This window comes from Urocitellus parryii, chromosome 6 (genome assembly GCF_045843805.1).
Source record: "Urocitellus parryii isolate mUroPar1 chromosome 6, mUroPar1.hap1, whole genome shotgun sequence".
Classification (NCBI taxonomy): Eukaryota; Metazoa; Chordata; class Mammalia; order Rodentia; family Sciuridae; genus Urocitellus; species Urocitellus parryii.
In genome coordinates, this window is record NC_135536.1 from 7509763 (window position 1) to 8086478 (window position 576716).

The window sequence follows — 576716 nt, forward strand, 5'->3', positions numbered from 1 at the left end:
CTGACTTCTTTAGCAGACTGTCTTCTTCTCTGTCCTTAACTTTTGGCATAGAGTGGAAATTAGCTGATTTTTTGGAGTTAATTTGCTAGCTTGCAGGAGGGACAGCAGCGGGTACCCAGATATGAAGAGGGTGCCCGTGGTGGCTGCAAGGTGGCATCCCAGCCTCGGGGTCTCTTGTCTTTCCAATAGAAATTCCTCCTTTGGTTCTGTTAGAGCCAGAGAAAGCTTCAGAGTGATCTGTTTTGCCCCCATTATCCTATTTTAAAAGGCGCTGTATAATTCATAAACTATCTGCCTAAATAAATGTTTATCTGAACACAGAGCAAGAAGCCTGCAGTATCTCCACGGAAAACGAATCGTTTTTTTAACCTTTGATGAATTATTATTTATGGGACTCAAATGACCCAACAGATCCACCCATTTCCTCCCCTTCCTCTCCCCTTCCTTCTCCCTCGAGGAAAAATAAAAACAAATTTCCCTTTGTCCACTCGAGACAGAAACTAACTAATAATATTCCAATTGGGGCAGCTTCAGTGTCCATCCCTAAAATCCTGTGGAGGAGCCAGGCCCAGGCCAAAGCTGGAAGAAGATGTGATTCCCCTTGTGGTCAGTGGTCTCACAAGACTGGGGCTCGGGGGATGCCCAGGAAGCAAGTCCTTACTGCCTGCTTTACATTTCTACCTACTGCCAGCCAAATACAGGTGCCTTATTTTTTTTTTCTTTTTTAACATCAATCTCTTATTTAGAAAAACTAATCAGTATCATGGAGCGTGTATGATCACTGAGCATGGAAAACTTGATCTTCAAGAACAGAGGAAGGAGAGGTTTAGTTATTAAGAAAATAACAGGAAAGGATTCCTCTGGGTAGACACCAAGCCTCCAGGGCTCACGTTGGCATGGAGACCCCTAGGATCCCTGTTCCTCATGCAGGTATGAGCAGACCTAGAGCCAACAGCCTGGTGGTTGTGTCTCAAGGTCAGACCTGGTTGGGAGGCGGGGAGCCTCCCTGGGGCAGGATTGGCCTGCGGTCCTCTTGAGAAATCACAGACGCATTTCACAGGTGAATGAAGATGGCAGCCCAGGTGAGCCCAGGATCTGAGCATGCAGGGAGGGCCGTGTTTCCATCAACCTCAGGAAGGAGAGGAAGGACATCACTGGGCAATTGAGGAGGTGAGAGGAGTGAGCGGGGTGGGAGGGAGATGACAGCACAGCTGGTAGGTTTGCAACGTGCTTTGGTTAAGGCCCCCCTCTTTGGGAATAAAGGGAGGTCTGATGGCAAGTAAAGAGTAGTGAGCTCAGGGTATTAGCTCATGGTGAGCACAAGAAGGCTCCTAGCTTGCTATGTAACTCTGACCAGGAACGGGCATGGAGTTTCCCATTTATATAATGGTGTGGGTGGCACCCATCCTCCTCTACCTTCAAAATCATATAAAGAGACATGATGGAGGATATCCACCAAGGGCCTCTGGGGAGCCTCTGGGGAGCCTCTGGACCCTAGCATCACCTTATAACCTCATCAACTGGAGGGATGAGAAGGAAGACAGCTGGAAGGCTCCTAGGCTCTCTGCTTGGCCACCCCGACCTCTGGCACCACACCCACAGCGTCAGCATATCCACTACATCTGATGACCAGATGACCTGGAGGAGAGCCTGCTCCTCCAACTCTGGGGGCTGCCTCTTTGTCCTCTTTTCCTTCCATTGGGTCCAGCCACGATGCTAAAAATGATTTGCCAGCATTTTCATTGGACCGAAGTAAACTACAATTTCACCACTTAATAAACAGCTTTAAATTTTTTTTTAAAGGTGCAGGCATACTCCTATTGCTTCAGCATTTCCCCTTCACACACACTTGCCTTGGTGAGCTTCCGCCTCTGGGGCCTGGCTGTGTTCATACCCTCATCTCAGCCGTGCTCTGTAGAGGACTAATTCCCTTTGCATGGCGAGGAAAGGCAATTATGTTTTGCAAACATTCCATTTGCTATCAGTGCCTAGAGTATGTTTTGGTTAACCCTACATCCTGAAAGGCTCCTTAATTTGAAGTAATTCAGTGGGCAAGAGGATTATGCTGGGGTCCCCTCTTCCAGGATTCAGGCTGACAGCTGTCAGAGCTTGCCCTCCACACCTCTGCCTAGAGGCAGGCCTGTGTGCCCAGGGTGGTCTGGATTAACTTGAACATCAGCACAGAGCCAGGCCTGGAAGCCTTCCCCTGACAATGGCTGTGTGTTAGCAACGTGCTCCTGCACTCTGCTCTCCAAAATACAAGGAGTGGTTTGGGGCATCAGGAGCTTTCTGAAGTCAGCAGTAACCTATTTAAATCCTTAAGAGATGGACAGGGCTTGGATGGGGAATGGGTAAGGAGACCAGCACGTAAGCCAAAAATCTCTAGTATAAACACCACTAGTCATCCACAATCAACTCTGTTAGGAAACAAGAGGTTTAACTAGATTTGGCATTGGATGGTCCCCCTCCACAGCAGTCTTGTAGGGTGATCCAGGGTAATTCTAGCCAAAATACATAGGCTATTGTCCAGACAGAATCAGGAAGGCATCTGGAGTACCAGTTGATGATTGTGGCTACTCTGCACAGGACCCGGGAGAGGAGCCTGGTCTTAGTCTGGGAAGAATGGTGTCTGGTCCTGATTCTGGCTCCTCCAGCTGGTGCGTGAGACTGTGCTTAATGACACAGCCTCCATATCCCCTGAATCTCCCTGGTGGACCTGCTTGTCCCCAACTTGGCAATCCCACGCTTGGAGGTATGACCAGTGGGTGTCGAGTCTGTCTGAAGACCCAGGGCAGCAGTGGCGGCCCTCAGACCTCTCTGTCTCCTCGGCTGCCTCCACTTCCCTCAGCCTCAAGTGTGTCTCAGGCATGTCTTAGTCTCTTAGTGCTGCTATAACAAAACCCCCAAGCCTGGGTAAGTTATAAAGAACAGAGTTGTCTCTTACAGTTCTGGAGGCTGGGAGGTCCAAGTTTAAGGCACCAGCTGATGAGGACTGACCTCTGCTAACAAGATGATGGCTTGATGGCTGAGTCCCCACCCAGGAGAACGAAGAAGGACAAATGAGGTCAGAAATCCGTGAAGCATTTTTTAAGGGTTCCTAATCCCATGGAGGGAGGGCAGAGCCTTCTGACTCCATCACCTCCCAAAGCCCCACCTTTGCATGGCGGATTCAAATTCAACATGGATTTTGGAGGCAAAGTAACCATTCAGACCCTAATAGGGGCGACACTGAAATACGTTGATTAAAAGAAGCCGAGTCCACCAGGTGATTCCCTGGGTTGCCCACCTATCAGCAAAGGAAACATTTCTGGCCTGATCCTTCTTGAGTCAAGGGACCATGGAAGCCGAGTGTTGCTGGGGAAGGTTGGGGACAGCCCACTGACTCTGGAGTGCCTTTCACCCAGCCCGTGTGCTTTCTCTGGCGCATTACCAACCCCACCCGCGCTTTCGGGAGTCACAGGCAGATCTGATACACCCCGGGGAACACAGAGGCACAGGCTGTCATGCAAATGACATAAAACCGTCATCCTGACCTGATTTCTCCCTCCAGAACACGGTGTGAATGCAAATTCCCCAGCACCCGTCCCCATATGTGAGGCGAACAATGTTGTTTTTTTTTTTTTTTCCCATCTGGAAATTATTCCTTTCTGATTGAGAGGTTCGAGTCCCTTCTGCTTGTAATAATATTATTATTTATAATTTATGTTCTTAATTTTTATAAATAGTGCTCGGTTGCCATGGCGATCGAATCTTCACAAATCATTAAATTAAATAATGAGTAGTCATGATGCTTTGCACTTATGTTCATTTTCTTATTAAAAAAAAAAGAAACTAGATCTCCACGTTCTTTAAAAATACTAATTAATCGGGCCCTTCAACGAGCATTTTCCGAAGGTGGGTAATGAGGTAAATGCCTTTTACCTTTCTGCTGCCTCTCTCCGAGTCAGGAGATGGCAGAGCCCAGGGGGCCTAGGGGTCATCAGGCATGCTATTTATCAAAGTGTGGGCCCCAATTCCTGCTCAGGGTCACCAGGATGACTGCTAACATGGTCTGGGTCCTCAGTCCACACGCCCAGAGCCACAGAGTTCACGTAGGTTGGAGCCGAGCCCTGGAGAGCGTGCACTTTTGGCCAGTATCTGAGCATGACACATGCTCCCAGTGCTGAGCCCTGACCTCCCCGCAGGATCACCGCCTCTGCAGCAGGCCCTCGGCCTCAGCGCTCTGGACATCTGGGGCTGGACAATTCTTGTCGTGGGCGGTTGTCTTGTGCATTGCAGGGTGTGCTGCTGCGTCTGCCTGTAGCACCCCTTTCCCCCACTGTGACAACCAAAGAGGTCTCCAGACACTGACAAAAGTCCCCTGAGGGGAGAAATCATCCTGATGGAGGCTTGGCACTCATTCTAGACTGGGGTGGGTGGGGGGGCACGGCCCTCTTGTTTTGGTTTATCTTATTTTTACTCTGTTTTATTGTATTAGGTTTGTGAGGAAATTCTCCTGGTGTTGAATGAACACCGCGTTTTCTGCAGGTTCTGCCAGAGTCCTCTTGGCCCCCTGGGACCTATTGGCTGCAGCCACTCCCTCTGTCACAGCACGGCCCATCACGAATGATCCTAGGCCCTTTGGTCTACCTCTTCTTTAGGCTGAGCTTTGCTCACTGTTTCCCACTGTCTTTTCTGAGTTGAATTTGAATTCGAGTCACCTGTCTGCATTAGATCCCATTGCCCTGCCCTGCCCATGTCCCCTTTGAGAGCTGGTGCTGACACATGCATATTTCTTGAGTGACATTTATTCTACCTATTATTCGCAAAGTCTACCGATGCCTGGTGATGGGGATACAAAGACAGATGAGGCTTCTGGGGGTTGGCAGAGGTGACTTAAAACTCTAACTCAAAGTCACCGTATTCCTACAAGCAGAGTCTGGACTAAAGGTCACCAAAATAACACAGAGGCGACCCCAGAGATCGTGTTAGAACAGAGCAGTTTAGCAAAAGTGAGAGCTGAAGGAAGCACTCTTTCTGCCTGCTGATGTCCCCGGTGGGGACAGCGAGGAGGAGCAGTGGCAGAGGGTGATCAGGAGGCTCCACAGTGGCCAAGGGTATGTGGATGTGGAACATGTGGAAGGAATAGTAAAGGAAGGTCTGAGAGGAGCCCCGAAGGTGCACGGCCAAGTGAGCACTGGGTGTGTGTCCTGCCTGGGTCCCAGGGAGGTGCTTGTCCCTGAACTTCAGTGTCCCTATAAGAACAGGGGCAGTGATGCCAACCTCCTGGCCATCTGCAGACATCAGGAAACATGCCCAACGTCCTCAGGCTCCTAGGAGGACGGCCAGCGGGGTGGGGTCAGCACAGGGCCTCCATGGGCGTCCTGCTGGGGCCTCCTGCAGGTTCTCCCTCGTGGCCCAGAGGGACCAACCCTGCCCACACTGGGCCAGACTTCTGGCCTCCAGAACTTGGAGAGAACACATTTCTGTTGTTTAAGGCACCCGGCAGGGTTTTGTTCCTGCCATGTCCCCAAAGGAGCAAACCTGAATCTGTAGGATTGTGTGAAAGTAAGGCAGGTCACTTAGGGCCTCATATAGGGCTTGCTGCATGCGTCCACGTTACCAGCAAAGGAAGGAAGATGGTTCTAGGGTCACTGGAGCCCAGTGGGAAGGGGAGGGTGGAAACAAAGAGCGAAACATGGGAAGGCGGAGGAAGAGGTTGAGGGAGGAGCTGCTCAGGGTCCACATGGATGGTGGTCACACAGTGCACTGAGCCATGCCTGTGTCTAAGTGAGCGGGTGACAGAGCTGGGCCAAAGGAGCAGCTCCCCTCTGTAGCACCTGCTCAGCCCCGCGGGCTGTGTTGGTGCCCAGCCTGGTCACAGTCCTTCCAGGTAAATGGCTCTCTCCCGGCCACTGACACAGAAGATTCCCGAAGTTCCCAGGGATATCAGTTACCCACATCCTTCCAGGTGCCAGGGAGTCCCGTAAGATTCGTACCTGGGTCTCCAGAGTCTTGCCGGTTCCTGGGACTGGGCAGAAGCTTGACTCATGCTATTGAGGATGGGTGAAATAAAAAAGGGGAGGGGCTAGGAGTCACACCCAGCACCTTCTCCTGCAGAACCCACACCCTGGCCTCCCCCTGGCCTCCCTGTAGAACAGATGGCTTACTCGGCAGGACAGTGAGGAATGAGAGGCAGCCGTGGACTGTGCTGACCCTCAGCTGTCCATCTGTGACTTAGGAGTAACACGATGCCGCCCAAGGCTCTGTACTCAGGACTCAATGTGCTATTTTAAGTGAATGGGCCTTGCCAACTGCAAACTGCCGTGTAACTGCTGGGCAACGAAACCACAGCTAAACTGTCCACTCAGACGCTGCCCGCGCTCAGGTGCTTTTATTTTGAACATAACCTTCCGCTGCTAATGCATCAATTTACTCCCAGAAAATCCACACTGTGCCCCTGAGCAGCTTCACCCAGAGCCAGCCACTCAATTAATAAGTCCCCATTACCCTGCAAAAAAAAAAAAAAAAATAACCAAACAGACCCAAAGCCATTTTCTAGTACCTAAACAACAAGATTTTCGACTTAAAACACAACGCCAGCCTCATTAACTAATTAGACAACAAAATAAATAATTATCCAGTGTATCAGCGAGAGAAAGAGATGCGTTAAAAGGTTACACAGAGGCATTGTTTCCCCTGGAAAGGGATCGAGAAGGCTGCACCAGGAGCTGGAGAATTTTATTTGTGGGCTTCCGTCAGAGACCCCTCGGAGCTGCCTGCTAATTATACACATCGCCTGTATAGGCAGAGCCCTCCGCTCTCACTTTCTGGGTGATGGACGTGTCTGTCTCTCTTCCTCCCTCTCCCCCTTTCTCCCCGTCCCCCTCCCTCCCCCTCCCTCCCCCTCCCCCTCTCTCCCTCTCCCTCCCCTTCCTCCCCTCCCTCTCCCTCCCCTTTCTCCCCCTCCCCCTCCCCTCCCTCCCCTCCCCTCCCTCCCCTCCCCCTCCCTCCCCCTCCCCCTGAGCTTCACCCCTGCCGCTGTGCAAGCCCATTTCCCAATCCTCCCAAACTTATCAGAGCTGCAGAGCTGCACCCAAGTGCACTCAGAAGGGTTTTGGTCTCCTCCTTTGAAATCCTTAAGCCAAAGGCCTTTATGTCATTGCTCCTGAGCTCCTGGGTACATTTGATCTGGTTGGCAAAAGCCCCATTTTTCTCTAAGATCAGGACTCACCCAAGGCATTCATAGAAACGCAGTGCAATGAGCCCAGCCAGGAGCGGCATCATTTCACAGGGGTCCCTGGCAGACTGGTCCCACTCAGGCCGTCTGGTGCTTCTTTCTAACAGCCCCATGAATGTGCCCAATGGACATGTGTCCAATGGACACTGTCCTCCTCTTCTGGGATGATGGATTGGATGGCTCTAGAAAATTAAATTCAGGTTAGAAGGAAACTGATCTCTCCTTCAGGGGATTACGATTCAAAATCTCAAAAGGGTGGTGGCATTTGGTGGGACGTGAGATGATCCTGGACAGGGGCTCACGGCTGTGAAGGTGGTCACCATCTCAGACAACACAGCTAAATGTCTCTTGGGTGCAGCAGTGAATTGCTGGCCAGAGAAATGCATCTGGACGTAGAAGGACTGCTCCCGACGGTCTTGCACACTCTCCCCCTTTCTCCCTCCACACTCTCCCCCTCTTCTCTCCCTCCATCAGGTTCCCTGCAGGCACCAAGCAGCAGAAGAGACAATGGCACCTTTTCCTTGTGAAAGGTGTGTTCTGGCAGGGAGGTGGACTTTACCCCAGCCGTGCTGTCCTGAGGGTGGTGGAGGCTTTGAAGGGCGAGTCCTGAACTTCACTAGCTGTTATGGTTTGCATGTGGAATGTCCCCCAGAAGCCCATAGGCCAAGTGCTTAGTCCCCAATGCACCAATGTCCAGAGGTGGGGCTTTTGGGAAGTGACTGGATCACAAAGGCTCTAAACTAGTGGCTCTAATCCAGTGGCTCTAACCATTAGTGGATTAATCCACTAATGATTGATTAAAATTGGAAAGAACTATTGGGAGGAGCTGGAAACTATGGGCAGGTGGGCATGGTTGGAGGAAGTAGGAGGGGGGGGTGCTACTGGGGACTCTGTCTTGTCCCTGGTTCCCTCCTGTCTCTCTCTCCCTGTTGTATGGGCCTGCAGTGGATCAGCACGTGCTTCTCCTTCCTGCCACGAGCAGAGCTGATTGTCTCTGCCACCCCCCTGCCACCATGTTCTGCCGCACCCTAGGCCCACAGCAACGGGGCCAGCCCACCATGGGTTGAAACCTCTGAAACCGGAGCCAAATCAACCTTTTCCCCTTTAAATTGTTATTGTTGGGCATTTGGGGGACAGTGATTTTATACATTAGTAAATGACAAGAGGGCCTGTGCTAGTGTATGTGGGGAGACAGTGACCTTGGAACTGAAACAGGAGCAAGAGAAGAGGGGCAGGGAGGGTCAGCTGTAGGGGAGCGCAGCGAGGCCCTTGTTCTAAGTTGGGTAGGGAGCCCTGGAAACAGTCCTGGGTTGCATGACAATGACACTGCCCCCCCATGACCTTGCCTCAGGGGTCATTAAGGCACTCCTTACTGTATATAAAACAGAGCAGTGCCAAGGTCAAACCTCAGGGTCACTCAGGCTGTGGTGGGCAGAATGCATTGGGCATGGTCAAGACGGGACGAGCCGAGATGGGATCCAAAGCTCTGAGGTGACAGGAGAGACAGTGTGGGCCTGGCTGCCAGGGGGACGGTGGCCATGGGGAAGCAGACAAGCATCAGAGACGTCCACCATAAATCCATGGGGCTTGGAGGGTGATCAGTAGGGGTGGAGTGAGGGACAGAGAGCTGTCTAAATCTGGCTCCTAGGATTTAGCTTTTCCCCCTGGGTCAGCGGTGGTGCAAGGTCACGGTTGGTAGAAAACATGGTACAATGTCTTTGAGGGCCTAGCTCTGTGAACTCTGGAGATGATTCAAGGACTGTGTCCTCTGTCCCCTAAGTGGGGACAAACAGCATGGATATGGGGGACACCAGTTATAGTTTGGATGTGAGACAACACAAGAACATTTGGAGGTGAGATGATTGGGTCATGAGAGCCTTAACCCTGATGGGATCAACTAGTGGGGACTGAAGGTGAGTGGGCTGTGGCTGGAGGAAGTGAGCATGGGGAGGGCCTTTGGGGTTTTTATTTGGTGAGCTGAGCTGTCTCTCTGCTGCCTGATCATCATGTGAGTGGCTTCCCTCTGCCGAACTTTTCCACCATGATGTTCAGCCTCACCTCGAGCCCCAAGGAATGGAGCCAGCTGTCTATGGACTGAGACCTCTGAAATTATGAGCCCCCAAGTAAACTTTTCCTCCTTTAATTGTTCTCATCAGGTCTTTAGTCACGCAGTGAAAACGCTGATAACACAATGCCTCACGCTCATCAAGGGCAGAATTGGTCCAAGCTGTCGAGCCTGGGGCAGAAAACCCAAAGCTGCAAACAGTGACGGGCCTTGAGGCTAAGGACCAGGGTGCACAGAGGCCAGGTGGGCTGCAGGAGAAGCTTCAGGTGGCTAGAAACCACTGAGCCCAGGCAGGTGCATAGGCAACTGGACCCGAGCAGCACAGATGCACGCGGAGCCCAGCACGGTGGCCATGTGAGCAGGGGCTCTGTGGGTGCAAATCTCTGATCCACTTACCCTGGAGTGGCTCTGGGCATGCATCTCGCCTTTCTGAGCCTCTGATCTGAGGGATGCAGATGAGGACAGCAGCTACCTCAAGTGAAGGCAGGGTCAGCTGAGGGTTGGAGCTGAGCAGCACATCTGCAGGTGTTCAGTAAGGCTTCGGCTGTGATCCCTGCTGCAGTCCCCAGGAAACTCAGCCCCATCCCAGGCAGAGCCAAAGTCAGGGGCAGCACCCTCTGAACAGCAGGGTCAGAGGTTCAGGAAAAGGAGGGACCAGGCTCCACCCAGGGGCAGGGTTCCTGCCCTTTGCTTTGCTTTCTTAAGCCTTGGTTCCTGAGCCCAAGCCCAAGTTACAGGCCAGCGTCTACCCCAGGGAGCAGTAATTGTTGAAAACACTCCATTTTTCTGACTCCACAGTGATGGTCTAACCTTGGCCAAGGCCAACCTGGCAGCTATTGTCAGGTCTGGCTTGAGGTATCTTTTGTTTGTCTTCTACACTATTTTATTTTTTAAAAAATAGAAATAGACATTGAAGACTTAAATTTGCCACATTATATCAGCTTCTATGCATGTACAGGTGATTGACAACCTTGGGTCCCTGTGTAACACAGCTACAACAGCTTGGACCTATGGAGTGAACATTTCCTTTAAGAATACCCCTGCTCTCCAAGTCCACCAAGTCCTAGGGTGACTCGACTTTTTTTAAAATACCAACATCTAATGTATATTCTAACAACAACCTCTTCTTTCTGACTTCCCTGAAGCCTGTAGTCTTAGGAATTTGAGGAACCTCTATTTAAAAGAATTGTTTTCTGACTCTGTTCCAATCAGGACTGCTATTTTTCTTTTCAATGGATAAGTTGGTTGTATTAGTTTTCCTTAATACAACGAAATACTGGAGGATGGATATTTTATAAAGAAATAAGGTGATTTAGCTCACGATCTGGAGGTTCAAAGGCATGGTGCCAACTTTGACTTGGATGTGGTGAGGACCACATGGTGGGTAGCATCCACCTTTGGGAATACATTGTGAGAGGGGAAGATCATACTGTGAGAATAGGAAGTATTGGTGAGCTGAGCTAGTCTCCAAGGTAGGCATGGACCACCATTAATAGTGACTATTGATGGCCTTTATGAATTGACACAGTTCTGTGCAAGGGCACACTTATGCTGACACTAAGCAGAGCTAATGGATGAGGGTTTTCTTCCCTTTTTCTCCGGTGATGTTCCTTGAAGTCTTAAGCTTGTCTCTACTAGACTCTGGTGTCAGGATCAGATGGAGCTTGCCTTCTGTCTTTGGTTTTCTGCTCTGAAGGCATCCGCATTTCATAGCTCTTCACCAGGTGTTTTGCCACCCGACTGCTTCTGAGACGCAGTTGGCCAAAAGTTCTGGTTCAAAGGAATCGAGACTTTTCTATGCCCCAAGGGAGACGTCTTTTGACAATCCCTCTTCTCGATTTTCCCTTGATGAACTTGTGAGGCGATCAAGAGACACAGATGAAGGATCTGCCTGTTCTGTTAAAGCAAAGCAAAACAGAAAGGGCAATAAAATAGCAGGCAGGGGAGGTATTTCCCCCAGTAGCAAGATCAACTGCTGGCAGAATTTCGTTTACCCTAGGACACTAGGTTTTCTCAAATATTCCACAGTGATTATCTGGCAAAATCTCAAAACATTTTTTTTAAAACACAACTTGTCTTTGGTCAATAAATACTGCAACTGAAATGTCCTGGGGGTGGAGATTTACGATCTAAGCACAATAAAATCATCCGTAAATCAGGTGGAGACAGCTCTCAGGTAGCCTGCCAGGCATGAGTGGAACTCTGCAGAGACCAGGGAAGCTGGTGGGGTCCTGGCAGGGCCAGGCTCCGACCAACCTGTGGGAGGAAGAGTTTCCAAAGTTGCCGTTCATTCAGCCACAAAGGAATGAAGGATTCCACCTTGGCCTGATTGTTTCCAATGTTGCTCCAGACATGGGCCAAGAAAGGCCTGTGGGGAGGGACTGGGGAAGTGGGCTTGCCTCCCAGGCTGCCCAGGTGGTGTGTGAACTTGGACATGTCCCTCAAAGCCACTCACATTTTGTGTCCTAATCCGAAACATTTGGATACTCCTCGCCAGGCAGGGTTTTGTTAGGATTAAATGGTGTCTATGAGATGCTGAGCACCTTGTCTTGCAAATGGAAAGCAGTGGATACAGTTTAAACTTGATGGAGGATATTTAAGGGTGCCTGGCTCCTTGTCTCTACGAATCACCCTTAGCCTGTTCCAGTGTGTGACTGCACGAGATGCTCTGTGAGGAATAACAGCTTGCTCCGGACCCCAAGACTGACGGGATCTTCTGTGGACCGTGTCTTGGTTTGGAGGGGTTCTGATCACTGGGCTTCTCTTGGCCTTTGGCATCGTCTTCTCCGTGAGCCTCAGTCTGCTGACCGTGGGTTCCATCTGCACTTGGCCTCAGGGCCTCCCAGGCTTGCTCCTCCATCTCTAAGTCTCTCAGCCGGGTCCTAGGCCTTCTGTGGATCCCTCCTTCTGTGTCTTTCTGCTCCTTTCCCCACCCTGTTCCTCTGCTCTCCCTTCCCTCCTTTCTTTGCCTTTTATCGGCTAACGCTTCCTAATTGTCAAAAAGGCTTTCATGGTCTCAGCTACTGTCCCCACTACTTACCCTCAGGACCCACCCCAGGGGACACGCAGCTCCTTCCCCTCCCTCTCTCCCGAATTCCAGGACCCGCATCTGATCCTCAGGTCTTCCCCCTGACATTTCCGCTGTGCTGCCCCATCGGGGGTCTGAGACTCCACATCCCCCAGCTCATCTCCAGACCCTCAGTCACCATTCCACTGTTTGTCCAGCTCTCTCCTGGGCTGGGCTCTGTGCAGGAGGCCGGGGAGACAGTGAGAAGCGACGCCGCGGTCCTGACGTGGCCTCGGGGGGCTCACACCCTGCTTGCCCTGGGTGAACGCCGCACGTTCGCAGGTTCAATATCTGCGTTGACCTTGACCCCTTCCTCTCCAGCATATGAGGCCCTGCCATGGCTGGATTTCAGGGACCTTTAGCCCCTCCTTCATGCCCAGTGCTCCTGTCCTATGTACAACACTCGACTGTCCCCTGGTGACTACAAGACAGCCTTCCACAGGTGTCCCGTGTGTCACCCAAAGTGTTTCACAGAGAATAACTTAAATACTCAGGTCTGAAACACGTTCTGGTCCCCCTGCTTAGGACTCTTCCACGCTCCCGATGACCTTGGTGTAAAATCCAGCGTCTTTATATGACTTTCAAGGTCCTGCTGCTCAGCCTCCTGCCTCCACCCCCAGTACAACTCCAGCGTCTCCTTCCCTCACTTTCCATATTAAATTTGTTGAAATTCTTTAGGGTTCTCCAATGTACTGTGATGTCCCAGGCTTCCAGACCTTTACTTGGCCATTCCTCTGCCTGGAAAGACCTTCTCTGTCCCTGCGTCTCTAGCTCAGGTCTCAGGGGCCTTCTCAGGGTCACCTCCTTGCCTTCTTACCCTGCATGCATCCCCTTGTTCTGCACCTGCCCTTCCCAGGGTCCTCCTTCTGAGTTCTTTGATTACTAGTGATCGATCCTTGGGTTCCAGGATGCAATGGGTCCCTGGCAATGTCTCTGCACCTTGACCCAAGCCACCTGGGTATCAAGTCTTAGGAAAGCGGAAATTCCCCCCCGCCTCCTGTGTCCTCGAAGTTATCCGTCTTCCTGTCTCAAGATGTGTACAGAAGTCCCCCTTTTCTGCAGTATTGGTGTCTTCAGGTTCAGTTACCTGAGGTCAACCACGTTGGAAAACATTAAGTGGAAAATTCCAGTAAATAGACAAGTGTACGCCCTGTAGATGGCATGCTGTTCTGAGGAGCACGGTGAACTCTTGAACCATCCCACCCAAGGTGCGACTCACTCTTGGCTCAGTGTATCCATGCGGGTGGACACTACCTGCCTTCAGGTCTGCAGGAGGGGGCGTGGGGAGGCTGATGCCCCCAGGATGCCGCAGGTTCTTCTCCCATAGCAGACTTTCTGCTATTTCCAAACAGCTCCGTTTCCAGCTGCCTCACAACCACTCGGCAAAACTTATTTCACAAAAAGTGGAGAATCGTCCCCAACAGTCAGCACAAAGTGGCCCTCTCCTTCCTGTCCCTGGGTCTGCCACATAGGTGACTCTGCTTGGGCACTCTTGGGACACAATGCAGAAGCCCCCCAGACAGCAAAACTCTGCTCTCCGACGTAGTGGGAATGGAAGAGGTGCCGGGAGCAGTCAGGGTTTTTCTGTGTAACCCGATTTCCTCTCAAGGGTCTTTCCACTGGGGACATTTCTGTTGCTGCCCTTCTGCCTGCATCCTGGTATAGCACAAGAAGCAGGGATTGTCAAATCAGACACACTCGGTGATTATGTGACACCGGTGATGTTTTCTCAGTTATCTGAAATCAAGATTTCTTTTAAGTAAAAAGCAAGCCTTGTGCTCACCTGGGTGGGGGATGACATATCTAAGATTTTGGACACAGGGAAGCTTCTTCGGATGTTAACCTCCCTCCCGCTCTCCCTCTTCACAAGTGCTCAAAGTCCTTTGGCATCCAAAAGGGCCAGCTCCTCTGTGACAAGTCACTGTCACCTGTGAACCTGGAAGGAGCCTCCTTACTTTGGTAGAGATCTCAAACAGACATTTAACTCCTTTCATACTAGTTCTGTTTCCATAGCAGGCAGTCTGGAAACTTAGAATCATTATTTTCTCTTTTGCTGGGGGTGGTCCATCAGGATTGGGATCCTGGCCGTCCCTCTTACTAGCTGACCATGGGTAACGGCCCCAATGACACCCCCACAGCCCTGGACCGCATTCCTGGTGCCAGGCACTGGTTGAAGTTGGGCTGAGTCTCCCTCCCCCAGTTCTCAGGGGGAAACCAGGGCTGCTTTCCTGGTCTTCCAGGACTTGTTGCCGGGAAGCGGCCGCAGGACAACACACCAGGCTTGTCACCCACTCCCTACCATGGTGATTCTGTTTTCTAAGCAGCAGTCCCTCACGTGGCCAGGGACAGGGGTGTTGAGACTTGGTCCCCTGTGGGAGCCAGTGGAGAACTAAGTGGGCAGCTTGTGGGAAGCACCCGGCACCTCTCCTGGACCCGGAGGGTCGGGAAGTGTGCTGCCTGTCACCTCCACGTTCCGCTGGTGTCCGAGCTTCCCTCACCACGGTGCCCCATCAGTGGAGAGACCATCAGCTCTGCCCACTGTGGGGCCTGGCGGACCCTCTTGTTCCCCTCAGCCTTGCCACAGGCTCTTTCTGAGGCACAGTCCTATTAGAAGTCGTTTTGTTCCGGTTCCTCCTGAGGGCCACTGCCATCAGCCCACACCTCCATGCCCCGAGGAGAAAGGCGGGGACCAGCCTGGGGCATCAGCCTGCTGCGGTCACATGGAGGGAGCCAGCTCCTCTGGCCGCCCATCCTGCAGTACCTCTCTGTCCAGGCCTGCATCTTGTGGGCTCTCCGGAGCACTGGCTCTTTTTCTGTTTCCTCCACCCCAGCCTAGGCCCCTACCGTTCCTTACCATTTTCAGCCTTCTGAGTGGCTCCCCACACCCAGGCTTTAAAGCAGGGCTCAGCAACCTAGAGCCACTGGTCAAATCCAGTCCTTAGTCTGTTTTCACAGCCTGTAGGCTGAGAAGATGTCTCCATTTCTCAAGGGTTGTGAAAACCAATCCTGCAAACAGCAAAGCCCACGCAGACACACAGCCTAGACTCTTTACTCTCTGGCCCTTCGCCCCTTGCTGGCCCTTGCTTCAGACTGTGTCCACACTGACCTTCCCTCCCAGCCCCAGGGCCCCCCCCCCCATCAAAAACCTTCAGAACACCCGCATGCAAGGAAGGCGCCAGGAGGTGGTCTAAAAAGATCTAGATTCAAATCCCAGCTCCATTATTTGTGAGCGATGTGACCCTCCTGACTTCATTTCCTCATTTGCCAATGGAGAGAGTTCTGGTGACAACCCAAGGGGACACTTGGGGCCCGGTGTGGCATGGAGATGCATTCTGAGCTGCAAAGAGCTGCTCAAGGGGTAGCGCTAGGCACAGCTCTCTTGGCCATGGGGCAGTGTCCCCACACCAGAGCGTGCTTTGCAGGCTGTTCCCGGCTGGGCCCACTTCCTTTTGCAGCCTCCTTGGGCCTCTCCACGGGACCTCCCATCCCGGGCGGCTCCTCTCACCCTGCTCGGGCTGCAGTCTCTCCTAGTGCCCCCGGGCGTTGGAGCCCTACCTGGTCTCCAGGGCTCACACCTGGCCCAGCGACACGCCCCTCTGCTGAGCAGCTCCTTCGGGCTGGGTGGGGACATCTGGTGCTTGAGGGCACCCTCTGAGCACAGAGCCCTGCTCTCCAGGCCCAGGAGGCATTAACCATTTCAATCTGTGGGGCCAGTCTTAAATCTGCTCCTTCTCTTTTTCTTCTTTATCTTTCCAACACTCCAGCATGAAACAAGGCCTGCTGTGCTGTAAAAATATTTTGGCTGTCTCCTTCTCGACAACTTTCTAAAAATACACGGAGGCGTCTACCCCCCCCCCCCCAGGCACACATGGTGGGCTTGACGGTTGCCTTCCAGGTGACGGAAACAAACCCCAAGTGCGTGCCCCTCCCAGGACCGGCGTTGCCAACCAGCCTTCCAGACCAGAGACCAGTGACGAGGCAGCGACATCTGATAGGGAGCAAATGTTCTCTTTCTTTGCTGGTCATCTAAAATATGGCAGAATTCCTATGCAGTAAGGCCCCTGGGAGGAGCAATGTGACGGTGAACTGGGCGCAGTTCAGCCCTTTCCTATGTGGTTCAGGATCTGCACAAGGAAACAAGCGGTCTCCACACTTTGCCTCTTTTAAACCCCGGGTTTCTTTTGCCTGAAGTCTGGCAAACTTTCCCGTCACCCAGAGAGAGGCACTGCCCTGTCCCGCAAAACCATCCCCACGAGCCAGGACTCGAACCTCCAACAAGCCGTGGGTTGTCTTCAGTCTTCAATTTCTTTACCCTTAAAATGAGAAGCTTTAATTAAATGGCCTATAAGACCTTTCCTCGCTTTAAGTCTCTGGGAGCCGTAGCTGGATTTGGAATGTCTGCAAGAGGACCTGGGCCTAGAAGGCAGAACGTCTCATCCATCCACGGTTCTTCCTTCACCGGGTGCCACGCCTGGCTCTCATTGGGTGGGCTCTGCACCCCTGGATGGTGTTGTGGCTGCAGCGAGAGGGAGTGTGTGTTTATTTAGTGGCTAGGAGTTTACAACCTGCCACGGTACCTGGGGTCACTCACTCCCACTTTCCAGAAGCTAAGACTGAGGGTAAGTTGGTGTTTCCATTCGAACTCACATCTATCACATAAGCCTATTCCCCAGTCCCTTGAGGCATCTCCAGGAGACTTCAGCTAATCCTTCAGGTGAGTCCTCAGTGTGAAAGAGGTTCTCCCTGTGGCATGTCGTGGGTGAGGTAAGCCTATGCCGGGTTGCGATTATTTCAATAAGGCGCTTCACAAGATGTTTTAGAACTATCCTGAACTGAATTCCTTGCACGGTGTCTGAGATTAGGAAAGACCCATTTAGGGTAACTTGGCCTTTTTTTGAAAATCAAGATCCCTTGATGAGCCCCCAGTTTGTCATTCTTACTCATCATTACTTGCCCTATGAAAGCAGCTTTCAGGATAAGTGTTTTGGAAATAGGAGATGAATAGAAGGTAGTTCTTTGTTTTTACCGCAGGGCCCCTGCAGCCTGCAATGCACGGGTAGGTATTTGGAATCTCCAACAGGCTGCTACGATTTGCTGCTTTTCCTAAAGTTATTTGACCCCAGAACCCTTCTGTCATGAAGCATCTCAGAGCACTGGTATCCACAGAAATCTGTGTGTTCTCCCCAATTAATCTTAATTTACCTCATGGATGCTGAATGTGTGGGGTTTGCCTACCACGTAAAAAAGAATAATGACTATTTGCTGTATTTTAGACACTTTGTGGTTTCCAAAGCATTTATCTCACTTGGTTTTCAAAGTAATCCAGAGAGATGGATTTGATTACTCTATGTCTTCACAAAGCAATGAGAATCTAGGTTCAATATGGGGCACTGGATAAATGCTGCAACCCCACCTCACTTCTCTGTGCATGTATGAAAGGTGGGGAAAACACTAGTAAAGTCTACTAACCACAGAACCATGTTCTGAAACAAGAAAGGATGATCTCAGATATCAGAAATGGAAATATTTCCTGAAAAGGAGAGCCCATGTGACCATCGGCAGGGCTGAAGCTTCTAGGCCATGCACAAGATGGGGTTGAGGATTTGGGGTTCAGGCAGAGTCTGGGGCCATAACTGGGAGGCCGGGTATGAGTCTCACAGTTCTGCTTGAATCTCCCTGTCTCCCTGTGGCCATGCTGAGACCATCTGAAACTGCTGTGCAGATATTCTAAACACTGGCCAGTGTCATCGAGAAACACCGCCACCCAGAGCCACCAAAAAGAAGAATCCCACCAGCTCTCAGAGCATATAACAAACAGACAGACATTAAAACAGGTTTCCTAAAAACGAATGAAAATCACATGATGTCAGCTTTGTCATCAGCAAGACTGGGTTCATTAAATAACACATTCAGAGAGAAAATAGCTTCCGTGTCATGAATTCTTCCTTGTCATGAATTCTCAAAACCAAGACAAATGAAAGTGTTCAAGAGGGAGCATAATGGAACCATCATATGACTCAGCTGTCCCACTCCTTGGTATCTATCCAAAGAGAACTAAAATCAGCACAACTGTAGCTATAGAGCCACTTGAGGTTTTCAGCAGCACTGTTCACAATAGCCAAATTATGGAACTAACCCAGACGCTTGTCAATAGGGGAGTGGATAAGGAAAATGTGGTGGAGTTTTACTCTCCATAAAGAAGAATAAAATGATGACATTTGCTGATAAATGGACGGCACTGGAAAACATCCTGCTAAGTGAAATAAGCCAAGCAGAAAGTCAGGATGAAATGTTGTCTCTCACAGGTGGAAGCTGGGGCAGGATAGCGCAGGAAGAAGGGTATGCCATGAACATACAGGGGATCCTGGAGTAGAGAAGGTGGGGGGAGGGGAAGAGCTGGGGTTGTGATGGAGCAGATCATCGCCCCGTGCAGGTATGAGTATGTCAAAATGAGCCCCGGTATTCAGCACAACTATAATGACTGATGAAAATGTTTAAGAAAGTGTGAGTGTAAAAGAGACTGAAGAAACTTATAGGCACACTCCAGCCAGTGGTTGACCTCAGACTGTGGAACAAGAAGACTCTCCCGTGGTGGTCAACGGCATGTGGCTCAGTGGTCAAGTGCTCCTGAGTTCAATCCCTGGTACCTCCTTAAAAAAAGAAGTATACACAAAAATAAGTGAACGATATAATCAATAAATGTTTGGAGGAATATAAATACTATCGAATAATAATAAAAAATATTATTTAATAAAATTAAAACATGTAAAAACAAGTCACCACTCAATCTCAGGCCACAGTGTAATGGGGCAGAGGCCATTTGGAATGAGGCAAAAGTCTAAGTGGATTGTCCAGCTTAGGGCGATGGAGGTACTCATGATATTACTGTATTTTGGGAAAAAAGAACCACGTAGTTATACGATTTAACTTTTTTGAGAGGCATTTAAGAATACATAGAATGTGTCATTCCTGAATCCATAAAAGTAAAATAGAAGTTTCAATAAAACCTCATTGACAATGCAGAGGGACAAAGCAGACGCCACTCGTTGGTACCAAGACTGATTTACGGGCTGTGCCAGCAGTTAGCCCTGGCCATGGAGGGAAGTCCAGCGCCCGTCTGGAAGCTCCCCCTCAAGGCTCTCCCTGCAGCACGGAAGATGTCGGTCAGCTGGGCACAGAGCAGCAGGACTGCTGCGTCCAGGCCCCCAGGAGGAGCTGCAGTCCCTGATCTCTGCCCTTCTAACTCCCGGGACAGAGGCTCACCCAGCTGGAATGCCAGGTGCGGGTCCTTGGTAGTCGTCATGAAGATCAGAGCAGTGAGAAGGGTGGCCCGGGGGAGAGGTGGGGACCCAGGGTCCGTCTGCAGACATGCAGCTTCCTGCTCCTGGCCCCTCGGCCTCGTGCCCACACGCTGTGGCACAGGGCACCCTCAGCAGCCCCGAGCCATCCCACCTTTGCCTGAGCTGCATAACGGTTCCGTTGTTGTGCTCATCATTTTCCACCTTTGGGAGCTCCGTTTTAGGTGCTGGAGGGAAACCAGCTGTTTCCTCCTGAAAGTCGGCCTCCACTTCTCCATATTAACAGACCCTCCAGGTTGGGGGGAGCCTGTGGGTTCACCAGGACAGAGTGGCCAAGGCCCTGCTCTCAGGGCCCACGGAGGAGGCTGGACACGGGTGTTCACAGTGTGCCTTTCATGGTCCTTCTTTAACCTGGCCGACAGCCTCATGCCCAGGGACCCCTGATCTCGTATCCCAACACCCCAACCTGGGGCGGCCTCCGGCTGGTCAGGTGGAAGATACCAATTCAGCCAGGACCATGGTAGAAAGTAAGTTTAAAGTTTTTTGCTTGTATTTCCTGGACAGGGAGGGTGTGAGGAGTTGAGAGGAGAGTTCTTCAACCTCGGGTCACGAGAGCAAGAAATATGGAGTTTGTGGCGGGGGAGGGGGGTAACTAGCAGTATAAGTAAGGGAGCCAAGGGGTGGTGGAGAGTTTCCAGGCCAGTGCCTGGCAGTCCGTTCACAGGAAGTGGTGGGGAAGCAGGAGGCGACTGGCAGGTGAGAGTGGCCTCTCTGTTTCTGTCTTGGCCATCTCTGTGGGCCCTGAGCCTGTGTTCTGATGCCAGGCAGCCACCTGTGGAATGGTGCTGTCCCTGTTGCAGGGCTACCTTCCAACCAATGGCTCCCTCCTCCCTCCAACTCAGGGCACAGCCAGCGCTGGTGAGGAGGTGGAGAAACTGGAACCCTCGTGTGCTGCTGACGTGGGCGTGAAGCCATGCAGCCACCCTGGAAAGCAGCGTGGTGATCCCCAAAACAAAAAGTACCACCACATGGCCAGCAGCTCCACTCCAGGGTGCGACCCTAAGGGATGGAAGTAGGAGCTCACACGTGTCTTTGTATGCCTGCTCATGAGAGCATTAATCTTAGAGCCCAAATGTCCAAATCTTAGACCTAATGCCCATGAAGAGATGAGTGGATAAATGAAAACGTGTTGGTTGCATATGATGGGATCTTAGTTAACCTTAAAAGGAAGCAGATGCGACACGGGCCATCAGAGCAGGAACCTTGAGCACATCAGGCTGAATGAAATGAGCCAGTCCCCAAAGGACAGGTACCCTATGTGCCCATTGCTGCGGGGTCCCTGGAACAGGCAAATTCACGGAGGCAGAAGGGAGGGTGGGGGTTCCTAGCAGCCAGGGAGGAGGGAGATGGGGACACTGTGGATCGGGCATGGAGTTTCTTTCTAGAAGGTGGAAAGCCCTGCAGATGGTGGGAAGGTGGCGCAGCCTGGCTATGTGCTTAGTGTCGCTGAGCTGTGTGCTCAGAAATGACTAAAAGGGTAAAGTTTGTGCTGCATATATTTCACCACAGTAAAAAAGTAATGTAAAAACCATATTTACCGATATCTTTGTGGAATAGGTGTAGACTGAACTCATTGGAGGGGCTTAGGGCAGGGCCAGGTCAGCAGGCCATCTGTCCTTCCCGGTTTCCATCTTCTTTCCTGTAGCCTGGGTCCATTCTGGAGGGAGGGCTCCTGGTCCAGGTGGCCCATGTGCTTCCTCTGGTGCCTGCAGCAGGACATCCAGAGTCCAGCCAGGGCTCAGGAGCCTGGGCTCGACCAGGACATGGAGCACGTTGGTTCCAATCTGCTGTCCCTGTGTCAGAGATGCATCTTCGTGTCCCCACTTCATGATGCGATTTTACTGGAATGTCGCAGGAACCCAGCACATGAGAGAATTAATTGCATTCAGCTTTGAGGCCTGGGACTAATTGATAGACAGCTCTCAGCGCAGTGGAGGGCTTCCGTTCCGGCACTGCGGGAGCAGGCAGGGTGGGAAGCCAGGCTCCCTGCCACGTCCACGCCTCCTTCATACCCCCAGCTGCTCTCCCTGACATGAGCTAGTTCTCTCCTTCAAAGCCCTGCTTTCCCAGGGAGGGGCTCTGCAGCCAAGTGTCTGGCAACGAATCTGCTGGCTAATGGAGCTGGGTTCCCAGCATGGCCCTCGGACCTTGAGTGTCTCTTCTTTGTGGCTCTGTTCTGCTCAGCCAGATATGCTCTTCTCGGGGATTCTGTGCCCCCTCCTGCAGGGGCTTCTCAGAAGCTGGTCCTCTTTAGGTGACAAGGGATTGAAAGATGGTGTGACCCCGGTGATGAGCACTTTTCCAACAGGAATTCTCACCTGGGCTCAGATGCTTCCCAACTGTTGTAGCTGTGGGCAGCAGGCTGTCCCCCTGCACATCCCCAAGTCAACGGTCTCCCTAAGATCTGGCCAGCCTCTCCACGGAGGTTCCAGAAACCACCCCAGGGTGCAGTTTCTGGTGTTCCTCAAACAACAAAGTTGTGGGTTCCATTGCCTTGGATGCATCTCCGCCATTATCTGAAATTCCAATGATCTTCATAAATCATGAGATGAGCACTTATGGAAAAAAGACCAAGTTCTGTTCAAAGCAGTGTTCTGTCCACTGGGCATCCTGAGATAAAGACAAAACCTTGGTTCTCATAACCTAGTGGAAAATGTGATGTCTAAACGCACATTGTCAACCCCACTGTGGGGATGGGTGGGTGCGGGTGAGAGAGTAGGAGGCAGGGGCAGGCTTGACCCATGGTCCCTGTTTGGCCAAAGCCAGGTGCCTACGGCAGTATAAGGCCTTCTGCACTGATGTGTGACCCTCGCTGTGCTGAACAGACCTCCACGATCCGCTCACTATGTGAAGGTCAGAGGGATCAACTCTGCTGCTGATGTTTTAGGGTGGCCTGCTAGAGCAGGGCACAGCCAGACGGAATGATGTGACCAAGTTCACCAGGCAGAGGGGGAGGGGACAGAGGAAGCACAGACCCGCCACCCTGGGGAAGCGTGGCATGTTCGCTGCTGGGAGGTTTGGCATTGCTCAAGTTTATAGGAATGTGGGGTGAGTGTGGTTCCCAGAACAAGGGCAGGTGCTGAGGGTAGGACCCCATGGGCCAGGTGAGCCCCTGCAAGCCTTTCTCAGGGCCTGGGGGACACAGATGTGTTCTAAGCAGGGATCAGTAGGGTGCATGGAAGCAGCCTTACGAGCCAGGTGTATAGTAGGTGCTCAGTTCACGTCTGTGAAACGAATCTATTTGCTCAGAAATTATCTCTGAATTCCCCGTTTAGAACGTTCATTAACACAAAGAGCCGAACAGCAGTGAAAGCCCACGATGTGTCTATTACATGCCCATGTCTGTTTTAGGCCGTTCACGGAATAATTATCAGGATGGCTAACAATGGATGATTTATTATAAATATCAGCTTTGCTGCTTGTTAATTCAAAACCAAAATATTTGCCCATTTCCATCCCAAAGGGAAAAATCTAGTTAGTTTGTTCCCCATATTATAACTATGAAATTAAATTAAATGAACTGAATGAATTGCATAGGGGTAAATAAACTATTTAATTTAATTCACGGGACCAAGAATAACACTGAATACATCTATAGTTGACTCAATAAACCAATTAGCTATTTTCTCTTTAGACAGCACAAGCCAATAGCGGAGCTGCAACACAAACAGGGAAGAGACAAAGTGAAAGAACTTGAGTTAATTAAGAGCCACCCCCAAGGTCTCGGCCACTGCCCATGGCCTCGGACTCCCTGGGCCTCTTGGGCATCTTGCAGGTGGGTTCCCAGGAGGGGCTCTCTCTCACCTTCCAGGTTTTAGTCACAGATGGAGAGAAATAAGCCTAAGAGGGTGAGAAGATATTCCTCCCTCCTCCAGCACATTCCAAGAAGATGAGAAAGGCGGGCAGCAGCATCGCAGGGTGGGTGGGATCTGGGTCTGCATGACACCAGCTTAGGCCCTCACACTGGGGGTCATAGGTGAGCTTCACAACCTTTGACCTCAGTTCCCACTCTGGGATTGGGACAGTCACAGGACTCCTTCCCGTGTTGGGTGGGGTAAGGATCAAATAGGACACGGAGCACAATGGCCGAGCCTGGACAGCAGAGCCTGGGACGGGCTCTGATCTGCCTGGACAATGGGACTGCCCTACCGTAGGAGCCAGGATGAATCCTTTCATCCACTGTTTCCTGAGCACCTACTGCACGCTTGGCTTTTGATTCAAGGTGGAGATAGGTGGTGATGGATAAATGGGAGTCCCCTGGGTGACCTCTGGGGCCGTAGAATCAGGAAAGGTCCACAAAGATAAGAGAATTGGAATTTGGTAAGGATGCCCTGGAATGACAGGACAGAGTTGAGCCAGACTTCCACTTAGTGTCTTGGCCTCAAGGAGTCTCTCTGCAAGGGTCTTAGGAAGCTCTGGATCAATCCACTGGCTGCAGTTTGGAGCCCAATAAGTGCAATTTCTGCCTTTTTCAGAGGTCAATTCTTGGTACCAATGAAGCTGACGCAGAGCCAGCAGGGTTGCGTGAGCACAGTCTCAGCCTGGCCCAGTGGCAGTATCACAGACGGGAGGAGGACAGAGAGTGGTGGGGCTGCTGGGACGCATCCTGGACCAGGGTCAGGGACCTGGGCAGGTCCAGGTAGGCACCAGGCAGTCCCCTCTCTGGACCTTAGGTTCCACATTTGCACAGCTCTTGTGCAGAGTGGGACTTGGTAACTCTGCCTCTGCTGGACCTTTGACAACAGCAACAGCTGCATGGACTGAAGCTGGTGCCAGAGCAGAGAGAGACGGAGCCCAGGGCCCTGCGGTCCAAAGGGTCATTTGGAATTCCAGCAGATATTTTATGACAGGGTTGACGAGTGCCAAAGCACGGCCCCAGGGCCAGGGGACGGTAGTCCTGGAGGAAACGGAGCCAGCCCTGCCTGGGGGTGGGGGTCGGAGGCACGTCCTGGGTGAGCTGAGACTCCACAGAGGGCCTCCAGAACAGGAATGAGTGGACACGTGGAAAGCAGGAAACCGCCTGGAGGGTGCTCTTAGTGGGGAACCCGAGCCCTTGGTGCTGCTGGAGTTGAAAGAGATACGGACATAGAGAAGGCATGGCTGAGATCCGGGAGGACTTCCTAAGATTTGCTAAGAAATAAGGTTGGCTCCTCCAAGGTCAGGGTGACCCTAGATGAACCTGAAGGAGAGCCGGGCTGGCAGCAGAACCAGATTTGCACTGAAAGTTCATCTAATGGGGAGGGAGACTTTGAAAGGATCCCTATTGATGAGGAAAGACCTGCAGGGAGGGGGTGAGAGGACTTGGGAGTGGATAAGAGAGCACACAGTATTTTCAGGGGTGCAGAAAAGGGGTGGTTCAAGAGAAATTTAGAAAATGCAGAAAACCCAGGAAGGACCATGATTTCCATCCCAAGCCGCGGGTGCTTGGGTACCATCTACAGACCCAGGTCACAGGGGGCAGAAAATCTCTGGTTGGAGCTGCTGGGTGTGAGGAGCTCTGGTTGTGTGGAGAAGAAAGGAGGTACAACAGCAGGTGCAGAATCAGGGAGGGCCTTCAGGGCCCAGATGCACTTTGGGGAACTGAGCTGGCCCAAGAAAGAGCAGGGAGCCCCACTGGCTTTAAATCTCCATCTTCAGAGAGGAAAACCCAGTCACAGGCTAATGAAACCTGAGAAGCCCCACATGAAACACCCTGTGCATGTCCTGCTTCCTGGTCTGCCTCCCGTCCATGGGGATGCTGTGACAACCTGTCAGATGACCTTCTGGAGGGGCCGGGCTCCTGAGCACCAGAGCAGTGCTCAGGGTGGATTCTGCAGACGGCCCTGAGATCCTGTGCAACTCTTCTGACCTCTGTGACTGGAGGGAAGATAAGGGATTTTAAAGCTGGGGACATTCAAGGAAGGCACAAATGGCATTTCACATGTGGCCCCCTGGAACTCCCATCCTGCTCCAGTACCATTGCTTGGGGGGGGGGGTGGCGGTTGAAGAGATTCTTATTCATTTGCTTTTGTTTTAATCAGGGGATGGAGTGACTGAGTAGCTTCTGACTCAGAAATGCTGGCTCTGAGAGACCCTGATGCAGACCCTTGTCTCCTGTCGACCTTCAAGTCCTGGTAGCGCCCGCGTCTCTGCACCTCTGACTCCACTGGGTTTGCTTAGCCTCGCTTACTCCTTAGCCCTACCAAGCGAGGGGCACCCATGACCTTGGTCCAGGAACTGGGAGGTCAGGGAGGCCTGGATGGCTGTCTCCTTTTCTCTTCTGTCCTTCCCAAGCCTCATGTTGGTCTTGCACATCGCAGGTGCTCAGCAAGAACAAATCTCATCTTGGCTCTGGCCGTGAGCTCCAGATGGGAGTTTTTTATTCAAATGTCTCTCCCTTTGTTGAAATCCGGCTCCTGGGCACTTTCTGTGGGAGCTGTTTCCAGTTCCCCCAGCACTGGAAGCTGTATATATGTATCCCTGTGCACCAGGCCTCCCGTGTGTTTCGAGTAGCAGGCTTCACTGTGTGATCCTATGGAGTCTAAACCATGCTCTCTTGTCCTGGGACCCAGGTGAGTACTCACATGGCTCTTGGGTGCTCCTCAAAGAGTCTCAAGAGACTTTGGGTTCTCTCCCATGCTCTGACCTTGCAAATATCCAATGTCTCCTTGCACACAGGCACTTCTGGGATCCCACGTGTCCAAAAGCCACATGGCTCCTCAGGGAGGTATCATCCTGGGCGAGGGCCTCACCGCATGGCTCTTTCTCTGCCTCATCACATGGTCCCAACTTCTCTTCTTCCTCAGCACCCACCTCGTGTGGGTCTTGCACATGAAAAGTGTTCATGTCCCTCAAGTACCTCTTATTTGACGTACTTCTTTCATTCCGCAGTCACCACTCAGCCTGATACAGGATCCTGAATGACAAGGTCAACCTTTTCCACACAAAGACACTGGTCCCCTACTCAACTGTACAAAATCTCTTCTCTCCAATCTATGCCATTGCCCAGCGGCATATAGTAGGTGCACACGCTGTGTGGGCTCCAGTGAGGCGCTGGGAACCCACGGCACAGCTCACTCTTTCCCTTACCATGAAAGAGCCAGGGCTTTGGGGAGACAGGTGAGCTGCCACCTGCGGCGCGTTTCACCCGGTGGGTTGGCCTGCTTCGTGTTGCAGAAGGCAGGACCCAGGATCTTCTGCCTGTTGAGTTTGACTTTTATTTTATATGCTGTCTCTTCTGTTTGACTTCCACGAACACAGAGAGAACAGGAGGAGACAATGGGTCGGTGGCTTTTATACCTGAGTGACTGTGGGCATGTCACCCCACCTCTTTAACCTGTGGCGCCTCCTTGCAGCTTGCTCCGGAGGATCGTCAGGGTGGACCCGTGGGAGTCACACCAGGAAGCCGCGTCATGACTCAGCCATCCTCAGGCAACTCAAAAGGGCCAACTTTGAGAGTGGCAGTAAGCAGGCCACCTGCATAGGAGACATTGGCGGCAGTCTGTGTGCCCTTACAGCATGGGACTAGAAACCAGGGAAGCCTCTGCCTGGATGGATAGATGGATGGAGGGATGGAGGAATGGATGGATAGAGGGGTGGGTGGATAGAGGGATGAATGGATAGAGGGATGGATGGATGAAGGGATGGGTAGATAAAGGAATGGATGGATGGAGGGATGGAGGGATGGAGGAATGGATGGATAGAGGGGTGGGTGGATAGAGGGATGAATGGATAGAGGGATGGATGGATGAAGGGGTGGGTAGATAAAGGGATGGATGGATGGAGGGATGGAGGAATGGATGGATGGAGGGAGAAGTAAATAGAGGGATGGTTAGATGGGTGGATGGTTTTCTCACTTCCCTCTTTCCTCTAACAGCAAAAGTGCTGGAGTTGTCTTTTACCTCTGAAGCTCTGCTTAGAGTCACATTCAGCCTCTGTGAGTTTTTGTGTCTTTACATGAAAAAGACAGAGCCTTGTTGGGGTCCTTGGGTCCTGGAGGTGACCTTGCTAGCTCATCCAGTCTTACATGCTGCCTCACATGCTGCAGTCAGCCCTCTCCTGGGCCTGCCTAGGGGCCATTTGGCTTCACCTTGAATCCTCCAGAGGACTCACCAACTCCAAAACCAGCACGTGCTGAAACCAAAATGTTGTAAAGGGCTTCTTTACACACATCAGTGCTTTTATTCTTGTCACTTGCACAAATTCATCTTAAGTAGTGAAATTTGGACTCTGAAATCTGGCAGCCCATTTATTCTTCCAAATTATAAGTGTCTTAAGGACAACAATCAGCCTTATCTCTCTTTTTAACACCAGCTGTCAGAAGAGTGGCCTTCACCATTAACATAGCCTGTTAGAGGAGGGATGGATGAATGGATGGATGGAGGGGTGGATGGACAGAGGGATGGGTGAATAGAGAGATGGATAGAGAGAGGGATGGATGGATGGATGGAGGAATAGATGAATGGAGGGGTGGAGGGATGAGGGATGGATGGATAGAGGGATGGATGAATGGATGGATGAATGAATGGATGGAGGAATAGATGGATGACAAATGAATGGATGGAGGGGTATAGGAATGGATGGAAGGAGGGGTGGATGGATAGAGGGATGAATGAGTGGAGGAATGGATGAATGGATGGAGGAATGGATGGATGAGGGTTGGAAAAATAGATGGATGGAGGGGTGGATGGACAGAGAGATGGATGGAGAGATGGATGGATGGTTGGAGGAATGGATGGATGGAGGGGTGGATGGATAGAGGGATGGATAAATGGATGGAGGGATGGTTGGAGGAATGGATGGATGAAGGATTGGATGAATGGAGGGATGTATGGAGGGATGCATGGATGGAGATGGAGAAATACATGGATAGAGGGGTTGATGGACAGAGGGATGGTTGGACAGAGAGATGGTTGGATAGAGGTATGGATGGATGAATGGAGGGATGGAGGGATGGGTAGACAGAGGGATGGATAGATGGATAGATGGCTTGTTTAACTCTGCTGATTTTTTTGCTTTATGACTACATAGAAGTTACATAGGTTCTCTGAGGTTTTGTTTATTTGGAAAATAGTCATTGCTATTGTCATTATTATGTCTGTCCATCCATCTTTCCATCCATCCATCATAATCTCTCTCTGTGGCAGGCTGTGTGCTGCATGTGAGAGTTCAATGATAAAACAAAACACGGCAGGGCTGTTGGGAGGGTTCCACAGGGTCATGAGAGAGGACAGGAGGGTCAGGGACTATGAGCAAAACTCCTAGAATAGCACCTGTCACACATATGCCTGCAAGACATTTGCATTCCCTCTCCTCACTGTCACACATGTCACTTCTCAGATACTTGGAGGCAATGACCAGAGAGGGATCAACCCTGGACTCTTAAATGTCTGTGTCCTGTATGGAGGCAGAATGGCCAGAAGTGACCAGCTGGGATGAGTGTTGGGCACCATCCAAAAAAACTTCAAAGGTTTGGGTGACCATGGCCACTGCTCCTCCAAGAAAAGCATGGGCACAGAGGGCTCCCTGAGGAACTCTCAGAGGCCACCTCTGGGCCTGCCTCTCTCTGTCTTTCCCCTCCCTTATCTTTTTCCTCTGCTTGGTTCTTCTGGAGCTCCAAGGGGAGCCCCATTTCTTGACTTCATACATATCTACGCATCCCCTTGCTTATCCACCCACGTCGTCCACATTTGGCGTCTCTGTGCCCTCCACTGGAACGTGTCTGTCTTGCTGCTCCGGGGCCTGCCCCACAGAAAGCTTTTGTTCACATTTTGTGGGAGGAACAAGAATCCACGTCGTGCACCTACTGTTGAAGGTGCTTCCCCCTCCGCCAGTTCTCCTTTGCACATCCCTTCCTCCAGGTAGCGCCCGCCCCTGCTGCCCAGCACAACCCGGAGACTGTTGTCACACTGTCATTGCATTCTGCGTCCCTCTCCATGTCAGCTCCTGATACGCCAGCTTGCATCCATGCCTGTCTCCCCCACCCTATCCCTGGAGCCTGCTCAGTGCTTGGTTATGTCAACTTACGGATGCTCCTTGCTGAATAGAGCTTAACTCTCCGTCAGTGATTATGAAGGGTTTGTTGAATGAATGAATGAATGAATGAATGAATGAATGAATTCACTTGGTTGGAATTCAACTTTGGCCAAAACTGGACAAAGTCTGAAAAGGCTTGACAGCAGGGTTACGTCTAGAAGGCTGATAGATCTCAGCCTACCTGGCATCTCACCAAGATAATGGAGGGCATTCCAAATTGTGTGGTTTTGTAAAGGCACAGGATTCTAAATAGACCTGGAAAAGCATCCTTTGAGTGGTTTTGCCCTTTGGCCGTCAGTGCTCCAGGTTAACACCCCCCACGTCTTTCATCTTTCATCAAAGATGGATTCATATTTCTCGAGTGACTCTGGAATTGTGACAAGGTACTTTACAAAATTAAAAAATATTAATTCTGTCCACCACTCTGCATGATAGATATTTTATCATCGTACTCTAGGGTTTAAAAAAAAAAGGCACAAAGAACATAAATAATCCCACCAAGATTGCATGGCTGGGGCCTGCTGAGCCGGACTTGCTGTAGCTCAGACGCTGAAGCTCCGTTACTTTTGTTGCACCTCGTACTAGTCGCCAACTCACAGGACGGGGACACTCTCGGAGGCCACTGGCTCTCCCTCTTCAGGCCGACGTGAGGCCCTCTCTCCAGGTTCTCCACAGACTCACAGGCCGTGCTCTGCCCTCCCGCCTCGTTCTCAGCTGGTTACCATCGCCGTCTCCTTCCCTGAGTTCAAGCTTGGTGCAGCCCCAGAGGTTCCTGCCTCTGAGTCAGAGCGGGATGGGAACTGGTCGAGTTGTGCTGGCTCACTGTGCGCTCGGGTTGCTCAACTCCTTGCTTCACAAGATCTGTTTTTGGCCAAGTGTCATCCACAGATGTTTCTTCAATTAGTATTTAAGTGGACCGAGGACCAACGGTCACAGCTTCCCTCTGTGAAGATTGTTTAAGTTCTTTGTGTAGACATTTGCTGACGATGCTCAGTGGGGTCCATTTTTTTTCAGTTATTTTAACCCCTTTCGTCTGAGCCACTCTCAGGTTTAACTCATCCCTGGTGGAATACATGAGGCAAAATAGAAACTCTCCAAGATGAGATTTGGGTTGGGTGGGCCTTCTAGATGGGGTTGCTATGGAAACCGGAGGGTACCAGGAGGTCTGGACAGGAGTGCAGTGGGGAGCAGAGGCTTCTTCAAACCCTGGGAGGGAGAGTGGTGTGTGGACTGGATGGTCACCTAGTGCTAACTCTGCTGCATACTTGCTGTGTGACCTTGACTCTCTCACTCTCCCTCCCTGGTCTTCAGAGAGACCATCTAATGAAACAAAGGATGTGACGTCATGATCATGTTGCTTTTACTTTGCACAACTTCTCTGATACATGGATTCCAAGAGAATGACGAAGCTGGTGGCTCTAAGACAAACCAGACATTGATGGAGAAAGAGATGGAGACCAACCTCTCGAATTAACCCTTCGTCCCATATTGGTGGAAAATAAGAAAAAAGAAACTCACAATGACTCTGCTTACAAGTGTCTTAAATGTGCTTAGAAATAAGATTTCTAATAAGAAGAGAGCGGCACAGCCTCTTTTAGATGCAGAGATGTAGTGCAACTGAGGGATACCATTGACCGGGGCGGCTGCTGGCGAAAGGTCATTGCCGCGTGGACGCAGCCTTCCCAGGGAAGGACGCTGACCTAGCAGGAGCCGTAGCGGTGAGTTCGCTGTGTGGAAAGGAACAGTGGCCCAGGGCGGGAGCCTGCTGGCAGCCTCTCCAGCGTCAGGTGGAGCTTGGTGAATCCATGGTGCCCCTTCCGATCTCGCCTTTGGCTGGACCCTGGCTCATATCTTAAGACAATTTTTTAACCTACAGGGTTCCTAACAAGGTAAGTGCTCATTCCATTAATTTAATCCATACCAAATGATCACAGATAATTTATCAGTTATTCTTCAAAGAAATTACACACCCCACTTTGTTTACATAACGACCCGGTGGGGCTGGGTTGAGTGGAGTGAGACGCAGAGCCCTCTGCAGCAGAGATGATAGATCAACCACCTAGACCTGCGCCCCACACCACCTTCCAGAGCTGGAGGGACAAATGGAGGCATAAATAAAGCCACATAATAAGTTGAACGCACACGTTCTGGGTCATCGTGTGGAGTAGACCTGGCCAGGTGGACTTTGGCACACTGGGTGTGGACCGGCCCATAGGAACCTGGGGGGTTACGATGGATATAACATTCCCCGTGGGGACCCTGATGGCCTTTCCAGAGGGGGGGGCCCAGCTGGCGCAGGTGTGATGAGAGAGGTAATGTGGCAGCTTCTCAGGAAAGAGAGGCCACCGAGGGAGGACCCTGTGGACAGGGAAGGGAGCCCCGGGACACAGCTTTGAACGCCAGGCTCCTGCAGTGGCCGCTCTGTGCTCAGGCGTAGCCTTGGGCCGTGGGCTCAGTGATGGTTAGTAACTCCAGGCATCTCAGGAGGCCCGTGTCCACGGGTGCCAGCGTTCACCTGTATACTTGTCTGCACACATGACATGTGTCTGTGCAGTCCCCGTGTGTGAGGCTGCACACACGCCTGCTCTGTGATGGTAACAATGACACCAGCTTCTCTCAAAGTGACTTTATGTTCAGCTCCGTTTTTCTTAAGACTAAACCAACCCAACTTTCAAATATATTTCAACGACTCTTATTCATACAGTAAAGCACAAGTAGCTGATTATAATAGAGCTATTAAAATGCCAGATGCAGTCACTAAGATAAACAATTAGGGAAAACCAGCCAGCTAAACGCTCACAGTCATCTGTGATGGAGCCGACGTCAGCTCAGGCTGGCTCCGGGTCCAGCTGTGCTAGGCCCTGGCTAGGAGAGCTTGGACAAGTCCTTGGCCCTCTCTGCTCCTTGATCACCTCTCTCTGAAATAGCCATCAACTTAACCCCAGAACCACATGCCCAGGGGCCCAGGAGACAGGAAATGTGAGGTGATGTGATACAGAGCCTGGAACCTTTGGAGGCTGTGCCATGTCGTGATTAAGTGACTGTAGAAAAGAATCGATGAGCTGTGAGGGCCTCGGTTTTCTCATCTGTAGAATCGGGACATTGACAGGCACTCCTGGGTCATGGGGGAAAGTGCTGCGCACAGAGGCAGGTGAGTCCAGAGAGTTGCTACGGCAGGGACTGAGCCACGCAGAACCCGAGCCACGCTTCACCATCGGCCTCCCAGGGCCCCCTGGCCTTCACAGTCCTTTCTCAGGCTTGGACAAGGAGGGCAGCAGAGGACAGGAGGAAGCCAATTGCTCTTTTCCTCCCAGCCCCTTAACAAAGCTTCTGGAAAGGCCGGGCGCTGTGAAGTCCCCGCTCTCTTTCTCGACAGCGCTCCTTCCCTGACAGGTGGACGTCATAACTCTATCAGGACAGCGAAGTTACCGAAGGAAGGAAAAAATTCCACCCTGAAGCCATCCATTTTACCTTTGATCCTTCTCCCTAGGTTGGAGTTCCTTTGCAAAACCACTTAGAACATTTTTTTTTAAATCTTTAAATGGAATTTTTATGTAACAATGTCCCTGATTTGAATTATTTCCTTTCTGAGCCTGGGCAGCGTTTCGGATGCCCACCAGCCAATAGAACACTAAGCAGGGAAATGCTGCTTCAGAGAGCGCCTGCAGACTCCACCATTCCCGGGTCAAGCCCTCGGGGGGACTGAGAGGTTAGAATGGGAAGGAGCCCAGCCAGGGAGATGGCTGCCCCAGGACAGGACAGGCAGCGGGGAGGACGTCATTTGCACCTGGAGCTACACGCTCCTGGTGTGGGAGAGGGACTGAGAGGAAAGGAGCCGGTGCCCAGTCCTCATCCTTAGGAGCTCCGCACGCCCCTCCACGAGCTGGTGTTGCGTAAAGTTGGACAGAGTTCCCGTTCTGTCCTTCGATGCTTTGGGCACATTTAACCTCTGTGACAATTTCCTTGTGGGCCCTGAGGGGGATTTGATGAGCTCAGAATGTGATGCCTTACAAATCTGTGAAGTGGTCTTGGGGCTCCCAGGTTGGAGGTCCACACTGACCACCGGCCCAACCTTCTCTTTAACCCATGCTTATTCAGTGCGTCCCCTCCCGTCTTTCAGGGACATGAGATTTCGTCAACTTCCAAGATCACAGGGATTCTACACTCGGACTCCAGATTGCTGCTGTTTCGGTGAGGTGGGGGAAGACACGCCAGGTGCCAGGTGTGTAGGAGATGCTCACAGCCAGCCAGCTCTCCACCGTTCCTGTCCACTGCAGTCCTGCCTGAGAACTCTTTCCCAGCAGGAAGAGTGCAGCTGGTCACACGAGGGACCTTGGTCGACGATATTCTTGAAAGAAGCCCTTCACCCACAGTGCGCAGCCTGCTGGTGATTCACTTCCCCAGCTCCTCTGTCCCTGGCTTTGGGTGGGTGCTACCCAGGCACAGGGTACATCACCTCCGGAGTTCCTTAGTGACACAGGGCCCGGTTGCTCCCTGAGGCAATCTGTGGGTGGGTGACGTGCCCCTTCTTGCTGACCACCCCTCCTTGTCTCACATCCCAGCTCCTTACCAGTGCTTCCTGGAGTCACCCCCAATAAACTCCCTGCTGGCCAATCCTTGTCTCAAGTTCTGATTCTGTGGAGACTGAAACCAAGCCTGAGTGTTCCAGCCCATCTGATGGATTTTGGGCGTCTGGCGAGGAGGAGGTGGCCAGTGAGTGCTGCTGGGAACAGGCCACAGGGTGAAGCAGGAAGGTGCACCGTGTGGTGGGCTGGGCACCTCCAGCCATGACCCCACACAAGGTACGTGTCCACTCGGAGCCTCAGCGTTGGACAACATTCACGGACAGCTCCTGACATACTTGGGGACGCTGTAGGAGGCGCTGAAGCCACTCCCCGGCCACACTGGCTAGTGGAAGCCCAAGGCAGTGAACGGTCAGTAATGCCCGTCTCACGCTGCACTGAGACAACCCCTCACTCTCCTGAGCTCAGCGGCCCACGCAGAGAGGAGGGTCGGTGGCCGCACGCGGCAGGGTGCCAAGCCCCCAGGGACGTGGTCACCGTCCTTTCAGCTCAGGAAAGGGGCCAGAAGCCCAGCTCAGTGCTAGAGCAAGTCCTTAGCATCCTCGACGCCCGGGCTTGATGCCCAGCGCCAGAAACAACAGGGAAATACTAATAAAAAGAGGAAATTAAAACTAAAAGTGGATGAATGCGCCCTTCCCCAGGGCTGAACCTTCCACTCTGCCACAGGTGACTTGGAGGCCACCAGAAGTCACCTGAGTCTGTGTCTCGGTGTCTGGATGTGGCCGTGACAGGGAGCTAGGGTGGTGCGGACAGGGGTCAGGGGTCCTGGAAGACACACACAGCCAGAGGGGCTTGCTCTTAGGTTTTTACTGATCCCCAATTAAAGTTCACAAGATCCAGAAACTTCCTCCTGCCTGGAATACACGTGGGGCGCCACGGCACCTATGGAGCTCGGTATTAGAAACACCCTGTGTGGGGACACTGGGCGGCGGGACACTTGCCTCACGTGGGTCTGGGGTGCGGGAGGTATCCGGTTTCACACCAGGACTCCGTGAATCCACATATTTCACTGCCGGGTGTCTGAGAAAGGCTACGGGCTGGTGGAGACAGACATTCTGTGGTCTTTCTTGTGAGTCTTTATGGAGAAAAACAACCTGCAGCGGCATCGCAGCCCCAAGGCAGGTCCAGGCCAGGGTGGACCATGGGGGGGCACAGACCTCAGAGCCGCCCGCTTCCTGTGTCTTGGCGGCCTCACCCAGCCCTGGAGAGGGAGTGGAAAGTCACTGTGTTCCCAGAAGATGCCAGGCACAGGGTGACATCTACGCATGATGAGCCCCGTCCCGGGCAGAGGACGTGCTGTCGTTGAGTGTCACACAATGGGAAACCGAGGCTCAGGTGGTCTGAGTCCCTTACACTATGGCAGGACTGTGAAATGCCACCACTTCACACCAGCCCCGTGCCTGACTCTGGACTCCACATCCCTGGTCCCAGCAAGATGTGGCATTTCAGCCAAGGGGCAGAAGGTTTCCTGCCCAAGCAGGCCACCCGCCCAGGTGGAAGCAGACCCACTGCAAACCTTCATCTACGAGGAGGACAGATGACCTGCCGGGTGGAGCCCCCACACCCCCTCCCATCTGAGTGTTAAATGCTGGGCTCGTTCTCCTGCCAGAGACTCTGGTGCTGGTCCTGGAGGCATGCAGGGGACAGCTGCTGTCCACATAGGCTGGGTTTCTGGGTGCACAGGTATCCATGTCCATCTTCAGGGCCACACCACCACCTGCCCTGACCTGGCTGATCCTTGGACCACCCCCCAGTTCTTCAGTCCCTGCAGTGGATGAGGGGGACCCTGCACACCTTGCCCCTCTTTTGGCTTCAGCCCCTCCCCCACACCCACCCCAAGGGTCAATTAGGTGATTATTGACAACCAGTCCCCCATCCCTGTCCTCCGAGAGTTAAAAGGGGGTATTATTTAGAGAGAACTATTTACTAACCTGTGTGTTTGCCCATTATCTCATTCACTGGGGATTATCCGGGCACCAATTTCCTCCTTCTAGGCTTAGTACTGGGCCTCTGGGTGACAGAGGGAGGCATGACGTCACCCTATCTTTGAGAAGACTGTGGTCCAGTGGACGGCTCAGGCTCAGACCTGGAAACCTTTGTGCGGCGTGGAATGTGTCCCAGTGGAGCCCACGAAGCCAGGCAGGCTGCAGGGAGGAGGGGGCTAATTCCACCCAGGCTGGGAGCAGGGCCTCCCCGAGCAGGTGAGCTTGGGTGAAGCTGAGCACGGACTCAGAAGACTTTGACTTTGTCACGTGGACAAAGGAACAGGACCACTGTGGCTGGAGCAGGAGCACAGGCACAGGGAGGACGACCCAGCCCTCCAGCGTCCTGGTCATCCCTGCATGTGTCACTCCTGAGCTGCGTGGTCCAGCAGGGCCTGCCTGGGGGCTGCTGCTATGTCTGCGGGCTGCTCCAGGGCAGGCTTCTAGGACCATGACGCTAGGAACAGCTGGGCGCCAGGTGGCCCAGGATGGCGGGCCCCTGCGTTCCTGGGTAAATGCAGAACAGCTGAGCATCCCTGGCCCTTTCCTAGAGGCTCATTGTCCACCGGGGCCTCCCTTTGGCAGAAAAATCAGCTTTCATTCCTGGGAACTCTGGGGATTTGGAGCAGTTCACAGAGCCTGCCCCTTCCTCTCCTCACATTCATTAATTACTGTTGTCAGAAACTTCTATTTATCAGGCCCCAAGCACAGGTTTTGGGGAGAGATAGACCCTTGTGGAATGTTCTTGATCTGATACGATTGGACTCTTAGAAGAGCTACCAGACCACGGATGTTAGTTAATTAGGAATTTGGAGCCTGCCATTCAGAGATGGTTGATAAACAGCTCTGAGCATTATTATCTCCCCAGCCAACTGAGCAGTTGGTCACCCCTCTGCCAAGCCACCCACCCCCTGGGAGGGGAGTGGCTCTCCTGCACGGTGAGCAGTGTCTGATCTTTCCAGGCAGTCAGCCTGGCCAGCCTGGACGGACAGAGCCCAGTTGCTAGGGCTGAAGACCATCTCTTCAGTCTCCTGCGCTTGCTCAGGCCTCATTCTCCTCACCTGTGAGACGGGGCCACTTCCAGGTCCCCACCTGCAGGGCTGCTGTGTGACAGAGGTCACAGGGTGAAAGACCTCAGGACCATCCCAAACGGTGAGGTGTCAGGAACACGTTTTCTTATTGGGATCATTGTGCCCTTAAATTGCAGGGGGCTCCTGTGAACCACGGAGAGAAAATGACAACCGCTGCTTGTGGGAGGTTCCTTCTGAGAGGACTGGACTGGCAGGGCTCAGCTACGTGGCCATGGGAGTCTCCAAATGCAACCCACGAGGGTTAAAAATATCCAGTCTCCCACCGCCTACCAGCGAATCCCAGGGAGTCCTTGGAGTGAATCTGGGTACTGCCCAGTCTGGCACACACAGGTGTGGGGCCAAGGACATTGAGCAGAGGGTCAGAGAGGTCACGGAGGCCTGGCACACCTGTGACGGCAGAATCGAGGGAAAAAGGAAAATGTGCTCATGGAACTCAGGCTGAGCCAAGAGGGCTCATTTTTGTCTCCTGTCCTCCTTCTAGAAACGTCACCAACACTGAATGCCAAACAGTTCCCAGGAAAGTGAACGAGATGGCCCTGGGACGTTGGCTTTAGGGGTTCCAGGGAGAGGGGGGACAGAGGCTGTTTTATTTGGTCTCCTTCAGAGGTGGATAAATGGGTGAAGTTCTCTCCGGTCCCCAGAAGCCAGAGCCTGTCTTTCTGTCCCTGCCAGGACGCTGTCAGCAGAGGCTGAGACTGAGGCTTGGGGAAAGCAGCTGCCTCCCCTGGGGGGGCACCCCCCCTGCTCAGAGGGAGCCCAGCTTCCTCCCTGCCCCACTGTGAGGTGACAGCTCTCCAAGCGTGCCACCAGGCCCCGTTTGCGTCTGTCCCCTGGCACAGTGTGGACTCACTCCCGTTTCTGGCACCTGGTCACCTTCTAAAGCCCCCAGTGTGCCTTTGCTGATTGAATAAGTGAACAACCCCAGGAATGCCCGGGGTATGTTTGCCCAAGTGCAGGACACTGGGCCACTTTCCACGCCTGTTGTCCTAACTGGACTTTCGTAAGCACCCAGGGAGGCAGGAGGATGGGGCTGATCATCTCCACTTAACAAGGGGAATGACGACAGTGCGGAGAAGTCGTGTGGCTTACCCAAGGGCAAAATGGCAAAATGCTAGTGACCGGCCCAGGTGGCTTGGTCCCCAGACCCACTGTGCGTGTTAGATGATGGAAAGACGGAGGCCCCCATGCTGAAGGTCACCAGCAACTCAGCCAGGGCCCCAGTGGTGCCTGCCTCTCTTCTGCCCAGGAACCGCAGGGGGCTTGGGTCTCATGCGGACACCCAGTTGGGCGATCACTGGTCTCTGTGCCCCTGCCCTCTCCTGCCCTCCCCATGGCTGCTTCCCACCCCCACCAGGCCCCACGCAGGATGCAGCGGCCAGGAGTGCGCCTGGTGCTGCCTTCCTTCCCAGGAACGCCAACACTTGGGCCAAAGGGATCCCCCTGCCACCAGGCTCCGCTCAGGACGCCACAGGGGGTGTTTCCAGGCAGATGTTGCCCCCCCCCACATGGGTGCACCCTGCTGGGCCCCAGCTCATCTGGCCCAGCTGTGTATGAGCTTTAGCACTAATCCACAAAAATGTCCCTTTCAGCTTTGATTGGCTGCTGGTGACATCATAGGAATCTGGGGGAAGCGATTTGGTTGCATGTCCTGTTATATATGTCTTTGATTATTAAACACTGGGCCACCAAGTTGATGATGTCTGTGTGAGTACCGATGCTTTGACCAAATAGTCTGAAAAGATCCAGTCCAGGCAACTGAGACCTGATTAGCGTGGTCCCTGAAGAGGAGTCCTGGGAAGAGCCAGCAGGTAAGACTTTTGTGGAGATTAATATCTAAACCTAAGTTCCTTGTCCAGCCGAGGCCCTTCCCTTAATAATCCACTACCAGGGAAGACCCTCCAGGGAGGTGGGGTGATTTATTTGAAAGCCATAGACCAGGCAGCCTGTCTCCATAGCCCGAAGGTGAAATGGCAGTGTGTGTGTGCAGGGTGTGTGGGCAGAGCTCAGGCAGGCTGCTTAACAAATAATAAAAAGAACATTTGTCAGAACAGAACTCCATGGACCTGAATACAACCAACAACATGATTTAAAAACACATAAAGCAAAAACTTGCAGAGTTATAAAGAGAACTGATCGAATCCATAACAAGAGTGATATATTTTAATGGACCTCTTTCAAAACTGTTATAAAAGAAATATTAAAACAGTAAAATATAGAAAATATGTAAATATATTGAAAGCCTTAAGCTATTTAAATTCCCGAAAAAAAGTCCTCAGAGAATACTCATATCTTAAGAATATCCATGTTCTCTCTGAAACACTGATCAAGTAATAAATCTAAATAAAATTTCAAACAATACCAAGCAATTTATGTCAAATAGAATATGATCTATTTGAGAGAAACGCATTGAAAGAAAATCAGAGCTCAATGAAATGATACTATCTCCCATCATATGTTTAGACATTAAAAAAGAAAAAGGCAAGTTTCAGTCATTTGGAATAAATAAGAAGGCATCATGCAAATAATGAAGTATTTAAAACTGAAGAATGAAATTATCACCCATGAAAGTCTTTCAGGTACAACTGAAGTGGCATTCAGATGGGAATTTTTAACTTTGAGGGCGTATGTTAGGAAATAGGAAGCTTTAAAATTAATAAAATAATCACTTAAATTGATAAATTAGAAGAAGAACAATATAGTCAAACCAAAGGGAGTAAAAGCAAGATATAATTAAAAAGTAAATGTTACAAAAATATTAGAAAGAATCTCTGAAATCAAAACAGAAAAAATTTCTGGTGAGAATAATCGAGGAAACAGTAAAACCCAAAATAAAACTTTTAGGAAGAAAAAAGATTTTCAATAGATATAGAGAGATTATTCCAGTTAATGTGATAATTTAGATGAAATAAATAATGATTGAGAAATATGAATGGCTCGAATCGAGATAATAAGAAAAAAAAAGTTAGTAAACCATTTACCCATAGAAAGTAAATTTATTAGCCAAGCATTGTGGCTCATGTCTGTAATCTCAGTGACATGGGAGGCTGAGGCAGGAGGATCGAAAGTTTGAGGCCAAGCTCAGCAACTTAGTGAGTCCCTAAACAACAGAGCTACAACTTGTCTCAAAATAAAATATAAAAAGGGTTAGGGATGGGGCTCAGTGGTTAAGCATCCCTGGCTCAATTCCTGGTACCAGATAAAAAAACAAGAAAGGGTACATTTACCAATGTAGATATAGATAATATCTTCAGAGGTTATCAGTAGTAACTCCTCCAAGAAAATAACGGGGCCTCCATTGTTTTATGAATATTTTTCCTGGACTATCAGTGCACAAATAAACTGTCTTTCCAACTTGTTTCTGAGAAGAGGAAAATAAAGTTGTCCAACTTTTTTATGATGTTAATGTTAGCCTGATTCCAGAACCAGAGGACACAGCAAGAAGGGAAAGATTGTAGATTGTCTCACTGAGATAAAGGCAAAAGTCACAAAGAAAACATTAGTAAATCAAATTTAGCTGTGTATCAGGACATTTTGTGCTAAATTCACCCCAGAATAAACACCATAAAGGCTATCAAATATATCAGAGCACCCATAAATTAGAGGAGAAAGAAACACACTCTCAATCGATGCAGAAAAACAACGTGGTGATAAAATTCAGCACGTCTTCATCACCACAGAATCCTAACAGCAAAAGATGCCAACCATCAAAATCAGCCATCCAAACTCCTCAATACATTTCAGAGGACAAGATACGCTGTCCAGCAAACCCAAACTCGGTTAGAAATCAACAAACATCCAGAAAATCTCCGAATCCTGGAAAATGGAACAAACTTGTCAACAAGTGTGAGTCACAGAAGCCATCTCAGTGGGGACTCGAGACCCCCCCACACACACACACTGAAGGGGGTGAAATCACGGCACACCAACTATATGGGTGCAGCCGCAGCAGCAGCAGCTCTCAGCGGGGGAGGGTGGGCACCAGGCTGCCACACCCACAGGAGCCTCTCACCAGATCAAGAAACTCATCTTCAAAAACAAACCCGAAGGAGGAAATGCACAAGTCCAGACCGACCACAAGAAGAGAAGGTGAAACGTGAAGACAGAGAAAACCAGAGCTTCTAAAAATGTCACCAAGACACAGGTGATATTTCTTGACAGGCTGGGAAGACAAATGCGGGTCCAGACAAGTCCATGAGCTGGAGAGCGGGAGGGGAGGGTGCAAGCCCTCTAGTGGGACCCCAGGAAGGAGGGGTGCACAGTGACTCTAAAACCAGAGTCAGGACTTGATGAAGATCAGGGCCAATTCACGCCCGCCACAGCCGCAGCTTAGAGGAAATGGACCTAGTCACGGTAAACTGTCCAACCAGCCAGGAAGACGGAGGGAGGATCTTTGTATTTATGATATAAATCAAGTTCATACTTAAACCCTCGCCACCGCCTAAGCTCTCAGCCCAAATGTCTTGCTGGTGATTTTAGCAGGTCTTTAAAGACACCATTTAACCAATTCCAGTAAAATTCTTTCAGAGAGTCCAAGAAGGAGGAGGAACACCTCTCAACTTACTTTTTGAGACTTGCATTATTATGCTGATAAAGCCAACTAGATGACACTCACAGATGGCTAAAGAGCCACGTCCCTCGAGAACTCGGGTGCAAAAATCTGTAAGGGACAGTTTCTGCAGATCGAATCCAACAAAATCCGCACTGCTCTGGGTGGGAAGTCGTTCAGGGAGCCCCAGGAGTTCCTGTGTTGAAAGTCAATCCCCATGTGGGGTATTAAAAGGGTGGGCACTTAATCTGACTCCACTGCCTAGAGTGGGATTTGGGAATGGGTAGGATTAGATCCTAGGTCTGTAGACTACAGCCCAGTATTAAATCCTAGTGGCTGTTTGAGAAGAGGGAGGGAGACTACATACAGATGTGTGCTCTCCAACTCTTCTTGCATGTGATGCTCGGCACCACCTTGGCACCTTATCAGCAAGAAAGTCATCACCAGATGAGGTCCCTAGACCTTTCTCCTCCAGAACCTTGAGTCAAAAGAAGCCTTTTTATCTCTATAAAGTAGCTGGCCTCAGGCACATCATTATAGTAACAAAAAAAGATGAATCAATATATACACAAGAAGTCATAAAGCAGCATAGTCCAAAGAAGTTTATCCCAGAAATACAAGTTTGGTTTAACATTATAAACTCAATCAATGTAATTTATTAGAGTAGCAGGACTAACTTTCAGTAGATGCAGAAATGTATTTGCTAAATTTAACATTCATTAATGATAAAACAACAACAACAAAAACTCTTTGCGAACTTTCAACTGCAGGGAACTTTCTCAACCCGCTGAGGAGACTCTCAAAAAAGCTGAGAGTGAAGCTCAATAGCAAGAACCTGAAACAAAGCTCAAATACGCATGTTCACCATTCTTCTTTAATTCCCACTGGCTGCCCTAGGTTGTGAAATAGTGCAAAAGAACATAAAGACATAAGGCACCTAAATTGGAAAGAAAGTAAAATTGTCTTTATTTGCAGAAACATTGTCTGTGGGAAATTGTATAACAAATAAGTGACTTTACCAAGGCCACAAGGTCATTATTTAAAAATCAAGTGTATTTCCCAGACTAGCAGTGGACAGTTAAAATTTGAAATTGAAATAAACAATATCATTTGCCCAAACATCAAAAACAGGAGATACCTAGGTAAAAATTTAACAGACTCCTTGTAATTCCTGGACACTAAACCTGTAGAACACTACTGGATTAAGTCAGCCTACGTGGATGGAGATAGGGAGTAGCCATTGATTGGAAGGGTACTGTTCTACCCCAAATTCTTAAATTCAACTACAGATTGACTAAAATCCTTACCAAAGTCACAGTAGAATTTTTTTAATTGGCAAGCTGATTCTGAATTTTATATGGACTGTGAAGTACTTTGAAACAACTTTGAGAGAATTGCAGCACCTGAGTCAGAGCTCAGGGTGAGGAAGCCATTGTGTCGTTGGTATAAAGACAGACTCCACTGATAAACCCGAAGAACAGAGAGTGGGAACAGACCTTCGCACACGGCCAATTGCATCTCCACAAAGCCGCCAAAGCAATTCAAAGGGAACAGTCTTTCCAACAAGGGGTCCTTGAACAACTGGGTGTCCCACGGAAGCAAGGAGGCTCAGCCCTCACCTCGCGGGGTGTCAACAATGGCTGTGGATGGATAGAGGCGAGCACCCACCGCAAGAGCAGCTCAGACTGTGAAACTTCCAGCTAAGAGCACAGGAAAACTCTGCTCTGGCCTTGAGGGAGGAAGAAAATGACTAAAGGCACACAAAATAAACACAAAAGGAAAAAAGTCACAAGTGTAACTTGATGAAAATTAAAAACTTCCACGGTTCATGAGACAATAGTTAAGAAAAGGAAAAGAATGGGGTTGCCATTTGAAAAGCAGCGAGCTCACAAAGAGGTAGAATTCAGAATAGATGAGGAGCTCTCACAACTCTGTGTCCAGAGGGATGGGGGGGGATAGACATCATTTGTCTCAAAATCACTAGATTTTAGGGAAAAACAAATTTAAAAACCAGTACATCCACTGGAATAGCTACTCCAAGAATGGAGAAATTGCCAACCTTCTCCAGGGCTGTTAGAGATGCAGAACAGAAGCTGGGTGGAGTGGTGCACCCCTGTAATCCCAGTGGCTTGGGAGGCTGAGGCAGGAGGATCGCGAGTTCAAAGCCAGCCTCAGCAAAGGTGAGGCACCAAGCAACTCAGTGAGACCCTGTCTCTAAATACAAAACAAAATAGGGCTGGGGGTGTGGCTCAGTGGTTGAGTGCCCCCGAGTTCAATCCCCTGTACCTCCCCCAAATCTATCTTATATCAATTTAATTTTCAGACCATCTGGGACTAGGAAAGGATAGAGGTGGGTTTTGTCTCTGTCACAACACATTTTTGAATATTCTTGATAGATTTAGTCATAACTTGGAAAAACTGGATACAACGTGACTATCCGTCACCTGATGAACGGATGAAACATGCTGGTGTATTCACAAGATGGAATACTACCCAACCATGAAAAAAAAACAGGAACAACATGGACGAACCTCAAAGCCCTGAGGCCACTTGAAGAAACACAAACACTATATCCTGCCTGGTTTCACTCTACAGAGATTTTCTTAAAAAATCATACAGACAGGAAAATCAGGAGAGAGGAGAGAGAAGGTCATTAACTCCAAATGAGCATCAGGGAAATTTGGGGAGTGATGGAAATATACTTTGCCATAATTGTGACTATGTAAATTTGTCAAAGTTATCAAATGGTAATTTAAACCTGATGAGTTGTGTTTTATGTAAATGATCTCTCAATAAAGCTGATTTAGAAACAAACACAGCTGAAAGACAAGTCAAGAGTTGAGAGAATAGAAAAGCCACGTGTTTACCTAGCCAGAGTTAGGACCCTGGAGTCCTCTGCTCCCTACACTATAACGAGAAAGGCCCACGCAGAACAGAAGGGAGGCGAGCATGACGAGCAATCCACCATAAAGGAGGAAAATCTTCAGGACAGTGGACACATGTCACCACGGTCCAGGAAACGCCAGGCCAGGCCCACAGATGCCCTGATATTGGAGCAACAATTACAGAGATGGCAACGTGGAGGTCCCAGGGTCCGCTCTGGCTAGCAGGTAGTTTGCCGCTCCCAGCTGCAGTCAGGGAGTTGATAGGTGGACTCTCCTTCTTGTGGCTTCCCTGCAACCACAGAACAGCTGTGACCTGCACCTGATCAGTCCCATGTCCACCAAGGCTCCACCTGGGACTTTGCATCCTGAGCAGGTGTCCTTGGTCCTGGAGATATGGATGCAGATATCAATATATTATTTTGTCATCTGTTCCCTGCAGAGCGTGAGTGCGACGAGGGAGAATGCTTCATCTGACTCCGGCTCTGTTCTTAGGGCAAGGACAGCGCCCCCAGAGGAAGGGCACCCGCAGAGGACTGGGGTGAAGATGGCGGTAGCAACCTCAGCGAGTGCATGACAGGCACGGCTCAGGTCCCCGTGGCTTGCTGGGGCAGGCACAGTCCAGAGGTGAGCCCCCCGGGGAACCCAACCATTTTTTTCTGGAGCTGATGATGTCGGCAACCTGGCTTTCCCCCAGCCGCCCTTTCCTGAGTTTGTTTCTTCCGACTTTCTGTCTGTGTCTCCTGTCAATCCCCAGCATCCTTCTAATTAAATCCTTTTCTGCTTAATTTAATGAGAGTCAGTTTCTGTTGTTTGCAACCAAGACCCCTGACGATTACAGAGGCACAGCTGTTAAAATGAACGAACCGGATCTGTGCGTCTTGACATGGATACATCTTAAAAACAGTCTTGAGTGTGTCTAAGCCAGTTGCAGAGTGATATTCGCAGTCGGGTACCATTTGTGAAGATAGCAAACCTATAACAAGGATACTCTGGTTATTGACATATAAAAAATATACAGGGTCAATGTGAAAAATATGCATCAGAAGGACCTACAGCAACTTCAAAATGTGAATGACTTCTGGGGAAAAAGAGGAGGGGGGGAGAAAGACGAAGGAGAACTGAACTTCCCCTCTGATGGGCTAGTCCCATCAGAAGCACATCCCCTCTGCTGCACTGGTCTTAAGTCTTGAGGGTTCCCAGGGAGTCGTAAACTCATGTGTTAATGCCCTCAGGCCGACCTTATCCCTGCGGTCACTCTGAGCAGAGCTTACACCCTAGGTCCTGCAGATTTTCTGGAGCTGAGTTTCAAATACACTGACCCAGTGAAGGGCCCTGTGCCTTTACTGCCCAGTAACTGAGGATTTCCTAACAATGTGAAATAGGGCTTAGAGATAGGAATAGAAATAAGGACATAGTAAAACAAGTCAATCTTTAATGCGGAGTTTAACAGTTGTTTCACTGAATCAACAGAAAGAAGTCCTTATAAATGTTACTAAATAATGGACAACAATGAATCTTCAGTTTTAATAGTTGTTACATACTTGAAATAAAAAGGACCATCTTTCCATCTTATTTTTTTAATAATTGCATAGCAGAGAACATCTGTCCATCAAGTTCTATCGTTCTGTCTAGCGCCCGACAGCCCGATGTTGTTCTGGGTTTTGTTGTGCTATGGTACAGGAAGATATTCTGACCTCGCCAGAATTTCAATACTATGGGATGTATCTGAGGGCTTCTCTGGAAAGACTGAGGGTGGCGATGATTTTAGAGAAAGCAAAGCCAAGTGTAGGTAATCATCCTTGTCTTTTCAAAATACTACTTTTTGACTTTTTCTCTTTTAAAATTTAGAAGTATTCCAAGTAGGTCTCGAGGTAGAGTATGTCCACAGAAGGAGTGATGAAGTGACCATCCAGTTCCCAGGGAAGCAAGGACCAGAATTCAGCCCTGTGGCTCTTCCTGTTAATAGTACTTCACTTAAGGATGCTTAGCCTAGCTGTCTCCCTGTGACCTCTAGTTTGCTAATATTGCAACTTCATTTAAGGAACATCCTCTATAGGACTCTATTAAGTGCTGGAAAACCCAGTGGTAAAATATGTTTCTCTGCTTATAGCCTAAGGCACAAGACAAACGTAGTAGTAGGGTCGGGTCGGTTCATTTGAATTTTGAAAGGCTTTGTGTGAGATGCAAACACAAGGCATTATGGGAAACTCACCCCTACTGGAGGAACAGAAAATCTGTCCAGGCAAAGGTGATGTGTGGGCTAAGTGATTGCAAATGGATGAGTATCAGACAGGTGCGAAGAGAAGAGAGGACATTAAAGCAGAGAGGACAACATAAACTCAGCTGTGAATCGACATGACATGTGCTTAGATTGACAAGCATCACTGCTAGGGCCAAATATCAGAGGGGGAGGCAGGAGGACTTGGACTGGATTGGGGCTGAAGGAACATAACTTCTGAATCTTCCTGGGGATACCCAGGAAGAGGAAGAGAAAACCAAAAGAAATGGCCTAGAGAAATCTTAGTTAAAGAATGTGAGGAATACCTCAAGAGAGAAACTCATCCTGTTTACAAGTAGGAGACCTGCATATTACAAAGACAGCAATGCACTCCAAGTTGAAGAGTTGATTCAACATAGTTCTGGTAATGGAATTTGAAAGTGATCTTTAAAATATTTGCTACAGAATGAAGACTGAACTTGAAAGTTTATCCCAGACACTTGTGCTTATCTCCTTCACATTGACCAATGGGCTGCAAATAAGAAAACTATCTACATCAGAACAGGATGTGAGATTATGGAGCAGAAAAAGGTCTGCAATCTGTATTTGGGGGGTAAAAATGGGAGTTCATAACCCACTTGAATCTAATGTATGAAATATGATATGTCAAGGGCTTTGTAATGTTTTGAACAACCAATAAAGAAAAAAAAAAAGAAAAAGAGCAATGGGGAAAATGGTTACCCATCTTTAAACATGGAAAATAAAATCCCTACCTCACACCAAATACAAAGTGAATTCTAGATATCCTAAGGTCTCATGTATAAGACCAAACATTAAAACTCATGGTAGGAAACTGACAGAAACATATTTTTCGTCTTAAGAATTTAATCGACCCATAAATATAAAAGTATAAAAGAAGGTAAAAAGTATTTTATTCAAATGAATCAAAATTCATCTTGAAGAAAATAAAAATATGAGTATAAACTAGGAGTAGCTATTTACAATAAACATCTAACAAATAATTGACATAAAAATCAAGCATTTGGGGAAAAAAAGGGTGAAGTGCATATGAATAGTAAGGTCGATGACCTCGTAGGAAGAGGGTTACACTTTGGATCAGAAGTGTCCCTAAAAAAGCTCACGTGTTAAAGCTTGGTCGCCAGCCTGTGGTACTGCTGGGAGGTGAACGGACATTCGGGAGGTTGGGCCTTTTGGAAGGAGGTTAGATGGTTGGGGGTGGGTCCTTGAAGGGATATTGGGCCCAGGCCCTTCCTTGTCTCTGCTTCCTGGGTGCCATGAGGTGAGCATCTTCGCCATGTGCTCCCCGAAATGATGTTCTGCTTTACTACAGACCCAAAGCAGCAGGGTCCAGTGGTCAGGGACAGAAGCCTCTGAAACTTCTGTTCAGAGATATGAGCTCAGGGATATGAGCCAAAATACATAGTTTTCCTTATAGATTAATTTTCTCATGTATTTTGTCATGTGACGGAAGACTAACAAAAGACGTTCAATCATTTAGTGATAAGGAAATTTAACCCAATTCACAAAGTCATATTCCATGTACTTAGGATTGGCAATGATTTAAAATTCTGAAAGTTGTAAGTAATGAATACAGCAGAATCTATGGGATCATTTCTGTATCATTGGTGACAGGGGAAATTTATGCAAATACTTTGAAAACTATTTTGCCATTATCTCCTAAAGCTGGATTTTGGTAAAAAAAAAATTAAAAAGCCTTGGTAATTCTATTTCTAGGAATATTCTTAAAGGAAATTGTTGCTTGTGTATAATGGTAGAGATGCACAGGCATGTCCGAGCTGCATTGCTCACAACTGCAAAAATCCAGGAACACAAATGTTCCCTGTCAGATTAGACACTGGTCAAAATCAATGAAGAGTTACAACTCACTATTAAAGGCTAGGTCTTGGCAATATAATATGACATGGAGAATGTCCAAGTGCATGAGGCAGCACGACAGTCCCTTTATGAAGTCTAAACCCAGCAAAACAAATAGTGCTTCTTAGGAACACAGGCAGATGCCACCCTTCCATGAAAAGGAAAGTGAGTCGGTGGTGAGCTGGGGGTGGAGGCCACCGTGTCTTGAGGAGGCAGGGATGGGAGGTCTGTGGGAACCTCTGGTTAGGTGGGGAGACATGCAGCCCCTGTATTTTGTTTCAAGAGTAGTGTTTATGGTTGAATATGATTTAAAATATCTAAATACCTAATTAGACGCAGGAAAGCATGTCACCAACCAAAGGCCATATTTATTCCTGTTCTGTGCACTGAGGTCAATAAAAAGAGGGGAGGCAGGGAGGCTGGAGGTGGACGGGGAAAGAGGGGCAGACAAGGTGTGCAGAGTCACCCAAGAAGAGACTTCAGAGATGGGCACATGGCAGCCTGCCCAGGTTCTGTTTCTCATGCATTTTTTTAAAAAAAGTGTTATTTCTGTTATTATGTTGCCATATCATGAAAATTATTAAATGCTTAATGTGCTCAGGCTGTGTGCTGAATGCTTTGCATTCTTCATCTCAGTGAGTTCTCCCTATATTACCTATATGAAGTCACTCCTTATATAAAGCCGCCTTGCTATCAGGTGTTTTTCTAGAACCTTCTCCTCTCAGGTCATGTCTGGAGAGGCTTTTGGTAATGGCCTTATCTAAAATAGGCACACAACCCCACTGTCCCTTAGTCCTTCGCCCTGCTTTGTTGTCTTCATGACTGTTCACGGCACTTCCAACCACGGTGTCTGCGCTGATGGGTCTGCTGTTCCTCTCTCCACGGACCCCAGGTCCCATGAAGGCCGGGCTCAATTAGTCACACTCACTGTTCCAGGTCCAGCAACGGAACCGGTGCCCAGGACACTCTGGTTCTGATTAGGAACAAGTGAAAGAGTGGACTCACATAATCTCTACCTGAGAGCTTTTCTGATTATATTAATTTTACAAATGAGAAATGGAAACAGGAGCTTGATTCGGCGATTTTGCAAGATCTACAGCCATAAGCTCAGACCCACGCGGGTTACCTTCAGGTCATAAACTTAGCTACTTGGCCACTCCTCATCTTGGACTGGATAAGGAAGCTCATCCCAAGAGCCCACACAGGGGGCCCGTGCTAGTGGGTAGAGAAGAACCATAGACTACTAAATACGACTTGGTGCCACCAGGACTTGAATGAAATGTTTAGGTGTGCCTTCTTCTGAGAGCTTAGATCAACCAATCTGCCTCAGCAGCCCACATAGAGGAAAGATCATGTGGATAACCTGGATTCTTTCCATATTGCCCAGGTGGCTTTCAATCAATCAGGTTTTAGCAGATGTGTTCTTCCACCACTGACTGAAGGTTTGCTGCAAATGTTACTTATAAAATACTGAAACTGGAGTACAGGGTGCACGTGACCCAGTAAATTTAAGGATAGTGGTCCTTGGTTCCCAGAGCAGGTAACGGAGCTCCTGATGGTCATCCTTTGGGGTGAAAATCAAGCTGAGTGTTTTCACTTCTATTTGTAAAACAAATATTGGTTATTGTGGAAAACTTGGAAACCGCACAAGAGCATCTAGGTGGCCACTGAGGTTCAGAGGCAAGCACCATGGACAGTGTGTGTCGGTGTGTAATGTGATGTGCACACTGAGAGTGCTAATATGTCTTAGTGTCTTAGGCTGACCTTCCAAGTCCCCTTCAAGGACACACTCCAATGACCTAAGGCCTCCCACCAGGCCCCGCCTTTAAAAGGTCCCACCACCTCCCAGTTGTGCCAAGCGAGGGACCAAGCCTTTAGCACATGGGTTCTTTGGGGACATTTCAGATCCGAACTGCAGCAGTTTTGTATATACATACGAGTCCCGATTCTCTCACTTTATGTCACTTATAACTTGTTTTCCTACATGAGCTAATATTCCTCAAATGTACGGTGTTTGGTAGCTGAATAATTCTTTATGATAAAACGTCTCAAATATATTTACCCATTTCTGCAAATGTGACAATTTAGGAAGCTGCCTGTGTGTGTGTGAGTGTGTGTGAGAATAACAGTGCAAGGAGCAGGTGCCTACGCAAGTCTTTCTTGCATCTCTGATTATTTCCTGTAGCTGAAAGGTGATTCCAAGTGACTTAAGGGAGACTTACAGGAATGAAGTCAGAGCTATTTAAAAGTGTGGATCATTGGTGTGAATGCTGTGTCTTCTTTTCACCTCTAGGGAAAAGGTGTTGAGTGTTCTATAAATGTTTGTCTTTAGCTATATACTTTCTAATTTGTCAACAAATTGCTGCTTGGCAGGGATAAAAACATCTAGATCCAGAGTAAAACCATGAGCCCTTGGACTGGCACAACTTCATTCTTAACCCACCATGTGTCCTGTGGTTCATTAACACGGTCCATGAAGTAGGAGTCTTTATGGAAAAAGTTTTCATTGTCCACAATAAAAGGAGAAGTAAGAGGCCAACATAGTTTATGTTCCAAAGAGCAAACCACGTGTCCCTTCGGGAATGAAAAAAACCTTTTGTGAAATCTTACAGGCCTAGGCAGTCCCCAGATCTAGAAACCACTGACTTGTGAGGAACGGGAGGAAAGTAAGTAAATGGGCTTCTGTGCAGCTGCCCCTGCCGGAGACGTCTGAGGTTCTAAAAAGGAGTGTCCTCCCGTGGACCAGGGGTGAACGGTCCGTACCCCACGCCGAGAGGGGCTCCCAGTCTGAAAGGGGTTTCCAGTGGCCCCTTTATCACCACAGCAACCAGAGGATGTTGATGAAACAGGGGCAGGTTCTAGGGGAACTGGCCAGATCAGGCATCAGATAAAAGCCACTTCTAAGTCAGAGAGCTAAACAGCCAGACAGTACTTTGCCAAGCATATTGGAAGGAAGTAGAACAAGTTGAATTTAAATTTAGCTTTGAACATTTGCAGATGTAAAGACTAAAAAACCCAGAAGCTCGGGTCTCAAAATGAGACACCAGTACGAGAGCCCATGACACCCTGCGGGGAGGGTGGTGGTGGGGGTGCAGAGCCCACTGGAGCTGGAACGTGAGCGCAGTCTGGAAAATACAATGAGAGGTGTGTCAGATGAGGGTTCTGGGCAGCTATTCAGGGCCGACAACAGGGAAGGTGGTTCCATGGCTCAGCCCCAGCATCCTGACAGTTGTTGATGTTTATGCTAAAGACAGTTGTGTAGGAAATCAACAGAGCGCTCAGTCTTGAGGTCTACCCATTCTTAAAATTATGTTTAGTAGATTAAGCCTGCCCCGAACTCCGGTAGATGTGCAATCCCCGATCGGCAACAGTAAAATCTGAAAAAGTTCCTCAAACCACATTTTTAAAAGAAAGTTTGTGGAAAACTCACTTGGCAGCAGACCTTGACCTGAACTGAGTGGGGCTATTTATAGCCATCTTCCTGGCCCTCTGTGTGAATATTCATATCTCCTGCAGCAGACGTGTGCCTGCGTTTAATTACAGGTTGCTGCTTCAGATCCTGCTGGGGCCGTTAAGTCAGATCCAGTACATGGATCAGATTACTTTTCAAAAAAAAAAAAATTCTGAAATACAAAACCATCTGCCCCAAAGGTTTCAGGCAAAGGATTATGGATTTATATATTAATATACACATCCTGTGAGTATACCCCATACTCTATCAATTTCTAACAGGCTTTATGAAATGAAATATTATAGTTTAAGTTTCTTCCATATCAGCCCACTGTCCCAGTAGCCCTCCTGTTTCCTCCTTAAAATCTCCATTTTGAAAATCGGTACCTGCTATTTAATTTTTATACTAACTATATACATTTTAATATTCATAAACACTCTGTTAATATGTCATGTGTTAATGTGGACATATATAGGCCTATCTATGCATTTGTATACATTTATGTTACTATAACACTATAAACACACAATACTATAGACTGCATTTCTTATATATTTTTAAATGTTATAAGTAGAACCATTTCACAATTGATTTCTGCAATTAATTTTACTTTTTGTGGATGACAATGACCTTCAGCCTGATTGCACATACCACTGGCCCTTTATACATCTTCCTTGGTGAAGTATCTGTTCAAATGTTTTGCCAATCTTTACTGATTTGCTTGTTTTCTTGTTACTGAGTTGGTAAGAATGCTTTCTGTAATCTCTGCATCAGTTCTTTGTCAGATACGTGGTTTGAAAATAGTTTCTTCCAGTCTATGCAGACTTTTCATTTTCTAAACTGTATCTTTCAGACAGCAAAGGTTTTTAATTTTGACTAAGTCCTTCCTACCATTTTTTGTTTTCTTTCATGGCCTGGGCTTTTGCTCCTGTTTTAGAAATAATTGCTTGATCCTTGTCACAGAGATTTTCTTCCAGACACCGAACAGTTTCAGCTTACATATCTGAGTCTATTTTGTCTCTGGTGTGAGATAAGTGTCCAGTGCTCATTTTTTCATGTGGATAAGCATTGTTCCTATTGTTCAAAGACCATCATTTCCTCACTGAAGGGTCTTAATAGCATCACTGGGCCCTTTATCGCCACAGCAATTAATTAACCACCCAACTGTGGCTATAGGTCGGGACTCTTCAGTGTACTTAATTTACTTACATCCCTACATTTATATCCCGATTCATATACCAATACTATATCATCTTTATTACTTTTTTATTACATGTTGCAATCAGGAAATGTAAATATTTCACCCATGCTGTACTTTTGAAAATTATTTTAGCCTTTCTTGATCCTCTATTTTTTCACATAAATTTTAAAATTAGAATTGGCTTTTTAAAATAAATTAGGCCGAAAGTACTTGCATTAAAAGAACATTGGATATATTTATTTATTTAGGTCAACATTAATTTCACCTTACTAATGAAATTCATTAGATTGGCTTTAATGGCTGTGTATTCTGTCACATTGTGAAGATCACTAATTAATTATTTCTGCTGTTTTGTTTGTTTTGTATATTTCTTAGAATTTCCTGGGTACATGATGTTATCATTTGCAGATGAAGCTTTTATTTGCTTTGCTGTAGTATCTGGGACCTTGCATTGGTTAGCTTTTCACTGTTGTAACCAAAATACCTGACATGGTTTTAGAGGTTCAGTCCATAGTTGTGTGGTTCCAAGGCAGAAGGGCATGGTGGAGGAAACCATTGAGCTCATTACATTTGGGGACCTGAGAAAGAGGAGATAGAAACAAGAAAAGGTCCCCAAGCACATGTTCCTAGTGGCCTGCAGTCTCATGTATGTCTAGTTATATTCACCAATAAGGAAGCTCTCCACATAGTTTTTCTTTTCACAAAAGTTCTTACACTATAATTGCATTTATGTAGGCTATACAAGTTTTCTTTCTGTTGCATGAATGTTGGTTACCTTTGTCCATCAAGAAATTTGCTCATTTAATCTAGCTTCTAAGTTTCATTACCACGATGCTGTCCATCATTTCCTCTTAACGTCTGTAGGATCCATAGTGATGTCTCCTTTCATCCCTAACATTAGGAATTTGTATCTTCTCTTTTTTGTTTTCTTCATTAGTCTATATAGAGTCTTATCTATGTTATTGATCCTTTCAAAAAACAATTTCAGCTTAAATTTTCTATTTTAATTTTTGCTCTTATCATCATGTCCCTTTTGTACTTGTATTTAATTACTTCTTTGTACATTTTTATTAGTGCATTTTAGCTACACATAATAGTGGGGTTCATTTTGATCAATTTGTAAGTGCAATTTTCAATCTTTCTCCTTTCAATCTTCAGTAATTTCCCTTTCCCTCTTTCCCTTTCTCCCTCCGATCCCATTTCTCTACTCTACTGGTCTCTCTTCCATTTATTGATGATTTTTTAAATGGTGCATTTTAGTTAGATATTAAAGTGGAATCCACTTTGATTTGTTCATCCATGCACATAACATAATTTGGTCAGTTTCATTTCACAGCTCCTCCCCTTTCCCATCCCTCCTGCCCCCGCTTTGATTCCTTCTTCTACTCCATTCTTCTTTACATTACTTCTTCATTTCCCCTCCAGTGTGGGAATTCAGATAATTGACTGTAACCTTTTTAAAGTATAAAATATATTGGTATAAAAGTTCCTTTAACTATGACTTCATATGCATCTCACAAATATTTGAGAAATTGTACTTTAATTATCATTCAGCTAAAGTTAGTTTTAAAATGTTGTTTGCAAGTTCTTTTTTGATAATGGATTCTTTAGAAATGTGTTATGTAATTTCCAAGTATTTTCAGTTTCCTTAGTTGTTTTATTGTTATTTTCATCAAAATAGATTTATAATATTTATAATTAAGATACCATATGTGTTGTACATGTTTAAAAAGTAGGATTTGATAAATTTTAAAATATATGTACTCTAGCAAAACTATCACCACAGTCAATATATGCTCACACTCCTTTGAAGTCCCTTTCCCTGCTTCTCTCCTGCATCCTTAAGCCACCACTCATCTGCTTCTGTCACTATTTATGGTTTTGCATTTTCTATATTTTGTAGAAATGGTATTATACTCTATGTGATCTAGAAAAGGTCTTATACTTTATATGATCTTTTTTCTCTCTCCTTTATTAGTCAACATGATTATTTTGAGATTTATCCATGGTGTTGAAGATATCAGAAATTCATGTTTTTCTATTGTTCAGCACTATTTCATAATGTGGAGGTGTGTGTGATAAAAATTAACACTGTCATTCATTTGTTCATTTGTGTGTTGATTTCCAGTATAAATTCTTACTTGTAAGTTGCCATGAACATTCATGCATTAAGCCCTTATATTAACGTATGCTTTTATTTTCTGAATGAATTTTTGGTGAATTCCTTAGGAGCACCGACATATAAATTACATCGCTGGCAACTGGAGATTATTTTACTACTTCTTTTGCATCTGGGTGGTCTTTATTTTCCTTGCCTGGTTTTCTTGGCTAAATCTCGACTCTGGTGCCATGTGGAAATAGCTAGACCTGATGTCTGTCTTGTTCCTGATCTTAGGGGAAGTGTTCAGTTTTGTCCACAAAGTGAGATGTTAGTCGTACATTTCTATGGATGTCCTTTATGAAGTTGCAATTTTCATAAAAATGTATTTGATTTTGTCACATAACATTTATGCCCACTGAGAGGCAGGTGGGGTGTGTCTGGAGGAAGTGGTCATTGTGGCTATGGGGTTGATATTTGGTATCTGGAGAGTGGACTCTCTTTCTCTGCTTTCTGGTTATCATGTGAGCTGCTTCCCTCTGCCACACTCTTCTGCCATGATGTCCTGCCTCCCCTGGAGCCCCCAGGGAATGGAGCTGGCTGTGTATGGACTGAGACCTTAGAAACTCTGAGCCCTTAAATAAACTTTTCCTCCTCTAAAGTCATTATGGTTGGAAATTAGCATAGTCATAGTGGTGAAAAAGCTCATGAAAACAAAGTGTTTGAATTCATTATTAAGAATTAGAAGGAATAAATAAAAATAGATTTTGGGGTTTACACAGATCTATATTATTTATAATGATCTTTATTTCTTGCTGAAGATTTGCTTTTGACTTTGTTTTATTTCCTTCATTGAATGCAATTTCTTCAGCATTTTCTGAACTCTGGACCTGTTGGTGGTGGCTCTCTTACGGATTTGATCCGAAATCATCTTTATTTTGCTTTGACTCTTAAAAATCATTTTTGTTGAATAGTGAATTTTGTTGAATGCTTTTTAAAATGCATTCTATTCCCTATTCTCCTGTGTTGGGTGTTTGGATTGAACCTGACAGAAAAGCATTAAGTGGTAAAGCCTTCTTTCACTTCTCTCTGGTGAACAGAGCAATAAGGTCACAGGAACATGACCCGCAGGTTCTCCTTCCTGGGTCTCTGCTCACCTCACTTGGATGTTTGGGTTTCAGCCAGAATGCTTTCAGTCTGTGCATCTGAGAGGCACAGGTCAGTAGGAGACACAGGTAGTCAGGATTTGGGGGAGTCACCTCTGGCTCTTTTGCTTCTAGAACCCTCCACTCTCTCCAGAAGCCACCATTTTCCACATTTAGTTTCCTGATTCTTCCAGTCAGAAAGATGATGGTTTTCCATGGGTCCCCTGATCTCCTGCAAGCCCTGCTTCTTGCACTGGTCTCTGGCTAACCTTGGCAATGGGGACTCACTCTGTGCCGTCCCTTCCTCTGAGCAGGGGCACCCCCGGGGTCCATCCCCATCTGCTCACTAATCAGTGCCTTAATAGCTGCTGGTTAAATCATGAAATCATGTGCATATTCTATAGCCATTTTCTGTGGGGCTGTCTGTTGATTTCATCTGTCAAATAGAATATGATGCCTTCATAACCAGTAGCAAAGCTGGCTACAAAGTTTTAATGCAAAAAAAAAAATGTTTAGAAAATCACCCATGTTGACCTGTGTAGTGACAGTTCCCTTTCATTTCTGCCTAGTATTCTCATTAAAGAATAGTCACATTTTCAGTCCATTTGTCTCTGGAGGGATACCTGACTTGCTAGTTTTATTTCTTACAGAAAATGCTGAAAGAAACTTTTTGCATTGTTTATGTTTTTGCACATAAGCAAGTCACTCTTTGCTGTCTGCCTAGAAGTGACATTTCTGGGTTGAGGACATTGATAAGTTGAGCTTTCCTAGACTGAATCCATCCTTCTCCAGAACTATTGAACCAGCTTCACATGCTACCAACAGCACACAGAGTTTCTCTGTCCCCAGAGATTCGTACTAACCAGTGTCCTCAGACATTTGTGCATTGAAAAACCTGCAGGTGTAAAAACACATCTCATCCAAGGAATCTCCATACTGCTTTCCATATTGGCTGCACCAATTTGCAGTCCCACCAGCAATGTATGAATGTGCCTTTTCCCCCACATCCTCGCCAACACTTCTTGTTGTTTGTGTTCTTAATAGCTGCCATTCTGACTGGAGTGAGATGAAATCTTACAGTAGTTTTGATTTGCATTTCTCTAATTGCTAGAGACATTGAACATTTTTTCATAGATTTGTTGATTGATTGTATATCTTCTTCTGAGAAGTGACTGTTCAGCTCCTTGGCCCATTTATTGATTGGGTTATCTGTTTTATTGGTGTTAAGGTTTTTGAATTCTTTATATAGCCTAGAGATTAGTGCTCTATCTGATGTTCATGTGGTAAAAATTTGCTCCCAAATTGTAAGCTCTCTATTTACCTGATTTTTTTCTTTTGCTGAGAAAAATCTTTTTAATTTGAATCCATCTATTTATTCATTCTTTATATTAATTCTTGTGCTATAGGAGTCTCATTAAGGAAGTTGGGACCTAATCTGACATGATAGAAATTTGGGCCTACTTTTTCTTCTAATAGATGCAGTGTCTCTGGTTTAAATCCTAGGTCCTTGATTCGCTTTGAGTTGAATTTTATGGAACCACCATTTGATCCAGCTATCCCACTCCTCCGTCTATATCGAAACCTCATACTATAGGGACACAACCACATCAATGTTTATAGCAGCACAATTCACAATAGCTAAACTGTGGAACCAACCTAGATGCCCTTCAGTACATGAATGGATAAAGAAAATGTGATACACACACACACACACACACAATGGAATATTGTTCAGCAATAAAAGAGAATAAAATCATGGCATTTGCAGGTAAATGGATGGAGTTGGAGAATATCATGCTAAGTAAAGTTGGTCAATTCCCAATAACCAAATGTTGAATGTTTCTCTGATATGAGGAGGCTGATTCATAGTGGGGTTGGGAGGGGGAGCATGGGAGGAATAGATGAACTCTAGATAGGGCAGAGGGGTGGGAGGGGAAGAGAGGGGGCAGGGGGGTAGGAAAGACAGTGGAATGAGATGAACATCATTACCCTAAGTACATGTATGAAGACACGAATGCGGTGATTCTACTTTGTGTACAACTAAAGATATGAAAAATTGTGCCCTGTATGTGTAATATGAATTGTAATGCATTCTGCTGTCATATATAACAAATTAAAATTTTAGAAAAACCAAAAAAAAAATCACAGCTCAAAAAAAAATAAAATTTGGAAGAAATTAAAAAAGAAATAAGAAATATGAAAGATATCTTTTCACTGTTTCTATCTGTACATTTCAGATTACTAATAAGGCTGAAAATATTTTTCTATATATTGTTCATTAGAATATCCTCTTGAATGTTTAGTCAATTTCCTGTGAGCTTGCTCTCTTTTATTTATTTATTTATTTTTATTTTTTCTTATTCTATTTTTTTATATATGACAGCAGAATGCATTACAATTCATATTACACATATAGGGCACAATTTTTCATATCTCTGGTTGTACAGACGTATATCCACACCATTAGTGTCTTCATACATGTACTTAGGGTAATGATGTTCATCTCATTCCACTATCTTTTCTACCCCCCTGCCCCCTCTCTTCCCCTCCCTCCCCTCTGCCCTATCTGGAGTTCATCTATTCCTCCCATGCTCCCCCTCCCAACCCCACTATGAATCAGCTTCTCATATCAGAGAAAATATTTGGCATTTGGTTTTTTGGGGATTGGCTAACTTCACTCAGCATGATATTCTCCAACTCCATCTATTTATCTGCAAATGCCATGATTTTATTCTCTTTTAATGCCGAACAATATTTCATTGTGTATATATGCCACATTTTTTTTTATCCATTCATCTACTGAAGGGCATCTAGGTTGATTCCAGTTTAGCTATTGGGAATTGTGCTGCTATAAACCTTGATGTGACTGTGTCCCTGTAATATGCTGTTTTTTTACTTTACCAAAATGTATAAATGGTGTATTCTAGATACATTTCCTGTATCAGATGCAACGCTTCATAAACATCTTCTCTCAATTTTTCATCAATTTTTTTCATCATTAGGATTTCTTTGGTTTGCAGCAATGCTTGCTTACAATGCGATCAAGTTTTCCAATCAGTCTCACTAGATTTAATTTCTTATTATGTAAGGTTTGTGTTTCAGATTTTTTTTTTTAGAAAATTCTTCACTACTTTATGACAAAGATACTTCTTGTATATTCTTTAAGAGTTTAAAGTTTTCCTTTATATCTTTAAGAATTTGTTACAGCGTCTTCTTCGAGGACACTGCTAAGTGGGCCCCTCCAGCACACCATGTTGGCAGCTGTGGCATTGTGCAGCCGGCCTGGGGGATGTCTGGCCACTGCCTGGAGAAGCTGTTTTCCTTTACATTTTATGGGGTGATCCCTTTCCCCTACTACTGCTTGACCTCTCCTCTGTACCTTTTCAGGTTTATGTCAGCGAGGTCCATTTTGTGTCTTGGCTCAGTTTTCTCTCCCCTGTCTCATCTCTGCAGTTTTAATTACCTGGAGATCGTTATGCATCATGATGCTTGAGAACAGGCACCCATCTTATTTCCTTTAACATTGTCTTAATTTTATTGATCTTTGTTCTCTCATGCTAATTTTATGACAACATGGCAAATTCTCAGACAAGCCAAACAGCTGGATTGTAGCTGGATTCAACCTAAATAGCCATTTGGAGGATTGACATTTTTGTGCTGTTGGTTAATATGAAGGAACTGACTGCTTCATTTAGGTCTTCTTTTGAGTACTTCAGTGGCTTTTTGGAAATTATCTTCATAGTCATGGGATATGTCTTTTGCCAAATTTTTATTGTACCTACTCACTACTATTGTGAGTGAATGTTTTTCCATTAGACACTTTGGTAACTGAATGTTACCAAATGTTACATCCTATATTTCAAATAAGGATGGAAATGTCTTGGGTGTTGCTTTTGTATCCAACAGCTTGGCTTGCTCTCTCACTCTCTTGAACAACTTGCTCACAGATTTTAATTCTATGAATTCATTGAAAACTTTGACTGCTTTAAACAAATTAAGCCAAGCTATTCATCCGCCCCCATTAATTTAACTTGCTCACAAAGGTTGCAAAATGCAATGTGTTTGTTTCCAATTCACTCTAAATCTGCATAAATTTAAAAACTTTTAAACTGTGATTCCTCTTTTGGTCCATTATACTTCCATCCATATTCCAGGGAGGGTCACTGACTATTCTTTTCTTGTCAATTATCAGAATGTAATTGCATCTTTCTCAGAAAACAGAGGTGATGTTATATGGATTCTTTGAAATGTATTGCAAATACACTTTATAACCTGAGGTGCTACTGTTCTGTATAACTTGGAAAGGAATGGATGACTTTTCATATACATCTGGGAGTATCTATTTACTTTTGTGCAAGCCCACATGGCCCATATATGCACGTGAACACTCATTTTATCATGCTGAGTTTTCTAATCATTTTCTCTTCTTCTCTTTTTGTCCTCTTGGGATTATTATTGGATTATTATTTTGTGTTAGAGGCCCATAAAATGTTCTGCTATAATTTGGATTGCAGAATGTCTCCAATAATTCTACTGCTGTAGTTCATTCTTCTAGACCTTCACAATTAAGTGTGTTCTGCATAGTTTCCTAGTTTCTGGTCTTCTCACTCATTCATGAATTTGATGTAAACAGATTCCATTCCCTTTAGACTGCCATTTTCTACCAGCTGATTGGCCTGTGGACTTCTCCAGCAGAGCTGTGTGAGCCATCCCTGGGTCTGCCAAGGCAGCAGCTGGTGCACTGACTGATCTCAACCAACTGGAAAGAAACTGCCCTCAAAATACCTGAAAGCAGATTTTCCCTGTGTGCTCTTTGCACCTCCCATTTTATGAATATCAGATTACAAGTTGACAAAATAATAAATATTTCAAGCTTTGTGGGCTGTTTGGTTTGCATCAGAAAAAATAGTGAACTTTGCATGCAGAGGAAAGGAGCCGTGAATGAACAGTCACAACTTTGTCCCCCAAAACTCACGTAAAAGGTGTGGCAGAGTGAGAGCATCAGTTCCTGCTCTGTATCATTAGATTTTCTCCTAAAATACTTTAGGATATTCCATGCTGTAAATATCTAACAATCTGTTAACTGATTCTCTATTGTTGAGCATTTAGACAGCTTTTCATTTTCATTATTGTAGATGACATTGTGAGTTCCCAGATGCAAATGTGTTTGCATGTCAGATTTTTCCCTAAATTGTGATTGACCTGTGATAAATGATCAATATATTTTTATTGAATGAATTCATGAACAAATTTCAATTATGTCATAAAGTCTTCTCTGGGAGGTGAGGATGCAGATTGAAATGAAGGCCAAGTCCATCTGGGGAATTGTACTCTAGGGAGACAGAGTAAATGTGTTGCTTTCGAGCTGTGTGATCTTGGTCAAATCACTCAAATTCTCTGGACCTCATTGTCCACAGTTTAGAAACAGGATATAATGACTTCCTTGGGAATTTACCGTAAAGTTTGAATGATATCCATGGGCTATGCTGGCACTCAGCATTGGGAAGGGGTAGTTTTGTGAAATAGTAGCTTTCCCTAAGTCCTAGGGTCCATACTATGGCACATGGTCCCATTTTCCATTAACATTCATGTCCCCCTTGGCCCTCGCATGGATGCTTTGAGGCTGGAACTAGAGGCCACTGGACATTTACATAAATTTGCATAAGCAGAGCAATACCAGCCATATCACTAAGGTTTAGTTGCTTAGATCTCAGCTTTGCGTGGTATAGAGGAAACCCCACCATTCCAATGAAGAAGGATAGGAAAGCTCACTCCCATTGTGTGTGTTTTCTAGAATTTCACTTTTGTGTACCCTACAGACAGATTATTGACTTTCTTGTCCTTCCTAACAATAACTAAAATGTGTGCTCATTTCCCCAGGAGTTGTGAATTGCAAAAGAGGAAAAATGATATCTCAGAAGAGTATTTAAATAAATATGATAAGTAAATGACAACATCCAGGACAAAAATTTAGGACAGAGTTTGGCATGCAATAGATGCTAAGTTAATTATGTTTGTGATATTGATTGTGATTTATCTTTATTTATGCAATGAGAGCCAAAATAAATTATCAGGTAATTAAAATGTAAGCATCGTGTTATAATCAAAGTAGATATATACTGAGTTCCTAGCCTGGGCTACACATTGTGCTAGGTAACTCTGCCAAAAAAACTTGGTTAATTTTCAAAACAATCCAATGAAATGGTCTCAGTACTAGATGAGGAAGCTGAGGCAAAGTTTCAAGCCAAGAAGTCACTTCTTACTAAGTTACATTGTCTGATGCAAATATTTATTGAATATTGATTATGTCCCAGATACTATTCCAGTTACATAGGATTTGCATGGGAAGAAAGGAGGCCACTTGCATCTGTTAGCTTGTCCTGTGTAATGAATCCTTTCAGAATTTAATAGCTTAAAACAATATACATTTTATGTAATTCAATATTCTGTGAATCAGCTGGGTGGTTCCCAGTCTGGGATGGTTTGCTAATGTTTCTCTTGAATCCCTGGAACCCTGGAAGTTGCTTGCTGAATGGCCCAGGGGAGTCCCCTCCACGTGAGAGTCTGCTGACAGTCAGCGGGACCACCCTGGTCCACCCCAGTGTGGCCTGACCTTTCCAGCAGACCAGCTAGACTTACCCAGGTGGTAGCCTCCGAGTTTCAAGTGGAATAAGCTCCGCCCCATAAGCACGTCTTTAAAAATAGTAATTTTGTCCCCTTGATTTGAGGCAGATAACAGTCATTATAGAAAACAACTAAGCAAGGTTTTGTTTTTCTCTTAAAAACTTATTCTTGCTTTTAAGGAGCACTAACTGTATTTCTAACCTAATGCTACGCATACAGGACACAGAAATGTGTAAGTGCTGTCTTTACACAAAGAGGTCTGCTAGGGTGGGGTGGGTAGAGATGTTTAAACTCTTTTAAGTGTGACAAACACTGTGCTCCAGAAGCTCTTGTAAGGTATTTTTTCAACATTAAACCATAACTAATTTCATCTTCAAAAGGACATCTCTGTGTGTGCCAGTTCTCCAACACAGAGAACAGTTAGGCATCTTCCAGAGGCCCATCAGCTGGAGTAGGATGAGGTCCAGGCTAGCTGCACTCTGCTACCTTCAGGGGGGTCTCGGAACCTGGAAGGATCCCACAAGAGGAGGAAACCCAATATTTCATGAACATGCTGTTGAGGTCAAATAAATAAATCCTCCCACTAGAGGAGAATTTTCAGCTTAGCTGCAACATTGAGGCTCAGCCGTGCACACTGAATCACAGATTTCGGGAACATGTATGGGTAGATACAGTTTCCAGTTGGAGACTTAAAGTATTTCCAAAGACACAGGGTGGGAAACAACATAGCAAAGTTTGAGTCACTGCATGTGTGAATTTCCTTTGGTTAGAGGAAGGTAAACAGCAGGTGACAGATGAGGGACGGCCTATAACATTCACATTTGGTGCTAGAGCTTCCAAATTCTTCCAGTATCAGCAATCATGATGCCGAAAATCCAGCAATCATGCCATTTGGGAAATTTCTGTGTGCATCAAGGAGCCAGTACATCTGGGGTGTGCCATTCCTGATGTGTGGTATAAATACCCTGTGATATGTGAGTGGGGTTGTGGGAAGGTGAAACCCCTGATGTTGATTTTTTTTTTCTACTTAATGGTTCCATAAGTAAGACAAATTTGATCAGAAAATGGGTCAACCCATCAGTGATTGGGATCCAGATGTTTCCCAGTTGGAGAGATGAACATGAAAGAATAACAGATAATTGGTTCAAGTGCACCAGTGTGGCGTGATAGCAGAAGCGCGGCACCTGAACATAATTTTACATATTTTAAGGACTATTGTATTATTTCTACATTTGCAAGCGGCCCCAGGAAAAGTGTGCATGAAAAATCAATGAGGACCTAATGCATCCAGTGGAGAGCTTATGATAATACGGGGTGATCACCTCACAGGGGCAGAGTTAGCATCCCGAGAGAGCTTTGTAGTTTTCTGTCTATCTACCTCTCCATCTATCTATCTGTCCACGTATGTACCTCTACTTAATATTGCCTATACAGATAATGACTTTTGTTGTGGAACATTTCAAGTGTTAGGAGAGCAGAGGGAGGGAGAAGGGCTGTTTTCCTCTAGACAAGGCAACATTAATAACAGGTGTACTAAGTAGGTTCTGAGAGAGAGTCTGAGCATGCTATAATTCTGAGGAAAAGTCCTCCAGCATCTACTTTCCAAGCTAGGGCGAGCAGTGGTTGTAGGAAGAACCTGAATCATCCAGCAGGCCCATCAGAATCCACATGGCCTCCAGCCGCACTCCTCCTCTGTCCTGGTGGTGACCGCAGCAGCCCACTTCTCATTATCATCCAGTTTTGCATCCTCCTGGCCTCGAGGGCCAGTCTCTTTTCTTGTCTATCCTCCAAGCACACTGGACTTGCATTCAATGCCCCTGCCCTCCAACAGTCCCTCTGTCTATAGAACTTACTGGTCATGGAGGGATGGAAAGTGCATTAATAATTATATAATTATACAGAACTATAATTATTTACAGTTCATGGGTTTTGTGTTCACTCTAGGAAATCTTTCACTACTACAAGGTCCTAAAGTGTTTTTTTTTTTCCTAGATTATTTACTACTGCATCTCTCATATTAAGGTGTAAATTGATCTGGAGCTCAACATAGTATGTAAAATGTTTGTTTTCATCTACTTCTTTCCCTTTTGTTGCATGGTATTCTCCTTCATTGAACCAGGATATGTTTTCAGACATCCACCAATATATTCCATTTTTCTACGTGTCTCTTCTCATGTCAATAACATGCCATCTCGATCGCTGTGGCTTTGTAGAAAGTCTAACATCAGGCACAGTCAGTCATCTAATCGTGTTCTTTGTGAGATAAGTTGGCAATTCTGGGTCCTTTGCATTTCCACGTGAATTTTAGAAGTAGCTTGTCAATCTCTACAAATTAGCCTTCTGAGAATTTTTCGGGGATTGTGAATCATCTGTAAGTCAATTTGGAGAGAATTGACATTGTCACAAACATATTATAGGCTTCTGATTGTGGTATCTGCTTTATTTTCACAGTAGTACTATATTGTTCTGGGTGTACAGATCTTGCATGTGGATTGTTAAATCAATCTCAAGTTATTTCATGTGTAAGACTGCCATTATTTTATTTAAATTTTCAATTATTTATTGCTAATATATAGAAAAATAAGGGTTTTTTTGTACATAAACCTTGGTGGACTTCTTCACTAATTCTATATATGTATTTTTTTGTAGGTATCAGAAATTCAAGTATAAGAACATGCCATGAACATCAATGGTTAAATATGATCGACAACAGTTTAAAATGTTTTATTGGTGGATTACAGTCGAGCATCATGGGATTCATTGTGACACAGTGACACAAGCATGATGTCTAATTTTCTCCATTTCAGTCCCCAGTTTCACCTTGTTCCCACTTCTTTTCTCTTTTCCTCTTCCCCTTCCTCTACTTTACGTCTTTCTCCTTTTTATTTTATTTCATTTTTTAAATTGGTGCTTTATAGACGTACCTAAAGGTGGAATTCACTGAGGTATGTTCATATTTGTCCATGGAGTACCTTGGTCAATTTCTTTCCACTGTCCTTCTTTTCTCATTTCTCTTCCTTCTCCCTCAGACACAGCCCTCTTCTCAATGCCTCTGCTCAATGATCTGCTTTCTATTTTCTGGGAATTCCCCGACCCTGCCCTTTTTCCTCATCATCAGCCATAAAGAGGGATGAAATCGTGGCATTTGCTGATCAATGGATGGAACTGGAGAACATCATGCTCAGTGAGATAAGTCAGACCCAGAAAGCCAAAGGTCAAATTTTCTCTAATTATCCTTTAGGGTTTCCCATGAACACTATGATGTTGTCTGCCAATGAAGACAGAAAAGATACTTTCCCACTTGTGTGCCTTTTATTTCTTTTTTGTGCCTCATTGCACTAGCCACTACGGCATCTCACACACTATTAAATAAAAGTGCACAGAGTAGGTATTTTTGTCTTGTTTCCTACCACACATTAGTCTTTCATGATTGTGTATGATTTTAGCTTTAGCTTTGCATTTAGTTGAAAATGCTTCTGAGTTTGCTGAGTTTTATCCCAAATTGGTTTTGAATGTTGATAAATATTCTTTCTGAATTTAAGAAGATAATTACACGGTTTTAAAATTTTTTAGTCAGTTAATACAGGGAATTTTACTTTTGATTTTAATGTTAAACCAGCATTGCATTTCTTGATTTATTGAATTTCACCATGCTTACATATGCTATATATCTATGTGTGTATATGTTATGCATCATTATATGTAGGTATATATCTATCTGTCTATGTAGGAACCCATTTATCTATGTGTTTATATATTTACATGTGTGAACCAACTTGTTCATGTTTTGTTAAGGAGTATTTTTTCATCTGCAATCAAGAGGGATATTTTGCCTGTAACTTTTATTTTGTTGTAATATCTTTGTTTTTGTTTGTGTCAACATAATTAACTTGGCTTTACTAGATTAATTTGACAACTCTTTTTTTTTACAAATTTTTTACAAATTCAAGTATGATTGGTACCCTTTCTTCCTGAGAATTAACTAGCAAGGTCACTGACCACAAATTGTATATGTACAAAAGCTTCTAAATAAAAATTTAATATTTAAAAAATAGACATAGAACTGCTTGTATTTTCTGTTTCTTCTTGGGTCAGTTTTAGTCATTTGCATCCAAGAAATTTGTCTATTTAAGAGGTCAAAGCTTTTAACAGACTATTTTTCATAATATTAATTAATGATATTTTAAGATCTGTTGGATGTAAAATACTCCCCCTTTTCAGTTTTGCTTTTCCTTTCTTTCTGATCAAACTAGGTGGAGTTTTATGGATTTTTATTGATATTTTTAAAAAGAAAATTTGGTTTTGCCAATACATTTTATTCTTTGTTCACATTCCACTTCATTGATTTTTGTTCTTTTATTACTATCTCTTCTCTATATTATTATTCTTTCTTTCCTAAAACAATGCTTCTTTTCTACCTTCCCAGTGCAGAAACTTTCAACACTGGTTTGGAGCTTTTCTCTTTTTCTATTTGAGACATTTTATGGTGTATAATTTGCTCTGAGAACTTTTTCAGTTGTGTCTTCAGACTTTTGATGTTGTATTTTCATTTTCAGTTATTATTTTAAAATTAAAACAACTCTAATAACTATTATGCTTGCTTTTTTAACCCATATTTTATCTAGAAATATTTTGTTCAATTTTAAATTATTTGAGTTATTTTGACATATGACATTTCTAATTTAATTCCATTGTTCCTAGGAAGCATGTTCTAAATCTAGGGAGACCTGTTTTATGGCTCAGGGTATGGTCCATCTTAGCTGTCATCCATGTCCACTGGAAAGAAAAAAGAATATTCTATGGCTGTTGAGTGGAATGTTTCATAATTGTTAATATATTCAAGTTGGTTCTTCCATATGCTTGCCAATTTTTTTTTGTTTACTTATTTTGTTTACTACTGAGATTCCAACCATGATTGTGGATTTATCTATTTTTGCTTTCAATTCTGTGTGAAATTTTGATTGGTGTGTTTTGAAGTTGTGTTACCAGGTGCACATGCAATATTAAGGAAATAAAACATCATGTATTTTAATCAGAATTAAACCTAAGAAAAAACTCATGATCTGTGTAAGGGTGCTTTGGTCACAAGAGTTGTCCCATAGGCTGTACCACCCCCATGATAGTATTGCTCTATTAGTTGGTGTAGGTACACTCTGCTATGTTGGGATGATGATAAAATTGACAGTGATTTATTTCTTAGAACTCATGCCCACAGTTAAGCAACTCACAATGGAATGTTCAAGAAATTTAGCAGATAACTGAGTTATTTGAAATCCCAATACATAAATATTCAAAGGACACAATGTCTATCCACCAAAGAGGAAATTTAATTGGTAGAGAAACATAAGGATAAATGCTAACTCTTTCCACTAATCAAGAAACATAAAATAACTATGAACTTTTTTGTCTACTAATTGAGTAATGTATTTTTAAAATTGCAATAATCAATGCTGGGAAAGGCACAGTGTAATTATGCACTCAAACAATAATAATGATATTAGAGATTTTAATAATGTATAAATAAATGCTTTTTTGACCCATAGTTTATCTAGAAATATTTTGTTATTTTGAAAATAACTGAGCTATATTCATTAAGAACAAGAAAAATTCTCATGCATTCACTCAGCATATTTTTAGAATCTGTCACATTTTGGGCACTGTGGTAGGTGCTGGGGACAAAACTCTTAGCAGAGAAAGAATTTCTATTCTCATGAAACTTAGTCATACTTTTGGTATATATGGAAACAGATATTGTTTAGAAAAAAATAATATTATTTGAAAATAATACCAAGTGGCTCATGTTATATGAGTGAACACATTTATCATATCACCTATAACTACTAAATTCATTAGAAACCCCTCCACTACTCATTAACTAAATGGACTATAGTACATTAACATTGTGAAAATATTGTCTATACACTAAAACAATTTTCACTCATTTGTCAACTAAACAGATGTTTATAACTCAGTACATGCCCCCTGTTGTACCAGACCTTATGGATATAATGACACTCAAGAAAGAGTCCTTGCCCTCTTGGAGTTAATATTCTAAGGCAAAAATGCCACACTATATGATCTAACATTATTTAGAAAGAAGTCTATAAAGTAGATTCTGTCATTATGATTCTAATTTTCACATAAAAATAATTGGAACAAGAATACTCAAATGTATTAATTTTTTCCTTGTGGTGCAAGATTACCATAGACTTGGTGACTTAAAGCATCATACACAGGGCTGGGAAGGTAGCTCAGTGGTAGAACACTTGCCCAGAATGTGTGAGGTCCTGGGTTCAGTCCCCAGGATGGCTGAAAACAGAACTAGAGCAAAGAACTTCAGTCCCATTTCTTACCCTGCATGGTCTGTGGCTCAGGAGTCCAAGTATGGCTTCCCTTGGTCCTTGGAAGACAGCAATCAGGGAGTCCAGGTCTTCATTCTCTGGAGGCTCCCAGGGAGACGTGTTGCTTCCATGCTCACTTGGATTGGTGCAGAATTCCTTTTCTCCCTGCTGGAGGACTCACAAGAGCTTGCACTTCCAAAGCCAAAGCCAGCAAGGAGGGTAGGAGCTGAAGCTGGTCCATCTGCACCAGAGTCCCCTGTGGAAGGCAGCTGTGGGAACCAAGGCTCATGGCCTTGGCCAGGCATATACCACGGTCATGAATGGTATTCCATTGCCCTTGCCATGGTCTAGTGGCCAGAGGCAAGTGAAAAGTCCTTCCCACACCCAGCAATGGGAGGAACTGTACAAGACATGAGCCAGAGGGCAGGGCTCACGGGGCCACCTTAAAGCCTGTTCACCACACCAAATAACCATGATTCTATGAGGGTGGGAGTGTTCTAGCCTCCACTTGCTTATATTTATTGTAAAGGTGCTCTGCCTTTTATAATTGGACATACTTTAATTTCAAATGCAATGGTCAGCTCTCTGCTCTCCAATTTACCTATTCGTATACACATATCATCTTAAAGGTGCCGTGATTTCTTTTCAAACAGCCATTGATCCTTAAATCCATTACTTTTTCATTATGTCTTTTTAACTAATATAGCAGTAGTTCTCTTTTCTGCTTTTTATACTGGAAAAGTACATTTTCTCAGCTAGAGTTCATTCTCGGAATTTCCTGAGCTAGCCTTGGAACACGACCACTTTTAGCAATTTATATCCTAAGCTTATTGACTCTCTGGCGATTATTTAGAAGTAGGTGTATGCAGCCTGCTACACGCTTTGGCAACCTAAATACAGCCAGCCAGGGATGGATGGCAGAGGCAGAAGTCTCACCTGGGCAAGCCTTCCTCAGGTAACTGGAAGCAGAGGACCTGTGTCCCAGGACCCAGTGGGGCGGTGATTCTGGAAGCAGTGGCTGCCGGTGAACTCACACCATCCTTCACCTTTCTCCTTTGGAGAGATCCCTGGAGCGAGTGGGGGATGGGCCTATCTAAATCCTGATTATTAACTTACACTCGGTAGACCTTGAGGGTGTGGTAATTGTTGTCATTTTTATAATATTGTGATATCAATCTTAGGGAATATTGAATCTCCAAATAGCCCATGACATAAAGAGACCTTTATGGCTCCGAAGGCGCTGTTATACTTTATTATCTCACGAATCTTCAGATTTAAAGAGTCCTCAATGAGACCTTGACATAATTAAGCCTAATGAGTCCAAAGGAGTTACAATGGTCTATTGTGTCAATAATTTAGACATGACAGGTCTTTGTTGGAAGCAGGCTTTGGTATCCAGTGGAGCCGGTGAGTTGTGTAAGACTGACAGCTGAGCTAGATGATAAACTGTACTTGTCCAAAAAGGCACTTTTTATACCAAACATGGAGCTTAAAATTGCAAATAAAGGTATTTTACTCCAGTGAGCCTTGCCTTCAATGGCAGCTTGGGCCTCAATCCATGCATTCGCCATGCATGAGTTTGTACGTCTGCCTTCTCCCCATCTGCAATGCGAGGTGCAGAAATACAGACACAAGGAAAAGAGGCCCTGCCCAAGGAGTCCAGAGTCTAAAGGTCTTAAGGACTCACAGATTGGAGCAATGGTTTTTAAGACAGTGACCCACAGGGTGACTGTCAGGTTGGGGAGTAAGTCATTTTGGAACCCAGCCACGCACATACATTTCTGTCTCTTGTGCTGCGGCTCTTGTGCCAGAGCTGCAGAGTACAATAGCTGCAGTGGAGATTGGGGAGCCACATAGCTAGAAATATTCCCCTGTTTGAACCTTTAAGACACACTTGGCCCATCCCCAGTCTATAATTTCAAAGGCCTTGGGGTTACTTCAGTAAATTCCAAATATGCATGAATTAGCATTTTGAGATCACATGGCTTTGCCATTCAGAGAGCATGTTGTACTTTCTGATGATTTTTATATTTATGATATTTTAATACAAGTCAAACGTTAGAGCTAATTCTACAGAATTTTACTCAGTACTTCTCTTGTCAGGTCCAGAGATAATCTCTTTGTCTAATTCCTAGAGTCTTTACAAGAGATACTTAATTAATGTTTGCATGATGTGAATTCTGTCAGTTTACATCATGAAGGAGAATGGGGTGGGTTTGAAGGTGTAGCCTCAAATTATTTGCTCCTCCCCTATGAAATCAATATCTCCCTTCCCTCGTTTGTAAACTAGGTTGTGACTCACTTCTATCAAATGGCACCTTGGATGAGAGGAGATGTCACTTCTGAGATTAAGTTATAAAAAAGACTATGGCCTCTATCTTGGGTTGTCCCTTTAGACATTCTGGGGGAGCCACGTGCCACGGAGGAGGTGTCCGGGAAGGGGAGCCAGCTTCTGTGTTGTGCAGACGTCCAAGCAGCCTATGGAGAAAGCTACCTGGTTAGAAACAGCAGTCTGCCACCAACCACTGAGTGTCCACTTGAAAGCGCATTTTCCGCAGCATGCCAATGGCTAGGTGAGCTCACTTAAGGGGTAGACTGAGATGAGCATGACCCCAACTGAGAGGTCCTCTGCCACCTCACAAGACAAGCTATTCTGGTTTCTGACTCACAGAAAGAGTGTGAAAAGGGATGGTTGTCACTAAGCTTGGAGTAATGAGTTATGCATCAGGAAAGAAGGAATGCAGGTGGGGATCAACCAATAGGGTGTGAGAGGCCGTCATGGCTGCCTCTTGCTCTGAATTCCTTGCAACGTTGCTGCCAGTCTGTTGAGTCTTGGGTCATGGGCCTGAGACTCCAACGCTGTATTATTCCAATACTCCCAGGTGTCAGTATTCTCTCCAGTGCCACGTTGTCCTTATTGAAGGTGGTCTGGGTTAATCTAGACCGAATTTAGGCACACATTACTTTCAGCTCCTGCAACTTCAAGCTTAACGGTGCTGTCTTGGAGACTCCCATGGTTCATTGCTTCCTTCCCTACGAGAGGGAAAGGACTCCTTTTGCTACATTTATAAACCACTTTAGAAGACGGACAAGTCGGATCGCAGCTCACAGGGCTTTCAAGGCTCACATTTGACCTGTTTTCAGTGTTTTTGGATCCATCTTGCGTTGTCCTAAAATCCAAGAGTCAGTCACAGAGCATCATTTGGGATGGAGCCATTCAAGGTAGTAGCCCAACAGGTCTATCCTACTAGCTAAAGACTGGAGCTGCACCTACTTCTAACCTCAGTGCAATCCCCAGGCCCACACGGGTCACGACGTGGATGGCAGACTGTCATGCTCCTTTTCTGACAACCTGGGTCACAGGAACAATGGGCATCTCCAAAGATTAAGTTATAAAAAATGTCCATCTTCCAGAAGATCAACTAGGACCTGGTATTGATAGAGATGCCCCTCTTCAGAGGACAACCATGAGATGGCACCTTCAATGCCAGGATTCCTCATTGGAAAGTGCTGGAACTTTCTGTCTCAAACTCTAAGACACAACGGTCAGTGAGCTGTGCTACAACAGAGCCACAAGCAAAGATCAATGAAAACTCATGGGCAGCTAGGGGCACTGTTGGGTCCAGCATGCGTCCTGCCATCGGGGAGCCTTGGTGGAAAACCCATGACATCCGCATCTGGTCTACAAGCTCAGTGAGCAGTAAGTGCCAACCAGTGCTAGTGTCAATCAATGTCCCATGGTGTCAGTGTAAGGTGTCAGTGGGAGGGGAAACTGGGCGGGGGTCCACTGGTACTGTGTATGGTTTCTGAAACTTTTCTCTCAATCTGTGCACATCCACATCCCGCAGGAGTGGGAGATTTACTCCACAACCAAGTATTGAATATTTCAAGAGATGGAAGAGTTCCTATGAGTCAGGAGAATGTGACAGTCACGTGAGGAGGATGTGGATAACATGATGGACGGAAGGGACAATCTGAAATGTTTGGTAGCGTCCGAGTGCTGGCAGCCTCTGTGATTGGTGGGGAATCCCGAATGACAGAGCATGCCATAGTGTTCATGGGCAGCTACTGGGGGTGACACAGAGGAAAGATTGAATGATCACACAGCAGGCACGGTGGGCACCTTGGAGGCCCGCCACCTGAGCAGGGCTGGGGTTGCCAAGATCAAGTCTTCTACAAGATGCATTTCCAGTGTTCCCGACCCAACATACGTGCACGCCTCACCCACTCGAGCACCCCTCTTGGATGACATGTGACCACGTTTCCCAGAGGAGGTCCCCCATGCTCAGGAAGTCCTCTTCTATACCCCCACAGGCTGGGTTGGGCACCCCATCTTTGCCCTTTCCAAGCATTTACTACCTCTTGCTCAAAAGATGGCACCTTTCCTTTGTCTGTTGTGCCCAGGATGGAGATCTGCCTCAGTCATCTGTCTGGGCATCCACAGGACCATACACAGAGGGGTGCCAGGAATTTTGTTGAAGAAATGATTTAAAGGATCAACCCAGGGGAATAAGGGGGCCAACCAAGAGTCACTGGTGACCCATTTGTGCAGAGAGTGAGGTGACTGCCTGGCTCTCTGTGGGCAGAAATTATTGACTGCAATGGACACAGTAGTGTCCCAGTGGACCTTACAAGGGAAGGGAAACCCTGTGTGCTTGGGAGTTGGGAGAGAGGCAGGAAATAGTCTTGATGCTTTCAGGGAAATGAGGACTGGTAGGGACCTGCATGCCTGGCTGGCCTCCCAGGCGCCTCGGCACAGCATCCAGCCACACAGCTCTGTCCTGTGTACACCCGCTGGCCACTGCCATCCACAGGAGATCAAGGTCTTCAGCATCCCCCAGCCTCTAAGATCTCAGACAGCCCACAAGTCTATAATTCACAAGAATCAGTGTCAGCTCCATCCAACTTTCAGCTCTTTGAAAAGTTTGTCCTAAGAATTGAGACATCACTTTTCTCTTCCCAAAGAAGGTGTATCTTTTTAGGATTCAAAGAGGCTTGAAAAAAATGTCCTCATTTTCCTTGACGGACGACGTGCTGTGTTCTCCAGGTTGCTGGTCGGAAAATGGAAACAGAAGGTTTTTCCTTTTTATCCCTCCTCGTTACCCCAAAGTGGCTTTTTGGTCTTGCTCCCAATGAAGCCTTGGGCGAGACATTGCATGATGAAAGGGACAGTGGTCGCTCTGCCAGTTACTGAGCCCATCAAGGACTTAACCCTTTGATTGATAAGTCTGCTTCGTTAGGGACATGCGTAGGTAAAACCCTGTGAAATTCAGGGCGGAGGTACGTGAAAGGTGCATCTGACATTCCTCCTTCAGGGAAAGAAAGGCCAAGGTCAGGGGCTGCTTTCCGAGATTCTTGAGCATAAATCTAGGTTGATTTTTTTTGACCTTTCAGTGTGCAAGTGGCAGTCCTGGCGCTAGAGAAACAGGGTTTGAAGCTCTTCTTTTTTCCCTCCTCTTTTTAATTCAACAGCCCCCCTTCCCCCTTCCTTTCTGTATCCAGAGTATAAATTCATGCTTCCTTGTTGGGGAAGTGGGGGACAAAGGGAGACTGTTGAAAATTACTGACCTTGGAAACACCGTAAACGGATTACACTAAACCTGAGGATTTCCAGGAACAAAGAAGCCAAGACAGTGGCCGCAGATGAGCAGGGCCTAGAAGCACTGTGGCAAACCTTCCCGACTTTGAGAGCTACTCTCCACTGTGAAGTGTCACTTACATTGTTGGCAGCTCATCCAAAGGGACATTCCTGTTTGCAGACTGTCACCAGGTTGCTGGTGACGTTGAGAGGGCTTCAACCAGTGCAGACCTCAAAACACGTCCTTGGACACGCTGGAATCCACACAGACCAACTCTCCATGTCTGCTAACTTGCTTACCCCCTGTGTGATGCTGGGTGGGTCCTTGGGACTACATAAACCTCAGTTTCTCCTCATCTATAAATTATTTGTTAGCACTCACGGGAGGGTCATGAATGTTGAAGGAGAAAATGTGCTTGTCGTAGTACCAGAAAAATAACAAGCACCCCTTTGATGTTCGTGTCCTCGTCACTGTCTCTAGGAGCCATTTGGAGATGAAGATTGTATTTCACTATGTATTTGGTGGCTCTCTGTGCAAGGTGGCCAGGGCTGTCAACACTTGAATTTCCCCTTGCTCCTTATTAAACTTCTTTGTCATCCTGAACCTCGCCTGCAAGAAAACTCAGCATGGAGCAGGTCTTATTTTTTTTTCTACCTCTTCCTAAAGAGAAGCCAAAACACAGTTTGCCCTTCTATCAATAGATGGTTGTTTGGACAGCCTCGATTCCACGCCAGTTTGGTTTCTATTCTGAACATAACTTTATTTTCCCCCATTGAAGGATGCAGCAAAACCCCTCTTTGTGCAGAGGCCGTTAAGACTGCCCATTCTTAAATTAGCTCAGCAAAAAAGAAGTGCATTTTATAGTCAAGCCAGCAGTAATTGGACACTGTGACTATGAGTGGCCCTTGCGGTGTTTGGATGCGGGCCAAATGTACCTTCTGTCTGTCTCTGACACCGGCAGACAATAGCCGTATTATTTACTGCACTGGCTCCGTGCATTTCCAAAGGCCAGCTGCGAGAACAAAAGAAGCGCTCACACTTTGCCCAGCCCTACCCTCTACCCGAGGCTCTATCCGTGTTTTGTAAATAATTCACCCACCACCCCAAATGTTGGATCATCTATTCTTTACTTCTTTCCCTTTGCACTAACCAGAGCTGCAAAGAAAACGCACATCACTCCTGTGAATCCTTGGAGGGCGATGGAATGGAGGGAGGGGTGGCCAACATCTCTTTGTTTCCATACCTTGGGGTACAGAGTCATGACTACGGACCAGCTAGGAGGAGGCAGCAGCAGCAGGACCTGGGGGAAGTTGGCAAGGCTCAGCCTCTCCTGGACGGCCATGCTTCCCAACAATGCCATTCTGAGTTTTGTCTGCAGAGCTTCCTAAGAACTTGATGTTCACCCAGGAAACACTCCTAGGTTGTCCCAGTTATGACCATATGATCCGCATGTTACAAACAGCCCGGTCTTTATAAGAAGTGAGCAGAGAGTATCACAATGGACCTGGCTTCTGTTCAGAGACAGAATCTGGGGACGTGGACTCCACTGTCTGGGATTGTCTAATTGTCCATACCAATGCGATGCAGCTTCATCGGATATTGGACATGCGGTCTGTGAGAAGGATGGGAGCCCACGGCTCCTGACCCAGGCCTGGGTCTATGAAGCACAGTTTAATCTAAACCATGCCACCATCTTGTAAGCCGTAGGGCCTCTGTGGAAGCTTCTGTCCATAGCCATCTGTGGGCCCTTCTCACCCTCTCCCACACTGGACTACGTTTTCTCACCTACTCCTGGGACATCCAGCTCCTGGCCCTCTGCTCATGTGCATTGGAACCTGCTGCATGCAGTTGCTCTTTCAAGTTGGATGGAGGGGTCCTCCCTCTGCAGCTCAGCCTGTGTGTCTCCCTGCATAACACCTGCCTCCAGATGTGTAGCCAACACCTGGCACAGTGAGATCCAGACCAGGATGCTGCCCAGCCACAAGAACCACCCCTCTATCCCACTGGTTCCAGAAATTCCACCAGGAGCACTTTTCCAGATCGGCCACCCTGGGGGTCTGTAGTGGTTTGTAAACGAATTAGGTGAAGTTTTTCCTCATTCACTTCTCCATCTCCCTGAGACAGGCCAGGCAGGGCACACACATTTTAGAGGTGAGTTTAAGTGAGATTTCAAAGATGTTCAGGTTAAACAGGGAGAGATCAAAGCTAAGGCCTTCAGCTGTGCAAGTCCATCGGCATTTCAACACACGGGAGCCAGGGGCACCTCATCTCGACCCTTGAAGGGTCTGACTCTGGCCTCCACTGAGCTCATGCCCACCCTTGGATTTTTCCTTGTGGCTAGAGGTCCTTGTGCTACAGGTGATGAGTCTAATCAGGCTCCCTGCCTCTCTAGACATTCAGAGCCAGACAGACCTTCGAGGACCCCATTGTTTTTATCCTTATTTCTCTGACTGAACTTGGAGCTCGGGGAAATCACAGCTTTTGCTCAAGATTCCCAGGCCCACCAGCGACAGATAGGCGCTTGAAGCTACGGTGCCGACCCAAGTCTTCTCAGCTTCCAGGACCCTGCTCTAAGCTCATCATCACATGTGCCGTTTTTTTCTTCAGGGTTTGTCCTGGAAGGATTTTGACATTTTGAGTGTGGGGATGAGGGCTGCTGGAATGTCACTGCACCTACTCTGAGTGAAAGCCAATTTCCCCTTAGTTTGGTACTTGCAAATAGCAAAGTTAATTAATCCCCTGTAAATAAACATTTGCAAACTGCAGCTCAATATAACAGCATCCAGGAAGGCTTCCAAATGGGTTTTGAGATTAGATGAGAAAAGGACCAGAGCCCATCACATGACCGTGAATCTGAAAGTTGGGCCCATTAGTGATTCCTAGAGGCTAGAAAGAAGGGGCGGAGGGAGTTGGGTAAGGGGTACCCAAACACAGTCAGATAGCGTTAATAAGCTCCGCTGTTCTTCAGCATGGGGAGGTGACGGCTGTTCACAGCCACCTATTATACATTTTATGAATAAGTGGAGGAGAGGGGCTGGGAGGCTCCACCCATACATGGAGTAACCACATGGAGATGGAACCCTTCAGTGCTCTGATGTGATCAGTTCGAATCACATATGTATATTGAAATGTGACATTGTACCCCAGAAGGATGTGTATAATTATTACATGTTAATTGAAAATTAACATGTTAATTTAATAATTGTCAGGAGGTGGAAATGTTAACTACACTGATTTGATCACTACATACTATATCCGTATATCAAACGATCACACTGTACCTCGTAAGTTTGGATCATTAAAATGATAATGAAAAACACATTGTCTTCGTGGGGCCTAAAGATACCCAGATGGATTCCAGCCCTGCCATTGGATCACTGAGACCTTTGGCAAGTTGACAGATGGTCTCTGAGCCCATGTTTCCATATGAAAAATATGTTGAGGTCACCACTGTGGGCATTCTGCTGGACTTGGAAAGAAGAGATGCCTTCTACGCTTTACCTGCTCCCTGGAGTGCTCCAGGCGGCAGGTCCCTCTCCTCTCCTCTCCACCCACCTTCCTGCCTTCGAGCTTTGCAGAGCCTGAATACAGAGCTGACCTCCAGGGACTCCTCAGCTTCCGGAACCTCTTTGGATAATGATGGTGTTGGGCAGGAGGGTGCAGCCAGACCACGTCCAGCTCCTTCTCAGTCTTGATGGACTCACACGGACCACTGATTTGCATCATCCCCTTCCTGTCTAATGAGCTCGTGTGCTCACAGTTAATGAACTAATTACTTCTGGGCAAAATCAGCATTAAGTTGCAAACCTGCCTTCTGCAGCCTCCATCATCAGACCTGCATTCTTTTGTTCAGTTCGAAAAAGCAGGGCAGTACCCCAGCTCTGCCAGATTCCGACGACAGGTCGTCACCAACCTGGAGACGACCAAATCTGCTGGCACCGTGTGAATTAAAATATCTCTCTGGAGGAGAGACACCAGACATGACAGGTACTTTCTAGAGACGCGGGACGGCTGAACACATGCTCTGACCTGTGGGCCTGATTGCTTTTCCAGTTGGAAATACGGCTCCTTGGCAAGGCTGGAGGATCCCGCCCCCCCCCCACCCAAAATGACTCAATTAATGGCAATTAAATGGAGGTGTGCAAATGGATTGCTTTCGATTCAGATGGTGGTAGGCAGATTGTCTCTGAGCAAACAGGAGGGAGCTTTATCCACAAGAAAACCTGGGAGGAAAATCTACTCTACTTTGAGACCCTCTGTGCCTGGGGAAGGCCTGTAAGTGGTGTGGTCAACGGCGACTTTCCTAAAGACCTTTGTTTGTATTCCTTGTTTACCGAGAGGTCAGAGCACAGACTTCGGAGTTAGCTATTGGGGACGTGAATCCTGGCCGCGTCCCCAGTTGGTGTGGGACCGTGGAGGAACCACTGAATCTCCTCTTGGTTTGCCGAGTTTCCTCTTTGTTGACACCTGGAAGATGACACAGCCCCATCACATTGGGGTCCTTGTGGGATCTAAATGGGTTGGGGTCTAGGTACCGATTCTGTAAACCCTGGCTTAACCCCAGGTGGAGACCACTGATCTTCATCTATGTCCATTTCCCAGCCTCCCTGGAAGTTGGGTTAGGGACATGAATCTGAGTCCTGGCAAATGGGAAGTGAGGCCTCTCCACCTCAGCAATCTGGATGGTCACCTGGTCCAGAAGCTACTGTGGGGCAGAATCTCGTCAGCTGGGCCAGGGGGTGCAGGCGAGAGATATTAGTTTTCTTTTCTTTCTTTTTTTTTTTTTAAGAGAGAGAGAGAGAGAAAATTTTAATATTTATTTTTTTTTTAGTTTTTGGCGGACACAACATCTTTGTTGGTATGTGGTGCTGAGGATCGAACCGGAGCCGCACGCATGCCAGGCGAGCGCGCTACCGCTTGAGCCACATCCCCAGGCGGACATTAGTTTTCTTTACTGAATAAGTTTCCCGGAGCAGCCATAAACTAGCTGCCTGAAAATGAAGCACAAGAAATCTCTCCTCTCATGGTTCTGAGGGCCAGAAACCTGAGCTCAAAGAGCCAGATTGTCCGTGTTCTCTCTGAGCCTCTGTGGAGTCCTTCCCACAGTCTAGGGGGCTGTCGACCTTTGACATTCCAAGCTTCTACCTGTTTGACTCCTCCTGTCATCACAGGTACCCTCCTCCTCTTAGAAGAACGCCGGCCATGTCGGATCAGGGCCCACCCATGTTAACTGCATCCCACTGGCAAAACTTTCCTTCCAAATAAAGTCCTATTCCCAGGCACTGGGGAGTAGGATTTCTGACCTATCTTTGGGGATCAACACACAACACCTGTAACACCTACTGGTTCACTGGTTCGTGTAGGAAATATAATATGCGGGAGGTAGGGGTCTCTATGAAGTGAAGTCAGAGATTTGGGTGTTTGTAACCAAAGTCCCCTCGTGGGGCAAAATCAGCTCTAAGTTGCAAACCTGCAGGTCCTGGAGGACTTCAGCCCCATGCCAGGTGGGCAGAGAATACCCACGGAGCTTGCCGTCCAGCTCAGCCCTGGCAAACAGGAAGTGTTGAATAAACGGGGACTATCACAGGTGTCATTTCAGAGTGTGGCCACTCTGGGGATGAAGATGAATAAAACATTATCCTCTTGGAAACCCTGGGGAGTGGTTGGGGAGACAGAAAATGAAACAGATTAATAATATAAAGGTGCCCGACGGAGAGCACTGTTGTTATTTTTGGCCCAGAGGAGCCAGTCCTCAACTCTCCCAGGCATGGAATGTCGGGTGTGAGGGTGTGGAAGGGTGGGCAGCGGAAGGAGACCACACCACAGAGGCCACCGCGTGCCAAGCTACAAGTGGAATGCAGGGACCTTTGAATGTACAGAGGTGTGGATAGCTTTGTCCTTGGAAGGAGTGAGAAGCTGCACTTCTCTGACAAAGCCCAACACAACAGCCACGATTGCACCATCACCTCTGCTGCGGGCGCCTGGGCACTGCCCGGCCCTGGTCTCTGTCCACAGTGACGGCCTGTGGCCTGCCCGTTAGCAGGGAAACCCCCTTGACACCTCCACTTTGCCTCCCCCTTTCCCATGGTTCCATTCCAACACCCGGCCCCAGGGATCTTCTCTGGGGTTTAGCATCTCCCGAGTACATCCTGTCTTAGGTAACTATCTGCACACGTAACTGTACCTGTTAAATGGAATAATTCAGCCCACTCTGAATGTCTGTCATGAGCCAAACCCTGAGCAGTCAAAACAATCCAGGTTTTCAAAATGCACCACCTCCTTGGGCATTCATCCCTCCCAGTGACCTAATGACTACCCCCCACCTGCCTTCCTTGGCCACCTTTCCTGTCCTTCAGTTTTCTCCTTGCCTCCTCCAGGAAGCCCTCCTTATTACCCCAGGACATGACCGGATCTCATGGTGGACTCTGCAGTCTTCATTTCTTATTGACACTGTCAGAAATCACCAATGACTTGAGGGCTTTGGTCAATCCAAACTTTTTCTTAGTTCTAGAGGTCTGAAGTCTAAAATGAGACTCCTGGAGCCAAAATCAGGGCCCTGGAGTCTGCCTCTCTTCTGGATATTCTGGGAGAGGACCTGGTCTGGCCCTTTCCTGAAGCCTCCTGAGTCTTCCTGAAGCCTCTGCTCACAGCCCCACCACCCCGACTCTGTGTCTGCTGCCACTTCTCTGCTCGGCTCTGGGCTTCCTGGGAGCCTTTTTTAAAGATTATCTTGGGCCACCAGATAATCAAGAGAGTCTGCCCACCTTAAGATTTTCACCCGGTCACCTCTGCAAAGTGTCTCTTCCCCTGGGAAGTCCCAGAGTCACGGGTTCCAGGAGTTAGGATGTGGACATCTTTGATGGGTTAGCACACTGGGTTGTGGTTTTGCAGCCTTCCTACCTGTGCACTCTGAAGATGGAAGCTGCGTGCTTCAGCACCGTATCTCTAGCATCCCTCCAGGTTCTCATGGTCCATGGGTCCCCATGAAGGTTTGATGAATGAATCAAATCACAGCCTGCAGCTTCTGCTCAGGAAGACCACATGGGCCTGCCAGTCGGGGGGGGACATGGCAGGGCAAAAAGCTTCGACAGGGGTCCTGAGGCAGAAGTCCTCATGCATGGTGGGGACTACAAGAGCCAGAGCCATAGAGCTCCCGAGAACCCAGCAGGGGAGCATCTCCACGTTGACGCTGGTAGGATCCATGCTCTCGTTCACCAAACCCTGTGGTGACTGGACTGGTTCTGCACATTTTATTTGCTCTTCATTTTCCAAGTAGGACCCAAACATGGACAGAACACATTCCACAAAGGAAAGAGTGAAGAAGTGCTCTCCCAACACGCATCTGGTTTAAGTGACTGAGCACATTGTAAATCAAATCTTCCTTCCAGAAACTACTGTATATGCAAAGGTATCATTGCCTCCTAGGAGATTCAAAATAAATTCCTGGCCTTTATTTGTAATGAACCAGTTGTTCTTATTTTCACTGTTATTCTCATCATCCTCAAAATGATGGAGCAAATGGTCTTATGATCATATTGGACCATAATTGCTGCCAGAAAGAAAACAGGCACATTCACATCTGAAAGTGTTGGATGGGAGGAGGGAAGAGGGTATCTGACATATGTGGACTACCTGGCACTGGCTGGTTCTATGTAGAGTTAGTCTCATTGTATCAGTTAGCCCTTTCCACAATTACGCTGCATCACCAGGAAATCCATGGGTCTTCATCACATGGTTTTCACCCTTTTAGACTAACAGCCTTGTTGGACATTGTTTGGGTCCGGGGAGGGCAAAGGAACAAGAGACTCAGTGGAAACAGCAAGATAAGATCCTTTGTCGACTTGACCAAAGCCAGTCACATAACCAGGCCCAACGTCGAAGGTTGGGGGTGCAGGTAAAGATGAGCAGTGGAAGCCAATGGTCCAATTTACCACACTCCTAGAAACAGAGTGCATCTATTAGGTGGTTGAGGAAGCTGGGTTGGAAGAGAGTGAACAGACTTGCCCCCCACACAAAAAAGGCCAGAAAATGGTGGAAAGTGGGCTCGAGTCTGGGTTTGTCTAACTCAGTGATCTTCAGAAATTTTCACCCCCAGGGAACACTGGACTCTATCTGAGGCCATTTTTGTGTGTCAAACTGGTGGGACAGGGTGGAGGAGTGGTTGCTATAGGTGCCTAGTAACCGAGGTCAGGAATGCTCCTAGATTCTTACAAGGAAAGAGACAATTCCCAAGACAAAGAATTTCCCAATGTCCAGGTGGAGAAACCAGGGTCCCAGGTGTGACCTCCTTCCTTCGACTCAAATCCCTTCGAGAGACCTCACCGAGTCCAACTGGGGGCAGAGCATGACCCGGTCACAGGTGAGTTTGATACCCTTTGTTTGGGCTTGCCATGTTTAATTTATGACTGATGTCACTTATTCCTTCAGTGTGCATCCCAAGGCCCCGGGACACCCCACTTTCCCATTGATACCAAGATGTCTGCAAGTGCTGGTCTCTGACTATCTTTATGCCTCTCTCTGTGCTGGACACACATTTGCAGTTGAATCTCACCATCATGGCTCAACTGGCCCCTTGCTGGGCACGTGGGCAGCTCCTGCTCTGGGCCATGCATCAGGACCGTAACCTCACTGAAGAAGGCGCCACTGCTCGCCAGCCTCTCCCAACGGCACCCTACCCCCAACACCCCACACCCCGTCATGTCACCTGCTTCCTTTATGTACTGTCTAATTATCCTTCACAGAGGCAACACTCCTGACTAAATAAAATATTCAGACAACTCCTCTGATGGGGGCAGCATATTCTAAAGTCATATTGAGAATACCCTTTGTTTTTCCCTTAAGCTGGGCAGGACCAGGGTTGGAGCCCTGGAGATTACCACCACAGGACAGGCCTCTGACATCCCTCCTCTCTTCAGCCAGTCTGGAGCGGCCTCGCTTTCTCCCTGTTTACGTTGGTGAAATACATTCGTCTTTGGTTTCACTGACCTGAATGCGTCCATCTGTAGGGCTCTGCATCAGCCCCACTGATTTCATATTTTTATTTTATCACTGCCTTTTTTTTTTCCCTGATACTGTCATCTCATTAAAATGTCTTTTAGCTTTTAGACATGAAGGCAGAAAAAGGACTAATTAAAATCTGCTTGGTTCTCTGATGTGCAAAATGGAGAAATACCGGGTACACAAGGAACCAGGTATAAACAGAAAAGAGGGAACCCACAGAGCTACACCAGCCCCGAAGAAAAGGGAATAATTGGAACCACGGAGTTGGGCCAATCCCCCAGGCTGCTCTCCGGTCCCCGCTGAGGTCAGAGGTCAGCGGAGGGACTTCACAAGACTTTTGCCGATAGCAGACTCTGGATTTCGGAAGCAGCTCCACAGCGACTTCATCAAGCTATCCAGTGGAATAAACCTTGATGAAAATCATGGTTTCGTTCAGAGCTCCGGGTCCTTTTGTTTGTTTGTTTGTTTCTCTGTATCCAATCAGCATCTTAGCCTAGAAAAGATCGAACTTCTCCAGTGTGTGCTGGGTCCCAGGCCAGGCCAGGACTCCTTTTCATTCCTTGATGGTACAAAAAAGTAGGGCATTCAAGAGGATTTTCATTTGTGTGTGTGTGTTTTTAAGTTGGTGTATGATTATGTGCAGGGAAATGCACAGATCTCTCGTGTAAAGTCCCACGGGTTCCGACACATTGACACTCCCGTGTAACACACCACCCCTGAAATTCTGAACATCCCTCTCATCACCAGAGCTGCCTCTCCACCTTGGCAGGCAAATTCCGCCAACCTCCTCCACCCTGGCAGACTGTTCTGATTTTTCTCACCGTTGATCATCTTTCCCTGATGGAGACTCTCAGTGAGCAAGAGGCCTGGCTGCATGTGCTCCTCCTGTCTGGACCCCTGCCCTCAGGGTCACGGGCGGTGCCCATTCTGCTGGCAGTAGCGAGCTGAGTGTGGCGTGACTTGGGCATCTCTTCTGCTGGTGGACCTTTCCCAAGTCCCCTGCTTTGGGAACAGTTTGGGGGTATTATGGATGAAGGGGAATGCACATCACTTTGTAAGTTTCTCTTGGGCAAATACCCAGGAGGGGGCTCTTGGGTGGTGCTGTGGCTTGAATTTCTGTGTCTCGGGACATCCATCGACTGAAGCTCTAATCCTCAGGGTGGTGGTATTTGGAGGTGGGGGTAATTAGGTCAGGAGGGTGGTAGGAGTAGTGGTTTCAGAAGAAAAGACCCCAAGAAAAGATGGTCCCTTTCCTCCCTCTACCTGAGGACACAGCAAGAAGGTGGCCATCTGCCAACCAGGAAGCAGAATCTGCGCACATCTGGATCTGGGAGGTCCCAACTTCCGGGACCGGGAGGGCTCATAAGTGTCTCTAGGCCAGCTGGGCCATGAGAGTTTGTCACGCTGGCTGACCTGACTGAGACAGGGACTGCATGACGAAGTTGTCAGAAACCAATAAGCTTTTCAAAATCCCGTGCCATTTTACACTTCCACCCACCACACACGGGTCTTCTGAGGGGTCCACGTCCCCTTCGATGTGTGGTGGCATCGGTTTTGAGACCTCCTTATTCTAATGGGCAGGCAGTGGTGCCTCATCATGAGTTTAGTGGCACTTCTCTGCTGACTGGTGACACCAACTCTTTTCCATGGGCCTCTCAGCCATTTATGTATCTTTTTTTTGTGTGTATGAAATGTGTATATTCCAGTCTTTCCCCCATTTTCTATCCTGAGTTGGAGGATCTCTTGATACCTGTCTAGTCTGAATGCACCTTTCTTCTCAGATAAGTTGGGGAAGATGCCTGGACCATGGGTCCCTTTCTCCAGGCCACGGTGTCTTCAATGAGCAGTTTTTAAATAGGTTGATGTCCAAGTTCTCCATTTTTTAAAGCTTCATTTTGGCTGACCTATAATAACGGTGCAAAGTCATAATGCAGGGCCTTACTCAAACGCGGACTCTGAAGAGGTTGTTCTCATAGAAGTTGAGAGTAGAAGAGGTTTCCTGGAGGCAGGGGAGGGTGGGCCAAGGGGAATGAGAAGACCTTGGTCCATGGGTGACTACTTTCTGTAGTTAAGAAACCATTGCCTATCCCAAAGCCCTAATTTCCCGTTTTCTTCTCGAAGCTCTGAAATTTTAGCTTTTCTGCATGTTCTTGCCTATGAATCCTCCCGACTGATCTCCATGTGTGAGAGGAGGAGTCATGTCCCAGAGTGGCTGAGGTTCATTCTTATTTTTGATGGAGAGGCATCAGTTACTTGGAGACCATCATTAAAATTCCTTTGGAGTCGTCACTATATACGTTGTCAACATTTTCCCCTTCTTTTAAATAGCTAAGGATGCTGAGGCACAAACTAGTGCTACAGTTTTTCTAAGATCAGGCAGGAGCAGGTGACAAAGCCTGGATGAGGAGAGTTGAGCTCCGCCTCACATTGATCCCTCCATCGTACCCTGACGGAGAGAGGCCAGCATGCCTCGCCGGGGGCCGTGTTCACAGGGATCTGACGACTCAGAGACTTCGATGAAGAACACTGGTCAGCTGGCCAGTCGGGGTCAGGGGTTTCCCAGCCTGAGGGCCCTGGTGTGATTTTTTTTTTTTTTTTTGGTTTGAGCTGATGGAATCAATTTATATATTTGAGGGAACATGCGAACTCACTGTTAAGTAAGCCTTGTTATAAAAACAGACGATGACTCACTCAGACCCACCTCTGTCATTGTTCTGTCCCCCGTGAGTTGTATGAAGAAGGATGATAATTGTGTGGGGGTGAGAGGCTGGCTGAGAAGCCTGATCTGCTCTTGCCACAGTGAGTGCCTGTATTGAGACTTCACTTTGTTCTCCATACATATACACGATTCTGATTTGTCAATCAAAACTAAAACCAAAATTAAAAAGAAGCTGATGCAAACTTATTAAGCACCTATTGTATGCAGAGAACTGGGTAAGTGTGAAGCAGAGAAAGATGGACCGTCCTCAGGGACTCCTGTGGTCAGGGCACACCTGTCCTCTGTCAGGGGGCAAAGGAAGAGTCTGGAAGGTGAAATATGTGCCTGAGTGAGCAGGTGACTGACGGAATCCCAGGAAACCTGCTGGGGACAGGGAAGCTCCAGTGAACCAGGAGACTCCATGTCATTTTATCTGTGAACCTTTGTTGAAGGAATGTGATTCGGTCACAAGGGCATTTTGCATTTTTGCTGATCAATTCTCAACTAAAGCTATTTTCACCAAGGGGTGACGCACGCCCCGGGCCACATCCCACAAGAGAAGCTTCCTGGGCTCTGTGGCTCTTCTGTTCTGGGTCCAGGCACGGGCTCCTCTGTCTTCACACAGCTCGGGAGCAAAGGGTAGCCTGTGGCTGTGAAGGGCTGTGGACCCGAGTGGGTCCATCGGGACAACTCCCGATGGGCAGTAGGTGTGGTCTTTCCAGGGTGCTGTTTCTCTCTGTGGTGCTGTGAGCCTCAGAGAGACCCAGGTAGTGTCCCCTGACCAGTGGCATCACAGCAAAACTCTCACTGTGCCACCATCAACCGACAAGGATTGGGTGATGAGGAGGCAGATCCCCGAGAGGGTGCATGGCCAGACCTGACCTGTCCTGGAGGGACTCAGGAGGTGGCCAGTTGCAGCAGTCCGGCTACAGCAAACTAACCGGGGTGGGGGGGGTGACGAACAACTTGTGTACCTTGATACAGCAGGAGTGGGGGCCGTTTATTGTAGGACAGGAGGGGTATATATACATTCCACACAGCTTATCTAATTAACATAAACTAGATACAGCAGTCAACCAATCAGGAATCTCCACACTTAATGGCTGGCTGGCGTGACTTCACAAACCACTCCCCCTGGCAAAATGCCAGGCGCCATCCTGACTTGTTTACAGACCCTAACAGCCAGTGTGGCGTCAACTCTGGGCTCTGAAGAGGAATTGTGGGGAGAGTCTGCTGCCCCTCGCCAAGCCTGTGGCCAGCCAGGGGACTCGGGCACCGCGGTTTCTTTGCCACGCGTCCGGGGATTCTCGGGCATGATGCTTCCTTCCAGCCTGCGCCTCTGACTCAGAAGGTCGCGCTGAACCTCACCCCTGAACCCACCGCTCGCCAACGTTTCTGCAGAGCACGTTTTCCACGCAGCAGGGGGCCAGGCCAGGGGGCACCTTGGAGGTCAGCCCACAAGGACCTCGGAGACTCCACCCTGCGGGCTGCTCTCACTCTTTGGTCTCAGGCTGGACTCCTGCAGTGGCTCACGTGACCCTCAGGCACACTCTGTCCCTTTTGGCAAGTCCAGGGGGACCCTAGTGAGTCCCACGCCACGTGGACACTTGCTCCCTGGCCCTTTCACCCCCCTGGCCCTGGCCCACAGCTGGGTTATAAGGAGCCACTCCAGGCCAGGGTGCCGCTCTTGCCCAGGCCACAGGGTCCTGGGCTCTGTCCCCAGCATTGCCACCCACAACACAGCACAGCAGGGTGGCCTTCCAAATGCAGCTCCTCCTGATGAGCCGCTGCCTGTCACAGACCCTGAGGTCTCCCCTTCCCTCTCCCTTTCTCACTTTGATGGATTCTTTTCAAAGCATCCTTGGCCTGTTCACAAATAATCTTCAGTTTGGAAAAACCCAGTAACTCAGGTGAACCTGTCCTACCGACATCCAAGAAATGAGCTTCCTAGAGCAGGGAGAGAAGGTGGCAGAGTACACACTGCCCGGGCCTCGGCTCTGGTCCCCTGACCTGCTGTGGGATCCTGCTGAACCTCAGCCCGTTTCCTCAGGTGAGAAGCAGAGAGGACCCTGTGTCCACTTTACAGGATTGCTGGGAAGGGAGAGGCAGTTTACAGCTCTTGGAAGGATTCCTGGCACCGGATGAGTCTTCAGTAAATGAGATTTCTTGTGAGTAATCTTGTGCCTATAAAGCATAAACATTTATAAATAAAAATACGAATTTTCACATCAATTGGGTTATCTTCTCATTATTATATCTTTTTAAAAAAATATTTTTTAGTTGTAGATGGACACAATACCCTTATATTTTGTACTTATATTTTTACATGGTGCTGAGAATTGAACCCAGTGCCCCCCACATACCAGGTAAGTACTATACCACTGAGCCACAACCCTAGCCCCATGATTACTTTATCTTTTCCCCACTTATCTTCAAATCTCTCCACAGGGCTATCTATCTCATCATTTTTACCAACTGTATAATATTCCATGTGAACATACCATTATCCATTTATACCTTGTCTCAGTGGACATTTCATCTTAAAAATGTGTTTTGCTTGCTATTATTTGACAAAAAGCAGTAAACTATAGCAACAGAAAAATGGACAAAGGATATAGATAAGACAATAGAAAACCTACCACTGTCCACAAAGATATGAAAACATGTAATCAACTTACAAGTAATAAGGAAAATAAAAATAGAAATCCTAATGAACGGTGGTTTTCTCCTCACAATAAGTGATGTTAAAGAAATATTGATGGTGTTCATTGTTGAAAAGGAGGTGATCAAGTAATTTCTGTTCTACTCCATTGGTAGGAATGTGAATTTTAACATGTAGCCTCTCTGCATGCAAAAAGATATTTTTCTTATTGGTTTGTAGACACCTTTACTTATTATGAATATGGATAATTTTCTATTTGTGTTGCAATTATTTATCTTATACTTAGATTTGTAAATGCTGAGTCTTACTTTAAATAAAACTTGATTTCAATGCAGTTATATGTGCCAACGTTTATATTAAGGCCTCCAACTTGGGGGTCTTATTTAAGAAGTTTCTTCACATCTTAAGGTTGCAAAACCATTATTTATTTCCTGCTAACATTTTGATAGCTCATTTGTGTACAGTGGCCTTGTAATCCATTAATTATTTCCTGTATAAGTGAGACTGGTAGTGATCTAATCATGTTTATCCAAAGCCGAGTGTCACTAAGACCTTTAGTAACTATTCCATCATTTCCTTCGTGGCCAGAAATACCAGTTTCCTCACAGAGGCCACTCTTTCCACAAGCCTTAAAGATCACCTTAAAGATTCACGTTCAGATTCCCCAGGGGTATTGGTCTGCCGTTGGTGTGATGCTGTGTGCAGCTACCTGCCTGTTGGATTTGGAAGCAGCCATCTGTGTTGGGCTCCTGGAGTGAGTTGGGACGTTTCCATGTTGTTTATTGTTTTGGCACAGTGAATAAAACATCGGGATTCTCCCTTCACCAACTTGATGGAGGTGAAACTTAACTACAGTAAAATGAACCCATTCGAACGTGTTCATTTGATAAGTCTTGAAATACACTTGCACTCATTTGAACACCAGTAAACCAAAATAAAAAAGAAAACTTCATTTTGCCCCAAAATGTCTTTATAAACATATCCCTTTTGTAGTTAATTCCTTGGGGCTTGGCTCTTCATTTACCATTCTGCTTTTATTTACTATAGCTTAATTTTGCATTTCAAAGAACATCACATAAATGAAATCATAATAGGCATAGTCTTCTGTGTCTGCCCTTTTTAACTCAGTATGACTTTTTTTTTTAAATTAATTGATGCTGTGGCTTACACAAGAAGTATGCTTATTTTCATTGCTGAATATTATTTCACTGCATGGATGTATCACAATTTGCTTATTTACCTGTTGATGGGCATTTGGATCAATGCCAGGTTCAGGTTATTATAAATAAAGGAACCATAAATATTTGCATTCAAGTTGTATGTGCACATATGTTTTCATTTCTTTTGGGCAAATACCCAAGAATCAGATTTCTAGGTCACGTGGTAAGTGAACGCTTACCTTTATTGGAAATCACAAAATTATTTTCCGAAGTTTTCTACATTTTGCTTTTCCAACCTGAGTGCACGTGGGTTTCAGTGGCTCCACGTTCTTGCTGACTGCTGATGGTGTCAATCTTTCTAACCTCAGCCACGGGGAAGGCCTGTAGGAGTATGACATTTGGGTCTTCATTTGCATTTCCTTGATGACTAATGGTGTTGAGCACTTTTCACCTGGTTTGGGGCCCTCAGAAGGTGTTTTGTTGAGTGTCTCTTTCAACCTTTGTTTTCTTCCTTTCTTGTGCCGTTGGTCTTCCTAATATTTGGTGGTAAGAATTCTTCATGTATTTTGCATGAGTCACTTGTCATGGGTGTTAAGACATTTTCTCCCAGTCTGCTGTGGATCTTTCCATTCCCATAACTGCTTCTTCCAAAGAGCAAAACATTATAACTTTGATGAAGGACATGAACTTTGTGAGAGACGACTTTTGGACTATTTTTTAAATTCTTGTGATTATCTTTTACATTGCCCTAATTAATTTCGCCATTTATATTAGTCTTGTTAATCATTCATTACTTTCAGTTTTTCAAATTTATTAGCAATAAAAGTATAATGTCATTTAAAAACCTCTTTCCATCCCGTCCTTATTATCTAAGCTCTTTACTCCTGATTGGAGCTTTTCTTCTTTGTCTTCTTTTATTTTTTTTCTTCATTTTGGATTTCTTGACAAGTCAAGATGAATTCTTCTGCTCTAATTTATTTAATTAATTTCTCTTGTAATATTTAGATTTTTTATGATACTTTTAGAATTTTAAGTTAAAATCTCCATTTACCCTTTTCTAGTCTCTATTTTAGCATAAATACAGTTTTGGCTGGAAGTTGTTTCTTAAATTATCTCCATCCAAATTTTAAGGATTTATTAAGTATTGTTTTCATTTTATTTATATCTAAAATGTTTTGATTTTCTGTTTTAATATCTTCTTAAACTAAAGAGATAGCTTTTCAATTCAAAGTGAAAACTTTGTTTTCCTAATTCTCTTATACTTTAAATTTAATGTATACTCTAATTCTTCCTATTTTCTGCTTTTGTGAATATATTAATATTTGATTTGACCCATCCTACATGGTGAATTTCATTTTCTTTATCAGAGGAATTTGAAAAGGCTGGCATTTTCTGTTTGGCACTGCATGTTAATGGTGTGTTCAGTTTTTTTTTTTTCTGTATTTTTACTTATTTTTGTTTACTTGATGTGACATTTGATCTCAGAGGAATGTGTTAAAATCTTCTATTATGATTGTGGATTTATTGGTTTTTCTTTGCATCTCCAACAGGTTTTGTTTTATGTAGTTGGGAGTTTTGTTACTGGATGTGTGAATGTTCCTTTTGATGGAGTGTAATATTTAATAATATTGAGATCCCTTTTTGTCCTATTTAATATTTTTGACTTGGAGTCTATGTTGTCTGATATATATTTTTCTTCACCTCTTTTATTTAAGCATTTGCTGGCTTCTCTTCTTCCATCTGTCTGTTTTTAGGCTCCCCCTGTCATTTTGTTTTAGGGGCATGCCTTATAAACATATCGTAGCAGGATTTTTCTTTTTTTAATACCCAGTCAGAAAATTGTTATCTTTTCGTAGGGGTATTTGACCCATTCACATTTATTGTAATCGTTGGTATTGTTCAATTTAACAATGCTCTTAATTTCCATCTACTTTGCTTTCTCTTCCTTTTCAGTATCTTTCAGGTAAGTTGAGTGCTCTTCAGTCTTCTGATCTCCTCTAGGGTATTAAAAGGTTGGTTTTCATAATATAAAATTCACAGTTTTGAATTCACAATAGAAAAAAACTAAGAATGGTTTGAGGGACCATCCGTGATCATGATAATTGAAGGATGGAATTTTAAGGACAAAGAATTCTTGTGGCCACTGGGGTCACAGTCAGCTGGTAAGAAAGCCACAGCAGCTTTTCCCTGGCTGGTTCCTGGGAAGGCACTTGCTAGGTCTCTAGAGTAGGCCATGGCACCTCTGGGAGTTGGGAGGTGAGAGGCTGCAGTGAGAGCCTTGGAAACCCTCCAGGTACGTATGTGCTGCCATGGGAGAAGCGGGTGCCAACGTGCTCTGATATCTGAGTGAGTCTGAGTCAGACGTGGGCTGCAGGGACCCCAGGAGGAGGTGGAGAGTGAGGAGGTGACTCACAGAGATGCAGGGTGGTTGTGGGGCTGGAGACTCTCCTGTGAGCACTGAGCGGGTGGAGCAGGGTGGCAGGGCGTGCTGAGGGGAGAGCCTGCAGGCCTTGGGCTGGCGCAGGAGCAGGCCCATCACAGGGCCCTGAGGAGTCCCTGAGGGGTCCAATGTACAGAGGGGTGAAGGTCAGTGAACCAAGAAGGGACTTTGGGGGCCTGAGAGCATTTAACTCAGTGTCTGACCTGCCCTGTGGTGGGAGCCAGTAGGAATGTGGAGCTTTTGTGATAGTTGCGCTGGTCGTTATTAACAGGGAAGGCAGCCAGAGGGAACCCAGGATTTTTTGGAAACTTCTGTATCACCAACACTGTCCGTGGCACGGACTCCCTGCCTCCTGGGTGGCCCTCCCCCTGCAGGACAGATTAGGAGGTGGAGATTCAGAAAGCTGGAGCAGCTGGCTCAGCCGCCCAAGGCTGGGAATGATCCTGCAGCTCAGAGAACCTGGTGGAGCATGGCGATGTGGAGGGGAAGCTCTGGGTACCTGAGAAACACGTGCCAAACTCCCTCCAGGGCTGAGTCACCTCGGCACCACCGCCCTGCAAGGCTTGCCGTGGATGGGTGGGCTTTCCAGAGCAGGGCCCTGGGGGAAGGTCAGGAGCAGCATAGGTCAGGAAGGGCTTCAGCCCTCCACCAGGCCACAGAAGCTCAGTGACAAGGTCCGTGCCAGCCTGGGTGTGCAGCCCACTGAGAAGCCCCAGCAGATGAGGGACAGGCTGCCTGCCGGCCACAGGACAATGGGCCTTGCCCACGAGGCCCCTATTCCAAGAGCTCCCTGCCCCACCTCCGTGTAGCCTGAACAGCCAACCAGCAGAGGTCAGTTTTGACTTTCCCATTTCCATGCGGCTCATTTGGATGTCCCCACAATCCAGACAGCTCCTTGTCACAGGAGGAGGGTTCCCTGCCCCAGTTCCTTACTCTGGGCTCCCCTTGCGTGGAAGCTGGGTCACCACCACTTGACGGTAGCCTGGACTTCAGCAGGCACCCCATGTACATCTGGAGTCCGTGAGAACCCAGGTCACTGAGATCCTAAGAAGTGAGCAGAGAATTTGCACCGCCCCTGGGCTTGTGCCTGCATGTGGCCAGGACTCCCTGTGGCCCTCCCCCAGCAACCGCTCTCCACCCGCTCCCTCTGCAGGCCCTGGTCCCAGTGGTGGGGCTCCGGGCCCACCAAGCGTCTCTACTCCTGTGATAGCAGAGGACTTCTGGAGCCTGTACAGGAGAAGCAGCCTGATTTGAGGTATGTAATCGAGGGGACAGAAATTCCTGGAAGCACTAGCTTCCATTTGGCCTGTGTGGCCCCCAAGAGGAGACACCCAGGACCACTATCAATTAGACAATGTGTCTCTTTATAATGGAACTTTGCCTATTAAGATGGAGATTTTCAACTCATGTTCTGGGAGAGATCCGCTGCTTCTAATGGCCATAAGTTTTAATGCTTTACGATTCGGCATGAGAATGTTAAGTAACACCCGCAGAACCATTATGGAATTTAATGTGCGCTCATATTCTCCGCCGTGTAAATCTGCTTGAGTTCCAATTACTAAAGGGATATATTTACCAGAGGATCTCAAAGCACCTTATAATTACTAGAATATTATTTTGTTCTCAATTATGGGAACCATCAAAAACATCTTTCAAAGGGAAATTGCAGCTAGACAGATTATGAATGAATAATAATAATAATACTAATAATAGCAATAATAAATAAAAAGGGTTAGTGATATGTCCCTACAAACAACAGCCGTCTCTTTCTGTTCCATCCTTCTACTTGATTCACACGACAACCCCAGGAGCGAAGGAATATTGTTCCCATTTTGAAAATGAAATTAAAGTACTTAGAGAAATTATAGATAAAGGAGAGCTCAGTCTGGGAAAAATGCTCGGCTCTGACTCTAGGCCGAGGGAAGAACCACGTCACCCACAAGAATATTCCCAAATGTTGGCGATCCGTAGCCAACACTGACTGCCCCCCCAATACCCACCACTGAATGCTGTGACTGTCTGGATGACAGTGCACTGCGGTCTCCAGGGACTTGTGGGGACGATCAGGGACCTTCACGTTCATCCACCAGCCCTGCGTGCTATAACCCCCTCTTGACAGCAGGAGGCTCAGGACTCTCCTCCCACGGTCCCCAGCTTCTTTGGCAATGCTGACGGGTATCCGTAAAGCTACCTTTATTTTTAATGTTTTTTATTTGTTCTAACTAGTTATACAGGACAGTAGAATGCACTTTGACACATCATACATAGATGGAGTATAACTTCTCATTCTTGTGGTGAACATGATGTAGAATTGCACCTGTCATGTAATCCTGTATGCACAGAGGGTGATGATGTCCAATTCATTCCAACCTTCATCCTGTCTCCATGCCCTCTCCCCTCTCCTCTTTCCCCTCTACTTAATCCAAAGTACCTCTATTTTTTCCTAGCCTCCCCCCCATTATTGTGAATTAGCATTCTCATATCACAGAAAACATTTGGCCTACGATTTTGGGGGGATTAGCTTATTTCACTTAGCATGATATTCTCCAACTTCATTCATTTACCTGGAAATGTCATAATTTCATTTTTCTTTAAGGCTGAGTCATATTCCATTGTGTATATGTACCACATTTTCTTTATTCATCCATCTGTTGAATGGCATCTAGGTTGGTCCCATAGTTTAGCTATTGTGAATTGAGCTTCTATAAACATTGATGTGGCTGCGTCACTGTAGTAGGCTGATTTTAAGTCTTTTGGGAGTGGGATAGCTGGGTCAAATAGTGGATCCGATTCAAGTTTTCTGAGGTATCTCTTTACTGCTTTCCAGAGTGGTTGCACCAATTTGTAGTCCCATCAGAAATGTATGAGTGTGCCTTTCCCCCGACATCCTCACTAACATTAATTGTTGCTTGTCTTCTTGATGATTGCCATTCTGACTGGAGTGAGATGAGTAGTTTTGATCTGCATTTCTCTAATTGCTAGAGATGAACATTTTTTTTCATATATTTGTTGATGGATTGTATTTTTTTTTCTGTGAAGTGTCTGTTCAGTTCCTTAGTCCGTTTATTGATTAGGTTATTTGATTTTTTGGTATTGAGTTTTTTTATATATCCTGGAGATATAGTGCTCTATCTGAGGTGCATATGTTAAAGATTTCTTCTCAATAGGTAGGCTCTCTATTCACATTATCGATTGTTTCCTTTGCTAAGAAGAAGCTTTTTAGTTTTAACCCATCCCATTTTACTTCTTGTTCTTTAGGAGTCTTGTTAAGGAAGTCAGGTCCTAAGACGACACGGTGAAGAATTGGGTCTACTTTTGCTTCTGTTAGGTGTAGGGTCTCTGTTCTAGTACTTAAGTCTTTGTTTCACTTTTGTTAGGGTCTGTAAACAAGTCGGGATGGCGCCTGGCATTTTGTCAGGGGGAGTGGTTTGTGAAGTAACGCCAGCGAGCCATTAAGTGTGGAGATTCCTGATTGGTTGACTGCTGTATCTAGTTTATGTTAATTAGATAAGCTGTGTGGAATGTATATATACCCCTCCTGTCCTACAATAAACGGCTCCCACTCCTGCTGTATCAGTCTTCACAAGTTGCTCCCCACCCCCCGCCCCGGGCTATTTTGCTGCAGCCGGACTGCGGCACACTTTGAGTTGATTTTTGATTTTTGTGCAGGGTGAGAGATAGAGGTTTAATTTCATTTTGTTACATATGGATTTCCAGTTTTCTTGGCACCATTTATGGAAGAGGCTATCTTTTTCTCCAATGACTGTTTTGGGAGTTTTTGTTTAGCATGAGATAACTGTAATAATGTGGGTTTGTTTCTGTGTCTTCTATTTTGTACCATTGGTCTGCATATTTGTTTTGGTGCTAATACCGTGCTGTTTTTTGTTATTATTGTTCTGTTGTATAGCTTGAGGTCTGGAATTGTGATGCTACCTGCTTCCCCTTTCTTGCTTTAACTATTCTGGTTTTCCAGATGGATTTCATGATTGCTTTTTCTAGTTCTACGAAGAATGTCATTGGGATTTTAATTGAAATTGTATTAAATCTGTATAATGCTTTTGGTAGTATGGCCATTTTGACAATGTTAATTCTGCCTTTTTAGGAGCATGGGAGATCTTTCCATCTTCTAAGGTCCTCTTCAATTTCTTTTTTTAGTATTCTGTACTTTCATTGTAGAGGTCTTTCACCTCTTTTGTTAGGTTGATTCCCAAGTATTTTATTTTATTTTTTGAGTCTATTGTGAATGGGGTAATTTTTCTAATTTTTCTTTCAGTGGATTCATCACTGATGTATAGGAACACATTTAATTTATGGGTATTAATTTTATATCTTGCTACTTTGGATTCAGAAGTTTTCTGGTGGATTTTTTTTTAGAAACATGTCATTGGCAAATAGTAATAGTTTGAGTTCTTTCCTATTTGTATCCCTTTAATTTATTTTATCTGTCTAGTTGCTCTGGCTAGAGTTTCCAGGACTATGTTGAATAGAAGATTTTTAGAGAGAATGCTTTCAATTTCCTCCATTTAGAATGATGTTGGCCCTGGGGCTGGGGTTGTGGCTCAGTGGTAGAGCTCTTGCCTAGCATGTGTGAGGCCCTGGGTTCAATCCTAAGCACCACATAAAAATAATAAATAAAGTAAAAGGTATTATGTCCAACTACAATTAAAAAATATTTATTAAAAAAAGAAAGAATGATGTTGGCCTTGGGTTTAGCATATATAACTTTTATAGTGTTGAGGTATATTCCTACCATCCCTAGTTTTTTTAGTCTTTTGAACTTGAAGGTGGGCTGTATTTTGTCAAATCTTTTTCTGAATCTATTGAAATGATCATGTGATTCTTATCTTTAAGTCTTTTGATGTGATGAATTATGTTTATTGATATCCATACAATGAACCAATCCTGCATCCCTGGGATGAACCCTATTTGATTGTGGTGCAATATCTTTTTAATATGTTTTTGCATGTGATTTGCCAGGATTTTATGGAGAATTTTTGCATTATCCACTAAGGATCAGCCAAGCCTGGCTCTGCTCAGACAAACTACCTGTAGCATTGGAGAAGGAAGTGGTTATGTACATGGAGTTTCAGGGTGTCTGTGACACAGCCAGAGTCAACTGGTTCTGCCTCTTTTCCAGCTACCTTCCTTGGGCCTCCATGTCCTTTCCTGCAAACTGACCTCAGGGGCCCTCCTCCAATGCCAGGGGTAGCAAGCCCAGCCCTGTCCCCAGGTATGTCCCCTGGAGTCAGCCCACACTGCTTCCTGGATGTTCAAGCAGGCCTCTCTGTCCCTGCCTTGTGCCTCCCCATCCCTCCTCTGTCCCTTCCTGTAGGGTGAACCCTTACTCTGAACTCTCTCTGCAATGGTTTTGCTCCACGCTCACCTTCTTGGTCAGATTGGGCCCATTTTAGGAAAAGGGCTGAGCTTCAGGCATCTCAACCCCACAGCACTGGAGCACACTGTGGGATGTGCAGATGGACCTGTGGCTAGTGGGGCTGGCCTTGGCTGAGGCCCACCGTGGACTGCACACCCTTCATCCTATTGGATGCTCAGCCAGGGGCCTCGCGGGCAGGAACCATTCCCAATTTACAGATGAATGACAGAGGAGCACAGTGGCCACCAAATTGCCTGCACAAGGTGATGGAGCTGGTATTTGAAGCCTGCTAGCTGGGCTCCAGAGCCAGTCTGTCTCACAGGACAGGAGAGGATCAGGAGGGAGTTCAGGGTAGAACCAACGGGGTGCTGGGGAAGCCACGCTGCTTGAGGTGGGAGTGGGTATGTGTGCAGGAGTGAATGAATGAGTGAAGTTGACGGCCACTCACTGAGGGAAGGGGCACTGGTGTGTGGATGCACTAACGGACGAGAGTGTACATACCTGGGTCCACACACAGATGGCCGGATGAATCCTGAGCCCCAGCAGGGAGATTGTGCTGCTGGGCTGGGTACAAGGACAGCCGGTGGGGCCTCTGGCCACCAGGCCCAGCCATGCTTCACTGTTGCCACTGCACATGATGCAGGTCTCCTTACCAAGCTGCAAATTCGATTTCTCAAAATAGCTTCCGATAATGCACGGCACAGCGATGGCAGGCGGGGCAGCCCACTCCAGATGCAGCGAGGAGCACTTCAGAGGCTCATTATAATCAGCAGACGGATCTTGGCTCAGGCTGTTGTCTCCTCTTCCAGCTCCTGACTTTCAACAGGCCCTTGGCTTCCCCTTCCCTGGGTCTCCACCTCTGCAGGAGGCTTAGCTGGAGGAGACAGCATGCGCTCAGATGGCCTGCTGAGATCGGCTGCCTTAGCCCCTGCTGCACCCAGGTGACTTCCCAGCTCTTCAGGGGATCCTGCGCCTAGAACATGAGCTCTGAGCCCTTAGCTGGGCTCCAAGTCCTTCGCCTCCGACAGTCCCTACTGCTCCAGGATCAGTTTGCCTCCCTCCCCACTGCCAGACTGGACCTTCCTCTGGTCCCACAGTGCATCTCCTGGAATCTCCTGGAATCTGCGACTCGTCCCTCACCCGCACAGGTCATCCCAAGGGACGCCCATCCCCCTTACAGCCCTGGGGTGATGGGAACAGGCTCTGTGCTTTGTGCCTTGCAGCTATTTATTACCATGCCCTGCCTTGCACACTGAGCTGGGAGCTCCTTAAAGGCTTATTTATATTTGTATTCTAGTTCATTGATTGCTGTTGAATATGTACATTACAAGCTACAATTACTGATCATTTTATGACAATTATTGTCTGTTTTTTTTTTTTTCCCATGGAACAACTAGTCCTGAACTGACGGGCATGGCCTCTGAGCTTTCGCATCAGCTCAGCTAAACCCTGTTTTACATCTTGCTTCCGCCACCACCCCTGTGAGCATAACCTCAGCCCACGTTGCATCCCAGTTGAGCCATAGCACAGGCGAATGGCCGAACCCTCTGCACCTGGGTTTTCTCCCTTGGGAAGTGGGGACCCTGCTGTTTATCATGTGGTACTGATGTGAAAATTTACATTAAAGTAAGTCAAGTACTTGACAAAATGTTTGATTTGTACTGATGTTGGGATTGGTTTGTTTGTGTTTGTGTTTTAGTCCTGGGCATCAGGCCCAGGCCTGGGACATGCCAGTCACACCCTCTACCACCGGGCCACATCCCATTCCCCTAGAATGGTTATTATCTTGAAAATGACACCCCGGCTTAAGTGTGTGGCTATGTTGGCTTCTTATTAAGTGCGAGCCCTGGGCTGGCTCTGGTGTTATCATCCTTAACACCCAGGTCTACAGGAAGGCCACGGCTATTCCCAGAACCCTAATTGGTGCATGTGGAAACCCAGCCTCAGAGCTGCAAGCCAAGGTCACCCAGCACCCGGGGGCATTAGACCATCCCTCACAGAAGAGGCTGCCATTAGGGAGGTTTGGGCCAATGCAATCCCACATCAGAGCTGAGCTCCCTGCAGGTGCCTGGATGTCTGTGGGGTCTCCAGACGCTTCCTTGTGCCTTGCATGAGCACAGTCTCATTCCCAGAACCTGGGATGCCTCCCTTACATGCTTCTGGGGGTTGTAAAGCATCCATCTTGGCCCCGCACTCATATCAGTAACCCTCCTTGTGCTGAGGCTTAGATGTCCCTGTGTAGCAATTTTTTTTTTCCAAAGTTGTTCACAGTTTGTTAAAAGGTGACATTCTTTTGTGATAATTGACTTTGAAGGTCCTTAGAACCTCAGGCTTTTCACAGGAAGGAGCCAAAGAGGTGACATTCACACACCCGCAGGTAGGTTGTAGGTTCATTTATTCATGCCACAGAAACGCACTGAGACCTTAGACACTGGGAGGATCTGCAAGTGGGAGAAGGACGCCTGTCAGGGAGCATCGAGGCCTGAAGAGGGGACAAAACAGAGGGAACAGGCTCCCCTGAAAGCCATCTCCCACGTACCTCCTCCAACCCTCCAGGCAAGCCCTGGTCCTGGGTTAGCCACACGCTCTCAGCCCTGACTGCCATGCAGAGAAAGTGAGTTTGCTTGCCCAGGTACTTACTTGGTGCCTACTGTGGGCCAGGCCTTTTGCTGGGTGCTTGTGGGGAAGACCCCATGAAGCCATCTGCAAGGTGCTGTGTCCTGCAGGGCATGGATGACCAGTGAGTTGGTCAGCTGGGCGGAGTAATGTGGGCTCTGCCAGGGGAAAGGACAGGAGGTGGGGTGCACGTGATACTGCCGGTTACCAGTGACCGGTCCTGCTCCCTCCCATGGTGAAGTGAGACATTAGAGAAGCGCACAGAGGCAAGCATATAAAGCAGGGTTTATTTAAAGAGGGGTAACAGACTTCTCCTGGGAGGGAGGGGGGCCATAGCTGGTGTCCTGGAATCCCAAGAAGTGAGCGAGTTCTGCCTTTTTATATGTCCTAGGCTTCTTTCCTTCTCTTCTCCTTAGCTCTCTCTCTTTCCTGAGCAACTAGGCCCAGGAGATGCTCAGGTGGGATGGCCAAAAGGTGAGTCGAAGATGGGCTGCAGGGACCAAGGTGGAGTGATCTGGGCAGGAAGGGGGCGTAATTAACAGCTCCCTGTAGGGAGGGACAATCCCTGAGGCAGTTACCTTAGCAACAGGGGCAAGTTATCTTGATAAGTGGAGGAAGGGCTCTAGCATTTCAGTCCCTCCCCAACTTCCCAGACCCAAATTGGCCTCCTTGATCTGACCTGACCTGATTTCCCTTTCTAGACGGATTGCCTCGTTCACTTCTGGCTTCACCCTAGGATACCCAAGAGGCTCCCCACAGGAGGGCCTCAGGGTGCAGGACTGAGGCCAGATAGACTGAGCGCAGGGATGGAGAGGGTCCAGGGCACACAGGCGTCCCGAGCCCAGTTGCTGGGGAGACAGAAGGAGAGCTGCCATCCGGCCCATCTCTCCTCTCCCTGGAGGTCCCAGAGGGTCCTGCTCTCTGCAGACCCAGCCCCTTTTGAAAGCCGGGCATGAGAACATTCGTGTTATACACATCGTAATTTCCACCAAGGCACTCTAATAACCAGGATGTTCTCAACTAGCACTTTCTGAACGTGTGCAGTGACCTATGGTCCTGACGCCGGTGTGTGGCTGGTGGCATGGAAGACCCGCCACCATGAGTGTAGGGGCCTTCAATGGAATGCTCTGGAAGCAGCAGCTTCATCATTGGACAAGGTTTTCTGGTGGGGCCACTCTGTCCTCCCAGGAGCCTGAGCTGTGGGCTGGCCAGAAGTTCACTTTGCCTGACCACATTCTGCTCCGTCTCCCGGGAACAGTCTCTCGTGCATCCTGAGATGTGGAACTTCCCCGAGTTTCTGCATCAGCTTCATGACGGTTACATGGCTAGTTTTGTTTTGATTTCTGATTCTAAAATTAATGCTTGGGTGTTGAGGACAAATTGAGAAACACAACATTTCAAGAATGAAAATCTCCTGGACACTCACAACCCTGAGGAAACCAGCACTGGTTGGCTGTGGCCATTGATCTGACCTCGGAGGAGCGCCTCATGCCCTCAAAACCACCATGCACTGGGCACCCCTGAGGACGCAGAGGTGTTTCCTGACCTTGTCCAATAATGAGCCCTCAGCAAGTGCCTCATGCTGCAACTTTTTTTTAAATTCTTTTTAGGGTTAAAGAAAGCTCCATTCCATTCAGGCCCACAGCAGAGGAAAGGATGGCCCACCAGCTGTCAGCAGGCCTGTGTCTCCCGAGCACCCGGGACCTGCTGGTTATAATGAAAGGGAGAAAGAGGAAGAAGAAAGGAAGGAAGGTATGAGTCGGGGAGAGGAAGGCAGGCAGGCAGGCGCAGGCTGCAGCTCACGTGGGTGCTGAAGACGCCCAGCTCTGGGCTGGACCGAGTGGGGTCTGAACCCCAGGTGACTCTGAAGTGGCCAAGGGAACCTGACCTGTGACCTAATCCCTATGAGTTCCGGAGCCCTCTCTGTAAAGGGGAAAAGGGACACTTACCTTTCAGAGCTGCTGAGGGAATGAGATGGGAGAACACAGATTCAGAACTCAGCCAAGAGCCTGGGGCATCGGCCAGTTCTCCAAGATCGCAGCTGTCCCTACGGGGACTGTGGCAGTGTGGAAGTCAGGGAGGACTGGCCTCTCTGCCCTCTGCTTCCACCTAACCCCCTTCCTGCTCTCAGGGCCAGGTGCCCGAGGCCTGCAGGGGCAAGGGGACATCCAGGGCCCCTGACTCCACTCTGTGTCCAAGCCAGGCAGCCCTGTGGGAGGGTGGGAGGTCTCCCGAGCTTCCTGAGCCTCGATTCCCTGCTGTCTAAAATGGACATGAGGTGATTTGGGCACTGGATCCACAAACCACTTTGGGGGCTGCAGACTCGCAAAGCTTTTGTGGCAGTTGTGAACTTGGTGCAAATAGAAGTCAGCTACAGTGGACAGAATGGACATCTGGCCTCCTGCCTGCTGGACTCTGGACAGGAAATCCCCTTTCTTTCAGGGTGCATTAGTTCCCAGCAGGGGAGAGTGATCAGAATCACAGGGCTTCCATGGCCAGGTCCTAGGCAGGAGGGCCAGAGGAGTGACATCCCAGCAGGTGCAGAGGTGGAACTTTGGTCTCTGGGTGGGAATTGCCCATTAAGCAGTGGGCTGCAGGACCCAGGTGGCACACTGGTGACTTTGCTCCTCTCTTCTGGGGGTGAGTGGGCCTGGGGCCAGGTGATGTTCCTTATAGAGGAAAAGAGGACTCTCATAGCAGGTGGTCGGCTCCAGGGACAGCTTGGCCTTGTCCTGCTGCAGAGGCAGATTCCTGCAGGCTTAGCCAGGCCAAGTGGTAAACCCTGGGGGTTGGTGGTGGCTGGGGTTGGGGGACAGCCATTGTTCATTAGGAAGGTTCAGAGTGCTGCATGCTTCAGCATATTTTTAAACAACCTAGTCCTCCAAAAATATTGTGAAGTACACCCAGACCCCACTTTACCAGTGGAGAAGCCTTTCCTCAGAAGCGGTTAGTAACTCCCTTGGGAATGACCAGCAAGTCACGGGTGGAGTCAGGATTCAGATCCAGAGCTCCAGGGCCAGTGCCCACAGACAGATGTTGGATTTCCCTGAAAGATCAGTGAGAAGATCTTGCTGTTCCCTACAGAGCCACCTGCCTGCCCATTAGGGCCACCTGTCTGAACCGCACATGACGGCTTCTGCTAGTACCCAGGGAGCTTCCTGTCCCAGCTCGGCCCCTTGCTGGGTGCCTGACCGTTGGGGTCCCTTGGGGCTCCCTCCTTAGTCACAGGATCCAAAGCTGCTGCCTGGTTCTGGGGCTTTTGGGTAAAATCCCTGAGGCAGGGTATAGCGAGAGCTCAGCCAGACAGGGAACCTGCGATCCAGCTGCCAAGGTAGCTCTCCAGGGAACAGGAAGACGGTGGTCAGTGCGCAGAGGTTCAGTGGGAACCCCAGGATGCCTGTGGAAATGATACTGGACAGAGGGAGGTGTCCAGTGGAGGTGGTGCCCGGCACAGCCTCACTCTGGAGCCAGGATGGCCCTTGAGGTTGTCCTGCCCTGGCTCTCCTAGTGACCAGCCACTGGGGTTTGGGTGAGTCAACCAACCCCATAATGCTGTGCCCTCGGGCGATTCCAGCAGGACCACAGCACTCCCAGAAGTTGGCTCCAGGAGAGGTTCATGGAAAAAGCATCTGGACAGAGTGCTCCTGGACCTCCACACCCCTCACTGGGCCCCTCCCCATAGCTCTCCTGTAGGCCTCTGGTTTCCTCCTCTGGCCTGGGTTTGTCCCCACACTTGGGTGACCTCAGAGTATTGCCTAGTTCTTTCCCCTCCTCCACCTCCTTGAACACTCTGTTTGCTGGGTTCTAAGTGGAAGTGGACAGATCCCAGGAATCCAAGACCTGTCCTGTTTCTCCTTCCCTCTACCCAGTGGGATCTGGCCTGGAGTCCCCGAGCCTCTCGGTGTCTTCCAATATATTGCAATGTCCCTGAGCCTTCCCCTGCAGCCCACAGCCTGGCCAGCATGCTGGGCTCAGGCCTCTCCACCCTCCCCCTGTACCCCCAGAGCCCCCGTGTGCCCTGCTTGCTGAAGGGTGCTGTCCCCGTTGGGCTGAAGGGTCACATTGGAAGGTGAGGCTTTAGCTCTAGCAATGGCTCACTCACCCACAGTGACCTCTTGTCCTGCTCTTCCCAGGGCCGTGTGCTTCAGCTAAGTCACCTCCTCCCATCCATACTGCCTTTGAAAATGTGTGTAATTGGAAAGAACCTCCGCTAAGCAGAGACACAGACGCTAATGTTACCTGAAATGAAGAGCATTTAGGGTAAGACTTCCTCAACTATGCCTCAGAGCAAGACGCCACTGATGGGGCAAATGAGACCCAGCAGGGGGCGGGGGGGGGCTCTTTGGCAAGACTCCCGTAGGTAGGAAACAAAACTTCCTTTGTGAACAGTGGGCCACGGCTGCTGGAACTCTGAACAGCCCTGGAGGACCTCTGAACAAATTGTCAGAGCACCTGGGCTGAAGGGCTCTGTCTTGTCCACTCACTGACCTGGTCATGTCTTCCTGGCCTGGTTCAAGCAGGCTCAGCTCTATGTGGACTCAGACGGTGGGCTATTGTGTTGGGTCCCTCGGGCCAAATCTGCCTGCTACCTGCACAGGGCCTCACCAGCCCAGCCTCCAAGACCCTGCCTCTGGGTGGTATATTTTCTGGCCCCATGTCCGGGTATCAGATGGACTGAGCCAGGTGTCCCCTATTCTAAATGACTCAGGAGACTCCCCAGGAGCTCTCCACTGCCTTCCCCCCTTTCCTGATGATTTCCCTGGCTTTAGGGCTTTCCCTCTTCTTATCTTTATCTAAGATGGAGATTTTGACTCTCAAGTCCCAGTGAATAGAGCTTGGGATAGAGAAAGAAGGAAATGATCAAAATCATCAAGTGTCTTGTTGGGACCTTGTGGCTTTATCTGTATGATGTTCCCAACTTCCTTCCAGCCCTCACATTCTGTGACTCTGTTCTTATGACTGATTCAGAAGTACCATGCCATTGACATTGAGCATTCAGACTGGGATGGGATTGGAAGGTAGGGTACCATTTAAATCTGCCACAGTCTTCGAAAATGATTTTGATGTGCTAACAGCTCCTAACCCAAATGGAGGACATTGATTACACTAATAAGCTATTAAATGGAGTAAGATTAATCATGTCAGCTTAAATTTAGCCTATTTTCTAGGATTGTAGCACATTAACCACAGCCCCACACTTGCATTTGTCTGTGTGCATTCTGTCGGTGGCAAAAAATCTATAAAACTAATCCAACTGGCATAGAAAGTTTTGTGCTAATAAGGTTGCTAATGGAGCTAAGGACTAGGGTTTAAATAACTAACATTGAATGCAGAAAAGAAACATTTTAATTATTTAATAGGGCATGAAAAGGAATTCCAAAGTATTTCTACAGAAGCAATCCCAGTGGGTATAATTTTGGTCCCCAAATTTTATCCTTATTCTTTGAAGATGATGGCCTGAACTTCTGATTTCATTGGATTAAAGGAGTTGAAATTCTCAGGGGGAGGTGGTAGGAGAAAGTGCTCATTTAGAGACCAGCAGGGGAGGCTGTGTCCCAGCAAAGAGAGACATTTAGGGGGAGATGAGGTGTCCCGAAGAAGAAGAGATGGAAGAATTGAGATGAGGAAAAACACATCTTGGGACAACCCTTGGGTCCTTATGAATAATCATGATGCTCAGCCTCTTGGTAGCGTTCTATAATTTATGGGGCACTTTCCTACGTTCCTTCTCATCTGTTTCTCATTAAAACTCTTCCCGGAAGTTTTTGTTCTTGTTTCACAGACAAGGAAACCGAGGCTCAGAAAAATGATGGGCTGCCCACGTGGTCAGCCATGTGCTCTATTCCACCCTACTCTGGGGTGTGGCGGGTTCCTGTGTCCCGAGAGTTCTAGCCATGGGTGCCCTTTGTTCCAGAAGGTCATCCAGGAAACAGGGTGGGTATGGGAGGGAAGGTAGTCATCAGGAAGCTCCTGGTCTTAGGGATTGTGTTTTGGATCTTAGCATTGTGATATTTCTCTAGGTCGTTCCAGAAGTCGGCTCATGAATGCTGAGGATGGACATTCCCCCTAAGCTGACCAGAACCTTGGTCTACCTCCAGGAGCAGGAATCGCTCAGTGCACAGGAGAAAGTGCTAACAGGGCACACGAGACCTCTCCATTTCTGGGTACCTCTAACAGGCATCCTCATCCCACCAGGACTTGGGCTGTTCCAGGGCCTGACCTTGGTCAAGTTCTTACCTATACACATTTGCTGCCCAGACCCTTAATTCAGGTGCCCCTCCCAGGTGACCAAGTACAGGTTGAACATCCCTAATCTGAAAGTCTGAAATCTAGTATCCTCCAAAATTAAAAAAAAAAAAATTCTGAGCACCAACAAGATGCCACAAGTGGAAAATTCTACACCCTGAAACTTTGTTCCATGCACATGATTATTAAAAATATTGTATAAAATTACCTGCAGGCTATGTGCATAAGGTAAATATGAAGCATAGATACATCTCATGTTGAGACTTGGGTCCCATCCCCAAGAGATCTCATTATGCTTTTTCAAATATTCCAAAATATGAAAGAATCCCCAAATCTGAAACATTTCTGGTCCCAGACATTTTGGATAAGGGACACTCAATCCATATTTGCATCCTCTGAAACCATCTCAGAAGAACTTTATGGACACCAGGGACAGCCCATGACCTTCCCCTCCGAGAAGCCTGGTGGAGAGGCATATAACTATAAGCCTCACCTACACTCCCATGGCTTACACTTGAGAGACAAAGCTTTCTTTCTGGTATATTCTATTTGGCCAAATAGTTCTTTGGGAAAGTTATCTTGTGAGTCTTATAGACATTACATAGTTCTTCAGAATCGTGTTGGTACTTTCAATTAAATGTCTTGTTGGATGGAATGTTCTAGAATATGTGCTGACTTTATTGAAGGTTGCAGTACTTGAAGCATTTTTGTTCCTTTTGAATCTTGGACGTCAGAATCATATATGTGAGGCTTCTTCTCCAGGCACATCTAATGCCCCTACTTCTCTCTATGGTGAAGACAGGAGCTGGCGGAGTGTTCCAGCATGTGTGGCCACCATGTCATGCTGCCACCGCATGTGATCTCCGTGGAGCAGGTAGCATTGAGGAGAAAGAACAGCAAATGTATTTGTGAATATAAAAGAATATTGGAGACGATTTCTCTCTCGTTTCTCCCAATTAGGTTCTAGAATCCCCCTATAGAGGCAATTTAGGAATTCACTCACAAAATGTCTGGAGCTGGAAAATCAAACACAAAAAAGTTTAGCAGCTTGGAGATATGAAGATGGTGTAATTTTATCTGAAATCATCCTTTAAAAATTCATCTCAATGTGAGAATTATTTTGTGGCCTGGTTGTGTTTATGTACAGGACGATGATGTTCACAGGGAATTTAGTAATGTCCGTAACCCGAGTCACAGTCCACAGCACTTCAGAGATGTGGAATCTCCAGGGTCAGCTCTCTGTCTTGAGGTGCATGGAGAGTGCCTGTGCCTTCAGGGCGTGGAGGCTGCCCATCCACAGCTCTGGCCTTTGGTCTCCTGTTATCGTTGCCATCCTTCTGCAAGCTCTTCAGGTACTGGTGATTATTTGGTGGCAGCGCATTGCTGGCATGGGATGGCAACCGGGTGGTCTACCCATTAAATCCCTCTGGACTGTCCTAAAAAGAGGGCCAAATCCTTTCATCCAAAGCTGGCTGCATCTGCTCTGTTTTTGGAGCTGTCTTTGACTTTGGCCTTTGCTCCCGACCTGCGTCCGCATGGAGCCCCTTGGTGGCCTGGAGCCTCTCTGCACTCTGAGGTGGCTGTCTTTGCTCTAACTGCTCAGGCCCTCCCTTCTGCCTGTGCTCCGTTTCCTTCTTTGCAGCTGAAGATCTAGTTGGGTCCACTCCTTCCAGGTCTTGGAAGATCCCACGCAGGGCAAGACAGGTTGGGCCAGCACTTGGCTGGAGTGGCACCCGAGGGCTACACCTGGGAAGAGGTAACGGTGGCACATGCACAGCAGGGTGCAAGAGGAGGGGTAATTTGGTCCATTTTGCCCAGTAAGAGCTTTTCATTGGTGACTTCCCCTGCTCCGTGGGGCACAGGTTTGGGGCCCTGGCGTTGGAAACGTGTCTCTGGGGAACTGTGTCTTCAGCGAGTGGTGTCTGACCTCCGTGGGTGTTTTTAAGGCAGAGTTCGCCTCTCACCCTTCCACTTGTTCATTCACTCACAGGTTCAACAAAGGTGTGCCGGATGTGGTCGCCAGGCGGTGGGGAAGAGGCAGATGGAGCTTCCTCCTCCTGGAGATCACTGTCCTGTGGTTGATGGTGACAGAAGGCAGGACAGAGCTCCTGGGAGAGAGATGAGGACCTCTAATCACCCTGGGGAGGCTGGGCCCGGGGAAGGCTTCCAGAAGAGATGACATTTAAGCTGAATCTTCAAGCTTGGGCAGGGCGGGGGCCACAAGGAGGAGTCATGGGAGGAGGTCACTGCCGGCCAGGGAGGTGCTGTGGCTCTGTCTGCTGGGCTTGGAGCTGCCTCCGTAGGGATAGCAACAGCAGGAGGCAGGATGGAGGCCCAGCCAGGGGAGCCAGGATGGAGATTTTAAGGCCAGGTGGAGGGAGGGACTTAGTTTTGTCCGGCATATCTGGGAGACCAAGGAAAGTACCTGAGCAGGGCGTGGGGTGAGGGGAGGGTTTGAGGAAGGCTCTCTGGGCAGGAGGTCTGCAGATGGATCAGTAGCTCTGCTCATGCCAGGGGCTTCACAAGGCAGCTCCTGAAGTGGATGGCCCCGGAGAGCAGGGACCCACGGGCTCACAAAGGACTCACATACAGGATGGTCTGCACCTGGGTGGCACACACCTGCCCCAGGGCAAGACAGGGCGTGGGTTAGGAATTTCCAAGGAGTTTGAAGCAGACACTACCAGCTCCTGGCGGGTATTTCCCAAGGGGAGCATGGCTTTGGGGCTTATCTGAGACACTGTGCCTTTGTGTTGCTGTCAGTGTGGGGAAGTCATTCCAACCAAGGCCTCTTCTTCAGTTCCTCCTACCTCCCAAGAGCTCCTGACTCCCGGTACCACTGACTCATGACTGGAGGGGGCTATGGGCATGGAACACCCAGGGGCAGGGGACCTGTTACCTCTGCAGAACGGGGAGCTGTCCTATAGATGGAGCTGGGTGGAAAGGGTGACTTCTACCCTTGGAAGTCTTGCAGGGGACTCTGCGAGATGAATAGTGCCACCGAATTCGCAGGTGTGAGAAGCACAGAGACCATCTCTGGGATGAATGGAGATTTTTAAAAACTGTCTTAAAGTTAAAAACTTATGCTTTATTACAAAAGTGGAAAAAAAAATAGAGAAACGTACAGAATAAAAAGCCCTACATTATTGACTTTTTCTATCCTATCCCACTGTGTCCTCTCACCCACTCCACAATTCTAAACTTTTCCATGGAGACCAACCTGGAAAACAATCTGATATATAAATTAGCATATATTTAGTATGAACAAATAAGCACATACTTATACATGCTTTAGTTGCATGGTTGTATATATGCATTTTAATAAAATATGTATATATATCTATATCTATATCTATATCTATATCTATATCTATATCTATATATATATAAATTTGTGATTGCATACATATGTAAAATATAGCTGCCCTATAGCTGGTGTGTGTATCTGTGTGTGTATCTATCTGTATACATGCCAATGGATATGAATGCATTGCACAGTATTATATGTACTTAATACTCAATTTTCCTTTCAGTTGCATTTCTCAGGTGTACATGTTTTCCTTTGTGTTAATTTCTTCACTTAATAATGTAACATGGACATCTTTCTGGTCCAGTGACCATGACACATACTTTTTAATGGCAGCAGATGATTCCATGGTTTAGATTCAGGTAATCAATCTCTACTTTCTTGTTTTTGCTGTTTTACAAACATTGCAAAAACGATCATCGATATGCTAGTTGTACCATTGTATGACAAATGGCATACTGTTTTATGTGTGCTTTTTAAATGTGAAAATTCAGTGTCCTGGTGAAAGGCATATGCACATTTCTAAGTTATCATAGAAGAGCCAAAGCCAAAGGGCCCTTTTAAAACAATATCAGTTTTCATTCTGATAAACTTTGTTTGAAGATGCCTATTTCCCAACAATTTTAACAATTATATTTTTTAAAAAACATGGTTTGCCAATCAGGGATGAAAATTGTATCACAACTTTTACATTTTCATTTCCCTGGTTACTGGCAAGCCTGTGTATCATTTTATCAATCTATTGGTTATTTGTGTATTTTTCTTGGATTGGCTGGGTATAATTATTGAACACTCTTTCTTTTCTTTGTCTTTTAAATTCCATATGTGTATAAAGAGTGTTATAAGATATGAGATGCTCATGTAGCGAAATAATCTATTTAGAACATAACACTTTTATTTCTCTAATCCATATATAGTTGCTCCTCTAAGAAATGACAGGTATTTCCCCCAGATGCGCCCCTTCCCACCCCTCCCTACACCCACCCGGCAGGGTGCCAGTTTTGCTCTCAGCACCAGGGCTCTCCTTAATCCTATGGCTGGGAGTATTCTGTGTGTTCCAGGCCCGGGGAGGGGAACATGCCAGGTGGCGGGCGCCCTCCCTAAACAGGTCTTTGATTTCCACGCCTGGGCCCACTGAGGCAATTAAGCTGGATTTGTCTGATGGGGCAGGGGATCAAAGGTTTGATGTTTTGATAACTGAAGAGGAGAAAAGCTCAACTTGAGAAGGGCAAGGAAAAATCCCCCAGGACAGAAGTCACAGGCCCCTCCGTGGTGGGAACCTGAGCCGGAGAGAAAACAGCCTCCCTGACGCGGGCAGACCTCGGGTGGACGTTGGGGCCTGGGAGGACAGAGCCCTCCATGCGGCCATCGGGGAGCCCGTGCCATGCTTGGCTCAACAGGAGTGAGTCGCAATCACCTGTCCTCACACCGGGCCACACGGGCCGGAGCCAGGGATGGTCTGCAGCTTCTGCCCTGCTTGGAGACAGTGGGGCCCCTTTCCCAGGACAGTTCATGAATGGCCAACTGCATGGAGAAGACGGGTGCTGGTGGACCCTTGGCAGGGGAGCCCTCTACCTGTTTTGAATTAAACATGAAGAGAGGCCGAGCCGAGCAGAGAACTCAGGGGGGACGAGGATGCATCCTGGGGCTGGTGGCTCCTGGTTCCTCTGCTGTCCACGGGATCTTGTGCCATTCCCCTTCCTGCCTCTGGTTTTCCATCTGTGCATGTGGGGTCGGTGATACGCTGGTCTCACAGCACTGTGCGCAGTTAGCTTTTGCAAAGCACCTATCGAAGGCTCTGTGTTTGCTAATGACACTGTGATTGTTCATTAAGATGTGTGCAAAGGTGTTCCCCGTTTTGAAATTCCAGTAGGTGGCTGCCGCCATTTAACAGTGTACCAGGAGTAGCAGTTGTGGTGTCACTGGGGATGTCCTCTATTAGCCTGTCGGTGCTGCTATAGCAAAGTAGCAGAGACTAGGCAATTTACAAAGAGCAGGAATTGACTTCTCCCACTTCTAGTGCCTGGGGAAGCCAGGATCAAGTGCCAGCAGCTTCTCCTCCGATGAGGGCTCTGTCTCATCTTCCAAGATGGCTCATTGAATACTAGGTCCTCCTGAGGGGGCCAGTCATGTCCTCACAGGGTGGAAGGTGGGAGGGCAGAAGGGCCCAACTCTGCCTGGAGCCTCTTTTGTAAGGGTCTCAGCCCCATCAGGAAGGAGCAGCCCCTGTGGCCCAACCATTCCTTCAGGACCCCACCTTTGACACACTGGCAGTTACATGTCAGCCCTTGAGTTTGGCATCACCCCCCCCCCCCACACTGGTGCAAAGGCCTCTCCACAGGTGTGGCTGTATGCTGGACCGGTAGTCAGTGACGGGTAAGATCCAATTGCAATGGTACCAACCTAAGACAGGAGGCTGACGCCCTGAGGTCAGCTCATCCGATGATGGGTAAGGACCATATGTAGTATTGGACAACCTAACAGGCACGGTCCCTAAGCCACATTGCTTGTTGTTTAATTAAACAGAAGGGGGGAGATGTTGAGGTCCACAGCCAGTCAGGATGACGCATGGCATTTTTGCCAGAACCCAGTGGTTGAGAGGTGATGCCAGCAAGCCATTGAGATGATGATGGTTATGTTAAGATGTGTATTCAATTGTATATTAGACCCCTGCTGTCTGACTTGGCCTGCTACTTTGGAGTTCCAGCACAACTTTAGAGTTCTTGCGGGAATTCCTGGGGAGTTCTCCTTGGTTGGGGAAGTGCCGGAGGAGGGATTTCCGGTTGGTGTGTGGTGTCCCGGGAGAAAGCCACATGCGTGGAGTTCCTATTTTGAACCTGTGGCCGCTGGGTTATTTTGTGCTCAGCCAGACTGCGGCACCAGGACACACCGTGCTTTCTTCTATCTTTGGCACTCCACTTGCCTTCTGCCCAAGATTCCACCCTACACTTCAGTATCATGGTCCTCTGAGCCACGCATTAGTGAAGTTTACATCTTCTTTGTCACACACCAGGTTGGATTCCTTCCCAGTCCCAGCAGCTGCGATCACAACAACATCTTTACTTTCCCTCTTGTCCAGCTCCCCAGGTAAGGACCAGGAATCCAGGCTGTGTCTGCTTCATTGTCCACTTTGTGGCCAAGAAGAGCCCAGCAGGGCCTTGGCGAAATCATGTCCAGGAAATATTTCGAAACGAGTGAACCATCCCATCTAGAATGTATTTGGAGACATGTTTCGCAGAAAGCATTTGATTATTTTCCCCAAACAAATGACCAAACAGGGTGTCCTTCTTTGATAAGGTGTCTTTCCTCCATTGATGTGAAATCACTCTTGGGACCAATTGGGAACTCTCTTTAGTTTCTGTGCTCCGCGGCTCCTGGGTTAATGCAGCACTTCTAGAAATATAGGCTCTTCATAGCCAAGTTTACTGCATTTGCAGACAAGTTACCCCTCCTATTACTATTCCCTTATATTTTATTCTTTGTCTGTTTATGTACATTTTCTTCTGTGATGGATATTAGTGAAAATCTTGTTGCTTTCCACCTAATATTAAATTAGGGCTTTAGATTGAGGTTGTATTACTTTTGTAGATTAAATTGCAGGAGACCCTCGACTTGACACTATTCATTCTTCTCATGTGCATCTCTATTTAATTCATGTCTCTTCTTTAGACTGTCTAAAATCTCTAGTATTTTACATTTAAGTCTTGGGCATTTCACGTTGATTTTTATCTCTAAATTTTTAAATGCACTTTTTGATGGTGTGAAGAAGAATTTTTCCCCATGACATTATTTTCCAGTCTAGGGAAACTCACGGCCATTTTAATTTTTCACCCTCAACTTTTTGTGAGGCTGTGACTCCGTGACTGGGATAATAGAAATACTAATGATAAATCACAATAACAATCCTTAATCAAATGCGTACTTGGCCTCGTGTGCGGTGGCAGAGAGATGTCACACATACCAGGGTGGTGAGGCTCGTGGAGTCCAACCTTGCTGCCTGGGACTCCTTGCAGGGTCTCCTGTGGGCTCGTGCAGCGGCTGCAGATGTACCTGCAGTCACAGTGAGCTCTCCACCCACCAAATCGTCAGCGATCCCTGGCTGTCAGAACATCCCTCCTTGGGTTGAGAGAACCTGGCTCCCTCCGATCCCCACGCCCTGGACCTTCTCTGCAGAGCTGGCTTTTGTTCTGTGGAATCTTTCTCTGTCGGTGTTCAGCTAAATGAGGACAAGAACTGTGTTCCAGCCTAGCAAATTCTCAGCTGGATAAGTGGATGAACTTCCCCAGAGCCAACCCATCCTGCCTCCTCATGGTGCTTTCTCTGAGTCTTGAGATAATTTGTTATTAGCCTCTTTTGAGCTGGTGGACCAGCCTGATCTGTCAGTGAACTCTTCTGGTGGGTCCTGGAGAAGACCCTTCCCTTGTGAAGTTCCTCTGGGTGTGGTTCAGTTCACCAATGTCCCTCTCTGAGGGTGGTGTCCTGGATCACCTGTTTCTCTGGCTGTCAACTGGGTGGACCTGGGAGAGCAGGGCCCCGTCCCTCCAGCACAGCCTCACCGGAGCTCCTCAGAGCTCCCCACTCTGCACCCACAGCCCCCGGCCCTTCACTTTATAAACACACCAAACCCTGTATCCCCAGAGCCAGGGCGAGTGGGTCTCCTTCTCCAGTGCAGAGATGCACCCCTCCAGAAGTTCTAGACTGAACCTAATGCAATACAATACAATACCTCATGCCCAGAAATGTTCCAAACACGTGTTCTTCGTGAGATTCTCCAGCCATTTCTCCAGGACCACGGTATTTCTTAAAAGAATAATAATGAGAACGAGGGTTTTACACCTCCTGATTGGGGGCCCTGTCCTCCCTGGGCAGTGACGGCTGCCTGGAGCCGCTGGGCCGGGCCTCCTGGAGGGGCCAGGCCTCCTGGAGGGGCTGGCCTCCCAGACACAACAGAACAATGTGGGCTTGGGGAGGGCGAGCCAGGGCCCCGGGGAACACTTGTGCCCTGTCTGTGTTTGGCTGTGAACCCTCAGGACAAAGCAAACATTGTGCAGAGGGCAGGCGGCTGCCATGAAAGGGCCGGCCTGGTGCAGTGGGAAAGAGCCCCGGGGAGGGAACGCAGGTGGGGGGCCAGCCAGAGTGACCAAGAGGCGGGACTGACAGCCTGAAGGGAGGCGGGAGGCACAGACAGGCCCTGAGAAAACAGGCCAGGCAGAGAGGCCCAGGGCAGGGCCAGGGAGGAGGGGGAGTGGGCCAGGGCGAGGGTGGGGGGCAGGCAGGGAACGCAGACCACAGAGCCCTGGGATTGCAGGAAGGGAGGGAGTGAGCAGCTCTGACAGAGAGGAGAGGGAGGGTGGCACTGCAGGAGAGCAGGGCGACACTGACGGCACCCCATGGCCCTGGGAGCACCCTAGACCTGCACTGAGTTTCCAGCCCTGGGCTTCTACATTGGGCCCTGATATCGGGGCCAGGGCATTGGGGAGTGAGGCCCAGACCCTGGGTGGGGACACAGGTCAGGAGGACCAAACTGCTTCCCTGGCCCTCAGGTGGTAGCTGGGCAAAGATGTGGGAGGCAAGAAGTCACCCGGACGTGGGGGTCTGTGTGAAGTCTGTGGGGTGGGGGGTGAGCCGAGCTCATTGCAGCGTCACTGAGGGCGCAGGAGAGCAGCGGCCGGGCCCTGCAGGAGGCCTATGCACACCGTGTGTCACCCCAGCCTGGGGAGCCTGGGCGGGGGCTTGTTCCCCACACTCTGTGCTTGGCCGCGGGAAACATGGAGTGGACAGCCCTGCCTTCAGACCAGGGAGGCACCCTGCCTATTTAGCGTTTTCCATGAGACCTCTTCAATGCTCTGTGGCAGGTATTAGCCTCTCCATTAAAAAGAGGAAGGAAGGAAGGAAGGAAGGAAGGAAGGAAGGAAGGAAGGAAGGAAGGAAGGAAGGAAGGAAGGAAACAGGTGCATTTGGTTGATCCAGACACTGAGGAATTAGGTGCATGTCCAGAGTGCCCACTGATGACCTGGTGGGCGTGGGTAAGATGCTATGATCCGGGCAGCAGGCCTGGATTCAATTTTCCTTGTGACCTTGCTGAGATGTTTAGTGTGCACTCAGCCCAGCTTCATCAGCTTACCCTGAGGGTGCTGTTCTGGGTACCCCAGAGCTCAGTCAGGGATGGCAGGGGTGACCCGGCATAGCCAGGAGCACTCTGTCCCTCAGGGAGGCTTCCACGTTTGCCAGGGCTCTCCTATTTGCTGCTACAGACCTTCCTGGGCTCCAGGAGTGTCCCACGTAGGACCTAAGTTTTAATTACCAAGAAAACTTTGAATGATGTATTTGAGGGCATCTTGTGTAGGAGGCACCGTAGACTCAGTGACGCATCTGCTACTTGGTACTGGGTGGCCCTGGGTGATACATAGCAACTCTTGGATCTCTTTCCTTTTCTGTTCAAATGGGGCAGTGTGCAATTTTGAGTCTCATTTCTGGATGTGAAGGTGAATGTTCTTAGACTGGGGAAATGGAGGGGCAGCGGGGAGGGAGACCCCCTTCTCTGGAGAGCCTCCTGGAGAGGCTTCCTAGTGCCTGCTGGAGGAATGAGGATATACCTCCAAGGTCCAGGAGCCCTCCCCTCCAAGTCTCCTGGGCGGTGGGGCAGTCTCTGGCCACCTGGCTCTCCCAGGAGGGCCTGGTAGGTCAATGGCATCTGTCACATAACCCAGGAAGACTGGCCAGGTTTAAAGGGAGCAGCTGACGAAGGGACCCCACAACTTGTATCTGGATATGGCTTATGGCTGCCTGCGGAGGCAGTAGAAACCAGCGCCCAGCCAAGTCCTGGCGAATCTCAGGACACAGAGCCAGAACCCTGCTACCCTCCCGTGCCCAGAGGTGCTGGAGAGAGGCCCAGCCCAGCTTGGAGACCAGTCATGAGCTGAGGTTAGCACTCCTCTGCTCGGGCTCTGCCAGGGCAGCTCACAGGCACCTGGAAAGAGGAGAGGCCTAGGGATGCTGCTGGAGTGTGCTCGACATCAACCCGCAGCTGGTAGCAGTTACAGCAAAATGAGAAAACACTGAAGCAAAATTGTAATTTTTAAAGGATGAACCTCTTCAAATTCAAGGTTGTGAGCAGTTGCGAAAGGTGGGGTGGAAAGAAAGGAGGAAACCGGGACCTTGACCTTCCAGGCAGTCTGTGCCCTCGGGGGCCAACTCCCCCTCCACCTAGGTACCTCCAAGCACCCCTGCCCCAGTCTTGTCCCCCAGAGGGTATAGTGGAGATGATGCCTGGGGACACTCCAGTTCACAAAATTGTAATAAATGACCCAAATCAACTTCACTGAGGGTGAAACTATTTACCAGTCCTTCATTCTTCTAAGTGACTTATATTTAATTAAAATTTTCATCGAGAGAATTCTAGGTATCAAAGGTCTTGAGAAGCAAGGCCAAGGAAGCAGGTAAGGACTTGATCTACTTTCCCTCTGAAGCAACCTTTCAAAAAACCCTGTCATCTCAAAGCAGCAGCACGCTGGCACTCATACAATCAATTGGGTCAAAGTTCCCCATTGGACTTGCACACATTCTTACGTGTTTAGTTCTATAAGTTTCCAGCCTGTGTGTACACTCTCATCCACCCCGACAGTCAGCCTGCAGAAGAAGCCTTTCTCGCAGGCGCCCACCTTCCTCTGCCCCATCTCCCAGGGCACTCATCCCAGGAAATCACCAATCCGATTTCCATCTCTATAATTTTGCTACTTGCAGAATATTCTATAAATAACCTCATACAGTCCTCCACCTTCAGGAGCCGTTCGCGGTAGGAATGTGTCAGAGTTTGTTTAACCATTCACCTGTTGAAGGACAGCTGGATTGCTTCAAGTTTTTGGCAATTATGAATGAAGTTGCAATGAATATTCATGATGAGGCTTTTGTCTGAACAGACGTCTCACTCCTCATTATTTTTACCACAAGGTCTGGGGTTGCGTTTGGTGGGGAGGAATTGAGTCAGGAATGTGGGTCAAGCTCTGCTGTTGACCAGCGCAGCGGTCAAAGGCAAGTTTGCAAAGCTTGTAAAAAAACCGAGCAGTCTCCCATCTAAATTCTTGGGTGGATGGGATCGGAGATTGTATTTTAAAATGTTCTCTTTTAGAATCCTAAAAAAATGTACACTTGCAGCCCAGTGCATTTCTAAATATCCAGTGTAGCTTTCTTTTGACCAGAGAGAAAGTAGTGCCAATGAAATATATCCTCACATAAGGTCCTATCTAAGTGAGCAAGCAGGAAAGTGTCTAAATAAGCTCAGGTATTTTCATCTACAACAGATGACTGCACATGGATAGAACTGTTGTTGGAAAGCAGTTGGTTTCAGAACAAGCAGGCTCCAGAAAGCCTGACCAATTAAGAGCTGGGTGATGTTGGTACATGGCCAACCTCTCTGAGCCTTAGTATCTCTACCTATAACATAAGCATGATGATATTGTCCCCCCAGGGGGCCCATGTACTGATTAAATGAGATAATGTAGATAAATCCTTAGCATGGTTGTGGCAGCACAGGGTGAATTTTTAGCACATACTTTAAAGTATGATTTAAGAGCCTTAAAATAATTGTTATTTTTTTTGCTTCTGAAAACTGTAAGACTGAAAATCTGCTTTCAGCCAAATTATCCAAAACTAAGAGAATGTTTTATTTTTTTAAAAAACAATTGAAATACTCATGCATATGTTGGATTAAGTAATTATTATTGATGATTAAAAATGAAACAATACTTCTTGAAATACTGGACATTTCTCAGCACACTGTTTGGGCAAAAAAAAAAATTGGATTCACAGTTTATCTATATATAGCATGATATTAACTGAGTCCAATAACAGCCTTCAGAGAAGGAAAGAAAATTGCAATACAAAAATTAAAAATTAAAAAACTCAATTGACTAGGTATGGAAATAACAGGACGTCAGAATTTTCATTATTACCTCCATAGCCCCCTGATTTTACATACTCTCCACCATAGTGAGTGTGACCTTCACACTCAAAAGAACAATTTGGCACAAAACACCCTGCAGCAAAATCTGATTTCAGATACGTGGAATCATACCCCTGGAGATGGTGAGGGCGACGGTCACTTCCGAGGAACCAGCAGGCAGCCTTAGGACACCCAGCCCCTGCCGAGACACGGCACCCAGTTCTGGGTGTGTGAAGGGCTCTCTGCAGCAGGAGCAAGGGGGGCAGGTACAAGGACACATCCTGATGCCCTCTTTAGACTCAGGGGCAGGTAGGGTAACTGAGGAGGTTGCCGTCCCTTCCCTGAATGATGGTGACAACATTCGCTACGATGAAGTTTGCATTGAAGAATAAACATGAAGAGACAAGAGAAGTGCCCCCGCACAGAAGCATGTGCTGTAGATAGACCAGCAGGAAATTGAGGAGGAATAGTCTGGTAGGACCCACGCATGCAGAATTAACCTCTGAGAGAGGGAGGAAAAGCCCAGGATCGCTGTTGTCCTTGTGTCCTGAGGACACGGAGGAGGAACAACTCTAAATGAAAGAGGACGCCGAGCCACATGCTTCTGTTTCCCGCCCTCCATCCTGGCCCTGCCTCTGGCCTGGCTTCCTCCTTTGTGGCCTGGTCCCTCGGTTGGTGGTGGCAACTCCTCCTCATGTTCTGACCTGGGATCTCTGGGGTGAGGGAGTGTCCACCCCACTGTTCCAAAGCCCCGTGGCCTGGAGCCAGCCTCATCTCTTTCCTTGGTTTCTTCATTTGCAAAATGAGGATGAACATTAGCAGCCAGTGAATACTTATTTGTCATGAGGAATGAAATACATTTAATCCACAGAAAGTACTTAGCATCAGGCCCAGGAAAAGTGTGCAAAAAAACACGATCCATTTCTGTTACCAGTCAGCTGTGCAGATCAGTTACGTTGACTGATGTCTGCATTCTGTGGAGTCCTAGGACGCGGTGGTAGATGATTCCTCCCCAAGGTCTGTATGGATGTCCACCGTGTGCAGGGAACAGGGTGAGGACCCAAGAAGACAAACCCCTGCTCCAAGGCCTCTCATGCCCAGTGGACGCATAAACAGACACGCACACAGGCCACTGGGGAGAAAGAGCTGGAATGACGGGTGCAGCCTGGGGAGAGTTTTGGAAAGAAAACTTCTCTAGAGCTTTGAGGGAGGCCATCACACCATGAGAGCCACCCACATGACCTTTCTAAACCCAAGGAATCCCCAAGTCTAACACCCAGGGGTTTAAGTAAGGATCTGGGGGCTGTGGAGAACCTTCCAGAATCAGGAAAGCTCCTTCAGCTGTTCCCACGTGGGACATCTCATTCAAGACCGTGGGCACCCACCAGTGACCGGGGAGTGGTGGTAGAAGACGTCAGAGAGAAGGTGGAGGCTCAGGAACCATCATCGTTTTTCCCGAGATTGCTTAAATACGGAAGGACTGAGTCGGGTCCCGATGCCAGTCCAGGTCTCTGGTTCACCCACGTCTTCTTTCCACTAGGTGATGTGATTCCAGAATCTTCTCTCAGAGGGGACCCACAGGAACACTCAAGCCCATGGCTCCCCTGTGCCCCCTTTGGATTTCAAGCTTGGGCTAGAAGGGGGAGTGGCCAATGGGTCCCTTAGAAGCCCTCAGACTCAAACAGAGCAGCTTTCATGATTTCCCTTGGACAAAAGGAGTCAGGGTCAGTATTAAATATAATTACCGTGCATGGGGCTAATAAATGGCATTTTTATCCTGTGGGGCTGGGGAGGCCCTGCCACAGCCCCTCAGGTCACCTAATCCTCCTCTGCTTTTATCCTCTGAGTGCGTCTGAGCAGATGGAGGCCAGGGATCTCAAGTTACCTTCCTTTCCCTTTCACTCGAACACTTTCTCTGATGGATGTGGCTCTTTCTCTTGTGCTCCCAGGTCCTGCCCTCCTCATTCTGTCCTCGCCTCCTTACTTCCCACCCCAGGCCTGGCCTTTCTGTATTTGGACATCCTAATGGTTTCAAGTGCAAATCTGTGGTCCTCCTGATTTCTCCCTTTCTAAACTCGGATTCTGCTTCACCAAATCCCCCAGCCTGTAACACTAGGGGTGGGATAGACTTTTCCAAATCCTGCTATACCCCTCACACCAGCAGGGCTCTGGGACACTGATGGGTGCTTTTCACAGTCTTCCCTCTGATCGTAAGTGCAATACCTGGCTCTGGGTGGAGAGGTAGGTGCTGCGCCCTGCAGAGAATGGGCAGGTTTGAATCTCTGTGTGTGCTGTCCTTCCTCATCTGTTCTGTTGGAGATCCCTATAGCCCCTCATAGGACTCTGCCAGTCGAGTGACAGACACCCTTCTGAACCAGGCCAGCCCTGCCTACTGGGTGTCCCAGCCCAGGATATAGTCTGTTGTGTACACTGTAAGACGTTTAGGAGGTGTGCACTGGATGACTGGATAGTACTTGACAGAGTCCAGGGACGCTCATAGACCTAGGCCTCCATCCCCTTGGATGGCAGGAAGACTTGAGTTTCTGACCAGCACTAAGAACACCTGACTCAGGTTGGTCTCTGCTCCTCCCCAGAGGCAGCCTTCCCCCTAGGGCTTGGCCTTACGTGTCTAAGGAGTAAATGAGGTCATTAGATTTGTGAACTCCAAAGCCCCCTCCACAGCATGACTCTGAGATCTAACGACATATAATCAAGTTATTTGTGCCCTCAAATGAGTTCATTGGGGACAAGGGGCCTCCGCCTCACTTTTCACTACCACAGAAGGCAGTAATCCTTTAATCTCTGGTTTTCCAGAGAGATTAATTAGGTTTTCATCTGGGTATGCTGAAAGGAAGTACGATTGGCCCTGCTTCCAACACACCTCCAGACCCTCACCGCTCCTCCATCATGGCCCCGTGAAATCCCTTTTCCTGGCTACCATCTTGTCTCACTTGGATGTTGCTTTGGCCTCTCAACCAGCCATCTGCTCTCACTCTTGCCAGGACCTTCTCCTCATAGCCCCTAAAGTTATCCTCTGATGTCCAACTGTGCCATATCCCTGAGGCTTCCATCCTCCCAGGCCTTCCCAGGGCCAGCCAACTGCACCCCAGCTCTTTCCTTGGCTTATGATGCTGGACTTGTCTGGTCCCAGTTTCTTCCTCAACTCCTTCACTGATCTCACCTCACCTCTTACCATCCGGCCACGTGGTTCTGTCTGCTGTACACGAGGCTTTTGGGGCTCTTTGGCCTTTCTGGCTGAAAAAAAAAGAGAGAGATCTTACATAAAGACTATGTATGGAAAGACAGTGGCTTCAGAAGGACCAATTTGGGAGACCATATTCCTTCTGCAACTGGGAAAAAAAACAAAACAACAACAACAAAAATCTTTGACCTGAACAAAATGGAGCAATGTTTGGGGAGCATTTGAAATTCAGAGAATGTGTCCATATGTATTGTCTGATCATCAGCAAACTTCTCACCACTGTGTCATCATCAGCCCTATGACACAGATAAAGAGTTGAGGCTGAGGGACTCAAGCAAGGTGAGGCAGGGGGTTCTGGGTCTTCCCCTGGTGTAGCCGAGCAGGTGAGCCCTACGCAGTCGGCACAGTCCTGCTGGAAGACGAGCAGCCTGCACCATGGCCCTGACTTCTGTCTTTGCTTTGAATTTCTCGATAACAGCAGCATGGGGGCTGTCCTGGGCCTGCTCGGTGGGTGGGTGCCTCTGATCAAACTCTCTCCCATGGGGGGACGTTCTCTTAGTATGGAGATGGGAGTTCAGGTTGGGCTCTACCTCTGGAGGCCTTCTTTGAGGTCAAGCTGCTATTTCCCTGTGAGATCTTAACAATGTCTAGTTTAAAAAAAATTAAAAATAAAAAAGAATGTCTAATTAGAATTTTCTATGAATTCAGCAAAAAACAAGCTACAAGCTACCTGATGAATGATGGAAAGCTTCTGAAGCTTGGAAGACCAAGGTCTGGATCTGGCCTTGAGTGATCCGAACAGCCTCGGCTGTCATCAAATTCATCCGCCGTCTCTGGGCTCTGGTTTGCCCATCTCTAAAGCGAGAGAAATGCGGGTGCTCTCCTGTGGGGAGGCTGGGGGGGGGGTTGCATGGCCTGGCACAGAGCATGGTGCCCAACCAGAGCTGGAGGGAGCTCGGTGAGTCCTATCCCTGGTTCTCCATCTCTACCTGCGCAGTTGGCAGCTGGACACAGCACTGAGCAGCAAGGTCTTGTGCAGGCCACGTGCAGGAAGAGCCCCTGCGTCCTTGCTGCCTGATGCTCCACTCACCCATTGCCTGATCTGTAAGAGGGAGTGCGTGCAGGTCTCCAGCCTCATGTCCTGGCTGCGAAGCCTCTGTGAGCTCAGCAGGACCTCACAGTGAGGACATCACCAACCTTAACAAATGACAGAACATGATGGAGCCTTGCCCTGCGAGAGTCCACTGTCAGTGTGGGCAACAGACACATGGAAGGCAAAACCACAAACACCCTCTGGCAGGGCAGAAGAAGCCGAGATGTGGTATGAAGGCCACTGAACGGATTTGGGCAGAGACAGAAGAGGAAGGGTGGGTTTGCCATGGAGGACTCAGAGAAGGCTTCCAGGGGAGCACAAGAGAAAAGTCGGGCCTTGAATAAAGAGCAGGACTTTCCTCGAGAAGAGGCCGAAAAGACATGCCTAGAAAAGAGTAGAGGACCACGTTCTTGGAGGGGTGTTGTTCCATCCCTCGTGTTCACAGCCCAAGGCTGAAATCACAGTATTTGGAGGCAGAAAAGTGCCAAGTAATTGACAAGAGGGACCAAATTCAAGGGGAAGGTTGCACTTCAGCCAGAGGAAGGGCAAGACGTGGGAAGCAGTAGTGGCAGAGGTGCAGCCTCTGCGGGGAGGAAGCAGGAGGGCCCGAGTCCCAGGAGGATGCAGGAGATCCTCAGTCAGGAGAAGATCAGAAAGTGAGGCCACTCGGAGAGTCAGGAGTCCCCGAGAGCCAGGCGGAGGCATGTGCCCTTCCCCGGGGAACTGGTGCAAGACTGGGGGACAATAGAACTCAAGGACGCGCGGCCACGGAAGGACGCGCCCGGTCGCCATTTCAACCTTGCCTTTCATGTTTTTTAATTTTCTGATTCACTTTCTCAACTTTTAATCCAAATCTCGGCTGGAGAAGCTGCTGTTTTCAATTTGTATTATCTTTTTTTCACATTTTAATCCTCTTAGATCCCATTTCTGCTGGGTTAGTGAACCCACTAATCAGGTAAGCAGCGAGCAGCAGCCGGGCCAATTAGGGAGAAGAATGAGACGGCAGAGACGGGTCAGGGCATCCGGGGGTTTCATTCGTGCTGCCACGGAAACCGCTCCAGGTCACGTGGGTCCCCATCACAGAAACATGGAACCCCCCCTGGGGTGGCAGCTGGGGACTGCTGTTCACCTGGGGAGAGTCCCTCTGCCTCCTCACCTGGCTCAGTTTCCTTGCAATCTCTGCCACTTCACAGGTGGCAGCCTGACAAAGTCCCATTTGTTCCTCAAGTCTCAATGCAAATGCCACCTCCTCTTGGTCTTTTGGAAGAGCACCAGGCTGAGTTGAAAAGACTGACACTTGGGGTGGGAGGTTGAGTTCCAGCTTGGCCACACGCAGCCTCCAGGACCTGGAGTGAGGCTGGGTTTCCTCTTCTTTCCTGGATGCCCAGAGCTTTATAAGGATGGAGGAGAGAAGGCTCTGGTAGAGCAGAGGTGAAGTGTTGAGTGTGTTCATGGTTGAACTGTTTCACCAAGTCCCCAACTGTGGCAACTGCTGTTCCCTCTGAGTTCTCGTAGCGACCTTTCCTTCAGGTGACATAGCTCACTGACTTTGACCACCCGTCTGACTACCAGTTCCTGGATGGCAGAGCTTAAGTCCCCTTTGTCTTTGTAACCTGCAGACCTAGGAGAGTCCCCACAACACACCTCACTACATAATCATTGAGTCAATAGATGAATAAATAAAGTAGGGAGCAAGGTGCTCTGCGGGCTTGAGAGTTTTTAAGGAATGAAAAAGGTTTCTATCATTTAAACACTGGTTGCACAAATTAACAAAATATTGAGTTAATAGATAGGGGAGAAATCAAGTCCACATTCTGCTGTAGGACAAGCAGGGAGAAGAAACCTAGAACTCATGGCCAATGAGGATGAAGGAAAAGAGGGCACCGAGGGCATCACCTGCCTCTGTGGCAAGCCCTCCTGGTGTGCCTCGTGGGGCCCTGGTGCTGAGCCCAAGGTCCTTCAGGGTGCTGGCAGGCAAGGGCACATCCCCCCTTCCCTAGACTTAACTGCACCTCTGACCAGCTGCTCTCTTCCTCCTCTAACTTGCCTTGAGTCACTTGTGACTTCTGGTGTTGCCCACAGAGAGGCCATGCAATGCTCCTGGTTATGTTGACATATCTGTACTTCATTGCTTATTTCAAAGTCTGAGTGTAGACATACAGCTAACCCACTCCGTGACTAACCACTGTTCCTCAAATGGTCAGCGTGTCTGACCTGGCTGTTTGAATACAACTGCACACATTCCGTGGTGTCCGCCATACAAGCAGATTCCTGTCCCGGGGGCATCCTGCCTTTGATAAGAGGAGTCCCATGGCCCCGGAGTGAAGGGTCTTCTGTCACTACTGAACTGTTGTCTACTCTTTTCTAGAGGAGCACTTTGAATCTGGAGCTGTAGAAGCTGAAGTCAGGGGACTGGAATGTTCAGAGGCTGGGGTTGATATGCTACTGTCCATGGTGCTGAAAACCCCGGGTTGCTTCTCCTAACGGTGGGACCCTGGGGGACTCCAGTTGAATTGCTTGCAGGAAAGCATCCCGTTGTTCTATTATGTTATGATTTTTTTCTCTTTTTAATACTTTGCAATATGTTGAAATTATTTAATCTCCTGGAAAAGTAGCTTGCACTACACAATGTTTATGTGTATGGATAACAACTTTTTTTCATAATTCCAACAACCATTTTTTGCTCTTGGGGTTTAGTGAGCATATGGGCACTCATACCCTGCTCTCTAATGCTTCCTATGTAATGCTGTGGGTGAGTGGGTTAGCATCAGAATAGGTGAGTTTATGTTAGCTCTTTGAATTTGGGCTCTTTTGTGATATTTTTAAGGGAATGGAAAACAAATTTGGAGGCTTGCAGGAAAGGAAAGTCCTTTCCATGTTTTATAGCCAGCATGTCAATGCTGGAGTTCAGCTTAACAAATTTATTGAATATGTGCTTTTAATATGTATTTTAAGGCAAATTTATAGTCTCTTCTAAGAAGCTAATAATATACCAGTGAGAATACATACATGCAAACCATTAAGTTGAGTTGGTATGATGTTTGAGTAATAGAAATATATCTGAGGCATAGATGAAATCCATAAAAGTGATTGGCTATCTTCAGGAAGGTAAGAAATTTCAGAGAAGATGATTCAGAGGAGGCTCTGGCCAGGTGAGAAGCTGTGGGTAAGGTCTTTACAGGTGAAATAGCAGCACTCATCCATGTGAGGAGGCAGATAATGACTCCAAACAGCTCTCAGAAGTAAAGGCAGGAAGATCCAGATGCAGTGGTCCCTGAATCACACTGGGCCCAAATAGTACAGCAGGTGCTTGAAGAGGGGACAGGTGACATTCAGGTGAAACCTTAGTGGAGTCAGCCCAGCATAGGTGTTTGACAAGTGCCCACTGAGTACATAGAGACATGATTTATGATCATAAATTTCTTCAGACTTAATGAATCAACTAGGGCATTGGTGAGGTGCAGGAATCTTGAATTCACCCAATATTTGTAACATTTAAAAAATGACTTCTGTAGTCAAACTCAGAAGTATGATTTCCAAAATCACAGTATCTCATGAATTGAAATTTCAAGGATATAGGCTGTTTTGGGATAAAACACAATATCTATCTTATATAGCCCATACTGAAAATATTGTTATAGAATTTAACCATAAAGGACATTATGGAATATTTCCATCCATCTTATTTAAAGAAGCATCACTTTTCTTTTAGAATTTATTTCATGGCCTCATAATATTATTATCTAAGTTTATTTTTAGTCTTGGGATGACTCTTTAATGTCTTTAGAGGCACTGAGCCTTTCACAAGCTCATGACAGATCCGTATTCTCACATATACACTGTCAGTTTTCAAGGGTCACAGGAACACTCTGTAACTCGCCAGCCCAAGACCTAGTAGCTTGATACGATAGGCACTGGCTGAGCTCTTGGTCTGCAGTTTTTCAACTCATTCTGGAGACAGTAATTCCATTTCTAGTTGTGCTCCTCGTGGTTGGGGGCAATTCTGGTGTGTCTCGGGGTTATGGCCCTGGGCTGATCATGAGTCCCTGCCTACATAAGCTGGCACACCTCTGCTGCAGCTTCCCATCTCCTCTCAGTCTGGTTGGGCTGTTCGCACCACAGAGGCAGGGGAGCAGAGAGGTGCAGGAAAGCAGGACACTTTTAGATCTTTGCTTGTGTCACAAATGCTGACATCTTTTCACATGGCTGAAAAATCCTGGCTGTTCTCAATAGCAGCTCAGGAATCACATAGTGGAGGGCGTGGATACAGGGGGCAGCTGGAACTGGGGCCATTACATGCAAATGCTCTCTCCAGTCCATTCATGGAATTGGATTCTAATAGTACCAGCAGAGACCAGGTTTCTTCCCTGATTTCCTGTGAAAAAATTGTTAAATGAGGGCATCAAATATATGTGCACAAAATAGTATAGCAACAAATAATTGCTTGAAGATGAATGTAAAAATTCATATATAGAAAAAAATCACAAAAAGACAAGAAATAGTGACCAAAAAGAAACAACAAAGTATAATTCAAATGAATGAAAGAACAAAATCAGAGTAGTAAGTCCACATATCTCTATAATTATAATAAATATGAATGGGTTAAATTTGTCTTCAGAAAGAGAATGATACGGGATGAAATAAAATTAGCAAGGAGATACAAAAGGAGAGCTAAAACAAAAGAACATAAGCATTTCAGAAAAAAAGCATGGAAAAATATCCTAGATAAAGGGTATTTGCATAAAAATATTAATAGAGGCCAAAATTCAAGAAGGAAGTTGAAAGGACCAGGTGTGATGCTTCATACTGATAAGACACAATATGTCAAGAAGGTATGATATGCCTAAATCTTCATGCAGCTAACAACGGAGGCTCAAGAAATACCAAATAAAACTAGTAGGACAGCAAGAGGAAGATCGACAAATATATAATCATGGTAGACAAGGGTAATGCTTTTAAGAAACATAAATAGAAGCTGTGTGCTTGGGAGGCCAAGGCAGGAGGATCGTGAGTTCAAAGCCAACCTCAGAAAAACCGAGGTGCTAAGCAACTCAGTGAGACCCTGTCTCCAAATAAAATTCAAAGTAGGGATGGGGATGGGGCTCAGTGATTGAGTGCCCCTGAGTTCAATTCCCGGTACTCCCCGCCCAAAAGAGATAGAAATAGAAATATGGAAACAGAAAACTTGATTAAGATATTTGAGATGCTGCATCAAACACACGTATGTATCTCTCGTACACATGCAGAGATATGTGTCTATATATGTATATATTTAACAGATCAAAATAAATTCTTTCATAGTCATTAAATCTCAATATTTTAATATGCAAAAAGGGCTAAATTTTTTATAAAAAATAAATTGCAGATTTTATTCATTGTCCATAATGTTCAATGCAATAATGCATAGCCATTTTCTTTCCAATTCAATTTCCTTGCATTCCCAACAAATTTTAGATTTATGTTGCTAAAGAACATTTTATAACTCTGTATTCCTTGACTTCTTTTTTTTTTATCAAAACAGTGATGCGATTCTGAGATATTCAAGAAATTCCTCATTAAAATGTTTGAGTGTATGAATTCATGCTGTTGGGATTTGTTTGTGTTTTCATACAGCATGGCCATATAGAGTTAAGATGTTTCAGGTCCTGTCCTAAAGGATTTTTTTTTTTAATGAAGTTCAAGTGTTTAAGCTCTGGTGTTTGGGTCCTATGACATTTAGTTTTAACTTGCCTAGATTATAATATTCTGTTACTTAATCAAAAGTGAACCTAGGGGTCACTGTGGAGATACCGCCGTAGGAGCACTATGAAGATGTGGTTAACATGTAGATTCAGTTCACTTAAATAAAGATGTTACCTTTGATGCTGAAGGTGGGCCTCAGCCAATCAGTTGACAGCCTCGAGAACAAAAACTGAGATGTCCAAGTAGTGTCTAAGCTTCTAGACTTCCAGTCTGCCCTGAAATCCCCACCATTGCATGAGCCAATTTCCTCACATAAACAAAAAGTGTGAGTGTGTGTGTGTGTGTGTGTGTGTGTGTGTGAGAGAGAGAGAGAGAGAGAGAGAGAGAGAGAGAGAGAGAGAGAGAGAGAGACTGGTTTTGCGGTTTTGCTGCACTGAGGACATTTGACTGAAATTCTGACTCCAGCCCTCTATACTATGTCTCCTTCCCAAGCATCGACTGGGCCCAACTCACTGGTGGAGAAACAGCCTAGTCTTTGGAGTCCTCTTGTCCTGGGCTTAAGTTCTGACCACATTATCAACAAAACAAACCACAAGGCAATGCATTTACACTTCCTGAGATTCAGTTTTTACATGAGTAAAATGGAAATCAGAATATCTTTTCCATCATGTTTTAAGATAAATATAAGCAATTACCATAATGTGTACAAAAGTAGTTGGTACTGCATTTGGGGTCCAGGAACTCTTTGTTTTCTAATCTAGCCTTTGAATCTGCTCTGAAGTTGAATTCAATATGTAAAAATCTCTGTATTTGGGTGGTTGGAAAGTTAGGGCACAAGATAAAAAGGCCACCCCGTGGGAGGCCCAGTGCTTTATACTCAAGTCATGCAAACCCTGAATCTGGACGGTCACCACCCCATGATAGGGTAGGATTCGTTTCCTGCATATGGAATTAGAAGAAAGCATGTGTCACGGCGACTTTCCTTCAGAATTCTCAAAAACGTTCCTCATACGATGGAGTGAATTTGTTCTTAAGAAGCCGCTGCCACTTATGGAGTAATTAATATGCATATTAAGCATTCTAAATATATATTTCATCAAATGGCAACATAAATCGCCTGGAGCAGTGTGTGCCTGTGCGCTCGCCAGGCGGAGATGGCTGCAGACACCGCACAGGCCAGAATCTGCTCTGAAATGTGTGGAAAAGGCAGCTGAGCCTGTGCCACGCAGGTGAGCCAACTAAAACCGTCTCTTCTGGGTTCCTGGGGCTGGGGCGGCTTGATCTGTACAAAGCACAGGGAGAAGAGAGCAGAGAGGCAGATGGAAGTCCATAGTTTTCCTGGGTTTTACCTCATTTCTGAGAGTAGAGATGTCTCTGAGGGGAGAAGAAGCAGGCAATAACCAAGGAGCAGCAAAATGGGGGCACCCGGCCAGCCAAGGCCGCTGCAGAAGCCCCAGCTCAAAGCCCCTCACAAAGGCATCCCTGAGTCCCAGGAAAGGCCATCGTCATCAAACCCATACAGGTGGCCTGTGTCAAGTCACTTGAAAATGGTGTGAGATGGGTGATGTTTTCTGGAGTGTAGACATGGACCTGCATTCGGGTCCTGCTCTGAGCCCCGCCCAGAGCCAGGCCACAACAAGCATCTGCATCCAGGGGTCCCAGTGGTCCTTGGGGGCTATTGGAGAGCACAAGGGTGGCACTTTCTGGGCAAATATACCCATCCTAGAGGTATTACTGGTTGGAAGGTAGACACAAAACTGTGGGCTGCGTGTGGACAGACCTGAGCAGGAGGTGAGGTGGGCCGCCTGCCCCGAGGCCTGGCAGGTGGACAGTGTCTAGAGCCCAGGAGTGGCCTCATCTTGTGCTTGAGAGGAGAAGACAGCTGGCAGAGCTGGTGAGGCTGAGGTGGGAGGGAGGGCGGAGGCTGCAGACATGGGGGACCTTTGCCATCCTTGTGAGCATGGGGCCGGGAAGGAGCCATGAGAACCACATTCAGATGCCACAGGAGAGGGTGGCACTGGTGGCGACAGGCAGCAAAACCAGCTTGGCTGGTGGGGTGAATGAGGAGGTGTCAAAGACCCCTTGCTGGTGGCTCTGGGAGCAGGCACAGTGGCTGGAAGGGCAAGGGTCCCTCTCTGTCCTGGAGGAGGGAGCACCCTGACCCCACATCACACTGCCCCTCACTCAGCGTAGATAAAGTCTCTCAAGACCCAGACACCTTGCACATCTCATTTCATGCTGAAAAGCAGGTGCCATTTTTAGAACATCCACCAGAAAATTAATTATTATCCCAGTTTTAAAAATTAACAGTATTTTATTCCTCCCTGGGCAGCTTTTCTTTCTTTTTTTTGCACCTGAGTTTGAACCTGGGTTCTTACCCACTGAGCCACATCCCCAGCTCTTTTATTTGTTTGTTTGTTTATTATTTTGAAGGAGGGTCTTGCTATGTTCCTTAGGGCATTGCTACATTGCTGAGGCTGGCCTTGAATCTGCGATCCTCTTGCCTCAACCTCCTGAGCCTCTGGGATTACAGGTGAGTGCCACCGTGTCGGCTCTTGGGCAGCCTTAAATGACTCTATCTTGCTGCACCTCAGATTCTCCTTCTGTAAAATTAAAGTGTTGGGGGAAAAGTCACTTCTTTGAAATCAGGAGTTGAGGGAGTGAGGTGGAGATCTGTGGCCAGCCACCCCTCTCCTTCAGTCTTGTTTGCCACTCGGAGCTCAGTGGCATGAAGTGAGACTCACTCTTGTTCCCAGCTGAATGGGGCAGCTGGGTAGCTCTTCCCGGGCTCACCTGAGCACGGCCTGGGCTGCAGGTTCAGGTCAGCCAGTTGTCAGTGGTTTACAATGGCCTCAGCCAGGACCACGGGGCTCCTTGGCTTGCCCATGCCCCCTGGCAGCTGGGTGGCCGTGATCTCAGGCAACTGCAGAGGAGCAGGGTGCAAGCAAAAGTGGGCATTTGAAAACTTGGCTTGCTTCAAATTTGCTCACATCACATTTTTCAAAATAAGGCCCCAGTGATTCCTAAAGCTGTTTACTGAGGTCGGGGGCAGAGGGTCCCAGCCAGACCCTGTACGGCAGTCCTCCTGGATTCTCGAGGCAAAGAAGGGCTGCAGCAACTGATCCATCACAGTCACGTGGAGGGTCCCATTCTCTAGCCCGTCCTCACGGCCAAGCCCTTGCTGCCCTCCGGGAAATGCACACCTGGAAGAAGCCTCAGAGACTTTTAAAGCATTGCCGTTTTACTGGATATTCTTGCTATAAAACACAGTTGTTTCCCTCTTCCTTCTCTTACTCCTGATCTTCTGGCTTAAGAGGCAGAGTTCAAATTGGAGTCATATTTGCTAAAATCTCCTCAAAAGCAGCTCAGAGAGGAACGTGGAAGATCCCACGGGCTGGCATGGCAGGGCCAAGGCTCTGGGCAGCAGCGGGTGTGGCTCTGAGCTTGTCCAGGCTCGAGTCCCTGCCCCCGTGCGTGTGCATGTGTGATTGTCATATGCCACACGTCACTGACGTCTTTTATCTCCCCCTTTATGTGAGTGGATATAATTCAATGGTCGTTGCAGTGCAGCTGTCAGCACCACGTTGGATGAACAAAGCCATAGTTTGCGGCTACGGCATGATGTAACCAGGATGCTATATTTGTTTATGTACACACCCCCACCCTTCTTTTGACCATAACAGCTAGGCACTATTTACAAAATTAAAAGCATGAATTGCATGAGCATCTATAGTGAGTTGCATTTAATAAGTCCCCAGCTCGTGCCAGAAATGTCGTAACTGACTAATAATAATGAGTAGAGCAGCTCCCAACTACCACTCTGAGCAGCTGCAGAGTTCGCAATTTCTGTCTCACAAACATCCACCAGCCTCAACAGGGTTGGGGGTCCTGAGGGTCAACCCAGGGATGGGGGCTCAGCCTGGATCCTCAGAACCTCCTGCAGGAATGGTGTGCTCATGGAATACGAAAGGACTTGGACCGTGACAGCAGGGTCAGGTCTCAGCACTCCGCAGCTCCGTCATCCTGGGCCTTTGGGAGCATCGGGTATTGTTTAAATCAGCTTTTTTTTTTTTTTCCACTGTGACTAAAAGACTTGACCAGAACAATTTAAGGGGAGGAAAAGTTTATTTGGGGTCTTGCAGTTTCAGGGGTCTCAGTCCATAGGCAGCAGGCTTCACTCTTCAGGGCTTGAGCAGAACATCATGGTGAAGAGCATGGCCGGGGGGAGCAGCTCACATGTGATCAGGAGCAGAGACTCCATTCACAGACTCAAAGCACGCACCCCAGTGCCTCGTCTGCAGGCCCCAGCTCCCCGCCACCCTCCACCTGCCTGCCTTCCTCTCAGCTGATCCATCAGGGGATTCACTCACTGGTTGGTGAAGGCTCTCACAACCCAGTCATTTCTCCCCTAAACCTCTTGCCTTGTCTCACACGTGAGCTTTTGGGGGACCCCTCACATCCTACTCCTCTCCTCCCCCTGCCTCTGCTCCCCCTGCTTCTCTTGCTCCCTCTGCTCCCCCTCCTCTCCCTGCTCCCCCTCCTCTCCCTGCTCCCCCTCCTCTTGCTCCCTCTGCTCCCCCTCCTCTCCCTGCTCCCCCTCCTCTCCCATTTCCTCCCCTCTGCTCCCCTCCCTCGCCTGCTCCTTCTGCTCCTCTGCTCCGCCTCCTCCCCCTGACCCCCACTCCCCCTCCTCCCCACGTTTCTCCTGTTCCTCTGCTCCCCCTGCTCCCCTTGATCCTCTGTTCCACCTGCTTCCCCCTGCTCCTCCTCCCTGCTCCTCCTGCTCCTCTGCTCTCCCTCCTCCCCCTGCTCCTCCTGCTCCCCCTCCTCCCCCCCTCCTCCACACCATAGCTGGTGTCAAAGGAGGGTGGGGAATCATACCCAATATCTGACATGAAGAGGATCACCGTCCTCTGCACCAGTGTGCAGTCAGGTCTTCACTTACAGACTCAACACATTTGCCGAGGACCATGTCTACTTCACATTTCTTCCCAAGACCTTTTGTCATCTGCCCCCAACTATAGAGGCTCAGAACATGAATGTCATTTTTTCCAGCCTTCTTGAAACCATGAAGCAACAAGCCTAGGCAAGGAAAGCCACCCTGCTGAACATAGTAGAGATGAGGGATAGAACGTGCAGGTTCCTGGTGACACCCCTGAGCTGATGAACCAATGTTAGGGCAGCCCACCTTCAAGTTTTCTGATAAAAGAGTACATTTCATTTTCTTAAACTATTATTTGTTGCTTGAAGACAAGGGCATTATTAACCCACATGATCTCATGCTAGGGAATTAGATTACTATTGAAATCTAATGCCAGGACATTGCTACCCAACCTAACTTATTTACTAGGCGTATGGCAGAAGCAATGATTCACAAAGTCCGGCCTGGTGGCAGCTCCAGGCCTGCCAGGGATGGTCATGCTAAGGACAATGGGGACAACTTGATGATAGGCAGGGTCTGGTGGTCTCTAGCAATTATTTTTCACTTTTTCTCTAATGACACAGAAACACACTGGGTTAGATATGTTTTAAGCAGACCAGTAGCCTGAGTTAATTTTCTACAGAAAGTCAGATGGCTTTTCACAGAACACATTGTGGCATTGGGACTCCAGGCAGAAAATGAGAGGACCCCCTCCCTGTGACCACAGTGCCTGAAAAGACAAGATGGTCTTGGAGGACCAGGTCTGTGAGGCACCAGAGACAGAGCCATAGCAGCAGGACCTCATGGCCAGGGGGTGCGAGTCCACAACTGCACATGGACAGAGGCTAGGGTGCCAGCACCATCGCTGACCAGCACTGTCTCAGCTGGGGAGCCCCGTCACATCAGCAGGGCCAAGTGACATTGGGAATATGCAGATCCAGCATGCTCATGCCCTCGAAGGGTGGCAATGAGAAGGGCACACTCTCTCTGTGATTGGTCCAACAAGACCACACCCCATCTCATGGTGACAAGCAATCAGGTAGCACCCACTCAGATGGCACTGTCCAAAATCTTTGACCAGTCCTCTTCTTAGCTGTCAAAGTCATCAGAACCAAAGATAGGCCAAAAACTGTCATGGCACGCACTGCTTAAAGATACCTGGTGGCTAAGTATGAGTGGCATCCTTGATGAGGTCTTGGATCATAAAGAGGGTGGTAAAAAATGAGGACATAGAATAAAGTGTGAACTTGATCTCACAATAATGTATCAATACTGGATTGTTGTTTAGGACAAATTCACTTTGCTAATGTGAGATATAAGGACAACTAGGTATGGGGTGTATTGGAACCCTCTGTCCTGCGGTAACTGTGTAAATTCAAATCTTTAAAAATAATGAGTATATTCTAAAAACATTGTAAATGAAAGACACATTACACATAAAATAATACATTTAAAAATAATCATGAAGTTCTTGATAAAATTATGCAAACAGAAGACACTGGAAGACACACTTAAATGCTAAGAAAAATAAATCAACCCCAAATCCTCAAGCCATAGAAAATGATTTTTAAAACTGAAGGTGAAATAAAGATATGAGGACAGACATTCAGATCAATGGAAATGAACCCATGTGAATATTGTCAATTGATTTTCAACAAAAACTCCAACAGGGAAAGGATGGTCTTTTTAACAAATAGTGCTGAAATCGCCTAGGAAGTTGGAGAGGGAGTAGAGAACTGAGTGCTTATTTCACTCTGCAAACGGAAAGGAAATTGCAGTAGATGGCAGGAGTCAGTGTGAACGGCAAAACCATACGCTTCTAGAGAAGCACAGAAAAAGGATGTGCAGACAAGGCGAAGATGTCACTGGTCATATCCAAAAGGCACACACCATGCATTTTAAAAGAGTGGTAACTGGAAAACATCTGTTGCTTTGAGAGAAATATTTAAGAAAATGAAAAGGAAACATAATCTGGGAAAAATCATCTTTCTATCTCTCTACCTACCTGCTTACCTACTTATCCATCTATCTCTATCATCTATCTATATCTATCTATGTATTATCTATCTCTCTATGTCATCTATCTATCCTTACCCATTTCCTCTCTCTCTACCTCTATCTCTGTCTCTAAGTACATGAATTTGACATAGGACTACCTTTACTACATGGCTTAAAGAACTCCTAGCAGTAAATTATGATAAAACAAGCAAAATTTGCTTAAAAACGACTACAAAATATGAACAGATATGTCACAAAAAGAAAATATAGAGATCCAGCATACTCACGAAAAGGGGATGAATTTTACTTAAGTACCAAAAAATACAAATTAAACCACCGTCTGATATTCCACTTGGACTGGCCTGGCATGGCTTTAGGCTCTAGGATGGCTAAGATGTAAAGGTGAACGTTGTCAAGTGCTGGTGAGGATATGGAAGAGGCTGAGGTATATGGAAGCATCTGACAACCTTCTTACAGTGAAACCTCCACTTAACGGCAAATCCTGCTTGACTATTATCAGAGATAAATGAAAACATTTGTCCAGGTAAAGAAAGAAAACATCTACTAAATTAATTACTCACTTTTTATCAGATTAATAGTCTACAAAACTGCTTGCTGTTAAGAGTGGAAAGTAATACAAACTCTAGAAAAGTGATTTGAAAATATGCAGCAAAATTTAAATATATATTCACCATGATTCAGGAAATAATTCCACAAAGATAAGTGCCAAGTGATTAAAACTATGTAGTATGTGGGTAATCCTCGTTTCATTGTTTATAGGAGCAAACTATTGCAAATAATCATAATGTCCACAAAGGAGTCTGGTTAACTAAACAGCTTTAAGTTTTGTATTTTAACTTTTTGAATAAAGATGTTCACTCCAGTTAAAAAAATGTTCACTACATTTAAAGCAGTTTTGGTTCTTAAATGATCAAAATCCAGCAATAATCCATGTGTCCATTAATTCACGAATGTGTAGATGAGTTGCAATAAACCACACAGTAGAAAATTACTCAGTAATAAAAAGTAGCAAAGTACTACTTTATTTCCGAATACATGAAGCCAGAAGGTAACCTGGGAGACGTTATGTAAGTAAAGGGGCAAGAGGTAGGATGGGGCTGGGGATGTGGCTCAAGTGGTAGCGCACTCGCCTGGCATGCGTGCGGCCCGGGTTCGATCCTCAGCACCACATACCAACAAAGATGTTGTTTCCGCTGAAAACTGAAAAATAAATATTGAAATTCTCTCTCTCTCTCTCTCTCTCTCTCTCTCTCTCTCTCTCTCTCTCTTTTTTTAAAAAAAAGACGTAGAGTACATGCTGTAGTCTCTGTTATCGGGAATTCTGTGAGAGGCTAAGCTGCTTCTGGATGGTAGAAACTGGGGCAGTGGTTGCCTAGGGCAGGGTGAAGCTATCAAAAAGATGCATGAGAGGATTGTGGGGGATGAAAATGTTCTTAGTGTTGTGCTGGGAGTGACAAGGGTCTATCCTTTACTCAAACCTCACTCAAAGTGTGCTTGAGGTAGACATATTTTTTAATATAAAAATTTCCCCAAGAAAGGAATGCAAAATTATATTGGACCCCTATTGTGAGTAGCCTTCCACGCCAGGACAGACCCTCCCTGGTCACGGAGTAGTTGGGCTTACTGTCACTTGCTCATAGCCCAGAGCAGCGTCTGCTGCCTGCAGCTGCACAGGAGGCCTGGCCACAATTCTGTTCTGTGCGTAGATTAGCTGGCATTGCTGAAAGAATGTCCATGCAGGGACTTTGATCTTTGCAGAAAAACTTTTTTTTTTCTTTCTGGTTTTGCAGAATGACATCCTCGGATTGTGTTTGCAATGTGGGGCGGAGGTGGCTGTGTGGCAGGTGGGTGTCACACACTGGGAATAGTGAAGGCCTGTCAGTGGAATCGATGAGCAAACACAGGGCGGTCGCACTCCTGTGGCACCACGTTGTTTTCTTGTTGCACGAGTCTACTGGAAATATGGGTGTTTAACCCAATGGAGGGAAAGAGGAGGGTGTTGCCAGGTGTCCTGCCAGGATGCTTTCTAAACTTAAATGAGAGACGAGAGGATGTCAGCATGGGAAGGAAGGGGATGGAAACGTGCGCCTTCACATTTTAAATGAACTGTTAACACCATCTTCTCCTGCAGCATGGGTCTTGAGTAATGTGGTCAGGAGCGTGATGACTCAGGCAGAAATATGACCCGAGAGGAGGAAGCCTTTCTCTCTTTGTCTCTCTGTCTCTGTCCCTGTCTCTGTCTTGGACTGATGAGCCTGAACAATGTCATTACAACTTTCCTGCTGATGCAAATTCAAAACTTTGCGCATCTCAGCTTCGCCTTTAAGAGAAGCCACGTTATTGCCTTCATAACGGGAGCAGCAAATCAGGAATTAGAAGGAAGGCACACTGACAATGATTGATACCCAAGGCTTTCTCCTGATTCGCTGATTAAACTCATCAATCTATATGCAGATGCGTCCCAGGCAAATGGAGGCACCCAGGCTTAACGGATCTGGTTGTCAGGACCAAGGGGGAGAGGAGCTCCCGGCTTGGTGCACAGAACACGGGGAAGAGAAAGGTGTGCTAGGAGAATGTTTACCTCCGAAGTGTGGGAAGCCCTAGGGAGGAGGGCGTCCCCGGGAGAGGCCTGTGAAGGCTCTCCTTGAACGGGTGGGAGTGAGGAACGACTGCTCTCCAGGGTCCAAAAGACGGGCACATTTCTCCTTGGGAGACTGGCAGCTCTCTAGGGGACTTAGGGCCAGGGAGAGACCCTTGCTTCCTTGCCTGCTGATTAACTCTTGCTCAGCCTGTTAGATGCAGACCCGGACCTGTCTTTGTGTGGCTTGGCTGCTGTCCTTTCCCTGGGTCCTGACACTCCCCCCGCCCCATCCCGAGAAGCTGGGTGAGCAGAGCCCTGTCTACGCTGGCACTGGGCTCTGGACCTGAGCTGCCCACAGCCCTGTCCTCCATGTGTTGGGGTTTCGTGTTCTTTGGTTTGGTTACCATTAGACGCGGGCCTCTTAGAGGAGCAGGACTTGGTGTGGCAGACCCCTCCACGGGGAGTGGCTGGTGCATGACCAGGCATGGCGTGGGTGCTGCTGCCTGCTAGTGAGGGAGCTGACCCTTGGCTGGCTCTCAGTACTCTGTCAGCGGCCCTCGCGAGGGATTGTTCCTGAACATTTCTCCGTCCTGTGCCGCCCCTCCCCCATGTCAGATTGCTAAGTTTGCTCTAACATTTGAACACAAACCGAGAGGCTTAAATCAATAAATATTTGTTGTTTCACAGCTCTGGAGACTGGGTGTCCCAAACCAGAATGCCACCAGTGCTGTGGAGACGCCTCCCTTTTCCTTCCATTTATTGGTGGCTCGAGGTTTTCCTTGGCTGGTGGCTCTGGCTTCTGCCCCAGTCTTCAGCTGACCTCCCTTCTCTGCGTTCCTGGATTCTCTTAGAATTCTCTTATAATGACAGTTTGCCACTGGACCTGGGGCTACCTTAAGCCGACATGACGTGACCTCTTGATGCTTCCCTCAGTCACATTTGCAATGGCCCTTGCTCCACCCAGGATCTCATTCTGAGGTTCTGGGCAGACTTACTTTGGGGGAAGCCCACTGTTCAGCCATGAGACACCCCTCTCCCCTGCCTAAGATTGCCACATCTTTCTGAGCCATGAGAGCTTAAGTTTCACTTTCAGTTCTTGTGGTGGCTTGCAGGAGCTTCAGACAACCAGCATTTCCCATCCCGTGGCCCCAGTAATCAGTCCAGACCAGAGCGGGGACACTAAACTGCTCCGGCCAAGGTTTGGAAAGGACTGGAACAAAAGTAACTTTGGGTCCTCAGAACCCTTCTGTCAGAAGACAAATGAATGATCCACACAGAGAAGAGAAAGGGAAGCTGTGTGTCCACCCGCACACACCCACACCCACATACTCACGGCCACACTTGGAGAAGATTGACTCAGTAGTGCTGGAGGCAAGTGGGAGAGAGAAGAGGTGGAAAGATAAAGAAAGAGGCCTACTGCTTTAACCTAGGTCCTTGAACTTGATAAATCAGCTCTGCCATCTGAAATCAGTGGAGTAGTCAGCTTGGGCCCTGGAAAGCCCTTCTGCCAGTGGGTGGCCTTAGGCAGGCCAGTAGGTCAGAGAAATGTTGAGATGCCCACCTGCCCTGGCACCAGTGTAAGTCGGGGGGTTGACTCCAGGACCGGAGAGGGAGAGAGGCCCAGCGACGCTCCGTTGGTTTGCTAGTGAATGCCCTAAGCCAGTTACTGATGGCTTTAGTCCCAGAACATGCCCCTCTGTGTCACCGTGGGGATGCTTTCCAAGCTTGTGGCACTGAGTGAAAGCTGGCCCTTTGCAAGCTGACAGATCCAGCGAGCTTCTGTTGGTGTCTTTCTCTTTGACCTTCCAAGTTACCTGTCACTAAACCTCTGTATTCCAGTCAAATAAGTGTAATAGCGGTGCCGACCTTGGGACATTGTTATGGCAATTAAATATAATGTTTATTTCATGCCTAAGACAGAGGAGCTGCTCACACAGGTGTGTGTTTTATAGTCTCCCTATCCTGTCCTCTCGCCAGCTTTATCTCTTTTCATGACGTTGACCGTAATCTTCAAAGACGTCGCCGGCCTTCCCACAGCACAGATGTCAAGACAAAGTGTATACAGACTGTCAGCAAAGAGGGTCCTCTTCACCTTAGCCAGAGTGTCCTAGTCAGAGGGCAGGTAGTTATTTTATTTTACATGTGGAAATTATTAAAAATAACAGAAAGGGCATGAAAGAAATCGTTACCCAAAACAAAGCATCATTGTTATTAATAACTATCATGGGAGTAAGATAGAAATGATAATAAATGCCAGGAGAAGAGGAAGCTGTCCTCGTGTCCTCTGAGCTGTGATGAAAGAAGGGAAGGGACTTCTATAGGCCCAGGGCCTAGTGGAAACGGGCACTGCCCTTCACATGTGGTGTCCACTCTATCCTGCCCCAACCTTCTGGGGACTGGTGACGGGCGAGAGGGTCCCCCAGTGAGCAGTACAGATAATAAAGTAGGAGCCATGGCAGGCCATGCAATTCCCAGGGGTAGGCACTGAAGCAGCCTGAGGGAACAGTTTGCTTATGTTAGGAAGGACAGCGAGGGAAGGTTCTGGAACTTGAGCATCGAGGAAGTCTGTGTCTCTCATCTTTGTGAAAGAAGCCCTTTCTCAGACACCCCCTGTGGCCTCATTCCACCCTTTTAGTTGTGGGGAGAATGACAGGGGGATCCGGCTGCTCTGCTGATGAGTGGCCTATGTAGGAGCCCCCCAGGGCCTGAGGACTGGGCACAGAGGACGAAGAGGGCAGGACACAGGGACATACCTGGGAGAAGACGTGCCAAGGCACCCTCATGATTTTATGTTTGTAAATTATGCATTAAATGGAGTAACTCAGAACAACTTCCTGGAAACAGACACTTCCACCCACAACAACCGTCTAGTTCTAACTCCTCTCTGACTCCTTTTGGGCTGACAGCACCTAGGAAAGGCACCTTAAGGCCCCCTGAGTCACGGACACTAGAAAGGCCACTCTCCCCTTCTGCATCTTCTTACACTAACTCAGAACCTCCTTCTCTTTGGTTTGAACTGGGAAATGTAATTGTGAGTTCCAGAAAGATCCATTTGATGGGAATCTCGTGCTGCCCCAGGCTGCCCTGAAGGCCTTCCACAGAACATCCCTACCACCTCTTCCAGCTCACTTGACTCTCCTCCTGTGAGATAGTACGCTCATAAGAAGGTGTCCCACAATCCATCTCTGCATCAGACTCCTTCTAGAACTCAACCAAATAGAGACATCTCTCATATTTGGCTCTGTAATATTCCAGGTTTACTTAAAAAAAATAGTGTGCAGAAAACTATCAACCGTCCTCCTAAAGAATATACAGATGCCCTCTCCACCAACGTGTGTGAACCATTAGGGGACTTCAAGACTCCTGAAACACAACCGCGGATCCACCACCTGGCCAAGACACCAGGCCTTCAGATTCCCAGGATAAGGATTTCAGGGAACAGGCTGCGCCATACATGTTGAGTCTGCAGCCCGGGTTAATTGTTTATCTCCCTGAGGACTCTGAGCAGGTCTTGCCCCTTGCCTGCTTGCCCCATGAATGATGTACTTTCAGGATCTGAGGCTCTGTTGACCTGTGCTGATACACTGTGTCCTTCATGTGGCCTCTGGGCAACCCTCAGCCCATCAGTGAGCCCCTCTCAGTGCCATTCCTGCACCTGCCAGTAGGGGCAGAGCTGAGTCTAACTCGTACCATGGCTCAGGGAGCACCTGGGATGGTTCATTAAAGACACCCAGCCATGCACGTGCACAGGTAGAAATTCCGTGTTAGCTTCAAGTAATCTCAGGGAAGGCTTTTTCAATGGCTTAAGACCGGAAAATGCTGTCAATGTCTGTGCACCTGATCCGGGAACCAACTCTGAAACAGGTGGAAGAGATATGAGTGCAGATTATTAATAGCATCCCCCCTAGGGTTTGCAGCTCCCTCAAAACTGTTAGTGTTAATTTAAAAAATAATCTCTGTGGCCCATGTTCTGAAAAAAGACAAAGTAAACATGTAGCTATGTCCCACTGTAGGTAACCTTCTGTGATAGTTCTCACCTTAGGCTGACTATTCCCCCAAAGTTGCATGCATTAGGAATCTTCAGTTGCAAATAACAGAATACTCACCTGGATGAGTTGAAAGGAGAGAGAGTCATTGGCTGATCAAACCTGGTAAAAGGGTTAGTTACACCTTGGATGGGGCTTTACCCCCGGTCACAAGGGACGGTGTGACCAGTACTCAGATTCTTCACTCTGCCTCTGTCTCCGCCTGCCCACCTCCATCTACAGCCTCTGCCCACTGGGGCCTCTTCTCTAGGTTCTTTCCTCATGGTCCCAAGAGGGCTGGCAGCAGCTCCCAGGGATTCACATGTTCCTCCATATTTCCAGTGAAAGTTGAAGAATCTAATTCCCCAAAAGGTCTAGGGAATCAAGACTTTCTGGTTTCCCTGTATATTTTGATTCTGTTTCTCAAATGGCCCACCTCTACACATCAATTTGTTTATATTGTTCTGCAAAGTGGTGAGTAGTACCTTCATGGAGTTAGACGCACTTACATCTACTGTATAGATGCACCTTTTCTGGCTCTTACTAAAATAACCTCTTTGTGCATTCATTCATTTGACACGTATTTATTGAGCACTTGATGTGTGCCTGGTCCAGGGACATGAGCAAGCAGCAGCCATGGGGTTTTCGGCATTGATGCAGTCGATGTCCCTGTACCCCAGTGAAAGCAATGACAGACGCTGAATACTTACAGAGGCTAGAACAGCTATTCAACTGTGGCAAGTGCTAAGAATCCGTGCCATGAGTTTCCGATGTCATAGGAGAATCAGGATGTTAAGGAAGTGTCACCCTGGAGGCTGCTTGAGAGTCAGGCCAGCATGTGGTGCGGACGGGAGGGAAAGGGCAGAGCACTACAAACGGGGAGCAACACCTGTGTCAGGAGGGGACCTACCACTTTCAAATCTCTGGCAGGAGACCAGAGTAGCTCTAGGATGCAGAGTAGGGGGGGGGGGGGCTGGAGGGCCAAGCTGCAGCAGCAGCACAGCCTGATAACCAGGAGGATGAGCACATCTGCCTGCTAACAGGGACACGGGAGGGAGTGGGAACAGGTGTGTTAATGCTGATGCTGGAAACACAAGCTCAAACCAAACCCGGGGTGCATGGTCACGCCACTTAAGGCTAAGAGGAACAGCAGGCCACAGAGTCGTTCCAAGTCCTGCAATGCCTGATCTTTACACTAGAAATGTTCACTCTGGTTCCAATGTGTCACCAGATGGGAAGGTAGCAAGAAGACTGTCATTAGGAGAGAGGTGTGTAACCGAGGAGATAGAGAGAAGTAGCCTGGTTCAGGAGACAGTAAAGAGATAGAGAGGAAATGCACACCTTTGGAGTCTCATGGGAAGGGGCCGAGGGAAGCAGGCCACCTGGAGGCCTCCTCGGGAGCTATTGGAAGCAGTGGAAGCAGATGGTCGTGCTGGGGGCTGGCCAGCAGGTTGAGACACGGTGCCCGTTTGAGATGTCTGGGATGCTGGGTCCTTGACCTAAGCACCCAGAGCTTCCTGAACTTCCCATTTTCAGGTGAGCCCCACCCTGTGTCTCCAACACCAGATCTATCTCTAGTAGATGCCACAGCTCCAACTGCATTCTTTGTGCATAGTTAAGATTTGCAAGATATTTAAAAATATAAGACATCCTTGAGGAATTCAATAAATGGTACATCTGCTAAATAAAATTTTTTGAACTAGGAAAATCAATATTAAATCAATAAAAGCCCAACTGCCTTTGTCCTCGACAGGGGCTTCAATGGCTTAAGGTGGGCAGAATCGGCATTCTAGCGACAGTCGCTTGAATGACAGAGCCCTGAGCAGAGGACTCCCACAAGACCTTGTAATTTAGAGTTCTGTGTTTTCCTGCATTGTGTTTGGTCCTGGTCTCTAGTTTTCTTTTATTCTGAGGAAGTCATCACGTTTAGTGTCTTTCCTGGCATTGTTCGTGAGATTCCCAGATCCTAGCAAGGCACAGATGCCTGCCGTGCACTATATTTGGGTATTAAATCAATCACAGACGTAGAAGCTGCATATTATTCTAAGCAATTCATTTAATATTTTATCAAGAAAATGTAATTAGGATTTTCTCAAAACAGCTTTCTAGACAATCAGGGGAAACAGCCACAATCAATTTATAAGATTGGTTGTAGCAAAAACTTCTTGTGTAAATGGGCCACGATTCTAAATTTCTGTGCAGTTCTATGAATCTCTTATAGTGGCCAGCACATGGGTGGACATGGTCCCTTGACATAATCAAAGGAGGAACCTCAGATAACCAGTGAACAAAAGTGCGTGCCCTAGTAGGCCACCTCTGATTAATTCAGCTTATAATGTGATCTTATTCGGAGACTTGATATTTGTACGTGGCTGTGCAGAGGCCTGGCTGAAGGTACTGAGGTGATAATGGCTTGCAGCTGTCCCCTTACAGTGCACATTCTCCAGGGAGAGGCAGGGGTAACACAAAACAGAAGGGACAGTGAGAGAATGGATGAGGGGGTCATTGTAACCAGTACAGCTGCGGTGTCAGGTAAGGGACCTGCCCTCAGCCTTCATCTTCAGGTTGTAAAATACAAATACCCACCTGGGTCAGCCCTGCAGGCCTGCATGTGCCTGGGCGTGGTGCGGAGCCCCTTCTATTCCCATCTGCACTCACCACCACGCTTTTCTCAGCGTACAACCCATTCTCAGCTCAGAGTCCTCTTCCCTGCAGTTGGCAACCCCATGACAGGTTCCAGCCAGTAGAATGGGAACAACAATGGCAGCTGTCACTTCCAGGTCCATGAAATCCCTGTTTCTACTAGGAACAAGGTTGAAAAAATATGCGACTCATTATTTTTGTTTTAGCCACACCTCTAAAATGATCCAAAAGTGCAATAATAGGGAAATGGTTAAGTAAAGCATGTTGTATCTAGGGCCCCTTTCCCTCCATGAGCCCCTTCCTCCTAAAATAAATCTTATCTGCCACGATGGCACTGGACAGACATTCCAATATTATTATGTATTAAAACAGATCTTCTACAAAGAAAAGCTCCTTTTCCTTCTGATGTTATAAAACAAACTAGCCATTCTAATGAGACCTTAAATGTATGAAGGCCCTAGGCACCTTGCCTGCTGCATCTCATGAAGAAGGTGGCCCTGGTGTAAAAGAATTGTTTACTATTAAAAAAAAATACTCACGACGAGTAAATATGTCAAATGTTGTATGTTGGACTTTCAACGATGGGACTCTGGGTGAATATACTCTTATGTTTCTTTTTTCTTTACTTACAAAAATCATCTGCTAATGATGTAGGAACAAAAATAAAACAAACAATAGCATGAGTTTTCCAAGATGCCAGGTTGAGTATTGGAGGTTCTCCCTTTTCTCTTCCCCAGATCTCTGCTATAACTATGTTTCTCACATGTTGAGGAAGGTTTTTAAATAACAAAATGCTCAGTGCAGCAGCTAAACATGTAGGTCTCAGAATGATTGCCAAGTCCGACACCATCGAGGTCTTTGGAACGGGGACCCAGGACTCGGCCTGGAACACCTCTTGCTGGTTCTTTCACACAGCCAGAAAATGGGAGAACCTCTAGCCTTTGGGATAGAGCCCCAAATCCGTTTTATTTAAAGTGATTTACTCTGAAAACCCCATCCCCTTTCTTAATAATATATGGTGCCTTCTCCTGGTCCTTGTTTCCTTCCTCCTCTTTTGCACTGGTCTCCTCTTTGCCTCAATAAGCAACAAAGGTGGAAATAATCAAGATTTTGCCCCAAGACAATGCATTATTAAAAGGGAGTGTCAATTTTTAAAACATTGGTTTAAAGAATAAAAAGCCTTGAGTCCTACCTAAAACCTCCTCCTTGAGCCTTATCCCACCACTGCCCCCAGCCTGGCCCCAACCCTCCCCCAGCCCTGCCACGCCCCTCCCCCAGCCTAGATACACTTCCTGCTTTCAACATTCTACCTGGAATGCTGCTCCTCTAGCTTTCCAGACTAGTAAATGCTGATCTTGGGCCACACTCATGCAGACTTTAATCACATCATGATGGCGATAATTTCCTTCTTATTCTGATTCTTTTTACTTGGGCATATTCATTTCAAAAGGAAACACTGGGTGCAAAGACAGTGCAGGAATAAATGCCATGCACAGGAAGTGCAGGGCGGCTCTGAGTGAGCAGGGAGCTGGACCTGCGGAGGCGGTGGGAGGCCAGGCAGCCCTGGCTTTGGCTCAGTGTTGACAGCAGGAAGGCACCAGGAGTGCCATTGTCTCTGGGCTAGTCGGCGCATCCAGAGGTCACCTGTGAGAAATCTCAGGTGGGTAAAGAGGTGGGACCCAACCTCAGCCTTCAGTTAGGACAGTCCCTGGCTTTTGCAGCCCTGTTGACTTTAGTTTATTGACAAATGGAAATCAGGTACCGGCTTTGCCCATCCCCTGGGTTTCCTAAGAGACATGTGATAGGGGTGTTTTAAATGTTTGTTCTACAGAACTCTCAGGGGCTAAACTGGTCATTTTGGAAATAAGAGTTCTGGGTCAACAGTCATAATGTGTGAAGGCAGGGGGCACATGCTTCTGGAAGTGAGCACATGGGTGATGGAGAGGTCAGGCTACCTGCCAGTGAGTTATGGTACTGACCAGCAGACACACATCCTCCTGCCATCAGGACTCTAGTGTCCCCAGAGCTATGTCCAGGTCAGTGCCCAGAACTGAGCTCCATTTTAAGTATCAAAGTCCCCCTCCCTCCATCCCCTCTCTCCCTCCCTCCCTTCCTTCCTCCTTGTCTCTTCTCTCCATATTTCACTAATATTTTATTTTCGGTAAATTTAGACTCACATAGAAGTTGCAAAACATGGTAGAGTTTGTGGAAACCTTTCCCCTGGCTGCCTTTAGTGATGATATTGTAAAGGACCAATGTCCCGTGACCTGAGCTAGGACATTGACACAAGTAACTAAACAACAGAGCTCTTTCATATTGTGGGAGTCTTCACATGCCCTTATTTATTGATTATTTCTTTTGATTTTAGTTCCATGAGATTCAATTCCATCTGTAGATTGTGTATCTCCCATCACAATCAGCCTGAGGACTGAAAAGGGGACTCTCCTGCTATTCATATATATATTTTTAAAACATTCTTTTAGCTCAATTAACATTTGTTGAATGAATAATGATGGATCGGTATGCAGACGAGTGCTCATTTCTTGTACTGTTGAAAGAGATGGCTCAGGGATGCTGCTGCTCAAGCCCTGGTACCTGTGGATGGCACACAACTCTGAGGATGAGCTTAACCCTGCAGTGAAAGTCGGCAGCTGAGTCGGGACAAATTCTCCTTCATACAACATATATTGTTCCAGATGATAAGTTAGGGCCAAATCAATTTAATTAACAATGGTAGTTGTTATGGCAACAATTCTACTAAACTATTTCAGCAAATACTCAGTATGATTGACCTGTTGCTAAGCAACAGCCAATAGATTGGACAGAAGAGAAAAACAAATTTCATCTGAAGCAGAAGTTGTGATCCGGTCATAAATTCCTTCTACGGCCAAGGAGAAGCTTCATTAAGAACATTATCAGGGAGGTATCAAAATAATGCTCCTCAACCCTGTGCTGCATTGCTATCCAGAAACAAGCAAAGTCTAAGCCCATGTTGCTTTATAGGCTGAAAGTCTAGGAAGAAAAGGTATGAGAAAGATTAGGAAAAAACGTGCATTTCTAATATGTCCTACTTAAAATGATTTATATCATTTTATAGGTCTTTTCTATAACTCTGAAAAAAAAACCCTTTATCTTACTTTATAAAAATGAAACATATTTATAAATGTACACCTCTTGTGTGGAAAGTAAATAAATTCAGGCAGAATTGTTGAGATTGAGCAGATGGACCTACTTCCCTGGAAAACTCAGCCTCTGGGAGAGCCCCTCCAACCCCAGGCCCAGGCTTCTCAACTGAAACCTTCCTTTGACTTGGGGTAACCAGGGAATCATTTCCCAGGTCGTTAAGTGAGAGATCTCTCTCTCACTGCCCGCTTCCTTTAAGCATGCGTCTGAACTGTTGCATACAAGGGAGCTTGGAAGGCAGTACAGGTTGCTGTGCCCCGGGTGGGCTCAGTGTGAACAACACTGTCAGGCTCCTCAGAGGGGGGCCTGGATCTCCCTGGGAGTTTTTAATAAAGGGCTCTGGTGGTCTCACCCTAGACCGTGTTTGCAACTCAAAAGTGTTCAGGGTCCAGGCAAATAAAGTACTGGAGTGACATAGCCTTAGGCAGGGCCGTGGGAATCAGGTGTGTGTATGGGACCAGAGAGCATTTTCCCAAAAGACATTGAAGAAGGATTGGTTTTGAAGGGTACCGTGAATCATGACGGCCAAGTCACTGCTCTACCTGGGTTTGTTCTGCATCTGCTACAGAAGGTGGATCCAGGAAGGTCTTCCCAATCCATGGGACTAACTGGGTGGTCCCAGCCAGAAACCTTGGGAGCTGGGCACAGGGCTTTTGTGAAATGGTACAAAGCGTTGCACCCAGCCAGCCCCTTCCCGTTCCCAGCTCTGGCCAGGGAGAGGACCAGGGAGGCGGCTTTGCTAGCGGTGAGCACTGGCTGCGTGCGCTGTCCGCGACAGGGCAAAGCCATCATCATGGTCCCAGCGGTGTGCAAGGCTCAGTCACGTGCGGAGGCTTCAGGAGAGCCATCCTCTGCAGAGCTCTTCCCGGAGGAAATCTGCCGACCTGATTCAGAAAACGAGAAGACCAGGCAACCATCAACCATTGTAATTAAGTAAAAGCAAAAGGAGGAGGAGAAAGTGGAGAAGAAGAAGAGAAAAAAGAAAGGAAGTGAGGGAGAAGAGAAGAAAGGAAGGAAGAGAAGGAAGGAAAGAGGGAGGGGTAGAGAAAGGGAGGGAGAAAAGCGGGGAGAGAGAAGAACAGGAACAGTTGTTGGTTGAGAATAATCCAGACACATTTGAAGCATACATCAAAGTGTCCTTTCCTGTTAATATAGCCTCAGGCTCTTTGCCCACTATTTGGTCATGTGTGTATGATTATATGCATATTTATGTAATCATATATGCATGCATACATACGATATATGATCATGTGTGCATGCATGTATATGTCTATGTAATCATATATGCATGCATGTCTATGTATACATATGATCATACACACACACTTTTTTGTAGCAATTCAATGCCATCAACTAAAAATTATTGCTTAAGGGGAAGCTAATTTGGGAGGAGCAATTTTCTCAGAACTGATTGCAGGAACAGCCATACAATTATCTCAACGGAGCACGATGCACGGAGCTGGGAGGGCTGTGCTTGGAGACTTAGCCCACCTCCTGCCTCACGGCTTCATCTCCCGTGTCCCACCACCATGAATGAGGTGGACCGGAAGCTCACCTCCGGAAGGTGACTATGGACCCAGGATGCCCCAGGGGGGCTGTAACATCCTCTCCGTGTCCCTCTTACCCTCCCCTCTATTGCACACCACTCTCTGAAGTAGGCTCCTGGACTGTGGAAACCTGACATCTCACAGCCTTGGCCATGCTGTAGAACTTTCCTGAGCTCCAGTTATTCGGGGATTCTGATGGAAAATATTTGCCAGCATGTCTTGCAAAATGCTATACAAATATGAGAGGGTGGTGGAAGTCATAGTAGACACCGCCAGATTGATATTTGGACATGCTCTTCCTTGGCTTGAACTTTACAAATAAGGAGAGCTTGCACATTCATGTTCTAGGCATTAGAGTTTAGCGAGATCAAATAATAGCTTTTTTCGTGTGTGTGCTGGCCTGCAAATGCCAGGGTTTGAAGGCCAGCCTGGCCAGTTACTAGCTTCAAGGCCTGGGGCAAGTACTTAATTTCCCTAAATTTCAGCTTGTTATTACGTATACTGGGGAATAAGCAGTGCTTTCCTTCAAGGGTCAAGTCAAGGGTATTCTAGACGGCAGTCTGGGTAAAGGGCCCGGCCATGGTCTCCTTTTGGGAAGTCTTGGCCATTGTTATTGCTAACATCATTAGGCTCTTCTGGCAGTGATCCCACGAGGTTGGCATCCTCCCCATTTTCCCAGATGAGGAAAATGAGGCTCAAAGAGTTGAAATGGCTGGCCTGGTGTCACTCCTCTGATAAGGGACGGTGGGGGCTCACGCCAGGCTGCTCCCAAGCCCACCCTCCATCCATGCAGTTTAATGAGGGATTCAGCTTCACGCTTCTCTCCCCTTGATTAGGTGTTAAATATTTACCATCTTGCCTTTCTTCCTCTCTACCCTCTTTAAAAACGGTTTAATTAAAATCGTTCGTTGAGCTCATGATAAAAATATGTAAATGTGATGATTTTTGTGAAATGAATCTATTGTTTCCCTTTCATTCCCAAAGGACTGTGGATAAGAAGGGATAGATAGCTGGGTCTCCCCATGAATTTGAACAAGCATTTGATAATACGTTGGGTAACCGATTTCAAGGTCTGGTGGCCACGGGATCCAGCAATTTACGTATGTGAGGCACAGCTGGATTCCTAGGTGTGAGTGGGGTGCAGGGGATGGACGGCTTCCCCAGTATTTCTGGAAGGAGTGACTGTGAGGGGCTTGAAGAGGCTGAGCTTCAAGGATGCTCACTTTATCGTCCCCACGTCTGCATCTGTCCTAACTGTTCCTCTTGTCCCTGACTCACTGCCCGAGGCAGCCTGGCCTCTTGCCTTCTTTCTTTCTGAGGCCACAACCCAGATTTCCCTTTGTTCATTGAGTGCTGCTCTGCCCTGTTCTGGGGGTCCTGGTCCTTGGATGTAGCGCACTGAAGTGCAGGGCCAGGCTCTGGGACAAGTGAATGGCCCCTAAGGTGTCAAGAAGTTCCCAAATGGTCATGTCAATCTAAGAACTTCTGGCCTAGAAGGTCAGGGCAAAGACAGCCTCCTAACATCTTTGACCTGGTTGGCCCCCTGCCAACCATAGTAAAACACCCCAGAGTTGACTCCCTGGTCTGTTCTGGCTGTTTTACTGGTCCTCTGTACCTGTGTTATTATGAGTAAGTGATCATAATAGTCAACAGCCACAGTCAATGATGCAGCTCAATGGATTTTGATGTTTACTTCATGGGTGAAGAGTGGCCCTTGGTTAACAATGGTCAACAACAGGACTCTGGTGCCGTTATTCAGGGACCAAGACCTCTCCCACATTGTGGTGCTAGTTCTCTCTAGTGCCCCAGTGAACAAGAATCCTGGGGGGAAGCTTTCATGGACCAGGAGTGGACTCCACATCTCAGGCACGTGGCTGGGTGGGAAGGGTGGCTGGGTGGAGTGTAGCTCTGTGCCCAGGAGGGGTGTGTGGGACATTCGTGAATGCCACTTTTATTTATTTATTTTTTAAATTTCTTACATTGTAAGGTCTTTGGGGACAGAGACTATGTTACCTGACCACACACGTGGTGCACTTTGCTCAGGGTTTGGTTTGGGTGAAGGGTTGGTGAGCGAGTGAACCATCCACAGCCATGACGTAAGGCTGGGAGTGTCAACCATGGACCAACGGAGCCTCTCTTCCGGAGTTGGTTCCTATACGTGCTGACTCTGCCTTGCAGTGTTGGACCAGGCAGGAGGGGGAGTGGAAAACAGCCGTGGTGTCTATACTTCCTGATGTTGGTGCTGGGATTTCTGAGTTTCACAGCGCCCTTCTGGCTCTTTCAGGAAACATTCTCACCAGGCCTCGTTCTCTCCGGCTCTCCTCCACTGGGTCACGGTTTTATTTTCTTCCTTGCCCGTGTCCCTGCCCATTTCTGCTGTTACAACAGAATACCTTGGACTGTACAACTTATAAGCAGAAACGTTGCTCCCCGTTCTGGAGGTTGGGAATCCCAGGGTTGAGGCATTACAGGGTTGGTGTCTGGTGAAGGCTGCTCTCTGCTCCAAATATGGCGCCTTCCAGCTGTGTCCAACCATGGTAGAAGGGCCAACAGCTCCCTTCCACCTCTTTCTCCAGGGCACTAATCCCATTGATGGGCACTCCATCCTCCTGACCTAATCACCTCTCAAAGACTCTGCTTCTTAATACCATTGTTTTTGGATTAGGCCTCAACATATGAATTCTGGGGAGAGGGGACACAACCATTCACACTGTAGAATCCAGTCCCTTGGAAGATGGTCTAAAGTCACATCTGCTCTACTTTTGTACCAAACAGCACTCAGTAAATCCCTTATCTTAAGCCTCTGAATATTATTCTTGATACGGGACAGATTTTACTTTTAAAAGCTTAACAAATCCTTTTCTATCTCAAAAATATTTTTTCCAAGACCATTGTTTTTCTTTAAATGAAAAAAAAGTCTGAGTGGAACATTCAAGATTGAGTCCCTCACTAGTGGCCTCAGCTCTCTCTGAGAATGTGCCGGGGTCAGTTGGTGACCACAGGGCAATGGGGTTTACAAGGAATGAAAAGCACAGATTTGATAACTCAAAATATTATTGCTGTTGTCATGGTTTTATTAAAACAAAGTGTAGAGGAGTAGCTTTATATCTCTCTGTCCTACTGTTCTGCACACTTCACAATCCAGGTCCCAAAGGAATCCCAAAGGAACCCTGAATTTTGTATATCAACATGGTTGGATCATGGTTCCCGGATGTTTGGTCTAACACTATTCTGGATGTTTCCATGAAGGTATTTTAGATGAGATTAACATTGAAATAAGTGAGCTTTTGTGAAAGAGATTGCCCTTAGGGTTATGGTCAGTCTGTGTCCAGTGGGCTGAAGGCCTGAGTGGAACATGATGAACCATCTCTAAGCAGGAGCAGATTCTATCCATGGATACCTTCAGGCTTCTTCCACACCGTCAACCATCCTGAGCCCACCCTGCAGATTCTGAATTTGTTAGTCTCCATAATAACATGAACCAAATCCTTAAAATCAATATCTCCTTATCTGTCTGTCTTTCTCATAGACAGATAGATCAATTGATGCATTGATTGACAGATCAATAGAAAGACATCTCTCTCTACCTCTCTCTGTGTATCTATACACTTCCTATCTGTTCTCTTTCTTTGGATAATCTTAATAGAGACACTGACAGAAAGAGAATGTACCTGGAATTCCCCTTAGAATTATCCATCTTGCGCTTCTTTCTGTGGTCAACCAAGCATGAGGTTTCATCCCATGGGGCTTGAGGTCACAGGACCTAGTAGGACTCTATCAACACATGTGCAGTTTCCATGAGCATTCTTCAAAACCGTTCGCCTCCTATGACTGGCCTCCTATGATGGTTGATTTCAAACACCAGTTAGGCTCAAATGAATTTGGATGATGCTGTGAAGGTATTTTAAGATGGGATTGACCTGTAAGTCAGTAAACATTGAGTAAAACAGAGAACTTTCTAGAAAGTGGATGGGCTATGTCCAATCAGCTGAAGGACTTCAGAGATAACAGACAGGTTCCCTGGAAAAAGAGGGAATTGTATCTCTAGAGTGCCTTTGCTCTTGAATCTGTGACAGGAACCCTTCTCTGGCTCTGCAGCCTGCCTGCCAGACCACCTGCAGAATTTGAACTTGCCACCCCTCATTGTTAGGGAGCCAGTTCCTTAAAATCGATCCCCTGTTTGCCTCTTGCTTCTATGCACACCTTACAAAACAGAGACTCCCAAACCCCCATTGTCTCAAGTGAGATAGTCCTGATGAAAGGTTTTAGTCGACTTGAAAATACAAACTTGAGGAAGGAAGAGAAATAATTAAATGTGTCTATTTCATTAATGTATTTACACATATGTATTTAAAATAGCTGATAAATATAGTGCTTACTTTAATACCATGAATAAAATAAATCTTTAAATAAATTAAATACAGACTACCTAAAATTTACCAATTACTTTATCAATTTGCATGGTGTGTATTTATTTATTTATTTATTTATTTATTGCAGTTTTGATTTGTTTTGAATTTTCCGAAATCAGGAATTTTTAAAAGCTATCACATCAATAGTACTTACTTTAGCAATTTGGCTCCGAAATTATCCCCTTGAGAATTCTTAAGGAAAGTGAATGTTTTCAGAATCTTGTTTCTTGAGAATTCCTCTCTACTCCCCTTAATTTTGAGAGACATAACCTTTTGGATAATGAAAGCAATCATTTAAAAAATGAGAATTCCTGATTTCTACTTATGCCCTCAACATGATTTTCAGAAAGAAAGTCCCAGATGTACCGATTGGGGTTAAAATGCTCCGTCAGCTTTAGGAAATTCATCATTACTTTCAGAGTTCATCGTCCACGTTTTCTACCCTGTGCAAAAAAAAAGTAAAGGAACCCCTTCGGAACAATCAAACCAAATATCTAAAAATGTGTTTAAGCTAATTTTTTCTTTCCGTCTTTCCTCCCACTGAAGTTCCCAAGCTACTAACCCTAATGGGGCGGGAGCAAGGTGGTTGCGATCCTATAGACACCACTTGCCCTGCGCTCAGCACTGCCCAGAGGGAGGCAATGAGCAACTCCTGCAGTTTCCAGTTGACCAGGAGCACTTTCAAAAGGTAAAAGGAAATAGCTGAACGCAATTTTAATAATGCATTGACTCAACACAATGGATCGTCATTATAAGAGGCAGTCAGTAGGAAAAGCAAGCAGGAAACAGGTCCTAGTTATCTTTTTTTCCCAGTAACTCTTTAAAAATCAGGTGTGATTTTACGCTGACTACACTTCTCATTTTGGATCTGCTGCCTTTCAAAGCTCAGCAGGTGTCGGCAATGAAGGCTGGACAGTGTGGCTCTGGATGTAAGATCCAGAGAGAAACTTTTTTTTTTTTTTTTTTCCTGTTGGGAGGAACAGAGGTGCTAAATTTGCAGAGTGATTGAGGTGATATTTTGATGGGGCGAGCAGGGGAAGGGGACATTTTGGGCAGTTCTGTCCCACAGGCTGTGCTAACTTGAAGAGTGAACCCCTGTAGGTTCAGCCTGCACCCTTGACATCTTGTGGCTAGAGTGACGCGTCTCCAGGGCTCCGTTTCCACAACTCAGTTTGTTCTTTTCCTCCTGCCACCCTGAGGTCAAGGTCCAAGGGGTTATGGAGAGCTCGTTGGGGTGGACTCTGTTATGCCACCATCCCCAAAGGCTACAAGTTTTCAGTTTAAAAATATGACAGAATTTATATTTTCACGTCTTAGACATTCACGAGGAGACACTCTGCGCTTGCCATTACTTTCTTAAACAGCCATCAAGAATGAGGTTCCAAGATGCCCTTTATTGGACGCCTGCTCCACCCTTGGCGTTTCCAAGGTACTTTAAAATTGGCCTCTCTTTATTCAGTCCTCACAACACCACCAACTGGGTAAATATCCCTGTTTTATTGATGCTGGATAGAGTCCAAAATGAAGTCCTGTGTTCAAGAGCCAGAACTGGTAAGTGAGAAGGATTTAGGCACAAACTTTTCTCCTAGTTCAGATTCCAATGTCTGATTCCAAAGTTCATGGTTTTGCACGGTTTCTAAAATCCTCTCCAATAGCATTACTGACTTTTCATCTGTCATGAACAACTAGCTTGAAGTGAAAGCAGTCATATTTCAATCCAGACTCTCTTATGGCCACATACTGCATGGCTTTGGGAGAGCCGGTATTTGACTTGTATTTCTTCTGCTTCAACCTGGAATGAGAAAGTCTCCTCACCTGGGAACCCGTGCGGCTTGGGATCCAGGTATGCTCCAGCACTGATGAAAACCAGGAACAGTAAAACTTACTTAACTGCTTATTAATAGTGGGGTAATTTTCATAAAATAAAAATATGCTACATGCTGTGCACGAATGATTAGATATTACTTAGCCATTGAAAGTCAAGTTCTCAATGTCTAGACACTGAAAGTAATGTTAAGTAAATTTAAAAAGCACAGTCTAAGAACAATATATACCCAATGATCCTAATTTGGTAATTCACAGATGCACACATAAACACACAGGGAAAAACAGTCCGGCCGGGAAGCAGCCATTTCAGTTATTATAGGGCCATAAGTTACAAGTGATTTTTTTTTTTAACAGAGTACATTTCTTTAGGTTCCAGAAATCCTATAATGATCACATGTTAGTTTCGCTCCCTTAATAAGAAAAAAAAAATGTACTTTTAAGTGGTTCTCTGGTTCCCAGGAAAAGTTTAGTTTTAATGAAGACCATTTGATTCATCAAATAAAGTTTTCTGCCTCCTCCACTTAATGAACTATTTTAAGTCTCCTCTCTCCTGAGACACCCACTGTTCCTATTAATTCTGATACACTATCAGCTGTCATTGGAACACCCCTGAGGGACTGTGCTTCTCCAACAGGCATAAAGTGAGGTCATGGGGGACATAAGGGAACCGGTGACTTTCCAGTTCCTCTGCCACCAGAGTGGTCTTCCAGAGAGTAGCTCTCCTGGGGAAGGCCAGGGGCGTATCCTGCTCTCCTCCATGAAGCTGGTCATGCGTATCACAGTGATTTCTGGCTTTGGGTAAAAACACCAGTGGATTCTGTCTCCTAAAATTCTCCCCATAAGAGAATGATCCCCAAAGCGTGTTCCTCCGGTGCTCAGAACTGGGACAAGAATCTTGAAACATGGGTTTGATCTCCTTCGCTGATGAGTTCCGAGCTGGTTGCTGAACGCCCTGTCTGTAAAAGGGATCTGTCTGGAGCGTCTCAAGCTCTGCGGGTCCTGGGGCGCAACTGCCCACTCTGTGTTCTTGAGGGTCAATGAGAACCTCTGTCCATCTGTCCCTGCCCCTCCTGTCAACGTGGCTCCCGAGTTCTCCAAGACGTTCAGGGAGCTCTTCCCGAATTCTCCAATCGACACCAATCTGACTTTGCTTAAAAGTCTGAGCTAGGTAGAAAGGGTCCCCCTGCCTGGGGGAAGAGTGGAGTGGGATGCCAGGAAGCCTCCAAGTCAAGAGCAAGGACAGGAAGGGGCAATCGCCAGGGGAGTTGAGGTTCTCGGTGGTTTTTCATAGCCCTTTCTGTGAGTGACTTGTGTGTGTGTGTGTGTGTGTATGTGTGTGTGTCTTTTTGATGAAACAACATAGTTATAAGAGATATTCCTAAAGAGGGTGCTTTATTGTTCCTGCAGGACCGGCCTGCTGAGGAGGCGACCCAGCAGCCTCGCGCTCCATTTCAAGGTAGAGTGATGTGGTTCAAAGTCTGTCTCCCACACAGGCTGGGGACACACGTCAAGTCCCCCAGCTCTTCTCCTTTGGAGAGAAGGGAGACTGTCACCTGTCCCACAGCCTTGTGACGATGACAGACTGAGGGTGGACCTGCCGCATGGGAGCTGTGGGTGGTGACTGCACACTCAGGTGATGAGACCCAGGCACTGACAGACACCGGGAAGAGGACACGTTACCCCAGCGTTCTGTGAACACAGAGTTAAAAAAAAAAAAATGTGCTCTGATGTGTTTTCTCATTTATGGTCATAACTATAAAATATGAAATTGTGGAAGAGATCAAGCTCAAAATCACTGGAGAGTCCCAGGGGCCTGTCACGACATTGCACCTCTCCTCCCTTGGCAGGTGCGGGGGGAAGAGAAACAGCGAGTTCAGACCTGCACCTTCCCTTCAACTTTTTTTTTCTGAGGCACTGGGTCCTCTCTCACAGACGCCTAGAGGAAGATTTACAAAAGAACTGAGAAATTCTTTTCGTGTCTTGGGAAAGTTATTTTTTTTTGGGGGGGGGGACTTTATAGGCCAACATGAAATCCAAAAAAAAAAAAAAAAGAAAGAAACTTTTATGAAAGCTATCCATCAAATGTCAGGGATAATAATCAATTTTCTGTCACAATGAACTGATAAAAGCTTTCAGTAATAATGTCATGGGGGGAAAAATTTGTGTTGGAACTCGAAACGCGGAGCCCTGATATCAAACGAATTCATAAAAGCTCTATGCCTCTGTAGCCCTTGGAGGCATGACAAAATACAATTTCTCATCCACAGGATATGGAATAATTCCCCTTTTTTATTTTTACACTGAGAAAACCAAAAGGAAATCTGAATTTCAAAAAAAAATAATATTACACAATCCCACTTTGGCAGGTGAACATTAGCGATCGTTTTGGCCGCTGATATCAGAAGCCGTTCTGGTGATTTCTCTCCCATCATGCAAATGAGTGCATAATGCCTGCTCTTCTTGGAATGTACAATCAAATCAGCATTCTAATGCTACAAGCCGGTGATGAGCTTGGGAATAAATATGCAGGAGCGCATAAAAAAAATCAAGGCAATCAAGAGGAGCCAGCGTCCTCGCTCGGACTATAAATCTTTGTCTATTTCAATCGTGGGGCTGGCCGAATCAGTGTAAAATTCCAGCGGGGATGTCATCAATTTCTGTTAACCTCTCTATTCCTCCCTGTGTTGCCTCTGGGGTGATGGATTGGTTTTGTCACTCCGGCTCCGTTCACAGTGTGTTAACATGGGAGGGTGCAGGCAGGTTACGAGGAAAGGTGACTGCTGTCCTAGCCTTGACCCTCTATTGCGCTCCTCTGTGGGTCACGGGTACCCTTCTGTCCAGGGAGCATGGGGTCTCCTTCTGGTTCCAGGATGCTCGGCTCCGGGACCAAGGTTGACCGGTCCAGTGTTGAGTCACAGATCACTCTTTTGAAATAAAAACGAGTCTGTGGCTCAGCTTGCTGGGGAACAGCTGACCATGGATCAAGAAACCAGAAGAAAATACTTAACCTGGGCTCTAAAAGGCTCAGAATCTCAGTCACCGACTGGCCCAGCGCACAGTTAGGTTACTTTGTGCTTCACTTTCTAAACCATGACTGGCTTTTCCAGCTGCAATCCTAGAATTCTCTCCAACAATTCTAACAGAGTATTGGACACCTCCACTTCCCCATAACTGTACCCTACAAGACTTACCTGCACAACATGAATGAAGCTGGGCAATGAGAATTAGTTGGTAAGCAGAAGAAGTTATCCTCCACGTACATATAATATGTCAAAATACACTCCACTGGCTTGTGTATCTAAAAAGAGCAAATAAAAAAAAATAATAATAGGGGCAATGAGCCCAGCAGCAAACTCTATATTCTCCTGGGACATACAGGTACTTCTGGATATCTATCCTAAAAAATTAGATCAGGACCCTGGAGCAATCTCAGCACGCCCATGTGTAATGCAGCACTGTTTGCAAGGACCAAGGCATAGAAACAACCTAAATGTCCATCGACGGATGCATGGTAATGAGCATGGGGCACATACACACAGTGGAATGTCATTCAACCTCAAAAGAAGAAGAAAATTCTGCCATACGAGATAAAATGAATGCAACTGAAGGATATTATGCTACGCAAAAGAAATGGTCTCAGAAAAAAAAAAAATATCACCTGTTTCCATTTAAATGAAGCATCTGGAAACAGCCATGTTAGCGGCCAGAAGGTACATGGCGGGGTGCCATGGGCTAGGGAAGGGAGATGGGGCGTGGCTAATCAACAGGCGAAAGTTTCAGTTAAGCAAGTTGAAGAAATTCTACAGTCCCGTGGTATAGCATTGTGTTCAGAGTTACTAATACTCTATCTCACCCTCAAATCTTTGCAAGAGGGTAGATCTCAGGTTAAGGGTTCTTACCACTAAGAAATAAAATTTTTAAAATAAAAAATAAATAAATAAAAACAAAATGAAACAAAAACAAAACAGATGGTAAGATGCAGTTATTTCTGTGGTTGCTGCTTTTGGTGACATATTATTTAGCAAAGTAGCAACTAGCCAACATGAATACAAAAAATTAAATAAAAATTTAAAATTTGGCTCTTCAGTGTCAGTAGCCTTGGCTCAAGGCTATTACATTGGACAGCACAGACACTGAACATTTCCATCATTGTCAAACACTGCACGGATGGAGCTAGTTCAGGTTAGTTCAACGTAGTTACCAAGGGAAGCCATGAACCTAGGCCAACAAGGTTGCCATTGTTGAAACGTGGAGACAGCTACACAGCTGTTAACCAGAGATGGGGCATGCTCATAAGGTGAAGGTTGGCTTGGAGATTGACTCTAAAGGAATTTCGAGAAGTTTCCAACTTGTTTTGAGGGACCACAAAGTTATTGAAATAAGTTTGATAGAAAGAGCCTGTGGGCATTTGCTTCCGACTGACCTAGATTCCAGATAACAAATCTGATACTTCCTGGCACCAAGACCTTGGAAACTTCCTTTAAAGACCTTGAGCCTCCGTTTTCTCAGGCACAACATGAGAAATCATAACATAATTTTTTTTTCCTGAGGTTTAAATGAGATGACGTGGTAGACAAGTCTAGATGGTGCACTGAGCAGAACAGGAGCCTAAAGCACATTTGTTCACAGGACCTCAAGGAAGTTCCACAGACGTAACAGGACCCTCAGGAAGGACACAGGATGTAGTATATATACAAAGTAGAAGTGGGGTGTTTCAAATCCCTGGAACCCCAAGTCAGCTCACACTACTCACCCCTGGGTGGAGAGGTGATTTTCTTCTTTTGGGGTGAGCTAAGGCAGGGGCCCCACCTCTAGGCAGCCCAAGCCTTTCTGGACTTCCAGTCCTCCAGTGGCTTGAGTGGCTCCCCGTGTGGTGGCCACAGTCAGCAGGGCATGGCTGGCCGTCTCCACCCTCAGTGTAAGGAAGCCATGATGCTGCCCTCAGAGGGTCCTTCTCCAAGCCCGGAATCCCCTACAGACACACGGACTGGGTGTCCATAGCTCCCTCCCTAGGGGGGGTTTGCTGCCAATCAGAACTGGGACTCTGAACACAAAGGGCGCGATTTCAAGCAGCACCTCTCCTTTATGAGGATCTGGATCCTACTCTCCTATCTCTGGACTCCGAGCCCCTGCAGCAGCTCTGTGGTCCCTCCTCACTCCTCACCCCAAAGAATCAGGGTATTCCCCTGCTCCCTAAGCTATGGCTGGAGTGAGACGTGAAGCCCAGCCTCGGGCAAAGCTTCACACCAGCAGAACAGGTGACCCTCTGGACAGTCTGGTCAGGTGGTGTGTGTCTCCGTGCACAGGGCTTTGTGTGGTCACCTGGTAGGTCACAGCATCTCTGCAAGATACAATTTTCTCAAAGAAAAATGAGTATTTGAACCTCAATGCCACATCTGATCCAAATGGGCCAGGACCAGGCCAATACCAGTCATTATGAAAAGGTTAATAGGTGGCCTTGACTGAGACCCCAGAAGCACTGTGTGGAACCAAGTTAACAGCAACAACAAAATTGTCTGGTCAAAACTTTTACATGTATCTTCTCTCTCTCTCTCTCTCTCTCTCTCTCTCTCTCTCTCTCTCTCTCACACACACACACACACACACATACACACACATGCACACACAGAGATGCAGTTGAATGGCTTGTGATTTAGAGTAAGTCGACCCTCCCGTGGTGGTGATGGGAAGGTATGAAGGTTTGGGAAAGACCAGGAATGGGATGAAGGCCAGCGAGAGCCATCCAACTGGGTGTCCACTAAATCCCAATTGTCAGGAGAAGAGGGACCCAATTGCTGCATTGGCTACCTCCAAACAAACAAGAACAAAACAAACAAACAAACAAAAACTCCAGATAAAATACCTGGTGTGACTAATAAATAGAAGAATAAAAGAAAGACAGATGAAGAAATGCACAGAACCAGGAAACCACCTCAGCCGGTCCAGCGGTTCTCAACAGAACTGTGATAGAACCTCTCAGGGGGATCCTGACCAGCTGCCATGCCTGAGCCCATCACAGGCCAGTAGAATCAGAGTCTCCAGGATGGGGCTGCAGCAGGACCCTCTGTAAGAGTTGCTGTGTGAGTCTAACGTTCAGCCTGGACTGAGGACCTCGGGGCTGGTATCACCCTTAAATATAGCATTTGGGAAGCAGGCACTCTACCAATTGAGCTATACCCCCCCCCCAAATATAGCATTTGGAAAACCTGCTGCCCCAAGAGGAAAAATAACTTGCATAGGCATCCTGAGCAAATTGCTGGTGCTTCTGAAGAAGGGCTTTTGGTTTGAGCCTGTGTGTGTGTGTGTGTTTGTGTGTGTGTGTATGAGAGACAGAGAGAGAGAGAGAGAGAGAGAGAGAGAGAGAGAGAGAGAGAGAGAGAGAGAGAGAAATGTGTACTATGATTTCTTGTGCTATTGTGTATTTACACATGCACATGAATCTTCTGTTCTCAGGAGCCTTTATTCTATTCTTCTTCTTCTCCTATCAACCTCTCTTGCAGGGTTTTTAGAAGCCCCCAGTGGCCTTTTGCATCCACAGGCTGAGGAACATCTCTCTACTGTGTGCTCCCACGGTCATCTGGGTTTCCCAAAGTGCGTGGTTGCACCCCGATGTGCTCATGGAGTCTTGCATCTGTGTCTTCCACTATAGTGTGAGTTTATCCAGGGCGGAGAGAATGCCCCTTTTAGCTACCTTTCTCCAGGACTTGATACTATCAGTGAATATCAGAGTGAATACAAGTAGGTCAGTTGCTTTACATATATAAATGTGCTGTGTTTATACATAGATGTGTGGGTGGATGTCATCTGTGTAGGTATCATCCGAGGATATAGTTTGAATGTGCATATGACTTTAATGAGATAATTTGACAGGACCTGTTGCACACTTATTCTATCTAACCATTTTGTAAAAAACAGGAGGTTAGTGATAACAGGGACACTTCCTCCCTGGGCTCATGGGCTTATGGGTCAGGCTTTCCAACTGTAACACTGAATTCTTTAGAGCGAATTGACTGTGAGGACAGACCCACCAGTAAAGCTCGGAGGCAGCAAAAGCAAGCTGGAAACTCTTGGGGGAAGTAACACAGGAATCTAGTGCTTCTGGAATTTTCTATGGAATTATAGTTCTCTTTCAGATCTCCATGAAAGCTTTGGATACTCTTCCCAGATATTGTGTACAAGAATATCATTTTGCAGACCCATTGAGGATTATTAATGAAACACTTGGCTACCCACAGATATCAGGCACCAGGGCTGGCCCTGGTCATTACCTCAGTGTGGTGCAAGCCCACCCCAGTCTTGAGTTTGATGAGCAAGATGCATTCTCTTGACGGGCTGTGGCTTGACTCATGATTTGAAGAAGAAGACCCTGGGGTATTGCTGGCCAGGTCAAAGTTCAGCCACCACCCACGCTGGCCATTGGAAGGAATAATGCTCCCACACTTTTGATGGGTAGGATCCCTTTCTGACTAGGGCTTGGCCTGCCAATAGCTCTCCATTGAGCCAAAACAAGAACCCATCACTCCAAGTATCACATTCCCCCTCCCTTGGCTGCACCAACTCAAGGGACATTTCTGTTTAGGTGCTTTATCCACGACATTATTTAATGCAGTGGTTTTCAAACTTTGGGATCTCTCTTTACACTCTAAAATATCATTGAGAACTCAGAAAGCTTGGTTTATGTGGCTTATAGCTATCAATACTAACCATATAAAAATTAAAACAAATGTTGAGAATACTTCTTAAGTAATTCCTTTGAAAACAATAATGACAAATCCATTTCTGAAAATGAAAGATATCTGTAATGAAAAAAATAGTCTATTTTCCCTTTAAAACATCGCCGAGGAGAGATATTGTTCTACATTTCTGTGAATCTCCTAAATGTTTAACCTAGTAAAGGACAGCTAAGTTCTCATGTATTTTCCTTCATTTTTACATGTTGTTATAGGGTGTTTTGATGGAGCTATGTGAAGAAAATCCAGAGCACATAGTATATTATCTGAAATGGGAGGAGTGTTATAATTTATTTTTCATGTTCTTGGGGATATTCTTTGTTGATATTACACCAAAACTCAGCAAGAGGTAGTTTCTTAAAGGTTAGTTGTAATATGGATCTTGTAACTACCTGTCTTTAATGTAATAAGTAATAAACTCATGTGATTTTTGTAGCATATATATTTGTCACTGGAAAAACATTGGCTCACTGAGTTATTCAGATCTTCCAAATACTGACCCATTTCTCTAGGCCTTACCAAAAAAATTAGCTTTATTAATATTAGTATGGATCCCACTGCAAACATCTTTAAGTATCAGGAAGTGGTCTTATTCATAGAGTAGATACAATTGTCCAAAGTCCTCTTTTTACATTTGAAGAGCTTAATTTTATTATTGACTACAAATATATTTAGTTGTTTTGTTCACTTGTTCATGCAGAAGAAGGGTGTGTTATCCCCAAGATCTGAATAATCATAATTTTTTGCTAAGCTGTCTCTTCAAGAGAAAATGATATTCCCCCTGGAAGTTGCTAGTTTATCTCATAACTCAAAAGTCGCACGTGTGCCTTCCTTGGAGACGTTAATCAAACTTCAGGATGTAGCCAAAGGGAATTCCATTTTGTCAGGAAGAATATGATAAACAATTTGTGCTCGGTAGACTAATGGTCATCAGAGATGTCCACAGCCTCATCCCCAGAACCCATGAATGTCACTTACATGGAAAACGGAACTTTACAGGTATGATTAGAGTCTTAGGTAGATTTTTTTTTTTTTGGATTATGTGGGAGTCAGTCTAATCATACTGGTTCTTATAAATGGAAAATTTTTGTGATTATATTCAGACCAGAGGGAGAGATTAGAATATGGAGGAAAGACACACAGATCTGAAATGGTGCTGGCTTTGAAGAAGGAAGGAGGCCAGGAGCCAAGGAGTGAGGGCAGCCTCTAAAGCTGGAAATGGATCCTCATCCATTGCCTCTGGGATGTACCTCTGATGACATCTTTAATAAAAACACAGGGTGAGACCTAGTGAGATCTCTGCCCTATAGAACTGCAAGATGAGTAAACATGTTTTAAGCCACTGGAGTAATTTTCAAGATTGTGGAAATGACTATGGATGTACTAATATGGATGTACCCCTGGTCAAAATATAGCAATGTTTTTGGTTTTGTTTCATCAAGAACATCCTTAAATAAATTTGGCAGTCTACTGCAAGTAGGGCTTGTTGACACCACCTGGGCTGGTGCCCAGAGTCCAGTAGCTTCACCGACCAAGGTTCTGCATTCTCCAGGCAAGGGTCAACACAGTGCAAAGGCAGGTGACATATCGTAGGATTATTCACATAGTTTTGAATTCACATATCTCCTGAAAGTGTCTCGAGAACCTCCGGGGACTGTGGACCACACTTCAGAAGCACTGATCTTCACTGAGCAAACATTTTTAAAAGGCTCTGAGAAATTTTTATCTGCTTCCTGCCTTGTCCCTTCTGCCTCGCCACCATGCTCAATTTTTGAAATAATTCCACGAATTAAACTAACTCCACAGTTATGGCAACCGACTGGCAAGGGGAGGTGGGAACTCCAGGATCTTAGGTTTTTACTTTTAGACATCTCCTTCCATAATATGTAGATAAATGCAATTTTGTTCCTTGGAAATTTTCACTGCAACTTTGCATTTTTAACACATCAATAACTTTCTGTACATAAGCATTTTCAGTGATTTAATTTTGGTTTCTGTGTATCTAATATATCCTAGTATTTATTGATTTGAGTAAAATGAAGATGTAAATGCATACGTCCTTCCATTTCAATACACGTTTCCATCCATTTCAATCAAATTATTCACTTGCTTCCCTCCCAGAGAATAAAAACAATGAAATCGATGAAGTTTTCCCGTGGGGGCAAACTTCTTTGGGAAGCAGATTCAAATCATCTAAACTGGAATATGTGAAGCTAAAAATGTACAGTGTGGGCTTCCCGAACCTGAAGGGTATGCACTTAAAACATTTTTAAGTGTTCTCAGGAAGAGACATGCTCTTTTTGATTGATTGATTGATGTTAAAAAAAAAATTACCAGTGAACTCATTCAGCAATAGCTGAGAGTTAACAGCAATAAAAATGGTTGGACTTTCTCTGGGAAGAGATCCAAGAGGGCGCACGACTTCCTACCCATGCAACTCTATAATGTTGAACTAGCAGAACAAATAGTCCCTTTATTTTTTATTTCCAAAGCAAGGACTGAATGATTTCATTGAAAAAAAAATAAAATAATTTAGTTTGATATTGCACAGATTATTTATTACCTTGGTCCACATGCCAAATCTCTCTAATTGACGTTTCTCAATATGCATATAACTTTTAATAAAAACTTGATGTCTTGCAAAGTGGGTGTCTCATGAATACTGCAAGCTGCTCATTTCCTAAGAGCTTGCAGGAAGGTGTGAGTATAGCCACATCAAGACAGAGGCAGAGTTTCCACCATAAAGAGTGTGCCAGTGGAGAAGCCCAAGGAGTGGACACAAGGAAAAAGAGCTTGTTAGAGTAGAAGCTGGGCGCCAGGTGGGCAGGAAAGAGGCTGGCAGTTAGATGGCAGAAAATAGGAGATGTTGGCAAATATACATGTTTGGTGGGATTTTTTAAAAAAGTTTGTTATTGGGTATGAAAGCGTCAGAAAAATATGTACAAAAAATGTACAGTTCTTATTAATGCCATTGGTGCAAATGGATTCATTCTGGAGAACAAGATTTTTGATTTCTGCTTCAAAATTGGCATGTGTAGCCAAGAAGAGCTGAGGTCTGGGTGGCACGTTGCGTATAGGCTACAGACAATCTGTATGAAACAGAGTGAGGTGGGTGCATGGTGTGTGTTTGCTGTCTTGCAATCAATAAAGCTTATTTGAACACAAGGAAGTAACTTCAATACTTGAATAGAGGCAAGCGTTGGGTTCAGAAGTAAGTGGGTTTTGTGCCTACCTGTGGGTAGGGCAAACAGCTCAGGCTCGGCAAGTCAGAGTTCCATAATGGCTCTATCCCCAACTCCATCAGCAAGGGGAAATGGAAATTTTGTTCTTTTGGTGTATGAATACAATTTGGTATATGAATAAAACTGTTTCATGCTTATTGTCCACCAGCTCCATCCAGATCCATTGCAACCTTCTCTCTGAGAGCAATCTTGTTTTACGTATGGGGAAAACAAATAAATAAATAAAAATCCAAGAGTATGGAATTTGCTCAAGATCCTTGGCCAGTGATTGCTTCTAATAGATATTTCTCCTACAATTTCTGATCTGTGACAACCTCACGAAATCCTCCTGACCTGGAGAACTGAGGTGCGGAACAGGTGGGAACAGGGATGCTGGAGGTTCCTGGCCTGACTGGTGTGGAAGTTCCCCTCCGTCCATGTCACTATTCTCTGTCCAAAGAGCACGGTGTGTCAGAAGTGGCGCATGACAGAGCTCATGATTCAGGATCTGGATGTGGGGTTCAGGTACTGGTTTTCATAGACCTGACTGCGTTCCTGCTGGTCACAAACACCCCTTTCTCTTCTTTCCAAGCAATGGGTGCACAACATTCCCCAACCTCCCTCATAATTATGGGTGACAGCATGACTGCATTTTGGTCAATTCAACGTGAGCTGAAGTACAGAGTGTCACCTCCACTTCTAGGACTGGCCCTCAAAAACCTCCTCTGTGAGAATCACCCCAGACAATCCTGGAAGCCCCACACGGATCTGCGGATTCCTGAGTGACTGCAGGGCGCGAATTCCTTCCTGCGTGGGCCCTGCTGCTGGCTGCACTTTATGTGAGGGGGAAGGGATTTATCTTATTTTAAGCGATAGAGAATTTGTGATCTAATCCATGATATAACCAGTTATCTTAGTAAATTTAGAATATGTGAATATTTTCTGCTATTGCTCTTCTTAGGGATGACTACTAGTTACGGTGGAGAGGATGCTTCTTATCTACAAATGAAGAAAAACCGAGTCTCCCACCAGAAAAGGGGATCTCAGGGGCGCATAGGAGCTAGATGGAAGGACCTGGATTAGGAGCCGAGCCTTCAATCCAACTGAAGTTCACGCCCTGCATAGAGATGCTCTCCTACCGCTTGTGGGACCCACTCTGCTCCTTCCTCCATGTCTGCACAGAGCCAAAGAGCTTTGATTCCATCTGGGAATATTTCTTGATTCAGTGGAAAGCAAGTGCTGAGTTAGTCTTGAAAACTTACAGTGCGCCCCATGTCTGCTCTCCAATGCCTTCAGGGGGTCTAGGGAGCCCTTATGGAGCCTGCTGGCAGGATGTCTCTAAGGTGGTGCCCACCACCCAGACCAGCGGGAAATGATAGGGTAGTGTCCCTACGGCTCTGCCATGCTGAACACGTCTCTCTGTGGTCTACACTGAGTCTCTTTCCAGTGAGTGTTCCTGGCCACCTAGCAGGCTAGCTTAAGAATAAAGAAAGGTCTATCCCATGGCGCATCGAGGATGGAAATATGCAAGGGTGGGAAGGACAGTCCTGCTCTTGGTGTGGACAGTCCCCCCCCACCTTCTTCAGGTCCAATTTACACCACTGGGTCCAGGATTTCCTTAGTGCCATCCCCCTCCTAAACCTTCAGCTCCTAGCATCTGAGAACATATCACTGAGGCCTCAGTTCCCCAGGGCATTCTTGAGGAAGGAGGTGGGCTAGGAGAAAGGGAGAAGGGGAGATTCTTCAGAAGCAACATGAGGAAACCAGGGGGTTGGGTTGCTTCTGAGATGACAGTCTCTCAGTTTAGCTGTACTGTAGGAAATAGGTATGGTCTGTACAGGATGCCGGGGGGTGGCTGTCTCAGGGCTCAGGCACGTAGACACTGGGTGAACAAGTAGCTGTCCAGAATGACTCCTGCCCTCCTCCAGCAGCCCTGGTGCTCTCCTGGGTCACCCAACTGAAGGACAACCCCAGGGCAATCCAGATCTTTGCTCTTACCCAGAGGCCAGAGGCTGATCTAGCTGGTCAGGCTCCACTGACACTACCTCTGCTCCCTGCAAGGTGAGTGACCTGGTGATTCACATTCTTTTTTATGTGTATATTCTGAAATAGCTTAGGTGTAGGTTGGAGCAAGTGCCCACGGAGTGGAAAGTGAGTGTTCATATCTTTGGAAGGAGGACATGGATGATGAGTCTCAATTTTAAATGAGCATGACAGCCACTGAACAGAGAGCTGTGTGCGTGGCACGCAGGGAGGTGAGGTGTGCACAGGCACAATGGGGCGTGTGCTGTTCATGATGGACAGACATCTTTGGGTGTAGTCAGCCCCATCGCAGGAACCATCCTCTGATCCTCTTCTTCCATCAGGGCATGAAGACTTTGCTTGGCTGTGGTGAGTTCCTCCTGGTAGAAGTCCTTCCATCTGTAGCTACACACCTGCCACTCACTCAAAGATGCTTTTGAGATTCTGGGGTGGCCCAGCTCCTTCCAGCACACAGTATGACCTTGGGGGCTCTGAATGGACTGGGTAGCATGAGACTTGACCTCCACCCTCATGAAGTGGCCATCTCCATGAGGTCTGCTGGTGTGTACCCAGCAACACTTAGCCAACACGAAGGGGTAGGTGTGGGTGGGATACTCTTGGGATCGGATGCCTCAGGGTGTGCTTATGAAAGAAGGACATGTTCAGGCTGGACTTCTATGAAGTCCACTATAAAAGACTAAGTGTTTAGTTAACTGTTGAAAATACACTGAAATTTTCCAAACCAGTTTGTGCATGGAATTTGTGCATTGAATTCCTTTGGTCTCATGGTTGGTGACCAACAAAGCAGCCAAGTGTATACCCACCCTGCAAGAGGCATGGAGTTCTTGTCTTTGTCTTCAACCCTTGCATTTCCCACCACGAGGGCCCTTGGTTTCCTCTTTTTTGTTAGTAGAATTCACTTTCTCTGCCTTTGATCCTTGCTACCTTGTAGCAAAGGAAATGTCCTTTGCTAATCCTTGACAGTCTCCATTTCCAGCTGAATTTGGGTAAGAGTATTTCTAGCCAGAAGCTCCAGGACCCCTGTCCTCAGGTCAACCCACGTGGGTCACAGAGAGAGAGAAAGGGAAAGACCATGCAGGCCAGCTGTGATACCTATTCTTGTGTCTGTCTCTCCTGAAGCCATGTCTCTACCTCTAGAACAATCCCCACATGCTGTGCGCCCAGAGTGTGGAGGGAAAGAATGGAAAATAGTGTGGAGGTGGCGTCAGTTTACCAGGAACTGAAACAAAGGACAAGTTCATGAGCAGTTGCTCAGTACAGTTCTTAGGTTGACAACTTGGTAACAGCGTGAAAACAAATTAAGCCAAAGAAATACCTCCCCTGAGATGCTTCATTACCTTCCCCGTCTAGGTGCGGGCGCCATTAAGGCAAATTATTGCCTCTCAAATATTTTTAGCTCGATGCCCATTTCCGTCTGCATTTGCCTTAGAGGTACATGTTTTCAACTGAGTAATGGGACATACAAATTAAATGCAATTTCAAATTTAAACCTGTACAAGTGTCACTTACCAAGTCCCCCCTGATAGTCCCAGGGGGATGCCCACAGCACTGTTGGAAAGTATATTACTGTACTTGGTTCCTATTATTTAGTCCAAGAGATTCTTATTAAAATAAAAGCCAGCGATAAGGTTAACATTTTATATTCTGTGCAACCACAGTGCATGCTTGGGTCCTAACAAATAGATTTATTTTTTTATATCTTTCTTCTCGTCTGTTATTTTTTATTTCACAATGCGCATATTGGCATATACATATAAACATCCACCTAGGACCTTTCAAAATTAAAAGGTAGCTTGTGTTATAATTTTTTTTAAAAAACTGAAAATGATTACATAAAGAGGTTGACATACTCGAGTTCAGAATTCTGGCTGGATGTTAAGCCCTAAAAGCTGGCACTCAGCCTTCAACTCAGCCGCGGCAGCAGCCAGGGAGACCAGGCGGACTTTTGTGGGGGATGCTGGTCAGGTGACACTGTCACTGTGACTCTATTTCTTGTCTTGCTTCTCCGCCAGTCCTGGCCACCCTGGAGTCTGGCTCACTCTCTGCCGTGGTTATTCCAGACCCCAGCGTCCCCACCCCGTCACTTAGCACAGCTGAAGCAGAGCTGACTCACTGGACCTCCCACACCGTGTGGCCAGGCTGTGCCGTCTCGGTCTCTGTTTTCCTGACAACCAACGGTCTCACGGCCAGCACAGAGAGGGTGCTTCCAACCTGCTGAGACCCTCTTGGAGCTTCCTTGCCCACCTGGACCCTGGCTTTTCCATCATCGGATTCTTCATGTGCCAGCGAGTCCCAGCCCTGAGTGTGGCCCTGGTGCCATCTGTGCCTTCTGCTAGGTCCTACTTCTACCCTCTGCTACCTGACTGCTGAGAAAACCTCACTTAAATTCTTTTAAAAACAAACATGGCAAGAAGACGTTGAGCCTTTCAAAAGTGCGGATGTGACCGCCCACAGCTCAAGGTGCTGCTTCAGGTCCCTCACTTTGCTCTTCAGTCTGTAGATCCACTGGAGGAAGAAGGACCTGGATGAGACACCAGCTCTGTGTCCTCCACATCCTCGCGGCTTCCTTTCTAGTTCACAAGAATCGGCTATGGACACTGTGAATGCAAATGAAATTCCATAATGATCTTTATACAGTTCCCGTCAGACGTCGGCCGTTACACAGCGTAATACTCCTGTCCAGTGTTTGGGTGAAGATCCTCAAGATCATTAAATGATTTCCCTGAAGAGGGATGTTTTCCGATTGGAGAGACCATGCCATGCTATAAGGCCAAGCATGTGCTCGCGGAACCAGGAGGCTCAGAATACATCTACAGGAAAACCAGGAAGCCACTGGACTCTGAGACTACCAGGCCACGTAGCAAGAGCCTAAGGATTCAAGAGGACAAATGGCAAGGAACTCGACTCCTTCAAAGATGGTCATTGCAACTCCGCTCTGTGCTGTGTCGTCAAGCTCAGCCCAGAACACTGAAGACAGAAAGAATACAAAGAATAAAAAACGTGGAAGCTCAAGGCTGCCACCAGGAACTGGTGTGTGTGTATGTGTGTGTGTGTAGGGTGTTCTAGAAACTTGGTATTTTTATGCACGCGCCTTTCTATACAGTTTAAAAGATGGTGGACCCACAATTAAGCCGTTGCTTTGCTCATCCTAGGTTACTAACATAAGCACTTTCCATGTTGTAGCGCAGTGCTGATAGTTATCATTCTACTCAGCCAGAATTTAATTATTCTTTGCTCTGTGATTGATTGTTAAGGTTTTCCATATTCCCTTTGTTTTATTACAAAGAACACTTCAATGAAAATCTCTGTGAACAGAAATTCTATTTGTTTTTAGATTATTTCCTTTGAGTAAATCTCCCCAAATACTAAACTGTTGGAGTCGTATTTTCTCTCTAACTACTTATCGGTTTTAGGCAATATTGATGAACTCTTCTCCATAGAAGACAAAATTGGTTATCTCAGGCAACGCTGCCTCTTCTTATCCCTTCATAAACCATGTTAGGTACACTGTACTTGGTCAAAGTTCCGGTGACATCCCTGCTGTCCTGTATCATGATTCCTTCAGATGATGGGCGGGGACTTTATGTAAATGGACGCAGTTTCTCCTTTCCCAAGTGTAATTTTTGGATTCCTTTCTCTCTCTGGGTTTCATCATTGAGTTTTTCCAGAGGCACACCCACTCTGATCTTATGATTGAGAAACATCCCGACGTTTCTCAGGTCTGAAAATATCTTGTATGTTACGCTGTGCATATGGCTAATAGTAGCTAGTAGGATTCTAGCTCATAAATTTCCATCATAGGATACAACAAAGGAAATTGTGTATGGCATCATGATGCAGATCCCAGACCCTGTAGGCAAGGATGTTTGCTCTTGATCTGGGCCATGCCATTTAACTGACTGTGTGACCTTGGGGACATATTCTAACCTGCACAGGCCTCAGAGTCCTCCACTGGAATATGGGGCTGGTAAAGAAAGCTGCTTTGTTAGGGGGCCATGAAGTTCAGGTGTCACGAGGTGAATGGGGGCCTCTGGTTCTGGGCACCCAGCAAACAATTAATAGTAATAGCTGTGACTCAGCATTTCTAAATGCACTTTGTTTAACCATTTACCCGGGATGAGTAGTTTAGCGTTGTTATTATTACTGTCATCCAATTTCAAGAGCAACCTTTGGTGCACATCTCCATCTCTTTCGCCTCCCACTCAGCAGAACATTCCTAGAGGCCAGAGCTTTCCCCTCCTCTCCTTGTGGACCCCAGGGTTTGCAGAGGGCATCAATACATGTTTTACACTTTGTGAGTGAAGAAATGAACCAATGAAAATCAAATTTTAACCCCTATTGAGGTGTTCTTCTTCATTGGAGGTGTGCCTTTTTGGTTCTGAGGGAGGCTACAAATTGCAGTTTTGCTCAGTTCTACCTTCAGTGTTGAGCTGCTAAACCTTTGTCTACAGTCAACCCCATCCCACAGATCAGGTCTCATCCCCCAGTGAGTGCAGACGGTGTCCAATTAGCAAACTTAAAAATGTATTTCTAAGGGGTCAGAGATCTTAGGTACACAGATATATATAGATATCAAGATTCTGCTTATCATCTTAGGGTCTCTGTGACCTTCTCCACAGCCAATCTCTTGCCTTTAAGTGCTGTCCTTGAAACGAAGGCACAATCCAGGACCTTGATAAACCCCAATGCCTCGCTGATCTAAATAAAAGCGAGTCTGTGCGTGTCAGGTTGACATCCAGGAGGGGAGGACCCCATCCATAGAGAGCCAGGTCACAGGCTTCTTTCTCCTTCATTTTAGGTGGCTGGGGGAGCTAAAATATGTGTGTGGGTGAGGGAGAAGTTATTTCTTGATGATTTTCTCTCTCTCTGTCTCTTTTTATTTTAACCCAAGGACCAGGGTCAGGAAGAATCCACCCCAAGGGTAGTTGGAGGGAAGAAAAATAACAAGGCTCGGTGGCGTCTGGGGACCACAGCACTGTTGGCATCCGCTGTAATCATCAGTGCATGGCTGGGCTGTCTGGGTGATTTACATAACACCCTCCTGACACCTTCCCTTCAGTTATCCATCACCATGCGTGGCGTTTCCTTCCCTGGCGCGTGGCTCACTCTCTCCCTCCGTCCGTCCGTCTTCCCCTCTCTCCAATCCCTCATTTTTGACTTCTTCCTCCCACTGGCCATCTTGTTTTTCTGATTTTTTTTTTTCTTCCTTTCTTCATTTACACTTATGTGTAGAGAGCCAAGAAAAAAAGAAAAAGAGGTGGATTTCAACATCCTTTCTCTCCTTCTTGCTCAACTCGCATGTATTCCGTAAGTGACGGAGAACCAAGTCAACGGAGATGGCGGAGGAAGAGAGCTCCCTCTTATGTAATATACAGGATCACTGGGGACGGGGAGCAGTGTTGCTTCCATAAATGTACGCATGAGCACACTGGGGAAGGAGGACTTCAGTGCACACATTGTAGCAAACATAAATCAGTGTATACTTTGCATTGAACATAAATTTGCAAATATTGAAAAATTGGACACTGAGTAGTCAATTCATCTTTTAGTATAACCCCAAGAGCCCATGAATACATAAATCCAAGGATCCCACATACCTAGGAACATAACCAAGGCACGGTGCTGAGAGTTTTCTGAGACTGTTTCAATTGATTATGTTTTCATTGTTAGATCCCAAGCAAATAGTCAAATAATCAACGGGATCAATAGTTTTCTCCCTTCATGGAACATTGTAGGGAAAAATGAATGGCTTGGAAAATTAGGTAAAAATACCTAGAAAACCTGTTGCGCAGAGTACATACTTTGTGGTCTTATTAATATAAGTGAACATCATTATGAGATGTTTGACAAAGACCGAGGAAAGCCAAGGCCACTGGGGATAGAATGTTAGGAAATGGCAATTTATGTGCATCTGAGTTTTAAAGAGAGAAATTATTTAATTGAATTGGCTCTAATGCTTTTTCATAAACTTAATTCTTTCTTTCTTAATGCCTGTTGTACCCCACAGTTCTCCCTTGATTTTTTTCTCTTTTGTTTTATTCTAAAATAGACAGCCTAGATAAACGGACCCGTGGATAAGTAGTACATGCTTCCAACAATTGCTTCTTGAAAGGCAGGGCCACTGTTTTAGCTCTGCTTGTAGAGCATTTTAAAAAGAAATACTGATGCTTAGACCTCCACATACTAAATTGGAGTTTTCAAATGAAGAGTGGCCACGAGGTTCCTACATGTTTAAATGTTTACCATTTAGTGTTTTGCCCATGCACTTCTGGAACCTTCTAGCATCGTTCCTGTTGATAATGTGATGCCATTAAGGGAATATCCAGTAGCTTTTTTTTTTTTTTTGTAATGTGTAAAACATTCATCATTCACAGTGACATATTCTCATCATGCTACTTTTGGGTCCTGAATCCCAGGCCGGTGTTATGAATTTCATTTCCATTATCACCCATATCCTGATCACAATGTTACATGGTGGGGACTGTGATTCTCTCCATTACATAGATAAATAAGGGAAGGCCCTCAGAGAGCAGTGAGCTGCCCAAGACCACTCGCCAGGAAGACGCAGAGCGAGGACTGTAAGCAGGATATAGCTTTACGAGGCCCACTGTGGGCAGCAATGAATGACAGCAGTGTCCCCTTGACTTATGATTGACACACTGATGATATAAAAATAAAAGTGGGAAATCTAGAGGAGTAAAATTACTTTATGGCAAGTGGGTGAACTAGCCTGGGACTTCTAGATGTCAAAGGGTTGGGTTGCTTGCCTTCATGTGTCCTCAGTGTCTTAGTTGGGGATGGATGACGTCGCTGGACCTCAGCAGATGCCTGTGGAAGTGACTACCTTTTCAATGCCAAAGATTCTGCCTGACCGTCCGGCTGTGCTTGGAGAGGTGAGGTGTGTACCTCCTGTGGTGATAATCAGGAGGTACCCTGCTCACGGGCTCTGTTGACAGAGAGACTCACTACTTTCGTATCTCTGTGCACAAATTGTCCTCATTTTTTTCCAGTTGCTATTTTCTATAATGATGGGAAAGAACTCAACAGGTTCTGAATCACGCTCAGAGGAAGCATTTACAAATGTTTGGCCACTTGGCCACTTGTCTTAGCAGGAGTCACATCAGGGATTATGGGAAAAATTGAAGTTATCTTGAGATTGAATGCTAATGCCTCTTTCTCCATCACTAGCAGAGCACCCTGCAAACAGGGACACTGTGTTTTGTCTGAGCAGCATTTCCGTACTGAGAAGAGTCCATGTGAATGTCTGGAACCATACTGGCGGAAGAAGCAAGGAGGCCACCTGCTTTCAGACCAGAGCTTGGCATCTGGGAGGAGCAGACCACTGCCTGTGCAGTCAGCGGACACAGGAGGAGACCTCTCCAGCAGAATTCCCACTGGACAGGTCTCTTACAAGCTCCTGAATGGATGGATCCCTGAAGAAAGATGCTGTCTCTACCCCTTATCCCTTACCTTCTCAGAGGGTAGAGTTTCACATTTCTGCTTGGGAACCCAGATGTCAGACTTCTCAAACAGAACCCAGAGTTCATAATACACAGAGTGGAAGGTAAGGGTCAGAAAAGGCTAGAAGAAGCACCACTTGGCTTCAAGGGACTCTTCTCTGGAAGTTCCATACCAACTCAATCAGATTCCACTAGTGCTCCACGAATACTTTCCTCCTTCCCCAGACCCTTCCCAACGCTCTGATGCCAATACACGTTATTCCAATCGCTCAGAGCATTCTATCTATCTATCTATCTATCTATCTATCTATCTATCTATCTATCTATCTTTTCGTCTTTCTTCTGGACTTGATTTTGTATACATAATTTATTTACTTTCATTTATTCATTCAACAAGTGCTTGATTACAAGATTGGGGGCTGTTTGCTGTTAGAGTTTGCTCACTGCCTTGGTTCTGCATGGAATGCAAAGTCTCTGAGCTCAGGGATCATGTCTCTGACTGCACCCTCCCACTAGGTACTGCACCCAGGTCCATGAGCACACTGCTAAATGAACACAGAATGAGTGCAGGAATGATCCAGGCCCTGCGGCAGACGCTGAGAGTATGAAAGTCATTCAGAAATGGCTTCTTCCTTGCCTCGAGTGGCTCATGCTTTGTGGAATATCACTTCTACCCAAAGAAGAGCACCCGTGAGTGAGCCTGCAGCCACACGACCAGTGTCAGCAGAGAGACACCCTCCATATATAACTGGTGACTTGGTGGAGCGTCCTCTACCAAGTCATGAACCATGAACCTGTAGAAGTAGGTGTCATGTCAGAATGAACTCGACCTTCCTTGGGATGCTGGCCCAGCAGGTGCTCTGTCAGTGCTGCTGCATCTGACACTCGAAAGGAGCCTCCCCAGCCCACTCCATGTGGGGAACCCCAGGGCTCAACGTGGCAATGTGGACCAAAGGTAGCAGCAAGAGAACAGGAAGAGTAGAGCTGCCCTTCACCGAGTCCTCAGCACCTCCAGGAGCAAGCTAAACACTGGATCGACGTATCACTTAATCCGCACAGTGACCCAGGGAGCTGATGCGCATGTCTGTGTCCTGTAGGTCCGGACACTTGCCAGGGTAAGCTGTGATTGCAGTAGTACCTGCTGTGCCATGGAAGGCCCCTATCCCACCCAAACCAGTCTCTCTCCAGAGTGTGTGCCTTCCACCCATGAAGACACTGGTCTTCTGCACAAACCTGGGCATGGGGACACAGGACTCTACCTGGAGATGAGCCGCTGCTGCCCAATCCCTCCCTTTTCCTATTTGGTGCAAATCCAGTCTCAGTACTGGTAAGAGTTTCAAAATTTCTGTTTTTTAAAAACCAAAATAATAATAATAATAATAATAATAATAATAATAATAATAATAATAATTTGTTCTGGGGACTGAACCCAGGGTCATTTTTACCACTAAGCTACTCCACCAGCCCTTTAAAATTTTTTATTTGGATACAAGGTCTTGCTAAGGGACTAAGTTTCTTGCTAAATTGTTCACATTGACCTTGAACTGGTGATCCTTCTGCCCTAGGCTCCCTGGTGCCTGGGGTCTAGGTGTGGTTTCTAAGCTTCTCCTACATCTTCATCTGTGCACATTATCCACATAACACTTTAAAAATACTTCTATTTTTAATTTATACACATATTTGTACATATTTGTGCAGCATGATAATTGGATACATGTACACACAGTGATTCTTTAATGCCTTTATGTTCACAATTGTCTGGCATTTGCCATGAAACTCCTAGCTCCTTCCAAGAATGCTCATGACCTAATTGTGCACTGAATATGTTATTTTTCTCTTAATAAATCTACAAAGCTGGGCAGAATCCTCCTGGAATTTTGATGCAGAGAGGAATTCTCATCAAACAAGTAATATCGAGCTTCTATTGGATACAGTTGCACTAGATTCTACCAGTCCTTGATGAAACTGCATCCACAAAAATATTCCCCTACCCCATACACACCAAAAAAATTTAAAAAAAGGACAGGAAGAAGGAGAGAAGTCCAAAAAGTAATTGCACCTGTGTAGCGGGTCCCGTCTTTCCACAGGCTGGGCTTGGGTGCAGTTTTCACACCCCCCACCTGCAAATCCAGAAAATCCGGAGCCCTCCAGACTTCCTCCAGAGCTGTTTTGCCGTTGTTATATCTAACGTTATGGAAGTTACTTTATTAAGATTGGAGTTTATGCTATAAATCGAATTAAGCCGCAAATGCATATACAGTTCATTCTGTCTTTTAGCAAGGTCCCACTCTCACTTTCTCTCTTGATAAAGAAAACCATTAGCTCCTGTCAGAACCGCAAGGAGGGAGATCATTTTTATTGAAATAAGAAGGAAATGATAATGTCAGGCACTGAGTCCGAGAGATAAAATATTACATCTAATAAACATGCTACATATGGGATTCGACAAGGGGTCCTTGAATTACGGAACAACAGAAGCTTCAGAAAAACAATAACATTAATATTGAAAAATAATGACTAGCATTTCCATCATGGAAAAAAAAAAATCCCTGCATTTTAATAAACAGGAGGGAAATTCAGGAAACTCCAAGAAAACAGCTAATGACATCCCTTGCCTTAGAAGGATTATCAAGGTGAACCAGCAGAATGGCGGGCACCATGCCTGGGAAAGTCCAGAATTCAGAAAAACAAGGAGACTTTACTGAAAAGTAAAAGATATTTTAAAAAACTGTAGAAAAGTAAATTCGAGGATGGAGACAGGGCCATGATTTATGAGATGTGGGGGTGTGTCCTGTAATGGCTGTGGGGAGACTGTGGACCTACGACTCTATTTGCTGTCAGTGGTCAAGTCAGCACCTCTCGTCCCTTACTCCCCACCTCAGGGACACAGGGCCATGTCTATTGGCACATCTTGGGGTTGTTGGGGGTACTACAAGCATTTAGTGGGCAGTGGTCACACATCCCCTTACAACATCAAAGAACCACCTGGCCTCAAATGTCAAGAATTCCATGCTTGAGAATCCAGGGTTTAAACCTATTTTTCTCATTTTCTTGTCAAAGGAGTCCACCTGTTTGTAACCGACGCCACACTCCTTCTCTCGGGGTCCACACCGGGCTCTCAGGTCATGATTTGCGTTTTGACAGGCTCTGGCTCATCGGCATCTTCTAAATAGAATTTGAGCATTATTATTGAGGACATCAAAACTACATCCGTCAATGAGCAGTCACAATAGAGGTTGCTTGTCAAGGAGCCACTATCTCTGATTTAGCAGACACACCCGGGAGGAGGTCATCGCATCTCAGATATGGAGAGAGGAGCTGGGAGAAAGGTGTGCAGGCTGCTAATTCAGGATGCTGCTCAGTTCTGTCTTAGCCCACAGAGGCTTGGTCTGTTTGGGCAAGTACCGGGCTTTTACAACATCAGTACTAATGACACATGAGGCTTGGTAACTTCTTCCTGGGGGTGGTGATAGGGCTGTCCAAGTGTTGCAGGATGTCAGCATCATCGCTGTCCACTACCCCCTAGATGCCAGTGGTCCTCCCTGCCACCACCCTCATCATGACAATCCAAAAGGTCTCTGGCCATTGCCAACCTTCTCCTGGAGAGTGAAATTGCCCCCTTGGAGAACTGTTAGCTTGGACAGTGCCTGCTTTGGAATTTTAGCCCTGAAATACTCTGAGGACTGCAGAGATGGAAAACAAATGGGTTGGAATAAGAAGAGACCAATCCCTCACCATCTTGCCTTCCTCCACCCTTAGAAATGCATCTGCTTTATCTGCACTATGAGTGACTTTGAGTCTTCCTGCCAGTAATTACTAGTGTCCAAGAGAGTATACCAAGGGAATCCCATAGGTGTCACACTCAGGCCTCTGCCCCACTCGGCCTGAGTGACAATCACCTGTCTCCCTTCTGGGCTTTGATTACTGTAGGAGACTCCCCGTCCCCTGTGAACATGGTAATCATGGCAGAGACGCACCAGTTCCTGAACATGGGCCACCTGGCTCTCAACTCCTTCTTGGTTTTGGACAGGACTGTGCTGGGAGTGGACTTGGACTCTGATGTTGAGGAATGAGAAGTGAACTCTCTTTCTCTCTAATTAAAAAAAGAAAAAAAAATAGATAAAATTTCAATCACTGTTGAAATTAAGTGATGAATGATGAGTGAGAATTTTTATACTTTCCTCTCTATTTGTGTGTATGTTTAAGAGTTACCCTAATAATTTTTTTTAAAAAGTTCTCCTGCCCACCTTTCTGTAGAAAACAAAACTGCTCATCTCCTGCTTGAGTCTAGTCTGAGTTCCTAAGTACAGCTTTCTGGGGACCTGGCATTTACTGTGACTCTTAACTTCCAAGCTTCCCTTTCTTTGGTAGAGGAGCTGGTGGCTCTGGGTGGCTCTGGGTGGCTCTGGGCTTGGGAGGCACAGTGAGCCACCAGCTTCCCTGAGTCTTTGCTATGCAAGACCATCTTCTTCCTGCCTCTGTGGCCCTGTCCCTCTCCCTTCTCCCGCCCTGTGGCCTCTGTAGCAGCTAGGGGCCCCTGCTGCCCAGTCCTGTCTTCCTTGGGCTCAGTGACCGAGTCAGCTGCAGCAGAGTGCAGACAGCAAGGTAAGACAAGGCGGGGTTTGGCACCAGACTCCGGGACAGGTTCTTTCTCCTTTTCTTCCTCATTATTCAAACTCTGAGTAATAGAGTGACGTGGGGAGTGGGGAGACATCAGCTGCTGAATATTTCACAAAGATGTTTCTGTCCTGAAGCTCAGTTTAGAGTCAGCTTTGGAGAAAAGGGAAGGGAACAAGCAGTTTGGTTTCCTTGGGTAAGATGCCCTCGACATTTTCCCATTTTTTCCTATCAGGAAGAAGGCAGCAGCATAGGTTTTTGTGCATCAGTTTAAAGTTTTGCTATTAATCACATGAGCATAACCTTCACTTCACCAGTGTGCCAAAAATAGACTTTTGGAACACAAACCGCATCCTTCTAACCTGACAGCTGCTTGGGTGATCAGGAAGCATGGTGGGCCTCAAGCTGCCTTGGGAAGACAGATCCTGCCTCCCTTGCCTTCTCTCTCTCTTTCTACCCCTCCTCCCTACATGAGGATTCAGCCTGTCTACAGGGACTTGGCCTGTGCTCCTTGTGAGGGGAACTGCAGGCCTTGCGCAGGGTATCCTAGCAGGTTCTCTGCAAGGAGCGAAGCCGGAGCCTCTCATCACAGCCTTGAGGTTCCTGGACTAGGGCATATTCTTGGTGAATTCTCCTTTTCATTTCTTATTCAAAAATCATCCATCAGTTCAACCATGTATCCAAGACGGTGCTAAGCACCATGAGGTTGTAAAGGGGGAGCACTTCCAGCTACTGAGGTGACTATGGATGATGGCCACACACAAGTCTGACTCTCAGTGGGGCCCCATGGGGTGGCATGGGACCAGTCAGGGGCTGGAAGGAGGAAGACAGAGGTATGGGTATGTGCCACTCTGTGAAGAGCGTGGCATGGGGAAGAGGACCTGGGATTGTTCTGTGAGGGAACGAGGAGCTGGGTGTGCAGGTGAGTAGGGTGGAGGGGTGATGGCAGAGCAAGGAGAAGCCCAAGAGGGAGCCACAAAGAAGGGTGGAATGAGAGCGGTAACAGCTTGCAGGACCCGCTGTGTGACTGAGCTTCAGACAGGGATGTCATGGAGAGACGGAGCAGCCCATGAGCTCACTCGGTGCCAGGAAGCCTCCAACAGACCAGACCTAGGGCCATGTTGTCTTCTAAACAAATTTATTGATCTTTAATTGACATGCAATTAAACTGCCCATTTTCAGGTGCACACTTCAGTTAAGTTTTCACATCTTTCCTGAAACCGTCACTACAATCAGAATAACGGTCCTAGCTGTAATTCCCCAAAGTTTTCCCACAAGCTCTCCACGTCTCTCCTTCCTCGCCAGCTCCAGCTCCAGCCACCGCTGATGTATTTCCCGTCACAGTTAGATTAGTTTGCTCCTTTGTGTCTCTCTGCCTGCACTTGGCATCTTTAATTCGAGGTCCTTCCATGCCGATGAGTGGGCCAGCAATCGAGTCCTTCTAACAGCTGAGGGTGGTATTCTGCCGTGTGGACAGATGGCAATGTGTCTCTCCAATCACCTAGGGGAGGTGACGGCTGCTGGGGGGTGTTTTCCTCTATGACAGTCAAGCTGTTGTGAACGTGGGGTCTGAGTTTTAACGTACACCCATGCTTTCCTTCCCCCTGAGTGAAGCCTTCATCCTGGGGAGCACGTGAGAGGCAAGTGCTGGGCTGAGGACGGTTGGCCCCTCCAAACTCACGCTGAGATCTCACTCCTATTATAAAGTATGAGCAAGTGGGACCAATAGGACCTTTGAAAGGTGATTAGGACTCTGCTGTCATGAATGGATAATCCGGTCACCCGTTTAATGAGCTAGTGGGTTAGTTTAAGATGGGTCTAGTATACGTCACTTTGAGGGCTGGGGTGCAGTTCAGGGCAAAATACTTGCCTAGCACATGTGAGTGAGACTCGGGTTGAATCCCTAGACTATAAAATTAAAAACAGAAGAGGCCACATGGCTAGGTCTCTTGAGTGCTCAGGGTCTCTCACCATGGGCTGCCTGTGCTGCCTGTGCCGCCTTAGGACTCCTCCAGCCAGAAGGTCACCACCAGGTGCCCCCCCTTGGCCTCAGACCAGAACCCTGGGCTGAAATTAACCTCTTTCCTTTATATTGTACCCATTCATTGGTATTGTGTCTTAGCAATAGAGTTGATTAAGATGGCATGCATCCAACTGTGTAAGAAACTGTCAGACTTTTGCATTTCCCAGTTCCATCAGCTATGTATGGGAGGTTATTTCACGTTTTCTACAATACTTGATATTATCAGCCTTTTAAATTTTAGCCATGCTAGTAGCATGGAATGGAATACCTTGGTTGCTTTTAAGATTTTTTTTTCTTTATAACTGGTTCATGGTTCATGGGGGCTTTCATGAGAACTATAAAGCCACTGACCCAAAAACCACATTTATTGTGCTTGGGTTTCACTGAGCTTTCTCCATCAGTGGATTTATAGTTTTCATCAAATATGAACCTTTCTCAGCTATTTTTCTTCAACTCTTTTTTTTTTCTTTTGTCTCCTTGTAATAGAAGCTTCTGACATGGTCTCCATGATCTCTGCCTCTTGTTGTTTATACCCTATTGTCTTTTCTCACCTTCCATCATGCTAAGTTCACGTGACAAATAAAATATGGCAGGTGTGATGACATGTCGACACCAACTTCAATTCATAAAATAATGTTGTGGTTTTCACTTTGTTTTCTCTCTCCTCTTTCCTCATGGCTCTGGGAGGAGCCATGTTGTGAGGATGCTCAAGTAGCTTGAGGAAAGGCCCCCATGGAGAGGGCTGAGGCTAGCTGACAACTACACAACTGAGCTTCAGGCAAATTCTCCCAAGATGGAGCTTTAAGAAGTGTACGGCCTGTACCACCAGCTTGAATGCAACCTCGAAGCTGCATGAATGAGTCCAAATTAGTGATGAAGCACAAGATTTCTTACTCTCAGAACCTGTAGGAGACCATGATGATTGCTTTAGGCTGCTAAGCTTGGCAGTTTTGCTCCTGAAGTGACAGAGAACCAGTGTGACCGCTCTTCCTTTTTTCCACTCCACTCCAGTCAGTATGTTGGGCTGACTAAATTTCACACCTCACAGGTGCTGGGTTCTCTTTTTTACCTATCTACTCATTCTCTTTTATTTTGAAAACTATCTTTTACTTTGAGTTCAAATTTAGTACCAGTGCCTTCTGCAATAACTAGTATTTCACGTATACCATTCCCTGCATTTTTCAGTTTAGACATTGTAGTTTTCATCTCTAGAAGTTTGAGTTGGCCCCTTTGTACTATCTTCTATTTCTCTACTTAACTTGTGTCTGCTAATTCTGTTGTGTTTGTAATTTCCACGTCAGTCCATGGATTGTGCTTCCTGTTCCATTTTCCTGTTTATTTGGATGCCTGATGATTTTTACTGGGGGCCTGACCTTGTGAGGTGACACTCATTGAATGCTAGATATTTTTGTATTTGAAGAACCATTCTTGAAGCTTCTTCTAGGACCTGTTTGAGTTGCAAGAAAACACTCTTGAGTTTTTGGAGCCTTGCTCTCAGGCTCTGTGAGAGGGAGGGGAAGCACTGTTTGATCTAGAGCCAACTTTCCCCTACTATAGGGGATCATTGCTCTCAGTATTCTCCTGAGGCTCTGTGAATGATGGGCTCTCCATTCTGCTGAGGCTCCGGGAAGGACTCCTGGAGAGCTCAGGACTCCCCTCTCTTCCTTTCAGGGCACAGTCCTGGGTGATTCCTGGTGTGGATGCAGTGAGCAGCCCATTGGGAGGCCTTCTCTCTGTGGTCCTTTCCTCTCTGCTTCTTTGCCCTGCAGACTCTACAACTCCTTCCTCCCTCACCACCCAGCTTCATGACCTCAGGGAACCCACAGGGCCTTACCTCAGTTCCTCCAATTCCGAGAACTCTAGGCAAGACGCTGGGGAAATTGTGAGGTTTGTTTTATGCCTGTTTCAGGGATTCCTGCTTTTGTGACTCATGTCAATGTGTTCCAGGCTATTTTATATCTATAATGCCTTTCTTCCCTCCAGTTGTTTCAGGTAAAGGATGAATGTGGTCCCTGGTAACTCCAAGTTGATGAGGTGGAAGTCTTTCTGGGATCCTGAAGAACACCTGGTTAGGGCTACCAGAGGAAGGGAATGGTCAGGCTGGAAGCCAGATGTCCTGGTACTGGGACAAGCACTCATGGCATGGGAGGATTTTCCTTGGAGCTGGGACAGCAGGAAGAAGGATCCGGAGGCACTGAGGGGTGAAGGGCAAGCAAGAAGCAGCAGGTTTGACCCCGTTTCCTACCTTGGGTAACCTGGGAAATCACCCCCAGTTTTGCAGGATTCCCAAGGAACTCTCGCCTGGCATGAGTCACAGATTTCCTATTCCCTCTCCACAAGAATCACGGTACTTCACCATCACACCATGGAGCATGAAGGGAAGTGTCAGAAAAGAATGTGTGACACAGTGTGTGAAAGACACCGAAGGCCCGAGAAGAACACGAGAATCGGTGAAGATTATCTAAAGTGGGAAAAAATGCAGCCTCAACAATGGACCGATCAGTGCCGTGGAACCTGTCTAGTTGGCCACTTCATCCCGACCACTGTTTCTTTCATGATACGATCCATGTTCTTCTGCTATTATTCTTTCCAAAGACTTAAACTTATTTAAATTTTAAAAACCCCACACACCTTATTAACTGAAACATCAGAGGAGAACAATTGATAACTCACACTAGAGGAAGAAAACATCTCGTCTACAAATACGTCTCCTCTGGGTTCCTTAGGTGTTGGGTATTTAAGCATTGGGCAACCACACTATGTTCTAAACCAAGACGCAATTAATAATCACCATTTACAGAGTCCGTGCAGAGTATAGGAAGCTCTGCTTTAATCCACTGTTTAATTTCATTTTTTTAACCACCCCAAGAAGTGGATGGAAAGGCTGGGTGAGTCATTCTTAACGTTAAGAGGAGGAACCGGGGCTGCAAGCCTAGTGTCACACAGTGGGTGACTTTCAGAATCTGACTCCAAATTTAACCATTTTACCATTCTGTAAGGCTTCGGGCTTTTCTTGCAACTGAAGAGTGAAAAACTTTAGTTTTGCAAGTGGAATCCAGCTCTTGATGCCATGCCACACTGTTGAAACAGGTGGGCAGAGTCACCACCAACGGGAAGGTGAGGGAAGGCAAGGTGCTGCTCCATTTTGGTCCTCTGAATGACATCTTGATGGCACTATCAATCCAACTTCAAAACCAAAGACAGAAGAGTGACACCCTGCCATCTCACCAGCTACTTGGAGTCATGCAAGGCAAGTGAGAAATCTCAGCAGTTCTTAGTATGAAATAATTTTTCCATAGAGTCATCAGTCAATCTGGTTTGAGTTGATAAAAATAACTTAAATAGTTTTACCTGAAATAGTGGGGTAATGTGTTTTCTTTCCTTCAAGCCCTATGTCCATTTTGCTGTTTAGCAAGATGACCCAGAAGTCTCCAAAGTAAGAACCAGTCTGGAGGAATGATCATAGCCTCGGAGCCCATCTGAAGCTTGATTTCCTCTGATGCGATCTTTCCATTTGTATAAGCCACGGAGAGCTCTTTCTGCTCTGGACCACCTGAAGCCGAATCTGTAGATGCTGGACATAAGCTCCATCTTGGTTTTTCTCCAGGAAATTTCCATGGAGTTGGAAACCTGACCTTTGATTTTTTTTCTCTGTCAGAGATGTTGTGTAGTAAGATGACCAGAGTATGGATCTGGAGTCTGATAAAGTTGGTGCTTAATTCTGAAATTGACAGTTACCACGTGGATGATGTTAGGAGTCTCAGTCATGTCATTTTATCATTAAAATGAGTTCAATAACCGTAGAGTGCCCTAGTCCTTTTGGGCTGTTATAATCAAATACCTGGGATTGAATGGCTTACAAACAGCAGAAATTTACTTCTCACCGTTCTGGAAGGATCTGGAAGACCCAGGTCAAGGACATGGCAGACTTGGTGTCTGGTGAAGGCCTATTTCCTGGTTCATAGGCGGCACTTTCTTGCTGTGTCCTCACATGGTGGAAAGGCAGGGCAGCTCTCTGGAGCCTCTTTTAGAAGGACACTGATTCCGTCCAAGAGAGCCCCCCACCTCATGTCTTCATCATTTCCAAAGGCCCACATCCTAACACTATCACTTTGTTGATTAAGTTTCAACACCAATTTAAGGTCACACATTCAGGCCATAACTATTAGATATGGTGTGCACAACCAGAAACTCCCAGGATTTCATGGTATGTTCTTGACATGGCTGCATTCAAACACACACATGCCAGCAACTAAAATATAGCTGAAAGCACTTCCCTTTTTATTTATCTTCTTAAAAATATCAAATAAATCTGAAGATTACATACTTAATACATATCAAGTATCCACAATTCTAATTTTCCCATCATAGTTGCACTTAAAATTCCCCAATAGCTAATTCTCAACATTTTTACTCCTCTGCTTGCAATTCCAAACCCAGCCCACATAGCTTGCTTCTCTCTCTCTCCCTCTGCCGACTCTCTCTGCTCTGTATTATATGGATCATTTGTCTTTCTAGAATTTTCTGTATTTTTCTCTTTCTTGTCTGATTTACAAGCTCTTTACCTCAGAGGAGAACACTTGATCTGACTTAACATGCAGGCATCTTTCTCCTCTAGAAGTCAGGGCAGTGGGTAAGACTGAGTTATCTGCTCATCAACAGTCTGGTTAAAGATACACTAATTTTTGCTCATGTTCCAAGAGACAAGTGCTTACACTGCACTCACACAGAGTTGGTGCTCAGTACTGTGTGCTCCATTCTTTGAACCTGATCTTGTGAAGATGGACAATTATGGGTTTTAGCTTGAGGATCCCCATTTCCCTGAGTTGACAGCAAGCCTCTGGAAGCTTATAACTATATCTGGTAGCTTATTAAATTCTCCAAACCTAGAACCACTCTTTAATGAGCATAGGCTGTTCACTGAAAACAAAATACTCATATGTTCCAAACAACACCATGACCCTCCTATATGGCAAATACTGGCCTAAGTCTCAGAATTTAATTTGAAAAAGATGCATTCACTAGCTCCAAGAGTGTAACAGGCTACTAGAAGGGACCCACATAAAAGAAAGGCACACACACATACATACTCCTACAAATAATGGAAACACAGTTTGCACTGGTCCCCGGATCACTTCTACCCAACTGGTGTAGCCATCTCTCAGCTGTCACTAGGCGCTGGCTGCCGATGGCTCACAGCTTCATACTTCTACAGGACACAGATGGAGCTGCCTAGCCCCATGACACCCAGGAAGTTGCATTCCCCCCACCTGTGAGCCAAGGACTTTGTGACAGGGAGCATAAAAGCCAGGGCTCTGATTTCCTGGCAGGACAGCCCCTGCTTCAGGACTCCCACAGGGCCAGGTAAGGACTGGACTTTGGCTGGAATCTCATCTCTTCCTACACTATCTTGCTGGTCACTTTCCTCACAGGTTTCACTTGAGAGCTCTCCCACCATGAGCCCTCCTCAGGCTCTGCAGCTAGGAACGCTGACATAGGAGTCACTGGGAGGGCGGCTCCTCCAGGCATCGGGGCTTTGCTGAGTGGGTTGCTGCATTTCCCTTTAAGGGATGCCTGGGCGCGGGGTTGGAGGAAGAAGGATGTAGAGGTAGAGACCTATGAAGCCCGCAGTGCACAATAGCTGCCCAAGAAACCGCAATGTGCGACCTTCCTTTCCCAGTATGGGCAAAGCCACCCCAGTGAGAGGAGGTCATTCCAGAGAATGCGGGACAGTTCCACTCCTGGAGCCCATGGAAGCTGGTGGAGAGTCAGGTCCCTGAAGGACCCAGGCATCCGCTTCCTGGGTACAGTGGAGAACCAGCAGTCCACGTTGGGGCTGTGCCGAGAACACCCCTCTGGCAGCAGAGAGAGCGGGTGGTGCCGTGCAGCAGGTCAGGCTCGGTGACAGCCAGGAACGGAGGAACTCGAGACAGAGCCAATGACTTGCAAGGCTGAGGATTGACAGTGGAAAACACATTGAAGCAATTTTTAGAAGAGGATTCTTCATCATGAAGTGACCAATTTAGAGGGACCAAAGAGCTATGATCATGAAGAGCAGCCATATTCTAGCGCGTTGACAGAATAAAATATTAAACCTGAAAGAGGGTGAGTCCATTAACTATATAGGCAAAAAGACCATTTTAATGAACAGTGCCACCCCAGTGAAGCATACATTATCCTCCTATTTGAAACCTCCCTGTAATTTGAGACATCACCATTGTATTTAAAAGAATGCCAACTCCAAGAGCCGTGGAGGGTCAATGCTCATTAGCAACCCTGCAATAATAGCCAACAAGTGTGAACAGTGAGCCTGGGATTGAGGAAAGCAATTTCAGGTAGAAAATAGACTCTCATTTCTCTCTCTCTCTCTCAGGTTATTATAGCAACAAGAAAATGAAAACACTTTTATTCTTCAAATTTATGAAAACACCTTCGCTGCTTCTTGTCACTCTGGGCAGGAAAACATCTTAAGTCAATGTGGCCTTCTTTTCTCTGCATTTAAATAAAGACAAATATCTATGGAGTAACAGAAAGGGAGATTCTGATGATTCCTTTATAAAATGCAAATGAAAAGCAGTTGTTAGAGAAGATTTAATATTTAATACAGAAATCAGATTACATTCATCTTCATGCTGGTGGTGTGTGTGTGTGTGTGTGTGTGTGTGTGTGTGTGTGTGTGTTTCTCTGAGGTTGCTGGAGGTGTGTGGTCATTCAGAGTCAACATATGCTTTTCTACATGGAGCAGTTAATGATACCTTCATACTTTGTTGATTCTTTGTAAGAACCCTGTTGGATAAGCATTAGAAATCCATTTTAAAGAAGAGAAAACTAAGCCTTGGAAGTATTGGGTGATTGATTCAAGTTTGCTGAACTTGAAGAAAAAAGTGGAGCTGGGGCAGTCTAGGAGGTGGACTTAGGTGCCCTTGGAAGTGCAGTGTGGTAAGGGGCAGAGCTAGCATGCAAAATGAGATCTGCTGTCCCCAAAGTCTCATAGCTCCCTACCACCTAATGAGCTTGTGCCCGCTCACTGGGGCAGAGGCAGGCTTTTTAGGATGGCACCACAGTTCCCCAACTTGTGTGCACATTGGGATCACCAGGAGAGCTTCTGGACATGCTGGTACCTGCAGCCAGCCCCAGAGATGATGAATTAGCTGCTCTGGGCTGCCACTGTGGCTTTGGAAGTTCCCAAACATTCCTAGGTAAGTGTGGTACAGTCGTGAAGAACACCTTCTATGAAGACACATGGACCTGGGTTCAAATCCCAGATTAATACTCACTAGTCTAGCCACGTGGCTTTGGGCAGCTCACCTCCTGTCCCAGGCTCCCGGAGTACCTGCTCTGTAGGTGCTGTGAAGATTGATAGAGTGAATAGATAGGAAGTGCCTAGACATGTTTCCCATTATTGTTTTATAAAAATAGTTATAAATAAGAAAACCAAAAGATGGGCCCCTCGTTTCCATCCTGGGGATCTAGGAGGAAGAATATTAAAAAAAAAAAGACCACCTGGATAAGGCCATAAGGGAAAATTCAATCGAATCTTAGGGCTTCAGAGTTGGACACATAACTTCCACAGTGGGGTCCCTCTGCACCCTACCAGGGCATGTTCACACTGTAATAGCACAGGGGTCCAGAGAGGCTAAAGGGCTGTTGCAAAGTCACATAGCTATCAGAGGACTGTTGAGTTAGGACCTGAGACTCCTCCATCGCTCCCTGGAGCAACCTCTGCTCTGTAGTGGCTGTTCTCGGAGACCCCTAGGGGTTGGGTGAGGCTCACAAGGCTGGGGGAGCGTGCAGGCTCCTGTGTACCCCTTTGACTTGCAGTGACCCTGACTCACGCCCTCTTGAGGGACAGGCCTCAATTGACCAGCTGGGCTGGTGTTTGTCACATGTTCTCTGTGTGCTTCTTCAACATGCCCTGGCTGGAAGAAAAATTCTCTTTAAAAAGTCTCTGAATTGGAATCATACCAAGAGGATTTGATCTGCCTTTCAGCGTTTTAGACTTTTGCTTGTGTACCTAAGCAGTCAGCTCCGACCCTTTGTCTGTGAGCGGTCTCCTGCGCCGCGTAGGGTGCGCTGCAGTCACCACACAGCATCTGAGCTGTTCTTTCTGCCTGTGTATTTTGAAAGGCCATTTAACCATTTAACACTTCTTTTCCAACAAAATCCTTGAGAAAATGTCAACCTTTGCATGGGCATAAGGTAGAGGGAAAAGGTGCTCTTTGGAGTTAAGCAGATAGCGTTGTATGCAGACACAGGGTGCAAAACACTCAGTTTTTCTATCTTTAAAATGGGGACCATGCCCACCTTGTAGTGAAGCTGTTGGGTCACATGAGATAACATGCATCTCGAAAAGTGTGCACTAAGATTCTTGCCTGGTGGGTGGTGAGGAAGAGGAACGGCCTCTGCTCTGCCAGTTCACATGGAGGAACGAGGTCGATTCCTCAGCGTGCGTGAGGACAGATCTCCCTGGCTCAGTTTCCTGGGCAGCACTGCGTGGGCTGTGCAAGCCACTCCAGCACCACTGTGGCCCCCAAGGAGCTTCCAGCCAAATCAGAGGCAGGAAATGAATGTGTGGACTGGGAAGGTAGGCCAGCTGAGGAGGGCTATTAGGGCAGCTGTCAGTGTGGCACTAGAGGCCACAGGCAGAAATTTCTGACTCACATCAGGCTCGTGGGCAAATTTTTTTTAGCTCTTTCTTGTCTATCTATCTATCTATGAAATCAAATTTGAATTAGTTGCCAAGATACTCAGCTCAGGTTTCACTTACAGGATTTTATCGCCTGATTTTCTTTAAAAGGAGGAAGATACAGAAATCAGAGAAAACCACCCGCTGTTGCTGTGTCCTCCCCATAGAGCATGCTCTTTCAGATTGCCCCAGTCCCCACCACCCCACGCTGTCTCGCCAACTCTGAGGGTCCTTGCAACCTTACCTGCACTGGCCACCCACGGCAGAGTTTAGAGGAAAGTGAAATAAGCCAGGAACCAGGGAAGATTCAAGGAAAATACCAGAGAGCACACGGGGGTGTACAAGGAAAGACTGCCTTACACGAACAATACGTGAAGCCACAGAGGTTGACGTCAAGTAAAGACGAAATCTAAGCTCCTTGGAGGCCAGTGGTGCTGGAGTGATTTGCACAACCTGTTCAATGCCGCCCAGGAAACCGAGCCAGGGAGATCTATCCTCACGCACGCTGAGGAGTCGACCTCGTTCCTCCATGTAAACTGGCAGAGCAGAGGCTGTTCCTCTTCCTCTCCACCCACCAGGCAGGAATGTTAGTGCTCACTTTTGGAAATGCGTGTTAACTGATGTGATCGGACAGCTTCACTACAAGGTGGGCATGGTCCCCATTTGAAAGATAGGAAAGTTGTGTGGGTTTTGCGCCCTGTGTCTGCAAGAAGTACCACGGGTTTATGGGAAAACTCACAAAGAAAATCATAACTGGAAAATGGTGGCACGGTCCCTCCTGGCCTCATTTGTTGGTTGCCATCGGTGCCCTGGCCACTGTGCCTCTTGCCTGCTCCTTGGTTTAAGAAGGTCAGCGTGGAATTGAAGCCTTACTTGGCCACAATCATGCTGCGTGATACGAATCTTTTTAAGACTTGCTGTTCCTTTGCAAATGGGAATGATGGCACTGACCTCCTAGGTCCTGGGGGAGGAGTCGATGAAACAGGCCTTGGAGAAGCACGTGGTTGACAGTCAAAACACGCTCCATGAATGTGAATGTGAATGGGCAGCGAAGGAATTCTGAGGCCTTGGGAGAGGCCACTGAGAAAGGAGGGCATCAGGGGACTTTCCAAAGGAAGCACCCCCTGGACGGCCCAGGTTAGAATGGCAGAGCCCTTGGTGGGCTGGGCTGGGGCTGGGGGCATGCGGGATGCTGAGCTTCGTCACTCTTCTGGGCTGAGGGTCCACGGTGATGAGGTGGTTCTTCCCATGTAGCTGCTCTGAGTCAGGTCTCCAGAGGCCTGGCCACGGGGCCCCTCAGCTTCTTACCTTTTCTGTCGGGGTCCGATTCACTATCACTTACGGATCTCTTTGTGCCAATTGTTGGCTGGTCCTGGCAGCAGAGATGTGGAGACCTAATTCTGATTCTATTCTGCAGACCTCTGACCACAGTTCTGACATTTTAAACTGTGCTGCCCTGGGGACCTCCCTGTAGCTCCTCCTCCTCAGTTTGCCCATCTGAAACACGGAAACCACAACAGTGGCCACCTTAACCAGGGGTTGTCCTGCATGACACCAGGGCTTCTGGGGAAGTGCTGGCTTCTGCATGGGTTCCTACTGCAGGTAGCGTGACTGGATGGGTCCTGTGACTCAGGGCTTACTGGAGAAAATGAGGTGGGGCCGGGCAGGGCCTGAAGGGCTAGAGAGAAGGATCAGAGGAGAGTGCAGGGGTGGGGGCATGCCCAGGGGCCCAGAGAGGCAGGCAGACCAGCGATCGGGAGCAGGGAGCAGGCAGTGGACAGGTAGACCTGGAATCCCAGGGCAAGGCTGGGGGAAGAAGGGCCTGGGATGAGCTTTGAAGAGTTTCTAGTGTTTCCTAAGGGTGATCAGGCGCCTCTGTGTGGCTTACACAGAGCGCAATGAGCTGTTGAGGTCTGAGGTGTCACTTTTAAGCATTGGCTCTGTAGGGAGGTCGGGACTCAGAAAGAGTGGACCAGCGACCCCCTGTGAGAGGACCCAGTAGATGGCACAAAGTGGGGTTTTTCCCTTGAGAGGCCTCAGACTCGACCTTGGGGGTTGCTAGGTGTGTTCCGTATCTTTTATGCCTTTGACATGCACATGTTGCAAGACACTGCCTTTCAGCGTGACTCAAGGTTTTATGAGGAGATGACAGCTGTAGCTTCAACTAAGATTGGTCAAGGAGTTTCTGCCTGCCGTCCATCCTGTCCTGTGGAAACCCGTGGCTCTTTATGCAATACCCAGCAGTGTGGGCTCAGGGGCTTGGATCAGACATTCCCTAGAGATGAAAGCTGGGAGCAGGTGCAAGGCAGGTCTGGGAAGCACCATCCAGACTGAGGGACCCCCAAGGCCAGGGTACTGTGGGCACTTGGTAGGTGTCCATAGATGACGAAATGAATGAAGGCGGGGGTGGGGGGCATGAAAACAACTGTACGCCAGGTTGTTCTTAAACTCTACCAAAAGCTAAGGTTGACAAGACCCATGTCAATGCCTTCCTGATGTAAAGAAAGCACAGACAGGGACAGTCTTCTTTGATGACCTCCCCCCCAAGGCCGCTTCCTTCTGGCTCTGCTGTCCAGCCGTTTAGACCTGTGTCTCCATGTTCACACATGCGTGGCCGAGACCTTTGCACTGGCTGCATTTGCAGGCGAAGCTCCAGGAACTTCCAGGAGATGAAAGGGAGATTTTTTATTTCTTCACTTAAGTGATGGAAAACTGAAGCTCCCAGAAGCGCAACGCAGAGTCCAGAGTCAGCCAGCCCCAGGAGGCTCTTTATGCTTATGAGTTAAAATAAAATAAAATTAGAAACCTGGTTCTCCTGTTGCACTGGCCCCGTGGCAAGAGCTTGGTCGCCACAGGTGGCTGCCAGATTGGACGGTGCAGATGCCGCCACTTCCATCCTGGCCGAGAGTTTAATTGACCAGAGCCGCGGGGGCTACACTGGTACCTGAGGGTGGGCGTGATAATATCATGCAGGGAAGAGATTTGCTTAGCCTTCCTCCTTTTTACACACTGATATTGTACTAAGGGTCCCTTCTTCTGTTCCCTGCGTGCTTAATTTCAGTCTTTCTGAGAGTTTTTGTTTGTTTGTTTGCTTCTTTTCACATTCTCTGGGGCAGAAGCATTTCACATCCAACCTTATTCAAGGTCAAACCAATGTAGACCACCAGGGGCTTGGGGGCATGTCCCCCATGGAGGGCCTTTGATGCCCTTGTTCTAACCTCTGCCTGGCTTAGGATGGCAGGAAAGGGCTTACCTGGAGGAATTGCAGGGGGAGGCTATCAATTCCACTTACAGCTCTTGCATCTTTTTATGAGGCCAGCTTGGAGAAAATTATTTTAGACTTGAACTCTTTGGAGTGACTTGTTATATACTTTTCCTCCCTAGATCCTATAACAGACTGTTTCTTGCTTCATTTTCCCTGCTGGGAAGCTCAGATCTAAATTTTTGACTCAACTTGAACATCAATGAAGAGCTGTCTAACGCACATTGCTGTGATCTTGTTTTCCTCTATTTTATTAATCTCTGTCTCCTCTCACGTTGTGGGTTTTTTATCCTGTGCTCATCACACAATTTCTCTCGGCCTTTCTTTCCACCTCGAGATGGAACAGAAACGCAATGGGCCTTGGGCTGTGGGCGATGGCCCAGCTGAGCACCTGAGCTTTGGAAGGTCGCACCACATGGAAGGCACCATTTGAGAATCAGGTGGCCTCTGCCCCCAAGTCAGCCTTGACATGGGAGCGGGCCTCTGCAGGGAAGGGAGGGCCGGAGACCTGTCTGAGCGTGTTCAGGCTCTGGGCTGACTTAGGATGGCCCCACCTGTCCCCTTCTGATTACAATCGGTGACATCTCAGCTGAGTCACGTAAACCTCTGGCCTCTCTCCTTGCAGGGAGTGGCTTTCCCAGAACCATGTCCCACCAGCCTTACCTCCTGGGTCAGTTCTCTGCCTTCCCACGGCAGGATGGATCTGCTCCTGGTACAAATTATCCATTTTCCTCGGAGCAGCTCTTAGGAGACCTTGGTCAGTAGCAAGGAGTGGCTGAGGGTGTGACCTGCCTGCGGCAGAGCCAGGCAGAGCCAGGCAGCCCCAGGAAAGCAGCAAGTCCCTGCCAAGTAGAGATAGTGCCTCCACTTGGCGATGGAAGCACCCTAAATGTGCTTCCTTCTTGCCTCCTATTAGGATTTGATTTAATTCTTACCTGATGACTCACCTATTACAATGAGACATAAAAAGGGAATTTGCAGCTGCCTGCTTATCAGAAAAGATCAAGTGTTTCTGTAATTAATATGGAAGATAACAATTTAAAATAATGAAACACCCATAATATGCTTAGGGGAAGCAGCTTGTTGCTATAATTAGAACGAGAATCAAATTGTTCTCATGGCAAACACATCATTTATTGAACTGAAGCTACTCTATGAATGGAAGTAAATAGCACAGTAGGAAAAAAAGAGTAAAAGACATTTCATAAAAGTCTGGGTCTGAGGAAGATCTCAGAAGCATGCAGGGAGGGGGAGTAACCCAACTGGACGCTCCTGTGCTGCCATGAGGTACCATGCACACACGGGCACAGTGTTTGATAGGTGTCCTTGGAGGCGCTTGAGATTTTTCATAAGTACATCTCTGCTGATGTCACAGCTCTGCTTCAACCTCCTCTACAATATTAAGTACAATAAGGTTTCCACCTCTAAGAATATGAACACTCGCATCCTCTGATAGCCATGTAGAAAGTTCCAGAACGTTACATAGGAAACAGTGGTTTCTTCTTTAAGTCAAGTTTATCTGGGAGATGGAAACTGAAGATGCACTTAAAAATGTCACAAGTATATATTATTTTATAGTCAAAAAGTTGTCCTTTTATTTCCCTCGACTCTGACGTTCTTGAGATATTTGAGTGCCAGTTCCCTGGGTGGTGTTGACTGTCAATCATGTCTGACTGTCCTCCTGCACAGGTTCCAGCCCTTGGGCTGCAGTCTTCTGGGCAGCTCGGATCCCCGGCCTCCCTGGGTCTTCAGGCCTTTGTCCCTGCTAACCTTGTGGCTTCCAACCTTCTCCCCACCTTCCTTGCTTGGAAGGCTCCTAGTCCAGCGAAGGCCGGATGGAAAGGTCCCCTCCTCTTGGCAGCCCTTCTCAGACCCACCCTTTGCCCTGGGTCTGAGATTCATTCTCTCCCTTCTCCTCTGAGGCCTGGTGGCCTGTCACACAAACGCAGCTCAGGACCCTGTTCTCGGCATGTACGTGCTTCCTCGTCCCAGCTTTTGTGTGTCTGTGTGAGCGCGCCTGGCACGTAGAAGGTAAAGATGTTTGCTAAAACGGTGTTAGATTGATGTGGGTGAACAAGGACACATTTTGGGTTCATTAGACATGTTAAGATATTTTTAAAGTTTTGTGGTTTGAGTAAAATTTGAAATGCGTTTTGCCAAGTGTGTTTTTCTCTATTTTGTAAAACCCATATGTCAATTAAGGAGGAGAAGCCATATGGTTCTGATTTCTTTACTCATAGATCAGCATTTCATTTCTGGGGATATCTGATGTTCAAGATGCTGCCTGTACTGTGTGTATTAATCCCCCTCCACCTTTTGGAATATGCTTTTCTTTGAACTGAGGAGATTGACTTCCCCCCAAATAGAAACTCCCCTCTCAGGGCAGTAACTCTCCGCACCCCGAGATTCCATCCTCAAACTTGAGGCTTGAGAGATGGGTCTCAGATGAAAACTCTTTCTTCCTTTTTCTTGCAAAGAAAAAGGTAGTCGCCCTTCAACAGGCTGAGGGAGAGAGCAGGTGGCAATTCAAGTCGGGACACGATGGCTTATTTTCAGTGCCACTAAAGGTAACCCATCGCCTTGGGGAGATGGCAATCCAATGGAGCAGGAGTCATAGATGAATGGAAGCGGCCAGGAGAGGCATGACGTCATCCCCGCCAATGTTGAAATTAGAAATCCTGCCTCTGGTTACAATGGCTCTTACAATTTCATGTGTGCCTTAGTGACTGAACATCGTCCATCTCTTGCCTGCGTATGGTCCCCTCATGAAAAGATGGGCTGAACGATGTCTCCATCTTCAAGTTTGAATGAAGATTTAATGGAGATTTGTTTGCATGAGGTTTGCAAAACTTTAGTCATTTATCTAAAGGTCTTTGTGACCTTACCACTTCCTTAATCTTTTTTTTTTTTTTTTGTAAATCCAAACTGATTTTTTAAAATTTGATAACGTACCTGAACAATGATATTAGCAAAGGAAACACGACTGTGGTCAATGGAGAACTGACGCTCCTTGCTGCAGAGGGGCTCCTTACTGTGGAAAATAACAAGATACTCATTTATTCTTTTCTGATGGAATGTGTCTGCCACCTCTGGTCATCTTGGTCCTCTTCAGAAGAGCCCAAGCTTGCCTTTGGAAAGCCTCCAGGTGGAATGCCTTGGGATCACCCTGCAACCTGTGTGACTGCTGCTGCTGTCACTGATGGGGTTAACACTGGGGCTGTCAGGAACTGTGGCTCCTACCCTGGGCGCGTCATCCTAACTAATGAGAGACTGCAGAGAAGTAGCCGAACTTTCCTCAGCAGCCCTGCCCACGCCTAAGAGCAGGAGGAGGAGAGCAGCTCTGCAGGGTGGAGCAACGTTTTCTGATCATTTGCATCTTTTCTTCCTACTCCTGCTGGACGCCACACACCTGAGTGGAAAATGGAGTCTGTTCCGTCAAGGTGACCCCCGTGGTCTAGCCCTCTGCGACTGCCACCGTGGACTTTCTCTAACGGTAACTCATCAGATGGTCGTGATGCATCTGAGGCCCATAGGGCTACGTCAGGATTCCTGTTTTACAAATGAGGGCATCTAGGCTTCAGGAGGGGACATGCTGTTCCCAGGGCCTTGAGGCTCACGAAGCCTGAGCCCAGTTCTAGAAGGAGCTGGAGCCTTCCAGCAGCTGCTTGCTTCTGAGCCACAGAAGAGACAACCCCTGAGTCGCAGCAGCAGGAAGCCTGAGAGGTGAGGCTGTGCACGCAGGGTTGGGCGAGGAAAATACTCCCAAGATTTCCTGCTTCTGTCTTCCCTTGTGTTTGAACAGGGCACTGAAGGGACAGAGCCGGAATGCCCTGTTAGTGGCCCGACAGGTCACTCTTTGAACTGGGGAAGTTCAAACGCCGAATGGAAATAGAAGGTGTCAGGTCCTAGGACAGTGGCTGGAGAAACAGAAATGATTCAATTCCACATCTTCTTGATGGAGCTGGGGAGACCAACTCATGGGAAAGTACACTGAAAACCCCAAACAAGAGAAAACATCAACGACATCAGGGCACGGCTAGGATCAAGCCATGCACGAGGTACTCTGGGAGAAGAGAGAGGCAGACATCATTTGCATTAAAAATATGAATGTGAGATATTCTGAATGTAGGTTAATGGAACCTAAGCCCCAGACTCTTTTGTTTGGCCTTTAAAAGGGGTCATTTATTAAGAAATCTTTTTCCCTCTCATTGATAATGGACTAACCATTTTCTAATCAAAATCTCCTCCAGTAGATTTCTAAAACTCTCAGAGTTCTTATTTTAACATCTATATCAGAATGCAACTTGCCCTCAAAGAATGCAGGCTACAAGTTTCAGAAGGCCCCAAGCATTTTCCAGCAGATATTGGAAAAGTCTCAGCAATCGGAGCTACTGTGAAACAGAATCTTAAACTTGGCAATGAGAAGCAGAGGGATTCATTTTTAGATTTTAAAAATAAAAATGTCCATCTTCAAGTCAACACATTTCCATGTTTTGGCATCTAGAACCATCTTTAAAAAAAATAGGACAAAAATTTTCAGCTTACCTTTGTATTTATAAAAGACTTGTTTTTTTTGTTTTTTTTTTTTTTGTAAAAATTCCATGTTACTGAGTCCTTGCATGACTTGCTCTAGGAAACACACCCAGGACTTCTGCATGCAGACTTCTGGATGTGCCAGCCACGGAGGTTGACCAGCCAGGACAGGGTGAGAGGCCAACCCAAGCTAAGTGCTTTATATAATTGTCCTAGGCCCTGGGAACCCACCAACGTTTGGCCAGTGGCTGAGAATTTCTCCAACCAAGCGGAAATGACCATTTAAAAAGTAGCTTCAAGTTTTTAATAAGTAAAACTTGGTCTGGATGCAGAAGTTCCATGGGGCCTTATCTTATTTGGCTTGCTCTGATTTTATTTCCCAAGCACTGGTTGATGCTTGCAGGTCGGTTACAGAGCTCTGACTGATGAGTTCTACTGCCCCAAACTGTGAGGGATTTCTCTGAACCCTGTGCCCAGTTTATTCATCTGCAAAGCAGGGATGGGAAGGGCATCTTTCCTGGAGCCACAAAAGAAATATTTGCATGAAAGGTACTTAAAGTGGTGTCTGGCACTTGGTAAGAACTAAAAAATGGGTTATTCATTATTACAGGTGAATAATGATAACAGCTAGCTATTCCTGCAAATCCTCACCGAAAACTTGTACTAAGTGCATTTGATTGTATCCACTTTGCAGATGAAAATAACTGAAGTGAAAAAGCTGAGCTAGTCTTTTCTATGGCATCTCAAGAAAGATTTCAGGATTTTAAATGGAAAGAAGATCTATTGGCTTTGAGGTCCAGGTGGACCCATCTCCCACTCAACCTATGCAGAGTTGGAGGTGCGCCTAGACTATTTGCAAAACTTTAGACAGAAAAGTGAAAAACTCAGTCTTTCACCCTGTTTCCTTACCTGAACAAAGCCATACATATCAGGGTTTTTTGTTTGCTTTTAATTTTGTGCCATGGATTTGACCAAATACCACAGGTAACAATGACCATTTGTAGAAGAAACACTGTGACGGCATCTTATACTCACCTGCCCCCCACAGCAAGGTGAGCAGCAGGTGTTGGTGTGGCAGCCTCACTGCCAAGTCTGATTGTGAGGTGGTGGAAGCAGAAATGAAGTCCTGGCCTGTTCGATTTTAAAAGCTCAGGTACTTTTTAAAGAAAAAAAAAGATCTTTTTACAGTTTGTTTAAAGTCTTGAAGCAATGGATCCAGAAATTCTCTTCTATCCCAGGGGACCATGTGGATTCTCTGGAATCAGCATTGGTGACATGAAGAAGGACCTTCTAGAATGTTCCCTGTGCCTCCTGGGTGGTTAGAGATTTGTCTGTGCTGCCTCTGCCCAGAAGCCAATTCCATTATTAAACTCCAGAACACCTTCATTCCCTGTTTCCCACTCTTTGAGTGTCATTATTGTTGATATTCCCCATATACTATGTCCTCTTTTGAGGAACAAAGAGATGCATCTCCATTAAAATATGGCTAATGAAAGGCAAACTAATTTCAACGGCTCTTGAAAATAAAACATAGAGAAATGCATTTGGGAAACTTAAAAAAAACCTGCAAAAATAACTTGATAACATTGCATAGAGTTCTGCTAAAGAGAGGGCATAAAGATAAAAATGATCATACAGTGTTTCAAATTCTGAAGTAGCAAATCCTGGGGGTTAGCTGTGAGGTGCTTTAGTGTCTAAGAATTCATTTTATTGTTTAAAATATTTGCATGTAGAAAATTTTTAAAAGTGTGAAGAAAGATGTGTGCAATGGTGTATACCCTGCAATCCCAGCTGTTTGGGAGGCTGAAACAGGAGGATAGTGAATTCAAAGCCAACCTTAGCATCAGTGAGGGACTAAGCAACTTAGTGAGACCCTGTCTCTAAATAAAACAGTGCTGGAGATGTGGCTCGGTGGTTGAGTGCCCCTGAGTTCAATCCCTGGTCCAAAAAAAAAAAAAAAAACAAGCGAAAAAGCAGGAAGAAGACAGTCCCCAATAATTCTATCAATCAGAGAAGAACATTTTTACATTTTGTTTATTTTCTTCTAAGATTTGTTCTATGCTTTAAAAAAACTAGTGAGATTACAGTAGATACAATTATTTGTAGTTTGAATTTAATTATTTGAAGAATTTAGAAAAAGAGAGATTCTAGTTATGTAGTATTTGTTTATTCCAAAAATTTCTCTTGCTCATGTACCATTCTTGGGCGGGCTCACTTTCCTAAGTCATGTCTGTCAGGCAAGCAGTAGTCATCCCCCTGCACATGTGCAAATAGAGTGCTCCTGAAACCCTCATGCAGCTTGAAAGGACATTTCTCCACTGAAACTTTATGTGCTCCCTTGTAGGTATATAAAATAACTGGAATTACCATGCAAATTAATAAATAATTATGATAATAATCATCATCATCTACCGAAGGTCTTTGTTTTAGGTCAGTTTCAGCTCACATTTATACCCCATATCTAGTGGGCTCCCCTCCCCCTTCCTTCCTTTCCTCCCTCTTTCCATCCTTCCACCATGATTTTTAGCATCCACTGTGTACTAGATTCAGTGCTAAATCCCAGTGACGTGTAGATGCGGAGTTCTTGCTGCCTGTCTTCCAGTCACTCTCCACGTCTCATACAAATGCTGTATAGGGTGAGAAAACCAGGATGAGATTGTTCCTGTAAAATAAAAGCAAAAGTCCTGCAGAGATCTTCATTAGATATTTTCTTATGTTTCAAGGGCCAGATCCGGGTCATCCAGCAGACTTTAGCTTCAAGGGAGGCTGGGAAATTTAAGGTTTATATTTTTCAACTTTTATAACAAAGGCAGGTAATCAAAAGGAAAGTGGGTCTTGGGCATGTGGCACACAGGGGGCATGCAGAGAATAATTTTGTCATTAATTTTTATAGGCATGCCTGAGTACTTCAGGAGTGCACTCTGGGATCTTCTGCATTAGGGTTCACCAGTTCATGGCAGTGCGTATTCTAGTGACACCAAGACTGGCATCTTCATCAGAACCTTTGGCATCATCTTCATCGTCAACCTCCAGCATCTGGAGCAGTGGTGGGAGCAGGTATACAGTCGGTGCTCAACACATGCTGAATTAATGATACCAGGCAGCCTGAACACATCCTGTTGTCAGAGCTGCCCATCATTTAGTGCTTCCTTTAGGCCAGACTATGCAACGAGTCATTTCATACCCATGATTTACTATAATCTCAGAGCAGCCTTTTCTGAGTAGCAGAAACTGAGACTTAGAATTACTTTGCTTAATAAAGATCAAATAGCCAATAAGTTTGAGAGCCAAGGTGTAAACCCAATGAATGCTGGATTTGTAATCTCCACTGGCGTTCGCTCCATCCTGTGGATGCCATATGCATAGGAATTATTAGCACTTTGTTGCCATGTCTCTTAAGAAATCCATTTCTTTAAAAGAAATATTTAAAAAGATGAATTCTTTGAGCACCGCAAACAATGCAATTTTAGGAAATATAATATTTATAGGACTCTGCAATTAATTTACAAATTTTTTACATCAAAATTCGCCCTGATGATCTTATTCTTTGGGGACAACAATTGTCTCCTCCGTGATGTTTTCCTACACTAAAGGCAATTATTGTTGCTTCTAGCTGTAATAAAAAAATAACCGAAACAGATAGAAGTGTCTTCATCGAAATTGAGCTGAAACTCCCACTGTGGAAATAATCAGAAAATTAAAAGCTCTGCAATCTTGCAAATAACATTGCAACTTAATATTATTGGAACATAACATTATTATCTCTTTTTATAGGGAAAACAAACATAAATATATTTTCAAATGACACCATGATATTAGTTTTATTTTATTGGATGGGGTGGGAGTGGAGAAAACACAATAACTTTTTAGGGTTGAGCAAATGAAACAATGGGAATTTATGAAAAATGATCAGCCGCACAGGGTATGTATGCTAGGACTCTCAATTTCAGGCAAATCATCCCAGTACAATGTGGCCCTACCCCAGCTCCTTCTGTGTGGTTTTTATTTTGGAGGTGGTGTCATCTATAAGCCTCCATGGGGGCAACCAGACACAGGGTCTGCTACCAGCTGAGTGTCAATCAAGGTGAGTTAAATGAGCTTTTGATTATTATTGAAAGAGATCGAAGTCAAGTCCTTCCTTTGTCCATGCCCTTCTCCCTATCCTCCCCTTCCTCGCTTCTTCTTTTACCCTTCCTTAGTTTCTGCCTGCTTGCCTTCTTCTCCATGTGTTGGAGGTGGAGAAGTCCAAGTTTACATAAGGTGCGTGGGCATGCAGACATTCCACATGAGCTGTCCTGGAGCAGGTGAGACGCAGAGAAAGCTAGGGTGGACGTTCCCAGGGTTTCCCTTAATGACAGTGGAAATCATCAATTGGTCAGCCATTATTTTCTTAAATAGCAGAGAGTGAAGGTGAACTCCCTTTTTCTCACATTCCTTGAAATGTTGGAAGTGCTCTTCCATCTTCTGGGTGGGTGACCAGGGACAGGAGAGTGAAACTCAGGACATCTGCCTGCTGAGATGCTGGTGGGAGGCCACACACTCTTCCCAATAGGCTCAGCATGAAACCCCATCTCTGTCAGCTTCTATGGGAGAACTACCTGGAATGGTATTGGGCTATGATTTGGGGGTGGTACCACACCACTTTTATTTTTTAGGGAAAGTACAGGAATCGGATAGAACACACGCTTGGGATCAGATTCCAGATCTGAAACTTCCTGGCTCTACATGTAAATGAACTTGGGGTCAGGTCAATGCCACACATCAGATAGTACCTGGCATAGCTTCATTAGGGAATGGCTACCCAAATGATATAAGTTCTCTGTACTATATATTTGGATCCAGGTTCAGAGATTAATCAAGTGGCACTTTTTTTTCCCTTAATTAGAATCCTTTGTGCATATTTCTTTCTCTGCAGGAACTGGCTGTCAAATATTCCTAGGTCCTCAGCCAAATCCTTGTATCACCCTCTTTTCAATAGAATGCATAGGTGATTTTGCCAATTTATAGCTTGATTTGGCCAGTCCACCAATCTCTTGATTTACTAATTTAGAATTTGTAGTTTATCTCCTCCTTCTGGGGGTTTGGATGGCATGAGGACCTGGTGAGGATGTGGCCGTAGGACTTTCTTCTAGTTTTCCTTCCTGACTTGGTATCTGTCCAGTGTTGAAATGAATTCAGCTGGAAATGGAAGTCATATGCAGTACTGGCAGCTTTGTTTAAAGGGCCCTTTTATGATCAGATAAGTGCTGTTAGATATATGCATATACATAATATATATGAGGGGTTTGAATATGATTTAGATCTGAACTTCCTGCAGAGTGAAAAAGAGTGGCTTCTCTTTTATCCAAAGTGCTTGATGTTAAAATTTTAAGTTAAAGATAAACTCACATTTGACGGGCCCAATCAGTGTATCTTTCTTCAATTTAATTCAGTCCAACACACTCCAAATAAATCCACACTTATTGATTACCCACTGTGCATGCTGTATCATGCAAAGCCCTGGACGCACACATATAAATAAGACTTGCTAACCCAGAGCTTCCAAATGGGCTCCGACCTTGTCCACTTCTCTGTCTTCCCCGCTGTTTCCAGCTCAGCCTAGTCATTAACTTGGCCATGGAAAAAGCCATTCCAATGCTCTCTCAGCACTGGGTGGTCCTGCCCTTATTCTACCCAGCCAATCCAATGATCTTTCTGAAACATACTTTGGATTGTAATGTTTTCCTGCCTTAAAATCTCCCATGGCTTCCAGTGCAATTAGAAGGATATTCAAACTCCTCTTTGCTTTCTGATCTCTCTGCTCTTCTCCACCCTCACCCTCCAAACTCCTGTTCAGTTGATGCTTCTCTTACCCACCAGGCCTCGGACCGTGGCTTTCTTCTCCACCCTGATGCAGTTCATACCTCGGTCCTCTTCATGGCTACTTGTAGCTCCCTTCTGGTCTGTGGCCCCTTCCTCTTACATGGTTGAGGTCATCTCCTTAGAGAAGTCCTCCCTGCTCAGCTGGTCTAGCCTCCCTCAGTAGCAAGGGCCTCTCTTGGACATTGCTTGGGCTTCTCTACCTGTTCATCATCTGTGTCTCCAGCCCACCATCCCACAGAAAGAGTGTTGCATCTGACTACTGTGGCTTTTTGCCTAGAACCTAGAGGGGTACTGGACCCCTCAGAGGTGCTTGATGGACACTTGTCAAAGTAATGGACGACTCCCTTCAGTGGAGGAGGTTACCACCTAAGTGATACAAGGCAGAACAAGGCTCATGGCAGGTTCATCCATGCAGTGTCAGGACCATTGGTGAAGGCCAGTGGATGGGCAGGCAGGTCCTTACACAGGACACTATTCTTTGGGAAAGGGCCCATGTGTTAGGGTCTGTAGACAAGTCAGGATGGCGCCTGGACTGTGGCACCCATGTGATGTCCACACAGATCTTATTTATAAGCATGGCAACACTCTGTCTTTCAGAAATAAACTTGCCTATAAAAATGGCCCCTAAGTCTAGGCAGAACCACATCAAGTCTATGTGAGGTGTGTGGCCACTGATGAATGGGATTCAAGAAGAAAGGAGTCCCGGGACCAGCACGTTTTCAATCCCAAGGAAGCTGTGTGGGAGCTCATTCATCCTCAGAAAGTTGCTTTAGTGATCTTCCAGTGACATCACAGGGGTTAGTAACTGGACTGCAGTTTTGATGGCACCACCAAGTCAAAAATTGGGCAAATATCCAGTGAGTGAGTGAGTGGCATGTAAAGGTATAAAGGCGGAAAGATAAATAGCTCAGGCCCCAGACTGTAGGCAAGAGAGAGGCTGAGAGCCCCCAACCAACTACAAGATGCAGCCCTGAGTGCCCCCTCCAGTGTGGATCCGCCCATCCTACTGAGCTCAACTGGAAAGCTTCTCTTCTGTGCAACTGAACATGTGTGTGATTAGACAATCAGTCAAAGAAATTTCAAATTTGAAGCTTGAGTTCTGCAACACCCATAAGCTTGAGTTCAGCCCACCTGGGGAGAAGGGAGTCTTTCATGGCACGGTTTTCTGGCAGTGCACGGGACTAGGGCAGCTGCAGTGTTTTTGAGCCAGTCCACCTGAGTACCAAGGGTCCAGGGCTGCGACCTGAGGAAACCAAGGTTATCCTTCTCTGAGCAACAGGCTTGGGCTGTTAGCAACACACACTGGCTAGGCTCTGAGAAGGGGATGCATTCTTCTCATTGCCACCATTTCCTTGACATGATCTCTCTTGATTTAGGACAGGACTTTCTCATGAGGCCAACTCTGTCCCTATAGCTACAAAACTCAAACTTGCACTAAGCTTGTCCCTCTCTTTTCCTTCACACATCTCTGCAGCAATCAACACAGGATGCCCAGGGATAGGTCACTGACTGCCGGTTTCTCTAATTCTCCCCGACCCACTTCCAACTCAGGACCCACCTGGAAAAGTCAAAGATGGCCCTCAGAACATGATAGAAGGCACCCTCTCCTAGGACTTTGTTTCCAGCTTCCTGTGCTGGCAGCCTGCAATCAGGGCACCCCTGAACTCATCCCTCCTGATGCTCTGGACCTCCTCCCCTGCCCACCTCTGTCTCTGCCAACACAAGTGGTGGCTCCAGGTGTAAGTGCTCAGTCAGAAGCCTCCATGTTCTTACACTTGGACTCTTTATTCACAACCACACTCCCAAGACCTGAAGGACAGACACGATTCTTATTTTACTTATGTGGAACCTGAGGTTAACTATGAGCCGGTTCCCACCACTCTGATTGCAAGTGCTATTGCTCTCTGTTTTGCAGGGATCTCTGTAAGCACCTACTATGTGCTCATAGGTGGAAAGGCCTGGGTTATATTTCTTTTTGTATCCCCAGCATCCTGCATGGGATCAGCATGTAGGGAATGCTCACCAAAATCATTCAGAGCTTGGGTTATTGCTCGCACTCCTAGGACATGATTCTAGATGGTTCCTAATTAGTCCTTACTTCTTAAGGCAGACAATGGCAGTAAGTTCTGGTGAGCCTTTCTGTTCTCCGAATAAATGTGAACTGTTATTTATTGCAAAAAATACCAAGACTCATTTTTTAATATACTGCTTAACATAATAATTCCTGGAAACGGTTCCCCTGTGGAGAAATAATGAAAAGTAAGTGAAAAGAGCTGCAAATGTCGCTTCTGAGCAAAAGATTAGTTTAAAGTACTCCTCTCCTTGGGTTTGCTCCACATGTTTGAATAATAGAATTTGTTGCTTGGCCTCACATTATAAATTACAAACCCAACCACTGTGTGCTCCAGACTGAGTGCCCCAGGCTGCGAGGCTTCCATGTGTGCTGGCCGCTGGACCAGGGCAGGGCGCTCCTGGGAGAAGCCACTCCACAGCCTCCACTCTGCCAGGAACCCAGGTCCCTGCCTCCTTCATGAGGCTGTTTATTGCACATTTTAAATTTTTCCTTTCCATGGAAATTTAGTAGTTCTGGGAGATTTTAAAGAAGGAAGCTTCCATCTTGGAAAATGTGCACATTGGCAGCTGTTCTTGGACCACGCTTTGCAAAGTTTGCTTAGGTGATAATTACACCGGGTGCTTTTGAAAAATGGATTTTCTGAGTGCAGCCCCAGAGCAGCAATCGGAACAGTCTGGGATCCTGTGTGGACAAGCTATTCCTGGAAAGAGGTTCTCTCAGTTTTCAGTAGCCTCAGTGAGATCTGGCCTATAAAGTAGGTATCTGGGCTGTCTGCGGTAGTTTGAGTGCTAAAGGAATGTGAAAGTACTTTGTAAAAATTCTAAAAAGCCATTCAGATCTCATCACCCCTCTCACCAATTTAGTATTGTAAGTCATCAACACGATGGCTTGCTTTCTGTGGAATATCTTGAAAAGATTAGATCTCTGTCTCGGGGAGGCAAAAGATGTCATTATTAGTTGAATAACATGCAGTTCCTTCCATTTGCACCCAGAATCTTAGACTTGTTAGTGTTTGTCAAGCACTAAAATATCAGAAAATGTTTTCACTCACCCTCTTTATCTTGAAGCCCAGAGAGGACTTGACCAAAGTTATAGACCATGGTCCCAGGAGAAGACAAAGTGGGAAGGCCTTGAGGGGATGGGCCGATAGCTAAAGAGGAGTCTGAAAGTGACGTGTGTGCTTCAGTGTCTTTTATGGACATGAAATTCCGTGAGGCCACCATTCATGACGCCAGGAAAACAAGATGGCGGCCACGTTGGGTGGTAGGTGAGGGAAGTCAACAGAGGACACAGATATGGTCCCCCCTGTGATGTCAGCTCTTTGAAGTGCAGTTTCTTCACACAGACTGGCTAGTTGTCTGTTTTATCAACTTACCCCAGAGGCCACTGGTGTCTTGGCATTCGGACGCGTCTGTGACCTAACATCATTTAGAGAATTCTGGTATGTCTCAAAGACATGAAAGGCACCAAGGCAAGAGGGTGTATATGGTCCAACGAGATTTCCTCCTGATAGGGCAGAGTCTTGTCCCTAGAAAGGCTGCTGTCCAGAGTGGTGTAGGAACTGCAGGGACAGGACTGTGGCTTCTTGTGACTCAGCAGCCAGTTGCTTCATCACCATGTAGGATCTTCTTTCAGCTTTGCCTTCCTTCCTTAACCACAGAGTCCTGGGCTGTGTTTGAACGAGGGTTTGGGAGGAGGGTTGGGCCCACCGCTCTCAGTTAACTTCGCAGGGGCCAATTCTGAGCCACCTGGCACACATAATAACCTGTCCTTTGACTGGCCGATGGGGCCCTCTGATAAGGGCCACCTGATACACACTAATGGCTGTGCACCTCCTCTGAGGGCCATGTACATTCCTCAGCTGTCTGGCTCCAACCTGACAGCCTTTTGAACTTCTTATGTTCTAAAAGCCCATTACTTGACTTCATAATTTGGGGGAGATTTGAAAGCTTGTTCTTGCCAAGGTCTTTCAGACGTTTGTCTGAAGGGGAACTTGTAGTTTGTAAGAAAGGATTTTTGAAGATTATCTCCATGGAGGATCAAGACGCTCAGGTCTCCCCTTGACCCTGTGACCTGCCCACCCCCTCCTCCAGCATTCTTGCCTCCAAAGAAGGATTCTAACTAGTTATCTCCCCTTTTTTTATACCCCGATGACTTATCAAATATCTAACCCCATGTTTCCCTCTTAGTCTCGCAAAACTGGTTTCTAGGAGCCCCGTGGGCTGGATGATAGTCCCGCTGACTGGCTTCTGCCCTTCTCTTGCCCTTTCTACTGAACTTGACCCTGATAATCAAATTGACTTTCTCAGAATGCTGTCAAAAGCTTCCATTCTCTCCTAATGCTCCGATTCTCTTATGATTTCTCTCACAGGTCAGGGTCTTCAGGATTGATGCTAAAGTAAATTCCAGAGTGCTCCTTGGAGATCAAGACCTGCAAAAGGAGGGGGAGGAGGAGAAGCAGATGGACAGAAGAAGAAGGTGAACTTCCAAGGGACAACAGCATTTCAGGTCATCCCTGAGCTCTCAGGAGGTAATATAGGGAATATGCCTACCAGAGAGTCACAGGTCCAGGAGAAAGGAGCAGGCCATTGTGTCCATCTGGCTTGACCATGAAATAAAGTGGCCTTGGGAAGAATGTGACTTCAGGCAGAGGGATTTTCGTGCTGGTTGTGAACTATACTCTCTGCAGGGGGTGGCCCTCTGGGCTTAAAGGGGTTCTTGCATGACAAAAGCTCTCTTTCCAGAAGGAAAATGCAAATATGCCCACTGGTAAATATGTTGCGGACAATTTTGTAGGGTTCATGAATGCTCTCAGATCCTCCAAGGCTCTTATCATAGATAATCCAAATTACATTTTATCTGCAATGAATTTCATTGTTTTCTATTCAAATTTGCAACCCACTGTATTCCATGAAAAGTCAAGATTAAATGATTCTGGGGACTTCTCCTCTATTATTTCATTTGACCCTGACCACCCACCTTTGAGCTGGGTTTTGCTGATCCTACTGACATATTGGAAACTGAAGTCCAGAGAGGATAGTGATTTGCCCAAGATCATACTAGAACGAAGTGGCTGAGCCTGGTGGTAACAACAGGTCATTTACATTTACAGCTCCTGCCTCCTTCCCTTCCTGGAAGAGGGTTGCAGCTCTTCAGGAGCTTGCCAATTGGAAGCATGTACACAAATAAACTTGGCGCAAAGACAGTGAAATATCTGCTATCATTTAGACAAGAGCAAAATTTGTATAAGAAAATATCCATTAGGTTCATCACATGTGAGAATTTTTTTCATCAGAGTCCATGTGAGAATAAAATCTGGATTAGTTTTATCAGTCGGCAGAGATAATTAAGTGGTCTTTGCCATCCACCGTTCACATTGTCATGGCGGACATTTCTAGACATACGTTGGAGATTTTCAAAGAGATTTTATTTAGCCATCCATTCAGTCTTGGTGGCATCAAGAATTATCTACATTTCACCTGTCTGCACATTTGAATCTTCCAAGAACTTAGTGATTCAAGAGGGAATGGGAATGAAGCATACTCTGTTTGCAGGGCTGCAGAGAAGCAGTAATGGTTGTAACAGGGAGGGGACCTGGTGTCTGTCCTCACCTCTTACACTTTCTATGGGCTCATTTAAGGTGGCGTTAGTTATAAGTTTGTCTTATGTAGGTAACACGTGTGTCTGTTCTATACAGTAGAATATGCAGAGTTTTATGTTCTTTATGGGAGTTGACATTTATTAAATCTGTGCAGGAAAGCCCCTACTCTCTGGCCTGAGACTGACAGCAGGCCTGGGCCCATAAGAGGTACCCAATGAATAATCTATGTGAATTAGTCAATAATTTAGCTTAGGAAAGAGTGGACAGATTCTACATAGCCAGACCCTCAGGCCTTCTCTAAGATCTCCTCACACTGGTTTCCCTACCGCTGTTACAATTGTAGAAAAGTGACCAGATCTGTCTAGCTGCCTCTTCTTTCATTCTGAATTTGGTGCTCCCAACATGATGGACGGTGGGGATCCCTGGCATGGCCACCGAGCCCCTGAAACCAACATCTGCACAGCTATGCTTGGTAGCAGCCATGACAGGGGGCTAAGGGTGTGGCTTTGAAAACCCAAGTTTGAATCCTGGTTTCTTCTACTTCCCCTTGTGGGGCTCTGGTCAAATCATGGACCCCCTAAGGTGCTGGGGTGCAGCAGCAAGGTACACGCAGAAAGCAACCAGCCCTCGGAAAGTTCAGCAAATGTCAGCTCGCATCATCAGTCAATTCAGCTTTTTTTACTAAGGTTCGTCAGATCTGTGTGTCCCTTCTGTACCCATCTGCACCTACTGTCTCTGATTCACCACCTCCTTCCATCCCCACATTGAGAAAGCAGCCCTCAGAAACTTCTCTCAGTGCCTCCCTGACATCTCCTTCCCCACCACCTGTTTTCTGGTTTGGGCTTCCTCACCTGGAGCCTTGACCTTCGAAATGTCCAAATCCCTGGCCTCTAAGTAGTGGGGGAAGGAGAGATGCTTCCCTCAAGCCTATGCCACATTTTATGTTTATTTTTTAAATTTTATTTATTTTTTTCAAAATATATTTTTAGTTGACAGATAACATCTGTACTTTATTGACTATAGACTTATAATTTAGAATACATAGACTGTACAATGGCCAGATCCGGGTGACCAGCATTTCCATATCCTAAAATATTATCCTTTCCACTTGGTGGGAACCTTCACGGTCTTCTTCCTGTAGACTGTGGTCCCCTCACTCTGCTGTGGAACATTGGAGTGACTCTCTCCCACTGACCACACACTGCATTCAAAACCTGTGGATTCAGTGACGCCAGTGTCCTTGCTCAAAAGTCCCCCGTGGCTTTGCCACTCTCAGATTCAGTTGAGACACCTTTGCATCCTGCATCTGATGTCCTTGTGCCTGGTGCCTCTGCTCTCCCCAGACGCCTCTTTCTGATTTCCTTCTCCTGGTTCATCAACTGCCAGCCCTTCCAGAGCTTCGAATTTCCCAGATGTGTCTGTGTCTTTCTTTTTTAAGCCGTGGCCTGTGCATCCTCCCATCCTCTCTGGCCTAACCTGCAGAAGCCCCTGCGTGAGGCCAGTGTTCCTGGATGCCGTCCCTAACTCCCCAAAGGTTGACTGGGGGATGCGATGCCTTCTCCTTGCACTGTGAAAGGCGTCTGAAGACCTGGCCTGAGGCAGGGGGAGCAGAGGCTGGAGTCTGGCCCCTTCCCTGGAGGACAGAGGGAGAAGCATGCACAGGTGATTGGGCTTCCCAGAGCACCTGAGCAGCTCACCTGGCCTTCACCTGCCAGAGGCCACCTCCTCTGGGTTCCTGAAGCCGCATGCACTACAGCCTCTGGTGGGGAAGGGTCTCTTGGTTCCTCCTCTTTCCAAGATGCCCCAGAATAGAGTCCAGGGTTCTATAAAGTTGGAGGAATCATCATTTCTAACTGGACCCTCTGGAGAAGGGCCCTGGGAGAGGGAACAGGTCGAGTGTTCAACCCCAGTTGCTCACACAGAAGTCTCCTGGGCCCCGCTCCTGACCCCAAATCCACAGATGCTTGAACCCCTTATATAAAATGGCATAGTGTTTGCATATAATCTAGACACATCCTCCTGTATCCTCCCACATCTCTGGAGTTCTTAAAAATACCTACACTGTACCCGCTACAGTGGCTTCACTCTGTTATTTATTGAATGACGACAAGAGAAAAACATCTACGTTCAGTTCAGACACAATTTTGAAGGAGGAAAGAGTTTTGATTTGTAGTTGGTTGCATTCACAAATGCAAAACACACAAGACCCGACGTGTGTGTGTGTGTGTGTGTGTGTGTGTGTGTGTGTGTAAAAACATAGAGGAAATGGGATCTGTATTCATCAGAGCAGGTGGCTGTGGGCCCAGGATCCTACACATGGCCCTGCACAGCAGGGGAAGACCTTTGGCTAACTCGTGGCCCCAATGGTCAGATCTCTTGGGTTCACCTTCCTAGGTTGGGGGCCCCCATAACTTAGCTTCTTGGTGTCTGAGCTTCCCTGTCTACATGGTGGGTGGGCAGCAGGGTTGGTCTTCTCTAACTGCAGTTAGATAGCAGGCATGGAGTTCAAAATAACACTGGCACAGAAATGGCCATGTGCTGGAGTTGCCCTTAGCCACAGAGGACTCCATGCAGACATGTTGCTATGCACATCATTTGGGCACCTTGGGGCAGTCAGCCTTCTGTTTGAAGTCTGCTCCTGTGATGGGAAGCATGTGGTCCAGCCTCAGCCTCGTTCCTCTGAAGATGGACAACATGGCAGGAGGGGTGGGAAGGTTTCACTCACCCACCAGGAACCACCATGCCTGGGCGTGGGAGCCTTTTGCTCTGTGGGTTCCTGTAAGGACTGAGTGGAGCTCTGTGACAGCGAGCACTTTCCCTTAGAGGAACTAAGAGGTTGGAACTGAGTCAATGGCCCAACATAAGAGAGTACAGCTAGGTCAAGGGAGGAATTACAGACCCTGCCAGAGACTTCCACAGGGAAATCAGAGGGCACAGAGAAGGGACCTTCTAGGACCACCCCCACCATGCACAGGGAGCAGGGACCTGGCTGCTCCTGCAGCAGGAACAAAGAGGAGGACCAGGACTCAGGGAACTGACCAAGCCTGTGGTGGCCAGGAGTCTTCCTGGTGGACTCAGGAGGGTGCAGGAGCCCCCTCCCCCACCAGAAGCATGAGTCTGGCCTGCGGCTGGCAGGAGTGGGCAGGGGTGGGCAGGGGTGGCAGGAGTCGGTGCCTGCAACTTCTCTATACCAGGAGGCACTCCCAGCCAAGCAAGAGTGGATTAGGAGGATTTAGAGTACAGAAAGTAAAACAAGCTGTTTTTTTTCCCCCAGACAATCATTCTCAAAGACAGTGAGTGGAATTTGTGTCACTTTAAATAAGGGATGTGTCAGCAGGAAAAATGAAGAGGAGGAGAAAGGTCCTCCGACTCTCTTCATGGTGCAGCCAGACAGGGAGCCCGTCCGGGTGCCAGAGAGGCCACACCCAGCCCTCTGTGGGCCATGCATATTCGCTGTGACTCACCCTCATCCTCACACAACCCAGGGCGGATTATTCTAGACCTTGGGAGGACCTGCCTTTTCTTTCTCCTTTAGAGGAAGTCGTGGTGCCCCTGCCAATGAATCCTCTCAGTTGTCACAAATGTGGGTGATTCCCGGCAAAGTTCATGATGTATGTGCTTCATCATGGGGTTAGAAATGATGGGGGAATGTGATGGACATCATTATCCAAAGGACATGTATGAAGACATGAATTGGTGTGAATGTATTTTGTATACAACCAGAGAGATGAAAATTTGTGCTGTATACATATAATAAGAATTGTAATGCATTCTGCTGTCATATATAAATAAAAAATGAATTTAAAAAAAGAGGAAGACACAAAAGTCAGGACACAAGCAAATAGTTGGCTTTCTTCTGGGGAAAGTTTCCTTTTAGATTGGAAAAGGTCTTTGCACATAAAAATAGCTAGGCACGTTAGTAAAAGGTACCTCTTGAGCATCACCGCCTGCAAAGCTTCACATAAAGGGGAGAGAGCGCCCATGTGCCCACTGAAGAGCAGGGAACAACTTTAGAGAAGTAATGGGAACTACCCAAGCCACACGGCTTTTCAATGATGGAGTCAGTGACAGTTGGCCTGTGGTCACAAGGTGACAGGTGACAGTCATCTCCAGGGACCTCTTCCCTATCCACACGGCCATCCCATGAGCAGAGTCTCTTGGCTGTAGTTTTACACTGTGGTCCTGCTCTGTGGCCATGCTCTAGGTCCCAGGTGTGCACAGCTGGACTGTCTCAGGGACGTGGAAGGCATCCAGAGTACAGAGGAGGAACACCAACGGGTCTGCTGTCCTTACCCTCAGCCACTAAGTTCCCGTTGCTAAGCACGTCAATAACACCCTTCTCCTCCCAGCCAAGGCAGAGACTGAATTCCACCCACTCTGTCCATCTCCCAGTGACCATCTAATGTTCTGGTTTCAACTCATTTCATGCACAAATGATTAGCAATAATAAAATAATGATTGTTATATGAAATCAGTTCTGAGTCAGCATTTCCAACACCTGTGATCAACTAATTTACTCTTTCTTGTTTCTTGATCCACACTTCTTTCTTCTGGCTTAATTTCCTTTCTTCCTGGAGTTTTTCTGTTAATGAGTCTCTCATTGAAGATCTGTGGAGGGAATTCTCCTTGCCTTTCAATACCTGAAGATCTGCTTTTTGAATTTGTTAAAAGTTACGTCAATCATGAATAATAGAGTGTCCCTCAAAACAGTGGATTAAATCATTGTGTTTTATTTTTCTCATTCGATAGCAAAATCAGAATCAGACAAACATGGCTCCTGTGATATGGCACCACACACAAGGGACCTGTTTCCTTTTCAATGGCTTCTAAGCTTCTTCATGTTGGCAATTTGTTGGCTGGAGCTCCAGCCTTCTAAGTTCCATGCAGAATCAATAGGAAAGGTCAGAAGCAAAACTGGCTTTTTCAGTTTTATTTGTATCTATGGGCTATTGGGTTTCCTTTTTACATCACAGCTGTAGACACTTCAAAAATCACTTTTCTACAATTCCGTGTTCTTTCCTGCTTGATTTTCTCATAGAGAAATTTGAATGCTTAGACTTTTAAAATCTTTTATATTTTCCATCTCTTCATCCTCCTGAAAAAAAAAATGTACTTTAGCATTCCTCCCTTTCCAAATTTGCTCTTGTTTTCTGTGTGAAGCCTTCTGTTTTACTCAGTTATTGATATTCAAAATAATATTTTTCCAAGATTGCATTTTTAAATCTAGGTGCCTTCACTGGCCATTTTCCTTTGCTATTTGCTTGATGGTGACATGCCTTTACCTCTCTGCAAGTGTTGGACATCCTTACTGGATGTGGCTTTCAAGCTCCCCTGCTTTGTGGGGTCCCGTGGGTCTCAGTCTTCCCATCCTCTGCTCGTGGCTCCTGTTTGACAGCCTCATGCTCACAGCCCTCTCCGACGGGCGTTACCTTAGTGGGCACCCTCTTCCCAGCGTGTTCTCAAGCAGGGAGCTCTCCTCTGGGGAAGGTTGAGTTTTCCTCCATCTAGGCTGGGCAGAGTCTGCTACTATGGATCCCTGTGGGGGACTTAGAAGGAGGATTCTGCTTTTCTTGGTGGTTCTGTTTGAATTAATCCATTCCCTGTGGCTGTGGGTAGGCATCAAGCTTCTGGAAGATGGGGTAAGGTATTCTAGTCTCAGTTCACAGAGGGCAACACGCAGCCGACTCTTCAACTCATACCTGTTACACTTGTGTTCCTCCTGCTGTCCCTGGGCTTGTGTCCTACGTTCTGATACCAAGAGGTGGTGCAGTGGGTTCCCCGGCAGCCTGGTCTGGCTCACATACCCTCATTGCAACCAAACACTGGGAACCCTGGGTTTCCTCTTCAGTACTGGCTCCTGCATAGTTTCTTGCTTTGGAGTCAGTTCAATGTCATTTGATGATTTATATATATCATCTAGTATTTCCAGGTGTTTGGAGGAGAGAGAAGGCATCAGCAAGTGCTTCCTAAGCCATCCTGCCCTGAAATGGGAGGTTTTAATCTGGCAGGGAGAGTTTTTAAGAGGAGTTGAGAGACACTGTTTTGTTCCTGGCTGGTACCTGATTTAGGAAGATGTACTTAGAGGTATCACAGCCTGTGTGCCCTATGTTTGTCTGTAGATTCACTGCAGAGATGGGGGTGAATGGAGCCTATTTTCTGAGTGGGGACCTGTAGGAAGAGACCCTGCTGGGCTCCCAGCAGCTTGCCAACTTCTCTTTCCAGTCCCTTATATGGCTCTGTTGCACCTTCTTCCTGACTCCTTGCTTTCATCCGTTATCCTCCATGTTTGGGTGTGTGCAGAGGTTCATGGAAGTTGATCCCTACACTGGCATCAGAGGAGTGTTCACCAAAATGTGCAATTCAAATGAGACTATCCAGAAGCCCAACTCAGACCTTCTCCTTCTTCTTCCCTGGCAATGTCGAGGGTGGACGCCAGGCCATGCAGATGCTAGGAAAATGCTCTACCAGAGTGGCTGAGTCAGCCTGAGCCTGTTAGTGGAACTTTCGAGTCCCCAGATTGGTGATTTGATAATATTTAGGCTATTTGAAAGGTTAAATGCAAAGAAACCTCTAAAGAAATGTGGATCCACCCATCCTTCTATCCTGTAATGTTCAGGTGCCTAAGGAAGGAAGAACTATTGTTGCCAGGGAGGAAACTCCCCTAGAAGAAAGAGCTGGTGCCATGTTTGTGCAGGGGATCCAGTGGGCAATGGCCTCCTTGGAGGAATATCCATGCTCAGTCTTCAGCTGTTCTTAAAAGAGCCCTCTATGGCTTGGGTTGGGGGATGAAAGCCAACTCTGTTAGATTGGTGTCAGGAGCAGTAAATTGATACCACATGTTTTTCTTCTTTGAGTTCAAATGCCTTGAAGGAAGCCAGTTCACGTGTGGGGGCTCCCTAGGTCTCCACTGATTGTTCCCATTTTCATTCCCCAATTCACCCCATAGTCCACTAGCTGGTGTTCAGGTCCAGAGTGGCAGGAATACCCATCATCACATGGCCGTGACTCAAATGGGGCAGAAGGAGATGGCTGTGCCCTGGTCCTCAAGGGAAATACTTGATAATTTTAGAATTTTCTAGTTTTATTATACTTATTCAGATTTGAATTTTTTTTTTTTTTTTTTGCCAAGAAGGACTGAGCATGTAGTTTGAAGCTGAGAGGAGCTGGCTGAGCTTACATGCTGCTTGTCCTCCCAGATGACAGGATTGTCTCCTCCAGGCAACTGAGTGTAGGGAGGTATCTCTTCCCATGGGCTGCAGGGATGCCACCACATCCAAGTGGGGTTGTTTCCTCACATGTGAGATAATCACCGTGAGGTGAGGAGCCGGCATCTTCCAAAAAAAATATCTAAACATGCATACGTGTGCATTCATAGGTGTGCATGTGGCTGAGAAGGAGTAGATAAAAGGCACTCTTTGAATGCAGGACTGATGGTGCATCTCTGGGACCACGAATCTTTATAAAAGGCAACTGGGAGCAAGTCTCCCTTGAGCTGCTGCTCAGTCCTGGGACAGGTGCTGGTCTGCAATCAAAGAATTGGCGACCCCCACCCATAGCCAGCATGACTCCTTCCCTTTCTTATGGAAAAACACTTTGATAATGCAAAACAAGTTCAGTTGGTTAGTGATCCTGAGACTCCTGAAGGACAGTAGGGAAGTGAGCTTGAGTGTGCTCACAAGCAGCCCACCCTGGGGCAGCAGGGCAGGTGTTGATTGGTGAAGGGCGGTTCCACATGGGTTGAGTGTCATTCCATGGGCTTTCCCTGGTCCTTCTGGCCTGCTGCTACAGGACCAACATGGGCTCTGACGGCCAGAGGAGACCTTAGCCAAAGAAGGTAGGTGGCGACAGAGGAGCAAGGCAGGCGTGCGCTGGCATGCTGTAGACCAGAGATCCACGAGGACTCCACCCCTGTCACTCTTCCTCACCTGCAGCAAGTGTGGGACATAAACCTGCAGAGTGTGTGAGTCACGGAAACACCATGCTCCTACCTTCGCCCTTTCCCAGGTCCTTCCCTCGTTATTCCCACGTATCCCAGCCTTCCAGGGGACCTGCCACTCTGGCCTGCATTCAGCAAAGTCATTGGATGGGCTTTATTGACTGAATAACTTTCCCACACACACCATGGGGACGACTGTGGACTCCCTCTGGAACACTGCCCAGGATATTGGTCCTCCTTGAGGTTACGGCCTAGGGTTAGGAGGACGGGAGCCAGGCAATGGCGCTGTATTGCATTGGAGTGATGTACGGATACTAAGAGCCAGTGCAGTGCTCCCAGTGGAAGTGACGCTTAAGCTGTGACTCATTGGATGAGTTGGATGAGGGGAGGGGGCAGGATGGAAGGCCATGAGTGATGGAGTCAAGGTCACTGGCAGGTGATCTGCCAAGTTCTTGAATCCAGATGGTTAATGTGATTTCACACATACACACACACACACACACACACACAACCGTACACACAAACACAAATTATCCCTAAAATAGGCAACTTTAGCAGGGGGCATTTTCCTGAGCTGAACCTGAATGGCATGTTTCTCCCTGTAAGGGATTTAAGCATGCATGAACAGTCAGTGCCATGTCCTTGTCCTCCCTGAGGCCACCTGAGGCCAGGGGTGTCACTCAACATCCCTCTTCCATAGACCTTTTCCATAGAAACATCTTGGAAGAGCATGGCTGGTTACTTTAGCTGTAGTCAAAGTCTCCCATGGATGATATTCTCCAATATGGACTCACCTTAGAGAGAGGAGAAAAATTGTGATAGTTTCCTTGTTATATTTCCCTTTCTTCCTTCCCTCCTCCCTTCCTCCCTCCTTCCTTCTCTCTCTGTCTCTCTCCCTCTCCTTCTGTCCCCTTCCTCCCTCCCTCCTTTTCTTCTCTTCTCGGGCGCCAGGGACAGGGTCACTCTTTTCCCTTCTGAACTTCATTCCAAAGTTTACAAAAATAAACATGCCCCCTAAGACTGTCAGTGACATAACTGCTGGTGTCTTTAGTGAGCACATGAGTACCTGTGTACCTGTCCATCTACATATCCATCACCCTTCAGTGCTGCCATTTGGAGATGCCACAGATTCTTGAAATATTCTGCCTTCTCAGGTTTTGTTGGTTGGTTGGAATAGCAGTGCCACAGTCTGGCTGGGCACAATCAGGAGCCACTTGTCAAAAGAAACTAACTTTATTTTTAGAACCACACACCACACACGCCAAACAAAACAGCTCCTCAGGAAAAACCCTCAGAGCCCAACTGCCACCACCGGCTTCCCACAAGCCCCTCTCACAACCACCAGCCTCTTCACCTCCCACAATCCACCTGCTCTTGAGGCCGATTGGCTGGGTCGCGTGGGCGGAGCCAAAAAAGTCCCCCAATAAGCAGCTCCGTGGTCTGAAAGGGCGGGGAAACAGCCCAATGAGCATCACCGCAGAGGAGCCAATCAGCTAGATGTTGCTGGGGCTGCTGTGAGCCAATCATCAGCTGGCAGTCTGAAAGTTTGCTGGGGCCCCTTCTGCTGTGGCTCTCAACATCTCCCCCTCTCTGTTTAAACAGCAAGCATGTGGCTTAGGGACCGTGCCTGCCTTAGGTTGTCCAATACTACATATGGTCCTTACCCGTTATCGGATGAGCTGACCTCAAGACGTCAGCCTCCTGTCTTAGGTTGGTACCATTGCAATTGGATCTTACCCGTCACTGACTACAGGTCTTTAGCCACACCTGTGGATAGGTCTTTGTACCAGTGGGGAGTGAGGTTCTTTGCCTCACCTCTGTTGGCCCCCAAATTTTAGCTGAATGACCATGACAAGCAGAAGGGAGGAAGATTCACCAAGCCAATTGACGGCTCCTTTTGGAAAAATTGTACCATCAATGACATCATCAGCAAAAACACCCCAACACTACCACAAGTCGCTGCACCAACAGATAGTTCACAATGCATATAAGTGATACATAGTTTAGGCAAGTTCTGCAAGCAGTTCAGTGATGGCTATTGAAGAAGCTGTAGATTGGTTTTATCTTTGTCTTCACCAGCACTGGGATGAAGATAGAAATTCTGGCAATAATGGCTAAAGAAAAAATTATGTAACATTCCAGAAGGCACTAAAAGAAAACAATTTTCTTAACAATTTACATTATCTTGAAGAGAATTATTAAATATAATGAAAAGGAAAGGTGAAAGTAAACAAACAGATCTGTTAACCTCCTTTTTTGTTCACATATTAAAACAATCCTCAACAGCTGTTTACCCAATTTAAATTAGACCATTTAAATCACGTGGAAAAAAATTGGATCCATTTTTTCATGAGCACTCATCATATATGATATATGGACATACGTACATTCAAACATATGACACAAAACACAACTGTGCACACATAATATAATACATACAACACATAACATAATAGTAAAGGCCTTATAACTTTTTACAGGTAAAATCTCCATTGCAATGTTTAAAAACTCTATAGTCAAAAAATAGAACTGATCAGCAAAACATTAACCTAGGTCTGTATGAGCTCAAAAAACAAAATAGAACTTCATGATGTGGGAAAGGGCAATAATAAAATAGATATTGAAAAAAGCATCCTGGTTCTGTCGCAGATGTAAGAATAGCCAAACTGGAGTTCTGGATATCAGCTGTTATGGATTTGAGCCAAATCATCTTCTTTTTGGTCTGTAGAAATCGCTTTAGTTAATCTCTCTGGAATCCAAATCGGCTGCTGTTCTCCCTGTGGAAACACATAAACAGACCCCCGACTCCAGGCAATCACTGGGTCAGGACCTTAGTTAATCTCTCTAGAATCCAAATCGGCTGCTGTTCTCCCTGTGGAAACACACAAACAGACTCCCGACTCCAGACAATTACTGGGTCAGGACCTTTCCATTGTCCTGTTAGAATATCCTTCCAAAGTACCTTGGGCTTATGTACATTTTTTGGACACATATGCCTTTCCACAGCACTAAGCCCTGATGAATCCAAATTTTAAAAGTTTAGAGTAAAAAAGGTTATTTTAAGTTTATCTTTGGGGAATATATATATACCCCTTCCCAATTCCCTCTTTTTGCTTTAATAAGTACATTTTAATAGTTTGATGAGCTCTTTCAACTATGCCTTGTCCCTGTGGATTGTATGGGATTCCTGTTATATGAGTAATGCCAAATGATGAGCAAAATTGTTTAAAAGAGGTAGAAGTATAGCCAGGGGCATTATCTGTTTTTAACTGTTTTGGAACGCCCATAGTGGCAAAATTTTGTAAGCAATGAGCTATAAAATCTTTAGTTTTTTTCTCCAGCATGAAGAGAGCCCATCAAAAATCTGGAAGAAGTATCAACTGTAACATGCAAATATTTCAATTTTCCAAATTCTGGCAAGTGTGTGACATCCATGTGCCAAATATGGTTAGGTATCAGTCCTCTAGGATTGACTCCAAGATTAACTTGTTGTAAAAAGGTCACACAATTTTGACATTGTTTTATTATTTGTCTAGCTTGTTCCTTAGTTATTTTAAAACGCTTTTGTAAAGTATTAGCATTGACATGGAACTTTTTATGAAAATTTGTAGCTTCTTCTAGTGTAGAGAAAATATGTATGTCATGTGTAGTTTTATCTGCTAAATCATTGCCCAAACTAAGGCTCCAGGCAATCCTGTATGTGCCCTGATATGTCCTATAAAGAATGGATCTTTTCTGTCCCAGATTAGACTTTGTATAGTGGAAATCAAAGAGAAAACAGTAGAGGAAGGGGAAATCCTACCAGTATCTTCAAGGGATACTATAGCATTAACTATATACTGACTATCGGAAAATAAATTAAATACAGAATCTTTAAACATCACAAAAGCTTGTAATACTGCATTAAGCTCTACCTTTTGAGCTGATTGTTTGGGTATTAAAATGTAAACGTTTGATCAGGTATAACAATTGCTGCTGTACCATTATTTGACCCATCAGTGAATATATTTGGAGCATTCATAATAGGTGTTTTTCTTGTCATTTTTGGAAAAATTACAGGATGCGATGACCAAAAAGACAATACAGGATTAGATGGTAAGTGGTTATCAAATGAAACATTAGATTTGCACATGATTATTGCCCAAGTATTTAACTCATTAGCTAACTCATCAATCAATTTGATTCATAGTATATGAAGTAATAATTTTATTGGGAGAAATTCCAAACACCCCCTTTGCTGCTTTTATTCCTTTGAGTATTAATTGTCCTACAGCCTCAGGATACCTAGTAAGAATAGTGTTGGGAGAATAAGATAAATGTATCCACAATAATGGACCTTCTGGCCAAAATACTCCTGTAGGAATATTTTTTGTTGGTAGTACAATAAATAATAAAGGCAAACTTATATCAATTCTATCCAAATGCATATTTTCCATATATGTTTCAATGATTTTTAATGCCTTTCTTGCTTCAGGAGTTAACATTCAGGGTGAATTTGGATCTGATGGACCTTTTAGGATATCAAATAAAGGTCCCAACTCTCCTGTTGGTATGCCTAGATAAGGCCTTATCCAATTTATGTCTCCTAATAACTTTTGAAAGTTGTTAAGTGATTTGAGTTGATCTACTCGTATTTGAATTTTGGGTGGATGGACCATGGTTGAAGATAATAGAACTCCTAAATAATTAATTGGAAAATTTAATTGTACTTTATCTATTGCTATCTCTAGATTATAATTTTTTAATAAGTTTGTAAGTGTGGCATAACATTCTAGCAATGTGTTTTTAGCTTTGTGCGCTAATAATATGTCATCCATATAGTGAAATATTTGTAGTTCAGGATTTTGATTTCTAAGTGGCTGGATAACTTTGTTAACATAAATTTGACACATAGTTGGGCTGTTAGCCATCCCTTGAGGGAGTACTTTCCATTCATATCTCTGATCAGGACCTTCATGATTCAGTGCAGGGATAGTAAATGCAAAACGTGGACTATCCTCAGGATGAATTGGAATTGAAAATAAACAATCTTTAATATCTATAACTAAAACATACCAAGTTTTTGGCAAAGCAGACAATTGAGGAATCCCCGATTGAGCAGGTTCCATAATAACCATCTCATTATTAATGGCTCTTAAATCTTGCAATAATCTCCATTTACCAGATTTCTTTTTGATGACAAAAATGGGAGTATTATGGGGAGATACAGAAGCTTGTATATGTCCTTCCTCTAATGGTTGTTTGACCAGATCATGGGCTGCTTGTATCTTTTCTTTAGTCAGGGGCCACTGAGGAACCCATACTGGTCTTTCTGATTTCCAAGTAATTTTTATTGTCTCAGTGGCCCTTTCTGAAAATCCAACCCATGTCTGTCTGTTCCTTGATCTATTTGTATTGGTGCTGCTATACCTTGTCCTTGTTTTTCTAATCTTTTTCCTTTCCTAAAACCTAGTCTGGCCATAATAGTGGGTGCATTTTGATTGATGTTATTTGTTAATGTCAAACCTAATTGATCTAGGACATCTCATCCCCATAAATTTACGGGAAGATGATCCAATATATATGGCTGTATAGTTCCTTCACATCCTTCAGGATCCTTCCAATCTAATACCATTGCACTTCTATGGGGATTAGATGCCACTCCTAGGCCTCAAAGCGTTTGAGTGGCTTATTGTAATGGCCAATGTTTTGGACATTCTTGATGAGAGATGATGCTAAGGTCTGCACCTGTATCCAGTAGCCCATTAAATTCATGTCCTTGAATATTTAGTTTTAGCATGGGGCGAGAATCTAAATTTAAAGAAAGCATAGCCCAATCTACACCTGTGGAGCCTAATCCCTTGGAACCTCTTTCTACAGTACGACTGGAAAATTTATCATGTAGGCTGGGTATTATTAGTAACTGTGCTATTCTATCTCCTGGTGAAATTACTGATATACCCTTTGGAGAACTGGCTATAATGTTTATTTCACCTTCATAATCAGGATCAATTACCCCAGGACTTATCATAAGTCCTTTTAGAGTAGAAGAGCTGCGTCCCAATAATAAGCCTACTGTTCCTTTGGGAAGAGGTCCTTTTACCCCTGTGGGAATGATTTGAACTCCCATCTCTGGAGTTAGTACTGCTCTGGCGGAGGCGCAGATGTCCAACCCTGCGCTCCCTCTGGTTTGTCTGATGAGGGATCTGATGGACAATGTATCCTGGGCACTACCTTGATGGGGTTGCTGGGTTCCTCCAGTGCTCTGTATATTTGTGGTTAAAGCTGGAGCCTCAGAAGGCTTGAGACCAATGTCACAGCCCTGGTCTGGGACTGAAGGCCTGGAAACTACATGGAGAATTTCTGGCTAGAGTTTGCTTAGGAACAATGAAAGTGCTGGAGTCTGATGTCCTCAGGTGACTGCAGCCACAATCCAAGCACCTGCTCAGGAATAATGGAGCTTGCATCTGTTACAGCTTCCTCCTCCTTCTTCTCCTTTTATCCATTCCAGCCGTTAGACTATAGGATGGTGCCACCCATGTTCAGCCACATTCAGGGCACTCAGTTTGCTGTCCCACATGCCCATCATTTCTGGAAACACCCCACTGACACACCCATCCTCTCGCCCTGCCCTCAGGGGCGAGCAGTTTACCTTATCACTTATCCTCAGTCGCTCCCCGTGCAAGCCACCAAATGCCACAGTCTGGTTGGGCACAATCAGGAGCCACTTGTCAAAAGAAACTAACTTTATTTTTAGAACCACACAGGCCAAACAAAACAGCTCCTCAGGAAAAACCCTCAGAGCCCAACTGCCACCACCGGCCTCCCACAAGCCTCTCTCACAACCACCAGCCTCTCCACCTCCCACAATCCACCTGCTCTTGAGGCCGATTGGCTGGGTCGCGTGGGCAGAGCCAAAAAAGTCCCCCAATAAGCAGCTCCGTGGTCTGAAAGGGCGGGGAAACAGCCCAATGAGCATCACCGCAGAGGAGCCAATCAGCTAGACGTTGCTGGGGCTGCTGTGAGCCAATCATCAGCTGGCAGTCTGAAAGTTTGCTGGCAGCTGGAAGTTTGCTGGGGCCCCTTCGGCTGTGGCTCTCAACAAGCAGAGTGGCAAACTAGGAATTTTTGAACCAAAGCTTTGGGTTTGCGGTTTGTCACCAGGAACACTGAGACCCACCAAGCCAGGCAGTTGCCTGATGGAGTCACCATTTCCATCTGTTAAAATAAAAGACATGGGGCTGGGGTTGTGGCTCAGTGGTGGAGCACTTGCCTTGTACATGTGAGGCACTGGGTTGGATCCTTAGTACTACATTTAAAAAGTATACAAGTAAACAAAGGTATTGTGTCTACCTACAACTAAAAAGATAATAATAATAATAATAATAATAATAATAATAATAATAAAGAATAGACGTCATCTGCTGATCAGAGAAGGCGTGCGGATGAAAGATACAGCATGGACAATGCCTGTTATTGGCATTCAGTAAATGCCTAGGTGGAGTTGGATGCAAGGTCAGATGCTGTGTGGGGATCACCAAGTAGTTTCAAAACTTCAGTTTTTTTTTTTTTTAAATGCAAGAACTGTCACTTAACACAAAAGTGCAGAGAGAGAAGGGTCATGCAAAACAACTCAGACAAGCAGCTCTGCTGTGGCAGGGTGGCCAAGGCTCAGTCTCTTTGGACCACACATCCCCTCAGGACAGACTCTCCCTCTCATTAAGGAACTAATAGCTCAAAGGAGGGCATCAACCCTGTCTGGGTTCCAACCTCCAGGGCACCTGAAGAGCCCCAGTCCGACTCATGACTAGGGAAAGGAATTCAGGTTTTGCCACCAAGCATCATGAATGCCAGACCCTGTCACCATCCATGTGGAATGAACCCACAAGCTGACTGTGGGTGCCACTTGCAATCCCCATGCTTCTGCAATTTCCAAACCAAGCTTGCAATGGCCACCACATACCTCACTTTGATGAACTATAACAAGGAACCAAATATCTGTGCCTGTGTGTGGTGTATTCCATGATGTCCTCCATTTCTTCTAACATAACTCAGAGGAGATGTCCTCCTGCTTGAAAGACCTCTAAATCCCTTCTTCTAAAGAGTCAGTCTGTCCTCTTCAGTCTCTCTCCTCCAGTGGACATCATGCTCCTTGGGACCAAGAACCTGCTTGAGTTCGTCTCAGGCTGGCCTCTCCCCTGGTGTGGTACGCAGAGGCTCACAGATGACACGTTGAAACAAATGGTCTCGGCCTCAGGGCTGCAGCCAAGCTTTTCAGGTGTTACTGCTGCTTCTCAGGGAGCAGAAATCAGCTTCTACCCTATCTCTTCCAGGGACTCTCTGCCCAAGAACTAGTGTGATTAGCCAAGACATGGAAAGGATGAGAAGTGCTGGCTCCCTGGGTCCAGGGAAGGCCACATGTGCTCCGTGACATCAGTTAAGGGTTGGTGATTACTCACGCAGCTTCCGTGGGTATGAACCCATGGTCTGTGGGGAAATGGGGCTGTCGGGGTGAGGCCCCCAGCTCTGCCTAACTCAAAAGAAAGTTACCCTTAAGGTCTAGTGTGGGAACCACAGACAACCAGGACACTTGTCCTTGTAATGGGTCCATGCAATGGGGCAGGGTAGGGGGGGTGAAGTGGGGTATGGCTCATGACCCCTGCTCCACCTTGTAGCCCTGCCACTGGACTTACCCTGGGGATGCCAGGCTTCCATGGCCAGTGGTCGTCATTTGGGGAGGCACCCAACATGTGGATGATGGTTTCCAGGAGGTAGTTTGGCAGAACCAAATCAAAGTAAGACTCCTGAGGCTCTTTTCAGCTCTAGTATTTCGTAGGACTTTGGATTAAATCTGAGGTTGTTTATTTCTCCTTCTGGAGTCGCTGCTCCTAGAGACCTTCCTGGAGGCCTAGACAGTAGCTATGGCCCCTGGGGGGCAGAGCTTGTTAACTCTGGTGCCTGTGCAGCCTCAGCCTCAAGGGCGAATGCAAAGGCCGCCCCACCAGGATGTGAGCCCCACCAGGGCGGGCGCTGCTGGCTGCCGTCCTGGGTGCTCACACGTAGATACCAAGCCCATGGATGAGGAAACACGTGTTGGACCACAGTCCTAGCCCTGGCTTGTCTCTGAGCTCGGTTTTCCTCCCTGTAGACTGAGGATGATGGTACCTTCCCCAGGGGATTTGTTAGGAGGATTTCCAGATGACACATCTACAAAACTTCTGGCTCACGGTAGACTGACAACAAAGAGAGCTGTCATCATCCTGATGGCACACTAGTCATCCGGACACACCAGTCGGGTCCAGTTTAATAAGCCATGAGCTTAGGAGCAGGTAGGAAGGAACTACCCTGGGTCCAGCCTACACAGAGTAGGCTGAGGAAGGCTGGACTGGGGAACAGCCAGAGCTTCTGGAAAGGAAGGGAGGCATCCAGAGTGGAGATATCCACTTTGGCCAGGTTTGCTTGCCCTGCCATCGCCATTACGGGAGACACCCAATGTGTGCTGCAAGGTGCTTCACACGTTTTTCTCATGGAGCCTCCCAATGCTTGTAAAGGACCTGATTTGCCTCTGTGCTCCAGAAAAGAAAACAGCCAGCAGATGAGGGCCCTGTGCATATGGAGGAAGGTGCACACCTTGGAGCACAGCCTTTGAGCTGGGTGCTGGTCATGGTGCCAGTACTGTCCCTGTGGGCGGACTCACCCTGCTTCCCTGGCTGCTGTGGAGCAAGAGACTCACTGAGCTGCTCTGGGTGTGAAACACAGCACTGATTAGACTCCGTCTCAGAGGATGCTGAATAGACCCACATCCCTCCCATCCTTGGACCCCCCTTCTTCTCTGGTCTTGCTGGAATGGGAACCATTTGCTCCTGTGAGTTGTGATGAGAACATAGTTTCTTTGCCTGGATACGTGTCAATCGTTGGTAAAGAACAGCACCATGTGGAACACACATCCACACATGGAAACAGGACGGACTCTCCATTCCCGCCCATGCCATTCAACAGAGGTGCAGTAGTGGGTGGTGCATGATTTGGTCCTGTAAGCCACAGGGCACAGTCACCAAGCCATGCTCAGGGCACGCTAAATAGTGGTTTATGTTTTCCCAATCACCATTTTCAAATCACCCTTCACAGCCTGATGAACATGTCTTTTAATCCACACAGGATGCTGCAGGGAAGACACAATGCTTAAGTCTCTGCATGCAGACGAGGAAACTGTGGCTTTGAGGAGGGGTGGGATACAGCATGTGCAGGGAGAAAAGGCTGGTACCAGTGAGGCCAGGACTTGCCCCAGCAACAAACAGATGGTCCAGAGTTCCAAAGTCCTTGCATTCAGAGGTCCTTCCTCTCACTGGACCATAATCTCAGGGGACACTATTCCCCTTGAAACTCACTTTCTACTTCATGATGAGGTTGGAGGTGCATGATGCAGGAGAAAGCATAGCAAGGTTCTATTTATATATAATATGCAAAAAGAGGCAAACTTGAAACAGAGCATTAAGACAATGTTCTCCTTTAAACTGGAAAATGATGCTTAATTTAGGAGTTTCCAATGCTAAAGCTGGGGCTTATTTTGCTACCTCCACATATCAAGGAAACAGTATCTGGGAAAATTTGCCCTGATAGCTTTTATTGTATATACATGTAACAAGAGGTCATTTTCTTTGGGTAGACCAATTCAGAATGGGGGGAGGGGTTCCGGCTAATTGTGTGTATTTGAATTATATTTGTATTCCGAGCTTTAAATCACCCATGGAGTCTCTGAGATCTAATAGCAGTTATTTTGAGCATGTTTGACGTGTGTCTGTTCAAAGCACACTTCATACAGGGTTTCATATCAATTCAGCATTTAGGAAGAGAAAACATGTGAACATCATGGTGTCATAACCCTCCCTGAATTTTTTCTCTTAAAATATTTTCAACTTTTTGTTTTGTTTTGTTTTGTGTTTTGTTTTTCCTTTCACAGTTTGGTTTGGGGCTTCAGGGAAATGGAGGTTGAGCTACTTTTTTTTCCCTCCAAATGCCATGCCTTCTAACCCAAGGATACTGGACAAGAAAAAATAACCACATCCTTGGGTCTCCCTGACCACAGGTTTGCAGAGACAGCACCAGGGAGAGGACCACACAGAGGAATCCGGTTTGGGTCAAGCCAGCAGTGGTGCTCCTTGAATACTGCGTGACGTCCAGCACATGGTGCGCTCATCTACCAGCTCCCAGCTCCAGTGCGTGCATGTGCTCCTGGGAGAGCTCCCCTTCTGCAAAACCTCATGCTAGAAATAACAGGTCTCATGGCAGAAGTAGCACCATGAGTTAGCAGCTCAAGGGGATAGTCAGCTCTGCCAACTGACCCCTCAAGAAGACCAACAAAGAGGCTAGTGCCGTTTGAAAGAGTCTGTTAAACGTTAATGGATAAAAATCTGCTACAATAACTACTATTCTTTACCAGTTACATACGAGACAGTTTTTGATGGAAGGGCATATAAGGAGAGGTTAAGGCTGCTGGGGTGATTTCAGGGCAAGATGCGTCAAAGTCAGGGAGGGCCAGAAAATAAACACTTCCAAGGAAGAGCATGTGGGGAAACTGAGTCAAGACAAAGACCCATGGCATCTATGCAGGACTGTTCACCCCAGCTCACTGGGACCCCCTGGGCCAGTGTACTTTTGCTTACTAGATTATGCAAAATATAATTTATAGGGGAAACAAAGTCACATATGGACGGGCCCCCTCCTGTGTGTTACGCAGCCAGCTTCCCTGCTTCCTGGTGAGCTCAAGCCATTCCTGCCTCAGGAATAGGCTTCACAGCAGAACGGCAGTTCTATAATCCCGATGAGGTAGTTTTGGTGCCTAGAGGTAAAAATGTAAAGGGTGTGACACTTAGTGGGGTCTTTATGATCGCTGGCTGTCACTCATGCTCCATCCTTATTAGTTTTAGAAGTGGTGAATGCAGATTTACAGTAATGAGCGTCTGAAGGCTAGCTCACTCATTTCCCAGGCACATTGATCCTCTTAATTTTTTAAAAAACTATCAACCTGCACAGAGAGGGCAGGAAAAGTAACCTGCTGGGCCCTTGGGGAAGCTTGGGGAAGCTGGTGTGCCTATAGAGGGTGGTCCAGAGAGAGAGAGAGGATGAGTCAGGAAGGCAGCCTGCAGATTCAAACTTTCAAATGTACCTCTCATTCAAATAGCATCTTTTCGACAAGTGAACTTATGTCCTGTTGATTGATTCCCTGGTATTTCGCAAGATCATAAATAGAGCCTCCATTAGGCATGCCCAGAGGCTGAACACAATGTAAATAAAATATTAAACCTAATGAAAGAGGATCTTTTCCATCTTGATGAGCCTTGTGAGGCCTGGTGCAAAAATGTAAAGAAATACACCCAAATAGTCATCCTGAGTGGTCGTCACTGAGACCCATGCTCCACAGACTATGTGAATATAGAGGGCTGTCCCCTGCAGAAACAACCAACGGAGGGGTAGAGATTTGAAATCCCATCACAGGAGGATCAGTGGAAGGTGAGGCCTCATTTAGCCCCGAGAAGGTAAACTCTGGGGCACATACATGTTCAACCATCTTATTTGTCTTGTAAGTCCCTGAAGGTTAACTTGGAGCCACAAAAGAGAGGTACAGGAAGGATGTATAACTTAGACTATCAAAACACTCTCTAATGGTGGAATCTGCTTCAGAAGGCTGCATTGATGGAAGCGAGGGTGCCTTCTCTGGAGGCATTTAAACAGAAAGGACAAGGTCACTTTGTGCAAAACTTACTTTGCTCTGTCATGTGTCCCTCTGAGACTCGTGTATGCAGTGTGCCCTCAAGCTGTTGAAGGTACCCAGTGTAGATGCATTTTGTACTGGACGAGAGGAAAAACAGTTTCTCTCATCCCTTTAGAGTTCTTAGTTGGGACAGACCCCTGCAACAAATAAGAGAGAAATAAACAGAAGTATAAAACCATGGACACCCCTGTATACATGCTCAGTAAGCCAGAGAAAAAGTAAATACAGAGTAGTTTCAAAACAACATCTAAAACCTGAGGCTGGAGTCACATAGTTCTCTGAAACCAAGAAAGAAGGGGTGGGTTCAATGAGGATGAGCCGGCCCAGAAGAGACCATAAAACCAAGGCCAAGTTGGTTTAGCAGAGTTAAGCTGGGCCTGCTCTTTTGGGAAGAGACTCTGGTGGTTCTGGCCCCCTCTCTTCCTACAGAAGAAATGACATGAACCATTTATGGATCTAGAGGTGTCCTACAAAAGGGAGACTTTCAGAGCTACCTCTGGGTCTGCAGTTTCTCAATCTAAGCATATAGTGGGAGTCTGGGGTCCTCGAGTTATTTTTTGGTGACATGTCCTAGATCTATAGTCTAGGACATAGGGGATCTATAGTCTGAGTGTGAGAGTAGCTTGCTGTGGCTACCATTACTGGTGTCACGGACCTAGGTGTTCGTACAACAAAAACGATTGTTATGTTTTATATGTTTCAGACATTCCCCAGAGACTCCATCCAGTGTGTCAGCAGGTTGGCTCCTCCCACGGCCCCTTCCTTAGAAGGCAGATGGCTGTTTTTTCTCTGTCTTCACCTGGAAGTCTCCCTCCATGTTTGTCTGTGATGAAATTTCCTCCTCATTTGGGGATCCCAGTCATATGGGATTAGGGCTCACCCTGATGACCTCATTTTAACTTGACGACCTCTTAAAAAGCCTTATCTCCCACTAAAGGCAGATTCTGAGGTATTTGGGGATAGGGCTTCAAAATATGAGTTTGGGGGTGAAGCACAAATCAGCCCATAACAGGTGTTACTTTTCCCATTTCAGGAACAAGGAAACTGGAGCACAGTAAGTGTCCTAAGGTCTCACCCTGAAGCAGTGCTGAGCTGGGATACAAACCTGGATCTACCCAGGGCCAAAAGCCACCCTCACCCCGCACCTTCCAAAATGAACTGACCAATCTGAACAAGGCAAAATGAGGGCGGCCACCGGACTTGCATCTTCGAAGATAAAGCTGAGAAGGGACAAGATAAGTGCCTGAGAGTTGGGACCTGGCAGGGGTTGTGTGGAAGAAGCCACCAGGACAGGCACCTGCCTTGAGCAGGTGGATCTCCAAATGCGGCTCTGGATGCCTCTGGCCTTTGGAGACCAGCTGGTGCACAGTGCAGGCCGAGTCAGGTTTCCCCGCATCCCAAGTGCAGCAGACCTCAATGAAAGCTGCACCTCCTGCATTCCGGTGAGAGAAACCTGCTTCCTGGCGGGAAAGGCGAGGGGTTCCGTGCAGAGCGCCTGCACGCGCCATCCCTGTTCCTTCTCCACATCACAGATCCTGCGCTAATACGAACAATGGGAGGTCGGCCCGCCGCTAATTGTTCTGGGAGAAGAAACAGTGATCATCACACGAGTGTGCAGGCCCACCAGAGACATAATAAACACAGTCTAAAATATCACCCGCTCCTGTGCAGGCTGATTTGCAATTGTAAATCCATTAGTGGCGTGCATGAATACTAAGAGCTCAGGAATGCCAGGCTGTGAACTTGCCAAGGAAGTTGATGTGCTTTTCTGCAAAGAAGCACATACCCTGTGGAAAATTATTTTTTTTTCCCTGTGCAATTAGGTCTGTCTCTCCATTTAAATCATGTTTAATAATCTCCTGATCAGTAGTATATTTTTAAGTGTGAATAATAAAACCCTTATGTTTATATTAAACATGAACCTTTAGAAAAAAAAAAAAAACAACAACCTGCCTTTGTAAACTTGAAACACACACACACACACCCACCCCGTAAAGAGTGGCTTCAAACACACCAGTCCATGCCTGCCGGCAATCCAATAGGGCTCCTGTCTTCCAAGAAGTTCAGCCCTAAGAGCAGGGTTCTATAAAAAACAGCCCCAGGGCCAAGTCTGCCCATTGCCTTTATAAATAAAGTTTTACTGGACAGAGCTGAATCCACTCAGTTGGGTGCTGTCTACAGCTTCTGTCACTGTGTAGCAATGGCATTTGGTAGCAATGACAGATCCAGTGTGGCCCACGGAGGTTGGGTGTTCGAGCTGGCTCTAGGAAAGTTTTGGAGCCCTGGCCCTGGAGTCTCAAGTCAGCAGAGCTCCTTCTCCATCACAGGTGACTCCTCCCGAGACACAGAGGCTGTATTTGGGCTCTCTCCTGTGTGGTGCTGGTGCTGAAGCTCAGAGCCACCAGGAATTGACAAGGCGAGTGGCTGCTGAAGCTGACTCGGGCCGGTGAATTCTGCTGGGGTATTGACAGTGGTTTGCAACTTAGACAAGCCAGGAGAACTTCCACAGGAGAAGACAGGGTGCATCACAAGCACACCCAGGGGGCTGGGGCCAGATTCGCTGCTCACTCTGGCCTCACGGAGCTCTGGGTCCTGGATGGCAGGACATTGAGGCCAACCTGCAATTCCCTCCTGTCTGCTGGCCTCCTCCCTGAGAGATCAGGAACAGAGAAAGGGAGGCAGGTGGACGGGAGACCCCCCGGTTGGTCTCCTGCTCTCCCCCTCCATCTCAGGCAGCAGCTTTGAGTACAGGTGCACCTTGATTTACATCAAGGCTACGTCCATAGAAGCCCATGGTAAGCTGAATATCTGAGCTGGAAGTGCGTTTCATCTGCTAACCCACAGAACGCCAACGCTCAGCAACACGGTGAACTTTAGAGTGCTGGTGGCTTCCTTTTGTGATCTGGGAGCTGAGGCTCACTGCCTCCATGTGGAGTGTAGTAGTAGCTCAGGAAAAGATGCAAAAATTAAAAATTGGCGTAAGGTTCCTGCGGAATGCATACGGCTTTCGTACCATTGTAAAATTCAAAAATCTTTAATGGAACCATTCTAAATCAGGGGCCATCTGTACTTCAAATAGATTAAGGCTTTATTTCTAGGAATAACAGAGCCAGGAGTCAAACTTTGCCTTCATGGTTCCAAGGGCCCTGCTCTGGGACACACCTGGCTTTCTCTCAGTAAGTACCTTCAGATTGCATCCCCCCCACAAGCACCTGAGCAAGATGGGGTGAGCAGAGTCCTCTGGTAAAATGGCCATGGAATGAATGGAGCGAGTAAGCTAGTGCAGCGTGCAGTTTGGGAAAGAGTGGAGGTCAAGGTAGTCAGAGAAACTTCTGGAACACGGCCAGCCCGGGATCGGCACTCAGGCCCACGTGTTGCCACCTGCTCCACCTTTGCTGTAGTCTTCTTGCCACAATTTTCTTAAATGAATGGAGTCTTGGGAGGGGATAGTTTTGCCCCCTTTCGGGGAATATATGACCGTGTCTGGGGACATTTTTGGTTGTCACTTTGAGTGGGAGTGTGCTACTGGCATTCGTCAGTGAAGGCCAGGGGCTCACACACATCGTTGAATGCAGTGGCCTTTATAGCAAGGGGCCCTGGCACATCTGGGTCCCCAATGTCAATTGTGCTGAGATTGAGAAACCTTCCAATTAAGCATATTTAATTGACAACATAGGGTAACTGTGGCCTTTCGAGATTAATAAGAGGAAGCGTCCTGGCAGATCCAAGGAAATACATCACCATGGAAGAGATCTTTCCTCTGTAGTTTACATCGGCTGCTGGAGTCCTCCCTCTGACACACATAAATTACTTGAATCCCCTTTTTTTTTGGGATAACTTCATGTGGCTAACCACGTTTCACTGCAATTTCAATACCAGTTTACCTAGGAAAATGTATTCCAGACGCATCAAAAGGAGCTGAATAAGAAATATCACGTGTACCCTTTTTTTACTTTTAAAGTCAGATTGCAATGTATTAGAAATAGATATAACACTTTAGACTTCTCTTTTTTGGTCAAATCATGTTTGATTTGGTTAATCTCAGTTGAACAGGAGTTTAACACCAGGTCTTTTAAGTGAGATCATTCCTATATTAATGAGATCCAGACTGATTCAAGTAAAAAAAAAAAATGATTAAAAAAGTAAAATGTCCCCTTGCTGTTATTCAAATGAATGGAAGCAAAGAGGTGGTATTTTTGAAGCTCGTTCTCTCTCTCTCCCTCCCCCTTTTCTTTTCCAGCCTAATTGACTTGGATCTGGCTCATCCTGAGTGGGTTGTGTTTTCTTATTGTAACAGCCTTTCCCCGGAAAAATCATTCCCCTCGCTAATGAGCTCCATCCTCCTATGATGGGGACCAAGTTTTAAAAACACCCACTGTTCTCGCCCGTTCATTTGAATAGCACCAAAGGGGCACCTTTCCCTTCGCTCCTATCGGAGGGATGGGGCTGAGCTCATTAATAGAGCTGTTGTTACTCCAAAGCTCCCGCAGCATTGAGCCTTAACCTAGATTGGGGCTTTGCAGAGGTCGAGCCCCTGCCCCTTCCTCCTCCTGAGCTGTGGCTGCACCCAGTGCGGGGTCACCAAGGCCCCATCCAGCAAGACCCTGGTCAGTAGGAGCCACCTGTGCCCCCAGGTCCCAGGACTACAAACCCTCCACGATGAAACACTTTTTCTGAAAGATTTATCACCTTTAAACAGCCCCATGTTCCAGGTGGTCATTGCAGACTAGACCCTGAAGACACAAGGCCCTCCCACCAATTATGCTGAGTCTTGGGGACAAGGATACCTGCTGAGGGACTTGCCCAGCTGTGCCCTCACACCCAGTCTCTGCTTTCCTCCTTTTGGAGCTCAATTTCAGTTTCTTCACCCTCCAGCTCATTCAGAGATTCCCTTCTCCAACCTGCTGTCTGAAGCAGGCCCTCTGTCCTGTAGGTAATAAGTGCCGGTGTAGACACAGGGCCCAGGACACCCAAGCGCTGACACTCATGGTTGGTGTTTCTCCACTCCCTGCGTCTTCCAGATGTGCTGATACCCTGGAGGAAGCAGGGCCTATGGCTCGGGTGTGGGCGCTAACATGCCAGGATTCAATTCCAAGTCTTAGCGCCTGTGGCTTTGGGTGAGTGCCTTAGGTGGGGAGGGAATTCTCCACAAGTCTCCAGGTGTCGGCACTGCTCGTGAGCCAGGGGCTGACTGCCCTTTGTTCCAGGCTGTCTGTCTAAGGATGTGCACAGCCTTGGGAGGCAGAGACAGGCTCTCCCTCCAGATGAAGGGCTAGCAGGCCCAGGGCCTATTAGTACAGATCTGGCTTCTCTTAGCTTAGGGCTCCTGTCTTATAATACAACCTTCTCCTCATGCAAGTGCCACCAGGCCCTCTTAGTGTCACCCTGTGAGTTCAGCAAGGATTGCCGATGCTCTGGCTCTGGCTGAACTGTGATTCAGACTTGTCCTTTATCTCTGACCCAGGAAGCTTGTGACTCCCGCCAGCTTCCATGAAGCTGTGTCGGGTCACCTGTTCACCTGTAGGGAACACAAAGCCTCAGGTGCTGCCCAGTTCTTGACAACCTTGATGCCTTGGTCAGTTTTCTTACAGACTAAGTCGGAGAATAATAAAAGTCCTGGTGTAAACTGAAGGCTATAATCTGCTGGAAAATCCTGTGCTGAAATGCTAACCCCTCGCGTGATGACATGGGAGGTGGGGCTCACGGGAGGAGAGTTGTCCTGGGGGTGGAGCCCTCCCGATGGAACTGGTGCCTGAGAGCTCCTGCACCCTTCTGCCAGGTGAGGACCCAGCTAGAAGGTACCATCTCCAGTAAGGAAATGAGCCCTGGCCAGACATGGAACCTGCCAGCACCTGATCTCGGACTTGCCAGCCACTAGAACAGTGAGAAACAGATTTCTGTTGGTGGTGCTCTTCTGTTAGAGCAACCTGAACCGAAACCAACAAGTATCTCTCTTACAGGGTAGTTGTAAAGATTCAACATGATTTTCAGAGCTAGTGATGATCAAGAGCGACTAAATAATAGTGGGTATTCAATCCATATTGGCTGCTCCCCTCACGTCACCTCTCTCTCTCACCTCAGTGTCACTGTGAACTGATCTCAGGGGTTTAAAGACCATTATCACCACTGACCCTAGGAGAATAACCTTTCTGCTGTCAGCTATGATGATAATAGAAATAATGAGAGAAAAATAGAAAAAAAAATCTAACTGAATCACTAATTGGAAAGATATTGGTAAGTTTTCTTCTCATTGGAGTCACCATCTATAACTGCAGTGAATTTTGTCCTATTTTATCATAGTCCCTTGTGTTGGGGGGGGTAGTTACTCAGTGCATCCTTATTGATAAGGTAGGACAGGAGTCTGAATTTAATTTGTCTGATGACACCTCATAGAAACATGTGCCCCCCTGCCACTTTCTGCAGGCACACTGAATGTCCCCAGCTACGGCCCCAGGTCATTCACACCTGCCACCTGCTCTGCTTAGAGTATTCTAGACTGTGCCTTTTGAAACTCCTCTCTGCATTCTTCGGTCATCTGTTTATACCTCTAATTCTTGACTTGTTACTTTTGGCATTATGTATTGGTAATAACTTCATTCTCAACAAAATTTTAGTGTGCTTTTTAATTTTATGACAATTTTATGATAATTTTAGACTTACAAAAGTTGAGATGTTAACAGCTCCTACATGCTCCGCCCTCAGTTTCCCCTATTGTTAATCTCTTGTACTAGCACGTTTCAGTTAGTCTTGTTAACGAGCCTTCCTGAGGCCCAACAATTAACTCAAGTCCAGGCTTCGCTCAGATTTCCTTGGTTTCTCCTCATGCCCTTTTCCTACTCTAGAACCGCATCCAGGACATCTCCTCACCACCATCAGTGGCCTGCCCTGTTGCAGTCCCCCTGGCTGTGACAGTTTCTGTGCCTTCTTGTTCTCGATGACCCCCACCGTTTTGGTATTGGCCAGGTATTTTGTTGTGTGTCCCTCACTGGGATTAGTCTGATGTTCTCTTGTGGAGTGACTGGCTTGTGAGATTGGGAGGAAGCTAGGAAAAGGAAGTGCCATTTCCCCACATGGCAGAAGGGGGCCTTGCGCCTACGCGGGCCTGGTGCTGATGTTGCCCTCCATGGTGCTGATGCTGGTGTGTGGGGGTGCCCACCCCGCCTTCCAGGGCAAAGTCGCCCCTTTCCCTGTTGGTCAACTGTGCTGGCTGGAAGGAGAGTCTCCCTGAACAGTTATGGTCCTCCCACGTGCAGGCAGAGTTTCATGTAACTGACTTGGAATTCACCTGTGTGGGATATTTGTGATCTCTGCTACCCCATCCATTCATTGACCTAATCAGTTATTTTTTATGAATATAATGCACTAATACTTATTTGGTTGCTCAGATTATTCCAGATTTGGCCACTGAGAGAACTAAGACTTGGCCCCCTGTGTCCTTCCACATTCTGCATCATCATTTTTTTTTTAAAGTACATTTTCTGGCAAAACAAGATATTTCAGGTTCATCTTGTGCATTTCTTGTACCAGTCCCATATTTCCAGGGAACAGGTCAATTTTTAATACAATGTTAAATAGGTCTCCTGCAACTTCAACTGTCCTTGATAGTATTCAAATGACTATAATGCCCTAATTATTTTTTTGGAAATGAATAATTCATTTGTTGACATTTGAATAAGATCTTTAACCAAAAATTGACATAAAATTGCACAAAAAATGAAAGAAATAAACAATTTGACTCATCAAATTTGGTGAACCAATATTAAACAAAGGGAGGCAAACACATTCTAGTAGCATATTGTGGAGTGTTTACTCCAGGAATGCAAAGATCTTTTGTTATTAGAAAATGCATCACCTTCGTAGATCTAAGAGACACACATTAAATGGTCATCTCGCATTTTGAAGGGGAGTTGAAAAATTTCAAGTATGTCTTATTAAAAACTGTCAACAAACTTAATAATGAGAAGACTAACAACTCAATTAAAAACACACAAAACGTCTGACCGAACACTTCACCAAAGAAGATGTATGAGTGTCAAATACACATTGGAGAAAATTGCAGCATTATAAATCACCAGGGAGAAGCAAAATGACGTCATTGAGATAACGTTGAAATAAGGTTAAAATCAGACTGACATACCACATGTCCGGGAGGCTGTGGAGAAATTGCGACTCTTACCTTTTGCAGATGTGGATATAAAGTAGCTCAGTCACTTTGGTAAACAGTTTGGTAGTTCCATAAAGCATGAATCACACACCCACCATGTGAGCCAGTCATTATACTCAGAGGCATTTCACTAGGAGAAATGAACACCTACGTCGACACCAAGATGTGTGCAAAAATGTTCTTAGTGACTTCATTTGCATAACCCCAAACTGGAAACAACCTGTCTGTCAAGAGGTGGAGGATAAACAAGTTGTGATATAGACTCCAATGGAAAGCTACTCCGCAATAAAAACGAATGGACTACTGATGTCCCCACACAGCTACCTGGGCTGACCTCAGACTTACTCTGCTGACCAAATGAAGCAGGACTGTCTCTCCTAGCCAGAAAGGAGTACATGATTCTAGTCACATGAGATTCTGTAAGGTGTAAATTACTCGACAGTGACAGGAAGAAGTGACTGGCTGGGGAAGAGGTAGGGAAGGAAATACTCCAAAAGAGCTTGAGAAAGTATTTGGTAATGAGGGATGTTTATTGTTTTATTGTAGTAACTCGTCTGTAATATACACACATGCCTAAATTCAGAGAACTATATACTTTAAATATGTACATTTTTATATACCAATTAGGTCTCCATTAAACTATAAAATTTAAAACCCTCAATAATATTATAATAGATCCTCTGTCATTATGATTATACTCACATAGATATTATCCATAGATAATTATAGATGATACAGGTATATAGATAATCTGTTTACATATATCTTTACATATAAGATAAAGATGTGGATCTTCAGATGTGGATACAGATATAAAAATAAACATATAGGGAAGTATAGATATTGTGGAAACAAATGCATACATTTTAGTAGATACAGATTTAGATGAAAATAACTGCCCACATTTTTCCACCCAAGGACCCAGCACCAGCTAGATGCAGAGGCACCAGAGACACAACACCAGATTCTTGAATCATACAGGATGTCCTCCAACGCCACCATTGTTAGACGATGACAATGACAATAACAAATGTTTAACATGGCATTGAGTAATAATTACAAGCCTAGGGAAAAAAAATGAAAGGGAAGAAAATCCTTCTGTTTCAGCAGTCTGGGTATATGATGGATTATTAGAAAATCTAAGAAATCCAGGTTAAAATAAATAATCATTTGAAGAAATTATAGTCCGGTAGTAAGCTTTGGACTTCATAAACTTAAATCAATATGTATGGCAATGAATATTCAGAATGGATAATGGAAGAAACACTTTCCTTCAATAGCAGTACCCCCCAAAAAAAGATGAAATGACAGAATGAATTTAATAAGAAAGATGCAAAATCTTTAATGATGGAAGAACACAAACAAGTACTAAAGAAGTGATGTTTAAGAAATGCAGCTTGGTTGGAAGGAAAGCTCTGGATGACAAAGGCACCGAGTCTCCTTTATTCTGCTGGCATGTTTATCAGGGCTCCAGGTGAAGAATCATTTTGTTTGTTTTTCTTTGGGAATGAGACAAAGCTGATTCAAAAATTCTTATAAAAATAAATGGGAAAAATGTTTCTCAGAAAGGAAAAAATGAATAATCTTGGCCCCACTGAACATAAAACTATAGTTTAAAGAAAATCAGAATGTATGTTATTGATGCTTCAATGGATAAACTGACTAATGGAAGAGACTAGTAGGTCCAGAAGCAGGCACAGAAGAGCTCAGGACTTTAGCATACGATGGAGTTGTAATTCAAGCAAAGGAGCCAGGTATGGCTACTTCAGGAAATGGTGTTGGAACTTCTTTCTGTACAGTGATCCTGGAAAAAAAAGAAAAGTTGAATCCATACCTCACTCCATCTACCAGAAAAATCCAAACGCACTCAAGATTTCAAAAGTATAAATGTAGGAGTATAACGATGAACATCAGCCCCACTTTTCTGCAAACCAGAGCTACATTTGTCTAGGGTCACTACTGGAGACAAAGAGACAAGACTCCATTCCAAAGGATGGGAGTGCGGCTCAGGGACAGAGAGTGGGCCACTAGCATTCAGCCCACTGAATCCAGGGGAGGCATTTCACAGATGTATGGGAAGAGCCACAAACACCCAGAACTCCAGAACAGAAACCAGAAGACCCCGGAGAAGCCGGGAGTCCTGTGAGATGGCAGGAACTGCTCTACTGAAGAGAAGGGGATGAAAACGAGACCCTTGGGGACGTTCGAAAGCTATCGTCACATACCGCATCTCATGACGAGTCTGACTTCCTTGTGGGCCATGACAGATTTGGTGGTTATTTTCCTAATAAGAATTTTCCCCCATCAGAAGTAGCATGCACGGGCACAGCATCCATTCCTGAGGAGCCCAAGACCCAGGCTGGGTGTCCAGCTTCAGCCGGGGGCCACGGCTCCACACTAGCCCAAGGTCACCCTGCGCTGCCCTCATCAGAACCACTGAGGCTCCCAAAAGAGACACTTCCTCTATCCACGGAGGGGAGAATGTTGCAAGCCCCGGAACTGCCAGAGGAGGCACGGGTTGCCTCTAGAAGCGAGAGGCTCTGTATCCCTGGAGGGTTTTAACTGGAAGCCAGTGGAATTGTCTTAGAAAGTGCTCTGAAAGGTTCATGAAGAAGGTAGATTAGACCAAATCATTGTAATACCCCTCCTAACCCAGATCTCTTAACCTAAGGTCAGATCCTCTGTCCCTCCCCTGCCCTTCATTCAACCCTAAATCATGGAGGAGAGTGGAGGACCAGGTCCTGGGGAGATGGAGGACCATGGAGAATGGTGGTCTTGGCTTCTTAATTCACCTTTCCCACATTCCCCCTGCTTCCCAGGGACTTTCCCTACCAAAGCACCAGAAGGGATTTGAACACACTTTACACAATAAGGTGTCCGTTGATCTCTTGAGCTCAGTTATGAGACCTCAAATTGCAGGAGCCTCCTCCATTGCATCTGGGATCCACAGCTGTCCATGTGGAGGGCCGAGGAAGCCCCTCTAAGTAAATGCCTGTAGAGCTGGACCGAGCTAGTTGGCTCCGCTGACCATGTGTAAGCAAGTTCTGCCTCTTTTTAACATGTGTTTGCTTTCTTAGCCCATGTTCCTCTGAGTCAGCTTCTCATAGCATGGCTTATTCTATTCTTTGGTAAACAATGTTTGTTTATTATTTTATTTTATTTTAACAAATCCCTGTTGCTTCCTTTCTCCAAAGAGAAAATGACAAGAGAATCTGTACTAATTCCCCTGGGAGAATCCTTTCAACTTGAAGTCAGTAACCAATCGGTATTATTCATTTAGCAGAGGCAAATTACAGATCATGTTTCTTAGGTATTGATAAAAAATAGTGATTAGCAATTGCTTGCTTAATAGAGAAGAAAAAGGTCTGGCCTGGGCCTAATGGGAGTTGACAGGGTTGTTTTATTAATGTTCCTAATTGATTCTTGATTTAAGTGGCAGCCATCTTAGTTTAAAATACGGCCCCTAACAGGAATGGACCACCAGTAATGAAGACCTTTCAATTACCATGGCAGGTCCTTTCATGTACAGATCCGTCCTTGTTCAGGAAAAATTTTTTTCAAGCTACAGTATCGATTGGAGCAGATCTGCTTAAGACAGTCTGAAAAGGAGAAAGAACAAAGCGATGGTCCCCCTTCTAGCATCCCATTCCCATCTCTCCACGATGATTCTCACCTTCTTGCCCCCACGGTACCCTTGGTGTGTTGTCCACGTCACGTCACTTCAACATTCTGTGTTTTAAAGAAGACTTCACCTGGGTAGCGAAAGACTTGACTCCAACCTCTAGACATACCTACAGCTCGAATTCATTGAACATGCACACAATGTGAGCTATGTAAGTGCTTTACAAATGTTAGCTGAATTAATGCTCTTAACACAGCCGTGGTGTGAGTATATTTATCTAATCTCAGTTGTAGATTAGATAGCTGGGGCTCAGAGAGGTTAGATAACTTGCCTAAGGTCACACAACCAGAAAGCAACTGCTCTGGGATTCCTTCTCAGGAATTCTGGCTCTGGAAACGACACTTCTTACCATTGCCTTATTCTGCATCTTCTCTTTCACAATTGCTTTCCCATGGTGTCCTTGGAGGATAAGCCTCACCATCGTTCTACTTCACAGATGAGCAAAATGGTTTGAGGATCTTCCCGACTGGACAGGAACTGATATAGTTATCGACTCTTGAGACTTGAGTGTGGCTAATCAGCATTCAAATTAATGGTACCTTTTGTATTCCAATCCCCAAACATAGCTTGTATTATTTTCTTTTGTTAATTTCTGATTATAAAGTGAATATCTATTTAGGTCAAAAATCAAATGTCTGAAAAAAAAAACTCAATTCAACTGATAGTCTACGAACCAAAGATGACCTTAACACTCCGAATATATTTTAATTCTAAACATACTTTTTGACATGCATGTTCATGTAAGTGAAATCATTCTATATTTTCAAAAGCAGTTTTATGACCAGTCATGTTCCTTGGCAAGGAGTCATTAGAGAATTCTATCTGCCATTTCCATGACTGCATGTAAGACCATTGAATACATACACAACGACTTATTTAATCAAAACCTTCCAACAAACATTTATGTAATCACCTTATTTCCAATGATAGACGCAGTCCCCGAGGGCTTGTGATTTTTAAAGCTTCAGGGAATTTACATTGTGTACATGGACACCTTTTTGGGAAAATCCCCAGTGAGAAGAGCCCTACTAACACTGTAGGGGTGAAGGAACAGAGATACGTCTTCCAACAAGGTCTTCAGAGGACAAACAGTGATTCAGCTGTGCCTGAAGATGACATTGGACCTTCCTGTTGGCTAGAAGTTTGACCACTGGGCCTCGCAATGGGCGTAAGTGAGAATTATTAACAAAAGGAGTTGGGGGCTGAAGCAAGATGTAACCAAGGCCACTCGGGCCCCCCGCCAGACCTCTTTTACCTGTTTCCATACCATCAATCCCTGCCACTTGTGACTTGACGCAGCTCTGAGGACAGAACAATTCCCTTCACTTCAGCAAAGACTACATTTGAACCCTGGTCCCAAGACCAGGGGAAGCTGTACTCCATCCCTGCCAGCTAACAAAAATTGTCAAGATAACCTCCTCGAGGGAGCACGTGACCGTTATTGCTGCTCAGGCCAGGAAACAGTGTAGCCAGCATCTTAAATAAAATGCTAGGCGATTATTATGCTAGGCCCAATCTTTTTATTAAAGGATCACAGAAACACTGTCTTCTAATGAAGTCTGTGCACCTGTAGACCTTTAATATACCAAAAGAAAATCAGGTGAGGAAATTGGGGTAGATATATTTTTTTTCAGTAGAAAATGAAGAGAGAGATTTCCTATTTTGAATGCATCTTAAAATGTAGATTCTGAATCTATGTGTCTTTTTCATTTTATCTTTGTTTGCACCCGTCTACTTAAATTATGCATTGTATGTATGTACATGTATGTGTGTGAGTGTGTGTGTGTGTGAGTGTATAAATGTAGAGAGTTATTATTGAGAGAGAGAAAGTGTTAGTATATGCTTACTGGAAGTGTGTATTAACAATGTTAATGTTATGTGTTTAAAATATCAGAAGGAGCAGATCAGGTACTTGGGATGCTATTGTGGATACTCAGTCTTTGATCAAGTGTAAGTTCTGAATTGACCACCTCTTAAAATAACAATAGAAATTTTTCTTAGCTGAGCAGAGCTTCTGTAGGTTTTCATGAGAGGATGAATAAATAAAACAGGAAAACTGCAATTGGTTCACTGAAACAAATTGAACGGCAGCTTAAAGAGGAACTTGGGAATGCATGCACTGCTGGGAAAGCCTCAAAGGTGCACAAAGAAGTTATGAGAAAGAAAGATGCTCAGAAGTCTACTCTCCTGCCCGCCCTAGGAAATAGCCCATTACCAGGTCTCAGCAGTGGCCAAAGCTGAGCAGTTGGCAAAGCGTCCAGCTACCCAATCCAGAGCTAAAACAAGAGGGTCTGGAGCTGCTCCACACCCGATGGCCACATTTGTAAAATATCATGAACATGAGCAGAGAGGGGTGGAGCGCCTGAGATGGAGATTCAGACCCTAACCAGGCAATTTCATGTTTCATGTAAATCTTGAGGAAGGAGAATATAAGCATGGCTTTCTTAAAAATCGTCAGTTCTTAACAGTTCTTTTTATTGAAAAAGCAAAAAGAATAAAAATATGCACACAACTATAATTATGCTACATGTTCACATGCATATACACATAAATACATATGCACACACATAAGTATGTGTTCCTCTTGCATGTATGTATTTTTGTCAGGAGAAGGCTAGGTGGATGGATGCACACATGTACATATTCTCCACACTTAGGTAGCCATCTCTACGTGTGACCCCAGACAGTTCATAGCAACAAACTAAAGTTGCATAGGATAACCCAAGAAGTAAGATGAACATTTTTAAAATTTTTTTTTCTTTTTATTTCTTCCTAACATTAGGATTGTACATAACATTAGAATTCATTTTCACATAATGGTTCACTGAAACCAATATTTTGTTTTAATTTAGTCCCCAGTACTTCCCCTCTTTCTCTCCTCCCCCCTCTCCTATTCCCTCCCTCTACTCTACTGATTTTTCTGCTATTTGCTTGTACTTTTGTTTTTGAAGTTAGTGTCCTGTGGATGTACATGGTAATGAGCTTCACTGTGGTATATTCATATGTGTCAATAGGAGAGTCAGGTCCAATTCATTCAACTGTTCTTTCCTTATCCCATCCCTCTGCCCTGCCTTTCATTCCCCCTTGTCCACTCCACTGATCTTTCTTCTACTTTTTATCCCCCCAGTCTTATTTTGGATTAGCTACTCCATACAAAGAACTTGAAAAACTTAACACACACACACAAAAAAAAAATAACCCAGTCAATAAATAGACAAAAAAAACTAAACAGACACTTCCCCAAAGCAGAAATATGAATGGTCAACAAACATAAGAAAAAAATGTTCAACATCCCTAGCAATTAGGGAAATGGAAATTAAAACTACATTAAGATTCTATCTCACTCCAGTCAGAATGGCAATTATCAAGAATACAAATAAAAATAAATGTTGTTGAGTATGTGGGGAAACGCATACACTCATACATTGTTGGTGGGACTGCAAATTAGTGCAATCACTCTGTGAAGCAGTATTGAGATTCCTCAAAAAACAAGGAATGGAAGCAACATATGACCCAGATATCCCACTCCTGGGTGTAACACAAAGATTTAAAATCTATCAGCCTACTACAGTGACCCAGCCACATCTTGTTTATAGGAGCACAATTCGCATTAGCCAATCTCTGGAGCCAACCTAAGTGTCCTTCAACAGATGAATGGATAAAGAAAATGTGTTAAGTATAAACAATGGGGATCAAGAAGAATGGCATTGTGGCATTTGCCAGAAAATGAATTGACCTAGAGATTATTATACTAAGCTAAATAAGCCAGTGCCAAAGAGTCAAATGTCAAATTTCTTAATCGATTACACAGAACACGAACATTTTGAAACACTACAGTATTGACATGCGTCCTTGGCTTTGTGTAACAAGAATATTTAATAGTTACTGTTTTTAAAAACTGTTAAGTTCTTTGCTACCTACAGTGTGAGTCATTAGGATTCTTTTTGTTCTGTTTATTAATGTCTTTCCTGACCAAAGATGTGGAGTCGATACATGTAGAGGTCTTGTTAGCAAATTCTGTCTTAACCGGTCAGATTAAAAATATACATCTCTTCTTCATTTCTTTCATGAAAATGAAGAAAGTGAGAGTAAAAATAATATCAAAAACATAAAGTTGAAGGATAGAGGGAATCAGAAATTCCACCCCAGGGAGGGTGTTGGAGTGGGGGAGCAGGGACCAGCATTGCAGGAGAGAGAGGGAGGAGGAACCTGGCTTTCCTCCAGCAGGACAGTCATGTGCAAGCTCATTCTCACTTCAACAAAAGCAGAAATGCAAAGGCTCCTGAGAGGCCAGTTGTCTTTGAAGGCCAGACTGTGAAGTGGGTTGGAAAATTGGAAGGAGGTTGGAACAGCAAACATTTGTAAAGTGCCTCCAGCTCCTTTGTCTATCTGCACTGCTAGACCACTGTCCCCACTCATCCTCGGAGAGGACAAGTTCATCCTTCAGAGTAGCCTGGGATTGCGGTCGTTCATGCACTGAATCAAGTACCTTGAAGAGGAAAGGATCAGAGTAGATAAGCGAGAGCCCGCCTGCCATGCTGCCAGACCCCAGCAACATCTCTCCCTCACTAGCTGACCAGTGAGAACCGGGCATCTACACCTGGGTAGGAAATTAGAGGATTAACCTCAGGAAAACTGAGCGGCCCTGGAGAACAGAGCTACCATGAATGACATCTGAGGACTTCCCTATGCCCCACAGTGAAAGCCCAGAGTGCGCAGCTTTGCTTATGCACACAAAAATTTCCATCAACTCTTCAGTGCTCTGTTATAAGTACAAGTGAACAATCAAAGATCTGGATTATTTTTTTAAATTTTTTTTTTGTTAAAGACAGGAAAAAATATGAAGAAAAGGGGTACAGAGGAAACAGCAAACACCAGGGAGTGAGCTCAAGAATCCTTAACAAAACTATAAATAAAGTAAAATTCTACTTAAATTTCTAAGAGAAACTTTTGTCTCTCTAAAAATTTTCAGAAGTACAAAATCCTTAAAAATTACAATTAATGCAAAACACCAATAAGTCAACAGAAGATTTGGAAGGACAAAGTTTAATAATCTTTCAGAAAATAAACAAATTTCTCCAAAGACGACATTTAAATAGCCCAATAAATATATGGGAAAATGCTCAATATCATTAGTCATGTAAAAAAGCAATTAAAAATCACAATGACATGCTGCTTTACATCAACTTAGCTGATTAAAATTTCTTAAAAGATAGACCACAAAAGATGTTTGTGAGAATGTGGAGCAATTGAGGACTACTTAGTCTACCGATGAGGCTGTAAAATGGTCAGCTACTTTGGAAACTGTTTGGAAGTTCCTCAAATGTGAAACATTTGGTTGTCATGTGACCTGTCAATTAAACTCATATACCTCCTAAAATTGAAAAAAATTAGTTATTCTTACAAACATCTGTGCATCAATACTCATAGCATTACTCAAAATTGCAAAAATATAAAAATGACCATGTCCATGTGCTGATGAGTAGATAAATGAAATTTGATACACCCACAAACTGGAGTTTTATTTAGTTGTAAAAGGAAAGGAAGTACTATCAGAAGAACCTCAGAAGCATATGCTACATCATACATATTTAAGTCATAGGACACATATTTCATGAATCCATTTATATGAAAAGTCCAAAACAGGCAAACCTATAAAAATAGAAAATAAGCCAGGTGCAGGGGCACACCTGTAATCCCAGCAGCTCAAGAGGCTGAGATAGAAGGATTGTGAGTTCAAAGCCAGCCTCAGCAATGGAGCAGCAATGAGCAACTCAGAGAGACCCTGTCTCTAAATAAAATACAAAATAGGGCTGGGGATGTGGCTTGATGGTTGACAGCCCCTGAATTCAACCCCTGATTCCCTTCCCAAAAAGAAAAAAAAAAACAAAACCCAGAATATAAAGTAATCTTTGCCAAGAACTTGGGAAGAAGGGAATGGGAAGGATATCTATCTATTAGGTAAAAATAGAATTTCTTTTTCAGGTGATAAAAAGATTTTGAATTTAGAATGTGGAGGAATTGGAGCACAACTCTGAATATGTATTTTAAAAGGGTGAATTTTATGGTATGATAATTATATCTCAATAAAGCAGTCATTAAAAAGGATGTCTTGAGAAAGTAAATCAAACAAACTGACAAAGATGATAATCATGGACAAAGAATTTAAAAAAATAGAGAATCAATTCAGAGGGTCAAATGTGCAGTTAATAAATATTTTAAAAGAAAGAACAAAGGTGATAAAAAAGATAATCAAATATTTAATACAACATATCTTAACATGGGAAGGCATAAGCTTTTAGGTGTAAATACAGAGAAATAAATAAATAAATAAAGAGAAATGTATGAGAAAAGAACCAAGTGAGAAACCAAATTTCTAAATCTCCAGAGTTTTTTTTTTTTTTTAAAGTATTCTAAAGGACTTTTGATGAGAAAAAGCTCGTGTTACAAACAAAAGTTGGGGAAACAAAATGCTATTGGAATTCTTAACAGAAGTATTTGGACTATAAAAGAATGAAGAAATAATTTCAAAATTCTGATGGAAAACAATTATTAATTTAGAATTCTATACCCAGATGAACTATCAAATAAATGCTTGTAGTGTTAATACAGGCACCTTTCAGAGGAAGCTTTTGGAGGATTTGCTCTACTCTAAAGATAAAGAAGAAAAGATAAATATGTGGAATCCAGGGTTGTGAGACGTAATACAAGATGCAGGTAAAGAAATTTCCCAGAATGTGAGGGAAGGGGATCCCAGGTGGCCAGATGTGATGGCAGTTTTTGAGATCAATCAATCTAGATTGTAGAAGGAGTGCCTCCAAAAATAAAAAAATAGTATTGTCTATTTTATTATATATTTGACCATGTGGAGAGGAGTTTCATAGTTCTGGCAAAAATCTTGCAATTGAATTATTGCAATTGAATTAATTACAAACTAAACAGAAAAGCATGTGAAGCAATTATTACCCTCAACAAGAGGCTGTACAAGACACATAATGACAGGAGTGCTGGTGGCTGGTTTGTGAACATTATTATTCTTAGTCACAATAGACACAGCAAATATTGAGTTATCCCACTTACGTTATAACATATCAAAAATCAGGGCATTTTTCTGGTAAATGGATGGATGTGGATACTCTCATACTAAGTGAAATAAGCCAATTCCCCAAATCTGAAGGTCAAATGTTCTCTCTGATATGCGGATCTAACTCCCAACAGGGTGGAAGAGGGGAAAAATAGGAGTTCAGTGGATTAGACCCAGGGAAATGGGAGCAAGGGTGGGGGATGGGAATAGGAGTGACGTGGAGTGAATCTGGCCTAACCTTCCTATGTAGGTACATGACTCCCCCACAGTGAATCTCCACACCGTGCACATCCGCAAGACTGGAATCCTATTTAGAATAAGATATATTTCATGTTTGTATCAATATGTCAAAATATACTTTACCGTCACGTATGTCTAAAAAGAACAAATATAAAAAAACTAAACTACAAAAAAAATGTAGAGATCAACAGTGTGTGTAAAAAGGCTGGTGTAGGAGAGAGATAATGTCAAAGGATTGAAAAGCATCTTAAGACATGACTGCAATGTAAGCATGCTATTTTAAAATATGGAGGTCTAAACCCCTGCAAGGCCAGGTAGAAAATTTGAAAGCAGATGTTCTGAGCTGATTATGAAACAGGAAAATGTGGTGAAAAGGAGGCTTTATTGTTGTCACTAAGTTAGAGCATAATTTAACATTTAAAAAGCATATATACACATGGTGTGTACTAGTGTGTGTGTATGTATGTATGTATGTGTGTGTGTGTATGTGTGTGTGTGTGTGTGTGTGTGTGTGTGTGTTTCAACCACAGTTCATGGTTCATCACTCCTTTCCTAAGGCGGTTCATGGAAATTCCAATCTCTCACTTAGAATCCGGTCCTGGAGATGGCTGTGAAGGGATCCCCTGGCCTTCCCTGTCTAGTGGGTCATAAGCCCCTCCTCCTTCCCGAGGGGTCCAGCCCATGCCCTGCAGGAAGGAATGCTCCCAGGAGGCCAAGGAACATTCAGGCCCTGTTAGCCTATGCAGTAGAGTCTCTGTAGAAACCCAAAACTCCAATGGCAAGGTCTGCTGAGCTTCTGGTGCATGGAACACGGGGCATCTCTGGGGTGGTGCACCTGAGCCTCAGAGGTTCCTTGCTCCCCTTCCCACACCTTCTCACCAGTTCCACTGTAATATTCTTCATAATCAGCCAGTGAACGCAAGTAAGCATCTCAATCAAGTAAAATAGTTGAGGCCTAAGAGAGGGTGGCAGAAGCCCTGGCAAAACTACCTGGGGCTGGTCACTGGCACTGGGAGCTGGGAAGGGCAGCTTGGGACTGAGCCATCTACCCATGAGGATCTGAGCTACCTCTACCTGGATCATATCAGAACTGAGTTGGGTTAGCGCACCAGGCAGATGCCTGCCATTGCACCATGCTCACATGCTGTGGGGCGCCATCCCCACGGTCTGGTGTCAGAAGTCCTTGGAATTGATTGGGGGTGAGTAGAGAAAAAGCTGGAGCTTATTTTCTTTATTTTTTCCTAACACAAACACAATGTTCAAATAAGTGAGTTGTGCAGTCACTGGTCGCCCCGGTGGGGAAGGCAGTCCTCAGGGACAGGGCTCAGTGGGAAAGGCACACTGACCGGCACACTCTGCAGCCTGCAGAAACTGCACCAGACGCTCGTGGCGCAGGCACAGAGCTAACAGTAGCTGCTGCATCTTACCTCGAGCGGATCTTCCATCTTGCCGCAGTCTGGCTGGGCAAAATAACCTGGGGGTTGACAAGCAACTTGTGAAGATTGAAACAGCAGGAGGAGCCGCTTTATTACGGGACAGCAGAGGTATATATACCCAACTAACTACACACAGCTTAACTTAATTAACATCATCTAGATACAGCACTCAGTCATTAAGGAATCCCTATCATCTTCATGGCTCACTGGTTACTTCACAAACCATTTCTCCTGGCAAACTGCCAGGCGCCATCTTGACTTGGTTGTGGCCCTCAACACCGTCTGTCCTTGCCGAGCTCATCTCAAATAGTCCCACATTCAGTAAGCACATTTCCAACAGTGTCACCAACTGTGAAGGACAGAGTGGCACCAGGGAAGGTTTCCATGGGAACGTGGTGTTTGTCCTGAGGGTGGCAACTGGAAACCACACAGGTCCCCTGGGTCTCAGAGGTGACAGCAGGTGTGGTGGCCTTTGCTGTGGCCACTGTGAGCCAAGGTTGGCTGGGGCTCCTTGTCACACATGCTCATGGGTGCACCAGCAGTGCACGGAAGGGTGTCGGGAACCCCTCATGGTCTTGCTTCAGAATGGGAGGAGGGGAACCAGAGTTGCTCTGAGGGCGGAAATACACACCCGAGTTTCCCCAGGCCATGGTGGCCATCCCAAATGGGAGTGTTTTGGTCAGCTTTTTAAAATTGAGTCTAAAAGACCTGGCAAGAACAATTTTAGAGGAGGAAACGAATTTGTGGGCTCGTGGTTTCAGAGGTCTCAGTCCATAGACAGCAGACTCCATTTCTCAGGGCTGGAGGTGAGGCTCAACTGTTGAGAGCCACAGCCAAAGGGGCCCCAGCAAACTTCCAGCTGCCAGCAAACTTCTAGCTGCCAGCAAACTTCCAGCTGCCGGCTGATGATTGGCTCACAGTGGCCCCAGCAACATCTAGCTGATTGGCTCCTCTGCGGTCATGTTCATTGGGCTGTTTCCCTGCCCTTCAGACTACGGAACTGCTCATTGGGGGACTTCTTTGGCTCCGCCCACGTGACCTAGCCAATTACAAACTTTTGTGATGTTTAAAGATTCTGTATTTAATTTATTTTCTGATAGTCAGTATATAGTTAATGCTATAGTATCCCTTGAAGATGCTGGTAGGATTTCCCCTTCTTCTACTGTTTTCTCTTTGTTTTCCACTATACAAAGTTTAATCTGGGACAGAAAAGATCCATTCTTTATAGGACATATCAGGGCACATACAGGATTGCCTGGAGCCCTTAGTTTGGGCAATGATTTAGCAGATAAAACTACACATGACGTACATATTTTCTCTATACTAGAAGAAGCTATAAATTTTCATAAAAGGTTCCATGTCAACGCTAATACTTTACAAAAGCATTTTAAAATAACTAAGGAGCAAGCTAGACAAATAATAAAACAATGTCAAAATTGTGTGACCTTTTTACCACAAGTTAATCTTGGAGTCAATCCTAGAGCATTGATACCTAACCATATTTGGCAGATGGACGTCACACACTTGCCAGAATTTGGAAAATTAAAATATTTGCATGTTACAGTTGATACTTCTTCTGGATTTTTGATGGGCTCCCTTCATGCCGGAGAAAAAACTAAAGATGTTATAGCTCATTGCTTACAAAATTTTGCCACTGTGGGCATTCCAAAACAGTTAAAAACAGATAATGCCCCTGGTTATACATCTACTTCTTTTAAACAATTTTGTTCATCATTTGGCATTACTCATATAACAGGAATCCCATACAATCCACAGGGACAAGGCATAGTTGAAAGAGCTCATCAAACTATTAAAATGTACTTATTAAAGCAAAAAGACGGAATTGGGAAGGGGTATATATTCCCCAAAGATAAACTTAAAATAACCCTTTTTACTCTAAACTTTTTAAATTTGGATTCATCAGGACTTAGTGCTGCAGAAAGGCATATGTGTCCAAAAAATGTACATAAGCCCAAGGTACTTTGGAAAGATATTCTAACAGGACAATGGAAAGGTCCTGACCCAGTAATTTTCTGGAGTCGAGGGTCTGTTTGTGTGTTTCCACAGGAAGAACAGCAGCCGATTTGGATTCCAGAGAGATTAACCAAGGTCCTGACCCAGTGATTGTCTGGAGTCGGGGGCCTGTTTATATGTTTCCACAGGAAGAACAGCATCCGATTTGGATTCCGGAGAGATTAACTAAAATCCTGACCCAGTGATTGTCTGGAGTCGGGGGTCTGTTTGTGTGTTTCCACAGGGAGAACAGCAGCCAATTTGGATTCCAGAGAGATTAACTAAAGCGAATTCTACAGACCAAAAAGAAGATGATTTGGCTCAAATCAATAATAGCTGATATCCAAAACTCCAATTTGGCTATCCTTACATCTGCGACAGAACCAGGATGCTTTTTTCAATATCTGTTTTATTATTGCCCTTTCCCATATCATGAAGTTCTATTTTGTTTTTTGAGCTCATACAGACCTAGGTTAATGTTTTGCTGATCAGTTCTATTTGTTTTCCTTTTTTGACTATTGAGTTTTTAAACATTGCAATGGAGATTTCACCTATAAAAAGTTATAAGGCCTTTACTATTATGTTATGTGTTGTATGTATTATATTATGTGTGCACACTTGTGTTTTGTGTTATATGTTTGAATGTACATATGTCCATATATCATATATGATTGAGCGCTCATAAAAAAAAAATGGATCCAAAAATTTGTTTTTATTCACGTGATTTAAATGGTTTAATTTAAATTGGGTAAATAACTGTTAAGAAGGTTAACAGATCTGTTTGTTTACTTTCACCTATTCTTTTCATTATATTTAATAATTCTTTTCAAAATAATGTAAATTGTTAAGAAAATTGTTTTCTTTTAGTGCCTTCTAGAATGTTACACAATTATTAATATTAACCATTATTGCCAAAATTCCTATCTTCATCCCAGTGCCAGTGAAGATAATGTAAATTGTTAAGAAAATTGTTTTCTTTTAGTGCCTTCTGGAATGTTACACAATGTTTTCTTTAGCCATTATTGCCAGAATTTCTATCTTCATCCCAGTGCCAGTGAAGAATTGTTAAGAAAATTGTTTTCTTTTAGTACCTTCTAGAATGTTATATAATTTTTTCTTTAGCCATTATTGCCAGAATTCCTATCTTCATCCCTGTGCCGGTGAAGACAAAGATAAAACTAATCTACAGTTTCTGCAATAGCCATCACTGAACCGCTTACAGAACTTGCCTAAACTATGTGTCACTTGTATGCATTGTAAACTCACTTGTATGCATTGTGAACTATCTGTTGGTGCAGCGACTTGTGGTAGTGTTGGAGTATTGATTTGGTATATCTTCCTCCCTTCTGCTTGTAATGATCGTTCAGCTATTTGGGGGCCAACAGAGGTGAGGCAAAGAACCTCACCCCCCCGCTGGTACCTCTCCACAGGTGTGGCTGTATACTGGACCGGTAGTCAATGACGGGTAAGATCCAATTACAATGGTACCAACCTAAGACAGGAGGCTGACGCCCTGAGGTCAGCTCATCCGAAGACGGGTAAGGACCATATGTAGTATTGGACAACCTAAGGCAGGCACGGTCCCTAAGCCACATGCTTGTTGTTTAAACAGAGAGGGGGAGATGTTGAGAACCACAGCCAAAGGGGCCCCAGCAAACTTCCAGCTGCCAGCAAACTTCCAGCTGCCGGCTGATGATTGGCTCACAGTGGCCCCAGCAACATCTAGCTGATTGGCTCCTCTGCGGTCATGTTCATTGGGCTGTTTCCCTGCCCTTCAGACTGCCAGCTGATGATTGGCTCACAGTGGCCCCAGCAACATCTAGCTGATTGGCTCCTCTGCAGTCATGTTCATTGGGCTGTTTCCCTGCCCTTCAGACTGCCAGCTGATGATTGGCTCACAGTGGCCCCAGCAACATCTAGCTGATTGGCTCCTCTGCAGTCATGTTCATTGGGCTGTTTCCCTGCCCTTCAGACTATGGAACTGTTCATTGGGGGACTTCTTTGGCTCCTCCCACGCGACCTAGCCAATCGGCCTCAAGAGCAGGAGGATTGTGGGAGGTGGTGGTTGGTGTGTGGGAGAGGCGTGTGGAAGCCGGTGGTGGCAGTTGGGCTCTGAGGGTTTTTCCTGAGGAGCTGTTTTGTTTGGCGTTTGTAGTTTTAAAAATAAAGTTTGTTTCTTTTGACAAGTGGCTCCTGAATTGTGCCCAGCCAGACTGCGGCACTCAACATCGTGGAGGAAGAGTGTGGTGGAGGGAAGTGACTCACATGATGACCAGGAAGCAGAGAGAAACTCCATAGATACAAATATACACCCCAACACCAGGCCCCCAATGTCCAACCTCCTCCAGCCTCGCCCCACCTGCCTTCACTTGGTTAATCTCATCAGGATTACTGATGTGCTGATTGGGTCAGTGGTCTCCTAACCCACCACTTCACCTCGGAATGGCCTTGCATTGTCTCACTCATGAGCTTTGGGATATTTAAGATCTAAACCATAACAGGGAGGGCGAGCTGCTGACCTGGTGCAGGCTGGAGGGGATTCATTGGTTACCTTTCCAGACCCTATTAAATAGTGTCCATGTTCTGAACTCCTAGAACCTACAAATGTGACCCTATTTGGGAAAAAGATCTCTGCAACCATGAGTAAGTTAAGGATTTGAGGATCAGAAGATAACCATGGGGACTTCTTCAGTCAATGAGAAATGTCCGCAAGAGAGAAGAAGGCAGGAGAACTGAGACCGAAGAGGACAGGCGTCTGACCACAGAGGCAGATCTTGGAGCTTGTGCCAAGGTCAAGGTCTGCAGGAGCCACCAGAACTGGAAGGAGCAAGGAGGGGGCTCCCTCCTAGAGCCTCTGGGGGGGCCTAGCCTGTCCTCACCAGGCTTTCTGACTTTGGCCTCCAGAACTTTGAGAGTCTAAATTTCTGTTTTATTAAACCACCTATTCATGGTAGGTACAGTCTCCTTGGGAAACACAGCAGGAGTGACTTTTTAATAGTCATGGGAAACTGGACTCACCAGGTATTGTAATAATGAGAGTTATCATGCCTTAACTGTGCTGTGCTTATTTTTCAATTGCACTCCAGGACGGAAAGGTAAGTGAATCATGCCCTGTGATGTGTTTATGAAACGTCATTGACACTGGTCATCCATTCATCCACCTTTATCCCAATGTTCCTTTCAAGTTTCTCTCCATCAGTCTTCAGTGTGTATGCAAGAAGTTCTTGCAAAATGGATAGCATTCTCTATTCATGTATTTTAATTTACATAAATGTCACATTTTAAGTTATATTCTACTTTTTTTAACTGTTTTCACTGATGTTCTGTGTGTACATCTGGTCTGTTGGCTTCAGTTGCTGCCTGGTCTTCCAGAGCTCTCCTTAGTCTGTCCACTTTACCAGTAATGGGCCCCAGGCTGCCTCTAAAGTCCTGTGCTGAGTGTCCACAGGCCCCTCCTCCTCCAGGTACAAGGGGTCCATTTGGCTGAAATATGTCAGTCCATCCAGCATTCATTAAGCACTTATTGCATGCTGGCCCGCGTAAAGCATTGCACACAGCTTTTAAGCACTTATTTTTCTAATTTCACTTGACAAGTAGATAGTTAAGAGGTAGATCAGGATAAAACACTCTTAGAAATAAAACTAAGATTCAAACAAGAGGTGTCTGATCAGAAAACAAACAGTATTCTTTTGGACTTCTGCATGTTAAACAGGTTCTCTGAACTGAGTCATTGAAACTCTTATCTAGTGGTGTGCTCGTCAGTGACTGGATAATGTCAGTTTTTTAAATTTATACATGATATATGGTATATAATATCTCGTTCAATCTTCTCAGTGGAAGAGAAAACCGGGAAGAAGGGTTAAGTGATACTGAGAGACACAAGGCTGACAGCAGGATTGAAATACAAGGTCAAGTCCTCCAACCGGTAATTCTGCACTGCAGATGGAAGCGGAAGGCAGGCTCACCTTTAGAGACAATGTTGACTTTTGCATCATGAAGAGTTAGTAGCATTGTCTGTGATTGACATGAGCATTGCACCTTTGATGATCAGACTGCTGAGAGACACACACTCTCTCTCTCTCTGTGCATCCCAGGCCAATGGCCCCTTGCTCAACCTCTGCTGTCCACTGGGATTAACTCCTCCCCAGGCAGTGTCCTCTTTCTGCACCTTGTGCTGAGTTCCAGACTAAGTGGGACCCCATCTCCCTGCGCATCTCTTCTATGACCTGGGAGTAAGGACGTGGGAGGAGAGTGAAGCAATGGCTACATAAACAAATTAGTTGTATCAACACATTTCCAGGGAAATATTCAAGCTCCTTAAGAGCACGCACTGCTCTCGAGCATCCTCAAGCACTTCCCAAGCACCCTTCGCCATACAAACAAATGATGGACTAATTACAAGCCATTCTTATCTATTCATTAATCCCCGTCCTCCGAGGGCCGCTACTTAGCTGTAGGCTGGCCTACTTCTGGTTAGCGTCTGTCCTTGAAGGAAATAAAATTAGATTTCTTTAAAAATATTTTCTAGATCCAATTTCTCATCATTCACACAGAAGGCCCTCCAGATAATTAGCGTGATTTAGAGGGGTTTTGTGGTCACCGTATACCTTAGCGTCTTACTCATGTTGTCCAGAGCTTACAAGTTGGAGAAATGAGAGTCCACCGGGCCGTTTTCCCAAACTCCCCATGGCTCACGGATTATTGGGAAGAACTTAAATTGTAGCCTTGGTTGAGGTTTTATTTGAAAGTTGGTGTAACAGGGAAAAAGCAAGAGATAGCCAAAAACCAAGAAAGGAAAATGTAGAGGAGGAATCTAAGTTTTAGACAGTTTGGGGATTCTCTCGGCTTGGTGGCTGGCCTGTTAACCAAGGCTACTCCACCCATGTCTTATGCACAGCCAGGAACACCCACAAGAGCCAGAACTCACTGCAGTGCAGGGGCTCCATGGCCTGGCCCTCCAGTCCCTGCCTGAGGAGTCTGGCCAGCATGACCTCAGTGCAGCTGTCATCCTTATCTTGTGACCTAGGACCTGAACTGGGCCTGCCCCCTTCCTCTTGCCCTTCCTTCATTCCTGGCATTAGGAGATCCGATCTTCGAGGTTATGGCAAAGGCTCAGCTGGACAATACCCAGGGTCCCCTGCAAGGGGGGAGCTCACTCCTGCTTAAGACTCAAGGTTACAGCCTAGTTGGCAGAGGTGATCCTCTCTCAGCAAGGCAGGTTCTTGGAGAGTGTGTTAGTTCCTAAGGCAGCCATACTTGATGGCTTAAGATACCAGCTATTTATTCTTTCCTAGTCTCTGAAGTCAAGGTGTAGGTGGGGCTGTGTTCTTTCTGAAGTCTCTAGAGAAGGATCTTTTTAAACCTCTTTGTTGCTTTTCTGGTTGCTGATAATCCTTGGTGTTTCTTGTTTCAAATTTCAGCCTTTATCTTCACATGGTAATCTCCCTGTGTGTGTCTCATCTTATTTATGTCTACACCTAAGTGGAGTATGACCTAGCTTTAACTCAGTTATCTCTGCAAAAACCCTATTTCCAAATAAGATTGCATTGAGATGTTGTAGGAAGACATGAATTTTGGGGAGACGTTACTCAACTCCAAACAGAGAGATATGAAAATTTTATCAAATCGGATTATCATTGTGAGAGTTTGAAATGTACATAGGATAAAAACAGATAAAAGATTTTGTTTACCCATTCATCAGTCCAAATCATCCATTATCCATCTGTCCATCCATTCATGTATCCAATGAATATTTGCTAAGCAATAATTACAGACCAAGTAGAATGTGAAGACAAGAAAATCAGCAAGACTTGGACCTTTCTCGCAATGAATCTACCACTCAGAACTAGTTAAGAAATGAAAACAAACCCATGTCCTTTAAGAGGAAATGGACACAAATCAGGTACAAAGAGAATTCAGAGAAGGAAAAACTATATCCTGCAAAAGGAATTAGACTAAAACTCATGGAAGGGATGGTTTTGAATAGAATCTTGAGGTTGAAAAGCATGTGGAAAAAAGGCTTAAGAGAAATGAATTTCTGTTTCAGGGGTCTATGCAATCTCAGGCTGAATATGCCCCACAATCTCATGTGAACAAAGTTTATTTCTTAAAGGAACCCTGTGTGCAATTGCTCTTTTACTTTTCCCTTCTCTCTTCAGTATGTTGAGGAGAGCAAATGTGCCCGGCCAACACCTGTGTTGTCAGTCTATGGATTATGAAGGGCCCCATGACTGCTATTGTAAATTCCTTAGGACGGAAGATCCATCGGGATATTTGCCAGGGGCAAAGTTCACCACTGAGAATAACTTAGGCAGCAAGTGACTTCCTCCCCTACAATCAATTATTAAGATGATTATACCATGTCTTGAGAGTACACTACTAAATGAGAGAGTTTTGCAGAGATCCCGATTTTTCCGTAAAACTCTGAAAATCCAATACACAGAAAGCCTATCCATTAGAAAATAGCAGTACAGCCTGGTCACTGAGTAATTAGAAACAGCAGTCTTTATACAAGGCTCAAAGATATTCAGATAGCTCAAATAGAGCTTGCTTAAGTACGCATACACACACAGAGAGGAAGCCTTTGGATCCATGCCAGACCTGGTGGAAAATACCCACCCCTTCCCAAGCAGAATGCTCAGGCAGGGAGTTAAAGACCTCGCTGTTGGGAGGGCCTTAGATGGATTATCTATGTGCTTACAGCTTAAGTTCTACTCCCTAGTCTTCTAAACAAATAAATAATTGAAGCCCATTACCACTTTCCCGGCCCTCTTCACATGCTTCTTGGGCTCCCATCAAAGCCAAGCTCCGTGTCAAAGGCAGCAGCCACATTGAGCAGGATCTCAGGGAGACTACTGATTAATTGCTTTTGCATTTTGGAAGTGCATCCAAAGATGTTGTAAAATAGTGTTTGTTTTTGCTGTTGCCAAACCTTGTTTAGGAGGGCCCTGGAGGGTGACACTGATGTGCTCAAGATGGTAGAGAGGCGAGAGTGATCAGCCCAGGTGTGCCTGCCAACCTGCTCCCTGCCCAGCTTCAAAAGACAGGTACAGGGAGGGACGGGGTGGTGCAGAGGGACTGCGGTCCCCCCCTGCTGGAATGGCCTCAGCCCCTCCACTCCTTTCCTCGGAGACTTACCGTCAACGCAGACAGCCAATTGGAGTTCTGAAAAATCCCCGATTTGCTGGCAATCAGGAGACAGAAATAGAAAACCGAGGGGAGGCTTGCCCTCCGACGCAGGGTGGGTGCCAAAGACCTCACTGAAATTTGGTACTGGATGTCGAGGGGCACGCACGCATTTCACTGTGGCCAATTCTGTCAGCATCGGCAGGCCTCACACTGCGACCTGCCTTTCTGCCCCTCGCCTATCAACTCCACATGTTGCCCCTGTGGCCGTCTTTGTACTTAATAGAACTTGTCAAAACATATCTATCAGCCATACAGAGAGCAGACCTGGGTGGTCAGGGAGTGCTGGCCGGGGCACACTGCCATTCCTGGCAGCTGCACAGACTCCCCTGCCCGGCTCTCCCCCAAATGAAGGGCAGATCACACAAGCTGTTGAGTCACTGAGTTTTAAATAATTCTCACACCAGCAGCTGGATTGACAGCACACTGGTGTTTATTTGAAGTCCCCGATCTATGCTTTCATGTGGAGTTTTGGGGGCTCTCAAAACACAAGATGTGTTTCCTCTTGCTGGGAGATGCTTTTCACACCTTGAATGTGTAGGTTTACAGATGCACAGAGCAACGTATAGAGACACATGGACACACATTATTTTATAAATTTGCATGTGCGTTAAGAGGATGTATGTGCTGTAGATTTATGTACACATGCACACACAATGCAGCAGTGTTTTAGATACAAACTGATATGGACGTAATTACACATATGCACACGTGTTCATCTACAGATATATGATGGTTCTTAGGGGCCAAGTGGATTGTGTGTGAACGTTGCACACACATGCATAAATATATAACCATTTCTGTCCCTGGAATCACAACACAGCATGTCCTTCCAAGAAATCGCTCTGTGTGGTTCCCAGTGACATCTCCCTGCCAGGCGTCCGACTTTCCCTGAGCCACGTCCAAGGCCACTGGAATTCTTTGCGGATGGCGTCCAGCTGGGGCTCACCCATCCATTACTGGCTCAGGACTGCAAGGAAGGAGGCTCTGGAGTGGCTCTAAATAATCATAGGACAAATGGGAAGCCAGCCACCCCCACCTCAGAGCCTGGCCCTGGTACCACGGGGAGTTAGTTCCAGGTAGATCCCCAGAGGAGGTAGCAAAGTCTATCCTGATGGCCCCTTCACCAGGTCACCTGCAGTATGCAGGCCATGCATGTGTGGGCAGCCAGTTCCCTGAGCTCCCAGTGGACGGCTCCTCAGGCCAGGGCTTTGCAGCCCCAGATGCAAATTCTAGCAAATCAGTTTGGTTGCTGGCAAAACAAGGCTGGTGACACTACACTATCCAGCAAAATCACATCAGCTGCGGGAACACACAGCTCCAGCATTTCCGTGGCTTCTCACACGTGTCATGCCTTGCTCTTGTCACACCCCGACCAGGATGGCTGGTGGAGGTCCTGCCCTGAGGAGCAGCTCTGTGACCTGGGCTCCATCCTTCCTGGGCCTCTTTGATCAGGAGCAAAGCCAGTGCACAGAATCCCAATACTGGTTTTAGAGTCCAACGGCCAGAGATTAGTCTTAGGGCCCAAACTTTCTGCCATTTGATCTGAGAAGTGTAGTTTAGTTGAGTGCCCAGAAGACAAGGGGGTTTGGAGTCACATCTACCTGGCAGGGCCGTGAGCATCAGGAGTCCCTGTATTCAAAGCCTTCAGTGAGGTGCTGGACTCTTAGCGGGTCCACAAGTCATCGTGCATACATTCACTGTTATTATTATTTGTTATTGTTTGGTTGTGAGATATCCCCCCAAAGCTCATGTGTGAGTCAGTTCAGAGGAGAAATGATGGGGTTGTGAAAGCCTGAACCCCATCAGTGAGTTAATTCCCTGATAGGGATTAACTGTGTGGTAGCCAAAGGCCGATAGGGTGCGGCTGGAGGAGGTGGGGCACTGGGAGTGTGGCTTTGGGGTATGTATTTTGTTATCTGGGTGTGGGGGGGTCTCTCTCTGCTTTCTGATCATCAGGTGAGCTGCTTCCCTCTGCCACACTCTTCCTCCAGGATGTTCAGCCTCCCCTTGAGCCCTGAGGAATGGAGCCTGCTGTCTATGGACTGAGACCTCTGAAACCTTGAGTCACCAAATCAAAAATCAACTTTTCTTCCCCTGTAATTGTTCTGGTCAGGTCATTTAGTCAAATCAGTGAAAAAGCTAACTAAAACATTGTTGTTCATCAGCTAGAGAAGCAATCTTTTGCAACACTTTTTTTAAACATCACATTTTAAGCCAGTTGCAGGGGTTCACACTCTAATCCAGGATTTGGGAGTTAGAGGCGGAAGGATCACAAGTTCAAGGTAAGCCTGGGCAACTTAGTAACACCCTGTCTGAAATTAAATGATAAGAAGGGTTTGGGATGTAGGTTTAATCCACAGAACCACAAAAAAAAAAAAAAGAAAGAAAGAATCACATTTTAAGCTGATATTTACCTACACATACAAACAGTACATCATATTTACTACACTATATTTTATTATAAGCAGGAAATACTGAGTATTTTATATTCTGAGAATATACTAGAACCCAAAATACAATATTTTCTCTCTAAACTAATCTAAATTATAGATATAGAGGCATATTACATAAGTTAGACTTTAAAATATTGTATTTTCTATCCCTAAGTTAGATATTGATATTGCATACAAATGCAGACACACACACACACACTCTCCCAGGAAGTCCTGTGGCATTAACTCTTGCTTACTATACAGTCTCTATGATCCTGCAGTCTGCAAGCCTCCGGGGGAGGGCCCCTGCATCAGCCAGCAAGGTCATGTGATCTGTGCATGGGGAGGTCCTTCCTGGTGTCTGAATCACATGAGCACAGCTGGTGGGGATCCTGTGCCCCATGTCCTTGTAACTGGGACAGAGCACTGAGAGTTGAGAAAACCACCAAAAACACTGAGCCATGTCCTGTGCTGTTCCCAGACCTGGATTAGATTTCTGACTCAAGTTCACTGGTCATGTGATGTTAGGCAAACCACTTTCCTTTTCTAACTGAGTTTTTCCATCTGTAAAATGTGAAAAAAAGAGAACCAACCTTTAGGAGAGTAATCTTGAGGATACCGTAATGAGATAATGTAAATAAAATCCTTAGCATGAGACAGAGTTCATAAACAGTGACTTGATTTAAAATATCTGTGATGCTTAGTGAGCACATCTGGCTTTAAGGCAGAGCTGGGAACGCACAGACCTACATAGCAACTCTGAGACACTCATTTTCCATCTCCATGTTCAACTGATTCTAACAACGAGGACAGAGGTCAGTGTGTGGGCTGACCCCCCCCAACTCTTTTCCAGGGTGTAGTCTGTTGCCATACGATGGACCTTATGCCCAATCCACAGACACCAGGATCTTGTAATTCAAGAGAGACAGCATTTTGCTATTGGAACTAAATAGTCTCAGGACTATTTGGTCAACATTCCAATATCTCTAACTTTCCAGCACGGTGTCCCCATTACTGAGAATATAAGCTGATTGAGTAGCTTCAATTTTTTTTCTCTCTTGGAAAATGGATTCCGACCATGCTATTTTGTACTATGTGAATATGAACTTGAAGCTGCCTGTTCATTTTTCAGCCTCCTACACTAAAGTACTCGTAGGTCCCTGTATACTCCACTGTGCATAGAAAGGTGCTCCAAGGGAAGAGGTGAACTTTTTTATCGTTAAAGACAGGAAAGCATGAAAATCAGCACTGTAAGATCATTTCTCTAGAAAGTCTTCTTCTGGGATTATGGAAATTGGGTAAGTTTTTTACATGGCACTATCTAAATATGTATTTGTTCTAAAAAGTATACCTCCCACCCCCAAATCCGCCTGATTAAGAAAGGAGAGCATTTTTTTAGTGCAAGGGAGTGTGTTCAGAACCATGGATGTGCCAGTAAGCACAACCTGAACTTGGCCAATTTGCAGAGAGCCTGGACCTCAGTTTTCTCATTTGTGCAACGAGGAAGCTTGATCTCAGCCTTTGAGGCTATGTCTTTGGAAGTGTGCTCTGATGACCACTAGAGATCAGGTCCTGGGCTCGCCTCAAAAGTTCTGAATAAGCAGCTTCATTTTTAGCCAGCACCCAAAGTGATTCCCATGCATGCTCTTTCCTAAAGTTCTCCTCGTAGAAATATTATAGGATGACAGTCCTGCTGAGTGTCTGTCTTGCAGAGGGATTATGTGTGGAAGCGTGACTAGCTTACCACCTCACACTGCAGTAGGACTGTTTTCAATTTTCCCTTTTAAAAACGCTGTCAATGATTTATGGTTTGGGTTTGGAATGACCTCCCCCGCAAGTTCTTATGCTGAAAACATGGTCCCCAGTGCACAAGGTTTGGAGGTGAGGCTTTTAGGAAATGATGGGGTTGTGAGGGCTGTAACCTCCTAAGTGGATTGATCAATCCACTAATAATGTGAATGGCTTTAGTGGGAGGTGGAGAAAATGACTGGAAGGTGGGCCATGGCAGGAGGAGGTAGGTTATGGAGGGTGTGGCCATGAGGAATATCTGTGTTTGGTTCCTTTGCTTCTAGGCTTGCATAGACAGCTTTCTACCAGTGTGCCCTTGAGCCATGATGCTCTTCCTCATCTGAGGCCTAGAGCAAAGGAGTCGACAGGCCAGGAACTGAGACTTCTGAAACCATGAGAATAAACTTTTTCTTCTCTAAGTTGTGCCTGTCAGGTATTTGGTCACAGTGATGCATCTAATCCATCTTCACAGATTCCCCTCGACCACCACTTGTCACAGAAAATCTTGCCATACTCTTTCTTTCCCTTACATCATCCATCCCTGTAATATTCCGCTGGCCTGACTTGAAGGACTCAGCTTTGTATTCCGATGTCTATTCGCAGGTTTACCTTCAGCTTAGTGGTCACTCTGTCTGGGTGGTTCTCCAGCATCCCCAGGACAGGGTGTGCATCTGCCTCCTGTGCAGTCCCAGAAGGTCACTCATTCTTTGCACTCTTCCTTTCCGCTGCTTGCCTCTGTCTTCCTCAGTAAATAATTTGTTGAACAAGCAAATTATAGAATCCCTGTTACAACCATTCAAGGTAATCTCACTCAACTAGCTGTTTTCAGCTTTCGTTCTAGAAAGCGATAGCCCTATCTCATAACCGGCATGGCACGTGACATTGATTGGTTCTGTCCTCCAGTGTGCTTGCTCATCCATCCTAGGCTCCCAACAGTGGTCTGCACCTTGCTAAGTGGCAAGGACACCCCAGGAACAAGGACAGCATCTTGTCTTTGTCTTCTGTGAGCTCTGGCTCCCGAGGAAGTTGGCAGCATCAGTGGGAAAAGTGAAATGCATGGGTAGTGGGTCTGACGTGCTGGGGGCGCAGAGGAGGTAGGCCCTGCACCCTGTTTTGGGGTCTTCCAGGGCTACCCAGATAGGGTGAAATCTAAGCTGAAGATAAAGAACAGGAAAAGCGAGGCAGAGACAAAGTGGTAGAGTGTAGCCGCATCTGCACCTTGACCTTGGGCATGGTAATCATTTGTCCTTGACTTTCTCCCAAGTGCTTTCACACATGGAAGTTTTGCTTCCTGGCCTGAATGGCGAAGCCACCACAGATGTCTGCTTCCTCTTTTGTGATCCTCAGTGGACCCCGCCCAAGCTCCAGCATCCACTGCTGTTTGGCTCATACTGAATACCCAGCAGGCGCATGTGCAGGTGCAGACCTCAGGGTGAGCTCCTAGACACTTGCTCGCTGTGCCTTTCGCCTTCCTCTCTCTCTTGCATTTTCCTTCTACGTGAAGACTCACCAATCCATCGCCTCCCCTGAGCAGGATAGTGATAGTAAGTGCCATGTCTGGGAGGGGTTGTGACAGTGGGAGTGGCAGGGCCAGGAGCATCTAGACAGCACACACCCTGCTAAAGGAATTCAAGTTCATTGCTCTGTTCTTTCAAAACACTGAGCCAACCAAACAGACCTCTCCAATGGGAGGGAACCTCTGGCCACGCCTCTGCCTCTGCCCTCCTCTGTGAGGTCCCCCGGGCGTGCTCCTGGGTTATTTATTTTTCCATCCCCGGAGTTTGGTACGGAGTAGGTGTTCAGGATCTGTCTGTGGTCGAAGGAAACGAACTTTCCCAGCAGAGCTTTGGAAACCACCGGCTGCGCCAGTTCTCTTCTCATCCACTCTGAGAGATTACTGGCTCAGAGTGAGGTGAGTCGGAGCACTGAAAAGAAAGACTCTGAAGTGACAGCAGCTTGGCCCACGTCAATCACTCAGCACAAGACCCAGTGGAGATTCACGGGTAGCAATGCCTGCCGGATGCCGTGGCGTTCCATGTCATGTAAGCACAAATCAAAACTGAACTAATGATTTGTTTCTCTAGTTGATCCAAGTATTCATTGAAGGCCATTCTTGTCATGTCATTCTTGTGCTCAAAACTCTTGTCATTGGTCTGAGTGCAAAGACTAGGGCATCCTGTGTGCCCCAGACCCTTGAAGGACCCTGCAGGACACAGAGCTCCCCAGCCCCTCCCTGGGCTCCAGCCACACCCACCTCCCAGCCTTGGGTTTTCCTCCTTTCTCCACAGCAGCTGCATTGGCAGGTCCTCTGCCGCAGACTCCTCCCAGTCCAGCCCTCTGCTCAGTCCTCCTTCAGCTCTTAGCTGTTGAGGTTCTTCTTCAAGATACCATCTCCTGACACCGCAGGCCAGGCACAGTCCCTCAGCCACGCTGCCGTCACGCTGCCGTCACGCTGCACACCATCCCTTCAGAGAGCAAATGCTGGCCGTGATGACACAGCTGTCATGAACCCCGGGGACCATTGCTTGAACTGGCAGGAGCAATGTTGGTGTTGAACCAACACCTACGGCCGAGTTTGACACAGAACCAGTGATCAATAAATATTTGTGGAGTGGAGGACTGGGGGAAGTGGGAGGTGCCATTGGGTGTTGGCCAGGCCACAGGGCTGTTACTCAATGGCCCTGCAGTGGCTCTGCTCCTAAAGGGTGGGACAGGGGTGGAGATGAGGACTCTGATCCTGGAAGACTCTTTCTGGGCTCTGAATCTGGGCGGCCTCCAGCCAGACGTCCAGAGGACATTCATGGGGTTTGTGCTGCTTTCGCGGCAGTCTGAGACCTGTACAAAGTAGGTCAGGTACCATAATATAATTCGACAAGTCGCTCACGAGAGACCCGGCTGTCCCAAACAATTCAAGTCAGAGAACCAGGCCACGGCTGAATAATCAGAGGACGGGGACGCTGATTAAGGTGATAGGGCATAATGAACCCAGGGCAACAGAGATGTCTGACTCCCTGTGAGATCAGTGATCAAGGCTGCGCCCGTGTCCTCTCTTCACGGCATGAGGGACGCTAGCCTGTGACACGTTAGGTCAACCCAGGCATGCAGTCACGGTTCCTGTAAAAACAGGCACTAGGATCCCATATCAAGTTTAATTCAGAGCTTGGATTTATAGGGGACCTCCATGGTGACCTCATAGAGCCTCTCATGACAAGGTCACTCTCAGACACCCCTCCCTTGTCTTTTTTTTTAAAAAAAAAAAAACAAAAAAATAAACATCCCTGGACTCTTTCAATCCTTCCTATTTTGTGGCAAAGCAGCTTCAAAATCTATCAAAGAAACCAACAGGAGTTAAAAATGAGATAATTGTTATATAACAAAAAAAAATTCAGTTTCACCAAAGAAGATTTTAGCGATCAAGACAAGAAGGACCTTGGGGTTTGGGGCTGCTCCGAAGGAAATTGAGGAGGATGGTCCTCCTGAGCAGTCTTCTGCTGGACTCCAGCCAACAGATAAACACCCCGACTTCTGGCGGACGCTCCACACCTTTCTCAATCGGCCTCAGCCTGCCTCGGTTTCCCCTGACGACTGTCCAGCCCACAGGGGTTCTTGCTCCTCCCCAGAATCTCACAGCCAACACCCAGGCGCACATCACAGCCCGCATTAGTCGCTCACCCCGCGGTAGGTCTGGCCTCCTGCAAGGCTGTGTCCTTGTCAAGGAAGGAGCTTTAGTCCGTCTCTTCTCATATAAGCCTCTGTGCCCACTATAGTTTCTGGCAAGCAGGTGACATCACTCACGTGTTGGCTGAGCTCATCTGGGGGAGAGGGGACGTGTCAAGGATGTGGAGCTGAAAGGTGCACGCCATAAACATGGGGACTTTTCTCCAAGGCCAGGTGAAGACACTGGTGGCTTATAGGAGAGTGTGGCTGACAGCTTTGGGCTTAAGACCAGTCTGGACATGGGGAGCGGGGAAGAGCCCACCCCCCCCCCAAAAAAAAAACACTTGCAGGAGTGTGGGGGCCCCGGGGGAGCAGGGGAGGGGACACTCACAGCCTGGAAAGAGTAAGGAAAGGAGCTCTCAGGACAAGCAAGCCTTGTGGGCACTGGGCTGAGGGTGCGGAGGAGGTTCCAGAACTCTGCCATGAACAAACGGGTACATGGATATGCCATTCAGCGAGATGGGGCGCTGTTCTGGATGGGGTACTGACCTCTCTGGGCCTCAGTCTGTATTTGTATAACCTACAAACAGAAATGCAGGTGTTATACGATGGATGTAAACCCCAAGGCTCAGCACACCCCAAAAGTTGTAAGAATCAATTCTTATCCCTGCATTTCTGTGTTGTCAAAGTCTCTAGTATTAATGTTGAGTATTCAAAATCAGAAATAAGTATTTTTTTTAAAAAAATACATATTTTGACTCTTCAGAATGATTATTGACATATTCATTCAGTTCCATCATCATATAAATAAATTTTCCCTTGGCTTGTGTGGTTTTGGTGATAAAAGGCATATGAGTTATGTGCCTCTACAGGACTTGGCTGTGAGTTTCTGTTTTTTTTTTTTTGGGGGGGGGTTAATTACTCAGTTTTTCGTAATCTGAAGTTCTTGGTTGTTTTTGTTGGAGGGTGGCACCAGGGATTCAACTCAGGGGCACTCAACAACTAAGCCACATCCCAGCCCTATTTGTTTGTGGTTTTGATTAGGTTGAGGGCTATTTTTGTTCTGAGACCTTGCCTGTCTGACAATGTATTTGTTTCACACATGAAATAAAGTTGACTACATGAAATTCTTTGGGCAAAATACTTTGGTATCAGGATCTCATGAAGCCTGCAAACTTTGGAATGCAAAGAAAAACTCTTTAAGTCTTTCCAGCCACATTAGTGCACACTAGAATTGGAAGGTATGCCATTCAAATCAATAAACAAATATGTAAACTTACCTACATTGATCCACATCCACGGGTCAGGCTTGGTGAGGGCTTGGGGGGTTCTGTATCTGTGGGAGAGTCTGTGAAGTTCATAACATCTTTCCTCTGTGGGAGACTCTAAGGCCGTCTCCACCCCGGGATGGAAGAATGTCACACCAAACAGCAGCCCATCACTTTTGCCTGGCCATTCAGTCAAAATGGGAAAATCAATCTGAGCAGTTGTCAGTTTATGGAAAGTAATAGATGCCATTTTTTAAATGTGAAATATTTCCTCTTTATTAGGCATTTCTTTATTATGTGTTGTATTTTCATTAAATTTTATAAACATTTCATCATCAAATACTGCATCATCTGAGAAACAGAGAAAAGATGAGTTTATAGCTTATCAATCCATAAACTTTAACTACATATGTGCACACCAAAAAAAAAAAAAAACAAAAAACACCCTGTTCATTAAATCCCAGAGCCTTCTATCATCAAGTACTTAATTCTTGGCTCAAACTGGAAGATGTTTATCGTTCTCAGTCTTCTTCTTGATACTGGGGACACAGAGATGCAGGCAGCCCAGCTACCTGCCCTGAGGGACCTCAGTCTTGGTCACAGACAGCCGTGCCGAATGGGAACCGTGGAGCTGGACAAGCGCAGCAGAGGAGAGAGAAGTTTCCACAGTGCTGGGGATGATTTATGTTCCTCTGAGTGGTTGAAATGAGGTATGAGAGAGACTTCTAGAAAGAGGTGGTTTCTGAACTGAAATGTCACAGGGACATGGAATTTTAAGATGTGCTCATAAAACTGTAAGCAGCCCCTTATTCCTGGATCCTAGCACTCGGGAGGGAGGGGAGGGGGTGAGGCTGGATGAGAAGCATCCGTGAGCCATGCTAAGTCTTTAGGATATGTTTTGAGAGGTCCGGAGGGACCATCCATTGTCGGAGGCAGGGCAGGGAAACGGCGAAATCCAGCCTGGCTCCTGGAGGGGTCTTTCCTACCTCCCACGTCTTTTTTGGTTCAGAGTCCCAGGATCACACATAAATGGCGCTGGGGTAGCATTTTGGAGCCTATTTTACTTTGAACAAAAGGAAGGTCTTCTGGTGCCCTGTGAAGTTGCGGGAGGAGAAGAGGTGACTTCAACATTCACTGGCCAGGGACTGCGGGTCAACTCTAGGGTGAGGTGGCCCCTCACTGGGGCACGCCCCTCCCCCCAGCTGAGCGGACACTTGCACAGGTGTGCCAGCGCCCTGCCCAGCCCCGGATTTTTCTTTTGGCATAAACAACATGATTTTAAGAGAGTCGCCCAGGAACTGAGGACGCCGCATGTCTTTTCAGGCTGTGGCCCTGAGCACCTGGCCTTCACAATGGCTTGGCTGATAGCAACAGGCTGTAGAAGAAGACTTATTGTGCTCTCTGGATTCTGCATTGTGTACTTTTTCTTCTCTGTGAAAAGAAAAGGGATCATTCTTCCCAGAATCCGGCACATTAGTCTCCTTGGCAGAGTCGCTCAGCAACCTTGAAGTTGGAGGCAGCCATAAAAACAGCTCTGCCTCCTCGCTCTGCCCTCCCGAGGACAAGGCGTGCTGTCTCGGGGACAGCGGGTTGAAACTCCCCCGGCAATCAATTCTTTCTGTTAAAAGTCACAATGAATAAATGCCTTTTTCATGAACATCTTTTTATTTGCAGACTCCTAAGCCAGTTTGTCTTTCTATTCGATTAAAAATGTCTAACTTTTTTTCAAAATGATGTAGACCAGAAATTACAAAGACAGTCCTCAATTCCCGTGTGTCGCCCACCTTTCCCAGGTGTGGGCGACTGCAGGCCGAGGCAGTGCTGGACCTCGAAGACCGCCCTGCATGCCTCCTGGTCCCCCACAGCTGTGACTCTTCTGTCTTCTCTTTCAAGACCTGACTCCGGACCACAAGCTGCCTTTAATTGGGAGAACCCCTTCCTTCCTTTTCTCCTTTCATCTGGAGCGGTCCCTCAGCCTGTCCCTGTTCTCACAACGTGACACTTTTTAAAGACACTTCTGTGGGTAATCTTATAGGGAACCTCTCAATCTGGGTTTGTCTGATGCTGCCCCGTATGAAGTTCAAGCGATGTGTTGCTCACAGGGACGCCACAGAAGAGATCTGCGTCCTTCTCGGTTTCCAGCGTCAGCACGTCTCATTGCTACTGATGCTCAGTCCGGTGGCGATGCCCTGGTGTCTCCACTACAGTTAGTATCTCTTCCTTAATGTCAAGCAGGGTCCTATGTCCCCAGGTTGAGACTGGAAACATCTGCTTCTCCTCACTCTTGCACACACCACCCTCACGTTAGCATGTATGGATGACTCTCTACCGGAACAAGCTAGAAAAGTCTTGCAGCTGCATTTATTATGCCCCTGAAGCCTGTGTTGTCAGCTTTTGGAATCTCACCTTGGACCCTGATGCAGACTTTGATTTGCCCACAAGTCCTCCTCTTTTTTGGCGAGTCCTGTTCCCTGATCTAGTGCTCTATTCCCGCAGAGGAGCGTATTTGATATAACATCCAGCTGGTCCATGTCAAGCTCTGGATCCCACTCACAGCCAAGGAATGGATCAGCTGTGGAGCTGTGTGCTCAGTGCATAGCTTCTCTGCCAGAATTTAAAATATAAGAGAATAGGAACCATGGCAGCACTTTAAGAAGCATATAATAGTTACTTAGCTAACACATTTTGACTGGACCCTAAGGAGGCTGAATGACTCTGGGCAAGTCTCCACACCTCTTCTGCATTGAGGTGTGCCCTGTTGGGCAGAGCCCCCAGGGGAACACCCTGTCTGCACCCCACATGAACGACAGTGAGATCAGATACTCACAGTAACCGTACTTGTAAATGGAGTGGCCATTTGTAATGACAGTCGACCCTTCTGATCCTGGGTTTCTATATCTGTGGGTTCAACCAACTGGGGACAGAAAGTATTGTGTTTGGAAAAACTGCCATGGCTAGTCTAAACACACAGACTTCCTTCTTTAATTTGTCTCTAAGCGATTCAGGAGAATGGTATTTTCATGGCCAGTGCATTGCATCAGTATATTTTAGGTGATCTGGAGATGATCTAAAGGACACAGAGGGATGGACATGCAAACACCAGGCCATTCTATGTAAGGGACTTGAGCACCTTTGGATTTGAGCATCTCTGAGATTCCTGGCATCTTAAGGGATGCCAAGGGAGGTCTAATTAGGAGGCCAGGGGCTGTGGACAGGGTGGGATTAGGGAATGCTGTGGCCAGCAGGTGATTGTGTGTGTTCAGCGTGTGAGCTCAGCTGGGCTGTGCACTGGAGCCGGGTAGAGGGGCTCATGTTAGCACTGTTCACCACCAGGAAGAGAGGGTGAGGGCCTGTGGAAATGGAGGGTGGGCACCGAGAAGCTGCCCTGAAGAGGAAGCAACCACACCGCTAGGTCAGGGTCTGTCCTAACCAGGGGGACAGAGGGGAGAGACCTCCTGTTGTTCTGCCTCCTGAGGGGTTACATGCATGGGTTCTGGGAGAAGGACCTTGTGCCATCCAGACTCGGAGGAAGTACTGCTCCTCTCTCATCTCTTCTCAATAAAAGAAAAGTTTCTCCTCCATCCTCCACAGGAACTCCCCTCTGCTCTTCATTGCTTATTGTTTAAATTGCTTAATTGTGTTAATCCTATTTCCCCAAGGGGCTTCAGGAGTGGACAGACTCTTCATTCACAGGGACCTACATGGTCTGCTGTAGGAACACCTGACGAGGGCCTTGGTCTCCTGGTCCCTCCTATGCAGACCGTCTGGAGATGAGCAGGGCTTCAAGAGCAGCCTAGTCCAGGGGCCTTTGTGGGAGGCTGGAGGGCAACACTAAGAGCCGTGCTCCAGCACGGCCTGGTTCTTGCCAATGCCTCTTACCCACAGCCCTCCACTGCTCTCCAAGACCTGGACTTCACACCCCTAGCACTAAGGGGAATGGGCTGCAGGCAGAGGAGACTCCCAGCCCCCTATAGTGTGGCTTCCCAACACCCGAGAGCCCCCCCACCAGCCTCAAGGCAGCAGCCTGAGATAAGTTGGTGACACCCCAGGAGATGGAGTTCAGCCAGTAGCCAGCCACAGCAGAACCTTCCAACTGAGCTTTCCTTAGGTTGGTGACCATACACCTCCCAGCCGAGTCCCTGCTCTGGTTACTGCCTAGATGTGTCTTGGAGCACGGAATGATTCAGATCTATAAGGAGGAGACCGTGTCATTTTGTTTATGACCATGTCCTCCCCAGAGCTGCCCTCAATGAACATCTAGGGGGTGAAGGCGTTATCCCTAAAGCTACCGCATGGAAGTGCACCCCAGATATGATGGGGGAGGGGAGGGGAATTTTGGACCAGAGTCAGGACGATGGTTTCATAGCTATTTTGTAGAGGGAATCTCTGCCCTGGACCTGGTGGCCCTTGTAGCTCTGAGACGTCAGGAGTCAAGGATACAGCAATGGCCTCGTGGTCAGGCATAGGGCTCTGGTTGCCTACAATGGAGCTTGTGAATTGCAATTTCATTCTATTCCTCACATTATCGTTTTCCGGTTTCATGGCTGAAACGGGACACCTGCCACTGGGATTTGAATATGAGGAATGCCTCCAAAGATCTGAGCCATATCACAACATTCAGATGCCATTATGAGAGTCCACTGTGATCTGAACGAACTAAGAGGGTGGCGACTGTAGCAGGTGAGGGGTACCGGAGGAAGGAGGTCACCGGGGGCATGCCTTTGGGTTTATATTTTTTCCCCTGGCACCACATTCCTCCTGGACACCCTTCTGCCATGATGCTCTCCCTCTCCTCAGGCCCAGAGCGATGGAGCTGGATTTGCATGGACTGAATCTCTGAAGCTGCAAGCTCAAGTTAACCTTTCCCTCCTCTAAGTTGCTCTTGTTGGGTATTTCAGTCACAGTGACTAAAAGCTGACTGAGACACCTGTGCTCTCTGGGCCTGCACTGCCTCCGAGACTCAGTGGTGCCTGACAAGCCTAACACAGAGGTGGTGAGACTTACAGAGACTGTGGGTATAAAGTGTGCAGGGGGAAGGCCACACAAGGTCATCTCGTCACGGTCACCCTCCTCTTTTTCTCCTACGTGTTGGGAGGACAAGCAATGCCTGGAGGGTCACATTTGCTCAGGTTCTACTCTGTACTTTGCATTTAGAGAATTCCCCAAACTTTCATTTTACACACACACACACACCACACACACACACACTTTATTTTGCTCATCTGGATTTTTAAAACAATCTGAAAATCTGTCATTCTTACTCTTCTCCTTACAGGGGAGGCTCAGAGGAGTCACTCCCTAGGGTCCAGGGAGGCAACGGGATTCCCTGCCAACTCGTCCTGTGATCTGGGATCAGTTGGCCCCCAACCCCAATTGAGAACGAAGCCAAGGTGGGCCTCTGCCCAGGCGCAGGGAGTGCTTGTGAGCATTGAGGATAGATGTGTGGGTTCTGCTGAAGGTACCAGAGACTGGCACGGCTGTTCTTGGGTGTCTGAGGCCGGAGGCTCTAAGTGGGACTTTTTGATGGTGGATTTAGTGTTTGAACGCTTAAAAATTTCAAAGGAGAAAAACCTGGCTCTTAACTTTTCCCCTCTGCACCTTCTCTAGTCTTGACTCTACCTTGCTGGGAGACACATTTACACCAGCAAAGCAGATATGATTATTGAGAGGCCTGAGGTCAGACAGCATAAAGTAATGCCACACAGGATCACAGGGCCGAGGCAACCTGGATGGATTGGGGGGCTCCTTCACTCCAAGGGCTTCATGTTTGCTTAGTTCAGCTGCAGGACTCTGGGCACCCTGAAGCCCGGTGCTGATCCATCTCTGCCCCGGATCATGTCATGAGTTACTTAATGACAGGGAAACATCTGAGAAATGCTTCATCAGGCAGTCCTGTCAATATGCGGTCATCATAGAGGTCACCTACACAAACCAAGGACACAGGGAGGTAGATCTCCTGTATTGCAGGACACCATCTTCTCTGTGTTTGCGGCAACAGGCCTCTGATCTTTATAGAGACACACACACACACACACACACACACACACACATACACGCAACAGGTACAGCAGAGCATGGGATTCCAGAAAGAGACTCTTCAAAGCCACCTAAACGTTTTGTGCTCTGACATCTCAGCTGAACAATATTAAGTACAAATGTGTGTTAACCTGTTATAACGATTTTCGTGTAGAAAAAAAAAATGATTTTTTTTCAAACCAGGCCTCTGAGGCTACAGAAAAGTAAAGATTTTGTAGACTAATGCTTGGTTCTAGATAAAAATTAATTTCCACAATAAATTTTGAACACCTTGCATGTGCCAGGCATGGTTTAAATCACTTCTCATGCTCTCTAGTTATCTCAAAAGGGATAATTGAAGGTCGTGGGGCTGAATAATATGCTTAGGAAAAAAATTAAAATAAAACCAAATAAGGATCCCAACGATGTGCTCCAAACTCCAAATTTCATGTTCTTAGTCATTTAGCTGTCACAAAATCTCTCTCTCTCTCTCTCTCTCTCTCTCTCTCTCTCTCTCTCTCACACACACACACACACACACACACACACACACACACACACACACTTTGACATTTTTCTGTTGCAATCAAACTTGACTTGGGGACAGTCATACCAGGTAGAGCCTGAACATCACCCCAGGGGAGAGTCAGGTGACTGAGCCACCCTGGAGTCCTCTCAGATCTGAACAGAGGAGGCTAGGCCACCCACGGCACTTCAGGAGCCATGCCACAGAATCACAAGGATGGCACGGTAGTGACAGCTGAAATACACTCCAGAGTTCCCTTGTGGGGCCAAAGAGGGGACACAAAGTTTGAATAAAGAGAGATCTGGGTAAAAACACATTTTGATCTTTGGTGTGGTGTCTGACTTTGGAAAAGCCAACCGATGACATTGGCTCATCGCCATCTCGTCACACCCACCTGTCAAGCATTGGCAAGGGTCATTGCAAGGGTCAATATATGATCGGATACACACCCACATGTGGACACCAAGAGAGAGGGGCACCTGGGGACCCCAGAGCCTGGTGTCCACATGTGGGTGCCAGGTCCCGTCCTCACTGTCTTTATTCAAGAAATATCCTACAGGTTGCCCACAGCACCCAAGGCTGGTGCGACACCCAGGGCGCAGTCTCACCAGCGCGGCCCTGGAGCTACCCTGTGGAGTTGCTCTGAGGTCTTTATTGAAGGACAATATGAAGCTATTACAAAAGTCAAGCCAATTAGCACACCCATCGTCTCCTCCTCACCTTCCCCACCCAGGCTCTCAGTCTTCTCTTTGCCTTCTTGTGGGAAGAGCCCCTAAAATCCTGTGCTTTTTGCAAATGCCCAGTGTACAGTGTAATATTATTAACTCAAGTCCTCACTTGGAACACTAGAGCTCTCTACTGATTCTCCCTGGGCATCCACACATCTGGGCCATCTCTCCTCCCTTCTCCCCAGCCCCCATCTGCCCTATTCTGTTTCTATGTTTTAATTTCTTTCTTTCTTTCTTTCTTTCTTTCTTTCTTTCTTTCTTTCTTTCTTTCTTTCTTTCTTTCTTTCTTTCTTTCTTTCCTTCTTTCTTTCTTTCTTTCTTTCTTTCTTTCTTTCTTTCTTTCCTTCCTTCCTTCTTTCTTTCCTTCTTTCTTTCTTTCCTTCTTTCTTTCTCCCACATATAAATAGAATCACACAGTATTTGTCTTTTTTCACTTTGCACAGTATCCTCCAAGTCATCCATGTTGTGGACAAGATGGGATCTTTTCTTTTGTAAGGCAGAATGATATTCTGGTCAATGGTCACTTCAGTTATTTCCAAACCTTGACATCAGGAATAATGCTGCAATAAACACAAGAGTGCAGACCTTTTCCTGAAGTCGTGATCCCATTTCTTTGGGGTATATATGCAGAGAAGGGATTGATGGAGTTTTCTTTTTGATTTCTTTAGAAACCTCCACACTATTTTCCACAGTGGCTGCAATTCACACTTCCATCAGGTATGGAAGGCTACCCTTTTTCCATATCCTTTCCAACTCTGGCATCTCCCGTCTTTTGGACAATAGCCACCCTAACAGGTGGGAGGTGATAGCTCTTTGTGGTTTTAATTCACCCTGCCCTGATGATCAATGGTGCTGATCACTTTTTCATGTACTTATTAGTCATTTGAAGTTTTCTTTGGAGAAATGTCTCCTGAAGTTCTTTACTCATTTTTTAATAGTTATTTAATTTCTCTTCCTGTTATTGATTTGGGTGCATTCCTTACGTATTTTACTTATTAACTCCTTATCAGATAGAAATTTCACATGTGCTTTCAATCCACAGATGCGCCCATCACTTTCTTAATCATTTCCTTTGCTGATCTGAAGCTTTTTATGATGTCCTCGTGTTTGCTGATTCTTGCTTTCCATTCTGCATTGGCTGAGCTGGTGCTCAAGTTGTTCTTCTGTGATCTTTCTTGTACTTTGAAAAATAAATATTTCTCTCTCTCTCTCTCTCTCTCTCTCTCTCTCTCTCTCTCTCTAGGTTTCCCATAGAAAACTTTGTTCACTTTTTAAAAACTTTTTAATCAGTGCATTATAATTATGTACATAATAATGAGACTCATTGTTAAGTATTTCCACCTGCACACAATATAACAATATAATTTGGTCAATTTTGCTCCCTAACCACTCCCTTTTCCCTCCCCCGCCCCCCAATTTTCTTTCCCAACTGATTTTCCCCTATATTCCTGACATGGGACCCCCCACTTTTCTTTAATTGCTCTAGCTTCCACATATGAGAGAAAGCATAACTTTCTGGGTTTGGCTCATTTCATTTACATAATGCTCTCAAGTTCCATTCATTGAAAAGTGAATTGTAAACATCTCCTGCTAAAGTGCCTTGAGTCTTAGAGCCACTTCCGCATAGAGAGATCTCACAGTCCCCACTTATGTGATTGACAGGGTCCCGACAGTTACTATCTTCATCTAATCATAAGGGAACAGAGCTGTGCAGGCCCAAAGCAATGGCCCTGAGGTCACAGGGATACTGAGAAGAGCACTGTTGGGCTGGGGCTGGGGCTCAGTGGCAGAGCACTGGCCGAGCACCTGTGAGTCCCTGGGTTTGGTCCTCGGCACCATATAAAGATAAATGAATAAAGGTATTGAGTCCATCTACAACTGAAAAATATTAGAAAAAAAAGAAAGAAATGCATGGCCATCCCCTGAAGCCCAAGCCTGCTGACCTCCAGTCCACCAGGACTTCCTGCGCTCCACGGCTAGACAAGAACCTACCAAGAAATCAGCACATTACTGATGCTTTGGTTCTGGACAGACTCTAGCTGTGGGACAGACCTGTTGTTAATGTGTTTCTCTATAACAATAGAGAAGTTGTGCTCAACCCAAGTTAGCCCATAGGTCACGGTAAGTGCATGATTATTTTAACAGGCAAGTCCAGGGGCCTCAGAGGACCTCAGCCAAGGCCGGTGGAAGCTGATGGCTTAAACAGCTCCCTTGCAATTTTTAGCCATGTAAATCAGGTCAGGAAAAACTCACCACCTTTGTGGGCCAGTTCTGTGTTCAGTAAATCAGCTGAAGTTCCTTATTTATCTCCCTTTCTTCTGGCCTCATGAGTTTTCAAAAATAGCAGTCACACATTTTATCTTTCAACAGACGGGGCTCCAACCCCATTCAAAGTGGGGCTTTGGTTGGAAAAGTTGGAATCTCCAGGTTCAATGAGAGCAAAAATATATTTGCCCAAAGGGTTTCAAATAGGGCCTTTTGACCTTGGGAAAGTGACTAAACTCTAAGTTCAGTTAATGTTTCTCACTTAATCTTGAGGGAGGAACCTGAAATTTGGACCAAAGGTTCTACTTAGTAAATCTTAATGGATTCTCAAGGTTATACTGCCCCACTGGGAGGAAAAGGAGAAGTGGTGCTCCACCCAGAGGACCTTTGCTCAAGATGGTGCGACAAATGAAGGACAGAGTCACAGGAACCAAAGTACTCGACACACAAGGATGAGGACTGTTTCCTCCCATCAAGTTATGCAAGTTAACCTTCTCAAGTACAGAGACCAGTAAGTCAATCTGACTCATGTTTCAAAACTATTCTCCAGAGTCATGTAAGATTGTGTTGATGACCCACTTTGCAATTTAAATAAAGAAAGGACATTTCTTCTGTGGTATGGTAGAGGTTGCAATTTGCATTGGAGACGGAAATAATCTCGAGCATGGAACCCAGGGCCCATGCATGCTAGACAAGTGCTCTACCACGGAGCACACCCAGCTATCGCCAGTTCACGCCCCTCTTCTCTGTGGGAATGTTTCGAGTCTGATATGGTTTTAATGTGTCCCCCAGAAGTTCACTGAATGATGGGTCCTATTTCTTTGAGTTTCTTTCTAATTCTAGAAAGAATGAAGTGGGTTATAAAAGGGCTTAAGTTTGGAGAGTCTGGGGAGAAATCACCATTATCACAAGGATCCCCAAATCCATACGTTGATGGTGTTCGCAGATGGGGCCTTTGGAAGGTAACTGTGATTAGACGAAGTTATGAAGGTGGACCCCTATGATGGCCTTTGTGGCTTCTGAGAAGCAAAGAGACCTGAGCTAGCAGCTGGCTGTGTCTCACTGGTGAGTGACGCAGCCATAAGCTGAGCAGATGTGGAGAAGAAGCTCTTGGACTTCCCAGCCTCCAGAACCATGAGCCAAACAAACCCCTATTCTTTATAAATCATCACCCATTTCCTTATAGCAACAGAAAATGGACTAAGACAGTGTTTCAACAATGTTGGGCCAGAGGGCCTTAAGAATTATGACCTGTTTTTAATAAATAATCCATTTAGTTGTAGTTTTAACTAGAAATGGGAGACAGGTGATAAAATCCTCAACTGCCAATCATTTAATCATTTTCTTTTTAATGGGCATATCTTTGCAACAATATAAATGTTGATTAAACTCATACATCTATTCTTGCCATCTTAATACCAATTTTCACTTTTCTGTTGTTTGTTTTATTTTTTACATTTACTCCACAAATATTTATTAAGCACTGTGTGGTTTTAATGTGTCCCCTACCTGCTCCCCCCAAAAAAGCATGTGTTGGAAACTTAATACCCAATGCAGCAGTGTCGGCGTGGGGCCTACTGGGCAGTGTCTAGCTCATGAGGCCTCCCAATGAAGGGTGGAATTGCATTCATACCCATTTTTAAAGGGTTAAAATCTGCAAGTGTGATCTCTGCTCTGCCCCATGTGATGTCTCCTGTCACCTTAGGAAGCTGCAAGAAGACCTTCACCAAATGCAGCCCCTCAATCTTGGGCTTCTCAGCTTCCAAAATCTGTGAATCAAATGAACTTTTGTTCATCAAAATTTACTAATCTGTGGCATTCTGTTACAGCAGCATAACACAGACTATGACAGGCGTCTGCAAGAACAGAGCTCGAATGCCCTTGGACTAGGCATTTGGTTTTAATCCACATAGGTAAGTATTTCAAGGACAGGTGCTGATGTCCTGATGAACCCATCACGGGCTGAAAATATCATAGATCAGCAGTCTTGTAGGTCAAAATGCAGTTGGTACACCTGACCCGCAGAACATCGTCGCTGCATGACCTACCTTCCACATGCTCAGAACAGCTGCACAAAATAATCTAACACCTAGTCAATTCCGTAATCAAGTAATGACTATCTCATGTAGTTTATTGAATTCTATATTGAAAGTGAAACACAGAAAGTGGACTAGGAAATGGCTTTATGGGTCCACTTTTGCACCATCATAAAGTTAAAAAATTCCAAGTCAAGTTGTCACGGCTTGGAAATGTCTGGATCTTTCTATATTTTTATCACTTTAATCACTCGACTTCATTTGTAGAAACGGTACTATATTTCTACAGCTCTCAAATGTTGTGTTTCTAATGTGGCCTGATTTTCACTGGAATATGTCTAAATAACCCTATAGTGAGGTATTTGGCGTGTTCCCTATAATACACAACAAGTGCTGTACTTATTGGATTTGAATATTTCTGAAGATGCAAAAAGGCATCTTTATTTGCTGAGACTTTTAAAGACAACCGTCTCATTCAAGAACATTTCCCAAGGAGCAGCCCTGTGCATACTGGGCTTGGTACGGGGGAGACAGGATGGACCACCTGGCATGGGGTGAGAGGTACAGGTACAGGTACAATCCAAGTTCCAGAGGCACTAGAAGGGACCTATGGTGCCATGGACAGCAAACATGTCCTTGAGAAAGTCAGTCAAGACAAAGTTGTGACACAGAATGTCAGATCCTATTTCTTTGAGTTAATTCTAGAAAGAATAAAGTGGGGGAGGGGGGTCTGGGGGAAACTGCTCACCAGCTATGGTCTCGTCTGGCCCCCGTCGAGCTCTCCTCTTGCCCGTGAGTGTCTGGCATGCATGGTGAAGCTGAATTCCTTGTTAAGGTTTTCACCCTATTATTCCACAGCTAGGGTGCTCCAAAGCACAATTTGGTTGGATATTTTATTGGTTGAGTTAACACAACAAATACCATAAATCCAGTAATTACTAATTGTCTCCTCCATTATCAAGGAAGAAGTGAATCATAAACCTTTTATTACTTTAGCAGTGGACTACAGGAAGGATTAATCTCCCCGAGAGGCATTTTTCATCTTTACCTGGTGCCAGCCCCCGCCCGGCGCTCATGCTACCTTCCCGGTTTCCTGTTTAACGCTCTGCAGTGGCCTCTGTTAGGATCAGGATGTCTTGAACTTATCAGCGAGGTTTGGCAAGTGGTGATAAATCTCTGCAGCCTTCAGTGACTTGGCAATTACTCTCTTTGGAAGTAGATAAAACAGACTCTTGGAGACACAGAGACCGGCCCCACCTGTGCCTGGCCCTCGCAGTGAGCAGGTGGTATTGGCTATTTCTCTGGGCACCCAAGGGCAAGCACGGGCCTTTACAAATGCGACTGCAGCCGGCCGGCCCGCTGCACCTGAAAAGGAGAGCTCTTCGCCGCCGGCTCCGGCTTTGACCTCAGTATTGATTTTCACGTGTGATATCTCAGGTTTATCATCTCCTGCCGGTTAACTAACAGCCAGGTACCAAGAGCCTGTGTGGAGAGAGCCCCTGGTAAAAAGGGAGCAGGCCATCCGCCTCGGAGGCCACCGAGACCTGCTTTGAAAGCATTTCCCCGCCCATGGTGGAGGGAGGTCCCTTGCCACCTCTGCCCTTTGCTGGTCTCTTCCATATCTGCTCACGCCTCAGCCACGCTCAGGACAGCACAGCATGGCATGGCTCGGAAAGTCCTGGGAAGGACTCAAGGTGGACTTGGGCATGTCATGGAATCCTGCTCCTGGTCTGTTTTCTCAACCATAATGTAAGCCCGACTTCAGCGACACTCCCGCAAGGGCACAGGTGCCACTGGTCCTCATCCCACGAGGTTCCTGACGGGCCTAGAACTGTGCACATCCCAGATGCCCCCCACCATGCTCCTGTGAAGTACCTGGTCCAGTCCTGGCTTGATGAGCAGTTATTGTTTGCATGGGTTAAAGCAGCCCATGTTTTGAGCACCTCCTGTATGCCCAGCTCTCGTCATGATCCATGGGAAAGCAGAGGTCTCTGCCCTCAGAGCCAACATGCTAACGGGGAAGTCAGACAAAAAATAATAAATGTAAAGACATATGACACGGGAGAAAGTGAAAAGGGATATGCTTTAAAAAATGAAACAGTATTGAGGGAAGAGGGTGGAAGGGATTTTAATTTTGAGCAGAAAAGGGGAGCAGGCCTCAGGAAGGGCACCTTTGCCTGCTGCTCACCAGGCCGCCGCCAGCGCTGCCCCGCAGCCCCGGCAAGTATATCTGTTTATTCATGTTTTACAGAGGCCGAAACTGAGACTCGAATTAATGAAGTAACTAGCCCAATATAGCTTATGAGTGTCAGGCCAGCACTGGAACCTGTGCTCTCACCCAATATTCTAAGTTGTCACCAAGTAATCTATTCCTTGTCAGCATGTGACAAGGTACTTAGACGCTGGATGGGTGTAATAAGTGGTCACATGGCCTCTGAGAGGTTAAAGTCTCGGTAACTGAAAATGACAATCATCACAAAATAACCTTAGTGCTTATCCATGTTCCGAGATGAGGTTCACGGCAGGGGCAGAAGGTACAAGCAGTTAGAGCTGCATCCAGAAGGGGGCTGATGAGGAGTTACTTGTGGACACTTCTCTGCCCTGAGTCCAAGGGGACGCCATTTTCTCCCAGCAGCTCCATCATTATCTGACACGCAACAAATATCTGTTGGTGGATTTAACCCTGATAATGGACTTGGAAATCCACAGAGAACATTGATATATTAAAGACCCTCCACATGCCAACAGCCTTAACCTTGTTTTAACCAGCAGTTTCCAAATGTCTCCAAGATAGCTCTTTGTCCATTATTTCAAAACCAACATTCTATAGAGTCAAACTTAGGAAAATTCTGCTCTAGAGTAATTAGGGATTTCCACAATCTAGACTTCTAAAAGGAAATGCATTCAAATGCTGATCAACACAGCATTATGTTTTCTCCTGACAAAGTAGTTCTCTTAGCATAAGAAGAATCATAGAACCAGGTCTGAGGTCCCCTCTTGACTTTCCCCCAACATCTCTGTGACCTTGGGCTTGTCACCTGGTTTCTTTGAGATCTACATTTTCTACCAAGAATAATTTGTGGAGAAATTAAACACTACACGGGATAGAGATGCATCTGAGAAGGTGCTCTGCAGGGAGAGGGACCCAATAAATGGGATTTGCATATGAATTTATGATCTTCTTCTAGAAAGGGCTTCTATGACACCTAGGAATATCACTTTTCAATGCTCTGCCTCAAGAGAGCTAGAATTTTTTTTTTAATGCCAGAAGGAATAACTTCTTAAATGCCCCCCCCAAAACTAAAATATTTAGGAACTAGAAGTCTGTGTCCCCACAGTTTTCTTTCCTACAGATTACCCAAGATAACATCTGTTTTCCCCCAAATATGCTAATATTCCCCATGGAAATGGGAAAAGAGGAGAACATGAGATTCTTGAAGACTTGGCAGAATATGGTGTAAGTTAATGACGAACCTGTGTGTGAACGTGGCGGACACCGGCTCTGCTGCAGGCCTCAGCCTTTGGTGTAGCTGGAGGCAGACATTGCCCCTTGACTCCCCTGGTCCAGACCACCAACCAGAGCCCTCTGGGGCCCACATGGACCCTACAGAGAAGTCCTGGGACCCCTGGATCTGCTGAAGAGTGCAGTCACAGATGCACCTTCTTCAAACTCTTGTGCCTGCAGGTGCTGCACTCTGGGCCCAGGTGGGAGTAAAGCCCTGGTGCTCTCTGAATCGCGTTCAGGCTCATCTTCCTTTGATCAGAACAGTAGATCCCATCTTCAGCTGAGAGGAGGTGGCCACACCTTTTAAGTTTCCTCCTGAACAGGCTTTACTGTAACTAAATCTTCCAAATCTTCCAGCTCTGCTTCCCCTTGGATTAACAATTCTCCATTTACATCATGTCTGAATTCTCTTATTTTATTATGAACTGCCAAGAGAGAAGAGGCAGCTTCTTCAAGACTCTGCTTACAGGTGGGTTCATCCGAATGCCCAGTCTCCTCACTCCCAGGCCTGTCTTCCCAGGACACTAGAACATGAACACAACCAGCCAAGATCTTGGCCTGCTGTTGGAGGGTGGTCTTTCATTCATTGTCCTATCGGCCTGATCCTCATTTTCTCTCTCCACAGACTCCTCTTTTCTTTCTGAGCTCTCACCAAAATCACCTCTAAATGTCCATTCTTGGCAAGGGAGGGTTGTACTGGCCTCCACCATTCCAGTGGCTGTAACAAATGGCCAGAGGCCAGTTGGCTCATAAACAACAGCCATTTATCACTTGTGGTTCTAGAGGCTGAGGAGCCCAAGATCAAGACACCAGTAGATTTGGTGTCTGGTGCGGACCCCCTTTCTGGCTCACAGAGGCTTCTGACTGTGTCCTCGTGGGGCAGAATGGGTGAGGGAAGTTTCTGGAGCCTTTTCAAAAAGATGCCAATCACATTCGTGAAGGCTCCACCCTGGTGACCTCATCCCTCCACCCGGCTCCACATCCAAATGCATTGCATTGAGGATTAGTTCCACACAAACATTCAGTCTGTGGCCACCGTGTTGCAACATGCCAGGGCACCTCTCCTGCTCTGAGCTGTCCACAGGGCCAGGGCCGTCTGGGACCCATCTCTGTCCCTCCTCCTTGGAATGCTGTTTGGCACAAAGAGTTACAAGCTCTGGACTCCAAAGATAAAGTCCAAACTCCAAGCACCGGAGTCCACCAGCTCCTGTGCTTTGAGCAAAATATTTAAGTTCTGTATGTCTCGGCTTCCTTAACTTGAACATCCAGAGTAGAGGTGTAGCTTCTGCACACAGTTGTGGGGAGAATTCAGTGTAAATGTTGGAGTGACGGCTTGCCCCACTACGTCCTCAGAAAGGAGGCTTCCTGGTATCAGCCTTAAGAACTTTCCTGCTCATCCAAACAAGGCACCTGCACATTGTGGTCTAGGGATTGGAGTTTTTAGAGAATGCTTCCCACTGAGTGCTCAGAAACAAACACGGGAGGCTCCCTCCACCACGGGGCATCTGCATGTGTGTGGGGAGGGGACCTGACAGCAGAGGCACCCAGCAGCAGGGCAGCAGCTCTTCACCAAACAGTGATAAAGGCGTGAATTAAAGAAGTGAATTAAAGGATATGTTTTTCTTTTTTTTTTTTGCTTTGGAATCAAAGGGACCATGGACAAAGAAATCTGCAGAAATTATCTAAGGCTGCTTTAACCTTAGCATTTATTATTCAGCACCTCACTCATTGCCCTGATTGTAAATATTTAATCACTCAACAACTGTAAGTGGTCGAGTCTTCCAGGAGGGGCTGCGGGAGGGAGGGGGAGGAGCAGAGCTTGGGGGAGCGAGGGAGGGACAGAGCCCCGGCTGTGGGTGGCCAGAGGGGCAGGGTGAAGGGTGGCGCTGAGCTCACCTGTGAACGCAGGCTCCCCAGAACCTGGGGGCCCCTGGTTTTCTCTTTATTCACTGCAGTTCAGAAGCCACCTCAGAGCCCCTGTCAGAGGCTAAAAAGGTTCTCCATAAAAGCAGGATTCCTGGCAGCCAGGGTGCCATCCTCGCCAATGCCTTTGTCTGTCCCCCGTCTCTGTCTCTCAAACACACACACACACACACTCACACTTGGCAAGCCTGAGGCTCTGTCAATGATTCCTGTGTGCATGGCACCCCCACACGCTGGCAGAGGAATTGGGAGCAGGGGTGGTGTCACTTTCCGCCCCTGCAGCGGTGCCCTCTGTGATTGGCTGTGGGGAGGGAACTCCTGAGGTGCAAATGTGTGCTTGTGTTTGCACAGATACTGTAAGTGTCACACTCTCAGGAGCAAAGGGCACTAATAGAGGTGTGTGGATTGAGTGATGTCTCCCCAAAGTCCATTCGTGGGAGTCTGAACCCCCAGTCCCTCAGAATATAATCCTGTGTAGAAGGAGGGTGGCCCCAGGTGTGATCCACTGAGTCACCAGGAGCCTTACTCCTGGAGTAGGAGGGGTCCCGCATCCAGTGTGACTGGGGTCCTTACGAAAAGGGGATATTTGGACACAGAAAGGGCTCAGGGAGCTGGGGTGCAGGCACGAAGGCCAAGACTAGAGGGACAGTCCTGCATGTCCCCGAAGGCCAGAGACGGCAGAAAACCACAGAAGCTGGGGGGCCCGGGCAGGTTGGCCTCTCAGCCTCAGGAGGAGCCGGCCCTGCCCACGCCTCCCCCTCAGACTGCTGAGCTCTAGACGGCGAGACAGTCTGTGTTGTCAAGGCAGGAGCTTTCCCGAGAGTCACCACTACAACCTTGGCCAGGCCACTCGGCTTGTCCCTGACTCCTCCTGCTCACTCCTTCTTTACCTGGAGACTCAGTGAGGCCAACACACAGTGGGGTGCCCGAGTTCTGCAGAGACAGAACTAATACAGGATGTGTGTGTGTGTGTGTGTGTGTGTGTGTGTGTGTGTAGACAGAAAGACAAAGAAAGAATGAGAGAGAGAGAGAGAGAGAGAGAGAGAGAGAGAGAGGTGGAGGGAAGAGAGAGAGAGAAAGAGGGAATGGATTTTCTTAGGAAAAAAAAATTGATTCACATGATTTTGGAGGGAAACAAGCTCCAAGATCTATAGAGTGAGTTGTCAAGTTGGAGAACCGGGGGAGTCCATGGTAGAGTTATCATCTAAAGACTGGCTCCCTGGAGACCCATGAGTAGCCAGTGTTTAATCTGAGCCCAAAGGTGAGGGTGTTTCTGCATGAGGCTGATGTTTGAATCATTAGAAAGAAGAAGCAGGTTCTCCTTCCAGGGTGGCTGGGCCTTACGCAGTCAGGCGAAGACTTGCAGAGGATGCCACGGCGGATTCTGGAAGAAGAAGAGAGGGTCTTTCTGCTGGACTTCCATGGGGCACTCACACTGGACCCAGCAGCATCATTCACAGTAGCCAGAAGGCAGAAGCAGAACAGGTGCCCCAGGATGGATGAATGGATAAAGAGAATGTGGCCTGAGGATCAAGAGCGAGAGTACTCAGTTTGGGAAAGAAAGGGCATCCTGTCTCAAGGACCTGGAGGGACCCTAAGGACATCGTGCTACGTGATGAAGGCCCCTGACAAGGAGGCAGACAGTGTGTGACCACACTGAGATGAGGTCTCTGGGTCTTCAAACTCAAAGATACAGGGAGAGAGGAGGCCTCCAGGGGATGGGGCAGGGGCAGGGAGGGGCGAGGAGCCTGGTGGGGAGTGTCCCTTGGCAAGACGTAAGGAGTGCAGGTGGTGGATGGTGGTGAGGGTGACACAGGGACAGGGAGTGTGCTTAGCTTTACTAAACTACATGCTGAAAAATGGTGACGATGGTGAATTTCATGGCACATGCACGGGACCACAGATTTTCAAAATGCAAACCAGGAGAAAAAAAGCCTCCAGCGTCTCAAGAACTGCTGGTGGCTCTGGTTTCCAGCTGTTTCCAGGTGTTTCCAGCTGTGTCCTGCCCTGGCCTGACGGGACCAGCTCCTGATGCTGGTGCTTGGTGCTGCAGGGTAGCCAGGAAGCCCGTCCTGCGGCACCCACCCACCCCTGCCTTCACCTTGAGGCCACTGGTGCACCACAATCCCAGGTCCTGGAATGCCCAGCTTCTCCAAAAGCCAGGTGTCGGCCAGCAGCCCTGCTGGCATGATGCTGGGGTCGAATGTCCCCCTGGGCATGCCACACTCTTCCTACCTCAGGCTCCCTGGGCAGCCTGGAGGAAATCATTGCAAATCTGAACCTTGGATGTCAGGGATGTGAATTTTCTAGATTTTTTGCCAAGGAAAGATGCTCACAGAGGGCCACACATCTGTTCCAGATAGCAAGAGCATCGTAGAGGCACCAGCTGATGGGAAGAGGGCAGCTGTCCCACACACAAGCCACCCTCCCCGCTCATCATAGCATCATGAGATAGGTAGCCTCCGCCATGCCCAGCAATGTATGAGAGCAATTGTTTTTATTGTTGCGGCACTAATATTATGTTCCTGTTTATTACTGGTGTAATATACTCTATTCTAGTAGATCTTAATGGTTGTTAATAAAATATTAATGCTTTTTATTTATTTTTTTCATATATTTCACTGCAAACACACACTGATTCCTGTCGTGTGTGATGGTTAGTCTGATGGCTGACCTCCCACGGGAGTCACCTTTAGTCTATGATTAAATGTAGGTTTGGGGAGCTACGAGCACAGGCTGGGTAAGGCCCACCACCCGGGCTTGCAGGAGCTCACTGGAGATGCCAAATGGCGTGCGACTTTGGATCGCGAGCAGCACGTTTCACCAGAAGGGAGAGCAGCATGCGTGCTGGGCAGCAGCGTCCCCCTGCGGCACGACACAGGAGCATGGTGCTTCTCTTCCATGTCACAGACTTGCTTAACTGTGCAGTTTGCCTGTTGTGCTTAGCTCTCCTCCTCCTGCCCACCACTTTCCCCTCCCATCCTGTCCCCAGTCAGCCCTTCCCATGGCCTCTGCTCGGCTTGGTGGCACTTCTCCTCTTGGTGCCAGTTATCATGCACAAGACAGCTGTTTCTGCATTTCCAAACTTTTAATATGTAACAAAAGCTGCTTGTCAGATGAGGATCTTGAAAAACACCATCTATTCGTATCCTGTCACCATTGACTTAGGGAATTTGACCAGTCTTTGTGCCACGTGGTCTCAGGTTATCCGTGGACTGATTTGTTGACGTCATGTTGAAATGACACCTGGGTGGTTGGGGAATGGATTCGGAGGGAGCAATAAGGAGGTCCTGCCTTGGCTGGATGAGTGGACACCCTGGCTTTGCAGGAAGCCCACCTCTCCCAGCAGCAGCCCCGCTGCCTCCAGGGCTCTCTGCAGGAGCTCTCTGTCCTCCGTGAGGTGCACTCGCCTGGTTCTGATCTACTCACTGTGATGCCAAGAGTCATTTCTAAGTTGGGGTTCAAACTAGAGAAGGGGTTCCCTGTCTCACTGAGCAGATGTGCATCCTGGGGAACACCATGAAGGAGCCTCCTGCCTGCAGCCACCTGGGCAGGGGGACGGCATCACACACCTGTACTTTTAGGGTCTAATAAGGTCCACGCACCTGGAACAGGTAACTTAGAAAGCAGGACTCCCACTGAAGAATCCTGCTTTTCTCTTCATGTACATCCTGGTGGGGGGAGCCTTTGGAAATTCTGCGGGTTGACATCTTCCTTGTCTATTGTTAAAATGAATCTCTTTTGCAGGAATTCTTTTCTACCAAGAACCATATAAAGCACTCTGCCTATATAAGCATGTTCTGTCTTCACCCCAGTGTGTTGTGAGGTAGGAATGATCATTGTCTGCATTTTACAGTGAAGAAGCTGAAGTAGAGTTGACGAGCATGTTCCTAAGGTCACGGCACAAGTCCAGGTTGGGGCTGGGGTTTGAATACAGCGGTTAGACCCAGTGCACTGGGCTGCCACTCCTAGGCACATAGAGCACCAGAGAAGCAGAGAGCGGGACCCTGCTCAAGGTGTGCATAACAGAGGGTTAGGAGCCTTACCTCAAAGAAGAGGCAATTGAGTGGGACCTTAAAGAAAGGGCGGAGCTGGGAGAAGACATCATGGAGGTGAGAAGAGCTTAATTGCACAGACAGAGGGTGATGCCCCAGCCCCTGGCAGGGACCAGACGGTAGCAATTGACCATGGCTGCAGCAGAAGGAAGGAGTGGTCCTATTTGTGACAATGCTGTCCCAAACATAGGGCTTGAAGGACTTTATCCTCATGTGAAAGAAAGTCGTCTAAAGATGTGAAGAAGAAGGAGCAAGTGGGGGAGGTGGGAGGAAATGGGGGGCAAAGGAAGTCAAACAAAGCCCTGAGGCAGTTGTAGAAAAGGTGAATTGTCTATTGTTATTTTTATACTTAAACAGAGTAGTGTAGGGGCTGGGGTTGTGGCTCAGTGGTTGGGTGCTTGCCTAGAACATGGGAGGCACTGGGTTCGATCCCCAGCACCATATTAAAAAAAAAAAAACTAAACAGAATATCTGTATTTCTCTTCATATTTTATAAGACTCTTAAGATACTATGTTATTTTTCCACTATCAACCCCTGAAGGAGAAATGCATACCTTTAAAAATAAGTAAATAATAGGAGAAAAAGCAGCTGAATGTTACAAAACACGATTCTTTCATGCAAGATGGAAAGGTTCACATCCCCCGCTGGAGTGTGTGAGGAAAATGTGCCAGTCCTATTCCAGTGCACTTAAATTCATTAAAGAAGACACCTTTTCTGAGTCAGGTTTCCATCACTAGAATACACCTACCTGATATATACCAGCCGGGTTCATCCCAGTTGAGACTTCCTGGGGGAAGCCAGTGGGTTCTGAGAACTTCCCTGGGCTACAATGCGGCTTCTCTCACTTATTTACCAACGGGTGTCTCAGTTACCTGTGGTGGGTCCATGTGAGTAATCCAGCCACCCAGCAGGGCTTCCTGGACAAGGTGAGTCGTTTTTCTCTGCCACAACCTGCCACTGTGTATGCTGCCAAGACACAGACCCCAAAGCAATGGGCCAACCAAAACCGAAACCTCCAAAACCATGAGCCAAAACAAATCTGTCACTTTCGGAAGTAGATTTCCTCAGGTATTTAGTGGCAGAAACCTGACTGCCACAAAAGTGTCCTCTTGAGTTAATAGAAGTGGAGCCGCAAATTCAAATGCAGTACCATTTTTCCTGGCCTTTATGTCCACAAGATCCACAGTTATGACCTCCACAATCATGCTTGTATCCTTGCCCACATGGGCACTGGAGGTCCCCTATATGAAATTCATAATGTCATTCCCTATGCCTTCTAGGTGGCATAGAAGAGCAAAATCATCTCCAAAATGAAAATGTTTAATGGAAGCATTACTGAGCAAGATAGCAGCTTACTCCAGGATGTTTTCCAACTTATGAGCTTGATCATGGCTGGACATCTCTTTGACAGTCATACCAGCTCACGAGTTGAGCTATTCTGGAAGAAATACATGCAGCATATATAAAGTGAGTTTGCAAGTCTTGCAAAAGTGCAGGATTTCATAAAGATGACAAGAATGTTGGAGACTTTCTCAGATCGCCTGGGAAGGCCCTAGCCAGTGCTGGGGTGGAAGTTAGTGGACGACCCCTCCTGGCCTTACCCTAACCCACTTTCCCTGCAGCAGTTACCGGCACACATTATGCTAGGTCCGGGTTTGGCTTCTGTGAGAATGCACATTCCGTGGCCACAGAGAGCCTTGGTTTTCTATTCTCTGATGCACTCTTGATACCTAGAAGTGTCCAAAACACAGTAGATATTCATCAAAATCTATTCTCTAATTAAGCGTCTTTTTTTTTTCTTTGTCTAGGATATTAATGAGGACAAGGGCTTGGCCCTTTTATTGTGGGTCTTACTGGTCTTTCACCCCAGACCCAAAAATTGCCTGGGTCACAATGAACATGCAATAGATATCTGTGGAATGAATAAATATTAACACATTTCCAATGAGCAAGGTTGAAATGAAAATAAGATCCAGAGAGAGGCTTGGGGAAACTGATAAGAATCTTGAATATTTTTACAAAAAAAGACCCACTTTCTGAACTTATAAATGTTAAATATCATATTAGACTTATTATAACATGCTACCAATCAATTTTATCCAAAAATTGAAAACCAGATTAAACAGGCTTCACTGGTGGTTCATGGCAAAATTTTACATGAATTTGTAATTATAAGCTATATGTATATCTAAAAATTTATTGAATGCATAAATTCACTTCATAATGATATGTTCATTTTTTAAGATGTATTCCAATTAAACTTATTTTGCACTGCTATTGGTTATTCAACTGTCAACCCTCTTTGCAAATAGGTTGCTTTAAACAGCTTATTTCCAACACTGATCCATCCGGAGATCATCTAGAATTCCTATCATATTTAACTTTCTCTCTTTCCCTTGCGCTTTGAATTATACTTGACTATTACCATCATTTTATTAAGCCTTGGCAATAAAAATTAGCCAAGATATATTTAATTTTGTGGTTAAGAAAGAGTTTCTTAAACTCTTCTCAACTTAAAAAATACATTGTTGCTAACTTTATGCTTTAAATCCAAATACACAAAAGCCTTCTGAGCATAGAGTGCGGCTCCTCCCTCCCCTGCCCACCTTATCTCAGGTGATTTTCTTGAGAGTCAAAGAGCAAATGTATTTAAGACTCTTATGCTTTTTCCAAATTGCTTTCCATAGGGGCAGCACCTAGTATATTGCCTTTGCAAATGTACAGAAACTTTTGTTTCCTTGGACACTGTCATTTTATTCATTGATTTCATAGATTTAAAATAGTTGGCCATTGTTTCAATTTCTTTAGTATCGCTGATGAGATAATTTGATCTTTCTTTCCTCCAGCACTTAGTGGTTGCCCTGTTGCATTTAATCTGCTGTGTGAGGTTCTGTCTACCTAATTTTTCTCCATTTGAGGTAATCAATATTCAAATCCTGGCTTTTGCACTTAATATCAACTTGATGTTAGAAGTCATTTATTTCTCTGATTTTCCATTTTCTCATCTAGTAAATGGAGAAACCCACTTAAAATAGGAAATCTGGGGTGGAGACATCACTGTGGCCGTCTGAGATCGGGACCAAGCTTATTATCCACAGTGGAAGGGTTCAAATTTGATACATTTTTGCATATCATTTATCCAAAATGCTTGGGACCAGAAGTGTATTGGATTTTGAGTTTTGTTGGAGTTTGTGGTATTTGCATATATATAATGTCTTGAGATGGGACCCACATCTAAAAACAAAGTTCATATATGTTTTTTATATACCTTAGACACATAGCCTGAAGGTGATTTTTTACTGCAACCTGTCACAGGAAGCCAAGTGTAGAATTTTCCACTTTTGGTATCATGTTGGTGCTCAAGAAGTTGAGACTTTTGAAACAGGATTTTGAATAGGGACACTCAACCTGTATGAGGTAAAAAGTTCTTTTTCAATTACCTTCCCCTCCCATCCAGAATAATCATCTGAACCCCCTTCCTCGCTGCACCTCACTGATACACTGCTCAAGGGTTTCAGAAGGGGATGGCATTCCCTTTCTGCCTGTCCGTCTTCACAGACGCTGCTCCCTCTGCTGAAGGGCCTGCTGTGCCCTCCAGTCCTTGTCTGGACATCTCATCTTTATCCTTAAAATCCAAGTGAAGATTTCCCTCCTCTTCTAGGCCACAGCCACATCTCCCGTCCTGGGTTAGGGCTCCCTCTGCTCTGTGTCGGCAGGACCCCGTGCAGAGGTCCACATCCCAATTGTCTTTGCACCTGCAAGAATCAATGACTTCTACCACTTGCCACCACCTGGGGAGGGCTTGGGACATGTGGGAAAGAAATAATTTCAGCCTCTTCATCATAGGTCTTGCACAAGGACACATGTCATAGTAAATAAATAGATCAGTGGGCTCTCGTGTGGCCCATTCAGAGACGCTTATAAGATGCACCAGGAAATCCAGTTCTTGGATCCCTGATAAGCAGCAGATGACCACACTGTGGAACCATTGTCACTGAAGGATAAAACCCATCCACCCCCCCTGAGTCGGCTTCCCTCCCAGCTGGCCAGGCCTCTGTGAGCCCCGTCTCTGGGTGCGTCTGTCTAACCTGGGGTAGTGCCACACTGTCATGGGAAGGCGGGCACAGAAGCTGAGCTGCAGCTTGTGCCAACAGAAGTGATCATTCGGCAACATTCTTTGGCAACACCACAAGGAACATCAGGGCCGTCAGAGGTACACGGAGAGGCGCTGCCTACGTGCCTGCCGGGGCGGATGCTCACCCCCTTGGGGTGCCAGGAGGCCCGGCGCTGGCAGGAGGTGCCTTTGCCTTATTCTCCTCATTAAACTCACAACCTGCGCCCAGGCACAAAGAATTCCTCAGGCACATCCCCTCAGCTAGAAAGGAGACCGGGGCCCCAAGGGGAAGTTTCAGGAGCCACCCAGCCACTGTCCCTTCAAGTGAGGCAGATCTCTTATGTCAGGCGGCTCTGGGTCTTTGCCCCGTGATAAATGTACTCTGTTCTCAGGAAGAAAGTCGTTTTAGACACAGCATCCAACTCTCGAGGGCTGGAAATCTGGAGGACAGCCTGCAGAAGGGAGTGGTGTGGTGGGGGCAGGCTCCCTGGCTGACCCCTCCCTGCGAGATAGCAGAGGGCTGGAAGTGAGGGCCTCACAGAGGACTCCAAGTCCCACTCAGGGTCTGCAACTGCCGTGTGTCAGCACAAACCCACTGGCAAACCCCACTCCAGTGCTCTCTCCTGTGCCTACTCAGAGGTAGGAAAGGCCCAGCCACTGAGCTCCAAGCACAGAGAACTCCACCACCTGGCTCCTGTTCTAGTCAGTTGCTTCAGAAGAGCAATCTGAGACCCAGCACGTGACAATCCACCCTTGAATGCCACTCCATTAAGTGCATCCTCGAGCTAGGTTTCCTCTACCTCCAGATGGTCCAAACACTGTCTGTCTGGCTCCACCAAACTTGGGTCAATCTCCAAGTCCTACGAGAATAAAGTCTTATTTTTTTATGGAAAGTTGATAATAAGAACAATAATCATTCAAATTCAATGGGAGAACTTGCTTCACTTTTAAAGCAATTGAGACAACAAAGAAAATGGAACAGAGATGATCTTACACAAGCTAGTGAGCCCATGATACTAAGGAATCCCTGTGACTTTTGTTCACCACGATACTCCTGTGTGTGTGGGAGTGTGTACTTTTCGTACCTGTTGGAAATCTGCACCTCTGCAGTAGGTCAGGTAAAATGGCACCATCTCTGAGATTTGCTTTAGAATATTCAGTAGAAGATAAAAGTGGGCAGAGGATGAATGGCAAATCTTCCCTGACTGTTGAAGCTGGGCAAAGGGCCCACAAGTGCTGTTCTGCACATTTGAAAATTTAATGGTTAAAAAAAAAATGTTAGCAGCACTATCTCTGAGAATTGGGAATCAGGTGACTTTTTCTTCTTGCCTTTAAATTTTCAAATGTGACACACTCAATGTACATTACTTTGATTCCATTAAAAAATACACTTTCCTGTGCCACATTTTTTAGGTAGCTGGGGCTTAATACCAAAATTCCTCTCACCTGTATGCATGGAAAGCTTTCTAAGATATTTATATACTTCCCTGATTTCCTCAAAAAAAAAAAATGGGATGAAAATTGCAAGCTTAGCTTTTGGGGGGACTGTGAGAGATTGCAAAACGGCTCTGATTCCCCACCCGATTTCACGCCTTTGGCATAGTGAGTTTGCATTTCCTCTGTCTCAGAGTGGAGTCTGTCTCTCATTCCCTAGATTCTCAACAGGTCTTTGACTTGCCTGTAGAATGTGGAAGAAATAAAGATATTCCAGTTTTGAGCCTGGGTTTCAGAAGTTCTGAGGACTTCTTGCTTCCAGGAACCCCTATGGTCACCAGGGAGAGCAAACCCAGGCTAGCCTGCTCAAGCAGGAGAAGCCACATGGAATCTAGATGTGCTGTCCTGTGTGAGGCCATCCTGAGCGGCCAGCCCATGACCTGCCCAGCAGATGCATAGAGACTCACTCCTGAGCTGGTTGAGAACAACCAGCCCAGGCCTGGCGCCCAGAGCCCCCCTTACCTGCAGGTGCCTGGAAAACACCCTGTGCCCATTATTGCATGCCACTGGGGTTTGTGGTTATTTGTTACATAGAATCATTAGGGCAACAGATAATGGCTACAGAGTTTCTGAGTCATGTTTTATGAAAATAAACCATGGCACGAGCTGAAGAGAAATAGCAACTCAAGCAGCGCAAGAACATTTGCCTCTGCCCTGAATGACCTAGGTCCAGGGCTTGGGTGCTTTTTGCTTCTTTTTGGCACATTTTTCCAAAGACCAAGCTGCTGTGCCAGGCTGTTCTTAGAGTTCAGATTTGCCTGTCCACGTTCAGGGACCCAGGGTCATTTCATACGTGGCCCTTTGTCACTTAGACAGAATTGGAGGTGGCCTGTCTTGCTTTCTCGATGTGCACTGGGGCCTGACATAACTGTTCACTGTTGGGAAAACTCACACCTATTTTAGAGGCTATTGGACTCTCATCTGAGGACATTTTTCCACAAACAGAGAAATCCCTTACTACATTAAATCCATTAAATGATGCTGGAGATCCGCCTTATTTCCAACAAATCCCTAGAGTTCCAGGCAGGAACTATCTCATGCAATTAAGGAGATAGAATCAAACAAGATATTTACTACAGATTTTTTTTCTTTTTTGCACACACAGTCATAATGAATTAAAAACTCCGAACAATACAAAAACCAGAGCTGCTATCTATAAATCCATTATGGAGAAATAAAAGTACAAGGCATACAATTTAATCCTAAGTGCTTTTTTATTAATGAAATGAAGCATGCTAAAATATTCATGTACATTAAGTTCCTTATGATTAAAATACTGACATATATTTAAAATAACAATATTCCAACAAGGTAGAGCTGTGGTTCCCATTCAGAATGATTGTGCTTTCCTTCCTGGTTCACACCGAGCCACTGATTTGAGAATGAATTGCAGTTTGGGAAAGTATGTACACATAAAGATTTTATGAGTTAGATCAGTTCTGTTGTGATTAGTGCCTGTTTCATGCTGGGGAACACCATACAGGAGAAAATGCTCCATTGCCACCCCAAATTCAAATGGATAGCATCCATACAGTGTAAGGAGCTAACCCATGGCCATAACACCAAGAATCTCCATGAGCCTTAGCAAGAGCCTTAGCCCGGGCCAGGCAAAGGTGGTCACTATTGAGTACTGGTAGAGGGACAGAGAGCATTTCTTTGGGGCATGTTTCTTTAGCACATATCTTAAAAGATGAACCGGACTTGACCAAGTGAAGTCATAGAGGAGAAGGTGGACCTCATAGGAAAGTGTTACCCACATTTCACAGAGCTGCACCGGGTGCGGGTGGCAATGGGCGGATGTCATACATTGCTAGAGGGTTTGCTTGGGAGTTGAACATGGGCATGCCTGCCTCTGAAGTCTGCCATTTTCTGTTTCTGGGCACATGAAGACAGACACGACCCGTTTTTACTTTTTCTCTGTGGTCTAGAACATTCCTTGGCACATAATACGTCTTTAATAAATATTGATTGAATGAGAGAACAAAAGAATGAGGCTTTCACTCTGGGCCAGTCGGGAATGAATGTCTTATTCTTATCCGACTCTTTTCCTACATGGTCCACCCCTGAGGCAGGGGCTGTTTCCAATTCCCGACAACCCATCAATAAAACATTGTCGAGTTGGTGTTGCAATCAAGGACTTAACTTGTGCATTTTGCTCTAATAAAACAGGCTGCCTTTTGGAAGTGGAGATTCCTTTCTTACTTGTCAATAGAATAGACACTCCTTCCAATAATTTTCCTAAAAACTCTTGTCTTACAGGTCCTCGACCCTGTCTCTGGAATGGTTAGGAAGTACTCACACAGCTTTCTATGCATTGCATATTGTTTAAATGTCAGCAGATGTTTGCAATCTATTTCCAACTTCATTTTGGTGACATATGTATATTTGTCTCAATGCCCAGGTGAGAAAAACCGAGCTTCACTGGGTTTCATTTGCTTCTTAGGCAGGGGCATGACTGTGTTTGCAGGTGTCTTGTTGACTTGTTCTAGCGTTAACCCCACGGGGCACAGAGATCATCAGGAACTTAGAGTCACTACCCAGTTTTGATGAGGTGGATGCTGAGCAGGGCACTTGGCACAGAGTACAGCTCCAGTAAATATTTAATAAACAGCTGAGAATGAAGTGGAAAATAACAGCACCACATGGTCAGCTACGATTCCGTAAATCTCTAAAGTGACTCGATGGGGGCAAATCGCTAAGTACAGGGCTTTGATAAAGAACGGACGGTGATACAAGGAATCAAAATGCATTCTGCTGTCACAAATATCTAATTAGAATAAATAAATTAATTAATTAAAATATAAAAATGAACAGAAGGCAAACCATTGGTCATAGCTGCTTAATGGAGGTCATCCAATGAGGTCATTGCACTACTAGATGACATCATGTGTGTGGCTGAACCCTGAAATCATGGTGCTGGACATCCTGGCAGCTTCTGCTCTGCCCTGTTGCATGGGGCTCTGTCAGTTTGGTTTTCTGGGGCGGGGAGAGATGAGAGCAGGGGCCAGCACCCTCTTCATGCCTGGGGTTCCTGTCACAGTAGACACCCGAGAGCTCCTTGCTCCTCCAACTTAGACAGGAAAAATTCCTCGTCCCTTCACGTTGATTCAGTAGTTAAGATATTAGACAGAAGCAGCAAGGAGAGGCAGAGAGCAAGAATGTGTGTTGGGAGAAAAAATGATGGCAGGCCATGTCTAGTAGCTACAGGACGTTCTGGAAGATGAACGCAGACACTGTTTCTGTGTGAAGGGGGAAGGCAGCCATTCCCTCCCCACTTACTAAGTGAGTACCTTTGGGATATATTCTAGGCACTTTAAGTCTGAACAAGTTATTAAAACAGCTCGCCAAAGAATAAGAAAATCAAAGATGAGAGCCGAAATTCACAAGATTTTGCAAAAGGCAAGGTGAACTGAAAGGGACTCACTTGCAATTGGTACTTATTTCTAATGATGATGATGATGATGATGATGATGATTATTATTAATTTTAGGGATTCCAGTTAAAGATCTTAATTTTTGTCCTGTGATAAGATACACCGGTACTTAACAGTGTTACCAAACAAAGTAGCTCAGACTGTGCTGGACTCAAGATCTGGGACCGGAGGTACTCTGGGCACCCTCTAGAAGCAGCACCAAACACTTCTGCATCAGATTTGATTCACAAGTTGCAAGACATCATACAAAAACCCTTTTAACATATATTATTGAAAATCTCTATTATAATCCTCCAACTTAGTGAGTTTGATTAAATCTCTTCGACAGAAAATAAGGCATTGTAACAGGGGCGCTCCTCTCGCGAAGGTCCTATTCAGCGCAGGCACGCTCACCTTATTATGTTAAAAATGAATGGTCCTGGGAAAATAATTTAGTAAGAGATGAACCTAGAGGAACTGAAAGCACTTAGCATTGAGCATATTACCAAGGGAAATTGCTTAGCTGTGAAACTCCGGGCTCATCGTCTGAGACGCAATCTCTGCTCCCCGTGTTTGCTGTAGGAGATCCTGTGTTCAGAGAGAAGTTCTGTGTCCACTGCAGGGATGGGAGGCCGACCCGGCACTATCCTAAGCTGCCCAGAGAGGGGCCAGATTGGGCTCCAGAGGGCAGAGGGTCCAGGCGCACATCTGCAGGGCTCCAGAGATTGGTCCTGGTCTCAGACGGCCACAGTGACGTCTCCACCCCTGGCTGCCCTTTGGCAGAGCCCCCCGTACCTGCAGGTGGGACAAGTGGCCAACGGATATAGCTAATGGCAGAGTGACCCGCACAAGGACCCTCGGTGAAAGCAGTGGGAGCCCGGCTCTTGCAGTGGGCGTCCAGGGCCGCTTTCCACGACCGTGCCCAGCAGAGGCAAGGCTGGGAATAGCCTGTGGCCAGCCACCGGCAGGATGGTGCGTGCTTCCTCTAGGGGCTCAGAGCTTTCCATGTCACTTACGCCAAGGAACTCTCATGCTGAAGAAGTGGATGGACTCACAGAAGTCCCCCATGAGCCAAGAGACAATCAATGGCCTCCATCCAGGCTCAACCTCGTGTGTTTTTAGCAGGGGGGAAGAGATGGGAGAGGACAGCTGAGTCATCCCAGAGAGAACTCAGGGACTTGACCTGGGCTCAGGGCCCCTGACCTGCGACCCAGGCTCTTGCTCTAGAGAGAAACCTCCACGCCCCAACCCAGAGGGCCATGTGCTGATTCTGTTTCCCTTCCAGAGGCAGCCAGAACACACGTGGTGGCCACCAGTTTACAAACAGGGCGATGGAGCCTTGTGCCCGGCTCCAGAAGGCAGAGCAAGGTCCTGATCAAAGTCTTTGGCTTCACACTTAGAGCTAGCCCGTCTTTGAACCCCTGAAATAGACACAACCCCATGGATGGGTATGATTTAAATGAATTTCAGACACCTGTGGCACCTCCTACCTGAAGCTGCCTCCAGATGTGATGTGTCATGTCTGTTGGCTCTTGTGGCATGGGACAACATTAGCAAGGTCACAAGACAAGTGGCTTTGATCAGCCGGATGGCCAGGACGGCAGATGCGGTTCTCCAGGTTGAGCCCCTCCTTTGAACATTTGGAGGGATCAGTGGCTCTCTCTGACCTGGGGTTGGCGAGGAGACCTGGTGGCATGAGCTGCTGCAGGTTCAGGGGGCTGAATCCAGGCCACAGGAGAGCTGCACTTCACATTCGGTCAAGAGACCACCGAGGGCTTTGTAACTTGAGGGGGCGATAAGGCAGGCCACACACAGCCCTCCTGGGGCTCCATTGCCTCTTCCTGGCTTTTCTGGAGGCCCCCAAGGCTGGGGTGGGGACCCCACCCTTCAGAGCTCCCACAGGACCTGGCATTTCCCACCTGGGTGCTCACAGGCTGGCTGTGGTCTTGTCCATCTTCCCTAGCTGATGTGTTTAGGGTCTGGCTCTCCAGGGACAAGACCCGGGCCTCTGCCTGTGTTTGTTGAGGGAAGGAGAAGAAACAGGACACCTCACCATTTTCTTCCCAGTCAATATTGACAGACTCACTTCTCTGCCCGCAGCCTGTGTCACTGAGTCTGCTGTCGAAGTGTGTGCGAGGCTGGCAAAGCTTCACTCGCTGCTATTGTGCACAGTGTGTGTGTGTGTGTGTGTGTGTGTGTGTGCGTGTGTGTGTGCACGCGTTTCCCTCTTTAGCTGTATAAAAAGCAGGCGCCTCCATAAATCTCCATAATGATCATGTGAAAAAAAAAATCAACTCCTGTCCAAATTCTGAAGGGAGCATGTGCAAAGTGCTGTGGTGTGGACTGGGTGGACAGAGAGCCAGGCCAGCCTGCTGCACGGAGAGGGAGGGAGAGGCCGGGGTCAGGGCCCGAGGGACCCCCCCCCCACGGCTAATAGCAAGCCCAGCTTTCTCCAGGCGCCCAGTGTCCCTTATGCTCGCCTATTACCCACACCCTGGGAACCCTCAACCTCACGGATTTAATTTGTCACTGAGATGTCATACTTAGGATGGGACGGGAAAACCAAACTCGCCGTGTCCACAGCAAGGGAGAGCAATCAGCCAGTTCACAGGTCGTGCAGGTTCTTATCCTCTACTCCCAGGGCCCATTGTTACTTTAAGTGAAGCCATCGTGGGACAGGTAGGTGCCAGGGACTTTTCCCAAATCCGACGGGGAAGACCGAGAGCCTTTTCCTGCAGTCCTTCCAGGCAAACCAGGATGAAGGGAAAGCAGAGTTCCTCCTCATTCTCCTCCCCTTCCCTAGCTGATGTGTTTAAATAGGGTGGAAAATGCACCCTGCAGATGTCTTATTCCCATTAAGTTCTGTTTTCCCACCAGGGTATTGACACAGTGTTGTGGGATGAGTTGTATATCCCAGAAACACACGCACAGAGACACCTTGGAACCTGCCCATGTGACCTTGTGGGTGGATGGGTCTTACAGAGGTGACTAAGTTAAAGATCGTGAGTTCAAATCACCTTGGTCTCAGAGCGGGCCACAGACCCCATGATGATTGCCCAAATAAGAGGAGGGAGAGGGAGGCTTCAGACGGAGGCTTAGAGGAGAAGGCCAGGTGAGGAGGGAGGCAGAGCCTGGGTGGCAGATCCACAGATCAAAAAAGGCCCGTGACTGCCTGGGTCACCAGCAGGGAGGAAGGATGCTGGTAGGGGGGTGTGTGGTCAGGGCTGGTCCCTTGGGAGGGCTGGAGGGAGAATCCGTTTCAGGCCTTTCTCCTAGCTTCTGGTGGCCTCCCTGGTCCCTCACCTTGTCTTACTCCCGATGACGTCCCTCTCTGTTCTCAACTTAGTCTTTTTATGAGGACACAGTCATTTGGGATCAGGGTTAACCCAATGTCCCACTTCAACGGAGTCACCTCATTTCCCAACAGGTCGCATTCATAAGACCTGGAGTCAGGACTTGCGCGTCTTTTGAGATAACAGAATTCACCCACAAGAAGAGGCACGGGGCAGGTTGTCCTCCAGGGGCCTTCAGAAGAAGCCCACCTTGATCATGACTTGATTTTTGGAATTCTGGCTTCCAGAGCAGTACAAGAATGAATCTCTGCTGTTGGAAACTACTTTGTTAATTTCTTTACAAAGGTCTCAGGAAACATGACTCAACAAAGCTAGACTAGCTATTCTTTGCACGTCTATGTTTCCTTTTCCTGAATAATCTTTTTCTGCATAATCATCTCCTTGATAAGTCAGAATTCCATCTTTGAGTCGATCTTATTCATTTTAGTGAAACGTATATTTCATTTTGTTACACGATGGTTATTCATAGATATCGCAGAGCAAAGCTTCTTGGTAGAGTGTTAGCTTTGCTATTACCTGAATAACTAGAAACATAATGATTGTCCTTCTCTATCAAGACAATACTCTCAGAATTTAGCATTTCCATGGCATTGCCATTCTGAGCTGGCTTGACTCTCTCCTCTTGGTCACAAGATGGCTGCAGGATCAGTGCATCATATCCTCACACACTATTTAAAATCAAGAGCAAAGGTTGACACAGACATGGAGTTTCTCCTTATGAGCCCTTTTTTCTGATAAGTTTCCTAACCTTCCTGGTGGATCTCTGCCAACTGTTTATTGGTAAAAACTCAATATCATGGCTATCCCTTGCTGTGCCATTAGAAAAGCAAATGCCTCGCTTTCTAAGTCTCTGTGTTTGGTGACAGGCAAGGGTAAGTAGTTAGCTGTCAGCACCTGCTATGTCCTGCTGGGCCAGGGAGGGCTATGGGCATCTGGTCATCTGATTGCCATGAACGAGATACATGACCCTCGAGGCTCAGCGTGAATCAGAATCACCCACAGAGCTGGTGACAACATGGGTACCTAAACTCTGCACCAGGACATGGGCTGTGGGTGAGGCCGAGGCTGCTGGCCCACAGACACACTCAAGGCAGCCCTGGGCAGCATCGTGGCTGGTACCATCGACATCACTGTTTCTCAGGGGAACTCAGAAAAGCAGGAACAGCCAAGCCTGCTACTCTCACCACCTCCACTACTAGGAACTACAGAAGAGGTCAGAAAAAGAGGATCCCAGCTCTCTTCCTTCTCTTCAAACCCCACTGGTCCCGGGGTTTGAACGATGAGCTCTGGGGTGCCTTTTGGTGTGACATGGCTGCCCCCTGGGGTCTAGTGTCCGTCTGCGGAGTGGGCGTGCTAAGCTGGACTAATTACGACTCCCTTTTCTGCTTTCTCTGCCATGATTCATCGTTTTGTTCACTTAGCAAAACTCAGTCTTTCCTTTAACAGATACCTTTTGAGCAAGTTTCCAGGGTCAAGTTATCCGCCAGAGGATCCAGTTTCCCTGTGAATAGGATTTTGAATTCTTCATTTTGCAGATGTTGGAATCAAGGCTAAATGATCAGTCTATGTGTGCTTAATGCTGGAAAAAACCATTGAATAGAGCCGTGCGGACAATGAACGCTCCTCTTGCCTTGAAAACCGATTAGCTCACCCTTCAACTTGATGTACCTTGAAGGACCTGAACGGAAAGACTCCGTGTTCCTGAACTCGGATGCAAGAAAAGACACGCTCCCCTCGCTCAGAAAGTGTTTGTTGTCTTTTGCAAATCAAAGTATGAATTGTTTCATGGATCTGGCTTTTCGGCTTTAGTGTCTTAAGAGAAAGAGAGGCGGGAAGTAAAAGCATCGCAAGCCATTTGGCTCGGTCGCAGTCCAGCTGTCCACCCATCGTCTCCCACATACACAAAAGACATTTCAGCACCTAGCACCTCGTCCAGTTAGATTTCAGGTCCAGCCCCCAGGAACAAGCTTTTCACCGATGGACCTTGGCCTTTCTTTGCATCTCTAGGTAGGAGTGTGTCTTGTGCAAAAAAAAAAAAAAAAAAAAAAAGAAAAGAAGAGGTTGATTTGCGTGGACTTCCAGTTCCGTGTCTGTGCCAACTCTCCACATTCCAGAAGAATTAAATAATTACGGGAGTGGAGGCACCACTGTCACAAACAATTTTGAATGCCCTGTGCATTAGAAAGCAGAGGTCTCTTAATGACATCAGATCAGTGCGCCAGAGGCTCTTTCTGAACCCGACATACTGGGCAGCCGGAGTGGGGACACACAGACACCGACTACCACAAAAGCCACAACAGGGAGGGCCCCTCTGTTAGGCACTTGCTGGCTGTTGTTAGGGCTGGAGGCCAGGCGCCCTGGGAACCCCGACGTCTCTGCTGATCCTAGGGTTGTCCCTCCTTTCGTTTCCCTCTCGTTGTCTTTCAGGTTTGCAGGTTTGCACTTGAGTGGGGATTAATGAGATTGTCAGCATGAGCCGAGTCGGAGAGGCAGACGGAGAGCCCTGGGTCAGGGTCACCATGGAGGCCTGAGGTCTCCTGGACCAGGCCTTGAGGGTACAGCAGTGCCCCCCGGGACCCTCCGCCCATGGCCTCATTCATTCATCAGGTCTGGAGGCCTTTGCGGCCTGGAACCCACCAGCCTCCCCTCCACTTTCCCCCTTGTCCTGCCCTTGGACTTCATGTCACGTGCACTGATGTGTGTTGCTGAGAATGGTTGGCTAATCTAGGAACACTATCTTTTTTTTTTTTTTTTTTTTTAGAGAGAGAGAAAGAATTTTTTAATATTTATTTTCCAGTTTTTGGTGGACACAACATCTTTATTTTTTTATTTGTATGTGGTGCTGAGGATCGAACCCAGCGCCCCGCGCATGCCAGGCGAGCGTGCTACAGCTTGAGCCACATCCCCAGCCCCATCACTATCGTTTTTTAAAAATCTGTTTTTGTTTGCATAATGGAAACTTAGTAAACTCCTTCAAATTTTTACTTCTTTACAACTGTATGTCAATCTGATTGTCCCACAATGTCGTTCAGAGATAAAAAAGACATAGTTCAAGGACGCTGTGAGGGCCCTGAGCTGTCACCTGAACGAGTCCTGCCCTGACTGTGGCCCCTGCTCCTGTCACCAGGGCCTTTGCTGCTGCTGCTGCTGCTGCTCTGCTGTGACGGTCTCTACTGCTTCACCGCTGCTGCTGTGGCTGCCTGTGGCGGCCACTTCCTCCAGCACCCCCAGGAGGACAGCAGTGAGCCTCACCGTGGCTCCGGGACACGTGATTGACATCCACGGCCTTGCTCACCATGGCAACAACCCCTTCTGCAGATGAGGGTTTGATGGTTCAATAACTAGTAGTTTAGCTAGTTATGGTGAAAAGGGGACTTTCAACAAGTTATGCAGGTCAAGTGTCCTCCATTCAAAAATACAAAATCTGAAATGCTATAATATCAGAAAGGAGTCCCACACCACCCTAATGCCACAATTGGAAAATTCCACACCTGCTTGACCTCGTGTGGCAGGTCATGGTCAAGTACAGGTACACTAACAGGATTGTACAACAATGCATTCAGGCTAAGGTGTATGACACACAAATGAATTTTGTGTTTAGACTTGTGTCCCATCTCCAAGGTAGTCGATTGTTTATGCAGATATTCCTAAATAAAAAATTCAAGATCCAAAACAATAGTGGTCCCAAACATTTCATACACAAGACAATTAACCTGTATTTGATGTCAAAAGTCATTTTCTAAAGACTCCACTGTACTGCCGTTTAATGATTTTGCTATGTTGTGATAAGAGAGAAACAGTAAAGAATACAAGGTGTAGCTCAGAAATAGAAGCCACTCACGAGCTCCGTGAAGATTGAAATCACTTGTATATTCACTACAGATAAATATTCATAAATCAGAGTGCCAGGCTTTGGGCTGGGGGCCACAGAGGCCACGAGGTCACCACCCAGAGGCCAAGGTGCTCAGCCCAGAGGGCAGATGGACATGCAGCTGACTCAGTTTTTGTGTCCCCTCAAAATTCCTATGTTGAAGCCTGGAACCCCTCAGTGATGGTCTGAGGAGCTGAGGTTTGGGAAGGTGAGAAGGTTTAATATGGTCATGAGGATGGGGCCCCTGTGAGGGGATTAGTGGCTGATTCTGGTCTTCAGAAGAGACAGGAGAGCGAGCCCTGCCTCTGCGATACAGGTGCAGCCTGAAGGCTGGGGCCAGGATGCCAGCCTCACTGGGCCTGGTGGTCCTGGATAACCAGCCTCCAGAACATAAGGCCTGAGTGTCCGTGGCGTTTTGTTACAGTAGCCTACACAGACTGAGACACACAGCCTCCAGCCAAGGTTGAGACAGGCACTGCCTGGAGGCCAATCAACGTGATGGGGAGGAGAGAAGCAGCATCTGAGCTCACGGGCACACAGGCAGGCAGGCCCGGTGGGGACCATGGTGAGGTGGCCGAGAAGCCAGGGGAAGAGGGCAGGTGAAAACAGGGGGGCCCAGCCAGCAGAGCTGTGGATGCCTCCTCCTGGGGTTCCCTGGTAGAGCAGCATTATCTCTGAGAATCGGGAATCCTGCCCCGTGGGAAAGCTTCTCAACCTTTGATGGGGTGACACCTGGGGATGGCTTCTGGGTCTTCTGCCTCAATCTCTGTTCTGCCTCTGGGTTTTCTCATCCTTTATCTTGGATTTAAGTAGAGTGGATGAGTTGATATCTCCCAGATACAGATCTTCAGCAACTCCCAAGGACTTCTGCACCCCGACAGCTCCAAACTCCCCTGCATGCTGCCTGCTGGTGGTCCACACCTCTGCCCCTGCCAGGCTTCCTGAATCCACCACCACTCCCGGACTTGCCTGTCCATTCTCCTGAGAGCCAGGATAACCCTAGACTCTGTGATTCATTAAAAGATAGAAAGCACCCCAATGGTTCACACTATCTTAAGAGGAAAATCCAAGGTCCTCCACTATGGTGCCCAGGAGCCCAGAGGGCACAGGAGTTGCTCTCTGCTCAGGTGCTTCTGCAGCTCCATCCAGGCCCATGCGCCTCATGGCACCCTGAGCTCTAGACAGCCAGGCGGGTTCTCCCCTGGGTGCTTCTGCAGGGTGCACCTTGCCCTGCAGTTCTCCTCTTACCGAGCCGCTCCCTGGACAGGCATTTTGGTCAAGCAGCCTCCCTGCGGTACATCACCATGACCCGTGGCCGGGTTGCGTCTTCTGCTCCTCCTGCCACCATTCTTCCCATGTGAGTCTCAGGCCCACTAGCATGTAGGTTCCCTGAGGGTGGTGGCATGCTCTAGGGCTGTCCCTCATGCCGGAATAACTGGTGTGCAGCTCTGAGACAGATGCAATCCTAAATAAATAATTTTTTTTGACCAAACAATTCCTTAAAAATATTTTTCCCAAGGACATGTTTACAATCAGCCTGGTCTAATGGTAGTGTCCAGCCTGGGGATTATTAACTCTGTCAACTAAGTAAAAAAAAACACATTTGCTTGTCTAAGACCCTATCTTAAGGAAATATGTTTGGGGAGAAGCAATGCTGTTTTATCCTCTATTTAAATGCCATGGGTATTGAATAAACCTACTTAACTGCCTTGTATGAATTACTTATTCCTCATTAAGAGTTTGATTATTAAATGATAAAGTCTCTTCACCACATGGATAATGTGTTATCCTCTGCTTCCACCACTCAGGTCTGACCAGGAAAGAAGGCTCTGCATCATGGGTGTAGCTACGTCCCGGGTACTTCAGACAGCCTTTTCACGGCTGTGACTGAAAGAGCTGACAGGAACCATTTTAAGAAGGAAAAGTTTATTTGGGGCTCACAGTTTCAGAGGACGTAGTCCTTAGACAGCTGGCTCCACTTCTCGGGGCTCAAGGTGAGGCAGGACATCGGGGCAGAGAGTGTGGTAGGGGGAAGGGGCTCACTTGATGATGAGAAAGCAGAGAGAGTTTCACTCACCAGAATCAAAATATCTACCCCAAAGCCCCTCCCTCCCAGGGCCCACCTCCTCCAGCCACACCCTACCCACTTTTAGCCACCACTTAGTTAATCCCATCAAGGGATTAATGTGCTCATCGGTTAAGACTCTGACAATCCAATCATTTATCCTCTAAGCTTTCTTGCACTGTTTCCCATATGAGCTTTGGGGAGATACCTAATATCCAAGCCATAACACCAGGCAAGAATTTATTCTGATGATTAGCAGATCTCCGATTCTCCCCTGCACACTGTGGGCCCTCCAGGGGTCACTGAATTCAGTGAACAGAGAGCCATTGGACAGTCTCTTGGTAAAGACGCCTGCTGGACCTCCTTGGAGGTCTACTTGGCTTCTTTAAGGGGTAATCACCCTCTGGAATACCATGTGGTCTTTAGCCCTTCCCACATTGATAGACTGGAGCTTATCTGATCTCTGCTCTGTGGACTCCGAGGCCTGACACCTTGCCTGGTTCAGCATGCACACCTGCTGGTGTTGCTCTGGGGACACCCTCACCGTGCTCTTCTCTCCCAGATGATGTTGAACAGAGCTCCAAGACGTCTCCAACCCTGTGCACTCCCATCCAAGGTGGGCAGGTCCCCCAACACTTCGAATCATCAGATTGTTCCAATCTGACACATGATAAATGGAATCTCAGTCCTGTATAATTTACATTTCCTGATTACTACAGAACTTGAGCATCTTTTCATCAATTTATGCCACTGGAATTTCCTCTTCTACTTATAATCTTCACTTGTTTTCTTTTTTATGGCTTGACTTCTCCATATTAATTTGCAGATATGCTTTAGATATTTTGAATCATGATACCATTTTATACATTGTGATTACTTTATCTTCTCTAGTAGGAAGTATACCTTATATTCTGTTCGCTGAGCTTTTTGGCTTAAGATTTCTTTTTAGGAGTTTGATGAAATAAAATCTGTCATTTTTCCCTCTTAAGATTATTATTGTTTTATTCCATCATGCAGTGGTTTTTTAAAAAAAACACTCTCAATTCCAAAATCACAAAACATTTTTCTATAGTACTTTCTTATAATTCTAAGTGTATTTTTAAGTTGCTGGATATTCATTGCTTCTTGAATTTGTTTTTCTCTCTGGTAAGGAGCATAATATTAAGTGATTTGCATTTTTGTCTTTATGGTGGATACTCATTTCCCCTAAGCCACACATTGCATGTCCATTGTTCCCCGGTCTGTTCTTAATTAGGAGTTCAAGGCTAATCTGTGACAATCCTGTTTCCCTTTGACTTATAGTTTGATGATCAGCTTATGTTTCTGGTCAACACCCCTGCTTTGCCAGGAGATAGAGATCTGGCTCCTTCCATTTGGAATCCCACCCTCTTGGACTCCTTCACATCTAATCACACAGGGTAAAGAAAATGTGAAAGATACCTGGGAACATGTTAGTTGTCCGACCTAAAAATGCCACCCATCTCTTCCATCTACATCCCACTGACGGGTCTCTAGACACAAGGAAAAATGGACAGTGAAGCCGCCCTGTGTGCCCAGGAGAAAAAGGGGGTGACCTCGAGGGAGATCACCCAGTTTGGTCTCTCTCATTACCGAGTCTAGCCTGTTCCTTTTATTGCACTCAATATATATTTGAATATATCAATGTCATATTCTTTGCTGGCTTTTGTTTTATTTTGTTCTGTCTTGTTTTCTCTGTCGGTGTCTCTTCTGTGCCTATGTCACTTGTCTTGTCCTTCCTCTGTGGCATGCTGAGCAGCCCTCTTCGTAAGTGTCTGTGTCTGTATGTCTCCTCCTGGTGTAGTCTTACATTCATCACTGACCATGCGATACTCTGCCATTGAAATTTTTTAAAACATATGTTACCTCTTAATGTCTGGTGGGGACAATTCACATATTTTTAAATATTTTGGAATTTGTATTGTTTACTTGGCAAGTTCACTCTTCTTGTCGAACTTGAAATTAATTTGTCATATACCCTGAAAAACACTCCCGGAATTTTAATTGGATTGCATTAAACTATTAGTTTATATATTAAATGAGAGATGATCAACATCTTTTCAATATTGATTCTTCCATGTTCAATATCAGGATTTTGGTGGTGCTCACATGACTGTAGGCATTTTCTCAAAACAATACTTTTAAATGGTGAATTTTATAAAGCTGACCAAAGCAGCTGGTCGAGTTGAACACTCAGCTCATTTATTTTTGTTCTTCCCCCCCCCCCCAGTATGTGTTTTATCTATGAATCTACTTTCAAATTGTTTTAGTCAGCTTTTTCACTGCTGTGACTAACAGACCCCAACCAGAGCAATTGTAGAGGAGGAAGAGTTTATTTGAGGGCTCACGGTTTCAGAGGTCTCAATCCATAGATGGCTGGCTCCATTCCTTGGGACTTGAGGTGAGGCAGGACGTCACAGGGAGGAGTGAGGTGGAGGGAAGCAGCTCACGTGATCATCAGGAAGTACAGAGGTTTCCACCTGCCAAATACAAATAAGACCCCAAAGCTACACCCCCAATGGCCCCCCTCCTCCAGCCCCACCCACCTACCTCCAGTTACCACTCAACTAATCCCCTGATTGGGTTATGGCTCTCATAATCCAACCATCTACCCTCTCAACCTTCTTGCACTGACTCACACATGAGCTTTTGGAGGACACCTCACATCCAAACTACACCCTGAATGTTCACAACGACAGTGGGGTCCCCTCAAGAGTTTTCTCCATGAAAACATTCAGACATACCCAACATAGGTGGCGCTGTAATGGACTCCCCATGTTTACGTTGCCCAGGTTTAACAATTATCAGCATTTTACCACAGTTACTTCATCTAGTCTTCTTTGTTTGCCTTTAGTGAAATAATTGAAAGCAAATCGTTTCACTTTTAAACTAATTCCATAGATGGTTCTCAAAAATATGTACAATTCCTTCTATAACCCAAAGGCCCTATGACACATGTCCTGGGATGGCTAGACTAAATGACGTATCAGATCTTGTCTGACTCTCTCTGTCTTTTACTTTATTTATTTATTTATTTGTACTAGGATTAAACCCAGAGGAGCTTTACCACTGAGCCACATTCCCTGTCTTTTTCATTTTTTAAATTTTGGGACAGGGTCTCACTAACTTGCTGAGGATGGCCGTGAACTTGTGACCTTCCCGCTCAACCTCTGAAATTGCTGGATGATACGTGTGTGCTGCCATGCCCCACTTGGTTTCTAAATACTGAGCCCAAGTTGCTCCTTTCATTGCACTAATATATATTTGATAGATGTCATATTCCTTGTTGGGCTTACTTTGTCTTTCCTCCTATTAGTTTTCCTCCACTTTTTTTTTCTTAGTCATTTTTCCTTCTTTTGGATAGGCATTTTGTAAATTCCATGGGGCCATCCGTGGATCTTAACACCCATATTGAACTTTTCTTCTGGAAAAATAACTACCTCTCTCTTGCCCTTTCTGTGCACTTAATGACGTAAGATGAAAGCCTCTCGTCTCCTCTTGCCTGTCTTCCAGCTCTCGGGGAATTTTTTCCTGGGACTGGGCTTCAGGTTACTGTGAGATTAAACATTAAGCTGCTATTTAGTACTGCCCCTGCCCTGCATGTCCACGGCTGCTCTCTGTGGCCTGCAGTTAGCTGGCTGGCCACGTCAGCCAGCGGGTTCCATTGCTGGCATCCCCAGTGATTGAGTGGCGTTGCCCTTGCTCCCCTCTGCCAGGCCGCTCCCTCAAAGGGCATCAGAAACCTTAAGCCTCAGTGACCACTTGTCCTCCAAACTGATTGTCCTTGGAGTAAAATGTGTGGTTTAATTAAATATGACACAAATCAACTGAACAGGAGTGCCACAGCAAGGAGAGCTGTTTCCCTGAAGAAAACATGGAATGTTCTGAGAACAGCCTTGGTCACACCATATTGGAAGGTATAATTTTGCTTGAGTTTTGAACGTGGAAGTGAACTCATTTGGACAGAGTCAGAGTTTAACCTACTCTGGCAGCAGTGGGGGATTCTGACCCAAGTGACATCTTTCAGGTTAACGGAAGGAGAAAGAAGCGTTGTTCATCTTAAATAACAATGGGCAATTTGCTTCTTCAGGTAGAATGTATTCTCCATGTCCTCAGGTTTTGCGGTAGAATTATTACATCACAGATCACGAAGACTTCCCTCGGGACACTGTCCCATCAATTTTTTCTTCCTCCAAAATTATCCTTCTGAAAACATCAGCAGCCGTCTGGTTTTCCCTCGCAGAAGAGACCCAAAGAGCTCCGTCCCAAGATGCTGCCAAAGCCTTCCCTCCTTCCGAACCCATAGGCCTTTCCCCACTCAGGGCTCTTTGATTTCCCACCAATGAATAGGCATTTGCCCCTTCCCCACCACCTTGGACAACTTGTCATTGGATGACTTTAATCACTTCAAAACTTCTGATTGCTGTAACCAAATGCTCAAGAGGATGATCCTTAACATCTATGGAGTATGTCCGAGAAGATATGGAATGTTCATTTTGCCCAGCTGTGTCTACAAGTCGAAGATGATATTCTTGTCCATTCACTGTGATCAACTTTGTGAAAGTGATTTCTGTTGGATGGATCATAAGAGTCAACAAATTAGCTTTGGACAAACGGAATCATCCATGGGGACTTCCCTTCCGCAGCTCTTTATTTACCCAGTTCTCCCCCTGTGGTGACTGGACAGCCCAGCCTGCCCAGGCAATGATACCATGGAGGCTCATTGCTCACGGTCTGGAGAAGGAGCCAGGCCAGGGGGGGGGGTGTGCTTATTTAGAGTTAAAAATACACCTCTGCTGGGGCTTGGGGGCCAGAATGGGCACTCTGATTTAACTCTCTTACCTTGAAGACGTTCCAAGTTTTTCTTCTTCTGTGATGGCCTGAAACTTCCCAATATGTTTCTTCATAGGCAAGTTTGCCACTCAGCAAACTTTGTAAACCTTGATTTGTTTGTTTGTGGGTTGTTCTTGTTTGTTTTGTTTTCAATTTAGCAAACCTGACCCATCATTTTTCAAAAATGTTGCTCTTCAGGATTGATGCTGCACACCTCTTCTCTTTCCTTTCTTCTTTTCCATGTCTTTTTACCCATTTAGGTTGCATTTTGGATACTTCTCTCACCTTAGTCTCACAGTAACTATTTCATGCTCTTGTCCAATTCACCCACGGCAGATGCTTCTGCACTAATTATCTGCTCACTTTTAAGATCTCCAGTTGCTTCTCTCCAGTAAATGCACACACTTGCTTCTTTCCCCTCCTTCCCTTCCTCCCTCCCTCCCCCTCCTCCCTCCCTCCCTCTCTTTCTTTCTTTCTTTCTTTCTTTCTTTCTTTCTTTCTTTCTTTCTTTCTTTCTTTCTTTCTTTCTTTCTTTCTTTCTGTCTTTCTTTCTTCAGTGCTTTGGTAAAACCCAGAGCCTCATACTTGATAGACAAGCTCCTACTTTCTTCTTGCCACTGTCTTCTCTTTTTGTAGTTGCTATTCTCCCTTTTCTCTCAGTGAAAATGTACTTGCTAAGTGTGTCTGTCTGATAAAAATCTGTCACCCAAAGATGACTTTTATCCTCTGTGGCTGAAATCATGATGCTCTTGGATCCTACAAATAAGTAAGTTCTGGTGCTTACTGAGTGCCTACCATGTGCCATTCAATGTAAAGTGGTCCAAACGCCTGGCTAGTCAACTGAAGGGTTTCCCAGGACGTGGACCTTCCAGTACTAAAGCAGGAAATGTCCCGCAGGTCCCCCGTGTGAGCTCTGGTTATGTCCGCTATGAATCCTGACTGCCACTTGACTTCCTGTCCTGACCCACAGCTTCTTATCATTCTACCTTAGCCTGTGGTTTTGTTCTCTTGGTTGTCTGTGACTCATCTTGCCCCTTGATTGACAACCCATCTTTGGCATCTTTTCTTGGTATCATCCAGAAACTCCTCTGGGCAGGGTGGTGATGCCTGTTCGAATTGCTCCTGTGATTCTGCAAGGAACACCTTCTCCACCTCATTCCAGGTCCTGTCTTCATTTCCTGATTAGCCTCCTGCTGGGGTGTGGGGGCGGCAGACACAAACTCTGAAGTGCTTGCAAATGTTCTGAATCATTTTTCTAATCAGCGCAGTTAGTAGGCGTACACACTAGGAACTCACAGACAGGACGGGGCATCGAGCTGGAAACGTGGCCTCCGTTCACATCTGACAGAGCCTAGATTTTTCGACCCAAGTGTGCTGGTCAAAGTTGAATATTCACATTCCGTTAATGTCTCTTACAAATTACTTTTCTAATTAAGAGTCTTCTTATTACAGATGCAGTCTGTCACTGCAAGCGTGATGCCCGACCATATTCCTGTCTTTCTTTCACGTTGTCCAGATGTTGTTTACAAAGATGTGTTTCCTTAAGGTTCCATGGGGCCAACCCTCCCTGCAGTCCTCCAGCCACGAGTCCCCAGCCAGTCAGTGGCACTCTGTGAGTTACTGAGTGTAGGGGAGCCTTTGGGGGTGGGGGTCTCAACTTAGCATGATTTATGTCTTTAGACTGAATGAGCCGATTGCTATTAATCTGTAGCTATGGAAGAATTTCTCTTTGCGTCAATTGATCTGTCTTGTTCTCTCTTTGGACAAAGACAGAGGAGAATTGCTACCTGTGAAGTAGAGCCCTCCACCCCTAGGTACAAAAGTCAGGATGCACCATCACTGTTGCTAGAAACCCTCATGTCATGGAGACAAGGGGAACTGCCGTGACTCTTAGTTGGAAAGGGCACACGGAACTCACGGTGGCATCTATGTACAAGAACTCAGATGTGACAAAAAGGATTTCCACTCTATATTCTTTTCTTCTCCAATTAGAGTCCACGGGAACATTCACCAGCGTGCCCCTTGTCTCTCATTCCCACCTTCCTGGCCTGCTGCTGGTACCATGCCAACCCTCTTCAACACACCCCTGTGGGATAGACAATGGAAACATCCAGCTTGCCGTCCCTTGACATGAGGCTCTTTATTTCCTTCCCACTCCTCCAGATCTCTTGGCTCCTATAGATACACTTGTCCTTGACTGGGAAGAATCTTCCTACAGGAAGAAGGAAATGGGTGAGGGGTGCTGCTTGGATTCTTGGGAGGTAGTCGCAGAGTGGCAATGTCTGTGAATATTCCTCTACTAATGCTATGTGTCCTATGAAACAATAGCACCATGCTACTTAATTAACATTTGCTGTGTTTATTATGGCAAGCACTATCATGTTTCCCCTAAATGGTCCCGTGAATCTGACTAGGTCTTACTATGACCATGGTCTTAGTGTGTTCAGGATGCTATGATAAAATACCAGAGACCAGTATCTTCCTAACAGAAATTTGTTCAGAAGGTTCAGGAGGCTGAGAAGCTCAAGATCAAGGGACCTATAGGTTCTGTGACTAGAGGGGGCCCATTTCCTGGTTCATAGATGGTGACATGGGATGTGTCCTCCTGGGTATAAGAAGCAGGGCAGCCCTCTAGAGTCTCTTTTCTATAAGGATATCTGTTCTATTCATGAGCCTTCATCTCATGACTGATCACCTCTCCAGGACCTTGCCTCCAAATATGATTGGAAATTAAGTGTCAACATATGAATTTCGGGACACACAGGCACTCAGACCGGGGCCCACCTTGTCACGTAGGAAGCAGCACCCGTGGAGGTGAACAGCTCTCCCAGGTCCACACAGCTGTTCCTTAGAATCAAAGTTGCACTTCAATTGCTCCTTGAGCCTTCTGAGGGGACAGCACCTATTCAGACTGTGTTCTCCAAAGAACCCTGTGAGCTGAACCCACTCAGGTCCTTGGAAAGCAATGAGGTTGAACGAAGAACAGTCTTTATCCACCTTTTTGTAAATATGTATCCAAAGTCTTCCAAGTTCCAGGCAGCACCCTCATTTGTGAGCAGGGATTGGATGCCAGCGGGATGCTGGCAAGCAGGGAGGTGCTGGGGTCTGGTGGCTGGCGATCCTGGGTTCTCTCTTCCTCTCTTGTTTTGTGACTTTTGGTTCCACCTTATAAGTGCCAAGTAGACCAAACTCGCCTAGGTTGTTACTGAATCAGGACACGGATGGATCCGGCTTAGCCCAGCGCCACAGTAGTTGGGTTCCAGTTGTTCTGTTTCCCTCACCTCTTGTCCCGAGCTGCTTCTCTACCGGGAAGAAAGAAGACTGGCTTTCTGATCACAGGCTGCATTTAATTTCTATAATGGGGTAATGGGTGAAATGTGGCCCCAAGAATATTTGTGACAGAGATGGAGTCCCATGTAACCTTGAACCTGTGCTCTGATAGCAAAACGATGGCAGGAAGTCATCCAGGGCACTTCCTGGAAGCCCCACGGTTTCCTCCTGTCCTCTTGATCCAACAGTCTCTCTTCCTAAGCTGGGACATGACTTGTCTGAGGCCTCCGAGCAGGCTGTGGCAGAGTCAGACCAACACTCTGTTCTGCCGGATGCTTTGTCTCCTTCTCTGATGAGGCTGTCATTGTCCTCGGAGAGCCCAAATGCCGAGGCCAGTGTGTCCGACATCCGCGCAGTGAGTGGAGTTTTCCCAGAGGACGCAGAGGTGCTCACCTGGGACGCTGGGTGTATAGGCAATGGCCAGGTCATAATTACTGAAACAGAAGGAAACAAAGAAATGACCAGTCTTGGGAGGCACCCAGGTCACTCCAGATATCATAGCATAATATAATATTATAATAGATAATACTCCTTACCAGAGTATTTCAATAGCTTCCACCACACCCGGGGGGGGGGGGGAGCAAAGGTTCTTTCCAAATTATCCTCAAGCAGAAAGCGTTGGTGGGTGCAGAGAGATGCGCAGATGTGGGACTTCTGCCTCCGCCCTGCCTGGAGGGGCTGGAGACGGGGTTCACTCATCTTTTGTTCCGACATCACTTTCAAAATGAATTCCTGCAGCAGCCAGGACATTTAAAGAGTGTGACTGAGTGGCTCTTGGGGAGGCAGGTGGCAGCAGATGGGTAAGTGTGAAAATGTGATCTCGCTGGGATGTCACACCAGGCAGTGGGTACCGAGCACCACTGGAATTGCCGCTTCCACGGGGAAAGCACTCGATTTATGGCCAGAAAACTGTGACTAGCATTTGGCCTTTGGAACTGAATGGACAGGATCGAATGTCCAGGATACTGGGGCTGAGTTCTTTCACAAGAGTCCTCCCACCCGGATCGTTTACATTATTTTGAAAAACAGTTGCAGCTGATAAATCTATTCGTACTCCTTGCGAGATTTTATGCACTAAATGGAATTTGCATCGAAAATTCTGGGGAAGTAATGATGTGTTTGCGGGTGCTGCCCCCTGATCCCCCAGTGACATCTTTAATTGATCTGATGAGCCCTCCCGGCCCAAACCAAACCAGATAAGAAGACAGACGAGGAAAAGCAGAGCCAACTTGATTTAATAAATAAAAATGGCCTGTCAGGCGATGTTCTGACCCTGAAGAAAATAGGGAGGAGAGGACAGGTCTTTGCCCAGGAGCCAGAGCTAACAAGGGGAAGGGGAGGGGTTCCCTGGCTTCTTCTAGGTGCCCCGAGACACCCCAGGCTCTGGAACCCTCCAGCCCTAGGTGAGGGGCCTGTGGGCGGCTCTGGCATCTGCCCCCGCCCTGGCTCTGGGGTGGCAAATCCATCTGGCCTAAATAGAAAGAACCCATCCCAGTCAGAGACGGCGGTGTTCGTGGTGGACTTGGAAGGATAGATTGTGGTTCACCAAGTGTGAATACTGAAAGAGTTCCAGGTTGAGGAGCTGGAGTGCACATCTGCCGGGGGGCATCGACAGAGAGGGCGACTCGGGAAGGGGGGGGTGAGGCAGGCAGCTGGGGGGGTGGGTCTAGCCCACTGTTGTCCACTCTCTGGAATGAGGCCTGGGCCTTCACCTTCCATTCCAGGGGCTACACGTGAGCCCCAGAATCCTAGGCCTTGAGTCTCCTGATTTCCACACCCCACGCTGACCTGGAAACTGCAAGGGACATGCTTCAGCTCTCCAGCTTCTCTGGAAGTAACTCAGTTTTTAAACGGAGGCAACAATGCTCCTTGAAGTTTGTCTCCAAGTCATCTGTATTCCAACAGGTCTAGATTTTCATCAAACTCATCCCAAACCCCAGAATCACGCATTAAGTCACAAAATGACCCTGGATTTCTGTATGGTAAAAGTACTTCCAGTATTTTAAATAAAGTTTCCCTTAGGACACCCTCATATCCCAATCATGGCTTATTCAATTTTATAGTTCAGTTTTGTTTTGTTTTCTCAGACCAGAGGTCTGACTTTCACTTTCTCTTTATCCTGATGATAATCCCCATCCCCCAAGGAATGAATGTCAAAGCATGGAAATGGAAGGAGACCCTTATCGTTATACAAAATTACATATGAGAGGAGGTGAAGGGAAAGGGGGGAAAAACAAGGGAGAGAAATGAAGTACAGTATATGGGGTAGAGAGAGAAGAGGGGAGGGGAGGGGAGGGGAGGGGGGATAGTAGAGGATAGGAAGGGCAGCAGAATACAACAGACACTAGTATGGCAGTATGTAAAAACGTGGATGTGTAACCGATGTGGTTCTATAATCTGTATATGGGGGAAAAATGGGAGTTCATAACCCACTTGAATCAAATGTCTGAAATATGATATGTCAAGAGCTATGTAATGTTTTGAACAACTAATAAAAAAAGGATATGATAAAAAAAAATGAAAATGAAATACCTTGTTGGTTCAAGAATGCAGGAGCAAATAGTGGGCACCAGACCTTTACAAATATATTTCAAGAAGGCTTGACATGGGACTGCTTGCCCGGTTTCATAACCAGGAAGAAAAATAGCTGGAATTCTTACCCCAGCCTACTTTCCCGTGGTAGGAAGACGAGCCGGGGGTCAGGGTGGGGGGACGGCTTCTCTGCTGTGATTTGTGGGCATGCAGATGTCATCGATCCCCGTCACAGCCACTTCCATCAGCTCTAGAGTGTGAACTCAGAGCGGAACACAGGGGAACAGGGGACCACAGAAATCGAACTCTCCCAGACCTGGGCTGACGCCGAGTTCCTGAAGCATGAGTCACCCAGGAAAAATTAATAATGGAGATGGCTAATTTATAGCTGGGCTCGTTCAAGGAAAGGGAGTGGAAGGATGGGGTCATTGCAGTTTTGCTCATTAATAATGGAACCAACCTGAGTGATGCACCCGCCACACAAGCGAGTTGTCGACAGGCTCTCCAGAGTGGCCACACTGGACCTGGAGCGCAGGCTGGTGGGCCACCCTCACCTGTCCACCCACCCAGGCCCCCTGCCCATGTCTGTCCACCAGCCTCTTCCTGCCACCTGAATAGAGTCCGTCCTGATGCCAGCCCAGCTCAGTGAGCTCTCTCTTTCCTCCGTATTCTCTTTCTTTTCTCCTTCTCCTTCTCATCTCCTGTCCCCTCCTCTTCTGTTGACATCCTTCTCGGCTTCTCCAGTCTCTGTGACTTGGCTCTGGTTCCCTCATCTGTCCCTCTTCACTGCTTCCCAGCCCCCCTCTTCTCCTTTCTTGTCCTATCTTAGTCCGTTTTGTGCTACTGTAACAGGATGCCTGAGTCTGGGTGATGGACGAAGAGCAGAAACTCGCTCTCACAGTTCTGGAGGCTGGGAGCCGGAGGTCCAGGCACTGGCATCACTGGCATCTGATCTGCTGAGGGTCTTCCCGCTGGTCCCACAAGGCAGAAGGGCCAGCAGCATGCCATCCTAGTGGTATTAGTGAGAAAGCAGGTCTCATTGTCTACGGAAAGTCCTCCTTGTAATGCTGTCACGTTGGCAAAATCTGAATTTTGGAGGAGATTAGATTTCAGTGTGAATTTGGGAGGCAACAAAAACATCCTTCACACAGCACCTTCCTTTCCCACCCTTTCTCCTTCTAATTTTCACCTCTGAGGCATGGAGCCAGGCCTCAGAGTGCTGAGTGGAAGGACCTGTAGTACAGGGCTTCCTGGATCCAAAAGTCTCTGCCTGTTGGGGACCCCGCGATCGCTCCTTCCCTCTTTGCAGCTGGCTGTCATTTCACATCTTCGACTGAGAGTGGAGAATAACTCATTTTCCAATTTGAGGCAAGGTCACCCTTAAAGCCTTGGACTCAGTTCTGGGTTTGAGCTTTGTCTCCAGCAATAGTGTCTCTGCCATGGGGCAGGTCATCTCCCTGCCCTCCACCTCGGTCTCCACTGACCGGTACTTATCTCGAAAGGAATTGAGATACTTAATCTGCGGCCGGCGGATGTCCCAAGGCCTCCCGTTGGCAGCAGCACCACACACAGACGTGTTTGGCGCCTCCCTCTCACTTCCACAGCCTGAGGTCCAGACTGGCCACTCTCAGGTTTAAAGCAGGCACCTGTCTTGCACAGGGGTCGGCTGCTCAAGGAGGGCTTACCCGCCCCTTCCACTTCCCCTGTGGCACGTGTCCCAGTGTGCACGCCTCCTTCTCAGAGTCATCGATAGGTAGGGAGCCTGTGGCCCCGACAGCAGAAGCAGAGGTATTGGTGGCAGGTCAGGCTAATATTTAATTCCCTGACATCCCATCAGGGGCTTTTCCACCTACGGCTCACTGACCCCCACTCCAAATCAGCTTCCAACCATGTCTCCTTGCTAAACTACTCACATTCATGCAGCTGAACCAATTCAATGAGTTAAAACCCTAAGATAATTTCATACGGGTATTTAAAACTCAAAACGTCCATATCCTTTAACGTAAATGCAAACAACCAATTCTGAGGCAAGACTCTGTTGGTTTTTGTTATTAATTTTGCCGTCATGACAAATAGGCTCTCACCGCACTCCTTTGCTCACCTGCTCTTCTCGTCTCTCCCCGACCCCTTGCACTTTTAACTTCATTTCCCAGAATGCATCTCTCCACCTCAGTCCCACCTGTGCATGGCCCAGGACATTGCTGAGTTATGGAACCTGCTATTCCAGGTATTTCAGGTGGAGCATCTTATTTTAGCTCCTACCCTGGAGTCATGCCGATTGGAGCGTGCGGGTCTTTGGCTTGTTCACACAGCAGAGCCTCTAAGTGCCACTTCTGAATTTCCTGGGGAGATTTTTCTTGAAAGGCCTAAAAACTAGAGAGAGGCTGGGAGGTGCCAAAGGTGTGCACACTAAGAGCAGGTGAAGGAGGCAGGCCTTACTACCGTGTGGATGCTGCAAACGCCCTTGGCTGAATCTGAGACACAGAGAAGTCATTGACCCTTTGAAGTTTCACTATGCTCCCTTGAACAGTGCTCGCTTCTGTAGCTCCTTGGCGGGCTGAGTGTGCAGCCCAGGTGTCTCGCATGATGCCTGCAAGAGAGAGGCTCACCTTGCCCACAGGCTCTGCCCAATGCCCCTGCCACCACGTGGCCCCTTCTCTCCCACTGCAATCTCGCTTCTTCACGTCAGCTTTTGTGTCTTCTGAGCTCGGTGGGACCCGGATTGCCCATATGATCCTGGTCTACGCGTTCCACCAGCAAAGCTCATGTTCCACATCATTTTGGTGGGTTTTACTTTGTTGTTACAATTTCAAGACATCCGCCATAAAACTGAGCATGTTTACATTCAGTCTTCAGAAAGCAGGGAAGGTAAGATGTTCACTTGCACTTAATTACAGACCGCGGAGTATGATTAAAATGGGTGGTTTTAGAAAATATGTTGTTTTCTTTTCTTGATTTTTTTTTAAAAAGAAAAATAAACAATATGATTTTGCTGGTTTTCTTTTCCTGGGTGTCTTCTTTCCACTTGGAATTATTTTTCTTTGCTCTTCTCCTTTCTTAATTCTCTTTCTGCCTTTCTTTTTTTATTTTTCTAAAAAGCTCTGGATGGCGGCCAGTTATTATGAACTGAATGCTTTGGCTTCCAGCCAGGATGCTGAGCATCGAGCATGAAGCCGAGAGGGGTGGTTTCTCTCCTGCTCTCCCTCGCACTCCGACCCCCATTTCAGCTTGAGGCGGGGGCGGGGGAGGGCAAATTCTTCTGCCATCCAAGATTTCATAAATCTGCTCTGACGGTTGGGAGAGCAGGTCATGGTAAGGATAGTCAGGGCAAGAGTGTAAAACTTTAGTGGGAAGGATTTCTAGAGTTCTTTCCTGGTGATCAGTTATTTTGGGAGATCAGGATGATCATCTTAATACAGGAACAGCAGAGGACAAGAGGGCCCTCACAGAGGGTTGGAGGTTGGTGCAGAAGTGCACCATGGTTCTCATGTGAGATCTGCCACTCAAAGACCAGCCGGTCAGAGAAAGGGAGAGTCAAATTCCAAGAAAAAGCAACCCGTTCTTTTCACTGTGTCAGACCTCATGTCTGAAGAAAGAAGCCTTCATACTTACCTAGGAGGTAAGTATGAGAGTATGAGTTTCCTGCTGCTGCTGTAACAAATTACTACAAATGCAGGGTCTTAAAACAACACAAAGCCACTATCTTTTAATTCAGGCAGTCTCAAATCCTGAAATCAGGATATTGGCACCAGGGACTGTTTTCAAACCAAACTGGGGCATTTTGAATATGTCCCGGTCATTTCTAGCTCTGAGAGTCACTTTCATTCCTTGACGGCCCTTCCCGCTGTGGCGTTACTCTGCTCTGCTTCCACCTTCACGTCGTCTTCTGCCCTCTCTACTTCCATCACCTTGCCACTGAGTCTTCTCTGATCCTCCGGCCTCTTTCTTGGAACTATGATCATTCCTGTATATCATTCCTTTATACATCACCACATCCCCCATGTCCTTTCTGCCATGAAAGGGAACCTAGTCACAGGTTCCAGAGATTAGGACATCGGCAGCTTTGGGAATGGTCTGTTCTTCTGTCTACCTGAGATGGATTGGCTGGTTCCGACTTGCCAGTGACACAGAAGTCGCAGAAAAGTAAGAGTTGATGACCACGGTCCTGGAAAAGTCACATTGCATCTCCTAATTTAGCTGAGGGACTCCAATATGCACTACAGCTTTGGTTCATCTACATCACACCTACCTTGAGGTCTGAGCCTTAGTTCTGCTCATGGGAACCCAAGAGTCGGAACTCAGGACTTGGGGGACCGACTCACCCATCTTTACTAGGTACAGCCAGCTGCACAGGGGCTGAGAATAGGTTGCCTCCCTCCTTGGTTTCCCCAGCTCCAATTCTCCATCACTCAGGTTGCTTGCTCTCTCCTGCCCCGCGGGAGCTCCCGCTTCCCTGCTGATTACAATGGCATCACCTGTCTCAGCAGGCACTTCTGATACAAAGGTTGGGGATGACCTCAGTGGAGACCATAAAATTTAAAAAATACACTTAAGAGTTGTCTCCTAACCACACCTAGGCATCTTGAAATTTGTCCACATTCATAATAGAATCACAGGGCAGAAGAGACGAATTATTAGAGAGTCCTTGAAGCCAGCTCTCCCCACATTCTTTCTTCCCTCCTTATTTAAACTGTTGTGTCCAAAAAAGATGGAATCCGTACACCTGGTTGCTTTCAACAGATGGTTTCAAGAAATCTCAAAATCCAGTTGTAAGAAGATCACAGACACATTCAAAGTGTCATCCATGCAGGACATTCACATCTCAAGCCTGTCTAAAACACACGCAGAATCTCAATCATCCTGGAGTTTTGCTGTTTCTGAAGCCAGCAAATTAATATCTTAGCTATTCAAAAATGATAATCAAATCAGGGTAAAAACACACAGTCTTATGGGAGACAGGAGAGAAATATTTAGATCTTGGATGCTAAAGAAGAGAGTACACATAGAAGTGTGTTTGTTTCATATATCAACTCGATATTATGCCATGGCAATAACCTTTGCTCAACACAGATATTAAAACTTCATGGTTTGAACATGTTTTTGTACAACTGAGTAAACAAAAAGATATTATTTATAATACTCCCCAGAGGAAAGGCTTAATATCTCTTCATTATTAGGGATGTAGGGATGTGTGACTTAAATTATTTTCTCAGGCCTTCGGATGAACGAGATTGCTGGTCTTTTTGAAACTGAGGACTGCTGGGATGTGGCACTGTTTGACATTCTGCAGCAGGCTCAGGGGAAGGGACCATTTTTTCCTGGAAACTTGCTTTTGGCCGAAGGGAATGTTGGGTCATCTTGGGGCATCTGCTGCTTGCCATCATGGTTAGCTGAGAGGGCCTTCAGAGTGCACAAGAGCCCACAGGAGTCTCTTCAAATATAACCAGGAGGGGACCCCAGGTGCTTGTCCTGCACAGCAGCCAGGCATGGGGGGAGGAACTGTGAGCTGGACAGTGAGGGTGGCCACAGAAAGAACAGCAGAGACAGAGGTGGCCCTGGCCGGTAGCTGACCATTGGCACTGAGTAAGAAGGTGCTTGAGAAGTATTGACACATCCCATTTTTGCACCCTGGGTACTTCTCCAACTATACCTTCCCTGTATACCACAGGTCCCTCACGAGCTGTGTGAGCTTTGTGGGTTGAGGATGTTGACAATCTCTGGTCCCTCCACTAAGGAGGCCTCAGAGAGCAGAATAAGCCAGACCCAAGAATCTCTGCCTTCCTTAGATTTCCTGATCTGACCTAAAATAGGTGATTGACATCTTTTAATAAGAAGCCACTTCTTGTCCAGGTGTAAGAGTTGACTTCCTGTGATATTTCCACCTGGGAAAGCACAGCAAAAGAGCTTGCTTGTTGCTATACAGCTCTGAGGTGCATGGCAACCCTGCAAGTTGGTAAAATCGGGTTTTTAGGAATAGGAAAGCTCGTTTCTGAGCTGTTTAATGGGGGCACTGAGCTGACCATGTGTGTGTTAATTAAGCTCACACTTCTAGGCTCTTGAAGGGAAACTGGCAGCCAAGATCAAAGCTTCATAATCTGTCAGTTGCTCATGATTGATCTAGAACTTCAACTGAATCGATTCCGAAGGCCAGCACTTTATCTCTAACATGTGTAATCCATATCTCAGACACCTTCCGTGCTTAAATGGAGGAGGTCCCAACTTCATTGTTTTCAAGAAAGCTTCCAGAAGAATCTGTTTCAGGCCCCGGGGGTCTGCCCCTTCCACACATGCAGCTTCTGTTTGTCTTAGTGCACACACATGATCGCTTCCACAGAGCCCAAACCTGAGATCTATTAACTGAGCCAGGGGCCCGCTCTCCTGATCTTGTAATACCCTTTCTTTAAACGCCTCTGATATTGTTTTCTTTTCCAATTTAAGTCCATATTTCATTGATGTGGTCTTTACCTTCTACTCACAGGGAAGGAAAACCGGTCAGTGACCGTGAACTTGGAGTCCAGAAATCCCACTTTCTAAACCCAGGTTGGCCCCTCTCTTCCTGCACCTTCTCTGGCTCCATACATCTTCCCTCCGAATATGGCTTTCCCTTTGAGTAAAGGAGGAGGTCAGATTCCATCACGCCCGGGATGCCCTGCTGGTCTAGTCCGGTCACGTTCCCACCCTGGAAGGTGCTGCAGAAGACCTTGCTTATTGCTTGGTTTCCTGTACAAACTTTCTAAAATCTTTATGTCACTTCTTTGGTGCAGGAGTAGAGTCGGGGGATATACCATCTTACTTGGCTATCTTGCAAAGTGTCTCAAAGATAGCCCTAATGATTTCTTCATCACCCTCTTGGGACAAGTGTCGGCATGGATCACTTCAAAAGATCCTTAGGACTTATTCCCACTTTATAGCTCTGAGCAGCACATATGACCTTCAAGGTTTGATTTTTCTCCTATTAAACTGGAGGAATATTATCCAAGTGCCTCCGGAGGCTGAGGCAGGAGGATTCCAAGTTGAGGTCAGAGGTCACACATGCAGTCCTGCCAGCTCCTGGCTCCCTGATGCCTTCAGGATTAGTACCAACATCTTCCTCTACATCTGCAACCTCTTGGTTCCTCGTCTGCCCAGTAACAAGCAGCCTGTCTCAAGCCAGGTGGCACCTGTGGTCCTAGCTTATTCTCTGCTGGCATCTGGAGTGGACATGGGCAGACTGTCTTCCCTGCCTGAAATAGCCTTTCCCACTTTTCCCACCCTCTTATGGGCTTCTGTTCCTTTAAGTGGTGGAGTTTGTAAGATGACCCCCTTCTCCATCTTTTAATTTAAACAACAAGAACACATTACAAACAATTGAAGCCTCCTGTTCCCCTCATTGATCCCATTTCCTCCCCTCCCCAGAAATAAGCAATGCACTCAACTTGGTAATCATTGGTCCCTTGAGCAACTTTTATAAAATATGCATGTCACCACAAAATATATTGCATTGCTGAATGTGTGTGTATATACTATCATACTATATGTACTTCTATATTTTTTGCAAAAATTATTATTTTTTTTCACTGAAATAAGTCTGCAATCTTCTAATTAAGATACTGACACCCCAAAGTTCTGAGACCAAACTTTTTTCCTATAGTGTATATGGAAAAAGGCCAACCCAATCTGACCCAGGAGGTGGTAAAGCATGCCCTGAATCAATGGGAGGCTATTTTGATTTAATCCACTAAGGTGAATTGTCATATTTTTTTCTTCAGAAATATTAATATGCTCGGTTTTGTAGTGTTGGCCTCACTTCTGCTGAGAGTGTTACCAAAATATAAATAAATGCCTCACTGAAATTTAAAATAAAATAACTGCATTCTGAAAGATTTCTGGCCTTGAAGGATTTGGGGAAGGGAATTTGTACCTGGATGTTTTTTAGATCATTCTAAAGCTCTAGTGCATTAATTTTAGCAGATTGATGATATTCCCTTGAATGATATCGCTCAACTTATCTGACTGATCCCTGGTTGAGGGACAGCCAGAGTAGTCCCAGGTTTTCATGGTTTCAAACAGTGCTGCAAGACGGTTCTAGCCCATGAGCACTTGCAGACTGAGTAGGGATCTTCTAAAAGTTGAAGTGTTGATTGGAGAGCAGATGCTTTTCTCATGTTATTAGGTGTTGCCAAATTGCTCTCCAAATTAGCTGAACCAACAGAGCCATGAGCTGTTAGAACATGAAAGATTCCTTTGATCCATACCCTGGCAAACACCTGGGATCAGCGGTCCAGGAAATGGTCGATATTTGTGTATTCTCCAGGCATGCTCGAGATGAGCATTTCATCTCTAATTTAGGAGATATCATGTTTTATGAATTTCACACCAAGTAATTATTTTGTTCAACTATTCCAGTTCTTTACTATTTTCTTTTTGAGACAACAATTACTGAGTCAGTAGTTCCCATTAATATGGTGAGTTTCTTAACTTTTTTATTGCAATTCTGTCATCTCTCTTACATAAATTGAGGATAAATAATTTCGTATCTAGAAGTTCTGCATTGTAATACCTTCTTGATGCATTTTTGTTTCATATAATAAGTTTGGTCTTCAATTTCCCCCCAATATTAAAATAGCTAGCTTTTCTTTTGTTTAGTTTATGCTTGATAAATATTTCCCCACTCTTTACTTTCAGATTTAATAATTAATTTATAATTAATTATGTTTCTACCTCTCTCTTCCTTTCTCTCTCCCAGATGACAATTTATCTTTTTATCTGCCAAGTTCATTTACATTTATTGTCATGATGTATTTGAATTTACTTACAATTTATATTTCCCATTTGTTTCTTTTATTCTGTTGGATGGATGAAATATACTTATTTTTTAGGTTTTTTCCCCTGATGAAGTTATAATTTAATCATTGAACTACTATGAATACATGGTTATCTCTAAAATTTTAGCTTTTAGATTTAATTTAACAAAGATTAAAAAAAATGAAGGAATTTCTCTCTTTTCCGTAACTAGAAAAGAACAATCACTTCAAGTATCATTATTCAAAATTGTCATACCAACATTGTTTCAGGGTGTGTGTGTGTGTGTGTGTGTGTGCGTGTGTGTGTGTGTTTCTGTCTGACATATACATTGTAGTTTTCATTTTTTAACCAAGGCTCTATTTCTGGTAAATTTGTATTTGTCTTCAGATACCTTTATTGCCCATTCACACTTGAATGTCAGTTTAGCTGGGTGTAGAATTCTTGGTGGACCCCTATTTTCTCTCACAGTTTGAGGAAAAGACCCCCTGCTCTTCTGATCTGCCTCAGTGTTTGCTGTTATTGAGATTATAAAAGCCACCTCATATCTGAACTTCAGTTCAAGTGTTCTCCCCCCAATTTAAATCCACTATTTAACTCAACCTTTGATTTTAAAATTTCATACTTACAGTTTTTACTTTATAATCTACATTTAGTTCCTTATTAAATTTTTGGTTCTTTTTCAGGATATCTAGTTTATCTTTGAATGTGGGGTTTTATCACTGAAGTACTTATTTTTGGTGTTTATTAGATTGACTTTTTTACTTAGGCTCTTTGATCTTTCATCTGTCCTCTGACAAGGATCTCACTTCCCAATGACACTAAATCGATTAATCAGTCATTTGTTGGGTCTTAGATTATACATACACTACACTCTCAGAATAACGGGTTTTACACTGTCATCAACAGTATAATTACTAGCAATTTGAGATTTTACTTACAGCCATATTTAACTCTTCACTCTCCTCACTTGACTCTAACATTGCTATGTCTTAGATCTGCATACTTGGAAACACATCTAGCCAACGTTACACTGTTTTCATCTCAATCTTCATATTTTGAAGAATTTAATAAATAAATGCACTACTATTAAATATATGCAAATAGTTACCATTTCTCTTCTTCCTCCTTCATTTCTGCATTTCCAGGTTTGTTTTCTCTGTCTATAGATCATGTGTTTTTAATCATCTCAACTGCATGCCCTCTTGACTATTTCACCTCCATTCTGTCCATTTGGTGAATTATTTTATTTTCAATATTTGGCATTGAATTTGTTTATCCTATACTACCTATTTAGAAAGCATTCTGTCCTTTGTCTCTCAGCTTTGATTTAAAGATTTGCTCAAATATCCACAATGTACATTGGGCATGAAGAGAAAGACTCCTCGGGAAGTTTTTGTCTAATGCTTCTAGTCAGAGGAAGTTCTGTTTCATTCTTAGCAGAATGTCTACCTTTACATTCATTTCAAGAGTGTTCACCTTAGCTTCTTAGATGTTGATTGTAGTTACTTTAAGAGTAACTGAATTTGTCTAGTTATTTTAACATCTGGTTCATCTTGGATTTGATACTGAATGATTATTTTAGCTTGCAGCTTTTCAATTAGCTTTTCCTGTAGTGTGTTTTTGTTCATGTGTGTTATTTTTAATTGCATTCTGGACATTTTTGAATAGTATTTTGTGAAAGTAAATTCTATTAAAATATTATTATTATTATTATTATTAGGTACGGGGATTGTACTCAGGGGCACTTGACCACTGAGCCATATCCCCAGCCCTATTTTGTATTCTATTTAGAGTCAGGGTCTCACTGAGTTGCTTAGCAACTTGCTTTTGCTGAGGCTGGCTTTGAACTCATGATCCTCTGCCTCAGCTTCCCTAGCCACTGGGATTACAGGTAGAGCCACTGTGCTGGATGGATTCTGTTAAAGTCTTAGAGATGCTCATTTTCGTTGTTTTAATAGGCAGTGGATTTAGTTAGACAGAGTCTATAAGTTCTATCTCACACCTGGGATTGATGGCTATAGCATCAGTTTCGTTGTTAAAGTCTGTTTTGCTGTTTGAACCTGCCTACCACTGAGGGTTAGTTAGTCTGTGGTTTATTTCATAGTTTCTAAGGGTCTTTGCTCTTTGGGGGGCTTGAACAACATAGGTCCTTTTCCTCAGCCCTGCATAGAGAGGAGGGTCTCCATGAGGCTGCAGGTCCCTGAGGTGCTGAAGTGTGGCAGACAGTAGGAACACAACCGTGAGAGAAGAGAGGGAACAAAGCCCAAGGAAGAGTTTGGACTCACTCTCTGACATGTTGGGGTTCTCTTCCCTTGTCCCTCAGCTGGGAGGACTAGACAATTCCTTCCATGCCCGGTGGACTCTGGGTAACCAGGCCTACCCTTGAATCAAGTCTGGGGGACAAAGCAGGAAATGATCAAAATAAAAGAAAAAACCTCCAAGCCCATTCCTGGACTGGAGGGTTGTTCAGGTTTTCACTGCCGCTTACGATCGTCTCTGTGATTGTTGTGTTTACAGCATCTTGCCATCTCAGTTTGTATTTCGTTAAAGGATTTTAGCTGCCACCAGACTATCCTTGACACATACCTATCTTGTTAGCACTAGAAAATTTAAAATTTATATTTTATGATGTTTAAGAAAGTCTTTGAAAAATGTGGATACGATTTTGCCTTTAAGTATATAAAACACTTATATGATTTACAAGTATGTATGTGCCTCATGTAAATGGGATAAACAAGGGTTGTAGAAGGTTGGATTGTATGTCCCTCTGATTCATGTGTGGAGTGCGCATCTCTGTATCTCAGAAGGTGACATATTTGAGGAAGAGCCTTTAGAATCTTATGAAGTTTAAATAATTGGATGAGGCCATTGGATTGGGATGACACTCAATTCAATTAGTATCCTCCCTGTTCTTACAAAGTATTTGGATATAAAGCAATGCCAGGAGTGTGCAGGTACAGAGGAGACACCACTGAGAATGGGGGAGGGAAAGATCAAGGTGTAGCCTTAGGAGAAATCAAACTTGCCAACCCCTTGATCTTGAACTTGTGGCCTCCAGAACTGTGAGGCAATTACCTTTATGTTGTTTAAAGCCATCCTGCCTCTGGTGCTTTGTCATAGAAGCCCTGGGAAACTATTCCAAGTAGATTACGCTCTAATGCTTTTATTTCTCTCTATTTTTTCTGTATCCACTACTCACCTTTCTCCATGCCACAATCCTCTATAAGATTCCTCTCTTCTTTATTTGCAGCAACCCCTCAAGTTGGTATTATTGCGTCTGTTTTTATGGATAAAGACACATACAGCCGGTAGCAAGATTATCGGTTGCTGTGAAGATTTGTTTCCTCTTAAAATCCCTGTGTTGAAATCCTGCCCACAGCATGATGTATCAGGGGGTATTGAGGTCCTGAGGCCAGAGCCTTCAGGGACAGGATTACTGCCCTTAAAAAGGGGGTCCTAGGGAGCTGGATTGCCCCTTCTGCCACGTGTGGACGCAGCCTAAAGATAGTGGTCTGCGAGGCAGGACATGCAGCCTCACTGGACACTGGATCTGCTGCTTGATCTTGGACGAGCCAGTCTGCAGACTGTGGGGATTAATTTCTCTTACTGGAAGCCACCTGGTCTGCGGACCTCTGCCCTAGCAGCCTCAGTGGATCAAGACCACTGCCCTCCGACCCATGGTCCTCCCCTCCTCTGCTGCATTCCTCCAAGTTAGACTCGAGCACAACATCAACAAGGCAAATGCTCAGGCACGAGATGGCCTCGGTTCCCACTTAACTGCGGCTCAAAAGCTGAAGAGTAATAAAAAGAAAAAAAAATGTCATTTTAATTCACTAACCTTATTTTCTTAAACTATTATTCATGCAGTCAGGGCGGCACCGGTCCCTTCCTGAAAAATTTTGACAAACTCCAAGCACCATTCAGAAGCGTGAAGGGCTCTCAGTGGGGCCTCGTTATTCTGAACATTAATGTGAAGTCATTTTGCACGACACAATGCAACTTGATTTTGTATGGTGCCCCGTTCACGCAGGGACCCCAGCGGAAGCTCACGCATCCTGTTTTTAATCTTATTTGAGTGGTTTAATTTCAAACACACAACCACTTTTGCCTAATGCAACCTGCATTTGGAGCAAGACTCCTTCTTGACAACTGAGTGAGAGGGTGACAAGGTTTTTATTCTAACTCTGCCTCAATAGGCCACCTTTTGCCTCTGATGAGGGTGTATAAATGCCACCTGGGGGAGGGTGAATGATCGGTGGCACGGGATTTTCCATTTCTCCCCCCCGAACAGAGTGCTTATGCGCCGAAATCATAGTATTGAATAACAACAAAAACTATCAAAAGGCCTTCGTTTATTTTTCCCTTTCCTTGAAAATCAAAATTGTTTACCCACCGAGGAGAGGAAGACGGTTTGGTAAAGTGGAAGGAGTGGAGATCCCTGGGTTCTGCTCCTGGCTCTGTCAATGCAGTGACCAGCATGGGGACCTCAGGCAGATCTCCTCCGGTGCCTGACATTTTGCTCCCAGGCCCCGGAGAAGCAGAAGGTCCGCCTTTGAAGTGTACGCTCTCTTCCCACGTATTAATGCAGATGCCTCCCGGCCAGCCTCCTTCTGAGGGTTTGGGGACTCACGGATCCACGTCCTGCACGGTTGGGGAAATTCCCAGGCAGAAGTTACTGTTGGAACAGGACTTTTTAGGAGTTGAGCATAACATGGGGGGCCCCAGGGAGCTGCACAAGGGATGGAAGGATGGGATTTGCACAGACATCGATGCCAAGAATCGAGAACTCTTCACACTGATAGCCTGGCTTCATGTGCAGGTGACCAGCGAAGATTTAATCCATAGGCGAGGCAGCCCCTTAGGAGGTGGAGGTTCCAGGTGACAAAGAGCAGGATGTGCATGGATGGGGAGCAGCGGACCCAGCATGGGACGCCAGCCCCGCCTGGCTCCATCACGAGCTTGCATGCAGCTGTGTCATTCGCCATCTAAGGCTGAACCTTTCTGTCTCCAGACTGGCCTCTGGGACCACCAGCACCACTAGGGAGCTGCCATGACACCCTGCACTGGAGACGTGGCCAGGACACTGCGGGCTCACCCAGCGTTGTCTGGGGTGTGCTCCAGCTACCCCGGTGAACAAGAACCGTGGCTGCCTTTACCCTGCAGAGGTCTGTGCCTTCTGTGTGTGGGCTTCTGCTCCCCACAGTCCTCCTTCTCTCTGCTTGGGCAATTCTCTCCATTACTGTGGAGTAGGACACCGGGTGACAATGTCTGATGACCCTATTTCCTTAAGTGAGTGAAACTCTTATCTCTTGCCTTAATTAACAGATGCAAAGAGATGGGGACACTGGGCCGTTCAGATCCGTGGCCCTGGCCTGCCCTCCCCGTTCCCAGCTGTGCCTGCTGGCTGAGTCCTGGAGGAGATTCTGACCCTGGAATCAAGTAGCCACTTAAGGCCCCATGGCCACATGTGTCAGTTCTTTTTTTCCCACAGGCTTTGATCGTTAGCTCTTTTAATGGGCTCTGGCTTAAGTTCAATCCTGGCTCATTTAGCTTCTGGATGCTTTGAGTCTAATACAAACTGTCCAAGCCAGGCTCAGCTTCTCAGAACCTAACCTTGGCTGCTGACCCACTTTGCTCTGCCTCTGATCCTGAGAGATGGTTTCCTTAGATAAAAACTCTTTCCTATTTTCCTATCAGAATTCCCCACATTGAGCTCAGAGGCTATCTTTTGAGAATTGTGTGTTTTCCCCAATGCCAGCAATGTGTTCTGCAGTTCTCTACCACCAGATGGGTGTCCAGTGTCTGCGTCCAATCTGACAGCAACTTCCTGGGATGATCCAGACCCCGCAGGGAGCCATGGTAAGTGGGAACCCAGGCACCCCACATTTTACCCACTAAACTCTGAGTTCAAGCGATTCCACAACCCTCTCTGCAGGTTTGACCTACAACCACTTGCAGACCTCAGGGAAGCACTGTACTTCTGACTTTTGCCTTATTATAAAGGGTACAACTCAGGAAGAGCCACATGGAAAATTGCCCTGGAGAGGTACTGGGGATGAGAGCATGTGGCAGCAATGCCTGCGTCCCTTCCCAGCAGGCCCGCTCCTGGCACAGGATGTGTCGGCCCACTCAGAGGTTCCTGGGACCTCTTGAGGTTCCCATGGCGTTGGGTAGATGAGCCTGGGCCATTGACCAGCTCCTCTCCCTGGAGAGTCAGAGGGCGGCGGCTGGTCCCACTTCCAATGCTGACTTGGTCTTTTGCTCAGCAGCCTCCATGCTGAAGCCCTTTAGTGCCACCCTTGCAAAGAAATAGGATCCCTAAGAGATTCTAAAGAGCTCACCAGGAACAAGGGACAGAAATGCATTTTTAAATGTTTTTATTGAACCACAAAAACCCAACAACAAAAAAATGAACTCAAGATGAATTTGAACCCAGCCTAGATTCCAAAGAGAGATCTGTAGCATCAGGCAGAGGAGAAAGCCTTCCCCGTTTTCTGGACCAGGAGCCCAGCTGAAGGTCAAGCTCAGCTGTGTGAGCCCAGAAACACTGGCAGGCCTTTAGGCTTGTGAGCACCTACTGTGTGCTAGATGCTAATGAAAGCTGTGAGATGACTCTGAGAACAAGACAAAGCACTGTCTTCCAGCTGTCACCTTCTGGTGTGGAAGGCACATCATCCTTCTGCTGTCCCTTCCTGTGGCCCAAGGAGGCTCCCTGTAACTCCAAGCAAGTATCTCAGAGAGAGAGAGCAGCTGGGAGGAACGAGGTCAGCTGAGCATCCAGAGCTGAGGAAGAAAGTTCTCCATCCATCCTGGACATGAATCCCGGGTCTGGGACTCGGAAGTCCAAGACACGGATCTCAGTTCCCTCCACCAAAGAGGCCAGATCAGGTCCACATGGATCTGGCCATCCTCTGAGGAACCTTGGCACCTTCTAGAGCCACTGATAGAGAAAGGAGGGACACTGCCCCCATCCTCTCCCCCTGGCCTCCTCTCTGTCCACTTCAGCACCACCACACGGGATGCTCTCACACTGCTGGCCCTGCACCAGCTTGTGGGATGTTCCTCCAACCACCAAGCTCATCCTTCACACAGGACATTTGCAGCAGAGTATCCCAGGCTTTCAGTAGCCAAAGGGTGCCCCACATTGCATTTAGACCTGGATTTAAGCATTGCCTACAGCAGCCTGGATTGCTGACCATGGATCATGTACATCCGGCTGGCCCACCCAGGATGGCTCTACCCTCTCACCTCGGGCTTCATTTTTCTTATTACAACTTGATTCACATCTGTTTATTCAAGGGAATCTTTGCATGGAAAGCTCTTCCACTGGTTTATTCATGATCCAGGTTTAGAACTGTATCTAGCTCAAGGTAAATGCTTAACTGTTTGGAGAGTGAGCACCATTGGAATGAGTTTGGAAGGCCTGAGTCCTACTGTGTGCAGTCCTAAATTCTGGCCAGCCGAGTCTGGCCCTGAGTAGGAGCAGTAGCTCACAGCCAGACAATCTCTATGGTGTCTGGGGACCCAAGAGCTGTGCCTAGATGGACTCCTGTGCGCATCAGATTTTTTTATTAAATTCATATTGAAACAGGAGAAGTGGAGACAGAGGCATTTGGCACCCAGGAACCTTCTAGGCAGAAGACAACATGTGGGCCCCTTAAGGTACAGGTACAGGCATAAAGAGAGGGTTGGAGAAGCCAGGGGTCTTGAGGCTCAGCCATCATTTCCAACTGCTTTTGGAACCCTCTAGGGCATGGACAGTTTTCCTTTGTATGTCTCCTCATGCTCAATCTTCCAGAGCCTCCAGAGAATTGAGGGGTCTCTTGTTTTTTGGAAACTAAGAAATACAAAAACACTGCATGCTTTCTGTGACTTCTACGGCCTGGTAACATCTGTGTTCAAGTTACAGAGACAGAGGGGCAGCATCCATGAAAACAGAGGAAGGCAAAGCAAAATGGTGGGAAGGAAATAATGCGAATCTGCAGGAAACTTAGCACATGCCACAGATGGTGTGGCTCTCACATCCACGCTGGATGCCACATTTCTGCAGTGAGGACATTTGTGGACATGAAACAATGCCACGAGGGCTGGATGTGGCTCAGTGGGAAAGTAAGGCTGGGTTCAGTCTCCAGCACTGCAAAAAAATAGCGAATATGGAAGTCCTACAATTGGCTTAAGGAGCACAGAAATGCATCTTGAATGGTAGAAAGTTCGGACCTGGCAGGGGTGTGAAGCAGGATCTGGGAGGAAGCCTCGTCTCTCTCCTATGCTTTGGCTTACATGGGTGTGACAGCTTCATCCTGGGGATGGCTTCCCCTAGAGTCATGTGACTGAGTCTGAACAACAGGCTTCCAGGAGGCAGAGAAAAACGCTGCTCCCACAAGTCACAGCCAACATGTAACCAACCGAGCTCTGAGAGCCGCCAGCCTGGAGCCTGAACCCTTTCTTCTCCAGAGTGACCGGGTGGCTAGTATCGGCTCTGACCATTCAAGTTTCACTCTTGGATCTGGAGGTCTTTTCCACCCCCGACTCATCAGAGCTCCATGGAGGAGAGTTGGATTCATTGAAGGTAGATTGTTCTAGGAAGAAGTGAGGAATTGATGTACCATTACCATTTCACAGATGAGGAAACTGAGGCTCTGGGGTGACCCTGCACATGCAAGGCCAATTGACGATAGATTGAGTAGCAAGTTCTAAATTCTGTGTTCTATTCCTGAGCCTGTACTTACTGCCTGTGGGACAGAGAGGAGGGGGAAAAAAAAGAGGGGAACAGAGGAGAGAAAGGAAAAGCAGGAAGTAGAAAAGTCATAAGTTCCTCCTGGTGCCCTGCTAACAAGGGCCAAGTTCAGAACCAACTGTCACCACATGGTGTCCAGTTCACTGCTCCTTGGCATCAGCAGAGTCCCATTTGTGAGAAAAAAAAAAAACCAAAGACTTTAAAAGCCTCAAAAAAGTTCTTGGACATCAACAGAGTCTTCCCCACACATAATGTCAGTACATTTGAAGAAAAATAAATCTGCTTTTAATTTTGGGTGGTGCTGGGGATTGAACCCAGGGCCTTATCATGCGAGGCTAGCACTCTACCCACTGAGCTATATCCCCAGCCCCCACAATTCTGCTTCGGACAGAGATGATCTTTGCTTCCACAGTAATTCGCTAGTGATCAGAATACAAGTGTCCTGCGGTTGGCCAAACCCAGACACCAGGGGAAGAGAAGACCTGACGTCATCCGACTTAGTCAGAGGGAACAGCTCCCATAGCAACTCACAAGCAGTGCCCAGGGCCCTGATTCCCTCTGAAGGGGGTCTGAATCTGGAGAACACGAGTATTTTGGTGGAGGACAGCTTTCTTCCTACCCCTGGGCAACCATGCTGCTTCCTTTCTGCTGGGATATCATCTTACCTGAGCGTCCTGCACCAGGGGTGAGCTCAGGCCGGGGCCAGGAGTGGAGGACCTCTGGGGCCCATGTGCCTGGCCCTAAGGGAGGTCCCCGTGGATGTGAACACCCACCATTCCCATGATAAAATTTGATTTAACCCCTCGCCGTCTTCTTTCCCTTTCCTATTACTGAAGTCAATGAAATTTTCATCCCAGGAAGTTACAGCTCATCCCAGTGACTTGTCATCTACGGCAGGCATTACTAACATTTCTCAAAAATATTTTCCACAGAATCCTGAAGAAGTCTCAGCACTGTTCAAACACAGAGCTCTGCACAAACTACTGACCGCCGACATTTACAAACCAGGAGGGGCCCGTGTCCACGCCTGCTACAGTGGGCACCAAGGGTCGGAAGGCATCCTCAATAGGGTGATGCTTCAGGGTTTCCAGAAACATGTGACCGCGAAGGATGAATGGGACGTCTGCGTGCTTTAACATCAGACGATTAGTTGATTCCAGTTGTCTCACATCTGAACTCCCCATCTTTGCGTAAGTGAAGGAAATCCTTTCTGACCCATGTTCCTCACAAGAGAGCAGGAAAACATATTGCCTACCTACAGAGGTAACCCGTCTTAAGTGATATTTTAACCAGATCGCTGGCCCTTTTGGGGTCTCATTACATATTAGTTCTTTTGTACCGTAAGTTCCTCTTCTGTCCTGTTAATCAAACTCATGATAAAATTTTATTTAAGCTGCCAAGAAGCAGAAAAATGTGCTCTAATCAAGAGAAAATATAGTCAAGTAAAGCAGACTGTCAGATGACTTGTGTTGTTGGTTGTAGGAAAGGACTGCAATCATGCTCTTCCAAATTCCTTTAAAAATTAGAGAAGGGTCAAAGAATTGACAAACTGTTGAGTGTTCTCAGGAGAGATGTGAAAACCCTCAGCAAAACACCTAATGGAAATTTTAAAACTAATGGTATCACAAAATAGGATATAAATAGTGCAATAATAAGTTTAAAAGCAAATTGAAAAAAAACAGGACCAATGAACAGATCAATACTGTCTAAATTATCTATTGCAAATCCCAGAGCAAAAAAGAAGACGTTGAAACAATTAAGCAGAGCTAAAGTGACAAATGGCATAGTCTATTATACATAAAATGAAAGTTCTCAAGGAAGAGAAGAAAGAAAATGGAGTGAGAAATCAAAGGATTGTTATTTTTCCAGGGCTGAACATTGAACCCAGCACCCTGCACACACAAAATGCACACTCGACCACTAAGCTACAGACCCTGCCCAGGAATGGGAAAAGGAATGAGAAATAATGGCCATAAGTATCCAAATATTTATGGAAATATTTATGTATCCAAATTTGGAAAATATCAATTTACAGGTCCAATGAGCCCAGGAAATTACAAACAGATAACGTCACGGACCCACTGTAGTCAAACAAATGCAAACCATAGAGAAAAACTAAAAGTACTCAGAGAAAGTATGTGCTCCATACAGATGAATAGACACAGCATTTATGGACAACTTTCCATGAGATGTAATGGAGGTTAGGAGTCAATAAAACGATGTCTTCCAAGTGCTGAAAACATTCAGCCAATTCAGAGTTCTATCAGCAAAAATACCCTTCATAATGAAGATGCAGTTACGCTATCTTTGCATCTCAAAACATGTGGGAAGAATCATCACCAGAAATCCACATCCCGTGCAGTACTAAGGAAGTCTTTAAGCTGAAGGAAAAGGGTTTCAGGTGAAAATTCTGATTTATGTAAAGGAATGGGCACCAGAGTGTGACTAGACAAAACTGACATTTCACTCCAATCTTTGTGTGTGTTTGTGTGTGTGCAAATTTCTTTTAAAAATTTGTTCTGTTTAGATAAACATGACTGTAGAGTAGAATTTTGACAGAAGACATACATGGAGTATAATTTATTCTAATTGGGATCCCACTCTTGTGGTTGTGCCTGAGATGGAACACACGGGTCGTGTGTTCATGTATGAACACAGGAAAGTTATGTTGGATTCTTTCCACCGTCTTTCCTATTCCCTTCCTTCCTTCCTTCCCTTCATTCCCCTTTGTCTGATTCAGTGTACTTCTATTCTTCCATCTCCCCAGATTTTTGTGTTAGCATCTGCGTAGGAGAGAGAACATTTGACCTTTGGTTTTCTGGGATTGGCTTATTTCACTTAGCATAATTGTCCATTTATTTGCAAATGCTGTAATTTATTATTTTTTATGGCTGAGTAATATTTCATTGTGTAGGTACACCACATTTTCTTTATCCATTCATCTGTTGAAGGGCACCCACGTTGGTTCCATAGCTTAGCTATTGTTATTTGAGCTGTTATAAACCCTGATGTGGCTGTGTCACTGTAGTATGCTGATTTTGAAGTCCTTCGGGTATATACTGAGGAATGGGATGACTGTGTTAAATGGTCATTATATTCCAAATTTTCTGAGCAATCTCCAAATTGGATGCATCAATTTGCAGTCCCACCAGCAATGTAGGAGAGCAATTTTACCCAACATCCTCGCCAAATTTATTGTTACTTGTATTTTCGATCATTGCTCTTCTGACTGGAGTGAGATGGAATCTGAGTGTGCTTTTAATTTTTTTTTTTTTGGTGTTAAGTGATTTTGAGTTCTTCCTATATCCTGGATATTAACGCCCCCTCTGAGGAACAGGTGGCGTAGATTTCCTCCCATTCTATGGGCCCTTTCTTCACTTTCTTGATTATTTCCTTTGCTGTGAGGCTGAATATTTTTTCTGATCCTTGATGTTACTTCTTCTGCTTTGGGAGTCTCATTGAGGAAGTTGGTTCCTAAGTGACATGATGGAGTGACATGATGGGCCGACATTTTCTTCCAGTAGGCACGGTCCTCTGGTCTAATGCCAAGGTCCTTGATCCACTTTGAGCTGTTAACTCCATTCTTAATATTTTCAAAAAATGTCTGACTGTGTGCTCCTGTGTGCGTATGTTTATAGAGAGACAGAGAGACGGCTGTGACTCAGGTTGACCTGAGGTGTAACAGCACCAACCGGAGGTGGGAGGGGTGGGACGCCGGCCACGGCAAGATTCTCACTTCATGATTCAAGTGACATCAGGTTCAAAAATGGACTGGGGTCAGATAATTACAACAACGACAATAACAAGACAATAAAAGAAGGTGGTGGAGCCAGACGACCCAAGAAAAATGAAATCAAAACAAATTCCCTAAAATTTTAGTAGTGATCCTCTGAAAGAGCAGATGGGACAAACAGAAAACCAACAGAAAGACCCATCATTTAAATCTAATCATGGGGATAATTTCTCCATATATAAATGGCCTAAATATTTTATCTTAATAAAAAAGGAAGAAGCGACTCTGTCACTATGCTTCAAGACAACATTTCAAATATGAAGAGAGCAGTAGGCTAAAAAGACAGGAACAAAAGAAATGATCATCTCAGAGAGAGATGATCAGGTATTATACAGTGTGATAGTTACAGGATATTAAGGAAATATGAGGAGAAATTTTATCACAATAAGCTGGACTACTTAGAAGAAATGGACGAATTCTTTTAAATCCATCAATCGCTTGCTTTTACTTATTGTTTTCTTACATATATATTTCTAAACAACATAGTACTCTATATTCCATTTTTGGCCCTTCTTGTTTTTTTAACAATAGCTTTATTGACATAAAATTGAAGTACAATAAAATGCATCTACTTGAAGTACACACTTTGATTGGTTTTGACACGTGTGTAATCAAAACGATCACTGTATAAAGCGTTTCCATAACTTTAAAATTTGAAATCATGCAGACTGTGTTTCCTGCATGATTTATTACATTAGAAGTCAATTACCTTAAGATATATAGAATCTCACCCCCATGTCAACTACTTCAAAATTAAATGGCCTTAAATATCTCTGAGGTCAAGGAAGAAAGCACACAGAAAGTGAATAAAAAGTGTTTTGAATTAAGTGATAATAAAAGCTTAAGATATCAGGATCTCTGGGATGAAACAGTACTCACATAAGCTTCTATCACTTAAAGTGCTTGTATCAGAAAGAAGCTAGATTATCAATCAAATTATTTTCAAATTATGTAGTAGGAAGGAAAAAATAAGAGTAGGAGCAGAAGTATATGAAATAGGGAAGAAATAATAATAACAAAACTTTGATAAAATCAAACAATTCTAATCAAGATAAAAGCAAGAACACAAAATTAATATCAATGGAAAGGGAGCTATCAACATGACCCTACAGATGCTAAAAATATATTAAGGTAATATTACAATTGTATGCCAACATATGTGATATCTTACATAACATGGTCTGTATTAAAGAAGCATCTGTAGGCTGCTGAGAAGAAAGTGTACTCAGTCATCAATAAATGAAATATTCTATGTATGTCTGTTAAGATGAAATGAAAAAAAAGTAAAAATGATTCATGGCATAGACTCATCAATCAAAAGACATAGACTGGCAGATTGGATTAAAAAACAAGACCCAACAACATGCTGTCTCCAAGAGACTCACCTCATGGGCAAAGACATCCATAGTCTGAAGGTGACATGGGACAAACATCACTCACATGGATCATGTAAACAAGCAGGGAGTTCTATCCTCATAACAGATGAAGTGGACTCAAGCCAAAGTTAATCAGAATGGACAAAGAAGGACATTTCATACTGCTTAAGGGAACCAGTCATTACAATCATTATGTTTTTTTTCATTTCATCTTCGTGGTATAATTTTTTAAGAATATTCTGAAGTGCCGACTCTCTGGTTGCAAATTCTTTTAATTTTTGTTTATCATGGAAGGTTTTTATTTCCTCCTCAAATCTGAAGCTTAATTTTGCTGGATATAGGATTCTTGTTTGGCACCCATTTTCTTTCAGAGCCTGGTAGTTGTTGTTCCAGGATCTCCTAGCTTTGAGGGTCTGGATTGAGAATTCAACTGAGATCCGTATTGGTTTCCCCTTATATATAGTCTGATATTTTTCTCTCATAGCCTTTAAAATTCTACCCTTGTTCTGTATGTTAGGTATTTTTTTAATTTGCCTTGATGTGGATCTGTTGTAATTTTGTACATTTGGGGTCCTGTAAGCCTCTGTATTTGATTTTCCATTTCATTCTTTAGATTTGGAAAATTTTCTGATATTATTTCATTGAAAAGTTTGTGCATTCCTTTTGTTTGTATCTCCATGCCTTCATCTATCCTGATAAATCTTAAAATTTTGTCTTTGCATGTTATCCCACAATTCTTGGAAGTTCTATTTATGGTTTCTTAACATCTTCTTTATGTGGTCCACTTTATTTTCAAGATTACATATTTTGTCTTCATTATCTGAGGTTCTGTCTTCCAAGTGATCTACTCTGTTGGTGAAGCTTTCTATGAATTTTTGTTTTTTTTATTATTTCATTCATTTTAAGGATTTCTGGTTTTTTTTCTTCTTAAGAATCTCTATCTCTTTATTGAAGTAATCTTTTGTACCTGGATTTTGCTACCTGTATTTACATCATCCTTTACTTTGCAGATCAGCTTATCTATGTACATTCTAAACTCCTCCTCTGACATTTCTTCCACAGTGGGGTAGATGGATTCTGCTATTGGTTTGCTTGGGGCAATTTCACCCTTCCTTTTCATGTTGTGTATGTGTCTACCCATCTAACAGTATGGATCTGAGGCAGTAAAGTGTCTTCCCCATGGACCTAGAGTGTCCCTGAATGTTTCTAGTACCTCACTTGTTGAGAAGCTGCCTGTCAATTTTCTTGGTTTCACTCTGCAGAGCAGCCAATAATGTGACCTTCTCTATTCCACAGTCTTCTTAATCTTGGACCAAATTTTTGAAAAAATACCAATACCAAGAGTTTACAAAAGAAAAAACAAAAACCAAAAACTTCAGTACTCCTATACCTATCAAATAATTGAACTAATATTTTCAAAATTTCCTACGATGAAGTTTTTGGGGCCAGATTGCTTCACTGGTAAATTTTACAAATGTTCAATTAGCATTTAATAGCAACTCACACACATTCAGAAAAGTAGAAGAGAATGACAATTTCCAAATCTATTCTTTCAGCTCAGAATTTCACTGACAAAGAAACCACACCAAGAAATTACCAATAAAAATAAATAACTTTGATTAATACAGATTCAGTAGTTATTTTTTTCATTTTTACAAATAAAATCCTTCAATGTATAAAAAATGTCAATGTAATATCAGCAAGTGAGATATATCTTAAGAATGCAAGGATAGGATAATATTTGAAAGTCAATTAATAAAATTTGCTATATTCACAGACTAAAAATATCATGTATTTGATCATCTCAATACTACAAATACAAAAACCACTATTTAATTAAACCCAACTATCAATTATGGTAAAAATAATTTAAATCTTTCAACAAACTACAAGTAGGAAGAAACTTCCTCAGTCTGATAAAGGCTACCCTGAAAATCCTACCTCAAATTCTTAATAACAAATTATTTTTCTGTCACAAAAATGGAAAATACAGAAATGTCTCAAAATACATTTCTTCCTATTATGCTTAGGTCCTTGTGTTAGGCCAGAAATATTAAACGTGGCATTAAGTGATCAGAACATAAGAAATTGTCCTCCACCATAAATGACTTGATTGATGGTTAACATGGACAAGGCCAAGTGATTTAAACCCACAGTAACACCAAAAATACTTGAATAAGTGACTACAACAAGGTTTGAGGATAGACCATGTCAAAAGGCAAAAATCATTTGAATTTCTACAAACTGGAAATGAATAATTAGAACATGAAATTTCAAATTATCATTTATTATAGTATCAAAAGTCACAAAATACTTAAAACATATTTTCCAACAATGCCCAAGACTTCTAGCCTCAAAATGATCACACATGGCTGAAGGATATTTTTAAAAGCCCTAAAAAAAATTGAAGGGATTGACAAGGTTTATGAATGGGATAATCCACCACAGTGGCAATTCTTTCAGAAATTAGATCTTAGATTGACTACAATCCTGAAAACAGTTTCAGAAAAATTACTATAAAAGTTGACAAGCCAGTTATAAAATTTATCTTGAAAAGTAAAATGTCAATGAAAATATAAATTTGGAAAACATATATTGCTTGATTCCAAGTTGCTTTAATCTACAATATTCCCAGTAGTGTGGTATTGGAGTAAGGATAGAGAAACCCATCAATAGAAATAAATATAAATCTGGAAACAGACCTGAAAAGGTGATCAAATCATTTTGGGCAAAGTCACTGTGAATTGCAATAGGAAAAGAAAAATCCTTCCATCAAATGAAAATAGAACAATTACATGTGTGTGTGTGTATTATATACATATTCTATATGGTCTCTCTCTCTATATATAACATATATGCATAGCAGATTTGACATCATCAAAATCATTTATTTACAACACACCATCAGGCATCATTAAGAAAATTAAAAAGATAAGATGCAAATAAGGGACATGCATTTATAATACAAAGATCTCATAACAGATTTTTATCCAGAATCTATAAAGAATGTCCTCTTATCAAAATAAGAGAGATAATAGCCCAATAAAAAGGGGCCAGGGACAAATACATATTTCATAAAAGAAGACACATAAAAGAATAAGATGTACATAAAAATGTGTTCACAATATCAGTTATTGAGGAACATCCACTAAAGTCACAATGATAAACCCCCATACACCACTTGGGCCACTGAAGTTGAAATAACAAGTTCAATGTGGGTAGGGACCCATAGCAACTGGAGCACACAGACTTTGGGCCGGCAGGTTGCAGGCGGGCGGGAGATCATCCAGCAGTCTCTTCAGATGTAGGGCCTTCATGTACCCCATGAAGCAGCCCTTCTCCTCCTGGGGATTATGGCTTCGTGGGTTAACCACGCTGTGACCCCCTCTCCCACCTGTAAGAGCAGACACTTAAACTGATAGGCTTGCAGAGGTCACTGTCGGGTGCTTAGCACAGTGGGGGTGGGTGCTCCCTGTGGCTAACACCAGGTACAGGAGGGAAATGGTAAAGGATTCCGAAAAGGAGCCCAGCCCCGGGAGCCACAGCTGATGGCCTTCTCAACCTTACTGAACTCCTGGTGGTCCCTCTCTGTCCACCCCTCCAGCACCCCTGCCTGCGCCCAGCCCCAGGTTTGCCTCTTCAGGGTTCAGGCAGTTGTAATAGAAGATGAACATCTAGAATACTGTCATCGTAGGATACGGGGTGCAATGCCATCTCCTGAAAGAAGAACTTTAGAATTATTAGGCTTCCTGTAAAAAGTAAATGATTCCTCCAGGAGAGAGTCACTTTCTTATCACTGGAGATATTAATTAGGTACAAGATGGTTCTTGAATAACGTTTCAAGCTTTGCTCCTTAATATTGCCAGAGAGAATTTGAATTTAGAAAAAGACGTATTGATATGTCTTTGCCAGGGGTCAGTTTTGCTTGCCTCTGTTTCCCCACCTACAAAAAGGCCATGGTAACCCCAGGAGAGCTGTCCCCATAGTTAGAGGTAGTGTGTATCAAGTCCCTAGCCCACAGCGCATGCTTTGTATAGGTATCATCATAACAAACTTTTGCAAAACCAGATTGCAGAGCAAGCCCTGTGCTAGAATTCAGAGTTCACCAGGAATACTGACATAGCTAGTATAGCACAGAGTGAAAGAATTTGTATAAAATATGAAAACATTTTGTAACTGCAACAAGAAAAACTTACTACCTAGGTAATTCAATTTGTTTCATTTTTTGATCCTGGAGATTGAACCCAGGGGCACTCTACCACTGAGCTACATTCCCAGATCTTTTTATTTTTTATTTTGAAACAGGATCTCAAAAAGTTGCCTAGGGCCTTGCTGATTTGCTGAGGTTGGCCTCAAACTTGAGATCCTCCTGCCTCAGTCTCCCAAGTCTTTGGGATTACAGGAATGCACTACTGCAACTGGCTTACCTAGGTTATTTTGAAACAAAACTGAAAATTAAAAGTGAACCAAGTCCAATTTTATTTGATTATTAAATTTGAACGATCACAGTGAAGTTGGAGAAGCATTCTGAGATGTTTGTATTGGGTATGATTGGAAATACAGACTTGAGATAGTAAACCAATGAAGGTTATTATGAAAAAAATAGTGAAGCCAAAACGATTAAAGTATTCATTCTAAATTTGTACACATGGCCTTGAACAATGAATGCCAAGTACACATCCCATCCCTTCATCACCACAGCTGTTAACTGGAAGTAATAGGCCCTCTTTCACCACGTTGGCTACAAGGTAGAATAGTATACACCCGTGAGTATGTTGGACAAAGGGTCGATTCACACACCAGGCAGGCAGAGTGGCAACTTGTGACCTATGCTACAGAAAATGGTGTGCAGTTTAAACTTATGAATTACTTTTTCTGTAATGTTTCATCTAATATTTCCAAACTACCGTGGATCACGGATAATGGAAAGCAAAGAAAACAAACCTGTGGCTAGGTCCATGGGCGGGGACTGTCACATAGAGGCTACCAAGTGTTTTGACCTTAAGACCCCTTCACACTCAAGACTACTGGGGAATCGAAGAGCCTCTGCTTATGTGGACATCTACTGTGAGAGAACTACAGTTTAGAAAATAGCTGCTTTTCATTAAAATGCTTCTCTTACCCTGACTACTGTAAGCAGTGCTGCGAGGCACCGGTGTGCAGGTCTCTTGTGTGTTGACTCCATGCCCAGGAGTGGCATCGCTGCATTCTATGATAGTGACATCCTTGGTTTTTTGAGGGACCTCCATGATGTTTCCCTAGTGGCTCTGCTAATTCACCTTCCCATAAACTGTGTACAAAGGTTCCTTTCCCTCCCCCAGCTTTTGCTTTTCTTAAACACCCTTTAATCTTTTCTTTTCTATTTATCTCCCTTTTGCTGCAGGTGTGTGGCCGTGGACAGGGTGACCACCGCCTCAACTCCCATGGAGGAGCCCGTGGCCCTGCTCTGCAGCCCCCTGCCCCTCGGTGCAGATGCCAGCCCAGTGACAGAGACCCGACACCCCGCTGTTACTAGGGAAGCAGTTTTGCCTTCCTTGAATCCAGGAAGAGGGACCTTGTGAGAGGTGCTGCTAATTTAAATAGGAAAGAAAACCCAACGTTAATTCTGCGAACCTAACAGGAAGGAAGACTTCATGATAAGGCACTGATTGGAGGAACCTCATTGAAGCATCATCCTCTCCCTGGCTTGAGTAGCACCAAGGTGGACACCCTCTTAAAATATGACCACTACTATCCTTCACTTATTAAAATATTAATCGCTTTCACTGTGGAAATTTAGACCTTGCAAAAGAGGTAAACTGAGGACAAGTAGGTGACTCCCGTACCTGGGGATGAACAAGGCTCCCGTTTGGTGAACGTCTTTTCGGTCCTACTATTTTGCAACTGACTTTTTTTTTTTTTTTTTTTTGCTTAACACTCTCATGAACATTTTTTCATATCATTAAATATTGATGACGACATCACTCTGAATTATTCAGTTCCCTCTGACAGACATCACATTCTGCTGGGATGCAGTGGACGGGCTGCTCGGGGAGCGGGGGGAGCTGATGATCTGGGGTTTCAGGGCTTTTGCCACATGACGGTCCTGTCGGGGGAAGATGATGCCACATCAAGTCCTCTTGGCCTCTGGCATCGCCTGGTCCCTCCTGGGCATCCCATGTACCAGCTTCCTGTCCCTAATGCTGCTCTCCACACACTGCACATAGATTCTCTCTGCACACTTCCTCCAGCCTCCCCGAGGTCCCTTACCCCTGCCTGGTGCTTCCCTCCAGAGAGCTCTCCTTCTCCTATTGGCTCACCTCAAGGCTGAGTGGGGTACTTTCTCCTCCCCCTTTGGATCGTGAATTGGCTGTGCCTGTCATGATCTCCTGTAGCCCATCTACCTAGTGCTTAAATCTGAAGTACTACTTAGACTACACATGGCTGTTCTGCTGCTGTCCCCCTCCTCGATCTCCTGTATCTCTCTACCTGGACGCCACCTCCACCCCTGTCTGTTGGCTGATGGAACGTAAAACACCCTGCAGCAGAGCTTGTAAAAAAACAAACAAACAACAACAACAACAAAAAAAACCGGCTGCACCAACAGTTTTAGTTCTGCATGCTTCTCCCGAACCTTCATATTCCCCCATCCAAAGATCAAGTTGGTTTTGCATCCTCCTGAAAGCGGGTGGTCCTGTGCAACTTGGATGATACAATGCATGAGAGTGACCTTGACTGATTTCTGAGACCAAGTTGGAAAAGGTGGCCAGCTTCAGCAGAGCACTCTCTCCACTGCGACGCTGACCTGTGGAACTCTGCACTAGCGTCCAGGGAAGCTGGCTGCCAGGCAGGGGAGCCCCAGCTGGTTGGGTCTTCCTACTCCAGCCCAAGACTAAGCAGGTGTCTCAGGTGTCTCAGGAAGACCTAGGGCTGACCCTGCTGGAGGGAGGAGTGGACCCTCAGTGCCCCTGCTCAGCCCCGCCCACACAGCAGGTACCTGAGCTGCAGACACACCACAGCTGCTCCAACCACTAGTGTTGGGTGTTTTTAATGTAACAAAGGATCAGCAGAACTCACATCCTGCTGCTCTTTCCTGCTATCCTACAGCAGGTAAAACTACCCCTTTGGTTTAGCCACCTAAGCCCCAGGGACCCTTACCACCCAGGCCCCACATCACATTTGACCACTCACTGCCTCCCTTCCTGCTCTGCCTGCCCTGCCTGCCCCCCCCCCATCACTGTCAACCAGTTTGTCTTCTGTTACTGATTTTGTCTTCTTTTAGATGATTATTATTGGATATTTGACTCATACAAAACTGAGCATTGAATATGTACGTTATGAATGATGATAAGGAGGAGAACGGTCCTGAGGCCAATCATGACCAGGGCCATCAGGGATGCCTCACCATCAGCCTGTGGACAACCTCCAGGGAATTTCTAGCTTATCATCCTACATTTTAAAGTTTCGTGCTGGAAGTGTGTGTCTTCTGAAACATGGTGTTGGGCTTTTAAAAATTGTTATTTTAGATTTTATTAAAAAAAAAAAAAAAAGAAATCTGTCTAGGTCATGGTCCACGCCTACCATTGTTCCACCTCCTATGTATTTTACATAAATCCACATGGACTTTTGGCAGTAGTTCATTTTCTCTGCACTGAGCCACAGTCCAGGTCCCTGCAATCACATTTCACATCAGCACGTCTTCCTTAGGCAGGTTGTGGGGAGGCTTAGTACGGAAATCCTTCTCTTTGGGATATCATGAAACATCCTAACATTTTTCTCTCTTACATTTTGGAATTTCACCCATGTGAGTACATTTTCATTTTTCTCCATATGAATAACCTAATGATAAAGACCATTCACATGAGGGTCCCCTACCACACAGTTATCCCAGATGCCATCTAGGTCATGTTCCAAGTGTCCGATCTGGGGCTGCTGTCTGGCTTCTCTCTTGTCACAGAACCAACTGGGCGGTCCTCACCTCTGTACCACCAGTGTTAACTACTAGAACTTGACTGTAGCACCCTCTGTGGGGGTCCACTCCCCTCCCCAATTGTTCTCTCAGAAGCTGTTCTCTCACATAGACTTTCACATCAGTTTGTCAAATTATGAATTTTCAGGGAATTATATTGGGATTGCATTCAATCCACAGGTCTTTTTTTTTTTAACTTTTATTGGTTTTATTTTTTAAACACATGACAGCGGAATGCATCACAATTCTTATTACACATATAGAACATGTATGTAGACATGAGTTGGTGTGAGCATACTTTATATTCAAAGAGAGATATGAAAAATTGTTCTGGTATAGTGATGCCACCTGCTTCACTCTTCCTGCTAAGGATCGCTTTCGCCATTCTGGGTCTCTTATTTTTCCAGATGAATTTCATGATTGCTTTTTTCTATTTCTATGAGGAATGTTATTGGAATTTTGATCAGAATTGCATTAAATCTGTATAGTGCTTTTGGTAGTATGGTCATTTTGATAATATTAATTCTGCCTATCCAAGAGCAAAGTAGATCTTTCCATCTTCTAAGGTCTTCTTTGATTTCTTTCTTTAGGCTTCTGTAGTTGTCATTGTATAGAACTTTCACCTCTTTTGTTAAGTTGGTTCCTAAGTATTTCAATTTTTTTGAGGATATTGTAAATGGGGTAGTTTTCCTCATTTCCCTTTCAGAGGATTTTTCACTGATATACAGAAATGCCTTTGATTTATGGGTGTTGATTTTATAATCTGCTACTTTGCTGAATTTGTTTACTAGTTCTAGAAGTTTTCTGGTGGAGCTTTTTGGGTCTTCTAGGTATAGAACCATATCGTCAGCAAATAGTGCTGATTTAAGTTCTTCTTTTTCTATAGGTATCCCTTTAATTTCTTTCATCTGTCTAATTGCTCTGGCCAGTGTTTCAAGAACTATATTAAATGGAAGTGGTGAAAGAGGGCATCCCTGTCTTGTTCCAGATTTTAGAGGGAATGCCTTCAGTTTTTCTCCATTTAGAATGATGTTGACCTGAGGCTGAGCATGGATAGCCTTTATGATGTGGAGGTAAGTTCCTGTTATTCCTAGTTTTTCTAGTGTTCTGCACATGAAAGGGTGCTGTATTTTGTCAAATGCTTTTTCTGTGTTTATTGAGATGATCATATAATTCTTATCTTTGTGTTTATTTATGTGATGAATTACATTTATTGAATCAATGTTGAACCAACCTTGAATCCCTGGGATGTACCCCACTTGATTGTGGTGCATGATCTTTTTGATATGTTTTTGTATTCAATTTGCCAGAATTTTATTGAGAATTTTTGCATCTATGTTCATTAGAGATATTGGTCTGAAGTTTTCCATTTTTGATGTGTCTTTGCCTGGTTTTGGAATCAGGGTGATATTGGCTTCATAGAATGAGTTTGAAAGTCGCTCCCTCTTTTTCTATTTCCTGAAATAAATTGGAGAGTGTTGGTATTAGTTCTTCTTTAAAGGTCTTGTAGAACTCGGCTGTGTATCCATCCGGTCCTGGGCTTTTCTTGGTTGGTAGACTTCTGATGGCTTCTTCTATTTCATCACTTGATATTGGTCTATTCAAATTGTGTATATCTCCCTGATTCAACCTGAACAGGTCATATGACTTAAGAAATTCATCAATGCCTTCATATCTTCTATTTATTGGAGTATAAGTTTTCAATATAATTTCTAATTTTCCTCTGTATTTCTGTAGTGTCTATTATGATATTTATTACCTTTTTCATCACATATGCTGGTAATTTGGGTTCTCTCTCTCCTTCTCTTTGTTAGCGTGACTATGGGTCTGTCAATTTTTTAAATTTTTTTCAAAGAACCAACTTTTTGTTTTGTCAATTTTTTAAATTGTTTCTTTTGTTTTCATTTCATTGATTTCAGCTCTAATTTTAATTATTTCTTGCCTTCTACTGCTTTTGCTGTTGATTTGTTCTTCTTTTTCTAGGGCTTTGAGATGTAAAGTAAGGTCATTTACTTGTTGACATTTTCTTCTTTAAGGAGTGAACTCCATGCAGTGAACTTTCCTCTTAGAACTGCTTTCATAGTGTCCCAGAGATTTCAATATGTTGTGTCTATGTTCTCATTTACCTCTAAGAATTTTTAATCTCTTTGATATCTTCTGCAACCCATTGTTCATTCAGTACCATATTTTTTTACTCTCCAGGTGTTGGAGTAATTTTTATTTTTTATTTTGTCATTCATTTCCAATTTCATGCCATTATGATCTGATAATATACATGGTAGTATCTCTACTTTTTTGTATTTGCTAATAGTTACTTTGTGACATAGTATATGGTCTATTCTAGAGAAGGATCCATGAGCTACTGAGAAGAAAGTGTATCCGCTTGATGCAGGTTGAAATATTCTATATATGTCGGTTAAGTCTAAGTTATTGATTGTATTATTGAATTCTATAGATTATTCATTCAACTTTTTTTCAAAGATCTGTCCAGTGGTGAGAGAGGTGTGTTAAAATCACCCAATATTATTGCGTTGTGATCAATTTGACTCTTGAATTTGAGAAGAATTTGATAAACATAGCTGCACCATTGTTTGGGGCATATATTTTTATGATTGTTATGTCTTGTTGGTGTATGGTTCCCTTGAGCAGTATGAAATGTCCATCTTTATCTCTTTTTATTAACTTTGCCTTGAAGTCTACTTTATTTGATATGAGGATGGAAACCCCTGCTTGCTTCCGTGGTCTGTATGAGTGGTATGATTTGTCCCAACCTTTCACCTTCAGTCCGTGTATGTCTTTTCCTATCAAATGAGTCTCCTGGAGGCAGCATATTGTTGGGTCTTTTTAAATCCAATCTGCTAGTCTATGTCTTTTGATTGGTGAGTTTAAGCCGTTAACATTCAGGATTACTATTGAGACATGGTTTGTATTCCCAGCCATATTTGTTTATTTTTGTTATTTAACTTTACTTGATTTTCTTCTTTGATTAGTTTTTTCTTTAGTGTACTACCTCCCTCTGGTGATTTTAATTGCTGGTTTTCATTTTCTCTTCATAGAATATTTTTCCAAGGATGTTTTGTAGTGTTGGTTTTCTAGCTACAAATTCTTTTAACTTTTGTTTATATTGGAAGGTTTTTATTTCATCTTCAAATCTAAAGCTTAATTTTGCTGTATACAGGATTCTTGGTTGGCACCCATTCAGAGCTTGATATATATTGTTCCAGGATATTCTAGCTTTCAGGGTCTGTGTTGAAAAATCTGCCATTATTCTAAGTGGTTTTCTCCTATATGTAATCTGATTCCTTTTTCTTGTGGCTTTTAAAATTCTCTCCTTATTCTGTATGTTGGACATTTTCATTATAATGTGCCTTGGTGTGGACCTGTTGTAATTTTGTACAATCAGAGTCCTGTAGCCTTCTTGAATTTGGACTTCCAATCCATTCTTCATGTTTGGAAAGTTTTCTGATATTATTTCATTGAATAGATTGTTCATTCCTTTGGTTTGGACCTCTATTCCTTCCTCTATATCAATAACTCTTAAATTTAGTCTTTTTATGCTATCCCATATTTCTTGAATGTTCTGCTCATGGTTTCTTACCATTATCACTATGAGGTCTATATTCTTTTCAAGATTACATATTTTGTCTTTATTGTCTGATGTCCTATCTTCCAAGTAGTCTACTCTGTTGATGATGCTTTCATTTGAGCTTCTAATTTTTTTTAGAACCTTTATCTCCCTGTTGAGGTGATCTTTTGCTTCCTGTATTTGTTTATGTGGCTCCTTGTGGAAATCATCCTTCACTGTCTGCATTTGCTCTCTTGTATCTTCCTTGAGATTACAGAACATTTTAACCATGTACATTCTAAACTCCTTCTCTGCCATTCCTCCTGCGGTGGCTGCCAATGATTCTAATGATGTGGTGCCTTCATTTGTTTGGGGCACTTTCTTCCCTTGTCTTTTCATGTTGCTTGTGTGTCTGCCTTTCCAGCTCTGTGGGTCTAGATTGTTATTGTTTTTACCCTGTAGGTTTGTAGTGCTCTTATAGGGTTCCAAGACCTCTCCTTAGTGGGGAAGGACAATGTTAACAGATCCCAATATCAACAATATACCACCTAGGAACAATTTGTTGTTATTAAGACAATTACAGTTTAGTCTCGATGTACAGAAATGTTGGATTCAATTATTATCTAAATTATAATCACTAGTTTTGTAAAAAGATGTACAGTTTCTGATAGTGGACAAAAAACTGGGAGTGGGGCTTAGGATGGTAGGCTAATGACATAGGATGTGAGGATGCAGAGTTACTGTATCTTAGGAAGTGTGAAGGAGAAATCTAGTGAAGAGGGTTAGTAGCAAGAGAATAGACAGGAAGTAATTTAGGGTAGGCAAGTAGAGTACATAAGACAAACACACATATATGTATTTAAAAAATACAGGCTGTTAAAACAATAAAATCTGGAGGGGAAAAGAAAAATGAAAGGATAAAAAGAAAAAGAAAAAAGGCAATATATAACACCTCTATATTATATTATTCAGATGACTCAGTCCTCAAAGTCCTGTTTCATGCAAAGTTCTTGGTTTCACATATGTTGGGGATGTGAGGGCCAGAGGATGGAGGGGTAGAAGATAAAAAACAAACAAAAAACTCAAAGGAAGAAACAGGGTCTTAGCTAATTTAGAGATCTGTGTCTTTCTTGCTTCTCTTGTCATCCAGTAAGTGGGGTCATCTGTTATAAGCCGGTGTCTGCCCTCCTGATGGTGGAGGTAACAGGGTGGGAAAACTGGTCCTGGTGCAGGGCACCTGGATGCAGGGAGTGACACCCACCAGTCCCTGCAGAAAGACTGCATTTCATGGGTCTCTTTTTGGGACCACTCTTATGACTTGAGTGCCCAGTACTATCTCCCTTTCTTGCCTAGAGATATCACAGTTCATGGTCTCTCCCTTAGGCTCCAGACTTTAGCTGTGCCTCCCTCTCGCCCAGCAGTTCCCAATTGAGGAAACTCTCACCCTGGGGATCCCATGGTCACACTACACACCTGTGTTGGATAGCTACTGTGTTGGGTTATTACCACTGGGGAGGGGGGAAGGTTAGAAACCTGGTACCTGGCCGCTGGAGATCCGATCTGGCAACTGCCCCCAGCTAAATGGTGAGAAAGTTGAGCCAAGGTGGTGGCATCTGCTTTCAGCACCGGGAGCCTGGTGAGGTGGGGGGAGCCAGGTGATGGCATTGTGCAGTGGGTAGGTAGCAGCTGAGTGACTTGCTTAGAAGCGGAGGACAGTCTGGGCGATCTGCAGATGTATTGATAGTTGATTTTGCTAAGGTGCTCGAAGAGTCTTGTGTGGGCTAGAAGTTTGGGCTTTGGGTCCTGCCCCAACGTTGGGCATCCTACTCGAATGCTGAGGCCCAGAGCCCCACATGGGGTCACAGTGCTGATGATTTCTGTGGAGAGCAGCTGGATAGGGGTCCTCTCAGAGACATAGTATTCTGACTAGGGGAGATCTGTGGGCGCGGCAGCACGGGGCACGGGGTGGCTCACTCCCTGCCCACCACCATGTTTTTGTGAGTCTGTCAACCCACAGGTCTTTTTGAGGAAATTTATCCTGATCTTAATAGCAAGCCTTGGTACTGCTGATTACGGCACATCTGTCTGTTTGCCTGGGTCCTTGAAAAAGTTTCAATAAAATTTTATTATTTTAAAGTAGCTATTATATATCCATTAAGAGAATCATTGATAAGTACCATATGTCTTACTGTCATAAATACAAAAGTATCTTTATTTTTGCTAGAATATGGAAATGTAATGTGACTTTATCATATGTGGTCTCATATATAACCATTTCACTAAACTCTTATGTAATGATTTATAGATACTTCAGAATCTGCTCTATTGATAATTATAAGCTGTAAAAAGGTAGTCCCCCCCCTTCTTTTTCTTTCTACAAGTTATTTTTTCCTTTCCTCTATTTTTTAGGATTTCCAAGACAATCTGGAATAGCAATAGTGAGGCTGAGGATTCTTATCTTGCTCAAAATTTAACGAACACTACTTCCAATGGGTCAACAAGAAAAATATTTGCCCTATGTTTTGGGTAGATATGCTTTATCACATTTAGAATATTCCCTTCTACTCCTTGTTTGCTTTTAAAAAATCCAAGTGTGGTGGTGCATGCCTCTAATCCCTGTGGCTCAGGAGGCTAAGACAGGAGGATCACAAGTTCAAAGCCAGCCTCAGCAAAAGCAAGGTGCTAAGCAACTCAGTGAGACTCTGTCTCTAAATGAAATACAAATTATGGCTGGGGATGTGGCTCAGTGGTTGAGTGCCCCTGAGATCAATCTCTGGTACTCCCCGCCAAAAATATCCAAGTGTACATTGAGCTTTGTTATGAACACCTTGTGCATTATTGTGTGATCTTCTGGGACTGGCATTTGGTCAGCAGGAGGCCTTGAGCTGCATCTCTGTTGTTGTGTATGGAGATGTCCGTCTCTCATTTTCTGAGTGGTATTCAGTGTACAGATGGCTTGTTGACACTCTCACCCTCTACAGGTCATTTGGGTGGCTTCCAGGAGGTGGAAATTATGAGTACACTAGATATAAATGTTCACACATAGATTTTGTGTGAACATAAATTTTTCATTTATGCTTAGTACCATGGAGTGGGGCTGCTAGGTCAGGTGGTGTGTGAAGGCAAAACTTTAAAAGAAATGGCTGAGTGTTTTCCAGAGTGGACAAGTCATTTGCATTTCCATCAATGGTGCAGAGTGCTGATTGGTGATTACAGTTGGCCTTTTCCCACAAGGTGATGACGTTGAGAACAGGTTCCTGTGGATAGTCATCATTCGTATGTCGTTTTGGGGGAAGTCACTCTTTGAGTCTTTTGTTTCCTTATTGTTGAGTTTGGGGAAATTATTATAGATTGTGAATATGCATTTTTAGTAGGTTTGTCATTTCCAAATATTTATTAGAGTTTTAAAATTTTTAATGTTTTTATCAGTGCATTTTAGTTATACATAATCCTGGGGCTCATTTGGACATAATTATGCATGTGTGGAACATAATTTGCTCCACATCAGTCCCCAGTCCTTCCCCTTTCCCTCTTCTCCTCCCCCCCACCCCCTTTCCTCTACTCTAGTGGTCTTCCTTCCATTTATTCATAGATGTTTTAATTAGTGCTTTCTAGAGAGACCTAAAGGTGAATTCTATGTGGCACATTCCTGTGTGTGCCTTCTTTGTATTTGGCCAATTTTATTCCACCACTCCTCCTGGTTCCTGTTCCTCCTCCCCACACCTCAATCCCTGCCTCTGCACCACTGATCTCCCTCTGTTTTCATGGGATCCCACTTCTTCCCCTTTTTCATTATTTTGCTCTAGTTTTCACAAATGAGAGAAAACTTTGGACCCTTGACTTTCTTTTTTTTTGGGGGGGGGGTGGCTGTGATGGCTCCTCTGACGTTAAAGGTCCACAGAAAGAGAGCGAGACTACGCGCTGACACTTTTTATGGAGAAGCTATTCAAATGAGGCAAGGGGTAAGGTTTCAGGGGGCTGAGTCTGTCTTCATGATGTCCACTGTCAGCAGGTTGATTGACACCTGGGTAGGCCACACCCAAGGGCACAGTAAGAGAAGGGGACACACACAAGGCACTTCCATGGAAGATTCTATCCTAAACAGGGCAAGGGGTTATATTACAAAGGAACAGGTGAGCATAGCTTCACCCATGGGGCTGTAGCAAGACACCCTCATGCATTATACACCAATCCTCGCATCCAAGACGGGTGGGGAAAGCTCTGCCACATTTCTGTGACTGAGCGTCTCAGCACCCAGCCAGGGAGTGTGACTCAGTCACATGTAAGATTGGTCTCCCACATATTCCCTCTCTCTCTCTCTCTCTCTCTCTCTCTCTATATATATATATATATATATATATATATATATATATATATATATATATTAGAGTCTGTAAACAAGTCTGGATGGCGCCTGGCAAAATGCCAGAGGGAGTGATTTGAGAAGTAACACCAACAAGCCATTAAGTGTGGAGATTTCTTATTGGTTGACTGATGTATGTAGTTTATGCTAATTAAGATAAGCTGTGTGGAATGTATAAATACCACTCCTGTCCTACAATAAACGGCTCCTACTCCTGCTGTATCAATGTACACAAGTTGCTCGTCACCCCCCGGTTATTTTGCTGCAGCCAGACTGTGGTATATATATATATATAAATGTAACTGGAAAATTCTATCTTTTAGTCACTTGACTTTTGTCCCAAGGTCATCATGATCTGTTATTGAAACACAAAAAGAATTAGTAGAAAACATATCATCTTCATAACACAATCAACTTGGAAGATCCAGGTTATTATTATTATTTTGCCAAACACTCATCAGAAGATTTTTAATCTTTTTCCAATTTTATTGGGAGGCATTGTGTTTGGCCATAGTATAATGGACCCTTGACTTTCTGTTTGTTTCTAGCTTGTTTCACTTAGCAGGGTGTTCTCCAATTTCATCCAGTTATCAGCAAATGCCATAACTTCATTCCTCTTTATGGCTGAGTAAAACTCCATTGTGTGTGTGTCCCCCATTTTCATTAGCCACTCTCCTGTTGATGGGCACCTGGGCTGCTTCCGTAACTTGGCTGTGGTAAGTTGTGTTTCTGTAAACACTGCAGCACAAACAGTCTGTCTTATCTTTTCCTTCTCTTAACATTGTGATTCGAAGATAATTTTTTTCTTTGAATAAAATTCAAGTTATTTTTCCCCTTTTATGGTTCATGTTTTTTTATTCTAGTCAACATCATAAAAACATCTCCTATGATCTTTCTGTTTTTCTAGTTTCATAGTTTTCTTAGTTTTGCATTTTGATGCCGTTATTTTTTAATGTTATTTTTTATTTTTTATTTGTTCTAATTAGTTATACATGATAGCAGAATGCATTTCGATTCATTATGCACAAATGGAGCTTTGTTGAGGCTTAGATAAATGTTGCTCATGTTGTTGCCTATGTGTATCCAACATTTCCACCACCATTTACTGGATAAACTGTCATTCCTGGCTGCCTTTGCAACTTTGATAATGGTCTCAGAACTATTTGTAGATTCTTCTGGATTTTCTGGAAAGCAATGTGTTTTTCCATCACCTTCCATGCCCACATTGCTCTTCCTTCCTTTCTTCCCTGGCTAGGCTTCCAAAGTGTTTCTGAATTGAATAGTGGGTGGCTCTCCTTGTCTTGCTCCCCATCTATATGGGTAAAGAATTAAATCTCTTACCTTTAAGTATGGGGTTGCCTCAAGGGCTTTTTATAGCTGCTGCTTCTTTTTCAGATTTAGGAAGCTACCCTTTATTTCTGCCTACTGGGAGTCTTCATCATTATTTTTTTAATCAAGAAAAAAAGTTGAATTCTGTGAAATTTTGTTATTGATATAATTGACTTATTCATGTATTTGTTTCTTTTTCTTTTGCTATTTTAACATATCAGACTTACTCAGACTATTATTATTTTTATTATTTGTAAGTATCTGGATTTTATTTGGTGGAATTGGAATTTTTTTTTTCATGGCTGGGCATTGAATCCAGAGCCTTGAACATGATGGAAAACACCCTACCACTGAGCTACACATCTAATCCATTGATTTGCTAGAATTTTGCTGAGGGTTTTTTCTGCTTTTGGGTTTTTTGGGTTTGTTTGTTTTTGATACCAGGGATTGAACCTAGGGGTGCTTCACTACTGAGCTACATTCCCAGCCCTTATTATTTTGAGACAGGGTCTCACTAAGTTGCTTAGGGCCTCACTAAGTTGCTGAAGCAGGCCTCAAACTTGCAATCCTCCTGCTTCAGCTTCCTGAGCCTCATGCTCTAACGCACCCAGCCTTTGTCTGATTTTGGTGTCAGGATCCTACTGTACTCTGAAAGTGAGTGGGAGATATGTTCTTCTCCTGCTTTCTGAAAGATTGCAGAGAATTTTGTCTTCTTTCTTTAAATGTTCAGTAGTATTTGCCAGTGAAATTCTGTGTGTGTGTGTGTGTGTGTGTGTGTGTGTGTGTGTTAGCCCACACGTGCACGGGTACGGGTGTGAGAGGTTTCTAACTGTGAAATCAATTTTTAAAATTTGATTAGAATTATTCAGGTTGTCCATTTCTTTGGGGATTTCCATTTGTGGTTGGTGGCTTAGAAGGAACAGTGCATTTCATTTGCTGCCAAATCTCTAGGAGTGGACATTATTCCTGGAGATTCCCAGTCGTTGTGTGGAAGACTGTGGAACCTGTAGTAGTGTCTGATCCTGCATCTTCTCTCTTGTTTGTCTGTCCTTAGCATATCAAAGTGATTGGGGATTTCCAGAGGATCAGGTTTGTCTTGCTTGATTTTTCACTACAGTTTTTCCATTTTCAATTTATTAATTTTCACTTTTTTCATATATTTTGAGGTTCTATTATTAGGTGCATGCATATTTAGACTTTTATATCTTCAGGCAAACTGATCCCTTTCTTTAGCATTCTATATGCCCTTTGGGGATTTCTCTTGCTTTTAAGTCTCCTCTGTCTTATATTAATGTGGTCAGTCCATCTTTGGGTAAGTGTTTTCATGGAGTATCTTTTGGCTCATTCTCTCAAACTTCCTATATCTGTACTTACATAATATACTTACATAATAATTACATTATTAGGAAGTAAGTGAGCTACTCATGGTAGCTTCATTCATTCATTCATACTTTTCATTCATACAGCATAATTTGGGTCTTTGTTTCCTTTATCATCTAATTAGACATTTTATTTTTTGGCTTTTAAGTATCTTATTTGAATCATTTACATTTAATACAATTTTTTTTAGAAAGGTCTGTCCTTTCATTATTTTTTTAAAATCTTATTGATTCTTTTGTTTCCCCTTGCCTACCTTATTTTGGATTATGCAAATAATTTATTCTACTTCAACTGTTGAGTGTTTTATTATATTTCTTGGGGAGATTTTAGTAGTTGTTCCAGGAGGTTGTGATATGTGTACTTAAACACGTCACACTCTACTTAAAATTACTATTTCACCATTTCTCATAGAAAATAGAAAACTTGTTACCATAAAGATTCTGTCACACTCCTCCTTTCCTGCCTGCCCCTTATATATTATACCCCAAAACACGGAGAAACCTGAATCAGGCAACGGAATAATCCCTGCCTTCAGCCGTCATGTGTATTTTAAAGATCTTAAGAGGAACAGAATAGTCTATCCTCTTCTCCAAATGTCTGACTATGCCTGTGACTCTTCCTTCATTCCCAGTATTCCAGATTTTCTTCTGCTACCATCCTCTTCTGATTGGAAAACATTCTTTAGCACTTTCTTTTCCACAGAGAAAGCTGGGGACCCAGACTCAGTTTTCTTTCACAGGCAAACGCCTTCATTTCCCCTTACTCCTGAAGGCAGGTCACAGGCCGAGTCGGGTCAGCAAGTCTTATTTCTCGTCTCTGCTGCCCTCTTCCTTTCCACCTCCTGGTCTTTGGTGAGAAACCTTCAGTTATTCATGGCCTCCTTCTCCTTGAAGTAATGAGCCATTTCCCTCTGGCTGCCTCTGTCCTTTTTTTATTGAACCTACATTTACGACAGTTTGGTTTTGGTCGATCTGAGAAGAGGTTTCTTTGAGTGAGTCCTGTTTGGAGTTCACTTGGGAGGGCACTCACAGCAACCCCTAGCCGGCTGGAGTGGGGGAGGAGAGCCTTCTGACCTCAGTGCCCCTCTGCCCTCGGTCAGGAGGCAGCAGGAAGGAGGAGGTAGGAAGAGCCTCAGAGGCTTCCAAGTTCTAAGAAAGGCTGGATCGAGGCAGTGACTCCCCTCTATCCAAGGCCAGCAGTGGTAGCATTGTGTGTGTTGCTGGATCAAGCCTGCTCCTGCACCTCCACCTTGCCTGGCACTGAACAGGAGTGGCCCCCCGAGAAGTAGAACCTTGCTATGAATATGGTGGTGGATCCAAAAGTTCAAAACCTCGGACCATTAATCAGCTGCACTCCTTTCAGCGGGACTTCGGAGTGGCACATTTTTATGGTTGCCTTATCTTTTGACTCTGTAAATTATTACCCTGGCCGCAGTGTTGAGAGCACACTGGAGGGACCAGAAGACAGCAGGAGTTTCCGTGAAGAGAGGCAGCGAGTAAGGAAGCCGTGGTAGAGTTAGAGCTCTCAAGGAGAGCTCAGGTTTGGGCTACAGCTTCAGCATAGGGCCAACAGAACATTCTTAAGTGGTTTTAGTGTATGGAATAAAAGTCCAGAAAAATCCTGTGTTTTCACCTTGCTTGAACAGCTCAGAAATAGACATACAGTGAAAAACACGGTTCTTTCACCATCATCAGAAGAAATAAGGAATATGGAATTGGAAGGTATTGAGTATGGAACTCGGCATTTGTTTACAAGCAGTTACTATTTAGGGGATGGGACAAAGAAAAGCTCCCTGAAGAATACAGAAGAGTTTTTAAGAAACGACAGAGGAAAACTAAAGGTTAGCATGGATGCAAAAGAACAAGGCCCGGGAAAGTGAGGAGACTGGCAATTAACCGGGAGACCTTTATCACAGACGGAGCGGATGTTTTCCATCGTCTGGGTCAACACGGCAAACTTATATGCATGTGTGACATGACACTTAATTGGCAGCTGAAATCAAATCTAGCATTGGAGTCTTTCATGAAAATGAATCTTCGGCAGCTCAGATTTTTCAGAATTGAAAGCGTCCTTAGAGATTCTCACTTCTTCCTCTCAGTATATGCGTATGGAAATTGAGGCCAGGTGTGGGGTGGATTGGGGGCCCTCATCCAAAATCACAAAGCCCTTTCATCTTAGAAACAGCAATGAGCTCAGCTCTGGTGTGCGGTATCCTGTCCACTCTCCGTCAAATGAATATCACATTATGAAATCCATTCACGGGAGCTCCTCCGGGGGAGATGTTAGTCGATTATGACCAGGGCTCTTGAAATTCTACACAGAGATAATAGTTCATCAAAAGGAACACAGTCCTAAAGGATTTCCCAGACAACAGAGAAGAGACTTGCTTTTCTCAGATATCCTGTTCCTACTGCCTTTACCCAACCACCTGGGCAGCCCTGGATGATGTACACCATGTAGCATGTGCAGTGTACCCTCGTTATACCATCATCTCCATAGGGCCACCTTGATTTTTTTTTTTTTTTTTACCAAAAGAATCAATCTTCTTCTTTCTATAGACTGATAAAATTGTGTTTGTCTTTCTCTTGGAAGTCATCTGCTTCACTTTGTATTAAAATCAGTTTGTAGAATTTTCCTATCCTCTCAGTCTGTCTTGTTTTTGTAACAAACAACTTGAAAGTCTCAGTGATGTGTGTCAACTGATTTCTCATTCAGGTTCTATGTAGGCCGCTGGTGGGCTCTGCTCTAGGCTGCAGGTCTGTGGGCTGGACCTCCTCAGGCTGGGAGCTTGGTTGATGAGACAGCACCCTCCAAGTCATGCTGGCCCCACGCAGAAGGCCAGAGGAGTCGTGGAAGAACTTGTTAATCCCTCTTAAAGCTCTGACTTGGACATGAAATACTGGATGACTCCCACATCCTACAGGCTAGGCCCGGAGTCAATCATGTAAGGACTTCCTAGCTTCCACCAGAAGGAGTGACAGTTCTTGTGGCATTGAGAACGATGCGTGCCGGTGATGACATCTTTGGGTCAGTTACATGCTCGATCCTGTCTAGCCTACCTGGTTTTGAGGTCTTGGGAAGCAGAGCCTGGGAGCAATCCCTTCTGACTTCTACAAGGCTCCTGTGTAATAAGTACTTAGCCAGTGTCTGAGAAATGAACGGACATTTTTCAGAACAAAACTACAAGGTCACATGTTCTTTGAGAAATCTTCAAACTCTCTGAATTTTGTCACTTTCCATTTATTTCCAGCCAGTTATCGCTTTCTGAAAAAGTACAATTGCCCTAACTTTCGGATTTCTCCAAAGTAGTCCAGTTCCTTTCCATATTATTCAGGTTTTCATCACTGTGACAAAGTACCCAAGAAATCAACTTAGAAGAGGAAAGATTTGGTTTGGTTCATGGTTTCAGAAGTTTCGGTCCACGGTCAGCTGGCTCCTTTGCTTTGGGCCTGAGATGGGGCAGGACATCATGGTGCAAGGCTGTGGTGGAACAAAGTTGCTCAATTATTGAGAGCCAGCAAGCACAGACAGGAAGGGGCTGGGAATACGAGTCCTCAAGACACACCCCCAGGGACCTACTCCAGCTAGATTCCACCTCTATAGCTTCTGTCACCACCAAAGCCCACTCAGATGATGAATGCACAGGTGGATTTGTCCATGATGACTTTTGACTCCCTCATGATCCAATCACCCCCAGAGCCTACCTCTGCACCTGGTTGCATGGGAGACAAACCTTCAGCCCATGAGCCTTGGGGACATTCCAGATGTACATCATACCACTCTCCCATAACCTTGAATAATCACATATCAGCCCAGAGGTGGGCAGAAGCAAGGCAGGTATGGGAAGATGAGGTGCCAGGCATCCAGAGAGCCCTGGGATTGATGGTGAATTCTCGGCTTCAGCACCTAGGAACATTTAGGAACCCAATTTCTCAAGCACAGACTGGAATAAGCATTCCTGAATTTCATGGGTAAAGAAACTGCATACAAATGTTCATCATCCCACAAATGGTTGTTTTCACAGAACTATGGAGCCCAGCAATATAGCCGGAAGGTGTGCTCTGCACAGGAATGCTCAGGGAACTTTCTCATGCTGCATCAGGTCCTGAAAGCTGAGCATTGGGCCCTTTGTCTCTCTGAGTCTTGGTAGGGTCCACAAATGTGAGATTTCCAGGAGGTCTTCATTTCTTCTCTATCTGTGGCTTTTTGCTAGGTCCCTCAGCAACTGTCACACTGCCTTGCAACCGTCAGCTTCCTCAGGAAGCCCCATGCACAGGGATTTGGACAACCCAGGCCACAGGTGGGCTCTGCCATTTCAGACAAGGCCCTTCCCTTTTGTGCCTCAATTTCCTCCTATGTCAGTTGGCAGTGTTGGGCACAAAGATCTCACGATTATGTTCCATTAGTAATAATTTGGATTAGTGGGATAATTATCATGATGGCAGCTGATCATTTTGAAAAGCCAAAGAAAGGAACTCTGAACACTGATTTGCTTTATTAAGGTGACCAAAACGTCTCGTCTCATCTTAGGGGCATGACCCAGAAAAAAGGAATGAGTTTGAAGGCTCTGCCTCGAGTTAGCTCGGGAGGAGACTGGAAGAGCCGTGGGGATTTGTTTCTTTGTCCCCAGTCTTTCTCTGAGCTGATGTTTCCATTTCTGTTCTGGGTACAGAGTTTTGTCTTTGACATGCGCTTGCTGCTCCAGAGACTTCCCAGGTGGGAGTTGGGGTGGATTGTTCTTTTTCTCTGCTCCAGTCGGTGAAGAATGCTTTGGTGTGAGCAGAGGCCTGGGTGTCTCTGAGGTCGCATTCTCTCATCATCTCTCTATTGCCGACAGCAACGGTAATTATTCCTAATTCTGATCTCTGAGAGCAGCTTCTTCCTCTTGGCATTGACTGCCAAATAGTTCCATTTCACGAACAGGTGAACCAATGACCCTAGGAAGACTGAAGGAAAAAGCCAAACACCAGACAAGGAGACCTGAACTTTGCCCTAGAGCCTGGGACCTGTTTGCATTGTGTCTGGTCTGTGCACCTCCTCCCAGGTAGCCAGCACCGTGGAATTTTCTCTCCATTGACCTAAATACTCTCATGCCTGTACTCCTGAGCACAGACGAGGCATGAAACTGACCCTCTTACTCCAGGACAGACATTTTTAATCGAATAGTATGCCTCAGAATCATCTAGAGAGTTTTATCAAAATATATTCTGGACTGCTATGTCAGAGATTGTAACATAGTAGGTGACCTTGATAAAATTTTAAAAGTATCTAATGTAACTTACCATGAAAAGTTTCTTAAAGAAGGTGACAGGTCAGGTGTGCTGTAGGAATCCCAGTCCAGGGGGCTAAGGGCAACTTCTGTCAGGCCTCATCTCCAGCGCTCCCAGGGGCCAGTTATCACTAGCACCTCCATATCAGTGTTCCTGGCTCCAAGGCACCAGCCCCTTGGCTAGCCTGTGCTGATTCTCCCTAGGATACTTACATGGGCTATGGCCACAACATTTCTAGATGAATCATCATGGTTTCTAGGAACCATTTCATGGTAATCTTTCTGGATAAAATTCTTGAGATTTTCTAGAGAAGCTTTTCATAAGATAGAAGATTATAGCCGGACAAACAGATTGTCACCATGGGGATGGGGGGAGCAGGAGAATAACATGGAAGGGCCATGCTGTGTGGCAGAGTACAGGTGGAGAGGGAGAATGAGAGGGGTCCCAGGTGTTCAGGAGGTGCTATTAGAGATTTATAGTGCCGGCTATCTCTAAAGAGTCCTACCTGGGAGACTTCCTTAATTTCCAGCTACAAACTACTGTCCTCTCAGCTGAATCCCAAGTACATTTTACCTGTCCTCTCCAGGGGCACTCAACAATTCCAACCAGGATGTGATCTTCTGTGCTCACGAGACTTTTCCTTCGATAGATAGTTAACCCATTTAAGCGGGACACTGCAGGTTAGGAGGATGGGGAAGGACATTCACAGCTCGGGAATCATAGAGCCAGATTTTAAGGATAGTCCCCACTTTATTGTGTGGTATTGAAACCGGAGTTTTGAAATTAAATTCCCTCCTTCTGCTGGCAGGTGGGGTCTGCACAGGACTCAGGTCTCTAGAGCTGAGAAGTGCTGCGACTCTTGAGGGTGGGCCATGCCCTCCAGTGTTCCTGCAGACCCCAGCAGCTCACCTCAGTTTCTTCCTCCAGGGATCTTTTCTTGTGAATTTGAAGGATGAAATCCACAGACCAAGATGAGTGAGTGTAAGAGTAGGATTTATTGAAGAGTAGAGACGAGAACAGAACTTGCCACGGGCAAGAAGGCATCCAACTGCTGGTTTTCCCTGGCTGAGAGAGCTCATATAGGGGTATATGTACCTCTTGGGTCACTGTGATTGGTCCAAACTTATGCTAATTAGGGTTTGGAAGAAATACCCATGCTATTGGTTCGAGCTTATGCTAATTAGGGTTTGAAATGTCCAAATGCTCTTGGTCAATTCATGAGGCCTATTCAAGTTTGCCTTACTTCCATTTTCTCCCTGTTTCCGGAAGCTGGAGGTTGAAGTCATCGCATTGCGCCACCTCAGTGGGGTGTCTGGAGTTGCTGCTTGGAGGGAGCTTCTGCAGTGGGCATCACCACTGTGCGCAGGCCCAGCTACCCTGGGGAGATGGAGCTGGAGCCCCGGCTCACCTCAGCACTGGCCTGCCAAGCTCAGGACCACCAGGCCTGCATGGTGGGTCCCATGTGGCCACAGGCTGCTCTGTGACCCACCTGGACTGCAGGGCTTGGCAGCCAGCGAGCCAAGCCAGAGCCTTTGGGATCTTGGGAAATCCCTTTAAATTCTGTGAGTCCTGGATTTTTACCCGTAAATTGGTGACACCAACTGCTTTAGTTAGCTTTTGTGTGTCTGTGACCAAAACATCCAATAAGAACAACTTAGAGGTGGAAGAGTTCATATGAGGCTCATGGCCAACTGACTGACTCGGTAGCCTTGGGCCTGGGGTTGATGCAGAACATCCAGGCAGAGGGGCATGGTGAGGAAAAGCAGCTCAGGACGGACAGCCAGGAAGCAGAGAGAGAGCTCGGTTCACCAAAGGCAAACAAATCCCAAAGGCATGCTCCCAGTGACCTACTGCCTCAGTCACAACCCACCTGCCCACGGTTGCCACCTAGTTAATCCGTATCAAAGATTCACACCCTGATCAATTATAGCTCTCATAATCTCTTTGTCTCATCTCTGAACATTCTTGTGTTGTTTGACACATGAGCTTTTGGGAGACACCTTATATCTAAACCAGAAGATCGACGATATCCCATCAGGTCCAGCTGGGTTCTCGAGGACTCCGAGAGTCTTTCCCCAGGGTGCCATCAGCCACTCTGAGGATAGAGCTGGGAGTGGAGGAGAGAAGGGAAGCCTGAGGCTCAAGTTCAAGTGCTCACTCATCTCTCCTCAGTCTTGAGACCCAGAACGTGGCACATTAATGGCTCCAAACTTCTCTTCCCCGTGGAAAGCAGGAGTGATGGCATGGCTCTATCAGGGTGTCCAGATTTTGAATTATCATGTGGTTGGAGTTTCTGACAAGGCTCCCAAAGGCTTCCACCTCCAGTGTCGGGGCCCTTGTGAAGTTCCCTCCCCATGGGTCGAGCCAGACCTACTGACTCCCACTAGTGAAAGAACATGGGGAAGCTAGTGGGAGTCCTATGGTCAGGCTCAAGGTCATGATTGCCATCTTATAGTCATTTCTTTCTGGTCTTTCGACCATGTTTCTGGTGACATTCATCCGGGAGAAACAGCAGATTCAACAGCCAGGGACGCCTGGAGGCCTTGGAGCAGCAGGACCCCTCAGGAACTGAGTCTTTCTGACCCTCATGCAAGCCACGTGGAAGAGGAGGCTTCCCAGGCCAAGGTGGCATGGCTGTGGCTTCTGCTCACACCTTTATTGCCACCCTGTGAGACACCCTGGCCTTGACATCGGCCACTGAAGACATGCTGAAGCCGAGGACTCAATAAAACCAGGCTCTGATTCTTGACCCACAGAAACTGTAAGATAATCAGTGTGTGTTGCTTTACTTCTCTGAGCTTTGGTTACACAGCCATCGATAACTAATACAGGCAATAGGTGCTCATTACCATTCTGTGAAATACCTCCAGTGGGACCTGGGAGAGCACCCTAAAATGAAACTCATTAATATTTCTGCACCCAAACCAATGCTTACTCCCCTTCTGTGGGATAAATGAAGATTATAAATAACATCACAGTTGTTCAGTTCAGATTTTGCTGCCACATGAGTTTGTGCCAAATTTATGAATGAACATCTGGCTTTCAGAGCTTTCTGGATTTCAGATAAATGGCTCTGGACTTCTTGCACATCCCCCAAGGATGTCACTAGGATCAAATGAGAATGAGCGGGGGAGCTCAGGCAGCAAGCTGTGGCTCCCTGGCCAGCTGCTCCTGCTAGGACAGGTCATGAACTGTTGGTACAGCCCATCAAGGGTCCTCAAGCTCCAGAACAGACCTCACTGGGCAGAAGAAACCAAGAGTATAGAGGCCCTCACAGCCCAAGCAGGGCCAGTGCCCCCACCAAGCTGCTGCTGAAAGCAGCTCTTGTCGAGGGAACATTTGCTCAGCACCTGTCAGAGAGCATGGTTCTGACCTAAAAGGCAGAAATGATCCACCAGGACCAGGACCCAGGCCAACCCTCTGAGAGCCTCTCCCTGTTCCATGGCCCGATTTCCAAGAACAAAATTCCATCCTTTCAGAATGTCGTCAGGAACCAAATTAGGAACTTAGGAGGCCGGAGAGTGTGCCAGGAGCCTGGGCCACACGGAGGGTGCTCTGGCCCTGGAGCCCAGCGGCCATGTCCACCGACCTGCCCAGCCTCCTGAGGATGAGGCCCTGTGGGGGGAGTCCAAGAGACCCCTGCCCAGTCCCAGGCTGAGTCTTAGTGGGCCACGTGGCATTTCTAGTTGTGCAGAGACTTTAGACCTCTTGAAGCTGGGACCACAGGGGACCACGGCTGGGTCCCGGTGTGATCAGGGACTCACAGACTTGGAGAGACCATCCCACCTTGAGTTCACCTAAGGTCTATACCTGTTGATGGCTTTAGGGTTTAAGAGATGGGAAGAGGGGAGGCCATCTTGAATTTGTTTCTTTACTCCTTCTGGGAATCTGCTGAGTATTTTTTTTAAATTTTTATTTTATTTTAACCAAAATTAGATCTTGTTTTTATCTTTTATCTTCAATGTATGAGTGACTCTAGGAGAGCTTCACATCCTTTGTTCACACCCTTATGGACTGACAGAGGAAGAGGCTCCATGTTCTCCTAAAGTCACCCCCAAAATTCACACCCACCAAAACCCGATCAGGCTTTTCAACCCAGAGCAGTGCCGTAGAATCCCTAGGACTGGTTTTGGCAGTGGCTTAACTGCAATCCTGTAACATCGCTGCAGGCGATTTTCTTTGATTTAATTAGATGAACTGTGTTTTTTTTTTTTTTTTTTTTGCAAAAAGACTTTATTATGTAGAAATAAAATATGTATAAATTTCATTTTTAATCTTGTCACTATAGTGTGGGAAGAACTGAGCTCATTCTTTTAATTTACCCTCTTTGTTTAAGAAAAATTAAATTAATCATATCACAAGTGTTTGTGAGTAATTGATTGGAGTCTTTGTACTCCAGTCAGAGGGAGAGAGTGGACACTGCCCAGCTGGTCCTGAGCCTCGGACCCCAATAGGACCATCTCTCACCGTGGAAGTGTGTGCTGTCAACAGCATGGCCCTCTGCAGGAGAAAGCCCGGCTCCGCCACCATAGGACTTCCTGTCCTCACAGGGTGGATTAGGAAATTTGGGCTGGAAGAGACCTCCTCTACCAAAGAAGGCAAGAGTGTGGGTGAGGGACAAAACTGGACTTCAAGGCAGTTCAAAAATGAGCCTCCACAAGGAGTCTTTCCATAGCATCCGAGATGGGACACACGCTTCCTGTGGGTCCCAAATTCTTGACCACCAGACCCAGTCAGGGGCTTCATGGAGAGAGAGGTGAGGGTGCGAGACGGGTTTCAGAGAGGGCATATTGGATGGACCTAATGGAACACCTCTCATAGGTGGTGACAAGCCATGTCAGCCACTCAGCCACCCATGATGTCTTTCAGTGAAACAACCCGTGATGCATCCAGGGAGGTGGGGACTGCTTCTCCTTCCAGGCAGGTGGAGTGGTAGCAGAGCCAAAGCCTCTCTCAATGGCACCTGCCAGATGCCTGGCAACAGGACGTCACTGAGGTCACCTGGAGCTAGTTTCTGAGGACCACCAGGCAGTGCCCAGGAGGCACCCCGTGTTCACCTGGCTGCTTGGGCCGGGGCTTCCTCTGACACGCGGGGACCAGGACCAGCAGGCGCTCTGGGCTGACAGATCGGCTTTGGGAAGGTTCTGGGTGCAGTGTGCAGCCTCCGCCTGGGCAGTGGCTGCTTCCCAGGGGCACCTTTTGAGATCGCCTTCCCTTGACAACGATCATGGATGTGTGGCTTCCTCTCGCCGCACGGGCAAACACTGCACACAGAGGTAGGTGGAACTGGAAGGATCCACTGTCCCTGAAGGGGGGAGGAGAGGGAGCTTGTCCTGCAAGGGTCGCACTGTCCCCATTGACGTGGTCAGTCTGCGACACATAACCTGATCTTGTCTGTGGGTGATGGAGAATTCTCCTTGGTACCTGCTCCTGGAAACCTGAGTATTTAAGCCCCTTTACAGATGCACACGATGGCTCCAGGGATATCAGTGACTGTCCAGTATAACGAGACCCATGGCTGCTGGCATCTCTGCCTCATTCTGTCACTCCTGCCAGCTGCCTTGAGCTTCCCTGGAGCCAGCAGGGTGGTTGGGACACCCACTGGGACACAGAGAACTGTGGGTCTGCACCCTGCCTGCACCGTTCCCCCAAACCCTGGCTCCTCTGAAGGCCTCCCCCATGGAGGCCACCACACTTGGTTATTTCCCTAGAACTCTTCCCGCACGTAGCATTTATCTCTTTAGGACATGGTCGAGTGGTCACACACATGATATTTCCCACTTAATGTGTGTTCATTTCCCACCCTCTGGAAAAAAAATGTTCTTACGGGATTTTGCTGTATTTGGATAAATATTGGGTTTATTAAAGTGTATCATGTTTCCCTGACAGTCTGATGCTTACTGAGCCACAGGGGCATATTTAGTCTCATTGCAACTTGTGTTATTTTTCTAATAGACTGGAAGGTACTCTCCCATGTGTTAGCAGCATTGGGCTGCCCTGGGGTAAAGCCCTTTCTTGGTGTCCTGGAGATACATGGTCACCCTACCTCTTGCTTTCTTCTTTTGGACTTGGATGGGTGGAAAAAGCAAACTTCAGATCAGTATTTTTTTAAAAAAAAAAAAAACTTTACTTGTAATCAAACTGTTTCTCAGTTTTTTTCATCAGATTCCTAAGTGCCAACCCAAAGCATCTTTCAGTGACACGTTTTAAGGGTGTCCATGGGGTTTGCAGTTAGCCATGCCATTGATAGAAATTTGATTGAAGGATCTTCTCTGGACTTGAAACCCAACACGCAGAGACAAGAATGGCACAGATTGTGTAGTCTGCGTTTCTTCTCCCTGCTCTCTGGAATGTTGAGGAGGGAACTGAAGTGGTTGTTGTTATGGCCTGGATGTGAGGTCACGTGTAGACAGTGCGAGAAGGTTCACAGGAGAAATGATTGGGTTGTGAGAGTCTTAACCTGATCAGTGAATGAATCCCCTGATAGGGATTAACTGAGCAGTAGCTGAAGTGGTGGGTGTGGCTGGAGGAGGTGGGTATTGGGATGTGGCTTTGGGTATATATCTGTATCTGAAGAGTGGGGTCTCTCTCTCTCTCTCTGCTTCCTGATCACCGTGTGAGCCCCTTTCCTCTGCCACACTCTTCTGCCATGATGTTCTGCTTCACCCCGAGCCTCAAGGAATGGGGCCGGCCTTCTACGGACTGAGACCCCTGAAACTCTGAGCCCTTAAATATACTTTTCCTCCTCTACAATTGTTCTGGTTGGGTCTTTTAGTCACAGGAGTGAAAAACTGGCTAAAACATTTGGTTTGTGTTTACCACCAAGGATGCTCTGCTCAGCCAGGGAGCAGTGGTAGCGGGAGAGAGGCTGCCCTGTCCAAAGTCCCTCCTGGCAGTGAAGACCCCAGGGGGCAGCTGTGGAGGGCAGAGGAATACGGGGCAGTAGCCAGAGCAATGGAAGCCCAGCTGTGTCTGCTGCAGCCCAGTTCTCTCCACTCACAAGTGGTGCTGGCCTGCATGTCCAAGGGGTGGCTTCTCTCCTATGAGGCCTTTGCTTAGAACAGCTCACGTCCTGAACCTAGTCCTGAACCTATAAGATAGGAATCAGCATTCTTACCTCACTAGGTTGGGATAAGAATGAAATGACTCAATTAAATGTCTGAACTCAAATCTCAGCTCTAAGGCCAGGCTCCCTTGTATACGGTCCAGGAAAACTTTTGGAACATAGGTGGGTCTTGACTGAACCACTGTCACTTGCCACCACCTCTAGGATCCCCTGCTCAGGGCCCAGTTAAGGCTCCCTGTTGTCCAGATGGGTGTGGTGAGAATCGTGGTAGTCCAGCACTGAGACTCCTGCTTCCCCTCCTACTGGGGTTGATTCAGAGGGTCTGAGAAATGCAGGATCTGCATGTTCCATGGCCTTTAAGGTGTAAAAGGCCTCAGACCCTCTCCATGAGACGTGCTTCTAGAATGAAATGCTCTTCCGTGGTTTGACACTCGCCCTGTTCTACTGCTCCTCCAACCCAGAGCAGAGCAGGCCTCCATCCTAGCTTGGCTTGGCTCTCATTCAAACTCAGGTCTTCTGTACTCACAGATTCCACACGTTCCTGAAGGTCATCCTTCCCCAAGTCTGCCTGGACTCTCCCCTGACCATCTAAAACCCTAATGGGGACAATGCCTTCGCATTCAGCTCCCACCCCCAACCATGGACACCTTCCTGGGGTGGTGTGGATTTCACAGCACGGTGATCACCTGTAGTGGTAGAGAGTTTTTATGGTTTGTTTTCCAATTAAACAGGCTTCAGCACTGTTAGATTAAATTGACACCATCCTGTTTACACGGTACCCCAGGGATTTACAGGATGGCAGCAGTTTGGGTGGTCTAGCCTGGGAACCTCGCTAGCAATTTCAATGTGGTTTCTCTGAGTCCAAGACAAATTGAACTCTGGGTTCCCAATCTACGACATCAAGGAGATCAGAAACACGTAGCCCCTTTGCCTCTGACCCCGGCGACAGGCTCCCTGTTCTCTCTCTTCTCTTTCCTCTCGCTCCTCGCTGGTAGCAGAGATGAACAGTTCTCCAGTCCCACTCATAGGGCACAGCCCTGGAGAATGAGAAGAAGATAAGCAGGAGAAGAATGGATCTTCACACTCCACTTGTCTCTACTCCCAAGTTAGAAGATGAGCCTCTCTCTATTAATGATTCCCTCCACTTTCTGGGGGAAAGCAAGAGTGGAGGGGCCATTTGGTTATTGGCTACTTCCAAGACTGGCTATAAGCCTTATGCATTCTATTTATAAGCCTCAAAATATTTAGGTGGCAGGCACTTATGCCCTCTTTTTCAGCAGAGAAAATGGAGACTGAGATAAAAGAGCTCTCTCCAACCTGTCCCATCTGAAAGTGGAGTCTGGCCTTGAACCCCGGCACATCCTGAAAGCTGAACTCCTTGCTCTAACGTAGGAGGTAGGGCCCAGTGAGTGGGAATCATAGTCTCTGGCCATGGAATGATGCTCTCCCTTTAATAATAAGGTATAGAGATTAGCGAGTAAAAAGGAACCATGAATGTGATTGTTGTGTTTCCTTCTTGAAATGGAATGCTTTTGATCGAATGTGAAATTAGGTTAAACAACATTGTGCTCTGTCTGAAATGTCTGTGGGCATTGAAAAGGCTGTGAGTCAAAAGCTTAGTGATGACCGTATCCTGGCACGTGGTTATGAGTGTTTTTCACCTTTTCTTGACTGCAATGAACATGTATTCTTTGGGAGGAAAAAAAATTGCATTATTTAGAAAATATGGATATCAATAAGAAATTAATAGAATAATTATTCTGGGCAAAAATCAAATCCTCAAAAAAAAAAAGGCTTGGAATGTGGTTCAGTGATAGAGGGCTTGCTTCCCATGCAAAGGCCCTGGATTCATTCCCCTGTACTGCAATTAAAAATAAATTAAATCTCCACAAAACAATCAACACCTCCATCTCCAAAGCTAGTGCTGGTAAAGAAAATACTATTATCAGCCATGAACAATACAGCACCATAATACCACTAAATAGTGCCTCTCCCAGCACTATCAACAACAGCACCAATACCATCAACATCACCACTATCACCACTACCACCACCACCATTACCATCACCACCATCCCTTCTACTAATATCACCACTACCACCATCATCACCACCACCATCACCACCATCACCACCATCACCACCATCACCACCATTACCATCACCACCATCACCATCGCCATCACCATCACCATCACCACCATCCCGTCTACTAACATAACCATACCACCATCGTCCCTATCACCATCATCACCACCACCATCACCACTATCACCACCATCACCACCATCACCATCACCATCACCATCACCATCACCACCATCACCACCATCACCACCATTACCATCACCACCATTACCATCACCACCATCACCATCTCCATCACCACCATCCCGTCTACTAACATAACCCTACCACCATCATCCCTACCACCATCATCACCACCACCATCACCATCAACACCATCTCTTCTACAATATTACCACTACCTCCATCATCCCTACTATCATCATCCCTACCACCATCATCACCACCACCCTCACCATCACCACCACCACCATCACCATCAACACCATCTCTTCTACAATAGTACCACTACCTCCATCATCCCTACTATCATCATCCCTGCCACCATCATCACCACCACCCTCACCATCATCCCATCTACTAGCATCACCACTACCACCATCAACCCTAACACCATGATTACCACCACCACCATCATCACTACCACCACCACCATCAACACCATCCCTTCTATTAATATAACCATTACCACTATCATCACCATCACCATCACCACCACCCTCATGAACAGCATCCCTTCTACTAACATCACCACTACCATCATCACCCTCATCATTACCATGATCACCACCACTACCATGATCACATCACCATGACCGCCATCATGACCCTCATCATCACCGACACCACTATTACTATCATCACCATTACTATCCCACTACATTAACACTACCACCAAAACTACCACCAGCACCCCACCATTACCACCCAAATCAGTATTACTTCTCCCACCACCATCACCCCTGTACCACTGTCACAAGCACCACCTGCCCTGTAAACTCCAGCTCTGCAGCCCCCAGCACAACACCTCACCATCCACGATGTCTTGAGCCTACTTCTCAGGAGATACTGAACTGGCGCTGACTGAGCAGAGGCACATGGAACTCCACAGCTGTGCTCCAGGGGTTCTGATGGGCTTGTGGAGTTGTATTAAAAGATAACCTCTTTCATCTTGGTGTCCCCAGGGATTAGGACAGTTCTTGGCACTAGTAGGTGCTCAGTAAATGTTTGATGAAGAAGAAAATGAATAAACCAGCATGTGTTAACCATAAGTGTTGCTGAACTTCAAACTATGACTTCAGAACCACAGGCTTTGCAGATAGATGGAGCTAATTTGTAATGATATGGAGGCGCCATTTTCTTTTCATTAAAGTCTGCATCTGGTGCCTTTGTAGCTTGTATTAAATGCCATTTGTCATGCTATGGTCTAAGAAGGGCTCCTGGACCCTGGTCCCATTTAACAAGCTGTGTCCCACATGTCCATTCGATATTGTGAGAGGCAATTAAAGAGAGATGGCTCTTTGACTAAATCTGCTCCAAAGCCTTCATTTTATATGTGGGGAAACTGAGGTAGATAAGGCAGACTCCATCTGTGCAAGGTCCTGGGGGCTTGTTCTTCTTTCTCACGGGGCACACTGTCTTCCAGTCTGTTCTGATGTTTGTTCTTACTAGCGAACAGAATGGTTAGAATTTCCACAAGCAACTAAAGGACAAAAACTGTCATTTGCTTTCTTGTGAATATGGGGCCTTCCATCTGTGGTCTGAGGTTCCCAAGAGTGACTCAGGGGCATGGGCCATCTTTTCTCCTTGCACCAAAGGAGGACCTGAAATGCGGGGGTGGTGGTGGGGCGAGCCCTCCGTCAGTTATGTGCTACTGGGGAATTGCACTCCGGTCTGTCCAGTCCCCAAGCACACCTTTCCACTTTGCTGACTGGAGCCGTCTTCTGATTATCTTTCCAAAAGCCCGGCCGTGATAACATTCCGTTTGTCAATATCTGCATGAGTCCCATCAGCAGTAGAAGAGAAGCCGTGCTTTCTAGGTGGCATTCAAAGCCCTTGTCAGGTGGCACCTGCAGTTCCCCAGCCCTGTTCTCCCCATTTCAGCCTCTATTGATCCTCAGCCCGTGCTCTCAGACCTATGCCCCTAGGCTGGCACACACTCTGTGCCCACCCTGCAGGTCCACTCCCTCTTTCTCCACCCAGAAACATCCTGGCTACCTTCCTCGTCTTGTTTTGGGTTCCCTGCAGATAGACCTCTGGCTTCAGCCCTGCCTCCTCCCCTGCATAAGTGACAAGGCCTCATCTTCTAAGGTGAGAAGAGTTGTGTCTACCCTCAGTGCCAGACCTGCCCCCTCGGACTCCAAATTGAGGGACCCCAGCTATTGATTTGTGTGGCTGCACCTCCATCAGACTGCCGGCTCCGCAGAGCTAGGGGCTCTGTGATGCACCTCCAGCTGCCTTGGCTGCTTGCACACCGCCTGACTCCAAATGGGTGCGCAGCCCCTCGGTTCCCACTTCCCCACCGTTGACTTCTGTAAAACAATCTGCCTTCACATCTGGAGATCATTTACAGTTTATCCAAACTGCCTTTCTCAGGCTTTGTTTTGAGGAGGAGGAGGAGGAGAGCTCATTGTTCCCATTTTGCAGATGAGAAGACAGAGGCAGGCAGGGACCTTACTTCATTGGAGACGACAACAGGAGCAGGAGAGTGCGACGAATCCTGACTCTGGTTTCTTGTGTCAGTTTCGGGTCTCCTTCCAGAGTGCTCAGCTGCTGGAGAAGTGTCCCCCCCACCCGCTTTTTTCTTTTTCTTTTTTTTTTTTTTGAGATGACAAATTATATTCGCTATTGTCCTAAAGTGGTTTTCATTTCTGATTACTTAATTTGCCCAGTGTTTGCTTTAAATGGTTTTCCACGGCAGGCTGTAGATGTTCGCGGTTGACTTTTTGACATTATAACACTTTAGTACAAAGGAAGCTACAGAAAGCAACAATGAAAACATTTACTAAGTATGTTTATAATCAAATATATCCCTCGGTAATTTAATTTGGAGGAAGCGGAGAGCCCAGCATTACAAACAGAGGGCTCGTTAATAATTCATAAGTCCTGAAACAGTTAGGCTGGAGCAGACATCCAGCATCGTGCCGCTTGGATACCCGGCGAGATCTCACCTCCAACCAGGGGGAGGCCCAGCCGCTCAGGGAGAGAGAAGCACCCGCAGCAAGGGCGGGGTGGTGTTGCCACTGCACTCCTAGGAGGTGGGGTCCTGAGCGGTCCTGGCCTGAGGTGGCTTGTGAATAGGGGGGGTCAGAGACATGGAAGAGGCCTGCTCACTCACTACCCAGCCATACAGCACCGGTCTGAAGATGGGTCTCGGACACAGGGCAACCTGGGCAGCAGACCAGTGGGTGTGCCTATTCAAGGCCTCGGCCTTGGGCTTTGCTAAAAATCTGGGGCTCAGAGGAAGGGGAAGAAGCAAAGCCCACTGCGCTTGGCCCCACCTGCAGCAGGCAGCCCCCAGCTGGGAACCCAGCTGCAGTCCACAGAGGGCCTCACGCTCAAGGCTCAAGGCTCACTCCACCTGGGGACTCCAGCCAGGCTCCTGTCCCTCCTGACTCCTGGAACAGCAATGGCTTGATGACGCTCCAGGCCACGTCTGGGGTGGAGAGGGGATGGCCACACTGAGCCTGCATGTGTCACCTGAGCACAGAGCAGAGGATGGAGGGGCCTGTGTCACTTGGGCATATTTTTCAGATCAACCGTGATTTAAATCGTGAAAGCCTGGGTCAGATTATTGGAACTCAGTGATGTCAGGGGTCATCGGAAATTTGTGGGGAAAACACAATTGAAGGACAATGACAGAAAGGTCCTGGATAAAACACAAATGACTTTGAGCATATGAAATGGTACAAACCTTAATCACAATAAGAGAAATGCAAATGGCAACTGTTAGGAGATATTAGCTGTCACCCATCAGACTGGTGACGTGCGTGAGTCTGAAAACCCACCACACAGAGCGGAGCTGGGAGCTGTCACAGGATCCACTACTGCTTGCCCCCCAATCACAGGCTTCCACAGTGTCCTGTACTAATAAAACTTCTGACAGCTGAGGATGGCCAGCTGTGGAGAGGCTGCAGAGCCTCAAAGTCCACCAGCCCAGGAGCTGCCCTGTACATCATTTCCTCAGTCTCGCCACACTGATGCTTGGACCCAGCAGTTTGATGGTAGATACTGTGTCAAGATCTTTCCTGTGATGCTTTCTATAGAATCAAAATACAATAAACACCCTAAATGTTCATTCAGAAAACGTTGTTTGAACAAATTTTGTTAGAAACACAGACACACACATGGATAGGAGACAGTCCTTAAAAAAGACCGTTCTTTCTGTATTCACACACACACACACACACACACACACACACACACGGATATTATGGGGGTGTGTGGACACACACTCACGCGTATTCCCACAAGTACATACACACGCTGCACTGATTGTACTTGTTGGTCAATGAATTGGGATTTGGTACAGGGACATAGGCATATGGTAGATTCCTATTCATGGAAAGATGATTCCCACGCAGGTCCAGACACGCCCATGCACACACACGCACACCTGGAGCCTGAGTGTCTGCAGGAGTGGGGGAAGGGGGAGGGCGGGCACGGAGCAGACCCGAGCAGACACCTTTGCAGTGTGGTCCCTCCCGTGGCACTGTCTCATGAGAAGGTGACATGAAAGCCATGATAGAAGCCAGAATCGCCCCATGGAGGGAGCAGGGGTGTACTTCAGGGAAGGCAGAGCCCAGCTTCAGTCTGGGGGCCTGGGGACAGGTCAGCCTCTGCAGTCGCACTCCACGTTGTCTCTGTGTCGTCCTTAGGAACCTAGAATGGTGGCAGCAACGTGCTGAGGATGGCCAGCTGTGGAGATGCTGCAGAGCCTCAAAACCCACCGGCCCAGGAGCCGCCTGTCCGCCATCTCCTCGCTCTCGCCATCCTGAGTGGCATTTCCTAGCTCCACTGGGGAGCTCCCCAAGGTCTGCGGAGCTCACCCAGCTGAATTGTCACAGCCCTGGGTGACATCAGTGTCCTGGGATCAGCACAGGTGGGCCTGTTGCTTTATGCTTGAGCAGTCACGGTGACAGAGAGCTCACTATCATCTGTGGCCGTTTATGTCTCTGCAAAGAGCAGTCAGATGGAAAGTTCTTCCCTCCCACGGAACTAGCCCATCCCCTGCGGTTCACCCCGCGCCTGTCCACCCACGAGTTCTTCCACTATTGCAGAAAACCTTCAGCAAGGGCCCTAAATGAGCTAAAAATTTTGGGAAAACAAAATTCAGGTACCCCATTACAGATTGGAGCTCTTTGAAGTTAGCTCAGATCCTTGATTTTCAACATCTTCTTTTCAATTGACCTTTATATTTTTACATTTTTCTTTATACATCCTAATATCTTATGCTCTCTGAATCTCACCCACTCCTCCCGAGGACTGTCTCTAAACATCTCTGGAAAGCTTCAGTGTTCAGAGTTAAATCCAAGATGCCAAGTGTGGCCTGGCATGGACAGAGCAAGGCTATCTCCTCCCTTTCCTGGGAATGCTACCACTGTTAATGCATCCCCATAGCATGAAGCCCTGCGAGATATTATTAACATATGGATGAAGTTTGGCTGTGAGCTAAGATCCCAAGTCACATTTCCAACCCTATCTGCCCTCCACTGATGGTACAGTTAATCCCAAGGACCCAAGAGCTAAGCTTTGCTTGACTTGAATTTACTTTCAACTTCTTTAAGTTGAAAACATTTTCAGCCCACATTCCTTGGCTCCACCCCAGTCCCACTTGCACCCCATCCCCTTACCACCCCTTCCCCGTGTAAAAAGCAGATGTTTCCCGGCTGAGCCTGGACTGTGAAATATACATACGTTCACACTGTGTTAGGCCCGCACCGCCAGGACTCCTCTTTCAATAAGACGCTGATTGGTCGAAAATGGCTTCCAGTAACTCAGCCTTTGTTTTGTAAAAACATTATTACAACATTGTATAACACTTTAGAAATGTTTCAAATTTAGGCTGGCTGGTGATTTAGCAGACTGGGGGGCTAGCATATGGAGCCTGCTATGTTCGAGAGGCCGTGGTTTTATTGCTGGCACTACCAAGCGAGTCAGGATTAGCAACTGGGGACCATGTCAGCATCTTAGCTGGCTAAGGCCACCAGGTACGGCCCCTCCCTGATCAGGAGCAGAAGTCTTAGAGGTACCTTCCAAAGCTGGCAGCTTCTGGTTAGCATGGTACACACCTATCACGAGCTCTTTCATGCATTCATTCATCATTCGAACTTGGCTTTGCACCTACCGTGTGCCAGGGACCGAGATGTTTAAGATATATGAAATCAGTTCTTGCCCTCAAAGAACTGATAGTCAATGAAGGTCATAGCCAAGACAATAAAACCACACATCACTGAGTAATTGCAGGGCATGGGTATGTTGGAGATGCTTGGGGGTCTGAGGATCTTTTGCAGTTCATATTTATTAAGAACCACAGGAGGGAGAGGAGAGGAGAGCCCCTCCATTTGAGGGCACTGCATGCAGGGTCACTTGGTGTGACGCAGGAAAAGGCCACCAATGGGAAATCCTGAGTGTCCTCCATTGCAGGGTGTCTGTGGCTGGCCGTGTGATTCTCCTGGGGAGCCCTGGTCTTTTAGCCTTCCAGAGGGAAGTTCCCTGCTCCAACCAGAACCCCACGCAAAGCTGGAGTCTAACAAAAACATGCCTGTCACTGTCACTGTGCCCTGGGAGATGGAGGGCTTATGATGACCACCATCTTGGTACCCTAGGCAGGTCCTTCCCAGCTTTGAGCTTTATGGGACATTTGTCCTGGCAGCTTGCAACGTCCAGCTCTGCATGGTCTCAGTTTCCTCAACGTAGAAGGCGAGTGAGATGGTGTCAGGATCAAGCTCTCACCTCATGGCAAAGGGTGGTGGCCAGCAAGATACTTCACGGTGGCAGTGACCTCACGATGGCAGTGACCTCACGATTGCATTGTCACAACTGCTCTGATTGTTGGTGCACAGCTTGAGGCACCTGGTGTCATATTAAGGCAGCGCTGAGGGTCAGGGAAGGCTTTTATACTGAGCCCCGGTACCTCTCCTGGTGAGCTCCCGTCCCCAGGCCTTGGCTGTCCTTCAGCCACGCAGAGTTCCTACGAGCACCCTCCCCGTGGTGCAGCGGATCCCAGGTCAGAGGCTGCTCTCCTTCACGCACGATTTCTGTTCTTTTTCCAATTTTGAGAGTGGAATTTGATGGACTCAAGATCTGGGGGCTTGGTTCTGTCCAAGGCCTCACAGAGACTCTGTTTTCCCTGGGGTCTGTGGGGATCGAGGCACAGGGCCAGTTCCAGGTGACACGGCTGTCAGTCATCCCACGGCTGTCAGTCATCCCACGGGGTCAGGAGAGCGTGGGTGACGGTAATGGCTGAAGCCACATGCCTGTCTCTTCAGGAATTCCTCTTCTCTGGTAGAGTGGGGATCAGCAAGGAAGACCCATGTTCTCAGAGGTTCCCTGTTTCTGGACTAGACATTCTGGCATTTTCTAGAGGGTATTCTGAAGTTCTTCACAGCTGCAGTCTAGACCCTTGGAGGGACCCTGAGGCCCTAAATAGAGGATCAGTGTAGATCACAGGGCAGGAGCTGAAGTCAGTCCATTGTGGCCCTTTCTGAGATGGCCCAGGAAGCTGATTTTAATCTGAGGTGACTCAGCATCTGTTGGCTGAAGATCCAGGAGAAGATGTGGTTAGGAGAAGGTGGAAAGTGCTCAGGAAAACAGCCCGAGCCAAGTCCCCAAAGTTCCGAGCTACGAGGCCTGGCTTCAAGGCCAGGGTCCACGAACACATGAGGCCCTGTCAGAGCAAGGCTGTCAGCCCTGCGCCTATGTTCTCGGCCCTCACTGTGACATCCCGGTGGGATACAGGGACATGGAGAAAGGAGAGTGGTGGGAGCCGTGTGCAGATTCTCCCTCAGAACATCACCCCCATCTCCTCTTTGTACCCACCAAACAAGGACAGGCAGGGGAGCTCCCAAGGAGAGTAGGGGAGAGGCAGGGGCCTGCCAGCTTGGTGACCTCCAGGGTCTGCCCCTCCCAGTTCCTCCTCTGCCTCCCAGAGGTTTGGGGAAGATCACATGGTGCAGGAGAGGAGCCCTTTCCTGGGGCCTGTGGGGGGGTGAGGCCCGGGGCCGACTCCTGGTAACAACGGCTGTCGTCACCCCATGGAGTCGGGAAGGGGTGGGTGACAGGAGTGGGCTGAAGCCACTACTTTGAGGAAAGGTGAGGCTAAAAACCCAGGGGACAAACCCGAGGGGGTTGAGGGAGGCCCCTCTCTACTGCACGGGCCCTCCGAGCATCAGCCTCACCAGGAAGGGCCTCGGTCCTGCCCTTGCACCTTGCTTGCGCCACCTAACAGTTCAGGAGCGAGTGTCAGGTGCGATAGTGCTGGGTCAGGTCAAGACAGCAGCCGAGGAGGAACAGGCCCTGATCTGGAGAAGGGACAGGAGAGGGCAGGGCTCGGGCTGCTGGGGAACACAAGAGCCTCCATTCCACCAGGGCCAAGGCACAGAGCAGGAGCAGATGGGCAGCTGACAGCCCGGGAACCCGGTGGTGCCAGGTGATGGCATGTGACCCTGCAAGGTCCCTCGTCATTGGAAGGGCCACCTGTGGATCTGGAGGGATGAGGCCTTCACGGAGGAAGCCGTGATGCCAGGGGCCCTGTGTTTACAAGAAGTTGTGCAGAGTGACACCATTAGTGGGGGTGGGGGTGGGGGGCTGCGGCTCCGCCAGCACCCACCGTGTCTGTCGGATGCCATTAGTGGGTTTGGCAGGCGGGCTCCCCTCCACTTCAGAGGACCACGGTGCAGATTAAGGGAGGCTGGATGCGAATTTGCACATATGGAAACGCTTTTTCTCGCCGTCGATGGCTCTGTTGTGGACAGATGGAATTAGCGAGAACTTCGGAGTCGTGAAGGCAAACACATCAAGAAAAGAAAAGAAAGAAAAAAGAAAGGCCAGCCTCCTCCTTGGCTCCCCCTCTCGTCTCCTCTTCTTGGCAGGCGCTCTCCGTCTCTCTCGCTCTCTTTCCACCCTTCCTCTGTCCTCTCCTTTCCTCTTCCCTCCCTTTTGTGACACCCCTCAATGCACAAGAGGAAATAAACATTGCCCCAGATCGGCTCTGGGCCTTAATAATGCATAGATCCCATTTCAATTGAAAAGTGTCAGGAGGTCTCCCCCTTCCCTGTTCACACTCTAAGTGGGATTCAATGCCAGCAAGATTGGGGGGACAAGGCCAGTCTTCTGAGGGTCCCAGCTCCCTCCGACGTCAGCCTGAGAAATGGAGACGCTGGCTCCGCATCCCCAGCCCGAGTGGTCCTCCGCCCCGGGCGGCACAGGCTTCGGAATGTTCTTCAGATACACTCGCTTGCTCCAGGGCTGAAACGATAAATCCGATGGGATTACCTTTTATTATGATTTTTCTCTCTTTCTTGTAGCTCCTGCCTTTGACTGGGAAGGCCTGTAATATTTTATTTATTTGGCAGACTAACCAGGGTGAGAGTCCCTGCAGAACGTGTCATGCCGAGGTGTCTGCCTCGCTGAGATACCTACCTGGGTAATCGTCCCTCGGCTGGGCTTCACAAACTTTTACATCAAGGGCCAGAGAGTAAATATTTTTGTCTTTTCAGACCTTTCTTATGTTTAAAAAAGCAGCCCCAGACTCTGTCAGTGAATGGGCACACCGCTGTGTTCCAATAAAGTGTCATTGACATTCGCAGGCCCAGGTCCTGGGCATAGTCCCAAGGTGTACTCTGCAGACCTCTAATCCCACTCACACCCTCGTCTGCACCCTGCAGCCTCCATTTTCTATCTTAGGCAGGGGGTGAGTGGATACGTGTGACCTGGAGAAGGATGTTCTCGCCTAGCTTTGCCCCCTTGAATGTGGTCTGGGCAGGAAGGACCCAGCCAGCGGTCCCCGAGGGTGCTGCTGCATCCTGGCTGCCCCAACTCCGAGGCCAAGTGTTCAGCCCGGGTCCTTCCTTCTTCTTTCTATTAATAATAAAAATGATTGGAAACTTTGGGAACAGTCACATGAGCTTCAGGGGCAGAAGCTGCTCTCTCCTAGAGGCAGGTGTGTACCTGAGTGGCTGGGAGCCACTAGGCCACCTGAAAGTAGAGCAGGGTATCCCATTAGTCACCTGGTAGTTTTGTTGCCTCCTGGTCATTCCAGCCATTCAGGATGTTTTGGGGCGAGGAGGGTGGTGGAGGGAGGCATCTCCAGGTTGAGATGATCAATTGAGTTTTTCTGCTCTCTGACCAGATGCTTTTCCCTGCTGCTCTCACCCCTACCACTGGCCTCAGTTTCCCTGGAGAGGGTGAATTTCCTGTGTGTCATTATGTCTTCAGGGGGTTTGGCTTCCCAGACTATGACGTCATATTCTGTTCACTCAACTGGATATTACTAACTCCCCGGAGCCAAGAACCAGCTCTGTGGCTAAAATCACAGTCAACATGGGTTGGACGAGCCCCGTGTCCATTCTGTGTGCAGCACTACAAAAGTCTATATATTTTGTGCTTCTTTCCAAAGCACTAGCCTGGAAGTCAGACTTGGGAGACGATGAAGGTCCAGCCCTCCCTGCTGTCTTTGGCCAGGTAGGTAAACTCTGAGTTTCTCCTTCCCATTTGTCAGTGTCTTGTAGGAATACGATACAAGGAATACTGGAATCCTTGCATGGTTCAGGAAAGCCCGGGAGACTGTTACCCATGGGTTGCAGGTGGCACTCACTACCTCTCTCCAACCCCTGGGCTACAGTGAATCCAGAGAGGCTAGAAGCAGAGCCAACACATGGAATCTGTGGATGAGGAAACCTATGAAAAGATCAATGGACCTGAGGGCCAGCCAAAGGCACGGGCGAGAAGATAGGATGGTGGGTCAGAACTGGGAGGAGAAGAAGCTTTGAGAAAGGCCCGCTCAGCGGAAGGCTTTGAATGAGGAGTAACCGGTGCTGCAGGGCTGTTGAGTGGGTGTCTGCTCTGTGCTGGGCATCCAGCATGGAGTCCAATGTGCACTGTCCAAATCTTATGGTACCATTTTATACACAAGACCAGACACGGGAGGGACCTCTAGTTAAGTTCCTGCAGCTGGCAGGTGCATGAAGACAGACTTTAACTGCCTGGTGCAAAACCCAACGTTTAAGCTATTTGTATTGGCCCACACTGCCTGGGTCCACGTTGTGCTACCCACCCTGCCTGCTGTTCCCAGCCCATGAATGAAGCCCAGTCCACTGCAGCAGACCCTCAGGGAAGGCACTGCCTCTCCCCTAGTTTCTTCTTGCTTCACTGTGATACTGGTGCCAGCGGGAGGTGTGGTAACTAGTCACCAGCATGAGGACCCCCAGAGCCCACCTGTGGCCAACACTCCCACTTCATTCTCCTTGTTTACAGTTTGTCTCCTTGAGTCCAGTTTTGCAAGGGCAGGAACAAGGCACTCCACACCCAGGAGATTCATTCAACAAATTCTGACCAAGCAACCCAACAACTGAAGGACCCGTGCTTAGAAAGGTGTTTAGAAGTGTATAAAGGAAAAAATAGAACATAATTCTGATAAAATTCTTGTGGATGTTTTGTTTATTCATGTGCTTTCTCCTTTAATAAAACCCCAAAACAAAGAAAAATAAAACACACACACACACACACACACATAGACACACACACACACACACACACACCCCTGATCCAATCTCCTCCTTTACCTACCACTTACATCAGCCTGAATGTGTCCCCTGCAGGTAATTCCCTTGGGGCATTCCCAGCATATGGAGATGAGATTGATCTCTCTCTCATGGTCCACAGTGTTAGAAGGAGACACAGAATTGTTGGGAGGAGAACACACTGATGCCCACATTCAAAGCCAATGGACATTGTTCCAAGTTCAACAGACTTGTTCTGTCAGGGGAGGGGTCCCACTTGGTTGCTACCTGATATTCTATAGTCTTTCCTCCTCGGTATCCATAAGGGGTTGGTACCAGGATCCCTGTGAAAGCTCAAAACGGTGGAGACTCAAGTCTCATACATGAAATAGCATATAGCATTTGTATGTTACCTACATACATCATTGTATACTTTAAATCATCTCTAGATTTTGTATAATAACTACTACAATGTGAATGCGGTGTAAACAGTGGGTATGCTGTATTGTTTAGGGAATAATGACAAGGGAGAAAGTCTTTGCATGTTCAATACAGATGAGATTTTTTTCCCATACATATTGATCTGAGGTTCTTTAGATGCAGAGCCCATGGATGTGGGGGTGGACTGTAGGTATATTCACAATCACCCTGAATACGTGCACGAACATATTCAGCCACTGTATGGAGGAGGAAAAGACTGACAGATATAAAGGCATGAGCAATATATGGATAGATGGACAGATAGGATACATGCTTAAACAACTATGGGAAGGCAAGCCTTAGTAATCTCCGTAATTCACTGTTTTCCCTGCTTTTCTTGTACCCATGTTCCCTTTGGTTAAACAAGAATCTAATAAGAATTTCATGCCCTCTCATGTTTTAATTTGAGGAAAAAATTAATTTACAGATGCTGAAGTGCTTTGAGAATTGTAACGTGCAGTGTCGGCGCAGGACTGTGTGGTCCTCCACCTTGACGACCTAGATCCCTACGTGAAAATTTCCGAGAAATTTAATATTATCACCGAAAATAAGTTGTACTATTATGACTCACATAATTTGGAATTTGGGCAAATTAAAAATTGATGTGAAATGAAAGGGAATGTGGCATGGGTTTATCTTTGTGGTTCTTCATTTGCTTTTCAAAAAACTCTTCATCAGTAGCCTGTTCTTCTGGCCAGGCTGAGCTGCTCAGTGTGCACGGCTGATGTGCTAACACTGGTTCAGAATTATGCCAACAAAGCAGTAAAAAAGTACACTTTTTAAAAAACTGTAAACTTGAACTTTCAGCCGCCAAGTGCTTTGTATGCTTGTCTCAACACCAAGTTCAGTGCTATTGGGTGGTAACAGGGATTGAAAGCAATTCACCATTTATTCTTCCCAAACTGGGCAAAGTCTGGTTTCAGATAAGTCTTTACGGTCTGCATTGGCTAACTCCTATTTAATTGGGCAAGTAAACCCAGGGAAGGCTCTTCCACTCGTTACTCAGGGATGCCTGCTGAGTGGGGAAAGGAGTCTCTTGAAGGTTGAAGAAGGTGCAGCAATGGGGCTCAGATCCTGCCTCCTGCGCCCTGCAAAGGGAACGGCGTTTGCAGGTGAGGAAAGAAGGAAGGGATGTTCTTCAGGGGAAAGGAGAGTTAGCGGATCTCAGTGACGGCTGGGGAAGGGCAAAGGAAGACAAGGAGAGGCCAGGCCACTTCCAGTGGTCTGTGTGGTTTGGGGCAATGTGTGACCACAGCATAATCATCCCTGAGCAGAGAGCAAGGGTGAGGGCCCGGGAGAGAGAATGGTAGGGACAGAGAGAGGAGAGAGAAAGGAGGGAAGCCGAGGGGAGGGCTTTGGGAGGTCTACCTAGCTCAGGGTGGGGGTATTTGCCTTCATATCTGCTGATCTCATGCTCTGTGGGAACCTCCACACTCATATCCCCCACCCTCCCCAGAGCTGGCTGTATCCATATTTACAGATCCAATGGGAACTGATCTAACACCTAATCCTTTTTGCCTCTATCCACCCCATGCCACGGGCAAAAGGCAGCCTCAGGCTACTCTTTCCCGACCACTGAATCCCATCATTCAGAGGACTAAGGGGCTCACCACGCCAGCCCGCTTCTCCCTTCTGCCTAAGAGTGTGCCTGGTCTATGGGATGCTTGTGTTCTGAAGGGTGGAAGGTCCTTGGACCTCGGTGCCAGGAAAAGGACGCCAAGACACAAGATCTTTTCATCTTCTTCTAAGTTCATATTTTCATGACTTTCAGCTTATAAAAGAAATCCCCAACCATGGTGGAAAAAAATACCTAGACCACAGCTTCGTGAGGATAATAATCTCATAACAGAGAAAAGCTGTTTTGTCATTTAGATTTTTTTCACTTGTCTTTTTGCTTATTTACGTGATGGGGATGATATCGAAGAAAAATTTTTACATTGTACTTTAGGGTTCACTCAACTGTGCCTTACAAGCATTTTTGAAAACATTCAAATTATTCCAAAACCCAACCTGTGACATGGTGCAGTTTGCACGGTGTGACTGTGTAAGGATTTATTTTCCATTAGCCTATCTTAGGGTTTTAGGTTCTTGTCTTTTCCTTCCAAAAGCACATGGCGATGCCTGTCTTTCACTTCTTCCTGGAATACATTTCTCTCCCCCATCCCTTCCTCTGCCCCCTGGGAACCTCCTCTTCTCCTTCCTTTGGAACACCAGTGATTTTTATGTTAGGCTTTGACATGCCAATAGACGCCTCTCATTCTGCCATTCGGTGGTACTGTTTTGTCCTCTGTGCTTTCTGATCTAGCCCAGATACAACAGTGGCTGTCCAGGTGGACAGGCAACTGGCTAACCTCTCCTCTCTCAAGCTTCAATTCCAGACTGAAGACAACAGTGCTAACTGCTCAGAGTAGCTGTGAAGACTATAGGTTGAATGTTCTGAATCTGAATATCTGACATCTGTAATGCTCCAAAATCCAAAACATTTTGAGCACTAACATGCTGCTATGGGTGGAAAATTCTAACCTGACCTTCATATGACAGGCCATAGCCAAAAAATGCAGGTGCACTAAAAATATTGCTTAGAATGACCTTCAGGCTATATGTGTAAAGTGCATACAAAAGATGAACAAATTTTGTATTTAGACTTGGGTCTCATCTCCAAGATATCTCATTATGTATATGAAAATATTCCCAAATTTGGAAAAAAATTCCCAAATCCAAAACACATCTGGTCCCAAGCATTTTGGATGATGGACGCTCAACCTGTAGCTAGAACTGCTGAGAATAAAACCTGGCATATAGAAAGTTCCCCCATCAGTCTTACTTTTATTTATGATTGCATTCATTTAGCTAGGAAGGAGTCCCAAGGTATTTTTCAATCCTTTATAAAAAGGAGCATGCACACACACTACGTTCTCACACACATGCCTTCACGGCTGCGGTGCCCACGCCGTAGAGCTCAGGAATGATTAGTTGATGGGATGGCTGGAGTTTAATTTTACCAACATTAACATCAGACAGCATTTTCCTCAATGCATATGCTAATAAAATTGTTCCTTGTAATGAGATTTTGCATCTACTATAGTGTTTATTTATAGATATCATATTCACGTATATTTCAGGATTTTATAAATCAAACCTTATTTTATCTAGGGGACTCTCACATCACCAGAAAGAGCACAATGGCTTTAGAGGCTCGCTGATAATTGCCGTATGTTCGGCGAGAGGGTTCTTTTCATCATACAGAGATGAAGCGAGCTAATTGGATGGTTAGGGTGGCTACAGAAGGGCTTTAGAAAAGTCACAATTAAGAGGAACCCACTGTAAGAAAAAGGCAACATGGATGTCCCTTAGGCTCCCATAAGCTGCATGTTCAATGCACAGATTTAAGAAGATTCCCTTTCCAAATCCTCTTTTGTCCCACATGAAAGAGATGATGACTTTTACGCAGCAGACACGGGCCTTAAAAAAATAAAATAAAAGGAATGTTTACTCTAAGTAGAACATCATGGGCTCTGTCACAGCCGTGGCTTGGCATGCTCCCGCCAGCTGTTTCGATTTATCCCTCAACTTCCAATAAAACTTATGTTTTATTTCAAGGGGCAAAAATCCATAATTAACTTTTCAACTGGTGGCAGTGGTTTCTGTCAGTGCCACCAACTGTGTTGAACTCAGCCTTGAAAGAATAAAAGTAAAAATAAGGAACCCGTGGCTCTGCTCTCCCTGGTCCACCAAGGACCTCTTCCTGGAGGGTTTTGCAGTGGAGACAATATGGGGCGTGGCTTGATGGCTCAAGGAGAGGCAGAAGGTCATATGAAAAGGTGGAGGGCCAATTTCCCTGTCCTGTTCCGAGCTCCACCTGGAGATCGCGGGTGTCTCAGATTCACAGATAAAGAGATGAACACATAGATAGACAGCAGCAGATGATAGGCAGAGGAGCAGGTGATAGTAAGTGAGTACACACAGAGAATGGGTGATAGATGGTAGATGACTGTCTATTCTCTGTCTTTCTCCTCATTTCCCTCTCCCTGCCACACACACATCACTGTATATTGATTATGGATCCATCGATTAACAGGTCAACATGCAGCCAGTCAAATTGTTTTTCACCCCCCCCCCCACCATGTTCTCAACATATTTTGTAAAAGTATGTAAGAAGCAATTAAAGAGAAAAAGTGGAATGAGAGAAACAATGTGTTTACTTAGAATCTACTGATGCCAAGGTCAAGAGAAAGAGGCTGAGAAAATAAGAAATCAAATAGGGGAGAAAGAAAGCAGGGATCTAAGAGCAACTGTCCTTCTGTCACTTGGACTCACCGACACCATGCAGAGTGCTGTGGGGACTGTCCAATGACCTGGCCTCCCCCACGCACCACGCCACAGACCCTGTGGGTGGTCTTAATGCTGAGTTTGTCCGGATCCTTGCAAAGCCATGCTGGGTCCCGGGGCCCCGGGAGGTCAGCACGCTGTCGCTGTGCTCCAGAGGAGATGGGCACACCCAAAAGGTGTGTTTCGATTTATCCCTCAAGCAGCCCCTGGACAGGAGGACCCAAGCAGCCCCGTGCAGGACCTGGGCTGTGGCAACGCCGTCTTGTGTGGCAGGGATGACTGACGGGGACCCTTTCTCTGCTCCTTCCTGCTGAACATCTGCAGCAAGTCTCTTGCCCCTTAGGAGCCCCAAGGCCGGGCATGGTGTCTGATGCACCGGGCACGTCAGAGGTTGGCTCTTCAGCCCGTGTGCATTCAGGGCTCTGGGTGACTCAAGGAGCCCCAGGGACACCCAGCCCTTTGGTTTCCTCCTGTCTGTTAGTTTAAGAGTGAAATGTGCCTCCGTCTGAGGGGAGCTCAGAGATCCCTCCACTGCCAAGGACACAACTCCAGAGCCTTTCCCTCTGTCCCTGGTGTTGTTCTGCTCCCATGAGCTCAGGGAGCGGTTCCTGGCTGGGATAGTTTCCTCACCCCCTGTTCTTGCCACCTCTGTGGCTGGTCGCTCCTGCTCTCTGTGGTCCATTTGGCTCTAATGCAGGGCTTGCCGATTTCCACCTGTGTGATTTCGGACAGGATACTCCTCCACCTGTCTGCCGATTAGTCTGTCCCTCTGTAAGCTGTGGAAAATGACAGCACTCAGCCCTTTTGTTCTTCCAAACTGTAGCAATACTTTCCCTCTGTAGCACATGCCAAGTCCTTAGGGAAGTGCATGGTGTCGTGTCCAGTGAATGGTGACACTCTGCTGTGCTGTGGGGAGCCCATGTGAAATTTTTCACATATCTGAACAGCCAGGCGTCTGAGTCGCCCCTGAGTTCTGGTGGTTGGCTGCGAGGCATGGGTGGGGTGCCTCAGAGGCTTCCTATGGGTCCACAAGACGACATCGCTGGTGGGTCCAGGAAGGTTTTGTTCTGTTCAAGTGTGCATTCCAAGATGGGCCACCACAAAAGATGCCTCTTCCTTTCACAAGGGGCATAGATCGTTTTTCTCATTATCTAGCCACCTCAGGGCACTGTCCCCAAGCAGAGAGCAGAGAACCAAGAATAGACTTGGGCATTCAATTTGGACAGTTAGGTAGTCCATTATCCCAGCCCTTTCGTTGTCAACAGGTCAAGTGGAGACCTGGACATTGGCAGAGGATAGGGAGGAAGAGGAGAGAGAGGTTGACCATGGGATATATTTTACTAGCAACTGCATCTTAAGCAAGTGTTGCCTAGAGGCTGTGGCTCAATATACGAAGGCCCAGAAGACAAGAGGGGAGCCCGAGGCTGCCCTGCACACACAAATTCCCAGGAACGGGTGTTACTTGGGGAGAAGAAATGGAGAGTGACTTTGAACTCATTGTTCATGGTTCTCATAAAGAATAGGAAGAACATAAAATTCTCAAAACCTTCTTTTCAGAGTTTCAGGATAAAGAGCGTATCCCAGTGCTGTGAGCAACAATTCCCTGGACTGGGCAGCTTTAGCCTGACTGTATCAGATAGGATGACCTCAGCAGTAAGTAGCAGAAGCCCATCCAGAGTGGACCAGGCAGCGAGGGGCCCGCTGCAGGGAGGTGGCAGGCACTTCAGCAGAATATGTCAAAGGAGCAAGGACACAGGTGCTTTCTGTGTCTACCTTCCTTAGCATGGAGAGCCCTGTGGGGACTGTCCAATGATCTGGCTTCATATGTAAAATGTATACAAAAGATAAACAAATTTTGTATTTAGACTTGGGTCTCATCTCCAAGATAACTCATTATGTATATGAAAATATTCCTGAATTTGGAAAAAAATAAAAAGCAATCACCCAACACTGTCCAAATAGGTTGGATTCTCAGGTCCTGGGAGTGAGGAGCCCAACAGGTTTGGAGGACCTAGTTGGTTGGGAATGAGGGGCATCTCCTCCTGTTCATCAATTAAGAGGAGACTTTTCCCAGGGAATAGTGGGAGGGTTTCTTCTCTTAGCTCTTTGGCACAGTGGGTCCCAGGCCTCTCTTCCTAGCACCAGCAAGTGGGGTGGCAATTCCGTGACTCCTTAGGATTTGCTCTCCGTCACCATGGGGCAGGACATCGACCTGAACAAACTGGGACTTTGAGCAAAGCAGAAAGGGGAGACAGGGGAAGGATTGGGGTGGGCTGTCCAAAATTTGTGCAACCAAAGATCATTGATTTTGTCACAGAACCTGCCCTAGGGCCCGATGTCATTGCCTTTTACCTTATCGCACTGATTCTATGTCTCCGAGCGCCTCTGCTGATCTATGGAGACCCCATTAGCCCAACTTTCCTGCCTTCACTCTTCTGGAGACAATTTTCTTAGAAACAATTTCCAGATTCTAGGCATTGGCTCCACCCTGGTGACCAGAGTCTCGTCCCTCTCACTCTTCAGACCCTCAGCTTCCATTCTCAAGCCACAAATGCAGTGTCTGCTCCTGCCCAAGATCATCCATCAAGCTTGACGGTAAGGTATCACTACCTCCTAGTGACAAATTCCAGATGGCCCCTCCCCTCTCTGGGTTCCTCCTTTCTGCTCACCTGTGACTCTGGCAGGTCCCTTTGCTCACTGCTCAGCCAGGCACATTCAACTCACCCCTTGGGGCTCAGAGCTTGGATCACTCCCTTGAGGTCTAAGTCATCTTCTCTGGTGTGCGAGGGCAGGGGCATTGTCTGGGGCTCCTGATATGTCCGTCACTATCTCTTCACCTGCCACGGCAATCGGCCCTTGTGTGGATGATACACCCACTCACGCATGGACTCCCATGGGAGACTGGGTGCTCCTCTGGCAACCACGTGCCTATTCGTCACAGCCATGGTGGACACAGGGCCACCACAGGGTCAGGTGATCTGGGGAGACAGGTCCTTGCGGAGGGCTTGGTAAGTGCACAGGGGTCCTGAGAACCATGCATGAGGTGGCATAGAAACCAGGATGTGTCGCAGTACCATGGGAACATCACAGAGACACACAGGCTGCCTCCTTCAGCCCTCGTGGGAACCTCAGCTCACAACATTGTCCCTCTGATAAAAGAAAAAGTTGAAATTCAGGGGAGAGGTGACTGCCCAGGTGGACGGAGCCTGTAAATGAAGGAAACTAGACTCAAGTCTGAGATTCCAGCAGTTTCTCGGCTCTTTTGTGGAATCCGTGCAATTTGGACGTCTATGCTCTCTGAAGCTCATGGGGCAAGTTATTTGCGGTGGAAGGTGGGACTTTGAGAGGTACTAGGAGCTGGGTGCTGTCTTGGTGAAAGTGCTGGGGTGGTCATCTTGGGAGTGGGCTCGCCTGCTCTTGCTTTCTCTCCCTCTGTTCCTGTCTCTCTTGTTACAGCAAGAAGGCCTTCTCTAGACCCCAGCCCCTTGACTTTGGGACATCCCAGCCTCCAGAACTTGGAGCAAAAATTTCCATTCATGATGAATTTCCCAGTCTGAGGTTTTCTGTTACAGCAGCACAACACAGACTAAGACGGTGGCCAGGGTGCAGCAGGCTGGAGGCTTCTTGGTTGTCTCCATTGTTGGAATGGTGCTTAGGGCTTCCAGATCTGCAACACAGAGCTGGGAAGGGCTGGGAATTCAATAACAAGCAGGCAGCAAAACCTGGGCTTGTGGGCTGCCAACATGGACTGCTGGAATCCACCAGGGTGTGGAAACTGCCTTCTCACAGAAGGACCCCGCGGTGCATCCACCAGGTTTGTTCACACAGCTCCTTTCTGGAGTCAACCCCAGGCCACATCTCAGCTGCTGCTGTGGTGCCATTTTCTCCTACAGTTCCTGTTTGTCCTGAGCAGAGGCCACTGGTGGGGAGTCTCCATGTCAGTGTTTCCTGACTCCTACTCTGGGTGGCAGTTTTGCTTTCTCCTGCCTCCCCTGGTTAGCAAAAGTGGTGTCACCTGGTTCTCCCCTTCTCTTCCCAGTGGCTTTTTCTCAATTTGGAAATTCAGCTGGTTCACTGGCTGCAGATGCAGCAGGGCCCAAGCACCATCACCCACCTGGCTGCAGAGACATGGTCCTCAGAGTTGGCAGAGGTGTCATGCCACATGAGCGCTGGTGGGGAGTTGACACAGGTGACACAGCTTCCTTGGTGCTGGGAAGGAGGCAGAGGGAAGCCCTGGGTTCCAAGGAGCTCACACTCTGTGGTGGAAGGAGACAAGCAATAAATGCATTTGCAAAATAAATGGTGAGCTGTGGAGCAGGTCAAGAGGGGCAGGGCCTGGGAAGTGCTGCTATTTTATATTCAGTGGCAGAGGGAAGAAGGAAGACATTGACTCCTGTAGAATGAGCATTCTGCACAGGGAAATGAACAAGCCCAGACTCTTGGGCCAGAGCTGCATGGAGGTCAATGTGGCTGGAACAGAATGAGAACAGGGGAAATAAAGTCAGAGAGAAAGATGTGGCCGGGCTGTCGGTTCCCCAGTTGTGCAGGAAGGTGAGCACAATGGGAAGCAGCAGGAGTTTGAGTGTGACCTGGTGTAGAACTATCCGTGACTGAGACGAGACTAGGCTGATGTGGAAGCAGAAAGACAAATTCTGAAGAGCCTTTTTCAGTAATCCGGGCGGGTGTCACGGTGCCCTGGAAGAAGATGTAAGTTGTGGAATCCGTTGACACCTCTTTGGGCTCTGGATGTGTTTTGAAGGTTGGAGACAGACACAAGAACAAGTCTCCCATGGCCCTCTTCCCCATCCTCAGCTCCCTCCCGGGCCTTGTCCTTGAATCCAGCATCCCTTCTCCTCACTTGTAGGCCTGGCACACCTGGCCACTGGGGACGGTCATCTAGACATCAAGGGAGAGCTGGCAGGGCCCCATCCCTTGAAGTCCTCTACAGCATCCTCCCTGGAATGAGGAGATTCCTCTGTGCACCCTGAGGCTTTCTGTGCCCACCTCCACCTGTCCTGTGGCTTCCTGCCTCCGGCTGCTCTTTCCCATAGCTGTCCCATCAGTTGGCAAAGACTGCCGTAACCACGGACCACATGCTGCATGGTTGGAACGACAGACATTTCATCTCACAGTGCAGAGGCCTGAAGTCCAAGGTCAAGGGGTCAGCAGGGTTGGCCCCTTTCCAGGGCTGGGAGGGTTTTAGCGCTGGGTTGCTTGCTGCTGGAGATCTCTGGCGTTCCTTGGCTGGTGGAAGCATCCCCGACCCTTGCTTCCGTGGTCACACATCTGTCCCCGTGTGCCTGCCCTGTGGTGACCTCTGGCTTTCATTTTGGTATTGATGGATTACAATGATCCATAACAGTGGATTCGTCATGCCATATTCCTGCATATAATCTGGTCAATCTATTTTCCCAATACCTCCCCTTTCCTTCCCCTCCCCCTCCCCCAATCCACTTGCATTATTCTGCTAATTTCCTTCCTGTTGTGGTTAGTACTATGATTAGTAGCAGTAGTGGTATTTTAATTAGTGGATTATAATTATGCATATGGATATATTGGATTTCTTTGGTGTATTTGTATGTGGACATAATCTGTCTCCTTTTTAGAAAGACTCTGATTGTATAGGATCCGAGCACACCCTAAGGACCTCATCTGGACTTGACCTCCAGGTAGGGCTTCAGCATCTCTTGGGCAGAGGCAGTTCAGCCCACGGCGACCACACACAAGGATGTGGCGGTGAGATGCTCTGGGCGCAGGGCTGTGATGTGGAGGAACCCATGAATAAGGGAAAGAAAGAACGCCAGAGGCCGTGGGGTTCCCTGTGCCAGCCCCCGGCTCATCCCAGAGCCCGGCTCCCAGTGGGACAAGGACCTCCAGTGGCAGGGAGGGCCGCCCCTGGCCTGGGCTCACAGCTTGGCACAGCAGCAGCACACAGCAGGAATTCCCACCTCCGGCCTCAGACCTGCTCCACAGCCAAGGCCAAGGCCAGGCCTGGGGATTGTGGGCTTGTGATTCAGCTCCCCTTTTGCACTCCAGTTCCCAGGCTAAACGTGGGTGGCAGAAGTGACGTGTGCAGCCCACACAGATTTATTTGGAAAAGTCACGAGTGTTTTTGCCCTTTGAAGGGCACACGAACTGAGCCCTGGGAGGCCACCCTTGCTTAAAGAGAGCGCCACCTTGAAGGTGAGAAGGAGGGAGCCTCTTCTCTCTGTCTCCAGGCGAGAGGCTTGTAGCTGGAGGCCCCAGTGGAGGGAACGAGCAGCGTGCTGGGAGAAGGGGGGCACAGGCAGCCTCGGTACCCCGAGCCTTCATCTTCCTAAATGCTTCATAGTTCCACAAAACCGTTCACCTTTCTGGCTGCTCCTGAAATAACAGCTTGCTCATTCCCAGAAAGAACAGGAAGAAAAAAAACAAAAACCTGTTCACAGCTGGAATATCCGTTCACTTAACAGATGGAGCCTGCGTCCCGTGCATCGGACAGAGGACTTGGCTTCATGTGGCTAATGCAGGACCCGGGCAGCTCAGTATCCTTCCTGAGGTTCAGTTTTCTTACCAGGCGAGGGGACCAAGGCCGACTCGTGACTTACTCACATTGTTGGGACGCGGATCATTGACGCGGTGGGGGAGTGTTTGCCAACTGCCTTGAAGATGGATCTATCCTTATAAATGACAGTATCCTGGGCCCCTGAGCAACATTAGGAAGATGTCCCTTGTCCTCTAAGAAACAGAGTATGGACCCAATAACCATTGTTCAGTGGGCAGTTCCCTGGGAAGCTGAATGGTCTTGACCAATGACCCTGTGCTTTCTGCACAGTTCAGCTGTCCTTGCCAGTGCTCAGCTGTCCTTTGGGCAATCTTCTGTGCACGTGGTCCTCAGCTGCCTGCTCCTAGGTGACTACTGGTGGTTCATGAAGAGATAAGTGCAAAACTTGAGAGTAAGCATTTAAGATTATTTCATAGCAATTTCACCTGGCCCAGATACGGAGGTGTGTATCCAGTGATTCATCTCATGGAACAGGGTGAAGGCCATAGATTGGTATATAATATGAGGAGCTGGCACAAAACGCAGGCGCAGATCCTCCTTGTTTAGAAAGTTGTGGAGAGTTTCCAGGTGGAGACCACAGAGAGTCAGGCCCAGTGACTGCTCAGGTCACGGGACTGTGAGGACGGTCTTGGCTAATGAAGTGGGAGACTGAGCATCGTGTGTTGAGCACCGTGTGCCACTCATGCCCAGTAGGACCGTGCAGTGTTCTTCTGAGGGATGGAGGGAAAACCAGTCTTGTACCCAAATGAATCTGAGGATCCTCTCTATGGGATGCAGGGGAGGATCCACATTGCCTGCCTTCCCCACGGTCCAGCTGCGGAGAGCTTTCCCAGCCGGACAGAGGATCTTGGCTTACTCTCGGAACATTTGGTGCTTCCTTCCTGCCCAGCCTCAGAGTTACCCACTGACCTGCTCCTGGTGCATTCTGGTTCTGCCCCTCTCGGAAGCCCTCCCATACTGCACCATAATTAGCAGTTTATCACTCTTCCCGACATGGCCCTCAACAATTCAAGGGCAACGATTGGGCCATTCCATGCACAGTCATCCCCTGGCCCAGCATTGAATGAGCATCTATTATGTGCTCTGTACTCAGAGGCAGAGAGAGAGGGCGGCCTCGCAGGGCTCATGGTGCAGCCAAGGGGATGGAGGAATGCTGTGTGAGGACAGTGGAGGGTGTGTCAGCCCGAGGGCCACGCAATCACTGGGGACAGGGAGGATGTCTCTGAAGAAGACACTTTGTGTAGCATCCACTTGAGGATCAGGAAAGGAGGGAGTGAGGAAAAGAAAGAGGGAAGGAAGGATGGACCACTTCCCTGAAGAGGCTTGACCTCCGCTGACCTCCCGTCCCGCCCCGTCCTGTTGAGGCAGAACGGCTGCAACCAGGTTCATAAACAAGCCGGCCCCCTGCTTGGCGCCCTGCCGTCACACCAAGGGTCCTGGCAGCCACCGTCTGATATCTCCGTTTGCTTTTCTCTCTCCTTTCTCCATGCTCGGGTCAAGCTGTCATCTGTCAAAGACTCCAGTGATCCCCTTCTGAAGCCTGGGGGCCAATCATAACCCCATTGGACCAGACCTTCCCGCAGAGCGGCCCACTGACCTCTGGCCCCTCTCTGCCCCCTCTCCGCTGGCTCTTCTCCAACTTCCCATTTGCTGAGTGCCCCTCATCATGGGGATCTCTCGACATGGAAGTGCCTGGAACTCAGCTCCCAGACGAGTCTGCTTTCTCATTCTTTACTCATTCGTTCTCCTTTCTCCAGGTGTTTTGACCTGCTCTTGCATCTTTAAATGTCTCCTCTTACACGTCCCTCTCCACCACAGGGCCCTGCCCTCAACCCACAGGCATCCGTGAAAATGCCTCTTCAATGACCGCAGGAGGATGCTCAGGAGGAGGCCCAAGCTCCCCGGCTTCACACTTGAAGCCCTGAGGGGCCTTCTGCCCAGACCACTCCGAGCTCAGTCCTTCCCACCTTGGGAGGTCTGAACACTGCCCTTTCCACTGCCAGGCTCGCAATCTCACGGGAGCCGCGCTCCTTGCTCTCCCCTCCACTGGGAAGTCCTGATCCCTGTGCTCGCAGAATGCACTGGAGACCTGTCGACCTGTCCCCCAGGTCCAGGTGGTGCCCACCACTCCCCTTTGGTACCGTCATACCCAAGGGGTCATGTTTTCAGCCTGTGCCCCTCTAGAGCTCTGTCCAATAAGACAGGGACAGCAGTAGGGACACGTGGAGTATAAGCGCCAGTTTAACTTTGCTCAGGTGTGCCATTTACCGCCTGCTCTCACCACATTTCAAGGGCTCAGTGGGCACCTGGCGCTAATGGCAACTCTATTAGACAACACGGATGTGGAATGTGTCCATTCTTGGAGAAAATTCTGCTGGTCAGGGTCATCATAGCAGTCAGAGTGAGGTAAGACATCATGCTGTTCCTCTTCCAACCTGTCCGGTGGTTTTCTACTCATTCAGTGGTGAGTGACAGCCTAATCTTCCACTCTTGCCCCCTTATTAATCTGACCTCATTGCCCAACCCCACTCTGGCACAACATCGACCTCATTGCTCTTAGACATGCCAGGCATGCGCCCCCACTGGGCCTTTGCACCTGCATTACTCCCACCTAGAACACTCTTCTCCCTGGGAGTTCACAGGCTCAGCCCCTGTCCTCGGGTCTTCTGTCTCTGCTCTGATATTGATCAACCTGTAAAGCTGGTCTCCCTGTGATCTCACCACTTGGTACCACATATACTTACTTGTTCACTTTCCAATGCAATAGAATGAAGGTCCATGAGAGTAAAGACTTGCTCAGCTGATGCACTCCAGAGCCCCAAACTAGGCCCAGCACATAGTAGGTGTTCAAAGCATATTTATTAGAGAAACTGAAAGAAGAAAGGCAGACGGGTGAGAAAATTCATTTCAATGACCCACATTATTATGTGCCCTTAACAAAAGTGCACACTCACCCTTCACTTTAATTTCCTTATCTTCTGGATTTGGGGATGAGTTGTATATCCTTTGTTGGGAAATATCAAATGCAATTCTTATTTTGTGACTCCAGAACTAGGTTTTGTTGTAGAAGGGTCATATTTGTCACAGCTTGATAAAACAATAATTTTATGTTCTTCAGTAATGAAACCTTCTTCTGAATCCAGAGTTCAGCAAGAATGTCACCCACAATACCAGGGCCCTGAGCAGGGCCCTGCCCCAGGGGGCTTTCCTTCATGAGTGATGGCCAAGGCAATGCTAGCTGCTGTAACAAATCCCCCCCTGGAATGTTTGGAACATGATGGAAATGTGATCCTCACTGGGGAACAAAGCCCATATTTCAACTGGAAAGCTCTTCTTCTCCCAGGGGAGACTCAGGCTCTGGACCCCAGCTCAGGAGAGCACGGTCCCTAAGCTCCCCCGCACACCTAGCTAAGCCAGAAGCAGGAAGAGCACACGGGCGTGGTGTCGGGAAGTTCTAGAAGGTTCCCGTCACGCCTGCTGGCATCCCAGTCCTAGGACTTGGTGGTGGCCACACACCTCTGCAAGGAGGGCTAGGAAGCTGTCCGTCTGTGCAGGACGAAGGGGGACTGGGGAGCAGCTGGCCACTCTCTCAGGCGGCTCGTGCTCGGCACAGATGATCGTCCCCAGGGAGTTGGCAGGGAGGGAAGAGGAGGAGGAGCATTTCTGTTGACATAACTTGAAACGGCGACAAGGAAAAGTTGGATTTTGAATCCTTAAGAGACAAGTTGTGTCGGAACAGGGGAGCTCCTTGGCAGGCCTGTGGTAGGCCTCTGCGGAGCCTTTCCTTTTGAAAAGAGACAGAATGAGGAGAAGGAAGAAGGGTGGGGGGAGATCCTGGAATGCTTGGAATTCTTAGCTGGGATTCTGCTGTCCTTGTCCAGGTCTGAGACCTGTCCACTGAAGCCTGGGGAGACCACAGAGAGGCAGAGAGTCCTGTCCCTGACAGAAGCAGCAAAGACCACTCCCTGACCGAGGGGTGACTGACCACAGGGCGCATGCTAGGGTCAGGGGGGACACCAGATGGACCCCATCCTTGGACCCCTAAATCCTGGGCTTTCTAATCTTGAAAGTGCCAGAGAGTCCGAGGTGCCTTATTCTCTCGTGAAGGATTTCCACCCTCCAGCTCCTCAGTCCTCTGAAGTTCACTGAGTTTCTATTTGTTCCATCCGGATAATAAAGCCAGCAAAGTAAAACCAAATTAAAATGGGAAGCATGGTCACGTTGTTAGAATATTCGGACTGCCCTTCAGCTGTTCTCCGCAGCTTCTGATCTTGTCTCACAGGCATTTTAATTGCAGTGGGCACAGATTTAAAGTGAAAGTACCTGCTTGATGTATAGGCCAGCGCGTTTAACACAGCCACCGCAGACTTCAGAGGCCAGGTCACCGCGATCAGCCGGGGCCTCACTCAAGCTTCCCTAGGCTTCTGGGCCAAGAAAGTTTCTCTCAGCCATGATGTGGGTGGGCTGGGAAGAGTACCAGGAGGGAAAGGACAGGTTTTCAAAGCTCATTGTTATGCTAACGATCATGGCGCTCATCCATGGCCAAAGTGGTTTCATATCCACTAGCTCAGCTCATCTGCTCTCAAGTCCAGGAAAAGGTCTATCACATAGTAGGTGCACACTGGGTTTTTGTGGATGACTCCATGGAACTAAAAACCAATACGTACATGTGCATTGTCCCTCTCATGGTGGACAAATTGAGGGGCTCAGTAACTTGCCTAAAGACATCATGTGGCTGCTGTGGTGGTGGAACCAGATCTGAGTGTGGGCCCAGGGCTCCTGGATTCCTACCAACACTCCCCCCGGGTTCACAGATGGGGCCCAAGATGGTTCTAGGCAACACACAGCAATGGCATCAGATAGCTCAGCGTCCCTTCAGGAGAAGTGTCTGTCCTCCACATCATTTCCATGGCTTGGAGGAGACAGCCTTGGGTCCGAGCCCAGTGGACTCATATCTTCAACTTCTTTCCAACACAGACTTCGAGTGGAGAGACAGTGAGCCCCGGGCTCGATCCTTGACAGCAAGGGCATGTATCTGGAATGGCCTGGCAATGTCAGATTCTCATTGTCTTTATTCTGCCCTCACCTCTAATTGATGGCATGGGAAGTCGCAGTACCTTGAAAAATGTCATGTAGAATTGCAAGTGCAAGTAGTCATCCGAGGAAGGAAGGAAGTCTGTTGCCAGGAACAAGAATGAAATAGCAGCGTGGGTGATATTTCAGGCATGGCAAAAGTCGTGAACGTTGTCCGCTTTCTAGTTTAGTGATGGAAATGTGGAAATCACTGCTTTTAACCAAGATACCCCCTCCAATAAATCAAGGAAGCCCTACAGCCTGTGAGATGGACACCAGGTGGAGAGTCACGGGCAGGACACCAGCCCTATCTGTAGCGTAGGGTCCTAAGCCAGCCTCTGCATAGCCTTAATACCATGCCTCCTCCCGACCCTGCCCCAGGACCTGGAAGATTTCCCCCCCAGGGTTGGTTACTCTCTTCTAAAAATCTCTGGAATCATTTATTGGAACCTTTCCTAATGGGCTGCTTTGAACCTCTCAGGTTATGCGTTTCTGCCAGTTTTCATGAGGGAGGTCCTGAACTCGGCCTCCTAATTTTCCTGAATTGAATCAGTTCCATTCCTTCACACACAGTGAGATTGTCCTCTCTGGACCTTTGGGCAGAGGGACAACACTACCTCCCATGCTTATAACAGGACGGTTCTAGAGTAGCCTTTCTCTGTGAAGAACAAACAGAAGCCACCAAAGCAATTACCTTGAAGGAGTGAGCAGGTTTCGGAAACCCTGGGCCCACCTCAGGTTCAGGCACCCTTTTCCAGAGGTCCCAATGGCTCCCCATCACTAAAACCCGTTCAGCGCTCCGACTCAGCCTCATCTGCAGGAACATCCTTCCTGTGGCGCACCGGCCTGCAACATGGCGGAGTGTTGGGTGTGCAGGACAAACAGGAAGTTGCTTCACAGGGAACACCATTCCAGGAATGTGGAACTGGGTATGCAGGGCTTGGGGACGTGAGATGGCTTTGCTCCTTGAAGGTGCTGAAAGTTCATAGTGACGGAGTGAAAGGGGGACAAAGACAAGAGGCTGAGCGTCTGGTCGTGGCAGTTAAAGCGGGGAGGTCAGCTCCATCCTGAGAGTCACAGAAGGCCTCAGCATGTTTGAGTGACAGAAGGGCAAGGTTGAATCATGCCCTTGGTGGGGAAACTCTTGTAGCCACCACGGATCAGGAGCATGTGGATTGGACGGGGAGACCATGGAGAGCCCCTTGGGGTTTCTAGTCTGGCATATCAGCAGAAAGGGTATGGAACACTGGGACAGAGAGATGAGCAAGGAGGCCCTTTATAGAGACCCCTGCCACAGACATGCATTCATACTGCACCCCCTGGAATGTTCAAGAAGCGTCCCTCCAGAACAGAGCAGAGACTGAACAATTTGCTCTGAATAATTCAATTTGCAGTTTGAAGCCCATCGCAGGAGAGCTTATTTATAATTGGAGCTACAGTTTGCATGCACTTTAAATGCAAAGAAGGCTTTAACTGTCAAGTTATTATATTACTCAAGAGTTTAATTAATAACACACTAATTGTAGAAGCCAACGTCAAGAGTCACACCATATTGTTCAGATTACGTTTGGAAACTGCTTGAAGTGATTTAGTGGTTTTTAAAATGGACTTTGAAACATAGACTTATCTGCTCATCATAGGGGAGGCCCTTTGCTTTGCATGTTCTGGTACTTTCTAAGATAGAGAGGCCTCCCTTGGGCGTTACGATGAAGACACTCCACATAATGCCCTTAGAATAGCTAAAGTCCTGTATGTTAAAACAAGGAACAGGCAAATGCTTCTGACCAGTGGCAAGTGATTCAAAGATGTCAATCAGAAGGTTCGATAAAATCCTAAGAGGAAATAAAAACCAGATTTATAGACGTACAGCTAACGGGGATTCCAGGGTTGATCTATCTTACCCTCAAGTTTATTTTTCTAATGTGAACACTGAGGTTCATGAAGGCAAATAATTTGTGTGAGAATGACTAGAGAAGAGGTGGGGTCTCTTGGTCTCTAAATAACCTTCTAGTACTAAATTCTAGGCTGTGTCTTCGCTGGACCGAAAAGACTGCTCTCTTAAAAGCACAGACACAACTAGAAGCTCATTGAAATGAGCCATGAGCCTCTTCCCCACCCCTGAAGGAGACACTTCTGGAGGGGCAAGCTCCAACCTTTGTCATCATTTACCATCAGGAGCTGAGCCCTTGTAACTCAGTGCCCACCAAGGCCTCATGAGGAATGACTGCCAAGCCCAATCCACGTGACCCTCCCCTTCCCACTGCATGTGGGAAACAAATTCACAACCTTCGCCCAAGTGCAGTAAGCATCACCTGGTTAAATCCAAGAGTCAGGGACTCACACTGTGGGCCAAGGCCGCTTAACAAGCAGTTTACTTGCTTTGGAGAGTCAGGGCATTAGTCCTGGGATGTGGAGTGGACCACAGCAGGTTCTACAAAGTAAAAGTAAATCAGTGTGCAAATGTTAAAATGCATAAGAGGATATTTAGAGACCAAGAGAGCCCACCTCTTCTCTAGTCATTCTCACACAAATTATTTGACTTCATGAACCTCAGTGTTCACATTAGAAAAACATAAACATAAGAATAGAAGATATATGTATTTTCTAAATGTATGTCAGCACATGCACATATGTAGTGCAGAAAGTGGAATTTGGCACAAAAATTTATTATGTAAACATAGCTGGCCCTCTGCACCCACCAGTTTCACTTTTGCAGATCCAACCAACGTTAGATGAAAACTATTTGAGAAAATGTTGTACTTAATATGGATACTTTTTCCCCTTGTCTTTATTCCTTACACCACCCAGTACATAGCAATGACATTGTACTAGGTATTGTAATGTTCATATGAAAATGCCACACCATTTTATAGAGGGGGTTGGCGCAGCCTCAGGAGGTCCTAGAACCAGTCCCCCTGTGGATACTGAAGGACGACTGTCTAGATCAGAGGTCTGCGGACTTTGTGCAGAAAGCAGGCAAGGGGGTATCTTCTATCTTGCTGGCCACATAGTGTCCGTCTCGAGACAACTCTGTGAAAACAGCCGCAGATAATAAGCAAATGAGTAGAAAGGAATGTTCCAATAAAGCTTTATGTATTGATACTGAAATCTGAAGTTCATACAATGTCCAGGGGAAGGAACTTGCCAGAAGGCGTTCTGGCTGTGGAATAGCAGCTTGAACAAGTAAATAATGAGGTTTGAGCCAGCCCCAAGTCTAAAGGGAACACTGGGCAGAGAAGTCACTTATAACTGTGCAGGGGGGTCCTAATTCCTTCTGATAGGTTGCAGAATCCAAAAATGCCCCTTCAAATGCCAATGGAGAGAAACACGGCTAGGTCACCGGAGACCCGGCACAGAGAGGGGAAGCAGTTTGCCCAAGGCCACAGTTAGCTATTGATCCACCAGGGACACAAGCCCTAGCCTGCTGTTAGCCTGTAGTCCTGCACCTTGGGATGTGCACACGAGCTTCAGGTTCATGAACTGTCAGGACGTGAGTACAAACCAGGAGGCCATGTTTGCAGCTCACTTATGGGGTGGCTCCATTGAGTCCTGCTGCAAAAAGAAAATATTGGGTGAAAGAAGCCACACATGAGAGAGTCCATGTTGGATGATGTCATTGATACGAGGCAGAAAGACAAGCCCAGCTCAGCCGGGCTGTGGGAAGCAAGGATCGTGGTCAGCCTTGGAGAGGAATGTAGCAGCTAGTGGCCCATGCAGGATTATTCCTGGCGTGGGTAATAAAAGGCTTCCTTAGCTGGTTGAGGGTTATAAGGGTGCATTTGGACTATGCAAATACATTAAGTTGAACCATTGCATGTTCAGTAGGTGGGCTATGTACCTTCAGAGCCTTCTCAGTGTGTACAGTCCATAACTCAACCAAAAGCTATGAAGGCAGCCTTCCTTATCTATATATCTGCACATATACATATAGATATATTGCACAATGAGTTATATATACACATATAAATAAATATAATCCATATCCAGATGTCTGCAACTATTTTATAGATAGAATGAATCCAGTGTCAAACTCTTTTTTGTTTGTTTTCATAATAATTTTATTGTATTTACTAGGAATGGGGAAAGTTACAGATGATTTGTTGACTGAAAAAAAGACCTATCAGGATTCTAAAGCATAAAATCTCAGTGTAGGACTTTACAAGTTCATTATTATTCATTTTCTGAATAATTATATTTAAATTTTTAAAAAATATTTATTTTTACTGGTAGTTGAATAAAATACCTTTATTTTATTTAGTTATTTGTTTATTTTTTATTTTTTATTGTTTTTTTATTTAAAATATGACAGTGGAATGCATTACAATTCTTATTACATATATACAGCACAATTTTTCATATCTCTGTATATAGAGTATGTCGACACCAATTTGTGTCTTCATACATGTACTTCATACATGATGTCTATCACGTTCCACCATCCTTGCTAACCCCCTGCCCCCTCCCTTTCCCTCCCACCTCTCTGCCCCATCTAGAATTTATCAATTCCTCCTGTGTTCTCCCTCTCTACCCCACTATGAGTCAGCCTCCTTATATCAGAGAAAACATTCAGTATTTGTTTTTTGGGGGATTGGCTACCTTCACTTAGCATTATCTTCTCCAATGCCATCCATTTACCTGCCAATGCCATGGTTTTATTCTCTTTTATTGCTGAGTAAATGCTTTTTATTACCATAAGTCCACTGATCATATGCCGTGGAGGTTATTCATCTCTTTGAATGTAAGACTGCTAATATGTGAAATGAAGATAATTCCACACAGCAGGACCCTGAGCTGAGGCTCCATCTAGGTCTGGTGGGCTTCCTCTCTAACTTCATGTTTTCCCCCATGTGACTGGCTGGGGTGGGGATGCCAAGATTTACATGTCCAGTGACCTTATGCTCTGCCCAGACCTAGAGCCTTGGGCAAGCTCAGCACCTCATTCCAGAGCTCTGCTGGGCCATCCGCACCCACCTGGCAGGAAGATCCACATGAGCCAGCAGGGGACAGATCATGTCCTGGGTTAGCAGGTCTCTGTCCAAATATCAAACACCATGAAACGTTGCCTTGATTCCTAGCAGTGCGCTCGTCTGGTAAATAGGGCTAATGATAAGTGTCTTTCTGATCTCCTAGAGCCACTGTGGAGATCAAATGGGATGACAAACACAAAATCCTTTTGTTATCTCTAAAGATGTACATAATTGTGCGAGAAGCCTTTGTAGCTCAATGTGGTGCTTGTGTGTTCACAGGACCAGGAGCTCTGCAAGTCGAGGGCCAGATCCCCTTCACCGAAACAACCCAGGAGCCTGCAACACACAGCCTGGGACAGCGGGCAATGACACAGATCCCAGTGAACAGGAAGCCACCATGTTATCACCTGCTCTCAGGATCTTGTGGGAAGTGACAGGTGGTCACCACTCCACCACGCTCCAGCCATTACAGATTTTCAACATGTTGTCACTGAGTTTTACAATACCTGCCTCAGATGTCAGGGTGTATGTTAGAACCATCAACGCATAAATGACAACACCACACTAACCGTGGAAAATTGATGATTAAAAGAGGAAAATAGAAATCGGGGCACATTTCCAAGATTAGGAATTCGATTAGAAAATTGACAACATGATAACTTTTAACAAAAAGGGGATTCAGCAACGTTGCAGAATAACAGAGGCATGACAGTAATCAATGAGCGGCGGGATGGCATTCTGTGGTGTCCCTAATGCTGCATGAGCCATTTCATCTGTGGGAAGATTACCTGTAGGTCCGAGTCCAGAGGTGTGTTTATTGCCTGCTTAAACCTAACCTGACAGTGTCCATTTAAGATTTTGTAAATATAAGAGATGCTGTTTTTTTTTAATTTACCAATTTCTAAGCTGCCCATGTTCAGTTCACAAGTTCCTAATGGTTTACAAATGCCCTTAATCTTATTTTATAGGCTGTAGTAAGAGAGAGCGGTGAAGAAAAGATACAGAAGAAATAGCAGGAAGGGGCTTGATCTGTTCTCTGTGTTGTAATTTATGAGGATACGGGGAGCTATTCATCTGATAAGCCATCCCACTCACTCAGGTAGAAGTGGAGTTGATATCATTCATTGATATGGGTCAGTACAGTTTATTTGCCCAGGCCAATTTTTTTTTTTCGGTTATGCATTCAGATTTTAAAATATTCAGCCTCAAAATGCAGCACACACACGATTTTGAAATCCATTTTCCACCATGGGTCTCTGAATGGGATGCAAACCCGATAAAGGTCTCATGGGTGAAATTTGAAATTTGTCCCATTTGATGTGAATCCAATAGGATTTATAGCAGCAACAACAAAGAAAGTCAAATTGTTTTCCATTTTGAATGGGAACGTTAGTGGTTGGGAGAGGCGTGAGGACCGAGGGATTCAGTGGCAGAGCTGATAAAAAGTAAAGAAAAACTAAAAATGTACCTAGAGCAGAACGAGCCTCCCCAGGGTTGTTAAGAGTTCAATGTCAAGGAATCCAGGGATGGGTCAAAATGAAGCTGCCCCAGGCTGGATGCCAGGCTCAAGGTGGCAATTTTGGGTTCCCACCTGAGCCTCCCGCAGAAGGAAGAGCTGAGACTAAGGTGGCTTTGTCGGATCTCATAGCCACCCAATGGCTGTGAGCTCCTGTGTGTCGAATCCCACATGCAGCCTGCCCTTACATTACACAGGTGTCCTCGCCTGCCGATGGGGTCCCATCCAGACAAACCCACTGCCAATAGAAAACACAGGAGGTGGAAATGTATGGGATACACCTCCCTTTCCAGCCCCCAGCTTAGCCACACAGCACACTGTCCCTGGTGCCTGGCTCCACCTCCATCAGGGGCTGCTGGAACTGTGTTCACAGCCATTCTCCCTCCTGCCTCCCAAAGAGGCTGGGTTCTTCTAGCCCGAGCCCTGGAGAAGATTCCAATTCGACTCTCCTAATGATCCAGGTGTGGTGGTGCACCCCCGTCATCCCAGCTGCTCAGGAGGCTGAGGCAGGAAGATCAAAAATTGGAGGCCAACCTCAGCAACTCAGTGAGGATTTCAAAACTGTGTGCACTGCCTCAAAATTAAAAAAAAAAAAAAAAACAAAAAACAATTAAAGGGCCGGGGATGTAACTGAGTGGTAGAGTATTCATGGGCTCAATCTCCAGTGTCATAAAATAAAATAAAAAAACAACTTCAAGTGCAGTTTTTACTGTCTTTCAGGGTAAAAGTCATGCAGAGTGCAGAGTGAAGGTGAGCGCAGGGGCTGTGAGTAGACGCCCCTGGGCAGGGAGGGAAGGGGGAACCTAAGCCAGGCACACTGCAGACAGCCTGCGTGTCAGCCCTGCTGTGGGGACAAGGAGCCCCCCGTAGAAGAGGGACAGACAGACCATGTATTCTAAGAAAACAGATGGAAAGGGACTGCAGGATGCTTTGCCCAGAAGCACCAACGTGACCCTGACACAGATCCTGACACAGATGCCCCCGGCCGCTGTTCTCGGGTGTATAATGCACACGGAGAAGAGGGCAGAGGCTGGCTGTGCACAGGAATCCCCCAGGCCATGCCACCACCACACCCTTCTTCAGGGTTCAGCCTTCTCTTCCCCAGCTGCCCCTTGTGAATGGAACAGGGGTGGGGGCACGCGGCGGGTGCCTGCTGGCTACAGCAGTTCACCCAACATACCCCTCCTGCCCAGGCACACACTTTCCGAAGCGTCGTTCTAGGCTCATGCAACCTGGGCCAGTCAGGAGTGTTCCTCGGGATGTCTCACCTAGCTCTGGGGAGCTTCCAGGCTGGGGCCACTTGCTGTCCTGCACAGACAGAGCAACAGTGGGGGTGGGCAGAGGATGGACAGTGCTTTCAGGAAGTCCTGGCTGCAGACTTGGTTGACTTCTCCGCCTCCCACAAGGTGTGGGTGCTGCCGAACGCCCCCTACCCTTAGGCTCTGGATCACTCTGCTCCTGCACTAGCCAGAGCTCTGGATAGTCTGAGCCCAGCAGCCAGCCCTGGGCTGGTGATGGGAATTGGAGGAAGCTAGGACAGGGCAGTGGCCAGGAGCCTGGACGGAGCTCTACATCTTTGCAGAGTAGAACTGGTCAGGACTCTAAATGTGGTCCTCCTGCCGTCACCCAGAGACCTACCAGGAATGCAGAAGCCTGACCCTAACAAGCAGGAACGTGAATCCTCAGGGTCCTCAGAAAGCTCGGGTAGCACTGACATGAGAGCAGCCTTCGTCTCAGGGACACTTGAATCACCTGTCGATTGAGCAGTGAGCAGGGAGCATCAGTCCATCCAGAGAACCAAGAGCGAAACTCCAACTTCCCTCTCTTAGCTCCTTACAGAGAGCATGGAGTATGGACAGGGGCCACCAGGGTGCCCAGATTCCGCCTTCCCACCAATGGGCATGTGAGGCTCCGGGGGAGGAGATGGGAGCTACACCTGTGAGTGGATAAAAGACCCCCATCCTGTCACACCATGGAGGTGAGCCAGCGAGGGCATCCTCTTCCCATCTGATTCATGAGTCCTCCCGAGTTCAGATGGGGAGAGAGCACAGGACAGCTCAAGGTCCCCTCATTGTCCCCGCGGTGATGGGTCTTCCTCCCTCCACAGCTCACACAGGGGTTTCCTCCTCAGCGTTCTTTCTCCAGCTGCGTCCAGTAGCTCCACCAATCTGGACAGCAGTGAAGTCGTCAGCTTTCCTTCAGTGTAAATTAAGCTCAGATCTTTCTGTTCCACTCAAATCACAGCCAAAGGGGGGCTTTCTGGGCCTCTGCGAGCACTGAGTGTCCCTTTCTGTCATTCCATCTGCAAGTGTCTAAACGTAATTCACATTGGCAGAGAAATCTGGAGTTTTCGGAGTCCTTTCTCACATGTGGCTTCATTTTGTCCAATTAAACAGTAAATGCAGAGAACTTTTGCACCGATGCACAGAAACTAGCTAACCTGGTAATAATCCTAATGCTGACGATGCTGCTCAATTAGCAGTAGAGATAATAAGCCTTATAAGCCAGGTATGCAGATGTTTGTCAGAACATTAAATCTTTGATTATTGATGGGTTGATTTTCATATCGAGAGCCTGTGCGTGTTGCCTTCACCCAAAGTTAGAATCAGGGAACTGCATGCCCAATGAGGCTGCCGCTTTGACTAGTGTGACAGGCAGAAAAACAGAACCCTAAAGAGGTCCCTGTCCTCATCCCATAACCTGTGGCTACGTTGCCTCATGGTATGGCAAAAGGGAGAGTAGCTGCAACTAAGAATGGACCTGGAGATGGGGTGATGACCCTGGGTCATCCAGGGTCAGCCTAGCACACGAATCCTAAAGAGCAGAGCAGCTTCACCAGCTTAAGTGGAGAAAAGATGTAAACACAGCAGAGAGCACACAGCACAGCAGCGTGGCTGGTTTTGAGGATGGAGGAAGAAAACAGGAGCCAAGAATGTTCACTGCAAGCTAGAAAAGATGAGGTAATAAGTTCAATCCCAGGACCTTCAGGAAGGGATGCAGTCCTAAGTTGTTTTGATTCTAGCCCTGTGGAACCGTGTTGGCTTCTGGAAGAGAATATGCTAGTGTTGTGGAGGTCACCATGTTAGCAGTCACTTGTTACAGCAGCAACATAGAAACTAATACAGCTGTATTTATCAACAGGAAGTACAGGAACTGTTCTCTGTTTCTTTGATAGAACAGCATGATGAAGTGAAACATAGATTTTCTTCCTAAGAATATTTCTTTCCAAGAGGAGAGCTGATGAATGAGGTGCTGTGGCAGTTTCAGATTTGGCTAATATTCTAGTGGAGCACAGTCCAACAGCAATTGTGTCATAACCAACTCTTGGTCTGGAGCAAGCCACCCAACCTCTCTGTGCCTCAGGGCCCTGCATTAAGATGTAAGGATCAAGGACTCCTGATGCCACAGTGCCCTGAAAGGACTAGATGAGCTAGCATCTATGAGCACCAGCCCAATGCCCCAGGCAGAGTTAGTACCTCTCCATTTTACATGCTGCTTGAATCTGTTCTAGAAATTGCAGCTGAGCCTTAAGGACTTAGCGGGGGTAGAAGAAGAAAAAGCATTGGAACTTTTGGCATATGGAGAGAACATGACCCAGAGTTAGAATCAACACTAACTCAGCTAAAGTGCTGGCCAGGGTATTGAAGGTCTTAGGCATTTTATTTTCTTTCTGTAAAGGAAAGGAACTAGAGTTACCTGGTGACATCACTGTAGGGTTGAGATGTGTGATGGGGGCAGACTCAGCTGCCTGGTGGAGCTGAGGGTCACTCACAGCTGTCCTGGCTCCACCATACTGGATGCTCCAGAGTTCATATCTAGACCTGTGAGAGATGCTCCCGAGTTCTTCCGTTGGTTCTCAGCCACCAGGATTTGCATTGCTTGGAGATTGCTTCTTGAGGCCCAGGCTAGCCTAGGCATGCCGTGGTTCTTATCGACTGGCTTTATGGTACACACTACTTATTACTGCTGACCCTGCATTAACATGATCAAATGCTAGGAGCAGATCACAGCCCCTCTGCCACATGTACCTTTGGCCTTTGGCACAGTTGTGTGTGGGGTTGTTCCCAGCCTCTGGGGATTAGGTGGCTGACCACTTCCAATAGAGTCCCTGACAATCTCCAAGGACACATTCTTCTAGAAGCATACCCTAAAGAGTGACTCGCCCCACAAAGGGGTGAAATGGGGCAAGGGATTAGCTAAAACCCCAAGGGGTAGGAGGCTACCAGACTGTGAGCGTGTCTAACCGTACAGTTGACCACTGAGGAAGGCCTTGACCCTGAGAGCACCGGGCCCTGTGGGGTTCCTTGTGTGGCACGCTGCCCGGGGCCAGGAACCGAGCAGCGGGTTCTCACCACGGCAGGGGTGGCTGAGATCTGGTGACGGCACGATCTTCCCAGTCCCCAGAGACATCGACCTGTGTCACTGGGCCTTCTACCGAGAGGAAGGTGAGGATTCCACTCCATCTCTCCAGCCTGGGCTTGAGGCCTTTGCAGATCACTCTGCATGGTTGACTTTCAGTTTCCACTTCTAGAAAGTGGGTGTGTCACCACCGTCTGTCAATACGGGTGTGCACAGAAGGCCTGACCCGGGAAGCCCTGCAGCCTGTGGTACACAGCTCCTGAGCTTGTGGTGGGCTAGGGCTGGAGTTGCTTGATCTGGGTAACATTCCCACCATTTTCACTGTGGGTTCAGGCTTGTCTTTGAATCTTCTGGACTTTCGCCTTCCACATGGAGGTAACACCCTCCCCTTGGGCCTTGGCTCAGCTAGAGGTCCTGTGGGAGCCGTCTGTATCCCCAAAGGTCAGCTGTGATGGCAATCCAGGCCACCCTGCCCTTCATTTAATTAGAGGTCTAAATTTGAACACTTTTGTATCTATTGATCATCTGTGTATCTTCTGTCATCTCATCTATCCATCCACATTGATCTGTCAGATCCAGCACACACCACCTGGAAAGGGGGGACAAAAGAGATCTCCCCATTGTTCTTATCCAACCTGCACAGCTGATTAGAGTCGGGCAGCTGGCTATGGATTCCAGGTCAGTCCTCCCTCCCTCCCCCTTTCTCTCTTCCCTTCTTTCATCTTTCTACGCTTTCATCCATCTATCCATCTACTCATCTCTCCATCACCTGCCATATCTATCTACACACCTTCCTTCTTTCTCAACTACTTGTCTATCTTTTATTTACAGTCTGCCTACTTAACTATCATCCATCCATTGTATTGTTGGGTTTTGTAGATCTATCACCAGTTCATCTATCTATCTATCTATCTATCTATCTATCTATCTATCGATCGATCATCTCATATCTATTATCTATCTATGCAAATATATACATGGTTTAAAAGGCAAATAGGACAAGAAGAATCCTAAGGAGAAATCTTGAGTTTACTTCCATTTATCCTCACCCACACTAGTACCTGCCCCCTGGAAGGAAACACCTCCAGAGTTCAGCAGTTCTGCCTGATATTTGCTTCTAAACACACACACACAAACCTGCTTCTATCCACCTGTGCCTTATCCATGACTTCCCTGACATGAAATGAAGATGGAAACTTCCCATGTGACCCCAGGTTCATCCACAAGTCTCCCGCTTCTCCAGCCTCTCCATACCATCTGATTCTTGTTCAGATTGGCATTCAATGACGAGGTTCACTGGGGGCCACGCCAGTCTTGTCCACACTGAGTCACGGGTGTGTGGTGATGGCATCGTCCTCTTCAACGGGCTCCAGGGAGGTTCTCCCTGCCTCACCTGAGCTTTGTATTCCTATCACTAATTCATCCCCAAACTCACTCTGCAGATCTCCCCCCTCATGGGTTTGGACAGTCAGGTCACCTGTGGACTCTGTTGGGTTCAGGAGAATGTCCTGTCTGGAGTTCTGTGCACTTCCACTGTGGTCTGCTGGGAAGCCCTGCAGAGGCCCTTCTTCCTGATCCTGGGGTTCCGTCCACCCCAGTGCAGGGCTGGGGCCCACTCTCCACATCAGGTCTCTTGGTTCTCAGTGACCACCCATCCTTCAGGGACACCATCCCCTGCCTTTCTTTTCTTAGGGAAAATGCAAAGGAACTGTAGGGGAAGGTTCCTTATCTGACCTCTCCCACGGACTAGAGCTGCATCTGTGTAGGGAATCCCGGGTCGGACAAGGTGCCTTGCGTTCTGAAAGCACTGATGCACAGTCCTTCGGCTCCCAGGGTGGTGGGTGTCAGGTCTTCCTCATGGGAACATCCTCGGCTTGCTCTTGCTCTCTGGAAGATCCGTGGATCTCCCCTTCATCTCCACTGTGCTAAATACGACAGTTCCTCTGGGGGTCATTGCTCACTCATTGTGTAGAACCCTCGATGGTCCTTTTAATTTATTTGTTTGATGATATTGCTGAGCCCTGTCCTGTGTCCCGTGTCAGTAGCATGTCCTCTCTGTGGCTAGTCATACTCCCTTTTGCAAATACAGCCCGGGTGGTTTATCCACTGCCCCTCTGATGGACCCCTGGACTGTTTCCAGCTTGGGGTCATTAGGAATAAAGCTGCCGTGGCCATTTCATGCCATTGTTTTGTGGACATCTATATTTTATTTCTATTGGGTAAATACATGGGAGTGGGATTTCTAGGTTACAAGATGGTGAGAGCTTCACGTTTTCAGAAACTGCCAGAGGTCTTTCCAGCGTAGCTACCACTTCCCACAGCCATAGCCTCACACATGACTCCCAGCCATTTCCATCCTGGCTACCCTGACGGGGCTTTGTGGGTCTTTTCAGGTCTAGACACTTTGGTGCATCTGTGTGGCATATTGTTATGGTTTTTATTTGCATTTTCCTGATATTTAAAGATGCTGAACTTTTTTTCATGTCCTTTTTGGCCATGTGTCTGATATTCTCTTATGAAGTATTGAGTTCCCATTATTATTGGATCATTTGTCTTAAGATTAATAATTTGAAGAGGGTCCTTATATACCTGTATGTATGTATGTATGTATGTATGCATGTATGTGTTTATGTGCGTAGCACAATTACTGACATAGTTTCTATAAATTTGTGATTATTGATGATAAAATATACCTTAAAATCTACTATTGTAACCAATATGAAGTGTACAATTGAGTAGAGTTAAGTTCTAACATATTACGAATCTTCAAGATATTTGTCTTTTGTTCTAAGTGTTTTATAAATCCTAGTTTTTTTTTTAATTTTTAATTTTTTCACACCACAGGTTGAACCCAGGTTTATCCGTCCACTGAGCCATATCTCCACACTTTTTTTTTTTTTTTTGAGACAGGTTCTCACTAAGTTGTTGAGGCTGGCTTTGAACTTGCCATCCTCCTGCCTCAGCCCCTGAGATTACAGGCATGTGCCACCATGCCAGGCTAAATCCTATTAGTTTTTAATAGATGCAGTATCTTCTTTTACCTGTCTGAATTACATAATAGTCCTCCGTGCCCTGCATTGTCTCATTTTCCTTTCTGGTTAGAATCTGCAAGCCCTGCTTTTGTCAAACACGTGGGATTCTTCATTGCCCATTGGTGATGCACCCAGTGAGGCCCCCAAGGCTTGCTGGGGACTTGCTGGGGACTTTGTGGGATAGAGTTTGTCCAGTGCTCCTCTTGAATGTAGAGAAATGATTCTTCTTGACTCCAAGTCTCAGTGTCTCTAGTTTGTGTCCAGTGATGACCAAGTCTCCAGTCCCTGGCCTGATATCTCTCTTTCTGACGGAGCTCTGGTGGCCAAGGAGGGGAGTAAGTTGAGGTGGTGGGTGGTGAGCAGCTCAGCCTGTGCTCAGGGGACCTTCCCTGAACTCCTCTGACTTCACTGGCAGGAAAGGGGGATGTTGCCCCTGGAGCTCCCTTGTCCTCCTTTTCTAGAGGCTAGACCCAGGTCTCCCGTCATGGGCAGGGTGGAGTAAGGAAACATTTTGGACCAGGACAGGTGAGGCTGGCTTCTTGCAGTCTTCTTAGTCTGATCCTAACCTGATCTGCCGAGGTTGGAGGTGCCCAGCCTCAGCCTCCCCAGATCCCAGCAGGAGTCTCCAGGCAGGCGCGCGGATGCTGTTCTCGGGGTCCAGTCTTGTGACTGGCGGCTCTTGTACCTATTCTCCAAGGCCCAGATGGCTGGCAGCATTCTCTGAGGTTTCTGTCTCTGTTGTTCTCTTATCTCGGTGGACTTGTGAAGTCCCTGCTCTGTGGTGCTGTTGGAGGGGGCTCAGAGGACAGAGTCCACCCTGTCCTCCCAGCATGCCATGGACATCAGCTTTCACTTGTGCTGAGTTTATGGCGGGGGGCAGAGGACATGTGCTCATCTCTCTCTCCCAGCAGCCAGCACTCAGCAGGTACGCCTGGGACATCTGTTGAGATGAACTAAGTCCTGTGCTGCTTTCAGAATGGTGGGTCTGTCCCACCCCGACATGTGACAACAGAGCCTTGTCTCTAGGTGTTTGCACCTAGAAATTGCTCCCTGTCAACTCAGAGGCTGGAACATTCTGAGACAGAGTTGCTGGCAGTACCGAGCACACCTCCAGCCTGCACCCTTGCGGAACCTGGGTCTGCATCATCTTAACCCCACTCATTCTCAGGTTCCACGTAGGTGCTCTTGGTCCCCACCAATCTCTGCTCTGATTTGCAGATCTCCTACCTGGAATGCTGTTCAAGCACCGCGTTTGGGGCTTGTGCTTATTTTCGTGTTTTCATTACAGGCTGCCACCAGATTCTCATAAGGCAGATCGGCCCCAGCTCCCTTAAAAAGCAAACAGCCTCTCCTAGTGCTTCAAAATAATTATCTCCAAAAGGGAAGGAGGCAGCCCATCCATTGTCAGTCCTAAATGACATCATGGCTGGTGTGCAGTATTTAGAAGATTAATAACATCTGCTTTTTAAATCACGGTTGGTCGCAGACCCCGGAGCTCACATCAAACATATGGGATGTTTTGTATGCATGATGCGCAGCAAACTCCACGCAGCCCGAGCCACAGACTAGGGAACACGTTTGTAATAAGAGGACTGCCTTCCTTTTATTGAGAGCTTCCTGGAAGATGGGCATGTGCTGACCCCTTCGGTGGACTCCATCTCTATTTACCAAAGCTGGTGGGCAGGAAGGGTTTCTGCTCTTCTCACTCAGGTTAAAGAACAGCTAAAAAGATGCAAGAGATTAAAAACCTGAGCTCACTCCGACAGTGAGTCAGCGGCGAGGCCAGGAAGAGAGCTCGAGAAGATCTGATTCCAAACAGGACTCTTTCAACCTCCCCAGGCTGTTTCCAATTTTGACCAACAGGGCATGTTCAGAAGCAAGAGTTTACAGAACATCCCTGATGAGACGGGGCCGCTCATTTACTTAATCATCTTCCTGTACTCAGCGGAACACAGTCCAGAGAGCAGCGTCTGGCCCAAGCCACACTTTCATCCTTGGAGCAGAACCGCCTTGGCTGAGCAAAGTGAGTCACCTAATTGCAAAATCAAGAGTGAGCCTGCAACCCGCCGGCCTGGGCCCCTCCCCTGGGGCTGGTGCTCAGAGATGGCAAGGGCAAGGGGGCCGACCGCCTACACATTCAATAGGGTCGCTTATTTTATTTATTTATTTTTATTTTGGGGGTGAGAAAAATTTTGGCAGTTTTTCAAGCAGGTTCCAATGAGTAAAATCATAAATGATAATAATAATAAAAGGTCAGAAGGAGTCTGTGTCTGTGCAAGGTCTTAATGTCTCCAGGACAAAATGGTTGTTGAGTCCACTTGGAAAGAAACTAACTCATAAGATAGGAGTGATCTTCTTCGCTTATTCTGTCTAAAGCAAAGGGCCCAGGGTGGCACCAGGGCAGGGAACTTCTTCCTAGGGTCCTACGTGTGGTATAGGAACTTTCCAGCCCCCGGGGCTGGGGGAGGGGTCTGCCTTGTCCTGGCTCCCGCCCCTCACTTCACACCCTGTCTCTCTTTGAAAACTTGGGGGAGTATGGGCACTGATGGAAAAGGTGTTCCAACTTATTTACCCAAATCACCTAGGCGGTTGGCACCACTTGGCAATGCCCATCTTCACAGGCAAGGAGTAGACCAGCCTTATGGGGCATGGGCAAGGCTGGCACCTGCCCCATCCCACAGTCTACCATGGATGGGCACTAGGAGAAGACCCAGAGCATGGCCTGAGAAGGCCCAAAGAAGAGAACACGCCATGCTTTGTCCACTTCACAAACGGCTCACGGGTCCCCTTCCTGTCCTGCTTCAGGAAGACCCGGAACCAGGGACATGGCAAGGTAGGCGAGGCCCCTATTGTCCAGGGGTTTACCCTCCAGTGGGGGCAGCTGACATTGAACAGGACACACACTCCTCCAGGGGTTCAGGAGCAGCGGGGTGCTTTGAGAGGGGTGGGCAGGGTGTAGCTGGTGGTCTGCAGAGCGGCCAGGAAGGAATCTCCAGGAGATGTCATTTAATCTGAGACCCAAAGGAAAAGAGGGAGCCATTCATGTGAGAGGAGGACAGACCCTGGGAGGAGAGAAGAGCTAGCCCACGCCTGGGGTGGGGCAGAGGGGTCTCAGGAAGCCTGAGCAACAGCAAAGGGTCAGCGTGCTGGGGTGGTCAGGGCTGCAACCTGGGGCACCTGGCCAGATGCTGGGCAGAGGCTGGGTTTGATCCTAAATGCCTTGGGCCATGATGGTGGTGTTTTAAGCCTGGTGCATCTGTGCACCAGGGGCCAGCAAGTCCACTCTGGCTCCTGTTCTCCTAATAAAGTTTTATTGGCTCACAGCCACGCCCATTTGTTCACCCACCGTCTGCGCTGCAGGTGGCAAAGGCAGAGATGAGGAGAGTGGCAGTGACAGACACCGTATGGCCCCCAAGGCAAAAATGTTCACCATCTGGCCCTTCCCAGAGAATCCTCCTCCCGTCCCTGCCCCACGCCATGGACGGTGGAGAACTCAACTCTCTGAGCTTCGGTTTTCTCCCCCTAAATTAGGTTAACACACTTGAAGCAGGTGAGTGTTATGGAAGGCAAGTCATTTCAACAGAGTTGTTTAAAAAATAAAGAGGTCAGTGGTATAGGCATGATGGTTCTGTACAGTGGGTTAAAAGGGACATTGAATAAAATCACATAGCAGATTGGCACATGGAGTCGAGCAACAGTCTCTACTGTTACCTAAGGAATAAGAGTCTCACAAAGCAAGTCTTATGATCCTCCATGCCTTCATTTAACTTGGTTCAGACAAGTCAAGTCACTAGCCAAAGAAGCACAGCACTAAGCTAGAGGTCCGGGATTCCAGTCTGGCTCTCTGAGACCCCCATGTTTTCTCCTGTGCCCTGTCCTGCCTCTGAGATCCAGAGCTGAGTGGGGTGGACAGGTGGCCGTGAGTCCAGGGCTGGCAGGTGGTTCTGGAGACGGAGGGCACTCACTGCCTGCCTTTGTTCCCCGTTGGGTTTCAGGCTGTGTGAATTCTGCCCGCCTGGTTTCACTTTGAGCTGGGTGCTCATGTGAGCCCTGCACTTCGCATGAAATCCGGCCTGACTTCTGCTTGTTCGGGGGTGAAACTGTCACAAACTGCTGAGCTGGGCCCACTTGCTGGCCCCATCAAAGGTGCTGGCCGTGGCTTCCAGACCTGGGTCTAAGGCCGGCCCGCCCACGGCTTCCTCGGGGCCAGAACGCAGTCAGCTCATCGTGTTTCGAGTTTCAGCTCACGCCTCCTCAGGAGCTGTTCACACAGCCCTTCCCGCAGCCCCTGGAGCTGGCCCTGGCTGTGAAGCGCATTCAGAAATCAGAGACCCGAGTGGGGAGCCATGTTCTAGAAGGCTGGGGTGGGCCCAGGCTGGACCTGGACCCTGGGAGCCTGGTGGGCTCTGCTCTCCCAGGCTCAGCTCACCCTCTGTAGGCAGAGGTTGGACTGTGACCTCTCAGTGCTGAGCTCAAACACTCTGTAAGGCCTGGTTGAAGGCTGTGTTTAGAAGGAGTACAATTTACCTGGTGGCTCACGCCTGGAACCTTAGTGACTCTGGAGGCTGAAGCAGGAGGATCGCAGGTTCCAGGCCAGCCCCAGCAACTGAGTGACACCCTGTCTCAAAATGAAAAATAAAACAGGGACTTAGCTCAGTGGTAGAGCACCCCTAAGTTCACTCCCCTATTCCATATTAATAAATACAATTAATTAATTAAATGAAGTGTCAAAAGGATCTGGCCTCAGGCTCTGCTCTGCCTGCATCTTTGAGGGCTGTAACAGTCTTCATCAATTTTTTAGTTGTAAACCAAGGGAGGGGACAGACAGACTAAAGGACTGTCCAGGTCCTCAGGGAGTCAGCTGCAAAACAGCCCCTGGAGCCCACCTCTGCAGACCCCAGTGCAGTGTCCCCGGGACACGCCCCATGATGTACACTAATGCCCCCACGCGCCTTTGATCAGAGCCTTCCTTGTAAGCAAACCCATGAGAAAGGGGCTTCATTAATACTTATTACACCTTAGCTAAATTAACGGCAATTTTCTTGGCTGCAGCCTGGCAACTCGCCCAAACATCTGGTCAGGGCTGGGCAGGCCTGGCCCTCCCACCCCGGAGGAACAGTTGGGACTGCTAAAGCCTGGAGCCTCCTCGGGCTTCCCCTGGGACGGACGCCGCCTCCTGCGCTGTCTGCCAGGCGCGCTTCACTTCCAAAACACCTGCTTTCCCAGCCGCCTGCCACTCAGGCCCAGGCCAGCGGAGCATGGGCCTCGGCACCAGGGAGGACCCTGCAGAGGCCGGGAGGAGACGGGGCGGCAAGCAGCAGGCCAGCCCTGGTGACAGGGACGCTGGGGCCAACAGTGGACTCTCCAGGTGCTACCACAGCAACGAGGAGGGATGAGGGTTCTGTGGTTAAGACAGGCGGGTGCCCAGGAGCCCTGGGTCCCTGGGTCCCTGGCCTGCCTGGTGTCTGGCCTTGCTGTGTTGGCTTTTCACTTCCACAACCTTCTTCTGGGACACCCCGAGCCTCAACAAAGCCATGTTCCCAAGCAGACAGAGGGGTCTCAAGTGCAGACCCTGATGCCCACCTAGTCCTGACCTCAGGCCATCTGTCTGTGCAGCACAGAGGACAGCAGGGCCTCGTCCTGCGGCGGGCAGTGCAGGGCACGGGGCCCTTCCCTCCCATGATCTAATGAGGCAGGAGGGTGAGGAGGGCAGACATTACATAGAGGCTTTTTACATCTGTACAGAGGAATAAGGTGAGAGAGGGAGAAGAGAGAGGAAAGCCAGGCGGCAGGGACCGAGAAAGGGAGAGGAGAGATGGAGAATCTGGGGACATGGAGCCAAGAGAGGGCACACCCGGCCCGGCCTGGAGCTGAGTCTCAGTGTGAGTGAGGCAGGAGGGAGGACCCTTCAGGTCCAACTGGACCAGTGAATTGGAGGAATGGGGAGTGGCCACTGTGCTTAATAAGCCCTGGATGCAAATATCACTACCTTATCAGCAAGAGAGGCCTTTGCACACGGCTGCTCTCAGTTAGTGTGAAAATCTGCCTCATGGAAAGAGCTGTGCCAGGGATGGGCACTGAGAAGACCCTGCACAGAGACCATCTGCGGAAGTCAAGGGCAGCTGTCCCCCTGACCAGCGCTGGAGGACTCTCCTTTGCTCTCAGGCTCCAGACCCGCAGGCTCAGGGCAGGCATCTTCGCTGGTAGCTGGGGGGGTCACCCCTGCCTAGGGACCCACTTTCCCAGGGGGCATGGCCCATGGGATTCTGGGAAAACAGGCCCTTCCTGACTTGGTGGTCATGGCCTAAACTGACCTTCCCACCTGTCCAAAGTTCTTCCCAGTTCTAAGAACTCGTCAAGCTCTGTGCAGTTTAAAAACAGAGACCAGCAGCAAGGCTCTCATCCCAACTCTTCAAACAGAAGAGACCCAGAACTGCCGTCTCTGGCTGTAACCTCACGGAAGTCACTTAATGTCACTGAGGCCCGGAACAAAGCTACCCCACCTGCAAAGGTTCATTTGGAGCAGTGGAGGGGCATGGCACTGCAACAAGCCGCACAACTGAGGGGTTTCTGAAAGTGTCGTTCTTCATCGTAGTACAACACTGTTACCTTCACTCTTCAACTTAATTATTATAATTACTGTTAATGATTTTTCTCAGTTAATTGAATTTTCCTTATATTTATGACTATTAAGCTATAATAGTGCATTATCAAACCCCAGTGTTTTCTAATCATTTTTCAAAAATATTTTCTTTTTTTTTTTCCATAATATTTATAAAGTAAAATGTGGTTGCTCACGGTGATCCTTTGTTCTTTTCGGTTCATAGATTGTATCACAGATGCTTATCAATGTTATTAATTTTTGTTTTATGCTCTCTCGTGTGATATCATGTTCCTTTACCCTGTGGTATCTTCGGTAGAGATAACATTAATGAATAAAACGGAACATTTTTTTAAGAAGTAAGTTTGGTCTTACTCTGTTTGTCTAAAATCCATCCAACTTGAGAACTTCCTCTGTTAACAAGATCAGCCTGGCCACAGGTGGGTTTTGATGAAGTCTGAGCAGAGGTCTTGCCACAGATTCGTGAATTTTCCTAGTCAGAGAGCTTGACGTGGTGATCCCTGAGGTTCCCTCCCTTTTATTTTATTCTATTCCTTCTTCTTTTCCAACCAAATTGAGAAACCAGCACATTTAGTCAGTTGCATGTTCAAATGGATTCAGCACATACTAGTTCTTCCAGTGGGTTAGAATGACTTGCCATTCATCAGGTAAAAAATGTCATTAAGGTGCCAACCTCAAGGGTGCCGGATGAATGCGAAGAGTAGGACAGAGCTCCAGATAGTGCTTCCAAATGCACAGCAGATCTTGATGTCCTAGAGCTGTGCATGCCATCAAGGGGAGCTATGTCTCGTGACCCAGCGGGCCCGGAGAGCCCTGCCTGACTCTGCAGCTACCCTGAACTACCGTGGCACAGGAAGCAGAGCCAGACACACCTCACAGCCCACGTGGGGTGCCATGCTCATCCCCCTTCCCTGGGAAGGGAGAGACCCCTTCATCTCTTCCTACCAAACCACTATCGTTTCTCACTTTGATTGACAGCCAACCATGCAGACAGACCCATGCTTGGTGAGAGCAGCACATTTTCCGCCTGCCACCAGGCATGTGGGACAAGCTCTCTGGCTGGTGGCCACTTCCCTGCACACTCCAGGTTTCCTGGGCCTTGAGTGTCCCCTGCCTGCGCCCTGCTCTATGGAGTTCTTTCTCCCTTGTGTTTCCCATGGCTTCCCACAGACACTGTCCTGAGACTGCGCCTGAAACCGCGGTTTCTCATCTCAATGCGAGACCAGGACGATTTGTAGCTTCACGTTGCCAGAGAGTTCATTTCTTGGTGTGAGAGAACTGTGGTGTGTGTGTGCAGGAAGCCACAAGATCCAGAGGCAGGATGGAGAATTGTCACATGACTCGGGAAGGCGGGGACCCCACACCCAAGCTGGATGCCTTCCATTTTGAGGTCCCCTAGCAGAGCCCTCAACCGCGAGCAGAAATGGGTACAGAAGAGAGGGACCTGAAGCTTCTGAGGCAACCAGCTCCTTGGCCCCTCCCCGGACTCAGTAGAGAAAAGACAGGGAAGAGACCTGTCACCTTTGTGACAGGGACCTCCATGACCTTGAAGGACACGGCAGATGAGTGGGAAGCCGCAGCAGCATGATGTCAACAGAGCCGCCGGGGGAGAGGTGGGGTGGGGGGACGTTGGGGTTCAAAACAAGAAACCAACCAGAGCAACCTGAAGGGCCCACCAGCAAGTAGGCCGAGGTGTCCGGGCTTCTTTCAAGATGGCCAGCGGCCAGGGGGCAAGCGGAGAAGCCCACCATGGCTTCCCTTCTCTCTACCTTCTTTTTTGTCTTTTTCCTGGGGGTCAAGGAATGGGAGAGGGATGGCTGACTTCATTCATCTCAGTTTCCACACGTAGTTCGATTGTATTTTCATGATTATTTTCCCGTGCTGGACATGGACCCCAGGACCCATGCAGGCTGGGCAAGCTCTCGGCAGAGCCACACCCCAGCCTCCAACGCGTTTCTCATTTTGAACCCCAACTTCCCCCCACCCCACCTCTCCCAGGCCGCTCTGTTGACATCATGCTGCTGCTGTGGCTTCCCACTCATCTGCCATGACCCTGGCATCAAACACCATTCTGCCGACACAGCTGGAGAGCCCCGGGGACTGAGGTACCGACTGTGAAGGGCACGTGTCGACCTTCGTCAGGCTGCTTTTTGTTTTTTGTTTTTTCATTTCCGATTTTGCATCTTGTGTGTTTTTTTGTGGGGTGCTTCAGATCCTTTATGGAAAGAAGCGGGAAATTTGTAAAGAATGAGGACATCCTGGGTCTTGGTGGGCGGTGACGGGAACATGGTAGCCTGCCATCTCCCTTTTCCAGACAAGGGAGGTGCTCTTGGTAAGGAGCAAGGGACACCCGCAGTTCCTCGGTGACACGGCTGACACCCAAGTCCATTCTGATCTCAGTTCCCAGGGCTTTCTGGAGGAAGGTCCCCGCTGCCTGCCTGAGCTCCCGGCCCCTCTGAATGTCCTTGCTATCTGGTACACCCCAAGGGGAGTGTCCACCACCGGGAAAACCCAAACTGCAGCTCAGAGGAAGATCGAGCACTCAAAATATTAGCAATCTCCACGTAAAGACATTTCAGATTTTCCGAACCTTTTTCATTGAGTTCCGAATTTTTTTTTTCTTTTCGTATTTTTGCATACTTAATATAAACTTATTTTTAAATGGACATTGAATAATGACACCAATTTATGGAGTGCAATATGAGGTTCCCATACATGTATACATTGTATAGGAGCAAATCAGGTAATTAGCCTATCTATTAACTCTGACATTTATGATTTTTTTATTCCTCAACAAATATTTATGGAGGGCTTCATATCTGAAAATTGGTTCATCGAGAAACAGTCACAAGGACCAAGTGGAGGTTTTTTGAGATGTCGATCACTTTTCCGTTTCTGAGACATGTGACTCCACACACAGCAGGGACCTGCCTAGGTCCCTTCTCCTTATTCCCAACCTGGCAGACCCTGCCTCACCTGGGGCCTGGCTGCTGTTCTATGTACTTGTTTACCTGTAAAAATCTATTTATAAGTACTAGGAATTCAACTAAAAACAAAAACCCCTCTTTTCTGGCATAGTTCAGTGTTATCATCAACAAATGATAGTTTACACACACTCCAAGTTCCTCCTCCCAGGCTCCCTGGCTTAACCAAAGCTCAGTCTACTGCCATTAGGATGCTGTACATCCTTCAGAGGCTCTGGAGTGTCATTCTTAAAAAGGGGGAATAATAATAATAATAATAATAATAATAATAATAATGCATCTCTCACATGACTCTTTTGAGGACTAAGATCCTGTCATTAGAATCCTCATGAAAACATCATTGGCCTCACAATTCATCAGGCAAAAGCCAATCTCAGGTTGGCAAATGTAAAATAATAACAATGCATATTGAAAATTGCTGTATATATTTACGTTTTATCATAGCTGTTTCTATCTGTCTACGTAAGAAACTAGTTATCTATCTCCCATCTCGTTCTGGAAATAATTTAATGTGGTCTATTTAATATTAGGATCTTGTTTTATGATTCATTTTCTAGTCAACCCTATTCAGACATACTATTTTCTAGAAATAATAATTACAGTGATTTCAATATAAAATACAGTATACATGTATTGTTGGTTTCCTTCTAAGAGGCTGTCATCTCCTTGGAGGTTTAATTGCCGCCACTGACGTGAATTTCCAAGGCTGCAAACCGTAAGGTGAAATCTCTATGCATTCACAGTCTCCTACTTCAAAGGATTTAGAATCGCAAGAAAGTCTACATTTAAAAAACAAATCATCAGGAGTTAATATACCACCTCTGCACCAAAACTTCCATCATGTCCCCAGATATAAAAGTTCTATGTTCAAGGTAGACTTTTCATATTAAATTCTGCTCAAAGAGAATCAATGGCGTAGAGATTACTCTGCCAAGAACTATGGGGTTTCCAAGAAAAAATCGAGTCGTAGTGCTGAAAGGGATCTTACATAGAATCTCGTCTATTTCATCATCAAAGCCAGGCTGACATTCAGAGCATTCTTAGAAGAAGGTGCCTGCAGTCTGCTTGGCTGCTCAAAGCGACAGGGAGCTCATTTCTCAATGAGGACGATTGCAAATCTCCTTGTTAGAAAATGGGCAGCCGTGAGCAGGAGAGGGCGGAGAGGGTCACTCTGTGGTCAGAGGATCTGAGTGCTCACTAGTGTCCATCTCTTAACTGGCCAAGTCACAGGAGCTGGTTAATTTTTCCCACTTGAGTGAAAGTAAATGTAAAATGGAGAGAGGGATTCATCTCCCCAGGAATGGTTGGAGGGAGGAGGACCGGCGATGGAAGACAGTTCACTGGCCAACGTCACCTTCCTAGGAGTCGTGAGCACACCTACAGGTTGGGACCTCCATCGTGGGCCAACCTTTGCAGGAGCCCGACTTTGCGCAGTCAGTCCCTCGGGGGTGATCAGAGCCAACGGCTGCCCAGGTCCCCACCCTCCTCCAGGAGCGGGGTTGGCCCGTGTGCCATCCGGCTGTGGCACTTCCTGGGCTGATCAGACGCCCGCCCGTGTCAGACCCTGGCTGACGGAGTGCTATTGAGTCATAGTGAAATGTACAGCCACCTCTGGGCTCTTGTCCCCTGAGAAGCTACGGGACATTCTGCCATCTGCTGTCAAGCACAGAGATGGCCTGCGTTGGTGCTTGGCCACCGGTGGCGGGGGTGACACGAGTGGGACCAAGGGAGTCTCGTGTTCTCATGTCGACTGTGTCTTCCCGCTCCAGGGCTTTCTGAGGACGTTCATGGAGGCAGACGGCTGGAGTCGCAAGCAAAGGGCCAGCCTAGTGACCCCCTAACCGCCCACTCCAGGAGACCCTGGGTGCCTCAGGGCAGAGGGCTGTCTTGGCTGTGGGCCCTTGGGTGGAAGCTGCTCGGGTTTGCACATGGTTGGTCCCCACCGAAACTCGTGCTGGGGCTGGGTCTCCAATGAGGCTGGGTCTCCAATGAGGCTGTGGTTCTTGAGGCCTTTTAATTTGATCACTGCCCCCCCCCCCCCGCTTCAGCCCCATAGAGAGATAAGCATGGCTTCAGGACAGTGGGTTAGCCATCTCAAGAGCAGGTTGTCGTGAAGCAAGTTGGCTTCCCCAGCCTCTCATGACATGTGCCAGCTTCACATGTGCCATGCACAGAGCAGCTGAGAGCCCTTACCATAAGTTAAGCAGGCTCTGGTGCCAGGCTCACATACCTCCTGAACTGTGAACTAATTAAAAACTCTTTTCTTTATACATTTTCCAGTCTCCGGAATTTTGTTATAGCCACACTAAATGGACTAGTGATCTGATGTCAGGTCTAAGATAAGCTTAGGAGCCTTCGTGGGAAGTTTGACTTGGTAAACCGTGAAACAGGAGACATTCGGATACTCTTGTGGAATTCTGGGTCACTGGATAGAATCCCCTACCTTGAGTCATGCTTCCAATTCACATTTATCCCTTCATTTGTGCCACATTGTGTGAACAGTGCTATAATTCAAGCTCCCTTTAGGAATTCAGAGTGCCTCCGTGAACAGGAGAAGGTCCCTGTCCATGGGGAGCTTCACATTCCACGAAGACAGAGATCAGAAACGTGAAAGAATAAAACGATGTTAGAGAGTAGCATCCAGATATGGTAAGGGCTAGTACACAGCGGGAAAAAACATACCACTGGTCAGTGGGGTTTACGGGCATGTGTGGACACGTGTGAAGGGGCTTTCCGAGGAGATTTGGAGGGGCAGTCAGACAGCAGTGGTGGCTTGAAGCGTGGGCCATGATAATGGGCCCCTGGTGGTTCAGATTGGCTGTAGAACTTTCTAGTCTCACGGCCATGGGTGCAGGACAACAGCTCTCCTTGCTCATCTATAAGATGAAGACAAGAACAGCGCTCTCCGTGTCGGTTGGCACAAAGTGAGAAAGGCACCCAGAACATGCTAAGTGCTCAATAAATGTGATAACTCATTATGATTAACATCCCGTCTTGCAGTCCAGAGACGGACCAGAGAGACGTAGCTTCCCTGAAGGAGGTGTGTGTCCCGAGAGCTCCCGTCACCCCTTCCGTTCACATCCACAGGCAGCAATGCAATGGCAGCAATGCAGTGGCAGCTCAGCACCCTCCTTAGAGGGTGGGGGGAGCTCCATCTGAACTTTAAAAAGCCGAAGCGGTGACCTCTCTACTTCTGAATGTAGAAGACCAAATTTCCTAGTCACAGAGACCTGCCTCCCTCTAAAGATTTAACTTGTTACTTTGATCTTTTAATCAACGTTGGGGGGACATTTTGTGACATCATAATGGCAGACATGATGGCTACCAGCAGGCATTCCACTCGCTCTCCCAGGTCCTGCAGCACCCTTGTATTTAAGCAGAGGCATGGACTGTGGGCAGTGCTCACATTGGATACTTCCAGAAAGAATGCAGAAGACTCCCCTTGAAAACTGCTCGTGTCATCTTTTTCTATCTTAGCAAATGAGCAGGAGCTATGAGCAGAGAAAGCAGCAAGGGGTAGAGACCCTGTCAGCCTCGTTCCCCGACCGAAGATCCTGCTCAGCTGAATGGAAGGTGCAGCTTGATTGAGGCATCTGTGGCCATGATGTTGACAGCCACCAAGATCTGGACGTGTTTGTTATTGCACACAAGCCTAGATTTCCTGACTGATGCAGCCAACACCAAGATCTCTTCTTTCTCCAAGGAAGGAAACTTTGGTCTTTCAGTTCTTTAAATGTCACCTTGGTCTAAAATCCTCTGGTCACGTTAGGAGAAAGTAACTGCTTGGTCAAAAAATGAGAGCATTGAGGAGCAGGACTAGTGTGTGGCCCAGGACTCAGGCTCTTGTTCAACACTGCATTGGAAATAAGTCCATTTGTATATGTGTGTGTGTGTGTGTGTGTGTGTGTGCCTAATAGATCCAATCACACGCTTGATACTCCGTTTATTATTCAGAATCACGCAAATGGTTTCAACATCAGCTACTCCGTCCCAATTAAAATTAAACTATTTGTATGACATGCATATTTATACAATCATCCCCCTGACTAGCTGTAGTCATGTGCATAGGCATCACAGGTAAATCCTGTATTGTCTGAACAAAACCCAGGGAAGGGGAGGACGGGCCAGCGTTGGGAGCTGGGGATACAGCCTCCATTAAGCAGGGAGTTAATTTAAGTTTTAAAAATGGATTTCCAACAGCCGATACATGGCAGATTTAATAACCTGACATTTTCTGTCTCTCTTCCTAGCTCGTCCACTCAACTTTGACTGGACCTGTTGCGGATGATATGATTGCCATTGTGTGCCCCCTCTGGCATTATTTAAAAAAGCGAATCCCTAATCCCTGCTTAATTTTATGAACTGTCAAAATGATTCTAAATATCTGCGCTGTTTGCATTTTCACCTCGGGACAGGAGTCCAGAGGTACAGATTGGGTGTACAACAGTGGACTTGAGGCAATTTTCATCTCTTAATGCCTGTAGCGTGAGAGGCTGAATTTGTAATAATCACCAGATTATCTCTAAAGATCACTCTGTTGTACCTGCAAAATGGTTCTGCAGGAAAATGCAAAAGATACGGGGAAAGTAATTGATGAGACACAGGAGATGATTGCTCTTCCTAATCCCTGATGGAAGAAAAAAATCGCACCCAGACAAATGTCAGTAATTTCTGCTAAATGCTGTTTGGAATTTGCAGTGGCAAAAATGGTTCAGGAGTCCCACATGGCCTCCTGTCCCTGCCAGCCGCTCACTATGCTGGGGCCCCAGGGCTGAGGGTCGTTCCCAAAATAGGTGCAGCCCCACACAAGTTGAAGGCGAGCTGCCACTTCAGAACAATGGAATCAGACCAGGCCGGGAGCTGGGCTGGCACGTTTCTCGGACCTGATTCTTTCCCTTTGCCTTTCTCTCTCCCTGCTGGGGACAGGCAGCCTGAGGAGGAAGATCACGGTTGGCCCCCGATGTGATTCAAGATGACAGTGTGACTTGGGTAAAGGACACGGTGTCCCTCTCCTGACCTCTTCCTGCACCTGAGAGTGGAAGGAGCCCTCTGATGGTAGCAGCGAATGCTCTCACAGCGGCACCTGCCAGGAGAGGGACTGCGCCTGCTCTCTGCTGCGATCTGAACCAGACCCTGGCTCACTTGGTGGGAAGGTGCCAGAGAGCCAAGGTGCAGGGCCGCGCTTGCCCCTTCTCCCACCCCAGACCATTCTGCAATCTTGGGAAAGATGACAAGTTTGTGTACAACGAGGCAAGAAAACGTTTTGTGTCTAGGAAGATCCTACCTTTCCTTCCCGCCAACAAACTTGTGGTTTAAAGGTGCCTGAGATGAGTGAGATGAGTCCTGACCCCCAAGGCAGAGGGGTGGCAGCTTTGGGTAATAGGATACTCTTGGAGGCTGAGGGTTCCAGATGTAAACTCCTTTCTATCTTGAATCTTGAGGGTAGCAAGAGGGAGTTTTGAAAGACATTGATTCTGTTTCAGGATTGAGTTTAGAGTCTGGATTAGGCACTTGTTAAAAAAAAAAAAAATCACTTATCCAGACAAGAGTCCTCTGTTTCTCAAAGAAAACGCCAGTCAGTTGCCAGTTCTGATGAGCTGACCAGACCAAACCCAAGCCCACCTGCCATGGCAGTATGGCTCTGTCCCTGGGCAGGAGATTGGCCGGGGTCCTGGTGGGCACAAAGCAGAACACAGACCCTGGTCTTAACGTATCTCACGTCTTCCGGGTGGTTGCTGTGCCCTTGCCCGGCTGGCTTGTTTTCATCCGGGGACTTTCGGGTTGTTCGTTAGGTTTTCCTTGCTAGATATTTGGATGGCAAAGTCTTTGTGGGTGTAAGGTAAGATGGACCTCAAAAAAGCCAAAGGTGGGAGTTTTCTGAGAAAACTGGTGGAGCGAGTGTTCTCGAACTTTCCTTTTTTAATACCCTACGATTTGTTGATTACTAAGCTAATCCTCTTCGTAGGATGCTCTTTTATGGAAGGAAAAAACATATCACTTCGACATCCATGCAGAAGCACAGCTTCCAAGTTCAATGCTAGATTACACCTGAAGGCCAATCCTTACAGTTGCTGAAAACACCGTAGTTTATAAAGGGCTTGTAAAACACCATACGTCGCGCCTGCAGAGTGGCTGAACATCATTTTATTGACTAATGAAACATTTTAAATAACATTAATAAAAGTTAGTATTTAATTGCATTAGTAATTTTTAACATTCCACACATATTAAGGGAATGAAGGAGGGAGGAGGGCTGTGAGCCAGACACTGAGCATGTGCCTTATGTAATTCGTAGCCACACATGGGCTGGGTCTTATTGTTATGCAATAGCTTAAGGAAAGGAAGCTGAGGGAGACAAAACCCTGGTTTGACTCAGGTCACACCCACGGCAAACGACAGAGGCAGAGCACCGGCTCAGGTCCAATTGAAGTAATTTTTACCACACATGATCTTGGCTGGCTTTAAAACTATGTGTCCTTTGCAAATGACGTAGCCGTCCCCTATAGGATCTGCTGTTTGCAAAACCTTTCCGTCCTTTTACAAAGTAAATCGCTGCCTCGATGTCCTGATGTCCTAACACTTAGCTGGGATAATGAGGACTCGTGCTTTATCCAAAACACAGAAAAAAACTAGAAACCAAAACAACCTGGAAAGAGAGTCGACTGTGAGTCGTCATCAGAGAACACCAGACCCTTTCTTTTCAAAGAAGGCGATCTCTACATCCTCACATGGGGACGTGTGTGCATATTTTGTGCTGCAGGAGACTTGGGTGAACATATGGGCCCATAAATCATGAAATATTGATCGTGGATTGAAACTCTGAAGCAGGTTCCATGACACATGGGTTTGTTTTGTTGGTCCAAAGTGTTAAGGAAAATACCAGAGGCGCCATGTTAACATTCATCCCCTTCTCTCCTTGGTTAGCAGGTGAGCGCTCCCCCAACTCACATATCCGCAGCTTCATGAATTATTCATCAAAAGAGCTAAAAAGTCAATCCAATCTGGTGAGATACAGTAGTTCTCGTGGCTTCCAAACTTTTAAATAATGAATGGTTTCATCGCTTCCCAGTGGAAATGGGAAAAGAGGAAATGTCTGGAATCGAGTCCCACCGGGCCACGGAGGCGACGTCGTCGTCAAGAGCCATTGTCATTTTTAATAATGGCAGCTCCAACCTATTGTATCGTCACTGCCACCCTCGAGAGGGACCATTCCAGTGAGGCAAGGAGAGGTGACTTGAAAAGGGGGCTTTATGGGATCAAATATTGCCTGGAAAAGTACTCTCATGTACAGGGCAGGGTAGGGCAGGAGAACACAGCCACAGTGTCATGTTGGACTGTGGAAAACATGTGCCTTTTTGTATCCCTGAGTCTTCTGAAGAAAAAGGCACCTTTCTTTATTCCGAACTCTCTAATCATGATGGGGAACTTAAAACAGAGAGAGAAGAGGCAGAAATGACTGGCGTGGTGGTTGGATTGGGCTGATTATTGTCAACAGTGGGACCCAGCGCCCAAAGGGAAGCATTTAGCAGGTAATCATAGGGGGGAGAGCAAACAAACGAAAACTCAGAAATAACTGGCTGACTCAGGGGGGAGATGTGGTAGTAAAAGTGCGATTGAAGAAATGTACGACAGAGCATGTGCTGAACCGGGCCGGTGGGTGAAGACCCATGGGAACCGGACCAGAGATCTCCACCCACATAGCTTCAGAGAGCTCCGTGGAGCCCGTTCATCTCTAGGTGGGAGCACCCAGGAAGTCTAGAGCCAGGGTGGGCTCCACACTAGGATTGCCGGACAAAGTACAAATCCCCAGTGACACTGGACTTCAAACAAGCAACATAGTTTTAAGTACTGGTGTGTCCCAGATACTGTTTGAGACCCACAAAGAAAACATTTTACTGTGTGGTTTTCCAACATTCTGATTTAACTGGGCATCTACTTAAATTTTCATTTGCAACCTGACCCTAGGCCTAGGAGTTGTTCCAAGTTGCACAAGTCCTTAGCGAAAGTGCCTGACATGCATATAACTTGGAGATTTTTAAATATCTGTCCCCATTGCAGTCCCTCCCTCCTTGCCTGTCTTCCTCCCTCTTTTTCTTTCTTTCCTCGGGTTTTCTGGGTGGGCATTTCTGGTTCATAGCTGAGTCACCCCAGCCCTTCTCTTGGCAGAGCCCAGGTCTTCCGAGGAGAGTGCACGTGTGCAACAAGCACCGGCTGCATCTGTGTAACCTGAGGGTCTGCTTGCCGCTGCTGTGTCCTATAGATACAGTGAGATACAGGACGGTTGTGTCTGGGCTGAACACGTGCAGAGCTTTCTTCTTTTCATGACTCCCTAAACCACGCGGTCTAACTGCTATTTACAGATCATTGACATGGCACTGGGTGTTACAAATCCCCTGGAGACAAAGCACACCCGAGAATGTGCCTAAAGGATAAGCCAATGCCATCCCATTTTATGGAAGGGGCATGAGGTATCCTGGCAGAATTCTTCTCCCAAACAGAAAGGCGCCCCTGTACCCAGTGGTTAAAATGAAATGCTCAAGTAGAATTCAGTCCGTCCGTCTGTCCGTCCGTCCGTCCATCCATCCTTCCATCCTTCCCTCCTTCCCTCCTACAACCTCATTCTTGGAAGAACAATGCTTTGGCTCTGCTCAGGGAGAAGCCTTGCCCCATGTTAAGGGGTGTCTTTGAAACAGTTGTCATGCTCTGGGGCTGGGAGGCTTGGGTCTTGGGGAGTGACCAGGCTCCTGGGGACCTGCCTGGGGGTGTGAGGAGGCTGGTTTCCACGTGAGTCCCCGCTCTCTCCCTCTCTCTCCTTTTGCCATTTTTCCTTTTTCCTCATGGAACCTCCCCTCCCTCCTGGGCTGACATTCACACGTTCCTCTCTGTTGCCATCTGCGGCGTGGGCCCTGTGATGCCTGTCACCTGTGCCGGGTGGTGGCCTCCTCCCCTCCTCTGCCTTCCTCGTGGGCCTCTGACCGCAAGGGCTGCGCGGCTGGCCTCCAGCACCACTTTCTCAGCGGAGCGCTTCCTCCCTGCAGGCGGCTCTGGCAAGTTGTTTATCTCTCACCAGGATAGTGACGGAGGGAGATAGCATCAGTGAGCCTCTATCTGTCTGGGCACAGATGTCTGCCTCCCTGGCAGCCTCTTCATGGCCCCGCTGAGCCTCACCTTCCAGAAGCCTCCTCCGTCCTCCCCCAGGCCCCTCCGTGCCTCTGCAGCTGATCCGTGCCGACCTGGCCCGGCAGGACCTGCGGCTGCCCTGCACCAGGGACACTGCAGAAGCCGGGGAAGGTGGCCCTCCGACCTCTAGTCAGGGCTGACATGCTGCTTTCTGCTGTGTCGCAGATTAGGAGGGGACAGAAGGGGGGTCCTGGGGATCCCAGATGGTAATCAGGATAGGGGCTCCTGGGAGGAATGCAAAGGAAGAGAGAGTTGGGGTCCCTGTGTGGCTGATTTCAAATGCCCTGGGCAGGTGGCCTGGGTACCAAGCCCAACAGAACTTTCTGCGGTGCTGCCTCACAGGCTAGCCACCAGCCACCTGCAGAAACTGGGCCCCGAGGGACTGAAGAATGAGATTTTAAACTTGATTTATTTTAATTCATTGAAATTTGAATTCAAATGACCACAAGCAGCCAGTGATGAACTAGTGGGAAAGCGCAGCTCGGAGATGGCGCTTTCCTGTGGAAGGCTCACCCTCTGACTGGAAGCCAGCTTTCCCCACCCCTGAGAATCCTGAGTGGCCGTGGGCTTGTTTGCTCTTAGCTCCTTCGTTCAGATTCGCTGTCCTCAAAGTGCAATTGGTCATCTTGCCCAAACTTCCTCGGGGTGTGTTGAGGGAAGCCCGTGAAAGAGCTGGTCTCAGCTGGAACCCTCAGCGGAAGCCTGTCCACTCGGGCACAACCTAGCTGTGGGATCCCCATGCCACTCTCCTCAGGGACCCCCATGACTGAGATGCTGTCACACGTGCAAAGCTCAGGACAGACACCAGGTCCTGCTGCTGCTGCCTGGCAAAACTTATGACGGCCTTTTCACCAAACCCAAAGAGATGACATGGTGACACAGGAGGAGAGCATTTGGGTGCCTGAACAACCTGAGCTTTAGACCCAAACCACCAAACCGTGGGATGGCTGTGGGCAGGTGGCACAGCCTCTTGGTATCCCATTTCCTCACATAGGAAATTGAGTCCCCCCCGGCTCCCGGCATTGAAGCTGTCAGTAGGAATGACTGTAGTGTCACCTTGGTGCCCAGGTTGATACCAGCCCCCGCATGGCCCCCAAGGACACATGCGGGAGAAGGGGGCAGTCTTTGAACGCCTCATGAAGGGCGACTGGGAACCTGACAAAGGCAGGTCCTGTAGGTCTGATTGCAGTCTTTACTGAGAGCAAAGAAACTCCGTCTGTTTCCAAACCTCTGTCAAATGCCGTGACGTTTCTAGACTTAAGTCACTCACCTCCACCGGGTTTATTTACACGCAGCAAAGCAAAGTTTCCGGCTTTTAAGGAAAGAGGCTTTTAAAATCATATTTAAAAGACCTCAAAAGGTTTCCTAGACATCAAACAGCCCTTAAAATAATATTTTGATGATTTAATTGCAAATAAATCAAGAACATGTGGATAAAATTTCAATCAAAATACCCATGACTTTTCAAAGGCGGGGACAGGACAGGAGGACTTGGGGTAATGCACTTGGGTTTTTATTGAACCCAGAGCATTTGAGAAATGCACGGGGCAGGGCTCAGTCGGAGTGGGGCACAGGCTGCCCTGCTTCTTTTGTTTACACCAAAGGAAATCTTAGCCAGGAAGGGTGTTTTCAGCTTTCATCAGATCTTATTTGGAATGACGGGCAGCATCAAGGCCCTCGAGGTCCTGTGGATTCTCCGCAAACTGGAAGGGAGCACTGAGGTCCGGCAGAGTGGGCTCTCCAGGCCATTCGGTTCCTCAAGTCTACAGGGAGGACCGGGCACTTTGGCCACTGCCCCATCAGCAGGTGGAGAGATGAAATCACCCTCAGGCTGTGACTGAAGGCAGACATGCAAGGGGAGGGGACCCAGGGGTCATTCTAGGCTTGCACAAGCAGGTGCACACAGCGTCGCCCTGGCCCACGCACCCCCAGATGCACCGGCATATCACACATGGCCAGAGAAGGAAGGGGATTGGGGGGAAGGTGTCCCTGTGCTGCCCCTGGTCCCAGGCTGTGTCCTCCACTCCTCCCGTGAAGGCAAGTCAGCGAGCTGGTGTGGGGACCCAGGAGTCCTTCCACCCGCCTCCTCCCTCTCCTGCCCCTTTCTCACCCTCCCATCCCTTTCTCGCTCCCTTCCTCCCCCGGCTCCCTCGTCCTTCTTTCCCTTCTACTCTCCTTTGCTTCTTACAGAGCCACTCCCAGCACACCACGGCTTCATGATGCATCCTGTTCCAATCAATCTCAAATGCCCTTCTGTGCTCAGGAGAGGCCCAGGCTCCTGCTCCTGCTCACCCCCACTGTTCGCGCCGGCGGCCCATCTAGCAGTTGATGACTGCGGCCGGTGGCCTGGCACGCCCGTGCACGTGGGAAACCACAGGTTCGGTGACCGTGGCTGTGTCTGAGGCTCCCAGCAGTGAGGCTGAACAATTGGACTCTCTCCGTGAGGAGCGACCTGTGTGCACAATGGACTGAAGAGGGCTTCAAGGAGGGACAGGGGAGCTGAACAGCTAACAATAGGCTTACAGCCATCACAACGGCCCCACGGGGGCCTCGGGGGCCCCACCACACATCCCTGCTCGGCTGGGTTGGTCACAAGAGCACAGGATTGAAGGCCTCACCCCTGGGTCAACATCCAGGTCCTTTTCAGCCCTGGGTCACCAGCAGGGTCAGTGAGTTCTCCAGGTGTCTGACGAACAGTTCTCCAAGGTCCCGAAGGAAAATTCATTTTACTTTTTAAATTTATTTTTTAAGTTATTTCTACCTGATACATACATAAAAATATAAAAGTGGTACTTATAGAGGGGTTACCATGTGCTATTTTGGTGCATGTACACCTTGTGGAATGTTTAAATCAGATTAACCATATCCACCTCCTCAAATATATAAAAATTTTTTTCTAAAATCTTTTTTTGACATTCATTTTTTAGTTTTAACTGGATACAATATCTTTATTTTATTTATTTATTTTTATGTGGTGCTGAGGATCGAACCCAGGGCCTTGCACGTGCTAGGCGAGTGCTCTACCGCTGAGCCACAACCCCAGCCCTCATTTATAATTTGTGTGTGTGTGTGTGTGTGTGTGTGTGTGTGTGTGTGTGTGGTGAAAACATTTAAAATCATTTTTTCTTCCTTTTTAGATTATTCAGCACATTGTAGTTACCTCTGGTGGCAAAGTAGCACTGGGGACCCTCTCAGGGTTGTCTAACTGTAAATTAGTTCTCAAGAATCAACCCCTTCCCAGCCTCTACCCTCAAATTCCTTGAGATCGACCTTTGTAGATTCCCTGGATCATGCGGCGCTTCGTCTCCAGGGACTTGTTTATTTCACTTCATATAATAATCTCCAGTTCCCTGTTGACACACACATGGAGGGGAATTTTGGAAAACATGCCCCACAGGTTCATTTGGTGGCCATGTTTGAAACAGGACCCTGCACAATTGCCAGCTGCCATTACTTTCACATGTGCTGTGGCCATGTGTCTCACTCTGCTCACCCTCCTCTAGTGGTCCTCTGTGAGGTCCAACCATCAGATCCCTGGACATGACAAGAAGAAGACCGTGGGCATTGTGGGTGGGAGTCAGCCAGCTGAGAGGCTTGAAGACTGCAGAAGGTGGGCATGGAGGTGGCTAGGAGAGCTCCTGATATGTAGCCATGGCGATGACGGGGAGGATAGGAGGCCTGGGCTGGTCCAAGTCCTCAGGTCTGCTAAGGTCTGGGGGACACTTGACACACCATGAGCTTATCCTGAGTGCTGTATTCACAGTTGTTGCGACCCTGAATCAACGTGTTTTTCTATCTCACTGGTTAAACAGTATCTCCAAGTTGCTTTGTTAGTCCTGGGCGCCCATCCAAGGATGATCTGTGTGAGGTCCAGTCTCATCCACACATTCTAAGAAAATTCACCTGGAAGGTAGTGCAACTTCTTCCTACCTGGATGTCATGGTGTCTTGTCACTGAACCCAAGGATCTGCCTTCTCTCACCACCTCCCCAGCTGGATCATAGGCTCAAGAAGGGCAGGGAATGACATGGAGAGGGGACAGAGATGAGCGTGGGACCATCCCAGCTCTGTGTTTGAGTAAAGACTTCTGTTCCTAGACTTCCCATCGGCCTACCCATGGGCATCGATACCTCACCATGGAAACCCAAGACATTGCAAGAGACTATGTCCCCAGGTCCCATCTCTTGGGTTCGTTTGCTCTCCTCCCCCAGGCCCGCTGCAGATTCTGCTCTGTGGTGCCTGAGGAAGATGCTCTGTCAAACTTCCCCCAGTGTGACGGGCAGGGCAGGACAGAGGAGGCTGAATATTGGGTACCAGAACACAGAGACATAGAAGGCATGAGTTCTGGGCTTCTGCAACATGACGGACCATGGTTCATGGTAACATGTTAAATAGTTTAGGAAGCACTTCAAGAGAGGATATCAGACGCCCCAACATGAGGAGATGACAAGGTGAGGGAGATGCTAGCCACCCTTGATCTTGACACGCTGTGGGCTTGGGTTGAAATGTCAGTGTACCCCGTAGATGTGTGCTTCTTACTCGGCAGTCAGAACTCGAGATCACTTTCCTGTCCTCATCCCTTCCTACGCAGCCCTCTCACCCACTCTCTCTTTTCTACAGGACATCCAACCTGTCTGCCTGTCTTCTGTCTTTTCTGTCCTAGAATTCCACGAGGAGGGACTGCAAAGGGCGCAGATATTCTGGCTTCTCGTGTCTCCACCATGGTTTTGAGGTTCGCCCGCAGTGCTTGAATATGGGCCATTGTGTTTTTTTGCTGTTTGGTTTTGTTTTCTTGATTGACAGAAAGAAGGCTGCTCTAGAGCTTTGTTTCCTCATGTCCAGAGTTAGTAACACCCACCTCTAGGGACAGTCATCGCCCTGAGACAGTTAAATGAGTGACTACTGCGCCCCAAGGGCTTAACAGGAGAAAGGAAGGAGCTGTTTGAAGCTGTGTCTTCTCTCTTTCTCTCCAGAGCTGTTTTGATAATAGTGATGGAAGGGAGACCATGAGGAGTGGGAGGCTGGACCTCGCACCCTGGGGTCTCCTTAAGTTCATGCAGCTCTTGAAAAAATGTAGCCCCTTGTGACATTTACAGTGAACTTGAAGGCAGGAATTACTGTCACACCCAGTTCACAGATCTAGAAACCTGAGCCATAGCTGGCCTCAGTGACTCACCCAGGCTGCCCAGGGGGGTCGGCCAGATCCCAGGAGCCTGGACAGCACCCTTGCTCAGACTCCCCACCCTTCTATTGCAGGGGTGGGGAAGTGCAGCTAGGGTCCCTGGGTTCAGAATCAGGGCCACAGACATGGTGAGCAGGCCCTGGCCAGTTCAGAGTCTCCTCAAACAGCGGGGTGGAGCCATGACCCTCACTCTTTGCAGACTGTCCTCTGAAGATTAAAAAAATGAAAAAGGAAAAAGACCCTCCTGCCTTTCCGAATTCATTTCTTCCTGGCCCAGGTTCTCCCTTCAATTCTTGGTTGAAGTTTCAAGCTGTGATCGCGACAGGTCAGAGTAGAATTTGTAAGATGACTTTCTGCCTCTGAGAGGCTCAGGCCCCACAAGGTAAAAGAAAAAAGATTTCAGCGCCTCGTGCCATGCCGACTCCTGACGGTGGTCCCCAGGCCTCGCCTGACACTCTCACTTCTTGTTCTTGTGCGGTCCCTCTGCTCCATGTCACCCTCTGCCCATTCACGTGCTTGTCTAAGCCTCTGTGTGCCTCAAGCACCCTCGGGTGCACCTGCCCCCGGCTCACCTCCCTCCACCACCAATCTTGCACTGAAGTCTCTGATGTCGCTCAAGGGGCCCCAGGGTCTCTCCACAGTGGCAATGCCACATTTTGACTGACAGTTTTCTCTGCTGCAGCTCAGACCTTCCAAATGGCTCCCTCCAGATGCTGGGGGTATTGGTCTGGTGTTGGCCAAAGACAACGCGACTGTTTACCCCCACATACTCGCCGCTGCCTGGCCAGGCCTCTGACCTCTGACCTGTGGCTCTGCCCCTCAGCTTCAGTGTCCGCCCCCAGTTCTAGTTGATGCTTTGACCACTCAGGTTGGCTTCTCCAGCTCGGCAGCCTCGAGCCAGAACTTGATCGCTGATACTGGGACCCAGGGGGATGGGTTGCTCCCCGGTTTCATGCTGGCTCATTGGGACTGGGTCAGCTCCTCCTGGCTGAGATCTGGCCCCGGTTCTACTCTCCCACTCATTAACCACATGCCCACCCCAGGCCTGCTCCTCTGTATGTGATGAACTATGGAATAGGTTTGATTTTTTATATATATATATTCTGGAAAATGCCATGGGTGAGCCACATGTTTGGAAGGACTTCGCTCTGCTCTTATATCCTTCTAAACAGCTGAATATTTGGAAGTTGTTTTCTTCAAGTGACTTCAGGAAAGTTCAAGACCCAAGATGAGTTTTTAAAACCAGCCTTATGTGATCTCTAAGGAGGAATCCTTAGCAATGACTAAGACAACCAAACCCAAAGTGTGCACAGCCCTGAGGGACAGTGAAATGGCAGATGCTATCACACAGCCCCCCAGAGAGGCCAAGAAAGCTTTGGGTTTTTCTTGCTGGAGGAAATGGGACCCGGGCAGAGGAAAGGATGCTTTTCCCAGGAAGATGAAGACGTTTAGGCTTTAGCAGGAAGGGAGACGCCGGGGACTTGGCTTCTGTCTTCAGAGATGAAAGACCAGGTTCCAGTCTTCTCTATAACATGGAAGCAGGTTTGACCCCAAGGTCGTGGGGCAGTGGACGGGTGGGCCTGCTGGTGGCCGGCACCCACTCTGGTAGGAGAGGCTTCGTAGCAGACAAAGCCCCCCTTCCTTTATTAGGCGTGGGGAAGCCCCTCTGCTGGGTTCTGACCAGAGGGAGAACCTCCCTTCTCTGGTTGTGCATTTTATAGGAAGAGACTCAACTCTGCCCAGAGAATGTGAGCACACGCAGTGCTGGAGATCACTCCGGCCAACACCTGCTCCAACAGCAGAGTCATGCAGAGTGCTGTGTGCATGAGCTGTCCATCACCGCAATCAGGGCTGGCGTTGGATGTTCTTGTGACCCCAGAACTCATGCTGACATTTAGTGCACAATGCGACAGGGAGGGAGTGGGGTCAGAGAGGAGGAGGACCTGTGAGCAGTGTTAGTGCCCTGTGGCATGGGTCCTGGGGTGGGCTCACTCTCCTTCTCTCTCTCTGGCTCTTCTGCCTCATGAGGGCACAGGTTTCTCCCCTCCCAAGGACACAGCAACAATGTGCCACCTTAGAAGTAGAGACCAGTGCTGCCCAGACCCCAGAGCCTGCCAGCTCCTTCAGCTTGGACCCCCAGCCTCCAGGGCTGTGGGACACATATTTCTGTTCTACAAATCACCCATTCCTTGGTATCCTGTTGTAGCAGCAGAAAATGGTCCCATCTTGAGAACTCCAGTGCCTAAGAGTCACGGGGAACACGTATGTGCACAGTGCCGGATCTCGCGTGACCTCACACAGCAAGCACATGGTAGTTTACAGGTAAACAAGCTTGCAGGCGACCTGGACATCAGCCAGGCCACTTCCCACTGTGACGAGGGTGCTATGACGAGGGTGAGGAAGACGTGCTAAGGGTCAGGCAGTGAAGGAGCCGGGGTCAGGACAGACCCACTAAGGCTGAGGGGGTCAAAGAAGGCACCTCTGGAAAGAGACCACCACACTGAGACCAAAGGCAGGATGGCAGCCACGGAGAGGTCCCTCACTAGGCAGGAGGCTGCAAGAGCGCTATCCCCAGGCAGGACAGAGCCAGCCTCGCTGCAGCGTGAAGGTCAGTGGGGCTGGAGGACAGTGTTCTTATGGGGGCTGTGGGACGGGGTGAGGAGGGGCTGACTCATGAGGCTCTCGGGAATCGAGACTGTTGGGCTGTGATGGAGTGAGCTCTCCGTCAGGGGAGGAGTGTCAGGAGAGGCTGCCAGAGCCCTGCCCAGGGACGTCCAAGGGGGATGTAGTCATTAGGTGTGGATCCGTGGAAGGCCCTTGAGCCCTGTCTAGCTGGGCCACAGGGTTCTCTCATCCAAGGCTCAGCCACATTCCACGTCCCTCCTCTCAGCAGATCTGACGGGTGTTCTTGGCATATATGGAGGGGCAGTTGGCGTGGGGAGGGGTGCAGTGCCAAGCCGGCCAAGGAGGGCAAGGAACTCAGAAGATGGGCACAGGGCTCATCAGAGCTGGGCGATAACAGTGGCTGGGATGCTACCTGGCACGGCCAACCCGACACCAGAAATAAGTGAACAGAAAAAGACGATCGTCTCCCGGGCATGTGCTAGCCCTGCCGTTCCTCCTCACTGACTGAGGACCCTAGAGGATGCTCGCAGGCTGGAGAGCCAGCAGTGTCCCTGAGCCATCAGAAAGCCCTGCCTGCTGGACCAGCACTTTGGTAAGAGGCTGGTGTCCATCTCCTGTGTGACTGTTCTCCTGAACGCAGATGACGACAGAAGCTCCCGGTAATTTTTTTGGCACAAGTTGCTCCGTTTTCTCAGGGAAGAAGAAAATGGCAGAATGGGGTTGAAAGTGGAATTAGACTGGGGAGAGACGGCTCGTCACAGTCACTTGATCTTGAAGATGCCCTAAGAAAATTTCCACCAAGAATATCTCGAGAACCCAGCTGACCGTGGAATGAAATGTAAAGGGCTAGTGGGGGCCTCACCTATACGCATTTCCAGATACCTGCTTGCCTTTGCCCGCCATCAACTGACACCTGGCCTGGGGACATCAGGCCACATCATCCGACCGTCCCGGAGCTCTGAGTTTTCACCTGCTGAGCTGGGACGGGGGTGGCCACCCTCAGTGAGAGGTTGCAGGCAGGTAGGGAGGACCCCAAGGCCTGCACATCCAGTCTGCTGCCCACATCTCCTCGCCCTCGGTGGGCTTTCTGGTTCCATTCTGGTTGGAGAAAGAGTCCAATCCAATGATCACAAAACCCTGCTGGGCTGGAGGTCAGTGCTCACAGTATTGTCAGGGAACTTGAGACTTGGGTGTTTAAAATACAGCCCAGGTCGAGTGAAGAGCTCATCCGTTTTCAACCAAAGCTTGCCTGAGGCCAACACCCACTTCTCCTGGTCACCACACCGCCCCTCAGAGCAGTGTGTGGGGCACCGTCTGCTGAGTCGGGCCTGGCCTCCTGGAATCCGCCCGCCCCTCGGCAGCCCGTCTCGAAACCTCCTCCAGCCATCTGCTGAGACCTGGAGGGCTCTGGTCTCCTCTCTCTTTTGCGGTCTCCTGGGAGGGAAGGCTTGGTAATAACCACACTAATGACAGAGCGCTAACTGAAGACCCCGTCACCTCCTGGTTTCCTCCCTTCCCATGGCCCGTGTAATGAAGCCAGGCGGGCGCTGGGGGAGTAATCAGATCCAGCCAGGGTTAGCTAAGAGGTGGTTTGTGGTCAGGTGCCCGGCAGATGGGTTCAAGTTACCTGCCTTTAATTTAGTGTAATTGGGGAGCCGGAGGGCCCCAGCTTGGGCCCTGGAACCCTATGGCTCGGGCTGTCAGCCCTGGAGGACAAGGGGCCTGGGCCCAGGGGAATGGTGCAGGGAGAAGTGGGAGGGCAAGGGACCAGATTTGGGGGTCTAAACGACCCTGAGACCCTCAGCCTCTGAGGATAGCTTCTAATCACGAGGCTGGGTCCTGGTGAAGAGGCTACCGGGACTTCTCTCCAGGTGAGAAAAATAGTTGAAATCATGAAGGGTGAGATTTGGTCACAGTTCTCTCTCTTCTGGTGTTTTTTTTTTTTCCTCTTTGGTTCTATGCACAAGCACATGTTTCCAAATGCCTGCTTACATTCTTAAAACTTGCTAGATTTTAGTGGGTGCTTCTAGCACGAGACTTAAGTGTTCTCCATGAACGAGCTTAGAAAATGTTCAAATGACCACCATGGGGTGGAGGATTACCGCCTGCAGTCGGCAGCTGCTGCGCGTGCTGATGGTGAAAGAGGGGGACCGGCCTGCTGATGATCAGGTGGCATCTTATTCCATTTCTGTTGCTGTAACAGAATACCCGAGGCTGACTCGTTTATAAAGAAAAGAGAGGTTTATTCTGGTTCATCATTCTGGGGACTGAGAAGCCCACAATCAGGTGTCCACATCTAGTGAGGGCATCACGCAGCTTTAATTTAAGGAAGAAAATAAAATGGCAAGTGGACGTGTGTGGAAGAGAAGAGGTGAATGGATTCTGGTCACAGCTGAGCCATTCCCACAGGACAGCACCCATCCATCAGGGAGGGCTTCACCCCAGGATCCAAACACCTCCCACCAGGCCTGACCCCCCAGTACTGCCACATTGAGGAATTAAGTTTCCAACACATACAATTTTGGAGGACACTCAAGCTACAGCACATGGCTTCTCCTGTCAAGCTGGACTCTGTTCCTGACCTCGTGATACTATCCCCCCTCAATCTGTCCAGCCCTCTGCCTCTGCCAAGCATGCAGGCATGTGTGTTACCTCCTTTCACAGTGCTATGGGCTTCCTCCCTCCCCAGCAAGTCCACCACTACTCTGTCCCTGGTCTCCGCATGGTGACTTATTCATGCAAATTCACACCCTGAGCCTGGACTTTGCCTGTGCTTGGTTCATACCTGGTACATACTATATGCTTAGTAAACACCTGCTGGGTGAATCACGGAGCCAGAATGACATGATTACCGGGACATGGCTCTCCCATCAATAACTCCTTCACAGACTGGAGAGAAAAACGATGCTATAAACACACCTCCCACTCCCGGATGGTAAATTTTACAGAGCTGTCAGTCAAAGGGGTCGTTGGGAGGATTCATGAACCTGCCCTGAAAGCCAGTTGGGGGGCTTCCATGGCAAGGGGAGCCTGTGTCAGCAGCGTTCAGTGAACTGCTGGCTTCTATTTCCCACCAGAACATCATTTCCAAGAACAGAAGGTGGGGGTGCCTCCAACCTTGTGCAATCTTAGCCGCTGGCCCGTGCCTGGCTGTGCCCTGGCTGCCCAGACTAGGCGGGTGCCTGAAGAAAGAAAAACAAGGGCTGAGATGAAGAGAAGAGGCGTTGAAATGTCACCCCAGAGCTTCCTGAGGGCTTCTGAAGGGCGGTCTGAGTTATTCTGCATTTATTCTAAGAAGTGCTCTCTGACGAGCATCTGGGAGCAATCTCATTCCTACCTGCTGGAGATCCGCAAGCCGCAGCTCTCAGGGTGGGACTGCAGGCTGGGAAGTGTCACCGTGTGAGGAGACAAGGGGCTTTGAGGGGTCACTGCGGAAGGACCTCCATGAATGGGAAAAGGTAGTCATCTGGTCAACCCTCGACCTGGGTGGTCCTCAGTCTCCACATCAGCAAAATGAGCCCCCCAAAGCACCCAGTGGGTTGGCGTGACTCTCAAATGACACACTGCACCCGAGGACTCTACAGACCCGAGGGGCCGGCCAAGGTGCCGATTCCTCAGGGCAAGAGGCGGGAGTCTGTGATTTACTACTGCGTGGTCAGGGCGCCTCCTGTGCCCCTGGTGTGTTAGGTCACCGCCAGGGCCAACCGAATTCTCACATTGGTGTTGTCTACGTTACTTGGTTGGCCACTGAGAGAGCTCGGGCCCCAGACAGTTAAACCATGCTGGGGCCACCTGGTACTTGAAGCACCTCAAGGGCCTTCATAAAACTGCTGGGTGACCACAAAACTAACCACCAGTTCCTCTGCAGCCCAGCCCAGCAGCGTGCACCTGAACCGCAGAGAGAGGGTGACAGAGCAGGGCTGGCTCCCGGTCCCAGGCAGCAGGCAGGCCGGGGCAGCCTGGCCTGTTATCAGCCCTGCACAGAACCCTGGTCAGCCTGCCTGGAAAGTCCCGCAGGGGAGAGGATACTGGGGCTGTGCCTGCTCTCTGTGTGGGGAGACTGTTCCCTCAGGGGCTGCAGGCCTGAAGCCCCTGGGTTTTAAAGAGTCGCAGCCACACAGGGTGAAAGGGACAGCCTTTCCCATGGACACCAGCTTGGAACATGCCTGGTACATACTAGACGCTCAGTAAACACTTCTGGGTGAATCACTGGGTGAGCAAGAAGGGAATGATTACCAGGACTGCTCTTGGGCAGCTGCAGAGAAGAGGAGCCAAGATGTGCTGAGAGGGGCAGTTTCTGATCTTGAGGACCAGCACAGGGCTTGGGCATTTGGGGATGGAGTCTGGACATGCATGGACACCCTCCGTGTCCCGTCTGAGTCTGAGGTCACCCTAAACCTAGCCCTGCCACCCCAGCTCACATCATTCTTAATCATCTCCTGTGTTTCCTTCTTGGCAAAGCGGTGAAGTCTGATGGCGTAGCTGCTATCAGAACTTGACCTTGGGAGTCAGAGCCTGGGCTGGAACCTCAGGGTCAGCACACACCAGCTATGTGCTTTAGGCAGCCCCTCTGGCCCCTTGGCACCCTCCATTCTGTTCTGGTAGGTGAGCGGCTGGGATGTGTCATTTACATTAAAACAAACCCACAAGCCAGCAAACCCAGGAGGCTGAGTTGGCAGTGCACAGGGGCCACGCTGAGATGCCCTGCACTTGTGTGCTCAGGACAAGGATGTGGTAGGAAACATAGGATCACCTGTGCCTGTGAGTTTCCAGGTGGGAAGGGACACTCAGCTGTCCTAGTCCTTAGGGAGCTTTGATCCCCAAATGACTTAGAACTAATAACATAGAGATGGAGGGACAGAGGAGGGCTGCCTGACCCCAAGGCCTAGTACCTGTCCTCCTAGAAGAACATGGCACCCTGTCCTACTGCAGTGGACAGCTTGGGAAGATGAGGGATTCTGGTTAAATCTGTGAAGATCCAGAACTGTGGATCAACAGCCACCAGGAGGAAGAGAGTGAGTCCAGCTAAGGCCTGGACTGGGGGCTTCCCATGCACCGTGCACTGACGCCAAGGGCTCAGAGAGCATCTGCTCACTCAGAGGAAAGCAGGAAACTGTGAGGATGGAGAGGGCCTGGGTTTTGCAGGTGAGGCGGGACTTCAGATGTGCCCTGAATGATGGTACCACACTGACCCTCCAACACAGTGTACTAGAGAAAAGGAGAAGATGCTGGGAAGAGCAAAACCCACAGTTTCCAAACTCTCCAGATCCAGGGGCTCTTGCTGGTACTTGGTGAACTGAAAAATGATGGGCCCCAGACTCTCCCCACGTGACCCTGTATAATAAGCTCTCAGAATCCGTTCCTAGTCTTTACCAGCTTGGCTTAAGGTCATTTTTCATGATGTCACAGGCTCTAGTCCCAAGAGTCAGTGTTCATCTTTCAGAGTGGAAAGTTCAGAGACCCTCGTGTGCCCATTCGTTCAGGAGACAGAAAGAAGCAGGACAGACAGACAGCAAATGCCCCCACATTCCTGCAGCAGCAAGACAAACCCTGCTGAGGCCCTGAGAGTATCACCTTTGCATGTGACTATCAGTGCATGTGAGTATCTCCAATGCAGAGTTCTGCCAGTGGTTTCCAGGAGATCCAAGTCTGCTCAGCACTGTCGGGCACTTCTCCCTGCTGGCAAGGCAGGTGAGAGGATGAGGGAAGACGGCACGGAGAAGCTCTTGCTCCAATCCCACGTGCACCTATTGAGCTCTTACTGTGTGCTGTGTTTGGCACATGGTACAAAGAAAGAAGGCCTTTGGACCAGAGCCCAGCTCATGAGGGTCTGTGTGGGACTATTTAGGACTGTCCTGGTGCTGCCATTCCCTACAGCCTGCAGGACCTGGCTCTGAAAGTCACTGAAGTTCGCTGAACCCCAGCTTCCAACTTTAAGATGAGGGACAATCAACTCCTCTCCACTCAGGCTATCTCAACAGGAAGCACACAGAGTCAGCCTTAGAAGCTGCGGCCCTTGAGTGGGAGGTGGGCTCCACGCCCAGGGCTTCCAGGGCCCTCTAGGCATTTTAGGAGCACACAACTTATTTCCACTTGGAAGCATCTGAGGAATCATATTTTTTAAAAAGTTTTTCCACACTGACCGTTTCCTATCCTGTGCATCTAAGCATGGAGGCCTGAGGAGCAGGCTGGAGTAAGCTTTACACTGTGGATCCAGGACCCTGCTGGGAACCTGGGGACACGTCTCCTTTGGCACTCAGAATGTGTCAGCCTCAGGATGGCACCAGGTCATATGCACTCAGTATTATTAACACCCCCAGTGGGGTTTGGGGCCGTGGCTTGCAACTAAGCACATTCATATTTTTGCAGGAAAAAATGTATGAATATGCACACAAAGTGGGATAAATAAAGGCTATAAATAGCTCAGTGTCTGCATAGGTCAATTTCTGCTGCCACATGACTTCAGGTCAGACCAGTTGTTGCAGCTGAATAAGTTACACACTGTCAGCTTCCATGGCATCTGGGCTCTGGGGATTCCAGGTACAGGACAATGGACCTGTGATAACAGCAAGCTCCGGTGTGGGAATTTGCTCAGCATGCCCCAGCAGCGTGTCCCAGAGGTCATCCGGGCAGCTGTTTCCGTCACCCTCATGTTGTAACAGCAGCTGAGTCTCAGACAGGGAGCTGTGGCTACTTGCCTAACTCCAAGGCCTACATTCCACACCTGCGTATCAGACCAACGTCTCCACCCAGCCACTCAGGAGTCACAGCAGTAGTTTCAGGATCAAAGTGGCTCATGGGGCCCAAGAAAGCGGCTCATTCTGGCTCGTGAAGTTCACTGGTCCCTCCGTCCAGGCAGGAGAGAGGGCAATGTTAACCAAGGGAAGTCAGACACAAGCAGCCCCAGACACACCCGTCTCTGCCTTCAGATGTGGGTGTGAAGGACTCAGGAGTCTGGGGCCTGCAGGCTGACATCTCTGCCTCCCAGGACCACAGGGTCCCCTCCTGTCTCTCAATTAGAGCCTCCTCCTGCTTGCTGTCTTTAGTTTAGCTCCTTCACATTCTTGCTCCATAGTCAGGTTTATCTTCCTCAAGGATTTCTCTGAACATCTTATGCATCTGCTGAAAATTCTCCAGGGCTCCCTGCTGTCTGTGGAGTGGGTTTGGATGCTTGGACCTGGTCTCGTGAGGTGTCAGTGTACTGCACGCCTCCTCAGGTAAACTAACCGCCTGCCAGCGACCTGGAGACCCTCATTTTCTTGCACCAAGTTCTACTGTTGCCTCTGTGCCACTGTCTTTACTGCCCTTCCCTGGGCTTTAAGCAAGAGTGTGCCTGAAAGCCTTTCCTGGCCCAGTGTCATTGCTCAGTGCCTATGGCCCAGGGGACAGAAACGAGGCTGCAGATCCTGGGCTCAGAGAGCTGTTGTTTTTGCATTTCCTCTGACAGATTTTCAATGCTTCCTCAGTCAATCTTTCTTGTTTCCTATGGCACGTGGGACTCCATTTTACTAATAAAATTATTATCTGTTACATAATTTGTATAATTTTATAATGTTATTTTAAATAAATGGAGCTCATTTGAATACAAATATAAAGCCTCATTAGCTTAGATTTAGAAGGTGTAGGTGACACAGTTCTCTGCTTTCATCAGTTCTCAATCTGGGAGGTTCTTGGGTACCAGCCCATGGGTTGGAGTGCTTTTTTAAAAAGCTCACCGTTTGCAAAGTCAAAGCAAGTCATTTGCCACTTTTAGCTCTAAAGTATTCCAAACCCCACTCCCTGTCTCTGTCCAGCTTCTCAGCAGTCTTCTGGGCCCAGGACACCAGTGGTCCTGCTTCTTCGTCTTGAGTTGCTAGTTCAAGGCTTTGGACCTAACAAGGATGTTGCCAAACATGGCACCCAGTGGCCTGGGCTTCAAGCAACGGGGTCCCTCACCTCCTGTACTCACCTAGGCTTGGTGAGTGACTGACAGGTCTCTAGGTCACTCACTAAAGATCTTCATGGTCACATCTTGGAGAGTTGAAGAATTTAACTCTTTTTGGCAGAAGTGGCTTTCCATGGAGAGATGAGACTTTCCATGACTGTAGCTGAGCAGGAAACCTCAGTGCTGGGTGTAATGGCAGAGCAGGACCCTGCTTCCCTCTGCTTCATTGGTCCTCCAGCCCTTAGGCCAGCCTCACTGTCCAGAGGCAGCCAGGAAACAGGAAGCCTTGTAGTTCAGAAGGGTTTCCTAATTATTCCTGATGAGTCCTGCAAACTTCCTGTTTACCAGTGCCCCGTGCTGCTGCTGGTCTGGGCCCAGATCTGAAGAGGAAGGCACTCCACAGCACGTGCACTGAGAGGCCATGCCATCTTCAGCCAGTCTGGGGACTTAGAAGCCTTCTCCAGTCTTGAGTGGCGATGGTGGCCTCAGGGTACTTACAGCAGACCAGCCTGCTGCTTGTTCATTGGAGTCATGCCTGCTGTCCTGTTGTCTGCAATCTGTCCCCAGGTCCCCAGCCTCTGCTCGTATGCCAGGATTGAAACCCCGCGTGCTGGGTCTTGCACGTGTTTGGATTTGGGGTTTCTCTATGTGTTTGTTCGCCTTCCTCAGTGAAGTTTCAACATTGGTTACAACTTTGGTAATGTACATGAACCAGTTTTATTGAAATAACAAAATTATTATTTTAAATAAGATGTCCTTTATGGATCTGCTTCTGATTCATGTCTATTCATCATGTGTAAAGTTTAGTTGAACCACAATGGCCATGTTGGCTCCTGCATCTGCATTGAAGTTCTGCCCTGAGTCTCACCATGGTGTCACAGAGATGACTAAGTCCTCATCATCCCTGACCTTGAGGCTCTCCCAGTCCCGACGAGATGGACATTGGCTTGTCATCCTGGCTGGGCCCTGTCTCAGCCTGTTGAGACGTTGGGAGGTGCTGCTGACCTGCCTCCCATGTCACCCTGGTGTGTGGGCAGCTCCAGTCTGTCTTTCCTTCTGGAGTTTGGGCCACCGGGAGTGGGTGTTCTTCAACCTGTCACTAGGCAGAGATGACATGAGTGGGCACAACTGATAAGCTCCTTCCTTTTGGAAGTGTGGGTGCCTGCAACATTTTCTCATCTTCCTCCCTCCAGAGTGCGGTGGGGAGGACGCCAGTGAGGAGTGGGCGGTTCTAACCACAGCCGCCCAGCTGGCCCCTTGGATCCCCGAGTCTTAGCCACCCATGCTGCCTTGGGGTGGGGAGGTCAGATAGCATGCTGCTGCCTCCCTTGCCCATATTGGAAGCTTCTCGGAGCACCGCCAGAACAGGAAACGGAGATGACAGATCATTATAGTCACAGAACGAGTGCTGTCTGAGGCTCCCCCTGCACAGGCGGCTGCGGGGTCCTGCACTTGGATACCTCAGCTCAGCTTCGCGTCCCTGTTTCCTCATGGAAATCCTCCAGCCACCTTGTCCCAAGGCCATTGGCTTCTTTGTACCTCCTGGGATGTCCCCATCCCACCTCATCCTCATTGCATTGACTGACAGGTGGGTCTGTGCTCCACGGCATCTGCCTCTAGACCTTCATGACCAGGGAGAGTGAATGACTGACACATGTCCATCATTTTTCTCTCAGTGTCAACTGCAGTTGCTGGCACAGAATAGGTTTGCAATCAATATTAGTGTACTTGAAATAAGATTCACTATTTTATTTGATGACCACAAAGACCATTATGCAAAAGGCTCATCCTTATTCCCAATGTCAAGATGAAGAAAGAGGTTCAGGGCTGGTGACTGAGATTAAACCAAAGCTTTAGAACCTGTTTTCTAACTGTATCAGTACTTTAGCAACTAGAACAACAAAAAATATGTACAGTCTAGATAATTGTTAAGGACCAATTTAGGAAGCCATAAGCCACAAGTCAGAGTGTGTAACAAGGTGCATGAGGTTTGTCTTTGGGATTAATCCAACATCTGCTTGCCAAGAAAAAAGGTGTTCCTGAGACAGAGAAGAAAGTCGGAGCATGCGCAGTGTGCTCACCTTGGCGCTCGTTGGCATCAACTCTGTACACCTATTGTCACAGGCCCTTTAGGTCCCAGCACCTCGGAGGTGACGGGCTGTGTGTCTACAACCCAGGGAGGCTTGTTTGTTTGCTGTTGTCATCTGAGTTCTCCTCAACAAAAATCAATTTTTCCCTAATTGCTAATCAAAATTTGTACTCTGCACCTCTAAAATGTACAAGATACTTGATTGAAGTTCCATTTATAGAAATTCTTCCATATCCTATAATACCAAGATTAACCATCAAAATAAATGATTTTTTTTTACAAATATCTCCGAAGTATGCAAAAGAGACCCTCCTATGTATGTGAAAAGAAAAAGCTCAATGAGTTGGCTGGATACTTGGTCAGACTGGGGTCCACACCACACTCCCCATGACTCTCACTCTGCCACTCCCCTGAGTCCTGGCTTGTTTGCAACTTTGGCTCCCAGTCCTTTCTGCAGTAGCCTCTTCCCAGCCCCCGTTCACTATGCACAAGAGCACTTTGGAACAAGTTTTAGAGCCCCATCCTCTCCATTTTTTGATTATTGGAGTCTCAGCATTGGTTTTCTGGCTTCCACTTGAGGGGAGAGATCCTCCTATCCTTTGCAGCCAGGAGCGTGTGAAGGATGGAAGACCAGCTCACCATGCCACTCTAAGAACCTGGAGAGCTGTCCAACAGCTGCATTCAGATGGGGGGGCAAGGACACCTCTGTAGAGGGAAGGAAACGAGTACAAGTCAACCAATGGACCTTGTTATTCATGGGCCAAAGTCTTCTGGCAGACTCCACCACTATCCTCTGATTGTATAAGGCCATCTCCAGGACTTGGCAAAGGCCGTCTGAGAACCCTGTGGAATCCATGGTGGGTGTCTGGGGACCGGGCAGCTTGCTCCTTGCATCTAGCTCTTGACTCATACTTTCAACCTCCGATGCCCACCTGAAACAGGTGAGCATCTACTTTGTGTTAGCAACGTTGTCCCAGCATAGAAAATGTAGGGGGAAGACAAATTCTATTTTTGCTTCCAAGTAAATTCAATGGGGAGGTGTGTCTGGTGACCTAGAATAAGAAGCACCATTTCTTCTTCGTTCCCTCTCTATCTCCTACGTGTCTGAGACCCAATGCCACCTGGGAGATATTTTTCCCAACCCCTCCCAAGAGTAGTGAGAGGAAGGAACACTGGCCTGGGGATCCTCAGGAGGCCTGAGAGCTCATCTCTGCCAATCCACTCTGCCTCTCCGGGACGTGTGAAGGCCTGTAGGCAGGCCATTCATGGATCTAAGTGGGACTGCTGGTCACAGCCCCTGTCACTGGGTCCAAGGAGATATTTATATGTGAAAGTGCTTTGAACATCCTCCATCATAATGCAACGTGGAGCAATGATATCCAACACCCCCAGAGCATCACAGGGAACTAACTAGATGTCAACAAACTGGATTTGTTCCAGACCCTTCCAGGAACAAAGCACCGATTCAGAAACAGAAGGGAGTTCAGACCTCCTGGTGGTCCATTTGTGGAGACCTTGAGAACTACTGAGCCCCCTGGACAGCTGCGGGTCTCGGGCAGTAACTGTGGTCCTCAGCTTTGGGGCCAACTGACCTCAAAAAGAAAGCTCCCCAGCAGCCCAGAGACGCCAGCACCAGGTGCCCTTCCCGCCCTGCCCCGCCCTGCCCTGCCCAGCCCTACCCTGCTGAAGATGGCCGCGTATTTACATCTTATCATTTCTTCTAGTGAAATGAAAGAGCACCATCTGCCCGACCACATTCCGCTTCCAGGAAACCGAAATGAGAGCGGATGTTGTCTTTCTCTGCTTGCTTTCATTTTTTCTTCTTCCTCTCCGGGGCTCTGTTTTTGTTATTGCCCTCTTTCAAGGTAGACTCGGACTTATTTTCTCCCCTACAGTTCCTCCCCCTTTGGAATTTCCAAAACCTGGGCCTTCTTAGGTACCAGGGAGAGAGAGGGGTGCCACATGGGAGAAAGGGCTAGGCATCCGTGGGCACTTAGCAACACAGGTTTCCAGCTACCTGATAGATGGCCACTTATGGCGCTGCCCAGCAAGGGCCAGGACTGGGTGTCCTCAATGAGTCCTTGCTGAGATTCTGGATCAGGAGCTGGTCAGGAGATTCTGTGGATGAGAAACTTCAGGAAATGGTCACACAGACCAAGGGGCCTCCAGAGGGGCCTTCCAGTGGGAAGGCACAGTGACACAGAGCCTTGTGATGGAGGGTCCTTCGGGAGGCCAAGAGTTCTCCCGAGGCCAGGAGGACCTGCGTGGTATCCTGCCTGAGAACAAGACCTGGACTCGGGGCTGCCCACTCAGGAAGCCAAGCAGGCAGGCGACCTGCTAGAGGTCATCAGAGAATAAGAAAGGCCAGAACCTCAGGCCCAGACAGAATTGTGTGGCTGGCCGCTGGGTTTTGGCCCACCCAGCGTGCCCTGCTCCTGCAGTCCTTGGGAGCTGGAATCTGCAAAGTTGTCTTCAAGCCACTCCCAGCTACAATTGGCAGCAGGCCCTCTGCGCCTGTGGAGAGCAGTGGGCAGCTCAGGTGGGTGGTGGCTCTGTGTCCAGGGAAGCTTGGGGAGGAGCAGAGGCCCAGCAGCAGGCTGCATCCATTCAAAGAGCAGCCTGGGGCTGAATGAGAGAAGGGTCCCGGAAGCATGGCTGGAACTATTAACTATGACTCCACCGGGCTTTTGGACACGTCCAGAGCACAGTCAGAACACTGCGAGGTCCAAGCCAGGACCTGGGCTGGGTGGAGACACAGAGAGCGCACATGCCTGGGCAGCCAGGTTCTGCCTGCAGCAGGGAAGCCTTCCCAGTCCCACTTCAGAGAGGATTTTTCCCAATGCAAAGTGGATGCTCAAGTTCCAGGTACCTTTTGCAGGCTGCGTGGGCAAAATCCTCCATCCCCCCGAGACTCACTTCCTTCTCTCGCAAAAGGGGGACAAGGACAACCACTGAGCCCGCTGCCCACTGCCCAAGCTGCTCTAAGGCTGCAGCTGGACAGAGTCCCGTGTTTGTGAATCATGAAGCACTGCTCTGTGGAGGGCTCTAGTGCCAGGAGCGTCCCACATTCGCTGTCCCTGCTGCAGGACACGGAGACTCAAGAGAGGCCCTGGAGACCAGGCAATGAGCTCTGCCCAGGGTCAGCTCCACTGGACACCTTGACACACATGACACCTTACTTGATTTCAGTCCTCATAATATTCTGAGGATGTCACTCCTCTCCTCCTTTTGGAGGTGAGGTGACACTGACAAGTGGGCACAGATGCTAATGGGTGGAAGAAGGATGGAGACAAAGACCTTCCTGACTGCAATGACCAGACTCCCCTAGCAAGTCAGATACGCACCTAGGATGTGAGCCACGCAGGATTTCCCCTACCACCTCCCAGGACCTTGCACTCCGGAAGTGGACCTCAACTTTAAGCCACCTCCAGGCTCCCAGACACAGCCATGCCCTCGAGCACCCAGGAGACCAAAGCCAGAAGGGTGTCACCCACTGCTTCCCTTCAGCCCAGGCACACACACAAGCTGCTAACCCTCCTCTCCCCGAGCCTGCCTCCCCAGCCAAGATCTTCCATGGGAAAGGGGACTTGCTCCAGCAGGGACACAGAAGCAGGCGTCCTGAGGGTGTGGCCCCTGTGCTCACAGACACAGGAGAATGATGGGGAGGACGTCTTCAACCCAGTCCTAAAGGGGCTTGCCTCATGAGCTGTCCATCACGCACAGACTGCCCAAGGGGGCCAGCTGCCTGCCACATGCTGGAGGAGGCAGGGGCTTTGAGCCCGGGGTGTTCTGGGGGTGAAGTGAAACGTCGGGAAGGTGATGTGGATTAACGCCTGTCCTTATAGATGCTCTCGGTCCTGTGAGCCTCGGTACCGCACCAAGGCTGTCCCATGTGGTGCCTGGCCTCAGAGTTGAGACGCTGCAGGTCAAGCTGATGGGACCTTACTTCCTGTTCACAGGTCTCAGTGCTCCAGACTTGCCCTGCAAATTCCTTGATGGTTTGGGCCACGGGAGAGTGCTGTGTCCCAGATACTTGGCCTTCCAGTCAAGACAGGTACCTACTGTTTCTCAGGCACCCAGCATAGGTGTTGAGGTTGTAGCCACCAAAAGAAGAGTTTGCTAAGAATTGTCTGTATTAGAATATAGAATGATATTCAAAACTCACACCCTCCAACACTCCAGTCCGAGCTAACTTTGCTAACTCACAGGCATAGCTGCTGTGGCTCAGACGTGCTCTCCTGATGTGTATTAAGATCCCTTATTGCCTTCTCTTTTCTTTCCCTCCTTCTTTCCCTCCCCACTTCCTCTCTTCCTTCCTTCTTTCTACCTGTCAGTAATCACCCAGTGAAGGACTGGCCTCTGGGAAACACTGCCCCAAATTAAAGCCCATCTGGGGCCTTTAAATGACCTCTCCTTTGAGATGACCTGGTGCTTCCCAGCAGGTGAGGCTGAGGTCCTCAGTTGTAGATGCACAACCCACCCCCCAGAATGGAACCCAGGACCTCACATAAGTTAGGCAAGTGCTCTACCACTGAGCCCCAGCCCCAGCCCCCAACCTATTCTTTAATGAGTGGGAAACCAAGCAAACACTGAAGACCCAAGGATGGAAAGACCAGATGCAGCCCCCCTTTTATTCTCCCCTGTGCAGGCAAAAAGCAAAAAAGCCAACCACCCACACACCAGGGGCTGAGTTCGGTGGCGATGCCCTTCTGGAATCTGGGGTGTTGATGTGGGGCAGGTGCCCCGGGGGCCGTCCTAACAGAGGTGCTACTTTGCTGCCCTTGGACTTGAAGGTAGGGCGGAAAACAAAGAGTCTTTTGAAGGAAGAAAACACTTTTGCGGTAAGGGAGAGGATAAAAGAAGGACTTGGTCTAACGCAGGGCAACAAAGACGTGGTCCTCAGCTTCTTGTAGGTAACAGGAACCGCGAGGCTTCTCTCGGGCTCCCTCCTCCTCTGTGCACCTGCCTGCCTGACTCCACCTGGCCCACAGCTCGGCCAGGGCTCCGGCCACACCTGCATTGTGGTGGTCGGTGGGCAGGTGTGTCCATCAAGAATTCTGGAAGCCTCTGCTGGGTAGGGAGAGGATGCTGGGCTTCCTAGAGGCTCTTCCCCCTGAGAGCTTTGAGTCTTGTTTTGTTTTTTTTAATCAGAGTTGGATGTCCATGCATCCCAGGCCAGGGAGGGTGAGGATGGGTCAGGAAGCAGGTCTGGATTACATGTGGCATGAACCCAGGTCACCTTCCTGTGAGGCTGGTGGGGACAGCGTTGCACCACCTGCTGTTGAGTGTGGCAGGGATGCAGGAAAAGATGCCAAAAGGGAATCTCTCCAGGAGCCAGCCACACGGGGACAGATGGGACACGGACAGCACACCTGGAATTGCGAGGAGAGGCCTCTGGAAAGTGTCTAGAGTGAACTTTTCCCCACGTGGAGAATTGGGAGGAAGCTGAGGTCCTAGCTCTGGGTCTGTCTGTGGTGAGCATTCACCCAAGGCCAGCCTCCCTCAGCGGAGGTTGCTAGAAACAATTCCTCAGCCCATGCTCCACTCCTGCATTCTCACCCCCAAAAACAGAGCCCCCGTCAAAGGCCCATCTCTAGATCAGTGGCTCATGCCCCCTTTGACATGATTAGACATGAGCACCTGGAACGGGAAGTGAGCTCCTGATAGCAAAGCGTTCTCTTCCCCGGCTGTGACCAGCAAGGCCTCCACGTTCCTCCCGGATCTGCCAGGTGGAGGCACATGGTATTTTGGAGCCTTGAGACAGGATTTCACTAAAATTCTGGCTTTTTGTTTTATGATTTGTTTTTTCTGTAGCACTGTAGGTATCTCAGAGAGTCTGAATGTGTGTTTTCCCCCTGATATTAAAAAAAAAAAATAAAGTCTGTTTAAACATCTGAGAACAAGGTTCTGATTAAAAGCATCCTTCAGTTTCATGGTGAGTGGCACCCACTTCAAGTCATTGTTCTCACCCAGGAGTCCTAGCCTTTCTAGCCAGGGCTGGGGGAGCACTCCTGAGCTCTCCAGAACTCTCCTCTCCCTTCTAGAAAGCCTTGGACAATCATTCTACCAACCACGTTTATATCCACTAGAACGCCCGGCACCCTGTGCAACCGCAGGGGATGGAGTTCAATCACCCCCAGAGGCCACCAGCAAGCTCAGGACCACAATGACCAGGGCATCTCAGAACAGATGTCAGGACCTTCTTTCACAGTCTGTCTGAAACCTCAGTCTGGTTTCTTCCTCACATATGTATGTGAAACACACACACACACACACGGTGCACACACACACACACCGTACACTCACACCGGCCAGCACTTACTTATGCCCATGACTGATCTCCCTGCAACACGAGGTTCAGTGAACTTCAATGCCGTGACATTTTTCTCATTGAAAGGGGAGTCCCCTAGCTTATATGACAAAGGACAAAATTACCCTTAAAATGCATTAAGATTTTTGTTCTTGGTAACCTGATATGAGTTAAATGACCAAAATGGGGTTCTGTTCTCTGTACCCATGGCCAGACAATGCTGGGGACAGACTGCTGTGAGCGAGGCCACCATGGGATGCCATCCATGGGGCTCCTGCAACAGACCCTTCCCCACCTGTGCTACCTGGGAGGCAGGAAGAGCCTGGGCTCTGGGAACAGGCACTACCCAGGTCCAAAGCCAGGCTGTCTCCCACTGACGGAGTCTTTAGTACGTTCCTGAGCCTCCCTATGCCCGGTGTCCTCCGGTGTCAGTCAGAAGCCACTGAGGTAATGGGATTGAGAGAGGTGACAGATGAGCAGGACTGTTATATAGGTGTTGCATGTGAACTTCGATAATCCCCCGGGTTCCATTTACTGGAAGGATCGTGGCATCAAAATATGAGACACCTGTTTAAATTATACATGGCACAAGCCAAATAGAAATTCCAAAGTTAAAGTATGACTTTTCTGGTTAAAACAGACATTATGTGTGCGGTCAAAGCCATTTCAATCCCCACCTTCTCCAGGAAGGGATTCCAGACACGGGGCAGGAAGGAGTCTGCTCTCCCTCCTTAGCTCACAGCGCTGTCCTCTGCTGCCCTGCCTAGCTTCCTGCCTTCTCTGATCCCACAGAGCCTGCCAGGCAGTGTCCCTGAGCGAGTGGTCAGTGTCTGACCACTGAGGGAGGTGACCCCAGTTGGAGTCAGAGGTGGCGGGGCATGCTCCCTCAGCCTGTCACACTGTGTGCCTGTTTTTCTAACTGATTTCCTACAGGGGGGGGGGTGAAGTTCTCACAGGCAGAGTCCGTGGTTAGAGCCGGGCAGGACTTCCATCTCATTGGACCAACATTTTTTTTTTTTTCTGCAGCCTTTTTCTAATAAATGGTCACTTACTAAGCCATGGGTACTAAACAATACAAATAACCAATGCAAGCCTTGCCCTTTCTTTCAGTGAGCATTATTAAAAAGAAATAGAAAAAAAAAGTCACCTGCCATCCATGAATATTATAAACAGAAAGATGGTCGGAAGCAGGGTTGGGAATCCTCGAATAACAACCCCCCAAAGAAATTCTAGCTTCTAGTATGGACATGATTTACATTGTCATGAACAAATCATCTGGTTCACACAAAGGCGGTGGTGATGGAAAAAAATGTCCTAAACCATGGGGGGATCTGTGACCCGACAGGGTCCCCTGGAGGACCCCCTTGACCAGGCTCCCGTGCTTGCTCCCAGTCACAGGGAGCAACTTCTGCACTGGGCTAATTATCTTTTAAAATTCATATCTGGAGCCACGGGCTGCCTCGTGGGATTAAGCACAGTATGCTTTGCAAATTGAAAATAAGATAGCTGTTAGGAGTATACACTTGCCTCTATGATTACCGTGGCAAACAGAGGCAAAACATTAATTTACATCTATTATAATAGAGAAACAAAGCCCAAGATATTCCTAACATCTCAGGCGAGCGATACGTTGGCAAAGGTGATGTTCCCGGAAGACGAGGTGGGTGATGGTCTGCGGAGGGGAGGGGGCTTGGGGTGTTGCTGAGAGACGGCAGAGTCCCCTGGAGGTCACCTCGTCACCTGATGTCATGGAGACAGGTGCAGAGAGTGGGGACAGGAGGGACCACCCCCTCCCAGCAGGTAGGAGCAGAAGGGACTTTCTTGCTTTTCGATGTACCCCGAGTGTCCAATGGGAGGGAGGTGACCCCTGCGTTTGCTCCTTCATCAGAAGGCAGCCAGGACCTCAGGGAAGCTTCTCGGGCAGTCATCCCCTGCCGTTCCCGGTGCTCCCAGTTCGGGCGCTCCCTCCTCCATGCTGGGTCCGGTCACGACCTTCCTGGTTGACAGTGACAAGAAGCACGCACTCGCCCAAAGCCAAACAGTCAGGACATGGCGGTGCCAACCACCCCTCAGGGGCACGCACTCCCTGGATGGCTGTCCCTGGATGGCTGTCCCCAGATGCTCAAGGTCAGTTGGGTCACGTGGACGGGGTCTCTCTAACACAGGCAGGAGGACTGAGCCTCTGTCCTCGGGGTCGGCCATCCTGCTCTTCACGAAAGCCCCTGTGGCCGGGGACACATGGCATGTGTGGAGGGGCCCCAATCACTACCTGAACGGTGAGGCCCAGGAGGGCCAAGGCCAAGTCTTTCAATCTTCCCAGTGACCGGGGACTCAGGGCAGATGTCCTAAGATGGAACTCTCTACTCCCTGTTTTATCAGCGGTTACTCCCCTGCCTCATCAACCTGACCTTCCAGCCTCACTCAGAGGCCCGGCCTCGCCCTCCCTGTGGCTCCCCAAACCAACCTGCTGACAGCCCCCAGGCAGTGCACCCTCACTGTTGGACTGCGCTGCCTCAGCAGGGACTAATGAGGCAGGGACTTGGAAATTCTGCAGTCTGACTTCAGTGTGGTCCCTCTGCAGAGGGTGGGAGAGGCCCGGTTGTCACAGTTTAAGACTGGTGGGTGTCGCTGGTGAGGGTGCTGGGGGGAGGGTGTCCACAGTGTCTTGGGTAGTAAACTGAGTGCTTCCTGCTATCTACTGAAGATTCGAATAGCTTGGGGGTACTTTACATGGGTTTCCCAGGAAGTTCCTGGAAGAAATAGATACTTACAACTTTTTTTTTTTTCTTCCTGGGCAAGGATTTCCTGTAAAAATGAAGATAGATTAATTTTGCCATTAAACTATGAGACAGATGGTTTTGGTTTTCAAAGATTAGATATATATCCCCTCATATTAAAGGAAGGCAATCCTTCTGCCGTTTCTCCATGCCACCCAAAGGATGCGGGGCTTATGAGGACAAAGCCCAGATTCTGGTCCCAACAATGTTATTTTTCTCCCCATGGCAAAACCTTGATGAATCACTGGACCTCTGTGACCCTTGGTTTTCTCCTCTGTTCAGCACGGCTTAGTAGCAAGTCTCACTTCATCCCACCACTTTATGACTAAATCCGTTTGCCTAAGGTTGAGACTTTGGGTAGTGACACTACTTCCTAGCAGAGACTGGAAAGAGGAGGGTGAACAGAACAAGCGGCAGAAGGGGCAGGGTGAGAGAGTCCAGAACGGCAAGGTAGCTTTACTCAGGTCTGGGATTCTTAAAGAGTTTTATCTGCTAGAAATGCATACAGCAGTTACAAATTGGAACTTGCTCTGTAAGCTCAGATAAGATTGTCTTGGTAATATTGTCGCTAGACACAGCTCACCATAGCTTCCTTTCAATTAACCATTTAAATCATGGCCCATACAATCCCCAACCCCTGTTGCTTATAATAAGAGAGAAAGTTAGACCAGAGCCCAGGAGTTTTGATCCACCTGCTACATATGGACGATCTCCAGTCTGTCTCCAGAGCCTCTAGTCTAAGGACGCTCTTTGGAAGGACGTTCCTTTGGCTGTTGGCAAAGATATGTCGGCCCCCCACCCCTTCCTCCTGAGTTGAATGGGGAGTCATCATAGATAGCCCCTCCTGATTAATTTTGTTTTGACTTTAACTTTGACATTAAGAAAAGAAAGAGAAAACACTGCAGAGGTAAGACTCTCCCTCTCACTTTCACGGCTCGCTGTTTTTAGCTGGCTTTGGTGTTTGATGCCGAGAAGGGAAAAAATCTAAATTTAGAAAGAAATTAAATTGTTGATAGTCATCAAAAGTCCTGGTTGTCAGATTAGAAAGTCATCACGTTGGAGACCCTTTGTGATGAATTATAAATCAGCGACTTCCATGAAACCCTTTTGTGAGCTCTTTCCCTCTGTCAACTGGAAGCTTCAGAAGACCTCTCTGCTAGGCAGGCCCGAGCTAATGGTTGGCACCACCACCTTTTCCAGTGTGCAGCTGCTAATTTGCAGGGGGCTCCAGACAGCCGGGCCCCTGCAAGGGGACGGCCAATTACCTGCACACCTGGATTGACAGAGGGGGCAAGGCCCAACCACACAAGAAGGGTGATAAAGCCGAGTTTGAACTGTGAGCCAACTCAGGTGGGGACCCTAGTTGTTATTTTTCTCCCCATTGCAAAACCTTGATGAGTCAGATGGCTGTCTATGAGCTCCGATTTTCAAGTCCATGGGAAGGTTTGAACAAGCCTCTGAGGCAGGGGAGTCAGAGCATCTGGATAGATGGTGGAGATTCTCAGTTCGGCGGGCTACATGCACAGAGGCACCTACACATGGAAGCATCGTAAGTACAATGACCCTCAGTTGTCGAGCAAATAGCAACGTGACTCCATAGTGCGGAAGGCGTAGGGAAGCCACAGGAGGTCTGGAAGTGAACTTCAAGTGTGTTCTGTTCACTTTGGCTCAAAGTTGGTGACTTAACTGGTCCCCCTTATGTGCACTAAGGTGCATGGATGCCCTACCTGATGCAAGCTTCAGTCCATTCCGTGGCACAAGGCAGAGTGCCGTGTAAATCATTCCCAGACCTCGCAATCCTGGTGAAACGGCGGGAGAAAGAATCAACCCCTCTGAGGAACAGGTTGATGACTGATGCGGAAGCAAATTCCAACCTTGGCCGCTTAAAGTTTGGCAGGAAGTTTTGAGGAATCTCAGCATGCCATGCCCCTCCCTGCCCCTGACCTCAAGTCCTCGGACACAAGGACACAGGCACAGAGTGACAATTTCTCTCTTCTCCAAGGTGCTAGGGCAAAGCGGGTGCTAGGGTGAACTTCAGGGTGGGTCACTTATGGAACTGTATTTCAGGAAGAAATAAAGAATGAGTCGAGGGAAGGAAGGAGAGAAGAGGGGGAGACATAATCAATCTTTGTAGATATGAGTCAAGCAAACTCTCTTCTGCATGATACATACACAGTGTCATCCAACTTTCTTTTCCCCAAAGGTTTATTTCAAAGTGTCCTGAACCAAAATTAAATAAATAACAAAGAGAAACAATACACATTTCGCTCTCTTCACTTCACTGTGTATATTCAAGGTGCAGGTTGATGATTGGATCTACGTCTGCATTGTACAGTGATCACCACGGTCAGCTAACTAACGTATCGCCAGTTCACACAGCCACCATGGTGTGTGGCGTGGTCAGAGGACACAGAGGACCTGGAGGACAGGACGTTGAAGGGGAATCCATCACACCCTGGCCCGTGAGGAACAGCCCAGCCTCTCGAGGAGCCAGCCTGCAGCTCCTGTGAAACTGTCTTGGGCTTCAGCCATGGAAGCTCTCTCACACCAGAGAAGCTCCTGGGCAAGGCCGGCCACTCGTCCACTCGGCCACTCGGCCACTCGGCCACTCAGCCTTGGGCTCCAAGGCTTGGATCCTGTGGCAGCGGCTTGTTGGGCCCAAGCCCTTCCACAGCTGGTGACACACTGATGTGAGGACAGTGACATGCCCAGTGTCTCTGGGCAGGTTTGGACAAAGGCCAGGTTTGGAAAACCAACCTTCTGGCACCCTGATGTGGCCCAGCTTGGACCAGGTGGCTTCCTGGTGGTGACGAAGCAGGGAGCCGGGACTAGATCTCTAGAGTGCGACCCGTCTGTCATGAGGTCATCGTGTGCGCATCATTTCTGGGATGACTGACGGCAGCGAGGCCAATTAGAATCGGGGTGAACAGAGGTCTTGAGGGAAAAGCTTCCACCACACTCTCCAGAATCATTTCCTCTTCTCAAGAAGGGGAGGTCATGCAAAGTGGAGTCCTCCAGGATGATGACCCAGGCACCAAATTTCCAAAGGGGCTGCAAAGAGCATGTTGCCCTCATGTGGGACCCGCATCCTCATTGATCATCATGCTGGTCCCTGCTCTGTCTTGGGCACATGCACATTGGAAGCTCTCCTGGTGTATTTTGTGTTGCTATGACAAAATACCAGAGACTGGGAACTTTTAAAGCAAAAGGCTTATTTATCTCACAGCTCTGGAGATTCAGGAGTGTGGGTGTCAGCATTTTCTGGGCTCTGGTGAGGGCCCCATGGCTGGTGGTGTCACAAGGATGGGAGGACATGCAGAAGATCACATGGCAAGACAGGAAGCAGGAGAGATAGGCAAGAAGCCAAACTCTCCTTCTCACAACCCTTTCTTACAGGAACTAGCCCACGCCACACCAACATCCCTTCCAAGGGTGGCACATCGTGACCTATACACATTTCAGGAGCCTCCTCCTCTTCAAGATCCACCACCTCCCAAGGTGCCAGCCTGGGTCCAAGTCTGCAGTACAGGAACCCTTAGGAGACCCACTTGAACCCCATCTAACCACAGCAGAGGCCGTCGCCCATGGTCCCCAGAGGAGAGGGGGTGTTGGCCTCTATGAGATAGTGTCCTGTCCATTCCGTCCTGGGTGCATCCTGGTTTAGAATGAAAGCTTTATCTTCCTTGACCGCTGGAACCAGCCCTCTTGCTACACTTAGGGGATGAACACGGCACAGTCACCTGCGTCCCCGGCTGGCTTGAGTCCCCTTCATTGTCTCCACGTTTCACCTGCTGACGTCCCAAGCCGAGGTCCCCTCCATACATTTAGACAGATCTGTATCAACATTGTATTGTTACACTTGACTTCCCCCCTTTTTTTTAATTATGTAAAAAAAAAATCACATTAAGCCGAATCTAATTACTGCAATGTATATTAGAAGCAGGGCACCATCAAAATTTTATTTAAATTAATCAGGTTTTGATTTAAGATATTAAATTCAAATTAATCATGTAAAAATGGAAATGATCCTTGACGCGCTTCCAGCTGTGACTTCAGTCTGTTTTCTCGTGAGTCACTTTCGGGATGTCTTGGGGGGAACATTACAAAAATTCACGCCGGTGCTATTTCAATTAGAGTTATTTAGCAGGACAGATGTAAAGAATATGGTATAATTAAGAAGGAGCTGATGACATGGCTACAGATTTTCAGGATTAAAAGGGGGAAAAAAAATACGTGAAGTAGAATGAAATTGACTACTGGCCATGATGCCCGAGTTCAAGTGCAGGGAGGTTAAGCATTCATTAAAGGCAGAGAGAAGACTCGTAGAACCCTGGGACTTTTCCTCCGGAGCGATCTGCACACTCCTACATTGGTTTCAACTTTGAAGTTTCATTAACAAGCCGGGACTAACTGATATTGCAATTCTTATCATTCCTGAAATTATCTTTCCCCATGGCAATCAGAGCCCGCTGACTAATTTGATTCTAGGGCCATCAGAAACCTACGAGAGTTAAAATAATACTTCAAGACCCATTTTAAATCCAATTGCTTATATTGGCATGTATAATATTGCATAGGGAGACCCATTTATTATTTAGGCTCACACATATAGGGATGTATTAAATCAGGTGGGGTCATACCAACACCTTCTTAAAACTAAGGCTAAATTCTCGTATTTGAAATGTATACAAAGGACATAGCTTTTGTGCGCATGTGGACCCATTTTCAGTATCATCTGGAGGGAGTGGGCACTAGTTCTTTGTTCCCGGTGCTAAGATGGGTTTACTATGGGTGTCTAACTTGCCCCAAGCCTTGGTTCTAGCTGGACACTAAGGCCTGGCGCCCCCTTCTCCTGGTCTTCCCGTGGCGGTGTCATATGGACATCCGTGCCTCTGTGTGCTCATCAGGAGGTGAATGTGGTTTAGTCTCTAAAAAGCCCCCAGAGTCAGAATACAACTTGGAGGGCCCATTAGGGGCACACCTGGTCAGAACAGAAAGCCTCCCAGTGTGACTCTCATGCTGGGCCTCCTGTCTGTTTCCAGTGATGGGGCTGAACCCCGGAGAGGGACTGGGGTGGGGGCTTTCCTGCCAGAGGATGTGACTCACGCTGGGTTTCAGAGACTCAAATAATCAACATTTCCATGTCTCCTCTAGGGCATTCCCTCTGGCCAGTGCTCTGCTGCTTTGTTACCTGGGTCTTCTTTTGGGTACTAGGAATTGAACCCAGGGGTTCTTCACCACGGAGCCCCATCCCAGGCCTTTGGCTGGATTTTATTTGGAGACAGGGTCTTGCTAAATTGCTGAGGGCCTTGCTAAGTTGCCAAGGCTGGCTTTGGACTTTCCATCCTCCTGCCTCAGCCTCCAGAGCTGCTGGGATGACAGGCATCCCCTGGCTCTTCTGCCCTGATCTGTCCCCACCTGAGCCCAGAACGAAGGCTGCACCCTCACCCCCATGACAGCCACCAGGGCTGGGGTTGGGGGCCGGCAGAACCCCTTCTCCACTTGCTTTGTCAAGTGCAAGGTACAAAGTGCCTGGTTCATTCACCCTTCCTTCCACTCCACCCTCTTTGCCCCTGAATTCTGGCGTCCTTAGCTGCAGGAGGGCTTCGAGGACAGAGGACCTCGTGGGAAGGAGCCCAGCCTTGGTTTGTCCCAGATAAACCCGACTCCGGGAAGCGCAGGGGCTGCATCCTCAGCAGCAGGGGTCTGGAACCCAGCAGGCCCCCAGGAAAGCTTGGCTTGGTGAAGAAGAGAGGAGGCGGTAAAGGGAGAAAGTGTGGCTTAGTGAACGGACGCGTCCTCGCCGGAGAACGTGGGGATGCTCAAGAAGGTGCTAGAAGCTCTCTTCCTTCTCCCAGGGGTGAGAGGCTCCACTCAGGGGCGGTCCCAACCTTATATGCTTCCGGATCAATGTGAGAGTCCCAGAGAGTAGTGATTCATTGACGGGTCCCGCTTCCCACTCATGTGCTACAAAGATATGTCATGACTCTTTCAAAATCACGTTTCACACTCAAAAAAAGGATGAATCGGTGGGAGGTTAAAATAATAACTTGTGAGGTTAAAATAATAACTTGTTTTTCTTGGTGGAAAGTAGGTTTTGTCAGTAAAGGCGATTGTTGATTGCTTATAAATCTAGTCACTCTGACACAAGGACTGTTTCACACACCAGGTCCGTGACCGCATAATTTCTGGTCTTCATTTGCTTTTATTTTCAGTCTCACTTGACACCTGCCCCAGGCGCGGGAAGCAGGGCAGATGGACGGGATCTGAATGCAGACCCCATTGCTTACACGTGGAGGCTCTCGGGTGAGGTGTGCCTCAGCTCTCGGGCCTGATTCCTTGGTTGTGAGCCATCAGTCACTTGGGGACTCAGACGTCATCCAGTCCTCATTCTGGGTCTTCACAACTGTCACTTATTGCTCTTCCTGACCTCAGAGGCTAGGACCATAGCCGCCCCTGAACATTTTTAGTGCACAGGATCTTAATAGCGGGCCGGTGCTTATGGGTCCATTCCAATTTCTCCAGTCCTTTCTCCCTAGGCCTGGGACAGACGTGGTCTGTGCTTACAAAGCACAGGCCAGACCGGGAATCTTAGCTCAGTAACTGACTTTAAAATGCTGTGATATTGGGTGGCAATTTTAAATGTCTTCTCCACAGTTACTTGATTTGCAAAGATTAGATAAGAATGTACTTAGATTCTCTGACACTTCATTCCATCACCCCAGGTGCTCTTTGTAATCTTAAACTTGCCCAGCAGCCTTCTGCCACAGGGTCTTTGCACTGTTTCCCTGTGCTGGGGTGCTCTTCTTCCCCGTAGCAACATACATTTCTAGGTTACCTCACTCAGAACACCTCCAAGTCCCTCCAGTGAATCCTCCCTGATCATTCTTTCCTGCCCCTCAGCATCTTCTATTCCACACCTGCTCTTGTCACTCTGAAGGACGAGGTTTTAGCGATGCATCCCCCTCCCCCATCCACCATGGAGCAGATTTTCTCATTCACTCCTGCAGCCCCAGGGCCCAGTGCTTAGCGGACGATCCTCAAATATCCACTGATAGAATGAACCAGAAAACACCCCTGCCCCCCTCCACCGTGCACCTTGAATTATCTCTTAGGGAGGACCCTGGGCTCAGTGGAAGGGCAGGGCCAGCGGAGGCCAGAGCCATTTCAGTTGTGTGCACGGAGCATAGCTGAATGCCCGTGTGCACAGGTGACAAGAGGCAGCCTAGGGACAAGGGCAGATGAGCCTGCAGAGATGTCCAGGGGAAAGAACCACAGGTTACAGACAGACACAAGCAGCCAGAGAGAGAGGCTGAAGCATGAGGGAGACAGGTGAGAGCTGAGCTGAGAGAGGAGCAGGAGGAGGGAAGAGAACCTCCAACAGAGTGGGCCTGGGCCCCCGCCACGTGCCCAGCCCGTCCTTCCCAGCTGGCCTTGCACACACGCCAGACACCATCTTGCATCACCCTTCAGCTCTGCTGGTCAGGGATGCGCTCCTCTGCGGGTGGCACCATCCCCAAGGGCTCCCTGAGAGGCCTGGGAGTCCCCTGAAGCACCAGGTTGGGGACAGCCAATTACGATGGCAAAGGTCTTGGTGGCTCCTGCTAATTGCTGTGGCCTCAGAAGCTCTTAATGCACTTGCCCCGCCCTACCCCAGCTCCCAGGGGCCTCCTAGCACAGGGCTGCAGACTCCAAAGAAGTGGAAATTTCAGCCACGCTTGCCTGGGTCTGCCTCCTCACCACAGGCTTCTGAGAAGGAGAGGCCCCGAGGGGCCCTCCATGAGACTCGCCCTTGCAAACTTAAACCACATCAACCTGTCAAGGAAGAGGCCCTTGGCACCCTTCCCTACCACAGGGCCACCTGAGGCCCCCAGGAGTTCAAGGTGACGGCGGAGGCCACAGGCCTGGGCTGCAGAGACCAGAATTGGGGTCAAGATCCATGCATCTCTCCAACCGCCACCACCCAAAGCTGTCTATGGGCAGCAAATCCCAAGTGAGACTAAGCGTTTGATTCATGGGCCAACTGTCCCTTTTCTGAAACTGTAGGGAGGGACGTATTTCAGAAATCAGGACTTGGCACATTTTAGAAGGTACCCACGTCTCATGATGGTACACTCTGCACCAACCTGGGGGCCACTGAGGCAGCACCCCCAGGAGAGTGCCTTCATATTTCTGCAGCAAAATAAGTGTCCATTCACAGGAAGAGGGGAGGTACAGACCATCCAGAGTCTCACACGAGCTCCATCAGGTCACGACAGGTTTTGCTACCCAAGAATTGAGGAAGATGAGTTTTGATTCCCAAACCTTTTATTTATTTATTTATTTTTGGAACCATGACATAAGATTATGGGCTGGTGGTGGGCTAGACGGCAAGAGAAGCTCTTTCTTTCTGTCCACAGGACAGACTGTGTGCACGGCACCCAAGGGACGCACTCAGTTTCGGTTTACAGGCTAGATGTTGTTTGCAAGCAGAATGTTCTTGAACCAGCAGAGAATGTTCTTGAACCCAGCGTGGAGGACAGGATGCCACTAGCCTCGCTTGGTTTAATCTGGGGTGATACCCTGGCGGGGGTGTCACCCAGCGTCGGGGTGTGTGCCGTCACCTCCCCTCCTCCCAGCTTGGACCAAATCAAAACATCCGCACGGGGACTTCTGTGCCCTCTCAATCTTGCCCAGCCTGGCTGTGACCGGGAAGAGCCTTTACAACAGCCACGTCACAGCGACATTCAACGAGGAGACCCCGACGCCCGGGCCATTCCCTGATGGGTGATGTGCATTTCTCTGTGGTGGTCTCTGGGGGCGCGGGCACCCTGCACTCCATCCGGGCCGTTGTCAGCTCTTTCTTCTCCATTCCCAAACGTGGGCACAGCCCAGGTACCATGCTCGTCAGGAGTCGAGGGACACAGTGCCCTGGAGACTTCCGGGATGGGGGATTATCATTCAGAACATCCTCAACAGAGGTCTGGAAGGATCTTCTGTCCCCCTCAAGGCGGCTCCCAAGAAGGAAGGAAGCATCTCTTCAAGCTCAGGCCTGAGCTCCCCCACAGGTGCCCCTCTCCTGGGGTAGAGTGGCTATTTTTTTGCAAGCCCCCAAGGAAGCGCCTCCCTCCTCCCATCTGATAGGGCTCTGGCTTCCTTTACAGTAGGAGATCAGAGGCGCGGCTCCCACCCCCACCCGAGTGGCAAAGGCACGGGGCAAAAACAGGCGTGTTGGCACAAAGAAGGCCCCAGGCAGTGATTACGTAAGGGGCACGGTGCATGGCAGTCATGCGGGGACAGGAAGGAAGATGGTCGCCGGGCTTCTGGGGCTTCTACTGTCTAATTCTAGCAGTTGGAAGCCAAAAAAGAACTCAGGGCTTCCTGCAGAGCCAGCACCCCAGGAACCCTGGGGTGGGGTGGGTGTCTCCGTGGACAACTGGGGCTCACGCAGGATTGGCTCTCGGTTCCCCTCTCTGTAGAGTGACAGCTGAAGACCACTTCAAGGAACTTCCAGGGCGTAAAGACGCACCTACAGGAGAGAATCTGGCACAGCCAAGGAGCTAGTGAACTAAGAGCTATCAAAGTTCCTGATTTCGCAAACTTGGTTTCCTTCAGTCCTTTCCATCCCATAGCGCTAATTATTCTTTATTTCCGTTTAACAAGAGGGATGCTAAGACACAGAGTGCTGGTTTGATTTACCCACGATCGATCATAGAGATATCAAGTGGCAGAACCAAGGCCCCAGGGCGGTTTGATCTGGTCTTCCAGTCCTACCAATTCCACCCGCTATGCTTATTTTTAAACTAAAACTAAAATGACAATAGATAAGCAAACAACTCATCAGTAGCAACAACAGCAATAGAAGGATTATTTTTGTAATCAGAGTGCAAAGACTGTTCTTACAAGAAAATGTTAGGTGTTCAGATTTTTCGAGTGTGCCCAGTTCCCAGCCAAAGGCGAAGGGCGAGAAACAAGTGTGGGCCCCATCTGCTTCCAGTTGCTCGAGGTGCTAAGATGGCCTGGCCTGCAGCGAGGTGGGTGGCATGGCCCTGAGCACCTGAGGCTCTCTGCCCGGCTGCCTCTGGGAGGGGAAGCGGTTAACCTCCATACACGGAGAGCGGGGGACCTGCGTCTTTAACAGACGCGCCCGCTCCTGCCTTCCCGGGGCTGAGCAGGCAGATGGGCTGCCCCCAGGCTCGGGCCTCCTGTTTTGCACAGCTCTGAAGCCAGCCTGCTGCTGCCCTGGGAGTCTCCCGGCCACAGGTGAGGTTCCACGGCCCCCAGCAATGCCCAGGGGGCCAATCAGGCTGGGCCTGCATGAGGTAAGATGGAGAGGCGCCCCGTGGGCTCTGGGCTCTCTCAGAAATCTCAGCAGATCAATGTCACTGTGGCTTTTAATTACCCCTCCCAGATCTCATCATTATTTCATGGCCTCTAATGCGCCCAGCAGGCAGCCCTGGGCACACAGATAAACAGCCACCCAGCATGGCCTGGCCCCCGAGGTGATGCCCACTGGGGCTGTCCTGCCCAAGGACGGTGGCCTGACAGGGCCCTGGCCTGGCTGAGCATGGAGCGTGTTGACACCTACAGCTCTGGACCTTGGGACAGCCCTTCCTCCTTAGAGTGGAGGCTCGGACCCATTTTCCAGGACCTATGGGTGCCCGCGTCACCGTGCAGCTGGCCACGCTGTGGCAGGACACGTGACTTCCCTGGGCTTGCTCCCTGCGGAGGGGCCCATCACTGCCGCCCCTCCACGCACACAGCCTCTGCCTACAGCAGTGTCTCAACCCAGGGCGATTTTGCCCCCTGGGGACATCTGACAGTGCCTGTCACAGCTGGGGGAGGGCCGCTGCTGGCATCTCGTGGGTAGAGGCCACGGATGCTGCTCCCCATCCCACGGTGCAGGGCCTGCTCTGCAAGAGGACGACCCAGGCAGAATATCAGCAGGACCGAGGGTGAGCGGCTCTGGCCTGGGGACAGCAGACAGCTCCCTGTGTCCCCAGCAAGGACCTGGTCCTGCCTTCCTCCTTCCCCTTCAGCAGGAGAAATCACTCAGGTGTCCCCCTGCTCCGCACTGGCCGCCCGCAGACCTGAGCTGCCCTCTTGCTCACCCCATCCCTCCCCTGGACACTCCTTCCAGGTTCTTTGGCCACTGGCGGCCACTCTTCCCAGGACTCACGCCCACCCGGGAAGCCCTCCTCAGGGGCCCTTAGCCCTCTGCCCTGGGAGTGGGTAGGTGGGTTTATACCATCCTCCTCCTCCCCAGCAGACCAACAGGCCAGATTCTGATGTCAATGACACACTGTTCCAGGTGGGGTTAATCGTCATAGTTAAAGGACTAGAACTTGGAATGGCTTGAAATTTAAATAAATAGCGATATCTGGCGCCAGCCCTCCAAGACGGGCTTTGACGGCACAGAGGCACTGCTGCACATAGACAAGGACAGTGTGGCTGCTGAGAAAGGACACACCCTCTGCAGCCTGGCCTCTCCATCCCCTCCACACACAGAATCATGTGCGGATCAGGAGATGTAATAGGTGCTCAAGAAACACCCGTGGCGTGGGCGATCCATCCTGAGCTGTGTGGGGAGGGGAGCTCAAGCACACCCGCACCGTGCAGGCTGGGAGCCCCTGGACCTCAGAGGCACGAGCACTTCTCTTCTTCTGACCCCCCCACCCCCACCCCAGGCTGGCTTTGTGCATGTTTGCTAAACTGGACCACAGGAAGCAGGCTCTTGCCCTCAGAGGTCCCGTGGTCACCACAGGAGGCCGATGCAGAAGATTAACACAAAAATTGCAAAAGCTCTCATTCGAAGGCTCCACCCACGTGATCTCAGAGCCCTTACCTAAGGAAAAGGTGGTTCTTACCTGTCTCTGTCTAGCCGTGGCCTCCTGTCATGGAATCCAATGTCGAGAATCCAACACCAGGCCCCAGAGCTGCCCGTTTTTGTTGACCTTACCGCTGTGTGACCACTGTTCGCCTGTCTCCCCTTCAGTGTCTAACCAACAGCACGGGCAGTTCCAAGTGCCACCCGCTCTCTGTATTCCAACCCCGCCTAAGACCCGCCATCTTCCCCAGGAGGATGCTGTCATCAAGCTTCGTCCCCGAGGCTCCTCTGTAGATCTCCAGTCATACAGTGGCCTCCACAGAATCACCTGGTGGTCCCCCAGAACTGTCGCTGGAGGAGAGTTCTCCCCCAGGGCTTCAAAATCTTAAGTCAGTACCATAAGGAAAATTAAAATTAAAAAATTCCCTCAGGCTGAGTGCATGTGGATTGTGAAGGGCCGTGTGTCTTGGGTGACAGGGCCTGGGACGCACAAGGTCAGGCGTCTCTAGAATCCAGCAGACCGTCCTGCCCCCCTTCTTGGGCATACCCTGCTCCCTCTGGCAAGAGGGGTCAAGTAGAGAAGGCCCAGGAGGGCCACATGGACTCTCTGGGGCTCCTTCTCATGGCCAACTGGGAGTTCTGAGCCACCTCTGAGAATCCCGAGGCCCCAGAGACCCTGGGTCATTTCTTTCTCTCTGAAAGTTGTTTGATTCCTTAACGACAACTCTATCTATATTATTTTTATCTGGGTGTTAGTGGACGGATCAGTTAGCTAGCTGACCTTTGATTTGCAGAAATTTAAAAAAAAAAATCACTTGTGTTTGATTTCATACACAAAGAGCTTGTCACATGTTCGCCTTTCAAATACCTGAGTTTACTTAAAAATCAACCCTTTTAGAAAAACATTTTGAAAATTAAAAAAAAAAAAAGGTCGTGATTTATAAACGACGTACAGTTGCATTTCTCGGGGGTTGCTGCCCCTCTTCCTTTCCGCCCTCCTTTGTTGCCTGTCTTGGGAGTGCATCCTGGAATCGCCTGCCTTCTCAAGCCATGGCCGACTGCCTGTGCGACATTTAGGGAAGGAGGGAGTCTTGACTGACGAGGACCCAGTTTGCACCCATGCTTCCTGAAAGCACCTTCGTGTTACCAGAAGTGGCCCGCCTCGCGGTCCTCCCAGGGGACCATTTCCCTCTCACTTTCTCACACATTTTCTGATGGTCCCAGGTTCACAGAAATTGTGAGTTTCAGAGCTGAGTTCAGACCCAGGACAGTCGGATCACAACTAGAGCTCTTTCCTCACACTGGGGTGGGTGGTGGCCAAATTAAACCAGGGGCTCTCGGATGAGTCATTTACCCCGTTGGTTGACTTCATTCATCCATGTCATATTTTAAACTTTAACCTTGATTTGAAAAGAAAAATAAAATTGGTATGTTTTTTTCTTTTTTTCTTGGATTCTGGAAGGGGACTTCCAGAATTTTCCCAGGATGGAAGGGGGACACATGTGTTTCCTTGGAAGCCGGATGACTAAATGGGTATGTTTTGTGCTTCCTCAGAACTAGTCTTCCTCGTGATATGAAAAGGTAGAGTGAACTTGGCCGTCCCTGGCTGGACCTCGGTGTCTCCGGACCCCCTGGGGCACCTGTGTCTTTCTCTCCTTCCCGTGGTCTGCACAGTGTGTGGCCTTGGGCTGTTCTGGACACCCGTCCATGACTGATCGGTCCTCTTCTTCCTCTCAAGGTCTCTCTTTGTGTTTTGTTAACACTTTGATACCAAGGCCTCACACCTTCCTAGCACCCTACGAGTTGGTAACGTTCACACCTTGTCCCCACATTTGAGCTTCCCCGTGGGGCCACACAGAAGTGGCTCTGTGGTTGCTCTCGCTCCCACTGATAAACCAGCATGCAGCCTCTGAGACCCTGGGTCATTTCTTTCTCTCCTTTTATTTCATTTTTGGTGCCAGGGATTGAACTCAGGGCACTCAACCGTTGAACACATTCCCTTTTTTTTTATTTAGAGATACATAGGGTCTCACTGAGTTGTTGAGGCTGGCCTTGAACTTGGGATCCTCTGGCCTCAGCCTCCTCAGCCCAGGGGATCATGGGAGTGAGTACACCACTGGGCCCAGCTCTTTCTCTCCTTTCCTAAGGCTCGGCCTCCCACAGAAATGCCTCTTCTCTACTCACTCACAGGCACTTATTGATTGGTTTGGTTTTTATTTATTTGTTGTTGTTGTTGTCCAAGGACCTTTATTTTATTTATTCACCTGCGGTTTTGAGGATCGAACCCAGGGCCTCACACATGCCAGGCAGGCGCTCTGCCACAGAGCCACCGCCCCAGCCCTGCACTTATTTCTTTTTCTTTGGGTTTTGTCGTTGCTTTTAAATATGACAGAGGATATAGAAGCTAAAAAAAAAAAAAATCACAAAGAGAGAAATGTGTTAGGTTAGTCTTCCTGGAAGCCTCTGCTGTCTTCAGTCCCTCCAACGAAGAAGCTGGTTAATGGCCGCCTCTGCGACAGGGCTCTGAGCCGAAACCTGGACCCGGAGGTGGCTCAGCCAGGAACGCTCGGTATTGGCAGGAGCTTTGGCAGAGCAGACTGCAAGCCATGGTGTCAACGGGATGGACACCACCCCGCCCGGGGCCTGGGGAGGTGGCTCAGGGCAGCCACTGGCGGAGCTGCTCACCCTCAGGGCAGAGCTGTTGGGCCTGCTGTGGCTGGGGTTCCTCCCGCCCAGGGTCCCCCTCCTGACCGTGCAGTGGGAGGGACAGAACCCCCACCTTCCAGTGTGCTCAGCCTGTTTTAATCAGGATTCGCCCTCCCAGCAGCTCCTGGGAGAGGCTGGATGAGAAGTCAGTGATCTAAGCATGCACGGTTCACCAAGGAGACTTAGGCAGAAGACACACGCACCGGCCCCCACCAGGGAGGAACAGGGAGGGATGCAGAGAAGCCCCGACCTCGGCCCGTCTTGGCCACCAGCCTGATCCTCAGTCTCCTCTCTATAACAGGAAAACTCCCCTCTGGAGCACAGCCCTGGTGGGGACAAAGGCAGCAGAGGCAGGAGGGTGCCCCTGGTGACCTCAGACATGGAGTAGGTGATCCTGAGAGGAAGACAGGAGACCGGGGAAACCTGTCCGCGTGATGGCTTTGGGGGGAGTGTGACTGCAGCCATAGGAAGGAAGCGCTCCTCCTCTCGTGGCCTGGACCTTCTGGAAACTGTTTTCTCCACTTCAAACCCACACACTCCGGCTCCTGGGCGTCTTCCTCTGCAGGTCTCCTGACGGTGGAGTGTCAGGACCAGAAGATGACCACAGGGTCTGTGCTTGGTGGGTCCGAGCCAGCCTCCGCCGACCCCTGACACCTCTCTCGGGTGGGAACACTCAGGGTGGCCAGGTTCGCTTGACAGCGTTTGTGGTGGGAAATCAGAGAGAAGCAAACCGTTCCTCTACAGAAGAGAGGCAGGGACCTGCAGAGAAACCAACTCCCAGAAGCCAGATTCAGACCCAGAGCTCGGTGGGTGAGGCTGGGAGGAGGCCGGAGCTCAGAAACACCCAGAAGCGTCCAGAGTGCTTCATGCAACAGGCTTCCACTCCTTCCCAACAACAAGGCTGACATCTGGGCGTGGTTTAGAACCATCGTTTATTTGATGCAACCATAAGACTCTGGCATTTGGCAAGGTGACGAAGGCCACTGAGGCCACAAGGGGAACATGATATGGTCAAGCTAAAGAAAATGCACCTATGAATCACATTACACGTCCTCTGGGGACTGCAGATCAAGGTTCTCATGGGATCCCCAAACTGGTTGTGTGAAATGGTCACCAAGAAAAACAAAAATCACACAAACAGACAAATTTTGAAAACTTGGGTGGGGAAGGACGGAAAGGGCACTTAACTGTGGGTCCGAGTCTCTGTGTGTGTGAACCCCCATTGGGGAGTCAAGTCAACCGAGGGCATGTTGGGAAGGGGGGTTGCAGCCTCCGCGAGGGTTTATTGAGCATTTACTATATGCCAGGCGGGGTGCTGGTTGGCTTTAAGGGTCATTTTATTTATCCTCACAGTAGCACAATGACGGGGAGGCCACAGAAGCAAAGGGACATGATATAATCGCTCCAGGTTGCTCTGCTCTGTCTTGGTAGAAAAGAGACGCTCAGGCTGGCCCAAGTCCCCCTATGCTCACCTCACTGTCCCCACTGAGCAAGCAGATGGAACGCCAGGAGTCTGAGCCATCGGATCCGAGATCCCAGGTCCTGTTGTCTCCTACCACCTCCCCCCAGGCCTCAGTGTCTGCATCTGGAGAATGGGGATGACCATACGTCCAGGGTAGACTTGCTTTGGGATGACTTCAACTCCCTCTGTAATCTGTAGTGTTCAGTGATTACAGGCTCCTGGGCTGGGCAGCTTCTATGTTCCTTTTCTCCCTCTTATAGAGGGTGAACTGCAGGGATTTACACTTGACTCTGCACCCAGTGGAACACACTTGACTTGTACCTTGGCACCGTGACTGCGATGCAGTGTCGAGGGTCTGGCTACCAGGGCTTCCCGGAGAGGTCCATAGCTCAGGAAAGGTGTCCTGGCCAATGGCTGGCTGGGTAATGAGCATGAGCAGACCTTCACATGTGGCCAAGAGGACAAGGCCGAGAACTATACGTGGACGGTCACTCACTCAGGGATCCCAGGTAAATCCTATGGTACAGCGATTTACACCCAGAAAGTACTCTGAGTGGGGCGGCAGTGGGAGGCACGGCCCCTTGGCCTGAGTGTCAGGAAGACAGGCTGTCGCCACAGTGTCCTTCGTCCAGGTGGACTCGGCCTGGTGAGTCCTGACTTTGCTCCTGGTCTGGGTTGGAGGTACCCTTCCTCACACACGCCTGGTGAGGCACATGCCCTCTCTGATGTCATGGATGCTTCTAGATGACCTTGGGCTCTGTAGAGGACTTACAATGAACTCATACTGCAAATCACACATACACTTGATTTTTTTTTTTTAAAACCAAATGCAATGGGTAGACATTTTGCTTCTGAGATGAGCATTGATAATGACCTTTGTTCAGCTTTTCAGGGGTAGTCTCCTGTATAACAGTTGGGTTGTCCCTTCATGTGGTGCATGGCAAGATCTGTCCCCTGTGCCCTTGGTGACCCTTGAAACTCGATGGCATTCTCCACGCAGATGGGCATAAGTTTCCCTCCTTGCCCTTCTCATCTGTTGCTGTACCTGTTTGTGAGGATTCGAACCTTCCTGTGTCCACCGCAGTTTGCGTGTTTCTTTGGCTCTTCTCCCCCCTCCTTCTGATTTTCAATGTCTCTGTTGCACCTAAGAACTCTGCACTCTGGACATACATGTGCCCACACTTGACACACCAGGGAGACTGGCTTTGCACATACATCGCAGATACTCTCACCTGCTGCAAAAACATAGAATGTTGGCATTTTCAGACGTATTGAACATTTCCTTTATCGATGCCATCTATGTCTCACTTATAAATAAGGCCTTCACCAGGAGAACATTATAACAAAACACGTTTTCTACATTTTGTCTTTTCCCCTTTGTTTTATTTGTAGAAGTTGTAGATAATCGGGTCATATTGGTTTTAATAGCAATGTCCCTCCCCCCCCCAAAAAAAAGAAAAAGAGTCATCTAAGTCCAATTGGGCTTAAGGAGGACCAGAAAGGGCTCTTGCCTCTCTTTTCTTCATCAGAATTTTGGGGAGAAACAGCAGCTTCCATTGATGGTTGCAGCAGAACAACGGAAAGAATCTTCTAAGGGAGAGAACAACGGAGCCGGCCGCCGACTGGGGGCAGCTCCGTTGACAGCTGGTCCTTTGCCTCCATGGCCAAGAGCGCCTCTCTGAGAGCACTGAACTGCTGATGCTTGTGTACAGTGAACCACAAAGCACTCGGCTGTCACATGTACCTACTGAAAATAAATTAATTAATTAAAAAGAAAAAAATGAATCTTACTGGAAAAAAATCTGTATTTATTGATTTGTTTTTGGTTGATTTGCAAGAGACGTACTCCCCACTGACTACCCCCCAATTTAGTCCAGGGTCTGTCCGGCCAAGCCCTGTGCAGATCGGCCGTCCTCAGGACCCGGGATGGCCAAGATGGCACAACTAGCACGAGGGTGGGAACGAGTCTACAGGACTCTGCGATTAACCAGGAGCATCCCGGGGAGACTTAAGGGACTGTGAACATCCGTGGAAACTGGAACTTCACAAACACAGAAAGAGATATCTGGGGGAGTACAGAGTGGGGCTCTGTACCGGGCCAGGGGAAGGGCACCCCAGGAAAACTAGGTCTGACCTTCAGCAGATTTCAGGTAACATAGCAGAACTTCTGTCTCTGAGGCTGCCATTGGCTCACTCTTGAGCACCCAGAGTCCTGCTTTGAGCTTACAAGGAAGAGGAGGGGGTGGGAGGCTGTTGGGTAGGTGGATCAAGGGTGCTGCCGGAACCCTGGAGAGCAACACCAGCTTCCAGCCAGATCCCAGCCCTGATCCCTGAGCCTGTGCCTTCCATTGAAGGATGGAGAATAAACTATTTTCTGGGGTTGCCAGAGGTGCTCTGCAGGGTGCTCCGTGCCATGGAGTGCTCAGTGAAAGGAAGGGATTGCTGGGATGACTGATGGGCACGCAGGTGACACACGATGAAGCTCAGTGAGCACCATCACTGAGGGCCGGGGACAGGGCTGCAGGAGCCTTTGGGGGTTTCTTGTGTGGGGGTTCACTAATGCTTCTTTGAGGGATAAAGGAAGATTTCACAGAGAAACAAAGATTTTGAAGGCTGAATAGCAGTTTATCCTTAAATACAATTAGAGGGCGTTTGCAGGATTCCAGGTAGAGAGAACACAGACAGAGAGAAAGGTTTGTGAGGAGAACAGAGTGTGTGTGTGGTGGTGGGGGGGGCACGTCTGTGTGTCTGTGTGCATTAGGGCATGGTGAGCAGCTAGCAAAGGAGGGTCACAGGATGCCCAAGCCCCAGGTACTGATCCTGTGTTGATGCAACTTGTAGGTGGGACCATAGCAGCAGAGAAGGACAGAGGTCATCAAGATGGTCCAGTGCCCCCAGGCACTGTGGCTCCTTCGAAAGACCCTGCTGTGCCTGAGTGTTGCTCCCAATCCTTCCCTAACAATGTGTTCCCTGCATTCTGACCCGTGCAGAATTGCACGGTGCTTCTGGACACACACTGCTGGCCCCAAACCCCGGGCACACTCTACCTCAGTGGGTTGCAGGACTCTGAAATGCACTAACCCCTGTGCAAAGTTAGAAGGCCAAGAGGGAGCCCGAGATGCTGCAGTCCACAGTGCTGTCTGCAAACCCTGTGTCTCCTGAGCTCAAGATTTTAGCAGAGAGGAGAAAGTGAAGAAATGGGACGTGGACAGACAGTGTCTCACAGGTGTCGCTGATGGGGCAAGGAGGAATCAGAAGCCCCAGGGGCCACAAGGCAAAACCACCGGAGCTCCCAGCCCATCTCCACCTCTGCCCCAGGTGCCGCCCTCTCCTCAACTGGATTTAAATCCTGCAGCTTTGGCAGGAGGAGGGGTGGGTCCAGGACACTGCTGGCTCCCTGTCCCCCTGAACACAGGTGCCACTGCATAATGATCAGGGTTGGCTCAGGAGAAGGAAACTTGGTTCAAAATGTATGAGTTCATTTTTATGTTCTACTGAGAAAATTTATTCAGTGTGACTGCTCAGTAGCGAGCGCCGTAAAACACCTTAATCCCTGGTTGAAGAAAGGTAATGCCTTGACAGATGTGTGCCTCCTACTTCCCTCCCGGCCATGTCTCAACAACAAACCTTTATTTCTGCTTCCCGGCTGTAGCAGGCAAGAGAAAAAATAAGGAGAGCAATAAAGCAGTCAGAAATCTCAGGAGCCAGGCGGCGATGCCGTCGTAATGACAGATTTTTAATGTGGCGGGAGAGATTGACAGGGAAACGTCTTCGGAGCAAACGCTCACCAGATGGAACGCAAACGGTTTATTGGAGGAGAGAGGTGCAGCTGAACCGCGGAGAGGGCGGGTGCAAGGTGGGCTTTCTGGCTGCGGCAAGTAAACACACCAGAGAGGGCCAGGGATGAGAAGGGAGGAACATCCAGGGAGGAGGCAGTGCACCCGGGTGTCCCTGGTGGGCCTTCCCTGGGAGGATCTGGCACCTCCTCAAACCCCACGCCGGAGCCCAGCGTAAAGCCCCGAGGCTGAGGACCTGGGGGCTGCTCTGGAATGGGAGGGCCTGGATTCCAGACCAGGGCTGGTTAAGTTGACTGCATCCTGTGGCATCTCTGAAGCTTGGGATGTTGCTCCTCTTGGGTACAGATGCTTTTGTTCCACAATCATTTTCAGCATCTCCTTGGCACCAGATACTACCAGGATCAGGCTCTGTGGACAGCAAAAGGAGGGCAGCTCCAAACTCGGGTCCAGTGAGATGCACTCAGTTAGCATTTATTGTTGGGCTCTGCAAAAATAAATAAATAAATAAATAAATAAATAAATAAATAAATAAATAAATAAATAAATAAAAACATAAATAGCATATAATTCATTATTAAATAATAAGCATGTGTAAAAACATAAATATGTCCGTTTGTCTATCAACCTACTCACTAATCCATATCATTCATTCATACTATTCATCCAACTGCTCATCCATCCATCCATCCATCCATCTTATTTTTTCCTTTTAGAATCACTTTCCTCTATACAACGGCTAATATGTTTGAAGCAGCCAAGAACAATGACATCTCCCCGGTGCAAAAAATTCTACAAAAGCATGTGATAGCATTTACAACAATGCAAAAGCACTTATTGTAAAATTCTGCAAAATAATCCGAGTCTGGAGGCATGATGTGACATTTAGGGGCCACGTGTTTTATGAAGCTGTGCTATTTAGGTGGGACTGAAGCAAAGAAGGAATTTCAGACTGGAGGGACCCTAGATTCCATATGAGGGACTTAATGATACGAGTCCTCCAGGTCTCCTGATTCAAATTTGGAGGCTGTTTCCTTGGTGTTGGGAACCAGAGACCTTGAAGAAACCCCTTTTCTGTTCTGGCCTCAGTTTCCCTGACTTGTGAAGTCAGCTGACGTGATCCCCCACATCCTTTCATTGCTGAAACTTTCAGATGCAAAGTGCAGCCTTCTGCCCGTGGATGCTCTTAAGGAGAACAGCAACTGCAAAACAAGGAAGCCCCGAAATGGCATGTGCCAGCAGGACCCGCGGCGACAATGCAAATCAAGGTACTGTCTTAAATAATGCATGTCAGATGAATTCATCAGCACTTTAAGAAAAATCCAGTTCAACACAAAGATGGCCCTTTTCAGCACCGGAAGCTACCACTCTGCTTGTCCTTGGAAGCAAACAAATGAAACCCCATGTTTAGAAAGGATGGCAAGTCAAGTTGAAACCTGTTGTCACAGCCCTGCAGAAAATGCAGATCCGTGAGATTGCGTGCCAGACGTTGGGTGCCAGACATCTTGCAATGGGGAGGGAAGGAGAGGAAGGGCAACAGAAATAGTGGTTAAATGGAAGGGCAGAGGGGGGGGAACAGACTGCTCCCACCATCCAGCCTGCACACTCCTCTGGCACACCCAGGCACCCATGCTGCCGATCTCTGCCAAGACAGAAGTCTGCCTTGACCGTGTCCTTGACCGTGACTGTGACGGAGACCCGCCAGGCACCTCGAGCCTGTGGGCGGATGGGTGTGTGGGTAGAACCGACTTGGTTGGTGAGGCCTTTTTAATCCCTCTCTATGTGACTCTGTTTTCCAGCCCCACAGAATGTTGGGGGCTTCAGCATCAGAGAGAGAAAAAAGAAAAAAAAAAAAGGAAAAAAAAAATCACTGAATCAGCGTGCGATGAGAAGCCGCGTTTGCGGGGCGAGCATCTGGAGCGCTTTCTGTTCACGTTTCATCCTGCCCCGTCTCACGGGCTCCAAGGAAACCGCCCCAAGCGCCTGCCCTGTCTCCACTCAGCCCCGTGTTTCTACTTTTGTCTTAAAACAAATAGCCAAAATAACAAACGGTTTTATTTTTCTTGGACGCCTGTTCTTCAGCGCTCCCATATTGTCCTGTTGAAATTTACTTCTTTAAACATTAAAATCCTGCTTGGCTTGAGACTCTGGCTGAGTAAGGATATTCTGGTTCAGGAACTAAGTGAATGAAAGGTTTAAAAGACAAATAGGTGACTGGAGTTTTGGACTATACACAATAGGGGTTTTTGTTTTTAGAGCCATTGCAATCACGTTTTAAAGATGAGTTTATACCATCTTCCCAACTTTTTGACTAGTTTTTAAAAATTCAAAATGTATTGTAAAAAGCCTTTCCCCCCTTTTTGTCCTGCAAGAAAGAAAATAGGGTATGGGGACTTAGCCTAACTGTACCTGCCTGGCAGCCCCAAGCCCTGGTTTCCATCTCCAGCCCAGGAAAGAAAGGAAGGGAGGAAAGGAGGGAGGAAAGAGAGCAAGAGAGCCAGGCCGGAGGACTTGTTCTGGCTCTGCTCCATTTCCTGGTCTGACTTAGGGCAGCCACTTGGGTTATCAGAGCCTCAACATTCCCACCTATAAGTTATTACCATCACAGCTCTGTGATTCCCAGGAGAATCCGCGACAGGTGCATGGATACAGGATCAATAAACCACAAATATTCTTCTTAATTGTCTTAATCCTGTTTGTGTTGACAATGGCTCTTCTCTAACTTGCTGCCTTCCAGGTAACTCAAGTGCACGGACAGACTTCCAAAATTACATCTAGATAGAAATAGGCTTGAACAATTTTGGTAGAAAGATAAAGATTAATTTACTTCTCATTCATAAATGCAGTCTCTGCCTTAGGCCAATTCCTATTTCTCCTTTGCCTGTGCCGGAGAAGAGGGGCTGCATTGATTCTGAAAGAATTGCGCCAGGAGTCTAGTCTGTGTGGCTGTTCTGTTGGGTTTCGAAGTAGAAGGTATCACTGAATAGATGTCATTTGGGTGGTATTTTTACTGCACTCCCTACCCTCCATCATTTTAGATACTGAGCAGTTGAGATTGAGGATTCAACTGGACTCAGTTGGAGGCTCTGCCCTGAGACTAACACGATGCAAAATCTGTTCAAGTTGATGGGCTCAAGTCTTCTTCTAGGCCCCGGTGAGTCATAGGCTACAGATAATTTCTAGGGTTCTTTGCCTCTTTCTGAGCCTAGGACTCAGCTCTTCTATATCATGGACAACAATATAGCACTCATTTTATCATTTGATTCAAGTTAACAGATCACAATCTTGAGGCCGCCACAAAGTGTAAATGAACTGATTTTTTACAAAAGTGGAATTGACCTCTCGTGTATACCAGTGATCTTTTTGCATATATATATATATATATATATATATATATATATATATATATATTGTTGTAAAAGTGACAAAGGTAGAAAATTAAGAAAGTAAAAACTGGAGATGTCACTGCCCTGAAGTTAGTGCATATCCTCTGATCCTAGAAATGCAAACACTTGCATACTTACTTATTTACATAAGTGGCTTCTTAAGCATGGACTGCATGTAGCCATTTTAACTACCTAGAACACCTGCTCCCGCCAAGCAGGAAGTGCAGGTCTACAACTAAGCTTGCGCACAGGCTTCCTTTCCGCCCAATCAGAGGCTAAGTCCTGTGAGGGCAGGCAATGATGACCATGCACTGTATGTGCTCTGACTTAGAACAGAGGCTCGGACAGAGCAAGTAGGACCCAAGTAAGTATTTTGAGTAAATAAATCTGCCATGTCCCATAACAGGAAAGCATCATAACCTGTTCCATCTATGTCTCCTGCACCATGGGGGTGCAACTGTCCAACTTGGTCACTCCTTTGTCTCTGCCCTCAGAACGGCTCCCGGCACTAGGTGCTCCTTCAGTACTGCTCAGTGAATGGGCACAACCCCCAGCACTAGCCTCTACTTCTTCCAGTGTTAAGCCGTGATAAATAGCAAAGCGATGAACATCTCTGGAGTTGAATATTTGTCACCTCTCTAATGTTTTTTTCAGAATAAATTCTCGGGAAATCCAATTATTGGGTCAATGGGGAAGCATATGTTAAAATTTTTATTACGAATTAGAAATTTACACTTTGGACAGTTTTTTTTTATTCTTTTTTTCTTGATAATTATTATTATTATTACCAACTTACAAATTCAGAACAATGTAAATATGGTATTTCTCTTCTTGAAGCCTTTGCAGTTTTTACAACATCATTAATTTAAAAGAAGAAAAGTCATATCTTCTTGATGTCACGTAAGATTCCTTTGCCTATAAGGAAAGTTATCATTTTTGTAAATTATTTTATTGTTTATTTCCTTTTTTTCATTCATTTATTTTTTATAAATAAATGTAAATAAATTAAAAATGCATAAACCTTTGGGATTATACTTGACAAATACTAAAGTATCATTCACTGTTCCTATAACTAGTATTTTATTTTCCTTCCTCTTTATACCAAGTTGTAAGAATTTACATATTATATACCTGGCAAGCATATTTACATATGATTATCTGGCATGTTGGAAATATTGTGTTTATTTATTTGATATTTCCTTGTGATATTGTCACTGTGACCAGCATTTCTTTTTTTTTTTTTTCTTTTTCTTTTTGTCTTCTGCCTTTGAAGCTAATTTTCCCTTTGAACCATGTGGATAACATTTAATATACTTTTCCCACTCATGCAATATTTATGGTATGGATTGAGTTTAGGAAAAAATACTGGTAGGCTAAATTAAATTATTAAATAAAATCCTATTTGGTCTGTGATTTACAATTTTCAAAGCAGCTTAATATATATTTCCTTCCAGCGTCCTGATAACCCTTGCCGTGGCAGATGGGTGACGTGATGTCAACATTTTTGCGGAGGAGGTGAGCTGTAAGCCAGTGAGCCAGCTCTGGCACATATTCTAATTTATTTTTGGGATTCCATTCATTTTGGCTTTTGCTTCAAAAACCTGAGGGAAAGAAAGGTAGGGGATGACAGGATAGCAGTGACTGTTGTCTGCCAGCTTTTTGGTGATCCCTGGTCACCCTTTATTTCCTAAGTTGGAGTAAGATGATTAGGGATTCCTGAGCATGCCGGGTGCCCCCAAGGGCATGCTCCACTGCAAATGTTGCAGGCCGCCTAGGTATCACTGCAGGTGTCTTACCTCACTAAAGGACAGGGACTCAGACCCCAGGTCCTCCTGTGGGACCCAGGCACACTGCAAGTAACAGAAGAGGTGCAGTTCCAGCCAGGCACTGCCTACCCAGGGCCTCGGCCCGCCCTGCTCTCTGCAGCATTCAGCCCGACAACAAACGCCAGCCCCTGACTTTGAGTGGCAAATTATAGCCTGGTTGTATAATAGCTCTCCATCTTATTTATTCATTTTTTTTTTGAATTCCTAAAAAATCATTGCAAGTAGATCAGCAAGCCCCCTGCCCCCCGCACCGTGGAAGTTTGATAATGTATGTCCTCCCCGCTTAATTGATTGATTACCTCACTGCAGCTTCCTGAGGTACCGAATTTATCTCTAATAGCCAGAGTCAGGCTCTGCAGGCAACCGTGGGGGGGACGGGGGTCCCTTGGTGTCGATTTGCTCTTAACTGGAAAGTCATTACCACTTAATACATGTAGATTGTGTTGAAAGAAAATTATGTGTAATGAAATGAGGGAAAAATTAGTGGAGTGTTATGGGCGAAAGCAGATGTTAGGGAGGAATTACGCTGGCAGAGATAATCACCTTCGCTGGTATTGTGTGTGCTGGGGTGTTAACCGAGGCGAGGCTGGAGAGAGCTAAATGAATGCATTGATCGACACACTCGCCCTCGCACCCGCAGCCAGGAGCCACCCCCAGGATGCGGTGGCCAGGGCCTGCACAGGGCCGATCACCCGGATCTGTGGCTATGGCTCCCCAAGATGCTGGAGCCCAGGAAGGCAGCAGAGTGGAGCAGCCCAGGGGGGCCAGGTGACGAGCCTCGAGCTGTCATTCTGGTGGCAGCATTAGCTGAATCTGGGAGAAAAGACAAGACAAACATCTCCCCACCAAAGTGAAAACCAAAAAGCAACAGAACACTGCTCAAAGAGCGCCCAGGCTGAGCGAGAAGGAGGCCACAGGGTCTTCTGCAAACAGGCTGACCTGGAAGGGAGGCGGGGAGAGGCTGTGCTCCTGTAAACCAGGGGCAGTGGGAACTCAGGGCTCAGGGGGTCCTTGGGTGAAAGACCAAGGTCCACAATGCAAACTTCCCAGATCCACCGCCTGAGGGACACTCTAGAGACCAAAGAGACAAAGGTCCCTGTGCACAGTCACAGGCGCACGAAGCAAGGGACAGCTGTGCTGTGGCTGGGACGCTGATGTGCAGTGGCCCCTGGGCTTTGAGGATTCTCAGCAAACCGCTAGGGGTGACATTGCAAAGCGACAAATATATGTGCGCCCCAGAGCCATGCAAGGCCTGCCTCGAAGCCTCGGGTGTCAATGGTTTTGGACTAGGAGCTGGGGGGCGGGGCGGGGGGGGATCAGCTCAGTGATATAGCACTTTTGACTCTGGGAGAGAGCGTGCCTGAGGCCCTGGGTTTCACCCCCAGGGTGCCCCAAATAATAATAATAAAAAGAAATAATTGGATTGACTGTCCTTATAGAAATTCCTAATATAAAACACTAGCTATCCTGAAGATAGTTCAAGTCCTCTAGGTTCTCTGCAGGACCAAGCACACTTTGTAAAACCACACTGAATCACCTCTAACCATACGGGCTACAGGTGAGGGTTGAGTCCATCACATGACCACGCCGGATAATCTCTCAAGCCATTGTCCAGTCTGTAAAAGAGATAAATGCAGCCCAACTATAATATTTCCTTCCAAAGCACTGAACAGAATGCTTAGTATCTACAGCAAGTGCTCAATAGTTTCTTTTCGTTGTTTATATGAATGCTGTTAAGATTTTGCATAGATGTATACTGCATGTGAACAGTATATTTGTGTGTGAGTGTGCAGATACAGAGAGACTGAAAGAGAATATTGGGATTATAATACAAAAATCAGTTTTAAATGTTACCAAATGACTGCTCCAAAGCCTTTCATCCATACTCATGCCTTAATCGACTCACACAAGTTTGCTGCAGATTCCCGGATCTCTTCTTAGTGTTGTGAGGATGTCCTGATGCTCGAAGTCACTGAGGGGGCCTACTCTACAGAGCACACCAACTCTGTTCTGGAAAGCACTAGCAGAAGGATCCGAGTTGAAATAAACAAAGTCACTCTACCTATGCTGGCAGTGTCCTTCCATGAAGCCTATTTTATTGCAAAAACCGTTGCTGGCCCATCTGAACAGCCCAAGTTGAAATGGTAGGCTTTTCCTCATCCACTTGCAAAAGTTGAAGACAAGTGCCCTGTGGACTGAGGCCACTATCGCAGCTTCCTTGGTGCCATAGCACTTACCAGCTGTCCTCTGCTACCCATGAGCCACAGAGCTCACTCGGCCTGGGAAGACACGGCGCATGTGTTGCAGAGAGATTGATTTGAATGGTGGCCAGGCTGACGGTTAAGATCAGGCCTGGAACACACCTCAGGGCATTCAGCAAAGATGCCTGATCAGCTAAAGAAGCCATGCTCAGGGACAAAGCCTGGCAAACTGGGAGGAGCTGGATGAAGCACAACACACACACACATACACACACACACACACACACATACACACACTTTAGAGAAACTCATCGGTAGCCCCTCTCCTCCTGATGCAAAGCCACCCTCCAGTTGTTCTTGGGTCTCACATTCTTTGTCTACGGATGTGGCCTGCACATGCCTGTGGGGGGTGCATGGTCTGTACATGTAAGTGTCATGCTTAAGGCCCTCACGGTATCCAGCGGAACAAATACACCATAATTTTCATCGCCAGCCACAACCTCAGGAGGTTTGCAGTTTTTCTTCTAGAACAGCAGCAGTGAACCTTTATATCATGGGTAGCATAACTCTCATCATTTGCTTTTAGGGTAAAATTCTAAAATGTAATTTAACTTCCATGGAAGCCTGACTGATTTAAAGATTTGATGAACGTGACACTTAGTAGCATCAGAATGAAGCCCAGGTGAAAAGAAGCCCGGACATGCCCTCATTTCCTTTGAAAAACTGGACCTGGTTCTTTGTTATGCTGACTTCATAAGGCCTCGTAGTTCTGATATATAATTTAGTCATTAAAAAATATCTTCGTATTCCTCATTCTGTGTGCTAGGCACGTGTCACCAACTGTCTCATTTTAAACATCACAAAAGCCCAATAATTAGGGATTGTGTCCTTTTACAAAATGGGGGACCACCTCTGCCCATTGACTGATACAATGATGGTGAGATTTCCTCCACCAGTCTATGAAGACAAATGTGCAGTGTAGCAAATACAGAAGTTGCTTTGGATTTAGACCCCTAATGAGACCTGATTCTACCCATTATCTGTGCAATCTTTACTTGATCATTTTACGGCCATCTCTTTCCTGGTTAGACAATGAGGAGAGTCTACATGGCTGGGTTGTTTAGAGAATCCCCGGATGCTGGGCACGGTGGCACACACCTGTAATCCCAGCCACTCTGGAGGGAGGCTGAAACAGGAGGATCATGAGTTCAAAACCAGCCTCAGAAACTGTAAGACTCTGTCTCTAAATAAAATACCAAATAATAAAAAAAAAGGGCTGGGGACGTGGCTCGTGGTTGAGTGCCCCTGGGTTAAATCCCTGGTATCCCCTCATCCCCCAAGAAAAAGAGAATCCCACATATATAGAATGCTGCCACACAGATCTCAGTGGCAACTGCACTTGGTCTTGATGCAATTGTAACTCACTTTCTGATCCTGGTAAGAGCTTTGACAGACCCGTGTTGAAATCCCAGCTGGCTGTGCGGCTTTGGAGAAGCAGTGCCTTTGCTTCTCAGTTTCCTCACCTGTAAAGTGGGAGTAAAGACACCACACCTGCCTCGCTGAGTTTGTGATGAATTAGTGACAACATTTCGGTGAAACAGACCCATGCAGAACATGGCACAGGATAGGGTCTCCTGGTAGGCATTTTACCTTCCTGTCTTTACCCTTTCAATCCAACACCAACGCACATCACGCATTCACAGGTACAGACCCTCCTGCCCGGAGTCACGGCTGAGTGAGCTTTCCACGGGGCACGGCTCACTCTTCACTTGTCTCTGTCACAATGGCCTCAGGAGGTGGCCGGCTTTCTGGGTTCCACTGGAAAACGATGATGACTGTTTCATTGACTAAAAGAATAATTAAACTGCTCAGTGCTGGATGTCATTAAATGAAATGGTGCTGCATTCGGGGCACGTTGCTCTTATTATTTACAAATACAAAAAAAGCAACATTTAGTTAATGATTTGGGTCTGCCCACGGCAGATCACTCACAGGGGCCCTCTGCATGTGCAGGCGGCTGGGCCTCCCCATCCCCTCCCCCTCCCCTCCCCCTCCCCCTCCCCTCCTCACTTTGGGGAAGGAGCTTGCAACCAGCCAGGCGGTGAAGGGAAGGGCCTTGCATCCATGGCTGGCTTTGCAGCGATATTGTGCTAATTACCTTCCGTGTCATTGTCTTTAATCCTGGGATGTCAGGTCACCTTACTTCAGCAGGGAACGAAGACTCCAGGGTTAAGGAGACTTCTCACATTCTTTTGGGAAAAAAACATCCGTGGGTTTGGATGTTTCAAGAAACAGTTACCTTTACATTTCAGTCTCCTCTTGGTAAAAGTGAAAGAGAGCAACCCTGGAAGGTTTTCTAGAGAAACTAGAGAAAATAACACAACATGGACAATCTCAGGCACGTGGTGGGACCTCGGCAAGGGTGAATCCCTCCCCTCTCTCCCTCTGAAGGCAAATGTGTTCCTATTATCTCCGTTTTGTTTGTTTTATTTCAATGATGTTGCAAAACTTTACAATATATATTCAGAACTACTTTTCTTCAAACTTCAGTTTGTAGCACTTCTGACCTTAGGTCAACGTCATGTCCAAATGCCCCAAGAATGTGTCATGATTCTTTGTTCTTCATTTTTCCTAATTTTTACAGATAATATGCTTTTTTCTTTTTTCTCTTGATTGGCCTGCTAATAGCCAACTCTCTGAGTGATGATGTTTAATCAGCTACCTTAGTCCTCTATTTTTTTTAAAAACAAACTTAAAACCAAGTGATTATCATCATACATATGGATTCTCAATTGAGTCCACAGTAAAGGACAAGGTCACCATAGTCCACTCTCTCTTGCTAGTAACAATCCCAGAGACTTAGTAAATTATGAAGAAAAGAGATTTACTTTAGCTCAGGTTCTGGTTTGAGGCCGAGGCACTGTGTGCTTTGAGACCTTCTTGCAGATAGATGTTCCCAACAGCTCTTGGCATCACATGGAAAGAGATGGGAGCTTCCCAGAGACCTCATTGAACCGGCTTTGAAAACACACCCACTTTCTAAATGACCCATGACCCACTAGAGATAATCCATCACCACATCAAACCCTTAATTGATTAACCATGTGGTTGGATTGGTCCATTCATTAGGGCAAAGTCCTAACCACCTTGCAAAGGTCTCACCTGGTTCCCCTTTTATTAACTCATAATGGGGATTAAATGTCAACATGGGTTCCAGAGGGGGCACACCATACTCACACCTTAGCAGACTTTCAAATGACTAAAGGTCTTGAGTTTTGAGATACCCTTTTAGTTTCTTGGCTGTGCTGTGGAGAACTGAAAACTCAGCTGTGTGACCCACAGGTAATGAGTGCACGAGCCCTGAGGTGGGAGGCCAGAGGTGCTATTTTATTTGTTCATATATGTTCACTTTCTCTCCACTCCTGACATCCTGAATGCAGAGATTACAGCCTATCTCTCTGATATTATCTATATGATTTGCTTTGGTCAATGGCATGTAAAATAATGTAATGTTTACCACATCTAAAAGAGCTTTTAGAAGCAGTAAGAATTTCAGCCAACTCTTTTATTTCTTAACTTTTCAATGAGCAAACATGGGAATCTTCTCTGCACCTAGATCTCAAATTGGAATGGAGACTGAGGACCAGGCTGCAAAATTTCCCAAGGCTTACATGTTGCCAAAAAAAAGGAGCTATTTGTTACACAGCATTGTAATAGTACAGCTGATAGATACAGAACAGAATGCAACATCAGACACATTTTACAAAAAAGAAAACATGTGAGTATTGAAAAGTACTTACACTTCTCCTCAAGTGACAAGGGAGACTTCACAGAGAGGTGACATATGAAGTGGGTCGGGATTATGGTAGGAAGGATGAGTTTGTTTAAAGGTTTGCAATGTATTTGATGAAATGTCATGTGTATTATAAACAAACAGTAGCCTAGGTCAGCTTGGACAAAAAGCCGACTTTCTAGATCTAGAAGACTAGATCTAGAGAAGATTCCCATATTTGCTCATTGAAAAGTTAAGAAATAAAAGAGTTGGCTGAAATTCTTACTGCTTCTAAAAGCTCAATCCCTGGCATTATTGTGGAGTTTGAACTCTGCAATGACATAGAGACTGAGAACTTATCTTGACCTTGACTTGTTTTGAGTTTTTTCAAGAATTTAGACATTACCCTATAAATTCAGAGTGCAGACAAAATTCAATTGGAAGAAACCACAGAGGCTTATTCTGGCATGATCTTTTGTAGATCTTTCGTAGATTTCTTAATATAGATTAATATCTACATAAAAAATCACAAAGATTTTTGCATTCAGTTTTTTTTTTATTTTGGGATGGATCATTTGAACATGAATCACAATCATAATAATTTCTTCATATGTAAATATTTGTAATGGTTCACGTTTATAGAGTTTATTCAAAAGTTTTTAAAAGATGTATGAGAATTTGAATCCTGTTTCTTTACTACTTGGTGTTATGTTACCTATTCATATTGGATGTTGCTCTTTTGAGAAGCAATTGAGGTAACACCTAAAAGGACCTAATGTAAAAGCAAGTAATTTCTGCCTCCCTCCCTTCTCTCTTTTCTTTCTTCTTTCCTTAAAATACATATGATGTGTATGTGGTTTGCATGCCTTAAACATGACATGCGTTCAAAATCCAACCGTAATTTAGAACTCAGGAAGAAAATGACTCTCTCTACCTAGAGAAACAGGTCAATCTTCAATAACTGCTCATTTGTAATTTTCTTCTTCTTCTTTCAGTGCCTCTAATTTTACACACATCCCCATACATATCAGGTAGCCCTTGTCTCCAATCAATGAAGGCTACTTTACACACAGAGGTGGGCACAGGGTGGACAAGTCCTGGGGTCAGAATTGTGGGCACTACTTATGGATTTCTGAAAGGCTCTTCTCCAATGGAAGACTAGAAGGGTGGGGTATCTTGAGGTCTTTGATGAAGATGGAATTAGCTTAAGTATCTGGATGTGGCTCTGTGGTCCAGGGGTCAGTTACTCTCTGGTTTTGATCTACAGTAGTATTTCTTAGCAGGAAGTAACAAGTGTTATCTAAAAATGTTGTTTTTTGATCTCTTGTTGGTAAAATTTTGAAATAAACGAATAATTCTTTGCAGCAGAAATCTCAGAGCATTTAATATGTTAATGTCTTGATTCATTAAGTCTTGATTTGTATTTGTTCTCTCCCTCCTTCCATTTTTTTTTTTTGGTTACATAATTTTAAATGAACTTACTTAATCCTAAAAAGACCCCTGTGGATAGTTTGCTTTGGTTAGTTCACCTTAATGTGGTTTTAATAAATCAGGAAACTAGTCTTTTTCACAAAAGTTAAGTCAGTGGCTTGAGGTCTCAAACTTAATAAATAGAGAACCTAGATTTGAACCCATCAGACAGTTTATCCACTACAATTTTAACCACTTTTATATTTTCCTGTTCTGCACTTGAAAATTTGAAATCATTTTATCTTGGTTGCCATCGAATGGAATGGTTGTTCTTTAGATAAGCACTGGATTTATCTTGGGATTCTGTTTGCCCAAGAATCTGAAGACACCAGTTTGACAAGTCAACATGTTAAGTGTGACGGAAAAGGTGACATGCTACACGGTGCAAATATTTGGACTCAAAAGAGTGTGATCCCTTGCTGAGGAGCAGAGCTCTGGGGTCCATCTGATTCAAGCCATCGGCTGTGTTAAAAATCCTGAGATCTAGTTAAAAATTTGAAACTGGAGGGTAACAGCAGCCAGGATACCTCCTGACAAAAAGCCTTCAGATTGAAGAGTCAGTTTTCAGAGCTTTGACCCGCTCTGCCTCGTCCACGCTGCGCTCCTTGCAGAGAGAGCAAGTGGACCTTGTTTCAGGGCTTTAATGGCGGTGTTGTTACCCGAGCACCAGTTGGCGTTAATGATTCTCTTAAGAGGGATTCATCCAGGATCCTTGCCTGTGTCCCTTTGTGCCTGGCTACAGATGTGCATCTAGAACACATTTAGTTCTACAATTTCAAAGAGTGGACGCCCACTCCGTGCATACGATTAATTCTACATGCGCCTAATTATACCCACAATTGGCTAATTGTCGGTGCAATTAGCCAATTGCAGGCCCAATTGGCCACTTGTCCCATAATTTGAAGGTGCAAGTGGACAACGGAAGGAACGATTAGATGCACACGGAGTTTTACATATTTAAAGAGGAGGCGGGGGAGGAAGAGACGTGGAAAATGGGGTCTTGTGTGCAAAGCCAAAACTCCTCTCCTGAACGTCTTTGAGAAAGAAAGTGACAGTTCATTGGGATTTTTCTTCTTCAATTTTCAAAGTCAATAATTTTCTTTCTTAAAAACACAAAACAAACACTTGCTTTGAATCCGTAAGAACTACCTCTCCATCCCACAGCCTGAGACATGGAAGGGTTTACAGAAAAAATGAGGGTCCCTCTGAGAAACACAGCAAGTGTTACCCTGCTAGGGGCTAAATTTCCTTGACTATTTTTATTCCTTCTCCAGTTATTTCTCCATCAACAAAGTTCTCATCCCACCAAAGGTCCTCATTTTTTTCCCCAGTAGCTACATTATCCAGGAGATCTAGAAAATAACCACCCTCCCAGCTCAATATGGTCCTACTCAGGAATTCTGGTTCTGTTAGAAATTATTAGCACAAGCACAACTACTTAATTCCAGAGCTCCCAATCCTATAAATACGCACCTTCTGTGCCACCCTCTTCCCAGGTGTATCACCACAGGAAGCTGAGCGCCCGAGCGGGAGCCTAAAATAGCCAGGAACCCTGTAGAAAGGGGCACCACGCGGGTCCCTAGTGACAGCACTGAGGACTGAGAAGGAGCTCATGGCACCTCAGGGCTGAGAGAGGGTTGGCGTCTTCTCCCAGGGTGTGGATTCAGTAGCTTCTAGCGTCACTGCAAGTTAAAATGGAGCAAGACTGCTATGGCTTCCCTCCTGTCTGCAGCTGATATTTCCAGAAACCTCAGCCTTCTGTAAATTGGTCACAGACTCAGAGGTAAACCAAGCCAACTCGCAGTATTGGGAATGCCTGAGTACCCTGGAGAAGATGCCACCCTACCCAGGATTCCCAAACTCTGTGACCCTCACAGCATGAGTGCCAGGGGGGTTTCCAAGAGCAAAGAATTCAAAGATGAACGGGGACACAGGAAAAAAGCCAAGAAGTCAGCAGAAAAAAAATACAAATCAAACCTGTTTAACTTGTGTTTTAAACCACTGCTTTTCCAATGTAATTGATCAAGCAATCCTGTTTTTAGTATAATAGCTAATGCTGTGTCACAGGAGCAGCGTTAAATGGGACACACTTCAGGAAGTGCAGCACCAAACTATGGTTTTAGAGCAAAATTGATAAGTTGCAGCTTGAATCAGCTTCATTAGCTGGTTCTCAGCTCACAGGACATTTTTAAGAACTTTCAGGGTTCAGAGTGGGAACACAGAAGAGGCTCGGAAATAAAGAATCCAGGTGGAGTTTGCATCACAGTTCTGATCATTGGAGGTGAATCATTCGCTTCCTTAGCCTCAGTTTCCTCATATGTAATGAAAGAGGTGGATTTGACAGACCCCAAGATCTCCTGCCCTGGCATCCTGCAATGCTCAGGGCTGAGCCTCACAGTGCTCCTGATGAACTTGTCTCTCCTCTTGGTACTCAGTCTCCAGTGTTTGCTGTCCTACTAATCAGAAGACAGAATTCCTAATTCTAAAATGCCTACGTATTATTTCGTGATCTGAGATAAGTCTCTTCACTTTCCCCGAAGAGAAACTAAGCATATAATATGTGCATGGAGGCTCTCATTCTCCCAGCAGATGAATGTCAAAGCTGTTAGAACAGTTTGATGCATCGCCATTACTGTTGCTGATTTTATGAAACGGTGCACAGCGGTGTGCGATGACATTGCATTGTATTAATGGCTATAGCACAGAGTCAGCCATTATTAATGTTAATTTCCTTATAACTACTACTTACATGCTCATCTCAATAATGAACGGATACCGTGTTTGATGCATTTCGGCAGCAGATTTTGTTCTGCTAAACTTGGGGTTTTGCTTCGAGGGGAGAATAGCAGTGCTGGCCTTCGGGCCGTGCCAGGAAAATGTGTGGGCCAGATGGCAATCCAAGTTGGTCTGATAGAACATTTCTATTTCTGTGGATTCTCAAAAATGAACTGACAGGCACGAAGCAAGTGGTGAGTCATAGCCTGCAGGTCCCCGACTTCAACTTCAGAGCTGCCGTCTCTTGGTGTCCTGGGAAGCCCATTCCAGGGACGACACGACCTAGCGCCTTGTATCACCATCGTCATCTTTGCCGTCATCCCCGTTACCCTTGTTATCACTGCCACTCTTCAGCAGGCACCTGCTGTGCACGGGGACCCACGTCATGGTCTGTTAAAACAAATGACCTTCACCTCTGCACACACACCCTCTGGGGCATTCATCCTTCAGGAGAGGACACCGTGTGCCGAGGTGTTAAGTAACCTCCCTGAACCAGAGAGGTGACAAAGGGTGATGCTGAGACCTGAATCCTGGATGTCTGCCTGTCATCTTCTACATGACACTGTCTTTCCAATTGACAGAGTCCCTGAGATTGCAGGTCTCCTGTGGGCAGCCGCTCGTGTGTGTGTGTGTGTGTGTGTGTGTGTGTGTGTGTGTGTACCTGCACATAGGCACACCTGAATGTGTATATTTTAATAACACACCACACCCCAGAGGGACCATGGTATGAGCCCAGCACAGAACATCGATTGGATAAATGCTTGTTGGTGTGAATATCCAACACATCTAAAAGCTGGTCCGCAGCCATGATTTTTACCTTTGCAAAGTGATAAGATATTAATCTAGTCCTGAATTTTCATCATATAAATGCAGCTATGGGAGATTGAGGAGAATTCTTTCGCAGAATGAGGCTTAGACTCCTGACCTTCAGACACCCCGGCCAACAGAGCACACTCTGGGCCTCACAGGAGTGGGGAAGTCCACCTGTCACTAACCACTGTTTGTCCTGCACCTTCTCTTCTTGTGGACAAGCAACAATGCCTGAGAGCAAGGAAGGCACCTACAGTCCTCTGAGCACCTGGACACCATCGCTAGTCAGAATGCATGGGACAGGGTAGCATTCTGGGTTCCTCAAGTTGTGCCTGGGTAGGAGATGGAATTGTAATGGGAATCCCACCTCTAGCAAGAGTTTATATGGACTTGGGGGTTTTGTCAGGCTTCAGCCTGGGCCAGTGGTCAAGTCTGAAAAACACTGCCTATGGCCATCAGACCAGCTGGGATTGGACACGCAGCCCAGTTATCTTGATTATGAGAAAGTGCAAAATTATTTTGGAGCACATTCTTGATGGGAATTCTCCCCCCCCCCAGATACGCACTGAATCTGTTTTAACAAATGAACATTCCATTTTAAAAAAATGTATTATCAAATTAGTAGTATAACAAGTTTTCAGGGAAGGTTTATTAGAGTCAACTATTTTAAAAGCTGTCACTTAAACAGAAATACTTGTTAAATTGAGGAGATAATTAGGTACCTGAAATTAATCAAAGTGTGTTTTTAAAAATAAAATCTATATTTGACTTCATTGAATATAAATTTTGTTTTTGTCTGTTTCCCTGTAATGTATCGCAAAGGGGCAATTTTGCAAACTAATCCGCAGATTGCCTTTGGCCACTAAAATCCAGTTCTGTCCTTAACACGGTAGATTCTACAAACGTGGACCCCAAATTAAAATCGAAGCTGTAAGACACACGGAGTCTGCAGACGTCAACATACACTGTATAAAGGTGACAATGCTGAATTGAATACCTTTTTGAGCCTTGTGCTAACGAGTCCCTTGTCCTGCCTTTATTTTTTTCTCCCTCTTTTGCATTGGCTCATTCTACCAGCAAGGTGTGGCCATGTTCAGACCAGCCTGTGGGCCAGGGAATTGAAGGGAGAGAGGGGTGGGCTGGTGACTTTCCACCTGTGTGAAATGAGGAGGGACTCATTTATTGAAGCCAATGTGCACCTGGGATGTGGTAGGTAAAGGATAGAGCACCAAGTGTCACCCTGGATGGCCAAGAGAGGGAAGAGTCTATAGAACAATCCAACCATGAAGCAGAGGGTGGCTCAGGTGAGACAGACCAAGGCACGTGGAGAGCCTGGGAGCTGGGAAGGGCCTGCATGGGAGAGGGAGGTAGAAGGGACATTGCCACCCCTGGGTGGAGGAACACAGGCTGTTGGTCTCTGGCACTTCAATTTCCACCTCATTTTTTTTTTAAATAAAATTTCAGTTTCCTAACAGATGAGGTGAGGAAACAAAATTTTGCATGAAACAAAGGTTTTTGCCCAGTCCATAGACCCCCTGATGGCCCAGACACCAGGTTAGGGTTTCGTGCAAACAGAGAGGGCCAGCCTGGAGTTGCCAGACCTTGTGGTCATGTCTTCCATCTCCCCAGCCTGGAAGGAGGCCTGGCCCTCCCTCAGAGGCTGTGTTCACTGTGGAAAACGCTGAAGTCCACCCTCTCTCCACTGTCGCAGCCCATTGGTAAAACTGTTCCCGTGTGAGTCTTGGCTCTGTCCTGGCAGGGTGACCAGGGTGTCCACTCTTCATTCTTGCCTTCCCTTAGGCATGGAAGGCCCAGTTGTTCCTCTCTTAACCTGTTTGTCCCGTGTCCTCAGAAGAGTTCGATTTGATGTTTGAGCTGCAAGAAGGAGTAGGAAGGTGATCCTGGGCTCCCCAGATGTGCGAAGACCTGGATCAGGTGTCTGAGCAACTCTTGGATCTGTTCACCCTCATGAACAACCCTGGGAGCAAGAACACCCCTCTGCTCCGAAATCTTCCCGAGGTCACAGAGATGGGCTCCGGGGATTCTCTATGGGCCCTTAGGGAACACTCGGCCATCTGTCCTGGGGCCTCTGAAATCTGGTTCCACATCTGTGTTACCTTGGGCTCTTCTTTAACAAGGCAGATACCCAGGCCCCACGTCCAGAATAGTTGGATAGTCTGAATCCCTACGTGGGCCTGTGATTTTATACAGAAAACACACACAAACAAGAAGGAAAAAAAATTAAAAGACCTCTCTTTAGTGATGACTCAGATCAGCAAAGTTAGGGAACTGTTGGTTTAGTTCAACTTCCTCTTTATAATCGTGAACCAGGAGGCTCAGCAGGAAAGACTGACTGCAGACAGAGCTGGGACTCGTCCCCACCCCTGACCAGGATATTCAGCACTGAGACTGAACTGCCCCGTTCCACCCAACCCTGCTCCACGCTTGCTTTCCCACGGTCCTTTCCTCCTCCTCACCAACTGCCTGGACTCTTCTGTCTGACTCTCTGGCTGGACTATTCCTCCCAGTGTCTCACGTGCCACTCTGTGTCCTCTCATGTTTCAGGGACGTCTTCCCAGGGCTGAAACCACGTCTAGCTCTTCAGGGGTGCGCAAGACAACTTTGTTGAATTAATCATCATCTCTCTTGACTTTCGATGGAGGCCATTTCCACTGGATATAGATAGATTCCATGTTCCTGTCCCAGTGGGGGCCCTTTTAACTCTCTGGGATTGGATCTCAGTGGCTGCACCCACTTTGATAGTATCAAAATGATGGATGCTGTGTCCACTAGACCACGGTCCTTCCCCATGAAGGAAGCAATGCCCCCTTCCCTATCTAAAAGCAGAAAACATTGGGGGCATGGTGACCTTAGCAAGTGGTATTTTCCCTCCCTCCCTCAGCTCTTAAAGCCCTGGTGGCTGCCACTATCATGGGACCACGCTAGTGATGCTGAAATCTCCATCTACCTCTCTAAAACCAGAACACTCAGAGACCAAGACCCTGGGGATGAACGATGCAGACAGCAGGCTCAGCCCTGAGCAGCACAGAGAGGTCAGACACCAGACCCCTGACCTTGAACAAGCTCCCTTACCTCTGAGCTTCAGCTTCCTCTTCTGTTAAATAAGAACATGAGGGGCTGGAGTTGTGGCTCAGTGGGAGAGTGCTTGCTTGTCTGGCATGCGTGAGGCTCTGGGATTGATTCCCAGCACCACCCTTAAATGAATAAAAAAATAAAAGGTACATCAACAACTAAAAATATTTAAAAAAAAAAAAGAACACGAGTCTGCGTCTGATACAAAGGGCTAAAGCACAATCAGGTATATAAAGTTGGCTAGTAAGTTTTAAAAAAATCATTGTGACATTTTTTGGGAAATAGTAAGTTGATGAAAAATGTTAAGCTGCCTAGATATGCATAAAAATATTCATCACTTATAATGTTATATGCGTTTAAGTTAAAAATCTGATAATTTAATAAAGAGGAGATGAAATTCGGTAGCAGGTGAAGGTGACATCACTGGCTGCAGCTTGTCCTCGGCATAACACATTACTCAGCGGGAGACGGTCACACTGGTGGAACCCTTCCCAGGTCCACCACCCATAAGCACAGTGGACAATCCTTCAGGTCAAGAGTGAGCAAAAGCAAGCAGTTCTGCACATTTCCACATGTCACATTAGCCAGAGTGAGAGGAACCCAAGAAGCCTGGAAATAGCACCCCTGGCTCATATCCAGTAAAACCAGTTGGCAGCAACTAGAAGATAAAGCCTGTGTCACCCCGGGTAGTATCCTTGTAGACAGCAATCGGAGGACCCCGACATTATTACCAGCAGCAATAAAAAACCACTTCTTTGAATGTTTTTTTTCTACCTAATTGTCAAAACTGAATAATATTATCAGCTTTTTTTATCCTTTGAGTATTTTTCTAATAAGAAAGCACAGAGATGCATGGCAAATAAAAGCAGAAGATTTGAGGATGCAAAGCAATCATGCAAAATGACTTTCATATCAGTTTGATAAGCAGCTGAAATTTAATAACTACATCTCTCCTATGGTGCTGGATGAAAGTTTAATACTTTCTGCTTTGGCTTCTTTCTTCTGCAAGATGCTTATTCAGAACTGTAGCTGCTGCTTTTATAGTCGGGGAAATGAGAGGTGCAGTGGATTAATCAAAGCCTTGAGAGGCTGGGCCCAGCCCCAGCTCAGACCAAACCACAGTGACTTAGAAGCTAAACTAAGCCAAGCCCAAGGCTGTCTGTGACCATCGGGAACAGGGCAAGATTTCCATTGTCTCAAAAATGCAGGTAAAATGTCAGTCACCGTGGAAAGCACGCACCTCATTAAGAGCTATGAAATAAGTTTAAGTCTCCGAAATGCCTATGCCTTGGTCGAGGGCAAATTATGCCATAAAAGAAGAAAAGAATAAAGAAAACCACTTGGGGTTGAGGCAAGAGCTTGTATTTGAAAAAGTATAAATCAAACCCAAGAATACGGTGTTCCACCGCGCAGTGTGTTTTGCAGATCAGCCTGCACGTGGTGAAGAATGGAGGGTGAATTCTCGTGCATGATCCGTAAGCAATCTGTAACTGGAGGAGCTCTGAGATGGCATCTATGTGCCCTTCTCATTTTAGAGTTGGGAAAATCAAGATGCAGGAAGAGGAAATGACGGCCAGAATCACACGGTAAGTAAAGAAACCAGCACGAGTCTGACGGCCCAGGACATTTGTCAAATTAGGAGGCCCCGGAGCTCCTCCAGGGTCCAGGGCGTCTCCCAGGCTGCCTACACAGAGTTGGCAGGGAATCTGCCCAGCGCTCCCAGCACCCAGCTGACAACAGCCACAGCTTTCAATGAACCACTTTGGGAAGCTATAAAAACTAAAAGGGAAGGGGAGCATTCAATTAGACATTATCCAGACAAGACCGGGAGGCCAATCCAAAAGCAGAGTTCAGCACTAATGGACCTTCCTAGCTCTGGGTTCAAAAGTGAGCCAGGAGAGGATGGGTCTCCCTGGCCTCGTGGTCTTGCCCCAGCATAAGGGCAAGCCAAAAGAGGGGCTGCCTGGCTTGCACTACTACTGCCCCCTACTGGGGAGTTCCTTGCTGAGGAATGAAGTGGGCTGCCTTAGGCTGCTTTTCCTAATGGGGGCAACTGAAGTCAACTGGGGCTTCGTACTCAGGTGTAGAAACCAGAAATCCTTCTGCAGTTGTGACACAGAAGCATGCATGAGCCTTCTAAAGGTGAAAGAGGAGTCTCCATAACCATTTGCATTGCCTCCTGGGTGAATTTGAAAGAGTATGGGCACGTGGCAACCCAGCTATTTCTCCATGTGTGCATGCGTACAGATATATGCCGAATATTGGGCTGTTTTAATATAGGTATAAACGGAAAGGAATACAATGAAGGAACATCTGAGCCAGTCATCAGATCTAACTACAGCCTTTTAAAAGAAAATGTAACTCCAGATGTCGTCTTAAGAAAATGAATCAATTAGGCAAATGAAGAACCCCCTCATCAATCAGAGGATGAGAAGCTAAAGTCCAGCATTGCCCAGGTGAGGAGCCCAGGAGGCCAGGGATGGGAACCTCGACCATTTCCACGGCCAGGTGACCCGGATGCTTCCCGCTCCCTGAAGTTGTGTTTGCCATCCTGATGCTGGTTTGATTTGGAAAGGGTGCTCTGAACCCGTTGCAAACCTTTTACCCCGAAGATAATAATGCCTCAGCCTTCAGAAGTGGGACCCAGTATAAGCTGGTGTCACTATTCATAAAATAATTGAGTTTACACAAAAAGTGATTTCAGTAATAGCTGCCTTTTTATAAGTATGTACATTTTATTTAAAATTACTGACTCAAAAGGCAAGGTAGAAAAAAAAATCACCTCCAACAACTTCCTGTAATTGCGAATTATTGTGAGGGAAACAGAAGGAAAAGATTTCGAAATTATGAGCCATTATGCTCAAGAGAGAGAGGGAGAGAGAGGGAGAGAGAGGGAGAGAGAGAGGCAGTGAAAAAAAAAGACAGCTCGGCTTCATGAAACACAGCTGACAAGCTCGACTAAATTACCCCCGGACCATTACAAAAATCACTTAATTGCCAAGCATTTTGTTAGGTCAATTGACTCTAATTGAAAAAATAACAAAAAGCTTATTATGCTGCAAATGCGGCCGTGGAAAATGAGTCTTCTGTTAGAAGGAAACAATAATTCTAAATTTCAGCTGCTGCTAACACTACAAAGTTCAGCGTTTCCTTCGGATAGAATCCGCTGTGGAGGAGAAAACGAACGTGCAGCCATTGATCTTTTTGCCTTCGAGGACCCCCCCCCCCTTCTTGGGCTTCCTCTTCTCTGCCTCGTCCCACCCCTACCCCCACCCCGCCTGTCCCCCAAGGAGGAGCAGGGGCCCCTACCCCTTGCACCAGCAAAACCCATCCCACTCCCAGCTCCCTGCTATCGGGTGAGAAAGGGTGTTCAGACAAAGGACTGGTCCCCGGGTGGGGGCCTGCATAGCAGAGATGTCCCTTGACTGCCCCTGGCCATCAGTCCCACTGGCTCCCTGGCAGGACCCTGAATCTGGGGATAAGGCTTCCCCACCCTTCCGGGTCCCAGAGCCAGTCTCTCCCTCTCCCTGCCTGGCTGCACCTCCTCTCCTCCTCTCCCCTTTAAAATACAGATAATAGAAAAAAAGCAAACAGCCTAGGTCCGTGAAATGTCTCTGAAATTGTCCCCTAACCCACGCACCAGCACTGGCCCTGATTGACATCAAGTGCAGTAATTAGCAACCCCGCCAGCTGATGTAGGTGAAGGTTTATTTATAATTACACATTTTTAGGATGGTTCGACCAGAGTTGGTGCATTTAAAAAGATGAATCAGCCACAGCTCTGTTACTGCCCCAATTACAACCTGAATGGTGGGAGGCTGTAATGGGGGTGATTCTGGGCTGCAGAAAAGTAATTATTTGACCATAAAACCAGGAGGCCGGGGTAGGAGGGGATGGAAGGCAGAGCCTTTGTTTGGAATGCCCTAGGGGAGGAAGTGTGTGACTGTGTGAGTGTGTATGTGTGTGTGAGCACTAATGTGTGTGCCCGTATGTGTGCATGCATATCTGTGAGCATGTGGACATGTATGTGCCCATGTGTGCCCAGGGGTGCGTTGAAGGGCAGTCATGAAGTAAAAGCCAAAATCTCTCTGTAGCCCCCTATGCAAGCCCCAAACTGTTCCTCACAAACTAGTTCTCCACCTGCCTTGATGGAAATAGTAAAGACCCTGCTCAGTTTCAAACATCAGAGATGAGCTCCATCTTCCCTAGGCCCCTGCAGGGGAGCCGAGAGGTTGAGGATGGAGGCGTACCCCTGTTCTCCTTCTGGGACATCTTTCACACTGGTGCCTTGTGCACAGTGACGTCTGATGCTACTGGGCCAGTGTCCTCGGAGGCCGCCAGCAGGTCCTCTCCGGCGGCGTGACATCCGTTTCTCGCTGTTGCCTTTTTTAGAGAGGAGTATCGCTTACCCAGGGTGGGGGAGCGGTATCGGGCAGTGCATCACACATGCGTGGTTTCCTGAGGCCCCCCATCTGGAGACGATGGTAGCCGCAGTTCCAGAGAGCCCTGCATGTCACCTGGCGTCTTGGCAGGCAGCTGAACCGAGCAGTAAACTGAGCCACTTGGGTGCCACAGGTGCTAAAACTCGGGGGAACCAGCCTTGAAAAATCAGATGTGAGAAAAGGGGAGCATCCGGAAGCTGTTCTTGTGGGGGTCGGGTCCCACCGGGGCCCGCTGTGCCTGGCCAAGTCTGCAGGACGTAGAGTTTGGCATGAAGGCTGGCTACCCAGCCCAGCGCTGGTCCTCACGTCGGAAGAGTCATAAAAGGGTCAAGATGGGCCCCTGAGAACTGTCCCTCCACCTCAGAACGCTGCTCAGGGACTCCCTGGAAAGAAGTACGTCCTTCAGTAAGTGGCAGAGCTCTACTGAGAGAAATAAAAGTGAGCTGTGGTGAACACGGTACCACTTGCCAGACCAATGGGCTTCATCAATTAATCACAGCCAAATAATCACCACCTACATTAAAGAATAATACATGAAAAGGACAGGGCCTCGCTGTAACTTATTCAGAAGGGGCTGCCTCCCTAATCCCTCTGAGTCCTGACATGTTAACTGGGTAGCGACTAATTAGATGTCAAAAATTCATAAGCGCTCTTTAATATTGCATATATCTGCAGCCGACATTTCAATATGAGAGTTGTATACACAGAAGTCACTATAGCATTAAAACACAGCAGGGTGGGAGAAATAAAAGAGAACCAATAAAAACAATGTCCCTTAAAAACCCCAGAGAGCCCCGGCTTTGGAAGTGTGTACTTTCTTATTCAGAAAAGGTATCACCTTAATAAGAATTATAGGCAAGGGGCTTTCTCTGCTCCGTGCCGCCTGGACAGAAAGAGCGCAGGGAGACGGGCTTATCAAAGGCACTGCCAGGTAAATAGTAATTTATTGTGCATGCACAATGAACATTACCCAGTGTCCTGACACTGGGTGATAATGAAAGGCATGTTACTGTGGCACCCACGGAGGGGATTTCCACTCCCCCTCCTCCCTTCTCCCCTTGTCGCTCTTGAGCGAGGCGGCTCTGATGGGCCCTGGCATCTCCTGCCTGTTCCCAACCATTTCACATAATATAGGAAGCCCCTGAAGTTTAGTGGATTAAGTAAGTGAGTTAGTTTGCTGGCCCGGTGATATATATGTTGCCTGCATGTGGACTTATATTTCAAATGCTGGGGACTATATTTTTATGAAACAAGCCTCTTCCTGTCGGAAGAATTATAGGAATGTGATATAATACGAGGCAGCGAGATTAAAAACAATGCATCACGGTGCGGGGAAGACGCGCTGGTTTATGACTTGCATCCATTAATTGAACCTCTCAGGAATAGAGAGAGGGCTCTACAGGAACCCGCCTCAGAGCCGCTCTCTTTTGACTTCCAAGGGGGGGGGGGATTTGTGTGGCTGTTTTGTTTTTTTTTATTTTTTTGAGCACACCTAGGACATATCTATCACGCCTGCGCGTGCCCGTGCGCTCACACACGTGTGACCCATACAGCGTGGCCCTGGGTGGAGGTCTGGCTCTCTGTACCATGCCGCCATGACCTTCAGACAAAAGCGATTTTTCTTTTCGTTCTGTCCATCTCTGACCGGAGGAGAGTGAGGAAGTGGGGGTTGAAGAGCATGAAAGCAGCTCTCTGAAGTCACTTCATCATCTGAACAATTCTTAGTGGCTTTGTGCATGTGCCATTAGTGGTCTGGACCCCACTTTGCTCTTCTGTGATGGCTGGAAGCCCCTCCTTCCTCTTGGGTTTGGGGGCTGACCATCGCAAGGACGTCAGGAGGGCCCAGGCACCTGGGCAGAGCTATAGAAAGGCTTTGTGTCCTAGTGATTTGGAGCCCTATGCACCACTGCTCCTTGCCACATTCATTGTGATGTTGACACAGACTCCCTTTAGTGCAGGGGGGAGGTTGGTTCTTCCACCATCTTCTGAGTGACTGCAAGTCAAGCCCAAAGCTGTGAGAAGGGTCAACCTCGTGGTTTTGGAGAACTTCTTTTCAAAAAACAGCACCGTGCTCCACCTCAGATTCTATGTGTGCCCACGTGGCATGGGGTGCATCACCCAACTTCCCCCTGACTCTGGAATGTCAACTCCTAGGAGAGGTCTCCCGAGCAGGAGGTTGGAGCTGACTTGTCATCAGGCTCAATGCCACTCCTGTGGTTCCTCTTATTCTGATGGTACAGGGCTTTGATTTGAAATTCAATAATACACTAATTTAGGTCCTTTCTGGTCAATACCTAAAGCATAATTAACTGCACTCACTTGCTGCTTTTGATTCTAATTTTTCCTTACATTATGTTGGATTCTTCCCCAGTTTCAGGGTTTCTTGTTTTCAAAACAGGAGTCTCTGTCAATTTTGACCAGTAGCTAGGAAAACAAGATCTTTCCTGGCCTACCTGGAATGAGGGAGATGAGGTCTTCCTTTCCTTCACCTGGCTGAGGGTGAGGTCGGTTCACCTCGTTCATTCCCTGCATTATTCACTCACTCATTCATTCATTCCCTCACACATCTGTTTCTGCATTCACCTTTCAAATATCTTGAAAGATATATCTTTCTTCTTGAAAGTGCCTGATTCTGTTTCCACTTGGCAATACTGTGAAAAACTATCCAGCTCTTCTCTTTCTAAGAGCTTGTAGTCCACTGGGTCAGGGATTTTTTTTTTTTAAAATACAGAGATCCAAGTGCAGGAGAGCAGCAGGCATGTTGGGAGAGGGCAGGGTCTGTGCCATCAGGGACCTAATCTTGCCTGGGAAGGCAGGGCTTGGGAGAGCATCTCCGGACACGTCAACCACTGAAGTGGAGGCAGAATGAGCAGCCTGAGGGCAGAAAGGAGGCTGGGGAGTTGGCAGCAGTAAAGCAGACAGCACACGGAGCGTGTAGCGGAGGTCAGTGGAGTGACACTTGCTCTCTTCCCGCCTCCAACCATCACCGGGAAATGGTCCTTAGCACTGTGTGGGGGAATCACCCCTCTCATCCTCAGCCATGTGGTTTCAGAATAATTGACCCCACTCCAGTTTCAGGGTTGGACCTTGGAGGACCTCACTAACGATGGCACCCATCTCTTTGGACACTGGGATTGGTTCAGGGATGACCCGGTGACCCAATCAGAGACTGTGGAATGTAAGAGTTTGCATGGCATTCTGGGAAAGAGAAACGTCCTTTCTCTCAGCACCTTTTCTTCTGGCTACTAGGGCACAGGTGGCCAGGTCTGCAAGGGAGCGGCCAGGCTTTTCAACCAACGCGCCAGAGTCCAGAACTTCCAGGACTACCCTGCGCAGTCAGAAGGTGAAGCCGACGACGTTCCAAATGACAGCAACCTCTGTTGGCGAGGAATTGGTCGGAATCTTATCCCAAAGGATAATTGTTAGCATTTCCAATTTATGAAGAAGAACCTGAAGCTCATTAAGTGAAAAAGGTCAAGTGATTGCCCAGGTCAGTGCTGCAGGAGGAGGAGGAAGAGAGGGATTCAAACTCAGTGTGGTCTCTCTCTAAAGCTCAGCTTCTTATCAGAAGCAGGGACAGAGGCTTCGGGGGGCATGGGGGGGTGGGAGAGGAGGGGCCAGCCAGATGAAGAGTGGTCCTTGCAGGCCAGGGACAAGGTCTGGATTCAGAACTTTATGGAGGCCATCACACCAGACCTGTTGTCCTGCCTCAGGTGTGAGGTCCATCCTGGTCCAGCCTCTCCCTGTCCACAGGGCTTTTCCTACGTCTCTGCCTCCACAGGCTTCTGTCTGAACCTCAGGCCTCTCCAAGTTCCTGCTGCCATATTGTGTGGGGAATCAGTAAGGACCCTCCCCAGAAACAGAATAAACAGGGAATGAAGATACAGACAGGCAAACAGGTAGACAGATGGGTAGATACAGATATGTAGAGAATAAATACGAGAGAGAGAAAATTGATTATAAAAGGAATTGGCTCCTTGGATTAGGAAGGCCAAGAAGTCTCAAGTTCTTTGGTCACCTAGATGGAGGCCCAGGAGACCTGGTGAGGTAGGCGGGAGGGGCTCCCTCTTCCCTGGGGGAGGCTCAACTATTTTGTTCTATCTGGGCCTTCAACTGACTGGTTAAGGCCCACCCATGTTGGGAAGAAGGATCTGCTTTACTCAAAGTCAAAGATTTAAAAGTTAATCATCTTTTTATTGGTGCCTTAGCAATCACCCACAATAGTAGGATTCCTATTCACTCAGAGTCATACAAGCACATAATTCGAGCCACCTCCTTCCCCAGTTCCTTCCTTTCCTTCCCTTCTTCCTTCTCCAACATACTTGCCCTTCCCTACTGATCTCTCTGCTTCTATTATTTTAATTAGTACATCACACAACCACACATGCACACACACGGGACAGTGTGGATGTTCACATGGGGACATAGCCTACTTTGATGGAGTTCTTTCCCCAGTACTTTCATATGGCCTCTCCCTCCTCCCTCTTGATCTCCTCTCTCTACTCCATTGGTCTCCTCTAATTTCCTGAACTCCCTTTTTAAATTCTTTGTTTGTTTTTTTTTTTCCTCTCTCTTTAGCTTCCACAATTGAGAGAAAACATCAGGCCCTTAACTTTCTAAATCTGGCTTATTTCACTTAGCATGATGTTCTCCAGCTCCGTCCATTCACCAGCAAATGCCGTGATTTATTCTTCTTTATGGCTGAGTAAAACTCCACTGTGCATACAGACCATACAAACCACATTCCCTTTATTCATTCTTCTGCTGATGGAAAACATTCACAGAAACACCCAGAAGGTTTGGCCAGCTATCTGGTCACTCCATGCTGCAGTCAATCCGACGGGTGCCATAAGCCATCTGGGTGGAGGACTAGGACTGTGTGAGGTTCCATAGCACTTAATGTAGTACCATCTAAACAGAGGTGCTCAATAAATGCTTCTGCATTAAGTTCAGGAAACAGCCAGGCTGTCTGGCACCTTTCAGCATAGGAGACAGTACCGGGATTCAGTGTTTACCTTTGAAAGTATAAAGTTCAATCTGATGGACCCTGGCCTACCCACTACTACTCATGGCCTCAGTGGTGAACTTGACCTCAAGGTCAGGTTCAGACTCCCCATCAGCTCCTTTTTGGAAATATGTTATAGAGATGAAATTAGGCAAAAACTAGGCATGATTACCCAGCACCCAGCACCACAAGACCTGAACTGCCACATCAACCCTGCTCCCTGCACAGTGAGCCACTGAGCTTTTCTGTAGCCTCGATGTGCACCTTTGCCATGATGGACACCCTCAACTTTGGGATGCACCCTACTCCAGGAACTTGCCCCTGGGCTCCAAACCCTAGGCCTTCCCCCTGCTCTCAGACCTTCATTCCAGAGAAGCTGCCTTCTCTAGGTTCCGGGGTCTCTCTGCTCAGATCTCCCCCACGTCCTGCTTCCCCTGCTTGCCCATGTGGTCAACAGCTCCCGGACGGCCGAGGCTAATGAACTAGAGCCTCATTCTGCATCTGCACACCATGGGTGGGGCTGGAAGTGGAGGGCTGGGAAGCTGGCATTTCCTGGAAGCAGAATCGTGTATCCAGCAACACCAGGGACAGATGGGGTCCCCGGTGAGGTTTCACACCCAGGATCCTGAATCTGTGTTGGATGAACTGAGGTCCCCCACCCCTCTGTCATGGACAGGTAGGGAGGAGGGTGACCCAACACCTGGCATTGAATGAAGGAAGTGGGGACGGATGAGAAGGGAGGAGCCTGGAAGCTCAGAGCTGAGGAGACCTTGGTGTGAACGTAGATCCCAGGCAGGTGTGCTCTGCATGGAAATAAGTGACGTGAGCTCCCTGTGACTTTCCTTGACTGTGTGAGATCCAGGAGGTGGCTCAGCCTTATATACATGCACCATGCAGGGAAGAGCTCCGTTTTCTACGTCCCTCTCTGGGCCAGGCTGGGAAAGGATTGCTCTGCCTTGCTGTTCACAGCCATTTCAAACCTCCTCTGGTGTGTCTTGGCATCCAATGTGCCCATCATTCTTTAGTGGGCCCCATTGTTATCCCTGGTAGGCTCCAGCACAGTCAGGAAGCAGGACAATTAACCAATGGTATGGGGTCTGTTCTGGGTCGTGACGTAAATATGGGTGTGCCAACCCCGTGGCACATGGGAGCAGATCATGTTGCATCTATAGCCAAAGTTCTCTTAATGTGAACTTGAACTGCTGTGTTTCTGAAAATTATGAGGCATGCCTGAAATGCTGTACTGGTAAACGTGGATGCTGTGTATGTGTGTGTCCGTGCATTTTTGTTGAGCATCGACTGCAACAAAAAACAGTGTTTTAAATGTAGCAAATACGACATGCCTTTTCACTAGGCTGGAGTTTGCCATCTGGTGAAAAAGGTAGGTGCTAAATAAGTGATCGTGAGTGCACTTGTGGTCAGGATCCTATGAACTTGCAGACACGGAGTGAAGCTCTGAGGTGCTATGATTTCCTCTGGGCACTTGTTCAAGAATCAGGGCCGACGTCCCAGTGTCTATGAAAAGTGGGGGCAAATGTGGCCTTCAGAGACCCAGGCAGAAGTCAGTGCGGTGGTCACCCTGGGGACTGCGTAGATCAGCTTTACCCAGCCAGGGAGTCCCTCCTGCCATTGAAGAAGGCCTAGGCTGCTGCGGCTCACAGCTGTGGAGGAGTGACCCCCGTGCACAGGAGGCCTCACGGGAGAAACCGCATTCTCCAACCACCCAGCCCAGCACAGGGGCCCGTGGCTCACGATGGGTGAGAGCCAAGGACTGCCGTCCATGTCACGCGGGGCCCAGGCTGTGGGCCCATCAGAGCCCAGTGTGGGATGAGAGGTAAGCCAGGCTCTGGGTGACACCGCCCTCTCTCAGCTCCTTCACACCCTCCCTGGCTGTTCTCCTCCCTCTTTTTCAAGTGTTTTTTTTTTTTTTCACTAAATCACTTGCACAAATATCTCTTGGGGCCAGCAGGCTCAGTGAAGTGCAGTAGGTTAGGGCACAGTGACCACACAGTGGTTCTGAGGTGACATCTGCCCAGTGCATACTTAGTTGCTGGGACCTAAGTCTACCTCTGATGCACCACAGGCCATGGGCTGCAGGAAAGTGAACCATCTCTGGTCCTACTAAGTGGTCCAGAGGAGCCCCTTCCAGATGGCCCTCAGTAGCAGCAGAACTTAGGGGATGCCATGGACCAGGCAGGGGCTGATGAAAGAAAGTCGCTTGGGGTTCACCTAGAGTACTTGCTGGAGAGCTAGCCAGATTCCAAGTCCAGGACAAAAGAGGGAATAGGGGAAGGTCCCTGAAGCCACAACCTAAGTAGGAGCCAAAACATTCAATAAGTGACAATGATTCTATTTTGGAGACCTAAGAAATGATAATCAAATTTATAATGGTTGAAATTTATCAAAGGCTTATAAAGCTCCACTATGTATAAATTGCATATTATTTTGCCAACATCACCCAAAGGAGTCTACTGTGGTCAGTGCTATTATTCCAACTTCCCAGGAAGGAACTGCATTTCCCCAGGAGCTGCTTTTGAGTTAGAGATGAGCTCCAAGCTGGCCAGTCAGATCCAGATGCAGGTGTGTTCATTGGACTTTGTGTCCAAGGTCAACGCCAGAGCAGCAGGGGTACTTACCTGAACACTCTTAATATTCATGTGGCAAATAATGCCCCCCACCCCGAGGTGCTCGGTGTTAGGTGGGCAGTGCTGAGCCAGGACCCACGAAGCCCTGAGAGCCATGTGGCTCCTGCTGTCTGCACCGCCGGCCCACATCAGTTTCACAGAACTCTCTGGATACAGAAGATGAACTGAAATGACATTTGTGCTTTAAATTTTCCATATCCCTCCTTCAGTTTTACATTTCACTTTGCATAGAGCCCATTCTTTGTGAAATGACACAGAAATAATAAATTCTAGAGAAATAGCATCCAAATAGATATTTAAAAATATGGCAGAGTTTGGACATAAATCCATACAATTTACATGAGAGATTTGGTGTGTTGTGGCTGGGAGGAAGGGGGGAGACTGGCAGGCTGGTACGGTGTACCTAAGACACAATCAGGATGAATATAAAATATTTGCTCTCCACAAGGTCTGTTCAGTCAGAGGAGACTGTGGGCACAGGGTAGAGAGTGGACCCAGGGAAAGAAGCCGCCAGGGCAGGAGATAGGCGGTGCATCTTCGGGCTCACTAACTCTCATCCCCAGTGTGTTGGCAACAGAGAGCATTGCATAGAACTTCCCTCCTTGACAATTGAATATTGTTTATGAAGCAAACTACTGGACAGGTCATTGCCAATCAACAGCTAGTTGACATTGGCCAGAGTCAATGACCCCACCACAGTGCTAAGGTCCCCTCTTAACAAACCTAAAATCTTTCTCCTCTTCACATATTTAAAGAAAATGATCCAGAGCAAAAATAAGCTTTGAAACACTCTAAAGTGTTTTTATTTATAACAGATCCAATGTAGAGAAGACCACTAATGGGAAGGGTTCCTCGGGGTGCTACCTAGAGCAGCAGTATAGCACTTCCAAAAAAAAAAGAAGAAGAACCACACTGTCTATCTTAAACCAAAATATAACTTTGTACAAAAGACAAGCTTAACTCCCACTAAGGTGTTCAAAAATAAAACTAGTGTTAAATAGGAAACAAAGTATAATGATCTTTGAAATGAAGAAGCAAAATTCACATTATTTGGAAACATTGTTGCATTTGGTCTGAGTCGGTCTCAAGAGGAAGAGGAATTCACTGTACACAAACTGAAACAAAAGAAGGGAGATTAAGCACAGATATGTAATGTGGCCATCTCAAAAGAAATACCTTAAAAACCAATGGCTTGCCTACATATTAGCAGCAATCATTCAGAAATGTGAAAAAAAAATTAACTCATTCTATCTGGAAGCTAAAAACCACTCCGTCTGGAAGTCCTGCGAATGCAGGGCCTATCTGGGGAATGTGGCATAAACCCACGACCCAGGTAGAAAGCGAGGACTTGATCTACAAGCTCGTCTCAGCCCTCCGCTGGATGTCATTCTGTACCATTCTTGGGCAATGGCACTGAAAATCCCCTCTACCCCAAATGGTCTCCCTTCTGATTTTATGGCTGATTGAGAGTTTATCTGCATCCAGATCAAATATCATCTTAGAATTTCTTATTTCTTTATCCAAAATTGTCTACTGTGATATTATGTTCATAAGAAAATGTTCATATTTCTTCTTTTCTTTTTGAGGTGCTAGAATTGAACCCAGAACCTTGAGCATGCTAAGCAAGCACTCTCCTGCTGAGACACATCCCCAGTCCCCTCCACCCCTGCTTCACTTACTTTTTTAGTTTTGTTCGATTTTGAGACAGGTTTTGGCTATGTGGCCCAGGCTGGCCTTGATCTTGTGATCCCCTTCCGCCTTAGACTCCCAGGTATTTGCAACTATAGGCAGACACCAACTGGCTGGGCTATAAAATACGTATATTTAGACTTCTCCCTTTTCCCTGGTACCCAATTTCTAAAATCCTTGGAATCTTTTGAGTGATTAGCCTCTTACTGTGTGTTAAAGAGGTGACCCGTGACTGGAGGTTCCATAGAGCACCAGGAGAGAGACTGGTGGCCAAGAACCAGCCCTGAGATTAGAGTTAGAAGCCTGAGACTCCCTCAAACCCCAGAAAGGGGAAGGGAGGAAGGCTGGGTTGATCCCCACAGCCAGTGACATAATCATTCCTGCCCACGCAACGGCACCTCAGTGAGGTTCAGAAGGACAAGGCTCAGGGACCCTCAGGACCACTGAGTACCTGGGGGTTTCTGGAGAACAGAGAGCCCAGAGAGGATGCTCAGAACCCGCCCCCCCATGCTTTGCCCTCTCCAGGTATCCCTCTGGACATTCATCTGCACCTCCGTAATTCCTCTCGTGACAAACTGGCAAACATGAGGGTTCCCTTGAGTTCTGGGAGCTGCTCTGACAAACTAATTTGACCACGTGGAGGGGCTTGTAGGATCCTCCCATCTATCAGCCATATCGAAAAGAAGATGTGGGCAGCTCTCTCCTTGCCATAGGTAGGTGAGTGGAGGGAGGGCTCGTGGAGCTGAGCCTGAAGCCTTTGGGGTCCAAGAACAATTCAGGATCAATAGGGGCTGTCCGGGTGGAGCTCCGCTGAAGGATATCCAATTGGTGTCTGCTGGAGAACAGAGAAAAACCCCACATCCAAAGTGTCCAAAGTGGCTTTTCCCATCCCTCATGCCCACTATGGCCCCAGGTCACTTTCTGCTTCTTTGGCCTGTCCTTCCTACTACTTAGCATTATTTGAATGATTTCATTCACTTATTTGCCTATTTACCATCTGTCTCCTTCACTTAAACAAAAGCTCTGTGGAGCCTGATTCTTCCTGCTCACCTCTGTGTCTAATGAAGAGCAGACCCTCAACATATGTGTGTTCAATTAAATTTGAAAGAAATAGCATGATAGGTATAGAAAGGCGGCATTCTGTAGAGGTGTAAGTTCTGCCCTGAAGTCATACATAGATGTAACCGGCTCGGTCTCTAAATTGGGGATAGGAGCTTATAAAAGTAATGCCAGAGTTCATTGGAGAGAATAAATATAGGGATAAAGGGGATACAATAGTCCATTCTTCTCCATGGTTTCCTTTCTGTGGTTTCAGTTACTTGCAGTGAACCAAAGTCTGAAAAGGTTAAATGGCAAATCCTAGAAATAATTGGCAAGTTTTAAACCGTGCATCCTTCTGAGTAGCGTGATGAGATCTTGCACGGTCCTGCTCCATTCCATCTGGGATGTGGGTCACACTTTGCCCAGTGTATCCACAGTGTATACCCTACCTACACATTAATTGCTTAATAATCATCTTCTTCATCAGATCAACTGTTGATGGTATTGTAATTCTGTGTTCAAGTAACCCTTATTTACTTAATATTGGCCACAAACTGCAAGCATAGAGATGTTGGTGATTCAGATATGCCAAACAGAAAGTGTAAAGTGCTTCCTTTAATGAAAAGTTAAAAGTGCTTAACTTATTAGGACAGAAAAAAACACTGTATGCTGAGGCTGTTAAGATTTATGATAAAAATTAATCTTCTATGTATGGGATTGTGAAGAAGGAGAAAGAAATTTGTGCTAGTCAATTCACAATAGCTAAACTATGGAACCAACCAAATGCCCTTTAACTGATGAATGGATAAAGAAAATGTGGCACATATACACAATGGAATATTACTCAGCCTTAGACAAAAATGAAATTATGGCATTTGCAGATAAATGGATGGAACTAGAGAACATCATGCTAAATGAAATAAGCCAATCTCCCTCAAAACAAAGGCCGGATATTTTTCCTGATAAGCAGCTGCTGATGCATAGTGGGGGAGGGGGGGTAGAGAAAAATGAAGGGACTTTGGATTGTGTAGAGGGGAGTGAGGGAGGGGGTAGGGCTCTGGGGATGGGAAGGACGGTAGAATGAGAGAGACATTATTACCCTATATGCATGCACAAATACACCACTAGTGTGACACTGAACCATGTACAACAGAGGAATTGTGCTCCATTTGTGTGCAATATGTCAAAATGCATTCTTCTGTCAGGTACAACTAATTAAAACAAATTTTAAAAAATAGAAGGGAGGCCAGAAAATAGAAGAAAGGGATTAAGAAAGGGAGGGGAGAGAAAGGGGAGATACTGGGGAATTAAATTGATCAAACTATACTGTTTTATTGTGTGAATGTATGAATTTATTATAATCCCACTTTTATGTATAATTATAATTCACCAATAAAAGGGGAAAATAAATAAAAAGTATTGGGAGAAAAAAAAGAAATTTGTGCTAGTTTTAATGTACTTCAAACTGCAAAAGTCATGGCCAAAGTGTGTGGTAGATGCTCAACTAAGATGAAAACTGAATGAAACTATTGGATTAGTGAGCTTTTGCAGTTTTCTATTGCAAGGTGGTCTTGGGACATTTCCTGCACAGATTGGGGGGGGAGGCTACTGCACAAACCACTATTTGGGGACAATATAAATCTAAATCATGGAGAACCTAGCCTAACTACTTCACAGAACATTCTATATTTCTGCAAAAATGAAAACAGTACAGCATGGTTTCAAGGACAGACTTAGCAGGTCACAGTAGATAGAACAAAACAGCATCCTACAGGGACCCACCACATCAATGTTTACAGCAGCACAATTCACAATAGCTAAACTGAGGAACCAACCCAGATGCCCTTCAGTGGATGAATGGATAAAGAACATGTGGTATATATACACAATGGAATATTACTTGGCATTAAAAGAGAATAAAATCATGGCATTTGCAGGTAAATGGATGAAGCTGGAGAATATAATGCTAAGTGAAATTAGCCAATCCCAAAAAACCAAATGCCAGATGATTCCTCTGTTTTAAGGATGCTGATCCATAATGTGCTGGTGGGGGGATGGGAGGATTAAATGAACTCCAGATAGGAAAGGGGAATAGGAAAGGGAGGGGGCAGAGGGGCAGGAAAGTTGGTGGAATATGATGGTCATCATTACCCTAAGTACATGTAAGAAGACCCAAAGGATGTGACTCTACTTTGTGTACAACCAGAGATATGAAAAACTGTGCTCTATATGTTCAATATGAACTGTAATGCATCCTGTTGTCATATATAACAAATCTAAATTTGAAAAAAATAAAGAAAAATGAGAATTTAAGAAAATCAACAACAACAACAACAACAACAAAAAGTCAACGAAAACTAAGTACAGTAACGCCTGGTAAAGAAGTGAGAAAGGGCAGACAGAATCCTGGAATGGCACCACAGTTTTTTAGCCCCTGGTGTATGTGGCCTGCCTAATCTCCCCCACTCCACTGAGCATCTTCAGGTCTGGCAAATACAATGACTTGTACCCCATTCTTTAGGTGACCTCATAGGAAAAGGTCGAAGGAATTTTACAAACTTTACTCAGGTTCCTAATTAGTTGAGGTTAATTATTTGAGAATAGGTGCGCTTACTCTGCCTGGGCCTGATCCAATCAGAGTAGATCTTAATAGTGCCCTGGTCCTTCCTGAAGCTCCACCACATGAGAGGGATCCTGGACTTCAGTCCCCTGAGGGCTAGGAAATGGGTTCTGCCACGGACTTGAGGGAACAAGGGGCAGATCTCTCCCTGACTGGGCTGGACGGGGGATGTACCCCGTGGGGTCGTGACCTCAGCCTGGAGAGCTGTGGGCTCCTGGCGGACGGAATTACGCCATCCCTGGGCTTCTGACTCTGTAGCAGGGAGCTAGAGAGAGGCTGCTATTCTAAGTCACGGAGTTTGCAGAAATAGAAAGACTAATGCAGAAGAGAAGGACACCTCCATACACAGTTGGGGACCAGATATGAACTCCCTGGAAGCAATGAGTCAGGATATTCATAAGGTACTCTGCTCAAAATAATTCCAGACGGATAAAATAATTAGGTGAAAAGAAAAAAGCCAATAACAATAGCATGCTGTTCCCGTCAATCTGTGCTGCTGATATGCTACCACAGCCTGGGGGAGGGAGACAGTAGAATAGAAGAAGAGGATCAGGGAGAAGGAGCTCCCCATTCTGCTCCCCATTCTGGATGCTGGAGTGAGCTCAGGGCTGGGCTCGGTGGACCTTCTTCCTCTGGTGCAAATAGACAGCTTCCTGCTGGGTCCTCTCATGGCTGAGGGGGCAGGTGCTGACCTGGCTGTGCGTTAGTGTCAGACCCAAGTCCTGTCGGGGGCTCCACCCTGGTGACCTTCCAAGCCCCCACTTCCCAACACCATCCAACAGAGGATTAGGGTTTCCACCCCGGAGCCCTGGGAGACACGCCCCGCAGTCCCTAACTCTCAAAGTATCTCGGTAAATGCTTCTCAAAGCTCAGGGTAAAGGCATAATTTTGGAGCATAAAAATGAGAGGGGCCAAGAAATCTTATGCAATATTCCGTCTGGTTGAATTTACAAAATGAAAACTTCAAACGAAAATAACAACATAAGTCTAGGAAAATATTTGCCTCCAAGATAACAGGTAAATGCTTAGTGTCTTGTCCATATAAATTTATGGAAAAGCATTTACATGTTGATATGTGTATGTGGGTATTCACGCAGTTTGAGGATGAAAATACTAACAGTCTAATTTCCAAACCAAATATCTCTGGATGGCAAAATTTATCAGTGATTTTAAAATTACTTCTTTAAATTATATCCTTCCTCTATGTACAATTTCTAAAATGATTTTGTTAATATTAGGAACCCATAAAAATAATAATTTCATGCATAATAGAATTTCAATATATTACTACAAAGAATAGTATGCAATCTACCAATATTGTTTATATTTTATAAATTTTTATAGCCATTTAATAATTAAAGATAAGGAAACATATTGGAACACAATTACATATCTATGCCATGATTACAACTGTGTGGAGATGTTTTAAGCACAAAGATGGATAAAGGTTTCAAGATCACATGTTGCCGTTAAAACAGGTATTGTTTTACAAGAGTAAGGTTGGAAAGAATAAATCTTTTAGACTATTTTATGTTTGAAATAAATGTACTGTATCTGAAGAAAGAGTAGATAGATACATAATAAATGATTGATTGAAGACAGACAGGTCGAGAGATGATAGGTGACTTTGTCCTGTGGGCTGTTTCCTACAGGTGCTGTAATAAACCGACCACAGACTAGGTGGCTCGAACCCAGAGCTTCAGGTCCTCATAGTCCAGGAGCCTGGAAGTCTGAGGTCCAGGTGTTCCAGGGTTGGATCCTTTGGAGGCCCCCTGCTTTGGCACGTGGGTGCCCTCTGCTTTCTGCATCTTCACATGGATGTCCCTGAGGGTGCATCTGTGTCCTGGTTTCCTCTTCTTATTAGGATACTCAGTCTTTGTGGCTTGGGGCCCATCTGATGACCTGGCTTTAACTTCATTATCCCTTGAAAGACCTGTCTCCAAATATGGTCCCATTCTAAGGAACCAGAGTTAGGACTTCAACACAGGGATGCTGGAGGGTATAAACGATTCGCCCTCTCACCACGCCCGAGAATAACGCCTCCAAAGTACACAAGGACACTCAACTTGCATTCTTGTCTCTTTCCAAAATGATGATCCTAATAAAATTGTGATAACATTGACGGTTCTCTTGGTCCCTTTCAACCTTGGTTTTGTCGAAGGGTCAATCCCACTGTGGCTTCACATGTTAGGATTAACTTAGTGGCGTGGGAAGAAGGCCGGGCGCAGTGTGCCTGCAGTGAATCCCAGTACTTTATGATGCTTCAGCATCTTTTTCAAATACGTTTGACTTTCTCACACCTGCAGCAAGGAGTAGTCACCTCTGAGGGTCTCCTGTTCTCCTCTCAGCTCCCTTAACATCTGCTGTGACCTGTCGCCCTGGTGATCACCTCCTATGAAACAGCTGGACCTGGCCTCCTTGACTTGCCCCCACGACCCCCTTGCCCCTTATGGACGGAGCAGGCGAGCCACAGTGACACTTCTCAGTCAGGGTGACTCAGGGAACTTGTGTGCCCCTGCTCTAACCCCCCAGGTAAGCTCCCTCAGGACCATGGGCTCTGTCCCACCTGCTCCTGCTGATGGAGCATTCCTACCTCAAGAGGAATAAAATGGACACAATTCCGAGGAGAGCCACAGGTGTCCCCTGCAAAGGACACCTGCTCACGGGGCAGACACTGAGGCAGCAGGCCAGGCCAGGACAAAGAGGAACCCCAGGAACCAGACACAAAGCCCTGGGCTTCCCGTCAGGCAGGCCAGAGTTGAAGGCCTCTCTCGTGGGAGAAACCTCAAGGCCAAAGAGGACAAATATGTCCCTGGACACCAGAAGCATTGACCTTCTCATCCCCCTCCCCCACACACACACTTATTCCAGCCTAATCACTTTCTCAGATCTTCCTACCCAATACCTTAATGTCAGGGCAGACAGAACTTGCAACAAATCCAAAGAGGCATTCAGCCGTTGTTCTTGTATTTATTTATTTTTAAAAGAGCAAAAGAAAAAAAAAAGGTGACCTTTTCTGTAGTGGAACTCTATTTATGATAGCAAAAATATTTCAAATCGCTCTGGGAAAATGGGCCACATTCAATTTGTGGCTTCATGGGCGTACAGTCTTCCAGCCTCTGCCCCCTACAGATGCATGCGTCCCATGGAAACCCAGGAAGCTTTGGGAAAAGTAAGGTCTGGTGTTTCTCTCCAGCTCTAGAACTTCTCACACGGCGTGTCCCCCCAAAGGGAGCAAGACGGAAAACTCAAACAGGAGACTGGGATTGCAAAATTACTGAGAAGAAAAGGGAAAAAAAAAAAAACATACTAAAGGCGGGCAGGCAACAAAGCCAGGAAGACAAATAACAGATGGACAAGCAAGAAAGCAAATGCCAAGGACCAGAAGAGGCAGGAGCTGAGTTGTCCAACATTATCAGGAGAGATGGCAAAATAGTCAGATTCAGCCAGTGCGGATGACTGCAGGGCCCCCACCTGTGGAGGCAGAGCCCAGGCCAGCGCAGGAGCCGTCTCATGGAAACGGAGGCACCTGCGCATGTCACCTATTGTCTTGTTGTAGAACTCAGGAGACTGGTACTTGGCATTAAGCCCTGGAAAGAGAGACCGGGGATTAACCTGCAGTGGATCTTCCTGTTGTAGGTATCATCTTCATGCACACGCTCAAGACAGCCCTCATCCAGCCACATGCATGGCCTCTGTGGACCACCAAAGCCCATCCCAGGGACAGCACAGAATTCACGCCAGCGAGGTGGCATCCCTATCAAGCAGGACTTACTAAGCACCCACACCAGGATTCCTTGTTATTTTGCAATGTGGCTCATCAATATTTGTTCATATAAACAAAGAGTTTTCTTTTCCTTCAAAAATGAGCTCCATTAGCTGTACTTAAAGTCTCCAGTAAAGAATACGTCTCCTGCGCTGCCAAAGGATGTGGCAGGTGAAGCCATCTGAGAGGCTCTCAGGGAAAGTGAGGTGCCCAGGAGCCCCGCCTCCCCTCTGCCTCAGCGTCTACCTACGTGGAAGGAGGTCCTGGGTTGCTCCCAGAATGGAGGAGAATGGAGATCTCAGGGGAGGAAAATCAGCAGAAACAGGACTAGTTAGACAGGGGATTAGGAAATTCTGCTCAGCCGCCAAATCTAGCCATGATTTTGCATGTCCCTTCAGCTAAAAGTAGTTCTTACACTTTTAAAGGTCTATAAAAGACAGGAAGACAGAAGCAGGGACACAGAAAAGAAAATGGGACAGAGAAAAGTAAGCTCTGAAGATCCTAAAATTTGTATTATCTGGCACTGAGTGGAAGCATCTCTTTCCCTCCCAGCCCACCCCTGAGTTGGTGGATATTCTGTAGAGTGGTGATCAGAAATGCCTATAAGTCCTCACTTCCTGTCCCAGGTGCGGCCTTTCTGGGTCACCACAGGAGAAGGGTTTAGAAGCAAGAGATAACACAGGCAATATTGACATCAGTGGCTATTAACAGTATGTGCCCATGACAAATTAGAGCTTCACCATGTGTCAACTGAGTGAATCCTCACCACCCTAGAGGAATCCTCTATTTCACCCCTCTTCAGAGAAGGAGGCTGAGCAATGGAGAGGCTAAAAATCCTGGTTCCCACCCTAGAAAGTGGTGGGAACCAGGATTTGAACTGAGCGACTCCACAGTTGTAGATCTTGAAATACAGATGAGTCAGGATAAGTTAATATGTGCTGCAGTAACAACTCACTATGAATTTTGTGTCTTTCAATAGCAAACTCATGACTGTGCTCTGGCCCCTGGTATCCTTGTCCCTGGGATCCAGGGTGATGGAGCAGCCTGCACTTAGAACACTGTGGCCGTGCCTCAGAAGGGGACAAACAGGAGACTCCACGTTGCCTCCCAAAGCTTCTGTGGGGTGTGGCCTTCACCCCTTCTGATCAGGTCTCTCCAGATGATGGGTGGGAGGGTCAGGCCTGGTGCCTGTGGGGCAGGAGAGCATAGCCCTCCATCGGGAGGCACAGTGCACACCCAAGTCCTGCTGTGTGTCTGCCCCAGGACACCACATGGGCCTCCTGCCAGTGTCCAGACTGGGTCTAGGAGTCCTCTAGACTGGCCATGGGCTCTAGACTTCCCTCCACTTCTCCTCCTGAAAATTTTCAGAAGAGGACATTAGAACAGCCCTTCACTGTGGACATGGAACCTTCTACCTCTCTGTCTGTCCCTCTTTCTCTCTAAACACACACACACACACACACACACACACACACACATAGTATACTACACTTCACTTATTTCAGAATTCATCCACACCATTGTGAGGACTGGAAACTATAAAATCCACGGAGCATGTCACAAGCTGGAGATTAGGATGAGTGTCTCATTCTTGAATCCAAAGATTGAAAACAGGCAGAATTTCTAAGTTGTGGTCCAGCGCTGTAGTTGTTCTCCTTTGGAAACCTCAGTCTTTGCTCTTAGGGTCTCAACTGGTTGGACGAGGCCCACCCACATTATGGAGGGAAATCTGCTTTACTGAAAGTCACCTGATTGTGTTAGTCCTATCTTAAAAAAAAGTCTGTTTGGTGACATCTAGACTAGTGTTGGACCCAAATATAGGGTATCACAGTCCAGCCAAGTTGACATATAAACTCACCAATCACATCAAAGGACCTGGCTTCAGGGTAAAAGAACTTCTGTTGAACTTCATGTCACTCAGCTATTTACATTAGTCTAGTGGACTCTCCTAAATATGATAATGACTCCAGCACACTGTAATTATTATTAGTAGTATTTTCTTTTTAATATATTTTTGCTGCACAATTCCAAAATAAATGTTCTCAATTGGCAAGTGGCTCTCCTCCATCAGGTGATTCAGGGATTCAGAAACTTTCTACCTTGTAGTTCCCTACCTTTTACATGAAACTTCCAAAGTTTTGCATTGTCTTCCACAGGAGGAAAAAAATAGCAAGGAAAATTGTTTGTGGGATTATTTTATGGACCAGGAAGGAATCGCTACAAATCATCTCTACAAATAACCATTGGCTAGAACTCAGTTACACATCCTCCAAGTCCACATGAAGACTGGGACTGTGCAGGGTGAGATATAGGGGTTTAATTTCATGTTGCTACATATGGATTTCCAGTTTTGCCAGCACCATTTGTTGAACAGGCTATCCTTTCTCCAGAGAATGTTTTTGGAACCTTTGTCTAGTATGCATAACGGAATTATGTGGGTTTGTCTCTGTGTCCTCTATTCTATACCATTGGTCTACAAGTGTATGTTGGTGCCAATACCATGCTGTTTTGGTTACTATAGCTCTGTAGTATAGTTTGGTTACTATAGCTCTGTAGGCTGGTATTGTGATGCTTCCTGCTTCAATTTTCTTGCTAAGGATTGCTTTAGCTATTCTAGGTCTCTTATTTTTCCAAATAAATTTAAAGATTGCTTTTTCTATTTCTATAAAGAATGTCATTGAGATAGTAATAGAAGTTGCATTAAATCTGTAGGGCCATTTTGACAATATTAATTCTGCCTATCCAGGAGTGTGGGAGGTATTTCCATCTTCTGAGGCTCTCTTCAATTTCTTTCTTTAATCTTCAGTAGTTTTCACTGTAGAGGTCTTTTATCTCTTTTTTAGATTGATTCCCAGGTATTTTATTTTTTAGAGGCTATTGTGAATGGGGTAGTTTTCCTAATTTCTCTTTCTGTCAATTCATCACTGATGTATAGGGATGTGTTTGATTTGTGGGTGTTGATTTTTTATATCTGCTAATTTGCTGAATTCATTCATTAGTTCTAGAAGTTTCTGGTGGAATTTTTTGGATCTTCTAGATATAGAATCAGGTCATCAGAGAGGAGCGATAGTTTGAGGTCTTCTTTAGCTATTTGTATCCCTTTAATTTCTTTCTTTTGTCTAATTGCTCTGGCTAGAGTTTCAAGGATGATGGTGAAAGAGGACATCCTTGTCTTGTTCCAGTTTTTAGAGGAAATGCTTTTGATTTTTCTCCATTTAGAATGATGCTGGCCTTGGGTTTAGCATAGATAGATTTTACTATGTTCACCCTGCACAAAAATCAACTCAAAGTGGATCAAAGACTTAGGCACCAAAACAGAGACCCTGCACCTAATAGAAGAAAAAATAGGCCCAAATTTTCACCATGTTGGCCTAAGATCTGACTTCCTTAACAAGACTTCTAAAATGCAAGAAGTAAAATCAAGAATCAATAAATGGGATGGATTCAAATTAAAAAGCTTTTTTCTCAGCAAAGAAGACAATCAATAACATGAGGAAATAGCCTATAGCTTGGGAGAACATCTTTACAACATGCACCTCCGATAAAGCATTAATCTCTAGGATATATAGAGAACTCAAAAAACTTAACACCAAAAAAACAAATAACCCAATCAATTAATGGGCTAAGGAACTGAACAGACATTTCACAGAAAAAAAAATGTAATCATCAACAAATATATGGAAAAGTGTTCAGCATTTCTAACAGAGAAATGTAAATAAAAACTACACTAAGATTTCATCTCACTCCTGTCAGAATAGCAATCGTGAAGAATACAGGCAACAATAAATGTGGGAGAGGATGTGGGGAAAAAGTTACACTCATGCATTGCTGGTGGGACTGCAAATTGGTACAACCACTATAGATAACAGTATGAAGATTCCTCAGAAAACTGGGAATGGAACCACCATTTTACCCAGCTATCCCACTCCTAGGTTTATATCCAAAGAACAGTAATGCAGCCACGTCAATATTTATAACAGCTCAATTCATAATAGCTAGACTATGGAACCAACCTAGGTGTCTCTCAATAGATGAATGTATAAAGAAAATGTGGTGTATATACTCAATGGAATATTATCAGCTTTAAAGAAAAGTGAAATTATGGCATTCGCCAGTAAATGGATGGAGTTGGAGAATATCATGCTAAGTGAAATAAGCCAGTCTCACAAAACCAAAGGCTGAATGTTTTCTCTAATATGTGGATGCTAATTCACAATAAGGTGGGGGGCACTAGGAAAGAATAGCATTACCTCAGATTAGGTGGAGGGAAGTGATGGGAGGGGTGGGGAGCTGATGTGGGAATAGGAAAGAGAGTAGAATGAAACAGACTTTATTACTGTGTGTATATTGTGACTATACAGCCAATGTGATTCTGCAACATGTACACTCAGAAAAATGAGAAATTATATTCCATCCATGTGTGACATATCAAAGTATATAAATGCATTCTACTGTCATGTATAACTAATTTAAAAAACTAAGAAAATTAATTAATATTTTTTTAAAAGACTGGGACTGTGGTAAACTTGTGGTTAGAAAGTATCAAGTACAGGATTACAGGCAACATCAGAGTTATTCCTGCACCCCACATTCTCCAGAGTGTTCTTGAATTCTAACCGAGGTATTGGGGAAAGAGTTTACCGTACACTACAAAGTATTTCTGAATCTCAGTTTTCTTGCACACTGAAGGTAGTCTCACTGCTTCGGGCATGAGTCGCACGCAGCCTAGAAGTTCAGGGTTGAACTAAGGGCTGGCGAATCCAACTCCATATTCCATTTTACTGGTTCTAGAAAGAGAAGGAAAGAGTTAAATTTCTCAAGATAAAAAAAACCCTCTGTACTCATAGATTCTGCTTCCACACTGCCTCTGAACATCTCCTGGCGAAAGCCTCCAACACTGAATCCTATACCTAAGAATCCAGCTCATCTTTGTTAAAGCAGGTTTCATTTCCTGCTGACCCTGTCAACAGCTCTGCAAAGCTAATTTGCTAGATCAGTGGCTCATCATCAGTTCCTCTTACACGAAACTGACAAAGGTCAACAGTGTAAAAAAAAATTAAATTTGGTCCTTAATCCAAGGAGTTGCAATATTTCTCTGCTTCTCTGATTGAATTAACAAGAAAATTACCTAATTGCTTATTATACATGGATGAGAGAGGCTGTCCTTGCAGGCCTGCACCCTGTCTGGCTCCTTCTGAATGACGCTCAGGGCGCCATTGGCATGAGTTTGATGAGCACGGCCCTAGGATCTGTCTATAAGACAAACGTGAGTTGTGGTCCAGGGATTTGGAAGCCAGATATCCCGTGTCACCTTTGTATTCATGAAGGAGTCTTGTGGCATCTGATGACCTGGCTTTGAGTTCATCCCAACAACTTACTAAGGCTATGATTTGGGCCAAACCATCCCCATTATCTGAGCACCCGTTTACTCCTCTGCAAAATGCACATGTAAGTCCACTTCCTGGGGGTTGCCTTTGGTGCAAAGGGAGTCATTTCATGGCAAAGTCTTTGGCCTTCTGGAGATGCCCATTTGTGACTTGGTGTCCTTCTCTCTTTAGATTTCGATCAACTCATTTTTACGATGTGCCTTTAGAGCCTTTTGTGTGCAGGTAGACGAAACCAACACACACATTGCGTGAAATAAAATTAGGGTATTTAACAGAAATAGAGTCACGCCTCCAACAACTTTAGGCTGGGAACTCAGGGAGTCCTCGGGCCAGACACAGGCCAGCGTCTGCAAAGCCGAGGGACTGGGCAGTTCTGTCAAACTTGTGCTTCTCCTGGTTCAAGGCGAATGTCTTCCCTGCTGACTGCAGACTCTTTTGCTCTGGATGCAGTCTCCCTGGTGGGAGGTCCCCAGTCATCGCTGTGCTGTGGAGCAGGACTCCTTCCACACACTGGTTTTGGCGAGGAGGTAATCAAATAGGAAGCGTAACTGATGAATCTCAACTCCAAGTTCAATTAGCTCAGATCACATCAACTGCTCAACACCCCGCCCAGACCCCAGAGCCACTGTATGGATTCTGAGGTCCCTTGCTGTGGATGAGGGAGGAAGCTGAGGGGGTACAGACACCCCCAAGCATTTCTAAGACAGTGAGAATTCAAGGAAAATTTTGTTTTCACTTGGAAAAAAATAAATGGGAAAAGTAAGGAAATGTCACCTCCATCTTCTTTGCCTCTGGTTACAGGGGCATGAGGGGAATCACCTGGTTTTTATTGCAGGTCATTAATCATGAAATAGACAATCGAGGATAGGGGGAAGTGGGTTGTATGGGGAGGCCTACTGCAAACCATCTGGAAGCCACTGGAAGCTTAAACAGCAATGTCAGGCAGTGAAGTTCCCTGTTCATAAAGTTCATGTTCCTGGAGTCCCAGGGAAATACACCTGCCAAGTCTGTGGGACTCTGTCTCCAATGAGGTGGGTGACAGGGGACTGGCACCTGTGGTGCCTTAGCAGGTGTGTACTATAGCTCCAGGGGACCCAGGCTGAGTTAGGGGAGCTGTGAGCACTGCCCACAGTGAGTGCTCCCCACACTCTCAGCAGCCTCTCCCTGGGCTGAACCCACTGATTGAGAACTTAATTTTTTCCCGTAATTTTAATCTTAACTCCACTTATGAGTGAAACATGCTGTTCCGAATAAATATTTGAAATGAATTTCAAATAGATATTCTATTTCTCAATTTTTAGGGCATAGTTATTATTAGGGAAATGAGAAAAGTCGTTCAGTTGCCCTATTAAAGGAGGACACTCCACAAGTTTTCCTTGGTGCAAATTATAGATAGATTTAAAAACAAACTATGGATAGATTTCAAACCAAACCATAATTGACTTTGAGACAATGAATGAACACTAACATTTTACAGTATGCAGTTTTAATTGCCTCTAATTAGACAAATGTTTACCACATATTTCTTATGAGAAAGGCCGTATGTGCATGTGTGTGTGTTTTCTAATTTAAAATGATAAGTCCATTAAATAGGTAGGTGACAGGATCCCCATTTTACAGGTTTATAACATTGAGATAAGAGAGATCAGGTTATTTGTGTGAGGTTAAATAGCTTGTAAAGGCAATTTAACATATGAATATAATCTATCAGGCTGTGAAAGAGAGCATTGGTTCAAAGAGATATGCTCCCTAAACTCAGGATCAAATTGATTATGATCTCACAAGAATATTAAGATTACTTAACAACCAAAAGTATGCATCTCTAGTCTCTTCTCAAAGATTCTAACTATAGGAGTCATTTTCCCAATTGGAAATTAAACCCAACTTCAGTGGATGGTCAGGGAAATAACAGAGAATGGATGTTCCCCCACAGATGAAACAAATAAAAAGAATTCGACAATAACAGAAACAATAGTTTTCACAAATGGGCCATGAGATAATGAAGGACAGGGATCCCTGAGAGGTTGGAAGTAATTAAGTAGAGCCCCAAAATCATCACCATTTATTGTTTACAGAGGTTGGCATTTCCCCAAGCTGAGTGGCCCAAATAGCCAGGTTTCATGTGACAGAATTTCAGAGAAAAGTGAGAAGGAGAGAGAGAGAGAGAGAGAGAGAGAGAGAGAATCAGTGATCTGCAGTGAGTTCCTTTTGATTATTCAGCTGAGTTCTGATCAGCACATACATGAGAGAAATCTACCCAAAATTTGGAAGAACCATCTAAAATGATCAGAGGAAATAATCCCCAGAGCTCACATAGCCCTGGGAAGATTCCTTTTCCCACCCACCACAGTGAGAAGCCTCACAGCTCTTGGTACGGCATGTACAATGTTCAGAAGCGATTCTCCTTAGCAGTAGGGCAAAATCAGAGGCAGGCTAAATGCAGTGCTGGTCATGTTTAATAAATCCTAAAAGCAAGATCCAAAAGAATCCAACTATTTCCAAGTAACTTAACTACAACCCAGAGTAACACTTAATAATATTTATGGGAATATAAAATATCCCAAACTCAACAAAGTAAAATTTGCTGTATTTAACATCTAATAAAAAACTACCAGACATTCAAAGGAGAAGGAAAATATGAGTCATAATGAGAAGAAAAACCAATCAATTGAAACTGACTCAGAAATGACAGGATTAGTGGACAAGCCTGCTAAAAGAGTTATTGTAAGTACTTTTCACATTTTTCATATATTCAATGATTTTATAGAATGAGTATGTTGGAGACACCCAGTATATTAAAAAAGACTCATATCAAGCCTGTAGAGATGAAAACTACCATGTCTGGGATGAAGAATACATGTGGTGGGACCAATAGCCTATTGGACATTGCACAAGAAAAGATTAATAACATTGAAGTTCTAATAATTGGAACTTTTGAAAATAAAGCACAGAGTTAAAAGTCAGAGGGAAAAGAAGAAACAGAGCATTAATGACCTGTGTGGCAAATTCAGGTGGTCTACAACACATGTGATTGGAGTCACTGGGAAAAAAAAAATAGCAGAGACATATTTGAAGAACTAAAGACTGCAATTTTAAAAAAATTAATGAAAATTAATTTTTGTTATATCCAAGAATCTTGATGAACTCCAAGCAGAAGGAATAAGAGCTAAAAACTGGAAGTTACTGTGGACTGAATGAAAATTTGAACAGACACACAAGATATGTGTGATGCAGCTAAAGCTGTACTTTGAGGGAAATTCATGGCTCCTGAGTGTCTCTCTTAGGAAATAAGAATGGTTTCAACTCAGTTACCTCCATCTTAAGAAACTGAAACAGTAAAGTTTCAACCAGTTTAAACAGCCCCATAGGATACATGAGCAACACTGTGACCTAATCAGTGCATATGGACCCTCTTCCTTTACCCGCAGTTTGACACAGACACAGATGAAGGAGCCAGACTTTGTAGTCTTGAAACTAGCTGCCCCTAAGGGAGCCCAGGTGGACAACTCTGCCTCTCTGGATTACAATTCTGTCTTCATAATATGGGAGAATGGAGCTGGTCTTGCAAACTGGGCAGAGGTTCCCAAAATGGACACAATGGAAGAGCTGACATCCAGACCTAGGGAGGTCTATACAGTGATCCAAGGGCATCCAAGACCACAGCCCCTGAGGAAATGGTGGGTAGAGGTTAAAGACAGGTCTTTGGCAGAAAGGGGTAGGATAGGATAATCCTAGGCCTGACAATGGACGGCCTCACCTGCCATCCTGAACACCATGGGGAACTGCCTGTGCGCTGAAGCCAGAGACCCACATCAGTGGATCTCCAAGCTTCCGGGACCATCACTTCCCGTCTGTGGGTAGTTTTAATCATATGCTTCAGTTCATCATCCAGCACCATGGCTTCAAGGTGAATAGAGAATGTTGTTCCTCAAAACTCAAACAGGGAAACACAAGTTGATGTGTGTGTTTGTATTAGGAGTTCATCCGTGCCAACTCGTTACATTGGCATATTGATCAAATGAATCATTTATCTTCACTTATGAAGTCAGTTCAGGCCTAAATCAGACCGAGCTCTCCTGTGTGGACTCGTTCTTGGAAAGACTTTTAAAGTGTTTTCCAACATTTTTAGTTTTTCTTTTGTTTGAATCTGAGTCACTGGATTCTGAAACAAAGGTATTGCTAATAAAGAGGAGAAACCCACATGTGCACCACGTAGAAAATGCGAGAGATCTTGATACGTGTCTGCTCAAGGCCAAGACCCCGAAGGCTATCACACTGCAGCCAAGATTCAGCTAAGTGCTTCTGGGAAGCTCAGATATTTACCAGCCTTTTTTTTTTTTTTTTTTCCTTTCTGAAGTGACAAACACCCAATTGGGTCCCAGGAACACAGAATTAGCCAAGGGCTTCAAGGAAAGAGCAAGGGAAGAGACAGACCAGGAGTCGGAGAGCCGTCCAGGTGGGGACCTGCAGGAGCAGGAGGGAGAAGACTCCCCCAGCATGGAGATGGAGCTGGCCATGCAGCCGGGCCCACGGGGTCCAGGAAGGTCTCGGGATTTCCTCCTGTCCTACACATTGACGTGGAGCCCTGCTGAGCGGAAGGTGAGCCTTGGCAAGGCAGAGCGGTGCCTGTCCACAGAACAGGGACACACAGTGACTTACGTCTCAGACACACTCAGGAGCAGAGTTCCCTCAAGTCCCGACCGTCCTACGTGGAACCGGAGGCAGAGGAGGCTCCTGTGCGAAGCCTCCACCCACAGCCTCTTTCTTTTCCTTCAGCAAGAGGTAAGCAGTTCGGAAGGGGATGGTAGCTCCAGTAGCTCTAGAGACCAGCTGCCCGGATGATCCTTTGAGCTGGTTCCCATTCTCAAGGTCGCTCAAGGCCCAACCTGCTGTGAGGAACCAAGATGGAGGAAAGGAAGGCAAAGGGTTTTTGTTTTTGTTTTTTCCCTTGCTTTTACCAAGTTTTACTGGAATGTTTTCAACTGAATATCTTCTGATTATATTTCTTTTGTGGAAACTTATTTACAAGGCCACATTTGGGGTTGGATGGACGTTGACAGGGCCCTAGTCTTTCATCTCAACCCTCTGCCACTCTAGAATAAATTTGGGATTATCTTAAGAAAGAGACAGAGAATGGTTTTTTGATAGGCAACGAATAATTAACGTTTGACTCGCAATTAAGGTCTACAAGCCACTGTTGGGGGACATAACCTGCTTTTCTGGAAAATAAAAAGTTCCTTTAAAAAATTCAAGAAGCCGGGCACAGTGATACACGTCTGTAATCCCAGCAGCCTGGGAGGCTGAGGCAGGAGGATAGCGAGTTCAAAGCCAGCCTCAGCAATTCAGTGAGGCGCTAAGCAACTCAGTGAGACCCTGTCTCTAAATAAAATACAAAGCAGGCCTGGGGATGCGGCTCAGTGGTCGAGTGCCCCTGAGTTCAATCCCCGGTACCTCCCCCAAAAAAATTTCAAGAAAAGAGAGAACAACTAGAGAACAAAGAATATAGTCCACTACCAGAAGTAGTCCACTACCAGAAATCAGCAGCAATAAAACATCATGCATTTCTTGTCAGCGTTTCAGTATATTTAAATTTTTTATCATATGGCACATACAACACAATATATAACTAGTTTTAAAAACAAAGAATTTTTCTGATTACCACATTAATACTAGTTCATTTAAAATAGAAAACTGTAGAGAAATAGAATGAATAAACTGAAACTTAGTTATCCATCAACACACAGACAAGGTGATCGCTATGTAGAGCCCAGAGTGTATTAAAGCTGACTGATCTTTCAATTTTTTACATTCTCGATGTCATATTGTATGTAAGACGATTTTAAATGATGATCAGCAGGAGAAGATTCATAGGTCTTATCTGAAACATGATTGGATATGAAGAAATATAACAATAGATATCATATTTCACCGATGCGAAGACATATTTTTCACATTTTAATGTCTCTGAAATTGGGAGGCACTCTATAATTAATGGCATATCATACTTTAATTGGCATCTTTCTTTTCTTAGTTGTACATAAAACAATGATACTTCTTATGATTGATAACGAATGTGATTTGGTGAAAGCAGTAATATCTGTCACTAAGTAGTTTATTAGTCATTCAAATGAACTGAAGTCATTCGGTGTAAAATTTAAAGAAGTAGAAAGTTATTCAGTAGATTCTTTGGCAATAAAATGTGACCATTATTTTGCTCTCTCTGACTTGGTTTAGGAGACAGGAAAGAGAACAGGGTACATCGGTGGCAGGGCAGAGCTGACCCAGAAGTGGCGTTGGAGGTGGGACCCTCGAGTTCTGGAGCTTGGAGAGCTCAGGGCTTACCTGCCTGGGTCCCTCCTCCATCCTTCCCTTTGCCGGCACTTTGGACTGAATTGCTGTTCTCCTGTCTTCGTTTTTTCCTCTCAGTAAGAAGATTGCGCTTTCCTGGTCCTCTGACTTGGGTGTGGTCCCTAGAATTAATGAGTTGGGAACTTACTCCCCAAAGTCCTGTATTCATGGCAGGTGGAGGTGAGGCCTCTGGACAGTGACCAGGGTACATGACGTCAAGGGGGTGGGGACCCCTGATGGCATTAGTAGCTTTAGGAGAAGGAAAGAGAGCCCTGAGCTCACAGCTGGCTCTGTCTTGCCCTCCACCGGCTCAAGTTGCCTGGAGAGCACCAGGGCCCTGGCCAGACGCCAGGCAGACATGGGAGCCCTCCTCTTGGTCTTCCTGCCTCCAGAACCATGAGCCAAATAAATCTCGATTCTTTATAAATTACTTGATCTCAGAAATCTTGTTGCAGTAAAGAGAGCAGACTAAGCCAACTGGCCATCGCCACATAACTTCCAGTCCCTGGATGCCGGTGACATGGCCCTCCGGGCTTTATCTGAAAACTAGCTTGGGGTCACTCGGCCAATGGTGTATGAGCAGACACACACCAACTCCAAGCTGAAGCCAGGGACTTGGTTTTCATCAGGTCTCCTGCCTTTCACTCTGCTTTGAGGACTCCATACCCACATAGGGGAGAGTCTTTAGCCTACAGTCAGCATGAAGACATGCAAAGCAGATAAGCCAAGCTGCAGTACACCTTCAGGGAAAGACGAACATGAACAAAATCAAAGCTGCGCTATAAGCTGCTGTGGGCTGGGGATCATCGTTACTGCAGCAAAGTTGACTAATACAACAGGTCATCTAACTCTGCCAGAAAGATGGGGCTGGAGAGATGGGTCTCAGGGAAGAGATTTCCTGACTTGAGGGAAAACTTTACCCTTAGGTACATATAAAACTGGAATATAGAACCCAATTAGATGATGAATTTAGGGTCTATACTAATGGAAGACCCACAAGTACTTCTGTCTGATCATCTGTGCATCAATGTGATCTTGCTTGCCAATAGCCACAAGGTTTCCATTCTTGAGAACTTTAAATCAGATGCATCTGTTAAGAAACGTGAGTTCTTCTCCATCATGGTTCCCAGGAAGAGGGGAATGATGAGTTAGCTGGTGATGTTTCCCCATGCCTTCCTGCAGGGAGTGAAGCCATGCAAATCACGCAGGTAGAGCCTCCCTGTTTACCCCGCTAAGTCTCCAGATAACAATCAAAGCATTTGATGTTGGAAAACAAAAATTGGAGTTAGGATGATTAATATTTATTTGGAGGCAAACTATTTATAGACAGATGCTGACTTTATTTTTATCTTCTTGATGAGTTTATCAGGACACTTTTTTCAGGCTTAAATGTCAGTATTCATGATATATATATATATATACACACACCACACACACACATATCATCTTTATATGTGTACGCTTATGCGTGGGTGTATATATATATGTATATGTGTGTATATATATATATATATATATATATATTTTTTATATTTATACACACACACACACACACACAAGCATGCATATTTGTGCCACGGTCTTTGTGTGTGAGATAGTGGAGTGTTTCTGATTTAATTAAGAATGGGGATGAGTTGGGGGGGGGGCACATATGCTGGAATAATGTGATGATTATGTGACCTCCTCTGAAGCTCTTCCAGGGCCACTTGCCAGAGATGCTTTATGAGGTGTCATTCTGGGCGAGGACCCAGGCCAGCAGGCTTTCTCTCCCCTGCAGTAAAGATATCTTCAATTTCCTGGAAATTTGCTACACGAGCGATCATTCCGGGCCGGGTCCAGTTGAGATCAGTAAGGTAAAAAGCCATTCTCCTTTTACAAGTCGATGAACATTTACGGCACGTGACTTGAAGGAGAAGTCAGATCTAGTCTTCACTGGGGCTTTCTGGTGTCACTGGGCTTTCGCCAGAGTCCCAGTGATGTCTGCATATGAAGAGTTTCATTATTGGGGCCCCGGAGAGCTACTTATTATTACCAGTTGGTGGCAAAATAAATAAATAAATAAATAAATAAAACAACCGTAAATTAAAGAGCTGATATGCAAACGGCTGAAGTTTGCATTCTCTCGGCAAGCACAGTTTATTATTAAATTTATGCATTATTTACAGTGATGGCTAAACATATTGATCTTAGCAAAGCAGGAAGTGTTGTTACATCAACAACTAGATTTGAGTAAGAAAAAGGTAATAATTATCCATTAGCAGGGATTACTGCTAATAAGGTTGGGGAAGTGCAGACAATTTCTGATTAGGAAGAACTGACACTTTCATAGTGTTGTGTAAATTGCCAGGATTTTAAAAATACATCTGCCTCGTATGATATTTTAAAAGGGAAAAAAAAGTGTCGGGCACATAATTACCAGATCCATCCAAGATACAAACCTTTTTGTTGTTCTTTTAATCATTTGGAAGAAGAGGAGTCATTGCTTAGAAGATTTTTGCCCTTTTCTGTGGATAACAAGTAAAATTAACTAACAGCTCAATTATTCTGTTAATGAGGCAGTTCCCTCCCCACTTGCATAAATTCAATTTATTTTTCTTTCCAGTGTCCTTTCAGCTACCATCAATCAACTACCTTTCCGGGGGTAGGGGGTGGGAATGCACGACAAGGGGGGATGGATTCAGGGTTAGGGCAAGATTGAGGCTGATCATACATTGTAGTATAAAAGTAGAAATGAGCTTCAAAAGAAACCATCCAACAAAAGAGGAAACTGAGGCTCCCAAAGGTTACCCAGGTGAAGCCTCCAGCTCCCACCCAGCCTCGAAGGAGTCAGGTGGAGCAAGCTCTTTGCAGATCTGCTTTCTGCACGTGTTGGTGTGGGGCTCCCAGAGCTTCCAAGCTGCAAAGATGAGCCGTAGAGAGATGGTTCCAGGCAAAAGCACAGCAGATAGAGTTGAGTTCGTGAGAGGGGTCCCAGCCCACAAAAACCTCGACCTCACATTTTTGAAGCAATGGCAATGAGCCTTACCCTGGGGTCTTTGTGCAGCTGGGAAACTCAGGGTCCGCAGGGCAGGTGCTGAGCCATGTCAGCTCCAGGATGTGATGTTTGTGTTCGTTGCTTGCACTTAAGTTAGAGAGAGCTCAGCTTGCACTCATCTAGTCCTTAGTATCTCCTCCAGCCTTGACCTCCGTTGTCCTTTTCTATTTCCTAAGTAAAATCCCTCAAAAATAACGCCCAGGAAGGTTACTTCAAATTCAGTTGCTTCTTCCCGTTGTCCATGGTTTGTCACAGTTACCAGCACCACCACTGCCCTAAAGCCACCAAAAACCCCTGAGCATCTTTGTGGACAAGTTTGTCACTCTGTTTTACAGGTTTCTCAGGGTCCTGTGATTTTCACTTCTGTTCTCCAAACTTGGCCATCTTGGTGACTCCTCGCCTCTCTCCTCCCGGTCCCTGGCCTGGGCACGACTGTCTCTCCGGCCTTCCTGGGCTCTGCAGAGTGAGCCACTCCTTACACCGTATTTGGTTTGTTTGATCTCTTTAGAGTTTATAACGTGTAATATTCTTATTGCAAAATGTCCAAACATAATTAATGCACAACCAATCAGGAGCACCTCCCTCCGCCCCAACAGCAGCACCTCCCCGACACAGCCGGCCCAGCCCTCCCTGCCAGGCTCCCGAGCCATCTCGTATTCCCTGAGAGAGCTTCACATGCACCTGGTTTTGCTCCTTTGTTCACAGGAATGGGAGCATTCATGGATTTTAGTGGCTGATTCTTTCCACCTAGCAGTGGCTTGACACCACATCAGTCTACACAGCAGCCACAGACCTTTTCCAATGTCTTGTTGGGAGTCTAGAGTTTGGGAGTCTAGGTGACTTCAGGTTTTGCATCTCGATGCGGTTGGTGCAGTTTCTGCAGGTAACGACGCACGGACATGGTGGGTACCACCCATCCTCGCAACCCTGCACACCTGGATGGTGTCCCGGAAGGCCAAGGCCAAGCTGCTCACCCACAGCCCAGTACTGATAACGCTCTCTGAGCGGCTCTCCTCTCCTCTCTCTGAGCAGAATGTTCACCAATTTTTTTTAAAGAAACGCATTGTGATGACTACTATGATTGAAACGCTCTGTCTTCCTGCTTTGAAGTGCATTTCTCTGGCTGCTAGTGGCTGTTTGTATTTCTCCTTTTATGAATTGGTACTTCATCCTTCCATGAATTGGCTAATTTGCTGATTGAGCTGCTTTTTAAAAAATAATATTAATAGTTCTTGGGTAAAAATGGCAAATACGGCCTCTCAATCTGTTTTCTTTTAACTCTTTTGTGTAGCGTCTTCTGACAGATAAAGGGTTTGTATTTTTATATGTTTAAATGTGCCAGTCTTTTCCCTCTTGGCTTCCAGTTCTTGTGTATTGTTTGGAAGACTGGATCAACTCCAAAGTCTTAAGGATCAATAAATATTTTATATCAATAGATAAATGTATATGGAAGATAGACAAAAATTACTGGGGAAAAGACATTTTTTTGTGACTAAAACTTGAAAGAATGAAAATTCAATATCTCCCCTCTAAGTTGAAAATACTCTATCATCCCTGTCTGGTGTCTTTTTCCTCTTCCAAATGATGTTTAGAGTCCCATGCCCTTTCAGACCTGCAGTGACAGTCCCACCTCATTCTTTTCTGCAGCACGGCCACGGGTTGCCTAGGAGAGGAACCTCTAGGGGCCAGGCTGTTGCAGCCTCTGGGCCTTTGCAAGTGCTTCTCTCCTGCTCCAGGATGGGAAGCCACTCCTGGCCCTCTCAGTGATTGACCATGACAAATGTCCAGGTTCTCCCTTGAATGACAAGAGCTAGAGAGTGAAGAAGAAGAACACAAGCTGTGTGTTTACTGCTTGCCGGGAAATTGTGCAAAATCCTGTGGGTCTTGTTGGTCCTAGTGGACAGTGGCCAGATGTTTCTGAATTTGCGGCTCATGCACTTGGGGTTCATTTCCTGGGGGAGTGGTTTCCAATATTCCCTAATTTTGTATTGACGAATCTACCCAGAGATACCTCTAAACCACCCGAAGACCAATGCACAGGAAATGGAAAGAGAGTGTCTCCCTCCTCCTCGTTGGACTGTGTGGTGGATGTCACCCTTGCTAAATGCTCCTGCCATCTGCTGTGAGTTTCACAGTCCGTAACAGGCATCTTTCCTGACCTAGGTTGGGTGTTTTTGGCCTCCTGAGGACTCCTGCCTGCCTGGGTCCATGGGAAGTTCTTAGCAAGGATCAGCTTCACCACCCCATGGGGAGCTCCCCCTGCAGACGGATCCCAGTGATCATGTATCCTCTTAGAGGTGGTCCCCCGAGGGTGCACCATTCACAAGGCAGGGCCCTCCACCTCCCCACTCCTAACCCTAACTTAAACCCTCACCACATCTTTCCCTAAGACCCAACCTAACCTGACTTCTGTTCCCTCACCCTAAATGTAACCTTAGCCAGTTCAGCCATAGCCCAAAGCCCATCTGTCCTACCACCCTAACCTGCCACTCAACCTCCCATCTAACCTCACCAGACTCATTCCTGGCCCAAAGCCCACTCCTCTGCCTCCAGGGGGCAAGACGGGAGGTTGGATGAGTGATAAATGGATGGGTGATGGATGGAGGGTGGATGGGTGGTGGGTAGGTGGTGGATGGGTGAGGGGTGGATGGATGGATGCACAGTGGAGCGCCCGTCAATGAGTGTCGGGAGGCAGGGAGTGAAGGACCATCGTGATGACGACGTTGACATGAAGCACTGGGCACAGGAAGAGGCCTGCAGGAGGGCAGTGGCAGAAGTAATCAGGAGGCAGGAACCAATCAAAGAAGGGTTTGGGGGAGTCAGCGAGGCCACCATCAAGGAGGGACCTGCGGCCCAGTGGTGCCAGGAGCCTGTGTCTGTGACTCACAGAACCTACGCCTGCCCCTCAACACCTGCTGCACCATTCACACAGCAGGGTGGTGGGAGGACGGTGGTGGCCCACAACAGGCTCCAGGGTGATAACCAGAGCTGTTAATCCAAATGCAGCCGAAGATGGGTTAGTCTAGAAGGATATTGTATCTCTTGTAACTCATTAAGTCAGTGGACTCCAGTCTTCTCAGTGCCTTGGAATTACCTGGAGGAATTAAAGAAAAATACGACACAGAATTTTCAAGTTCTGATTCAACCGGCCCGAAGAGGGCCCCGGCACGCCCCGGGGACTCCAAAGTAAATCCAAGGCTGAGAAGGATACATGGACGTGTTAATTCACAAAATGCAACCGGAAAAACTCCTACTCATCTTTCCAAACGGGTGTCACCTACTTGGTGGCAGTTTATTTTATTTTATTTTATTTTATTTTGTTGACGGAACCAGCCAGTCACCCTCCTCTCAACTTAATCCTTGTGGCTGTGCCACAAGGTGCAGTGGCATCAGGGATCGCTGTCCCAACCCTCTCTGCCGCCATAGTCAGACATCAGTTGGCTGCAGAGGACAGACCCTGAGAATGTGGAGGACGTCGGGAAACCAGTCTCAAGTGCACAGAGCGACCTCGGCAGCCATCGGACACGCCTTTCCAAAGAGGCAGGTGCCTCTCCTCCCTGGGTCTTCCTGCGGGTCGCTCTAGGTGCCTGGGATTGCTTAACAGCAAACAAAAGAGCAAAATGAAAAGCGATCCGCGGCTTCTTCCCTTTGGTCATTGTGGCTCAGTCTCAATGTCCCCTGCAGAGAGAATCTGACCAGCATCTTGGTCCAAGTGACCATTCCTGATCCCATCAGCTGAGACCAGGGAGCTGAGATCTTTACTGCTGAGGTCCACTTTCCTCTAGAAGATGGAGTTGGATTTGGAGAAGAGGTGTCCCCCCCAGAATTCTGTGCCAATGCAGGGGTATTCAAATGACTGGAGTGTGAGAACCGTAAGATCATGTGGCTCATCCTAGGTTGAATGGACTAACAGATGTTGACTGTGAGCAGGTGGGTCCCTGGGTGTGCCCTGGAAGGATTCATCTTCCCTGTGGCCTCTTCCTTCCACCTCTCCTCTTCCTGCTTCCTCACACCAAGAGCAGAGCAGCCTCCCCTGGGCCATGGTGTGTTGATTCACCTTAGGCCCAGAGCAAAGGATTTGGCCCACTGTGGGCTAAATCTCTGAAACAGCAAACCCAAATAAACTTTGTGTCTTCTAAATTGTTCTTGAGGGATATTTTGGTCACAGGGGTGCGAAGCTCACCAACACAGGTGGCAAAGGGAAGTCTCCAAAGGAGGGCTTCTAGTCAGGGAGAGAGTGACCAGTGACACAGCCCATGCTCGACTCCAGGACAACCACCATCCAGTCACTGCTCAACCTGGGTCTGGGCCCAGGGCCTGGCACTAACAGGTGCTCAGGGAAGTTTGCTTTGGGCAGTGCTGAGGACCGAACCAAGGGTCCTGTGTATGAGAGACGTGTGTTCTACTGCTGAGCTATGCCCCCATTCCAGGAAAGATTTCTTGAATGAAGAATGAGAGCAAATCAGAGTGAGGACTTCACCGATGGTGGGGAATCATTTTCTCCCAAGTCCCAAAGGCCACAGAATTCTGTCTTAGAGATGGATCGAGGAGATTTTACAAACCTGTCGCACAACTGCACGGAGAAGATGTCAAGGAATTTCCTTTTTGTAAATGTCACATCTAGATGAGCAATAGTACGCCACGGAAAAGGTCCAGCCTTTCACACTGCCTCGCAATTCCTAGGTGAGCCCTGCTGTATATAGAAAAGCTGCCTCCAAAAGCTGTGTCCACCCAGAACTGTAAAGGTAATGCAGAGGCAAGGTGGGAATCTGGAGATGAGATCATGCTGGACTTAGGGTGAGCTCTAAATCTAATGGTAGGTGTCCTTCTAAGACACCAGATACAGGGAGGAGACCACCTGAAGTCAGGGGAGAGAGTCAGTGATGTGGCTGGGAGCCAGGTGTGCAGAGTCACAGGGTCTGGATGAGACAAGGATGGGGATTCTTTCCTGAAGCCTTTGGAGGAGGAATGACCCTGCTGGACTTCAATTTGGACTTTTGGTTCCCAAAGGGTCAGAGAATGATTTCCTATGGTCTCAAGCCACCTGGGTGGTGGTGATTGTTACAAAAGCCCTAGGAGACTAGTAGGGGCACCCGAGAGAGCACGCCACGTTGGGGAGATGTTGTCCATCCTGTTGGAGTTACAGTACTGACAAGGGCTCGTCCTGGACAAAGCCAGTACCAGGAGGGTCTCAGTGTGGGATTCACACCAAGTTACTTTAGGAAAGCAAAGAAGCGATGACTTAGTGACGGGCTCAGACCTCTCAAGAACAAGCAGAGGCGCAAGCGTCCCCCATGCACACACCATCTGCATCTAAGCACTGACCGAGCAGATGCCAAAAAGGCCTGGGGCGGGGGTGCTAGTGGGGTGCAAACGGGTGTCTCCCCTCAACCCTGCAGCATCTTGCTGTTTTGTTTTCAAGATCCGTAGATACATTACTCAGGCTCCCGAGGCAGGCTCATGTTATCCAGAATTGTCTTATTCCATGTCTCACTCAATGATCAAAATCCAGACACTGAGCAGGAAATACAGAGATACACAAGGAGACTGTTCTGTCTTGCAGGCAGTCCCTTTTCTGCATTAAGGTCTTCGGGCTGCCCCTCCCAGCACCACAGAGACATTGTTCTCTCTTTCTTTACTGCTATGAGGAAGCAGGTGGCTGCTTCTGACTCCTTCCTTCCCTCATCTTCCATCAGAAGAGAAGCCACGTGTCCTGGAGGCCGCGTGCCAGCCCCGCTCCCCGCCCGCAGCTCTTGCCTCACTGCCCACATTTTTAATTTCTATATAAAGAGATATTTTTCCCTTGCCCTAGACATTTTCTTCATGGAGAAAGTAAAATAAAATTAGTTTTCCAAGTTACCATCATTGTCGTCATACGTTGCCGTGCTGACGGCTTTGGGGCCACCGTAGAAGGGCGAGCTCTTTCCCAGGCCGCGTGTAGCCCAGGAGCTGATGGGACTGGCTTGTGTCACAGGAGGTCGCCATACACTTCCCCGACACTGCTTGTCCTCATGGCCCAGCCCCTCGCCTTCTGCTATTTGTCACTATCTGAGGATGGACCAGGCACCTGCTTTGAGAAGAAAGTCAGTCTCAGGTAACTGCCAGCCTCACTGTGCACAAAGAAGGTTCAGTTTGCCCATGTGCCCAGAGGCTGGTGGCCTTTGGGCCTTTTCTTGAAATAGTGCAAAACTCCCACAGCTTCTCTTGGTGGAGGAGCTTCGGCATCCCGTCCTGTTGAGAGCATGGCTGTCCAGGTAGGAGGCTTCACAGTTCTTGTCTCCCTGTGATGGTGCCTGGGAATGCTCCAGACGATGGCAACTTGTCTGTCTCAGCTACAGTGAGGACCACTGCAAGGTCAAGTCCCCATTACCGCAGGGTAGACATGTAGCAGAAACCTTGCACATAGCTTTCATGCCCTGGATGCAGGACTATTTGTTACTGCAGCACAACTGAGCTGATCTAGACCCTCACAAGAGCTCTGTCAAAGGGGGCAAAGAGGGAAACTACCAGTCATTTCTACACAGGACTCCACCCCTTTGTGACTAGGAATCCACCAGTCAGCCAATTCCTGTGACCTTGGCATCCCTGTGGCTAAAATGTTGGTAATAAGCTCTGGTCCCTGTAGGGCACATCACATCAGAGAAATAGAGACCTAGGATGGAGAAAAGGAAACCTAACTTGCAGACTGATGCTCACTGCCTGTTCTTGGGGCCACACATGGCTAAGATGGCTCCTGGAGATCAGCCAGAAGGCATTACCGTGGGTGGTGACGAAAAATCAGACCACCTCTAGGATAGGCTCAGAACCCTTCGGCCCTTGTGGAACTCTCCTCACCCTGCTGACCTTTATCCTGATTGGCTCCTGTGCCTTATATTAGCTGTGTGTGCTTCCTCAATAAACGAGCCCCAGCCTTGACTGGTCTCTCTGACGTGTCTGATTGTCCTCCAGTGAGGGAGGGCTGGGTACGGGCTGTCAGTCGGCCCTCTCCTTTCTTGGCTTGTCCTGGTCGGGGCATGCTCTCCCCATCTCTCCCACAGGTAGGGAGAGAACGAGGACTAAAACCCCCCGACAGGTCCCCTGAAAAATAGATGAGATAAGGAAGTTCAAACAACTTTAACTAATTGTCAATTTTAAGTCATAGGATGGTTTAGCGGCTCTTGAACCTTAGATATGATTTTATAAATATTCCTTTGCTGATGATTATCTCTCTCCTACTTCTTCTCTTTCCAATTACTAAATATTTCTGATGAGACAAACAGAAAAAGGTAGGTAGTAACCGAGAGAATCAGATTATAATTATTAGTGAAACTTGGCTTTCCATAAAGGATGATGTTTAGCAAAAGCCTTGACTTTCTCCTTCCCCAATAAAACTAAAGGATTCAGAAATTTTTATTTTCACTTTTTATTCTTAGCAAAAAACCTCTGTGCACATGATTTGTTGAGTACATAGTGGAGAACCCCTACCTCGATCCTGGGCACTTCTGAATCAGCCCTTCTGAGCTAGCCACCTGCCCTTGTTTTACCAGCTTATTTATTATATTTCTAAAGGATATGTACTTGCTGTTATTTATTGGGACTTTCCCTTTTTCAGTGTTATTGATTGGCTCCTTAGTATTGAAAACCCGTGTCCGGGGTTGGACACTGCTCTGGGAGTGAGAGGGAGCGCCCGGAGCAGGAGGAATCATGAGATGGGCAGTGCTTTGCACGTACAGGGCTGGCTCTGTGGCTGGATGGGCTCAACAAGGGTGGCAAGCCAGTGAGAAGGTGCTGTCCCTGGGTGGATAGCTTCTCAGAAGGGGACGGGGCAGGTATCCCAGTTCTGTCCTCTGATTTCAACCACAGCATGGGCCTGGTGAAGATCAAGGAAGGAAAAGGTTACGTCATGTTGGGGGTTTCATGCTTCCCTGCACCTAATCAGCACTGGTCCTCTCTTTGCAAAGAAGTTGAAAAGGCCTCTGAGTCCTCATTAGAAAGACTGGTCACTCGCCTGTATCAGCAATATGGTTACGGCCAAGTGACTAAGACCAGGTCCCATTCTGAGGGTTGTGATGAAGAGGTTCCTCCATTATTTTGACTTCTGTTTCCTGCATTGGCTTAGTTTGGGTGACAAAGATGCAGAGGATCTTCCATCTGTATTTGGGGACTTGTTTTCTGGGACAGAGGCTGCTGCTGGCAGATGACTTCTGTTTTGCGGGAATTCCACAATCTCTTCCTCAGCCCTTGTGCAGTAAAGCAGATGTATCCAGAGGCTGATGAAAGTCTTTGGTCACATGTGCCCTTGAGCATGAGGGACAGGAGAAGCAGAAAGGGTGAACACAAAGAAAAGCTGTGCTCTATCGTTGACAAACAACTTTTCTCATTTCCCACTTCCTATTTATATTCTCCCTGGAGATGGAGGTGGCAAGTCAATAGCCCACACCTATTGTACAGGTAGGAACACAGAATCAGGACACTTCCGGGAGGCATCTTGGAATCACAAAGGCACGTAGGAATCAGAACTCAAACCAACTCTTTTTTTAATTTTTTTTTTTTAATTTCGACTCTACCAGTTACTAGACGAAGCCATGGATATAAAAGCCTCAACAATATGGCAGCACTGTTATGAATCTGCTGCTCTCAGACTTCAGTTATTTGGCATCCTGGACAGACTACTTACTTCTCTGAGCCTCAGTTTTCTACAGAATGATTGGAGGCAAAAGAGCCAACCCAAGGCTTTGGGTTAGTATTTAGGGCAATGCTGCCCAATCTGCACCATCTACGTGTCCCCACATAGTGAGTTGTGTACTAACTCACAAGCAGCCAGCTCATGGGGTAGATTCTACCGTGATGTGCCTCTTTTCCTTGGGGGCAAAGAGAATGGCTTCCTTGTCAAGTCAAGGGATAGGCCCAAGTTCACGGTTGCTTTGGTGGAAGGGCTGAGATTCAGCACCATGCCATGTGAAGCGAGAGCCAGGCCTCAAAACCCTAGTGCCTGCCACCTGGCATTTCTATGGGACGGGACGGGGAGCCCCAGGTAAAGGATCCTCACTCAGTGACGGTCTCTTGGAGCCACACTTCCAGGAGCACATGGGAGAAGGCACTGGAAATCCACAATTTATTCCCTGGGCTGTCTTTTCTCATTCCACCATCCTCTCCGGCTCTCTGGTCACTTCAAGGAGGCATCCCCCTTCTAATTCCAGGTCTTCTCCGTGCCTCACTTGGAGACAGACTTCCCTGTCCTCTCAGGAATCTTAAAATCTCATTTATTCCTCATCTCCCTTGAGTCCATTTCACTAGATTTTTCTCCGTGGTTCTTGGTCTCCTGATCCTGGTCTTCCCTTGGAAGGACCAACACTTCGCTGGTCTCAGCTCCACCTCGGCAACGTTTCTCTCAGTTCTCTGCTCTGTAGACAGCTTCTAGAAAGAGTCTCCGGCAGGCATTCACTTTCCCCACTTCCATCTGGGCTCTGCCCGCCGCTGTCCTCCAGATGGCTCTCCTGTGGGTCACGGTCTGCTCAGTGCTCTCCTTGTTCTGCCCAAGCTCGCAGGACAGAAGACGCCCTCCTTCGTGTCTGGGTTCCTTCCTCTCCACTACTGTCTGACTGTTGGACTTCTTGAATCCCAGGCCCCAGAGTTCCTTTCTGGACTGCTTCCCTGGGCCCCCTCACCCAGATGTGGCACTTAGGGGTGACCAGGTGCTTTAGCCTCTGAGGGCACCTCCACTCCCTTCACATCTGTCAGAGCCTGGCACCGCCACCTTAGCTCAGGACCCCGTCAGCTGTCACCCAGACACGGCCATGACCTCTGATGCCAGATTGTAGACCCCATCCAGGTCCTTCAGCTCGGCACGGTCGCCAGGGCAACCTTTGAGATCTTTCCAAATAGACACTTGGTTTTATTTCTCCCAGTATCTTTCTATTTACGTGGGTAGTGATCAAAGTCCACATGATGGTCACAGAGGCGGGTGGTCCAGAGCAGGTACTCCGCACTCCCGTTGGGCAGGGGCTGGGATCTGCCATCTCTGCTCTGCTCACGCCATTTGTCCTTCTGTCTATTGCCATGAGGCAGACTCTTCCACCCCCTGTGGAGCTGAGCAGCCATCATTTTATGACACTAAAACTTCTATGAGTGGGAGGCTCAGAAGGAACTTCCAGGGACTCCTGGGTGATAGTCAGATTTTTATTGCTGTGACCTAAATACCTGACCACAACAACTCGGAGGAGAAAAGGGTTATTTTGGCTTGGAGTCTCAAAGGTTCAGTCCATGGTCAGCTGACCCCTTTGCTCTGAGTGTGAGGTCAGCAGAATGTCGTGGCAGAAGGGTGTGGCTGAGAAGTACCACTTCACTCATGGGGGCCAGAAAACAGAGAGTGGGAGAAGCCAGAACCAGGCAATAATCCCCAAGGGCACACCTCCAATGACAAAATCTCCTCCAGTCATGCCCCACCTGCCTACAGTTACCTTAGAAATCATTAATCCATCAAATGGATTAATCCACTGAGTAGATTATAGCTCTCAGAATCTAGTCATGTCATTGCTCTGATCATTGCTATGTGGTCTGCTGAGCTTTCGGGGACACCTTATATTCAAACCATAACAGATGGCTTCTACCCTGCTCTTCACATCTGAGATCAAGTACTGGGGTCAAGAAGAGCTGGGACTTCAGGATCCGCTGCAAGATGGCATCGTCTCTCCAGAGCCCAGGGTCTGGGCTGCAGTGGCAGAGGACAGGCTCAGCTGGGCTGCTGACTGGTGCACACACCCATGGCCACTCTGTGAGGTGGGGGCCGGAGAGGTCATTCAGAAGTGAGCACTCAAAGAGAACCTGATAGAAACTAGGTGGCCTCACAGGGCCTCCCCTCGGAAGCCACAAGGTTTCATTTCTGCCACATTCTGTCCACTGAGACACCACAGATCTACCAGTTTCAGAGAATGCAGACTCCACGTCTTGATGAAGGGAGTGTCAAGAAACTGCGAACCCTGTTTCCTAAAGGGCTCCATTCCCTTCCTCCATTCACACAGAGCACTGTCACTTCCCCGGGCCAAGCTCTGTGTTTCCCCTCCACACTGACCGATCCTACCCATCCTGCTGGCCCCGGCTTCTTCTTTACCTTCTCAGAGAGATGCTTCCTAGGCCCAAGAGCGTCAGAGAGCCCTTTCACTCCTGGCCAGACGCAGAGCCACTGTCCTGCTAACCTGGAGCTATTGACTGACGGCTCCCCCATGAGGAACGGAGTCCCCAGAGACAAGAACGTGATGTGCCAGGGAAGGGACACACTGCACAGCTCCCTGCGGTGCATGGCAGGCTGCTCCCTCTGAGTAGAAGGGAGAACCTCTGGCGAGCGAGGCTTGGGAGGCCCTCCAGGAGAGAGAATGGCCACGCTCCTGCCCTACTTTCCTAATCATCCTGAATGAATGAACAAAACACTTTAAGGCCTCCCCTGGCAGCTTCCGCCTGTGCACGTGGCAGAACTCGGATGCCGGTGGTGGGTCTGCTCCAGACAGGCAGGAGCAGGCAGGAGGGCACAGGTCGGGAGCAGCAAGACACAGACGCTGCAGTTACACCTGGATATTCTCCTCTTTTGAGCCCGGGTGGGGGGCGCCCAGATCCTTTCCAGAAGGGGAACACCTGGGTCCCCTACCGCCTGGATGGCTGCCACACACCTTGGCTTCTTGCTGAGTATCTGGCAGAAGAGCCAACACTAGGAGAGACGGGTTCACCCCCACGCGGGAGGTGGGTGGGGGGTCCTAGCTGTCACTCCCCCTTCCCCACCACACACTAAAACTTGTTTCTTGGCGGATCATTTTCTTCTCTAAGGCTGTTTACCCCTAATACACAGGGGTGACCCAAACCCCCAAACCTGGGTAGGTGAGCTGGGGCAACTCACTAGTGGTCAGACAAGAGTTCTGGGAGAACAAGGAGCAAGGAAACAAGCACACTTGCTTTTTTCCTGACTCTGGTTCAAAACACAATATTGAAAGGGGGTCTTTTGTGCACCTGTTGCTGTTGTTCTAGGGTATCAGCTCCCTAGCAGGCCAGTCCTGGTCCCATTTCACTGGTTAAAATGATTTCCTGTCGTCACATTTTGCTTTAGATGAAGTTGCATAGAGACCCTGGGTTCCTGGGATGATTTTTGGAACCCAGGTGATCCCAGGCAGCTGTTAAAATTGGCATCTCCATCGGCAATTGCAAAAAAGGCAAAACTATCAAGGATTCTCCCCATTTCACAGTGTATTTCAAACCACTCTCAGACACATAGTCAGCATCCAGAATTAGATTCTTCTGCCACTGCAAGCCTGGCCTGGACAGCAAGGCCACAGAGGTTCAATGAATGGACCATGGTCACACAGACGTGAAGGGACAGAGGTAGGGCCGGCACGGTCTCACTCAGCCCTAGGCTGGATGCCTGGATGCCGCTTTAAAGCCCACCTTTGGGAAGTTACCTTGAGGTGTGCGCTCAAACTGTACCAGCGAGTAGCTTCAGAAAACCTAAGGAAACATTATAAAATTATCAGTCTGCTCTGTCTTTCCTGGGAGGAGAGTACATCTCTGACGATTTTGAAATGAATTCAGCGTCTCTGTCCTTAAAGAGAGGCAGCGATGAGCACGGTGCTGCCCACACTCACACCCCCCTCTTACCCCCTGCCCCCCGGGGGATTTAGATCTATATTTTTACTTTACAAACATAATTACTTTACCTTTCAATAATGAAATCTTCCTGTCCGTTCTCTCCCTCCATCTCTAGCCTCTGAGAGACCGTGGGGCTTGCCTGCCATCAGCTCACATTCCCGTGCACAGAAGGATCATAAATGCTGATAGGAACCGCCATGGGGTGTTCGGAGGCCCGTCTCGGGTGTCAGAAGGGTTGGGCCTCCGTGAGTCGGGATGTCAGAGCCTGGCAGATCCCTCAATGGGAAATGACTTCAAGAAAGCCCCGGCCTCACCAATGTGACCTTTTTCCAGCAAGAAACATTAAAATTACAACCATATTCATGTTTCAGTTTCAAAAACAATATGCACTTGTCCTCCACACGGCTCTGACTGGGCATCCTACAAATCTTCAATAAAGATATCGCCGAGTCCCATTTCCACTCGGCAGCGCCGGGTTGATTTATTTCTGTCTGAACACACCCGCGGAACGAAGCTGCTCCCTTCAAGGCCCCAAGAGGCCCATCCGGAGGTCCGTTTTATTGCTATTTTAGCTGAGTGTTTTACTACTCTATCTGTATTTCATATTTCCAGTGTGGGCTCATTTTTTTGGAATCCCACCCCCAATCCCACAGGCGTGTTTGTATTAAGTGAAATAGATGTCTTATCAATGCGTTAATCAAACTGACGACTCCAAGGCCCTGCCCAGGCCGCGGTGGAGAAATGGTGACACCCTATCGCAGGTGGCCTCCTCGGGCCACAGCACACAGCGGCACCAGGAGGGTGGCGGGAGGAAGGATCCCGGTTCTGAAGTGGCTTTGAGGCCCACTGGGAAAGGCGCTCTCTTGATTCTAGTTGATTCCTCAGTCGTCCGTCTGCTTTCTCTGACCTGATGGAGGACTGCTTTTCTGTAACTCGTGGTGCACAGGAAATCCATTTTGGGGAGGAGCGGCAGCACCGTGGAACCCGGAGAGCTTCTCCCTTGGCGCCCAGCTGTCAAAGCAAAACAAAGATTTGGAAGCACCTGCCCTGGCCGGGAAGTGACAGGGGCTTCTCAGTCCCCCCAGATTTGAGTGTGTGTCCCCACTGATGGTGTCAGAGGTGACATCAGTCCAAGGTCCCCATCCTCAGCATCAGAGGACAAATGGGACAATTCAAACCCTTTGCTGAACAGGACACGGGAGAAAGCCATCTCCTGTTTTCTAGGGCTTGGCCAGCTCAGATGCCCGCAGAGGCAGCCACACCTTTCAGAGAGTGGGTCGCTGCCCTCCAGCAGCGTGGCCCCGGCCCAGCCACCCTGACTCCTCACTTGGGCGAGAACTGCAGGGCCCCCCCAGGCCTGTGCTGGGAGGTGGATGAGGGGCCCGGCCGGGCTCAGGCGGACTTGCAGATTTTCTTTGTAAATGTTTATCAATCGGCCTGAGGAGTCCCTTTCAAACCGTCCCCAGAACAGCCTGTGGTCATCATTCTCTCCATTTGGAGAAATTTAGAAAAAAATCTTTATGAGTTTCCTTCCAAGGAGAGTTGACGGGACCTGGGGCCTTGCTGGAAGGTCACCCTGCATCTTGAGGCTTCCGTGGTTTCTGTCCAACGCTCTGTCATCAGTTTGTCCATCTTTTCACTCGGGCTGTTTTTCGGGTCTTCTTTGAAGCGTTCCGATTTTGCAGCGCTGTGTCCAGTGTTTGGTTTGGCAGGAGCAGGCGCCATGCCCTGCACTATATATTCTATGCAATGGCTTTCTATATGTCCTATTTCCCTGTCTCTCTTCCAAACACCCTGGTTATTTGCTGTTCTACTTCTGTAATAACCAATTTTCAGTTTGTTTGTTTTTAATGTAATGTTTAGCCCATTTGTTGGATTATGAATTTCAATGACTTTATTTGTAAAGAAAAAAGTAAGGTTTTTTTCCTTCCCAATCTCTGTGGTCATCTCTGATCAAATTGTATTTCTTTTTAAGATTTGGATCCCCTATTTGGGTGCTGCAAGTGTTTCTTGTGCATTTATTTTGCGAGGCATCCATCAGTCTGTGTGCATAGCCTGCATCTGTTATGTCACCTCCAGAGGCACTTTCATTTGCTGTGGTTGGGGACCAAAGAACACCACAGCCTTGGTGTTTGGGCAGCTTATTGTTAGGGTCTGTAAACAAGTCAGGATGGCGCCTGGCAAAATGCCAGAGGGAGTGGTTTGTGAGGTGGCGCCAGCGAGCCATTAAGTGTGGAGATTCCTGATTGGTTGACTGCTGTATCTAGTTTATGTTAATTAAGATAAGCTGTGTGGAATGTATATATACCCCTCCTGTCCTACAATAAACGGCTCCCACTCCTGCTGTATCAAGGTACACAAGTTGTTCGTCACCCCCCCCCCCCCCCCAGTTATTTTGCTGCAGCCGGACTGCGGCAGCTTATGAGGTTCCTGATCTGATGTGCAGGCCTCAGGGAGAGCCGGGCTGGGCAGGGCCTGGCTTTGAGATGGCTCCAACAGCTTGCTCCAGCTTCCCCTCCGCCATCTTGCACGTGTGCTTGTTGGCTGTTTTTGCTTCTTGGGGTCCTCCCTTGTGTTTTATCAATCTTAGAAAAACCAGAGCATCATGTTTACTCATATTTCTGTTGTCAATTTCTCATTTCTGCCAAGAAGTCCTGCTGGACACCTCGCCTGCCCCACTAGCACAAGTCTTTCTGCTGGAATTATGTTCTGAGGGATTCTGCCTTCTCCGTCCTCCACGTAATGACAGCATAAAACTAATAATGACACCACCGTATACTGGGAGTTTACAAGGCCTCAGCAACCATCGCCACCATTCAATAAGCAGTCTTCCCCACCAGCTGATGAAGCTGCAGATCTTGCGTGAACATGAATGGCATCCACTTGTCATAAAACTAGCTAATGATGGGGCTGGGATTGAAAGGACCAGCAAAATATTCTGCACAATTCATGCTAGGCCAAGATGTCACTCGATTAAAAATATAAAACTATATAAGCACTTTGTGAAACATTGCTTTGGAAATGCATTGAGAAGATGAGCTAGTTTTCCCCCGACAGGCCTGGCCCTTCCTTGCCACCAAGGAACATTTCATGGCTGGTTATCCCCCACTGCTCTAGGATGCCAGAAAGCTCTGGAACAAACCGGAAGGTCAACTTAGTCAAGCATGGTTAGCATCATTATATAGTTTGCCAGTCATAACAGTACAGTTTTATGTATTTATTATGTATCCTTGATGTAATTTTATATGACTACCGTTTTAAAATGAATAAATGATGAAAGAAGTAAAAGCATTATAGATTGCCTTACAGACAAGGTGGCAATCACTCAGACTCTGATTGCCCAGCACACACGGCTCTGGCAGGTGGATGCCCCCTCATGGAATATGTCAGCTGTATTTTTGGAGAATCCCCTTCTAGTCTGTCAGGTGACAAGCACCACAAAACCACAGCATCCAGTGCCATGGTGGTGGCATCAGAAACCTTCCCAAGTTTTCCCTCCTGTCTGTCCTTGACTTGGTCATCCTTCCAGAGACTATTGGGTACTGGACATGGCAGAGGTGCTCAAACAAGACGAACGCAGCCCTCGAGGGCTACCCTGGCAGGGGAATAGTGCCCTCTTTGGGGATGAGCAATCGGTTCATGCAGTTACCTCCACGTCCATGATCTGCCACCGTCTGCAACCAGGACACCCAGGGAAGCCGTGGGGTAGCTCTGACACCCAGAGCTAGTCACGTGAGTCCCACTGGGGCTGCTACTCAGACCTCTGACAGCTGAAAAGGGCCCAGACTGGAGGGGGCACCCTGCTTTTCTGAGACTCCAATTCCAGGGCGAATCTCACCTGGAAAAGGTGTTTGGTCTGGGCGCCCTGGGTCGCAGCCAGGTGGACGCACAGTGAACTGCCCCAGCTCAGAAGTGAGACCCAGGTGGCCACCATGCTTGTCTGGCACTCTCCCTTCTCCTGCTGTGGCCATGATGTGTTGGGGGGAGGGGACGCTCTTCACTTCCTCTTTCTCACCTCTCAGGTGAAGACGGTGTTCTGTCACCTGCTTTCTCCTTAACGTCACTACGCTGCACTTTTCCCCATTCAGAAAGAAGTCACATATCAATCATTAACCTTAAAATTCAACATTTTAAAAATAACAGTCATTCAGCTTGGTCCTGGGGGCTCTGAGTGCCACTGAGGGGACTAGGCACTGACCCGAGTGACCGGAGTGACCGGGTTTTCCTCTCATTTCCACTCTTGAATACTATGACAAAGGCCTCTTAATGGGCCTCCCTGTGCTCTGCTTAGGCCCATTACAGTGAGCCCCCTGCCCTCGATAGAGCCCTCTATGTCCCTGTCGGACCAGCCCCAGGCATCACCATCTCCTCTGATAAATATCACACTAGGCAACGTGCAGAGCAAAGCCCAGGCATTTTTAAAGAGCACTTGCCTTTTGGAACACCTTGCCTTTCTGGGTACAAACACAGACTCTCAGTTCTGATGGAACATAGGATAATTCAGGGTCCAGAAGGCAGATGTCACGTGGGAACCCAGAACCTTGAACTGGAAAAGAACCTGTCTCGGCTTAGGCTCTTCGGTGCTTTCCCTGCACAGGTGAGGAAATTGAGTACCTGAAATCCCCAGTCACCTGCTCAGGAAAGTACGGGTGAGCATAACAGGAGCATTAGGGGGAGTCGCTTGGTCCCAAAGGCTTCCACTACTCAGCGAGTGGATGCAGCCGCCCTGGCCTACAACCCCCCAGTGCAGTTTTAATGTTTTCCTGATTCTTGTTCTCCACTGACTATTTCAAAGGAAAACAGAACCTGAAACCACGACCTTCACATGTCCAAGGATCGCAGTGCTTCAGAGCATGCAGGAAGCGCACGGAGGAAGGGGAAGTTGTATTTCAAAACTAATGACACCTTGCTACAATAGGGCCTCTTATTCACGAGGTCCCAAGAACCTGGTGGATTCCTGAAGGCACAGATAGTGCAAACACTGTACATGCCACAGCTCTCCCCTGTACGTACATACCTATAATAGAGTTTAATTTATAAATCAGGCTCAGGAAGAGATGAGCAATAATAACATGAGAGAACAATGATGAGTGTATTTGCAATAAAAGGTATGTGAATATTCTCTCTCTCTCTCTCTCTCTCTCTCTCGATATTTTATTTTCCCAAACACTGGACAAAGGGATGATTCACGTCCCAGGTGGGAAGGAGGAGAATAGTGTGAAATCTCACCACAGCATCCAGAAAGGTGCATGGTTTAACTCACGTTTTTCATCTAATGATTTTGGACAATAGTTGATGGCAGGAAACTGGATCCAGGGAAAGCAAAGTTGTAGGCTAGGGAAGACCGTGTCCTCTGGAGAACTAGGCCCTGTGCTTCCCAGAGCTGCAGGAGGACTTGGTGCCGGGGCACAGGTATCATTTTACAGAGGAGGAAACAGGGCTCAGGGGGGTCAAGAAAACCCTCCAGGCCACGGAGGGCAGGGCAGGCCTCTGTACACCTGAAGTCCCAGCCTCTATCCCGAGCAGCTCTGCGTCTCTAGGGACACTGAGGGGACCAGGCTGGGCTCAGGCTCTTCCTCCGGGCACTCACCAGGCCCCGGGAATGAACCCTCCAGGAGGAAGCCAGTGCTTTTGTGGAGACCAAAGAGGAGAAAGAGAGGGCTGTGCCTTTGAGTGTCAGAGGTGAGAGCAGCCATCTGGGTCGGGCACCTGGAGAGGGTGTGAGGGATGGGTCAGACCTGCAAGCTGGGTATTAAGGCCGGCTGAAAGCCAGACTCAGAATCCTGTTTCCTGAGCTCTGATATGAGTCTCTAAGGGGTTGCATGAATAAGGCAGGGGCCTGGGCACTTGGAAGAAGCTGGGTGGCAAGGGCGGAGAAGGGCTGTCAGGTGGGCAGTCATGACCCTGGACTGAGAGGGCAGACGTTATTGTAGGACAGGAGGGGTATATATACATTCCACACAGCTTCTCTTAATTAACATAACAGCAGTCAGCCAATCAGGAATCTCCACACTTCACAAACCACTCCCTCTGGCAGAATGCCAGGCGCCATCTTGACTTGTTTACAGACCCTAACAGTGCAGCAGGCTTGGTGGTCAGTGGATTAAACCTGCATCACTCTGGAAGTCTAAAATCTCTCTTCCTTCCACCTGCTGTGTGACCTTTACCATACATGTGACCTCTCTGAGCAGCGGGCTTCTCACTTCAAAAATAAGGAGTGTAGTTATCTCACAGAGATCTTTGGAGAAATAAACAACAGAGTAAACGACAATGCCCACATCTTCTTGTCACGCGGTAGGCTCTCTCGATCAGCATACATCCTTCTGAAACCTCCTATATATTCATTTCCTATGGTACCAAAACAAATTAGCTCAAAAGAACACATTCATTACTTTAAAATTGTGGAATCCCAAAGCCCAAAATGGGTCCTCCTGAGCTCAAGCCAGGTGCTGGCTGGGCTGTCCTCCCTTGAAAGCTGTTCTCCCAATCGGACTGCCCTTGGCTCATGGCCTCTTCTCTGTCTTCAAAGCCAGCAGCAGGGAACAGTCAGATGTCACTTTTCTGCTTTTCTGGCTTTGACCCTCCTGCCTTTCTCTACTAAGGACTCTAGTGATGACATTGATTGCACTAGTTAATCCCAGATGGCCCTCATCTCAGGATCCTTAACTTCGTCACACCGGAAAACACCCTCCAGCCATGAAAGGTAACAGCACAGCAAGCTCCAGGCACAAGGTTGTTGGCTGCTGTTCTGCTGACCTCATGCTGCAGGGACCAAATGATACCACAGGTGCACGTGGAGCCACCACAGACCGCGCACAACTGGAGTCCACTGGAGAGAGGTGACAGGGTGGCTGTGATCCTGCTGTCAACTTGCAGGTGACGCAGAGCAGCTTTTCCACTCTAGATTTGAGAAAGCTGAGGCTGGTGAGGCATGGTGTCTAACCCGGGGGACAGAGAATGCGTCTGGAAGGCACTCTTCCTGTTAACATAGACAGGATGACGGAGCAAGTGTTCTTCTTCATTCCTAAGAAAGGTCACTTGGGGCTCCTGCATGGAATTCCCCAGGTTTCCTTCACTGGGGACCTCAAGGCTCGACTTCTCATAGGCCTGTCTGTTTATTTGCTTTTAATCTTAGCCCTTATCATTTTCTGAAATTATCTGGTTTTCATTTGTTTGCTCCTTAAATTCTAAATTGCTGACATACTTTCAAACATTGCCTGATTCAACAAATGTGTGTCAAGTGGATGGATGGATGGATGGATGGATGGATGGATGGATGGATGGATGGATGGATGGATCAGTAGAGGATTGGGTGAATTATAGGCGGATGGATACCATGTGTTATATATAATGCATCTTTATCTCCTCTGGGTAGGTACTATTTTTATATCCACATTGCACATGAGAAACCAGCTCTGAGGGATCACAACCCACTCATGTCCACTCTGCTTTAAGTTTGGTCGAATCCAAGGAAAGAGCCCAGAACAGCTCCTGGGAACCTCTACATGATGATGGCTCTAGTCTCCCAGCTCTGGACCCACTTGCAAGGAGCCAGGGCTCATTTGGGTGAGTGTTGGAGGACGTCATGGTGCAAAAGCCAAGTGCAGCTTCCCTGGATGGGAGACGTGCACTACTGAAGTATAACACATGCTACAACATACCGAGCTGTGGGTTCACACTTACAAGGAATGCTTGCACTTATCTCCCCTCTAAGTCACCTCACATAATCCCATTTAACAGAAGAGAAAACTGCAGCTCAGGCGTCTCGTGCCTGTATAGTGAGTGTCATTCTGAATGAAGCTTCTTAGATCCCTGAGCCGCACACTAGTTCCCCATGGTGTAGGCTGAATGGTGTCCCCCATTGGAATATGTCCATGTCCTGACCTCGAACCTGCGCCTGTTACTTTATAGGGCAAGAAATGTGATAAATCAAGGGCTGAGAGAGGAGGTATTTTTCCTGGATTTTCTGGGTGCATCATAATTCAATCATGTCCATCCTCATAGGAGAGGCAGAGGAAACGCGAGGCAGAGGGGAGGAGGCAGAGATTGGAGTTGGCCACAGGTCAACATCTGGACACCGCAGGAGCAGAAAAAGGCAAAGACAGATCCCCTGGAGCCTTCAGAGCATGAACCTGCTGATGTTTTGCTCATGGACTTCTGGTCCTGGGAGCTATGGGAGAGTAAGGTTCTGCTGTGTTTAGCTCCCTGGTTGGTCAAAACTATTGATGATGGCCCAAGGGATCTAACACCTCCCCCATTCAGATTCCACGGGCCTTCACTAATCTGCAAAATTCAGAACCAGTTTGGGATTTTTCAATCAAAAATGATGTTTATAATGAAGCTCTCCTTGAAGCATGTTTACTAGATATTTTAAAACATTTTTAAATATTTAAAAAATTCTCATATAAAAGGTGTATGTAGGTGAATATGCACAAGGTATGTGCTTCTCATTAAAGGGAGATGCCAAGACCCAGACTTTTCTGGTGGTGTGTGGGCAGGGTGGCTTCTCCAAGACAAGAATGTCTTTAAATGTGCCCTTAAGCTGGCATGGTGGTGCACATCTGTGATCCCAGCTACTCTGGAGGCTGGCAGGAGGATCACAAGTTTGAGGCCAATTTCAGCAACTTAGCAAAACCCTATCTCAAAATAAAAATTAAAAAGTGTTGGGGATGAGGCCGAGTGTTGGGGTGCTTGCTCAGCATGCCCGAGGCCCTGGATTTCATCCCTAGTACAGCAAAAACAATAGACCTATCTTTAAGACCAACTTGTGTCCCTTTGGGGCCATGGATCTGCTGATCATTTGGGTTCAGCAATACATTTCAATAGTAGGGAAGTTGCTAGTTATTGAAATCATCATATCATTTCCCGGGAAAATTCAAGGACCTCTTATGGGAAAACGCTGGCAGGATGATGAAGATAGCTACTATTCACCCAAAACTGAACCAATAAGCAGGGGCCTGAGTGCCCATGGGGGAGGACTTGGCCATTTCTCTCTGTCCAGAATCTAGTCTACCTTCGGTTCCAACATGATGAAGAGTCACAGGAAAGGGGGAGATTCCACAGGTGCTCAGCAGACTTAGGAGCTCCAGTGTCTGGAAGTCCTGTGCTGAGAGACACCTCAAAACCTAATTCAAGGCCCACCTGCAGCTTCGCCTACACTGCAACAGTGGAGAGAGACTTTTCCAATGGTCCAGAGAACCCAAGCCCTGCCTTCTAGAGGGCCAAACAAGATCAGTACCCACCCCGGCATATGTGGTTTTATGAAACCTAAATGGCTCTGGAGGCTTGGGCAAAAGAGAACGTGGGAAGTTCCTAAAGGTCTGCAAAGCACTGGACACACTAGGAGACCATGGTGGTGGCATGAAAACGATGCTGGTGGTGCTGATACAGTGACAAGGAGGATGGCCGCGGTGACAGTGCTGACCCAAGTAATGAAGATGACAATGATGTCAACCTGAAGGTGATGGAGCTAATGATGCTATGATGGGAGGTGGTGACCAATGACCTCCAGGCCAGGGCCTCTGAACTCTATATCATTCTCTCCTTGGGAAGGTGGTAGTGCTTCATTTGATCCTTGATTCAGTCGAGACAAGCGTATCTTCAATCATGTTGGATTTTCAAGTTGATTATTTCATCCCATAACTATTTTACAAGTGTTGCCAATGTTCTAGGTGCTGGATAAGCTTTTTGGAGCAAACGTTGATAAAATACAGTTTCAAGGAGTTCAGAGTTGCTACAGACTGGGTGCATGTGTCTCCCCAATTCATACCCTAAAATCCTAACCTGTTATTACCACAGTGAGGTGATAGGTAGGTAATGGGAGCAGCATCTTATAAAATAGACCCCAGAGTGCTCCTTGATCCTTCCACCATGCGAGGACCCAGCACGGAGAGGACCTCCCGGAACCAGGAAGTGCCTGCGTCTGCCCACGCTTTGGTGTTTGCTTTCCCAGACCCCAGAGCTGCTTGTTTAGAAGCTTCCTCCTTTGTCAAGTACCCAGCTCACAAGGCTTGGGATTGCCTTGTTCTTATTCCCAGCTCAGAGCTGGTGCTTGATAATCAACAGTTATTACTACTAGAGAAATTATCTTCCTGATGGGCATTTGGTGGTTTCCTCCTTTCATCTCCCAAATGGACTTTCTCTCTTCTTGGAGCCTTCGAATCGTCTCGGGACTTTATGCCATTAAATGCGCCTTGCTGTTGGCCTTGCCTGTCCCCATAAATGGGACACTACTGAAAAGCCCTGTGCTGTACTTCTAGGAACTAAGCAGGTGTACTCTGGCTGAGTCAAGGTCCCAGCTGGGTCACTTTCCTGGTACCCATGTCCCTCTAAGATAGTTCCCATCTGAGTCTTTGGTCGGCGGTTAGGATCTGTCCAGCACCTCGTTAACTGGGAAACTCCCAGGAGCCATGGAAGGTGGGACGTGGAGGCACAGGGGTGAATCATGGTTTTCCCAAGGCCACACAGCTAGCAGAACTGAGAGGGACAGACACACCTGTCTCGTCCCGTTGCCCACGTCATTGAAATCCTGAAAGTCTGCAAGTCCCTCAGCTTTCCCAACCCCCTGCCCTTGGGGGGATCCCAGTCCTTTCTAGGAGAGCTCCGGCTGAATCTTGGTTCAAATGAAGCCTCTCCTGAAGCCCCCTGACCAGCTGCTTGTCCCCACTCGTGCCCACCTGGAGTTCTCTGTCCGCCCACCTTGCTTGATTTTCCTCCATGGGTCTATCCCATTTAAAATGTGACGTGGTTCACTCCGACATCTGTTTATGTCGGCTTGTTGTTTAATATTGAGCATCCCCTGCCCTGTCCCCAGCACTGACCCTCATGGCTCTTCCTTGGTAGGTATAGAACTAGGGTCCTCGGATGAACTTTCTGCCGGCAAGCGCTCCTGCCAAAGAGCCTGCCAATCAGCGGACTTCAGGAAGTAGCAACCTGATTAACCTTGATCGATAGGATATTGACCTGACTGACTCATGATTACAGCAGTTGTCCTGGATTGCATGTCAATTACCTACGGTGACATCGACTTAATATCTCTTTTTATTGCATCAAAAACACCATGAGGTAAGTACTGTTGGAGGAGGCCAGCAACCTGCTCAGCACGGTCCTGTGGGGAAGCAACAGAGCGTGGCTTATCTCCTGGGCCCAAACAGCCACCACGTCTGTGTCTAAGCCATGGCAGGCATGTGTCTCCAATGGGCTGATCCTCCCAATCTGACGTGGCACTTGTGGGGCAGAGAGCTCATCAGAGCTCAGCCATGGGGTGCATCTGGAGGCCTGAGGAGATGCAGTGAGCCGTCTTCCCAGGTACAGTAGGTAGTTCTGATGTGTCTGGTCCCTGGACCAGGGTTTGAGAAACCCCAGGCTGTGTCCTCTATTCCACAGCTGCGGTGAGCGTGATTGGCGTCTCCACAGGACGCTGGGAGTGGGGATTTCTGACATTCGGTGTGTGGGGGAGGGAGGAGGGCGAGGGGGCACCGTAAACAGGGGAAGGCATAATTGATCGGGGGATTTTATTATTTTATTTCCCCACCCCCAGATATTTATAGCTCACATGATACCACAAAGAGACCCCTGGACTTTGAACTCATAAAATGCCTACTTGGGAGTCAGACTGTAATTTACTTTTCTAAGATGCCTCAATTATATCCAAGGAAGAGCCTGGTTACATTTTTAAAACTCTGGAGCAGCAGCTTTTAAATTTATTCAGACTAATGAGCACGTATAAATTTGGTGAATGCTAATTCACGAGAGTCGGTGGCGGCAGTGGGAGAAACACAACAAGAGTGTCACAGCCGGGGAACAAAGTGAATGGGTGATGTGAGTGACAGTCGAGATTTCTTTTAACATCACTAAAAGGCGGCTGAAGTGACAGGTAAGGGGACAGACGCAGGATTCTGCTGCACTGGGAGAATTTGTGTACTATCAGGCAGGGACACATCGACCCGACACCAACTTAATAAGTTCAGCGGGGAAGAGGAGCAGGATGAGGGCGTGCAGCTGGGCCGAAGGGCATCCACCTGGCTTCCTCGGGACACGGGGCGCTGGGAACTTGGCTTTGCATCTAGCTGGGGGCCCTCTTCTTCTAGCAAAGCTTGCAGGATTTAGGCATATGGTTTGAATCTGTTTCCTCCACAGATCTCAGAAATGAGTTTAGTCTCCTCTGGAGACAGCTTCCACTTAGGAGCATCTCGAAGGGAATGAAATCCTGAATCAAAACCCATTAGCGTACACCTGGATTTCCAGAGAGTGGCTCCCCATCAAACCTGCAGGCTTCTGAAGTCAGGAGAAAGCAGTGGGAAGCCAGGCTTTGAAACCGGTAATAAGTGTGGCTCTGTGACCTGCAAGGACGCTTGGCGGGGGGCGGGCAGGGGTGTCCGGCTGGAATGTCAGCTCCAAAGCAGCTCCTCCCGGGCTTCGGTTTCTTTAGGCCAGAGCAGGCACCTTCTCACACTGGTGCCCTGGGTCTGGGCTCAGTCTGTCCTTGTGGTCCCAGGGCCCAGGCAGGGGCAGTCCCACCTGCCTCGGCCCCTTTCCTCCCTCTGTCCCTGTGCCTCCAGGAGCCCGATCTACGGAGTCAGTCACTGTCACCCTTTGTTATGGACTGAGTTGTGCTCCCACCCCAAGTTCACAGGTGGATGAATCAAGCCCAAGTGTGGTTGTCTGTGGGGTGGGGTTTTAGGGAAGCAGTTAGGGTTAAATGAAGGCATTAAGGTGGAGCCCTGAGCCCGGAAGACTGACACTTCAAAGGAAGAGAAAGGGCCCAGAGCCTTCTGTTTGCGTGTGTGCATGGAGCGAAGGCCCCACAGGGCACAGTGCGGAGGTGGCCCCGCCAGAAGCCACCCTGGTGCACCCTGATGCGGACCTCCAGCCTCCAGAGCCCTGAGGAAGAACAAGCCTCTCGGGTAAGTTGTCCATGGGGACCTCCCTCTGTCACTTCTTCTGTTTGGAAGGTTTTTCCTCCTGCCACCCACGTAGTGAGCAGATGACCCTCAGCTCAGATACCTGAGTCCCTTCTGGATTTCTCTGGGTTGGAAAGGGCATCACTATTTCAGGCTCATTGGCACCCTGTGTCCCTTCTCCTGTAGCAGTGACCACACCGACTTGAAAATGTGGCCGTACCTGAGCTGCCCTTCCACCAGACCTACGGACTCAGACTCACACTGTGGTGTGTGCAGAACCCAGGCCGGCAGCACCCACAGACTGGAACCCAGGCTCGTACCCCCCACAGACTCAGCTTTCCTTTACCGCTTGTAAAATAGTTGACGGAGGGACATGAAATGGACAGGTAAATAAAGAGTGGTGCCGCAATCCGGCTGCAGCAAAATAACCAGGGCAGGGGGGACGGTGATGAGCAACTTGTGTACATTGATACAGCAGGAGTGGGAGCCGTTTATTGTTGGACAGGAGGGGTATATATACATTCCACACAGCTTATCTTAATTAACATAAACTAGATACAGCAGTCAACCCATCAGGAATCTCCACACTTAATGGCTCGCTGGCGTTACTTCACAAACCACTCCCTCTGGCAAAATGCCAGGTGCCATCCTGACTTGTTTACAGACCCTAACAGAGTGGATAGATGGATGGGTGGAGGGAAGATGGCTGCCTTTCCCAGTCTAGAGCCCCCAGAAGTCCAGACAGGAAGGCACTGAGGTCAAGGCATGAGGTCAAGGTCAAGGCAGGACTGTGCACAGCAGTCTCTTCAATAAGCTTTCTTTACTAGAACATTCTTACCCATTCTGTGTGTGGTGCGTCCATGCCACTGGCTGCTGAATCTCGGCATTTTGACTGGGTTTCCCAAGACCTTGCCAAGGAATCCATTGGACCCTTTCTTTCTACTGAGTATTTGTCACCTCCCTTTGCTGGACTGGCTTTAATTCAAAGTTGAGTCATCGCAGTCACATGAAACAGCAGTCACTGTGGACCAGGCCCGTTGATAAAGGGCCATCTCATTTAGTCTCACCAACAAAGAGCTGGAAGTTGGCATCACTGACCTCTGTCATGGCCACACGCCCCAGGCACCGCCAATAGAGGACAAAGGAGGGCACCCTGCGATGGCATCTCTGCAGCCCCCGTCAGAAACCTGCAGCTACAGGAGCAGCACTGCCTCCCTGGACCCCTTGAGAGACGGACACCAGCACTACTGGGAGCTGCACCTGCTTTCTCTGCAAGGAGAATTCGTCTGGGAGGCATATTTCTCTTTGAAGGAGTTTTACAGAGGGACATTTCCTACTGTACTGCAAGCTGACCTCTTGGACAAACACTGTCATAAAAACGTGCTATTTGCTACGAGTGCATCGGGAGTTTTAAATCATCAAACTAAAGGACCCCAGGCTCTGACAGTAAAATTCTCATTCAAAGAAGGACTCAGCTTCCCAACATAATAAATTATATATGACTGGGACATATAAAACATTTAAAGATATACAGAATCTCTCTGCGTTTGTGTTCAGTGGGAGAGTTCAGCTCTTGAAGTACTTTTTTATGTCAATCCTTCCTATTCCTAAGAAGAAAAGAAAAAGAAGAAGCCACAAAAGAAGAAGCCTCTGCACCGGATCCTAAAGTTCAGATTTCATGCTCTGTTATCCTCTCTGCCTTTTGCAGACCGGTGCTGGAATGAAGCCGTGGCACCGTGGTAGTCAGAGGAATGGGAGCAGTCTCTGGTCACCCCTCAAGCTGGGGTGATTAAATATAAACAACAGAGACACACATCAGGATCTTGAAGGGGCTAGGTTAGGATCAGGGTCAGGGTCTATTGGCAAGCAACGAAACTTACACAAATGGAAGTTGGAATACTGGGGACCATTTTTTTTAAAGGCAAAGAGTTTAGAGAAATGTATCCAAATGATTGACATACAGTCTTCCTAGGTCAAAGCAACAAGCACAGTCCTGTTACGTGATCCCCAATAAATGACAAAGCTTTTTCTCCTGATATGGACAGAAAGATGATCCCAGCCTAATCCAAACACACTATTATGCATTCATCAGCGATTTTGCTGTGTAAATGCTGCATAATGAATGTCCCCAGAATTCACGGCTGTAACAAAGACTCTGGCATTTATGTGTCTACGGGTCATGGGTGGTTTGGCTGAGCTAGGCCAAACTAGGGGTCGTGGCTGAGCATCTCTGATGCAGGGTGACGTTCACCTGGACTTGCATCTAGACTAGAGTCAGGTTCAAGTGGGCCGTGTGTTTCCTTCTTTGGACTGAAGCCACTTGAGGCCCGTTCTGCTCGTGTGAATGGCAAGATCCGAGAGGATCAACAAAAGCAAGCCATGCCTTTAGAGGCCCTGGCTCAGAACCAGTTCTCTGTTCTTCCACTCTATTTCATCACTGGTGAGACAAAAAAAAAAAAAAAATAGTGGTTTCGTGGTGATCTTGAAAAGCCCCATGATTGAGGACGTGCACATAGAATTCAATCTCAAGGACAGCGTGACCTATTGAAATGAACTCCCTCTACCTCCCAAGCTCTTCCTTGGCCCCTGATCCTAATTTCTTATAAAACTTTAAGTCGTTCTCTCTTTAATTCCAGCAATGATCAGTGCATGGGTCCCAGATAGAGGTGTACACTGGCCTCTCCTTGGAGTCTGTTAGACGTGGGAAGCTTCCTGCCCCATCCTGGACCTCGCACCAGAAACTGAACTTGCGAGCTCTGGTAGCTACCCAAGTTCACAAGCACTGAGTGAAAGTCTGACCCCTAGCCCCTTTACTGTCACCGTATCTCACTGTCAACCAGGAAGAGTAGGGAGAGGGGGTAATGTAAGTAGAATTGGCAGGTTAGACGATGTTTTTCTAAGTGAAAATCCGAGAGCTAAAAGCACCTCCCAGGCGTGCAGACAGCGCTGTGCCTGCTCCTCTAACCCCTGGCCAAGCCCACGTTCCAGCCGAGGTATTCGGTTAATTATCTTTTGTGCAGAAAGAAACCTGATCTAAACCCTCAGGTCACTTCGTTGTGATTCAGTCTATTTTTGTTTTCTGAAATCCTGTCTGCCCCACCGGTCCTCCCAGGCACGCTCAGCCCGGGAAGGGGAACTCAGCGCTAAAGCCTTCTCCCCCTGCAGCTGGCAGCTGGAGCCGGAGTCCCCACACAGTACAGAGTTTGATTCTGCGTGTTGGGTACATAGTGGGACCTGGCTACAGAGCGGGGCAGCACTGATAAGAATGTCTGCCGTTCGGGGCTTGGAATTGGCTCCACAAACAAGTAACTGGAGGAAAATGTAGCGGTCACTAGCCATGTGCCCCGGCTTAAATTCAAACTTTTGAAATGAAGCAAGATGAACAATGCAGGTCCTGCCTGGCTGGGCCCATCTCAGGTGGCCAAGGCTATTATACAGAGACACTGCAGGACACATTCTTGTCTTCCAGAACATTCCACTGGACGGCATTGCTCAAGATCCCTTGGCCCCCTCAGACCTCTCTCTTCTTGGGCACTGTGTCCATTTCTGTCAAGACCCTGACCAATCATGCCCATTCATGCCCTTGCTCAATGGTGCCTGGCCCCGCTAGATTCTGAGCCCCCACCCCCATGAGGGCTTCTGTCATTTCAGCCAACACACTAAAGCAGGCCTGGCACAGAGGGTGCCGACACCATGTGCTCATGTGGAGGAACAGAAGCAGGAGTCCTCATTCCCCATTGACTAGTCCGCAAGCTACAAACTGTCCTATCTGGGTGGGACAGATCCTTTAGAAGGTGCCAGCTCTCCCTGGACTCCAGGTACCACCTTTCCAGCCTCTTCTGTCTCTGGCAAGTGTTCTGTGGACCTCCGCTCTGCCCCAGTGGTGTGGCAGGTCTTGCTTACACAGGGTGGGGACACCGTCCTGCATCTCCACCTGCAGGGGGCAACCCCACCCAGCCCTCAAGGACCAGATGAAAGGTCCGCTCCAGGAAGGCCTCCTGAATCCCATGCCTCTCTCCTGTCTTCACGTCTCCTCTTCCAGAAAGCAGAGTTGGGGAAGATCACCTTTGACCTTGACCACCTTGCACTCTACAGCTCCAAAAACGTCCCGGTGCTCCCATGTCTGCCTCTCACCTGTGATTTGAGAGCACAGTCCATGACTAGCCTGAAGCCATGTTCCCAGGCCCCGAGAAGGGCATTTAACATGCACTGCGGGCTTAGAACACCCTGTTCGAATGAACGTGAGAGTAAATAATTGATGACTTTTTAAAGCTCTGATTTTTCCGTGTATAGATGGTGGTTGCCACTAAAGAGCTTCCTTCTCCCTAAGGTGTACTACATGGGTATTTTTATTTTTATTTTTTCAAAGATTCTTTTGCCAAATGATAAAGCACAAAGCTCTTGAGTTGATGTAACTCGTGAAACCAAATTCTAAAATTAAGAATTTATTACAAACAATGGGTAAGAGACCTGAGGCTGAAAGAAGTGGATTCCTAAATTGAAACCCTCTCGTGGGGGAAGGAGGCACATTCATCTTTATTTTGTTACAAAGTAAATTAATTAAAGTAGGAAAAATGTGCACCATTAGTGCCATATTGTATTTTAGATCAATATTAATTGTGCATTTTAAAAGGAACATATCTTTGATTAGTATTTAAATAAAACAGCTAAAACATAGTTCCATCCCAACATCTCATCTGTAAATATGTCCACTGAGAACACCTCTATGCGTTTAGGTCTTCCTCGCCCAGGGTCACATTTCATCCTCACGGAACCCCACCAGAGGAATAAGAACAGCTGAGTGTATCACTTGATACAGAGACAGAAAAGCAGCAGGCAGAGTGGGACACACCTGCAACCCCAGTGGCCCCGGAGGTGGAGGCAGAAGGATGGCAAGTTGAAATCCAGCCTCAGCGACTCAGCAAGACCCTGTCTGAAAAAAATACAAAAATGGACTTTATGAAATTTTCAGGGAAACGGATGCATCTGGAGACTACCATGCTAAGTGAAACAAGCCAATGCCAACAAACCAAAGATCCAACGATCTCTTTGATATGTGGATGATAACCCCAATGAGGGGGGGCAGAGCAAGGCTAAAAAAAAATAGAAGCTCGGTGGAGTGGACAGAGGGAAACGGAGAGAAGGGGGAAGGCGGAGGGAAAGGAAAGAAGGTGGAATGAATCCCACCCCACTTTCCTATGTACACTCATGAGCACACCCCAGGGTATCTCACTATTGAGTACATCCACAAGAAATGTATGTAAAAACAACCATGGGCAATGGCAGAAAGATCATAGTGGGGCTCAGGGGTGGGAAGAGGGCGGGAAAAGGAGAGACACTGGGGTCTGACTAGAACAGAGACATTCCATGCTTTTCTGAATGTGTCTACATGGATCCTACTGTCATGTTCCACGAAAAGGAACCAATAAACAATTTTAAAAAGCAAAGAGGGCTGAGGATGTGGCTCAGTGGCAGCACGCACCTGGGTTCCATCCCAAGTACTGAGAGAGAGAGAGAGAGAGAGAGAGAGGGAGAGAGGGGAGCTCAAAGGCCCAGGAGCTCTAGCTGGGGGAACCTGGAATCCACTCCTGACTGGCCATCCCCCAGGTCTCTCCGAGGCAAGAGTCCCAGTGCAGGGTGTGGCAGGGGATCTAACCCAGCAATCCAGGACAGATGGAGGTAGCAAAGGGAGGATGTGGAAAGGAAGGAGTAAAAGAAGGTCAGGGTGAAAACGCCCTGTTTATGTTTTGGGCCAAAGAAGATTTGTTTGTTCTTTTAGGAGGCGTCTGTGATGAAAGTCAAATCATCTACTTGTGCCAGCCAAGGCCATGAAGGGAAAAGTCGTGTTCATGGGGACAGTAAATTGAGCTAGTAGAGGGACTTTCAGACCTTGGTGATCCAGCTGTGTATGTGGGTGGGTGTTTTTAGTTCTCAAGCCAAGCTGAATCGAGGAGACACAGAGAGGTTGTGCTTTGCCTAAGGACACACAGCTCCTTGAAACAGGATAATGTTTCCTTCTTCCACACTTCTATGTACCTGAGGGCCTGACTTGTTCCTTAACTCTAGTGTGTGAGTTAGCAGCCCCTCCTGATCTGCAGGGAGCCCACCCCCAGGAGGAAAGGAGAAGTGGAGAAAGCTGTTTTTCACCTTCTATCCCAGCATATGCAAAATAAGTCCTTAATTTGAGTGCTTTTTGAAAATCTGCAGTTGATTTTTGATCTATTAAATGTTATATAAGTAGAGATATAAATACATAGCGATCAATATTTTATTCAATTATCTTTGCCCCTCTGAGCCACCTTCAAGGCAGGTAGCTATTCAGAACACTGGGAGTTTTAAGTGCTGGTTTGTAGCTAGTACTTAGTGACTTAATTTTATTCCGTGCACTACTGGAGGCGTGTGGCAAGGTGCTATTCTCTTTCAGGGAGGTAAATCTGTGGGATGTATATGAGATGGGGTACAAGGGCTAATGGAACATGTTAATAATATAGTAAGTTAACAACACTGCCGGTTACTCTCAATGCGGCTGCTGAAGCTCAGAGACCAGGACACCCAGACCCTCGCTCCGCGTTCTCACTTGGAAACCCCTTCCTCATCTCCTCGCACCCCTGAGCCCTTCCGTTCCTGTCTCCTGTGGCCACTGCACAGCCCCCAGCACTCAGCCCTGAGTTCCCTTGCTGATCTGTGTGTTCTTCTTGTTGGCAGATTCCATTCGCTTTCTCCCTTTCTGTGTGAAGAAGAAGATACAGAACCAGACAGGTAATGGTGAAGCCTTGACAAAGTTCCTGGAAACGGGATTCTAAAAGAGGAAGGTGAGCAGAGGAGAAGGCAGAGGACAGGAAAGCTCCCCTGGAGATTGCTGGAGCAGCGGCTACCCCGAGGGGACCCAGGGGGCAGAGATTCCCACCCAGCCTGTGAACTTGGGCACCAGGTCCCTTAACCCTTCCCCCTCCCATGCTGCCCTTAGACTCCAGAGCATGGATTTAAGACCCGCTCCCTGTCCCCAGGTACCCCAGTGCCCACCCTCTACAAACAGGGTCTCACAGGACCTACCTAGCAGGGGCGCTGGAGGATGTGCTCCAGCTTGTTAGAAGACTTGGCGCATCGTAGCATTTAGGGGAGGCGCCATCCACCTGACCCCAGCACTAGGTGCCTATGAGTGGTGGGGCTGTGTCTTATCAGGCTATTACACTGTAGAGTTCCTTGGGGTTTGCACATGGGAACATCTTTTCTCTTACCGCCAAGTAAAATGCTCTAGGAAAAGATGCATGTGTGCGGGTGTGTGCATGTGAAGAAGCCTCCCCCCAGGAGACTCCACACCTAAAGATGAAAACCTCTATAAACTTCTTGTTCACTCTGGGGACAAGAAGACTGGATGCTGGAGCCGTTGGGAGACTCCCTGAGGGTCACAGCCTTGGCTTCAGACGCTGGACCCTCCAGGAGTGGTCTCAGGAGGACTTTTCCTTTTGCATTAATTCTGTACTTAGTTCCATCTGAATGAATTCACTTGCCCTCCTGAAAAGTGGACATGAATCCTGGTGTACACCCATATTCCACAATTAGGCCAAAGGAATTTGTCTCTTATTGAAGTTTAGTGACGTCAGGGAGCGGGTAACAGTGGAAATCTTGATGTAGGAAAGGATGGTAGAAGTCAGGAGGGAGAAAAGAACACAGCAACAACACCCGGGCCGCCTTGGAACGCTCGTTTCTCTGGCTGCACCAGCGACGAGGGAGGGCTATCGGGGATAAAAACAGTGCGTGGGGCTCCCGGGCCTAGGACAGGTATTCAGCACCCCGTCTGCTCTGGTCTTGCTGATGGGAGCAGGAGCCCTAAACCACCCAGAGGAGGCGGCCAACTGATGCACCCAAGTCCATCCGCGCCTATGAGAGGAAATTGTTTGGATGCTTCCTAATGCACTGAAGGGTCGTAAACCCCAGGCCAGCCCCGGGGAGGGAAGGCGTGGGAGGTACGGGAGCCCGAGGGTGCACTGCAGTTCGACCTGAGGACCCCACTTTACAGGCACATGGGGAACCACGCGCAGGCCACAGAGGGATGAGCAGCCTCGCGGTGTCGGGACCCGGCGCAGGGACGCGTGGCCCTGGAGAACGCCACCTGCGGGCTGTGTGATCTGTCCACTGTGAAAGGTGGGACACGCGCTTTAGATGCCACGTGCACGGCAGGCGGCTTTCCTTTCTTCCTTTAACGTCGTCCTTAAGCACCGCCTCTCTGCAAAGCTCGGCACAAGAGGAGGATGGGAAAAGACGGGTCCCAGCTCTGGAGGGCTGGCAGGACCCAGGAGGGTCTCCCGCAGCCCCCTCCCACTCCCCTTCATCCTGCCCCACGTCCCCTGCCAGGCCTCCAGCCGTGCGGGTCCCGTTTTGGTGTCTGCTTCCTGGATGCTGCCCGGGTCGTGGACTGAGACACCCAAACCAGCCTGGGCTGCAAGCCGCCCAGGTGTGCACTGGCTCATGGGAGCCATCATGGGTCCCGCTCACCCAGTCCTGCTCAGTCACATCCGTCCCTTTGGTGGCTTGGAATTGGCCATGGTGGGAGCGTTCACACCCACGTCTATAACCCAGCCCCCTGCGCCTGGTGACCCTGGGCGGGCCATCACCAAGTGACCGGAACAGCTCTATCCCCATCCTTGCAGGCCTAGGTGCTAAAGAGGGTGAAGGACTCTGGCCCACTGGAAATGCTGGCCCATCAGGGTGGCATCAGTGCCCCCTAGAGCCACGCCCTGGCGCCCATCTCCCTGGATTTTTCTTTTCCGTTTTCTGGTGGTGGGGACTGAACCCAGATTCTGGCACATTCTGAGCAAGCTCCCCATCACGGGCTGCACCCAGCCTCCCACGGAGTCTTCCCCTGATGTCAGGTAAAACCCCTAGTGCTTCCTACCCCAAGAGCCCTGCATGCAAGCTCCAGTCTCCAGCGAGCTGCGTCTCTCTGGTCAAGAGCTGGGTCATCCCTGCCTGCTGGAAATTCTCACATCACGGCAACTCTGTAATTTTATAATCAATGAAAAATTGCAGTGGCAAGAAGGCAAGTACAGAACGTCAAATCCACCTGGGTATAACAGTCTCTCCCTGTTTCTGTCTCTGTCTCTGTCTCTCTCTCTCCCTCTTTATTTCAATCTCAGAATCTCCAAGGGCTGAAGAGTACATTTGTATTCATAATGGATAAAAATGCACTAGAATCTGTAGTTTAGTGACATCATGGTGAGAGAGGAAAATGGTCAACAAAGGAAAGGACTGGCCAAAACAAAAACGAATAAGGGAATGAATGATGTGTCCATGGCTTGCTTTTTTGATGAGAAACATTCCTGATAGGCACAAGGAGAACAAGAAACTTTTCCTTAGAGCCTCTGATACAAATAAATAAAAAAAAATCACGATTGAGAATTTTCACTTGTGTTTTATCAGCAGAATGTAAATATGTGTTTTCTTAACTATGAAGTGGGTTCCAGAATACTGGGACCAAGATAGAAGGGTCTGTGTGTGTGTGTGTGAGAGAGAGAGAGAGAGAGAGAGAGAGAGAGAGAGAGAGAGAGACTGAAGCATCAAGTAAGTGCTCAATAAAAGGGTATTCATTTCCTGTCTCCTTTTTTAGTTATTAGAGTATATGGAGATAAAAACACCAAGATTCCTTTGCTGAGTGTCTTCATTATTAAAGAAGAGAGATTGCCTTCTGCTCTCTCTGTAAGTGAACGCTAATGTATGAAATGTTGAAAATAAATGCCACAGGCAGATGATCGCCAAGGCAGAATGCAGGAGTGAAAACACTTCTGATAAACCTGGCCCCGGCAAATGTGACTGTACAGAAGGATATGGGCCCAGTAGCAGCTGCAGAGGTCAGCAGGCTCCAATGCCAGGAGACTCAACGCCCCACAGGGCATGCATGCCTGTGTGTTTGAGAGAATGCATTCTTTTAACTGAATAAAGGCTTTCCCTATGCTTTGTGCTGGAAATTCTGCAGTGAGCCAGTCACAAAACACTGGAGCAGATCCAAGGGGGCCACAGATTTCTGGGTTCAGTTCCTTTCATGGAAATCCAGTCAGGGCAGGGGAGGGGGAGTGGGCAGGTTGCCTGACAAATTGCTTTGGATTTACTTTCCATCATTTGTATTATATCGCATAGGTTGGGAATACAGCTCAATGGATGGACCACATAATAGTCTGCACGTTTAATATGATTTCTGCTACAGGCGAACTAGTACCAGATAAAGCATTCATATCTTAATGATAGGTAAATAATCCTCCTGTGTCACAGATGAGCATGCGACAGGCAGGCATTCTCTATTCATGAGAACACCTTTATTTTCATACCCCATTACAGCATTGATATTACCACCTCCGTGTCTGTATTCCTACAGTGATAGAGAATAAACTGTCCGCTCGCACACACACATGCAAGGTAACGCCTGGTCCCTCACTATCGTGGCCCCTTTAGATTCAGGAGGCGTCTGATCTGTTCATTGCCATACAAGAAGAATACTAGATGGACAGACAGGAAGCCAGGCTTTGGGCATCCTTAAGATGGGTTCAAATTGTAGCTCTTTCCTGACTGGAGGCCGACTTAACACAGTGTTTTGCAAATGTTTTGCAGTCACTCAAGAATCTTGTTTAAATGCAGATTCTGGCTTCCTGGGGATCAGGGGAACCTGAGATTGTGCATTTCTCCCAAGCCCCACTGTGGAGGGTGCTCCCAGGGTACTCCTTGGACGTCAGGGACATCAACCCTTCTGTGTTTCTTCCCTGAGCCTTAGTGTCTTGTCTGTACCATGTAGATGGCTCATGTTTAGTACTGCTGTGGGATTATTCCAAACAATGCTTCTCAAACCCCTCACCGAGTGTCTGGCCCGTGCTGGGCTCCACCAGTGAATGCAGTTACTATTATTATTAATAACGTGCTCCCAAGAACAGCGTGGAGATTAGCCACCCGATGGGAACAAGG

The 576716-nt window shown here is 47.0% G+C and overlaps 1 pseudogene; it reads right to left on the reverse strand.

Annotated features, from left to right (window-relative positions):
• Positions 1-315204: 315204 nt before the first annotated feature.
• Positions 315205-315694, reverse strand: LOC113190233 (GTP-binding protein Rheb pseudogene; annotated as a pseudogene).
• Between the last annotated feature and the right edge of the window lie 261022 nt (positions 315695-576716).